The sequence below is a fragment of the Epargyreus clarus genome, unplaced genomic scaffold (genome assembly GCF_041222505.1).
Source record: "Epargyreus clarus isolate Ecla_fem2 unplaced genomic scaffold, WU_Ecla_fem_2.2 ptg000034l, whole genome shotgun sequence".
NCBI lineage: Eukaryota > Metazoa > Arthropoda > Insecta > Lepidoptera > Hesperiidae > Epargyreus > Epargyreus clarus.
In genome coordinates, this window is record NW_027332239.1 from 1,440,944 (window position 1) to 1,867,576 (window position 426,633).

At 35.2% G+C, this 426,633-nt stretch overlaps 9 protein-coding genes and 1 long non-coding RNA gene across 27 annotated transcripts; 6 read left to right on the top strand and 4 right to left on the bottom strand.

The window, feature by feature from the left end:
• Window positions 1–40,868: 40,868 nt before the first annotated feature.
• LOC140756121 (adenylate cyclase type 2) lies at window positions 40,869–202,014 on the bottom strand. 3 transcript variants are annotated; one of them, XM_073091548.1, is made up of 26 exons: window positions 169,185–169,334; window positions 160,180–160,325; window positions 148,975–149,181; window positions 142,081–142,209; window positions 139,662–139,856; window positions 69,306–69,518; window positions 63,739–63,866; window positions 62,304–62,462; window positions 61,170–61,302; window positions 53,375–53,576; window positions 52,846–53,037; window positions 52,314–52,406; window positions 51,604–51,731; window positions 51,413–51,468; window positions 50,204–50,365; window positions 48,843–49,002; window positions 48,458–48,541; window positions 48,063–48,176; window positions 47,563–47,729; window positions 45,597–45,768; window positions 45,251–45,316; window positions 45,010–45,159; window positions 44,561–44,662; window positions 44,068–44,185; window positions 43,616–43,760; window positions 40,869–43,083 (listed from the first exon to the last, which is right to left on the bottom strand). In XM_073091548.1, the coding sequence occupies exons 1-26, from the start codon at window positions 169,210–169,212 to the stop codon at window positions 42,978–42,980; spliced, it is 3,555 nt and encodes a 1,184-aa protein (XP_072947649.1). In that variant the 5' UTR covers window positions 169,213–169,334; the 3' UTR covers window positions 40,869–42,977. The 3 variants fall into 3 exon arrangements, with proteins under 3 accessions (XP_072947649.1, XP_072947648.1, XP_072947650.1); XM_073091547.1 differs by lacking the exon at window positions 169,185–169,334 and adding an exon at window positions 201,587–202,014 and having other exon boundaries at window positions 40,870–43,083; XM_073091549.1 differs by lacking the exons at window positions 52,314–52,406; window positions 169,185–169,334 and adding an exon at window positions 201,587–202,013 and having other exon boundaries at window positions 40,870–43,083.
• Window positions 49,974–213,259, top strand: LOC140756122 (uncharacterized). 10 transcript variants are annotated; one of them, XM_073091550.1, is made up of 14 exons: window positions 49,974–49,978; window positions 210,033–210,145; window positions 210,486–210,666; window positions 210,844–210,909; window positions 210,989–211,057; window positions 211,143–211,217; window positions 211,458–211,532; window positions 211,614–211,691; window positions 211,778–211,852; window positions 211,933–212,010; window positions 212,096–212,170; window positions 212,586–212,663; window positions 212,751–212,825; window positions 212,906–213,259. In XM_073091550.1, the coding sequence occupies exons 2-14, from the start codon at window positions 210,066–210,068 to the stop codon at window positions 213,140–213,142; spliced, it is 1,242 nt and encodes a 413-aa protein (XP_072947651.1). In that variant the 5' UTR covers window positions 49,974–49,978; window positions 210,033–210,065; the 3' UTR covers window positions 213,143–213,259. The 10 variants fall into 10 exon arrangements, with proteins under 10 accessions (XP_072947651.1, XP_072947652.1, XP_072947653.1 ...); XM_073091551.1 differs by having other exon boundaries at window positions 212,096–212,158; XM_073091552.1 differs by having other exon boundaries at window positions 211,778–211,840.
• On the top strand, window positions 82,663–132,773 carry LOC140756124 (uncharacterized). Its single transcript, XM_073091561.1, has 5 exons — window positions 82,663–82,899; window positions 111,674–111,803; window positions 121,659–121,792; window positions 127,014–127,183; window positions 130,968–132,773. The coding sequence occupies exons 1-5, from the start codon at window positions 82,876–82,878 to the stop codon at window positions 131,542–131,544; spliced, it is 1,035 nt and encodes a 344-aa protein (XP_072947662.1). The 5' UTR covers window positions 82,663–82,875; the 3' UTR covers window positions 131,545–132,773.
• On the top strand, window positions 186,315–190,723 carry LOC140755904 (uncharacterized). Its single transcript, XM_073091255.1, has 2 exons — window positions 186,315–187,221; window positions 187,319–190,723. The coding sequence occupies exons 1-2, from the start codon at window positions 186,475–186,477 to the stop codon at window positions 187,328–187,330; spliced, it is 759 nt and encodes a 252-aa protein (XP_072947356.1). The 5' UTR covers window positions 186,315–186,474; the 3' UTR covers window positions 187,331–190,723.
• A 581-nt stretch (window positions 213,260–213,840) lies between the features above and the next one.
• Window positions 213,841–337,043, top strand: l(1)G0007 (ATP-dependent RNA helicase l(1)G0007). 2 transcript variants are annotated; one of them, XM_073091219.1, is made up of 21 exons: window positions 213,841–214,360; window positions 214,902–215,204; window positions 215,645–215,848; window positions 216,252–216,346; window positions 217,337–217,539; window positions 217,936–218,034; window positions 218,420–218,549; window positions 219,304–219,393; window positions 220,068–220,205; window positions 220,810–220,962; window positions 222,552–222,745; window positions 319,632–319,811; window positions 329,723–329,806; window positions 330,106–330,256; window positions 330,484–330,581; window positions 331,122–331,349; window positions 332,027–332,198; window positions 332,672–332,813; window positions 335,837–335,997; window positions 336,256–336,496; window positions 336,817–337,043. In XM_073091219.1, the coding sequence occupies exons 1-21, from the start codon at window positions 214,029–214,031 to the stop codon at window positions 337,004–337,006; spliced, it is 3,588 nt and encodes a 1,195-aa protein (XP_072947320.1). In that variant the 5' UTR covers window positions 213,841–214,028; the 3' UTR covers window positions 337,007–337,043. The 2 variants fall into 2 exon arrangements, with proteins under 2 accessions (XP_072947320.1, XP_072947318.1); XM_073091217.1 differs by lacking the exons at window positions 213,841–214,360; window positions 214,902–215,204; window positions 215,645–215,848; ... (5 more) ...; window positions 220,068–220,205; window positions 220,810–220,962 and adding an exon at window positions 221,850–222,036.
• l(1)G0469 (lethal (1) G0469 NlpC/P60 domain-containing protein) lies at window positions 229,960–237,191 on the bottom strand. 2 transcript variants are annotated; one of them, XR_012103860.1, is made up of 5 exons: window positions 236,647–237,191; window positions 235,838–236,013; window positions 234,960–235,067; window positions 234,064–234,162; window positions 229,960–231,220 (listed from the first exon to the last, which is right to left on the bottom strand). XR_012103860.1 is itself a non-coding variant. In XM_073091410.1 (4 exons), exons 1-4 carry the CDS (start codon window positions 236,981–236,983, stop codon window positions 231,125–231,127), a joined length of 717 nt encoding a protein of 238 aa, XP_072947511.1. In that variant the 5' UTR covers window positions 236,984–237,191; the 3' UTR covers window positions 229,960–231,124. The 2 variants fall into 2 exon arrangements, 1 of the variants encoding a protein (XP_072947511.1); XM_073091410.1 differs by lacking the exon at window positions 234,064–234,162.
• Window positions 333,076–334,964, top strand: LOC140755874 (uncharacterized). Its single transcript, XR_012103842.1, has 4 exons — window positions 333,076–333,784; window positions 334,077–334,255; window positions 334,413–334,558; window positions 334,860–334,964. It is a non-coding gene; the product is annotated as an uncharacterized LOC140755874 (long non-coding RNA).
• A 4,158-nt stretch (window positions 337,044–341,201) lies between the features above and the next one.
• Window positions 341,202–353,134, bottom strand: LOC140756206 (lipid droplet-regulating VLDL assembly factor AUP1). Its single transcript, XM_073091659.1, has 8 exons — window positions 352,939–353,134; window positions 352,671–352,837; window positions 350,072–350,184; window positions 349,061–349,134; window positions 348,508–348,641; window positions 347,605–347,807; window positions 346,856–347,000; window positions 341,202–345,623 (listed from the first exon to the last, which is right to left on the bottom strand). Exons 1-8 carry the CDS (start codon window positions 352,974–352,976, stop codon window positions 345,367–345,369), a joined length of 1,131 nt encoding a protein of 376 aa, XP_072947760.1. The 5' UTR covers window positions 352,977–353,134; the 3' UTR covers window positions 341,202–345,366.
• Window positions 353,135–353,338: 204 nt separating this feature from the next.
• Window positions 353,339–355,790, top strand: LOC140755869 (mucolipin-3). The gene has a single exon (XM_073091213.1). It carries the CDS (start codon window positions 353,659–353,661, stop codon window positions 355,462–355,464), a length of 1,806 nt encoding a protein of 601 aa, XP_072947314.1. The 5' UTR covers window positions 353,339–353,658; the 3' UTR covers window positions 355,465–355,790.
• Window positions 355,791–359,115: 3,325 nt separating this feature from the next.
• nebu (solute carrier family 2 member nebulosa) lies at window positions 359,116–418,417 on the bottom strand. Of its 5 annotated transcripts, none has more exons than XM_073091079.1 (3): window positions 418,207–418,417; window positions 362,316–362,427; window positions 359,116–362,115 (listed from the first exon to the last, which is right to left on the bottom strand). In XM_073091079.1, exons 1-3 carry the CDS (start codon window positions 418,261–418,263, stop codon window positions 360,749–360,751), a joined length of 1,536 nt encoding a protein of 511 aa, XP_072947180.1. In that variant the 5' UTR covers window positions 418,264–418,417; the 3' UTR covers window positions 359,116–360,748. The 5 variants fall into 5 exon arrangements, with proteins under 5 accessions (XP_072947180.1, XP_072947178.1, XP_072947179.1 ...); XM_073091077.1 differs by lacking the exon at window positions 418,207–418,417 and adding an exon at window positions 404,708–405,082; XM_073091078.1 differs by lacking the exon at window positions 418,207–418,417 and adding an exon at window positions 384,973–385,153.
• Between the last annotated feature and the right edge of the window lie 8,216 nt (window positions 418,418–426,633).

Here is a 426,633-nt window from a genome sequence, read left to right on the forward strand (position 1 = left end):
CTAGATAAAGTAAATATGTATCCAAGGCATATAGCACCAACACGACTATTCCCAAGCAATAACAAATGCATACATTTGCTCATCGCTTAAATGTCGCTACAGAAGACTCATTCCTAGTATTTCCTATTAAGTTGCTCAGTCAGACCTTCTTTAAATAAAGTTAATGCGCTATTATCATTCCAGTTGCCCATATTTGGTACTGTGACATTATTCCTCTACCCTTTAGAAACGAGTATACAGATTCTCAATTTCCTTAAGAGACTGCTACATTTCGGTGAAGCATAAAAATCTCGATTTATAATGAACAATTAGTTTGTATGATTTAGCCAAATATATTGTATAGACATTTCGAACTCTGGTCCAAAGGAGTAAGGTTTGGAACCGTTCACTCGAATTGTTCGGTTATAAGTGGTGTTCATACAAAACTTCCGTTTACCAAAGCCTTTATCAGCCCCGGATGGTTATTTGACCATGTTGTAATGTCTACGTTAAACGTTATGAGCCCCGTTAACATTTTATGACACTTAATTTGGTTGAGTATTACACGATTCATCGGTAGCGTAATAATAAAAGCAAGTAACGATGCAGGCTTTGGGCTGGGTTGGTGTGGTACTGATTACAAGATACAGCGGGAGCGGTTTATATCGCTTTGTTAGTGAAAACATTAGTAAATTGTATATACATACTGCTTAAAATAGAAAGGAATGCAATTATTTATTGATTATTCGTAAAAGAATATTTACTCACAACAAAATAGTATTAATTAAATACTCGTAAGAACATTGGGGTTCAAATAACAAAAAAAAATCTTCTCACAGCTTGACGCGTTGCTGACATCTTGTAACACATAAGTAAACTGACAGTAATCTTTTTTTTATGGAAGATTACATTTATTTCAAGATTTTTTTCTTATTGATTTTAACATAAAGGTTATGGTTTGTGAAATTGCATTTAGTTGCATTATATTTCTTACGTGATAATAACACATTTTTTTAAATATTAGTCACAAAAATTAACGAATCTACGTAGTAAAATTCTCGAACAACAATTATTTCTTCATATTTTATATTATTGTGTCTTCGAATTATGTTTCCGCTGCCGCTTACGTTTTACGCTCTATCAGTCAAAAATATAAAATTTTATGCGCACTACGCATGGCGATCGAATTGACCATACCCGTAAAAATAATTGTTATTGCTTAATTCGAGTTAATCGGATCAATTTTTGATTTTTATCTAAGGAGCTGCACTGAAATTGCACTCAAAAAGTTGAAAATGTTCTCGAATGTCCAGTAACGTGATATTTTCGAGAATTTTTGGTCATGGATATTTTTCATTAATTAATTTTCTTACTTTATGAAGCTCATATAACAGATAATGAAGGCAATGCAATAATCGTAAAAGCATCACCTTATACCCCGGAGGGGTCTATAAATTTTGTTACTCAAGAATAAATGTTGGTATAATAGCGATGATAACCAAATTTTGATGCGAAGTCGGAGTAAGAAAAAAAATTAGAATTCAAATTAAAATAACATTAAGAGAAGTAGACCTGCGTGCTTCCTTGTCCTCCAAATACACTGAGGTTATTTAGAAGAATTGTGTTATCACTAGGGATTGATCGGGGCGGTACCACGGCCACATATTTTCTAGCACGAAGCAGTTCTTGCGATTTCGGTGAAAAGGAGTGTAGGTATGCCAGCTGACTAACCTTATGAAACGATCATCTTCGAATTTCTATCGAAATGCAAGAACTACTCAACCCTAGAAATAGGGGAAATAGGGGTAGCAACAGAATCTCGTCCGTCAAACAATACTGGTTCTTCCACCTTACAATATTGCAAAAACCTACTGATTAATAATGTACAATTGTGCATGTCGCGGGATGCCATAACCTTATAACTGTAGATTTACTTACTCAATTTGCACTTTGATCGACGAATCATAAAAATAATACTGCAATAAAATATAACGACCTGAATGTGTTAATTGCAATTTACAATTGACCGTCGGATTTTAATCAACCGATTTCTACCATAAATCGAACCGAAACGAATCGAATCATACCAAAAACGATTCGATTGTAAAACGACGTAATATTGTTCCAGCACATAAATATAAATATCACTTTCACTATATATCATTTGTTTTTTGATTAAAAGCCATAAATAAAACTGGAGGAAGATTTAAAGGAATAAATAAATTAATTGCAAGCACATTTAATTTATTGAATATTTTATTTTTATATGGATTAATAATAATTTTATTGCAGTTATAATTTAAATAAAATTGGTATCTTATGATAATTATGATATTTCTATTATAAAATGAGTCCAATTCCTCTTATTCCTAGAAACAGGTCACGTAGAAGCTACATGAAGCGTCGACTGTGCACGCCTGTTGCATATCATATTTCAAACAAAATTTATAGCATGACGTGCCGGGTTACGTATTTTTTTCAGTAAGTATCTAAATATATTAAACACGTATCAATCACGATATACTATAATTATGAAACGAATATGTATCGACTGTTTCTTTATCTTAAATCGCTTTTGACGAGATGCTGGGTGATCAAATTCAAAATCAGTTTTTTCCCCTTTTTTCAACAAAATATTCAAAGAAATGTTCCTTGACACACCGAAGTTAAAAAAGGTGTCTTTGCATATTTACACTTATGTAAATAGCGAAAAGTGAGTTCTAAAAACACTTAACATTTAATCACTATTACTATCCAGCAAATTGATAAATCTTTCCTTCACCTAACACCTGCCTCCAGATTCTTCGCTAATAACCGACCAGATATAGCCAACAAATACACTATACAGCCTCCGCATAAGAACGGCCCTCAAGAGGTGTGATCTCCATCATTGTTCCTTGTACGTCGTTCAGATAACAAAAAGTTCTATATTGCCTTCTACGTCACATTCCGTGCATTTTATCGACACCTCCCGCTTCATAACGACCAATTAAATGATACTTTTTAATCTGTGCGAAATACAGACGGCTCGCGTTATGGTGAGGTCTGTGTTTGGTGTAAGCGCTGCTAGTTTAAAGCGCTAAAATTGAGCTAAAAACAAAAACTTTAAAACACTACCTTTTTATTGATATATTTTTTTTTTACAATGAATTAATTATTTTAAAATAAATTGTGATGCGCTTGCGCAATTGCAATAGGTAATGACTTTACTGACTATTCGCTTGCCATTGCATAACAAAGTTATATACGTAAGTATTATTTTAATTCAAAATCAATTAGACTCTCTTTACTTAAGAGTCGAATGTACATCGTCCTAACTGACGAAGTTATAAAAGCATTCAGATCGATTAGCCTGATATCCAGTTAAACCGACACTTCAGTCAAGAAAACTGACATGCGAAGCGTATGTAAGCTCGTAAATTGAGTATTTTTCTCCTTATCCCAAGTGTTTACAAATGCGTTAAAATTTCCAACATATTTGTCCAAAGGAAATATCTTATTATATCAACTTATGAAACGTGTGTGCTAGATGACGTATAATTAAACCCGCGTTGCTATAATTCTTATAAGCAAATCAGGTACTGGTGCGATATCCTATATACGAATAGTTGATAAAATGGATATGGCATCGCAAAATTTTGTTAAAATAGTACAATAACTGTTGTATCTTATATTATTCGTAATTAAGTGAGACTCAAGTTCTATATTGAAATATAGGACAAATAACTTTAATGCCAGGATGGTTACAGATACATCTTTAAGAATATTCGTCAAAATCATGAATTCTATATATTAGATGTAATTTCTAAATTGTCGAAATTAAAACAATTATTTTTATTTTATCAATAAGCACGGAGTGCGTTATCAAATTTCAACAATTTAAGGGGCCGTAATTGTTGTTAGTATAGACATTTGGTATTTTTTATTACGGATGAATTGATAGGATTTCTAAATAAACTACCTATTTTTACATTTTAAAACCATTTACCATGTAAGTCACATCAAAATTAACATAAAACTGAAGTGCCGCATCCATTCCTGCTCTCCATTACAGATCGTGGCTCGTAGCCTATTTTTTGCTTCAAAATTCCTTCGTTAAAATGTCGGTTCGTGTGCGGAGGTGAGAAATTGCCTTTAGACTAATAAGTGCGCAGTTTTTCCTAGTAATTACACAGCCACTGCCTTAAGCAGAACCGCGGGTGTTAGAAATAGGGCGAATACAGGGCTATTGAGTTAAAGCGAAGTGCTATACTATTAAATATTTGTTTTGCAATTATTTTTACCCCTTATAATTAATGTTAATTTGAATCTTATCTACTTAATACTTATTCAATTATTAACTTGCATTTTGTTCTTATGTACTTCTTACTGAATATTATGTTTTTTTTTTATAAATTACAAGGGAATTTTACTTGTTTTTTTTATTACTTTTACTATCTAATATCGTTAGTAGTATTGTTAATAGTTTAGATATGTTAAGCTTAATCTAAATTTCGTAGTACTAAATATTTCACGGATGTGCGAAAAAGATTTTTTTTAATTTGTTAACTGACTAACAATCCTTTGTAACGCCAGATAGCTACAGGTCTGTGGTTACGCTCGTTATTATAAATTTTTTCTACAAAATATCGAAATTTATCTCTTTCTGACTACTTTGACGAAAATACATTAAAATTATTAAAAGTGAACTTTGATTCTAATACGATCAACTAAAACGTATCTACGAGTATACCTATCGACGACTCTATAACATACTCGTAGAAATATTATATCTAACATAGACTTCGCCTTAACAAGAGTTATGACCCAACGAATCCTTTAACTTGAAAATTGTTTCAACCCGCATTTGGCTCGACTTGCTCCTACTTACCATATTAACGATGACACCAGGGTACCTTCTTCGTAATAATGACAGGACGATGGGCACTTAAATTACTTATTTTAACAAAAACACAGTAAGAGCTCACTGCTAATGAGTAAATTAAACCTTAAGAGAGTTAAGTAATGATAGAAGACAATTTTATAAATTGTTTAAATATTTCTATATGTATCAGCTATGGCAGTATTGTTTATGTTGTTTGTTTATTTCTAAAGGAAAAAGTACGAAGTGAATCATTTATCAGATGAGGTTTTTAAAGTTTCCAAGGAAGCATGTGGATCCTGACTATTTGAGGTGACCTTCATGAGACCTAATTCAGGAGTGACTACGCATCTGTAATCGCCTTTGGGAAGAACTCCTAATCAGGAGGAACAGATCAGGTCGACTGCAAGCTTGTAAACTCCAATAGATGTCGGAGACAACTAAAAGATTAAATGAAGAAGACGGGTAACATAATGTATTTACTGATTTCACTAACACACTAAAAGGCGCTTACTAGAAATCGCAATTAGATAGACCCAATCTAAGTCATAAGTCGTTGTTACTTCTGAAGACTAATTTGAACCCAGTGTTGAGGTTTTTCAATAAATCATAATTATATAATACTGGATTGAAATTAATAGCATATGCTGAAACTAAAAAAAATTATTGAAATTTGCCAATTCTATTTAATTTTGAGTCACAATATCGGCTATAGATTAATATACATTTAAATGTTTAAATTTTTACATTTCAACTATAAGAGTTCAGCGACCCACTATTACAATGTTTTATTTAACGACTCCATTTTTCCAAATTGAGATCACATAAAGAGTTAACAATGCACCAATTAAATTAGTTAAAAAACGTGACAAAGCTATATTTATTGACAAAAGAATTCCTTTCGGCTCTTTATCCTTCGTTCTATACATTTTTTGTCTGTTTTGTGTGACTTATTGTGTACAGGCTAAGAATTTATATGCTAAGAATTTTATAGGATTATAATTATCTGGTTATCCTAATATCCTCCTATGGCGCATAACATAATTTTGAGGAATGAAATTCCTTTTAAGATATTTCCGGAGCGCCATACATACAGATCTGCAAAGGAGCAAAATGACCTCTTCTTTAAAGCGTTCGATGCATTGACAACAGTCCTGATATTGTAAATGTCCTTAGGCGACTATCCAGAGGCGACTAGCCGATCTACCTTATCCGTAGGTTTAATTATAAAAAGAAAATATCCTACTGAATTAGCAACCAGTTGCCAGAAAGGAAATATGAGAAATATTAACGCTTATATTCTCATGCTATGATTCCTCTTTTCGTAGATACCATGACCATAAATAAAGATAACTATTTTACCTGACTACGGAGGGTAATGTTCTTCCAGTGTATTTACATATTATTATTATGTATGTGTCATTTTTCTACACCTTACAATCCAAACGCCTTGATGGATTTTAAGGTTCGAGGTATTTTTAACATACAGGTATTGAATTCAACAAAATTGTGAGAGGTGACGTAAGCCTTACTTTACTTTTCTTTCAGTTAATTGTTTTATTTACCTAGTCGGGTTTTTTTTTTAATAATATCAAGTTTTATATTATTAAAAGGGCAAACAAGTATGTAGTCCACCTGGATGTAAGTGGCAAAGTAGCTTGAACCGTAGGAACTAACATTAACACGATATTTAGATGATGTAATAGACAAGTGCGATACTGAATAGGTAGCAGGAACATTTCACTCCGATCACGAAGCAGTAACTCTTCAGTACATTTACATTGCACCAAGAGTACTTTAATAATGATATGTTATTGTTATTACTGTTATTAATCTAATAGCCTCTTAATAGTGTTTATCTCATAGGTCATTCTGTATTACAGTACCGAATTATTCATTATGACTCTAGCATATTTTTTTATAATCAACAAATATTTTTTTTTATAATCCAAAAACAGCCAACGAGTATACAGGATGATAATGCTCCTACCACGCATCGACAGCTATAATCAACCCCAGATAATAGAGGAACCCTACTTAGGGTTGATCTCAGACGCCATGCTACCCCTGAGGACTAAGTTGAAACACATCGGATCTCACTTCTTATTTATTACGCTGTATCAGTCCTAACAAAGTAACATACAAGTCTAACCTAGCATTATCGGATTAATTACTAAACCCTTAAAAACGGAATACAGCGGCTTAACACTGCTGTTACTAGAGAAAAATGGGTGTAGTGGTGCCTCCGGAGTTGAACCACTGAGTTCTAACACTCAACTGTCACCATCAGATAAGAATCGAAGTACCAGAAACCTAAATTTCAATTAACAACCTTAAAACAAAAAGTATCCTGTTTCACACGGGAACATTCAAGTTACATGTAAGCGCAAAAAGATCGAAAATTGAATGAGGCTGCGTTATTATTAAGCTCAAGCAAATGACCGATACAGTTTGAGGGTGAGTAGGAAACACGTTTGTTCGAGTCATTTATAGATTACGACGACGACACGACTATTCCTCAAGCACACGTGATTTTCTCAAAAAAAAATAGGATATGTTTATGTGCGTAGACAAGGCCAGGCTTCTTTCTATATGTATGTCGGTGTGGTCACCTGTGACGTCATCAAATATGTACTTCAGAACATAAGCTACACCCAAAGCACTTGGTGGAGCTTCGACAGAGACTCGGTGCGGCGGTCGTAAGGGGCGAACGCATACAGAGCGACTTGGGTGGGAAGAAACTGACGAGTGAAGTTGACTCGCGCGCGCCGAGGAACTGTCTCCGTTTTGATACTGTCCATTTAGTTGTAGTTCGATTAATTAGAGTATTCTCAGTATAGCGATTTAGGGACTATGTAAAGTATTATCAGTGATTGAGTTAAGAGACATAAGCCAGTGATATGAATTCGGCCATCCTGTTCCGACATGTATATATTATACAGACATTCAACGTGTTAGACTCGGGTTAAGGCTGATATTATCATATTTTTCTATAAAATATTCTGACAGGTGGAGGAAGAGATTCTCAAAACTAATTGTATTTTGGCACCAATGCCTTAAGCAGTATAAGAACGTATTCATATAAGTATATAAAAAACTTGCAGGCGAAGTTTTTTAAGGGAAACATTTCCTTAAATGATGACTAAATATTAGAGTTACAATGTATTCCATATTGTATGATATGAATTGTGTTCTAAGGTGAAGAAACGAGTTTAAAGCGGTCAATAAAGGCTATAAGAAATAAATATAGTTTCGTTTATAAACTCGGTAAAATAGAAATGATGAACGAGGCCATTGAACTCATATTACTAATTTACTACAAAGGAAAACCGTCATAAAATTATATTCTAGTGTCTTTAACTATAATATGCTTTTACGTACTGTTTAATTCAGTAAAATATGTTTTAAAACATTTGTATTGTAACAAGTGTATTTATGTAACATTCGGTAAATCATTATACAGGGTAATGATCTCGATTTATTTCACAAAGATTTCGTTCAAATATTTGAAGCAGAAAAGTAGAATTTATTTTCGTATCTTTCATTAATACAGTCAATCCTGGATAAGTGAGAGCTCATGGACCGCGATCTCTTTTTCTCTTATAGAGGTTTCTCACTAACCTAGCTTACAGAGTTACAGAAGTGGTATGTCTCACTTATGGAGGTTTGTAAAAAAAAGCAAATACGACAATTATAGTAGGTGGATTCTGCCAGACCAAACTCACTGTGTATTTGATTTCGTAATTTACTCAAAATACTCAAAATACTCAAAAGCATTCACATTTTTTTGTTTTTCACTTTATGACAACACGCTGAGTTTTCGTTTAGACATTATAAGGAAGTAAGTACCTACAGAAACTTTCTTCACAACTGCTGTTTATGAACTGACTATAGTAAGCTTGACAAACACGTCGGTACCTACGCACATTTGGCTTTTTTAATAGAATGAGTTCCTCGAACTATAATAACAAAACAATAGCAGAAGCATATTTGGTCATTTGAAAACAATTAAATTTAAGAATGAGTCATGTATAGCAAAAGTTCATAACGCCTTTAACTGTCGCTTATAGAGGTTTAATATTTCACACTTATAGATGTAATAGGAGGGAAATATGACGGGACCTGGTAAATACTCTAATAAATATAATTTTTTCGCTTACCCAGTTCTCACTTATGAAGGTTTGACTGTAGTCGTACCGAAAGTCGTGATCGTAGCGTACGACGGATCATCTTAACTTAAGATAATCAATCATAACAGGAACATTGAATCGCGTAGGAGCGACGTTTATTTTCTATATAGAATAACATTAACAAATCGACAAACACATTACGTGTCACTTGGATATACACAGTTATGTAAGAAAATTTATTTATGTATAATAAATATTATATGATTTCATACACTTCTGAAATATTTCTGGACAAATTTCAAAATTTTCATGAATTAGTTATTCATGATAAATTTCGTGTTGTTACAACTGATAAAAGTCTTTGCGAAAAATCTGCTTTCAACTTTTGAACTACACTTTGCAGACTTTATTATATAATCGATAAGGTACTCACGACATGCGGTTTTTTGTTTCTTTGGTGGCTATACTCGCTGGCGATCCAGTTACATGTATGGTGGTAACAGCCACTCTCCGGTGGAGGACGAACCTGTTGACAAAGATTAGTGATAGATTAATCTACGAACCCTACATCTAATTATTTTTCTTTTTGTATTTTCCATATCACGAGTACCCGTTACAACGGTACCAAAATATATTAATTCCGGGAAAATATTACTCTTAAACCAAATCATTTCAATTTTAGAACATAAAAATTCAATACACAAAACAGTAAATCTTAAATCTTTGACCATAGACAACTTCAATCAAACTTAGTTCAAATTGAATGAGCTTTAGTGCTCATAACTTAGAATAGCCTGAGTATATTCGTTCAAAAACCTAATGAACCTCGTATTGTATGTAATACGAACTAGGTTCACGGTAATTGAATGCGGTACACTGTACAATATTAGATTTATGCGTGTCTCCGCAAAGGTGGAATTACCAAAGCGCCGTAAACTTCATTCAATCGGTATGCCATGTAAGCAACGCAATTTGAGATACTATATTATTTCTCTAGTATTGAAGTTATACTTTAGGTGTGTACCTAATGAAAATCCGGAGTACTTTCAGTAAGTTATGGAACTGTATTAAAGCAGTGATAGCCTAATGGGTTAAGAAACTCGGCCTCTTGATCAAGGGATCCGAGGTTCAAATCCGAGGCACACCTCTAATTTTTCAATTTTATATGCGTATTAGAAATTATTTGTCACTTGCTTAAACGGTGAAGAAAAACAACGTGAAGAAACCTGCATATCTGAGAAATCTTTAAAAAAAAAGTGTTCAATGGTATGTGAAGTCTACCAATTCGCATTTAGCCAGTGCGGTGGAGTATTGCCTAATCCTCCTCATTCTGAGAGGAGATCCGTGCACAGTAGTGGCACAGTAATGGGTTGATGATGACGGAAATGTCGCGCGCTGTTCACAAAAGTCGCATACTGGAATTAAATTGGATTATTAAATTAAACTGTAAAAGAAATTTAGATTAACAAAATTTACAGGCTTATCAGATTTTATAGAAATAATGTATGTTTTGATATGCGAGTAAACTAACCCTTTAAAACTATTAAACTATTTTGTGTCTATTGCTTCTGCTTACTTAAATAAGTCCTACAATGACTAAAATTAGCCACCGCTATTTTAAAGACTTGCTTTTAAGACTTGCGTATTACGTAGAATGAAACAAAGGTCGGGATACTTTATCGTTATGGTACTTTATCGATATTTTCTACATCTTAGGTCCGTCCCCACCGAAACCTTTACAATTAAAAAGGCGATGTTTCACGCAACTCAATCTGTTACTGCAGGTAGGTACTATTAAAAACAAGAGCCATAAAGAGTCGTTAACATCTTTAACATTTACGGGGAATGCAGGCCGAAATCGGTGCATACCCGTTGATGTTAATGCGGTCCATACATCATGCGGTCCGCACAGTCGATATTTTACCGGCTCGTTACGTTTTCGGGTGCAATAACCGTTACCGTAGGAAATTAAGTTAAAATGTCAGCTTTTTGGAACTTCACTATGGTTCTGTAGATTTTGAAGTGTTATAAATTTGACTGTGTTAATAGAATAGATGCGGTTTATACAATATGCGTTATGCACAGTCGATATTTTACCGGCTCGTTACGTTTTTGGGTGCAATAACCGTTACCAGTAACAGTAACGCCAAATTAAGATGTTAGATTTTTGGACTTACAATATGGTTTAATTGATTTTGTACAATTATAAGTATGATTATGTTGATAAAATAGATGCGGTCCAAATATCATTCAGTTTTTGTCTGGGACTACCTTTACGATAAGAAGTAAATTAAGTTAGCGATAATGATAATAATTTATAAAATACTACTATTTTAACAAGAAATATATTCTAATTTGAAATAAAGATTTATTATATATTTTACAACAAATTATTACTCCATATAATAAAACAGTTAAACAAGAAATAAAACCTATACTACTGGTATAGGTTTTATTTCTTGTACAAACAGCACAGCCCTATTGGATTTGCAAAATCCAGTAAAATATAATGTACGGAACCCAAAAAAGCAAGATGATGGTTGATGACGTTAACAATCAAGGCTAATGCAGGCTCCACAGTTTGCCGCAGACTTATCGCCGCATCTCGAAGGTAAGTGAAGTTACAAATCATTTTTTTAATTTATTTTATAACGAACGGAACATCCTTTAGACAGGGATTGGCAACATTTCGTTTTAAATATAGATAACAATTTATAAATGGATTCGTACGACTCCAAGCATAGGCAGGGCTATAAATTTATCTGCGATCTATAGGCCTATTGGTCTCTTTGAAGATCAAACCCAGAACCCTCATCGTGTCAGATCGAAACGGTGGCAACTAAGTCATGCAGCTCGTCACTATAGATAACTAATAAAATCATTACTTCGCACGAATCACGAATTCATTTTGACAAAAAAAGAACAGAAAAATTCAGAAAAAAAAGCCAATGGTTGCCAACCCCTACTTTAGAAGATCTCGGTCATCAGGCGAAACTTTTATCTTAAGATGATGTAATTTCCCAATAATTGATTCCGTTCGGAAACACATGACGAATATATGTAATTGTATCCCAAATAAGAAGAAGCATTTAAAACCAGATTTCAGGTGTCGAAATGCGTGTGGTGTTAAGTATTGGTTTTTCTTCTCAATTTAATATATATTCATGTAATGAATCTAATCATTTTAACATAGGCAAATGAGTGTGCAAATCACTAATGGTGAGAATGTGCAATCCATCTAATAATAAGCGGTCACTGTTGCCCATAAGAACCTGAAATCAACCCCAAATAGAATTGAAATCCGATCTAAGATCGGAAACCAACCCATACCACCCCCTACAAACCAGATAAATATAAAATATTTGAACACAAATTAATAATGTGAAAACCGAAATAATTATAACTAGAAAAAGTTTATCTTATTTGAATCTTCAGTTTTTATTATTACTTCTTTGTATTTTTTTAAATTATATTATTAATTCTGAATATTGAACATAACTAATAAAGTTAAATGTTTTATCATTATTGTTATTTTACAAACAAACTACCACCTATGGCTTCAGGTGTAATTTTACGAATAATTTATATCAATTGTTATTGATATTACTTAATTTATTTAGCATAAATCGGATGTAAAGTTAGTGAAAAATGACTTGACATCGTTACTGTCAATTACGCTGATTACTTTATTAGCAGTGTTAATTTACAGCAGTCGTTAAATTTCAGCGTTTACTGCCCACGTTTATGACAGAAATTCGATTAGTTAAGGTCGTTTCACACCAGAAATTACGTAGAGGCTGTAAAGACATGACTAACTAGAACTTTAACTATAAAGCTGTAATATTGTACCGTTCAAGTAATATACTACGTGTGTTCCCGGAATTTGGTAACGTACTATGTGCGTCTTAATATATATTTATCGCGTCAAAACTGTACATTGATTCATTAATCAGTGTAGATTATGGGTTTTCAAATAAAACTCCAACTTGAATCTTCAGTTCTTTTCTTCTTGTTTTTATTCCGAGGCGTACACACTTTTCCATACAAAAAGGCGAGCTTAAGTACTTATTTTGGGTACCGCAACAGGCGCAGGCTCAGTCAGCAACCGCGTCCTATTGCCGTCCCTTTCTAACATAGCCTGTCTTACTCTTACAATTCTATGCTTACACTCTATTGCTATCCTACTCTTACATATCTATTCTTATTACGTAGGACTTATATCTATTGCAATAAAATGTCTTATTTACATAGTCTTAATTACATACACAAGTTACATTAATCAACATTTACATTTAAATTCTTAGGCCGTTGTCGTCCGTAATATTCTCCCCCCGGCGTAGATTCTTCGAAGCCTCCTCCATCTGAAGGACGGCAAGCTTCGTCGCTGGCCTCTGGAACACACCTCCCTTTGTGCGGACGTCTGCAGACCGGACGATGCCATCAGGTCCCGGGTGAACTCGCTCGACGACTCCTCTCGGCCAGGTATTGCGGGGTAAGGCGTAGTCGACCACAATTACGAGATCGCCTTCCCGCAGTTGTGACGCCTGTGCGTTGGACGGCCCCCGCGGAATGAGCGTAGGCAGGTACTCTCGCAGCCATCGCTGCCAGAACTGGTCCGCCAGTGCCTGCGCCCTTCTCCACGTGCTGCGGTCCGCCTCGGTGCATGGCCCCGTCCGCGGTAGCCCCGTCGATGAGCCGATGAGGAAGTGATTCGGCGTTAGTGCTTCCTCGTCCTCGGGGTCCACGGAGACGTGCGTGAGCGGTCGCGCGTTCACGCTGTACTCGGCCTCGGTGATTAACGTCTGCAGTACCTCTTCTTTTGGCGACTTTTCTTTGAGCGTGGTGCTTAGTGCTGTTTTTACTGAACGCACTAAGCGCTCCCAGGCTCCTCCCATGTGTGGCGCCCCCGGCGGTATGAAACGCCAGTCGGTGTTGTACTGCAGACCGTAGTCCCGTAGTGCTGCGATCCATGCTCCGTATGTATTTCTCAGTTCGACGTCGGCCCCTCTAAAGTTAGTGGCGTTGTCGGAGTATATGACGCGCGGCCAACCCCTTCTGGCGGCCATCCTTCGCAGCGCCATAACAGCTGAGTCCGTAGAGAGCGACTGGACGATCTCTAAATGAATGGCCCTTGTGGTGAGACAGGTAAATAGTGCACACCACCTCTTTTCGTGTCTTCGTCCGATAGTCACCGTTAGGGGCCCGAAATAGTCCACGCCACAATAGGTGAAGGCGCGGTGCCCCGAGTCCAACCTCACTTTAGGTAGGTCTCCTTTCGGTGGTGTCGTCGGAGTCGCCTTGTACACGCGACAGTATTGACACGCTCGTGCTACTTTCTTGACTGTAGGCCTCAAGCGCAGTATGATGAATCGTTGACGGAGCTCGTTGACGACTCGTTCGTTATTCGCGTGTCCCGCCCGGCGATGATAATGCTCGACAAGCAGGTGAGTAAAGGGATGCTGCCCGTCGAGTATTACCGGCTCATTAGAGTGCGTTGTAGAATAGAGCGCACCTATACGGCCTCTTGCGGTTATTAGCCCGTCGTTCAATACTGCGTCGAGCCTTTTAAATTTGCTGTGTCGTTGTAGCGGCTGGTTGTGACTTAACCGCGCTAAGTCTTCGCTGAAGGAGTCCCGCTGCGCGCGTTGAAACCACCGTCGTTCGGCCGCTTCTAAGTGTGACACTTCTAAGTGTAGAGTCTTGTCTCTAGATCGAAGCTTCTCGACGAATAGCTGAGTAAGTGCCGTCGCCCTTATAAGCTTCAGGTAACTGGAGAACCTTCTAATGTCGGGTAATGAGTCGTTGCGGTCCGAGTCCTCTTCTGAGACGGTGTAACACGTCTCCCCGGTCTCTTCACCTTCCCCGTTCTCCGTAGGCCAGTGCTCTTCTGTGGCTCGTAGGAATTGCGGTCCCGTGAACCACCGGTCCCGGCTGTCGATCCCGTCGGTTTGAAGCCTGGTCGCATCGTCGGCTACGTTGAGTGTTGTAGGCACCCATCGCCAATCCTCTGTATGTGTGAGCTCGGCGATCTCAGCTAGGCGATGTGAGACGAACGGCGTGTATTTTTTCGTCTCGTTTCTTATCCACTGAAGGACGGTGCGGGAGTCACTCCAGTATATGACTCGTTTGGGTTTCCAACAGCTGTGCTCCCTGACTATAGTGTTAGCCATTCGTGCCCCGATTAACGCAGCTTGGAGCTCCAGTCTCGGAATGGTTAGTAACTTCAGTGGAGCCACCTTCGCCTTGGCCATTACTTGTATTGTTTCTATGTGATCGCCGTGTGCGATCCTCCAGTAGGCCACCGTAGCGTAGGCTTGCTCGCTTGCGTCGACAAACACGTGTAACTCGATGTGAGTTTCCGGCGTTACGTTGTAGCTATAGCACCGCGGTATTGCTAGTGCTGAGACATCTGGGAGTCGCCTTATCCACTCGTCGAATAGGTTAGCGTCTTCAGATGGCAATTCCTGGTCCCAATCAACCTTCTTGAGCCACAAGCGTTGTAATATCATCTTGCCGACGATCGTATATTGACTGATAAGCCCCAGTGGGTCGTACACCGACATAACCGCGCTTAGGGTTTCGCGTTTAGTCGGTGCTCTCAACCGCAGTCTGACCTCATCGGGAACCCTCTTGATGTCAGTGTTGAAGGTGAGGGTGTCGGAGCTCGGGTCCCAGCGCAGCCCCAATGTCTTTTCCTTCTGGTGTGCTGCTAACTTTACATTCGCGCTTTCAGACTTCTTATCTTCGGGTATGCTAGCTAAAACTCTCTTGCTATTTGAGTTCCATCTTCTTAAGTTGAAGTCCGCTTGTTGATGGATGTAGGTAACTTCGTTCACCATTTTAATAGCCTCCTCTTCAGATGGGAAACTGTCTAGGTAATCGTCCATGTAGTGTCGCTCCTTGACCGCCGTGGCCGCCTCTGGGTATTTACTTTCATAGTCGACGGCGTTGCGGTTTCTTACGCTGTGAGCGAGGTATGGCGAACTGCTGGCTCCGAATATCATGGAGACCATTTTAAATCTTCTCGGAGGGTCCGTAGGCTTGTCCCTCCATAAAAACATCTGTGCCGGTTGGTCCTCGGGTCTGATTTTAACCCTAAGGAACATTTCTTCGATGTCCGCTGTGACGGCGATTCTCTTTTCTCTGAACCCGAACAATATTCTTGTGAGTGAAGCTAGTAGGTCGGGTCCTTCTTGTAGGAAGTCATTGAGACAGACTCCCTTCACCTTAGCCGCCGCGTCGAAGACCATTCTAACTTTTCCCGGCTTGTTGTGATTGGTGACGGCGAAGTGCGGCAGGAACCATTTTACGTTGCTATCCCTTTCGCTGCCGTCGCATTGCACCGCGTAACCCTTTTGTATAAGGTTAGCGATCTGAGCCGCGTATTCCTTTTTAAACGCCGGCTCCTTAGTCATCCTCTTCTCGAGCGTGTGTAGTCTCTTAAGGGCAGACTCGTAGCTATCTGGGAACGTGGGGTTATCTATCTTCCAGGGCAGACCCACTTCGAAGTGGCCGTCCTTTCTTGTGGCGGTCGCTTCGAAAATGTCGTTGGCTCTCTTCTCATGCTTATTAATTTTTTCTTTAGTCGATACGCCAAGCGAGTCCACGTCGAAATGTGACTCGACGAGCTTCTGTAGTTGGACGTCGCTCGCGCAGATGTGAAGTACGGCCGCCTGGTCTTGATAAATCGATTTCCTGGGTACCGACCCGTGCAGTACCCATCCCAACTTCGTTCTCGACGCGGCGGGTTCATTTCTCTTGCCGGCGCGCAGCTGTCGCGATATTATTAGATGCCAGTTGTCGGCACCTATCAATATGCGAGGTCGAGCTTCTCCCTTACTGATGCTATCTTGTACAACTCGCAGGTGCTTGTACCGTTCTAAGTTGTGCGGTACGCGTTGGTGATGTAGCTGTAGTCCTTTTACTGTGCGGGCTGTCACTAAGTAGGCTTCTTGTTCGTGTACCCCTTTGACACGAACCTTGACCGCTTCGCTGTCGATCCTTCTCTGATCGTTAATACCCCTTATGTTCAGAGGTCGATTCGGTCCGCCGTTAGTGAGTTGCTTCGCTAATTCTTCGTCTATTAGCGTCACAGTAGACCCTTCGTCTAGGAGGGCGTACGTATTTACCTCCCCCCGTGGACCGCTGAGTTTCACCTCGCAGGTTTTGAGCAATACTGATGTAATAGGCGACCTCCTTGTCGTGACGCTCATTACTAGCGCGGCTGCTTCGTCTTCCCTGCCGTCGTCCGGAGTGCTCACTGTAGTCGTAGACTCCGTTACTTTTTCTTTATGTAGTAGCGCGTGATGTTGGTAGGTACATCCGTGGACTCCGCAGGCCTTGGCTTTGCATGTGAACCTGCTGTGCTTCCTTTTCATGCATTTGAAGCACATCTTGTTGTCCTTTGCCCATTTCCATCGCTCGTTGACGTCGAGTGCTTTGAGTTTATCGCACTCAGTAGTGTAGTGTCCCCCAGTTGGACACATGAAGCATTTTCTTTCTTCCGGTTGACTTTCCCCCGCAGTGTATACGCCCTTGGTAGCAACCCGCTTTGGTGCTACTTCTCTTCTGACGGGTACCGGAACGCTTCGCTTCGTTGTGTGGGTGTACCTTATCATAAGGTCCGCTTCGGCCATTAAAAACTCGGAGAGTACTATCATTTCATTATCTTCCATGATGCGTGCTTCGTTATTGGCTGCGTACTCCGCCCATTTGCTTATGAGATGAGGACTCAGTTTGTCCATTACGTCTCGAACGAGTAGCGGGTTTCGTAGGTAGCCTCTTCTATCTATACTTTTTATCGTATAGACAATATTTTGAATCTTCACCGCGAACTCATACAGATCGGTGCTCGCGCTCCCTAATTTCGGGATCTTTTTGAGCTCTTCCATGGCCCGATCTATTATGAATTCCGGTCTTCCATATTTCATCTCTAATGTGCGCATGATGATATCTGGGTTAGATGCGGTGAATAGCTGTGACAGCACGGTTTCTCTCGCTTCCCCTCGCAGGCTGTTTCGCAGTCGAAGGAGATTTTCCGTTGGAGAGAACTTAAAGAGTCTTGTAGAATCTTCCATGGCGGCCTTATACGGTAGCCACTCGGCGACGGCTCCCGTGAATATAGGTAGTTCCGCTGTTTGGCGAGGCAACGGTCTTGAGGCGACTAGTTTTTCTAAGGTGTCGGCTAGCCGTTGAATGCCTTGGAATTTCGCGTTCTCCCCCCGTTGCTTACTAACGGGAGGGCGAACCTCTTCCGGTTCTTCCCTGTATTTCGTCGCCGTTGGTTGTTCCATGCTTCTATCCACCCAGTCTTGTACCCTTTCGTTGCATGAGCTCGCCGCATATTCAGATTCGGCTTCGATTGCAGTCATTTCGGCGGCTAATCTCGATTTGATTAGCTTTTCTTTCATAAGTAGCCGCTTCTCTTCTATAGCCGCGAGTTCTTTCTCCGCTTCGTATTGTGCCATCTTCATACGTGCGTCGATGCTTCGCTTTGAAGTGTTACTGCGAGCGGTGTGTGCCGGCGACGTAGGTCTCCGCACCGGCGATGTAGGTCTCCGCACCGGCGATGAAGTTTCACGCCTTGGTGGCGTGCTAGCTGGTCGTGCAGGTGGCCCCATGACGGACGTCCGCGTTGACGTCGCTGGTGCTGTCTCTCTCGCCCCTTCTGGCGGAGAGTGCTCCATCCTTTTTTCTTGGGAATTTCCTGCGACCGTCGACGGCGACTGCGGAGAATCTTCATAAATTCGGTGTAGCGATGGCCCTGGCGCACCCTTAGCGCCCGGGGCTGCTTCTGACTCGCTGTACCCCGATTCGGAGCGAACACGACCCCTTGTGTTCATTGCGATCGGCGTATTCATCTTGAGTCTTCTTTAAATCCGGCTTCTCGAAGGACCAATGTAGATTATGGGTTTTCAAATAAAACTCCAACTTGAATCTTCAGTTCTTTTCTTCTTGTTTTTATTCCGAGGCGTACACACTTTTCCATACAAAAAGGCGAGCTTAAGTACTTATTTTGGGTACCGCAACAGGCGCAGGCTCAGTCAGCAACCGCGTCCTATTGCCGTCCCTTTCTAACATAGCCTGTCTTACTCTTACAATTCTATGCTTACACTCTATTGCTATCCTACTCTTACATATCTATTCTTATTACGTAGGACTTATATCTATTGCAATAAAATGTCTTATTTACATAGTCTTAATTACATACACAAGTTACATTAATCAACATTTACATTTAAATTCTTAGGCCGTTGTCGTCCGTAATAATCAGTATACATCAGTGCTTAAGTTTTGCATTTATTGTCAGAGCCATCAAGTAAATTTCCAAATGTCGCCCGTCCTTGTGTATGCACAAATACATATATAACGCATAGCAATATAGATTTTTCAAATATTTTCGTTGTAATATACATAGATTAAATTTTTCCGATCTGATGTTGTACCCGCGATACCAAGACATATTACGCATAGATTAGAATATAATACTTTCCCAATAATTAGCTAAGTACGAGCGTACTCGCACACGGAGGGTTCCGTGCCATCTTTAAGCAGCAAACCGCACTGGCATTTTACATAAAAGATACTTCCTTGAAACCAAAACGCAGCTTTAACCCCTGTTATAATCCATACATGTAGATGTCACCACAGTCGAACTCCAAAGTGTCCTTCCACCAGTGTGTACAAGCCCTTATTTATTCAGGCTCTACAATCCCAGTGTGAAAAATCATTAACTTACAAATTAAGTTCTTAAGCATTATTTATACATGAAATGTAATTAAGGCATAAAGACATAATCGTAATCCATTAAAGCCAGGAAAACATTTATGGGTACAATATCTTATAATGTCCTATAATTTTGCGGACATGGTTTACTTGACAGCTGGCGATTTAATATTTTTCCGGTATGGAATGCATTGTATGAATCTGTCTACGTGTGTGACTACTGTGTTATTTCAATGTTAATATGTATATGTGAACACTGACCGTATATGTACAGTCTATACAGTTATATATATACGACATATTTCTATAGTCTCAGGGAGACATGTTTGTATAGAGCCAGGCTATTTAAAATGTTTTGTCCTGGAGCCTACAGTTACAGACGTTTTAGTGTTGTAAAGAGTGCAGTACAGTAATTCTGTGGGAAGGAAAGTAAAATTTTTGATTTAAAACACTCAAGGTTAACGTAACTCATATTTTAAGAAATACAGTCTATTAACAACAAAGATTATAAAAATTTCCATTCTTCGGACATTGTTACGGTGAAGAAAAACATCGTAATCAAACCTACACACTTAAGATTAAATAATAATGATACTAATAATTTTTTCAAAGGTCTATGAAGTTATGAATTCGCGCTTGGCCAGCGCGGTGGACTATGGCCAAAACTTCTCTCACGCTGCAAAGAGACCCATGTCCAGCAGTGGATTTACGACTGCATCCTGTAATTCCTTAAACATATATCTATTAACTAACAAGGATACCTACTGACATATATAAAAGACAAGAAAAGATATTGTTAAGACATGTAGTAGTTACGGTGAATCAGGGCACTTTGGGTGTTTCTATAACCGTAAACCGTTCAATGTCTCCATTGACGAATACCTAGCAACTCGATTCACCTCAACCTGGCAATTTCGTTCGAACGGACTCCGGAATTTCCATAATGAAAGCCGCAATCGAATAGTTGACGCGTTTGAACGAACAAATCGACTTGTAGGGCTGACACGTCTTGACTTTTTTTAGTGGATTGAAATGGCAAATGAGTATGCAGTGTACTTGCCGGTATGTGGTCACATCCATAGATATCTGTAACCAACATCATAAAGAACACGGGTTATTTCTGAAGACAATCATAATCGTTACACCACTACTGAACTAAGATGGTCGCCTAATATATAAGTCAGCTAACATCTATACCCTTCCAACGAAACGCAATAACTGCTTTACACTAGAAATAGGTGTCGGAGTAGTACCTCGCTTGAAAAATACTGGTAAAATCAAATCAATCAATACTATGGCTTGCAGTAAGTTTTAATTTCACTTTTAAAAGGCCTAAAGTACTATATTACATTAATGCCGATGTTTGGAGCAACGTATAGTTACATTACCCACAAATATCTAATGTTTTTCAAGCGGAGACATCCGACAAGTTGTTTAGTGATAAAAACTGACGACAGCAGCTTAACGTGCTTCCTGAAGCTCGGAGGCTCATAGGAAGCCGTACGTTTTTATAGGTTCTAGGAATAACAAGTGGTTTTAATCCAATAATATGGATTATACTTAAGATAATAGATAATTACACCAACAAATACAAAAAGAATTAACAGGAAAGCAATACATAAGTTTTGAATTTTGAAAGATGTACATGAAGAAGGGACTCTGAATGACCTCGGAGTTAGAAATATGCCCTTATTTACATGCGCCCGCACGCTTGACGTGCCACGAGTTATGTGTTTGACCTAAGGGCATTTATGTTAATTTTAAGAAATATTTAACGTGTATCTTTGTAACCTGGTAAACAAAGAAATACAGATATTTAAAAGATATACATTTCTAGCAATATGAAATTGTACTTTATCAAGGGTTAAATGATTCATGAGAAAAATTGTGTATAGATTGTAATGTATTTTAATTACAGCCTCAAGTACGGCAGTTATTTAGTAACATTTCTCCCATATTAAAATTCTGTTTTATCAGTACTGTTTCCATTGTTATAAAATAAACGAATTGTAGTATTATATTTCATAGAAGTGTTCTGGTGTAGCCCCTGTCGCACCAGTATTCTACATCTATTTCTGCCAAATCGAACTAGATCCAAAATAGATCTAAATTCATCATTCAGATATCTGCCTGGCCGGGTATCGAACTTGCACTTCAGACCGGTACAGGGGCCGTTCTGTCGCGTGGGTCGTTGTCATAAAAAGAAGTAATCTTCTCATAACTATATCTTTGCATTAAATAAAATTGTGTTTTAGAGTAACTGTACCCTTAGTATGAGTTTTTACGTTTTTACAAAAATTACTGTTTTTGTATTTGTTTACGTATTTCCCATACATTTCCAATCAGTTCTGATGCAATCCGCTAGGGGCGCTGATTGGGAATATATGCGCAAATACGTAAACAAGTACCAAAACAATCATCTTTGTAAAAACGTAAAAACTCATACTGAGGGTACTGAGCACAGCCCTACATCCAATGTGACATAAACAACATTACCTTTGACAAGGCGACCGTGAGAATCGATTTGTAAATGGATTCTGGGACGCGCTACCACGCATGTCGTTTGCCCATTGTGGCTGTTAATACAAGTTTTCTGGTTCACTTGTAAACCAGCTGAAGTAAGATAACGTACTTTTCCGTTGAACTTCATTTAAATAAGAATAATTATAGCTTTTATATTACTGATTTACTCTTGAACACTTTTGTTAGGGTCCCTTACACAACGGGTATAATCGTAGCCACAGATAATTAAAGATTAAAGAATCGTAATAAATAGACACTGAAATTTTCACAAAGTGCTATCGCAACACATACCGTGGCCGCTGTAACAACGAATATTAATAGTAAAAATAAGTTATTAAAAATACAAGAAACCGGTATTTCACAATTGGACCGCGTAGCAGTTTAAATTTTTTACAATTATTAAATTTACTATTATGTCTGCCATAATAACGAAATTAACACATACTAAAAATAAAAAAAATATTTGGTACGGAACGGTAACCATTTATTTTCATAATCAGAATTGCAGTTCGCCAATCTAATATCGGTCACTAATAACGGATGATATTTAGTGTTCGGTTCGATCCAGTAAAATACGATAAAAAATGTCGGATATCGGATCAAAGACGGTGTTCAAAGACGATAGAGCTTAATAAATTCACGTTAATTAGATTAGACTTTAATTGCTGTTTAAAATTTGAAATGCATAGTTTATAATTTACGATATAGTTTGCTCATAATAAAGAAATTTGGTCAAATCGCTGATAAGGGAATTAGTCAGTGCCAAATTATAATACCTATAGTGTTTTACGGCCTTGGCTTGTCTTTCAGTCAAACTTTATTTACTTTCATCATTATGATTGCTTTCATCATAAAAATAAACAATTTATAGTTGGTAATATTCGACTCCGGCGGCACCACCGCCACACTCAGGTATTTCTGCCTAATAACATCAGTGTTAGGCGCTGCTGTGTTCCGTTTTGAAGGGTGTGGTAAGGGAGACAGATTTTTCCGAGGCGTTCCAGCTTAGTCCTCAGGGGTAGCGGCGCATCTGTGGCCGACCTCAGGTAGGAATATCTAATCCCATCTGGGGTTGATTATAGATGTCCATGGGCGGCAGTAGCCACTTACCATCAGGTGGACTGCATGCTCGTCTGCTACTCCTATATTATATAAAAAAAATCACGTCAATTACAGACTTTAATTGCTGTTTAAAATTTGAAATGCATAGTTTATAATTGACGATATAGTTTGCTCATAAAAAAATAATTTGGTTATATCGCTGAAAAAGGAATTTATATAGTCAGTGCCAAATTTTAATACAGTGGTTTACGGCCTTGGCTTCTTGCCATTCATCCAAACTTTATTTACTTTCATCTTCCAATCATAGATTAGTAAAGATTACTCACTCCTAACAAGAAAATGTAATCATCGATTTTCGCATTTGGAAAATATTAAAAAAATGTTGTTTTCAGGTAATTTACGAATGAAACTATATTTCTCCGCACATTTTCTTCGATTTCGTGTTTTTGCACCACAAAACTGCGCATGTCGGCGCGTAAATTACACCATAACAGCCATTAAATGGCTGACAGAATTGTCAGCCGTTTTAGATACCTATAACATTTTACGCAACGCATTTTCTTTTAGTTACATTATTGACTATAATAGAAAACGGTTCAACTTGAAAGAAATATATATCTATACTTATCTATGATAAAAATATGTGATATGTGATATATAAATGATCGTAACTGGGTTCGCTAGCCATATATAATATAAGTTATTTTTTCTATGGTAGTTTTCAACTGTGCGTTTATCACTTTGATTTAAAAAATCTTTGCTTTCCTTAAAAAATAAATTAGAACACTCTTCCTTTCCTTTTCCCTCGCAATAGTCTGACTTCATGTGTGGCCGTCAGGTACACCTGAAGTTAACTCAAATCCTATTTATCTAATCTGTAGATTTTACATTACAAAGAGAATTGGCCACATACTACCAGGAGCAATACAAGCTTGTTCCAGAATTCAGTTTCTTAAAATAAGTTACGAAACATACTCCGAGGTACTTTGTACTTTGTAATGCGCATAAATAAGCAAGTAAAAACCCGGCCTAGTTAAGCTTAGCTTTCCTGACACTAAAGCTATACAATATCAAAGGCAGTACACGCTAACAGTTGTAAACAGCATCAAAATTCTAATGCATGTGAGAGCCGATGTTATCCGCAGATAGCGATCGCATCAGACGCCACCTGCTCTGCCAATCATTTGTCTGTCTGCCTCGGAAACAGAATATGTCAACGAGCCAAGCTTTGTATGGACTTGTCTTGAGATATTGTATCAGAAAGCTAAAGGTTAACGTTATAACGCTGGAGTTCTGTAGACAAGAATACTAATATTACTTTTTACTTCAACATAGACAAACCTTCGTTTCAATTTTCTGAGTTTCAGTTTGCCTTCGCCTTTGAGTTTAAGGTGTGATTGTGAAGTTTGCACTTGGCTAGCGCGGAGGACTATGGCTTATGCCCTCTCGTACAGAGACATTGCCCAATAGTCCCACTATCAGTAATGGGTTGACGATAGACCTCAAAACCATGTGAAAAGCACGGCTGTGCGTTGAACAAACTTTAGCTGTCCGTACGCCCTAGCCTATATTAGCTATAAAAGTAAATAAAATGTTCAACATTCTAAGTATAAATAAATCGATCTACATTATTTTATCGACTCAGCAGCTGTCTAAGAAAAATGTTAACGATGCTGGCCTTCCACGAACTTCCTTTATACGGTCGATTGAATGAAATGAATCTGAGACCTTTAGAATAGAATTTAAACGCAACTAGCGCTAGACTAAATAACGGTTTACTTAACTAGACGCTAATTAAAAAATTGTTGTAATGCAACACCCTAGGTTCGCTCTGCAGGTGGTCATCCTTATCTAAATCTTATCTTCTGTCCCTGTCTAGCAGCTCAATTCGACTTATGAATAAAAGAGATGGCTCATTGTCAACACATTTGCTTCATCATAAAAATACCAGAGCTCGTTGATAGTAGTTTAATGATGTCTCGGAATGAGACAAACTGACAAGATATCTATTAAGTCCTAGTAATGAGGAGTTGAATGGTCATTTTTCGTATACTTTTCTTGTGATTTTCCTGTGTACCTCAGAAGGCATGTTAATTAAGATTATTAGCACGTAATACTAGATATAGGTTGAAAATAGTTCGAGAAATTATATTAAGAGTCTAGATTCAAATCCTAAGCACACATGTTTTAATTTGTTACAGTTATGTGCGAATAAAAAAGTAACAAGTTATCTTATAATAAGAAATCATGAAAAACATATGTGTCCGAGAAGTCAATTCAAAAGTTTTCAAAGGTGTGTGAATTTTACAATTCGCACTTACCCAGCATAATTAACTGCAACTTAAGCCTCATAACAATAACTTCAAGCTATGCAGTGTTCAGATTTCAAAGGTGTGATAAAGCAATACTCGAACCATTCCTTTTTGGTGCCTCCTTAATTTTCCTTCCTGTATTTTGATATGCACAGCACCATCGGTATGGTAAATGCGACGTACTTTTCCGAGGCATTGAAAATGAGTCCTTAGGGGTAGCGGCGCATCTGTGGGTGACCTACTATATGAATCTTATCTCATTGAGGGTTGATTACTTACCATCAGATGAACTGCATGCTTGCCGGCTACTCCAATATTATAAAATAAGCTTAGGCTGAAGCTTGAAGTAATTGGAGTTGGTCTGAATAAGGATGAAGAAAGCACTTTCCAAAACCCATTAAGTACAATGTAGCCAATCGGCCCAAATGTTTTCTCCGAAAGCCTTAATTCTAAATGTACCGATTCCCATTCGCAACCAATCGGGCGATTTATCTTTGCTACCAACAATGCTCAGTACGGCCCACTACAGACCAGGCAGTCTCGTTAAAATTGATGGCCACGCATTTAAGAAATTCGAGGGACTATCTCGCAAGAGAAATCGACCCAAAACGGTTTTTGGAACCATTACCCCTTTTAAGTGTAACGAATTGTTTCGGGAAATAAGGCTTTTTGAATTATCATGGAAAGTTTTATGACGATTCAGCTTAATGACAGTGATCTAAAACTATAATTTGGATATTTGCTTGATAGGGAATCGAATCTAAATATTTAATAACAGATTGATGTAGCAAATGAACATGCGAACTGCATTTTCTTTTGGATATGTAAGCAATTCAACGTAGGATAGTAATTTAGAACGCATGAGTCATGCCCTTCAGGTAAAAATGTTTTCAGGTAATTCGGCTGGCTACCCCAACTTTCCACTGACACTCAGAGCTGCTTTACGCTAGTAATAGGTTTGATGGTGGTACGTCCACAGTTGAACTATATTGGTTCTATTAACTTTCAAATACTTTATACTTAATATAGGAAATCGTTATAATAATATGATTTTATTATTTGTTTTTGATCTGTACCATTACCATGAGTTTTTACGTTTTGACAAATATGACTATTTTGGTATTTGCCCATACAATTTCCAATTAGCGCCCCCAGCGGATTGTATCAGAACTATAGTGCCAGTAACGCAACATTAAATGTGTAAATTGACAAAATAGCGCTCTATGTTTTGTCTTTTTTGCAAACTTGTCAGGGACATAAAAAGTTCATCATCACTTGAGTACTTACTTATTGTTACGTTTACTCAGCGGTGCGCTTTCGACAACTCATTCTACTGAAGCAAACTGAATAGAATAATGGATTGAGTAAACGTAACGTAAAATTGTGGGATGTTTTAAAAACTCATGGTAAGGATACTGTTATCAATCCAAGCAATGTTTTGCATACTACCTAATGATCGAAATTATGAAATTTCGATATTGGGTTAGTAAAACTCTGGATAGATTTATTATTAAAAAATTAATAATAAGCATAAGTATAGTAACATATTATGGCAATAAGTATAGTATTATGGAATAATCGCTCGAATTGTGATGTGCCCAAAATTTACTAAATATAAGATATTTCACTTTCGAAACATCTTTCGATCGTAATTAATCGATAAAAACTGGTCGATAATATCAATCATATGCAAGTAACCTTTTCTTAATGTTACATTTTTATGATTCAACATATTATATCAGTCCATTGAACAAAATGATCGATCCTTCAGGATATTAAAATGATGGAGACATTATTAATTATGTCCCAAAAAGAAATATTTTAGATTTCGTCTTAAATCAAAACACTTAATATCAGTAAAGGTTTTCTTGGCACACCCACAACATTAAGTACTTACTTAATTTTGGTCTTGGCGGAGCATCGAACCTGGAATGCACCGTTAGTCACCATTATGTTTTAAAAATCAAAATTCTACTTTCTGGAACTTTTTGATAAGTGCCGCTGATAAAACATCACTTTATCATTATTTTCATATTTACTTCTAAAAATTTCATTATTATTCCTGTACATATTCTCCTTATCTGGCAGCTGTTATTGTCAAGCGACAACAGCCTAATATGAAGTAAATTTGTTCCACCTTATAAATTACTACAAGAATCGTATGCACTAATTAAACACAAACGTCTAGAGGCATTCGAGATGTGGTGTTATCGTCGCATGCTTCGCATCAGTTGGACACAGAAAGTCAGAAACGAGATCGTTCTCCAGCGCGTCTTCATGACCCGACAGCTGACACGTACCATCAAGAAGCGTAAGATCGAATACCTCGGCCATGTGCTTAGACACGATAGGTATAATCTGCTACAACTCATCATGATGGGCAAGGTAGAAGGGAAGAGGCGCGCTGGACGCCGGAAAAAGTCGTGGCTAAAAAACATCAGGGAGTGGACAGGCATCACCTCTGTCGAACAACTCTTTCGCCTGGCCATGGACAGAGAAAGGTTCAAGAAACTAACGGCCAACCTTCAGTAGTGAAGAGGCACATGAAGAAGAAGAAGAATTAAACACACATTAAGTTTTCTTCTATTTTTAACGTGCAAATAATAAAATACGTGAGGGTGAAAACAAAGAAATTCTCTAATCGTACCTAATGCATCACACTTAAAAAGTCACTTGCGAATACATTGCATGCCGGCTCATTATCACCGTATCGTTTAATTTGGTGCTATGTGGACAATCCACGAACAATGCGCGTAGGCACCATAACTTGCATCTTCATTGATATAAGCGCCATACACTAGCGACCTGTGCCCGAGATACGATACTATCGCTGTCTTGGGTTAGTAAAGGGTTGTGTTCTATGTCTGCTTTTGTCGTGTATGGTATAAGTAGCGTTAAATCAGTACTCCTATATAGGTGACAAGTTTTTATGATCTATGATAAACCCTAAATAGGATGACGTTCAGCCTAACATCGGTCGAAGATGCATTACTTACTCCGAAGACTAGATAAAATTCCTCGTTGTTATTCGTGATTTTCTACACCTCCAAACTTACAGACAGCGCAATTGACATTTATTTTATATTATAGAAATTTATGCGTCTGGAACAGTTGTGCCACTAAAATTGAACCATCGACGGCTCTACCATCTATGCATGGCTACCTACTATTTAATACACTGTAAACGATATTTTGGAAAACTATTCGTAACTAAAACTACTCGTAAATTAGTAAATTACACTGCATCTATTTACACATAATTCAAATACTCTTCCTAAAATGTTTGATAGGAATCACGCAATGTATATGATCCATCTATAAACCTTACACCGTAAAGTAATATGAACAATACGGACCTCAATATATTAGCAGATTCCCTAACGTAATAGATTGCTGGTTACCTGCTATTGATTTATATATGGACCACTCCATCCTTCTTCCCGAGATATAGAGTTCAATTTGGCATGTTTATTCGCAATAGGTTTAGCTGAATATTTATTAGTTTAAGGATTAAAGTCCTTTGCAAGTGGAATCGTGTGAATACTTCGGATTACCAATTGGATTTGATTAAGTTCTTTATGTTAGAAGCCTTAATTTATAACGAAATAATTATTGTGGATTTTTATGTACATAATATACTAGCTGACCCGGCAAACGTTTTGTTGCCATATAAATAAAAAAATGTTAAGGGTGAACAACCCTTATCACTTAGGGGTATGAAAAATAGATAGTAGCCAATTCTCAGACCTACTGAATATGCATATGAAATTTTGCGAAAATCGGTAAAGCCGTTTCGGAGGAGTACGGTAACATTGGTAACATTGCAACACGAGTATTTTATATACAGGGTGAATTTTTAAAACGGGCCTTCAGGGCCAAATCCGAAATTATAAGGATTAGCGAAAAATGCTGAAAGGAGTTACGAGGCCGATTTTGATAAAAACTAAAACTGCATCATTAGTTTTTTAAAATATTCTTTTCCTTAGCCGGGAATCGAACGAGTTCATTTTGAAAAAAATGACACCTCTATATTATTCCACTATCTGATAGTGTCGCTTATAAGGATCAAATTCTGGGAAGTAATGTTATGTGACAAATTAAAGGAAAAGGAAAATTTTGAAGAAAATACGTATTTTTCCATACATTGGCATACATAACAAATGGTTTATGTATAGTTCTTTAGAAACAGACATAAGTCATACCATTGAAGAATTTGTTGGTTAATCAACTAATTATTCGATGTTATGACTATGACATACGGCTTAGTATGAGAAAGTAATAGTTTGGCAAATAAGTTACCGCCGTTTTTGGGATTTATTTTTAAATGAAAATAGATAACTGATTAAATAGTAAATTCTTATTGTTTGTTGTTTACAACTTCGTTTCAACGTTAAATATGATTTTCTATATCTCTTTTTTTAGTAATCACTCGGATTTGACTCTAAAAAGTAATTCTCGCAAATTGTCAACTTTACATCTGTATTAAACGAAACTCCGCCCATAGCAAGTAAATCTATTTTAATGGTCCTAAAAATAACCTTAGCTAAGTCGGACATAAAAATGTAAATTATTGGGAAACAAAACGTCCATTTCGAATGATTAGGAACATTGAGCCAAAAAATGTTAATACACGAAATGTTTAAATTGATGAATGGCGGGAACTTAACTGCCAAATTAATATGAAAAATATGTATTTTCTTAAAATTGAGGCTTTTCCTTTACTTTGTCATTTATCATTACTTTCCAGATTTTGATCCTTATAAGCAACACTATCAGATAGTGGAATAATATAGAGGGTGCTTTTTTTTTCAAAATGAACTCGTTCGATTCCCGGCTAGAGAAAAAGTTATTTTAAAAAAGTAATGATGCAGTTTTAGTTTCTATCAAAATCGGCCTCGTAACTCCTTTCAGCATTTTTCGCTAATCCTTATAGTTTCGGATTTGGCCCTGAAGGCCCGTTTTAAAAATTCACCCTGTATAAGATGTATTTTTTTGTTTTAGTTTGTTAATATTATCATTGAATTTAAATACAGATTTTTGATAAAAACAATGCGCTTACCTATTAAAATTTGGTAAGGTATGTCTGGTTGAATATATCTGGAAATCATTTTAGTTCTTTTACTATATTTAAGCGGAAAGAGAGTGGTAGGGCTGTAACTAAATCGAGGCAAAGAATAATACATGCACGCTAAAAATATTACTGAAGTCTGTTAAAAACGGAACATCAATTAGCCTTTAGGATTATTCAAAAATGCCAAAAAATACCCGTACAATGTTACGAGTACCAGGTAAAATATTAGCAGGTCATTACATCCGTACATTCAATGACTAATTATTTTAATACCCAAACTTAATGACCACGTATTATAATAATTTATTCCATATGTGCGAAGATTTAAATAAGTAGCTTAATATGCAATGTTTATTAATATGGTTTTCTTTATTTATTTAGGGCATTAATATGTCCCTATATGCAAACAGCCCTGGGTTACTGAATCACGCATCTTTAATATGATAAGGATCAATTCACACGGAGCGTCAAAATTTTAAACATCTATTTTATCTATTTAATAAAACTCTAACAGTAATTGAAAGTCACGGCACAGTTTAAACCGAGAGAACTAATAGTGTGAAGATTTGCAATTCTCCTTTCTGACTAAGTAGGAGACAGGTACCTAAATGTAAAAATTAACATCTACAACCAAGCTAAAGGGGGGTCGAAAATGGCGGGAGACCGACGTGCCCCCAGATCCTTGGTGAAATAAATTAACCAGTTACTTTGTAAGTTCATATATTGAATATTTCACATAATTATAAATGTTTTGCTATCGATAATGCATAAATAGGCATTTAACTCACAAGACATTTTATTCTAATTTCTATAATGTACCTATATTTTTAAAATAAACTCAAAAACATAATTTACTACTAGTATTATTTTCTTTCATTTCAAAATATTCGGACTTATAAACTCACTTTAACCCTTGTTTACTGTGTTATACAAATGATATAAATTTAATCTGCTAGTGTTTATACATTGCTTATTTCATTTAGAGTTAATTAAACACCTTTTGAAAACAAAAAGTTTCCTTACATCGCTGAAACGCCGGGTGTGTTCCAAGCCATAATATATTTTGGATCTTATGTGATCAGGTTAGTCCAATATTTCAATGTCATATTAAAAGAGATGTGCGTTAATCTTTCTTTTGTCGGCCATTAATAAAGATCTCGATTTCGTAACCCTTACATGATTAATATGAATACATCGTTTAAGGGACTGAGCTATAGCTCTATAGAGCAATTTGATTATACGATTATAAATATATGTGATGTGTGTTTGGTAGCTTCCCATCTCCCATGTCTACAGGGTACCTTGTAGAAAACTAGAATTACTAATCCGGGGAGGCTCCACTAAAGACTAATGTCAACTTTGCTTTTCTAATGGACTTTCCCATGAAGATTCCATTTACTTTTTAAATGTTTCCCCAAAATTGTTATTTTTTTTCTTTTTTGGTTAACGCATCGCACATTTATTTTATTAAACTTTTCAATGGAAGTGTTTTACAATATTAAAGTTTTCAAAGAAAGATGATATAAGAGTTTGGAAACGTAAATTATGCCAGTATAAGTGAAAATTCCGAGTGGGTCGGATCTTTATCAGGCCGGGATTTGACATTAAAAGGCGTTTAGTGGTGTTCAAGTGCGTTACACAACACACACTGAAATTTTGTGTACAAATTTGATTTTTCTATACCAAATGCCTCACAGAGTTTTTTTGGTAGAATTATCTTAAAAAAATGTGAACGAAATCCCAGTATCGGAAAGTACGAAAGCGGATATTCGCAGGCGGTTTGTTACGCGCATCTCCCTCGTAAATATGATCGCGATACGTTTCGCTGTCGAGGAAGAGGTCCTGCGAATAAGGCGCACTACACGGAATTACGTTATGACTGGAATGGACTAATAATTCTTATGATATAAGAAAATAATGAAATCGATTTTTAAGTAAACTGTAATTGAATTCAATTTAAAGTATTGTGATGAGTAAGTAACAAAATGTAACTTTAAACTTTGTACATGAAGTAAAATTACCTGAGTGATTTCATAATAGCAAATTTTCTACAAATATTTTGCACCAAAAGGTATCACGATAATTTTTTTGAGGAAGATTGTAAATATGATTGCGATATATTTTACTATGTCAAAGTAATCTCAAGATTGCAAAAAAATGTTCTACGGGTGCAACTATTTCAGTTTTATAATTTCAGTTATAATTATGTGTTTTAGTAAGAAGGTTAGCTATTCACATTCCAGCTTAGTCCTCTGGAAAAACAACACATTTGGCGTTACGTTAACCTCACCTAAAATTAAAACCCAATTTCGTTTCGAATTCAAAAGTCCAAAAACGGCAGATGAACCTGATGAACTTTATGCGATACATTTTAACAATTAAAACCCATCCAGTCCAACACCGATCCGCGTCGCTACACTTACAAAACTGCGCTCAATATTTTAGCTCGCGAAAAGAAAAAACTCACTTACTTTATTATTGAATGAACAAATAAATTCACTTAAGGCGAACCCCGTATGAGATAATAACCTTATTTCAATGCTGAAAAACGTGAACGCCGTACGATATTTTGTAAGAACAATTGGGTCCGCCTGCTCCATATAAAACCGGAACACTTATTTTATTTATATGGAATGACACAAGTGACCTTTTAATGATTTATGCGCCTGCGCATCCGTTTTCGCGAATCTCGGGCACACGGTCGTGCGACCGACATTGGGACAACATCTTACAATGCTCTTTTATCTTTAACAATAAACTTAGTTCTTTTGAAGTAAAATTTATTTAGGTGTGCTTTATTGTTTTCGCAAATCAATATTTTCTTTCAAGGAAGTTATGGCCTGCACGTTCTTATATATGTACAATGTACATAATTTTTCACGTCGGTACCTATATATCCTGGTAAAGGATTCGATGATTCTTTTTACGATTGCCTAATTAATTTTGAGCTTTTGAGTATCCTGTACACTGACACTGAAACCTATTAGGTACTGACTGACAGTAAAACCTTTTAGGTACTTCTCGTTCACGATAAAACTTCAATAACGTTTTTTTGTAAATTTCGCCCATACCTATGATGTAACCTGCATCAAATCATGGATATCGATTCATGTTATGATTGGGTATAAGTAGGTAGGTATTCAGTAAAAACACGGTTTTTATATTTTTATCAAAAACTTATAATAATACTTGTATTTTATTTTAGAAATAGGCAGTCATTTTGAAATAAATAACTGTCACTTAATTTTATTCACCAATAAATTCATAATTAAGCAAAATTTAAGCGTGTTATTTAAATACTAGAAAGCTTGAATCTGGTTTATTTCGCTTGCGGCTATTTTATGAATTCGCAAGTGAAGAATACACCGCTTCATATTCCGAGATGTAACAGTTAACGGGAATGGGGGATCGTAAATTCTGCAGCATCCATTTTCACGTCATTTTGAGATTAAGAGCACCAAAATTATCACACAATGAACGTTGTCAATACCGTGAATAAGTGTAAGGGCATGTACACACTTGCGATTGTCGACGGTATACGAATACTAACGATTATGCTTAGCTGCTAATAAATAAGCCAAATAGCTTCTATTGCTTTAAAAGATATGTTTAATAAAAAAATAGTTTATATTATGTAGTAAGAAATATTCAGAATTTCTGTTCTTACATTTTTATCAAAACTTATTTTATTTTTAATACACCACATTGCTGAATAGTTGATCATGTGCCATCAGCCTAAGGGCGTGGCTGCATTCGAATGTAAATGATAATTATTCGGTCCGAAAATCTCGTTCATCATACCGAATGACGCTTTCATATATTTAACAAGACAGACGGCAAAGATGTAAGATTTGGGGATCCACGGTTTGAACACTGCGATGAGAGGATTTCACTTTAAACGTTTAAACGTACACATGAAGCAAGTTCATTTTTATAAACGTAATTATCATTTATTTTTTGATATGTAGAAGGAAATCATATCATTCGCTTACTATGTGTTTACCTATGAACATTTAGGTATAATTAGTCCTAAACAGGCTTGACTCTCACCTGATTGAAGGTGGTAGAACCCTTTGTGGTTCGACTCCGGCGGGACTACCGCCACACCTATTTCTACCTAATAACAGCAGTGTTAGGCGCTGCTGTGTTCCGGTTTGAAGGGTGTGGTAAGGGAGACAGACTTTTCCGAGGCGTTCCAGCTTAGTCCTCAGGGGTAGCGGCGCATCTGTGGCCGACCTCAGGTAGGAATATCTAATCCTATCTGGGGTTGATTCCAGATGTCCATGGGCGGCAGTAGCCACTTACCATCAGGTTGACTGCATGCTCGTCTGCTACTCTTATATTATAAAAAAAAAACTCATAATGGTATTATATCAACTAGATACTTCATAATGGTATTCTTAAATGAATATTGGATCGCTTTTTTCTATTTCTCCCTTGCTTACACCTATTTCTATATTATTACAACAATGCAGCAGATGTAAGTATGATATCATATTCTAAGGGTAGATTGTAATAGTCTATTACATTTGCTGGACTGGCCAATAAATATATAGGTATGTAATGATAAGAGGGATCCACCTTAATCTAGCAACTAGAACTTCAGTTGTGTATGGGAATCATAACAGTATATATGGACGATAGAACACTTACCATCAAGTGCATTACGTAGGTACTCTTTGCTACTGCTTATTGCGTTATAATTACTATATACTAACGAAGAACCTTCATTTGGAGTAATAACTTCAGGACAAGAGCTATATAACTTAAATAATTTCAAAATAACCCTTCAACTTCTTAAAATAAATAACTCTAAAATTTCGCACTTAAGCACAAAAACGGATTGAACCATCAATCAGAACCTCAGTAAAAGTAACTTATAGTCTGGCACCCTAATTAGATAAATTGCTAGGAATATAACGCAGTAAATAACCTGCTGGGTCTAACTAGTAGGGTTGTGCCAAATTCCCTTTCGTACTCTTATATGCAAATAAGCAGGTATAAACAAAACAGATTTAAATTAAATAGGATTTTATTAGTCTTCAATAGGTAAAACGTATTTTACCTAAAATATTAGGTGCAAAGAATCATTTTTTATACGATTTTACCAAAACTTTAGATGATTTTAAGTGTGTTAGCTTGTTTTTGTTTTAGCATAGTTTCGATTTGTATATCCTAGATAATTTAGTTTCGATCAAAGTGTTCAAGTTGATAAGTACTTTTGCTAGTGGATCTCTCTTACTCGGTAGAATATAAACGAAGCAATACGTTATGCATGAAATATAGTTTCCCTTGTATTTTGCAGGAAAATCTAACTTTTTCCCATAATGCGCAATTGCAATTATAAAATTATACTTTGTTCTTCTCACTTGCAATTAAAAAAGTAGCAACCCTAATAATATAGACATAATAGAACACTGGTAGCCGACTTCGCGTTAATCTTGGATTACCACCGGGCGTCTGATGTCCTATCTCGCTTCTGGACTCCCAGTAGCCGCCATAGATCAAATAAAATACCAGAGCTACTATTGAACTACTTTAATACCTATATGCCTACTGAGAGTCTATTAAATTTATGATTTAAGTTTACGATTTGGGTTACATTACTGTTTCATTTGTTATGGTTATTTTAAACTACTTAAACCTATTTCTGAGTTTTCTCACTTATGGCCATTAATATTGTTTTAAATTATGATACAATGTCTAAAAGTTAAACTTTGGACGTTCAATGTTACAATTGACCATAACGTGATGCAGCATCCATGCACTTAACAAAACGCGAAATTACTATGCGAAAAGTAGCATGCCTGTTAGGCCTGTATTCATTTTTCAATATTTAAGTAAAGGAAATAAAGAAGTGATCACTTTTAAAACATTTAGATGCCCAAATAAGTGTAACGACGAACTTAAGAGACCTAGTAAACTAGTAATACTTATTAAAGATTACACCAAAGATTATTTATACGATCAATATGATTTAAGTATCATAAAGTTCACGGACTCACAGAGGACGCCATCAAGCATATGCACAATAAATTCATGCAAAATTGTAATTAATATACATAATTAATATCCGACGGGCGTTATTAAATCTGATGCACAGTAGCTGATGTCCTTTTATGTAATTCGATGGGTTCGTAAATAATTTTATTAATTTCGCTTATCAATAAATGGTATTGCTTGATGCGTTTAACGTACGACGCTACGGTTTGTATTATAGACTGGTAGGGTCTTACGGTGACATTATGTAGGTCTTCTTGTAAATCTTTCAATGGAAAGTGAAATAAAATAAAATTGACCTATTTATAAGAGATTACTAAATAATAGAACTTGGGTGTCGAAAGGTGTTGCGTGTCAGACCACTGAAAACTGCGCTACGCGGGTTTTCTCCCCATATCTACTAATATGTTACTCGTTAAATAATTAAATAATCTTACTTATTACTTACTACCTATATATTATGATGACTATTTCTATTACTATGGGTAGGTATTTATTACTTACTCTACTGAGCTAGTTTTTTCAAGTTAAGTTATCGAATTATATCGAATATTCTGTATAAATAGAACAATGTGTCCCTTCTGTTCTAGGAACTTTGTAAAATTTATTCTTTGCCTCTATTATACTAATAATATATGAGACGATTCATCACAACCGAATAACTGGCGGGTAATATTTCAGTGGCTTTCATGTTTTGTTGTGGGAATGACTTCCGTTAACAAATTCCAGTGCGATTTCTTAGTAAGTACACTTTACCACTCATAATCTGATGATATTTCATTTTGTGTTCATAATAATTATATCAGATAAAATATTTTTCGACAAAACGTAACAATATGTTTAGTATTATGTTTAAGTACAAGTGCAATTCAGATCAATTACTGTTTTACCTACGTTAAAAACATTACCAGTCAATAATAATAGTAATAAATTGATGACAAGTTCAAGAGTGATGATTCACTTTGGGACTCCATAGAACTCTTTTGTTATATACATTTATAAAACAAAAGAATCAAAAAGTCAAATGGTCAAAGTCCCTCATCGAAAATACGAGTATGTCTAGATATGAGAAGTATATTTAAATATTCTTCCTTACCATACTTTCCATATTTTTCAAACGTTTTTTTTCCTCATAGGTGGCACTAAAGTCAAACCCGAAGGTTTCTGCGACCTTCAAAAACAAACAGGTAATCTAGTACCAAAATGAAATAATTTGTAAAAATTCACGGAAGTTTCAAAAGGAGAAAACGTCAGGTTACTAAGATGAGCCGCGGGCAAAACCTGGTAAGAACAGATTCATAAATATTTTAAGATCCGAACACTAATTGTTTTACGCAACCACTAATTAGTTTAACATAATGAACGATCCCATAAACATGCTAGGAAGCAGGTGTTCTCACGTTAAGTAGATTGTTATTAATCAATATTTCGACAGATACTCGTTATGTTACGTTTATTTACTGGGCATTGTGCCTTTATAACCGAGTTAATAGAGATTAGAACTAAAAATGGCGCGTAAACAAAGTATGAACAACGCATGAAATTATTTTGCTCGGCATTTAATAAAATATTTCTTAAAATTACCAGAAATAAATAATAGGTAGATTATGTTTATAATTAAAAACGGAATGCGTTACTGTTTTAACGTTAATTTAAACCATTTTTTTTCTCCAAATCTGCGAAGTTAAGATCTAAATACGACGTCAGCGAGATATCGCAAGGTTTACCTACCGCTATTTATGAATCCATTATTTAGTGGCTCACATTATACAACATTACAATCATTTAAATAAAGTAAATGTTAGCGTGAGAGTTCCCCATAATGTTCAAAGGTGTGTAAAGCCTACCAAACCACATTTGGACAAAATGTATGTTATAGCGTTAATAGTTCATCATTATATTATGCTAAATATTCAAGCTATGTTTTAAATTTTCTGTTCGTCTGTGACTAATATTGTTTACTAATATTAAAATATTACTAAAAAGAATAAAGGTAGGTACTGGTTATTATTCGATTACAAAATAATTGTCTAGATTACCTGAGCACAACACACTATATAATTATTTACATTGTGTAAGTACTTATAAGTACTGTGCACTTTTAATGTTGTTTTGTTTAAATGTATTTTTAGAATAAAAAGACAAACATGAATAGTTTAAATCAGACGGTTAAGCAAAACGCCTACAGTGAAAAATAGCAATTTCAGATATACAAGTCTTTTCCTTAACATTTCTATCTGTAATTTTTAAAAATATAGGAACTTTAGAAACTGTGTTTTAATTAAATAACTGTGCAAAGCGTCCAATTGCAAGAATTAGATAAGGTTGTTAAATTAAGATAGTTAAATAACCTCGTTGAAGGAGAAGATTCCAGGCTATACTCCGTCACTCTGACCGAGTGGTCACAGTGCCATGTAGTGGTGGCCTGCTGGTGGTGTCAGCCGAGACCATTAAAGCTAAGATGAGTGACTTACATAGCTTCAGTGCAGTTTATGTCAATTTCGTTATGTGGAATCTTGTCGTACTAATTCCCACGGTAACAGAACTGTCCTCAGCACTGATTACCGGAACGCAACTGGAATCCTCTGAACGCAGTGTCCCTGAGGAGCTCTGCCCAAGAGAAGCATATTTAATTAGCCATCCTTCCCCGGGTCGCTTGCTGAGCGGTCCGAGATCCCACAGTTGCCCACAACCTAAGTCCCCTTTTAGTCGCCTCTTACGACAGGCAGGGGATACCGTAACTCTATTCTGGTCCCGAGACTACAGGGACATGTATCTAGTTTAAGTACTTACCAATCAAATAGGTACATATAGTCTACCTCGTGTTTGTTTATCGTTGTCGTTTGTTGCTCGTAATATTGTTTCTGAATATAAAATGAAGCTATGAATCTACCATTTAATATCCTACACGTTTTAGTTTGCAAACTTTATTTAATAACATTGAAATACCACCCAAGCATAAATTATAGATCACTTCCCATTTAAACTGTATTTTCGTTAATTTCCAACAAAGGTTGCTACAGGAAAATTTAATTTAAACACTTTAAATGATTTTAAAGGGCATATTCAAATGAGGTAGTATGATATTAAAAATATGGGTCCTTCCTGTTTTAAAATTAATATCGCAATTCAATTAAGAGAATGCACCAGAGGTCACCATACTGAAATGAACTATGAATACAAATGTTACTGGTATTTGTATCAATGGGACTTAGTTTATAATGCCCGAATTATAGGTACAGGTAGGTATCTAACAGTAAGTAATGGTGACAAAAAATACTTCCCATGAACAAAACGAAAATCGTAATGACTAATACCGGATATCTTAGCTCTGTTTTAATGCTAGTTATCGTTATGTGGAGATATAGTGGCTTCAAAAGTATTTTAGCGGATAGGTAGGTGCTTTATGATGGAAAAACCTTATTATTGAATGTTCTGTTTTAAATAACAAAAGTAGTCACTTACCTACACGAATCTTTGCAATTTAGCTTTTCTGGGCACCAACTTTGTCCACGACTCACACTTATAATCATTCATACAACTTGGTATTAAAACGCCTTATGTTAAAAATGGGATATAAGTGTACATCTTTAACAAATTATTTCAAATCATATCCAACATGTACCTACCTGAAAAATATCAAACTCATTACTTACATTCATCGCAAAATTTCAGCACTTCACCATCATAAGTTATGTCTAAACTTAGGCAATATTAAAAGTATCCAAGTTCCAAAACCGCATGTAACACACAAAGGCGGTATACGAGAAATAAATCAATGTGGGGAGCGTAGGCGGGCGAGGATACAGCAATTACCAATTAAACGCCTCGTACCCGCTGGGAATTCCAAATTCAAATTCATTTGGACACCGAACGTCGTGCGATGCACACGTGGGAAATGGTGCATGAAATTACGATACCATTTAAAATACCTAAAAATTTAGTTCAATGTTAAATTTTAATTTGGTAATGCCACAGTCTTTTTCAAGTTACTTGATAGCAATTGATTCTTTTTTTTTATTTCAAGTCACCATATTATATTATTATGTTAATTATTTTACACAAAATATTTTTTTTAATTGTGATAATCACCAATTACAATGAAGTTAAATATATTTTTCATCAATTATAATTAATATTACAAACGTAACAATAAAACATATCACATGTGGATTTTATTTCTGTAGCTATGTAAAAAAAATATATAATTAATTTTTTTCAACAGACATTTTATTAACTATTTGTATATTCACCTAACCGGTAATCCAGCTATCTATAGTATAGTTATGGTAACCATGGTATAGTCCGCGCCAAGCTGCTTGTCCGCTCTGAAGTTGTTGCATACAATTTGCTATGGCGACGCGATTTATTTCTATATTCAGAGCGGACTAGGAGTTTAACGCGGACTATAATTAAAAACATGTCACCCATTCAAAGATATTTTATTAAATTCAAAAATTTCAAAATAAATCTCATAGAATGTTTAAAATCTTTTACACAAGTTGTTTAATCTAGGACTTATTTATTAGGAAAATATTGTATTACAGACAAGATTGAACTGTACACCATGAGCATTTTAAATAAACTCTAAAATGTATGAATTATTGTTACTAATATTAACATTCAATCCGCACATAGCTATTATCATAACAATGAAATATATTTGGTAATATAAATTATAACAGATATTTTATAACGTTATATTAAAGACTGCGATCATACTAAGCGACATTATGAAAATATTTCATAATCAAAAAATGTAAGATAAAATTTATACTGTGTTAATTATTTATCATGGCGTTTAGTTAAATATAATAAAACACTATAATTCCTTAAAAATATTTTAGACCAGATTGTTTTGGATAATATGTCAAGTAGCTACCGTTAAATTGAAACTAGATATTTATTAACTACTCCCTTTACGCCAACTAAACAGCTAAGCCACGAATTTAATTTTCAATTTAGCACCACATTACTAATATTTAGATAACGCTAGCCCGAGTGATTAGACAAGAAATTATTAAATGCAAATTATTTATTATAGAAATTATATTTATCTTCCCTTAAAATAGCTTATTGCAACATAATATCAATACAATCTCCTACTTAATATTATCCAAAGATAGAACAAACGAGATAAATTACTTTTCATTATTACTTGATTTATAGGGTTCCGTACCTATAGGGTAAAAGCGGGACCCTGTTAGAAGCCTCCACTATCTACACTATCTATCTGTTCGTCCGCTTGTTACAGCTCTATGTCTTAAACAACAATATGTAGGTACTTTAAATATTCACAATGCATACATGTATTTTTAAAGCTGCTATGACATCAAATACTAAAATATTATTTTTAAATGTAAAGTGAAACATTTATTGAAGGTACGGAATGAATTAATAATATATTAACTACAATGGTATTGATAATGTATGTCGTCTATATCGTACCCACACATTATAATGTCTCTGTTTTCGATTTCAGCAACATTACCCTAATAACTACAATACAGGTATCGACTATTTTTATACAACAAATTCTGAGCTTGACCTGTAATCTTAATATACAGGACAGAAAATCATATTGATAACCTTCTTCTTCTTCTTCCTTTTTGAATTGGTTACTTAATATCTTTGTTATAGTCTGTGAGACCTAAATGAAAATAATATCACGTTTGCACACTTATCTACTATTGTCACAAACAATAAAAACATAAAACTATAAATTGTATCTAGGGCTTAAAATGATTATTTACAATGGACGATAAAATCTAGTAATTATAATAAAATAAATATAATTATTCTATATAACTTAGTAGTTATAACAATTTATTTTGTTTTAAATATTATAAAACTAAATAGACTTTGGCAATAGGGGTCATTGACCACAACAGAGTTGGTAAATTATTTAGAAAAATATAATAAAATTTTAATTTCCTCTATCAAAAAAATTAGGCCTACAAAATGTCATGATGTCATGTAAAAAGTAGTGTCATTAACTTCTTTATAAATATTGTAAATTCAAATACAAATACAAGGGTAAAACACGCTGTAACGTTTCGTGTTGCATTTAGGCTAGTGCGTTCGGTTGAAACAGCTGAAATTTATCCAACGCATTGCCGTGCGTTTAGATATTTCAAAATTTCTAATAAGAAAAACACGTTATAACGAATATACTATGAACAACAGTTACTGTTATAAATAACAGTTGTAAAACAGCTGTTTTGACTTGCGTTATTATTGAGCCACCAACTCCAATATTGACTTAGATTTTTTCTATGGTTATAATAATATAATAATAAAAGTAAAGTACTACATTATAATCCTCCAGGTGTTTTCACGAAATATGTTACGAGCGTTCCTTTGCCCTTCACGTACGTCGGCCCCCGACACTCACACGTGTACCCCGCGTTCATGAGGACTCTGAAAAATAATATAAATATCTTGTTAACACAAATTTAATTTAATATTTTTATGTAGTTTTATGTGTATCAATAATATTATAGTAATTTAGTTAAGGTATTGTTAAATATTACAACTTGTCGTTATGAGCGCCTTTCAATTATTGTATGGCAATTTTTATTCAGTCAACATTACTATTATAATATAGTAGGAAACATTTAATAACTTAGTTTGTAATTGAAGACTCTTTAGATTAGTTTTGAATTATATTAGTACATACCGTTATTTCCATTGGTAAGACAGTAGCACCACCGCCACATCTATTTCTGACTAATAGCAGGAGTATTAAGCGGTGTTGTGTTTTAGTTTGAAGGGTGTGGTAAGGGAGACATACTTTTCCGAGGCGTTCCAGCTTAGTGCATCTGTGGCCGACCTCAGGTAGGAATATCTAATCATATCTGGGGTTGATTACAGATGTCCATGGGCAGCAGGAACCACTTACCGCCAGGTGGACTGCATGCTTAGCTACTCTTATATTATAAAAGCGACTCACTTGGCGGTGTCCTCGGTGACCTGTATGCGGCCCATGATGCCGGTGGAGTCCATGCGCGAGGCCACGTTGACGGTGTTCCCCCAGATGTCGTACTGCGGCTTCTGCGCACCCACCACGCCCGCGATCACTGGCCCGTGGTTCAACCCTGCCAACAATATTTTATATTGTTTATAAGATTAGAGTAGCAGACTAGCAGTCCACCTATCCACCTGATAAGTAAGTGGCCACCCATGGACATTGTAGCGACTCGTTAATCCTGATGGTCCTGATAAGGACAATGGAAGAAAATTATTAAAATCTTGTAATGTAATCGATTCGTGACAATTGTTCCAAATTTTAAATTAAACTGACCGTTCAAAGTGGGTAAAAATTGAGCACAAAGATTCAAGACAAAACGAGACTCTTAATAGTTATCATTCATTCATGGCCTTTACAAAACCAGATGGTCTTACCTATCCTTAATTTGAATCTCTGGAAGGATTCCCGATTAATCTGGTCCAGTATGGTCATCAGCGCGATGGCGAATTCCACTAGAATCGCAACCGTGTGCTCTTCTTTTCTATTTGCATCCTGAAAATGTAAGAAAAGAAATAGACTGATCTTTATGGTCAATGTTATATTTTCCAGCCTTTCATTTCAGACAACACCGCCGTATTTACTCGTCAGAAATTTTATAATTAGCTCCTTACGACTACCGATTCATTTAATAATAACCTCAATTAAAATAATATTTTAAATGTAAATCTGGTAAAAGTAAGGTTTACAGTGTTTTAGAAGTAGCAGTGTATTTTAACTTGAAGTTACAGACGTTCATTATCATATATCTGAAGGAATTTATATTCTCCTTAAAGGAATTCCGAATTTAATGGAATCAAAGCAGTATCAGCACACATTCATGCAGTTATCAATTTGTATAAAAATCAATACAAATACGTAGTAACTTACAAGAGTTTCTTCTTTCCCGGGTCGCAGACCGGACGCTATCATGTAGGTGCTTCCTATCGTCTTTATCTTCTCTATACAACTGAATTTCGGTTTCAGTAATAGCTGAAATGTAATAAAAATATTTCACCTTTTAATTATTTAAAACATTTAAGTACAGGTGAGTTTGCAATTCCTAAGCATTCGAGATTGAATTCTGTTATAGAATACTTATAATATTATAGACACCAATATTTTTTGAGGTGCAAAAATGTTTTCGAAATATCAAATACAAAATTTTAGTTAGTAATTTACGATGGTGAATAAATACTATTATAGATGGTAATGATCTAATGATTGTCGAAGTTAAGAAAGATCAACAACTTGAACAAACGAGCTTGTTAAATAATATCAACTCAAAACACTATCAATGTAATGTTTCTTAGTATTTTAACAAAATATTTATATCTCACCTTATCAAAATCGCAGATGATCTCATTCAGCAGCCTCAGACACTCCAAGCCCTGCTTGTTGACGTCAGTTTCGTCGTAGAACTCCTTGTAGTTGGGTATCGACGCGAACATCACCGCTATGCTCGAATATCTCTCGTGGTACAGATCTTCCTGGAATTTTATTATGCGAAATAATTAAATTTTATCCGCTTTAAAAAAATATATGAGTCAGGGATTTAAGTTCAATGTTTTCATTTCATACCTCTGAAGCGACAGATGTCAGGAAATGCGTTGCCACGTGAGCTGGTAAGATATTTTCGAGTAAAATCTGTAAAAGTACGATGGATATTACAAGCATTACAGATAATTGTAAAGTATTTAGTGATTTAAGTGTAGGAGTAATAAAAGTCACAGTTATCAGTGTTTCTTAATCAAACATACCTAAAATGTAACGAGAAGAACTTATCTATTTCCTATCTTATCTATTTCTCTCTTATCAATTTCCTCCACAGAAACTAACCTTATTAATCTGTTGCATGGTATCGTCTATCTATTTCCTCTCTCTCTACTCTCTTATCTATTCCCCCACACAGCACACCGTCACCAACCTTGTTGATCCCGCGCATGGTCTCGACCTCGTCCTGCTCGAGGCGCAGCTTGTCCTTCCACAGGAAGTCCGTGCGCGAGGTGAACTCGATCTGCCGGTCCAGCACGTGCAGCAGCGCGCCCAGCAGCGCCAGCACCACGCCCGCCTTCGCGAAGTACGGCAGCATCGCGAACCTGAGCCATTGGGTGGCGCTGATCATCATGAAGTATGGTGACATAGCAAATCAGGTCAACGTTAACTTATTGTTGACCATCATGAAGTAAGTAAGTGAAAAAGCAGTGATAGCCTAGGAAAAGCAGTGATAGCCTAGTGGTTAAGGAACACGGCCTCTCGATCGAGGGGTCCGAGGTTCAAATCCCAGGCACGCACCTCTGATTTTCAAATTTATGTGCGTATTAGAAATTAGAAATTAATTATCACTTGCTTAAACGGTGAAGGAAATCATCGTGAGGAAACCTGCATACCTGAGAGATTTATAAAAAAATAATAATAATCTTAAAGGTATGTGAAGTCTACCAATACGCACTTGGCCAGCGCGGTGGACTTTGGTCTAATCCTTCTCATTCTGAGAGGAAACTCGTGCCCAACAGTGGGACAGTAATGGGTTGATGATGATCATGATGTATTTTTTTTTTTATAGTTTTACCTAACGATTAGGCAGACGTGCTACCTGATGAAAACTAGACAACGCCGCCGATGGACATTTGCAACACCAGAGAAGTCGCCAATGCATCGCCGGCTTTGAGTATGACCACATTCCGAACCTAGTTACCATTAACTTATTGTTGATCATCATGGAGTATGGTAACATTGTGAACCTGAGGCGTTAGCTGTCGTTGATCATCGTCGACGCGCGTGACGGAGCGGTCACCATACCGGTCTGACGCGCAAAGAGTCACGGGTTAGATCCCTAAACATATCTAAATGATGCATTTAGATTTCTGGGTCTGGGTGTGTGTATTTGTCTATGTGTGTATCCATAGCAGCCACAACACAAAGAATCCTAGTGTGGGACTGTGAGTGTAGACAACATTTATTAGCGTTTATTTAATGGCCGCTCTTATTATTTAATGGAGTACAGTAATATCGCAAACCCGATCATATTTAACGTTTCGTTGACCATCGTGGAGTATGATAACATTGCGAACCTAAGGCATTGGCTGTCATTATGAGGTATGGGTAACATCGCGAACCTGATCAACATTCAACTATCGTTGATAATCGTGGATTATGGTAACATTGCGAACCTAAGGTATTAGCTGTCATTGATCATCAAGCAGTATGGTGACATCCGCGCCAAAAATCTAGTCCGAAGTTTGAAGTTCTTGAGTCTCTGAAGTTGTTGCGCGCAGCGTACGCATGAGTCTCTGAAGTTGTACCCGCGGTCGAGAGCGGGCAGCGGTGCCGGGGGGCCGCGCTATCTTCGTCCCGTTAATATCTACAATTTGCCGTTGCGATTTGACTCGTTTCTATATTTGGAACGAACTAGCAGTTAACGCGAACTCTGACATTCAGAACCTGATCACCATTAACTTATCGTTAATCATCGGAGATCATGGATAAATAATAATCGATCATCATTGATTGTTACCGATTGTCAACTGATCTTCAACAATTATTACTGATCATAAACAATCACTAACATTCATCAACGATTGTTAACCATCATCATCAACGATAATCTGTCAATCATAATCATCGATGATCATCCATATATCATCATCAATGAAAGGTTATGGTAATTTGAGAATCCGCATGTTGCCAATCTCCTGTCATTAGTCTTTTTTCATAATGACAGTTTACTCCATCATTGAAAATGTACAGATGCACCTTAATGTTATGTTAAGAATTGATACAATCTTCTTTGAATGACAAGAAATTAATAACTCTATAAGCCTCTCTTTCTTTTTTCGCCATTATAATTAATTTCTAAGAAACACATAAATACAGAAAATTGTCCAACTCACTCGTTATCCATATCGATATGCTGATACTGGTTGAAGAGTTCCACGGAGGCGAATAGCGTGATGTGCGTGGTGAGGGTCAGCAGCATGAGGACCAGCTTCAGCACGAAGCCCACTCGGAGGAACACCGAGATGGATGCTAGTGTCAGCACGGAGCTGTATAGGTAGCTCTGGAAAATAAATCACAAAAAAATCTAAAGGTAAAGGTAGTTCTTGCAAATTTTCTGTGCGATTAATAGTTTTCCTGATACAGCGTGTAAATTTTTGTACCCCTTTTTCAAGATGGCCGCCGAGATTAATTTGCGACCCCACACCTAGGATAGGCGAGCTAGGATTTAGCTAAAGAGTAAAATTGGGTTGTAGCGTGCAAAAATCAGAACTTTTGCACATTAAAGACCAACAATTGTAACATTTCAATATTCTACGTGCCAAAGTTGACATGCCTGATTACAAATGATCTAATCTTGCATTGACGTATTTAAGTATTCAAATCGTAAACTTACAGGAGCAGATTCCACGTCAACCATAATTGGAACGCCGGTATTATTGGTAGAGTTCGAGTCGAAGGGCTTGCTCCACACTTCAGCTGGAAACTCTTGGACGAGGTACGTCTGGAACTGAAATAGGAAACACACTTAATATGTAAAATAACAAAAAAATGTGTCTGTGTTCTTTATTGATGAGATGCCAACATAAGCCCTAGATGAGCAAATTAATTAAATTTCTAAGCATGGAATATCGCACATGATCATATTATTAATAGGGTCTATATCGACCCTCAAATTTTTATAAACACCAATATTTCATGATTATGAACATAGAATGAAAGAGGCGAGTCGAAAATAAATGAAATAAAAATAAAGACATTAGTAACAAGTAGGTTGTTAGTTAAACTAACCAGATTTATAACAGCGCACGTTCCGATAAGAATAGTTGTTACCAAGAACATGGTGAGCCGGATGTAGCAATTGTTGGCGACAATCTGGAATACATTAATAACACTTTAATAAGTATCGATTAGGACTTGTATTAAATAATTATTTATACTAAATTAAATGCCCACAAAAATATTAAAACTTAAGTCAATTTAAACATTCTCCTGGTCAAAGTGTAAAATATCAGGTGATTTAATAGGAATAAAATATGCGTGGTACACTGAAAAAATAGCAATGAACAATTTTTATAAGATTCCCCATGTTGGTTTGCGGTCGTTTCATCACGGATACTAAAACCTAAATACGGCGTGAATAATATAAATTGAGAAAATAGTTTCAGAAACAAACCTGCCCCGGCTTTGCGCAGTTATCCGCATACATGTCATTAGGTACATCGGACAGTAGATGCATTCCTCTCCCGGGCCAGTGGCCGTCGTACCAGGAGAGATACACGAACACCAGCAGCGTGACGCAGGTCGGTCCGAACGTCGCGTATAAGACTACTCCCCTGGAAATATTCAGAAGAATACCTGGAGTAAGGATCGAAGATTCAAAGATCTTTTAATCTTAAAATATTATTTGTAAATGATGGATTTTTAAGACATGACATGAGTAGATTTTTGATTATTATGATATTTTGTTCTTATTCTTCAATAGCAGCAGTATGACATGCGCGTGCGCTTCGACAGACAGAGTTGTGAAGCGTAAATGAAGCGTACAATATGTAATTAGTAGTGTCCGACCGAAGGTTGTTTTCTGACCAAAGTCAAAGACGATTTATCGGTTATAGACACAGCCTTCTGCCGAAGCAGAAGCTGGGGCATATCGGTCAATTTCGGCGATGCTAAAGACGTTGCCGAAAATTGTACTTTTTACCAATAACTGTTTGGCAAAGGGAGATCTCCCGCCGGGCTAGGTGATCATGCCCGGGGAGCGGCCGTGCTCCGACAGTCTCAATTCGGAACTTGTATATGTGCAGGATATTTTAGAATACTTCGATAGCGTGATTCAGAATACTCGTGGCGCCATCTCTTGTCGAGTAGCGAGAGGTCGCCACATCACCCCCTGCTCAGACCGGAGGTCGATACCAGTTGATTTCAGTGTTCCGTACTTGTGAATACTTCGCCTAAGCTTACAAGCGCCCCGGCACGCCCTCTGTCTGCGGTGAGTCGAGATGTGAGGGAGAACCGAGGCCTTGAGGTTGGAGTGAAGTGAGGAGGGCGAGTAATGGCACTCGAGCCGTCCGTGAAGTACCCGAGAGTAGCTGCATCAGGATCAGGAAGCGTGTCTTCGTGCGCTGCGATGAACCTGATGAGCAGCTGAACTGGTGCTGTGAGGATGAAATCCATGCAGGAAGAGAGGTTGCCACCTTCGATGAGGGTCAGAAGGGACGTATTCTTTGTCAGGGGTCACCACTTTGGCAAAGGGAGATCTCCCGCCGGGCTAGGTGATCATGCCCGGGGAGCGGCCGTGCTCCGACAGTCTCAATTCGGAACTTGTATATGAGCAGGATATTTTAGAATACTTCGATAGCGTGATTCAGAATACTCGTGGCGCCATCTCTTGTCGAGTAGCGGGAGGTCGCCACAACTGAAGGTGGTCGTAAGCGAAGCGAAACTGCGATCGAAGGACTTATGCGCAATGTTTTTTCAATGCACTCACAGATTCTACAGAGCAAAGCAATGCTCCACAAAACATTAAATACATACTGCGGCACGGTGAGGAGCTGGATGAAGGCGAGCAGCAGGAAGAGCGCGGCGGCGCACGCCACGTTGTACTTGAACTGGTCGTCGGGCTGGTCGCGGTACTGGCGCTCCTGCGCGCCGCGCGAGAACCACAGCGACACGCGCGACATGCCCTCGGGGTTCGTGCTGGAACAGTGGTACATTGTATCCTGGAGCTAGAATCGTCATCAACCCATTATTGTCCCACTGTTGGGCACGAGTCTCCTCTCAGAATGAGAAGGGTTTATCCACCGCGCTGGCCAAGTATGTATTGGTAGACTTCACATACCTTTCATTTTTTTTTTTATATAAATCTCTCAGGTATGCAGGTTTCCTCACGATGTTTTCCTTCACCGTTTTAAGCAAGTGATAATTAATTTCTAATACGCACATAACTTTGAAAAATCAGAGGTGAGTGGCTAGGGTATGAACCTCGTACCCCTCGTTCGAGAAGCCGGGTTTCTAAACTATTAGGCTATCACTACTTTTTTCTGCTGGAATAGTTGAGTAAAACTCAGTGATCATGAGCCAAAATGACTGAAATCTCAAGCGTGCACAGATTTTTCCAATAAGGGTACTAAAAGAGCACGGATAGCCTAGTGGTTAAGAAACTCGGCCTCTAGAGGGGTCCGAGGTTCAAAACCCACACATGTATCTCTGATTTTTTTTTACCACTTTTATTACCACTTAATTAAACGGTGAAGGAAAACACGGTGAAAACATCGTGAGTAAACCTGAGAGATTTTATAAAAAAATCTCAAAGGTATGTGAAGTCTACCAATACGCACTTGGCCAGCGCGGTGGACTCCATAGTCCATTAGGCTATCCTAAAGTTTCTCAGAGGAGACTACCCAGCAGTGGGATAATAATGGATTGATGATGAAGTGTGCTAAAATATTTTAATCGGTTGTAATGTTTACAAAGGTGCAATCTGCACTTAACTAGCGTGGTAAATGTTGACCCATACTCATCATAATCTCATTCTGAGTTGGGTAAAATAAGTTGAAATTGGAAAACTAATATCCAATAATATCTAATATCTAATAACCAATAGTTTCAACAAAAATGTATGACCTTTTTTGTTAATTAGAGGAGAACCAGCAAAAAGAAATTTTGTAGAGACCAACGCCATAGTTAAACAACGTAAATTGTATATCACGTATTTGGTATAGATACAAATAAACAACAACCAACCTGTAGTCGCAACAAGTCCTCTGCGGTAACAAATTCTGCTCAATCATCGCCAAGCTCTGAAAAATGTAATAATGTCATTATTTTCTCTGTAAAAACACTAATATGTATATCGTAACTTTAATATTTCATACATTATTTAGACGTGGAAACTTTATGTTAATGTAATCGAGATGTAAAGGCCAATAACTTACAGATATGCCAATATTCTTGGCCAGCGTAGAATCGGTAATGTTGGCGAATGGTTTGTCCGCTCCCCAGCACTCTACGTACTTCGTCATTTTGCTTGACGGACGAGATCTTGAGGGTACGCCAGGGGTTGCTGAAATATATATTATACAACTACTTTAAACATACTTCGTAGAATATTAAATTTACATGACAAACACATTTACAGTCTTCACCGAACTCAAACGAGACAAAATGCTATGAACTTCATATGAACCTGATATTGGGACTCTATAATGTTTTAAAAAACTAGACGATTAAAAAACGTCATTTAATTTAAGTAATGTATGATGATGAGCAACAAGACGTTTCATGAGGGGGCTTTGTATAATAATAGTGGTATAGGTAAATTTCAAAAAAGTAATTCAATATTTGTGATTTTAGTTTGTTTATACGGCAAGAATTTAAAAAGAACTACTAATTATACAAAAACTATCAAATTACGTGTGTGTTTTATTTACATCTGTTAATACTAAGGAAATTAAAACTTGAACTCCAACTTGAGATCAAATTGGTTGTGTACAACGCAAGTTCAATTAATGATATATTACAATTTAATATGAACATAATGATTTCCTCGCACAAGAAACGAGTAAGGTTCTATATACCCGTGCTAGAGTGTTTAATCACCATCTATTCTAGAGACGAACCACATAAAATAACAAGTAATTCTAACTTATTGATTCCACTGATATAGTACTCAACATTCTACGGAAAAGTGTCGGTGTTACTGCTTCGCTCGGAGTTGGCGGAGTTTCAAGATCTGATTCTAAGGAAAAATTAAATAACTTAAGTATTAGGAAGGGAACAAAATACACTTAGTTCAATAATATTAAACGCAAAGGTAAACTTAAGGTGGAGATATCCTGGTACCATCAATAGATAAATGCCTATAAAACATAGTAACAACTGCTGATGTAACATTTATATTCCTAAAAGTGTGCATTTTATCTATTCACAAACCATTTTGTGTATGGTCTCTTCTAATTCCACACTATAGATATATTACTATCGCATCGTAATCGCCTAATCTTTACTTAGTAATGTAATTTAAGATATAGTAGATTACTTAAACTTTAAATGTTGTTTTGGAAAATTATAAGAAGCAGCTTGGCAGCTTAATAAGAAGTAAAATCGCTTAACAATAGCGATTCCATATATACTACAAAATTAAAATCTAGTCACCAAATCCCAAAAAATGGACATACCTGTGCCCATAATTGGGCTAATAGCTCCAATGATGGATCCACTTCGGCTCTTGGGCTTGACGCTGACAACCACGCCATTGCCCACTCCTTCAGCCGAATTGGTCAAGGTGTTTCCATCAAATGCCACAGTCTTCGGACCTTCTACCTTTACGGAAGCTCTTCTATTCAGATCGGTAATTAAAGACTTTGTTTCTGCAAGTCAAATGTATTGAATGAGTAAGGTTTCTTTTGAAAATTATTAAAAAATATTTTCAATGTGTATTATTGGTAAGTCTTATTCAAAATCAAGAAACTAAAAAAAATTCTTTTTAAATGTCTTGAAATAAAATTTTGAGTTCCATCCATCTTGCTTACATTTGGAAATAAATGTAAAAGAAAAAGCGTCGAATACACCACAGGGACCACTTAACATTTGGTGGTTGACATACGAGTACTGCTGCATGTCCAAATTCCCTTATTTACATCTATTTCCCTTAACTTTGCAGAAACATCGTTATTCATCATAGAATTTCTAAACCAATATATCTACCTCCAGGATTCCTCATGGATTCTGTCCTCAGCACTTTGGTAGACGGCTCAGGTTCAATGAAGCTGTGTTGGCTGGGCGCGGGGCTGACGTTCTCCCGCGGCCTGGTCGGGGACACGTCCTGGCACAATGAGGACACGATGCTGGCCTTGCGGTCCACCGTGCACACTGAGAGACGTCCGTTCTCCGATATACCCGTCTGTTTCTGCGAACGAAATTTGGGAATAACGAATATACTCCTCACGACCGAAAAGAGTAAATATCCTGGATAGCATTAGCCGGAAAAAACCGACAGACAAACAGACGGACAAATATTTTGGGAATTGTTTTTTGACATAAGTAACATAAGTACCGTTATTACTAAAAAAATGTTTCTGACATTACAAACGAACAATTTTATTTATTTTTATTTAGAGAAATTGTAAGAAGATTATCTAAACATACATAATATGAAGTATGTACAATGTACAATCCGCATTGGTGCTGCAGGTATTTTAGCAGCTAAGTATCAAACACGTAGGAGTAGCAGGTATAGCAATAAGTACGTACTGCGTACATTTGTAACATTACTGTATGTACCTACGTATTTAACTTAAACTCTGTATTTATCAAGCAAACCGCCTCGGTAAATGATTAATTACATGATAGGCCTAAATAAATAATATCGTACAACAACTGGCTGGCTCGAGAGAAACACTTGGCTTTTAAACTTGAAATAACAACTTGTTACCTACTACCAAATCAACATGTGTAATCAAGACGTACCGTACCTATTGAATAATATTTGTGCGAAATTATGTATTATGAATATCGTCATCGAATCCATGATATCCCGGTTCAACAGTTGTGAAAATAAAACTATTCACCAAAATACCAAAATAATAGTAAAAATAAAACTATTCCTGCAACAAACTTATAACTTTGATTCCCGCTCAAAATACAACTCAAACGTCAAGTCACGTTCTTTTTCTTTTTTTATGCTTTCTCATAAAATCTTACCAGCCAGTTATTATAATTATAAATGAGAATAAAAATACCACATCATGAAAATAACACAAAATAATTAAAATAATACTATAATGAATATTAACTATTCATATCTCGAGAACGACGGTACATTTAACATAAGCCTTGGGCAGATAAAATATAGTCAGGCATAGATTTACACGCCGTTTTGCTTCGCGATTTAAAAACGTATATTAGTCATATTTATTATAACCATGTATAACTTCTACCATTTTAATCTAAATCGAAACCCTCTTTATTTGTATTCGTAAAATAATAAAACATAGCAACTATTTATTTACGAGTACCTAATAGCGATAACAGACTTTCCCGGTAACTTAAATTCAACACCGAAGACGTATCAAAGGGTGCAAAGGGTCGGTAAGACGAACCTTTTCTGTGTTATTGTAAGGTTTCCGCCTTTGAGTCACTTCGAGTTTATTTATTACCGGCGACACGGTTGTATATTTATTATTTTCTTACATTGTTCATGTAACCAAATTGTATAGTCTAAATACCTCGCTATCTTCAAATTATTTTTGTAGGAAGATGATTATATTAAGTCAATTTCAGTTAACACTTACCAAATACGTCGACCAAGTAAGTACGGCAAAACCATAAACTTACTAATCAAAGAAAGTACCTACACGTATTCCTTTAAGAAAAAACACATTCAACGTGTACATTAATAATATACTTAGTTTAAAGTTTGGCAGCTTTTATTATATATTTGTTTTCGTCGTCTATTCCTCTTAAAAGATTATGAAATGGCTATCGATTATGGCTAAAAGTTGAGGGAGCAATCAAAAAGTTTGCACATTTCGTGAGCTTCAAACCATCTGTAGTATAAATTTCGTTTGAACGTCAGTTGTCATTACAATACGGAGTAGAGCCATAAATTGCTTTATATATTCAAGCCCCTCAATAAATTGTTAAGATATTATACTGCTCATCTACATTACATATGCGGATTTTTTACTTTCTTTTTCTCTAAATGTATACTCGTATATTAAGTAGTCTTGAAAGGGTCAGAATCACAGAATTATGCTTTGGCAAAACTTTCGAGCACTTTTGTTTAATTTTAATCGACTTCAAAAAGGAAAGTTATGAAAATTGCGGACATACAAACAGTATGTTCGAGATTGTCCCAGAAACTAATTTTTTTGGGATGCAGTTTTTATTGCCTACAAAGTTTGGAATTTGGTTAATCCCTTCCTAAATTACTAAATCTCGAACTGTTTTAGTGGCAAAACGGTATAATTATTCATCTTAACCGTTTAAATAGACAGAATGGTGTCAAATAATACCATTTAACCCTTGACAGTCATTAAATTGTAAGTTTGTCCAAGTAGACCGTTCGTAGACGCCACAATTACCCATCCTAGAGTTAAGGGTTAAGGCTGCTCTTTGCAAGTTAAAGGTCTGAACTGGAGATTAAAGTTCAAAGTAGTTAGTGGAAGGCCGACCTGGGATGTAAAAGTTGTATTGAATTTGAGGAACTTTACGTGACAAGCTAAAATGACAATATGACCAGTGGTCCTTATATAATAAACAATATATAACAACTTAAAATGTACTCATATTTTTTAGACACCTAAAATATTATTACTATGTTTTTTGGTTGTATGAAAACTATATTAAAAGTATATATCTCATCGAATAATATTTTAAAGAAATCGCTGTAAAAAGAAATAGAAAACACGCGTATAAGAGCGCTATATAGATTTTAAAATTTGATCTAGACGCGGTGCAACGTCAGATGCGATCTTGAGTTGTGTGGGTGACCGCTTTCAATCCCCCTTCAGAGCTTTGGAAGGCCTAGCCGTTTCAAATATTCATACGGGATAATTATTAAGCTTTGCCATAGAATTTATGAATGATTTCCATCATCAACAACATCACCATCATCTGACATACGAGTATTATATTGGACTCTAATTTGTATTTCTCTGCACCAGTGCTATCATAACAAAAAGTAAGCTTTAACAAAAACATAAGTTTTATAAAAATCCTCGTCAACTTGACTTCATAATTAAAAAATCTTTTTGGTGTGGTGCTAATTAACGTGGGTTCAGCGCAATGTTTCCTATTCCATTCCTCTTCATTAGCCGTCCTCTCGACACTCACTTCCTTCTTAACTAAATAATTTTCTAAACCATTAAAATACTGACGATAATTAAAAATATATAATTTAAAATTTTATGGAGACCCTATATATTTAATTTGGTAATAAGTTCAGTATTAACGAAAATAATAGCATTTGTTTATAGCCATTTTGAATTAAGCGCGAAAACGCTCGCGAGTGTCATGGCGTCCGTTGGTGACGTCACATTAGAATGTTTTAACAATACCATACAAAATTTCAAGCAATTCAGTGATATACCCAAAAATGACGTCATTCGCACCCCGTTTAGCGGTTCAGACAAGATGGCCGACTGCAGTATTTTACACTTTTATTTAATTGAAACTATCCTAAATCTTAAGGTTTTTTTAACTGAGTCGTGTCTGAGAATCCTTTCAATATATTGTGTATTCTTAAATCACTTATTCTTTGATTTTTTAATACTGTTCATGCCAATTACCTCATAAATATTGATGTAGATACATTGTACAGAAATGGGTACATCTCACTCAAACATTCGGAATATTCTGGAATGGTATTCGATTCCATAGGGACTAATAATTTCCGGAATCCATCCACTACATCTACAATATACAATGTCACAGCTAGTAATCATGGACGCTGGGATAGATAGAACTCTGGTTGAATTAGAATTATAACAACAATTCACATTAGCAATTTGCAAATTAATAATAATATTCTGTACGTATCCACTTTATATATTCCTATAGTAAAAAAAATACTGTACTAATGCATCTGTTGCTAATAATATATCAATTTTATTTTATGTATATTTGATACATTTCTATTTGTTTAATATCGTAACGTAATTTATATAATTATAGTTTAAAAACGAAAAACCACGCTAAAATCGCACAAGGAAATTAGTTAATCCCGATTCCTGACGATCCTGATGAGGTGAATGAGATAAAATTATTTTTTTAATTAATAGGGCTGTTCAAATATTTTTTTAATTAATAGGACTGTTCAAAATAGGTACAAATCGAGTTCAAAGATTCCGTTACATGCATACATACAGGTCAAGCTAAAACGTGGTGAAAATAATTAAATAATTAAGATAAAAAATAATAATTGATTGCAAAATATTTGCTTAAAACCTTACATTACTTATTTATTAGTAGAAAATATTTTTCCTTACTTAAAAACTTTTTTTAATTATTGAGTTGTAAAGTTGGGTTAGTTTTAAGGTGGCCTTCCCGGTAACTTCAAACAGGTCTTCTATAAAAGTTATAATTACAGGCGAAATTTGAAAGGGATGATTAAGGCAACAAGTTGCTTTGATGTGGATAATTACATTTTTTCTTAGTAGAGGTTCATTACAGTTTTATTTTGGGAGAGTTGTTAATCAAAAGGTCAAAAAGCAAGTATTATTCGTGAACATAAAATACTGATTGAGCCTACGAACGCCTACGCGTACTAGAAAATATAGATTTAAAATTTATTTGTACTTAATTGACGTTTAAAAATATGTATCTTTATTTCGAAATACACAGATCGTTTATATTTATCAGCTAACATTATTTTTAATTAATAAAATGGTTTTTGTTAAAGGTAAATATTATTGCCATATTTTTAAAAGAAAAAAAAGAATGCAATGTGATTCGTATTTCATTTCCAAAAATTGTATCTTGGTATAATTTAGATAATATTAACTATGCCTTAAATTCCAACTTAAATAATCTCGTCATTACGCTATATGATCGTTCAGATACAACGCTTCATACATACATAGTTATGAAAATCGTAACCAATTTATTACCTTTAGAGAGCTCTCATGCAAGGATACGAAAATGATCTATGACAAAAAGTTAATTTGATCTCCAACCGTCAGTTTCTCAATAGGACGTGTTCAGCGATGCGATGAGACATGTCATCAGAAGCCGTATTGCCAATTTCCGAGAGAATCGATACCAGTCTGTTCAATCATAATATCCAACAGGTTTCATGACAAACAAAGTTTCACAGTTTTCTATACTTATCTTCTGTGTAGAGTGCTTCGGAGTCGCAGCTATTTAAATTTAGATATTTGCATTTGGGATCTTAGCGTTGTTATACTTATTTTAGTATTACTAGAAATAATAAAAATATTAGATAGAAGATATTACATATTAACCCTCATTGAGGCACCTCGGACAGAGGCATAGGTCATCATCTGCACTACCGCTGCTGGGTAATTTCATATGTGCGTTACGCATGAAATTACCGACAGACTGACACTCACCTTTGGAAGAGATTGTTTAATTTATATTGAAATAACAAATAAGTTTCCAATCCACCTGATCCTAAGTGGCTACTGTTGCCTATGGAAGTCTGTCAAGCTCAAATAAGATGAGATTCTTATTTTAGAACCAGCCCCTTAAAAAACTGTTACGTCAGTACAGAAATAGATTCCTATTTTCAGGAACAATACCGATAGATAGCAAGGACAGTGTTTCATTCGATAAATCTTTTAAAAGCACTATCTATCATCGAGGGGTTGTAATGCTGTAATTCATCCCCGTCTGGTACTAACAACACTTATTGTTCAAACACTTCATCAATCATTCCGGAGAAGGGTACTGTGTACTCTACATCAATATCGCCCTTTGCGGGTTCTGATAGTCCAGTTTTCAATCGCAGATATCGATATTTTAGTATTTATAACGGTGTTACTTATCACCTTGGACTCTTAATCTACGGATTTGTTTTTAGAAATGATATGCGTATAAGCGAATGACAGAAAGAAAGTTAAAGGAAAATAAGGTCAGGTCAGTCGTGTAGGTTTACGGGCCTACGATAATTGTTAAAGTTCAACGTCAACGATGAAGCATGCGGACTACCTAATGGAAATTAGTCATTAGTTACCATCGCCTGTGGACATTTACAACACCATAGGAGTCGTCAGTGCATCGCTGGCTTTGAAGGCCAATTTGCCAATTTGTACCTCCCATGATATAGCGCTCATTTCATTTCATATCTTGCACGTTCGTAACTGAACCCTAAAGGACCATGTATAAAGTTTACAAATACGTACTACTTACAAATGTCCATTAAGGGCTGTGACAATAATATCATTAAACTTAATACATAACTAATTTATGAAACATTATTTCAAGATTAGTACAACCGTATTATTTTTGTTACCATAGAAATTGGTTTGCGCATTAACTTCTAAATAAACTAATTGTGACTAATCGATTTGTTGCCGTATGAAGGTCGCAATTATGACCAAACTTTTATGTTTAAATAATTAATTTCTCCGTAATTAAATAACAAACAAAATATTAATTAAGTATTCAGTCATGGAAAGTAATTAGTTGTCTACCATCAAAATTGGCCATCAATCAAACTATCTGACAAATTTGTAACCTTTGGATTAAGATGATTAATTTCTAATTCAAAAACAATAGCGAGGTTACTAACTTTATAGACAGTTATTATTAACTTGGTATCTAAGTAAGAAAAACTAAGTAAATAGAATGAACCCCGTGATTCAACTGTTTGCACAACATCAACACTATTCTATACATTTACTACTTAACTTTAAGAAAAAGTAATTTTATTTTTCGTTAAATACTGAATACTTTTATTATGTAAAGTGTAATTTAATGTAAACTTACGATACGACTTTCGCGCGTAACCACGATCCATATAACTAAGGGTGTTTGTCCACTGCACCGTCACCGAGCCCATACCGAGAGCGAGATTATTTCGGACCGATTTTAATTATGTTGTGATGGCGATAGTTTGTCCACTGCGACCGATATCGGCGGTTTATTTTTTCCCAGCTGTCACTCGTGTATGGACAAAATTCCAATGTGTTTTACATTGCCGGTACATCGGCCCGTCAAAAACTCGGTGCCGATCTAGCGGTCACGCCGATCTACTTGGAATATCGGCGGCTGGGATGACGGTGCCCGGGTGACGGACGTGCGATGTACAAGCTGCTATAGTAAATGTATGTACGCTACTTCGGCGCCGTCATTAATTATCGGTATCCGCTCGGTATCGGTGGTCGGTAGACAAACAGCGTTATTCGAAATATCGGCAAAAAGTAATTATAAAGCCGCGTATCATGAGTACCCGTTACATTTTCAAAATATCAATTAGACAATTATGCATTTAGTTGTACTCGTATTGTATCGTACCATTTAATGACTCTAGGTTAATCAGTGTTTATTAAGTTCATTAAGTGGAAACAAACAACAAAAATCTATAGACTAGAAAGTTCGTAGCACAATAGAAAAACTATAATTAAGACCAATTAAAATGAAATTAGCTAATGAACCAAAAAACTTAGTTTTCTTTTCCCTGCGTCACTCAATTAGCAACAACAATAGAACATTCTATTTTTAACTTTTCTTTAACCTTATAATAAATACTTCCTTTACCTACTGCGGAAAGTAATGTTTTAGGGCTTATGTACTTATGATTTATTCTTTAGCAAGCTCTCCAACTCAAATGGTTAGACGGATATAAATCGCAATGGTTTTTCTGTGTATGTATATGCTAGGGACACAAATGATTAATTAAACAATATACATATTGCCTCGACATGCATTATGTGTTTATTACTGAGTCAATAACATATTATAATGATTGTAAATATATTAAAATTTCACTAGAACATTTCACTATGTATTTTAAATCTTTAATCGGGCTGTTACTGACCTTAGGCGGCACAATGAGGTAGGTCTCAATTTTGTGGTCCGCCAGGTAGCCTTCCCTGGAGGCGCCGTCTCCCGGCTCCACCTCGAACCTATCGCCCAGCTGCAGCATCGTCGCTTTCGTGATATGCACGCGTCTAAAACAAAAGATAAATATATTACCCATATGCTATCTTTTTATGTTAATTCGAAGACCTGAAGATGGTAGAACCCTTTGTGGTTCGACTCCGGTTGACCACCGCCACACCTATTTCTGCCTAATAACAGTAGTGTTAGGCGCTGCTGTATTACGAGGCATTCCAGCTTAGTCCTCAAGGGGTAGCGGCGCATATGTGGCCGACCTCAGGTAGGAATATCTAATCCTATCTGGGGTTTATTACAGATGTCCATGGGCGGCAGTAGGTTATAAAAAAAACCTATTATGTGATAGGTATTGCATTAATAAAACATAATTATAATATGGTGCATATATGTCTTATGTTCCGAAATTGTAATCCGCTTTCATTGGGTAGGACTAGCGTTGTGGGAACATTGACAGAAAATGTCAAACGCCTACGTTTTCATAATAGCAATGTAACAATTGGAAGTTATAACAACGACTCTATTTAACTGTTTACATTTAGCAACTTTCCTTTCTCTACATTATCTACATAAACTGTCCTTTGCTGTCATATAGGTGTAATGTGATTATAATATTAAAGAGCTACTTGATAGTGATAAGAGATAGCAAAATACACTAGATTCTTAATTAACTCTACCATTTTAAATATTTATAGTAGAGTCTCAACTTCTCTATAAATAGCATAATGGTGTACAAATATTTTTTTATAAAATTGAAATGGCGACCGAGTATACGCTCTCCTTATGGTGAGTAGTCAACAACTGCTTATGGACGTCTCTAACCAACTCGAAATAGAATAAAAGTTCTACGTATAGTCGATTACAGATTATCTGCCACTCCTGAGAATTAAAATGTCCGCCTCACATGTAAGTCAGTCGGCATCCAGAACCTTCCACTGAAAGAACGACATGGTAGAAATTTGTGCGACGGTGGCGTCTCCACGCCCACTGATTCTACCCCCTTTCGTATCGCAAATATCTGCCTATTGCGTGATCCGTCATCGTACAAACTGCTTACCCAGCTATCCCACCAGACTCCATGTGGTTGGCGAGCGTGACGTCATCGCTCCATACGTCGAACTGCCACTTACGGAGACCCAACACCCCACACAGGACATTCCCCGTGTGAATACCGATACGCATGTCCACGTTGAAACCCGTTGCTTCTCGGACGAACCTGGAGAAATTATTGCTGATTAGAATTTGTATTCCTTACTAATATCATTAGATATCAATCGTTAACAATTGTAGGTGTTATATGCTGTTTAAACATAGCAGAGTGGTTGGCCTAGTGGCCATAGCTTCTAAAACAAAAACTCAAGGTTTAAATTATTAAAGCTATTTTTACCCGATTTTACCCGGAGGCCAATGAGTTTTGACTTTTTGAGTGTATACATGTATGTTTGTATGTCTCGTTTTTGCATGCCCAAACGGCTTGATGGATTCTATGAGGAGGTATGAGGATTCTATGATTCATATGAGGTGTCGTACAATTGTACAAAATTGTAGGAATGACATAGTCTACTCAATTTCCCTATTAAGTAGTTTTTTTTGCTTTTGTAATAATTTCTACTTGAAAAAGCAATTACTTTATTGTACACAATAACGACTTCTTTGAACTTTTAAAATCGCTTGAAGAATCTGCTTGCACAAGTGTTGTAGAAAAATAAAAACTTATGTAATCTCGTAGAGCAGCTATATTATTCACTACGTTGAACCCGGGGGAGTTCAAATGCTTCTACGGTAATCATTTATTCGTAAGTTACCGGCGATGCTTTTACTAGAGCGCGTAATATTATATTGTTATATATTTCCGATATTGAATAGGCGAATAATAATATATTAATTTTCCATGGATTTTGCGTTAGAAATAAACAGTGAAGGTGAAAGCCCTATATTAAGATTTTTTGTGTTGTGGTTGCCAAGAGCACACACAAAAGTTAAAAAAAAACGCCCGTTATCGTTTACTTATCTATACCTATGGCGGAGAATCGAACCTGTACCCTTACCATGAGTTTTTACGTTTTGACAAATATGACTGTTTTGGTATTTGTTTACGTATTTGCCCATACAATTTCCAATCACCGCCCCTAGCGGATTGTATCAGAACTATAGTGTCAGTAACGTAACGTTAAATGTCTTAATTGACAAAATGGCGCTTTATGTGTTGTCTCTCTTTTTTGCGAACATGTGAGGTAGACAAAAAGACTTGAACACTTACTTATTGTTACGTTTACTCAGTCTACTAAGCAAGAACAGAATAATGGATTGAGTAAACGAAACGTAAATTTGTGGGATGTTTTGAAAAGTCATGGTAAGGATACTGCAACACGTATGGCGTTTTCACTCCGAAACTCGCCTTGCATTAGAAAGGTGATATACCTATTGCCAACAAGACAATTATATCCAAGGAAGCAAAACATTTCAGATCGAGCTGGGTTCTTTAAACTTACCGTATAGCATCAATCATCTGTAAGCCCATGTTGACACAGTTGTAAGCGTGGTTGGGCCTGGACACTGGTAGCCCAGAGACGCAATAGTAGCAGTCACCAAGAATCTTGATTCGCATACATTGATTTTCCTGTAACAATATTTATTTGTATAAATACTTTGTTACACTATATCACGGTTTTTACCACAGAAAGTACATATCAATGCATAATTTAGTTTTTGTTTAGCCGGGGAATCAGAACTCTTTGTGTATGAGGCCGGTATAGTGACCATTTTGCTACGAAGTAACCTTTACAAGGGCATTTCTAAAAAAATGCAACCTATAAAACAAACTCGTAGGAATGAAAAAATGCAAATCTTTGCTGTACATTATTGTGCTGACTAACCCCGAAAAAGATGAGATACTATACTGTTTGATGTACAAAAAAGATATTACGTCAGTTAATAGTGGTTTTAATGTATAGGCCATTAGGCCTAAAAACCTTAAAACCACTCTTACTATTTATTTATTTATTTATTTATAACGCTACATCATTATATTATGCTACATCATTTCTGAAACTATCAAACAAATATATATTCGACGTTCATTTAATCCCTCTAGAGACATTCGAGTCGATTTTATCGAAATGTAAATTCAGAAAAGTCCCAAATGTATGCTGAATCACCGAAATATAATAATAGCTTAAATTAATCACTATTTCAAATGTTGGAAAAGATTTTTGTAATCATTTTTGTTCATTTAGATATCAATAAAATGGCGGTTGTTGTCTCACCGGTGGGCACAGACACATCCTCATAACTAGGGGAGGTCTAAAATCCTCCACCACGCTGTTCAATGCGGAGGTACAGGGTAATGTAAAACCCATACATCCATACATAGCGCGTTCAACTTTGATTAGCTTAAACGTTTGAGATCTAGACACACTTCACTTTATTGCCAACTTTAAATAGACTACCCGCCCTAATGTTACTAGCTTACTAGATATTTATAATATTATAATATGAAAAGTTTGTGGCGATGGATGGACTCTGTTACTTTTTCATACAAAAACTACTGATCAAAATTAAATAGAATTTGCCATACAGATAATGTGTGATCTGAATTAACATAATATACCATTTATCGTGATTAAAAAGCCCATATGGGGACGCTGCAAGTAAAAGCTACTTTAGCACAAATAGCATACATCCGCACCGTTTAAAACTGTGCTTGATACGGACTACGAGCTCAGGACACGACTTTAATTTCGTCGACCATCAGCAAACAGTTGAACCCTTTTTATTTTTATTTCTAAAGGACTGTTAATGTATTGGTTGATTGGGGTGGATTCCATTTACAGAGGACAGCGTTTGGAAAAGGGTAATTTAATTAAACAAATCTATTTGCAGTGAAAAAGTTTCTTCGCGAATTTACATCCTAATGAAATTAAACTTGTGATCCAATTTGTACATTTGTAATTATGCATTGTAAAATAAATTTGACAAGTGTAATAATTATGTTGGTAACCCGCGTGGCGTAGTAGTTACCACACCGATGGTTGAATCTTTTCTTTTTTTTATAATATAAGAGTAGCAGACGAGCATGCAGTCCACCTGATGGTAAGTGGCTACTGCCGCCCATGGACATCTGTAATCAACCCCAGATAGGATTAGATATTCCTACCTGAGGTCGGCCACAGATGCGCCGCTACCCCTGAGGACTAAACTGGAACGCCTCGGAAAAGTCTGTCTCCCTTACCACACCCTTCAAACCGGAACACAGCAGCGCCTAACACTGCTGTTATTAGGTAGAAATAGGTGTGGCGGTGGTGCCGCCGGAGTCGAACCACGAAGGGTTCTACCACCTTCAAACTTCCTTTTCAGGGTTTGAGTATTTGTGTACATGTATTTGTGTGTATGCACACTACACAGTAGGATAAAATAGAATTATGTTTGTTTACTAATATCTGTAACATTGAACATATTTTAAAGAACGGAGTCATCTCAAAAAACATTTTTCATATTTTCCGTTTTCATTCAATTCATTTTCATGTAATTTTATTAACTGTATTTTTGTTAAAATATCTAAATATTTTCCCTCCTGGTTCTATCGAAACAGGCACAAATTAAATTAGACCGTCCATTGGACGTGTTCCTGTTTTTAAAAGCTCCGTAATATATTTACTGATTGATTGGAGTATAAAAAGGCTACAATTAAGATATTTTTTTATAGAAGATCAAATTTTGCTGGCCATTTGGACTAAATAATAATAAATGTCAAAGATGGTAGAGTCTGTATAGTTCGACAAAGGCGGTCATACTGGCTCTACCATCTTTAAAACAAACCGCCGCTACAACCAATATGAGCGTGAAGCACTTCTTTGTTTCAGCAAAGGGTGTTTACGCTGGCTGACATATAATATAAGACAATAATCTTAGTCATGAGGAATGGCAATGCGTCTGTGATCAATCGCTGTAGAACCAGGTCTATAATAATATGACATTAATAAGAGATGTCCATAGGCAGCAGTGATCACATACGTATGTAGTTTGGTAGATTGAAGCCTTCATGGTCTGACTCTATTGACACCGCTGTGCCTCCCTTGACAATTGCTTCTGTCGAGCGTTCAACGTTAAAATTTTGTATAAGACAAACATTATACACAAACCATTGTGACTTAGTCCTCAGAGGAAGACACGTATCTATGACTGACCTTAGATAGTACTTAATTCTGTTCAGATCAATAGGCAGCTGTAATGAAAATCGGGCTAACTGCAGAAGTGACACAACAATTATTATGTGTGACGGGTATCCGGTTGCGATGAAATTATACCTGCGCCATTTTTCTAGTGAAAGGCGGTGAGAACAAAGGACGTTAGACACTTTGCAGTGCACCCATAGAATAACCAACAATACAGAGTAACTCAGTTATACACTCCTATTCAACATTACACGACGGAATTTTATTTGAAGTAGTATTGAAAAATAAGTTAATAGAACTGGAGGAAGTGCCCTATATTATTACAAAACATTAAAAACACGCTGATGTTAAATGTTATGTGTAGCTTTTTAGTCATTATTTATCAATGTACAAAATGATAATCGGTCAATAAAACTATCGACCGATCTGTATTGCACATCATAAAATGCAACAGTGCTGTCAATCCACCTTGTATGCATATTATCTTTGTACTATGGATTTGTATGTTATTAAGCAATATATATGTAATTGCGTAAAGACAGCTCTGTCGCTCTATAGTCTATGTCGTGGGGAACAAAGCGCTATTGTGTAGAAATGAAAATTGATGGCCGATAAGTTGTCCATTAGATGTTACTCTTAATTGCAGTGTAATCGCTATTTATTGCACAAACATTCCGGACTTAGATCTCGAACGTTGTAACCGTAGTTTTTGGGTTTTTCTTTTTCATCTTAACATAATTTTATGGGTATTTTCCTATAAGATATATCCAAGGAAACTAAGCTATACATGTGTGTGTGTGTGCTATGTGTGTAGTGCCAATAGGATTGCTTAATTTTCATTTTTTAGTTTGCATCGGAAAAAATGCGTCTAACAAAGTTATGTTTCTATGTATATGAAGGGATAAGAGCTAAAAATTGGACCTAAGTCTCTATCATATGAGCGACTGGTGCATTTATTGTGCTATATTATGTGTAGAACAGAGAATTCGACAAACTGGTGTAGCGAAATAACTATGTAGATAGTGAAGCAGACGACTTACTAAGTAGTTACCGAGCATTTGCTATCTTCGTAACACATCTTACTCATTTAGTTTCGATGGAAAGAAGTCGTTTCGCAGCTTAGCCTCGACAACGCTCAACTCTTAACTACCCTGCAAATATCTAGTGGAAAGACGCTCTAATGCTGACATACCAATAAACCGATTTGAAACATCGTGCTGGATTAGTCTACAACGGAAAAATCTTCATGATTATCCCTGGGAAAACAGCTGTAGACAGTAATCCATGTTCAGAAAACGGACGCAAAAAAGTTTCAGATAATGTTTCCACAAGTAATGACAACGAGACTATTACTAACTTTTAAGTACCTAGACAAGGTGGTGAACCAGTAATCATGGAGCAGTAATAGATAAACCCTAGTTCAAAGGGAATGTGAGAAATAATAAAACGGAATTATCAATCCATTGCAATCAACACACATGTAATCTGCCAGCAATCACTTGTACCCAATTTAATATTCTTTGTGTACATTTGAACATAAACGTACTGTATATCGAGATAATAACGTGAACTCCATTTCATTTTAATCAAGTAATAAGTACTTAAATAAATAGTAAAGATGGTAGAACGCAGCTTGGTTCGGTGCCGGAAGAACCACCGTCACATCAAATCTGCTTATAAAAGTAGGATCAAATGCACAAAGTTCTATTTTGAATGAAATTACATTTACACGAGGTATTCCAATGTAATTGTCAGATCCTGTATTACATAGGTTTGTGTTGTTCATTATTCACAAGTGGATCTAGCAGGAGTATCAATATTTTTAACCGACTTCAAAAAGGAGGTTATCAATTCGGCCGGTATCTTTTTTTTTTACATTTACTATTGTATTGTTATGCAAGATCTCAAGCGAGATCTTACATACACTTATCGAGTAAATTTTCGTCTCAGTGACATGAATAAATATGTCAGGAGTACCAATGCATCTGCGGCCGTCCTCAGGTAGCACTTAAATCCTATCTGAGGTATATACTTAATACCCATGAGACGGCAGTGGCCTCTTACCACAAGGTATGTAATGCTTGTTTGCTATCTACTACAATTTCATTAAAAAAAATATATTCATGAAAACAGAGTAGTAGCAGCACCTCTACGTCAATATTGTAAAAAATGAGAAAACAATATAATTCTTATTAAAAAGTTTGTAAAATGCAAAGATTACAAAGACACAAAATACACACTTGTGAACGGTTAATACAATGTTTATGTGGTTTCGGATTCAGGCAGTTTGAATACAAGCTTGTTTAGAACTACGTCATAACTTGGTGCCAAGGCTGGCGAGCTTTACGAATATAAAGTTTGCAATGAGCTTTGACGTTTTGAGTTTGCGGCGGATAAGTTTAAATTTACTGGGACAGAAAGAGAAAGGGAATGATGAAAGACAGCGGTTACACTTTAACTTGACTTTAACTTATCACATACAGAAAAGTTAGTTACTTCGATGAAATACGATTATAATATTTTTACAATACTTTTATTTAATTTGTTTATCAAATCCTGGTACTTACTGAATTGTAAACCAACCGATTGAGCTGAAATATTGCGTACACCTTTAGCTTGGATGATAAGTTAGTGACGTCAGTCTAAATACGCTTGTATCTACTGCAAAAATTAAAATATATGGCGCCAATTAGTAGTAACAAGAGCAAATACGACGAGATCTACTCGGTTAATCCGTTAATGAAAAATCAGTACCCTTTGTTTACCCTCAACATCTTAAACTTCTTCTTAAGATAGGCTTGTGATACCTTTTACCACCGATTCTGGTGTTGCACCTGTTCGAGTTTACAGTTCAGCTCTCACATACTTTCTACAATAAATCTCACCTGAGCAATCTGGTCGAATCTCCCGAAGAGTTCATTAAGCGTCTTGACCAAGTCAGATGCGCTGAGTCGTTCGGACAGCGGCGTGAAGTTCACGATGTCAGCGTACAGGATGCTGACGTTGTTGTGACGCTGCACGTGCATCTCGTGGAAGCGGGTCTGCTTCGAGCTGTCGGCGCACGCGTCCGCCATCTTGAGCATGATCGAGCGTTTTACCTGCAACAACAAATTACCTGAAGTGAAACTCTTGAAACCTATTGGTTCTTCTACCCAAATCTACGAATAGGCTGAGTAGATTTTAGGAGCGACAAAATCGTGAACATTTTTTTATGCTTAAAAAAGATTAATGCAAGTATTTGTTTTACGGCCCTCTAATCTTTATTGTGTTGTAAACAGCTCTAAACTATAGTATCGAATTGTAGAAGTCGGTAGGGGTAGCAAAATTTTAATTAACTACTGACGGCAAATGTGTAAAATCGGCACTGCTCCTTAGTCCTACTGCCTCAATCCAAAATTGAATATAGAATCATTGTATGAGCTACTGCGCTCTACAAATGTAGTCATAGCGAAAGGTAGTGTCTGTGGTTATGGTCAGGTCACTTATTTGGAAGCGATACGAAGTTGTAATTCCATTTATCGATCATGATGTGAAAAGAACGTACTATGCACACCTGCTACTAATATCGATTGCAAATAAATGTTATGGTTCATTGTTCCATTTTCAAATTATCGGTGTGTATTGATGTTTTGTAATGGAAAGTGCTTACGTAAAGTCTTCAAAATCGGCCACAATTTTATGGTACAAAAATGTTTGTTTTAAAAATAAAATAAAATGGAACCCTTCGAAAGTATAATGGTTTTAATCCCGCGCTCCAACAAAATATCGTTTATCGTTCGTATCTGCCACAATCCAGCGATTAAGAGACGTTAGAGTGACATGAAACTCAATTAACGGCCTTCAAAGGGAGGATTCATACTGGCGACCCGCGACAGTTTAAAAATATTTTGCCTTGTGAACACTTTTAGTTTCGTCCACGAAGATATCTTAATAATATAATAAGGTGATATATTATATCTAAATGTTCTGGGTTTCAGTAATATTTTAGTATATAGGCAAATATAACAGATTTGAAATCTTAGTTTGAACCAGTACGTCGACTGATTGCTCCAATCGTTTATTCGTATTTAAAGGCACCAAAATTGTACCTTATCTTAAGATTTAAGCCATTCCGAATTATAAACTATCTACTTTAATTAGATTAGATAGAATCTTAGAGATTATATAGAATCTAACAAATAAACCTCCATTTTCTTCACCGGATTTGGGTAACAAATGAACTTAGAGTAAGCTATTTTCTGGAAACTTTTGTAACTGAATCTTCTATCATTAATACAACTCTAGCCTCAATGTCAACATGGCTTTAGGCTACAATCCCTAAACTTTTATCAATAAAGCTTGCTTATACAATATAACATCTGCGACCCGAAGCTTAATGGACGAAACTTGACATTATTGGGCTCAGTCGAGTTGTGCTTCATTCAAGACTTTGAAAATCCGATGCGGCGTAACTTGAAGAATGCTCGTATTAAATTAGCCTTAAGTGCCTCGGGAAAATTGGCTTTTAAACTTTATGCTTTCGAACAAACAAGTGTTTTTGACAAGGGCTTAAAGTATAGTCCTGCTAAAACTGTTTATTAGTTTAGTAGTTATTACATTACGAGAGTTATGTTGAAAGATACTTATTTTCCCGTAAAAACTAACGAACCATTAAAGCAAAGGTTTCATTATATTATAAAACATCACAATTACTTTTTGAATGGGTTTCAGAGTTTACGGACTCGGATTTAGCTGTTAAATGTCTAATATTCTGTTTGGGAGGCAAAGTTAGAGGTAGTGAAAAATGTCAGAAACTTCGGACCAAACTATGAAATTGTTCGAGTTTAAATAGTATGCGTAGGAAGTATAGAACAATCGCCGTTATTTGCCAGAAATGTCCACTACTCCTTTCCAGTCACGTAATTTTTGCTACAATACACCACCCTATCATCCCTTGCTGAAGAAGTCGACACGTTCTAAATACAGAAGATAGGTAGCACCACCTTCGAAATTAGTTAGTGTAGTTACTCGTCTATTCTTCGTCCATTACTGCCCCACTATTGAATACGAATGTCCTCTCAGAGTAAGGAGGATTCAGGCCATAATCCACTTCTTTTTTTATAATATAGGAGTTTTATAATAGACGAGCATGCAGTCCACCCGATGGTAAGTGGCTACTGCCGCCCATGGACATCTGTAATCAACCCCAGATAGGATTAAATATTCCTACCTGAGGTCGGCCACAGATGCGCCGCTACCCCTGAGGATTAAGCTGGAACGTCTCGGAAAAGTATGTCTCCCTTACCACACCCTTCAAAACGGAACACAGCAACGCCTAACACTGATGTTATTAGGCAGAAATAGGTGTGGCTGTGATGCCGCCGGAGTCGAACCACAAAGGGTTCTACCACTTTCAAAGCTTGGGGAGTCAGCTCCTTTGAGGCAAGCCAGTCGCCAAGCTGGTCTAATTTGGCACACATTCACATTCAGATGCAGATCCCCTGAGGTCTGATAACAATTACCCACTTCACTGGCCAAGTGCTAATTGGTTGACTCCATACACCCTTGACAACATTTTTTTCAAAGAACTCTTAGGTGCGTATGTTTCCTGCCAATGAATTTCGTCACCGTGTAAGCAAGTGATGTTTTTAATACTCACAAAGAGCGTGGGATTTGTACGAATCCCCAGTTAAGAGGCCAAGTTTCATCCATAACAGACACTAATATGCCCAGCCAAATTCGAATTAGTGATCATGGACGGAAATGACCGGAGTGGTATTGCTACTTCATATTCATAAAGTACAAGCAATGACGTCACTGAAGTGTAATACTCTAGGGTGCGGTAAAGTAAACATTCTTGATGCAGACTGTGACAGGCTATAAAATACTAGAAATATAATAGCTCCGGCTACATTCATTGTGTAGTTACTTAGTGTAAAAATAGATTTTATATAACACCTTATGGTTGAATGATTCACAATAAAATCATGAATCGTACGAGAATATTTCACGGAATTATCTTACATCATGTTAGCTACTAATTTAGCATTTTTAGGTCAAATGACTCCATACTTGCCTCTAAAAATGATACACAACTTTTTTTAAATATTATTCATCAAACATTTTTATGATTTGGTTATTTCTAATAAAATTATTTGTGGATATTTTACCGACTTCGAGGTGGTACTATGTTCGGTTTTAAAACAGTGATAAAGTAGTTTTAACATGGTTTTAACGGCAATTCTAACAGTAATTCTACTAATTGTGGTTAAATCTACATATCACTTTAGAGTGTGACTATTAATGCCAATGTGATGTAGAGATTATGTATGGTTCTCGAGTTTTCACTCTACGTAATTATGTTGTTTTTGTAGTTAATCGTGTATTTCTTTATTTATGTTTATTTGGGACACAATCAATAAAATATTCAATTAATTGAGATTATTTTCACTTACATTAATTTTGTTGTAACAGTTTAATAATGATTGATTTGATTTGATTTGATCATATCGATACATTAGTCCGCTAATTAGCCAACTCCACTTTTTGTCAAAATGTTCTTTTTTTTTATAGTAAATGGCGTTGAACGAAATCAAAATAAATAAAAAAAAACATTTTGACATAAAGTGGAGTTGGCTGATTTGCGAATTAAGGTATCGATATGTAATTAATGTAATATATAATCCAATTATTTCCCATATATGTATTTCCAATCAGTTCTGATACAATCCGCTAGGGGCGCTGATTGGAAATGTATGTACACAAAAACAAAAACAGACATTTTAGTAAAAACGTTAAAACTAAGGGTACAGGTTAGTGCCATATGACGGCAATACATGTGTTAAAGTATAAATCAGCTTACACTAGAGTAGGTCTACAACTTAACAACACAGGCCTCGCTTATTGTACCTTAATTGTACCTCTAACTCATGTTACATAATAGTTTACAGCATAATTACAACAGGATAAATACGTAAAAAATACATGTATTATTTTATCCGCCGAAATTTATCACGAATTCTGTGTCATTTCCTGTATTACAACGAAAAGTAATAAATATAGCTAATCTAAATACTCGGATAAAAATAGATTAAGTATAAATAAACCGATTTAAAAATAGCAGCTCTGAGTAGAAACGGAGATAAACGAATTGTTGTTGTGTGATAGCCTATCTCTTATCGGACGATCAAATAAATCTAATAAACAATTTTTGGGGTTCCGTATTCAAAGTGTAAACGGGATCGTATTATGAATGATCCTCCTATATCATGAACCAATAGATATACTCATTTTTTACTTATTAGGGACTAACAATAAAAAAGTTGAAAATAAAGGGGGACAATGCATGCCATTTATTTTCAACGGATTTTTAAATTTATCTATTAAGAGCTAATTTAGATTAACCTATACATATAGAAATATATTAAATACTAGCTGACCCGGCAAACGTTGTTTTACCATATAAATAAAAAATGTTAAGGGTGAACCACTCTTATCACTTAGGGGTATGAAAAATAGATAGTAGCCGATTCTCAGACCTATTGAATATGCATACAAAATTTGGTGAAAATCGGTAAAGTCGTTTCAGAGGAGTACGGTAACTTACACTGTGACACGAGAAATTTATATATAAGATTTACAATATACTTTTATACCTGCTGCAATAACAAACACCAAAATAAAATGGTAGTACGGAACCATCTGTGTGAGAGTTTGACTTGAATTTAGCCGATTATTTTTATTTCTCAAAAATCGAATAAGGTTTATATAGGTACATGACATGATGATATGGTTACCACATTTTATGGATTTATAACAATATCTAAAGTATTGTTATAAATCAACTTCATATAAAGTAATCAACTTCCAATAAATAAAGGTTCTGCAATGCCTGATATGTTTGAAGCTATATATTGATCACATTTTTTCAAATGGTTATCTATATGTTAAATATGTGTCGCGTAGATTTACTTTATACGTGCTGTATGTGGATATCTGAATACAATCCATTGGATAATTTGATTATTATACAAATTCAAAAAATCAGAAGCTATTAGGTATATCGCCAACACCCCCAAAAAAAATATAATACGTGTTATTTATGTTTATATATTACATATAATATTTACATTCATATTAATAACTAACATCATTTTCTGGCACAAAATATAAATCTAGTTATAAGGTTCTGACTTACAAGTACGAACTGTAAGCTGCACATAGCATTATTAAACGAATTGAATAATTTTTCATAAACGCAGACATTCGATTCGGTTGCAAGTAAACGTAATTGTGAAACATTTTTGATACAAACCAGTTAATTGGCAATGACCTGGTTGTGGCGCGAATGTTATCTCAGTGTATATTGTTTCGTATTTAACTAGTTGTTGATACTTATCTGTTCAATATTTTGACAATTAATTTTGATATTAGTAAATTTTGTTGGAAGAAGAATAGTGCAAATTCGAAGAATAGGAAGAAGAACGTAAGACTTGTGTGTTGGCGAGTGGCGCAACACTGCCTACATAGTAGGTATAGTCCGCGTAAAACTGCTAGTCCGCTCGGAATATAGAAATTAATCGCGTCGCCATAGCTAATTGTATGCCTACAACTGTTCGCAACAATTTCAGAGCGGACAAGCAATTTGGCTCGGACTATACATGAGATAATGATGGCCGCATTTATAAGTGATGTCTGAAATTGGGCGAAGAAAAAGGCTGTCAAGAATGAAACCTTCCCTTGTAATCCGTAACAATATATTTTTAAACAATAAATTGTTTTTATAATTGTACTAAAGAAATAAATCATGAGATTTCCTTTTTTTCCAACTGACAGTATAATATACAATTGTCAGTATAGCTGTTAAGCTAATTGTAATCCTAAATGTAAGAGTTACTTTACAGTAATCGTTTACAGCATTCGTCTTTAAGCTCAGTTGTACGAAGTATAGACTGAGAGATAAGGTACTTGACATTTACAAATCGATCGTTTTAAACAATATCCCAACAAAAACTCCCAAAAAAGTAGGTATATTTCCGTAAACAAATATTTTTTACGATTATATTATAATAAGATTATAATATATAACAAATATTATAATAAGACGTAAAAACACAAAAAAGTAAAGCTTACAATACATACCTTTGATATTATTGTTTGTGTTTTTCCAATCAATGATTTAATTACTATTTTCGAAATATGTATGTCCTTGTATCTTTGATATCAAATGAAATAAAGAAGCAGCTTAATGAAATCCCCCTTAATGATAATTAATGTAATTTGTTGTCTACCAAAGACCAAAATTTTACCATTTTTAGTATTTAGGAACATTGCCAAAAGTTGATCTTTGTTTGCAATACATTGGATAGATAGATTATTAATAACCGTTGTAAACTTGGCTAATAAAATGCAAACAACACAATTGCGTAACGTATTTTATGGCGCTATATCAAAACCAGGTAAAGGACCGCTCGACCAATGATTTATCCTCGTAGCGTTGAACTCTGCAATGTCCTAATACATAGTATCTCGAAACATTATGTACGGTTATTTCTATGGTTCAGACATAATGACGGTCAAACCATAAATTTGTATTTAAAAATAAAAATAAAAGTTTTTAAAAAACTTCATTTGGTTTTCGTATTTTTTCAGAAAATCCTTTTAATTTCATATTTATTATATGCATAAAACCTAATCGGTCAAAGTGGAGGATTCGCCATATTGAATCCGGAATGACGTCACTAATATAATATCATCTAAACTTAAAGTGTATGTAAAATGCCAGCTCAAACGGTTGGGGTTAACTGCTTAAAGATTTAGTTGCAAGATTTGTCCCACACATGCAAACGATTAAGTCAGGTCAAATCAAATTGTGAATACAAATTTTCAATATTTCTTGTACATTAATGTCGTATAAATAAACACAAGCAGAACCCGCGGCTTCGCCCGCGTAAAAAATAGTGCCTGGATGACCGAGCTTTGCTCGGTGTTGTAATGATAAAACAAAAATACCGATTTATTTGAGATAAAACTCACGAGTGAAATTATTTTTCTCACAAAAAGAAGGAAGCCGAAAATAAAAGAAATAATCGGACCGAGATTTGAACCCAGGTTTCCTGCGTTTCTCATCCGAGCTAACTTAGCAAAATTTAGCTTGGTATTCTAATAATGTTGTAGGAGGGTTTTAGAAAAACCCTTTAAACCTAGATAGATCGATTTATCAGGCCCATTAAGTCCACCGCAGGGTACGTATCCCCTAAACTTAACCTATTTTTTTTAAAACCACAGCGGTCAGCTATCAAGCGAAATTTGAAAATTTAAGTACGCGAAGATTGACAAATTTTGGTAGGTAGATATATATTGGTTAAGATTTATTACTTGTTTAACACGTGTCTACATTGTATCTATATGTATGTACAATATGTATATTATTGTATATGTACCTACAGATATAGATACTAGTATTTACTAACCTACACTCGTTCAATTTGTAATAGTAAGGGAGTACCTACTAAATATACAATACTTAGCAAATACTAAGTAATTAAAATGTTCATTACGTTATTACCAGGCTCTGTTTAACAAAACAATGTTTGCGTTACTTCGCCATACATACTCGTACAATAACAACATAACGGAAAACAAACTTTGTTTACTAGTGTATCTACTTGTACATTTTTTTTATAATATAGTAGTAAACGAACATGAAGTCCTGATGGTAAGTGGCTACTGCCGCCCATGGACATCTGTAATCAACCCCACGTAGGATTAGATATTCCTACCTGAGGTCGGCCACAGATGCGCCGCTAACCCACAGGAATAGGAGTGGCGGTGGTGCCGCCGGAGTCGAACCACAAAGGGTTGTACCACCTTCAACACTATACTAGCTATATAAATACTAGCACATAAGAAAAAAATGGAATAAGCTGCAATGAAAACGATAAAAAATATACCTACTTGTAGTGGTCATAAAGTCGTTTAATATGGTATGTTATATTCCCCAACCCGTTACTGTCCCACTGCTGGGCACATGTCTCCTTCCATAATAAGAGGCGTGGAAGCCATAGTCCACCGCGCTGGTCAAATACGAATTGGTAGGCCTTTTACACCTTTAAGAACTTTTTAAAGAGTCCTCAGGAGTGAAGTTTTAGTTTTTAGGATATTTTCGTTTACCGTTGTAGCAAGTTGTTGTTGATAATTAATTTCTGAAAAAAGTGCGTGCTTGAGATTTCAAACCATTGTGAGTTTGCATTTAAACCACTAGGCTACGTATGCGTCTCATCATATATCTATGTAGATAAGAAGCAGTTTCTACAAAGATTTTAATTTCAATACACACAGCCAATCACGTGACATGCACGTGACCTTCTACATTTTCTGAAACTTCCTTTCTAAGTGACACATACTCGTATATGTAAAAGGAGACTTCTAATACTTCTGTAATAAATAATTGTCTCCTAGTATGTTTCTGTAATAGGAAAATATGCCGTTTCAAAATTTGTATAGTGTTGCATTTTTAACAAATCGAACTTATTACTATACCTTATGCTTATCAGTAAACATTGCAGTCAATGAACTATCATTGACAACCACAGCTGATATGGGTACTAACCTCTATAAAGATATTGATTGAAGTTTTACTGCACAGTTTACTGAAGAGTTCAAAAGTTTTAATAGAAATGAGCCTCAAAATAATACTTATACTCGTAGTTTAATAAGAAAAAACCACGCTAAAATCGCACAAGGGAAATCGTTAATCGTAAATCGATGCTAATGACGAAAATACATATTTTTACATACATACATACATACATACATACAGGTCAAGCTAATAAAAGCGTGGTAAAATAATAGATCATGTTGAGGCCTATAACTTCGCTGAGAAGACTGGTGACAATTTCCTGGACATCTGTTTTAATTAAATACAAAATAATATACAGATCGAAGTTTTCAAATGTGCATGGCTGTTGAAATCTGAGACTATTTACGATTAAGAAAAGGCTCACTTTAAAAAAAAATCATAAATTCACATATTGAGCCTTAACTAATTATTTCTTATTCGATTAGTTATTTTTATTGCTATGTTACAACTAATTTACAACGATTTATGAAAAATAATATCCTGTATATATACATGTAAAATGCCAGTTAGTCAAAAGTTAGTAAAGTCAAAAGTCAGTTGTTCTTATGACAGCTATAGCGATCTTTCTTGCTCTTAAACGACAGTCTAAACATCCGTATCTCATTAAAATTCTGAACATCAACACACCATTAATTTGATTAGCGTAATTCACTTCCTTGATGTCTTCCAAAAATATATTTTATTGCAAACAAGCTTGCGTCTCCCACTCAACGATGAAGAACTGACTCTGTATTTTTATGCTTACAAATAAATTTCAAATTAAAACACTTTAGTAACATCTAGTAGTTGTACGAGTAGTTTAAAATTAAGTTGCAACAAATCTTGAACCACGTACGAACTAACAAGACAAGTTATGGCTTAGTAGTGGACAATATGATAGATAGATAGATAGATTATTTATTTCAAGAACTTAAGCAACAACAACAAATTATAACACACAATAAACAATGAAATCCAAAAATACACATATGGAAACACAAACTTAATTATGAACTTATTGACTAAATTTTCTTAAGAAATAAAATTACACAACATAAAAAAAAAACTGAAAATAATAAAGTAAATTAAAAAATAAAAACAAACAAAATACATAATCGAGTGTTGCAGCTAAAGTCTGTGAAAAAGGTTCCGGAGCTCAGAAAAAAACCGAGATTGGATCTCGGCAACTGATTTTCAGCCCGGACCGTATGCGAACGTTGCTCGGAAGGCTGTGCAGTATACATCGTGCCAAGTGTTGTAAACGGGAGAAAAAAAGAAAAAAATCTTCTACCCTTTTTTTTATTAATTTTATATTAACCTCCTATAAAAATTGTGATGCTCAATAAGTGCCGTTTTGTGTTACAAAAGTGAACTAATATTAAGAAAATTACGATTACGTGTAAGAACGAGTATGTTAAACGAAAAGTTAGTATATCTGTTATCTACGTTCTATTAGAGTATTTAATTTAACCTTGTATTATATGTAGTTTAATTTTTAAGGTGCCGAAGCGTAAGGAAGGATGCTGGAACATGCTATGCGCGAATAATAAAGTATAACCTACAATTGAACAGATTACCGTCGGTTACCCAGCTGCTGGAAATCAGGAGTTTAGGAACAACGCCAACCACTCATTAGCAACACAGAATAGGTAAGTAGATCAACAGGTTAATTAATAATAATTAATAAATGTATTGCAAATTACTTTAACGAGATATATACCTTTATCTACCCTAAATATACGTAAAATTAATAGTATAATTAAATAACTACAGTTGTAATATAAATTGTAATGTATTAAGATCTACAAGTTATTTTAATTAAATTTCTTAAACCATAAAACCATAAACCATAAGATATTTTAAACGACGGCCGTAAAACTTCTTCCAAGAATTTAAGACTGATATTTAATAATAACAAATGGCACAAACAACCCAACTATCCCTCCAAAATACAAAATCGTGCTCACTAAAAACAGTGCAGAATATTATTGAATCAAACCAAAAAATGTGGTAAAAGCTTCTTTTGTAATTCGACTGCGCCGCTGCATCTATTTCTGCTTTATAATAGAAGTGCTACTTTCTTTCATGTTCCACTTAAATTTATGACACTTGTAATGCAAGCTGCACTTTGTGTACAGAAAAAGATAAACAACAACACAAAGTATCTGATGTTCCGACCATCAAACACAACCGAAATTAGATTATGAGATCTTGAACAGTTTTTATCAGAAGCATAATATCTTTTCGGCGAAGTCCTTTGATATGATAATATTCTTGACCCACAATTGATAAGTGCAGTTTTATTGCAAACGAGGACGCTATTAGATGGAGATTAGATTTTGAATGAGCTTATCTAGATGTAACAATTGAAGGTAAATAAAAAGTAACAATTTTTGAACAAAAACACCGCAATATCCTTATCAACGAGTTTACATTCTTAATCCGTTTTATGAGAGCAGACAATAACATAATAAAGGAAGAAAAATGGAGTAAGGTAAGGGTGGATTACATTTGGATGTTTTGAGGCTAGCTTGATACTTTTTATGGGTTAGTAAAGTAATCCAAATTAAATGAGATATGCAGATTAGTAACAGGCATACTTTTCTAACGTTTCGTTCAGAAAAGTTAATGTTAATGCAAACGATACACAGTTGGTCGGTGTTATAGTGTAAAAGCTTAAAGATTTCTACATACTAATATTAACTATCCTACACTTATTAAGTATAATATTGTACTAAAATGTTTTACTTCATTAATATCAAAAATTGCATAAGCATAATTGACTGAAAGAGGAAGTAATGTAAATTAGTCTATGCCACTGCCATAGTTAAGAGGAATCCGTTTGAGCTGCAGAGCATATCTAAGAATGAGATATAGGTACATACACTCGAAAAACATTACCCTCCGCAGGTGGGTAAAATATAAGTGTACAAGAGGAGCGTGTATTATTAATAGTAGCAATAACATAGAGTTCTTTATTATAGAAACAAATGAAAAGTTGCTAAGTACGCGATAAGTTTTGTCACGTGAGAGCCCATGTGATATCGATTATCAGGTTTCTGTACAAGTTCCCGTCATTGACAGTAAAGTTCGAAACAATATGTGAATAAGGAAAAACAGTAAATAAGTAACTAATGTAATAAATATTGAAATTTAATTAACGTTTGCGATCTACAACCGATTGTTGTCCTAGTACTACCCCATTCAGAATGAAAAAGGCCATTGTCCGCCACAATGGCCAATTGCGGGTTTTTAAACTTCATAGGTACACATTTGAAAACATTGTGAAAACTTTCAGCCATGTAGATCAAGAGGTTCCTTCACTGTAAAAACGTTTCATAAAAGGTAAATTTGTAAACATAATTTCGAAATATTCTTAATTATTAGGGATTTTAACTGCGCCTAGCGTGTTACGAAATGCACGTCCCTGGCTATGTCTTAGTGGAATGGGACTTAGCAAGAAGAACTCGACAATTAATTCCTTGAACACATTCCTGTTTGAATTATATTTTATTCAAAGAATTTAACCAGTTATTAGTATTAACTTTGCAATTTACTACGCTTGTAAAATAAATGTCAACATCCACCAATGTAGACACAAATGCAATGCCCGTTCCACGATTTGTTGTACGATACTAAAATCCTTTGTCTTTTCAAGAGATAGGTGATGTTTTACGATGCTTTCATAATTAGCAAGGAGTGTAATAACTATTCACAATATTTCACTATCCAAGTAATCCTTTGTGACAAATGTTAAACAGGTATCCAACCCGACTTATCTTAAAAGGTATATCTGTAACTAGTGACACAAAGATCCCACCTGATCCTACCTTAGGTTGTTTAGGCGTTGCCGAAGACTAATTTGGAACACTACATACTTATTAATAATAATAGTACAAGTGTACTATCATTGTTAATGTTCTGACATACAATCTATAACATATGAACTGAAATTAAATATACATAGGTGTAGCGATAGTGCTAGCGAGTTCAAGTATGGAGAGTTCTGCCACCAGTGTCACAATGTTTAGAGTTTCTTAAGTAATAAACAATGTAAGTGATGAGATTTTTCAAGCATTACTTGATTCAATCTTCAAGGCTAGTATAATTGATCTAATAAAAAAGTGGCTCTTATCGCATAAATTTCACAATTGAATGTAAATAAATCTACTTATCCAATGGTAATAATAATTAAACCACATATTACAGTTTTCAAGGCAAAAACAACATTTAATTGCCCCATTAAAATACAATGAAGCATCCACTCCTATCAATGGCTAAACGACAAAAAACAACACGAGATCATTTCATATGCATACAAAACATATTTAATCAATAAAATGCTAATGGCCTCTAAAAGTCTTCCATTGTGTTTTGTATAAAATAACAAAGTGTATTTACCTAATTAAAACTTATAGTAAAATAAGTATTAAAACAGGTGTAATTCTACATATCAGTGAACAAAATATTTATTTTGAAAGTGCAGGTAAACTAGATTTCCAGAGCAATGGTTAGCGTCCTCAAAATCGCACGGGGTTTGCTTTACCGATAAGCCACGATAAAGGGGCAACACTCCCCTCTTCAATGTTCACGTATGAATCATCGGTTATGCGCCGGCATCGCTGCGTAGCCGTATTGCCGTAAACTCTTGCAACCATACTCGACCCACGCGTCAAATCGTGCGCACGTACACATTTAATAATAGCGGTCCTAAAACGTACCTTGTGAGACTCCCAAACTGTTTCCTATAATGACTTAACGTCTTCGTCGTGAGTGCCAGTGATAAGAGTTCGTTGTGCTATATTAAGATCGTTTGATGTTTTGTGAACATACAGTGTTGTGATAGTTTTAAAAAAATGTTTCCGAGAATTCAAGGATTGGTAAGTTTCGAAAGATTTTGATTATGTTAATGTTTTGTGGCCATGTGAGACTGGAAAGTGTGCTCCGTCTGCGTTTAAATGTTATTTTGGGCACTACTTTAATCGTATTGCAGTAACCGCCTTAATTTAAAAAGAGATACTTAATTTAGATTAGGTTAATGTATCCGTAAGCTATTCTGGCTGTATTTGCTTCTAAAACATAACTTTAATTTACTAAACCTATTTCAATAATGACTGTGACTTAATTATTAGTGAACAGTTAATACTACTTTTTACAAAGTTTTTAAGGTTAATCTACAAAGTGATTAGCACAATAATCCAGTTTCCAAATTTATTAATAATCATTGTTAGTTTACATAAACTTAATAAATTGTTTAATTAGATTTAAATAATTTTATAAAGAAATGTTCCTGAATATTCAGAGCATACAGCAATTTGCTAAACAATAATAATATATTAGCACTGTTGTCTCTAACCTACATAGTCAGGATAGACTCTAAAAACGATTAACCTAATTTCGTGGCTAATCGATCATACATTGTAATTGATTAAAGAAAATTACGTTTATATTATGGTCACGTTCTATGCACTCGATTTCAACTCTCTAGAACGTGCGTTCTGCATGCTGGTCAAGTCTCCATCGGACGATGGCATTGGACATAGCTCCCTAAAGACTTAATGGCATTTCTTATGCCCATAGGAATTCACCTCGAAATTGCACGTCGACTAGAATAATGATGGAACAGGTTTCATTAGAGGCTACGTAAAATTCTTGAGCAATAGATTTATCGAGGCTTAGACTTTTAATGACGTTGGAAGTTACCTTATTAACAGAAGAAAACTTGCATAACTCGTTTATTATTGCTCTTGCGAACGAGGAAGCATTGCGATATCATCACATTAGAGGCTACATGTGAGACAGATTGCTCTGTTACACTGACATGAATAAGAGTTGTTCGAAACGTTTACAAATTTCTAGGAACACTATTCATACGGCTACACAAAACCGTTCACTGACTCACTGTCGTATTACTGTTACCTGTTAGAATTTTAGCATAGGTGTTGATTTTGTTACGGGAAAACGTTCGCCATTTTAACTCGAAATGCTTAAAAATGAACCAAATGCATTATAATTAATTCATCACTTTAATTTTAATAAATGTTATATGATTTTAATATCCATAAATTCCAAGGTATTCGAAAGATACCATAAAAGGATAAATTGTATTGGTACTTTTGAAGATTACGACAAATTACGGTTGAATTACGATTGGTCAGTCTCTCTGTAACTGATTGTGCTAATTATCACAAATGTTGTAAGTTTAGACACTATTATCAGTAATTGTATTCGCTGTCATTTCACAATCATTTATTCATTATTTAATTATCAAACTCTACAATTATCATTTAGTTTCCTTTCTGGATCCTTGACTGTTTTGCTTCCTTTTTCATACCTTATCTGTTTCAATCACTCACTACAAAAATATTTAATATCTTCTTATATAAATGAAATGGTTTCTGTTTCTTAATTTCCACGTACATTTTCGGCTTTTGAACCATATGTTTTTAAAAAATCGGATGAAATTTAAATTTGCAGAAATTTTATTGCTCATTATCGCCCATGCGTGTGATGCACGGAAACTGATGACTGATAAATCCGGTTTACTTAATACATTAAAATTAATTTTAAACGTGGTAAAACTCGTAATGATTTAACAGCGGCGCTACAATTGCCAGTCATATTCGTATGTCTGCCTAAAAATAACAGGTTTTTACTGTTAGCTGTGTTTGGTATCCATATCTCAAAATATAATTATTAATAATTACTAAATCCAAATAGCATTTCATCGTAAATTAGGGTTAGTTTTAGTTTGAGTCTTTAGCGATAATTAGGATTGATGTAAACCTCAATGAAGGATCTAAGTACATAATCTTATAATCTGTTCTAATTGTTATAAATTTTTCCTACAAATTAGTAAATTTACTAATACGAGATTAGTAACATTACCTTCCTGTAATTATCTTAAATTGGCTTGTATATGGTCGTCATGTTTATTCGAGTGTGCATTGTGTGCTAAAAATATTTATCAATATCTGATTTTGGATAAAAATATTCAATATTGCTTTTAAGAGTTCTACCAACCATTCGTTGCTATTCGGTGAATTTGTCAAACTATTGTTCAGACGAAATCCAAACAAATATCCTATTGCTACAAACATCTGTTTTATTGTTGTTATGTCTGTCTGACTTCAGCTTTGTTTAAAGCAACAATTATAAATGTTATGACTCCATGTCAACATCATTTTAAAATGAAGGTTAAAATTTATTGTGCCTAATTGTTCTGTTTATATTACTTTTAGTGGTATCGTTTTCAACGTTATTTATTTATAAAAACTATTTGTATACTTGTACACCTCAACTGTTTTCTCAATTCTACTTATTAAGACTCGAACGATCTCTTATTTTATACCTTCATCTATATCATAAGCAAGTCATATACAATTTTCTTTATTATTTATCTAGTTTTTTCAACTTGTGTCTTTCAGTACAATGGAAAGTTACTTACTATCACACGCTTGGGACCTTGTAGGAGAGTCCAGTTTAGTCCTCAAATACGGCTTCTGTATCCCGCGTTTCTCATATTACAGACACTGTACGGCCACAGTTATACTGGCGCCAGCTCGTTCCTGTTTCTCCAACATTTCTATTGTACTTTTGATTTTCACAGTTATGCCTACTACAGATTGGCACTACATGATGTTCTACGTGAAAGATTAGATTCATCAGAAAAATGACGTAAACAGTTTATTAGTACACAAATTACTGCAAACTCTACAAGCGTTACTTTTGACTACAAGCGGTTACAAAATTACCAAGTAACATGTATTGTCATCATGTCAAGCGTGGATATTAGGAAAATGACCATGAAAAGTAGCTATTTGAGCGGCTTGAGCAATACTCGTTAGAGTGCAGCTGACATTGAATATAAGTAGATATGTTTACAGATACGTTATACAGAACGTATTTATATTTCCTTTTTTTATATTAAAAATACTAAACAGATTCACATGAAATTAAATGGTCGCTACCGTTAATGGCCATTTGTGATATCGGAATAGTTTTAAGATCATTTGAAATATTGTTATTGAATGTAGATTTTCCAATTTTTCAAGAGTCTTAATATTATAGAACACTATCAGTATTTTTTTCTCTTATTATTATTCGTAGTATACTTAAAACTAGATACTAGAATTTAGGTATACGTTATAGATTATGCTTTGAGGAAAACAACTATGCAATGAGCGTTATGTGGCAAAATAACATTATTAATAAATAAGTATAGTTTTAGGAGTTAATAGATAGAGACATAGGCCAAAGTAAGTAATTAGCACCAAGTTGACTGACTTTACTATTTGGGTGACACCAAAAACTGCCTTAATCCTATACTACCTTTATCTTTAAGCCTCAATACGTGTACTCTATTACCAACCCAATCATACCATTATAGTGTACCCTGACATCATTTATAAATAACTTCTTTTTCTTCATATTCCGAGGCAAATTTCAAAGAACAAGCAATTCCGGAAACTCGTGTATATATCGTTTTTATAGCTCCTAATTAGCTTTGAAGATAGCGATTAAACACGTAACAAGTTATTAACAAAGATCATCACTATGTTGTTTGTGTAAAACGTAGTAGAATATAAACAGAATTCTGCACAAAAATGTGATATAAAACTCGTAAAACTAATATTTTTATGAAACGTTATGATACAACAACTACATATAACATAACTTAGTTAGTTTAAAACTTAAGTAAGTTGGATAGATGATAGTAATATGGTTTGAAGGTGGTAGAACCTTTTGCGGTTCGACTCCAGCGGCACCACCGCCACACCTATTTCTACCTAATAACAGCAGTGTTAGGCGCTGCTGTGTTCCGGTTTGAAGGGTGTGGTAATGGAGACAGACTTTTTCAAGGCGTTCCAGCTTAGTCCTCAGTGGTAGCGGCGCATCTGTGACCGACCTCAGGTAGGAATATCTAATCCTATCTGGGGACTGCATGCTCGTCTGCTACTCTTATATGATAAAAAAAAAATTGTAAACGTCATAATTATGTTACGGTTGCGTTATTTAAGACGTTGTTTCTCGTTAGATTCTTGAGTAAAATAAAGTCAGTTCCGTATAATTAAAATCGCTTCCATTAACTGGAATGTCATGAAGCTCTAAATTGGTTCTTTTATAACATATTTTTTATTTTTATTGAGAATGAATTAGTCACATTGGTTTATCTATATCACAAATACTATTATTAGTTTGTGGTATGAATTACGGCCGCCCTCGGTAGAGTCCGAGATAGAAATCCCTGAAACACATATTTAATCCCCTAATGCATATTATTATGCCAATAAAAATATTTTTTAAGAATAAGAAAATAAAATCTCGGTATTCTTGTTACGATAACTTTATTTGTAATAATGTCATTATTGTGGTCTAAGTAGGAACTTTTAAGAAATAGTCGCCGTTTTTGTTTTTATAACAATTACGTAGTTATTTAATTATTCATTATGAAATGAAACTTAAAACTTGATGTTATTAACGACAAACCTGATGACATTCTCCAACCCTCAGTGTTGACGAAAAGAGAAACTGTTAATAACTAAACTGATGCTACACGTGATAACTAATTGCGCAATTAAAAAAACTATCTAAAATTGCTTCCACAATATAACTATTGCGCATTTAAATAGAAATAAGTTTCTTAAATTCATATTTCTTTAAATAAGTATGAAATTAATGCGTTCTGTTTACATTCATACAATTTTAGCGTAAAATTACTTGGAATGTAATCAACATTTATTGTTCGAACATGATTAATCGATGTTTACAATACGTGATACACGAGTAACATGTTTTATATAAGATTAGAGTGGAAAACAAGCGTGCAGTCTACCTACTGAAGGTGGTAGAACCCTATGTGGTTCGACTCCGGCGGCACCACCGCCGCACCTATCGCTGCTTATAACAGCAGTGTTAGGCGCTGCTGTGTTCTGTTTTGAAGGGTGTGGTGAGAGTGAAATACTTTTCCGAGGCAGCTTAGTCAGACTCAGGTAGGAATATCTAATCCTATCTGGGGTTGATTACAGATGTCCATAGGCGGTAGTAGCCACTTACCATCAGGTGGACTGCATGCTCGTCTGCTACTCCTGTATTATAAAAAAACCGTAATGTGTAGTAAATTTTCACTACCATCGGTGGAAACAGATGTGATCGCCGTCAGTAGAACGGGAGGTTCTGTCTGATGCCAATCACAGCCACTCTAGAGAACTGAGTCTAAGACATAAGTCAAAATATTGATTTTATAAAATTAATTAAGGCTAAATTGAAATAGAGTCTTACGTGAAGTAGGGAACAGATAAAGACTAAATAGGAACGCCTTCTGAAAGTGTATTTCCCGTACCACACGTTTCAACCCAGAACAATGCAACGCTTAATACTGCTGTAGTAAGGTAAAAGTGATAAGTTTTTGCTTTTCCGAAGCGTTCTATATAGAATTATATCAGATTTCCCCGAATCGCCATAGAGCTAACATACCACAGGATGAGTGAAACCACTTCCTCACGCCTTATAAATATTTTCACACACTTTTATCGGATGTACGGTGTACGTTACTTCCGTTAAGGTAACGTATTGTCATTCCGAACCAAATGTTTGCCGCCCCTGGCATTTGTTTACGATGAAGGCGTAAACAGCAGGGATTGACAACATTTTTATGTCATAATACATTAAATATGTGCTAATAACATAAAAAGAAAAGAAAAATATACAGAAAAACAATAAAAACTTGTTCGATTTTACATAATACATTTTAATGAGTAATTGTAATGTAAAATTGAGTATGCATTAATGAGTAAATGTTTTATGTTATATGTATTAAGCGTAAGTGAAATAATATTTGCTAAAGGTAAACAACACGAGGTTATCGACATCAGGGGTTAACAACATTTGGATTAAGTAAAGATGTGCCGATACGTGAAAATAGTGCAATAACGAACTAGAAAGTCGACGCGTGTGCTGTTAACACACGAGTTACGTATGAGAGATATTAAGAAATAATTTGGCCTTAAAATGCCGATTACACACAAATCGACTCATGCGCATTGTTTGCGACACTTGACACTTATAAATGACATAATTATCAACATATTTATGCTTAATATTCAAAATTGATTATTTCACACATTAAAATATCAAAGAAAAATAATCATTCAATGTTTAATAGTGTCAAAATGTCTTAATATTTTTTAACAATAGCATAAAAAGTTATAACTGTATTTTCCATAATTATTTACTTGTTGTAATCACTAAATGGGATATTTTTGCAAAAGTGTTGTGCGCTTTACATTGCTCATTAATAGTAAAATTTTTGACACCCAGGCCTTGCTTCATAAAAAACATTATTAATCGTTACTAACTGTTTTCTTACCCATTTCCATTATTTTTCGGATTTTTTATTATAAATCTCCCTAACAAATGTGAACAATGACATGCTTGATAATATTAAAATTCATCCAAGATCAATTTGACCGTATTCGTGCCTTATTTTTTTATAACTAAATTTTCACCTTGACCATTGAAGGCTCGCAAAAACCTTCAATCTTTGAAAAAAACAAGGAAGGTGATACTGATAGCGACATTTTAATTTAACGCTTCTTTCAAATAATTATCTGATAATGTGATCTATGCGAAAACCAGTTTTGTTAATTAACTTTCGTGGTGACCTTTCTCAAGGTACCTAATGATAACACTATGATATTTTTTTATGCATTCTGTTCCTATCTACAAATGCTTTTCATTGAGTTTTATTCTGTAAAATATTGTCACAAAGTCAAATTCTAAACCTTACAATCTTAATTATTTTGAGTCGAGTGATTTTTGTTTCAAAAATAATGAAACTTCATGTTCGAAACGCTACTCAAATCAGATTTTTACAGAATCTGAATTCGAAATTAAAACCCTTAAGTATACAAAGATGCTTTAAAAGGAAATATTAAAAGTATATCCATGGTCCCGTTAAAATAATATATAAGACTGGTACATGCGAAGCCCAAAGAGTAGGAACGCTATCCATCAAGTTAAATAGTTATGGCAACTTCACAAAACAAATATGACAATCCGGATACTTAATATATCGTAATGAAAAAATTCTAACATCTTCACAAAATAAATACCGTAATTCGGTTAAAAATTAAAATACATACATACATAATCTCTCCAAATGACACAATTAAAGCATTTTCTCAAATTTCGAGTACACTTACTCGAAATTTGAGATTTTATTTATCTGATGACTACTCTTAATCATCAGATAAATAAAATCTGGTACGTCGAGCTCATCTTGTTATTCTTGAAATAACTAAAGTAGATACGACTTGTCCAAATAAGCAGTGTTGATTTTTAAACCAACTCGACACATTATTTACTCAAACATATGATGCATATTTCACGAGAGCCAAGGGCACACCTTGACATCTCGGCAATGTGACATTATGAGCCTTACGACCTCCTCTTTTAACTTTACTTGGGATTGGTAGTAAAGTTCTTCGTAGATTGAGTGACGTGTCTCTTATACATCTATGGCTTATAGCAAGGATCGTCATAGACCATTTGGGCTTTTGTGCGTTCGACGCTGTTTGAGAAAGAAATTGGAATTTAGAATACGATAACAATATGTTAAAGTTGTAAGTTAACATCATGTTAATTTATCTACAACTTTTAAAATATATTGTGTGTGTTAATATCTAATTATTTAAAGATAACTATTTTATGTAGTTATTTAAATAATCTACGTATAAAATTCTCGTGACACAATGTAAGCTACCGTACTCCTCCGAAACGGCTTTACCGATTTTCACCAAAGTTTATATGCATATTCAGTAGGTCTGAGAATCGGCTACTATCTATTTTTTTATACCATATTTTTTTTCAAGTGATAAAGGTTGTTCACCATTAACATTTTTTTATTTATATGGCAACACAACATTTGCCGAGTCAGCTAGTACCTAATCTATAAAATTTACTCGACGACTATTTATTTAAATAGTATTTTAGACCTTTACAGATCTTCGTGTTATAGATTTATATGGTGCACACTCTACAATAACCTAAAATCAATACTTTACCCAATGAAATATGGAATCTCAATCGACAAAGATAACAATGAACCACTCAACCGGACCTATCCGATTACACATAATCTGAAGGGTCCTTAGCCCTTAGCAACCACCTGCGAGGTCCCACAGGATGTTGTAATTATCCCACTTGGTCGCGTCCGCTCTACATATGGGCAGATACTGCACACAAAACGACAAAAACTTGTGAAGAGTTATTCAAAGCTACGATAACTTGGCATGACGCTTAGCTTTTAATTTTTTGTCCGCTTGTAAAGCCGGGTTATAGTGTGATACGGATTTATGTGTTTAATTATTTTTTAAATAATTAGTATTTATTCTCTAAAGAATACGAATAGGGTTACGGAAAACTTACAAAGTGAAAATTTTATTTTACTTAAATAACGCACACATGCGCAATTAGTCACTCGTAAATATACCCGTAAATAACTCTAAGAGTAATTATTTTACATGATAAATATTATTGTTCTTATAAAGTTTTCACACTTTACTGCTAATGTCCAAATAAAGTACATAAATATCAATACTTGTTTTAAATATTCTTTGTTAAATAATAACATTACAATAATATTAACCCATAGCCACTTCTGTGTTCTTTTTAAAATGCTCGAGTAAAAAGTAATTTTAGATTTTAACTACATTTTGTTGTTTACATAAATGAAATTTACTATATTAAATCTCTATAGTGCATTGTCCGAAGCATAATTGTATATAAATTCCATTATATATTTATATTCTATTCGTAGATAGTAAAATATCGCTTTGTCCACTCCCGAGTAAATTATGTGTTAATTTGAACAGACCTTTAGCCATACGGATGCATAATTGCAAACATACAAAAGAACAAAAACCCGCACAATGCAGTCATAAGGCTTGAACGATATGGGCGCGATGTGGTTAGTTAGCTTTACGTTCGCCATATGGGTTTTTATTACTGTTATTTTGTTATTGTTGAAATTCCTTACTTTAAAAGGATTATGGGAATAAGTAGCACTTAAAATAAAAAAGTGCAAGTTACTTATCATTTACTTCATTCATCGTACCTAGTTTATATTGTTGTTTAAGATATTAATTTTTTATTTTTATATAAAAAAATTAGATATTTTCGAATTAATTTGTAGTCTAGGCAACCACAATATATGATATATTACTTAATTTGCATCAAAAATACCGTTATAACGATCCAACTGTTTTCAAGGTTAGCTCGCAGACAGACAAATATACAGATAGATATAGAAATAAATATATAAATAAAATAACGGGTTTTTATGTTTTGCCATTTTGCAACTAAATAATAAGACATTTATAAATTGGTTTTGTTTTAATCATTCTTAATAACAATTTAATTTATTTATAGAGACATATTTTTATTTCGGTACTTCCCGATGCTAGGAACACGATGTGAAGTAATCTTATAGAACCTTAAAAAACGTCTTATATTTTGTATTAGGCGGAAGGCATAATAATGAACCCAAATACACAATTCAAACTAAAATATAGTATCTTCTCTATTTGTAAGTATATTGATTAAAACAATAAAATAAGTAATAGGTTAGACGGTGACTTGTTGAATTTTAATTATATTGATTTAAATATTGTGTTCGGTGGGTATATATTCTTATCTCCACACTTTGCATAATTCAAAGATTAATGTATTCTTGTGAGTTTCCATTACGCGAAAATATGCAAAATATCACCTGCATCGAATTTGCAAGATTGACCTAAACATTTAAATGCAAACTGATAGCTTTGCATGCAATCTAAGTCTGGGCTAATTGACTAATTTGGTTATTACTATTTAAAGAAGTGACTGACTTGTATATTGAATACCTATACAAGTAAACAAAATTGAAGTGTCTGTCGGTATTGTCAAAATAACAGCATTTAATTGCAAATAAAAATATATCCGGCACTTATAACAAAAAAAAAATTAAAAAAAAATCTATATGTCTGTATATTCCCGCTAATCTCCGAGACGACTGGACCGATTATGACGGAACTTTCACTGGCAGTAAGTTGACGTTATAGGAAGTAATTATAGACGTTATAGGAAACAATTAGGATTTCGCACAAAAACAATTAGCTCTCATAAAATCTGCAGAGAACCTTTAAACGCGGGTGAAACCGCGGGGCGCAGATCGTTAAATAATAATAAAAAAAGGCATTTTTGGTGAATGTTCGATAATGAACCTCACAACTTTATATTACTTCTTTATGTTGTTAAATGTTAAATGCTTGTGTGCCAATTTACAGATTAAAACTTAATAATGAACCATACAAGCATCTTACAATATCACAGGAGTCGCCGGCTTATAAGGAAAGCGCTTGAAAAGCTTTATAATTGCAAAGCGCTTTGAGACTACCTGAGGAAGAAGTCTCTCACAACCTATTCCTCGTTACTGTAAACATGAATAATGCAGAGTTTTCTGAGAATATTATATATTTACTAAGCCACTTCGTTTGATAAGTCTGTAAATTAGTCCTGGAATAAGAGTTCTATTTGGCGTAGATCACAGATTTCCATGGAGAGTAGTACTCACTCAAACATAGGTAGTTATGTAGTCAGGGAAACTTACTTATTCGAAGTGTTCCAGCTTAGTCCAACCTCAGATAGGATTGTAATCTTTCCTGAAGTTGATCACAGATGTGGAAAGCAGTTTTTATTTACCATCCATGGATTGCATGTTCGTTTGTTGTCTCCAATGAGTCTATTTTAAGATCAAGGACCAAGAATCCTTCAGAGACGCGCAGCATCCGGTGGTAAATGACCGTTATAATAAACACAGACTCCCAATGACACACCGTGACTCATTGTCTACAAATATTCATTTCATCTCACGAAAGTACTACAATGTAGTAATGTTAGAAGCCTTTGTTCGTAGCACCACTGTCACAACATTTTATCGCAAATTATAAAGCATTGGTTGGCCGCATTTTTTTCACATTTTCCATATTTATTTTCAATCCTTATTCTTCTCTTTCATACATAGACTAGTAACAATGTTTTTTTGTCAAATCATAAAAATAAAAATAATAATAAAAAAACACATTATGTGCTACTAATGTGACACGGCATTGCTCACATCTATTAAATTCAGATTAGTTATTGACAGCCCACATAGCAAAGCTGTCATCATAATAGTCTGAAACTCATAGAGTTCCTGTTATAAATTATGAACTTCACCTTTATTCTTATTCAATATTTTACTACTACCTATATTAATGACACTCACGATATAGGAGGAGGTACTGGTATGATGAGAGATTGTACAAATAATGATTATTTAAATTATTCAAATTACAATAACCAACATTTATCTTTCTGACACGTAAAATTACATGTTTTACTCTAAATAGCATAATAAAATTAATGTGTAGTTAATATGAACTATTACTATTTAATTCAGATCACATAAATTCAATTGGCAATTAAAAACCAATTATAAATAATTACTGATAAATTAATCAGTAACTATTATGCAAACACTTTATTAGATAAACACATTCTCAATTTCATAATTATATTATTTAATAAATATTACTTCAATAATATTTAAAATACAATTTTGTAGCGAATCCTAAAAATCCCTTACATTCCAAGCATCCGTAAACACGCGGTTCCGATGAGACACCGTGACTCACTATACAGAAATAGGCCTGTCTGTACGTCTGCGTCTGGTTGTATACTTGTACTCGAAATAATATGAATACGATGGTAAACAACGGAGGGGTTCAACGTTGTTTGTTCCTATTTGCACTTTATGTAAAGTTCGCTGATGTTTTTGGAAAATCGCGTGATGAAATGATAATAATACCTACATAGGTTCCGTCTTTAATTACCGATTTGGTATGTATTTAAGTAATAGATTTAGACAATTTTTCTGGTTTGGGTTAGGTTCTGAGGTCCTTGTGAGTCTATGGACCTGTATGTGTTTCTTCACTCTTTCATATTTTAAAAAGGATTAAGTTGCAATCGAGTACACAATCTACTAAGGTAAGTGGTCAATGCCACCCATGGGTATAACTAATTCCGTACAGAAAAGCACTTCTACCTGAAGTCAATCACAGGTGAAGATTAAGATGGTTGACTTATATGCAAGTCCGCTGCTTTTATGCTATTTCCAAAACAAAACCTACGTACTCGAATAATCTGTGCATAAGGTATTTTAACAAATATTATTTCTATAAAATAATAATAAATGGGTAATTTGATGTTTTCTCGCAAACGGCGAAGGTTATAAGAACGGAAGTACCGAAATAAGGTCGTTCACATGTACCTACCTTGAATTCTTTGTTCGGTCGGCTAAGGCTTTTAAATAGTATTATTATTGTTATGATATTATTGTTTCAATATTTTTTTACCTGACTAGGGAGAGTATTTTGAACGTATGTATGTTTGAGTGTATGTATGTATGTCTCATTCTTTGTCACGTCCTATAGGCTAAACATTTTAACATATGAGTTATCGTTGAATTCCTCTGATTTTTGAAGGTGGTAGAACCCTTTGTGGTTCGACTCTGGCGGCCCCACCGCCACACCTATTTCTAACTAATAACAGCAGTGTTAGGGCGTCCTGTTTTCCGGTTTGAAGGGTGTGGTAAGGGAGACAGACTTTTCCGAGGTGTTCCAGCTTAGTCCTCAGGGGTAGCAGCGCATCTGTGGCCGACCTCAGGTAGGAATATCTAATCCTATCTGGGGTTGATTACAAATGTCCATGGGCGGCAGTAGCCACTTACCATCAGGTGGACTGCATGCTCGTCTGCTACTCCTATATTATAAAAAAATAAAAAGTTGTAGGAGTGACATAGAATATATTTTAAAACAATCGGGTTATTATTTTACAAATGTCTGTTTATTTGTGAAATTGAAGTCGCCTAGCACCGACTTATGGCCATGACCATGGGCGTAGCTATAGCTTCTTAATGAGAGGTGGGGTCATTCCACAAGTATTTATTATTTATTATTAATAATCAATCTATCCAATGTTATCCCTACCAAAGACGGACTATCGATTTGACAATTTATTTTCTTCAAGACACTGTCCTACGCATCTCCAATCAACTTCAAGTTCTCCTAATATAGGTACTGTAACTATAATACGTGCTTATACAAAGCAACTAATTCCCACATTCAAAATAATTAAAGCATGTTTATTTTAAATGATCACTAATAGATTCGTAATCAGGAAAGGGAAGAGAACAGCCAACAGAAAGAGATAGCGAACGGATGGGACTAGCGGACGGGAAGCCGGGAAGATAAACATTCGTGTGTTTCACGGAAACATTCGTAATCGAAATGATCGTGAGAAGAACCTTAGTGCCGCTAGGTATAAGTGGTTATAATGGGGATCCCCGATACATCTGCGTAAATCAAGCGGTGTCGACGTCGTATATACAAGAATGAGATTGTTGTAATAACTTGACGTATCGTTTCTTGACGGTTTTGTACAAGTGTTTGGCGCACGTGTTCCGTGCTCATCATGTCGGTCTGATACAAAAAGTATAATAAATTATTAATTTAAAGAATACAAAATTATTAATTTAGATTGGTCTCCTGAGGTTAGGTGTGGGTGTTATGATTTTAATGAATGTACACTGCACACGACAGGGAATCCTAGTCTGCCATCAGTGTCAATTTCTTATTTTTATTTTTGAGAATATGTGCTTAGCACTTACATAAATCCTAATATTCAGTCTCTTCTTCTATACTGCTTATAAGGCAAAATATTAAATCGGCATGTACATAAACGTACCCAAATAACTGTTGCTGTGTACGCAAATACCTCATTGTCTTCGATTCACAATGATTGGTTTACGATTTTTTGCGACGGCAATTGTGAAACTTTTTGTAGGCAACACTCAGTTTCTATTAGTTCTTTCCGATACTGGCCACCGGTAGCTCGTTGCCAGAAAATAATAAAAGCAATTTCGATAAAAACTTGCCTCTTGCTCTATATTTTGCCGTCAAATGGTATTTTGTTGCTGCATAGAAAGCCGTGTTTGAATTCGCTGAAAAAGATATTTCCCAACTAAAATCGTGTTTGAATCAATGAAGTTTTGATACTTCTCAGAACAATAATAAATCATGGAAATTATAGAAAAAATCTGTTCATATATAATCTAGTTACCTTACTAAATCCGCAGATCTTTAGTCGGGTAACAGTTTCGGAAAACTACGTGAAATAGTGTAAAAAAAATATATTAAGTATAAAAATGAGAAGACACGTCACATATTATCATGTGCCGAGCTCGGACGAGGAGGAGGAACAGTGTTGCTATGGAGTGAGAGATTATCAAAATCTCAGGCGCGAATCTAAAATGCTGCTATTCCGCAGATCGGTAAGCTTGAAATTATTTATTTAAAAATGCAGATATATCTTCGAAAGTACTTCATTCAGGCGATAAAAATCTCGATAGCTGTATCTAGCTATTTAAATACCTTTGGAGGCATTAGATGGCCCCGTATGACTTCTGATTTAGACCCTTCAGCTGACAATCTTTCCACTGAGATACAGTCAGCTAACGTTCTTGGTTATTAATTAAAGTATATAAAATTCAATTGGGAAGAAATGATGGAACATGTATCCTTTTATTTTTGCAGTGTTTGTGTGACCAGCTGATGATGTTATTTAGAAATTATCTATCGAGATAAAATACTAGTGTAGGGATATTATATCACGCTTTTAATCTTAATTAACAATGTGATATTAAAATGAAAAGGTAGAAATAAAAATTCTAGCCGAGAAAATTTATTAACGTCTGCAATAATTAATTATAGATAAATAAGTTACTTTACGACATATTTATCGGTTACTGTCGGGGTTCATAATTTACTATTGAATATTTTTTTCTCAATCAGTTTATTCAGAGGGCTATAAAATCTTGCATAAAAAGTGGCTACTTGAATTAAAATGAATGAATTAAAATCCCGTTTAATTGAGTATGTATTCAAGTTTCGTGGGGAAGCATATAAATAATAATAGAAATAAATAGATTTAGTAGCTTCAAGGCAAAAGGCTTACTGTTCTTGAAGCAGTGCGTCAAAGTGGACCTCTGGCGGTCCTTCAAAGTCCGGTTCCATATCCGTTCTTATGAATATAATACATTTGTAATGCTATGAGGTAGTTTCGGAATGTAAGATATTTGCCACACTTTTTATATTAATAAAGAATAGGCAGCTCCAGAGCATATTGATTCTAATAATATTTTTGGAACAGCATGGAATCCAAATAATTAAATTTCTTGGAAGTCAAGTGTCTTTGAAATTCCTTAATTGATATTTTTTAACATACAGATTTTGATCTTAAATTTTCTATTTTATTAATAGCCATAAACTCGAAAGTAAAATGATTTTGTTAGATATTCAATTACTATCTAATCCCACATTAGTAACTCCTAACTCACCATCTAATTTAATAACTATGTTAAGTGTGTTACCTATAAAGAGTAATCTGAGATTTTATCACAATAATCATCAATGTTTTGAACTCAAATTATTCATCACTGTATGACAGCTAAGCGAAAACAGTTCACGCAATTATACACCTAAATATTTCAACATAGCGCCTCAATTAACACACGCTTAGTTGTATAATCTAATTATTGTATCTTGTACACAATAATAAACCAGTCGAGAAAATGTGTCAGTAGATGAAGCGACAATCTCGTTGAGATAAATTTTAGGAAGTTTATATAAAACATTCTTGATAAGACAATCGCTCCAATTCAAATGACATCTTTTGTTTGTATTAAAATGGGTGTGTTGGTTTATATACTTTATTAAAGATAACTACATATATACTACGTACACATGTTTTTACGATAAATTATTTAGTATATTATTATTAGTATAACATCGCTATTTGAAAGATGGTCACACATACTTGTAGGTATACCACATATATCAGGTACATCAGATATTCCTATCTACTGCTAAATACTAAGTATGCTAAATAAGTATATGTACTATATACTGCTAAGATACCGATTCTGTAACATTACTGTGTTATATTTGAATCGTGTATTGAGGCTAATTCACTTTTTGAAACCGTTCTGTATTAGTCCTCGGGAGAAACACTCCATCTCTATGCCTCACGTCTCATGATTGAATACTCATTAAATATTAAAAGTATTGTTAAAATATTCATTTGCACCTTTTGTAGTTATGGATACATGGAATCCCCAAAAATGTTATTATATTATTAATTTTAGTCAAATAAACAATAATTCAAATTCTCTCAAATATCTTTAGGTGATTACCCTCGTAGGTCGGGGAGGTCAATCTTGCAAACAATGTCGAAAAACATTTTACTTAAATTTTATCTTTAGCCTTAAAGGGTCACAATACAAAACAAAATTACTACCACGCGTCTTAGAATTCTATCACCTCGCACGATTCGCAAGAACTTGCGAATCGATATAGAACCATGGATTGGTGGGATAGTAGAAGTTTGTCACACAAAATCGCATCGCAACAGATTGCATCGCATTTTTCTGTTTTATGTTTTGACCATAAAACTACATACCTTACAAAGATAGCATTTATTTAAACCCGAGTATCACAATCTTCATACATTTCCTTCTATCATGCGTGGATTTCGTGATATATGTACAAGGGCAGCAGTATCCACTTACCACTAAAAGAACTTGATGTCTTGGCTTTTCCGTCACATAAAAGATTAACAAACCATCGCTAATATATAAGAATACAATAACTATATACCCCACGTTAACTTCAATTTATACAAGCAACGTGATCGTGTTAACAAATTCAGAATGGAATTAACAAATTCTATCTCGTATGTTAACAAAATGAGAATGGATTAACGAGAATGTATCGATTTGAATGTAGAACGGCTGGTGCGTTCTGGTTCGAGCATGCGGTGGCGACGTGTTGGTTTATTGGTGAACCACGAACCAATCTTTGCACAACACTTTAGATATTGGCTCATAACCGGTAGAATGCCGTGTTGACGGTTTCGCTGCTTCATTGTATATAATGGTCTTGTGAATTTGTGTTATCTGTTATAGATTATTAATAATTGTAAACGGCAACAAATAATGTTGCTGCACGATTATTGTATTATGATTCGATGGTAACACTTTGTGAGTCCCTGATTCGATCTCCGGCCAGGCAAAAGTCCAAATAAAGAATTTACTGCTACCAGGTCCTTGCGTATTAGTATTAGTGTTGGAGTTAGAAATCTTCAAAAATTCGAGTCACACATAGACATACAAAATCCAACTTTACAATTAAACCTTGTATAGTTTGATATTCCTACCTAAATAAGTATCTATTCGTAGACTTACCTTTTAAATTCTACTATGCAGTTATCCATAAAGCTTCATTGTTGTACCTACAAACAACGTAATACTAAAGCGCAGTAATAACATACTAGTAAAATACACAAAAAACAAAGTCCCACGCATATATTTACATGTTCAATCCTAACGGAAGCAAAACACGCGTTGGCATTCGGAAACAGTAGAATTTACATAGCGGTGTACATACGACAATGGATGAATGCAATTATGGGAAAATAAATAAAAACATTATTAATATTAATGGACAAAACACCTGACTGCACCGGCGCTGCAAGACGCTTAAGATTCTATTCAGATACATAATATATTGAAATGCATGGAACGAATAATATGTAGGTACTCATATGATGGATGTCCTATCAACATTCCATTTTAACGTCCGTGCCACTGAAGGCAACAGTTACAAACCAAAATACAAAATGCACGAAATAAACGATACTTAAGATAGATGTAAAAAACTCCCATCCCTTGACTCTGAAACTGAACCACTTCAACTGCCCTATAAAATTTATTCATTCATTCACTAATTTATTCATACAATTCATCAAATAATTATTTAGCTATTTTTAATTTTTATATCCGTAATTTACGTTGTTGTTCTTTTATGTTCCATTCCTCAAAAATATGCTGAACATACAAACAACATACATACATTTTGAACATTTTATTACTTGATTTTTGTTGCATAATATCTGTCTAGACGTAAAGCTTCTTCTAATAATATCATTACATTAATTAATCATCACATAATATCAATTACATGAATAAATATGGCGAGTCCCTTAATCTATCCGATTTTAAATATCGGACATAACACCGTCCTAACGCCACATACGGTGGGTTGATTCCGTATGAATTAATTATACCATTATACATAAAAGCCGCTTAAAACGTGATACTGATTCAAATTACCTCCATTTACAATGAAAAATCCATAACATTCGAATATTATTGAAATTGTTTATATAACTTCGTATTCCTTCGAAGGTTTCCGATCCCTTTAAATATCCGTCTAATTTAAATAATGTTCTACATACGTATAAAATTTTAAATAATCTTATTAATTTCCCTGTAATAATTCAGAGACCTTATTTAATCAGTAATAAAGGGTAACTAAAGGTTAACGATTTAATTGTTGTGGTTGACCTGAAGGTATTTATTCGGAGTGGTAAAACACCTTACCCAATTTTGGCAGTAATGCAATACCGCATTTGTTCTGAATATTTTGGTACTGCATAATTTTGTAAATGATTCGAAAATATTTTTAACGAAATCCAAATGTAATATAACCCGTTTCAAAATTATGCCATCATTGTCCAAATATCGTATTGAGACAGAGAGGTAATACTAGATATCTTATTTAGGTTTTGTGTAAATAAGCATTTGCGATTAGAGATTGACACATAATATTTACAAATCAGAAACAGGCACTTAGATTTTATTTATTTGCGATTTATCTATTTGCCACGTTTTCTCGCTTTGCACTTACCGCAACTCTAAACCTTTACAAATTACTTAATTTGTTGTGTACAAATTGGTATACTACCGAAAACTATCCACACGTTTAAATTCGTGATCATTTGTTTAGGTTTGGCAAGGGCGTGGATGCGGAGTTACGTTTTATTTACATATGATTGACTTATAACGGTTTATATGTATGTTTGTCTGATACTTAGTTTGTGATGCCAGTAAATCTTTTTAAAATATATTGAGTAACATCATATAATATCATTTTGTGTTTACGATAACAAAAGGTTTGTTTTATAAACAAGTAGGTATTTAAAATAATTAATATATGAAATATAATATATAATATCAATATTGTATATAATATCGTATGATCCCGTTATAGTATTCTAAACTGATACGTGACGTACGCAGTCGACCAGTTATCATACTTGCGTCATAAATAACATTGATATTCATTTGGTACTTAAATTAATGATGCAGGATATTTAAATTTGATTTGTTAGCACTTACGAAGACCGACGCTGGTTTCTTGTTATCATTTATATTGCCCACTACTGGGCATGTATCTCAAGAAAGCTTACGTCTGTCCATTTTGCAAGCGTAGAAAGAACAAGTGCTGCTTAATTTTTAACTCGCAATTATGAAGTTTGAACGCATGCATTATGCGTTAGATTCGAACCTGATACTCCAACGTCGGGGACCTACTGAGTTATTAGTGCTTTATTATTTTAAAGGCTGTGTAACATTCTATAAATATATTTATTAGTATATTTATTCTATTATTGAAGGTGGTAGAACCCTTTGTAGGAAATATAGTTTGAAGGTTGTAGAACCCTTTGTGGTTCGACTCCGGCGGCACCACCGCCACACCTATTTCTACCTAATAACAGCAGTGTTAGGCGCTGCTGTGTTCCGGTTTGAAGAGTGTGGTAAGGGAGATAGACTTTTCCGAGGCGTTCTAGCTTAGTCCTCAGGGGTAGCGGCGCATCTGTGGCCGACCTCAAGTAGGAATATTTAATCCTATCTGGGATTGTTTACAGATGTCCATGGGCGGCAGTAGCCACTTACCATCAGGTGGACTGCTTGCTTGTCTGCTACTCTTATATTATAAAAAAAAAAGAAAAAAAAAAGTGGCCTTATATAGCGTTCGTTCTTCGCGTTCGACTGACGGCTGGTGCGTCACCACAAACACAAATGAACAAAATTACCTATCAATTGTGAAAACAGCAGCTGATCATTGAAGGAAGGAAAATGAATAGAATAATCAATTTTCATGAAATGCTATTTCATTACAACATCGAATTATTTCATTAATATCATGACTTATTCAACAGCAAATTAATTACAATAATTATGACATTGTATGACTTTACAACAAAGCAATATATTCAATAGTCGCGTCCGCTTGGCGTTTGCCGAAAACTCCAAGCCTTTACAAGCGGCTTGATCAAAAGCTATGCTACACGTGTTTGCGAACCTACATAAACGTAGTCAAACACTCTATCTACGCGATTGATTTTTTATATAATATAATAAGAGTAGCACACAGGGATGCTTTCCACCTGATGATAAGTGGCTATTGCCTTCCGTACACATCTGTAATCAAGCCCAGATAATACTAGATTCCTATTTGAGATCGGCCTAAGAAGCACTGCTACCCCTAAGGACTAAGCTGAAATGCCTCAGAAAACTACGTCTCCCTTACCACATCCTTCTAACCAGAACACAGCAGCGCGTAACACTGCTGTCATTAGGCTGAAATAGATGTGGCGGTGATGCCGCCGAAGTGGAACCACACCGTGTTCTACCACCTTTAAAATTATGACGGTTTGGCAAGCGCGAAGTCAGCAAGACATTATTATGTAAAGCAGAGTTACCTAAATACAGAGGCTTCAAAGATGATGTGTTGCTAGGTATTGTGTGTAATTTCCGCGATTGCGTTAAAAGTTTCCTTCAACTGGCCGGGAATCGAACGGCGATCAGCTAAGTGGCCTTTTGCGACACCGTCGTCGAACCGTTGCGGTGTGGCAAGCAATGAAAGTTAGGATATACGACCAGTGAGAGATATGCGATGAAGAAATAGTAAGTACTAACTTTTACCGCGACTTTGAAGATATATTATTTTTAAATGTATTTAAAATTATCATAGTATAATGTATTTGCATTTACCACATAAATACTTTATTAACGGGAACTTTAATGCCTTTAGGAGTTGAATAAATGCTCTATACATAGTGAAGATAACACAGATTATGTAAATAATAACATTATTCTGAACGAATAAATAATAATACTTTGATTGATTGATAGTCAAATATTGTTAATTTTGAAATATAGGATTTTGTTAATTGTAATGATTTAAAATTAAACATTACTAAAAATCATCCCGCAACAACCCCGCGTTCGAATACTGAAAGTTTTTATAAATTGATTTCTTGGCTTTCTTTAAAATTTCATAGCAACATCGCTTGCCTATCGCCAAACTTTCACTACACCGTAATCTAAAGACCATTTTGAAACTGGCAAGAAGGAAATGAGAGCGGTTGAATAACACAGCCCGTTGAATGGAGGTTTTTGTGCAATTTCAAACTTTTTGACGGAAATATCGTGCTTCTTCCAAGTCGCTAATCGATTTCCTATGTCTTGCTTCCTCACTGACGTGTGATGTAAGACATTTATCATAAGACACGCTAGTAGTCGCTAAACTTTAAAATTTTAGGTCGTGTATTATTAACAATAGAAATGATTACATTTTAACTAGAGGCATAGAAAAGTAATAGTTCTTCAATTCGAACCCACGACCCGCTTCTTCGTCATATCGTTTAGGCCCTTAACTTTAGATGTTAATACTCTAATAATGCGTAAAAGATAAAACTCACCTTAAACCCATGGGTCTAAAAGTAAATTTTACACAAGAGTTAAGAGATAAGTTCTAAGAAGGATTTTTGGAAATACATTCCTCATAGGCAAAACAAGCCTTATGTTATAATAAATTCCATCTCAATGAAACCGCCTAAACCTAGCTATTAGATATTAGCCTAGAAATAGTTTAATCTGAAAGCTTTTAATTTCAAACTATCTATAAACATCTTCAAACTAAAATTCAATCTGTAGATATTGATCATAACTCAAAATAATTTGTTTTAAACTGTAATAAAAGGGAGTTGAAAGGGTCAAGTGGATTGTTTTCAACTTTCAATGTTATGAAAATATTTTTCTCGCAAGTTTTCAAAATAATTGCTAGGTATTTTAAGCTAACCTTAATGACTTACGTAATAGTAAATTGAAATTCATAAACGCATTGGTAGCGTGGTTGTATATAAAAGCTGATTTGTAAATAACACCATCGAAAACGGTAGCTTTATAAATACTATAATAATAATATTATGTGAAAGATGAAATAATAATCAATGATGTCATTGTTTATGTTGTTATACATCTATGCCACTAAACAGAAGATAAAAAGTTTGTACCATTATCATCTAGCATGGAGATATCCTAAGAGATTTATACATATATTATAAGACATATATGAAATAAAATATATTTATTTTGTACAGGCCAATGGCGGCACTTACAAATTGTCAGTTACAATATTTTCTTAAACTACTACCGGATCGGAACGCGACCTCTACTGAGAAGATCCGGTAAGAAACTCAGTGGGTTTGTCTTTTTTTTAATAATAATTACTCTGTTTTCCCCTCTTTTTTAAAATGCCATCATTTTTACATATAAGCATTCGCTACAGTATCTTGGTTTACACATACCTATCTAAAAAAGAAGTTTGTTCACTTTGACATTTTCTTAATTAACTAATAATTTTGTTATTGATCAGTCCCAAGCTGTTTTATCATAGATTATATATAGATATCTCATAAATTAAAAAAAGATACCTATCTTTTTTAACTTAAGACGTCGTGCGAAGCTTACTCACTACTACTTATCCTAACTACTTATTAACTGACAAAGCCGATGAATAACTGCAACATCTACTAATACTTAGTCATTAGTTAACAATAGTGATAGTACAATGACACTACGTTTTTTGTAAGGGCAATTGTACTTTCAATGATTCCTTTGTTTGATGCGTTTGGTTACAAAAAGTTTACAGGAAAGACTACTATTTTTTAATAGTAGTCATAGTTCATTCAAGATTTTTACATACATTAGGGGTATTTTAAGTACAATTTACCTTGTGTCTAATCATGCTAGGTGGTAGAAAACCCTTTTATGCTTCACGGACGGTGGCACTACCGTCACATGTGTTTCAGCCTATTAACAGCAGTGCTAAGCGCTGCTGTATATGAAGGGTATAGCAAGGGGACTTATCAGAGAAATTACAACTTAGTCTTCAGAGGCATTCAAATACATGTATTAATATTGTATGTTATATTGTTTCTATGCATATAAAGTATAAACTATGTTAAGGCCTTTCTTATACATTACCAGAAAAAGACTGATGTATTGATATGATTAGGTCTGTAGCAAATCGGTTAATTTACGTATGTATCTATTGTATTAGAATGTAGCTAGCTTGGATTTCACATACCTACATAGGGATAACCGTATCCATACGGATAACTAGTAATACATAACATGCTATATAATGCGTTCTAAGCTACATAATACAAAATCATTGAAGTAAACAATGATTATGACTTTTTCGCAGATTGTGCAAATTGCAAGGTAATCCTTTGATCGATAGTACTTTATTGAAACAGCATGTAAATGTATGTTGATATTTGTGCAGTTTAGTACCACTTAACACAATATCTATTCCGGTATACATATTATCATCACTCATATGTCATTCAAACAGCAGTTTTTTATATTTTCTAGGTAGTAGAGCCTTCGGTTGCTAGTTTACTGAACTTCCAGTCTTCCACGAATACATCTATATTGGCCTTATGGCCGTGTCTTAGTCAGAACGAAGTGTTAAAGGAAAAACACTTATACGAGACGTTCCAACTAAGTCATCAGAGATAGCGACCATCTGTGGCTTAACTCAGGTAGGACTCTGATCCTATTTGGCGTTGATTGTAAATATCTAGTGCAAGCTTGAAGTATGAAAATATAATGCCCATTACCACCTGACGTTGCTTTACGCCTGTTTCTATACAACTTTAATAAGTAGGTAATTTACGTTCTTAAACAGAAAACAAACGTAAGCTAGAAACTAGCTGATGTAAGTAAATATGACGTATTTAGTTCAGATAACTTGGAATTACAGTGCCTAGTTATTAATGCAGTAAATAAGGTTATCGGTCAAGCGTAAAATCGATTGGTTCTTTGTAACGCCTCATATAATACTTTAATCAAACGAGTGCGCAGTATTTACACTACTTGTATGAAACCACTCAATTTATTTCAGAAGTGTTCTCCGGATTAGTGGCAACACAGTTTTTTTCTGAAATCGGACACAAACATGGGCAACACGTTTAAATTAGGGCTCTAAGAGGGTCTTATGATTTATTTCTTTTTCTGTATACCTAACGATAAGCCAGACGTGCTATCTGGCGGAAAACAATGGCGCCAAAGCAGTGGCCAATGCATCGCCGGCTTTGAAGGAAAGCTCTTTTTACACCCTTCTTGAAGAGCCCCATGTCATAGAGCTCAAGGAATACCTCAGAAGGAAATTCAATCCACATTAAGAGTACTTTTTCACCAGACATAAATAAAGTATAGGTATATTAAGCAAATTACGAATCAGGTACCGGCCATAATTACTCGTATACTCGTTTATTTCCCTAATTATTACACGCTTTTTATTAGCTTCACCTGTATGTTTGTTTGTATGTTTGTAACCGACTTCTTTGGGCGCGATTTTGACCCACTTTAAACGGCCAGATTTCGTTCAAACTTTGTAGATTTATTGAGGACCGATGACAATACACGATTTTAATAATTTTGTACCATTGTCCTTATCAATATCCTCAGGATTAACGATTTTCGAGGCGAGAGAAAGCGCCTTATGGAGCGTTCAGGCAAAGTTACTAGATTGATTTTTAGCTTTGGAAAATAATAATATTATTTCCCTATAACTCAAATGTACTGAAACATATCTATAATGCCATCTTGTAGAATGATTTTTAGGATTCCGTACTCAAAGGATAAAACGAAACCCTCCGCTGTCTGTTCTTGAGTCACAGGGCTTTATCTCTTAAACCGTAATAGATAGACACTTGATTTTTTTACAAACGATGCATGATGGTGGTCGCTATAACAACAAATACTAAAAATAATAAAATAAATATAGTTTAAAAAACTAAAAAACACGCTTTTATGTTAAAATCAACTAAAAAGCAAAAAATAATCTTCAATCTAGGAATCAATTAAGGAACAGTAAATAGTATAATTGTGGAAAAAGTGTGGGGCGCTTTTCGAACCTGATAAATGGAGCACCCCACACTTTTTCCACAATGATACTATTTACTGTTCCTTAATTGATTCCTAGATTGAAGATTATTTTTTGCTTTTTAGTTGATTTTAACATAAAAGCGTGTTTTTTAGTTTTTTAAACTATATTTATTTTTCCTATGACTCTCTCCAGTGAATCATATAGTGTTTCGTGGAATAATTCTAAGCGAAGATTATGACAAATTTTCACCATTACCGTCCTCAGACCGGTGTTTACCTGTCTGAATCAGAAATACTGAAATAAAAGGATGTATTGTCATAAATATATTTAACGAATGTGGAATTTTAGAAGTTTATGTAGCTTTATATGTTAGTATGACTGGGGGCAAATCCTGCAACTAATATTTTAACACAAACATCCCTATTTAAATTACTCTATAGTTATCCAACTAGGCTGGAAAGCTGTTTGGAAATTATACATCTGATATATAAAATTCTCGTGTCACAATGTTAGTTACCGTATTTCTCCGAAATGGCTTTACCGATTTTCACCAAATTTTATAGGCGTATTCAGTATGTCTGAGAATCAGCTACTATCTATTTTTCATAGCCCTAAGTGATAAGGGTTGTTTACCCATATCATTTTTTATTTATATGGCAACACAAAGTTTGCCGGGTCAGCTAGTATTATGTAATGATACTGCAAAACAACACATTTTCTTGCATTTGTTTCAGTACCTATATATGTTAAATTAAAGATTGTGTTAAAATATAAAACATTTTAAACGTATATTTGTGGCATACAAACAAAAGTTTAATATAAGCTAATTATGCTTATAACGATTACTTATGTTTTTATTTTCTTTTAAAATAATACAAAAATAACAACGTTAAACGGAATATTTTTTACGAATCTAAAAATATATAATCTCTGTGACATTTAAACTCAAAATGTAGAGAAAATAATGTCGGAATGTTAATTTCACATTTCAGTAAAAGTGAGGCCAAAGAAGGAAAATATAAATTGAGAAATACCAAAGAGATTGCTGTATAATTCCATACGGACTGACACCTTACTTTTTCATGTTATATTTGCAGTACATATTAAAATAATGAGATAATGTACATTATTTGGGTAGGTTAGTATATATATATATATATATATATTATTTAAGACGATAAACAGGAATAATCTAAGAATAATTGATTTTTAACGAAAATTCCCGTATTCAAAGACGAATATTAGCTCTCTTTTTAATACGGATTCTATATCAAATTATAATCAAGATTTTTTATTAGGAGATTCTTTGAATAATTAATTTTGAACTTCATTTACTTTCCACAGCTTTACGTGATATTTCATTCATAAAGAAGAACACATTTTCCTTAAAAACATTTACAAATTAATCTCTGATTCTCTCTGATCTGATTCTCTTTCACGTTGTTTTGTTTTTAAGAAGATACATTCAATTTGTAATACGCATACGTCATTTAATTTGTAATACGCAAAATGCTGTTATAGAATATGCCATATAAGTCATAGCGATAGTTCTGAATGACTAGTGTAAGTGAAAATAATTAAAATGAGTTTATATTTAGTATCGTAAAAGCAAAACTCGTCACACTACCTAATAGATCACGTGACGTTATGAATAAACGATTACTGATAACACGTCGCTGCCGGGGGTTACCAGGCTAACTCGTTCGCTTTTATATTTGAAATTTGCATAATAATACAAATACAAATACGCGAACATCACAACATACGTGACTTGTACTATAGGTAGAAGTTAGGTACTTTAAACAATATATAATAAGGTACTTTCAATAGTACATATTAAGAGATAGTTTGTTGGAGGGCAATAAACACACTGAAATTTGGTATATTGGCAAGACCGAGATTTAGTAATTATGGTCTTTATGTGTCTCTGTCGCTGTCCCTGTAGTTCCGGGACTAAAAGGGGCGACTAAAACAATGGTGTGAGAGGCGCGAAAAACTGCTCTCCCAGCTCAGCGTTGAGGACGGCCACCGAGGGGGTTTTAGTGCGGTAAAAATCCCACATAAACCGGTGTCGCTCCCACGTCGTCGGGTACCTTTTGAAGGTTTTCCCCTCGTTAAGAAAAAAAAAGCTGTCATTGTCACACTTCTGCCGCAATCAAGCAATTACTTATTTCAATACTCTGTTACGATTTTTCAATAAACATCTGTAGATACAATAATCAATAGCGATAATAAATAAACGCACAAATACCACTAAATCTAAACTAAATATCTTAAACATTTGATAGGGAATCGAATCTAAAATTCTGTGCCAACATCGCAACTTTTGAGCTAAAGAGCTTGACAGATCTATCCAAAGAACAAAGATTTAAACTAAACCACTCATTCCGCCCCCGGATTTAAAATGTAAATTGTTAAGATTTCATCCCGTTAACGCTAAGATTTATTCAAATTCAATTCCTCATTACGACAGCTGCAGAGCTGCATAATGGCTTTCAAATTTAAGATTTACTTCTTCCACCTGTATTTAAATATTCCGTCGGTAAAGAGATTCAATGTAAATTTCAAAAGAGATTCCCTGTAACCATTTTGCGGTTTCTATTTTGCACTTTACCTATCTTTAAAATTCTTATCTCAGTTTGAATTTCTCATAGAAATACTGAAGATATATACGTCCTTTACAGAAAGTTAGAATTTAATTAGCATATAACTTTACTTTACTAACTTACCATCATCATTTATTCTATTTTTATCTTCTAGTAAAATACCAATTATACTCGTATTATAAGGGCGTAATACAAAAACTTTGTTTTGATAGTAATCGAGAAATAAATTGAAACATATTTATTATGATCAAACCAAAAATACTCTTTTACGGAATTTCAAACTCCATTAGTGGTTCTACAGCTATTAATTGACTTACCTCTTTCATGACCACAACTATCGACTAAGAACTACGAAAACGACGAGATGCATACTCCATTGATCAAGATTAATGGAGACACGATTAATGGTTGTTTGATATTTAAACACGGGCGAAGTTTGAAGTGACTAAAGTCACATGCTCTATCGGAGAGAATTTTAAGCTTTCAGGGTATAATTAAAAATCCTTATAACCTAACGGAGGTTTTATGGGCGGTTCGAAAATAGTATTCGACATATGGTAACCACACATGCTAACCAATACATACCTCTAGCAATCTATATTGGAGTACCAATAACAATTATTATGAACATACATGAAGCGTTCTCTCTTAGACTTCTAGTAACAATACATCTGTTTGCAACATCTGCTGACCTCAGTGGGGACTTAATTTCTATTTTGAATTGTGTACAGATGTCTATATGCACTAATGACTTTTTTCCAGGACTGTTGGTTTCTTATTTTTCTAAAAACATAATTTTAATATAATATTCTCTTTGATTACAGTTCCATTCGGTGACGGACAAGAGATCTCAAAACAATGATTGTGGCGAGAACAGCGTCACAATTGTCACGGAGAAGAAGATTGAAGACGACTCATCAGATGCGTCAAGTGGGGAGAATGTTGATATTGAAGGTAAGCAACATATAAATAAAATCCTTAACACTAGAAGACTAGTGTATGTAGTGAATATTATGAAGGCAAAATGTACCCCGTACCCAAAACAAAAATCAATATTTTTAATGTCTGCCTAGTTGGAGATCGAAGCAAGAACCTTTTGTATGTTACTCGTATACCGGTACGGTAACTGTCAGTTTCGTTCGCCGAAGACTAGTTCGATCTGTTCTGATCGATTGAAATAAAATTGGCAAAAATTGCGATAGTTATTAAAAACGTGCGTATGATGAGATCTTTCGCAGACAAAGTACTGGATATATTAGTCGAATAATAAGTGTAGAATGATTTTGATCATAAAAATGAATAAAAAATCAAACGCAAGTCTTCTAAAAACAGAACAAGGATTATTTTACAAAAAAAATAATACCGGAGCGCTCGCTAGCCTCTCTGCGCAAAGAAACTCATCTCCCATAAAAACAATTATTTACTCAGTTAAGGAAACCGAGAAAATCTTATGACATTTTTATGAGCATGTTTTAATTAAATCCTAGTTCAATATCAGTCTCGGCTTATTCTTAAGCGCGCAAATAGTCAGTCGTCACGTATTTCATAAACTCTTTATGGACCATAAAACTACTTTGTAGAGTTTTCAAATGAATTTTCGCCCCAACTACTTGTCGTGTAGTGCTTGAGAAGTATATTTTAAATTGATTCTATATTTTATATTTCTTGGTATTAATAACTCTACGACTCTACATCGTTGCGGTTGACTGAATCTTTGTGCTACCGCCACCGCTATTTCGATTATAGTAGACCATAATGGGAAGCAATTCTCAACCTAGAGATACTAATGCGTATAGTGGGCAAATCAGTTCTTAAGTAGAAATTAGAATAGTTCGTAGAATGAGGGTTAGCCCTATTTGCCTTTTTATTAAATGTATATGTCCAATTACTGACGCATGTGACAGTAATTGGACATCTGTGATTAACTCGAAATAAAAATGTAACTTCCATGAGGCCGAAACAACGTTATAAACCACAGATACAACCCTCTGAGTACTACATTGGGACATTTTGTATCAAATAGTAAATTTGTCTTACCACGACCTCAATACTAGAAAAAGCAGCATCTGCATAGAAATAAGTATTCCTGGAGCGCTATGACACGGAGCTCTTCAAAAAAAGTGCAAAAAGAGCTCTCCTTCAAAGCCGGCGATGCATTGGCGACTCCTCTGGTGTTGCAAACGTCCATAGGCGACGTTAACTACTTTCCATCAGGTAGCACGTCTTTATCGTTAGGTTCAAATATTTAAAAAAAAGTAGAAATAGGTTTTACAATGGTCATCGAAATTAAACCAGTAAAGGTCTTATCACCGTTAAATTTACCCAATAAACTCAATGAGTAAGAGAGACATTACGTAAATAAAAGTTACTTACGTTGAATGAAGCGTTTCATGGTTTTCCACTTTACGTCAGAATCTAAGTAAGGTCATGGAATTAATTAAACTGAAACAATGGGGTGCGTTTATCACCCAACAAGGGATTCCTCGAATGCTTCATCATAGTTTTATACATCATATTTTTGTCACCATGAAGTTACATAAACAATACGATTGTCGCTACTAATTTACGTATTTTAAATCGTATAACTTTGTCCCGCGGCTTTTGTATAATGTGACTTATGTATTCATAATAACTTGACTTACTTACATAATACGATAATTTTAGTTCTCAACACTGGAAACGCATCTAGGTTCGACTTCTGGTAGAACCATTATAATTATTCAATGCTTTATACGCGTACTTCAGGAGGCTCACTAAGCCATCCATCACAGTTCTTATTATTAGACAATATCAGTTCCTAAACTTTGTCGGAAGCCTTATATGGGAAAATATTTGACACACGTCAGGCACTAACCCTACGAGTATATTACTCAATAACCCACATAGAAATAAATTAGAGAGTAGGTAAACTCCATGCTTAGGCTTTCTTTAGCAATTTTTACAAAAATACATTAATTTCCACGACCTTGGCTACATTTGACGACCCGCATGACGGATGGATCCACATACCAGTGTGAATAGAAGAAGGTCCCGGGTTTTTATCCCCGGCTAGACAAATACCTAAATGATAAATTTAGATTTCTGTATATTCGTGTATTGGGATTTTTGTGTGTCTATGGCACCCTCGACTCAGGGAATCCGAAAACATCTTTAAGCATCTTCTTTCTTTTTTTTTCTTACCACCGAATACATATTTCAAGACGGTTTACTTAAAACAAAGATAAAGCAATTAAAATTTGAATTTAAATGATGACCTACGAATACTTAAACAGAAGTAGGAAGTCTGTATGTATGTCATTGCTATTCTGTACAATAATGATTATGAAAGATCAATATATACTGGTGAATACACACATAAATATTTATACGCATGGCAAAATAATCCTTATTGCAATAGCTTTTAACATGGTTATTGTTTGAAGAACGAATAGTAGATGGCTTTATACTGAGCTCTCATTTATTCTAGGAAGTATTTTTAAGATGCCAAATACGTAATGTTAATGCATTACATATTAAAATGTATCTTTAACTAAGATTTTAATGCAACGTAAGTAGCAAACGGACGTCATTCCTTTTTTAATTGAAGTAGGAAACAAGTGTGCAGTCCATCCGATAAGTGGTAACTGCCAGTCATTACATATGTATGTAACCAATTCCATATAGGACAGGATTCTATCTGTACCCTTAGTATGTGGTTTTACGTTTTTACAAAAATGACTGTTTTTGTATTTGTTGTCATTTGCCCATACATTTCCAATCAGCGCACCCAGCGGACTATATCAGAACTAATTTGAAATGTATTGGAAATACGTAAACAAATACAAAAACAGACATTTTTTTAAAAACGTGAAAGCTCATACTAAGGGTACTGTTCTGTAACCGAATCCATATAGGACGGGATTCTACCTGAAGTTGATCACGGATGCAGCGCTACTCCTAAGAGCTAAGATGGTCGCCCCATATGTAATTCAGTTGGCAATCGACATGCACATCCTTCTACCGAAAGGCAGAACTTAATTTCATTAGGACAAGTTCGGTATCTTCCCGGTTGAACCATACTGGCTCTACCATCGTGACGTCTTATCTGAATCATATGTTACCGACTTCAAGTAGAAATCCTTCAAACTCCTAGAATCTTATTTACAATTGATTTAGTCGTCTATAGCTATTGTCACTAATAACCAACTAAATGCCATGTTTACAAGAGCTCTAAATACCTAATAAAGTTTATATGTAATAAAATAACTAAAGGGTTGACGACAATGATGAAAATAACGAATATTAGAAAATGTTTAATAGGTAAATATCATGCTATATTCATGTTCTTATCATTGATTCGTTGCATTCATATCATTCTCATACTCTTAAAATATGTGACAAAATAAACTTTCTATTATGAAATTATTTACTTTGAATCACGCTTAACAAATTTTACTTTGTTTCCTAAAATAATTCCACACAAGTGACTCTACATTTTGGTATGTTTACTTAATAAGTCTCATACCATTGTCATCAGTTTCCTTGAAACATAATGACATAATTAATACTTAACATATCATGTGAGATTAAAATTAGATAAACAATGAATCACAATTACGTTCTCAGTAGATTACGTCGAAATCAGGTGAATAGTTCTAAATTGTCATAAATGACGTAATTGTTTGCTATCTCTAAATACTCCTATCTGAAGTATTCTGTGAGATCGTTTTATAATCTTGACAATCGATCGTATCGACAGTGCTGGTGGCGTTAAACTTTGAAGTTTTCTCGTAAATTTTCTGTGATTAATTAGTAGTAGTTAACCAGCATGAAGGTACAACTGATGGTTAGTTGGCTCTGCCGTTTATGGACATCACTAAACAACTGATTATTGTCGAAACGCGAATTCACTTCTCACATTGTCACATCACAACCGTCTTCTCATTATAAACGAGATTATAATGCATCGAGATTCGAATTCGTGTTTGTATTTTACGAATACCACTTCTACTCATTTACAAATCAACCTAATGTGGCTTTTTCAAACAAGAGGAGTACATTTACAGGCTTTATTAATGATATTTGCAATATCTCTCGTTTTAACAAAACACTCACCCCAACTATCATAGCTTTATTATGATAAAGTAATTATCATTAAGTGTCATTAATTATATCATTATTATTCACTCTACCGTTAAAATGAATAATAATCATCCACGAAAAATATGAGACATTTTTACTAAAAATCTCGACTTACGTTTGCTAAAATGCCGTTGATTCACATTCCGTGACGTAGAACTACGTCACGTTGAGAGAAGGTCAGTGATTCATAGTCTCGGGAAATACGACAGTTATGCGTGACATCACGACAAGTTGCGTATGCTTTGTGTCAGACTTTCCTGCAGATAATGCGACAGAATTGTCGTGTCATTCACACATATGATAGCGCCCTTTGTTCCCCTACACATGTCATAAGAATTTTATACGATTTTGTAGCCACTGTTACACTTAATGTGGTTGTAGGTTTACATCAATTTACACAACTGAATTCATCAAGAAGTCTCCGAATAATTCGTTCGTAGGCATTTATCATACACATACGGCCATAGAACTTGAAGGGACCTACCAAAATTCAACAGATGTATTGCTATGCTGAAGACTAAGTTTGACTGCGGCAGCATTATAGCCGCACACATTTCGACCTTATGTTAAACTACTGTGCTCCATATTGTAGGTGTGGCTAAGGGTACACTTTCCTTGCCATTTTTGTTGATTTCTCAAGCATAGCAACACTTCTGTGATAAACCTAACATGAGATTTCCAGCCTTATTTTGGGCACATATTTTGATGAACAGCTTCCATTTCCTGTCAGATAGACTACATGCTCGTTAGCTTATACTCTTTAAAAAAAAAGTCTTACGCTTAATAAAGCACAGTAGCGCTTTACTACTACAAAGTATGTAGTTTAAAATAATATACTCTGTAATCAAATTTGTAATGAAAGAGGAAAAGTAAAAAATGTACTTTTTGTACCAATTTTCACGTTACCAAGGTTAGTGACACAGTGACGTCACTCGACCCTCATTACCTCGATACTGAAGTAGATCTACAATACATACTTTCGTGTGAAAAGTCAATTAGTCTGAATTCTAGTGCGCTATGAATTCCAATTAATTGCAAGTGAAATATTTTTTGTTTACCTTTTTGTGGTACTTTTTTCGATCTTTCTTGTGTATAATTTTGTAGTAACAATGACCAGTATTTAGAATACTACCGTCTATTGTATTTATTTTTTTCTATTACGTAATTAATTCTACATTATTATTTAGTCAAGTTTCACCCATACACGTACATTGAAATCAAAATAACTGACTACGAAAAAATACTTATCATAAAATAATACTTTCTACATTCATATAAGGTACATACACACATTGGATACAAGTACATAAATACACAGACCCACACTTATTTTGTATTTATGTGTGTTGAAGCCAGTGTTGAACCTGAAAGTTTATGCGTGCCAATCCAGAGTAGCGATCACTATGCCAATTATGTCATTATAACCAAGCTTCTGAATACATTGTTTCTTCTTAAATGTAACTCATATGCCCTTGTCTTAACGCAATACATAAAAAAATTATCAGTTGTTTTGAAGAAACGAATTATAAGGTAATAAACTTATATGGTAAAAATACGAATTTTCTAACCAACATTGACATAGGCGCGGTTATTATTTTTAATCTGTGTTCTCGTTCACTTTTTGCAGTGTCAAGAGCATTTTTCGACGATTCGCTACAGTTTCTATTTATCCCGCGAACAAATTTCGAACGATGGCCAAAATGTTACTGGTTTTTGTAATTGGAACGTGCCGCAACGGATTTAAGTGTGAAATGGGATTTAAATTGTCTCTACTCATAAAAGCTGGTTTGAAACGGTACAAAAAATAAAAAAAATCACATGCGTTCCGTTCGAATAACGGTGCAAATTTTTAAAAATATTTTTTTGAATTTAATTCCCGCTTTTAAACTGAAATTCGATAAAATAACATTACTTTCATTAATTTATATTAAACATGTTTTTATAAAAATAATTTTACTTTGTCTCAGTCAAAAAGGCTTTGATGATATTTATTACGATAAGCATTTTTTTCACAAGATACTTATCGTTTTATCTGAATATTTAACTACAAAATACTCTAAATAGATAAGCGTATTTTATAGTCTTTTAAATAATAAGAAGCATTATTACCTAATTTTGAAGCGAGTGCCTAATAAATATTCTGAGATTTTATTTCAAGATATTACCATAGCGAGAGTAAATTTTACCGTCTTACGAGTATATACCAATGTAGCATTTTTACGATTCCTCTTGCGTCTTTACGGACATAAATAATATCTTTACAGCAAAGATTTCCTACAAGTACTATCTACCTCCTTAGAAATCCCGCGAGTTTATACTCTATTGCCGTATCCATGATAAATAATACGACACTTTGCTCAATAAAGTTTTATTGTATGTTACAATGTTCATACTTACCATAAAGGCAACTTAGTACTAGTAGTAGTATAAAAAGACATCGTTCAATAAATATCTAACTCGAACAGGAAACATTCCACTTAATATTATTATTTCCACAACTTGCAAAATTCCGAGTAGAGCTAATTTTATTCTAGTCGTAGTAATAAATACTGGAACGCTAAATAAGAAAGTCATTTTTTCCTTTATCAGAAAACAAGAGTCCAAAGATATCTCTTTCAAAACACAAGTAGGCATCAACGACAAGATGGAACAACCACATGATATTATTTACAAAACAATACCAATTACTTACATATCCTTCAAACTCTACGAAAACGACATCGACTTCATTAAACGAAAAAATATACTTGTATTATTTTTCAAATTTACAACAATTACTCCAGTTGTTCATGACCTCGTGGCCTCATGACCTTACGATCGCAATTAGTCAATACTCCCGAATAGAACATTAACATAACACATTAACATATGGTTAAGTCGGAGAGACGGCAACAACGTAACCGTTTACATAATCCGGCCGCGGCTAACCGTGTCAGGTGGCGAAAGAACAGGTTCTGATAAACACGGATCGGGTGCGGTTATAGAGGAACCGGCTGTCGTTTATAGATAAGAGGATAAACGGGAACCGATTTATTTCATTATGGATATTGCGGTTGTATACTATGGCTTAGTATTCATATTCTGAAAGGAGACCGTAACCAGCAGTAAGCCAATTTGTGGGATAATGGATGATGATGATTATGGCGGTTCACGTGTTTAAATTTCTGCTTAAATTACCAGTGGCGTTGATATACCGAAATCCAGTTTTTTACATTGTATATGTATGTTAAGAAACTCCAATCCAAAACATTATCCTTGGTTATGATCATTATAAAGTTTAATTAAAATGTCTCTATATAAATCTCTATATCTCTTATAAGAGTACAATAGTCAATATGTATATCACGTAAAATCGTCGTATCTGTTGCATGATATCAATCATTATAATCTTTATTTAGCATATTATGTCAATATGTCATTACAATCTTATCATCCGTAAATTGCTTCAAACTAGTTCCCAACGCCTTTAAGCGATAATATCGGCTATATAATAATATATGAATTTCACTGGAATTTGCCCTGACCAAGATACAAACCTGGGAAATTCTACGGCAAGCAGCTATAAAACAAGCAGACAGGCACAATACTTATAACAGGAATTCAGACTTCATATTGATTGATACTTTGGAGCTTAAAGCGGCTTTGTTTGTTCTTAAATTGTGTAATGCTTTTCATACTCTGAAATCTGCTAAAAGGTCCTTTTAAAGATCCTAGTGACCTCAACCTTTTCAACTTTCTAAAGTAGAGCATTAAACCTCCGAAAATTATCCGGATAATGTCTTGAATAAACGTTACCTGTACGAAATAGTAATATTCACCTATTTCAGTTTTGTAGATATCTTACTTAGTGGTAGAAACTGCCTCTCAATGGGGGTCCAAAGTTTTTATTCCCAGGCACTTTTGGTATTTGGTTGGTCCGGATTCGATTATAATTATTATTATCACGGTTAAGAAAAACTACATGGGGACACCTACCCGCCTAAGAAATCTAAAAAATATTCTCTAAAGTGCTTGTAGTGGACTTTAAGGTAATGTTGACAACATACCATACCATAAAAAAGCATTATAACTACTCCCTCTGGGACAAAACGTTAATAAAACGGTATGTTTCAGGGTAGCAAGGTTAGACAAACTATCTAAGGTCGTTTTTGAACAACCATGGCCTGCTTATTATTGATAACGTAAATTCCGTCTGCTTAATGCAAATAAAGTTTCAAGACAAGAAATAGAAACGAAATAATTTAAAAGAGACACTAATTTTACGTACATTTTGGACTGACATACCTTTGTATATTAACTTCTTTAAGTTATCTATACGTCGCGTATATTTTTAGGCAAGTTTTATTTGACTAAAACGAAATATCAGATCAATCTATGGACCTCAAATACAATCTAGGAATGAATTTAACAAATAATTTAACACCCCTAACACGACACGATTTTTTGTTTCATTGAGGGTATTATAATAATATAATACGTCTCTGTCTCCTGATTAGCTGTACATATCATATTATTGTCATCAAAATAAGTATCCCAAATTTCTACTCATTCAGTTAATTGAGACTTGATAAAAATTTTAGTCGTAAGGTTTCAGTTATGTACCTATATATACCTGCAAGTAAAGAATAAATTTAATTTTTAAAACATGCTTTTTGGGTATTTATCTCAAAAAACTATTTTATTTGATGTCAGACTAATTGGATTTAAAATGACATTACTAAGCTAATCATACAATGTTATCCAAACCAAAGGTGCATGCAAAATTTCAGCTTGATTTCGGATCGTGTACCTTTGCGAAATTTCGGCATGGTTGGGTTTAACTCGTTCAAACACATCCATATATATTAACAAAAGTAAATTAAATATCAGTAAAAAATATTGTAAAAAAGGAAAAAGACCACAAAGTCACGTTCTAAACTTAATCGCGTATTTCACGTTAGTGTCGAGTAATCCTACATTTTTTGCAACAGTATGTCGCGGCCTTGGTCTCAATACGGCTATGTAATATTAACGAGTATTCATTTACCTGTTATGTACACGACGTACTTTGTTTACTTTATGACTGGAATGTTTGTGTTTTAAAAGTAGTGTTGTCCAAGTTACAACCATTTAAGGAGACACAACATGAACTATTTTGGTTGTTATGTATTCGGTTTTACCAATTCGCAATGGAGCACCATAGTGTAGTATGCTCCTTATTTATAGAAACCAGCAAAATGAAATAAAAATAAATGTAGTTCAAACGAATTTTGATTAAGGGTATGAGTCTGGATCCTTTGCGTCTATAATAGAGAATCCGAGAGAGAAATCCGAACTATAAGGAGAATGGAACAAAGCTAGACAATGTAAACTTCAAATTACAGGTTTTTCAGAGATAACAGCATTATGATTGGTTTCAGAACTATTCTGCTGTTTTCCAACCACACAACGCCTCCGACAAGTTTTACTTTGTGTACCTTATGTTTGAACAACCGAATAATAATAGCAACTGATAGCTGTCGTGCCATCCCACGCCACAGGGAAACAAGCGTAAAACTTAGCCACCAGCAGTGATATCGAAACTCGTAACTAATAATCCAACTTCCAACCGCGTCCGACGTTACTTAACTTTGCAGATCACTTCACATCTACAGAACACACACGAGTATATGCGAGTATACAAAAGTCTAATTCGTATTTTATTTGCAGATAAATCCCTGCCGATAGTGGAGCCACCGATAGACACAGCAGAGGAAGGCCACACTGCTCAGTGTTCGTGCCCGAACTGCGATGAGGTGCTATCCAGGTTCTCAGAATGCAGCATATGCTTGGAGCCTTTACAGGTAATAAGACTTAACCACAAACCTTACTTTATAGTTGTACCTGATGTGTACTATACTAAACATACACGCTTAAGAATTCTCAACAAACTTATTAAGATTCTGTTAAGTCTATCATTAAGCAATTAGGCAGCGTGGCAGGAACCCTTATTTCTCTGAGAAAGACCCGTACCCAGCTTTAGGAGGACAATAATGCGTTAATGACGACTGATTTCTTTACAACTGTATCATTTACGCCCGATATTAATAATAATCAATATATTTTTAGCGTAAATATTAGTCTAATTACAAAATAAAATCAAATTACCAAAGAGCAGTCATCAGCAACCCATTACTGTCCCACTGCTGGGCACGGGTCTCCTCTCATAATAAGAAGGATTAGGCCATAGTTCACCGTGCTAGCCAAGTGCGTATTGGTAGACTTCACATACCTTTGAGATTTTTTTTTATAAATCTCTCAGGTATGCAGGTTTCCTCACGATGTTTTCCTTCACCGTTTTAGCAAGTGATAATTAATTTCTAATACGCACATAACGTCGAAAAAATCAGAGGTGCGATTTGAACCTCGGACCCCTCGATCGAGAGGCCGAGTTTCTTAACCACTAGGCTATCACTGCCAAAGAGCAGTATCTTCTTACAATGATAATCTTGAAGATAAAACAACAATTTATGCAACTCCATCACTTGAATTGCGAAACACTTGACGAGCCAGTTTACTTGCATAAATACTTAATTGGATAATAACGCAGGTTGTGATGGTAATGGCGTATAAACTAATTTACGTTTATTATCTATTCCATCTTGTTGGTTCTACTATTTTTTATGTTTATTTTTTGTATATGTCTCACTCTTTGGCATGCCTTGTCCCTGTGTTGAAGGTGAGGTTCAGGGCACGATCGTTCTATGTCAATTTCTATGTGTATTGTTCTTCTAATCTATGTGTGCAATATAAGGTGTCGTTTGATTCGTCTAATTTTGCTATTGATATTTACATATTTAATTATAATACCAGTTGGTAAACAGCGATATATTATATCCGTTTAAGTTTCTAGGAACATAGGTAGCGAATCTGTACCTGCACGTTTTTGTCGCAGACCCAAACTGTTTTCTCAGTGGCGCTAAGGGTTTCCCTACTGCTTTATTTAACCGGAATTTCTGTAGTGTACATTAATACTAAAGTATTTTTATTTACTATTACTATAGATAGTATAGAATTTTTACCATATCATGCCACACTCTCTAATTGAATTTTATCATCAAATTTAATCAATAAATAAATGATGAATATGAATTAAAAATGATTCTAAATAAAACCCATCAATTTTAATTAATTTGTATAAATTATGGAAACGCCAAACACATACACGTGACGAATAATTAAATATTAAACAAAATCTTGTTTTCAAAACATTTGACGCAATTCTTTGCTTAATTTTTGATAAAAAACAGGACTAATTTAGGAAGTAAATACGCGTAACGGCATATACAGGTTTCTTGTTAATAAAACTACAGTATTTTGTCGTATAGAACCAACAACAAAGTTCAACTATAAACTAGACATTTTAATTGACATAATTAGAGTGAGACTTTTAATGGACATATAATTATAATAATCAGTAGTATTATTGAAAACGAGAACCAACGTTCATGGCCGTTAACATATTGATGACTCGCGTCATGTAGCGATCACCATACAAATTTGACACGCAGGCCCAGATTCGATCCCCGACCAGTCAAACATGAGGAATTGTGATTTCGTTCCAGATATGGGTGTTTGTGTATAGTCCGCTCTGAAGTTGTTGCGAGCAGGTGTAGTCATACAATTTGCTATGGCGACGCAATTCATTTCTATATTTAGACCGGACTAGCAGTTTTACGCGGGCTATCTACTATATACTCCTCTTTTCGTTTATCCATTCCATACATAACAAAGAATTCTAGCTTGCTTAGTTGAAGCTATTAGTACGCACATCCAAACGCAAAACAGAAATTAAAATTTCTACCTGACCGGGGATTGAACCCGGAACCATGTCAGACAGATACGAGTACATATAACGGTCCAGTCAAGCGCTTCGCAAAGCGCAAGCTTTAAGCTTTTGCTTGCAAGAGTAAGGAGAATATTTAAAGTTCTTAAGTACTTAGAATTAGTTACCATGTGTATGTTACGAGTAGTTTTAAAATACTGAAACTGAAACAAACGAGCTTACAAAGCGTGTGCAGAGAGTATTAAGCAGATTTAATTCCTGGCATTACCTCTGACAATACAGACCACAATTGTTATGTCGAATATTTTAGCTGAATATGAATTATTCATATGTAACAATGCAGGTATTATGCGAAGCTTAAATTTAAGGACACTGAAAATCAAATTAATTGTACTTATGTGGTCAATAGTGTATTATTATATGGTATGACAATAGAGAATTGCATACTGCTTTTAAACATTTTTATAATTATGTGTCTAAATTCTGGTAGATATGAGTTTAGGATGACTGAGACTTCTAAACCTGTTTTTAATGCGGTTTTGTCTACCTGGGTCAATATACTTTCTACGTCGTCGTCAACCGTTTATTTTTCCACTGCTGAGCTGTCTCTTCTGAGAGTAACAGCGATTTAGGTCATAGCGCAATACGCTATCCAAGTGCTTGGTAAATTTCACCCACCTTGCTGTTAATTTACCCCACATTAACCATAGATACGTCCCCGGATTCGAACCTCAGACCTCCCGGTTAAGAGGGCGAATTTCAAACCACATGGCTATCACTGCTAGTTTAATACCATGGACATAGTACAAGCAAAACCGAGTTTCTGAAAACTTGCACACTTAAACTGAACTTAAAACACAAACTTAGAGGTAACAGGTGTTACACATTATAACTCTAAGCAACATGTGTGTGCGAGTAACTTCAGCGAATGTTGAGTTAATATAATATTTAATGAGTCTGCTATAAGTTAATATTTATTATATCACAAAATTAGTGTCAAACTGTCTTTAATAATTATTAAAACAAGATTAGACATGATAAAGCCATATTTAAAATATGTATTTTCAGATTTCAGCCTTTATGCATATAATCATTTCAGTTCAGAGTTGCACTTATGATTCAATTTTAATCACTCAATGAATAGTAAGCTACTTATTGAAATATAACATTCAAAACTAGTATATAAGGTCTTTACTTTAATTATGTTTTATAAGATCCCATGTTCAATGATGATACGAAATGTTATCTTTTACAACAAATTCTTAAACGACAATTTTAAAATCCATGTTTATAATGAAAATAATTCCCGCACGAACGTTCCAAAATCCTCTCTAAAATTTTAAACAGAATTTACCCGTACAAAGGCTGGAATTCATCCTATTATAACAACGCCTGAGCGTGCTCGAACGATACAAGCTCGAAAACTTGCGTCTATCATACCACCCAAGTTGGATTAATAGCAGTTCATAATAGTTATTCAAGTTTAACTACGTACCGACTACAGCGAGACTGGGAGAAACTGGGAAATTCCACCGCGAAGTTTGGTACGAAGGAAAGTGCTAACACAATTTTGATACTGCAATATTTCCTTTGCATTTAAACTCGAGCGCTTAAACTGGGTGAAACTTGTAACGGGAAACAATAAAATTATTTATCGCAGCAATTTTCAACTCGAAATCGCGGGCAGTATATTTATTACGAAAATTGAAGTAATCCTAATTGGGGACTGGTTAAAATTTATTTAATACATTTTGTCTTTAAGTTAACAAAAACGAATTAAAAACATAATCTGAGATAATTGAGTACGACTGTTTTCATTTTATAAATTTTATATTTGATGATTATTTAAAAAGGTTTTTATGTAAAATTTAAAACAACGTTTTTAAATAATTGCTAATCTCGATAAATAACTTTTTGTCGCGCACTCGAAATGAACGTGCAAAGCTGGGATATATTAAAATAATTAAATGTGTTATTATATTAAACATACTGGATTAAAAAGTAAACATCAATTCTTTTTAGATTAAAGAATCTGATTCTACGGCAAAATAATGATACCTCGTAAATAGGTGAGGCATGGCCTTACATATTCATCATCATCAACCCATCATTGTCCCGCTGCCGGGTACTGGTCTCCTCTCATAATGAGAAGGATTAGGGCATAGACCACCGCACTGGCCAAGTGCGTATTGGTGGACTTCACATATCTTTGTAAACTTGATTTCTCAGGTATGCAGGTTTCCTCACGATGTTTTCCTTCACCGTGTAAGCAAGTGATAATTAATTTCTAATACGCACATAACGTTGAAAAATCAGAGGTGATTTGAACCTCGGACCCTATCAAGAGGCAGAGGTTCTAAACCACTAGGCTATCGCTGCTATTGTCTTACATTTTTTTTTGTCTGTATTACTTATAGACAAATTAATGCCAAACTACAAAGCTCCTTAACCAAGGGCACTTAGACAGTGCCACCAGCGGTCATCCATTCAATGACTGCGGTATTGTTTGTCACACAATCTCAGATATCTATAAGCGCCAGTAAGATATGACTGTCTTATCAAACTAAACACTTAATCACAACACAAAATAGACTCAACAACACCAATTTCAATCGAGTAAGATGATATGATAAACAAATATTACATAACCGTCTTTATTGCTATACCTCTTACATGTATGATTATCATGTAGTATGATATATGATGGGTTGTAAGTAAATTCAAATAGTCCTAAATAAACCTTAAAGTAATAAATAATCAAAATCACAGTCACAATTAATTAGCACCTGGTGCTGCTTTAATTATGAAAATAAACATTGCAATAAAACCTTTCAGAGATGTATGAAAATTCTTAATTTTCTTTAACATGTGTAAATTCTTCCAACCCGCTATCTTCTAGCATAATATGACCTATGAACTATGTAGTCCTCTTGATGGTATGTGATCAGGCCGGCCTTGAACATTTTCCATCCACCCCCAATAATATTTGAACCGTTCGTCAAGTATGTGACCACTGAAGACTGACTTCCAAGTCACCTATCTTATATCTTATCCTTATCTCTTCCTCATTTTGACCTTCAAAGCCGCGATTTGCACTGTTGTTAAAACACAAATAAGTGTGGCCAACTGTGTTATGGCAATGGTACTTTCAGATTCCAACTATGTTAGATTCTACCATAATGACAATTAGTATGTAATTTGTAAACTATTGATGCTGACACAGGAATTATTCTTTCCAGTGTTGTGGTCCCTGCGTGTGTCCCTGGTGCGGTGGTGTCTGGTGCGGTCGGTGTTCCCGGCGCATGTCCAGATGTGCGTGGTGCCGCGGGAGTCTGCGAGCGCCGGCGACACCCTGCCTAGCGCTGCAGCGGCTAATCAACGATCTCATGTTACCGTGCAGGAATTACAGGTAAGATTCGAGAAAATGACAAAACCTTAGAGAATCTAAGCTTTATCCTGAAATAAGATTTAATAAGAGCTTCTGTGAATTAGTACGATCTAATACCTTCATTCACTAGATCCTTTCAATCTCTTATTAATCATAGGTTCAGTGCTTCAAGCAAAACGAGACTGAAATAATACATGTTTTCTTTCTTTCAATAGCCATGACTCTGCTTTATTTTTCAATCAAAGTTTATAATAATCTAAACTAAAAGAATATTCACTGAATACAAATATTTAACTGCAAACATAAATATGTGAAATATGACATTGTTAAGGTTATTTATTATGACCTCAAAATACATTTATGTTTCGCATTAATTTGAAGTAATAAATTCATATTCCTATTAAATGTCATACCTACTCAATTATAATCTTAATATTACTACTCGTATATTATACCACCATTTATATTTTTCTTTGTTTTGTAATCGCTGGTTTTATCTATATACCTTATTATTTTATTTTTGATGTATTTTATCTATTGTATTGTGTATATCATTGTAGACTAATTAACTGTTATCAAAATATTATTGCTTGTACCTATTAAGTTAGAGAGTTTAGTGAAATCAATACAATCACCCATGGCATCATGTGACGCATAGTGAAATTAACCTACTGTATCAGCACACTTCAATTTCATTCAACGTGATTAAGCCAATTAAGGATCTGCTAATAAAATTATGAGTCACAATTTCTCTTCGCGCCTGTTTCCTTTGTTAAATTTACTTTCTCTAGGCTCTGACAAAATCAAATTCTTATTAGGTAGGAAGTGAATATGACGTGCCTTAAATCGTTGTGTGCGTCGTTATGATGATAAATGTAGTGAGAAAGCACTATAGCCTCCTTACTGTGTTATATCAAAGGTAAAGTCACCTATTTCCGCGGTATTTTCACCAAAACTAGAAAGAGCGTCAGATATTAAGCATTTGCTACGGCTTAATAAGGAATTAGATAATTTTATCAGAAGCTTTATTATCTGTACTCTTAAAATAGACCCGACATTTTACGATGAAATATTGATTTAAATGTGTATTTTAAATAATTATGAACCAAGTCAGAAAACCCTAATTCCGATGTAAAAATCCTTATTCCGATGTATTTGGTTCTTAATTCCGAGTATACAAAATAAGGGAGTGAAAGAGATAGAACGACTGCTACATGGTGTATAAAAATAATTGTTATTTATCCAATTTAGTATCAATTTCGATTTTTTTTTATTAGTTAAATAGTAGCTTTATTAAAAGTGTTATTAACTATGATTAAAGGGAAGCTGCCGAAATAAAACTTTTTTACAGTATAGTTTCTTGACTGGTTAATTTTACTAATGTATATCATGTATTTTTTTTAAACTGCAGTCAATTCGTGCATCTGCAATACAATTTTGGACATTCTTCTTCATGTACATAATACTAGGGTTTATTATCGTACACCAGAAATAATAATAATATGGAATATCGTCATGAGGTTTGTAGAATTATTTCGTTTTAAGTAATTTAATCAAATGAAAACGTCATAAAATGTTCTAAAACTTATTTAAATATATATTAAAATCGTATTACAATATTAATTCTTTATTCATTAGGATTACTAATACAAACAATAGAAATATTCTTAAAAACCGATAAAACTTTAAACACCCTGTATAGTATTTTGCGCTTATGCCGCGGATTAATGTGCCCATATAACCTAATTCCGACTTATATACATCGGAATAGCGTTTCATAACCAAAAATCACGTTTCCAAATTCCGATTATTAAATAATAAAAGACTTTTACACAATTAAGAGGCAGAAAGATGCTTTATTAAAATATGTACATAATAATATACAATACTTGTTCAATATTACATCCATATCCGAATGAACTTCATTTTCTCTCCTTAGTTGTACCATAGAAGAAATTAGGAAAGTACATAGATAGGTCATCTTTGATACTATATAATTAGGTAATGCAGTACAATGCAGTATCACGGAAAATGATTTCGATATTAATTGAGTATTAAACTTGTCAAAATCGAAGCAAGACGTGCTTATTCATAAAAACAACTACAAAAATTGAAATTAAAAACAACTCTATGAAATTGCTATTCCGTGGTATACCTCGGTTTAAGGGACGGCCCAAAATAATTGGCACCTAATGCCGCTGTATTTTTAAACTTATTTTTAATCTTATCTGTTAAGAAATAAGCACAATATTTAATTGTTATCGATTCCACATATAATCAATATAATGTTTTCATCGAAACACTATCACACACATGCAAATTTATTGAAAAAAAAACTATTTGATAAATCGTGACATTCACGTGCAAAAGGCCCAAAATGTATGAAGCATACGTTTGATGGAGATGCTAATGCAAAACTTTGCGATTATTTAAAAAACCAAACACATAATACTAATACGATAGCCATATGACAATAGAGTGATAAATTCTCTATTAAATAACATACCTTTTATTAAAAATGAGTTGGTAAATAGTTTATAAAAGCCGTTTTTGTAAATACCACGGAATATGGTGCCAATTTCAGAACCCCTCGGCATTAGGTGACTTTACCTAAATAAAAGCGAGAATCATCAGTCTTGGTATCTCAATTTGCCACAAAAATTGTCTATAGTTTATTTATATTCCTCCACTAAATTTATTTTGGCATTATATTTAACGCAAAATACGTCATAAATCATACGACACCTATTGCAGAAATATATATTTTCCTCGTATCAATAGGGTTATCTACTTCAACCATCAACAATAGCTTCTTTAGAAAATTAATAAGAATTCACTCAAAACATTAGGTGCCGCCAATCCCATTACCTCAATCCCCTGATTGAGCTTTATGACTTGTGGTCGTAAATCACCCATAAAAGAGTTTTTCAGCGTTGGTACTGGGGTCTTTTTGTTTGTCCAATAAAATTTGGTCTCGAGCAAATAAATCGTAAAATGGAGATTGGCTTAGGTGGTTTATAGGCCGTATTTGTCTAGATCTTTTATATTCAGTTGGCGCCTATAAGCAGCTTAGTACTCTACTTAAAATAGAGGAAAAATCAATTTTTATGGTTTCTATCTTACAGTGAATATCATTCGATCTTGTTTTGACATAAATAATACTATTTCATTTCCAGACTTCATAGTATATCGTTTTCTACAATATTTATGACAAAATGTTAATTGAAGTTGAAGCTGAAGCTGCTTGACTTTTAAGAACTTTAATTTCAACCTAGTGTACGTCTACCTCATTAATGACTTGTAATATAATCTTAAAGTGCAAGAACATTATAAAATATAATAATAATATATCGTACAGACTCAACCTAGAGCAATAAGGAAAATAATGGCACATCTGAGCATACTTTAATATAATTAAACACATAGTAATAAACTACTCCTCAAAGACGTAAACACTTTAATAACTTTGATAACTTAATCTTTATTTGCCCTTAAAAACCTTTAGCTAAATTGGATTCACAAATAACTGTAATGTCATTATAAGACTGACGTAAATTATAATTGAAATATATATTTTAAATTATGTACGTACCTAATCTATTAAATTTTTATTGAGGACAATTAACTAGTACTGAGCAGTTAAATAGTAAAACAAAAAGATCTCACAAAAAGTAAAGGTCGCTTGAAAGTCCCACAAAAAATATTTAATTAACTTTGGTTAAAGATTTGCTACATGAACAAAAAGCAAATTACATGTCAAAGAATATGTGTCAGAATAATAGCAAGTATCTTTATTTGTTCACAGACGAGGCTGCACAGAACTGTTGACCGCTAACACGAGAGCGAAGCACGAGGAAGATTGTAAATACGATACAATGATCTGCCCCATCACGCCTTCTTGCTGTTCAGTCGCCTTCGAGGAACTGTCAGCTCACTTACAGTCTACCCACAATATCATTGCAGTCTACTCGCAAAAGATCAAGATCTTAATAGAGAACTTCCAAACCAAACTGAAGAAGACTGCATGCTGCAGAACGAAATACAAGATAATACTTCTGTATCAGAAGAGCGCCTTCATTATCAAGGTGTGCATCTACAACTATCACGTCAAAGTCGAAGTGATGAGGAGGAAGCTAGGCTACATCGCCGATGTCAAATCAGAGACAAGAAAGAGTGACTACTGCGCTCTAATCGAGTTCCAAAGCAAAGCTCTTTGTACCAAATCAGCTATTTTAATAGAAAACGAAACGTATAGCAAGAAAGCAGAGGTCCAATGGAATGACATAATAATGAAATCTGAGAACGATGAAGCAATAACTATACATGTTAATATCGGCAAATCGGACAGCGAACAGAATAGAAAAGAGTTCGCGGAGTCATGAGTTTCGGTGTCCTAATCAGTATACCTTTGACTGAAATTACGCAACTATTGTATAAATGTGATATTAGACGCTGAACTACAGTGGTGTATTTTATATGTAAGCTCAATTGAATATTCAACGAAAGAGTGTGATCGATGTGAGATTTTGTTGTGTGTATGTAAAAATGGGCGCTAGGCCGAATCCACCTAATCCTTTGTTATATTTGTAATTCGTTTTTTTCTAACTCCTGTAAAACCGACCTCGGCAAATACAACTTTCACGCGACACCAATCGCAATTCAAAGATAATATTAAGCCTTAAGCTACGTCCACACCACGATTTCATAAAAATGATAATATTGTTACATTGAACTGGGTATTACACTTTTTTATATATAGCCACTGAATTAAATTACGAGGTTTTCTAACTTCAGTTCTCTCGTTGCAACGAAGTCAACTACTTTGACAAGCGCGTCGTAGTGTGGGTATACCTTAAATGAGAAGAATAATTTAGGTATTTATTTAATGTACAACACAATCCAATGTACGCATATCAAATATCTCTGATTTTAATATGTAAAATAAAATGAAATAGAAATGTTTACCAGTTATTAGATAAATGTAGGTTGAATTTCATACGAAAAAAGTTGCCCTATAAACAATATAGGGAACTGAAACTTTTGAATTGGTGCATATCGCCTCATTGAGTACTGCTCTAGTGCGTCAAAGATATTCCGTAGAATAATTATAATTTGATTTAATAAGGATTGTATTTCAAAATTACGACTTTTGTTTTACTCTCAGTCATTAAACATAACGATTGAGAGGTGGATAAAAATATCTTTGAATTACAATGAGACAAAGAAACTCCGCTATTTTACATTACAATCTTTATTGAACCAGATTATATATGTCTGACATTCCGTCCGCAGGTGAATGACTGATTTGAGATTTGTTGCACTTCATGCTTATACAAAAACACCGCATTTAATTTTAATTTAATCCAAATTGTCATTTGTCCATTCGTTCCGGTATTTTATTACGATAACCAGTTTATTATCTTACAGCAAATATTTATCACAAATTATTTTATATTATTGGATTTTTAAAAGTAATTGTCAAATGTTTTAGAAATAGTTGTGTTCATGATTATATTGCAATCGCGGCCAAATGTGACTGACGTAGCCTTAATAAATAGTTATTTGTAATTATATTTAAGATTAATTCCAAAATAAACTAGTGATATAGTCAGCTTGTATTTTATTTATTTACTGCCTCTGGCATTACCAGTTATTGTTACAAATCTTATATATTATAAGAATAGCACACGAGCATGGAGTCCACCTGATGGTAAGTGGCCCAGGGACAGCCGAATTCTCACCTGAGGTCAGCCAGCTACCCCTGAGAACAAAGCTGACATGTTTCAAACCAACTCACACAGACCACTGCTATTTCCAATCAGTTCTGATACAGTCCGCTAGGGGCGCTAATTGGAAATGTATGGGCAAATACGTAAACAAATACAAAAACAGTCTATTTTTGCAAGGACGTAAAAACTCTTACTAAGGGTACTGTTCCTATCCTCAAAAAGGTATTACTGATATACACAAAGTAAACAAAGCCAAAGCCGAATAATTGTCTACACTTACACGCTATGAATTTAACAAGAGTATCGAATTAAACGGGTATAAAGTTAACCTTTAATCAAGTATTCCGAGTTGACGAGCGGCACGTGAGCCACATACTGCAACGTTTCAAAGGCAAAAGAGGCTTACTGCGTGTGATTAACTTTGTGTAGGACTACCATGAGTTTGCTAGATAACGGACATAATATAAATAGGGGAAATTTCAAGTCAATACTTTTGCTAATTATTATTTAGTAATATACATTTGAGATTCACCTAGCAAGCCATTGCAACTGCAACTAATATGGATGTTTTGTCAATAGTTGAAGCAATAATTTTAAATGTGAATTAAAATCGAATTCAGCATACTTTAAGTATATGAAAAATATACCTGACAGACATTTAATCGTACTAAATACCGTAGGTACTTAAATACAAATATAGTATCTAGAGTATTAATAAAGAAACTCTTTGTTCCTTTATTTTTCAAGCTATCCCAATCTTGCAGGGTAGACTTAGTCTACAGGCATGGACACCCTTCGGAAATATAGAACCTAAATCTAAACTTAATGGAAATAAAGTATATAAAGTCAGGTGACTTATTGAAAGGTAATATTCCTTTGAAATATTCCTACACGCTACATTATTACAAAAGTTTCACAAGAATAACGTACAGAATTTAGATTTAAGGTACTGTCGCTAACTTTGGCGACAGCAACGTGTTTCTAAACCACGTGTGATATATTGCTTAACTTTGGGTCGAGGTTTTTTAAGATTAATATGAGCTATACACGCATTGAAGCATAGCTTTGCAAAGAAATAATTTTGTCGTGCTGTCCTGGCAGTCAGCACTGGTCCTTAGCCATATGCGAGTAAAAACACTAGTGTTAAAAGGGACACATTCTTATATTTAGAAATATCAGCCTCCTAAATCATTTTGTCCAAGGTACAAAACCGTGCCTTTTGATTCACAAAAAACTTTCAACCACAAAAGTCTCTGTCCTACCGTATAAAAAGTGCGTAGATGTCTCGTGTGTCACACTACATCGTCTGCCGACATCTAGACCAACACAGTGGTTCAATTAGCACATCTAGAGTAGGCCAGCACGTACAAGGATGGCGGGAATAATGGAGCTGTAACGGTCGCCTGCTTTACATGCCGCGCACGGAGGCGACGGTCCCATTGTCTCACCACAGTCACCACACGTCACGTGACCTAGGGTTGCCAGGTTAAGGGATTTCTGCCGAACCTTCGGGAAAACCTTAAGGCATTAATTAACAAATATTGGGCAGGTCTGAAATAATCATATTTACCTACATAGTGTTGGTACCACTAAATGTAACCTTATAAACAGCTTACATTTATAAAATTTATACACATTTAAAAACAACACACTTTTCCATTATTTATTTTAAAATCGTTATCGTAGAAATAATAATGTTTGAATATTAAAATCAGTTTAAATAAATACGACACAAATGTAAATTAAAGAATGTTCTAAATTTGAAAAGACGAATATAGAAATAATTTGCCTACTAAGAAAATATAGAAATGCATGACTAGACAGTATTCTTTATAACAGAAAATGACACTAATTACTTGCATAATGACTAACTAAATGTGTAACAATACTTTCAAAGCCAGGCGAACGAAAAATACTCCCAAAATAAAGAGCACTGTTAACTTAATTACGTTAAACTCAGTCTTTACCCGTGTAACCTACTCATGTAGACTTATTTTCAGGCGTCTATACTCTATACGTACCATATTACGTGAACCAATTTTTACATTTCTTATCTGCTTCGCCCCTCAATGACTACTCCTACTATATATCAAGACCCCTTCCCCCTCTCGTTTCCACTGAGTATTTCATATATGCTTTTGATTTTTTGCAAACAAAATTGATAAACAAAAATAAATTAATTTGGCTCATATTAGTTTTAAATTATTGGAATAGCAAGCGAGCATGCAGTCCAACTGACGGAAATCTTTAATCAACCCACACCATCACAGAAGCGTTGCTACCCCTTAGGTTGGAAACCCTCGGATAATTGTATATCTCCCTTACCAAACCCTTCAAAGCCAAACACAGCAGTGCTTAACACTATTTAAAACGATGTGCAAGAGCATGATTTTGGAATTCCTTATTTATTTTTGTAATCTTTACACAATTCTTTCATTTTAATATATGTTGGTGAAAACATGACTCATTCATTAAGTACATTTTCTCGACAATACCAAGAATAAAAGTCAAGGATAAAACTCCTTTCTTTTCAGGTTTGTAAAGAGAAAATGCTACCGTTATGAGAATTTATTCCAAATTTAACAATCCTGGTCACCCACTTCCGTCCGTGACTTGTTTGACTAAGACCGAGTAGCGAGTAGCGAATACAGCGAGAGATTGTTTGTAAACTAAACTAACGAACGAGCATACAGTTCATCTGATCAAAGGTAAGTATATGATCACTGCCACCACGTGGACATTTAGTGAATATTCTCATATTGGATTTAAGTTGCATTAAGAACTAAGTAAACGTACCTTACGTTCAAACAGTTGTGTTTTCCATGTCACCGCATATGGTGTTAATTTACATCTGTTTGGGTGGATTACTTCCTACTTCGTTAGATATATATTGTGACAATAAGAGTTAAGCAATGCAATCATGAAGATTAACAGCATGAAATTTGTGATTCATCCGAATTATTAAGCTATACACATTTTAACTTACTTTCACATATCACTATCAGATTGGGTCTACAAATGATTCATAATATAAGTAATTGAATAATACCCAATTCCGGCTTGCCGTCCATAAAATTGAATGGATAGTTGTTAATATGAAATTTAATTTCAGCCCAATTTAATTTAAACCCAAACAGTAACGAATATACAGAGGAAACAGATAACAAGATTTAGTTCCTTAACGATAAATTCCAATCGTAGTGAGACACGTTCCTCTTAACACAAACATCCCGTAAGATAATTTGACGATCACGATTCCTTCCACACTGTATGTATTTCACCAAATAACTCTATCAAGCGTGTGGGTATAATAATTTTGTTCTTATCGAGAATAATTCTGGATTCGAGCGTGACTCACGTGTGAATTACTTACAAATGTTTGAAAATGTGGATGTTAGTTAGCAAATTATTTTTAATTTAACCATTATAAATTCTAACAAGGTTACGGATACGACTTGTCATTATAAATTGGGTAAAACATATAATGTATTTCAAAAATGATAAAATTAACCATGGCAGTGTTACTTTTCTACTTCCGTAGCAGTAGATATCTTACCTTGGCACTTTTAGAGAAAACTCAAGGTAGCTTACCTTTAGTTAGAGAACTGAAGATAGCATAAACTCAAGATAGCATAAATAGAGAGCTATTTATGCTATCTTAAGTTTTCTCTAAAACTACATCAATAGTTGAAATGCTGTTGAAATTATTTCTGTTATTTGATTTGGGTTTGGGAGATGGTGGTGTGGTATGCAGTTATGTCAGCTTAGAGTAGCTCCACTCTAGCTCTCTTCGTGAATATCTTAAGAGATCACCAAGTAATCCATGAGACAAGCAGCTGCGATAAAACCTATGTCCAGCAATAAGCATCTAGGAAAGGAAAGCGATATTTAACATCGGAAACGTAAATTTTCCTACTATGCTTATAAGAATAAGACTTAATATCCTATGCGTATTAAAGGTCAAATTACTTGGATTCATCCAAAAGTCCATTTGGCCGAACCTCTTCACACCAAGTGCCCTTTTAAGTCCATTTACGATTAACCTTTTAGACGCCGATAACACAGAAGCGACGCAAGGCACGGACTGGGATCCTCTTCATCATACTAGCAATTAAAGCATGCAGCAGGCGTGCCAAAGCTGCGACATTTCTTCTTGACATGTTTTGCGCCTCACTTATACCTATATCATATATTAGTAAAGATTACCTACTCACTCCTAAAAAGAAAATGTAACCACTTTTGACAACTGAAATTGTCACTTTCAACTATTTTCGTCTTTGAAAAATATTTAAAAAATGCAATTTTAGAGCAATTACGAACGAAACGACATTTCTCCGCAGTTTTTCTTGTCCGTTCCGCGTAAATTACACCATGACAGTCGGAGACGTACGGCTTCCTTCAATTACAAGGCGGTGAGATATCTATACTAATCTATGACCTATATGGTTTTTTCTTAGTATAGAAAACCGTCTCAGATCTGCACGTCATTGCAACCTGCAGTCCTTCTATCTGACTTGAGCCTAAATCACGCGCGTAATTATACCTTTTATGTGCCTTCGTTGTTACTTGCGAATTTTTAATTTAGATTTGATTTTTTTTATATATAAGTAGCATATATGAATGATGTTAAAAGGTCAGAATCGCCCAAAGACTAATTTCAACCAAATAGAACAGGATCCCTAATTGGAGTCGATGAGTAATTTCAAACCTTGTTGTTGATATCCTGAGAAGTAAAAGCCAGAACCAGAGCACAAAATCATTATACTGTATTTACAAGGTGGAACTAGACCTCAGACAAACGGCAAAGGAACTGACCATCAACTCTACCCATTTTTCAATTAACTCGAAATCCTCTGAATACTTGTTTGCAGTTTCTTAAAATGATAAAAGAAATGAGATAATGAATTAAGGCAGGCAATTAAATGTGAAGAAATTTGAAGGAGTTATTCTGAGAATTTGCATTGGGATGAAACATAGCCAAGTTAATACTTAATAACAATGCAAATCGAGGTTTTCATGAACAAAACTTCGTTACTACAACAAAGTTAAGTAATTAGTGAAGAGTAACATGAAGGAGATTCTATTCAGACATATTTAATTCTACATTAAAATTTAAATGTAACTGGAGTACAATACAATGCAATCTTATATATAAAATTCTCGTGTCACAAACTTAGTTACCGTACTCCTCGGAAACGGCTTTACCGATTTTCACCAAATTTTATATGCATATTCAGCAGGTCTGAGAATCGGCTACTTTTTCTACTTTTATTTATATGGCAACACAATATTTGCCGGGTCAGCTAGTATTATTATTTTTTTAGCCAGTTGAACATACAGTCCACCTCGTGGTAAGTGGCTACTGCCGCCCATGGACATCTGTAATCAACCCCAGATAGGATTAGATATTCCTACCTGAGGTCGGCCACAGATGCGCCGCTACCCCTGAGGACTAAGCTGGAACGCCTCGGAAAAGTTTGTCTCCCGTACCACACCCTTCAAACCGGAACACAGCAGCGCCTGCACTGCTGTTATTAGGCAGAAATAGGTGTGGCGTGGTGCCGCCGGAGTCGAACCACAAAGGATTCTACCACCTTAAACTATATGAAATGATATTATACATGAATTAATACACAAAATTATATTAATTATACGAGTAATGCCTTTTTAAAATATGCTCTAAATAAATAAGACCCTGAACAAAATTATGTTGTTTGGAATATTTTGTACCTACTCAATCCAGTAGAGAAACTCTGACTTAACATTTAAATTATGATATTAAACTACATTTTACGTGTTTAAAGTCCATATGTCTATAACATCCAAGTAATTTATGCAAGTACAAATAAAATTAAAAAAATTATAAAACAAGTTCCACTTAAGCTTAGGAATAAATTACAAAAAATAAATTATTGTTTCTCTAAAACATGATCCCAAGAAGTTTTCACTTTGAAATTTAACCTGAAATAGTTTCGTTTCCAATTTACGAGCTTTCGGAGAGCTTTTAAAGGTAGCGTCAGTACAAACAGAACGTAAAATTGAAGAATTATGCAGATTTTTTAATAAAGCTCGTCGGGAGTGTGAGAGGAATTCTTTTCGTATCGTGTGAGCGCCATACTTGTAAATTCACAACGGTTTGCATCAATTGAACATTTTCTGTCACAAAGCTATGCAGAAAATGCATGCAGTCCACCTGATAGTAAGTGGCTACTGCCGCCCATGTACATCTGTAATCAAGCCCAAATAGGATTAGATATTCTTAACTGAGGTCGGCCACAGATGCGCCGCTATGCTCCTGAGGGCTAAGCTGGAACGCCTCGGAAAAGTATGTCACCCTCATCACACCCTTCAAACCAGAACACAACAGCGTTTAACACTGCTATTATTTGGCAGAAATAGGTGTGGCGGTGGTGCAACCGCAGTCGAATCACAAAACTACCACCTTATTAACTCCAGAGGCATCACCGCCATTTTTTCATCCTAATAACCGCTGTATTAGGTTGTACCGTATTATGGTTTGAAGTTTAAGGTTGGAAATACTTATTAGTATGTATCTTGGCTGCCTGGTATATGAACAAAGCATGCCAACATACTTGTTCCCTAAAATGTAATTGAATCTGTGGCGGACCCTACATAGGACAGTCCGGTTAGGTTGATTATTGTTTTTTTGCATAAGCGGCAGTGACCACTTTACTACTTCTATATTTTAAAAAACGAAGAACTACTAATTTGGTACACTTCCCACATTTCTTAAAATATAAAGCACTGACCTCAGCAGCAATATAAGCGGGTATCACCGACAGCAGGAGGCGCTCCTGTTGTTCCCGTTCGCACTCCAACTTCACACGTTGCTCCAGACAGGTCCTGGTGCCAGCGAACGTGTTCCTGTGGGCACGCTCCGTGAGCGCTCGGTAGTACATGCCGATACCGCTTGCAGAGAGAAGGAGAGATAGCTCGCAGATCAGCTGTAGGAAGAGATAGTATTTGGTCAAATATTCCTATACCTACAGCTTAGCTTTAAAAACAAATTATTATGTTAGTTACTTAGTATAGTTAAATTTAAATGATATTTTAGAAGGTGATAAAGTTCTCTAATTAGTAAGTATTGCTTAAATATAGGTTATGATTTTAAGGATAAGACAATGTTACTGTTTTAGAACATTCTTAACCTAGCTCGAATCCGAGAAATTACATATTTTCCAAAAATCATAAATGTTCATATACCTAACTAAAATAATTCTATTGAATGAAAGGGCGAAAATATCTATAATTTGCAATCAAAACAAATGAATAATGAATGAAATTCTCAATCAAGTTGAAGCAACGATAACAAAAACAATTTCAAATTTCTACGAGCATTTCAGTAAATAATTTCACGATGCGTGCCTACAATCACAATTGCCGCAAGCTCGCGAATGCTAAATATTGCTTATCAAGAACTGCCAGGCGCTTCAATAAAAGGTATTGTTGAACTGTATAAAATTATTATTCTGCAAGAATTATTCAAACAGTTAGAATTAAACATTTTCACTGCATTTAAATGTATATGTTTATTTGTTATGTAAGTATTGGAATTAATAAGACAGGAAACCTAAACACTTTGAGATCTTAAACGTAAATTGTAAACTTAATCTAAATGTAAAATCCTTCTTTAAACGACAAGATCGATTCGTATGTCATCAGCATTCAATTTTATTTATATCTACACATTGAAATTAGTAAAGAAATAGGTAAACAAAAAATGTATACTTTGATTTTGTTTTTTCATTCATAAGCCAATATGAGAATTAATGTTCCTGCCGTAAACTAAACTAGAATAAAATAAGATTTACGTACACCAGAGGCGTAACTATTATATTTACGAATCATTTATTCAAATTTACGTTACGATATTATAGTGTTTGATCATAATTATTTAGTATCCAACTCTTAAAACAGATTCAGAAATCACTGAATTTTAATATTGCTCGTATATTTTTGAGGTTCCGTTACAAATAGACAAAATACAATATTTATGAATAAGTAAGTAGCGTCTCGTAATACTCAAATCCTACATACATTAATTTATTTTTGGTTCAAAACAACAGGTAAAACAGCATCATAATTACCTACGGTTCTATTTTTTACCCACAAAACCTTAAAATCAATTTAATCACGTGAATAAATTATGGGCTTTATGATTTTACTCATCAGCACATGATGGTTTATTAAAAATTAATCATAGTTCTGAATGAAAATTCAAGCCAATCCATATTTAATTGTTCGGAAAATAATGACGTAACGTAATTGATAATTATGTTATTGAACAACAAACTGAAATTCATGTTCAACCCAATTTACTACTACCTAATAATTTAATGTTTTACTAATTACTAAGCATTAGATTTTTATATATTCTTATTCTTATCAAAATAAGAAATAAACTTTGATTTCTGTGACGTCTTTGACGTCTTTGACGACTTTGACGTCTGTGATTAAATATAGATTTAATATTTATTTGTGATTAAATACGCTATAGTAGTGTAGGGAAACAAATAAGTTATACACGTTAACGTACAAACTTGCGAAAAATGCGATCCCCAATGCTGACAATGCATATATAAATATTTGTCACACAAATTTGTGTCACTGGAATGATACACATAAAATCGTCAAATTATGTATTAGAATATTTAAGTATTTTTTTATTTAAGATCCTAACGTTAGGGAGCAAACACAATAGCCAGATAATTGCTTCCCAATTTATTTAGTCTATGGCAGCAAGTTCATTATAACAATTTCCAATTTACCATCGACAATACGTGGTCGATGCTGTAAAGAGAAACTTGATTGGTTTTGCGAGCGGACGCATGGAATCTGGATTTCCAAGTTTCGAAGTAATTTTCAATTTAGTTACGCTACACTAAGCTGACTTAGCGGAAATTTAATAGAAAATTTAATTAAAACAATGCACATTTTGTGTCAACATAAAATTTAATGCTAAAAAAACGATACAAAGTATGCTTAGATACTTGTGATTGGCCACCATTCTAAAAAGTAACATATAAATCTCAGTTATTTTCTTTTTATATACCTTAGCGTTCTAACTTAGTCCTCACCTGTCACCGACTTCGGGCAGAACTCCAACCTTTATAATTAACAGACCTTCATGGACAACAACCTAATACCAATATGGCGAAAGATGCTTACCTGTTGATAGAATTGTCCCTCCTGTCCATGGGGACCCAGGCCTATAGCTAGGCCCATGTAGGCGAGGGTTAAAGCAGCTGACATCACTAGCGCTATGGACCGCGCTATAGGCATCATTGTATGCACCATCTGAAACAATAGCATAAATATCCAGTGATGAAGATAAATAGCTAATATGTTAGTTTAGTACGTTTTGTACGCAGGTTGACTCAATGGACAAAATTCAAAAATAAACACAAGAGGACTTCTGCTAAATTTCCTCCTTAAATAAGCCTACGTTAAGTTATTATTTTTTAAGGCTGATGTTTCAATATGCCATTATTAACCCTATTTTGGGCATCGGTCTACTCGAAATGTGAGTGATTTAGGCAATTGTCTATCGTCCTGGCCAAATGTGGATTGACAGACTTCACCCACCCTTAAAACTTTTTTTAAAAAAACAGGCATGCTGGTTTCCTCACGGTGATTTCTTGTATTGTTTAAGCAAGTGATGATTTATTTACAATATGCGCATAACCTTCAAATATGGTAAAGAGAGAATAAGTAAAGTAAAGTAGAATCTGGAATTCGACCCACGGGCCTCCGATTTAAATGTCGTGTTTCTAAGCATAGACAATCACTGCTTCTGCAAGACGCATGTTTAAAGGCTATTTATTATATTTTAAGGCTAGTATAATAGGTCATATAAGGTCTGTTATTTTTGGGCTTGGAGTCTAACGCCCACAGTTATTTACCTGGATGGCTTCTTGGTAACAAGCAGAATTTATATCGAAGGCTTATTCTATAACAACAACGCTAACAGCGTCATTAAACATAACATAATATGATGTTGCAACAATTTAATGTCGCAACGGTTAAAATCATACTGGAACTCTTCTTACTTAGCATTCGTTGACATAACAAAAGTCGTAAACTGCACGCTATATAATAATAAATAAAAAATAACAATGTCAACTATACAGTCGTGCTATAATTACAAGTAAGAACAGAAACTTGTCCAATTAAAACAAACTTTTTACCTTTATGGACAACTATAATAAAACTTCTAGTAGCCACAAATAAAAGGAATTGTAGCTACGAATGCTACAATTGCATCTGTTTTTTTAGCGCTTTGGATTAAAAGCTCTTGTTGTTGTTAACTTTAAAGTACACTTAGTTTACAATGGGACTTTCTTGTTTGTCGACTTTGTAATAAAGATGAAGTAATTCTATTGTGGCTAGTGTTACGACTAAAGTAATTATAGTAAGTAGTAGGTAATTCATAAAGATAAAGTAAACGTCAATCATTTTCATGACGTCATCACGTAATTGGTCATTACAAAACCTAACTTTGCATTTCGGTGGATATGGATGGTGTTTGATTTAGATATGAGGCCTCTTATCATCATCATCAGGCATCTTAGTCCTCAGAAATTGCGACGGGTCTGTGATCGACTTCTGGTAAAACTTTATTTGGTTACATTGGTTACATGTCCATGGGCGGCAGTAACCACATACCATCATATTGACTGCTTATTTGCTTGTCTGTTTCTTTAAAAAGTTTAGTAAAGGCAAAAAATGTTGTGGGGATGATGCATTCACAGGTATATCAATAAGTTCCATTTTATTTCGAGTATACCTACTAGATAATGCATAATTTTCTACAAATTGAATAAATCTTTAATAAGCAAGATTTATTAAACAAGATGTCACAAAACAACGAATAAACGAAACAGCTGCAGGGAACGACAAACTTTCCTCTGCTGAAGGGTAGCTTTTTGTAGCTACAAAGACAAGTTAGGGATGTCGTGTAATTGGCCGAAGAACATTTCCGCGTTATAGCAGAATGGTGGTGTATGCTCTAGATGTTTCCCATTTGTGGATATACATTTCACATAAAAGGTATAGCCAGGCAGTTTTCTGGACATTTATGTTAAATAAGTTTTTCGCACAAATCGACATAAAATCCTATACAAACGTAAGGTGAAAACAATTGATCTATCTTGAGGCGTCCGCCACATTGGATTTCCAAGGACTTCAATGAGCTAATCATTCATTTTCATCAAAACCAAAGATATCAAAATTTCAGCTCAATTGGTTAGGGTTGATTGGTTTAAAATTCGGTTACAATATTTGACCCACATATTCAAATGAAGTAATAAGGCAAATTAAATAAATGCAAAATTACTGAAACAATATAAAAACTACATTAATTTGAAACAGCCAACCCTATAACAAGTTCAGCCCGCACCCGTCATGAGTGCACCCTTGCGTGAAACTCCACAAGGGAAATTGAATTGGGTTTTAGTTTTCTTTTCCTAAACCATATATGCAAACCATATATGCAAAGTTGCAGTGATATGATACATAGTGCTTGTACAGTGTGAACGGAATACGAATGTCTAGTAGGTATTCTCTAAATTACTAACAATAGCAACTCGGATTTTAATCTCGATACATTACCAACTTAGTTACTACAAGACAACTGATTTATTAGCAACAAATACTAAAAATAAAAAAGTTGAAAATAAATGGGGGTCGCCATACAAGAATCCGCTATTTTTCGACGGTTTTCGCTTTATCTACTGAAACGTAATAGGTAGATGGTTGAAATAAGTAAAAAAAAATAAAAAACAAAAACTGAAAATATTGGTGGTACGGAACCCTCCGACTTGCACTTGGCCAATTATTACACTACTTTATTTCCTTTCGGACTTCATATACCTTTGGCAAGTTCTTTCACGGAATTCCCTAAGGCGTGTAAGTTTCCTCATGATGTTTTCCTTCAACGTTAAGGATAATTATATTGTGTCTTCGCTAACGACGCTAATTACAGAGGCATGTCAAAATTCTTCACATACGATCGTAAAGTTTATCTCCTTTCCACATTCGAAATCGAGACTGTCACTGGTGACTTTTGAATTTAATATTAAATACTCTGCTGAATTACATTTCTACAGTTTAGAACTACATATAAAAAACGCTTTCTGCACTCACTGCCCCACACTAGGATTTCCTGTGTCGTGGGCGCCGTTGACACACACAGACAAATACACAAACATCCATACCCGGTGTCCGGTCTGCCACGCGGGGCCACTATATTATGTTTTGTATATTCGTATGCGAATTTAGATTATTACTATTTGAGGGTGAGAAACGAAACTGCTGAAAAACTTTAAGACAAGGTAGTCAAACATTAATTTCCCTATGGAACAGAACTTGCCCCGGCACCTGCCTAATTTTTTTTAATTAAGGTTTCAATTCAAAAATTTTATGAATCGTAAATGTAGAGCGCGGTACATTTTAAGTTGCAGTAATTAAATCGGTGTCAGCCGTTTTAAATTTATGGAACCCAGTACAAAAGTAAGGCGAAATTTGTCTTTTACACCTTCTTATAACGGAAACAAAGTAAAATAATTTTCAAATTGCTTTGTATAACTAAGTAATTAAAATGGAAGTGGAAAAATGTATTTTATATTTTTCCTTCTCGCAGCCTTATATTTATAAAAGTTATATAGAATAGAATATAGTTTATTTATAGAAGCGTATACTTTTTGCATAATCTCGACATTTAATAAAACATATTTTATTATAAATAAAATTAAGTAGATGTATTTTATATTTATTATGTTGTTATTTTTTAAGCAGAAGTAGAAGTAGAAAACGGTGTTGCAAATGTGCATAGTCGACGGTGACTGTTTTCCATCATTTAGCCCGTCTCCTTCATCGGATACATCCATCCAGCATAAAAAATACTGCTCTCAACCTGATGTTAGTAAACCATAGATCAGATGAAACCTAAAAACGACCACAATTGTGTTCCCACCCCTATTAACTAAGTTGGATTTCCTTGTATAAGTATTACCTACCTTACCGCACTATTCATTCCAGCTACCTTAACGACCTAGTAATCTATTATGTTTATCGTGTCTCTTGTAAACCCCTGTAACCGCGGGGGTAACGAGATATGCAAATTGCAACTAATTATGCGCACTCAGCAGTATTGTGCCTAAAAGCGGTCCCATTTTAATATAACTTCCTTGACTTTAACTCTTTTACGCGAACAAATTGCAATTACGTAAATTAATGTTCAAATTATGATTATCAAGTGCTTGTCATGTATACAATAGATAGGGCATAGATAACATAATTTATAACATTTGTATATTCTATGCACATTTGCGGGAAAAATCAACATATGTGTCGTGTCGGATTAATATGTGACGTGTGAAACGTCTTCAAACTGCCTATAAAACTTTTAACTAATTAAAAAAGTATCTGGGCCTTTAATTTTTATACAGCTGACGTACATTCTAAGTTAAAGAAGCTAAGCGAAGATACAAATCTTATTTTAATAGAAGATTAATTTTAGAAGCAACTTTTAAGATATATTTCCCAATTTGGTTTTATTACGGAGCCGTCAATAGCGTTCATTAGTGCTATTATTCTGTAGCTGGAATAACTGAATTTTCGCTCCAATACCGTTGATTGATCCCCGATGCTGGCTTTAACAGCTAATTATATAACAAACGACGCCGGCAAAGTTCGCTTATTGACGGTTTAACTTTGTACTATATTTTGATAAAGGATGTTGGGGAGCTACAAATTTCCTTAAATAAAATTTGATAATAATCTGTTCGCATAAATACGATAATAATAAAACCTAAAATGCGTAGCAGCCCCCATACTGAACTAACAAGTAGAAAGTTCCGATGTTAATCCCCGGCCAGGCCACACGAACAATAGTTTTCAATTTTTCGGTTTAATTTTTCACAATATTGTAAGTTTTTAAATTTATCGATTATAATGGTCCAAATGCAACGATATGTATTAAATATCACCAGGTTTACTTACTTGCTCCTTAGATTTCAAAGAAGTCCTAGCATCTATACAAATTTCCAACTTTTAAAAATTTTTAAAATCATACAATTGAGCTACTTCACAAAATTTCCATTTATGCTATACCAAAGATTAGTTGAAAAATCTATTTCGAAAAGGACTACTTACGAAGTATGATTCGGTTCGATTTTATATTCACATCATGATTGCGCGGTATGAATGCGCTCATTATACCTCAACTATCACTTTTTCTGGCCAAATATGGAACTGAATTACGAGTTTTCCAACAATAAGTTTGTTACATTTATATATTTGTGCCTCACAATATTGTAAATGAACAAAAGGCATTCTTATTTTTTTATAATATAGGAGTAGCAGACGAGCATGCAGTCCACCTGATAATAAGTGGCTACTGCCGCCCATGGACATCTGTAATCAACCCCAGATAGGATTAGATGTTACCACCTGAGGTCGGCCACAGATGCGCTGCTACCCCTCAGGACTAAGCTGGAACGCCTCGGAAAAGTATGTCTCCTTTACCACACCCTTCAAAACGGAACACAACAGCGCCTAACGCTGCTGTTATTAGGCGTGGCGGTGGTGCCGCCGGAGTCGAACCACTTCAAAACCACCTTCAAATCATGTTAAAAGTTCTATCAATATCAATAAATATACAAAAGTACCCAAACCACCTAATAGAATAAAGGAGTGCATCATCACAACAAAAAAGGTCTGACACACATGACGAAAGACAGCAGCTGTGGTGTGAACAATTTTACTCATGCACTATTCAACCATTTGGCCTCCTGTAAATGCTCACACATATAAGTGTCGGGGTACAGAGGAATCGCCACTTACATGTGTGAGAAGTTAGTAAATGCAGTCTGTAGATGAATAACTCAGCAACGGATTTAATCCCTTTGCCTCCTACATATGCACGAGAAAGAGACACTGACAGAAGTGGGACTTCTCTAAATGGCACCAAATAATGCATAGTTATATGTCATTGTTTGAAAATTAACACCGAAATAGATTTCATAAACTTTTCGTGGCAAGCTGACAACTTTAAACAAAGGAAAACCCTTAATTACGAATGTAAATTAATTACAGTTGTTTTCCTTTTTCTCGCTTCCTAATTGGCTAGGTTCTTCGTGGACCCCCAATTAATTAAATCTCACATTATATTCGTATAATCACATTTTCACAATTCACACAAACAATTTTACGGTTCCATAGAAGTGTATCGTGTGCGCTATGTGGTGAAGGAAATAACAGAATGACAGAATAACAGAAAGGAAATGTACAGAAAATAATCATGCAATGTAAAGTTCGAATAGACTATTTCTTTATTTACGCCTGTTGGGAATCTACACTCTTAACCAATTTTTGTCTACAATAGTTTGAAATTTGACAATTTAGGTTAGTTAAGATTGTAAGGCGTTAGTACCTATTCTACCTATAATGGTTACTATAGACAAATTGGAAAACCCTATCAATATCTACCTGCTTACATTTATGCTTAATTAATTAGTACCACCGTACTCTTTTAACCGAAAACAAATAGCGCTATTTCTCTGTTAGGAACTAATAAGACAGGGTAGACAAACAAGCGGCGTTCCGCAGTTTATCTTGATCGTAACTGATCTACAGGATTCAACAACATAGGGTGCGGTCAAAACTTGGTTGTGTGATCACTTTTCATTATATTTTCTTTGGAGTACGTCAGGCCGACGGTCTCTCAATTAAATTCAATAATTCTAATTTACTTATGAGTAGTTTAAAAGTATGTAATACAAGTTATAGTCCGCGTAAAACTGCTAGTCCGCTCTGAATAGATATGAATCGTGTGGCCATAGTAAATTGTATGACTACACCTTCTCGCAACAACTTCAGAGCGGACTAGCAGTTTGGCGGGGACTATACCTACTAACCTAGATATTCAAAGTAGAATTTGGTCCAAATTTCCAATTGTGCGAATTAACGTTTGCCTACAATTGGAACAGATAAGAACATTCAATCAATTATTGCACTCGTATAAATAAATGCATTAGAATCACGATTTCTCACACTACTTACCAGTATTAAAGCAAACAGCGGTAACGGTGCATGATGAGTGGCCATCAGAGTGCCGACGCCCAGACAGAGTGTGACCAGCACGGAGCCGGAGAGCGCGAGCGCCTCCCACTCCGCCGCCGCCGGTAGCAGCGCCATCGCCAACACCACCGACAGCACGAAGATGATGACCGACAGCGCTGCGATTGCTGTCGCTTGTGAGGACAGTTCCTGTGACAAAAGCATGAGATTAAGATTAAGCTTCTTCACTGGAATTCATAACATCATTAACCCATCACTGTCCCATTGCTAAGCACGGGTCTCCTCTCAGAATGAGAAGGATTAGGCCATAGTCCACCGCGCTGGCCAAGTGCGTAATGGTAGACTTCACATACCTATGAGATTTTATTTTTATAAATCTCTCAGGTATGCAGGTTTCCTCACGATTTTTTCCTTCACCGTTTAAGCAAGTGATAACTAATTTTTAATGCGCGCATAATTTTGAAAAATCGCATGTGAGTGCCTGAGATTTGAACCTCGGACCCCTCAATCCAGAGGCCGAGTTTCTTAACCACTAGGCTACCACTGCTTGCATAACGAACAAAATTTCAGTTAACCTTTTCAGACCAGCTGTGTATCAGGCTCGTGCGAGACTATGAAACCAAAGGAAAAAAAGTAGATCAAAAATCTTCGTTTATAAGCCTTTTGGCTTCGTAAGCCAAAATGCTTTAATCCGGTGCGTGGTACTTTAACATAAAACGTTAGAGACTTATGAACGATATAAATAATTTGCCAATTACTGATATTGCCCAAAAGCCTTTAAGGGCTAATACATACTTATCGGCATTCTCAATTCACAAATCTCCAGTCACTTAGAAATTTAAATGATAAATTTACATTTCTGTTCTCAATTTGGGTGTTTATGTATGTATTTGTGTATGTCGATGGCCCAAACGTCACAGAGAATTCTAATGTGAGGTTAAGTGCTTCGAAAGCTTTTAAATCAGCGAGTAACAACAGACGAATCACGACAAACGATTAATATTCAAGAGCAATGCTGTCAAAAGACCCACATCAAAGCCGCCAACTACAGCCATTCAATTTACGTCCATTGCAGGAACACGGAACTGTACATTGTACATACATACATACATATATGATTTACCTACCATGTACCTCCATAATAGGAGCGTTATCCCAAATGTATAAATGATTTGGCTAAACAACCTATTAATTATTTAGAATGATAGTTAACACATAACCGTATGGTGTCCTTATAAACAAAGACTAAATATGGCTGTAACCTTTGATATCATACATATTGTGTGATCACTGATCAATGATCAATTGATCATGTGTGGTATATATTATATTTTAGCTATTTCATAGATTATGCTTAAGATTAGCTACTTAAGGTTTTGATACTTACTTCATAATATACCAAATGTCTACAATTTTAGAATGGTAAGAGTACGTGTGTTCCTTATGTAGGTAGTAAATAATAAATCTTTCAACCACGCCATCAGTTTTCGATTTTAATTAAAAGTATTTGATGAATTTTCGCTATTAAGTGATGGCGTTATAAATATCGATATTTGATAAATAGATAGACAGCAAAGATGTCACTAAATCAGGACATCCCCTACAAGTATGTAACGTAACATCATATCATGTAGAACACAAAAACGCCTAACTGCTGCTGTAAGGGAGAAAAAAATGTCTAATGTGCACACAGGCGACCCAGTTTTACCTTTAAACTCATTCTGACCTTTTACCATTTAGCATTTGTACTAAAAGTCGTCAACTTTCAAGTCATGACAATCTCGCGAGTCAACAAAATCCGACAAAGGCGGCCCGGGTCACCGCCTCCGGTGACACCTTTGTGATCTTCCTGCTTTGTTTGTGTGTCTCCAGTTATCGTTACCTTTGCACTGGATTTTAAATGTCGTGCATTCTTGATTTTACAAAGCATTGCGGCACATAGCGAAAGATGAGAATAAAGCATACGTGCGATTTATATATTAATTGTAACTTATGTTACGTGTCTGAAAAATCTATATCATGTGAAATTTGTATCAAAATTGGATTCAAACAAAATGACACATAAAAGGATATTTAAAAATATATTTTATAGATCACTGACATACTTTTAAGAAGTCACAAACGCACACTGGACAGTGAAGATATAGGTATTTTGTTGTACAGATATTGCAGGATCTTTTATGATACGACATGGCATTCGTAACATAGCCTTATAATTATCATGTAACATACCCTCCCACTCACTTCAGTTATATGTTGTTGGGTATATAAATAAGCTTACTCCCTAGGTTGAATAGTGACCATTTCGAAATAATTAGGTCATTTTGCACTGACAACTAGATAGGGGACAATGAAAGCAATTAAGAAGGTCCAATTCCAACGAACACACTCCAATTATTGCGCCCTTAACGAAGCTTCAAGACATGTGGATACAAAGGAATATACATCTTAACTATGAGACAAAGGAATGACTTTTAGTTAAAGGTACAAAGTGCTTATTTGCAGGAAATCTTATTATTCACACGTACCAGAACAATTGCGTGAGTGGGCGCTGTACGAAAATGCATAGTTTTGTTCACACTGACCACATTTTGCCGTCTATCAGCAGTATAGACGATACTAACTACATCAAAACGTAGCCACTAGCTACACCGCGTATGAAAGCCCGACTATTTTCGCCAACATTTACTTAACATTTCGTTAACATTTTTGTAGTTACCACAAACCACAATGCAGTAAGAAGCTGCAGCAATCTATTCACACATAACCACTACTCATTTGCTACACTACTCGTAGCGAAAAATCATTACTGCGTTTTATAGTTACGGGATGTGTGAATAGGCACTAAAAGTTTTATTCCGCGGAAAATTTTATAGGAAAGGCTAATCAGTGTGTCTGGCATTTATGTTTATTCTATTTGCGGTTGCAGATAATTTTCAATAAACTTGTTACGCAATTTTATCGTGGAAAGTTAAGGTTTAAGTGAATTAAAGATGGAATTAAATAATATTTACGACTGTTGCACAGGACAAAGTAATGAGTAAAGGATTTTAAATATATTTGAAAATGGCTTGGATTTAACAGATTTATATGACCAGATTTTTCAGAGATACCTCATTTCATTTAATGTAATATATATTAGAGTGTTTGTCCACTGCTGCCTTCACCGGACCGTCACCGAGAACGAGGTTATTTCGGGCCGACTTTAATAATAATAATAATAATAATACTCTTTATTGTACCATAAAATGAAATAGAACATAAAATGAAAACATACAATTTAGGACGACACAAAAGGCGGTCTTATCGCTAAAACAGCGATTTCTTCCAGACAACCTTAGGGTGAGGAGTTAAAGAAAGTATGAAATACAATAAAAGGTAGGGTGCAAAATTATTAAAATGTTAACTAATAATATGTAAAATGAAGTGTAAGATAAGGGATAGCAGTAGGAGAAGAATAAATAAGTAAAAGGGAAAGAAGCTAATAATTAAATTTAGAAACAAAGTATGATTAATAGCAAGAGCACAACTTTAGAGAAGGAATAAAGTTAGAGTTGAAGGTAGTGAGATTTGACTAGTTTTTTGAAGGAGTATAGGGACTGGGAGTTACGAATAGATACTGGGAGGGAGTTCCAAAGACGGATAGCTGAAACAGTGAAGGATTTTTTATAAAAGGAAGTTGAGTGAGAAGGCGTATAGAGAGCAAGATTTTCTGTAGAACGGAGAGATCGGTCATGGGACAAGTGTAGAAACTGGAAGTGTTGTTTGAGGTAGGGAGGCGCAGTTGGATTAAATAGTAAACAATAGAGAAGAGATAGAATGTGAGCATTCCGGCGAAGGCGAATTGGGAGCCACTTGAGTTTAGTGCGATATTCAGAGATATGGTCATATTTTCGTAATCCAAATATGAACCGTATACACAAATTTTGAAGACGCTCAAGCTTATCTAATTGCTCCACGGTAATGTCAGGATAACACACATCAGCGTAGTCAAGTATAGGTAGAAGTAATGATTGTGCAAGCGTTATTTTAGTGGGAATAGGTAAAACATAGGTTAAACATAGGTAAAACTTTAATATGAAGTGACGGACTTGTGGTGGACACGCGGCTGTAGTAAATGTATGGGCCCTTATTTTGGCGCCGTCATCTCGTTCACGGTGACGGTCCGGTGACGGCGGCGGTGGACAAACGCTCTTAGGGTCCTAATATACGAGCGCCACCCGCGTCGGTGACGATCGACGACAATGTTGACATGAGCGACTTACGTTGACGTGAACAGTCGCTTGTATGTTAGCTCATTGTCGCCCGTGTGTTTAATCCCTAATGCTCGCTATTATTTACTTAAAATTTTAAATACCTAAACGTTTGTCACTGTTGAAATGCAGTAGCAGTAATTAATAAAGACAAAAGATTGTTTGCATTGTTTTATTTTTTGTTCAGTTACGATTATGAATTAAAATAAATTTACAAACAATTGGACATTAGTGACAATTACTAAAGTCCTATTGTGTTTTTATATCCCTTATTAATAAATAATGAACGAGTGACTTAAATATTATATATCTAAGGAGCCACTCCCCTTACTTGGTAGTTTACATAAAAATTATATTTAACCAATCGACTTGTAGAAATATTGAAGCAAATATTATCGATATAATTTTGAAGATAATTATATATATCGTTGCAATCATTGCAAATAGCCAACCGCTACGAATAGTAATACTCGGCAAAATAAAAGAATCCAAATTAGATTTCCAACTAGGAGAAAATTCAAAAATAGTGATTTATCAGAATAAATAGTTTAAAGTCTTGATTTTCGTACTTCACACCAAGATGTTCATTGAACTCACCGACCTTTAACAAATTGATAAAACAGGTCTAGAACCACATTCAACCAATTTGATTCTCAATTCACAAATATAGACTACCTACGAGACTACATCTGAGTCAGACATTTGATGTCAATACTTTTAATATCCTTAGGGATATGTGAATACCCTATATTTAAGATTGGTGTCAGAGGTAGCAGGTAATAAATCCAATTTGCAAGTCTTGAATGGTTCACGGCGCTATAATATTCCCTCGGTTGATATTCGAATATATATATTATTATGTTACTCTTAAGAATTATAGTATTCTGTATTGTTTGTAGTTTTAATCCTAATGAGATATGAAGACGATTCATGACGTAAGTCTTTGATGTCATATAAGTAGCAATCGAGCATGCTGTCCACTGGATAATAAGTAGCCACTGCCACCCTTGAATATTTGTTATCAACCCCAGATAAGACTGGCGTCCTACTTGAGGCCAGGCACAGATGCGTTACTTCCTCTAAGTACAAACAATTGAACAACAATTGAATAGATATAAATATGTGTGACGATTTCAAGTTCTATTATTGCCTTCAAGTTCTCCTCACGATGACTTTCTTCACATTCAAAACAGGTCATAATTATTTTTTGATACACATGTATCTAACTTCTACAGTATGCTAAACTTTAGCCACATTACTATCGCTTCATAATATATCTGTCTGGTTAAAAGCAAATATCCGACTCTTTAATGTGAGAGCTATTTTCTGGATTTACTGCCTGAACCAGTAGGATCTCGTCCGAGTTAAATAGGGACTTCCTTCCGGTCGGATACTTCCGGTCGACATGGTTAGTAGCCTGCTATCCCAATGAGGCGGAAGTTCCACTAATGGAATGAAATTGTTAAAAAATAAAAGTGAAGTATATCCCTCTGAACACTTGTTTTGTAAAAAAAACCGATGATGCTCCGTTTCCGATGTTTATTTCTAGTAAGGTAGTTCTTTGAATGAGTTTAAGATCCGAGATTAGAATCCGAGATCACCTCAGCAAAATAATTTTCCAACTAAGTCGGAAAATAATTATAAGTTACCTTTGAGGTAAATGACAGTATCGCGAGATAACCTACACTGGGACTTCTGTAAAGAAAATGATCCTAAGATTACACCGTCCAGGTGGTGAACTTAGTTGTGGTGGTGCCTTAGCCCTTTTCACTCTAAAAAGATCCGCGTGCCTAGCAGTGGAAAAGTAATGGACTGTTAATGATATATTCTTATATCATTTGCTCGTTCATTCACATATATCACAACTAAAAATATTTAAGAATTTCAAACTTTAGGAACTTAACCTTTTTAACATTTTAATTTATTTAATGTGAGGCCTTCGTACACTAGGATTAGCTTAGTTATTTACCCTTCCGGAGACGCGGTGACTCAATTACCGGTTTACAAGATTAGTGCAGGCTCCGGGCTAGAGCCTCGAGTGAACCGGATACTCTACACGGTAATATAAGCCTAGATGAGGTGGTCATCTAAACCGGGTATTGTGCTTTTAAGCCATAATTATGCTAGCGTGTATTTTACATTGTTTCGCTTTGAAGCTACTTACTGTGTTAAGTAAAGTTGAGTTGAAGCCACTTCTACGGTTTCTACTTAGACGACAAAGATTTAATCCAACAGTAGATTAGCAGCCGCATCTATTTTTAGTTAATTTCCTGCCGTCACTAACACAATAGTGACAAACAGTATCTGCAGCAAAATCAACTTTTGTAAATCTGCAACCATTTTATGTTCTACTACGAGGCACAGGATCTATGAGATACTAGAGATAGTATTATTAGCAACGAAATCAATTCAATTTTTCCACCCTACATTAGATCTTTTGATCATAAGTTGTCGTAAATAATAATATTAATATAAATTAAGGCACTATTTAATTAATGCATTATAGAATTTAATTACAAAAAATATCACTTACTTGAATGTTAATACTTAGATGCTCATAATCTTTACTACTCGCAAGTTTGCGGCTTCATTTTCTCGGCTCCTGAGTGGTCGACGATAAGCCGGCTTACCTCACGTTCTGGATTAACCGCGAGAACTTATGTCCATTTACGTGACACTGAGATATTATGTGAGGTTCTCGTAAGTGTCTTGAATATGCTTGTTTCGCTTTAATTGTTCCATGTCTAACAGACCAGCATTTAACAGTGACCTTGTCCTACGAGAAATGATTATGTAGCCTAAGATATTGTGTTTAACCATCCCCAAGTATTATTATTTAGTATTTCCCATACATAAGTGTTAACAATAATTTATAAAATAAACAATTTTATCCTTCCATCCATCATCACTCTGACTAACCCTTTATTTTGATACTGCAAGATTTGAATCATAATCGACCACACTTGACCACTGCAATTGTACTCGTAGGAAAACTTCATGTTATTGATTTTTCAGGCATGTAGCATTCCTTCGAATGTTTAAAGTTAGGCAAGTGATAATAAATTACTTAATAACCATATAGTTTTGAAATATCAGAGGTATCTACGTACCTGGGGTTCAAAGCCTGGCATCCAGGGTTAGATTATCAATGTGACCTTGACCCTTCATGAAGATGACCATTTTATCAAAGCCTAAAAGGCTTAATTCAATTAAAAAGAAAAGAGACTAAGGCAATTTAATCTTTCCTTTAGAGTTTCAGAAAAAGTAAGACTGGCAGGCTAGACTTCGTTACACAAATGAAAATGGAAGACGGGAATTGAAAAGCTTCGTATGACTCAATGGACCGTAAAACTGATATGGGCGATAAATCCGCAGAATGTCCGTAGATAATTATACCGCACAACTCTTGAAGTTAAGTTCTGTAGTCTGTAAGTATTCTAATTTTGCACCGTACTATATCTAACACTGTTCATAAAATAATATTTACCAACTTATTATTTTAATATTTCATAAATTGCAATAAATAAGTAATTTAAGTGCATTAAAGTCGAAAACCAATATATAAACGGTCGTAAACTGACCTAAAGCACTCTCCATCTTCAAGAAGCAAGATCGCGCTACTATAGCCTCATAAATTCTATCATCGCCTATTACGAGTATAAAGATATATTTCTATTATCCACTACTTCTTAAGTCATAATAATAAGCTACTATATTTATCTACTATAGATATATACAGGTCTATATGCAGGGTGAATTTTTCAAATAGGCCATCAGGGCCAAATCCGAAACTATAAGGATTAGCGAAAAATGCTGAAAGCAGTTACGAGGTCGATTTTGATAAAAACGAAAAATATTTTTATCTTTTATTAAAACATCTTTTCTCTAGCCGGGAATCGAACGAGTTCATTTTGAAAAAAATACACCCCGAATGATTTCATTATGTGATAATTATTTAATTCAAGATATTTTTCGCTAACCCTTATAGTTTAGGATTTGACCCAAAAGGCCCATTTGAAAAATTCACCTTGTAAAGTGGTCTACATGGTCCATATCGGTCACAACCTCACAACTAACTTACCGATATAGTCTATTATTGTTGTATGTTGATTGTTGATAGATTGTATTGCAATGTGATTGATCAAACCAGTGGAAATTTGATTGCTGGAGAATTAGTTCGACTATTCGTGATCAAGCGTCAATATTGTACGGTCCACTGATTTAATTTTTCTATTGATTAGTTTATCTGTTTTTGTTTTTACTTTTTAATCATTTTTGATTGGGATTGTTTTCCCATTGGGATCTTTCACTATTTATTCTTAAAACCTTCAGAGTTAATTTTAGAATATCCTATATAGAAAAATAAATTCAGAGACGAAGTCTTTATCAGTCAGTAATTTTAATTGTAAAGTAATTAGGAAAACCTTTATTACCCATACTATATTACCTATAGTGCCAAAGTATATCTATTTATCTTACTCTATGTAAAGTTTCATCATCATAATTTTCCTTCTACCTTAGACTCAAATTAATTAGTTTATTCAGTTTATCTCAGCTATAAAAAAACCCTTAACAACTCTTACGTGATGGCCTGCTAGAGGCAGGTACATAATGGACATAGGTTTTCATTTTACCCCTAGCTATTTCCTAGTACGTACGGTCGCATAATGACGTTGTATGGGGCTCTCAGATGCTAATGCATACAGATATTGCGTTAGACAACCTCTCCGGAGGCGACTCGATTACGGTCATGCGATTAGACTACAGGCGGATTAGGGATGTCGCCGTATTTGGAGGTAAAGGGAATTAACGAGGAACTAGTGCTTCAAGGTAGTATGAAATATGTTCAGTTACTTAGTAAATGGTGCAACCCTAGTATTTCTTATGATCTCAATCTAGGCTACTATATATTATGTAACTGAGGTAAAGCTGTAATTTCGCAGTAAATATTTATAGAGCTAAGAAATTCTTACGTAAATGTATGTATAGGTTGAAATTTCAGTTGAAATTTATCGGGAATTTTCGGAAAGTTCATAACTACGCAACGAATTCATAACATACCATATTTTTTTTCTTTTTTACCTGATAAATCTTTACTACTACTAATATTTTTAAAGCAAAACATTGAAATGCAAAAATAGTCACTGCAAATCCTGGGAATACAATAATCAAATACACTCCGGCCGTTAAAGCCGGCGATGCATTGGCGACTCCTCTGGTGTTGCAAATGTCCATTGGCGACGGTGACTGCTTTCCATCAGGTAGCCCGTCTGCCTTATCGTTAGGTTAAATATAAAAAAAAAAAACACTCCTTATTGCGCCCCTTAAAACAGAAATAATGTTTCCAGCTACAATAGACAAAAATTATCAAATGGGTGAAGCAATTGCTAGCTAGCGATTTGAATCGAACCTCTATAACATCTTATCATATAAATTATGTTCACTGACGTATACTGTCCCATTGAAAGGCACTGTGCCCTCTTAGAATGAGAAGCTCAAGTGCGGATTTGTCTCAATGAGAAAGATATCAAGTGGGAACTTGAATACTTCACACATTGTTGACAACATTATAGAGAGGTTTCAATGTGATAAAATCCTACATTGTTCGTGTGCCACGCTGATTGCCACAAAGCTTAATGCTGCTGTGTTCTGGTGTAATGAGAGTTTTAATTGAGAAATACGAGAGATTCTTAATTAGTTCAAGTAACATCGCATGTATTGCCTATTTTATTTGGGGCTCTAATGTTGATTAGTTAGTTAATACACAAGCGACAGCCTACGTTGACAGCCGCTGCGGGCTTTCGAAGACTGTCGCTAACAACTACAGCCAACTTTCGCAGCCTGCACCCAACAATTGCCGCTAGCCATCGCCGCCTGCCGTACGCGACCGACAATCGTCCAGGATTATCGGAGACAAGTGGCAATAGTCCACTACCGGCAATAATCGCCAATTACCATTAGCTCATTGTCACTCATGTGTAACCTTACATATAAGGGTACGACTGTTTCGAATTAGGCAAACATGCATAAAAATCACCAACGATGTTCCCGTACCTAAAAAACAAATGCTAAATTGCTTAATTTACACTCATTTAGAAAAGTTCTCCCATTCACTTAGCTGCAGTGGCCACGTCTATTGTTCGGTCCGCATTGACTCTGACGTTGACAGCTCGACATTAAAGCCTTTCAGGTGCAGTTCGCCCACTTTAAACAAAGCATTTGTTAAAAGAGTGTAACGTATTCGTGATTCTTGGTTTTAAGAAGGGTGGAAAGAAGACTATTTTGTGTCATATATTGTTATATTTTGATTCAGGACTTATAAGTTGTAATTCAATTATACCCGGAATTTGGTAGGCGGTCAGCCGTGCGTCATATATTGTGAATGTGGAACAATACGTAATATTATTCTAATATTTAATTTAATACATAAGATGTTTTATTTTTTGTATGTATTGTTGATGTGTTGTTGTATGTATTGGTGCTTATTGAAAAACCGTCGTAAGGGAATTTATTAATTCACCGCTCGTGTTACCGCTTCATAATATAAATTGTAATTAATGGTTAATTTAAATGCATACAATGGATTTTATTATAGCTTATTTGTTAAATTACTACACAATAAGTTCAACAAATTTATAATCAAATGTTTTTTAAACAATAAATTTAAATAGAGTCATAACTTTGTCCTAATCTGGCAATGCCCCATGCAGAAAATGTCTTAGGAAAAAATCAGTCGCAAACATAACCTAACCAAACCTTATCTTATCCTAATGTATTTAAATATTTAATTATTCGTAGCTATTTCGTAGCTATTAGTTATTCGTAAATAAAGCATTATAAAGTAGTTACTTTTTTGCTCTTTTTGCATTCAAATTCTTTAACAAGGGTAGTATTTAAATCCATAAATTAAAAAATGCAAATATTTTTTACTTACGCTTGCGTGCAACACGCATACTGCACATAGCAGCACCACGCTACAGAGTAATGTGACGCATAGAGCGGAGACGAAGAGCGCGTGCTTCAGCCGGACGCAGTACCGCCTGTACAGCGCCTCGAGCTCAAGCTCTGTGCCTTCCTCCTCTGTGGACAAAGCAGAGAATAAGTGAGTATTTCTATACTCATTTCTAAACTTACTTTACTTATAGGTAGTGTTTTCACATTTACATTATTTTTATTGTGAAAACACTATAAGTAAAGTAAATTCGTTATAATTAAAGTTATAGTAGGTTTGAAGGGACCGGTTATAGAGACACTTAAATAATGAAAACTTACTTGTCCTCAGAAGCATCGCTTATAAGGCCGATAAGACTCCCATCTATATCTAACACAGATAGTCCTGCATTCTAATGGCCACATACTATTAGGAGAATTTCAAGCTCATTTGCTTACGTAATGAGGTACTTTAAAATTATTACTTCAATTTTATTATAAGATTCATTAAAACGAATGTTACAATTTCGATTCATAAAAAATATTAACGTTAAATTTTCAATTTGGTTGTATGTTAATCTGGCTAATTGGCCACTACCATAGGACCGCAACTTAATAATTTATATGTTGCCGTAAAACCAGATTACGACAATAATGCATTTTATATTAATAACTGAATTCGTTAATTACAATCAATCTCATATTTCGCTACTTGAAGGACTTCTACAGGCATACATATATGAAAACAAACAACAACAAGCCAAGATTAAATAAAAATAGTATCCTTAATTTATATAGAAATACCAGACTATCCAATTTATTTGGCTTTACAATTTTGAAAGTAGCTTAGAAAACAAAAATTTAATCAAAGATATCGGTACTATAATACAATTTGAATGTCTCTTAGATTAAATCTAGACTCAAATAGCATTGTAACAAAATTCAACGCCAACGTCTGGCACTGGTTTTATACCTTAAAAAACTCTATGTGATTGACTTTATGATTTGTATAACTTAGAAGCTTATTCGATTGGAGTATTTTCTACATTCTCAATGTTGAAATAATAAAGGAGCATGCAAATCACCTTGTAGTATCTAAGTTATCAATGCCGTCCATGGATATCTGTAATCCACATTAAGGTTTAAGTTCTTCCTGACACCGGTCCCAGTGTTGTTCCTGCCACCATTGCCACACCCTCTAAACCACAACACAGCAAAGCTTAACACAGCTATGATTGAAAATGTGTGGCCACATTTTATTGATTATTTAGTCATTAATGTTTTTGGAATTACCCCAATTTTTGTGTAATTGGTTAGGAATCAATTATATTAAAGTAACGTAATACATTAATAACATTCTCTTTACACTCATTAATATATTTGGAATCACTTAGGTACGGTATTTTAAAATAAGAAAGTATTTTCTGCACTTTTATTCACCATATGACCACATAAGTATTAAATTACATCATGTACTTACATACTTACTTCGGGTATATTTATATAACGTTAAGGAATGTTGGGATCTTCTAAATTAAGCTCACTCAATCAAATTTGTCCTAAGAAAATAAGGATATTATTCAATTTTAGCGTGGGCATACGAAATTAGTCCCAATTTCAGGCGGCTTTATGAAAATTTCGTCCTAGGAAAGAAATGGGAGACTGAGAAAATTTACCTAAATGTTTGTTTCAATTTTTGTACAGGGGATACAAAAATATAATAGGTATAATCTGGTGCTACAAATATTTAAAAATATGCTTGTATTATTTTGCAAAATGGACACAAACAATATTGATAAATCACACAAGAAAGCTTATACTTAAAGGTTTTCCAAGAATATTAGTGTAGGAAAATGAGGTGTAGAGCGACAAGCGCTATTCCCACTAGAAAGGATAAAATGCCCTCAAACAATCCGAATAAATCGTGACATATAAAGGTAATTTCCCTAACATAGGGCCCTAGTCCGAACAAATTCCCTATATTATTTTTCCGACCCTTACTGACGGACATGTCGCAACAGTACCATTTTCTGAGGAAATGGGAATATACTTCAGGCACTTATTTTTGTCCTTTTCTTCGCTTGAGTGACTTTGAAAAGAACGCCATAATGTCCAAATTCAAATTATGGTCAAATTATAATAATGCCAAATTAAATAATAAATAATGTTAAAATGACAAATTATGGTAATGTTGGCATTATGAAGTTTTAAACTAATTTGATTAATTCTACATTTAAATATAGCTGTAGTTGTTTCAAGTATTAGTTGCTCGTATCGTGTAAATATTAATACTTCTAGCTGAATTACGGTAGATTATTTTATTGTCAGTCAATAATAGTTTTATAGAAACGAACGTCATAAACGAAACAACTTGCGAAGTAAAGATTTACCTATTCAAGTTTTAAAGTGTTTTAGTAAAAATCTACAGGAAGTAGTTTGCCATTCAAATCACGAGAACTCCAAGGGATACAAAAAAGGAAATACCATTTCGTCCAGAAATTCACAACCACAAAAGCTCTCATACCTACTATAAAAGGTCACAAATATAAAATCAACGGAGCCTAATCTCGCGAAATCATTGTTTTGACGCAAGCAGTCCACGCAAATTGGAGACTGACAGCGGTCCGGGTGATCGCGTCCAAAATTGGAGGCCTTGCCAAAAAGGTCGTGAAATAAAATGTCATTTTATATTGTTCGCCAAGTCTATTCTCGGCTGCTGTTTTTGGTCATTAGGCTTTGTACGTAAAAACATGTTTAATTATGTCCTTATTACATGTGTGGCTCGTGACTAAGATCGCTAAGATAACTAGGGAATTATTGTAAAGAAACAGAAAAGCGATCGCTTAAAAATATAGCCTATATATGTCACTCCTACAATTTATATGGACCTATCAAAACCTTAATGTTAAAATCGTGTTAAAATCCGTAAAGCCGTTTGGACTGTAAGGAACGCCAAAGTTCATATACTTTAGGACACAATATACCACAAATTCAAGCGAATGTTATGAAATAAGATGTTTCGTTGGCGTCGTCATAATTGTCTTAATTAAGATGGATTAAACATGTAGACGATAGTGACCACTTACAATCGAAAGAACTGCATGATCGTTTCGTATCAAAATAAAACAAATAAATAGAAACAACAGTAATATTACTCTTTACATATTTACATCACAACAATACGTTTGAAATAATTATATAAGGAAATCGTGTATGTAGCGACCTGCGGTAATCGTACCTAATTATATTTTTAAATAAAATTTCATTACCACAACACAATTTTTCCAGTCACAAATAGAATAAAAGTATTATCGCGACACTCCTAACACGCACAGGTCATACTTTCGTTGTCTACGTTGAAAAGTAATTAATAATTAATGTCTAGTAGCCAACAAGACGAATTATTTCAAAAATAAAACACCCGACCGCTTAAAAATAAAACTTTTTGTCACTCCCACAATTAAGGCAACGTCACACCATAGTGTTATGTTGAAGTTAATCAAGCTTAGGATACAATGAATACCTAATAATAAGACGTAAGAGTATCTACATAAATGCATACGCTCGAAAAACATTACGATCCGTAGTCGGGTAAGAATAAGTAAGTATATACATTAAAATAAATATATATAAGTTAATTACTTGGAAAAGCCTTTAAAATATCTAATTAAGCCAACCAAACAACTCCTTCTTCGAAACATTAAACTGTAAAGGGCAAAATTCTCTTCCGGTTCAATCGCGTTACACAAATATTATTGTATCACAATTTATAAATTTACGCCTGTTTCCTGCGGTCGAGTATTTTATAATTATAAAGTAATTTAAACGTATTTCCTAGAATATTTTGGTTTGTGAATTCTCCCGCAATATTTTTTTGATCATAAAGATAAAAAATAGAGAGAGAGCTTTTCGACCAATATTAGCAGCCCTGTAAGTAACCCACTGCTGTTATATGCTTAAAAAGGGGTGATGAATCATTAGTGATGAATGATATAGTGGTATCGAATAGCTTTTTGTCCTAAAATTCACTCCACTTTTCTCTTTTGATAATAACAACTGTTATTTAAATAATGCAGGGAATACTACTAAACATATACTATAAGTATATGTGATGTGTTCCGACGATATAGCAAAGTTGTGCGGCGAGAAATTGAGAAATGTTTTGGAGTCTCTATGGATAGTTCAAAAAGATGGGATTAGAGTTGGTCATTAACCTTTGTCTCTTTCAAGCAATCCGCATTGTAGCAGTGTAGTAGTTATTTTAGATCCTCCTGTCTTACACAGATCAGTATCCAGCAGTAGGCAACATTCCATCCCAAAATCTAAGTTGCAATCACTAAATTTCGCAAAAATATTAATCATTGAAACACCTCTTCACGCATGTTCTAATGGTTGCGGTCAATATTGCCGCAGGCATAACGCGGTTATGATATTGTTCGTTACTATTTTACATTTCGTAATAACTAGCTTTGATTTCAACCAATGTTAACAAATTAATCCATTCCGTTATTATCTCAATACGATCATTAAATGGAAATTTGTTAATTTTAACAGGTTAATTTTCACATCACTGCATTGGACTTTTGTTATAATGAGAGCAATAGACAAAAATATGGCAACTGTTAAATTTCGTGGTCGCTACCAATAACGGACATCTGATACCAATTACGAATAGGTCAGCAAACCGTCTGTGGTCAAACGCAGATTGACTCGTGTCACCCCCAAAAAACACCCTTTAAACCAGAAGACACGGTTGACACTGCTGTTATAACGCAAAACAACAAATTTGACAAATTTCCATCTCTTAAAGACGTAGAAAATAACAGATGTTTGGATTTTAATACTTTAAAGATGGAACCAGCTGTGTTCCGATAACTCAATATTTAAAAAAATCACTAAAGTGACAACAAACATTGAAAAATGTGCTATAACCTTGACACTCTTACTATTATTATCAGTCCAGTAAGCATAAAATATTTAACAAATGAGAAGTGGTTAAAACAAAAATAGTTAATTTGGTAGTAAAATTGACTTTTTATAATTAGTTCATACCATAACAGACGTGGGTATTTCGTGCGGCACGAACGAATACAGCTCGTAAATAAAACCTTAAATACTTTCCCTAAAAACGCAAAAACTTATACGTATAATTGGCAAACTTTTCGCTCACCTTTTTCTGTCACAGTTAAGATTCATTGTTCATTCGCAAGATTGACTCAACCCGTGCCTGACACTATTTGCACAGCTCTCTTAACAGTTTGAGAAGGGTTTAAGTTCGAATGTCATCAACCCATTACTTTCCCTTAGGCACGGGTCTCCTCTCGAAGTGAGAGGGGCTTAGACCATAGTCCATTGGGCTGGCCTAGTGCGCATTGGTAGATTTCACACACAATTGAGAACTTTTTTGTCCTGTAGGCATCCTCAACATTATACGAAGTTAAAATAGTTAATTTCATACACGCACATAACTTTGAAAAATTAGATATGCGTTTCTGGAATATGAACCTCTGACCCCCGCTATTGAGTTTCAAGAAGGGCCGGCTACGACATAAAATACATTAAGAATAAATAACAACGTTTTTCACACTTGTTGCTCAGTGCCATGGATATGATAGCAAATAACAATAACATGTACACCCAGAATATCTACTCTAATTCATTATTTGAAGATCTGTCCTAGAATAGACCCCGGAACCATTTGCGTACGATATGTTGACTACAAAGCCACTAAGGTTGTCATAGTTTATTACGTAAGAATACATTAAAATTCTTGTTTCTTTATTTTTATATTTATTTCAAGATTTTATATATTTTGTGTCAAAGAGTATGTGAGCAAAAGAAATAACAAATACCCACAAATGATACCATTTTATATTAGTCACAAAAATTCCGGGAAATAAACATCATACGTAACACCATAATCCAAGGTTCAAAGCACGCACGTGTTACATTGACTCCTAACTTTGACACTGCAATTGTGTTCAAGGTGAAAACAGTTAATGAATGTGAAATAAATTACTTTGGCACCGCACCAAGGTGTCTTGCGGGCGCTGAATACAACTCGCACCTTATTGTGGGGGATTATGTTCTATTTTGTTAAGCATGGGAGTTTGTGGGGAATTTAAACTCTAATTGCGCGGTCTTCTTGGCGTGGGATCCCTTCCGGGACTTGAAACGCACGAATTACTTTAATTTTATCAGGTTTAATGAAATAACGCTCGTGGCTCTAACGTTATTTAATTTAAATATAAAATGTTGAATTCGTAATATTTTAAAATAATAAGGAAACTTTGACTGATATAATTGAAAATTAGGGAGAAAATTCATTAATGATAATTTTTATTCGCATCCTTTTAAATACATAGTCAAATATTTCGGCTCATCATATTTTTGGAAACAGATTAGTTAAAACACTTGATTATGGAAGGAAAGGAACCCGCACTCACCTGTTATCTTGTCTTGACACAAGTAAAAAAGGACATAGACAAGGATGATGGCATAGACAAGGATTTATATTTTATTAAGAAAGGGATAAAGATCCCTACAACACTATTGGTACTGAGACTCTTCATCACAACAGTTTGTCCTATAAATCTTGTGTCGTCAGTCTCGTGGATGGAATCGAACCATAAAGCATACACAACTCAATTACTTTTGAATTTTTCACATTTGATTATGAAAGTAACAGTTGCCCTAGAACAACTTTTTTCATTTCGTAAGAAAAAATACCACTCGGCGCGCTCACAATGCAAAGCGGTGGCAATGCATGGTAGCATCCAATATTTATTCTACAGTGAAATATTATTACATCTAAAGATAGATCCATAATATTGTGTTCCACATAAAAAAGGTTAAGTAATTAACAATTAAAATTAGTGTCGACTGTCCATCCGTCGATCAATCAAAGCAGTTTAACCATCGATCTAATTCTATCTACGTCGATAGAGGGCATCGGTCGATGATCGATTGATTGGTACGTGGGCATCCTTAGCAAAATTTATGGTATCCACGCAGACAGCTCCGCGGATTTACTAGTCTACGGCAAACACAAAGCTATTATCAAGTAGACGTTAAAACCTATAATTTATGAGCGTGAGACTTTTCCAAATGTCAGGCCCGAAATAAACGACACAAAAAATTCCTTCATATAATTAGTAACAACAGACCAATTAAATGGTAGTCAGTTATAAAGTGGTAATTTTATATTCCGTCTGTCTGAATTCATTTGTTGATCCATTTATTTCATATCTTTTCATTGTGAGTAAAATTGAATAGTTATTTAATGAATATAATTATTATTGTAATTGTTTGTTTAACTTTATATAAATTTATTGATGATAATTATAATGAATATTTTATGAAATAAGTTTTTATTGTCTTATAATTGATATGGGAAATGGATATGATATGTTAAATACAATCAGACGGATTTTATTTGTATGTAAATAGCATACAAATAAAATCCGTCTGATTGTATTTAGCGAAATGTTATAAGTTATAACAAAATTGCAGCTTATCTTTTAGTTAACTTAATAAAACATTATATTTTTTTAAAATTCAAGAGGCTTACTGCAAACAGTTGATTTATTACCCGATGTTTCTCACACATATCCATTACGTCATGATTCAAAGAAAATATTTCATTAAACGTATACGTAATTAAATGTTATTATTTGTATATAAAAAATAACATGAAAACTAACTATTTGCAACTATGATAAGTTTAAAACCTCTACAATAAAAAAAATCCACTCCCTTCTCTTTAAGTACCGTTATAAATTTAATTTGTAATCAGTAAGAAGCCATATCAGTACATAATTTACCTCCATAACTATAAAAAAATAATATCCTCCGAATCCCTAATATAGCTATGTTTGATTTGACCTCTCCAACTATTAAACTTAGAATGATTCTAAACCTCTACCAGTCAAAAATTTATTGACAATATTCGCCAAATCGAAAACATACAAGTCGAAAACTCTATTACTTACCTACTCAATTTTTAGCGTCTAATACTAGTTTTAGGGCAGTTAAAGATAAACAGATAAACATTTTAATAGGGACTTAACAAAAACCGTTCATCTAGATAAACGAAATAAAAACAGTTGTTTCAAATAAGACTAGAAAAACATGAAATAGTTTATACGCACCTACTCGTACCTATTTAAAGGTCAAATAGCGTGCGATATCTTTTACTAGACACATGTAGTACTCTTTACCTTATATGTAGTTTGTAGCTTAAATATTAACACCACTTGCGAAGTACAACCACGTTCTTTGAAGCAAAGATTAAAATATAGATAGTCGAACTTTTTATCATTGCTTTACTGCTTAATAAAGCTGCAATGTTCTTATTTCAAGGGATGCTATAGGGCAGATATTAATATGAGTCCTCAAGGGTAGCAACGCATATATTATTATGGCTGACCGCACTTAGGACGCTTATCATATCTGAGGTTGATTACAGGTGTCCATGGATTACTATGGATTATATAGTTAACTGCCACTTACCATCCGTGCCACTTACCGTGGCAGTTTATTATAAAAAAAAATCTGAAATCGGTAACTCTACCCTCTTTGTTCCTAACACCCTACCACTCTTAAACAAAACAAATTTACTTTATACCGGTGTTATTAGGCAAGAAAAGAAGGGGTGGTTGTAGCACTGCCGGCAAAGCGCGAATTCTACAAGAATGAAACATAACATACGGACTCTACGCTCATTAGTTGTTACAAAAAAAAAACTTAGCTGCATGTAGTATGTAACGGAATCTTTGAACTTGATTTTATCCACTTTGAACTGTACCATTATTTTAATTTTTTGAACAATTATCAAGAACCGATGACAATACACGATTTTAATAATGTTATCACATTCTCCTCATCAGGATCGTCAGGAATCAGGATAACGAAATTCCTTGTGAGATTTCAGCGTGGTGTTTGGTTTCTAAACTATAATTATTAATCTATACTTCAATTAATAAAAATATTTTTAGAGATTAGGTTTACCTTCAATGCTGTCCTTGTCGAAATCCATTGTAACAAGACGCCAAGTTAATAATTCATCCCTTAACACTGAAGTATTTCATACATGCTTTAATCTCGCGACGGACGCGCGACGAACTTTCAGGGGGAGTGTAGCGACACAACCACCCCTCACGACCGATCAACGCGTACTGAAGCCTGAAGTTTGGGCTCAGCTTTCAGTTTGAAATCCTCACGCTAAGTTTTCGTGGAAATATAATGTGAGTAAACAATTAAATATGTGTTTTATAATCAAACCTAATGTAGCGTTTTGTTCTACGAATAGAGTGGTAAGCTAAAAATACTATCTTAGCAATTAAAGCTTCACGTTATGAATAGTTTGGTATTGTAAGCAACGATAAAAATATTTCTTTTATATTCCTACAAATACCTTTCTTTTTTTTTTTTTTTTCGAGTGGGAAACCTTCGAAAGGTACCCGGTGCCGTGGGAGCGACTCAGAGTTATGTGGGATTCTTACCGCACTAAAACCCCCCCGGTGGCCGTCCTCGGCGCTGCGTAAAAGACTCTGGGATCTCCAGAGAAATGCAACCGGAGTCCTCTTAGCGCGTTGCCCCGTCGGGCTCCGTCCAGGTGAGCATGCCGCTCGCCGCACCATCTGTTGTACACGACGGTATGCGATCACACATACCGCCGTCCTTCCCGGGGTTGCTGGCCGGGCGGTTTGAGCTCCCACTCTTGCCGCCCACAACCCCGGAAGCCCCTTTTAGTCGCCTCTTACGACAGGCAGGGGATACCGTAGTCCTATTCTGGTCCCGGAACTACAGGGACTCCTACAAATACCTACTTAAAACAAGAAATAACACAGTATTTTAATTGAATCAGGGAACTAAATACGCCAAACACCGTAATGGAATGTTCATATTATAATCCGCGAAAACTGCTAGTCCGCTCTGAATACAGAAATGAATCGCTTCGCCATAGCAAATTTGTATGACTACATCTGCTCGCAACGACTTCAGAGCGGACTAGCAGTTTTGCATGGACTATACTTTGTTAAATAAATTAATTAGTCAGTGATGCTCTAATTGCATAATAGCATTGATCTCATTGATTATTATTATTGTTCATATATTATGAGTGGCAATTATGAATAATAATAGTGGCAATTGCCTCTCATAATATATGAATAATAATAATAATTACAATTGTCGTTCGTTCTTAATTCTGTTATATTGGCTATAAACTTTTATCTGGCAGAATAACTACATTTGGGGTACTGTTCTACTCAAAACGTATATTTAGACGAAGATAATTTTGCCCATATATTTGCAAAATATCATCACCATCAATCATGAAAATTCTTGCCAAATTTAAGGGAAATTCAGAAGAATATAAATAAGAATTGTATAAACTTGTGTGTATACCGAAACTCTAGACATTTCCGTGTGAAATTGAACAGCGGTGAGGGCGGAGTCGCGACCGGAAGTTTGTAAGTAATAAAACCTGTACCCTTACCAGGAGTTTTTACGTTTCGACAAATATGACTGTTTTGGTATTTGTTTACGTATTGGCCCATATTATTTCCTAGTTCTGACACAATCCGCTAGGGGCGTTGATTGGAATTTGTATGGGCAAATACGTAAACAAATACCAAAACATTCATATTTGTCGAAACGTAAAAACTCCTGGTAAGGGTACTGTTAGTAGGTAAAGGTTCGGAAATTCAGCCTAGGACAATTTATAAGACAAACAGTTTGTTTACACTCTTACCGGCCTCGTAAATATTGATAGTGTTTTTAAACGTAAATCTTGCAGTATTATATTAAAAGAAGTACTCAGTCCTTATTGATAGTAAATCTATATTTTTTTAGCAATTTAACACCAATTATAGGGGTATGTAGAAGCTGCACTCTCTCGATTAAATTAAATATAAGATCCTAGTAAAGATGTAGAGTATTGCACTTTGCGTAGAGATCTCTACGGTAAGGGACGTCAATTTTGAATACATTTTTTTTTTAATATAGGAGTAGCAGAAGAGCATGCAGTCCACTTGATGGTAAGTGGGCTGCATGCTCTTCTGCTACTCCTGCCGCCCATGGACATCTGTAATCAACCCCAGATAGGATTAGATATTCCTACCTGAGGACTAAGCTGGAACGCCTCGGAAAAGTATGTCTCCCTTACCACACCCTTACACTGCTGCGCACACACAGCAGCGCCTTACACTGCTGTTATGTGGCAGAAATAGGTGTGGCGGTGGTGCCGCCGGAGTCGAACTACAAAGGGTTCTACCACCTTCAAAAAAAAACAAATTATATGTCCTTTTTATGTAGAAATATACTTAAATCATCAAAAATGATGCCTCTGTTAAAATGCGACGGGAATAGGCGATAGGTAAAATACCCTGGCCAAAAAGATCAGATTGGCAGTTTTCATACATTTTTACGGAACTGCAGGATAGGGATCACGTCACTGCTTGTAATATAATAAACGAAAATAATTTGTATCACTATTCCACGCTCGTTCAGTGGGAATTATGACCAGCTTTGATCTTAGACCGTCCATTTACGTAACACTAAACACTTTGTCGAATATTTCTGTTACTCTACCTCTTTTATGTATATATAATGTTTTATAATATAACATTTAAATAGGAAATGAGCATGAAGTTTACATTATGGTAAGCGACACTAAGCGATCTCGTCTAGATATGGACGACTATAACCGACTCCAAATAAAACTATGGTTCAATATGACGACTAATAAGGTGCTTCATATATAAGCCAGGCGGCAATCGCATCTCTCTACCAAAATACGAGAGCTGTTGTGGTGGTGATACTGCCCCACGAACTACAACGGTTCTACCCCCTTTAAAAATGTACAAATCGTCGATTTCATGTATAAATCCAAATCTATTTGATAATTACTTTCGTTCTAACGCGTTTGGCATAGTGATCGCTATATCAGTCTGCGCTAAGAGTCGGGTTCGATCTTCGGTCAAACAAATGTCACACCTTCTGTAGCTGTGTTATATATTTAGGTATATTCGATATTAGTAAAACGATATTCATATAATCCACTACTAAAAAGAAATGACTTTTATGTTTCACTGAGTTTTCATTAATTCGATGTCTGGCAGCTGCAAAAGTAACAAAGTTTGTTCTTTAATAAAAATCTATGGAATACAATCTTCTTTAAGCATATTACTTACTATACTCAGAGCTTTTTATATCTTATTAATTCAGATCATGCAAGATATTACAAGAGACTCGATTTAATAAAAAGGATTTTATCTATACATATTCATTATTCTGTATACTGATATAAGTAATTACGGGATCATGGTAGTATAATACTAATTCATGTTCTTCATTTCTATTCCAAAGATAATAAGTACACAAATTGACCCACACAATTTGAGGTCCGAGGTTTAATTAAATTTACTGACTACGCCAATGGTTATAATACTTATAATGTTATACTTAAAGAAAACCAAATATGACATAATATCTACTGTTAGTTATTATGTGAAATTGGCCGGGTTCGGAATGGAACCCGAGACTTTCCGACTGTTTGATTCGAATAGTCGACCGCTTTCATTCCAGACAAGAATGATTCTTATATCCTGGTACTATGGCATAGTAATATATAGAACACAATTTAATTTATACAGGGTCACTTGCCTCCGAACAAAACATACTCTGAGAAACGGACAAACAGACAGACAAACAAAAGTATAGATATACAAATGGTCGAAACAAAGAGATCCAGTTTTTTTTCCATTACCAATCTAGAACAGCATCCAATCCAATTGAATTTCATTAAACCCAAAAATAGAATTGTTTATACATAGCTATCTAACTAGTTATATACCAGTCCATTGTAGAAGGGACTCAATCTTACAGAACGAGATAACGAGTACTCAGCGCAGATTGACTCTGACATTATGAGCGCTCCCGAGAGGACGATCCACTGATATTTGCCGACTGCGCCGCGGGACTCCCGTTTATAAGAATTAAATTCTAGAAATATTTCTTTCAAGTTGAACCGATTTCGATTATAGTGAATAGTGTAACTGAAAGAAAATGCGTTGCATAAAATGTTAAATAGAGAGGGAACATTTTGCCACTTTTGAAGTCGTTACCTTATTTTCCATTTCATTATAAAAGTTTATCTAGTTTTTACAGCACATTACACCAATACGACGTATATATATTCTACTTAAAACAACGAAATTAGGTGACTCACTCTATTTGAACTTGAAATTTATTATAATAGCTAGGGCGCGACTAGGTTAGACATAGGTATCGCGCATAGTGATAGTATTATAAGAGTTCATGCACGAATAAGCTTGCTCTAATTTCATAAAAGATTGTTGTAGCAAACTAGTCTGTATTCCACTTGATAGTAACCCGTCTCTGCCAACAAATAGGTATTATAAGTTCTCCCGGAGTTCTCCAACCAGCGTTGAGAACGGCCACCAGGCGGGTTTTAGTGAGGTAAAATTCCCACATAACCCGGCGTCGCTCTTACGTCGTCGGGTACCTTATGAAGGTTTCCCCCTCGATAAGAAAAAAACAAAAGGTATTATAAGTTCTACCTGAAGACCAAAGATTCGTTACCATCTTGAAGACTGAGTCAGAAGATGACATTATTTCAGCTAAACGCGCAATTGTTTTACGCTAGGTATAATATGGTATCTCCCCGGTCGAACCATACTGTTTCTACCGCCCTTCGAATACTGCCTCTACTTCTGTCCTTTTTAACTCTGAGATCGGAACATATTCCATAACTGCATGTTATGAGCTTTAAATGATTTATAGGTTATTCCAGCCGCGTTTATGATTAATCCGAATGGTGAAAGTTATGGGACGGTTAAAGTCGGTGTCGGGGGACGAAGTTTGGATGTCATCTAAATATTAGCGGGGTCACAATACGTGACAGCGGTATTGGGGTCACACAATTATGACGAACGTAACTAGGTTTAAAAGTTTTGAGTTTGTTTGGTTGATATTTCATAAGCCTCGACGACGCTCGTGTGCGCCTCGTGCATATGTAATACATTTTTAACAACCTTTTCGGAGTATTATTTGAGTTAAAATCTCTGTATGAAAGCACCGCAAGCAAGAAATCTCATCATAATCGCACCGAAAGCACCGATCAGCTGTTTCCTATTAAAATAAACAAATAAGTTTTTATATTTAACCCCGTTCAATGTCATTTTAATGACCCCGTTCAGTTATTTTACTCTCTACTTTAGGAAAGATTGGAAAAATAATGAAAAGAAAATCCATTGATTTACAATAAGACCACGCTAGTCTCCTCAATAGACAATAATAGACTCAGGACAAAAGACGTTTAGGTTAGATTTGTACAATTTCACAAGCATCAAGTGAACTTTTTAAGATGAACAAACATATAGTAGGTATGTGTCCTCTCAATATTTTCCTTCGCCGTTATAGCAAATTATAATTAATTTTGTAACACGCTCATAATTTAAAAATATCAGAGATGCTTTCCTCCGATTCACACCTGGAACCCCTGGGGGTTTGAGACTTAGCATCTCTGGAGATGCTAAGTCTCAAACCACTACGATCTTACATTACTACATACATTACTTATACGAGTAAACATAATTACTTACATATCAATAGTACAACAATTATAATAGCTTTTGATTAGCATCGCAATCAATGAATCAGCACGGATCGCCAGCTCAGTGCTGACGTGCCCCACAACGCAATCTTCGCAACACATCCATCGCGCACATCTCGCTATTCCGCAATATGAGCTAGATATCTCTGTAAATTATCAAATAGCTATTTCAGAGCGAAATTCCAATTTATTCTGGAATATTGCAACACTACATATTGTAACACCCTGTGTAAAATGAAAATGATTCTTTCTACAATCAACACTGTACACTAAGATTTTGTATTTTTGACAAAAAAAACACATATACGAAGACACAAGGACACACACACAAACACCCAGACCCAGAAGAGATTCCAAATTAAACATTTAGATAGCTACCTGCATAGCAGCATCTGGAAGATTGCACCGGTATGCTTAGGTATACACGGTCAATAACTACCTCACATTACATCATCAATAGATATTGACATCATAATATTTTTGCATACTATCCCATTTTCATAGGAACTAAGATAAGCCACATGATCATTGCCAGCAGCTTCTCTTCATGAGTCGTGAAGAAGTCACTCAATAAGTCCATGGATGCGTTATGATTTCCAGAATAAATAAAATGTTTTCTGTAGCCATCTAGAAATGTCTTTGTATCCTGAGCTGAACGCAGTTAACTCACAGAAATATTTCAGAGACAAAGACATTTCAGCTTCGTCGGACAACTTTAAGTGGCACTGTAACTTGCAAGAGTGAAACTACTATTCATTGCTAGTCGCTACTAAATACATTATAACTAGATGAAATCAAACTTAGCACTAGAGTTTAAATTATATCAACAATACTTATATATCTACGTGATACGTGTATCTTGTTGATAAGTAAAATAGAAAGATACTTCACTGCTTTGAAATTGACTGAAGCCACAAAAGGATAAAATTATCATACATTGTTTGAATTCTTAACATATAAAAACATTTCAGTGACAATTCACATATAAATACCGAACACTACATAATTTACGTAATATTTAAATAATTTAAACATTTCAGAACGGAGACGTGGCAATACTTTATTTACATAACAATTTCAATTCTCAAAACTACCCACACTTTCTTGTTAGGAATGATCAATCTATGCATTCTCCTCATCCAAGGTGTATTCAAGTAATCTAATTAAAGCAAACTCATTATAAACTGCTTGCCAAAGACTGCTTACTATCATATTAGGAAGTTTGCAACTTAAAAGCGTGTGCCGTGTATCTTACTTATTCGCCCTCAAAGTTAGTCTCGTTAGAGAAGTCGATATTTGAAAGAGCTCCGATCCAGTTAACACCGTGGAGTTTACTTTTAAAGAGATAAGCTAAAGAGCTTTTGGAATTTACACCAAATTAAAACTGACAAATCATTAAAAGTACTATCCACTCATTTCGTCAAACCATTGCTGTCCTACTGCTGCATCTGGGATTTTTTGTTATCATTGTGGTGTGTAACTAATGAATATTGGAGGAAAGGACTTAGTAAATATTTTTATTATATTGCAAAAATGCAGTTCACTGGATGATAAGTGACCACTGTCTGCCATGAACATATCTGATTCGCTCCACACAATTTAAATGTTTTACTGAAACCTAACACATGCATTAGAACTGCTGTGGACTGAGATGGTCACTTCATACATGGTCATTTTGTGGTCAGGGAGACAGACTTTTCCGAGGCGTTCCAGCTTAGTCCTCAGGGGTTGCAGCGCATCTGTGGCCGACCTCAGGTAGGAATATTTAATCCTATCTGGGGTTGATTACAGATGTCCATGGGCGGCAGTAGCCACTTACCATCAGGTGGACTGCATGCTCGTCTGCCACTCTTATATTATAAAAAAAAAATACATAAGACACCCGGCACCCTTCCACGGAAACGCATAACTGCTTCACGATAGAAATTAGTGTGGCAACGTTACCTCCCCCATCGAATCATAATGCTTCTACTACCTACTAGTATCATAATAATACCTCTACGTACCACATGTTTCATATCATACAAAGCAGCAAACAGTGGGTTTGAACCGTGACGTTAGTGCCACCGTAATCAAATCACGAGGAAATTACAACCATCTAAACGGAGATTACAAACAGATGGATAGATAATGAGATCACGTATAAATGTATGCCTAATATGTGTAAACAATGGGTGATTAGGATTAATAGACAGGGGTAACTAATTCAACACATGATGCATCGCCGAATATAGACAAAATGTGATACACTTCAGTTAATATAAGAGACATTATTAAGTAGTTATAAGCTAGTACTAATCGTGACAGCAGATAAAGATTAAAAAAATTAAGGCCGAACTTCGGGGTCGTCCAAGGTTCGAATTTAAAACCCTAATTTTGAAGTAAAGCCTTCGCCAATCTTTTATGTACTCTATATTACAGTTGTTTATCAAAATATCCTCTTTTGTAGATTAGAATATATCAAGTGCAGTTGGACAATTGGAAATTTATTGCATACTTACTTACATAATTAACTTTTTTATATATAGAGTATAATCAAACATAAGATGGTACTTGTATTCATTAACGTAAAATGCACATCTTTCGAACAGGAATTCGAATTTTAATAAAAACGAAGTATTTGCTCTCTAAATATAAGACTTGACCTATTTGAATGACATCATACGTATTTTCTACTTGTCCATTTTGTACTAAACAAAGTACTGATATATCAGGTTTCTAACTTGAAAATTAGCGTCATACCGCAAATATTTTATGTCCGGATGTTCATGAACTAAACAGCTGGTGATATCACGTATTAAACCGTTGAAAGGCCTTTCCATTAGACGACACGATATATCGGCGACGACATAATTTTACTCACATGGAACCTTGAAATGTGTGAAGTTTTCGTGCTTTTTCACTAATAAATGATGCAGTTTTAATTTTCATTGGGCTCGTAACTTCCAGCATCGTGTCGTTGAATCTAAAAGCACCAAGAAAATAATCAATATGAACGATGTCGTTATCGGCACTGAAAAACTGCTTATTATAACGCATGATTTCATATCGCACGTGGGCCGGAAAATCGGTCCACCGCATGACGTTTAACGTTACTCTGTCTAGTTCATGATTATGGGCTCTCAGTTATAAATACACAGTTACATGCCTATCACAGCAACGCAAAACCCATCTGTTATTTTTAAATTACTACTTTTTAATACATATGTTTTTCACTACTCTCGCTGATTATATTCGTTTTGGTGCACGATAGAATACGCGATTATTTATATCATAATGTAAATAATTTTATTATTTAAACTATTTTCAAATAAGCATGAATCCCACCTGATAGTATAAAGATAGATAGTGACTATCGCCGCCCATGGGCTGTGATCAACCCCAGATATGTATAAGTACTTAGTACAATTATATTATACCACCTTGTATGATAACACCATACAATGCCCCGGGCGAAGTTATTTTCTAAATCTATCTACAGGAATGTAAAATTACATCTGGGTACTAAAATTATCACACACCACTTACGTACCACACACGACGTTTCCCTAGACATTATTAATGAGTAGTAGTGAGACGAGCTGTCATAACGTGACTCAGAGAAACCATTCATAGTTGAAGCACTACTTAAGTGTACATAAACCCTATGCGTCCTTCCATATTCATATCGCTAAATATTCCACACAAAGTCTCTATCTGGCGGTATGCGAGCTTCTACCTCAGGAATCTGTTATTTAATTTATTCCTATTTCTGCCTAACAAAACAGTGATAAGCGCTGCTGTGTTCTGGTTTGAAGGGTGGTAAAGGAGTTAAACTTTTCTGAAGTATTCCAGCTTATTCCTACGATGATTGTTGAGAACAGACCTCCTTGGGCCAATTACCATGAAGTGGACTGCATGCTGGTCTCCTACTCTTATATTATACAAAAAATAAATTAATCAATTTTAATTCTATTTTTTTGTTTAGAGCCCCTCAAAGTTCGCTTTAATTCAAATTTGTTTATGGATTTTACTTATACATCGTGTTTTTCTACATTATTAATGATAACGTGACACGTGACACTACTCGTATAAGATCCTTGTCAGAAACAGAAGCTTTAGGAGATCTTTGTATCTTATATCTTGTAACTTAGACAGAAGGTCTTCAGCAACATAATATGACAGTTACAAATAACCGTCATTTCTGTTTGAGGATTTCGCTATAATCCATTTGTGACATGAAAGAATTGTTATAAGTAACCCACAATCTTGTCAGATACCGTACATAAATACATATATTTTGTATATTTAATATTCTTGTGAAACCCACGCTTTTTCGCGTAAGTCTCATAAAATACTGTTCCGGTAACGTTTTCAACATCAGACATTTTGTTAAAAAGTTATGATTGTGTTTCGATATCGATTCGATTACCAGCTTGTAAATGTACAAAAGATTAGTATAGTGGGTTCAAACGGTTCAAATATCTGAATTTTATCGCCGAAAACAAAAATAAGTAATTTTTTTTCCGCCTGAGGAAAGGATTTGTACATAAACATCTACCACTTACAGAGAAAATGGCAAGTCACCGCTTTGTAACCCTTCGTAACTACCGTTATAAACTTGCGTAACCCTCATGTAACGATAGGTCGCATTCCACACGGAATACAGATGATAAAAGCAATAAAGCTTACCTAAACAGCGGTCACATAACACAGCTGTTTTTGATATAACGTGGACAGACGCGTACACAAACGGTTTCTTTTAACATAATTGTTCTAAACAAACATTTATTCTTGTTCTTTTGTTGAATTTGTTCTTCAGTGTATTTTTACGTTTGGAGAATATTAGTAGGAGAATATAAATTAAAATACAATATGGTTGTAGCAAGCATTATTTGAAATTGGATATGTATAAGAGTATCTATGAAGACATTTAATTACTGAGAAATATTACTATTTTGGAATGACAAAATGGCTTCGAATAACGAAACCTTCAGAAAAACGTTCCAAGAGCTTTGATGAGGTCTTTCGTTGTTCTCCCCTCTTGCATAAATTCGTATATTTACGGACCTTGAGAAGCCGCACAACATGTACTTTTGGAAATCGCACATAAGGGAATTTATGTTATGGTAGATATTAAAAAGGAATATTACGAGTACAAAAAAACGGCTTTTAGGATAAAAGTACCACGATAAATAAATAAAAATATATTTAAGAATTTCAATAAAAATATTTAACTATTTTCCCTCAGATACACTTATTGCTACAAATAAAATAAATACTATGTAAAAACTCGGACAACCTTTACAGACACTGCGAAAAATATTTTTGTAAGACTTTCAATAGCCAGATATCTCTGGATATGATCGAACGCTGGAAATTGGAATGAGTCTGACATTTGATTAAAAGTCTATTCAAAGAAAACAGAATGAGCAAAGTTCGCCCGTTACAATGGATATGGTAATTAGTTTAGAGACGAACGGAACTTTCAAAACAGAATTGTAATTAGAATCTGTAGCTGCAGGTTTAATTTATGTTCATAACGCTGTTATTGCAGCCTTAGGTATAACTCACACGTACCACAACCACCATAGTAACATTATGAAACACGAAACGAAACGTTGGTTGGGGCAATGGGAACTTAATTTTAGTGGTATGGCTTGTTTTGGATGTTTCGAAGTCAAGTGCTTATAACATATACCTATTATCTACCACGTCATTTTTGAAGATGGTAGAACCCTTTGTGGTTCGACTCAGGCTGCCCCACCGCCACACCTATTTCTGCCTTATAACAGCAGTGTTAAGCGCTGCTGTGTTCTGGTTTGAAGGGTGTGGTAAGGGAGCGGACTTTTCCGAGGCGTTCTAGCTTAGTCCGCGGTAGCGGCACATCTGTGGCCGAATATCTAATCCCATCTGGAGTCGATTACAGATGTCCATGGGCGGCAGTAGCCACTGCTACTCCATATTATATAAAAAAAAACCTATGTCGATTTTATAATCGGAAGTAAAAGTGGGCTTCTGAGTGAAAAGACATCTCTATGCTAGCTTGCAACCCAAGGGCAGTTATCTTCCTGAGTAAGTGTCTTCCTGCTTCAAAAGTATTTTATTTTTTATTATATAGAAGTGATATAGAAATAACAATTGCACCTTCAAATCTAATTCAGATTCATACGTATGAGTTAAGGCCTAGCCAGGAGGAACAATAATTTCAGTAGCGAGACCGGCTCGCACTGATTTGAATTGAATTCAGAATAGCTCATATTTCATTTAAACGGTTTTATTTTCAATGCTCGAGTCAGAACGGCGGTCGACCGTTACGAAAATATAATGCACATAATGTATTGTTGCTACGAAATAATCAGACGAAAGATTTTTACCAAGTCTTTTGCGAAGTCTTCAAAGCAAAGAAGTTCCGAAAACCAAAATATTTTTAACCAACATTTTATCTTTTTAATTAGTAAGGATATTAAAGTCGATTGTAATTACTAAATAACAGATTTACATTTTAAAATATTAAACATTGTTTTTTCTTTATCGTGTTTACAGCATAGGTTATTTCTACTTCCCCGTACATTTCTGTAAGATTCACTTTATTCATTCAATACTTAAAATTATAAATTGCACAAAAATATCAGTACCGGTCATCACTTCATATATTTACGATTATGTAAAGCGAAGATTAATGTAGTCGCTACTCAAAACAAGACATACATACTCGTAAGTGATTGAAAAATTGATGTCTGTGATTGTACTATTTCAGACTTAAAAAAATAAACAAAGTACCTACAGCGAAGCCACCTGTTACCGATAAATCTCTACAAGTGCCGCAACGTGAAGATCAATCAGATTGACTTGTGTTCAATGTACACAAATTATCAAGTGAATAATGTATCGAGTGAGTAATGCGTGTACCTAAGTTGATTGAGTTACGGAGGTAAATACTCGTAAAGGAATTAAGTAATCAATTCGGCAAAGGCCATTAGTATAGTCTTTACCTACTTTAGATTAATATAGTCATCCTCATTACATGAATATAGTATTAACCTCGAAAATAATCATTTGAAAGGAGATCTGTACTTGATGTAGGAAATAGGCAAACAAGTCACATGATATGAAATGGTAGCTACCGTCAAATATCGTCCTTGAAAATAATATGTCAAACGGGAAAACAATGTCTAAGTTCAACTTTATTACATACCTGCCGCTGGAATTTTAAACAAAATTCCTCTAACAGCAATATTTAGTTAATTATGCAAATACGTAAAAACATAACCCCTCCTTGGCAGTCGGGTAATAAAACGTATAACGTGTAAATCGATAAACCTGTACAGTGAATATTCTTTTCACAAAATTTCATTTGAATCAACAGAGCTGTTTGCAAGAATATCCTTAAATTAGAACTTATTGTTGATGATGATAAGTCTAACCAATAAATTGATAATATCTTGAACATTTAAATTACACATCAAATATAGAAGGAATAAAATAATTTTATCAATGGTTTTATAGCTTGTTTGAAGGGTAAGGACTTGGACGACCTTATCAAATTCCAAAAACCCTAAAATGTGACGAAAAATTGGGTTTAACGTGTAATTTGATACGATTTGACCTGATTCCGTTTAGAAGGATATCTCTCTGGTCCGATAGAACAACTTTAGAACCATTAATTAAATCCAACATCGTAATCCAAACAATAACCATATAACGGGTCCATGTGACACATTGCTTTGGACAATTGCACCGACTTCCCATTTACATTGAAAGCGATTCCGCTTCATAAAGCAATTTCAGGCTCTTAACAAGGAAACGGTTGATGTTCGACCGTTTGCACTTGTCGCTACTCTAGTGGAATTAAATGGCTTAGCTGGTTTAGATAGAGATCGTTGGCTTTGGATGGAACAGTTGAACCGATTTAGATTTAGTTTCTTTAACAGAATTCTAAAAAAAGGTTTTAGCGACGTCCTTTTTTGTATTCTCCTTAGAAGACTTTTTATTTGATACCCATATCATACCGTGCATAACCATAAACAGATGAGTGGTCCGGCATGTTGCAATTTGTTGATCATCTACATGAATTTTAATGTTTGTTTTAAATGTACCATGCCTTTATGATCATAGCATAATATCTTTAATCTGTCGAAGTAATTCCTATTAGTTCACCTCCCGTTTCACAATTTTTCAACTGACTTTTCCATCACACTTCTGCGAAGTCGTAATGATGAAAGCCAAACCGGTGTAAGTAATTCCACAAGATAATTTATAGCCAGCGGATTGCGAGGATATTAATTTTATTTATGGGACATTTGCGTTCATCCGGAGATTTTAAACCTATTGCTACCTACGCTCTGCTGTAATTGACGTTAGTATATTTTTTTCGCTAATATTTAATGATATTATAGGCTAATACTTGTCTCCGATAGCGCCACCACTACACGTATTCCTTCTTTAAATATCAATGTCAATGTCTGCCGTGATTTTGGAATGCAGATTGCTTTTTAAAACCATTTCATTTTATTCCCGAGAAGTAGCAACACATTTGTAACCGACCATACTTAATACTTGTATCTTTGTTGTATTGTTTCGGATTGATTACAATAGTGACCATTCACCTTCTGATGGACTGTATTACCTACCTCAACTTCATAACAAAAGAAATTTGATGTTTCTTGGTAGGAATAAAGGAATTTATTAAATAATTCCCAAGATTATCAGACAATTGAAACAATATACGCTTACAAAGATCGGAATTCAATCGGAATTATTCAATCGGAATTATTACATGAAAGGTTCACGACCTTTCTCGATAGTATAACTAAATGCAACAGTATTATCATCAGTTAAAAAGATTGACTCTTTTATATTGATTGAACTATAGGCTTTGTATATAAAAATAGTATTTACGCACAATACAAATTATTCCAATAGTTATATTGAAAACCACTGATCTAGTCTGATAACTCTGAGCTTTCACGACTCAAACTAGCCAAATTATAATAGGTTTAACGCTCTTTAAATCCTTAATCGATATAATCTGATGCATACACATTATTCCACTGAATAAATGGTAAGGATTATATGAGCGCTAGGGAACAAAGGAACAGTCTATTAATTAATCCCCTTCATGTTAATCTCATTCAATAACAAGGACAAGAGAGCTAGATATATCAAACTAGCTATAGCCTATACGATAATTAGTTATCAAGTGTTTATAATGGCGGTGAGCATATATTTAAAATGTAAAGTGTAGCAGATACAAGTCTGTGATTTCAAAGAAACTCTTCAAGAAACGTTTACTGTCTATTTCAGATTATTATGGCACAGTCTAACGACTCGGGTCACCCAAAGTGAAAAGTTACAATCATTTACAATTAAAACGATTTTTGTTACTATTGGACGATACAGGAATATCATAGACAATCAAGCCTAATGATGATAGTCATATTAATCATAATATTCGTCGTGGTTAAGATGCGGTCGAATCTCGTACAATTCCTATTCCATTCCAAATTCCTAAAGGAGATTTTGGATCAAAAAACTTACTAATCTATGCCAAAACTATAAACCTAATATGCTCTCCTGTTATTATTTAGTTCTACATAAAGAAGCAGACATTGTTACACATTGTATTAAGGACACAATACAAAATACAAAGACATAACCGCCTTGTCTTCATTGAATAATGATCGGACTACATAAATCTCGCTCATTGCCATTGTCAGCCAGCGGTAGGGCGAAGCGTGGTGATTCTATGAATGGAGATTTATTGTCATGTCATATTGCTTGTAGTTGTAACTTTCAGGCAGTTAAACTTATATGAATGTTCAGTTGCTCGTATGTGATCTCAGATCAAAACAGCATGACTGTTAAATGTGGACAACATTTAACATATCATACATTTAATATATCATAGATTGGTAAAGATTACTCACAAGAAAATGTAACCAGTTTCGACAATTAAAATTGTCACTGTCATCAATTTTCGTGTTTGAAAAATATTAAAAAAAAATGTAGTTTTTAGATCATTTACGAATGAAACCATATTTCTCTGCACTTTTTATTCGATTCATGTTTTTGCATCACTTAACTGCACATTGTTTTTATTAATTACACCATTACAGCCATTAAATAGCCGACACATTGTCAGCCGTTTAAGCCATTTAATGGCTTCCTTCAATTACAAGGCGGTAAGATATCTATACTTATCTATGGTCATGCTGTTAACTTTATTTTTTGAAGGTCATAGAACCCTTCGCAGTGCGACTTTGATGGCACCACCACCTTACCTATTTCTGCTAGTAAAAACTAAGAGATGTTTGAAATTTATAAGACACATCTTTTTTGTTCGGAGTTAGACAAATCGATCTCGTTTAAGGTTAGTCTCGCCTCATACAAAAGACTTCGTTATTACGCTTGTTACCTCATAGTAAGACGTACAGACTCACAGATGCATCAAATTTATAATACCCGTTTTTTGCATCAGAAGGTATAATCGACCAGCCTCATGGTTAATCTCAGAACACACATACACGATATTACTGTCACACCTTTTGCTGTGTGTGTCTTTTTTATAATATAGGAGTAACAGACGAGCATGCAGTCCACCTGATGGTAACCGGCTACTGCCACCCATGGAAATCTGTAATCAACCCCAGATAGGATTAGATATTCCTCCTGAGGTCGGCCACAGATACGCCGCTACCCCTGAGGAATAAGCTGGAACTCCTCGGAAAAGTCTGTCTCCCTTACCACACCCTTCAAACCAGAATACAGCAGTGCTTAACACTGCTGTTATAAGGCAGAAATAAGTGTGGCGGTGGTGCCGCCGGAGTCGGACCTCAAAGGGTTCTACCACCATCTAGTAATTTTCAAAGCCTAACATAATATCAAAAAACTTCGTTTGAACGATATGAACCCACCAAGCAAACTGTTGTTTGTATGTTAGTTCACCATTAGAAAATTTATGACGGAAGGGAATTTCCGTTTCCTGAGAGACATTACTGTGACCGTAAATTATTGCTAGATTCGTGCCAAAAATATCAAAAGAGCTTTTGATTATTTGTCTATACGCACAAACATTTTTATAGATTTTGACAGATGCCTAGATAAATCTTTAATATATTTATTGAACAGCAGCTGCTGTAGTTATACGAGTACGTGTTGCTAAGGTGATCAAGAATAATGGTCTCTAACGTAAGAGGTCCAAATACGAGTCATAAGAATTTATTAAAAAGAATAATCCGTTTAAACCTCAGGATATTTTTAAAGTTATATCCATATTTATTAGAAATAATTTATCAGATTCCGTACCTACTTATAATTTATATCTCAATACTGTTTTATTATTGCTTTCTTGAGTAGATAGAAGAACTTCTCGAGATATCCTATCTTTTAACTTTATACTAGTATCATAAGCAAATGATATTATAAATTAAATAAAAGACGATCGATGTAACACCATTTTACTCAAGTGGGTGTTGGAAGAATGGAACATGACAGGTAGAAGGGAGCTACGAGTGGCAACACTGAAAGGGAGCTGGTAAGACTAAAACCGGACAATAGGATATAAGATGGCGGGAGTAAAAAAGGATTAGGAGTTCTGTAAGAAAGTATAATGTTTAATTGAGGCCTAATAAATAAAAGAAGTAATAAAGTACAAAATTGTGTTTCAACTAATACAACATGGTGGCAGAACAGGAAAAGTTGATGAAAGTCCCTCCTCCGGGACAATTCAGTTTTGTGCCGGAAGAATGGCCAAAATACAAAAGAAGATTTCTCCGATATATAGCGTTGTCTGGCCATGCAGAATATACGGATCAGAACAAAATTGACTGTTTGCTGTACTGCATGGGGGAGAAAGCCGAAGATATAATTATTCAATTTGAGGAAAAACTTTCGTATGACAAACTTATCGAAAAATTTGACACGTTCTTTTCTCCAAAGAAGAACGTCATTTATGAACGGTACAAATTTAATGCAAGAGTTCAAAAAGAAGGGGAAAAATTTGACGAATTTATAACGGACTTACATAAAATAGCTGAGAATTGTAAGTATGGAACACTCAAAGAAGAGTTAATCAGGGACAGGATCGTTACAGGAATATACGACAAAAATGTCAGCGACAGAATGCTGTTAAAGAATGATTTAACCTTAGAAGAAGCAACTTTAATGGGAAAGCAAACAGAAATTCAAAAAGAAGAGTGCAAGGTTATGCGAGAAAAAGAAGAAGTCATAAATGTAATTAAAGAAGATACTTATAGAAAGAAAACACAGAAATGTTGGTTCTGTGGGTTACAGAGACACCCCAGGGATAAGTGTCCAGCATATAAAGTGACATGTCATAAGTGTCAAAGAGTGGGACACTTTGCCCGTTTTTGTCGAGGAAAATCAGTAAGAAATGTGGAGAAGTGTGATAAAACTGAATATGAGGTGAGTTTCTGTGAAACTAAACATAAATATTTAATTGATGTTTGTATGACACAAGGGAGCAAATCCAAAGATAAAGTGAACTTTTTAATTGATACAGGAGCAGATATAAGTGCCATATCAGAGGACTTAGCTTTGGAATGCCAGTTTTTTATAGTGAACTGTGATGATAAAGTGAAGGGGCCAGACGGCACAAGATTGCAAGTTATTGGAACTGTAAGACTAAAATTAGAATATAAAAATAATAAGTTTGAAGGTAAGGTTTATGTTATTAGAGGGTTAAAATCAGCTATTTTAGGAAGACCTGCTATTGAGGCTATGAAGGTCATTGAAATATGTGCAGTTAGTATGTATGATAATTGGACTAGTAATATTGAAAATGCTATTGAGAAAGAATTTCCAAACATATTTAATGAGTTGGGTGTTTTTAAGGATGAGTTTCATATTAAATTAATAGAGAATCCAAAACATTATGTCCATTCCTCACCTAGGAATATATCAATTCCCTTATGGCCAAAAGTTAAGGAAGAGCTTAATAAATTAGAGAGATTAGGAATAATTAGTCCAATTGAAGAGGCGACTGATTTTGTTTCACCTATTGTTGTTATATATAAAAATAATAAAGTAAGAATCTGTGGGGATTACACCGAGGTAAATAAGAATATTCTAAGACCGGTTTATCCTATTCCAAAGGTGGAAAATACATTGGCAAAGCTAAAAGGGGCTAAATATTTTTCTAAGATTGACGCTACTTCAGGGTTCCATCAAATAAAGTTAGACGAGGAATCAAAAAAGCTTACAACTATTATAACTCCATTTGGAAGATATATATATAATCGTTTACCGTTTGGACTTAATTGTGCTCCTGAATATTTCAGTATGAAGTTCTCTAATTTGTTTAAGGATCTTAAAGTGGCAATACATATGGATGATATTCTAATATTTGAGGAAAGTAGGGAAGACCATGACAGAATGCTTAAAGAAGTTTTAAAAAGATTACATGCGGAAGGGTTAACCATAAACAAGAGCAAATGTATTTTTAGAGTCAAGGAGGTTAGTTATTTAGGTCACATAATAAATGAAATAGGAATAAAAGTAGATCCGGAAAGAATTAAAGCAATAGACTCTTTCAGTGCACCTTCTAATAAGAAAGAACTATTACAGTTTCTAGGTATGGTTAATTTTGTAGGCAGATTTATTCCTAAAAAGTCTCATTTACTGGAACCTTTGTACTCACTTTTAAAAGAAGATCACATGTTTGTTTGGGAAAATGCACAAAAACTGGCATTTCAGGACATAAAAAATAAACTCAAAGAATCACCTACATTAGCACATTATGATCCATCTCTGACCATAATAGTATCAGCTGATAGTAGTTGTTATGGGTTGGGAGCAGCCTTGATGCAAGTTGATAGACAGGGTCAACGATCAATTGTTATGTATGCCAGTAGAACTCTCACAGCAGCTGAAAAACACTATGCACAGATAGAAAAAGAATGTTTAGCACTTACTTGGGCAGCTGAGAAGTTTAAAGACTATATTGTAGGTATTCAAATTTTTTTGGAAACAGATCATAAACCACTCCTTCAAATATTACAAACTAAACAATTAAATGATCTGAGTCCAAGATTGTTAAGATTACGGCTTAAACTTACAAAATTTGACTACAAAGTTGTATACACACCGGGTAAAGAATTGGTAGTGGCAGATGCATTATCAAGGCAACCTATGCCGTTAACTAATGTTACTCAAAATTTGGAAGAAATAGATCTTAATTCACTCACTAATGAAACCTTATCAAGTGAAATATTAGAAAGGATAAAAGTAGAACAAAATAAGTGTAACATTTGTATCAAATTAAAGCAATTTACTGTGCAAGGTTGGCCGAGAAAAAATTGTCTAGGTTCATTCAAAGATTATTATCAGTACAGAGTTAACTTTTCTATCGAAGCTGACATTCTTTTATTTAATTCCAGAATTGTTATTCCAAATTCCATGCAAGAAGAAATTTTAGATAAAATACATAAAGGTCATTTGGGTATCTCAAAATGCAGAGAACGTGCTAAGCAATCAGTTTGGTGGTTAGGACTGTCTAAGCAAATAGAAAGTAAGGTTAAAACTTGTAGTAAATGTATTGAACTTTATCAAAATCACAAAGAGGAAATGATTATTGAATCCATACCTGATCGTCCTTGGCAGAAAGTAGGAATCGATTTGTTTAAATTTAACAATAGTTGGTACATTGTAATGATAGATTATTATTCTAGATTTCTGGAAATTTCAAAATTAAAAGACTTAACCGAAGATTCAGTAATAATTCAGTGTAAAGAAGTATTTTCCAGATATGGCATACCAGAAGTAGTTAGGTCAGACTGTGGCACGCAATTTAAAAGTAAATTTAATAATTTTGCTAATGAGTATGGGTTTAAATCTATCACCAGCAGTCCTTATTATTCACAGAGTAATGGACTGGCAGAGTCTGGGGTTAAAATAGCAAAGTCTTTATTGTCTAAAAATGAAGATATCTATTTAGCTTTGCTAGTGTATAGGAATACTCCTTTGGAAGTGGGTTATAGTCCAGCAGAATTAATGTTCAATCGTAAATTACGTGACAATTTACCTATTCTACCTAGTAAATTAAATAAGCCGGTAATAGTTGAAGACATATTGAAGAATAAACAAATTGAAAGGAAACATAAGACTGCATATTACTACAATAAGAGGCATAAAGCATCAAATTTGCCAGATTTAGACATAGAAGATAAAGTTTGGATTACAGATTTAAAATCTTATGGGACTATTGTAAAAAAATGTGATGAACCTAGATCTTATATTGTAAGTACTGACAAGGGTAACTTTAGACGGAATCGGTGGCATTTGAATAAAGCCTTTTCTCACATTTCACCAGGCAGGCCTATAAATAGTGATTACTTAGATCAATTTTGTGAGGGGACACCAACAAGTCTTTCAACCGGTGAAAATAATAGTCAGTCAGTTGTTGAAGATTATTTAGAAAAGGATAGTACTAATGATCCGGAACAGTCACAAAGGAGGTCTGAAAGGCTTGTAAGGAAACCTAAATATCTGGATGATTATTATGTATGTTACATACCAAAATATGTTTATGATTATTGATTAAATATGGTGATTAACTTAACGACTATGTTAAGAGAAAATAAATATTTGTTTAAATTTACATTAGGATAATAATATTTGTAATTTGTAATTATAATTTTGTATAACAAGACATTGTAACAAAATTGTCATAACATGTAACAAATAGTAAAACACAATTCATTAAAAGATTAAAAGAGGAGGATGTTGGAAGAATGGAACATGACAGGTAGAAGGGAGCTACGAGTGGCAACACTGAAAGGGAGCTGGTAAGACTAAAACCGGACAATAGGATATAAGATGGCGGGAGTAAAAAAGGATTAGGAGTTCTGTAAGAAAGTATAATGTTTAATTGAGGCCTAATAAATAAAAGAAGTAATAAAGTACAAAATTGTGTTTCAACTAATACAACAGTGGGTCTATTATATTTGTCTAGCTGACTAAGAACTTTGAAATATGCCAACAAGCTGTCAATTTTTTTTCTCGAATTTCATAACATTCTTTCACACAATTAATACTGGCGCTAGTATATGCGGCGCCTTAATAGACATCTAATGATTTTCAGAATTTAAACAGGCCAAGGTATAGCGGTTGATTTAGGAAGGACACGAGACGATATTTAAGGCCAAGTATGAAAACAAACAATAATGTAGAACGGCAGTTAGCTCATAACTTTAAAACTATCCATTATGATAAAAATAATATACATTTTAATTTTAATTTTCTTATATATATGATATAATTCATACGAAGATTACACAGGCTTAGATAGATAAACAGATTCCGCGGTTATTACCGAATCCTATTTTTATATTTTAATAGAGTTTGTGGCATATTATATTAGAATATCTATTGTTTAGCTACGTTTATCTATGTTGTAATAAAATGAATGTAAAATGTGAGTATGTTAATATGGAGATTGTGCTGTTTTTCTGCGGTCACTTTAATACCTGAGTCAAAATATTCGCATAAAATTAGAGGATCGCATATTCCAGTTAGGTACACGACAAAATGCGACTATAACATTACTTTTACCCCAGAATTTTATAAAACACAGTTAAAAATTTCGTAAAAAAATATTTTTGTGTAAATATAGCAAACAGCTGGAGAATTGCCAAATAACCCGGCTTGACATTGCAATAAATATTGTAAGGTGTAATTAAAAGACATACTTATTTAGAAACAGCCTATTAAAATTCCTTACGTTAGGGTTTACATATATTGTTGATTTTACTTCAAAGGCAGATGTTATCAGTAAACATAGCAACAAGTAGTATTGGCGCGTTGCCAAGTGTCTCCGTGAACTTGGCACTTTATACTCGCATGCTGCGTTTCAAGAAATCACTATTACTTAAAGATTTCCCGATTAAACATCTTAAAGTACTAGTCTTCACTACACTTCTACTACACTTAATATTTAGTGTTATAAATAACGTTTCAAAGTTTAATGAATAATTTAATGAGCGATACAGCCATAGAATTACATTATATTTATAATTTACACCAAAGCTAAATTCATGATTCACATCAAAATTATAATTAGTTAATTAACACTAAATAATATCATCAAACATACAACCCAAAAAATTAGTTATCAATGAAATGTGTAATGTCACGTGTTCGTTATTATAATGATAGCCGCTGGCTTATGGCCAAGTGTCTCCGCACTGAACTTAGTAAATCAAATTATCCTCGTTCCGTGCATCTCAGTATTGCGCGATGTATCCGCCATCCGATGTATTTGAGCACGAAGTCAATGAAGTGTGTAAGTGAAGAGACTTGATTGATATTATATTGAAGAATGTAAAGTAATTACACATGATAACTCTAATCAGATACTAAATAATTTGAAAATAAAATACTTAACACCTTATTATCAACTAATGAACATTTGTGTAATTTAGGTTAAATTGTTTTATATAAATAATATTCAAATTATTATTTGTCTTTCCAAACAATAGTTTGTATATTATTTATGTCTTTACATTTCGTAAAAATAAGCATTCTCACCGCCTCATCGACTTTGTTCCTATAAAAGTCATCCATCTAACATACCAATTTAAATTGTATCTCTGTCAATCAATCAGTTTTACAGTTTTATCACATATATAACTTTCATTGTCTGGCGTTTTGCCAAGTGTCTCCACACTGAACTTGGCGGTTATTCCTGTAGCACGAACTCCTGTTGCGCTATGTCTCCGCAACTTTACGATGTTTTGATGTACAATGAAGTCGATTGTAGCGGTTTTCGTTTATTGGGAAATGTCGTTATTATGACTTCCTCTAAACATTTGTTCTCCAAGTTGACATTCATTGACTTGGTATTTTGGTAAAACGTTAATCCAACTACTTAATCGATTAAAGTTAAAGTCAAAATTATGTGCCGTTATATCGGTCTCTCAAATTGCTGATTCGATTACTAATCCACATATTGAAAATTAACTTTACATTTTTCACTTGTTATAACCGGGAAGGGGAATAAAATAACCTCACATAGATTATCTCCACCCTCTTGAGTATTCACTTAAAAAGTAAAAAGTTCTCAAAGGTATGAACGGCCTTAACCTTTCGCAAATTGAGGAGTCGCGTACACTTCAGTGGGATAGTATAGTAATAGATGGAATGAAATATGAAGATATATAAGCCCAGTAGAAAAGATTTATATTACTAGGGAGGTTCCAGGACAAATTAAAATCTACAATGATATCACCTGCTTATTCAACGTGCACTATGCAACATCGGAAGGATTGTAAGTACGTCACCATCGCCTGTCTGAAAGGATTAACCTAATGAGTTCACTCGATATGTTTGCGGCGTGCGCAACGGCTCCAGGTGATAATGCGTTTGCGGATAAGCTTAAGAAGGATACATTTTCATTTGATTGTATTTTAAGCAATAAAGTTTCATGTTACCTACATACTCGTATGCATCTATGTGTTATCTTCATTCTGTATATTGTATATGTAGTATATTTAGTTTCTCGGAGACGGTTGTCAATTTAGTTCCCCTTGTTTGTAAGTAGGTATTGAAATAACATTTCAAAATATGTAACTTTCAGAGAAATAATAAATTATGTAACCGGAATCATGTTAGCTATTAGCAACAAAATAATGTAAACATCAAAAATACTTTTGAACACTAAATTTAAACTACCCAATTTACAAACGCTTGATAAATGACTCCTGACAAATAAAATTAAACTCCAAGAAATCCCTGATTTAATAGAATTCAGAATCTATTGTTGACAGGGAGTAATAACACAAAATGCCGGGTTTATTTAAATTTGGCACGTCGCCCACTCGTGTCAACGATTTTGATATATTATTCATGGTTGCATTTTCGGATTTTTTCATAACTATCTCATCGGAAGCGTTGTAAAATTGCAAAATGTTTGGAGTCTTTTTTTAACGTATCGCAATGTGGATAAACGTTTGGAAATGACGGCGAGTGCAAGTGTACTGGGTGCATAGTGTAAGTTTGACTCGGAACTATTAAAAGCTACATATATTTTTACCTCAAACAATTTTGTATTTGTAAAACTAAAGTGATTGACGATAGTGGCATTAACATTTTCCTATAAGATTTTGTACGATCCAGGGCATCTATGTTACACCTGCTACAAGGCTATAAATACCCACCGCAAGATACAAATAATCTCTCAAAAAGATTTTCAAAGCATTTTCCAGCCTTTCAACTTATACACTGATATGAATAATCTACACAATTTGTTTACAATAAAGTACTTTACGGTACATAAAAAATATTACTTTTAATTCAGTATCTACGGAAGTCTTAAACTTCTGTGAACCAAACAGATTCGGCGAATTGAGATCGCTCCTTGTTAAAAAGATAACATAAAAATGATAGAGTGTGAGATATTGTCGAATTTGTAAATATTTTTGGGTTAAATCGAAAATGTTTCGAATTCCTCGTTGGATTTTACGTGACTAACTATTACTCATTTGATAAATATTTTTTTCAACCTCCTACTCATATAATATATTCCGATACAGGATGAATAAAACATATAAATATTTTAACTCTTCATCACACTTATGAAACTTTTGCTTTAAACTCATAGCAATATATTTTATAAATAGAAATGCTGACAAGTTTATAAAGAATAATGAGCTAAAATGCCAAAGAACGAATAAAGATCCTACTCTTCATCATCACCGAAGTTATGTGTCTTTTCAATCAAATACAGTATCCCTATTTTCTTTGTATATCGGAGCCTCTCATTGAATTATATAAGTAACTAGCTGGCCCGGCAAACTTTGTATCGCCTCAAAATCTATTTATCAAATATATTTCATATAAAATATAGCCTATGTTACTCGTGGATAATGTAGATTTCGAATGGTGAAAGAATTTTTAAAATCGGTCCAGTAGTTTTTGAGCCTATTCATTACAATCAAACAAACAAACAAAGTTTTCGTCTTTATAATATTAGTATAGATACATCAATCGACTTTGCACCAGACTGCGATCACAACAGTCGTATACAAAGATCATAAGAAAATTAATCAATTACAATAACTTCGCATCTGGCCAGTACTGCGCAAAAATAAACGTGGAATTTAAACATCGAATGGCAATAAGAGCTTTGACATTCAACACTGCGTTTAATTAAACTCAAATTAAATCATTGCTGGAATTTGCTCCTTAAGTTTTACTGCAGTTTTAAGTTGATAAAAGTTGATTCTTGAATGTTATTGGTTTTAATTAACGAAGATATCTATAAAGATAATTGGAGTTGGATTTAAGATGTCAAATTTCTCAACGTAAGTGTTAGAATTCTAAACTGAAATTAACTAATAAATCCCTTATTTATTCGAATAATAAAATACAAAGTAATTTGGCACGAGGTATAGTTAAAACGTTATAAGACGCTGTTAAATTCCACTAAGAAGCAAATTACAGCTTCAAATCAACAGTTTTAAATTCCAAATAATTAGCAATACCCAATAAATTCAATTTGTTCTTTAAAAGTTACAATTAATGCTTATACATAAATAGTATACCTATAAGAAAAAATATAAGATTATACATAATTATGGATAGAATTTTTGCTACATCTAATTGATCATGCCTCTTTATGATCGCTTGCGCATTACTTGTGCTATTTCATTTTTGGAAAAATCAAAATCAGTATCGGATACAGATTACAGGGATTTTTCTCGCCGTTGTTCAGAATACCGATTTTGTCAAATCATGTTCAGTTTTAAAAAATAAAAATATGAAATCATAAATATACTCTTGGCACACACTCAATCTGATGAAATGACTTACATGTCGTGTTCGGGAAAATACAAACAAAAGGGCGTTTTATAGAACACGAGATCATTCCTCTTATGAACTATATCGACCACGGTCAGAATTTTGTCCACATCATAACATTTTTTCACAATATATCAATTACAATAAAAATGCACGTATGTTTTACACATACACATAAACGTACAAAACTCTCAAACTCAAATCGAACAAAAAGGAGACGAATGAGGCAATGATACTATGGTACGAGTAGCTGAACATAAATTATGACTTTAAAGTTTTCCCAGATGAATTAGTAGATATAATTTCGGATTTGGAGCTGCGAATCGTTGTACCTACATTAGGCCACGGCGTCACATGACAATGATAATTTCACCACAAATACAAATCTACTAATTTCACGCATTCACTCTACAATTTTAAACTGACATTTTGGTAATGGGTTTACGTTATCTGTGGAAATCTCAAATAGCATGATTTATGCTCTAGAGTCTAGACTCTAGAGTGAATAAAGGGATCTTTTGTGTAACTTTTATGAAAATATCAACGTACTTAGTTTATCTAAAAAGTTATTAATTTCAAATCTACTATGCTTAGAATTCGACATTCCAAATTTGTGACGACGCCAGTCTATAAGCATAACTAGAAATTATTATAAGAACATAAAAGATGATTGCTTAAAAATAATAAACTGAAACGGATGTGATATGCCAATCCCACAATTTAAACATATTCAACGACGCTTCATAACTGTGTTAAAATCCGTCAGATAAAAAACAAATTAAATTGACAATAGTCGGCAAATAACACAAGCTCAAGAAATAATAACAAGGTCTGCAAATAGCTTACCGCAAACTCATTACATCTGACGAAGCACAGTCTAAGAATGCTTATTTTTCAAAAATCTAAAACGATAAGATGGTAAACAGGGGACTGAAATATGGTGCATGTCAACGTTTCTCTTTGATGTAGCCGATGAGTTTATTTACAATCATACACTTCAAAGCACTCACGTTCAAACTGATAATACAATTAGCCACGAAAGTAGTTTAGGTAGATCGTAGAAGACATTGAAGGTGTTGTAGAACTTTAGTTCGATATTGTACGTCGTTTAAGCGCATCGAGATTCGATTACTTTCAGCCAGAATCCAATAATAACCGGTGTACATGTTTTAATGCCTACGAAAAATATTGTCAGATTTATTACCAACATATTATAATTGAAAAATAAATTGATGGCTTTTTTGCCATATCGTTATACTTTTTATATCACGGCGTGCGTAAATTGACGTTTTACGCACGCTTCGCGTGCGCAAAACCCCCATTTCCGACCCCGTAATATAAAATTTTATACAACACGCGGACGAAAAATGTTTTTCTGACTCGTGTGATTGCAGTCCTCGCCTGCGGCTCGGCCTGCAAACTCACACTTGTCAGAAAAAAATTTTTCGTCCTCGTATTGTAATGTACTATTGCAAAATGACGCCAATAATGTAAAAATATTAGCACATTTGGCACTATTTCTGATAATCTCTGTATTGGATTTTTTTTGTTCATAGAATAGATTACCATAAAATTACTTAGTTTTGTTACACGTGTATATTACACGCTTGACTTCAATTGTGATTTAACAACAAGTGCGTACTGTTAACTATTTTAATAAATAACTTGTACGCTTTATCAGGTACTATGGAACCCTTATGATATCACTATAGAATATCTTTATAACGCTCTGGGTATTACTACAAGAATAATAAAGATTAAATTATTCTTGCTGTGATCCTAAAACATTTTATCTCTCCTTTGTTGAAATGTCATTAGTCGCCTTAAGCGATAGCATTAACTTTTGCACAGGCATTTACTTAAATCCTTTCCATTTATAAAAGATTAAGGAAAATTTTGAAGCCCTATTTACATTGGTAGGTATATTATTTTGTAAAACGTTTTATTATCTTAAACATTTGTTTGGGCTCTTGTACAATTGCCTGTACCTATTAAATATTTCAAGCATTATAGTTATTTTGATTAATCACAACCTTTTACAAAATTTACAAGCATTTTTCAAGAAATGAAAGCAGAAAAGTCTTACCCATCTGCACCTTGTGAAAGTTTCATCAAAACCAGTTTTTTGTAAATTTCTGTATATTTTGTTATCATACAGTTATTTTAGAATCACTGACGGCTACTTCAATTTAACTAAAGTAAAAAATATATGCCTAGTTCTTTCACGAGCAAACCTATAGACGTAACTACTTAGTGAAGCAATAAATATCTTGTAGAATATCTGAAGCATAAAAGGTTATATTGCTATAAATCTTCATCATGATACATAAGTTATGTGCGAAAAGATTTTCATGTTTCCCTCGCTGACTCGTAAAAAATTTAATTTTTCGTACCCTGTAAGTGGCTTATAAAAATACTAGTTATTGCATCATTTTTGAGCCATTAGTGTTATTAAAGAGACGCGATTTGTCTTTTACTGCACAGACGATATAGGTATGTACTATAGGTATTTCATAAAGTATAGTTTACATACTTTTAACATTTGGTCATTACATATAAAATAGAAATATATATTGTGAACATTTTTTTTATAATATAGAAGTAGCAGACGAGCATGCAGTTCACTTACAACCAAGTGGCTACTGCCGTCCATAGACATCTGTAATCAACCCCAGATAGGATTAGATATTCCTACCTGAGGTCGGCCACAGATGCGCCGCTACCCCTGAGGAATAAGCTGGAACGTCTCGAAAAAGTATGTCTCCTTTACCACACCCTTCAAAACGGAACACAGCAGCGAATAACACTACTGTTATAAGCAGAAATAGGTGTGGCAGTGGTGCCGCCGGAGTGGAACCACAAAGGGTTCTACGACCTTCAATAACATTGCAACTGGATCGCTTTTATAATAAAGTTGTTCTCTAATTTTTACTCTGCTTAATTCACAAAAAAACTCGAGTTTGTAATGACGATTGTGTCGGTAAGAACGTAGTTTTAGGAATTACCTGGTGATGGTAAGTATAATTCGTGATCCAACTACACCGCCACGCTTATCACTGACTTATGTTAGAAGTGTTTACCGCTCACACTAAGTCAGACGTGATAACGTGACTCTTACAATTAATTACGTCTAAACGTAGTCCTCAAAGTCAATACTATCCACGCATTGTACAATTTTAAATCACAGACTTAGCTCTCATTCTATCTAGACTTTCGCGAAAAAATTCGCGATAAGCTACAAAGTTTATTTAATTAATTTCATTGCATATAGTAAAAACATTTTTTACTATACTTTTTTAAACAAAAATACCTCTTCAACTATGTACCTAACTAAAAATGATAAAATTTATTTTTGAAAGTTTTTTATCAGACTCTACTTTTGTGCTCACTCACACTAATGCAAAGCTCAACTTAGACCTCGCGGACTATACCTAGGCACCATGTTGCTCTACAACTATTCTCAGGCACAGCAAGGTAATTGGATTGAGGATACCTGTTTCTTTGCCCTACAACACAGGTTAGGTACAATTGATCTTTACACGGCTACTACTCGTAGGTACCTCTTACTTCACTATACTTATATTTACGCCATTAAATAAAAGCAATTTTAAATGAAAAGATTTTCCCTACAAAATGTCAATTCAATGCAAACTCACCAATTGAGCAAGGTGGAATATTATACTTCAGATCATCAGTTTCTAGAAAGATATGTTCCCGTGCCAAGCAGTAAAAATAATAGGAGTTAATTCACCAAAATCTCTTTCTCGTTACTTAAAAATACACTAGACTTAAGTGGCTACTGCCGCCCATGGACATCTATAATCAAATCAACCCCTGATAAGATTATATTCTTACACAAGGTCGACCACAGGTGCGCCGCTACCCTTGAAGACTAAGCTGGAATGCCTCGAAAAAGTATGTATTTATCTTACCACACCCTTCAAACCACAGAACAGCATTTTTTAACACTGCTGTTATTAGGCAATAACAGGTGTGGCGGTGATGCCACACTATTTGTACCTCCTTTAAAATCAGATACTCATACCATAAGGAGTTATTAATGGGATAAAGGAATGCTTGTATATATAAAGCGTTATTTATTTCTCTTTGTCCCATGTTCTATATTTCATCAAACGAGTTCAAGTTATGTCGAAACGCCTCATTCTATGGCATATTCTAGGTAGGTATTTATTATGTGTTGAAGCAAGTAAATTCTCCGAATATTCCACGTAGTTGTTCCACAAATTTTCTCATTTATGGGTAAATATTACGAGATAAAGGTTATTGTTTATAGAGATGGTTATATGCAATACGCACTTGGCCAGCGCGGTGGACTATGGCCTAACGCTTCTCATTCTGAGAGGAGACCCGTGCCCAGCAGTGGGACAATAATGGGTTGATGATGATGATGATATGGGTAACAATTGCAGTGACCACTTATACTCAAATCAACTGCATATCCATTAGCTTAACTTTTATTAAGTAGCATGATTAACAATGATATTCATTCGAATCTGCCAATATTGCCATGTAATTCATAGCACTCCAAAATGATCTGTTATAAACTATAAACTAGATCTCAACAATCAACACATGGGACTTTTAACCTTATTGCATGTTGAATAGTTGAAAACAAAGATGAGTTTCGTTTGCATCACAGTTTTAACTTCGCTTGGGAGTACTTTCGCTGGCAAATGGCGTGAATGTAAATGGCTGTAAATGCATTTAAAGCAACACATTAAAGCTCGAACAAGCACGTTTACAACCCTTAAAATTGTTATGTTTATCTAAGATTGGCGATACTAATTTCATTAGCATTTCCACTGACAATAATTATGTTAAGATTAGTATCTAGTAATATTCCCACACAGAAGCAACGTAAGACATTTTTTAAATAAACTACAGTTATAAAACTGTTAACATGCAAATTAACATGTCGATGCTGCGAACGCCTACATGTTATCATCATCAACAACCCATTACTGTCCCACAGCTGGGCACGGGTCTCCTCTCAGAATGAGAAGGATTAGGCCATAGTCCACCGCGCTGGCCAAGTGAGTATTGGTAGACTTCACATACCTTTGAGATGTTTTTTTTTTATAAATCTCTCAGGTATGCAGGTTTCCTTGCGATGTTTTCCTTCACCGCACCTCTGATTTTTCAAAGTTATGTGCGTATTAGAAATTAATTATCACTTGCTAAACGGTGAAGGAAAACCATCGTGAGGAAACCTGCATAACTACATGTTCAAAACTACCCCAATTTTCTCGCTTGCAAGGCTTTTAAATAAAGCATAAATATGCTGTCTGCACATAGTTAGAACACGATTAAGTGGTCAGTTACACCCCTGACGTCCGTAATTCATCACAAAAACTAAACTTTGTAACTAAAGTTACTCATCTGCTTCTCCTTACAAATACGTAGCAACCCCTGAACATAGATTAGTACCCCTGAGGGATAAGTTGTATTACCATGTAAAGACAGAAACTTTGCCTCACTAACTCCTTTAAACAAGCACTAGTAATACAGTATCGCTCGTAAAAGGTAGATAAAGGTGTAATAGAAATATAACGTAGTCGAAGTACCACCAATATTTCTGTCTTTAGCAACCGTAACTATAACTATTAAATATTTTAACGGACACTTAATGCTTAATCAATAAAATTATCAATAAAGTTTCTTTTTTATTTTGACTTAAATAAAAGGCAGGCAATTGGCCAATTGAAATTCGAACTTGGAACGCATATTATGAGACGCCACGCTGCAACGATTAATTTAGCGTTGTTTATTTTGTTAGATATCCAATGATGATGGACCTATCGTAATAGCGCTGGAAGTCAATAAACAAATTCTTAAAACTTGCTCAACGAGCAACTAAACAAAGCAAACTAAACGAGTTTACCATTGTTAAACATAGATAAATAGACCTAAAATAAGAAAGTTAGAATTGTATGGGAACATTATAATAACAAACCTGGGGAATCTTTATCCACTCGATTTTCAACCTCAGCCATAGTTCACACACCACTACTGAAACTCCACTAACGCACCCAAAATAAAAGAGTTATTTTAATATGTCACCGCTATAAACTGCCCCTAAATTGACCTTGTCACGCATCACATACCACTAATCACGTACAAATATAACATCAAACGAACACATATTATCGAAATTTCACTCAACCAATTTACCACTCGAAAACAACCCTATTAAAAAATTCAAAAAAAAAAAAACATTGGAATTATTAATAATCTGTGACAACTTTTACCGTTCGCGCCAACGCGATTCTTTTTTTCCTTAATGACATGCGCGTCTTTCAGCCACGGGAGTTACTGGCACACTGGTCTATTTTAGTTCAGCCAAATGTAAAGATTTTATTCACATGTAATGTAATTATTCGTATGTATATTTTTGTTTATGTCCAGCACGTTTAATTGCACGTCACTAATTTGAATTGTAGACTAATTTATTTACGCACGAGACGCAGCGCCGCCATGCGCCGCCGATGCTTTCTTGCCCCTAACAAATATTGAACTTATAAACAAAGCGATAATTAATACTCTTATGTTACAAGGAAAAGATTCTTAATTGTACTTATTAACCTCGCGGTTCATACCTATTCTTTTGTTATAAGTATTTTAACATATTTTACTAAGAAATAAATTCGACATTCAATACGTGACATTCGCTTCTCATTGGCATAAATTACGAGTCTTACCTATAAAGTATACACAAAAAGTTAGACAGTCTATAAGTATCTCTAAGTTTTAAACACAGCTACTGTAAATCCAAATTATTTATTGAGTGCGTATTTCCAGGAGAAAATACGCACTCACTGCAGGAAATATTATAATTTACTTGTATGAAGATTTTCCACGTGAACTTCGAACTTTAAAACATGTCTTTTTGTTTGTGTAGATTGGGTTTTCTTTAATGTCATTTGGTAGCTTTATGTCTAAAACGGATAAGGCAAAAGAAATTGTGTAGTTAGGGTTATCCGTTTAGAAGTTATTAGGGATTTTCACAGTGGAAAATAACTTCTAAACGGTCCCACGGATCATGGTCAGACAGTAAGGTCACGGGTCACGCTTTTCAAATGAGGATTTAAATAAATAGCCATCGCATACTATAAGCATTTTTTTAAGAGCTCGTGTGAAGTTTACCTAACGATGTTGTATAACAATTTATAATTAAGTTCTTATGTATGTACCACAACTTAAAAAAAGTTGCGTTTGATTCGAACTACAGTCGAGGAGAGCGAAAGGCTGAGTTTCCAACCACTAAACTACAGGTATTATCGCTATCATTTGGTAAATATGTATAACAAATAATATTAAGAGCCTTTTTATTTTTTCGTTTCGTTATGTAGGGAAAGGTTACTTTAGTCGTACCAGCGCCTAAATCGTATCACAGAAATATCTAGTATCCTATGTGCAAATGGCGAACTCTGGTGCTTCAAACGTATACTAGTTAATTGTGCAACGAAACAAAAAAAACAGGGCATCATGTCGGCAACATTAATTTTAAAATACTTTAAAAAAAACAAGTTTTGTTTATGTTTTCACTAAAAATTTAAGTTCAATAGTAAGCAAATTCAAGGGAAGTGCGATTGTTAAGTTAATTTTTGTAATTCTTTTCTATATTTGACACATTCTACTATTCATTTAGTCCTAATAAAAAAGTATAAAATTTAAAGGATTTGTCAGTAATATTATTTTCAAATTTTTGATGTGTTGTTGCTTAAGTCATACCAATAAGGAATTCTTAAGTCGTACCTTGAACGGCTTAGGCACTGTTAGAAATTATTCACATTTTCTGTCTTTGTAAGCTAAACATTTTATGTTTTCTCGAAATAAGATACTATACTTGCAAGCAGGAGGTTAGGGATGAAGGAAAGCTTTATCGAAACTTAGAAATGTGAAATTGGGATTTAATAAACAGGAAGTAAATACCTGCAGCAGCAAATTTCGGCACCTGTTAATCAACCCCGATCAAAATACAAAGTGGTACAAACGGTTTTGAAATATTTTAAAAGTATCGCACAAAAAGAGAAATACCAAATAGGTGCAATTACCAGTGGTATTACTTTAGGTACGACTTAGGCTATAGGGGGTATGACTTAGGCGACCAGGCGCCTAAGTCGTACCGAAGGTACTTTTTTAAAAAACGTTATAATCACTATTTAAATAAAATATTTTTATCTTGCTTTAAATTCTATATTATACTTTAATAACTAAAGATTATATTAACATAAGATTTTGTTTAATTTAAATTACCCCAAATATTACAGCATTTTTCCCTTAATGCAACCTTACCCTATTTTTTTACGCGTGTTAATATGAAAAACGGAAAATTCTATGTAATTGTAAGCAACTGTCAGTGGTTGAGATGGACTCCCATTTGCCTGTCTGTCTATTTTTGGATTGTTCAAAATATATACAATAGGTACTAGCTGACCCGGCAAACGTTGTGTTGCCATATAAATAAAAAAATGTTAAGGGTGAACAACCCTTATCACTTAGGGGTATGAAAAATAGATAGTAGCCGATTCTCAGACCTACTGAATATGCTTATAAAATTTGGTGAAAATCGGTAAAGTCGTTTCGAAGGAGTACGGTAACTAACATTGTGACACGAGAATTTTATATATAAGATAATATGTAACTATTAAGCAGTGATAGCCTAGTGGTTAAGAAACGCGGCCTCTCGATCGAGGGGTCCGAGGTTCAAATCCCAGGCACGCACCTCTGACTTTCAAATTTATGTGCGTATTAGAAATTAATTATCACTTGCTTAAACGGTGAAGGAAAACATCGTGAGGAAACCTGCATACCTGAGAGATTTATAAAAAAAAAAAAAAAAAAAAAAAAATCTTAAAGGTATGTGAAGTCTACCAATACGCACTTGGCCAGCGCGGTGGACTATGGCCTAATCCTTCTCATTCTGAGAGGAGACCCGTGCCCAGCAGTGGGACAGTAATGAGTTGATGATGATGATGATGATGATGATGTAACTATTAATGATGTCACATTCTAGAATTGTAATGTAGCCGCACAACAGAGCTTTTAGGGAACGAATGGGATGGTTCACCAATGACAACATACATATTTAGGGAGCAAAAATAGCGTTTTTGTATTATTTCACGCGTATATCCTAAAGGGAGACCTTAAAATTAGATTATGGCCCGGGAGACACGTTTCAAAGTCCTTTTATTTTTGACGATTTATTTTGTTTACGATATTGTTAAATTTCTTTTTAACGCGGGTGAAACCGCGGGGCACAGCTTGTATTTCCATAGAGACAATACTTTATGACTCGCGGCCATATTCATTTAAACGCATGGATTTAATTTCGAAGAAACCACTCGCTCTCGGCTCATAAACATTAAATCTTATTGGCGATAACAGTTTTACCCAAGTGTAGTTAGATTTATCTTTAGCTACATAGAATTATATACCTATCATATAAGTCAGCTTACCGCGTACCTTTTAATAACTTAGAAAATTCTGGGCTAACTTAGTGCTAGTGAACATTCCTATATATTAAAAAATTACCTGTTTTAACATAGGAGTTGCAGGTGAGCATGCAGTCAGTGTAGTCAGCCCCAAAACTCCAAATATAATTATATTCCTACCTGTGGTACGCCTACTCCCTACAACTAAGCTGAAAAGCTTCGGAAAAGTATGTCTCCCTTACTACACCCTTCAAAGCGGAACACAGCTGTGTTTAACACTGCACATGAAACGCTGAAACGAACCTCACAGGGCTCGGTTTTAGGTTTCCGTACCCATAGGGTAAAAACGGCACCCTAAAACCGAACCCTTATACCATTATTATAACGACCACCATTACCTACACCTACATATTCTGTAAGTAAATCATGTTTCTATCTGTTAGGTAAGGTTCAAGTGACAAATCCCTGTGGCAGATGAACAGACAGCGAAAGCATAAGTACCTAATAGGGTTCCGTTTTTACCCTTTGGATACGGAACCCTAAAAACAAAAATATGTTATAAATCGGGGTCGCCATACTCGAAACCGATATTTTTTGTAGTTTTTCCCTTTATCTATTGGGCCATCAGGTAGACACTTAAAATTTTTACAGAGCATGTACTATGTACATATGTATGTATAGTAAATTTACTATGTTGTGTACTGTGGTGTGTGTAAAATTGGCGGAGTACGAGTTGAACTTGCTTCCGTACTATTTGGTAGTTCATTATTTTTTATTTTTACTATTTGTTACCATAACAGCTAAAAGTACGTTCATGTATTTTGAAAATGTAAATGATGTTAGGTAATATAACGTAAATTATGTACCTATATACACCGGACCAACACGTCGAATTGTATAGCTGCCACCATCATAAATTCTCTGTTAAAGTTCAAGTGTCTATCTATTACAGTTCAAGATATAAAGCCCTGTAACAGATGGATAGACAGCGAAACCTTAAAAATAGGGTTGCGTTTTAGGGTACGGAACCCTAAAAAGAGATATTTTTCGAATTATGTACAGCGAAATATTTTGTAATCCTTTACATATGACCATCTTATGGCTATATTTTTGATAACTCAAATAGGCAGATTAAAGGGAATATGCATAGTTTTATTTTACTTTTTAAATCCCTTTTTATTTCGTTTTAACACAGTAAAAATATAAACAATGTTATTAGTTTCTGAATTATTATTTTTTTAATTATTTAAGTATGGTAAAAATTTACCACGTTTGAACGCGCTCTTTGAATGATGTCACAGAACGTGTTTTTTGTTGATAACTATATGCATCATCAACAACCCATTACTGTCCCACTGCTGGGCACGGGTCTCCTCTCATAATGAGAAGGATTAGGCCATAGTCCACCGCGCTGGCCAAGTGCGTATTGGTAGACTTCACATACCTTTTGAGATATTTTTTTTATTATAAATCTCTCTGGTATGCAGGTTTCCTCACGATGTTTTCCTTCACCGTTTAGCAAGTGATAATTAATTTCTAATACGCACATAACTGTGAAAAATCAGAGGTGCGTGCCTGGGATTTGAACCTCGGACCCCTCGATCGAGAGGCAAGTTTCTTAACCACTAGGCTATCACTGCTTATACTGCTTATACTTATGCTATAACATATGTATATAAAGTTATTATTTAAGGTTTCCAAGTTTAAAGTCTATTTACATCATGGGAAGGACTAAATAACTTTATAGATATTTCCTGGAGTAATTGTGCAAATGCACTACTATAAACACATCATTTTTCTGTTCCAAAAGATGCGAAAATACGAAAAAAGTGGTGTAAGATTATGAGAAACAGATAAAAGTGTCTCCAACATCGCAATAACATTTGCATTTACTGTAATAAACAATAATTTTAGGTAAATGATTTTAAAATATTCCATTGAAATTTCCATCTGCTTTGTTAGGTAGTTATCGACTTCTTCATCAAACACTAACATCCCCATAAATTTCAGCGCCCGTAACGGATTGTATCAGATCTGATTGGATATATATGGGAAATACGTAAACAAATACAAAAACAGTCAATTTTGTCAAAACGTAAAAACTCATACTGAGGGTAGAGGTATGTTAAACCTTTTATTATTGAATTTACGTACCTATAAATTATAATAAAACACAAAATATTTACGTTATAAAATACACAATAGTTCTGAAGCCGATGCTTATAATTAAAGTAAATATAAAAAATCCTCACCTGGTTTGTTAAAGGAAAGGAGAATGCCCATTCTTGGTACTGATTTTTCTCATGAGTCAAAATGAAAGTAATATTATAATTATTTTTTGATTTTTTACGTAGTTTGTCGATCAGAATAGTTTCTTTGACCAGGGGATTCCAATTAAGATAAAATAAGACGAAATGTTGATTGTTGTTCTTAAAAAATAAAATGGCGGTATTTTATACATGGAATTCATTATTTTAGGTTTTTAGGATTATTTTAGGGTTTTTTCCTACTACCTTTACAAATAAATCGAATATATCAATCGAACTACATTATAGGTAGGTACCTACTATCAATTAAAACCGACCATCAATCTATCGTCGGATATTTTCGATTATGAGGTTATGTAACATTTCGGTAAATAACTTCAGAACCCGGGTGCTGATCTAAAAAATAATTATTTGGTTAAATATACATCGTCCACAACAAGTTTCAATTTGATGCAACTCTGGACGGCGGTCCATACTTTCATGGGCATTGTCCTTTGTTCTTCTTCTAAATATAAAAATAAGTAGATAAAAAATTGATACTATTTTCTAAAAAAAAATAAAAGTGCACTAAGTTTTGTTTTATTGTATTTATTCTGTTGACGCACACATAGGTACGGTCACACGACACACATTAGACGATACATGTTAACCTTGACTTTACCCTTATCTAGGGATGTGAGATTAATGGAAAAGAATCGATTAAATTAAAAACGATTTTTCTTTATTCTAAATTAATCGATTTGTCAGAAATCTATTTTCATAAAAATAAATCGATTTTTGCGAAAAATTGTTTTTTTGTATTAAATAATAAAGTACATACTTTTCTCATTCCAATAATTCTATGATATTAATATAAACAATTTAGTTTCAGTTTAAAAATCAAATAAAATTATATGAATAAAACAAAAACAATTCAAAACTAAAAAAAAGGTATTTTCCTTTAAAAAAATTAAATAAGGAATTAGGAAACATTACATATATTATATTACTAATAAGTTTTGTGGTTGGACGTCTTGCATAGGATTGGTTATGTTTAATCAATTAGTTACTATAAATGTACAAATAAAACATTAAAATAATCATTCATTAAGCTAAAATAAATTAAACTACGAGTATATACGAATAAAAACTTATATACTAAATATACATATATAAAAAAAAAAAATGTGAGCCGTCACGGGACGCCTGGCAGATGTGAAACATCGACATTGTTTTGTAAAAGTAATATGCAGAAAAGAACATATTGTGATAGGAACTAAATATGTCATAATGATAAAATAAAATATTACGATTTTTTTCCAGATAACGATGACTATTTATTGAATTCGATTTCGCATGGCGACGCGTCGCCACACCGTACACACTACTGCATATAGACTGTATATATATACCATCGTATATATATACATCGTACGGCATGCGTCGCCACGCCAGAAATCGGTTTTACGTGCGGCTATAGATGTTTCACATCAATAAAAATAAAAAACTACCACGAAATAACTATACTATTACAACTATAAATACCTATACTAAAAGGAAAAATTATGAAACCAAATAGCATTATTGATACAAAGCATTAGTACTATTAAATGTTTTATTTATTATAATTAATATGAAACGAGCATCCCAACAAAATGACAAACTTAGTGTCTCAAAAACTAAAATATAAATCAAATAAAAAATGCCGTAAACGTCCAGTCCTGTTTAACATTTGCTATGGTATTGCCCTTCTTCTTTATAAAATACCTTCGCCAGCGTGTTTTAGGTGTTTACAGATGACACCGTTTTTATTTAATGAACTTATACGTATGAACTTAATTCGAGATTTTTGCATAGACACGAACTGTTTCTAAAAATCGGTTTTTACACGTTATTTATATAATCGATTTGTAAAAAAAACGATTAATATTACTGTCTAAATCGATAATAAAAAAACGATTATAAGAAAATAGTAATCGATTAAAATAAAAATCGATTAGTTTTTAACATCTCTATCCTTATCATCATAGAACTAGGCAGCGCAAGTGTTTCGTGCAATGTGCGGCATTTTTTGTTTTTTTTTCGTCATGAAACCTGCTAATTGACGAAAAACACAATGAGCCGTTTTGAGCCGAAAATAAAATCGTCATGTTACCTATGCATAAAAACCCGTTTATCCATTTTTGCATATTTTCGGTAAAATGTCATTGTTCTTGATTATTCTTAATAATACTATATAGTAAAATCGCACTACGTAATATAAACACTGCAGGAATATAAATGAAAACAATTTTTCTCTCAGACAGTATGACTGAACCATCTATGAATATCGACACAGTATCCTTATACTGTAATATCGACGCCTATAAACATCGTAAAACATGGTAAAACGCTGTGTTACGTCATGTTTCGATTCGACCAATGCAAATTTGAATTTCGCTCGCATAATTTACGATTTTTGAATCAAATTTTTGAATTTAATCAATTTAATAAGAAAAAAATAATAGTAGGTATAGATGTAATTTCAGGACCATAAAGTACCGAGGGAAAAATAACAAGACAATCTAAATCCCATGCATATTCCCCATTCACCGCCTTAAAATTGAATTAACTATGTGGCCATGATCGTGTGTATATTACACGCGATTACGCACACACATACGTAAAAAGACTGATCGTTTTTGCCAAATGCCAGTACGTCTCCGACAGTCGTGGACTTGTGGTGTCACTGTCGTATCATTTACGCGGAACAATGCCGACATGTGCAGTTCAGGGGTGCAAAAACAACACGGCATCGAAGGAAAGATACAAAAAAAATTTATCGTTTCATTCGTAAGTGCAAGAAAACGTATATTTTTTAATATTTTACAAACACGAGAATATATAAATTTACATCGATATGACACGATAAGTTAACGTGACAGCAGTACAGACTACAAAGTGTTGCCAGCATCCCTTACTGTGTATTACTCGAAATGCGGGTAAAGAACTTGCATGATAAAATAGCAAACATCTGGGAATATTATTGATAAATGTATTTTATTTTAATTTAACAGAAATACTATGTTACATTTAATCGAAATGAGATACATATTTGAATCGCACCTTTGAGTTTATGTGTTACGTAGATAGTGCAAATTATTTATTTTTCTGTTCAATGTTGTTATTTTAGGTTTCCAAAAAATATATTGCTATGTGACAAATGGGAAGCTGCCATAAGATCCGGTCGTGATAATCCTGTATGGCAATCAAATTCGCATAGTGTAGTTTGTTCAGATCATTTTGATGAGGCTGATTTGTACACGACAAAAACTGGAGTGCGTCGAGTAACTAGATACGGATATCCCAAAAAGGTATTTTTAACTAAATTCTTATAAAGGGGTTCTTTTTATTTACAAATATCCCACGCTATCATTAATTTTTTTATGTTTTTTTTAGTTCCTACTAACCGTCTCTTGTTTTTTTTTAATATTTTTTTGAACGTCACTATTAAGTATTTTATTCATTTTGATATATATTTATTGTTGTAGTACTTAATAGTGGAGCCTTTTAGAAGACACAGCGCCGTATACCACCACACATCTACCATAGTCCTTGTAAGTATTTATAAATGCTGAATCACATTTTATGTAATATTTTTTATTTTTACGAATAAAAGCTTTTATACTTTTGTAGGATCAACCTGTTCAACCTAACAAGGCTAGAGACTGCAACTGCGGTACACTGCCGCCTACTGAAGTTCTAGTAAGCCCTAAAATGACTTACCTATACTTAACTTCAGCGTTAAGCGTTCAGCTTTTTAAGTCGATAATGAATTATATTGTTACAGGACATACCAGGCCCTAGGATAAAGATTGAGCCTATCTGTCGTCCATCACCGAGCACATCTTCCGTCAGAGATCTTGTAAATATTTTGCAGAGCAGATTTAACTGTATTTTTATTAGTATTTTTTGTGAATAAAAGGTATTGTATTATTGTAGGATGTATCGGTTCAACCTAATGAGGCTATAAACAACAACTGCGTTATATTTCCGACTACTTCTTCCACTGAAGTTGTAATAAGCCCTAAAAATGACTTACCTATACTTAATTTTAAATCAATCATTCAGCTTTTTAAATCAATAATGTATTATATTGTTACAGGACAAACCAGGCACTAGGATAAAGATTGAGCCTATCTGTCTTCCATCACCGAGCACATCTTCTGTCAGAGATGTTGTAAATATTTTGCAGAACAGATTTAACTGTATATTTTTTATTAGTATTTTTTTACGAATAAACGGTATTATATTGTTGTAGGATGAACCAGTTCAACCTAATAAGGCTATAGACAGCAACTGCGTTATATTTCCGACTACTTCTTCCACCGAAGTTCTAGTAAGCTTTAAAAAATGAATTAATTATACTTAGTTTTAAATCAATCATTCAGCTTTTAATATCAATAATGAATAATATTGTTACAGGACATACCAGGCACTACGATAAAGATTGAGCCTACCTGTATTCCATCACCAAGCACATCTTCTGTAAGTGATGTTGTAAATATTTTGCAGAGCAGATTTAACTGTATATTTTTTATTAGTATTTTTTACGAATAAACGGTATTATATTGTTGTAGGATGAACCAATTCAACCTAATGAGGCTATAGACGGCAACTGCGTTTTATTTCCTACTACTTCTTCCACCGAAGTTCTAGTAAGCCTTAAAAATGAATTAATTATACTTAATTTTAAATCAATCATTCAGCTTTTTATATCAACAATAAATTATATTATTACAGGACATACAAGGCCCTGTGGTAAAGATTGAGCCTACTTGTCCTCCATCACCGAGCACATCTTCTGTAAGAGTTCTTGTAAATATTTTGCAGAGCAGATTTAACTGTATATTCTTATTTGTATATTTGTATTTATTTTACGAAAAGAAGGTATTATATTATTGTAAGATGAATCCGTTCAACCTAATGAGGCTAAAGACAGCAACAGCATTACATTTCTGACTACTTGTTCCACCGAAGTTCTAGTAAGCCCTAGAAAATGAATTAATTATACTTAAATTTAATTCAATCATTCAGCTTCTTAAATCAATAATGAATTATATTGTAACAAGACATACAAGGCCCTAGGGTAAAGATTGAGCGTATCTGTCTTTCGTTACCTAAAACATCTTCTGTCACCGTTCTTGTAAATAATTTATAAAGCAGCTTTAATTGTATATTTTTATTAATTAATATTTTTTCTTTACGAATAAAAGGTATTGTATTATTGTAGGATGAACCAGTTCAATCTAGCAAGGCTACAGAATGCTACTACATTACACCGCCGACTGATTCTCCCAAAGAAGTTTTGGTAATTCGTAGAAAATAACTTACCTATACTTAATTTTAATTCATTTGTTCAGTTTTTTTAAATCAATAATCAATTATATTGTTACAGAACATACAAGGGCCTATGGTGAAGGCTAAGAGTACCTGCTTTCCAAAACCGAAAACATCTTCTGTCACAATTATTGTAAATATTTTGCAGAGATAATTTAATTGCGTATTTTTATTAATAGACTATATGTTTCAGTATTATGTTTATTGTTTCAGAATTATATCAATAAAAGGCCAATACCTGCTTGTAACCCCGTGCTTGACTCACTGAGGATAAAGAAACTACGAGAAAAGATAATGAAGCAGGACATCCGTTTAAGAGAAAAAACTAAAAAAATTAAAACTTTACAACAACAAGCCAGACGCCTCAAAAGAAAGAACTTGTCCCTTAAAAAAATTATAAACAAATTAAAATCACCAAACTTCAATGACATAGATTTAGATTCCAGTTAACCACTTTTTACTCTTTTCGAGTCATTCTCTGAGTGCTCTGACATGAGGTTCTTCAAGAAAGGTGCAAAAAGAGCTTTTCTTCAAACCCAACGATGCATTGGCGATTCCTCTGGTGTTGCAAATATCCATAGGCGACGGTGTTGCAAATGTGAATCAGGTAACCTGTCTGCCTCATGTCATCATCATACATTAGATATACATACAAAAAGCTTACTATATTTCTGGAATACATTTTGTTGGAAGAAAAGAATTGGTTTTACTTTCTTGTTAGAAAAGCTTAATTCAGTACATCTTCTGACATCAACTGTCGCCGGTGGACATTTGTAATCAACCCCAGATATAATTAGATTCCTATCTGAGGTCGGCCACAAATGCGCTGCTACCCCGAGGACTAAGTTGCAATGCCTCTGAAAAGTATGTCTCCTCCTCCTTACCACACCCTTCAAATCAAAGCTTCGAAGCTCTTAACGCTGTTGTTAACAGGTAAAAATATATATGATGGGATTGCCGCCCAAGTCGAAATACAGAGGGTCCTTCCACCTTAAAATATATATACAATACTGTTTTACAAGCCTTATATAATTATTATTGCCCATGGATATAAAACAAAATATAAGTACCTAAACCAACAAATATTATGCCTTCGGTTCTGGTAAAGTGTTACTATTTGCACTGGCAACTTTTTGAATGAAATGTCAACATAACCTAACTGTTGCTGTCATATTATTGTTCATTGTCACAATATACAATATATGTCAAATTGGTTGCTTTCGAATTGTTTTGCAACTTGTTTTTTTTTTAACTTTTATTTATTCCTAGTAAAAGTTTCATAGTAGGATAATTCTTACACTTAAAATAATAACAGTGAATTACAAAAGTTGTAGTAATGGCTGACAGCGACGAAAACTTGCATCGTTTGGAGGGAACGTCTGCTGACGCTCCTGGCGGTCTAATTATCAAAAAGAAGGCAAACCCGGAGGAGTTTAACTTCGTGAAGCCTTCGTTACTCGGCTTGGACAAGTTAGCAGCGGCTAAGAGGAAGCAGAACCGACTAATTTCGTTTCAAAACGAAGAAAACGATGGTGAAGATGCGTACAACAAAAGCTGTGCCTCGAGCACACGGGAACGGAAATACAGGAAACATAATGAAGAAACGCCGACTTACACGGGCGGTCTGTCAGAACAAGCTCGAGAGAGAATGTTGGAGAGATTACAAAAGTACATATTCGTATTTTTTTGGTTTCTTTCCTAAACATGTCACAATATATTTTGCCGTTGTATATTGAATGTACTTTGCTGAAGTTATGCTACTTATGTTTGTAAATATATTTTCTCAAGTAGATGAATTATTATAAAAACTAAAATCCCAACTGCTCGCCAAATATAGCCTGTGTGACTCGCACAATTTATATGAATCGAACGACATTAATTTCTTACAATGCAGTAAACATCATCAATTAATGTGAAATACATACATATGCTCAAAAAACATTACTGTCCACAGTCAATTAAAAAGTTGGATGTGACCTTTATATTTTATCTATTCATTCAGTAACTAATTTTAACAGTGCATCAATATACATGTCTGTATAAAGATGCTATTGCTCTCTTGTGGATTTCATGCTACTATATGTACTACACTTTCTACAACATTATAGAAGGAAAGCATGTAAGCTAGTCTAGAATAAGACAACATTTAGCAATCAATAGTTTATATAAAATTAATTTAAAATCCTTAATGTTGAAATTGTTTTTACAGAAAAGACAAAGAGCTAAAGGGAGTCCACAACTCCACTAAAGAAGAAAAGAATACCCGTTCAAAAGATGATGAAGATGACCGTCTATATAGATCTCGTTATGACAAGCGCGACAGAGACAAGGCTAGAAGAGATGATGATGGAAAAGAAAGGGATAGATATAGAGATGACAAAGACAGAAGGCGGGATTCGGAGAGGAGGGACAGGGACAGAGATAGTTATAGACGGGATAGGAATACTGATAGAGACAGCTCAAGGAGGAGTTATTATGAGCCAAGGTTTAAAGATGAACCTAGTAGTCCGAGGTATTGTTTCAAAAATTATTCTAAAGTACATATTCTATTATTTTAAAATAAGTTATTATATAAAAAAAATTAAGGCTCAAAACTAAGTTAGCCCAAAAGGTTTACTATAATGGGTTACATACTAAACTTATTTGATAAACTACAAAATAAATTAATTTAAAGAAAGCTATGTTTTTGTTCTTATTGAAATAGTATAAAATAATTCATCAATTGAAAAGAATTAAACCTTACAGTTATGTTACATGCCTGTATCAATATCTCATATCCGTGTTATGTGAGTAAGTAACATGTGAGAGTTTCAATCAAATCAAATCAATTGTTTTATTCCAAAGCGGTTCTTTACAGAGCACTTTTTGAATGTTTACCACTACTTCACAAGGTGTTTTGATATGGAGAGAAGAACTTTTTTACTATTAGTATAAAAACAATTTGTATTCCAGCATAAAAGTACTGAAGCCAACTGACAAGACAGCTTGGGATGATGATGACGAGGACACAAAGACATCTGTACGCAAGTCCAGTTGGGACTTTCCTACACCTCTTGCAAAAGACGGGCCAGATCGATCACAGAGAAGTGACCGGAGACCTACCAGAGATTATAAAGGAAGACCATATGATAACACTCCAAGGGCCACACCACACAAGTAAGATTACCATTCTGTTTAGGTTTTACTATTATATTTAGTTTGTGAAATCAGTTAATGATTATATCCAATTTTGCTAGAGACAATTACAAATTTTACTAGAGTCCAGGGTCACATCTCGCTAAATAATACTGTCTATTAACTTTCTAAAATCCTAAAATGTAAATTGATCTAAAAATTGCAACCCTGCAAAAATATAATTTGTTTCTGAAATTTATATCCATTTAAGGAAAGATGATTCACTCAAACTTCCTCCTGAATATTTGTAAGAGTATGATAAGCCAAAATTTAATTCAATAATGATTTAATTTTGTTTCTATACAGATTATATGCTTTTTTATTTATTTTAATTCTGAAAACAAAAAAAGTTTAAAAGTTTCATAACTTTTTATAAAATTAACAGATGGGTCAGTTCACGCCGTGCGGTTGATGTGGATGATCCAGATTGGCAAGAAGCTGAGAAGAAACTGGACAGAGCCTGGTATAATATGGGCGAAGGTAAGATCACAAAAAAACATTTTTGGTTGAAAAAAATTTATTTACACTTACAACATAAAGAAACAAATGGCAGAATATATGCTGAAACTCTTCTGTACCACCGTCCTACTTATCCCTGCCTTTCTCTTCGAATTTATTCATCATCATCATCAGCCCATTACTGTCCCAGCAGTGGGACAGTGATGGGCATGGAGCTCCTGTCTGAATGAGAAGGACTAGGTCATAGTCTACTGCGCTGACCAAGTACATATAGGCAGACTTTTTTTAGTCTTCGGTATGCAAGTTTCCTCACAATTATTTCCTTCACCATTTAAGCAAATGATCATTAATTTCTAATACGCACATAATTTTGAAAAATCAGAGGTGCCTGCGATTTGACTCGGACCTTTCAATCAAAAGGCTGAGTTTTTTAACCACTTGGCTATCACTGAATTTATTATTACTCGTATATCTATTCACTACTAAAATTGCATATACATAGATAATTCTATGTATGGATCAAAAATCATCTAGGATAAAGAAATAGATATAAACCATACAACAATTTAATATAAATTATCTACACATTATAAATAACTAGATGGCGTTGTACAATTTCCTGAATGACTCTAACGATGTTACCATGTAGCTTGTATAAGTACTGAGAGAGCCTTTTCAACAATGAAACGCATCTGTGATTGACTTCACAGAATATTTTTGTAATAATATGCATTTCATAAGCATTAGTAAAAATTACTCGCTCCTAACAAGAAAATGTAATCTTTTTACCATTGTAACTGTCATCTGTTTTCGTGTTTGAAAAATATTAAAATATTAAACGATATTTCTTCGTACTTTTTCTTAGATTTCGTGTCTTAACTGCGCACGTCGGTATTGCTCCGGGTAAATCACACCATGACAGCCATTACAATTCTGTCAGCCGTTTAAGTCGCTTAATGGCTTCCTTCAATTACAAGGGGGTGAGATACCTATACTTATCTATGGTTTTAGGTGAAGCAGACGAATCAGATCCTTTCGCGGGCACAAGCGCGGAGTACGTTGCGAAGAAGGAGGAGCAAATAGAGAAACGTCGCAACCGCAAGGTGTCCGCCGCGCGCCAGCAGATAGACAAGGACAACGAGCTGTGGGAGCGAAACAGAATGCTCACCAGCGGTGTGGTGCACTCTATCAATATTAATAATGATTTGGATGAGGTGAGCTGTGTTGTTTTTTCTGTTAACCTTTATTGACCTGGATGTTAAATTGATCGTAAAAATCTTTAAACTCTGATGACGGTTAGCAATTTAAAGAGGAATCATGTAGCACAATTGTAATATATTGAACTCCACCTTTGTTAGATTGACAATGAATATAAGGTTTGATTTTGGATATGGGACTTTAAAAACATCATTATTTTAGCGTGCTTAAAACGTGATGTGATCATTACTTATAATGTTTTGTACGAGACATTACGCTTTGTATTTCAATATTAAAACTCTGTTTTGTAAATTGTTGTGTGCCAAATTCCCTGACTGGCACATTAATTTTATTCCTAAGATTTAGGAAGTGTGTAATATTCGGATTATAAATGTGAATTTGTTAATTTACAGGAAAGTGTTGACAGAGTGCACCTACTGGTCCATAATATTGTGCCACCATTTCTCGATGGTCGTATTGTATTCACGAAACAGCCAGAACCAGTTATACCTGTAAGTATACACTAAACTATTGAAACTAAAAAGTTAAAAATGTTTAAAAGCTAGATAAAAATTTGGCTAGATAACAATTTAATATGAGGCTGTTAAGAACCAGAGTAGCCTAACTACAAAAACTTGATTTACAATATGGAGAAAAGTAAAATGCGACGCGATTCATTTCTTTATTCAGAGCTGACTAGCAGTTTTACGTGGACTATATAACATGTTTAATTACGAAAACACAGACAGGTCAAAAATCATTAAAATGCAGTTAGGTCACTCCGGTTTTAACAGCCTCATATATCACATAAGTAAAATAAATAAATACTAGAATGTATCACAGTACAGTACATTCATTGCTTTTTCTAATATGCTTTTTCTGCTTCCATGGTTCTAGGTAAAAGATCCCACATCCGATATGGCTATCAACGCTCGTAAAGGTTCAGCTTTAGTGAAAGCTTTCAGAGAACAAAAGGAAAGACGCAAGGCGCAAAAGAAACATTGGAAATTAGAGGGGACCAAGATTGGTATGTTATTTTTGTATTATGAAATTGAATTGAATTGATTACCATTAGGTAGACCTAATGGTATATAGTGAAAAGTTAATATATCAAGTGGACTACTCATTTTGGGCATATATTATGTAATCAACCTGAAATATGGTTCTACCCGACTTCAGTGATGACCCATTGAAGATTAAGTTGCAACGCCTCATATAAGTATCTTTGTCATGTCACGATTTTAGGGTTCCGTACCCAAAGGGTACAAATGGAACCCTATTACTAAGACTTCACTGTCTGTCACAGGGCCCTATCTTTGGAACCGTAATAAGTAGACACTTGAATTTATTACAGAGGATGCATTATGGTGGCTGGTATAACACCAAATACTAAAAATAAAAAAAGTTGAAAATAAATGGGAGTCGCCGTACAAGAAACCACTATTACTCGACGTTTTTCGCTTTTTTTTTATTGAACTGTAATAGGTAGACAGTACAAATTTTCACAATGTATTTAATTCAGTAGCTGTTGTAATAACAAATACTAAAAATAAAAAAATATATATGAAAAGTGCGAGTTATACTTGCACTTGGCCAATTATTAAATGTGTACACATCTCATTTATCAACGCTGCCATATGACAGATAAGTTGGTGGTGGTGCTGCCATAGCCTATTAGGGGAAATTTAAGTGAAATAAAACAAATATGTACATTGTACATATATCTTCATAAGCTAAATATAAATGAAATCCTAACATCTCATATTACATGACACTTTCAGGTAATATAATGGGAATACAGAAAGAGCAAGAAGAGCTGGAGGATGGACCAACAAGACAAGCCTACAAGTATGCTGAACATTTGGACAAAAGTAAGAATATTATCAATTATAACATAGATTAGTAAAGATACTTCGCTGCCTTGAAATTGAATGAAGCCACAAACAGCTTATTTTAGTAAGTTCTTTTTTTGAATTCTTGACAAATAAAAACATTTTTAGAGAAAATTTACGAATAAATAACTAATATTGCATAATTTACGTAATAAATAAATAATTATTTCAAATATTTTAGTGACATTTTAGCACGGAGACGTAGCAAAACTTTTTTACACAACAATTTCAATTCTCAAAACTGGGTGCATTATCTTGTTAGGAGTGAGTAATCTTTACTAATCTATGAATTATAAAAAAAAATGTTTGTAATGATGGTATTTCTTAATTATTGAATGATATTGTTAAATTTTTCGTTAATTATCATAAGTCTTTAACCGACTTCCCAAAGGAAAATAGGTTATCTATTCGACACTTATTTTTTTTTTATGTATCTTCAGCGATTTTTTCGCGATGCCGCGACCGATCGACATGATTCAAATACCATTGTACGCGGCTAGTTTCACAGGGGGTTCCTTTTCGAGGAAATTTGAAAATATTCGCCAGTTTTCCCGGAAAATTGGAAAAACCTGATTGTGTGTTCAGTGACATAGAAGTCGGTTTTATTTTTTTTATATATATTTTTTTACTTAAGTTTATTATTACTGTTACAGCTGAAAAAGAAGTAGAATCCAAGTCTGACTTTGTGAAAAAGAAGTCGATAGGTGAACAGAGGCGGTACCTCCCCGTGTTCGCTGTGCGCGAGGAGTTGATGCAGGTCATCCGGGAGAACAACGTCATCATTATTGTCGGTGAGTACTTTGTTATTCAAAAGATATAGATATAACTAGCTGACCCGGAAAACGTTGTGTTGCCATATAAATAGAAAAATATTAAGGGTGAAAAACCCTTATCACTTAGTGATTTATTGAATATTTACGTTTGTGTATCTGTATTATTTCAAATAAAGTTATTTTAAAAACAAATTATTGGTGAGTGGATTTGTATATGTGTGGGATAAAATGCGAGCAGATTCAAATTGTTACACATTTTATGTCCTGCCATATTAATAGCAATATTAATTTAGTATAACTGATAGATATTTTTAACATGTAAAAAATAAAGGTAGTCTCCATGTATTGGTTCTTAAACATTATTTGTATTGCTCTAATAATGATAATAGTACAAACAAGAGTCAGCCTTGAAGTAATAAAGTGCCAATTAAAAAGTAAAAAAATGGTCAAGTGTGAGTCGGGGAATTTCAGATGATCAAGACTTTTGGGTCATTTGGTTATACGTGTATTTGTGCGCGTCGTTCATGTAGTAGCCATCGTTCCATGAGTTACCTGGAGAATTGGTGACGGGTATTTTATCTAATTGTTACATGACATTTAATTGTAATGTATGTTGTCCCAGGTGAGACGGGCAGCGGCAAGACCACCCAGCTGACGCAGTACCTGCACGAGGAGGGCTACAGCCGGCGCGGGAGCATCGGCTGCACGCAGCCGCGCCGCGTCGCCGCCATGTCCGTCGCCAAGCGCGTCTCCGACGAGATGGGGGTCAAGTTGGGTGCGTTGCTCTGGTTGAGTGTGTTCAGGCGAGCCGGGCGCGGCGTACCACCCAGCTGACGCAGTACCTGCACGAGGAGGGCTACAGCCGGCGCGGGAGCATCGGCTGCACGCAGCCGCGCCGCGTCGCCGCCATGTCCGTCGCCAAGCGCGTCTCCGACGAGATGGGGGTCAAGTTGGGTGCGTTGCTCTGGTTGAGTGTGTTCAGGCGAGCCGGGCGCGGCGTACCACCCAGCTGACGCAGTACCTGCACGAGGAGGGCTACAGCCGGCGCGGGAGCATCGGCTGCACGCAGCCGCGCCGCGTCGCCGCCATGTCCGTCGCCAAGCGCGTCTCCGACGAGATGGGGGTCAAGTTGGGTGCGTTGCTCTGGTTGAGTGTGTTCAGGCGAGCCGGGCGCGGCGTACCACCCAGCTGACGCAGTACCTGCACGAGGAGGGCTACAGCCGGCGCGGGAGCATCGGCTGCACGCAGCCGCGCCGCGTCGCCGCCATGTCCGTCGCCAAGCGCGTCTCCGACGAGATGGGGGTCAAGTTGGGTGCGTTGCTCTGGTTGAGTGTGTTCAGGCGAGCCGGGCGCGGCGTACCACCCAGCTGACGCAGTACCTGCACGAGGAGGGCTACAGCCGGCGCGGGAGCATCGGCTGCACGCAGCCGCGCCGCGTCGCCGCCATGTCCGTCGCCAAGCGCGTCTCCGACGAGATGGGGGTCAAGTTGGGTGCGTTGCTCTGGTTGAGTGTGTTCAGGCGAGCCGGGCGCGGCGTACCACCCAGCTGACGCAGTACCTGCACGAGGAGGGCTACAGCCGGCGCGGGAGCATCGGCTGCACGCAGCCGCGCCGCGTCGCCGCCATGTCCGTCGCCAAGCGCGTCTCCGACGAGATGGGGGTCAAGTTGGGTGCGTTGCTCTGGTTGAGTGTGTTCAGGCGAGCCGGGCGCGGCGTACCACCCAGCTGACGCAGTACCTGCACGAGGAGGGCTACAGCCGGCGCGGGAGCATCGGCTGCACGCAGCCGCGCCGCGTCGCCGCCATGTCCGTCGCCAAGCGCGTCTCCGACGAGATGGGGGTCAAGTTGGGTGCGTTGCTCTGGTTGAGTGTGTTCAGGCGAGCCGGGCGCGGCGTACCACCCAGCTGACGCAGTACCTGCACGAGGAGGGCTACAGCCGGCGACGAAAGGAAATATGTTTTAACAACTACTGCGACTACTACCACCCGCTTCCTCTACCACTCCTTTTTTTTCAAATATTGAATGACCTGATGGTAAGTGGCTATTGTCACCCATGGACATATGTAATCAATTCCAGATAAAATAAAATTCCTAATTGAGAGCAGCGACAGATGTGTTGCTACCGCTAAGAAAGTAAGTTTGAATGTTTTAGATAAATATATCTGCTCTACAATTCTCTGCAACCTGATGTTTTTAGGCAGAAAAAGGTGTGGCGGTGGTGCCTCCGGAGTCGAACCACGACAACAATAAGAACAACAAGTTCTACCAATTACCAATCTTCATTACATCTATATTTCAAATACCAATAAATCATTTATCTAATACTACTCTATTCTCTCTAATCGTTTATCTACTTATCTTTAGGCGAAGAAGTGGGCTACGCGATCCGTTTCGAAGACTGCACGTCTCCCAACACGGTGATCAAGTACATGACTGACGGCATCCTACTACGGGAGGGTCTTCGCGAGCCCGACCTCGACCACTACTGCGCTATCATCATGGACGAAGCCCACGAGAGGTCTCTGTCAACCGACATGCTGTTTGGCTTGCTGAGAGAGGTGAGTACTTTCTATTCAAACTGTAATACAGTTTATTTTATTATGTTTAAATTATTTTCAGGTATGCTTGGCATAAATGTGTTTGGAGTCTAATTTTTCGTACAAACTTTTAGCGTTAGGTGCAGAATGTTGTAAGGTTGCTCTTTGTGACATCCTTTTTAAAAGACAATAAAGGATTAAAAAATATATATTGTAATATAGTTTATTAATGTAAGTAGAGCATGGTTTAAATAAATAAAAAGAAAAACTCATTACATTTATAGCCCTATATACCAATGTCATATAAAACGTAAATTTTCGTTGTCAATTTATTAATGAGTTTTTATGATGATATATCACGTTTTCGCCACTTGGATTCATTAAAGTATTCAAAGTGTTTATAGATTGAAACATATACTAATTAACCTAATTGGTACATATGTTACGGTTATTTATTCCAGAAATACGGTATTTTGATTACTAAACAATTTTGTTTATGTTTAACATTTTATACTACAGCGGAACGTAGTGAACTGAACGTTCTCAAAATCAAAGAAAGATTAAAGGAAAAATGATGAACTGTACCTAGAATGTATTTTTCATCACGTAAAGAGATAAAAGTAGTTTTTAGGGTTCCGTACCCAAAGGGTAAAAACGTAACCCTATTACTAAGACTTCGCTGTCTGTCCGTCTGTCACAGGGAAACATCTCTGGAACCGTAATAGATAGACACTTGAAATTTTACAAAGGAGGCATAATGGTGGCTGCCATAACAACAAATACTAAAAAGAAAATAAAGTCGAATATTAAAGGGGGTGTCCATACAACAAACTGGTATTTTTCGGCATTTTTCGATCTAACTGTTAAACCGTACTAGTAAGACAGTTGAATTTTTTACAATCCGTTTACTACTATAACTACTATTATAATAAATACAAATAAGAACAATAAAACATATTTTAACAGGGTTATTTTATAAAAATAAGTAAAATATAACATGAACATTTGATGGTACCGAAGCCTCCATGTGCGAGTTCGACTAGTTATTTCGTCTCGAATTATTATTGAAGTCATAGTGATGATGAACAAATTTATACTATGTAAAAGATTCAACTGAGGGCGGGAGACACGGAATGATAGTCGGTTGGTACTTGCACAAAAGCGTGTATTCATAAAGACGGCGTAAAGCGGACTGGCGCGGCGAACGGGGGAACGAGCGAACGAAACTCGCGGCGCCGGAGACGTAGGTAAAGGCGCGAGCGAACCGATGCTATATAAGGCGGCGTTACAGTCTCCCCCTTTTGACCTAGTCAGGTGACCTCACGACAGGTCAAACACCAGTAAAACTTACGCGACAGGGTTTTTACGAGGACGACCGCGCGGTCTTTTAGGACATACAGGCTCCGGCTGATCGTCCTGACGAGCGTGGTATCGACGCAGATCCCTGGTGTGGTACTTCCCCAAAATTTCGTCAGGTCTACCACAACGAGACAAGATGTATGTAGTTGGACTAACCTTCTTAGTTATAACATACGGACCATCTTGCCGTGGGGCGAGTTTTGAACTGAACCCCTTACTAGTACTACTTAATATATGACCGCGTAACAAGACTAAGTCACCTGGAACATAACCCTCGGCGTTTTGACGAGTCTTGTCCTTAACGCGTTTCCTCTTATCTTGCTCATTCTCGATGCTTTCCTTAGCATCTGAGAGAATACCGGCTAGCTTGAGCAAATAAGGCGTGATCTGAGGGACATAATTCTCGGTCTCAACTATCGCTCGAAGGTCACTTTGAACAGAGATGGGCGAACGCAATTCCCTGGCAAAAGTAAGAAAGGCAGGAGTCTGCTTTGTTGCTTGGGTCAACGAAGTATTCAAAGCGAACCGGATAAACGGCAAAGCTTCGGCCCACTGTCGGTGCTCCTTCTCAACTAATATGGCGAGTTGGACTTTCAAATCCCTGTTCTTCCGTTCCACGGGATTAGCTTCTGGATGGTACAGAGGTATCAGATTTTGTTTGACTCCCAGAACAAACATAGCGTGCTGCATGACATCGGCTACAAATTGCACACCGTTGTCAGAAATCATACGCCTCGGAAGTCCAAACCTCATGAAGACTTCATTGACTAATGTTTTCGCACAGATCATGGCCGTGGCCTCGGTGAGGGCAAAGAGTTCCACCCACTTGCTTGTGGTGTCCTCGACTATCAGGATCCACCTCTCACCTAGAGGTCCTTTGGGTAAAGGCCCAAAGAGATCGACGGCGACAACTTCAAAACGCTGAGCCGGAACTGGTGTTTGGAGCAACCCAGCTGGTTTCACATTGCTCGGCTTGTAGCGTTGACATTCTACACAAGTCTTGAGATATTCTGTTACATAACGACGCATCCCGGGAAAATAAAAACGTTCGGCAATGCGGTGAAGAGTTCTCTCTATACCACCATGACCGGAAGTTGGAGAATCATGACATTCCAACATAACCTGTTTCCTAAGGCTTTCAGGAACGACGAGCTGCGGTTCTTCGGTGTCAGCCTCGATGTACCTGTACAACACTCCTCTAACAAGGTGGTATCCTCTTTCGGTCCACGTTTTAAGAGCTACTTCATCTTTTCCTTCCAGGTCTTTAAGGATCTTCGAAACTTCGGGGTCATCGAGCTGAGATTGACGGACGTTCGTCGCATCCCATCGAGGTACCTCTACGATAACTGTACATACTCCACAGGACTCGCGAGTATCCTCTTCGCAGGGCGGTCGACTCAGCGTATCCGCGATGACGTTGGCCTTTCCCGGTGTGTAATCGACTTGAAGATCGAAAGACTGGAGCTTCATGGCCCATCGTACCAATCTACCGGTTGGTGACTTCAGGGTAAGTAACCACTTGAGCGGTTGATGGTCGCTGGCAACACGAACTGGATGTCCATCAATATATCCTCGGAACTTCTCACAAGCCCATACGACGGCAAGAGCCTCCCGCTCGGTCGTTGAATAATTACGTTCTGCTGGCGTGAGAAGTCGGCTCGCGTACTCAATGGGTTTTTCTTCACGTGATGACTCCCCCTGGAGCAAAGCGGCGCCTAAGGCGTAATTGCTGGCATCAGTGCGGATAACAAACGGCAAACTATAATCCGGTTGGGCGAGTATTGGCGTTGAGGTGAGTAACCTTTTCAGTTCTGTAAACGCATTGACTTGTGCGTCACCCCAGATCCAAGACTGAGCCTTTTTGGTGAGCATCGTAAGAGGCTGTGCGACCTTCGAAAAATCTGGCACGAATTTCCGGAACCAAGAACAGGTCTGCAAGAAGCTCTTGAGATGCTTTACGGATGTAGGTTCTTTCATATCAGCTATGGCCTTGATCTTATCAGGATCAGGTGATACTCCTTGAGGCATTATGATGTGACCAAGATATTTCACACTCTCCCGAGCAAAAACACATTTATCCCGGTTGGCTCGGAGATTGAAGACTCTAAGACGGTCAAATACAGCACGGAGATCCTCAAGGTGTTTCACGAAACTGTCAGAAATTATAATAAGGTCATCGATATAACCTAAGACTGTGGTGTTTTTGAGAGAAGAACCCGAACGAAATCGGTCAACGAGGCGTTGAAACGTCGCGGGCGCATTTCGTAAGCCAAAGGGCATACGTTTGAAACGGTGAACCCCAAAAGGTGTGACGAAAGCGGTTTTATCCTGGTCGGCTTCTCGAACACACACCTGCCAGTACCCGGCGCGAAGGTCTATCGTGCTCATGTAACAACTCTTACCGGTGTACTGCAGTAGGTCGTCGATGATCGGCAATGGATAGGAATCACTCTTGGTGACGGCATTAAGCTTTCGATAATCGACGCAGAAACGGTAAGTTCCGTCTTTCTTTGGAACGAGTAATGCTGGCGCAGCCCATGCAGACTCGCATTCTTCAATAATGTCTTGCTGTAACATCTTCTCGAGCTCGGCTTCCATAATAGCCCTCTTAGCTGGAGTGAGGCGATAAGGAGGAACTGCAATGGGAGGATGATCACCCGTTTCTATTCGGTGCTCAGCAAACGGTGTTGGACCTCCCCCTTCCTTAAAAACGTCTTCATACTCCTGAAGTACTTCAGCAAGTGTTGTACGCTCACCTGGTTCCAACATCGTACCCTCGTCTGCCCTCAGAAAATCCGCGGAAGCACACCCCATAAGACTGCGGAAAGACTCGCAGTGCAAGCGGTGAGTAACATGAGGTCGATCAGCCGTGAACCATGTATTACGATGCATGTTAATAGTAATGCGCGCTTTGCGCAAGAAATCGATGCCTAGAAGAGTTTCGTTGTTGACGGCGTGCGGAAAAATAACGAAGGTGGTAGGTATTACTACATCAGTTCGATCGAGCCTTACCTTTACATGTACTAGTTTGACATCCAGTGTTTGAACGACTCCGTCCGCGAGCTTCACTGACATGACACTATCGCGAAAAGGTAAATTTAGCCTTTGGAATAGTGCATAAAGTGAGGCTCCAGCAATGCAACGCTTGGCAGCCGTGTCAACTAAACCCGTACCGGTATTACCACAAATCTCGATATAAAGAATGGGACGGCCCTTACTAGAATCTGAAACACGCGATTCAGTCGGTCGCCCCGTCCGCAAAACCGTTCCGCTCATAGGCAAACATGCATAAGTAGGTACAACATCATTCTTAGATACATTATTATTATTACCGTTGAAAGGTAACTTGTCTTCCAGAGGCAAAAGTTCGCGAGTAGGTATGTTATCACAAATTGAAGACTCAAAATCATTAGCCTTGGACGCTGTCGGCATGCGTTTGAGTTTCGACTCGGACCGTGAAGACAAGTGTCCTTGAACCTTACACTTTTTCAAATTTCTTTTACACATTTTATCTTTTGTAACATTACGAACATAAACAGAATCATGATTTAAACGATTACAAATAGAAACATCACCCGAACATTTGCAACCCGAGTTAGAGTTCTGTAAAACATTAATGGACGCGAAAGAGTTACATTTTACGCAGTTAGGACGGATAACACCTATTCGACCGCAACCGTAACACGAAATTTGAGAACCGGACACTTCACTCTTACTTTTAATTTTCGGACACAAATCGCGCGAATGTCCCGATTTACGACAATAAACACAGAAAAGTTTACCTGCACTCGACGAAAGTCTTACTACTTTAGTCGTGTCGTCACTCGTAGAAGTAGCGGTCAGCACCGGCGCGTTTGATGCGTTTCCCGCGCTTCTAACCGACGCGACGGCCGGCGGCGGCGGCACGCTCGCACAAAGGGCGGGCGACGGCGCGGCGGCGGTCAAAGTCGGCGGCGGCGCGCTACAAAGGGCTGGCGGCGGCACGCTTGTATTCAAAGCGGGCGCCGCAAAGCCGCGCGCGGCGAACGAAGGGAGCGTTTTCTTTTGATACACATGAAAACCGCGCAATGTACCGACAGTACTTGGATACGCTGGCGCTTCATTGATGGTGTCCTCTATGTGTCTGGCTTTACTTATCAAATCTTCGATGCTGTGAACGGATTCTCTACTGACACGTTCACGAATTATGTTGTTGAGTAAACCGTAAATCATATCTAACTGTATTCTTTCTTCGATGGTATAGGGTAGTTTCGCCATCAGAGCACGGAGGCGAGTCACGAAGACCTCTGCACGTTCGGAGCGCTGGTCTGACGCGAAGATGTCCCTAAAAATCTTATGCGGAGGCCTAGGAGCTCCATACATTGAACGTAGGCGCTTGAGTGCGTCGTCCCACGATGCGATCGACGCTTTAACTCCCCTGAACCAAACAGCGGCCTCTCCCTCTAGGAGCATCGGAAGGCCACGTAGTGCATGGTCGTCACTGATGTTAGTGCACTCCTTGTACACACATATAGCGTCGACGAATGCTTCTACGACTTCTGAGTCCTGCTTTGATCCATTGAAACGAGCGGTACAATTCGCGAAGTTTCCAGTCTGAACCATTGATGACATGCCTGGAGACGTAGGGCTGGTAGAGCTCTGGTTGAGCGTGTGCGAGTTCAGAATAGATTCAATAAGCTCACGATTCGACTGAGCTTGAGCTCTGGCGAACGCTGACAACAACGGCTCCAGCCGATCCTCGTATGACGAGTCCAAATTCTTGTCAGTGCCCTCTGCACTGTCCAAGGATTGTCTCTTACGACGTGGTCGAGGCATGTTTAAAACTTAACACTTAACACAAGTACACGAACACGATAAACTATAGTCACAAACGTGTCAACACAGTTGAACACGATCGTTAACACTAAATAATTTATGAATGTGCGTTCGAAAAATCCTTTAGATGCCACGAGTTGGGACGCCACTGTAAATGATTCAACTGAGGGCGGGAGACACGGAATGATAGTCGGTTGGTACTTGCACAAAAGCGTGTATTCATAAAGACGGCGTAAAGCGGACTGGCGCGGCGAACGGGGGAACGAGCGAACGAAACTCGCGGCGCCGGAGACGTAGGTAAAGGCGCGAGCGAACCGATGCTATATAAGGCGGCGTTACAACTATTAATAAAACCAATTATTAACGTAATATTGCGTCCGCAGCAACGAATTAATAATAAGGCGTGCTTAACTAGCCGCGTCGTATTACTATATATAATTGTGATACGAATCCCACGTCTATGTAGGCCAAAGATTAATTTATATACCTATTTAGTTACGGTCCATTGTTCTAAGTTTAATCTAGGTTAGTGTAATTTCTGTAATCTAAAATGTCCTAACGAGCTAGTTGATAATTGGGCAATGATTATTTTAATTGTGACTTTAGGACACAATTGCAGTGGCTACAATCCACATAGTATTATAATATAGTTCTACACATTGTAAAATATCTATAAATAAACAAAAAAATCCTGATAATAATTAAGATATGTGCTTAACTGAAGGTCAAACCCTTTTGCCTGCGATCCATTAGATATCACATGGTTAGTCTCATTCATGTGAATTTGTAATCAACACCAAATAGCATTGGACATTGGAGACCCACTTAAAGTCGACGTTAATTGAGACTAAATTGGAAAGTCACGTGCAAGTGCCTCAACCATACCACACCCTTAACCAGAACATAACATCAGTGTTTCGATGGTTGCTTCCACAATGAAACTAGATACTCCTACTACTGCTTATATATTATCACTATAAATTATCCAACAAATTTTAACTTTGCTTTAGTTGTAATTGTGGAATACAGTATTCTGTGACATAATTAAAACTCGACAAACATCATTGTTATCGCTTTATTTATTAAAATGCCTCGTTATAAATAGAACATTTAACTTACACAAGAACAATACTCTCATAACAGTCGAAAACATTCTTGTCATTAACATTACGATATTAGGTCGTACTTTAAACTTTATAAATAGGAATACTTAACAAATACTCATCATTCAACGTTTGTACCGACAACGAAAAACACGGTAAAATAATAATTCTATATAAGTACTGCGTAAGGCTCTCAAAGTTTTAAATTTCAGTATTTTTACCGCCATTTTTCGCAATCAGTTGACTAAATCGTCTTAAAATCAGGACAGTCTTATGTAATCAGAAGAATAAGTAATTCTAAGATTGAAACAGTTTTACCATTATCGCCTAGGTTACGATAAGTTTACGATTAACACTGCAATATCGATATATTAAGAGCATTACATCAAAGTTATTTACAGCACACACCGCGGGGCGTTTGTTGTCTTACGTAAGGAATGTTAACGCGGTTCTTAATTTGCAGTCTAAAATATTAAAGCATCGAAATAATCCCAATCCCTTACACTGTTACTGCGATAAATGGTTCGTAACTACGCATAGAATACTGAGAAAGATTAATTTAATAGAGAGAGATAAGTTATGATCTTATAACATCAGAGAAAATAATGAAATTCAGAAAGATATTTTGAATAAACTGTAGAAGTTTGACATTAAAATTGTTTCTATGGCGCTGACCTATTGATTTGTATAAAAACTGAATCATGACACCACAACATGAAGTTAGAGAGATTTTTCAACATAACGTTGATTGCCCAAGCCCGGAATGTGAAACGAAGCTAACTTTAAGGCCACACCGCTTGAGATTGCCATATTCAATGTCAGATAAATGGCCAGTGTTTCTGTAACTTTTCATTCGAACAACAAAGGAACGAATGACTTAATTCCATTCAGAATTTGAATGCATAGTGATGTTAAACGAATTGTTGGTTTCATTCGAACCTTTGAACGAACGAACGTTGAAACGAAAACCGCATCGTCATCCGACGTATGTTTAAATAAACGACAATTGTTTAAATAAAATTCGATTTAGCGCCAGAGATTCCGTTTAAACGTAGTCGATGTTCCCGGGCGTGGGCAGGAAGCAAGCGTAGCAACCGCCGGCTGGGTGGCCGGCGAGCGACACTCAGACCGACTTGACTTTGGCGCGGCTGCCCGGCTGGCTGACCAGCATCACGCCCATGTTCATGCCGATGTTGCCCCACTTCAGCGACTCGCTTATCTGTAACAAGGGAAATTTCGGATTAGCACTTGATAATATCAAATTTTCATTAAATGTAAAGTTTGTTGGCCGTGTTCTGTCTAAGGGCTCGAACACAAAACTGCGATGCGACGCGATGCGAATTCGCAACGCAGAAAATTGCGATGCGAATTGCTGCGATGCGATATCGTGCGGCGTAGCGTCTCTCAGGGTGACCAACAACAACAACCACTGTGCGATGCGAATCAATTCGCAAGTTCTTGCGATGCGTCGAGGGAGCTCGCAGATTTTTGCGATGCGACGTCGCATCGCAGTTTTGTGTACGAACCCTTAGATAATAATAATTTAAAACTTATTTGAAATTTCTAATTTTATCATCGCTACAGATTTATTAAGTATTTAAAAAAAGTATCTGTCAATGCAAAAAAAACTCTAAATAGGTGTATCTAAATATATAATTCATATATAACTTATACTCGTACCTACAAAATAATTTGGACATATACGAGTACATCAAATAAGCTCTATTCTTTATTTATACAATAAAATAAATATTATTAAAGCGGTTAGTCAAATACTAGATAAATAATATATTTCAACGTAATAAATGTTATCTTAATATGTATTTGTTTATATACTAACAACCCAATTAATGTTACACGATATTTTAATTTGTAATATGTAATATTAATCTTTTAAAAATAATCTTAAGAATATCAAAGCTTTATCATGAAATCTTCCGCAAAACTATAATGATATTTTTATCATTGTAAATACCAGTTACTAGATGAAACTGGTTATTATTACAAAATAGGAAATGATAACAGTAACTAGTCAAGGTAAATGGCTCAATGTTTATTCTTTTTATTACTTACCAGCAGGGTTAATAACATGTAATTACGAAATACAAATAAATAATATAAATATTGTCTGATAATAAGTTATTTACATATGAAAATACGTAATTATATTAATAACGCTCATGTTAGAACAATGGCTACACGATACTTTGAAAAGCGTCGTCAATTAATTTTCATGACCATATCATAATAACAATATGGGACAAGATCATAATGTCAACTGATTATCTATATCGCATTTTAAAAGATTTTTCCCAACTTTTATGAACAAAATAGAATAATTACTGAGTCGCGACATTCATCCGACAAACCTTTGGCAAAGATTCGGTCATCAGTGAAATAATTAACAATTTAAATGCACAATTGAAACAGGCATTCCTGTGCCGTGAGTCGCGGTTGGGCGGTCATAAAAAGAGAAATCGCGTTAACACTAAACGTATTGACTGCCAATTCATTTAAGTTCTCCTTGGGTGAATAGCTTTGTTTGTAACAAGAAGAACACAAAGATATTTTGTCTTCAATTTACTTCCGGATGAATATAATTCATTAACTTTTTGATAAACACGCCTTTTAAATACTAGTAGAAGACTAATAGAGGCTTTTGTCCAAATTCGTTTTTCAAAACAGTTCCGTTTATTTGTTTTTCATCAAAATCTTAGTTTACCTGGTCGCCAAGATATTAATTAAAAATATTGATAGCTGTTTTTTCTGTTTATTATTAACTGATAAATGAAGCTCTCTTAATATACTTAGTTTTTAAATATTATTTCAATAGAAATTCAATTCGAACGTTACTATTTAATTTAAACTATACCCATTACCATTCGTATATAAACTATATGTATAATTGCTTGAAGCTTGATAACAATTAACCTAAATAATAATTGACATTGTCTGTCCGCGGCCAAAGTCTCATCTGACTTTTTAAATAATTTACCTCCATAATATTCAGCTTATGTAAATATAAGATAACTCGTAATTACTTACTTATTAATATCTATTTGTTTATGGTTATTACACTGGGTCGTAACCTTTGAACGTGATTTTAACAGTAATTGCCCAGAATAGTTCTTTATCAGTTTATTTTAACACATTTTGCTATAGCAATCTTTATACATATATGTAGCCGACGTGTCTTTTTATCTGCGTAGAATATTTTCTTAATTCACAACTGTTCAAACTGAATTCTTCTCTTACGAAGTAATTGTTTGAACAAGATACACTAACTAACAGAAAATATTTCTTGAACTTTACATATTTCCAAAATTAAATTGCACTTCCAATTAACATACAAAGTGTTAATTACTTAAAAGTCACGGAGTTAAGTTTTAAATAAAAAGTCACATGAAAACAATATCGCATTAAAATTCACGTGGGTTATGAAACTAGCGTCACGTATTTCCATAGTTGTGGAATCGTGAGCATTGAAAATTAAAACCAGCCTGACAATCAGTGTGATTGACCGACACTTTATAATTAACTTTGCAAAGTTGTGTTTACGAGTGGAAAAGTTGGTAGCGATAATGAAGGAGCAAGGACGGCCATTGATGATAATAATTATGCTAATAAAAATTACTCCATCGCATTATCAAATTAAGGACGGCAAATTAAGTTTATCGAACAGTGCGCAGTTTTGTAATTAAGTAATTAATGATTATCCGCAAATCCGCCAATCCGATCTGATCAATGATTAGATTTTAGAATATAATCCTACTATCTATCTTTTAATATTTGTTAAACACACCCACACCGTTTCGAATGTTAACATGGGCACACCTAAACCAAAACAAAAATGTGAACTAACGTGATAGCTCCTAAACTATTATTTTATATGTAATAATAATAATACGTATACAAGAAAACTCAGATTCACATGACACTTCAAACACATTCCGTTCACTCAACACAAAAAATACAAATTAGTGTGTGTAATGATGTAAGAAGACACAGAAAGGGGCACATTGAATTCCGGTACAACATCACCGTTTAAAATTAAAACCTCACCGGTATCTAGGAAGTTGCCAGCTGTATGTGTCCAAAGCGCCTCAACGAAAACCATCAAAAGATGATAATCATGGGTGTTTTCGACGTCGTTAAGCTGATCTGTAACAAAATTGCTACGTTGTGCGATCTCTGTTTGACTTTCTCAGTTCTTCGATCCCATGGTGATTCCACATGCAACTTACACCTTGGCAGTGAGTCTTCGTCTCGATGTACCCAGTTCAATGTTTCCGATGTTATTAATGGTGGAAAGGCTCCATAGCAAAATCCACATGGATATTCACTTTACATACATTGCCAAAACAACACAATAAGCTTAAAGAAAAGCAATTAAGAAAGGTTCTCGGAATGGAAATGAACAAAATAAAAAAAATGAAACTGTCATTACAAATTACAAGAAACAGACGCTCATTCGAATAATGTACGGTGAATAAACCTTTAATATTATTCGCCTTATATACCGTAAAGTAATTATTGTGATAGGAAGCAAACAACTGTAGTTTTTACTTTTGTAGTTCATTTTTATTGACAGTTACTATAAAAACAATAGATAAACATCACGATTAAGTTTAATTATTTATAAAATCATTCCGCTATTGTTCATAAAAATACAATAACAGAAAGCAAAAACTATTGTTCAAAAACTATTAATTTTGTTGTAAGGACAGCTTTATACCCTTCATAGATGGACGATGGACATGCATTAACCTAACGCAAAACACGTTCTAGAACCAAAAATAAAAGAAACAAAAAAAGTGTATACAAAGTACTAATTAGCGCTTATCAACACCGAACACACTCGAACCGGTTTGAGCGCAGTGCAACACATATCAATTTTTATTAAGGGTTCTAGAATTTTCTCTTCACTTAAAAATTTCAATAAAACACTGAAATCGTACCTGTCTCATTCGAGCTTCCTGCGGCGTCTCCCCGTATCGGCACCAGTGGACGAAATGCAGTGTATTGTGCCAGTTTCTCTCGAATCTGGATTTAGTTGCCATGTCGAGCTGCAATCAGTAGAAGCTCCTTAGTAGCCGTTCCACTGTTCAGTATCCGATTAATGAAAGCCCCGGTGAGGCTATCTGAAATGAGAGGTTTCCAATTCTGACGTGGGTGACCTACACAGAAAATACTTCGAAGACGGACAGAGAATTAAAAGTTGAAGGAACCTTTAAAGGTCGATAAGTCGTTTTAGGTACGAAAATGGTAGCAGAGTTAACTTCTATAAAATGATGTTAAAGGGTGGGTGGCCTTTTAATGAATTGGAGAATAAAATGAAGACAATTGACGCACATCTGCATGTAGTAATGGGGACAACACTGATTTCCATTTATATACAGGCCGCGTTAAATCAATCTTAAGTTTTCTAAGCTCTACATTCCATTGAACGTGCAACATTGAAGAAATATGTACAAATTTATCTAGGTTAAGAATTCTCTCACACGTATTACAAATCTTACGTTGCTGAATAATAATGCAACGTCTCGTGATTAGATTTACATTGCATCGTCACTGAAGGCCAGCGGCGTTATGTCATTCTTGTCCATTTAAACTGTTGAAACGCGCTTGATAAATTATCTCCTAGGTAATTAACTTTACAACCAGTCAATCAACTCTGACGATTTCTAACGTGTACCTACACGTAATCAGTGCACTTCCTACGATTATGATTTATGATTGATTTACGCAGATGGTGGCGAAAGTTGAAAAATTTGAATAATTTGTGGACGATTTTGGGAAGAATTGGAAACTTTTCATGTGTTCGAATGTTTAATACCTTTGCTCTGATGTCTTTTTCACTGTTGGGGGTCTCCTGTTTGTCGTCTACGTTATTGATGCGTATGACGGAGTCTTTCTTCCAGAAGGCACCCAAGGTAGTCTTGATAATGCGTTTGCGAACACCCTTTTGTTGCACCGTGTAAACCTCTATCTGTTCCGGGTTCTTTGTTTTTTCTGTCAGACAAGAAAAGAAAATTGTTGTTATTGGAACGAATTACTAATTTCCATATCATATCACAAGTGTTTTATTATATATGGATAAAGCATTTCTGAAAATGTTATCCATATCTTAGATGGATATAGATATCATTGATCTCTAAGCATGTTACCAAAAGTTTTATAGTGATAATAACATTTAAATCTTTCAAAAGAATATTAAAAAATACAAATTTAACTAAAAATAAATATTTCTTACATTGCCGTTTTTATTTTCCTTGTTTTGATAAAAAAAATACCGTTATACTAATAATCTCAAAACCGTGTATTTTCCGTCTGTAATAAATGTGTTAATTTTATGACCCGACGCTGAACCTTTAAATACCGGTTGGCTTTATAAACTTGATAATTAATTTGTAATTCTTAGCTTGTTCTCATTAAGGCGCGAACGGGCCTGCAGCCTCGTACTCAGACATGAATTATTTACAAATCCCATTGTGAACTCATCGAGCCGGTCGCAACCACGCTAAACGATGCCAAAGCTATTCAGTACTGCAATATGCCGTGTTCACGCCGGACGTTATCGCCCTTTCAACACTGCTTACGACACTTTTAGGCTATTGTGATTACACAAATTAAAAATACACTCACCTTTACCCTTCTTCCACATGGCGATGGCGTACATATGGTAGTCTGGAGACAGTGCGGAATCTGGCGGCAGTGGGTCCTCCGCTCTGACTTCCAACACGAATCCAGACTCGAGCACGGCGCAAAGGATGTTCTGTTCATCATGTTTGAACCACTTAGTCTCGCGTAGTTTATGAATGGCAACTGAACTGCCGAATCTTTGCTTCTTCGGCGCGAACAGTGCCTGAGCCTGACTCCCGAAGCGAGACAGGAGCCCCTTCACCGTCGGCGGCGGCGCGAGGCTCTTCTCCGGCGGCTTGATCTGCTGCAAACTCCGGCAGGTCACGAACCTGGCTTCCATTGAACCCTGTCCTCTTGTATTCGCAAGACAATCCCACCACCTACACTAAATTAGTTAGCGAGTGAGTGTTGGGTCGGTACGGTGCTTGGGTTACTCTCACTAGCGAGAAATCGCAACACAAGGAGCACTTTCACAATTTCGTGCGCGTGGGTTCGCGGTTAACGGAGCACACGACTACACGGCGACGTTGAAACGATAGACGCGGCGCGCGTGGTCGCCGGTACATTTATACGGGTGCGACGCGGGGGGCGAGCGCGCGGGCGAGGGAGCCGCCCCACCGCGCGCCTGACCTCTCTAGTGAGGACGCTACGCGATAACGTAACGTATCGAGTTATCACGCTCGATAAATAGAACGCAGGAAATGTTTGCAGTCTATACTGAAATTTTGTCACGTTTATAACAAAAATAACAGGAACGAGATGTAAACTAAGTAATCCAATTGCTATTATAAAATATTTCAAATTATTATGAGGTGAAGTGTATTGATGCCGTTCGGTGTTAAAACAAATATTGGCTTTCAATTTTATGCCACAAAACAATTTATGTAACTTAGTTCAAATGTGTCTGTACTAGTGTTGCAACGGATAGCAGTTTGGCCGAATATCCGCCTATCCGGCCACAAGGTTGACCATGGGCTATACTTGTGTCATTTAAGCTTTTTTCTTTAGTTAGTCATTTATAACTACTTCCCAGAACTTAATCCTTATAAGCGACACTATCGGATGGTGGAATAATACATACTGTGTTTTGTTTTTTTTTTTTTTTTTCAATAAACTTATTCGATTCCATGATGAAGAATAGGTGCTACTAGGTATCCGGCTGGATAGTTTTTAGATCGCCGGATAGGCCGGATACCGGATAGTTGCCGACAATCCTAGTCTCACAAAGCGTCAGTTGTTGAGTCCCAACAGATATTTATAATGTGAGTGTATTTTCTGTAATGCTATAAAATATACCGATGTGTTTGATTATGTCGCTGCTCTATTATTTTACCATCACAAAATTTATTTAAAAAAAAAAATACTATGTCCGCAAACTTTTTTATACCTTCTACTAAAATAATCTTCTCCCGTAGATTATCCTAGTGCGTAATAGAGTTCTTAATATTGGCGTCCTTAAAAATTAGCCTATAATGTTTCAAATATACATATTTTAACTACACGTCATAACTGATTACCTACTAAGCGTATCAATAACTGCGTATAAAATTAGCATAATTAAAACCAAATCGCAAATGCAAAAATAGTCTACACCGAAGCCACGCGCCAGCCGTGTATATAAAACTATCGATATCGATAACACCGCGTCCGTGCCAATGCACCGAGTGACCTCACTCGTCTCGCTCCCCGCGTCACGCCGGCGCCAACAGGCAGGTATGTCCTCTACTCCGGCGATCCGCGATCCGCTCGCTCGCTCACGTACTTACTACGGAGTCGTAGCTTCGTGCAATTGGTTCGAAACCTGTTCCAGGTTGCGAGTTTACACTCGTTTATTGACGCTTTTTGCGCGTTTTTAGCGTATCTCGCTTGAATAAGACTGCGGTGTCGAACCTACGTATGTACGTGCTTCTGTAGACATAGCGTCACGTATTTTACTAGAAAATCTTAAATACTATAAAGCGTGTAGGTTTTGAATGATTATTCATAAACTCGTAAAATTTGTTCAAATAAAAGTTTTTATCGATACCGGCGTTTAGCGGCTCTTGGTTTAGACAGCGCGGTATTGATCTCGCATACGTGGCTTTTAGTAGACATTTCGTTACGAATGTCATATATACTACGAAACTATTATGTATATGTATAAAAGTAGGTAAATAGAGAGTAAGTAGTACACGTATTAATGTTTGATTATTCATGTGATGAGCTTGTAAAAATATTGCCATCGACAAGAATATTTTCAATGGAACTATTAACACAAGGCTATGCTAGAGAACGTTACCTAAATGATCATTCTAATGATGATTCTGAAAAACTCATATTTTATAGCTAGTAACAAGTGTTGAAATTGCAAAGCTAAACACACCTCTTCCAGCTTTTAATTTTTCGAAGGACGTTAATCAAGAGCCTCTGCAGACAATGTCCAACAGATGAGAGTCTTGGTCACCCCATTTTTTAAAAAGCTTAAAAAGTTTCTTGTAACACAGAGACTCTGTTCTATCAGTATGAAACATTTATTATCGATGAGCATTTGTTACTGTTGATTACACTGGAGCTTTTGGTTATTTAACCCTTCAAGATAATTCCTATATTTGTGTAACACTGTGTCTATTACTATTCCTCACATGGGCTCGCATCTCCCCTCGGAATAAGAATTTAGGCCATGGTCCACCACCTGGTATAGATTTTTATAACATAGGACTAGCAAGCGAGCTACATACATGTTCATCTGCGGCCAATTCCATATAGAAGGGGTCCTCTCTAAAGCCGATCACAGATGTATCACCACTCTTGAGGACTAAGTTGGCCGCTTCGTTATTCAGTGGGCATCCACACTGCAGAACTCCTTAACGCTATAAATAGGTGTGGCGGTGGTACCTTCCCGGTCGACCCATTCTAGCTCTACCTTTCAAATATCAAGATTGATCAATATCCACAATAAATTTTGACGGGAAAACGCTGACAAATCCAAAAGATATAGCAATAAAATTTAACGATTATTTTATAGATATTATAAAAGAAAACAATTGCAATTCAAACTTCAAAAACATGTCAAATCTCATCAAACCTACCTTAAATTCAATGTTTATTCCTCCAACAATCCCACAAGATATAAATAATATAATTCCTACTCTGAAGAACACGCAAAGTGTAGGCTTCGATGATGTCTCCACAAAAGTTGTTAAAGAAAGTGCAAAAGTCATTTCACCCATCTTATGTTATATTTTAAACAAATGTATAGAACACGGAGTATTTCCCAGTAAACTAAAAACTTCAATCATAAGACCAATATTTAAAAAAGGAGACAAATTGGATGTAAATAACTATAGACCAGTTGCATTGTTGTCCATTTTTTCTAAAATAATTGAAAAAGTTATCTATAAAGCTTTGTATGAATATGTAGAGCGAAACAATATTTTAGTTTCAGAGCAATTTGGATTTAGAAAAAATCGGTCTGTAAATGATGCACTATACTCTACATTATTGACGATTATGGAAAATATGGATAAAAAATTGCCAGTAGTAGCTTTATACATGGATATTACCAAAGCATTTGACTGTGTTAATCAAAAGTTACTATTAAACAAAATCTACGATTATGGCGTTCGTGGAAACGTACAAAATCTCATAAAATCTTATTTAAGTGATAGGGTTCAAATTACAACAATAAGCAAAATTTGTGGAAAAACAAACACAGAAAAACATTTCTCGTCAAAGCCTAGAAAACTAAAATATGGAGTTCCCCAAGGCAGTATACTGGGCCCTTTGTTATTTTTACTATATATTAATGACCTGACGAAAGTTACAAAACATAAGATGACATTATTTGCTGATGACAGCACCGTACTGTTTACTGGTAACAATTTTAAGAATTTGGAAAATGACATTAATGATACGTTGACATCTATTATACATTGGTTTAATCATCATAATTTGAAAATTAATTTAAATAAAACTAAAATAATGAATTTTAATCAAGGACGTGACATACGCTCTAAAATTAATATAAGTTATCTAGGTCAGACTATTGAACACATTGAGAAAATTAAATTTTTGGGTCTACACATTGACAAACAGATGAACTGGAAAGCGCATACAGATTATATCTGCCAGACACTAAGTAAATTTTCATTTGTATTACGCAAATTACAAAAAATTGTGTCTCGCGAAGTGGTATTAACCGCTTACCATGGTCATGTAGTAGCTATTCTCAGATATGGTATTATGTTCTGGGGAAACTCTACAGATAAAGAAAAAGTGTTAAAGGCTCAAAAAAAGTGCATTAGAGCTATTTGCAATCTAAACCAGAGAGAGTCGTGCAGACCTTATTTTAAAAAACTAAAGTTATTAACTGTACCTTGTATGTATATTTTTGAATGCGCTTTATTTGTAAAACGTAATCCAGAATTATTTAAATTTCATTCTAGAGCCCGTCTTAAAGATAAGGTACAAACTGTGAAATGTAACACACATATATTTAAACAAAGCTTATTTTCCAAAGCACCAGTGATATACAATAAAATACCAAAAACAATACGGCATATAAGCGACAATCAAAACTTTAAAAATAAATTACACGAATATCTCATTGACAAGTCCTACTACCATATTAATGATTTTTATAATGACATTAACTGAAACAATTATTTTTCTATTATATCTTGTCTGTTTTAAGTATGAGCCATTATTTTATAATAAAATAATAATCAAATATTTTTATTTGTACTGACATGCTATTTTGTTGTTTAATTATTAATTTAATATGATGATTTCTATTAATTTTATTATTGTATCCTTTTCTAATTCAATATTATTAATTTAATGTAATTTTAATTAGAATTATTGACCTTAGAACCTATGACATATTTGCATACCCTTTGGGTTAGGATAGGAGCACAAAACTAATGTATTCCATATATAATGTATTTCACCTTATCCTGCAATAAATAAATGAATTGAATTGAATTGAATTGAATAGATTTCTCCTTCGGGAACTTTATGGAAAACTCACATTCTAATGGCACATGAGTTTCACGATGGTTATCTCCACTGTTAAAGGTAATTTATATAAAAAAACTTCGACGGTGCATGTGGACAGTTCATTATAAGTTTAATTACATAACTAATGACCATATTATAATTATGATGACTCATATGTTATTTCTTTACCTTGTACTTCGTTCTTAAAATATCGATTCGAAACGGTAATGTAATTAAATTGTAAACCTGTTCTTGTTTACAACTTACATTTATCTTTAATGACTGGCTGGTGTTGTTTTACCACCTGTCATATGTGGCCTGACAGAAGTGGCTTAAAACTAGGGATATTTGGATGAAGGCGAGAATTGATTCCGGATGTCTTTGGAAGATATGGGCAACAATAATATGCAACATTTTTTATAATAAAAATATCGCTTATTTTCTTCTTTAATTATGGTTCAATTAAATATGGTCAATGTAGAGATATAACAAATTTCATTTTGATAATAGTACCTGTTTTCATTTTGTATCTCATATTACTACCTAATATGTTATAACCATTTAATTTAAAACAATTAGCTTAAGACGTTTAAGTATAATAATTAGTTATACGCGTATATGTATGGCTAGAATAAGTAAATAATTCATGTAGATAATTACACTTCAGTTACTTTTAATGTACAACTAATAGTACAAAAAATAAACTAGCATATCCGGTTTTCGTCACTTGGATAATTTGTCCGTTATGGTATGTTGATCTTATAATATGCCTAATATTTGATATACATTTAAACAATAACATTCCAGTGTAATAATTACAATGATTTTACAATGATGATTGCATAATCCGACTACCGACTGCATCATACATTTGACATGCTCACAAAAAGATCAACACCATTTATTTACGCAATTTTTATATAATTGATGTTAGATACGATACGGTACAGTCACAAACAATTACTATAAGTAGAACTGAATATAATAAAATGTCGACGAACTCGATGTCTCCTAATTATTATTTATTGATTAATAAAGATATTAATGATGTTTTTGAAATAACGTAAATACTGACTTCAGCTTTTTGACAAGCTTTTATTAATGCACTGGTGTGCAAGCGTCTCTACCAACCGCTGGGAGAATCATGAGTTGGTACCTATACTGTACCCCGCTCCAATACGGATTGGTCTCTTTACGTCCCCTTTTACATTTATTAGATGCTTGCTTGGCTATAGATAGAAATAGAAGTAAGGTTGTTTTAAAATGAATAAAATCACAAAGTCTTATGTGTTTTCAGTTGGTATGGAGGGTGACCTTATTTCTTGTCGTAAATTCATTCGTCGATTCTAATAATTAGGTAAGCAGTCGCCATTACATAAATGCTGTGGCGTAGCCCTTATGATTAATAGGCGTAGGTAAAGGATAAGCGTAAATAACTTTGAGAAACTCTGGTCTACATCAACATTTAAACATATTTAATGTATTTACGAATACAGAAAACAGTTTTGAACTACAAGGACAAAAGTAATGTTTAATTAGTTAACGAGCTTGATTGTAGTTTGAAAAAAATATTAGTAAATGCAAATAGTTGATTCATGCTTTTTAGTGTTTATTCTCGGTAAAATTTGTGATGAATTTACAATTGTTAGTATTTAGCCGGATGAAATATAAAAATTAGGAGCAGGTAACATGCTTTATTAGTTTCAATGTAAATCGAATTGTTTATTATCAAATTCAAAAGAACAAGAAATGTTTGCATGAAATACAGAATATTTATTAAGATAAGTCTTAAAAATATGGTAATTATTTAATTAATCAATAATTATTCAAATAACATAACGGAATATGAATAGCATGAACCCAACTTTACATGACCTCTATTTTCCACAAAATTTATTTTTATGCCCGTAACATGGATTTTCCGTCATAGATTTCGCCCAGCTGCATACGAATTTATATCTTAAACTGGTTTTCTATCTAAAATTGATTGTAAACCAGTCCTATTACGAAATACATTATTTGTATCGTATTAATAAGAATCTGTGTGGCGAATTGTTCAAAATTGAATTGAGAAGTAACTTGTTACATAACAAATCATACCTATTTATTTTTATATCACCGATACGTTACTTCCCTGAAGATAAATTTGAAAAGACTCATGTAAGCAACTCCGACTTATTTTGAAAAAGAAACATTGTTTACATAAATATATTTAAAAAAATGATGTAACCCTTGTTCTTTTTATTTTAGTTATTGAATTGCAATATAAATTCATATAATAGAGTTATGTACGCGCTATCTTAACCGGTCGTAATAATGTTTAAATTCTTTAATCTATTTGATACATCTTGTTTGTTCACGACACAGAGTTATCTCAAAATAAATAAGGAAACAAAACAAGCTAAGATTGGGCCAAGATTTTTACAGTTAATCTTAGTCTGCACTAACACCAGGGGTGACACTTCGAAAAGAAAATTTATTTGTTATTGATATATTTTAATAAATGTTGACGTCGCTCAACAATTTGTGTTCAGCGACAACCTCTAGATTGCGGCTACACCGTGGCTAATAATAATAGCTTAACCGTATTAGTAATACTAACAGTAACTGTAGTAGATAGATTAAGTTTGTTACGGGAGAAATTTCCAGTTACTTATTGACAGCATAGTTCACATTTTTATCCATATTTCCATTACTATCTAATCTAATCTAATCTATCAAAGGATTATCTAAGGAAATGTGTACGTCACATGTTCCAAACACGTGTAGTCTGGAAACATTGCAACGTCGCATGTGGTTACTAAACACACGACTTAACATTTCTACTTAAAACTTTTCTCATATTTATCACATCTAAGGACATGATGTCGGGTCATCCACCATACATATCGGACACGCTAAAAGATCCAGGTTGGTCACCAGATCAAAGAGATTTATGTTCTGTGTTTAGGAAATCCACAACTTGTTTTTATGAGTATCCTTCACTGTGGTATATAACCTACCTATCATGCAAACATTCATATGCGTCCATTGTCATTAGACTAAGAATAGATCTTGACTCTCCTGAGACGAGAGCAGCCCTACAACACCTATAAAGATTGTTATTTGTATCACCGCTCCTATTATCAGATCCGAGTGGACGTCGGAAGTGAGGTGTTGACCTCAGCGCCACAGTGGTAGCCTTCGACGTCTCGGCATAGTCGAGTACGCTCACACTGTCGTGACTCGTGAGTCAGACCTTAATAGACGTACTGTCGCGCACAACTGGTTTTACAAAATTACTCATTTAATATGTTATATTCCAATCTTAATACCTTGCGAGTAAAAGCCACTTCTAAAGTTGCGAACTCGCAAGGACACACAATGTACTTCGGGTAAACTGTGTGGATATGTAGTTAAAATCGTGAGGAAACCTGCTTGAGATTATTTATAAAAACGTTTCATTTTTAATAGGATCTGCAAAACAAAAAAATGGTAAACTAATAATAGACAACATAGTAATAAATGCAATAATATAACTTTGATCAATAAAGTTTGATCAAAGTTATATTATTATTATTTACAGTTGAAATTAAAACCGAAACCAAGTTCATGTCATGCCATAAACAATTATTAAATTGAGTGAAGTTTACCCAAACTCCAGGTGAAATGCAATTAAACTTTGAGTATTAAGGTGGACTATCAAATTTACCTGTGTCTTATATTATTAGCACAAGAGAAGAACCATGCCCAGTAACATGCGCTTCACTGGTTAAAATCTATCTCATCTACAGCTCGTATATTTAATGACAATGGCGTCATATTATGATAAAATGACGAATTTCACTATCTTATCTAAAAACCCTTATCTGCCGTTCCTATTAGTGCAGGACACGATATCTATGTCACCTTCATTGTTTTCTCTTTACTTGGAGGCACAATTTTTGTTGACTAATTTTGTCTACCTCTGATTTGCTACAGTGTACATCTCGTATATCTCTCATGCTACTTATCGCTGACTGACATAATGCACAGCTTAAATTAGTTGGTATAAAAACTAGAAATTTGCCACTGGACTCTTATTACAAACGCGAAACAAGAAAGATAATTTAATAAATCATCTCCTAAGAGGCTTTCCTTATGTAAATGATTGAAAAATATTAAAGAATTAAAGCTTGTCTTATGAAAATAAATAACAGGGACGCGGGTGCTTGCTGAAATACGCGAGACAGGAAAAAGGTTTATTACTGATATCAATAATAACATAAGTTAATTAATATAATTAATATTTACTCCACACACTCCAGTTCTGGAGATAAGTATCAATTATGTTTAAAATGTATAATTTTATTATAAATGATATTATGAGATAAGCTGTACGTTCGGTTCTTTGAAATGCTTATGTCGTTAATACCAAGTGGATTGATAGGCAGCAATCAATTATGCTAATGTCATTCTACTACATTCCACTATAAAACAGTTATGTTATCGTATTTATGCTATCTTTCAGGTTTGCGGATTATACTGAAATGTGACTTAATTCTTATTCGGGGTATTTCTTGCGTTTTTCCCGATTGTGATTAAGAATAATATATCCACGTGTGACTTTATGGAATTTTCAATAGAGATTACCTTTTGTTTTATCTTAAATTATATACTTAATGCTCATAATCATGTATATCATAAAAAAATAATCGAATGCGTTCCATAAAAACTAGAGTTATTCAAGATTTTAGGAATTCGTCTTTTCCAATTTTGTAAGCAGAATTTTGTAAGCAGCACTGCTAAAAATTTTCCGATTTTCTTGAAATCCGACTATCTCGGAAAATATTCACCTCATGTCAATCGGTCAAACATACATAAACAATACACATACACATACAACCGACTATAGCATTTCCTCCTTTTTCGACGTCGGTATAAATATGAACAGTTATTCACACACAGTATTCACATACAGTACATAACTTTGGATGTTGATGTTCATAATTTATTGTAATAGTCATATTTTCAAGTAGACGTAAAAAGTTTTTATCTTAAATCTTAAGCACTACAACGATCAGTACTTTTGTAAATTTATCAAACGAATAAACCTTACGTTGTTATTTTAACTATGCACTCGATTTTTTCTGAATTTATCTGTTAACTTTATCTTCCGTGTTTTTAGGATACGTCAAATTTTGCATTTATCATTTTATATCAAGAATTTGAAGTTTTGAGAATATTCTAGGAAACATAGTCTTCAGTTATCACTTTTGTTTTACATCCACCTATCTATGGTCACATCAGTATGTTTTTGAACTTTTTCCCCCTATTCGAGCTTATTTACCCTTATACGATTATTTTCACCCCTATTCAGACTTTTAGTGTAGTCGTCAAATCTCAAGCGCGTAGTTTCCTCGCGGCGCGTAGTTTCACCATTATAACAAGAGATTATTAAATTCTAATAAGTAATAACGCTTTTACAGTAATATCATATAATATACATACATATACTGGCTTGTTGTTATAAGTATTCATAGACGACAAAAATAAATTATCTGCGAAAAACAGAATCCATTTTAAATAATATTTCATTTAATTGTTAACTCATTGAATTTTATTAAAATATGATTATTCAAATTCTTGCCAATTTTGTTATAAGACAAAAAAATAACAGTTCCTGCTTGGTTATTTTTTAACTTAAAGTAATTTCCCGTAATTTATTTATTTTAAAACGACCTTAACTTGTAGGTACAAAGTTGACGTGTAAAGAGTTAAAAGCATTCACGAAACATTCAATAGTATAAATTCCTACTCATTTAACAACCTTGTAATAATGATAACGCTACGGATTACGGTATGCTTAATATTCAAGCGAATGCTGTTATTCAGTAGGTACTCCCAAGGCCGAAATAAATACTTCACATATTTGACTTAATATTAAGTAAGTATATAATTTATCTTAAGATTAAGATTATAGATTTACAATAGAACAACTAATCATTATGTCTATGCGATTTGATAATAGTTTCTTGAAATATTTCTAGCGTGAAATCATTTGTAGATAGGTACATGAAAATCTAATATCGATAAGAGTTTCGGTTGTTTTAGTAGTATGTATTTAAGTGTAATCTTTATTTACTTTTTATGTCAAATTAAGTGAAAATCTTGAAATATCGCACAGGAATTTCTTATATATTACTAGCTGACCCGGCAAACGTTGTGTTGCCATATAAATAAAAAATGTTAAGGTGAACAACCCTTATCAATTAGGGGTATTAAAAAGAGTAGCCAATTCTCCGACCTACTGAATATGCATATATAATTTGGTGAAAATCGGTAAAGCCGTTTCGGAGGAGGATATAAGATTATTACGTAACATAGTAACGTAACAACTATTTAAAAAAATATATTTCTATATACGGAATGAAAGCTTGTACATACTATTTATTTATTTATACACAGTCATACTTTAAATGTCAACAAGTTCTCATTTCGAAGGCAGGAGCACGAAACTTTTATTTCTCTTAGCTCGTTCGTAAAATTCGTTAAATTTTTGATATTTATTATTCAACGAAATAATGTTTCAAGGGACGAAACCTAAAATAGAAAATAAGGAATGACAGCGACACTTTGTGTGGGCGATAACGTTGTCGCACCATTAACTCCAATGGCTTCTTAATCATAACTCATTACTTATTCAATAATAAAATGGTTAAATGACGTAAACATCTATATATAATGTAGTTAACTTAGGTAATCGATTTGTATAAGCACGTAAAATTGGGAGAATTCTTCATGGTTCTACATCGGTGTCACCACCATACCTGTTTCTGTCTTAGATCTGCGTTGCTCAGCGCCTCTTGTTCGGGTTTGAAATATATTTTAAAGGAAAACACTTCCATATCGCATTCCAACTTATTTTCAGCTCCCTGTAAGATGTTACACTGGTTTGTGACATCTTACAGGTATGTCAGAGTGTATGTCAGAGTTTTACGCTTGTAGGTACGAGTATGTCCCGTAATATACATGATCACAAGCGAAACCAAATAGACGTATCGGGAAGATTTAAGTCGCAGTGGCCGTATTCATTAGCAGTACTACGATGCTATTATCAACCTGATGTTAAAGAACTTAGTCCTTAACAATCCTTAGCAATGCATCTGTGGTCGGCCTCAAGGACTACTATATTTAGGGTGGATAGAGAAACTTCTCGAAAAATAATATACTTAGCAACAATTATACGAGTACATTATGTTAATATGCTTATGTCGTAAATGCAAATGTTTTAAATTATAATTACGCTGTGTTGTGCCAAGTTGGCAGTTTATTAAACTTTTATCGTACGCATATATGTATGTATGTACTTTGAAATTCAAATAATGAATTTAAAAGTAAAACTACTAAGCAAATTTCCAATCGAATTATTTTCTTAACGGGAGGTATAAGGATTATATAAAAATAAATATGGATACTTCAATAGAATAATAAATACGTAATAATGAATTATTTTTAGAGATTTTTAGTCTTGTGTCAATACTAGTCGTATTTAAATTAGGAACGATACTATATACTGCTTTATATTTAAGAGTTTTTGAAGCAAGGTTAGATAGACATAGAATTATTTATAGTTACGACGACCCGCGTGGCGGAGCGGCCACCATACCGGTCTGACGCGCAAAGGGTCCCGGGTTCGATCCCCGGCCAGACAGATATCTAAATGATGAATTTAGATTTCTGTTTCTGGGTCTGGGTGTTTGTGTATTTGTCTATGTGTGTGTCCATGGCACCCACGACACAGGGAATCCTAGTGTGGGGCTGTGAGTGTAGAAAGCGTTTATTTTATTTTTTTTTATTTTTTTACTTATAATTTACTATCACAATTAATTACTACAACTATTACTATAATCTATTAATATGTAGATCAAACAATCGCGCGCTATTACCCTCATAACAATATCTAGTTTAAGAACATAAACAATACTTGATGTACAAGTGCAAACGTTACTTAAACCGTGTTTATCTAACTTTGTGATCACATAAAGATAACATAGATAAGATAAACACGTAAACACATAGACCTATCGTATGTGCACGTGCTAACCACGGTCGCTCGATCACGGTAATTCTATTGACACATTTTCGTCTCACGCTATGCAAATATGCATGTACCAGTGTTAATTGTACTTTATTCTCCCTATTCAAATATTCACGTTCTAATGTTAATAGCACATACTAGGCTGCAAGTGCTGCATGTCCCACTGCTCAGTATGGGGTTTATACGAGGACGCGTCAAGCATAGGGCGCTACGTCAGTCCATGCCACTCGAATGCGAAGGGTAGAAGTTTTTGAATTTCTTGAATGCTTCCGAAATTTTTTTATGTCTGTCTTATAACATCAATCTTAAAGGCTATTGTGTTCTCGTTTTAAAAGTGTGGTCAGGAGAGACATTGTTTGTAGCAAGCTCTAATATGAACTCCCTTATATAAAGATTTAGAATGAGACTATTAAGTTTAGTAAAGATTAATTACAGAAACATGTCTGTATGAGCTCTGTATTCCTTGTTTGGATGGCAAGCTTACATTATGAGGTCATCATTTTAGATTTAGTCCTTAGGATTGGCAACTACTCGAAATAGGTAAAACCTCTGTTGTATATGCAGTTTGCTTCTTAAATCTCATTAAATATGATTAATAAACAACCTTCTCGCTGACCAAATGGCAAGAGACATTCTATTTTTAATTGCAATCTCACATAACAGCATTCCGTCGGAACGCGGTGGTGCAATTTCGATAATCTCAACACGTACGCTCGATTCTTGGGTGCCTTGAGGCTGGTTGAACACGTCTGTTAAACATTGGCAAATATGTTGGTTAACTGACGATACCAGTGCGTTTTATTGTTTCGCTTTTTTGCTTGTAGCTGCTTTGTACAGTGTAGTAAATAGTACTACTTTGGTTGCTTCTTTTTCAATTATTATTAAAACTGTTTGTGATAATACTAGTTAATAGTAATGCACTGTCCTCGATGTTAAGTGGTCATCTCATTTATTATACATGTTTTTCATCCCTGATGTAGCTCCTTGGAGGATGATTTTTTTAAAAATGCTTCCGTAGTGTCATGTTCTTATGGAACTTCTATCCAAAGTTTCAAACTTTTAGCTACCCACTTTAGGCTGTTCGCTTGATTGTCTATCATCCATTTTATCGCTACCTGCCCATCGGAGTGTTTTGACTTGAATCATAAAAGATATCGACATAAGGAGGATTCAATGAATAGTTTTTCATAAACACTGCTGGACGTGAATTCCCTGCAAAAATTTAGTCATTGTTTAACATAACAGTTTTTATTTATATCGTAGCTTGTATTTCCACCATATCATACTTTCTCGTACAGTTGTATACTAGAAAGTTACAAGTCATACGTTAGGTACATCACACGAGACAAGATACCATATGGTACCACGTAATAGTAAACAGAGCCGTTAAGTCGTTTAACGCGTTGGCGTAGAGGTCATACGTGTATTCACTAAACACCGAACTACCAATATGTGGCCTTGTTATAGTCATACACGATGTAATTTAATAGACTCGTAATACAAATATTTTCTTAATAATACCTTAGAGTAAAAGTACCTTTATTTCCATGGGTATCGTAGGAGGAAGCGTTAGTTATACCATACTTATCTGAGGCCTTTGCAGCTTAACGGGGGGCAGAAGGGGCGGTCCGCTCCGGGCCTCCTATCCTGGGGGGCCTCCAAAGACAGTTGCTATCAGTCAACGAAAAAAAAAGATCACGAATCATAGGCGAATAATTATATGACACATTTGTAATTTTAAAGTCAAATCAACTTTTTAAACTGGGGGCCTCCATTTAACTTTCCGTCCCGGGCCTCCGACGGCTTTAGTCCGCCACTGATCTGAGGCGTTTCAACTGAATCTTCGGAGGTAGCAACGCATCTGTAACCGGCTCTAAATAGGACTATAATTTTATATAAAGTCGTTGCAGAGTTCTATATTATAAAACATTAACCGCAGTGACCTTGGCAAAGCTCCTATGGTCAGAATTCAAAAGACTATAAGTGTAAGATGGTTGGGAGTTTCTTTTTCATAAAAACTGTCAGCTCATTGAAACATTGAGTGGTATGATATCAACCCAACACCACAGGCTTTTCTGTTTACATGCGCGATTCGGGGTCTATTTTCTTATCTGTTAGTAAATCCTGTCTGCAACGACCTAGGTCGTTGATATCTCCCGGTGGAATATTCCCTAGCGACGAATTACTTCATCGTTGACTACAAAACACTTTGATAACTCTGATTGTCATAACCGTTGAATACGTGTAGTTAGGCGGTATGGACCGACCTAACAAACTGAAATGCTGATATGTTTGTTAGTCTTCTTATTTATTTAAATTTGGGCTTGCAAACTTTGCTAATGTGAAAAAGCTTTCAGACCTTCCCTCCAATTGACTGGAAGCTACAGAAATTGAACAGACTGGTAGCTTTCTTGTGATACACATACAGAATAATTGCCTTCTGTGGAAACGTGACTAACTAATTTCCTCCAATGAATGAATATGGTAAAAGGAAAAATATTCTTCCAATTTCCAATAGAGAAGCTTATGAATATACCTTTATTTTCTCACTTTTCGCCTCGGGCCCCTACCCTATCCGACTTAAAAACCACATTCCAACCTATGTGCCAAGCATAATGGTGGAAATTATAAATGAAAAGATATTACGCGTTATAATATTAAATACCAGTTTATCTTGTCTTTACTAATGAGGAAGACTAAAGGTGAGACATATATTAGTTAAACGGAAGTCATAATAGCGAGGAAATACTTGTTAAAAAGTCTCTTTATGGTGGACAGGTGACTAACGCGGCTTAGTCCACGTGACTGGTTAGGTATTAATATAGCCCAGTAATAAACAAACGTGATGTGGTGTATCTAATAAATGTTTATCACTAAAATAACATTCCTTGAAAGGTTTGTTCTGTAAAACCAGCGAAGGGACAGCTCTAGGATTCTAGAGGCGACGCGAATGAATCACCGACTTTTATGTAGAGCCGTTTTACGAGATCCATATAGGGCTCACGAAACGCCTCAAAAGTCAAGGATAATTGTTTCACATAGTGCTATGAAACGGAATGCGACATATATGTTGTTTCTTAAATATTAAATATTTTTGTTATTAGTTTTATTACCAATAGTAAGTGTAAGGCGCTAATAAAACTTATTTTTGATTATTTCACATCCTGTATGATGAGAATATATGAACCGTCCAGTAAATTTTACGAGGTCAAACCAATGTCTCATATGCACAAGCCAATTCTAGTTTAGATCTATTTAAGAGTAGTTTAAACTGAGCTACGTAAAATAAGTTCATTGTAACCATAAATCAATTAGCCGAATTATGGTTGGACACGATGTCATATTAATGTAGACGTATAAACGGTGTAATACATCGCGCCTAACATATATAAGAATATTTTAGATAAAATTACCTATCAAGGGATTTAAATTGATAGGAATCAGAAATAATGTTTCTATCTTTAATTAGTACATTATCAATTTAAGCTTTCTCTTTATAATTATTTTCATTGATAAACTGAGGATTAAAAGCGGTGATGACAGGACAGTCGATCTCTGCTTTCCACCCTGGATATCCTGTAAATATCAGTTAAGTTATAAAGTAGTATGGTTTTAAAATAAATATAACTTTTTTTAACTGTTTTGAAAATATAATATCGGAAACTAAATTCCTAATTGTTCCATAATGTTCTTAACGATGTAAAATGTTTACTGATCATCTGTCACATTCAGTACTTTTCCGAAGATAAATCCAGTATATACCACTTTCAAAGATCTAGTTGATCTTCAACCAAGATTGTGAACTTGACGAATTCAATCATCTAATCTGCAGCCGTAGGAAAGTTACCGCGAAACCGTCGCCTCACCGGCTTTAAGAGGACGGCGATCAATCACAATTGATAAAAATGATAAGTGGATGATAAAGGTACGCGCAGAATAATTTCCGACAATTTTTCAATAAAGTTTTTTTCCTACTCGTGCAGCTAAAATTTAACGATGTATTGGCAGCAGCGGCTTTCGGCGAAGTTATTCAACAATATCAATTTCAAGCAAACATATTGACTGCGTCAAAACCAATCATTCCTGCAGCCATTAACATGCAAACGGAATTCTGAGAAGAAGCGTACAACCAAGTATGCGACTATTCTAGATAATAAATGTACAAAACAAAACTGCACAAAAGAATGATACAAATTAACGATGTCCTTGTAAATAATACAGCTGCAATTTACAGAAAAGAATATTGTATTTTCATTTATGATACGGTCTCGTCTGTCGCCTAGTTGTTTGCAGTTTGCTTAAGTGAGTTATCATTGCGAGCCTGAATAAATGTTTGCATAAGAAATAAGCTTTTCAACACGTGTTGCGTTAAAAACGTGTTCATCCTGACTGTATCTTGAGTGCAGTATTTGTTAAAATCAGATCATGGAAATACTAGACAGAATTGTAATATTTTTCACAGTCGTAGGGTGAGTTTATAGGTAAGATTGAGTGAAAAAGTACCTTCATATGTGGTACAGTCCAGGGATGGATATTTTGAACATTTTTTCTATGGGATATAAGTATGACGATACAGGCACCAAAATCAAATCAAATCAAATTTTCCGTACATTTCAATGCTTAATCCTTGAAACAGAAATACATTTTAGATAGATAAAAAAAGTTCTGGGACAGTTAGACAATATTGCCTAACTACCTTCCCTCAACTTAATTTTGAGACGTGAAATGTTAATTTCTAAAAAAGTACTTCAGCAATAGATATTTAAATAAATAAATGGACGAATGATTAGACGAATGTTAACAAATTACTTATTTTATAAAGATTTCTTGCTTATCGAATTAGCTGATTAATATCCCTTCAGCCTTGATATCATCCAGAAAGATAATGAATGGATGTGAATAACACAGACGTTTCTGTAAATTTATTAATCATATTATTTATTTTATCTAATCTTTCTGACATTGCAATTTTTTACTTGCGATACCCTGATTCATAATTCTCACGTGTTATTTACTTCAGCGAATTTTAGATCACGAAACATATGTATTTGTCATCTGTGCAGTAACTTATCATTGTACGTATTGTTTTTTCTGCGAGTAATTTAAGTAACAAACTACCATACCGTCCACTTGATTGTACCTAAGTGGTACCTAATACCTATGAACATCTGTAATCACTAAGATTTCCACCTGGGGGCTACAGATACTGACTCGTGTTCCTTTGGAAAGTTATGAATGTGTTAATTTTTATTAGTTTTAATTGTGAAATCTGTAAGGCAGATCACGCATACAATGAAGAATACAAAAATTGACAATTTCTTGAATATTTCATATGATCCCAGCTAGGGAGTAAGTAATAATTTTCATTGTTAAATAATCAGATAGAAAAATGTGAGCATTACAAGTTTAAATTCTCTCTGAAAATGTTATTTCAAATCTGTAATAGTTACGTCTACGTGCATCTTCGAATGATACATTGTAATCCTATTAGTGACTTGTGAGGGTAATACATATTTTATATTATTCATGAATACTTTACTTATCTACATGCGTTCTATCTCAATGAGTCATTAGGATCGTGGTATTTCATTAACAAGATCTACGACACATAGAGGTAAATGTGATTTTCTCACGTATTATATCAATAGCGTCAGCATTCTTGATATATTCGTTTAATTTTTACAGTTGTGTTATTAATTTACTTCAAATTGTTTAAATGGTGATGAATGTAACTGTGAAATCATCATTTCGATACTTTTGTTCTAAAGTTGCGCCGTGTTTTGCTGTGTACAAATTTGAAAGATTTGCTAACGCAGACATACGCTTCGAAGGTTCTTTAACAATGTGTTTACATTATGATAGTCGGTTGTTCGTTTTGTGATATCCAAGGTTAAGGGCTGTCACAAATAAGCCTGAGTGGAGATTTTTTAATACTTTAACCTAGCGATAAGGCTTACGGGCTACCTAATAGAGTTACCTAGTCACCGATAACCTATAGACTTTTGCAACACCTGTCGCTAACTCGTTGTCAGCTTTGGAGAACTCTTTATAAATAGATTGTTCACAGGTTCAAAGTACAACTACTCCTGTTATACTTGAGCTTGATATTATAATTTACGAGGAAGATGAGAATTTGCTGAATAATTGAAATTTATTTGAATATTCATTTAATCTCAGATAAAGTCCTTTTTTCTATTTGTGTATGACGGAACAAAAAATTTAATGACACACTTTAACATGTCCTAGTAAAATATCAAATAACTTCCGTAAACATGGAAAATCCCTAAAACAAGTAGTTATTATTTTTATTTAAACGGTGTACCGAACAAATGAGACCTTGGCGTGTTCTCTGATTTAAATTTGGGTACAAAAATCAAGGCAATTTGCAATAAACATGAATTCATGATTTGATGAACAATTATTGTGGCATTCAAATTGATGTTATTCTATAATGCCTATGGTATCATCGAAATTATTTCGAATGTTTGCTTTATATTTACATGTCCTAAACGTATTAATAACGTTACGTAACGTATTAATCTTCAACAGTTAATTAAATTGTATTTAGTATAAGTCTTTCAAATAAAATTCCTGCTTTGATTCCCTGAAAAAATTATACAATAACAATTGTATCCTAATTCATTATTTTGTTTTCCTCATAATAATGGTTTTCTTTGTAATGCAAAATCATGCTTGCACGTCAATTCATAACGTCATTACCTTTCTTATCTTCTTTCTTCAAACTGCAATACCTCATTTTTGTGCACTCAAATTCAACAGTTATGTCATTACTGTCATCCTTATGTTATTATGGATAATTTTTGAAAATTATACATATTTTCGAGAAAGCTACTGAAGTTTCTTTACAAATTTTCAGGCGAATTATTTTTTACGCTTCGCTTCACTTCACTAATAAAATGTAAATTAGAAATTTCTCCGCAATAAATACAGAATCTAATATTCCTAACAGAAACAATGACTACCTGATATTTAAGTGCGTCATTAAACTAAGGACCAAGTTAAAGATATAACAAAAAGAGATAAATATAGATCCTACGGCTATTTCGTGAGTTCGGTCACGTAAGCTTTGCAATCGTGTTGGCCCTTTCATTGCTACTACTAAAAATCCAACCTTATCTCCCAAACTCTACAGTCGAGTCTTGAACATCGCTTTTCTAAACTCTACTTATGATTCTTATTCTGAAGCGTGTTTTATTGTTTTCGCTTAAAGTTGACTTTTAAATCTCAAACATTATTGTTATAGAATAAAAGGTGTGGCAGAAGTACTTAAGAGATTATCAGCGCAAAAGTAAACAAGTTCTATGATCTATTAGTTCCGCATTTCGTGCCACTTCCTGTTCGAGTTAAAGGTTCTTCTATTAACCGATCACGATGCTGTCTGAATGATTTGTATGTGGTTTATTTTGTGCACCGGTCGTTTAGTGTTTGACAATATTGTTAATACCTTTAGAACGTTGGAACGCTTAGTTAAATGACACGAAGTGATGCATGACTTAAGAAGCACTGCAATGTTACGTCGGATTATGATATACGGGCTTCAACAAGCAGCAATAACATTTTGTTATGTATTTAATCTCATGGATGCGTGATTTCTTTTAATTTCAGGAAAAAACAAGTATATAGAGACTTGCTTGCCCAAAAGGATTGTCGAAATCACTTGAGCTGTTTTTAAAAATAACCCTGTCACTTGGTTTAATAATTAAAACTTTAAGTTTTTTAATTCACCTGTTCATAAACAAATTTTATTCACACGACTTAAGAAGACGTACACGTGATTACAGGTGAATAAATTAAACTAGTATTATTTTGTGAAATACTGATACATGTATTTGTTGGCAAACATTTGGTTTACAACCTTCGTGCCTATGAAATGCGGGTCTCAATACCTATGATGCGTATTCGTACTACGTGACAGCGTGCGTGTCCTCGCTCATTCATATTGTATGAGACGGTTTATGTATGGAAATGGGGTGTTTGGTCGCATTTGCTCCAGTTTTAAATGTCACGATTTTCTGTTTTGTTTCTTCACCGCTATAACCGGTGTAAGTTATTGGGATGATGGTACTCAGGAGTGATAACACATGTTCTATTTTAATTTGTGTGTCTTACTTGAAATTTGCAATTTGAAACATTTATAATCGTAAGCATTACCACCTACCTTTTGCTTATTAAAACTATTTTAGAAAATTAGCTTTCTTCAATTGGGTCTTTCCCAACAGACAGCGTTCATTGAGATTGTGTTAAAATTTCATTTCTTGGCAGATTTATAGAATTGGCTCTAGCCACTGGTGGCGCGCTGAAAAATGTGGGCGTAATCGAGGTAATGGAAAACGGATGTACATCGATCAAATCCTAACACACGCAGACTCTTGTTAAGCGCAAATAGATCTACTGAAAGGAAATTGTAACAATTACATTTTTTTCTACGAGGGTACGTTTTTAAGTTCGCGGAATGAGGGACAAGGAGCGAAAATAAAATGTCAAAATTATTTTTCTTTTTCTACATATTCTCCTGCAAGACGAATGCATTTTTCAGATCTTTGTATTAACTTATTTAAACCCTCATAAAAAAATGTTTTGTCCTTGTCGGAAAAATACGAGGAAATTGCGTCCTTTACTTCTTCGTGTGTAGAAAATTTCTTTCCACGAAGCTCTTTTTTCATTTTTGGAAAGAGATAATAATCGCTGGGAGCCAGGTCTGGACTATAGGGTGGGTGATTTAAAATATCAAAGCCCACCTTATGCAGGGCAGCCAGTGCAATACGGCTCTTGTGTACGGGCGCATTGTCGTGCAACAGCAGGACACCTCTGGATAATTTTCCTCGTCTTTTTTCTTTGATGGCTTCTTTTAACCGCTCCAAGATTGTTGCGTAATATTCTCCAGTTATAGAGACACCTTTATCTTTGTAATCTATTTACAAAATTCCTTCTGCATCCCAAAAGACTGTCGCCATGAGTTTGCCGGCCGATTGTGACACCTTAAACTTTTTAGGAGGTGCTGTACCCTTTTTATGCCACTGCATGGAGTCTTGTTTAGACTCAGGTTCATAATGGTGAACCCAAGTTTCATCTCCAGTAACAATTCGATTCAGTACAATATCCTTATCTTCTCCACAGAGGTTCAAAAACGCACGGGAACATTCAACGCGCTGTTGTTTCTGAGGCGGCGTGAGCATTCTCGGCACCCACCGCGCGCTGACCTTAGTCATGCCAAGATGGTCATGCAGAATTTTAAAAATGGTTGTATCCGATACTCCAACCATTTCTGCAAGCTGTTTCTTCTTTAGCCGAGCATCTTCCAGTACTAATTTTTCGACTTCCGCTATCGTTTCCGGAATGGTCACCTCAACAGACCGTCCTGGTCGTGGGTCGTCTTCAAGTGAATCCCTGCCTTGCTTAAAAAGGTTGTTCCACTTGTAAACCATCCTTTTTCCAGGGCAAGAGTCCCCGTAAACCGATGACATCTCTTCCATTATGATTTGCACAGACTTTCCTTGCTTGGTAAGGAACTTTATAACGGCGCGATGCTCGATTTTCTCCATACTTCCAATTTTCTTCCGGATTGAGTTGTTTAATTGTCGATAGTTTTAAAACTAATGATGCAATTGTGATAAAACTTTATATTTATACTATTTATGAGTCACTTAACACGTACCGCCCTTAACGAGCCCGCTATCCCCCCTCCAACCCTGCCATTCCGCGGACTTAAAAACGCACCCTCGTATAATGATAGAAAAATGCTATCAACTTATGTTAGGGTATCAAATGGTGACTTAATATTCGTAAAAGGTTATTAAGACATTCGGTCATAAAGAAATTATCATAGATATAATTTGCTATTATCGTTGAATTCTAAATGAACAGTAAAGTGCAATAGTAATATGTTTGTTTTCCCCGCATCATGTCATTTATCTGCAGTGATTCACTCTATTTTGTGAGATGTGGTAAGTATTAGGTAACTAAGGCATCTGCCATCTTAAGCACTACTTATTTCATCTTAGTTGTAAATATTCATGGGCTGCATTTTGTAAACTTCGTAATTATAATTTGATATTCACGTAAAAAAAAGCAAATATTACAATATCTACAGTTCCTGGGTAAAAAAACGCACAGGAGCTCACGCAATAAAACCGCAATGAAATAGTAGCATATACATTTACGAGTACATGGAAATACCGCGTTATACGATCTCATACTGTGGCCTTTCCGTAGATCTTTTTATTAACTCAATGGCACTTCGTATCTGTAATTGGAGTTAATTTCCTTAATTACTCGCTCCAACCTTACGTAATTAAAGAGCACGCCGAACAGATTCTTACGGCCTTGGTTCGACCGCTGAAAGGCTATTTATATCCAATCTATTCTTAGCCATATTACTGGTTCAGATGATGTGACAGTTCAGTGAAAGTTGGCATGTACTATTACATGAGCTTTGACCCGGGATTTAATTATAGGTTTCTAATAGGAGTCTAATAGTATCAATGGTCATCTCGGATCAGATTCATATCCCCGGCACGCATTACAGTTTATTTGTTCTACCTTAAACCAAATATTTGTGTCATCTTCATATATCCATGCTTGTTGTTTATATGATATATCTGAATCCGAACAATTGATAGAATGACATTGAATCCCTTTCATCACCCATGGTTTCTGTTGCTCGTATTTGAATCAATTCTTCGTTTTATAAGTACAATTGGGTGGATAAATATTTCAATACCAGCATTCGGGATATTTATCACAGCAGAATATAATTATGTCACCATTTATTTCCTTCGTCAAAAATACCCAATTGTGCTAAAAGCAACGGCCTTGAACCTAAGACCTATCTGGTTCAAGACCTCGCTCCACATCGACGCCACAAGGACGGCTGTTCAGAACGGGGTGAGTATGCCGAGATAGCTTTCTTACTGGGACACGCCTCATTACTGTACCACGTAAGATATACCGTGATAGAGATGAGATAAGATAAGCAGAACAATGTGGAACTGATTAGGCTTGTCAAATTCGAAGTAAAGATAAACAAAGCGGGTGAAAGCGAAAGATTTGGAAATTGATTTTATAGTTGATTAATTTGGAATATGCCTCTTACTCTAGAGGATAAGAGTCTTAACTAGAAGCAAAGACAAATCCAGAAGCGGAATTAAAAAAGAAAATCTAAAATACTTAACCAAAATTATCTAAAATATCACATTTAGCAAATTTTCATTTAATAGATGGATGATCACAATTTCGCTTGCCATAAATTTAGTAGTTCGTCCGCTTAGTAGTTGTAGGTATCGTAAAACGAGACTATCAACTTGTCTTCTTGGAGGACGTATCCAAGGTCCTAGTAAATGGGATGGAACTTCTCGTGGAACATGGTCCGTTTGCCATCGAGTCTTGTACTCTAACACTTAAATAACAAAAAACCTTTATTCTATACGAAACTCAAGATTTTTGTTTAACCAAAATACGTAATACAAGAGGCGCACTTATTAAAACAGATCAAAATCATAAATTATTAATTAATATCGTCAAATGCCAAATGGAAGTTACGTCAATAGAAACAGTGATGTAAACGAGATGAAAAATCGTTTAGACTGTTATATAAAAGGGATGTGGGGGCAGGGCGGCTGGAACACCGAGGGGAATCAGGTCGTGACGTCTGCATCCATTGTCAGCGAACGACGTTACGATATTGAGTGCAGTATCATCAGTAATAACGCTAGGACGTATAAACTGCAACGAAGTTGTAACTAAATTGCGAATATTATAATACTTACACTTCGATAGCAGTGTTAAGGGAAAACAGGGATGCACATGTGTGTGCATAGCATCACGTTACACTAGAAGTTCAATGACCCCGCATTACGCCCGCACGTAAATTTGTATGCAAATAACAGATGTTTTTATATTGTTCATATGCTCTATATTGTTAGTAAAATAATCATTAATATAACAGTAATATAGTGTAGTATTACTCAATAAGATATTAACAAAAAAAACCCTATGAAATACGGATACTATATAAATGAAGTATTAAATACCTACATTATCGTCGTCAAAACATTAATTAATCATTGCTGGGAAGAGGAAAATTATTAAAACGACTCTAAATACTTTATGAAATGTATCGATGCTAATAATAGTTGTCATTATCGAGAATGACCGTTATACGAGTATAGTTCGGGTAAAAATGCTAGGCCGCTCTGAATATAGAAATGAATCGCATCTCTATAGCAAATTGTATGACTACACCTGCTCACAACAACTCCAGAGTGGACTAACTTTTTGGCGGGGACTATACAAGCAATATTCCAATTTCATACAATGCAAGGACTGACCGCATTCAACGTCGCTAACTTGATCATCACTTATGATTCGTCAATAACCTATCTGAGTCAATATTCGTCGACTAATATATCCCTAGTACCGTAAATAATACGAAACACACCGCTACACGAGACATATTTTAACGATCCCTTCGTCCGTATTTAAGTGGGTCGTGACGTTTTGGTGGATCGGTAAAGTAAAGCGTCAGAAACCATGTGCACTTTGTATGTATGATGTGTGTATGATATCACGTGTTTGTGCATGTCAGTACGTGCGTGCTTATTTATTTATTTGTATAAAAAGTTACTTTTACGTGAACTCCGTTAATGATTGATTGGAATGCATATTTATGATGAGTCATCTCTTGTATCTAGGCATGTAGTTGTAGGATCCTTGTAAATATCATAACGTGGATCGAAATGTTAATGTCTTGTAAGGCGAGCGTACGAAATACGAAAGCCGCGATTAATTACAGAGAACTGTAAGTAAAAGCATAGAATATTTATGGATTTATACTACGATGGAAAACTCTTTATGATGGGTGTTCATATGACTCACGAAGACTTCTAATGCTCGTGTACAATATTACATAGCAGTAAATAGTAGCATAGAAGTAAAAAAAACAGTTTCATTAATTTCAAAATCATATTTTTTCTTTAAAATAATTAAGAAAATTTGAAAAGTAAATGGGTGAGACCTTGCCTACTCCATAAGACGAAACAAATATCGTCTGCTGAAAATAAAATAAAAATTACAAGTATTATTGATACTTTTTGATGACACAAGAATAGTGCACTTAGACTATAATGAAACAAATGTCAAAGGTATTGACGATACTCATTCAGGCAAATAGTGTGAAAATAAAAATAACGATTGTTTATAATCGATCATTAAAATGAAAGCTACTCGAAAAATGTTTTCTGAACAACGAGACGGAAAAAGCTATTGTAGAGCATACCTCTACATATTACTACCTATATGTATGTAGCAACAACGTTTTGCGCGCACTCGTAATATCTTTTCATCGTCGTAGCCGGGAATCTTCGAAAGCCATTGTTTTTTTCTTCGCTCGATGCTTTTAATAAATTCTTTGCAGCAAGGTTCAAAATGTTTTTAAAAAAACAGTTACTGAAGTGTTTTATATACCAAGATGTAGATGTATAAGCCTAGATTATTCTGGAAAGCTCCATTCGTATTGACGTTCAGGGAAAGCGGGCCTCGCTTAGCTTATTGCATATTTTATAGCTCTACAAATGTCGATTGTGAATTTTACGGCATCGTAATAAAGATTATGTTCTGATAATCGATTGGTGCTCGTGTGTTCATGTATTGGTATGGTATTAACGATATCTTCCGTACTATTGGTGTCGTACGCATATGGATTTATTGGAATTCCTCTGACATTTCTTCCTTATCTAGAGGTGTTATTACCGTTTCCGTTGTCTCGCCTCTTTAACCTTTCACTTCTGGTCTTAAGTTTCTTTTAAATTTTTAATTCTAATTTATTTTAATTTTTAAATCAGCTCATTTTATATTGTGTTTGAAGAATGAAAATATTCGGGTATGAATAAAATGAAATTATTGTAAGTATATGAACTAGTGACTTCGGCCTTTAAAAGTTATTTAACTGAATCTGAGGTTGCGTCAATATATCGATCTCAATTTTAATTCTTAGATAGCAGTCGTTATAGTTTGCAGGGGGTATTATGGATAGTGTGAAATTATCCGCCACACATTGGCTACTAACGCGTACATGGAGTGTATCAAATCACATTAAAGCGACGGCTTATTTATTTACTCTTTATTGACCATGTTAAAAACAGTGTGGTGCAAAATGCGGACTTAATGCTAAATAGCATTAAGTCAAATAAATTCCAGGGTTCAATACTGTTCCAGGCACAAGTTCTAAGGAGATAGCTATAATCCGCAGTGACACGTAAAAAGAACTGCAAGTTTTGAAGTACTATTATGTGTCTACTAACTACTATTCGCCAGTTGATTTTAGGTCATCAATGTTTAAACGTTCAAAAATTATCTTCATGGTCCACCTTACCTAAACACACGTAGTATTTATCGCAATTATAAAAAATATAATATAAAATATAGGTAAAGGTAAAGTAAGATGATTCACTCAACATAATATGTCATGACATATAGTATGCGTATAAACCAGTAGCAGAAACTCCTATATCCTATTACGGAGATTATATTACTAGAGAGATTGCATTTTTAAGCGCAATATCTTGACTAATGCTTTGACATGTAGCTGCATTAGATCGGGTTACGCGGTTATATTATATTTTGTAAAAAAAAAAACAGACTTGTATTAGTATCTGGACGTGGATAAAATGGGTACTTCAGGATGATATTTTAATAAGCTACTGTGAACCATCCCTTTACACAGTGGACAATTCTCTCTCAAATTAAAAACGTTGAGAATTTATTACCTTATCAATATATCTTAGACAGGTCTTTACGAGATAATCTTCTTCAATATTAAATCAAGTGATGATTAATTACTTCGGCACACTTCACATAATAATATTAATCATATTCGCATCTTCGCACCTTTAGATCGGATCTCTGTGCCCGATATACTACAAAAAAACCAATATCTGGCATTAGAATCTATTTGATTATTTATTCTATGTATTGAGTAGTGATACTACGTATTATACATCCTTCTCATATTTTAACTTCTCCCAGCAATACCGTTATTACTGTAATCATTTAATTTGCGTACCAATTCGCCAATTTGCTGCCAATTACATTCGCAGACGCAATAACTCCATGATTGACTAACCGACTAATAGCAATTACTGGCTGCACACTGACTTGACCGGTAAGTGCGGTAATATCTGGATTGTGCTAATCTCCATCCATCCATCTTGTTATGTCAATTTGTACCAAATGTTTGTAAACATTGATGATCGCTTCAAACGAAGATGATTGAAGTAATTTGTGTTCTACGCAAATGATACCACAATTGAAATTATGCCAAGAAGTAAAGGTATTGTAGGTAAATTAAACTGTACTCTATATGTTTTGGTGAAGTTTTGGACGTGCTTTAGTATTTGTCGAAAACGAATTTAAGCTTATTAGCATGGATAAGCGATCACAACAACGACAGATAACAAGACGTCACATTTTCATAAGAATGTATTTACATAGGAGCGATTTCACTAATATCCACATGTATTGAACGTGTAATGATTGTTTTTTAATGTTTCAACTGCTTTCTTCCACACTTAATGGGATGCGAATAGGGAATGCAATCTGGAACAGGCAACAATGTCTGTCTACGAAGGGAATCATCTATTGCAATAACCAATACGCACAAAGCCATTGCGCTGCTACTCGGTTATTATACAAAGACTTTTCTAATCAAAAATTAAGAACGGAGTGATACTTACATTTCTACCTATGAATTTAGAAGCTCTGCAAGTTTGCGTTTTCTTAGGTACAAGGGTAAGAAGTTCTGTATTTAACCGTCGTGTTCCACCATAATGACTGGATTGCATGCCAGTTTCTTGCTTCCGTCACATAAAAATTGTTATCTCTATAATTAATCCATGTATCGTTTTTGTTCAAATTGATTGAACAACTTACAGGTATAGGCAATGGAATTTGTTTATGTTAGTTTTTTGTAACGGTCTGTTTGCAAAAACCAATCCGGTATTCGACCTTGGCGTCGAGTCAACGTGATGCGATCCAATCATTATATTTCATTGGTATCGGATATTTGATCTAAAGTTCGCTAATCGATTTATATTTAATCATCTATTTATTATTTGTTTGTGCGTAACTTTTTCTGACCATTAATATCGGTTCCGCATTCCACCAGACCCCCCCCCCCCCCCCCCGACTAGCGCCCGTTATTATTAATCAAATTATTAAATTTTAACCTACCAAATTGAATTTAGATATCCGTTCTGGATGCTTGTGAATCTTTTTGTCTTTCAAGCTATCAATTATCCATATTCCACATGTGGGTCATACTTATGTGTGCTTCATACCCACCATATTATTATAGAAAGCGCTAATTTCGTAATTTATAACTTTAAAGGTAATTTAATATATCGACAAATTAATATTTAGCATAGAATCAGAAATTAATTTTCGTCACACGCTAATCACCGGAAAAATTAGAATTAGAATTTAAAATAATAATATTTTAAGATATCTTTCAGAAGGTGGTAGAACCCTTTGTGGTTTGACTCCGGCGGCACCACCGCCACACCTATTTATACCTACTAACAGCAGTGTTAGGCGCTGCTGTGTTCCGGTTTGAAAGGTGTGGTAAGGGAGACAGACTTTTCCGAGGCGTTCCAGCTTAGTCCTCAGGGGCGCATCTGTGGCCGACCTCAGGTAGGTATATCTAATCCTATCTAAGGTTGATTACAGATGTCCATGGGCGGCAGTAACCAGTAAGTGGGAGCGTTCGCGGGAGGGACGTCATGCGCGGGGTTCCGCAAGGTTCGGTACTGGGCCCACTACTGTGGAATATCGCATATGACGCGGTGCTGAGAACGGTGCTCCCATCAGGAGTGAGCATCGTCTGCTACGCCGATGACACCCTCGTTCTCGCTGAGGGGGTGTCTTTTTCGAGAACGGCTCGGCTAGCAGAACTCGGGGTGGCACGCGTCATTGCGAAGATACGCGGGTTGGGTCTACAGGTAGCGTCCCAGAAAACCGAAGCGATATGGTTCCACGGCCGCAGGCCGAGAGTCGAGCCAGCTGAGACCTCAGTGCGCGTCGGGGAAACGGACGTCCGGATAGGCAGGTACATGAAGTACCTTGGCCTAATACTGGACAGCCGCTGGTGCTTTGACGAGCACTTCGACCGTCTCGTCCCCCGAATCCATAAGGTAGCGGGTGCTATGCATAGACTGCTGCCGAATCTCGGGGGACCAAGGGAAGAAGTCCGCCGCCTCTACGCGGGTGTGATACGCTCGATTGCGCTCTACGGTGCGCCGGTATGGTCGGACAAATTGTCTGCCAGCCGGCGTCGTGCGCGGAAACTGAACTCCGCACAACGTACGATCGCAATCAGAGTCGCCCGTGGTTATCGTACCATATCGTATGAGGCGGCGACAGTCCTGGGGCGGTGTCCGCCCCTGGACATTCTGGCGGATATGGACGCACGGGTCTTCCATAAGATCCGAGTCCTCCGTCAGAGGACTGAACCCTTCGACGAAGAGTCGATCGGAGCGCTTCGGAAGAGAGCCAGATGGCGCGCTCTGAGGTGCTGGCGCGAACGGCTTCAGGAGCCTAGGAACATACGCCAAAGGGTGGTTGACGCTATCCTACCGAACTTTCGGGCCTGGCTGAAGAGCAGGGGTAGAGTGACCTACCGCCTTACTCAGATACTCACCGGGCATGGCTGTTTCGGTGAGTATCTGAACAGGATACAGAGGGAGGAAACAGCCCAGTGCCATCATTGCGGGCACGATGAGGATTCCGCACAGCACACGCTGCAGTACTGCCCAGCGTGGGAGTCGCAGCGGCGGATCCTCATCGAAAAAGTGGGACCGGATCTCTCTCCGTCGGCCATCGTCGGGGCGATGGTTCAGCGTAGCGAAGCCTGGGACGGCATGATCACCTTCTGCGAGGCAGTCATGTCCGCGAAGGAAGACGCCGAAAGAGCAAGGGAGCGCGCTGAACCCGCTCGGAGGAGGAGTCGCCGCGGGCGTACGTAAAGGCCCCAGGCGCTGTGTCCCTGTAGTTTCGGGACCAGAATAGGGCTACGGTATCCCCTGCCTGTCGTAAGAGGCGACTAAAAGGGGGCTTCCGGGGTTGCGGGCGGTAAGTGTGGGAGCTCGAACCGCTCGGTAAGCGACCCCGGGAAGGGCGGCGGTACGTGTGGTCGCATACCGTCGTACGCACCAGATGGTGTGGCGAGCGTCAAGCTCACCTGGGCAGAGCCCGACGGGGCAACGCGCTAAGAGGACTCCGGTTGCGTTCCTTTGGAGATCCCGGAGTCCTCTACGCAGCGCTGAGGACGGCCACCGGGGGGGTTTTAGTGCGGTAAAAATCCCACATAACCCTGCGTCGCTCCCACGGCGCCGGGTACCTTTTGAAGGTTTCCCCCTCGTGAACAAAAAAAAAAAAAAAAAAAAAAAAAGGGAGACAGACTTTTCCGAGGCGTTCCAGCTTAGTCCTCAGGGGCGCATCTGTGGCCGACCTCAGGTAGGTATATCTAATCCTATCTAAGGTTGATTACAGATGTCCATGGGCGGCAGTAACCACCTACCATCAGGTGGACTGCATGCTCGTCCGTTACTCTTATATTATAAAAAAAAAATATCAATATCAAATTCAATGTAAACTTAAATTAAATGCATGTTATCAAACAATAACATCAAAAAAAATATCCACCAATTAAAATATATTAAATTCTGTTTAGTACCTAACATTATTAACTGCAGAATATTTTTTAACGAATACTAATCTAACGAATCTCAAAATTTGATGGCTTCGTTGATTTAATCTCACGTCCTGCAAAAGTTGTCAATCATCATTGCTTTATACATTGTACATAATTATGGTAATGTGTTGTTGGAAATTCTTTTCTCACGGTTCCTTTAGCGTTGTCCGTTAAAAGTTAAAACCTACCTGTTTTCGTCAAGGCTTCCGGATGAAGGCCATTTTGGATCAATTTGTAGCTAAAATACTGTTTCGTAATTACTCAACGTCAGACAACTTAAGTTCTAAATTGATTGAAAACTTGTTAATTTGTCTTACTTTAATAAGAGTTTAGAAATTCGTAGAACATAAACTACGAGTATATTCAAAGTTCTAATGTCGTACTTTTCTGATTTCGATAAGATTATCGAATAACTTATTATAATTTATGAACCTTAAATGAATCACACATGATTTGGCTAAGTTAATTCTCTGTTTAACGGCCTAAAAATAAGTATACTATTTTCTAAGGATGATTTTTGAAATAACAAGCTTTTTCTTACAACTTATAGACAATACTGTTTGTGTGTTTGTACAATTGAGCCTTGAAAACAGCTGAACCAACTTTAACGTGTGACGATGAAGCAGAATGTAGTGGATTAATTATTTTATTTAAAGTGTAAAGAGATTCATATCTTTAGTAAGTTAAGTACCATAGCAAATGGTTCTCGTACTCTTATTAATCTGTGCAAATCTGAAGGTACTTCCACCTATTCAGCCGCAGGTGTTCGGTCGCAAATGGATCACCTATTGGTATTCCCGTCGTGTTGTCCATTGTCCAGCGATATCTGTTGGGAAACTTACGGAGCAACATTGACATGCGTGGGTCGTCAGCGTCTTGTCTCATCCAATAGTATAGTTGTGGAATTAATTTTCAAGGGATATTATTTGCTCCTTTTAAACGCAGTATTGTAGGGACAAAACATTTTTATTAGTTTCCTTATTAGTTTTTAAGGTAGGTACTTATTGTTTTCTAATGCTATCGATTGACCTAATTTCTACGAATTCGGTCGAAGCCAGCAGGGAGTTGTATGTTCTAAGAAATACGTTGCCAGTTTTATATATCACATTATAGATAGCGTATTTATAAATTATTTTACTGAGAAAACACACCTACAAATAGCTGAGATTTTTTTTTACTTTAAATCTCAAAATTTACTATATAATAGGCATGTAAATCATAACTAAATAAAATATGGACGCTAATCTGTAACGGTATTTGTTTAAAAGAGTTTTACGTCAAATATATAATTGGCCACGTTACATACTAAATTATCGGAACCGGTTCTCTGTAATTAGCAACATATACACCAAGGTAATTGCAGTGGTTCAACAAATGCCACGTGAGGCTGCCTCCGAGCAGGTCACATGCCTACCACGACCTTCCACAAGACACTGTATATTTAAGTAAAGGTTTTTATGTTCGCCTTCTGCACATCCGTCAACGAAGTAGGTATGGAATCCGTGTGGACGTAAAGACATGAAGAGTTATACGATGCAATTACCAATTTAATTTTCGACCGGGTAAAATAAAATTTTATAACCAAAATTAAATCAAATTGACAAATTTGATTTAATTTTGACTTGACATTTTTTTGATCTGACAAGGTGATGACTCGGAATAGAGAAATACAGAATAAATACATGAGGCGTGGATTCGATTGGCATAATTCTAATAGATCGACGAGTGGAAAAAATGTCAATAGATCGATTCGTACGAAGGAATTTGCATAACATATGGATTGCAGCCAAAACTATACATAAACCGAGTCTTTGCATCCATTAATTATCTATTCAGATTTGATTGGCAGATCTTGTTATTGTGCATTAAATTTGCCCTTTGCTAACCTTACTGTAAGGCCATTGTTATGTGCAGAGTAAATAACATAATCTACGGTCGTAAATGTAATTTTCATGAACACGTAAACAAGGGAATATAAATTGATATTTGTTTATATTACGTAGTAATCAATTCCTTCGTCTAGACCTTACTCGTAAATATATTGCTTATGTGTTTATTATAAATCAAAACTTGGCGTTAAATTTGTTGGGATAGCATGCAGAATTCTGCCCTGACGAAACCATTGTTACTAGTTATGTAGTAATTTGGTGTCTATACTACTCGTAGCACAGATAGTTTTATCTTCATAGTCACCTGGTTCATTATTTAGTTTTGTGCACATCAAAATCACAACAGCCTCACTTAACCCAGTGCAGGACACAAGCTTTTACCCATATTATGTTGCAACACCATGTTCTCTCTTCTCGTCTCGTTTTTAGCTCTTTTCTTCCTTAATTACTCCAATACTGCATCTTCTTTTCTAAAAATGAAACGAAAATTCACTCTAGCCGATTATAATTATCTGTAAACCACTCCATATGCTTACCTCCACCGTGCCCCATAGTATAGGTTCTGCAATAGACATTACGTATTTTGATTCTAAATCTTCGATGTAACATTAACGACTTTTACTATTTAACTTTAAACAAATGTTTTACAAATTATTGTCTGTCCTATCTATTAGTACAGGTGTTCTTGTTTTAACCTTCTACGAGTCACACAAGGCAAATATATATGAAGTTTCAATATTTGCACTTTTCAGTGTCATTATATTTCAAATAATGGTCGTTATATAGTATCTATAATGTACAAATTTAATCAAAACGACTCGCGTGGCGGGGCGGTCACCGATCTGACGCGCAAAGGTTTTCGGGTTCGATCCCTGGCCAGGCAGATATCTGAATAATTAATTTAGATATCTTTTATAGGTTTGATTGTATGTGTATTCGTCTATCTGTGTTTATAGCAACAACGACACAGGGGACCCTAGTGCGGATCTGCGAGCGTAAAAAGCGTCTTTAAACGTCTTGAAATAATATCTCTTGCGTTCAATCCATATTGAAGCAGTTTGGTGAAATTAAACTCCAAGCGCGCTTGCCCTGTGTATTCGCTAAGTGTTCATGCGCCACCGAGTATCGATATTTGCGCAATCGATTAACTCTTGATCAATTTTAAATCGATTATATATTTTTTATTCCGTATCTGTCACTCTATTAAAGCTTAACGTCCCAATTTATCATGGTAACGTAACATGGAAAGTAACAAAATATTAGGAAGGAAAATTTTAAAAACAAACTGATTGCGATAAGATAACTATATAACTTTTATCAGAGTCAAATTAAGAACAGTTCATATTTATACGATGACCTTCCCCAAGTTGCACAGGGCAAATAAATATACCCCGTTTCAATAGAAATTTAAATTAAAAACATCGGCATTTCTTTTAAAAAATGAAGCGTTTTCGGAAAAAGTGTTTTTTCAAGTCAAATCTTTAGATAGTTTGTACGAAAACAATATTTGCACTTTTCAGCGCGACTGTACACAGTATAATGCCCGATGTAGGATCAACAAGGAAATAAATATATTTACATTTCTTTATTACTGCTAATGAATGTTGATACTCGATTATTACCTACTAACAGTTTCATGACTTATGATTAATTAGAAATTACTTTTAATTGGTCACGTTTTACTCACATTTAAGTAGTCAATATGTAATTAATGGTTATATGCTTGAAAAAGAATGTGAATTGTAATATGTATAACAATTTTACATTACAATACAGTAGTACATTGTAAAGACTCCAACAGTAACACAAAGAACTTACATATACAATTTACACACCTTACATTACCTAACGTAATAACGTAACTAGTAAAGCGGAGACACACCTTACATTACCTGCAAAAGGTCGCACAATGTCTTGGGAGAGACACCGGGTTTTAATCGTATTTTACCGCAGAAAAACCCTCGGTGGCCTTACCTAGCGCTACGTATGGAAATTGGGATCTCAAACGGAACGCAACCGGAACCGGTTCCTCGTAGCGCCTGTGTCAGCGTGTCTAAGAAAACACTACGCTCAATCCACACCTTTGGGTGTTTAAGACGGGATGCGGACCACGCATAACGTAGTCCTTCCCGAGGCCTCTGGCTGGACGTGTCGAACTTCTACTCTTACTCTAACTTACTCGTCGTCCTCTCCCCGAAAGCCTCCATATAATCTTTCCTTACGACGAGCAGCTAATATCATAGCCTTATTCTACCTATCTTCTATTATACATACTTGTTTACCCCTAAAATTTCCAATGTCATGCGACGTATTCCAATATTATAATAACAGGCGGCGATGGTGATTAGCAGCTATTTGTCAAAGTCAAGTTTTATCATAGAGCAAATAGCTTTGGGGATTCCATTCGCTCCGTTATCGTAATGGATAGGTCGATGTGCCGAAAATAAATTGATGGAGACGTACAACCATCATAAAATAATTAGCTATAAATTTCTCGGTATTTTTAAATTTTGATATGTAATCGGAATACTCCATGATTATAGAATAAATAGGTATTTTATTTACCTTCGTCAATATATGATTTAGTATATATGAAGTAAACTTTATGAATATATCCAGATTGACAAAATTTTCATTATTTTAATTTATTGGAAAAATGCCAATACCGACAGTATCACATGACATGAAATTGAGCCACTGACGCTCACCTATCAAATTTCCGATCGCGCCTAAGTGATTTGACAATGTGCTAGATGTATCTAGAACGAGTGTTATTTTTGTTCGCAAAATGAATTAAAATCAGACGTTACGACTTTAGTTATTTATTAGGAGACCAGAAATAGTTCTCATTTGCATTATCAAATGTCATCTTGATTTTAATCTATAAATATAAAAAAAAACGGGTGCTGAATACGATTGGCATTTATAATTATTAACAGTGCGTTTATAATATATCAAACATTAATTATAACATGTCAGTTTAAATGCAGAAACATACTAATTGAAGACTGGTTATTTTTTCTGTTGTTCTATTAAAAACTAATGTATTATATTATTGCTGTGTGAAGTTGGTCTAGAATGAGCATCACTCCATTTAGATCTCCCTTTTTGCGTGAAATCAAACCCGACTAAAAGATATAGGAGATAGTTATCTTCTCAAAATTTTTTTACTGTGTCATCAACGTACAGCTACGCTGGGACCAGACAAAAGCTCTATTTTTCGTCGTTTTTCGTTTTACTTATTGAACCGTATGTACATATAGACAATTAAAATTTTCACAGTGCATTCATTTCTATGGCTGCTATGATTACAGATCCCAAAAAGAAACAAATTTTGGGAATGCGGAATCCTGCGTGTGTGTTCGATTCGCACTTGCCCAATTCCTTCAGCATAGTTAATGTTAATACAATAATACAATTTTCACACGGTAAAGATTACACATTTCATTATTCCATTGAGAATGTGTGTGTGATTCTTACGAGAAACAGTTGGTCATAGGTATAGTTCTAATTTAATTATCAACGCCTCTTAAATAACTTGTCACTAGAGAAACGAATTACGTAAGTCTTTATTTGCAGTTGAACTACTTGGAATCGAGGCGTAATACCTATAAAACATTCGTACTGTTGCATCGTGGGAATCTCTGGCATCTCTACCTACTCTGTTAAAACTCTGTTGCACAATTAAAACTAAATTCGTCTGGTTAATGCTATTATTACATTTAATAGTACACGGTAAATAACTTTCTTTTAAAACTCCAATTGAAAATTTTAAAAAACGTACTGCTTGATCATCTTTCGTTCTGAGGGTTCCGTAGCCAAAGGTCCAAAACAGCACCCTATTACTAAACTCTATCTCTTGAACCGTAAAAGATAGACACATTCATTTTGTACAATACCCTTACCTTGAGTTTTTACGTTTTGACAAATATGACTGTTTTGTTATTTGTTTACGTATTGTCCCATACGATTTCCTAGTTCTGACACAATCCGCTAGGGGCGCTGATTGGAAATTGTATGGGCAAATACGTAAACAAATACCAAAACAGTCATATTTGTCAACACGTAAAAACTCATGGTAGGGGTACAGATTATGTGTAGCGGTAACCGCTACAACACCAAATACTAAAAAAACTTAAAAATAAATACAAGAAACTGCTGTTTTTCGGCGTTATTCGCTTTGATGATAAGTTAGGATTGTTTTTTATATATGTGTAATAACAGACAGACAGTGCAATTTCTTTGTATAGAAGTGTAATTAAATTAAAAGCAGAGGCACTCCTTTCCCTTTCCGTCAGAGTATTTATAGTTAAAATGTTTGTTACGTAGATAATTACTAAAGAGTGTTTATCGTTGCGTACTTCTAGTGACTCCTAAGAAATTGATAAGTAAAACCCTTCGTGGCTTGATTACGAAAACACTACGGTCACACCTATTTCTGCTTTGTTACAGTAGTTAAGCTTTGCAGTATTCTGATTTGAAAGGCGCAGAAATGTAGAGACACTTAAGCGTTTCAAATTAAGTCTTCAGGGGTAAAGTCGTATTTGTGATAGATTTTACGTATGAGTGTGATCCTATTGGGAGTTATAAATGTTTATAAAGGATAAAATCTCAATGAGAGGGAAGAACAAAACTTCGTACGGTAACTTCCTCACCTGAGTTCTTTACAAAAGATTCTTAAAGATGGTAAATATATAAGAATATAATATTAACGTCTATACTAAACTTGTGTGTATCGGTGTTTACGTCTAAGATTAACTCTGATGCATCGCGCTCATCAGTCGTACTGTTCTACTTTCATTGAGAACACTGCTGTATATTTCCGTCCGCCCAGGTGCAACGTAAAGCTTTTTGACCGTACCATAGGCTATTGTCGCTTAACTAAACAATAGTTTAGTTGGTCTTTTTTAACAGCTATAATTGTTGAGGTATTAAATTAATACCATTTTTTTTAGTTGTAGAGATATCAATATCTGACATCGACTCTTTCCGAAGTATTCAAAAATAGTTGTCTGAAAGTATCTTTAGCAATTGGAATTTTTAATTTGTATTGGTAATTTCAGCTCATAGACTAGTATAACTAAGTCGCTTAGGCGTCAATATACCGTCTGTAGTCTAGACCAAGAGACAATAACATAATCTTATCGGTCCGCACTCCACACCGCTCTAATTTTCCAATCAACTAAATGGCCACTAATGTCGCTTGGGATGTCAATAGGATCCTTGATAAGAATTTTAACGATAGGTACTGTAACGTTGTAATATCAAATTTCATATTTTTGTTCGCCGTTTTACTTTGGTGTCCATTAATAATTCAGGGATTCAGATAATTTCTGAAATAGGTCTTTATGTGGCCATCATCACGAATGTATTGGGATATTTATAATTATACGATTTAAAAGAATTAATCCTGGAACCTCGTATCGTGGGCTAAACGTCCTGTTACTGTCATAATTAATTTTAACGACTATAATAATCTTAAGTAACCACTTTCTTCTACGATAGTAGGCACTAGGTAGGTACACAGAAATAAACAGGGGTGGAGTCATGCATGATTTTCTTATTGTGTAATTTAAGCACACTATATTAAGTGTTCGTGATTGTTTTAGAGATCTTACATCATCAACAGTTCTTACATTATCAATTACTGTTCTGCTACTGAACAAGGATAGTCTATCAGCATCAGAAGGGCAAACAAACGGGTGGATTGGTAGACTTCACACATCCTTCAACATATTATCAAATTTTCTCACGATGTTTTTCATCACTGTCAAAGCAAGTTAACATTTACTCATAACCCTTTATTACATATCAACTTCTTGCAACATAATTTCTGTCACCAATTAAATATTTTCTTACAAAGCCATGTTCATTGATATGGAATTACATATTTGTCGCCTTCTGTCACGGAACACGTCAGTTCTAATAATATCCATGTGCTTGTATCATACAGGCATGTCTTGTTTATCTTAAAATGTATGTGCATCGAATCTTCAAAGGATTTTTTATCAGGAATTTTTCATATTTCTTTATAATTCAGAATATACGTCTTTGATATTGCAGCAAGTACTTCAGAAGTAAGTAGATAAGTAATATCTTAAGATCTAAGCTAGCCGACAGTAATGTTCTAGATGATGTATGACAAATAAATATGCAAACATGTTTTTTGACTTACTATGTAGAAGAAATTGTGTTTTTATTTTTCTGCTAACTGTTATACTTATATATTATAGTTATTGTGGGGACTTTGTAGCCAAACTTGCTTTTGCCTCGTAGCTAAAGTGTTAAGCGATTTAGCATGTATTTATAAGGTGTCGCAGGCAGAGGCACACATACACAAGCGACCAACTTAGTCGTCAGGGGCATCTATGACCGATCTCAGTCAGGATACCTATCCTTTTCGGGGTTGAATACAGATGTCGTAGGGCGACAATGACCACTCACCATCAGATGTACTGCATGCTCGTTTACCACTATAGAAAATACTAGTTACTACTTTAATAATAGACCTAATTCCCTTTATATAGAAAATTAAAATATCATAAACTTAATAAATATACAACAACACGAGGACAGAGTGTGTTATACATAGGTACGCTTGACACTTTCCAGACAGACCTTCGCCCTTCGAAACACATGTGTCCATATGAATATTTAAAGGGTCCGTCGAAATTCAAGGTGAAAGTTATTGAGTAAGTTGTATATTGTGTTAAAATGTGTTTGTGATTTCTAAACAACAATTGTTATATGAACACACTTTTTTTTATGACGTCATGAGCATGCAGTCTATCTGATGGTCAGTGGTCATTGCCTCTTTTGGACATATGTAACTCCCCCGTATAGACCAGAGGTTCTACCTGGAGATTTAGAGATGCTTTGTTTTTCCTAAGGATTAAGTTGGCTGCCTATTTAAATCAGCCGGCATCCACACAATTCCAACTAAACGCAGAATTGCTTCGTAGAAATAAATGTGGCGGTGGTACTTCCGTTGTCGCGCTATACTGGTTCTACCATGTAATGTCTTTCAGTAGGAATGACATACTTTTTATATTACTCTAAAATTATCGAAGGTTGATAAATTAAAGATCTCTAGACGGTATGTTTTAGGTAATTAAATGTTTACTTGTAAATTGTTCCTACACTCATATTAAAGGATTGTCTACACAAGTAGCGGGTCGAGGGGAGCGGAGCGCGGGGACTGAGGCAGTCAAAAATTACTTAGAATGTTCTTTATAAGAGCAGTGCTACATTGCCTCCAGTTGTATTGTACAGTATGAGTATGGAAATGGTGTATAGGTATGTAAACAGAGCCGCGACCGGAAGTTCTTTATGAATAAAAGCCCCAACCCCTGGCAAATGAAAAAGCTTTTATTTGTCTAATGGTCTGTTCTTTTGTTATAAAGCTGCTGGAAATAAAACGAATGTGTTTTGAATTAAAACGAATGTGACGTTTTTGTAATAAAACGAATGTGTTTTGGTGGATTTTAAAATGTGCTTGCAAATATTTATTTATGAACATTACATTATGACGAAGTTGCCGAATAAAATAAAAAGCGGTAATATTTTCTTCTTACCCCCTTTAAATATTGACAATTACGGTATCCTTTTTTGGAGTAAAAGGTTAAAATGGGACCCTATTACTAAGCTTTCACTTCTGTCCGTCTATCACAGCGCTTTATCTCTTGAACTGTAATAGATGGACGCTTAATTTTTTAAAGATTATATGATAATATACTAAAACGACACTATAACGACAAATACTAAACTCCGAGATAAATATATACTTGGCCAATAATTATGTACTGCTGGGTACGGATTTCCTCTCAAAGGAACCGAAGAACAATAAGTATAAACCACCAAGAGCATTTCTATCATCAATACGAAATTTTATAAAATAAACATAAGTTCAAAATAAAATACCTTTTTATTTTGTGACATAAGGTAAGTACCTACGAAACATCGAGGAAATAATAAACTGCTATCACCAAGTACACGTCAATAAAAATAAATAGCGGTGTATTGATCCGTGGTCTGCGGATGTATCGTTTGTAAATCATGCCAAAGTGACAGATAACTCATCTTCTCTACACATCCATACCGTTCCCAAGAGTGATTTATTTATTGTATTGGTATGGACTACTTGGTTCGATAAATAATGTAATCACAAATAGCGGCTTTTGTATTCGTTTTACGCTCACACAGTATAAAGATCGAGTGAAAGGCAAATAAAAATTTTCCAATGTAAATTAGGGTCTTTATTGAAGACTTCGTTTTGTATGCGCCCTTTATGATTCACTACTCAGGATTGTTAATGAGTGTCACGTGAGACACGCGAATTCCAAAGGAGACGTTAAATTATTATTTGTTAATGTCAAATTAATTCTGATGTTCGGGAGGAGATGATTCGTTTGTGGTTCAACTCAAAGGAACACCGCATATCTCCTATTTCTGCCTAATAACAGCAGTGTACAGGGCTGCTGTGTTTTCGTTTAAAGGGTCTGGTGAGTGAGATATACTTATCGGAGGCGTTTCAACTTAGTCATCAGGAGTAGCAACGTCTCTGTGACCGACCATAGGTAGGACTCTAATTATAATTGGTATTTACTACAAATGTCCATAGGCAGCATGCTCGTTATCTACTTCAATATTATAAAAAAACTAGTTCTTGCCCGCGGCTTCGCCCGCGTTTAAAGAAAATATTATAACATACTAACATACATAAAACTGAAAATTCGTACCTTCAACTTTGCTAAAGATCACCACTTGATCAAATGCATGCACGATTCAATCCTTACTAATATCTATTAAAATAATCGATGTTTTGGGTACAAAAGATCGATTCTTCGATTAATCTATCTCAGATTGCCACCCCTAGTTCCCGTGGGATTTCCGGGATAAAAACTATCCTATGTTCTTTTTCGGGTCTCAAACTATCTTTGTACAAAATTACATAAAAATCGGTTCAGTGGTTTAGGCGTGAAGAAGAGACAACCAGAGAGACAGACAGACAGACAGACAGAGTTACTTTCGGATTTATAATATTATATAAAAAATAAAAAATAATGCAAGTGTTCAACTGGTGGAGACCTGTAGCACCCACCACCCTGCTCTCATAAAGATGTACAAATCAGTCGCCAACCAGTCTCTGAAACCCCATTAGGCCTCTCATAAGTTTTAATGACTGCTATCCACTGCTAAAATAAATTGCTTATTCAAATGTAGTGTATGAAACAAACATTCTAAGTGTACAAAGCGCACGAACGTCCAAACGTGACGTTTATAAATTAAAACTGTCTATTTATATCGCACGGCCGTTCCTCATTAAATGCTCGGCCGTTTCAATAGTGTACCTGCGACTTAATTTAAATATACGAGAATAAGTTATGCGCGCGACACCGCCTGTGTCATTATTTGTTTTATAAATGTTATCTAGAAACCTTAGATAACATAACATAACATAAAGGTTTAAAGGAAATTTATGTATATGTATAAAGAAAAGGAAATCCAATGAATCAATATGGTTTTCTTACGGTTAAGGCATTACTAAAGCTGTCCAGTAAGAACTTGACATATAGACAACGTAATACGAACACTAGCTTTATGAGGTTACATACCGATAAAAAAAACCTTGTACACAATTAGCAAACAAGCATTTCCGCGTTTTTTGCTGTCATACAAAAATGCATTTACTTGAATAACAAGAAAAGTATTAAAATTTGTGTTTTTTTTCCGTAACTTTTTGCCCTACGGCATTGAATGTTTTGGATTAATTTTAACCTTGAGTACACAATTGCTGCACTTTATTTTTAGATAAACTTGTATAAAGTTTCCATGAATGAAAGATATAAACTCGGAAAAATGTTTTATCTATTCGCGATGGAAACCATCTTGTACGTTATTTTTATGTGCGTTTACGTTACAATCAATCATCGGTTCATAAGATTGATGATACAACATTATTGTCAACGCGTAATGTAACATACAATGTAATTAGGTATTTCGATAGTTTTAGTATTATAAGTCAACAAAATTTCTTAACACTTCTCTCCATCTTCATTTTAACATTCTCAGCACGCAGCTCCATCATTTTTGATAGATTTTATTGCTGATTAATACTTATTGAGAGGTCCTATCTTAGAGTTAATTTGACTATATGGAGGTCCCCACCACTTCCAAGAAATATCTTATCAAAAATGTCTCCAGGAGTTGAACATAAAAATACATTCAACAAGATCTCCTTACATGAGAACTGGTTATAACCGATTCAAAGTCGACATTGAAATCCAGTTATCGCCGGTTCCCATTATGACCCGACGATATTTTTGACGTAACTAGGATATTGGATTTTCTGTGGTATTGTTGTGGTTCCGATTACATTGTATGACGTAAAGGATATGCAATCGAAGATTATAATTGTTCAGTGTTCATTGGAAAATACATCATGATTTCCACTACGGTTTATGTTATATTCTCAGTATCGACATCATGGTACATGCCTTTAAACATAATTTAATGCTGATATTTTAATCCCTCGCATATAAGTAAGGTAAACTTATGCTTTTTATAGTGATATATCAATAATAATACAAAATTTTAATACATCCACATCACTCAAATTTTTCTGTTTCTTAGGTCCATTGCTGTATAACAAGATGCAAGTTAAAAGTCACCAATTACCTTAAAACCCTTTCTTACGGCGAAACCGAAACTTACTACATCCAATAAACTAACGTCTAGTACCAACATTCCCAAATGTTCTATATTGTACCGTTTTGTGTCATATTCCCAAACTCTTCACCTACACACATACTTACATACTTACACATACATACCTACACCTCTCTTAATCACACATGTACACACAAACATACACCCACGTCTTTACAATAATCTCGCCGTGTTGGTATTTACCTGTATAATAATTAAACGAACATAGGCACTGTTCCATAAGCCGTCCGGGAGAGGGCGCTGCCGACCTGTAACTCAGGTTCTTTTGACACCTATCACAGGCGCCAAGGTCTCACCAGGTACACTTGGATAACTGTCTGTTTCGCTTTGTCTCCCAACTGTTGTACCTAAGACCCTATAATACATTTTATGTTATATTTAACTGTGAGAGCAAATAAATAAAATTTTATTATTATTTATTATTATAATAATCTACTTATTATAAGTAGTAATAATGCACAACTTTATGTATGCAATATATTAACTTAATATATCATTACCATTGACAAAACCAAACCAGAAAGATAAGACAACATGAAAGGTGATTTTTAACAAACATTAAATGTTTAACCAACAAAAATTAATTACGAGAACAGTTCCCAATATTATACATACATTGTAAAAACATCGTCAGTTACCTAAACATGGAAACAAACTCTTATTAAACAAGCAAGTTGTAATGGTGTTATTGTATGGACGTGGCACGTTGTTTGGCAGCTTTGCCGAGATTTCATGTAACGACCGACATTGAAGCATTCCCGCATCACTCATTAGATGTTTTGATCCGAACAATTGCAGTTGCATCTTTTGCTGTAACAACTGCCGGGATTTTAGGAAATCTTCTGTTAAGATCTCCTGGATGGTCTCCAAAAGATTTTGATTCAATACTTGGCTAACAATGTCTTTCGAGTTCCTTATGGTCAATTCACTTGAAGGCTAATCCAGCATTAAATTACGGAATCCCTTAATCCCAACGCATGTATGGTATATATCATGTTTTTATCAATAATTCGAGCACTTTAAACAGTCATTCTTAAACGTCATGCAAACAAAATGTATATGATTGTTTATTAGTATAAACAAATACTGGATGAGCGACTAATTACGACTTATTAATTTTATGGATCCCTAAAAAATACTGTTTCTTCTTTCACTGCTGGAAATCTTGTTTCTAAGCTTTACCTTTGCTACCCGAATGGTCGCGAGAAAAAACATTCCAGACTAATTTTATACATACCTAATATAAATAAGTTAACCATAATATAACGCTCAGTCTAATGTTCTGATTGTTATCTGCCGATAACATTGTTGTGGTATCAGTGTCATCGATTTAATAGCCTAACTGTATTATTTTGATCGTTTAATTTGTAGATATTACAAGCTTGCCTACTTCATTCCTATCTACTTCCACACTGTTATCGTAACAAACATTCCACACCGGCCTAGAACTGTTGTTCCATTTCGTTGTTTACAGAACAATCATTGTTTATTAACAAACTTTGGTAATTTCCTAAAGGCTTATTATTCTTTGTTATCAGTTCGGTTATAAATTCTATTTATAATAACGCTCATGGCGGGGTCGTGTATTTATGTTTTGACGATAACTGAGTCCGACAATTTATCTTCTCGCTTTAAAGCTCAATCTATTCTGATCCTTATTGTGTCACGGTAAGGTTCGCCTCACTCAAATGTTATGCATCAATTGCATGCACTGGTACTTTGTTATGAGAAATAAGTGATGTTTATAGCTGTTCATTAATTATCTGATGTAAGGCCTATTGATGCAAATGTTGTATCGATGTAACCGCGTGTGAATAATAAATAGTGCGTATGTTCTTCGGTTACGTCTTGTTATTCTGATAGAGAGTGTTATTTTACATCCATCATTATACATCGAACAACACTTAATTATAGTAATTAGTTGCTTACAAATAAAACGAATAGATACAACGTACGACATACGTATTCCTACAGTATGTATGGATACGAGTACGTATGTATTAAGTCATTATAGTGTAGTATAGTATATTAGTATTTTTTGAGGAGAACGTTTTATCAAGCAATCGGAGAGATAGTAACAGGAAATTGAACAATTGTTTTCCAAAATGACTTACGTGTAGTGAATATTTAATGGGTACGTGGAAGTAATAACGACCTGATTACACAAATGTTTGATTGATTTTCGACTAGAGGTCAAATACTAATGATTGATTAATGTAACGAAAGCGCGTTAAAAGACCTTAATTGTAATGAAATTAAGGTTGAAACTAAATTAATTATGTCATCTTTTGGAGCTGCTAGTAAATTTTGTTCTGATTAAACTGCCGTTATAGATAAAGACGTGGAAGCATTATAAAATTGTTTTATAATGCATTGGTATATTACTATCTTCCTACAATGATGATTGCTTTATGACCATGCTTGTGGTAATCCCCTTTTAGTGCTCATGATTAGTATTTACTCTTCTGTTGCAAGTTACTTTGTTACCATCAATCCTGTATTATTATTTTGTTACTTTAGTATTGTTTGTTTGAATGCATCCACGTGTGATAACGCGGAGCATAGAGGCGTAATAATTTGCAGGGAAAATTATTGTTTATCGTTGTGATTGTGTAGCAGGTTGTAGTTTGTGATCAATACTGACAATAACTAACTAATTTTAATAGGAGTTGATGTGTTTTATATAAATTTTGAATTATAAATCTATAATAGCTTGATTTACACTATTATTTTTACACGCTTTTTATTAGCTTCACCTGTATGTTTGTATGTTTGTTTGTATGTTTGTTTGTATGTTTGTAACCGACTTCTTTGGGCGCAATTTTGACCCACTTTAAACGGCCAGATTTCGTTCAAACTTTGTAGATTTATTGAGGACCGATGAAAATACACGATTTTAATAATTTTGTACCATTGTCTTTATCAATATCCTCAGGATTAACGATTTTCGAGGCGAGAGAAAGCGCCTTATGGAGCGTTCAGGCAAAGTTACTAGATTGATTTTTAGCTTTGGAAAATAATAATATTATTTCCCTATAACTCAAATGTACTGAAACATATCTATAATGCCATCTTGTAGAATGATTTTTAGGATTCCGTACTCAAAGGATAAAACGAAACCCTCCGCTGTCTGTTCTTGAGTCACAGGGCTTTATCTCTTAAACCGTAATAGATAGACACTTGATTTTTTTACAAACGATGCATGATGGTGGTCGCTATAACAACAAATACTAAAAATAATAAAATAAATATAGTTTAAAAAACTAAAAAACACGCTTTTATGTTAAAATCAACTAAAAAGCAAAAAATAATCTTCAATCTAGGAATCAATTAAGGAACAGTAAATAGTATAATTGTGGAAAAAGTGTGGGGCGCTTTTCGAACCTGATAAATGGAGCACCCCACACTTTTTCCACAATGATACTATTTACTGTTCCTTAATTGATTCCTAGATTGAAGATTATTTTTTGCTTTTTAGTTGATTTTAACATAAAAGCGTGTTTTTTAGTTTTTTAAACTATATTTATTTGCTTTAAACACTTCAAATATAATAATAAGATATACCTATAGTAGACGTGTTATATGTTCGAAAATAAAACAAATAAATATGATTTTCTTGTAGAAAGGCGCGAGTTTTCTAAACTATATTACTACATATGTTTTTTGTATTATTATATTTAAAAAATCTGATGAAAAAATATCATTTAATTAAAAAACATCACACAAATATTATATTAATTGATGCTATGCAAATAAACAAGTCTTAAAATATTTTTTATATCTCGAGAATTTAAACCTGTATTGTGTGCATCGAGGTAACAGTCGCTTCCCGTTATCCTTTAAGATCAAACCACTAGCATCTTAAGATACTGTAAATGCCGCGCGCCACAGTGTGCACGATAACACTCGAGGTCATACACAATGTATGGAATTTCTGTTTAAGCAAAATATTAAAAGGGAACTGTAAAAATAGCAAAGGTGTATGGAGTCTACGTACTGCAATCTTGTACGTTTTGCCAGCGTAGTGGTCAATGGCCTAAACCCCTCGCTCTGAAAGGATATCCTTGCCCAGCAGCAACATAGTAACGAGTTGACAACTAGACAAATATTAAAAAAACAGACGTGTGTGCATAGGATTTGTAACCTGGGCCCTCATCCAGAAAACCGAATTTTCTTTTACTTTTCCTTTCCTACGGGGTTATCACTTTTAGCAGTAATAAATAATAAAATTTTAAAATAAATTTCGTACTTTAAAAGTCGCCTTATGGTAATGCCGCGTGTGGTATCTAGTGTTTAACACTTAACCTTATTTCGCCTAGTATCACACGATAAAGTCGTGATCAAACAGCAAGCCTTCATATTAAAGTACAGTACTGACAGTAATTTACTCAACAGCTCTGCAGAAATTGTAGATACATACGACAGATATTAAATGAATAGACGCCGGGACCGCCTTGACCAGCGCAAGGTGAGTTGAACGGTGCAAGGTGGCAGAACGCTATATATAGTAAGGGTTATTGACATTTTATCGAGAAAAACAATATAACAAGGATAAGTTATCCATTTAAAGTACTATGACAGTATTTTGTAGTTGTGGTTTTCAAGTTTTCTTAAATATGAACACGTACTTGTGTTCCAGCTTTATATTGCAACAAAATTAAAATCGAAATTAAATTTTAATGTAACAGAAATAACGCATGCATTGAAGTATTTTTGATGCATCAATGCATCAAAAATACTTCCAAATTATGTTGATTCTGAAAGATATTCAATAAAATACCACTAGCAGTGTGTTGTGTAAAATTTATTAAGCTATATTTAGGTACCTAAATACCAAACGTTTGTCTAAGTATTTAATCCGGAGATTGTTATTTAAGATGAGGAATAACTTATACTAAGAATAAGACTAAATATTTGTCTTATTAATTAATCGAAAATATTTAGTAAGGTTGGAGTCATCAAATATCTGTTTCGGAAAAATATTTTCTTCGCAAAACACTTCAGTCGCAGAATAAATTTTTAGATTTGTTTTAGAAAATGTTTGACGACAAGTAGAAATTATTGAAAAGCAATATTTTACGAAGTCTATTTCGGTGCCTTTTGTTATTTTAACAAAAATATAACAAAAAATGCGTACTTAAAACATTTATCTGCAAAGTATCCCAACGTAGAGACAATATCGTTGGATAAAAGTGAATGTAGTTAGACGGCCTACGGAGTCACATTTATTCTCAGCACGGGACACATTTAGAATTGCGTTCGTGTCTCGACAGATGTCCATTTATAGTCATACTGCTTACATTTTAAACTGTTTATTTATTTGTATTGAATCGCAGCTAAAGTGTGTGTAGTATGTAATTGGAAATTAATGTAATGTTACTGCGTGTACAAGGTTCGAATATAAAGGTAACCCGCAAAAGATACTCGTATATGCCTATACGTTATTAAATTGATTTTCTTTAGTTAACTATATTCTTTAACTTCATGTTTTAAAGTATGTTATCTTAAATTCATAGTGAATTCCCGATCTCATGGTGACTTTTTCCGTTACCAGTAACTAAGCTCTACCTCGCTTGAAAGCCTAACAGCTTGTTCTTCGTAGACTGTAACCAGCGTTTGATTTAGCCTCTGAGCACCCTGGACAAGCCATCCTGCATTCATCGGCTTATTTAATATGTTAATCTTTCACGGCACCCTCTTCCAACAATGACACTCCTGTAAAGCATGTATTTATAGTGATTTTTTTTACGATGTCTTATCCTCAACAAATTTCAAGTTTCACTCACATTCAAAGTTTAGAACGACAAAATTCACGTCAGTCACTATCTCAGTTTGACTATCACTGCTTTTCATTTAGAACTTACACGTCTGCAAATAACTTTTGACATTTTAGTCACGTCTCTTATCGAGAGTCTACTAAAATTGTATGCCTCATATTATCGTACCATTCTAAGGGCACATATATTCATTTTAGTAAATAAAATGTGAATCAGTATGAAATATATACTACTAAAGATTCTACCACGATTAAAATAAATAAATGAATTTACTTTATGTCCTCTGTTATAAATAAATAATACCTATAGTATCCCTTTTAAGTCAAAAAAGTCCCTTTTAAGTAAGTAGTCCCTTTTAAATGCTATTGCGTAAGCTACATGAATGCGGGACAATTAAAACAATTATTTTACAGTCATTCAAAAGCACTTACATAATATCTTTGGTGTAACGGACACTATCTAAGAACTGTAATTTAAGCCATAAATATGTAACTATTAAATTTGACGATTTATTGTCTCGTAAATTGACTGTTAAGATGCAATCTTATACTCGCGTGGTTTCGAGATACCGTGCAGGAATTTTCCAGTTTTTTTTTTACGCAAAATCTCTTAAGTAGTAGGATAGGGTAGTTTTGTCCCTGTAGTTCCGGGACTAGAATAGGGCTACGGTATCCCCTGCCTGTCGTAAGAGGCGACTAAAAGGGGGCTTCCGGGGTTGCCGGCGGCAAGAGTAGGAGCTTGAACCATCCGGAGAGCAACCCCGGGAAGAAGGGCGGCATGTGTGGTCGCATGCCGTCGTAAACACCAGGTGTGCGGGAGGAGCGTAAAGTGCTCCCCCCAGGGCAGAGCCCGACCGGGGCATCGCGCTCGGAGGACTCCGGTTGTGTTCCATCGGAGATCCCGGAGTTCTACACCAAGCGCTGAGGACGGCCACAGGGGGGGGTTTTAGTGCGGTAAAAATCCCACATAACCCGGCGTCGCTCCCAGGTCGTCAGGTACCTTTTGATGGTTTCCCCTCGAAAACAAAAAAAAAGGGTAGGGTAGTTTAATTTTGATTTAAAACTACCCTATCTTACTCTCTATTAAGTATTCTATCCTTGCACATAAATCATAGATTAGACATAAATTTGTACTGCCGCTTTCAAATTTAGCCCATACATACAGATAATGACCTTTTTTAAACAAATAATGAGTTTTTTGGATTTTCATACAAATTATGTAAAATCACATACATACAGACATTTCAATTGCAATTTTTAAAATATACAATCGTCTTGTGCTTGTTTAGGAAACCTGATTCCGTTTAAAGTTATTGAAATTAATGCTACGTCGTAACGTATTAAATTGGAAATGACACTGAAATATATTTATTAAGGTTTTATAACGAATACATGAAATGGTAACCTAATTTAAGTCTCTACAGTAACTGCATTGACCACTTTAAATGAAATGGTCAAAATAACAGACAAATTATTCAATATTACTTTTAAAGTTATACTACTTTTGGCCTTCTTTTGGCGCCTTTGAGGAAAAATATGAAAGTGAATTTATTCTTATTATTATTGTTTTGAAAAAGAAAAACGACACCTAAAATCGACACTATGAAGTTGTCTAGTAAATGTTGAAACTGCAATTGAAAACAAACCAATTTTAAATATTTCTTTTGTAGGTATGTATGATATGACATGGTACCAATGGTACAATACGATAAGTACTTATCTCTTTAATATTTCTGTTTTGTTAAAATTTAACTTTTTATGTACGTAAATACGAGTAAGTACATACATGTTTTCTTAGTGATATTATAATACCCTCAGAAAACTACACACATTTTGGAATTACAAGTATGTAGAGTTTGTTCCACTTAGAACATTTCTTCGAACACGGCCTCCATTTTGACACACTTTATATGCTAAATCAATGCAGGTCGTAGTAATCATTAATATTAGTATCATGATTTAATGATATTCTTTGCAAAGTGTGTCATTAATATCTTTTTATATAGCTAGAATTCCACTTTCTATTAAATCCGGTTTATAAATTGTTTTTTTTTTGTCTTATAAATTTAAATAATATGGTTTTTCATTTTCTACTATAGATTATTTACTAGGCTCGAATCGTGCACATTGTCAAACACAAATGGTATGGTAATTTATTTATTTTCTCTAATCGCAAAAATATATATTTTTTTACTTACATTAATTAAATTTGCCGGCTTGAAAGACTATGTCAAGGAATACTGCATTTCTAGTTATTTATTTCTAAAATTAAGCATAATATAATTCCTTCATTATCTTTTAATTAATTTACGTAAACGAATCTTAGACTGTAGCCTTTGTATTCTTTGTATTTGAATTCTTTGTAGAGAATTATTAGGCATGTCTGTCTGCATGTGGGCTTCTTTGCAATGTTTTACGTCACCGCAAATAATTATAACACAACTTTGAAAAGGTGACCCACGATCTTAATTTATGATGTGCCATATACAACGCATTTCCACGATTATTATAATCCTTAAGAGATTTATGGGTATATCAGTAGGAACGGTTAATTCGATTAGGTATGACAAGATAAGGTTTATAGTCCCAAAGTGAGTACTTTCAATCTGCCATAAATAGTACGACGGCTTGGCAACTCCGTAAGTCGTCGTATAAGGTATGAAACTAAGTTTAGCTCGATATCGGATACCTATCCTGAATCTGCGTTTGATCTGAACTTGCCTCTTATGGCAATCAGTGTCAAATATGAAGTACTTAGTAACAAATCGGCGTATTTAATAAATAATCTTTCATATCGGTCAAATGTGTATATCTAATTCTCTTTTTGGTAATCCGTATAATAAATATCGAACTAATGACGATTATGGTATGATAATGAAGTTCGACCTCTTTCCCTAGATGGGTGGTGTTTGAAACCCATCCCCTTATGGTTTTGCGAACTATTAAATCATAATGATAACAGTATGTAACCATGATTGCAATATCACAACCACAATGATCAACATATTATACATGATTGAAATAAGAATGAGTAGCCCATCTAGTTACTTGGCAATAGTAAATAAACTCACACGAATATTTACGTTAGCGTGTAGTATAGAAATAGACGTGTAACTAAAGGTCAACGACACTAGGGAATTGTCGAGAAAGCTGTCAGCCATTAGAGACTGCGTAATCGGTATAGTATCGAAATTCGAATTTAAACTTTATCTGATTTTTATCTGACACACAGATCAATATGACAAATCTTTCCAAAATGATCTGTGATATGCTTTTTAGGGTTCCGTACCCAAGGGGTAAAAACGGAACCCTATTACTAAGACTTCGCTGTCTGTCCGTCTGTCACAGGGCTCTATCCCCTGAACCGTAATGATAGACACCTGAATTTTTTACAGAGTATGTATAAAGGTGGCCGCTATCACAACAAATACTAAAAATAAACAAAAGTTGAAAATAAATGAGGGTCGCCATACAATAAACAGGTATTTCTCGACGTTTTTCGCTTTATCTATTGAATCGTTATCGGTAGACAATACAATTTTTCACATTGTATTTACTTCAGTGGCTGTTATAATAAAAATACTTAAGATTAAAAATAATATAAAAATGTTGGTGGTACGAAACCCTCAGTGTGCGAGTTCGACTTGCACTTGGCCAATTTATTGATTGAATTAATGTGTTTGATGCATTATAATACTGCAATGATGAGGTACTACAATCTTTGTTGATGTTTAATCAAACAAGGACATCAGTTAACGTGCGTCATTACTTTTTGATATCTACAATTTCGTTGTCTTAAATCTTGTGTGCGTTTACGTATATTTGACACAGATTTATAGCACATATTATATGTAAATGCTGGATATGTCAATTTTGGAATTAGACATTAAATAAACGTTTTATACGTGGGTTACATTTGATGATCTTTGCTTTGAATTTCATCAGCATATTATAAAGAATACATGGCTTACACAATATCTAGAAAAAATAACTAATAATTTGATAAATTGACCCTACATTGTATTATAAACAACGACAAACATTGTGTTGCCATATAAATAAAACAAGTTAAGGGTGAACAACCCTTATCAGTTAGGGGTATGAAAAATAGATAGTAGCCGATTCTCAGACCTACTGTATATGCATACAAAAAATTGATGAAAATCGGTAAAGCCGTTTCGGAGGAGTACGGTAACTAACATTTGACACGAGAATTTTATATATAAGACTATTAAACTACATTACTTTGTGGTTCACTCTTAAAATCAATGTATATTCCAATTGTTTTTAAGATTGGGACCGAAAATACAAACGATAAATGTAGACGGTATTTATGAATCAATCCAAATTGCGTCTTAAGCTGCTTACTTGCATTTACGCCTTGTTTGTAGTTGCTTTGTGTTGTGCTTTGCTCTCGAAACTTTCGCTTGGGAACAATGCATTTGATTGTGTTGAAACGGTGCGCTGCAACGAGTTAATTTGGCAATGACAATAATAACATGTTGTATTTTCGCGACCAGCTCCCCGGGATCGGCGGCAAAGGATGTCAAATGTGCAGTAGGTCGGTTTCTTTCTGGGTTTGTTTTCTAACCGTTCGGGTTATAAGGTGCAAACCCTGGACGATAAATGCTAGATGTGGTTACATATTGCCATGCCTAGTAAGACACTGAAAACTAGATGGTGAAATGGAATGATGAAATGCGACTTCTGGAAGATGAAAGCTGGATGCGATTAAAGCTTACAATGCCAAGTAAGGGAATAAGCATTTCGTTGTAATTCAGAGATCTAGGTGATGGACAATTAAAAGGAAAATTTTCCTGAAAGATTAAAACCCTGATATGAAATATAATAAGACCTTATGTGACGCCGAAAAAAATATCTGTCTATAATTATAGAAATTATAACAACCACAGTGAGGTCTTCAACCGCATTTAATAAGACTATACGTTTTATACGCCGTCGTACTACTGATCTATACAAAATCTCTCTGTAACATTTTCCCTGCAATGGCCGAGTGCCAACGCACGGGCCTATACAATTTCTTAAACATTGAAATGTAATTTTGTTCAATGTTTACCTCCTTGCAAATGCAATTGACACAAATAGGGCAGGGGGTGTGGCATTACCTTTACTTTAATCGATTTTGGCAGCGCATCTGTTATTTGTTTACATGATTGTATATGTGCATCTCTATGTGCATACGACATTCAGTATATAATGTGCAAAGTCCAAATTTATTAGTGGTCAGTCATGGGATCTATGGTATCTAGGTATGAGTGACACAGATTTTGTCCAACGTAGTTTTCAACATAATAGTAGTGGCAGTAGTAGTTTGGAACGTCGTAGAACAATTATTGGTTTGACTCCGGTACCACCACCACACCTACTTCTAGCAGCTAGCAGCCTACGAATAGCAGTGTTAAGGTTAGGTATGGTTAGTTATCCGAATCGCTACAACTTAGCCCTCAGGAGTAGCAACGCATCTTTGGCTGCCCTCAGGTACGATGTTATCTGGGTCGACTCCAGATATAGATGTCCAATAGCTATGGACGGCAGTGGTCACTTAACGCATGCATGGTACTACTGCAAGCATTGTATGTTATAAACTAACAAAAAAAGCGTAGTAGAAAAGTATCTCAGTAATTTTCCTTTCAGTGCAACAATGTAGGTAAATGTTTACCAGATTAAAAATAACTTATAGTATTAAAAATATAGATTAGAATTTGTATTAAATTGGCTCACATGGTTGTCTTTCGATGCAAAACATGTATGTTGATATATGTGCACATATAATGTTATCACTGCAGTCACGTGTGATATCGCGCGATTTTCGTGTAAACATAAATATAAACACGTCTTGTGTAACTCCGTCTAATTTGAACAACTATTCAATATTATCTTCATAATATAGTACTTTCACAATCATTATTGAGGTGGTGAAATCTTCATTACAGATTTTCTCCTAAATTTTAATACCATTTTTACAAATTTCGAGTACAAACTGTGTTATTTAAGCAGAAATAGGTAAGATTGTGCCTGTGGAGTCGAACCGCGAAAATGTTCTATACATGTTTGCTCAATAGGCTAAATTATTTATTTATTTATAAGACACACCAACAGCATTACATACAAAATATATTATACAGACTTATTCTTACACACGTTGACTGGTATGCATGCCAGTTACAGGTGCGTACATCTTTGCTAATCTTAAATATAGACCTTATAAAGCATAACATTAATGTATATAGACCAAATAACTAATCTAAAGTATCAATAAAGTGAGATATTGTTCTGTAGATCATTTGCAGAAATGTGCGGTAAGCTTTTTTCTCAGGCTTGCGCCTGAGTCGTGGAAAATATCTATTTCGTTAATAAGTGCAGAGAGCCGATTGTATTCAGAGGACATTCGTGGCAAAGGTGAGTGTTTGAGTACATTTGTTCTGCATAAAGTTACATAAAAAAAAATAAAAAAAAATTAGGCAAAATCACGCAGTTTCAAGTTTATCTGAGAACGGAACGCGCAACAGTTACTTTAATAAACACAATTTACGTGCCTAATTAATGTTACCATGTGTGTTATATTGCACAAACATACATGTCGGATATATTGACTGTAGGCGCGATAGTTATATCGGCAGACGCCGGAACTGCACAAAATCGCTATCAGCGTTGCACAAATTGCATTACAACATCCTTCCCAATTAAAGATACCATGTTATAAGTTATTGTCCTCTTTGGTAAGTTTGTTGTTCACCCGCGTACCGGGAATACGTTTGAGTGTCGAAAACACCTAAACAACGCCTAGTATATTAGTAGGTAGAGAAGTAGCTTACGATAATAGTTCTTATATACAGCCATAAACAATTTTCAAGCGTAGTTACATGGTCATGACGATAAGGAATTTAGCGAATTTAGCGAATTTAGAATAAAAGAGGAATACCAACCAAACTAACCAACCAATCAACCAAGCAACCACCACCTACCAACCAACCAATAAAGCATTGTACCAAGTAAACTAGTTGGTTCCTAGAGCTTATAAAAGCAATCACTATTACATATAGGAAAGTAAGGAAATCTACGCTATGGATGGGATCATGTTACCTTCCGTTCCGTTCCGTTTATACCGGAGATACTCGTATCTAGTGACGTGTCTTAAAATACAATCGTTAGCAAACAAAATTAAATGATGTATTTAAAGTGTCAGGCCGAAACATTGTCCAAATTAGAGACCGCATTAAGATTTTTAGTTTTGAAATGATTTTTATCTTAAGAAGCATTGACCTAGTTGTTATAAAGGGACAACCAAGGACGGAATGATTTTTAGTACATACGAAAAATTGATACCATGTCCAGCTCACAATGTCTAAGACTTAATATGTATATTTGTTTTTAAATCGTAAATGTACATCTGTAGGCATCTGATGGTTAACTGTGAAACCTGAGTACGTTTCATCACCATAAATATCAGTAATTTATCTACAAACTTTAATCATTAAAGTTAATTGAATTCATCCAAGCGTACAAGACATCCACACATACAAGAATGTTTGACACTTACACAAATACTTGTCAAATTGACATAAAACATTTCTTATTACAAATTAAGACTAACAAATCATGTTAGAAAATGTAAGAGAGTTATACTCGTGAGATGAATCAACATTTCTTTCACACATGACTGCGACTCGTCGTAAAGTAATGCGTGCGAAAGTTTTAAAATTGACGTATCTCTTTGGGCAACATGATGCCACTCGCCCCCACAGTATGGGATTATTTTCACACCTGCTCTTTCCTCGCTTTTTTCTGTAGCGACTTCCCGCTACTCGTCAAGAGATGGCGCTGCTGAATCACGCTATCGAAGTTTTCTAAACATCTTGAATATATACAAGCTCCGTACTGAGACTGTTGGAGCACGGCCGCTCCCCGGGCATGATCACCTAGCCCGGCGGGAGATCTCCCTTTGCCAAATTTCTTATGCTTTCTGAGTTTGACAATCGCCATCCATCGTATTTATTATATATATATTGTAAACATTGTAGCGTCCGTCTGTAATTGCACGACTCATGATGCGAAGCATCAGAGAGTGCTTTACGATCGAAAAATTTTTTTCGCTTCATTTTGGCGGCTATTTATATTATTATAGCCTTGATAGTTCACGAAATCAAGATATTTTGCATACTATTGTCGAGATAATTTAATGGAGATTAATTCCATACTTTTTAAAAATTGATTTACTGCAATAGAATTGGAAAAAAACACCAAAATAGGTCAAAAAAATTTCCTGTCCGTCATGTGTGAAACCTGAAAACACTGTAACTTGTGAAAAAATCCATCATTTGAGTTAATTTTTTTTTTAAAATTCTAATCGACGATTGTAGGTCACTGAATGCGAATGATTAATTAATTCAGTGTCGTTTAATTGCAATTAATAAAAAACGAAAACTACAAGACTGTATATCTATAGATATTATGTACATTTATTCCACCAGGGGCGCTTGTGCAGTACCTTCTTCCTACTACAGCTGTTTTTTCGGCAATTAATTTTGAACGACTTAAGTTTTTTTTTTTTTATATTTCATAATTAAATGAGCATTATGAGTCGTGCACTTTTGGATTTTCCAAACTTTTACTTTATTTTAACATTACTGCCATTTGCTAAACTCTATGCGCTTACTTGCACACACTGACAGATAAAAATTCAATTGATGGATATATATATCTGTCTCATGTAAATAAAAATAACTTGTTGTTTTTTTAATAATTGGACCTAGAATCGCACCAGTCCTCATTCTCGTAGATATCGTAGAAAACTAAGAGATGCATTCAGGAGATGGGCAATAGCGTCTTCTAGTTTTTCATTCCCTTATTTTATTCTATGTCAATTTTGTCATTGAAATTCCAAGTCTTATGAATAAAAATGGTAACCCTACATACCAAAGTATAACAATATACTATTTAGATATGTATCAAAGCTTTAAAAATAAGAAATGTACGCATCTACAATACAAATACCTCGCACATTTCTCTTGGCACGAATTTTCAAGAAAATTGGCATCACACATCACGAGTATCGAGGTATAATTAAACATTTTTACGATTTCCCATTTAAATGAAAGTCATTCGGAACTTCTGACATGTTGTTCTACGGTTTCAAGGTTTTTTAAGCGTTTGTCGTTTTATCGTATAGGGTCTATACTCAATGTCATTCTATGTTTATCTGTAAATACAATTTTCTTATCTATGTGCATAGAAAATATTTATAATTTTCAGCTAAAATCACCATGGTTATTTTATATGGTTTGATAAACGTACATGTACGCTATTGCAATAGTAACATTTATATACAACTTATTTAGTTTACTATTCATAAATTAATAACTTAGACTCCGCTACGCACCTACGCGGAAACCAATTATTTATTAATCCATTATATAAATAATATTAATGATCTATGCTAGGTATATATATGTCTTTTGGTATGATTTTTTTTTTATTATTGTCTGATAGCTGACATAGACCACAAGGTGATAAATACTCAAACCATATAAACAAAACCATATTTCGGGCCAAGCAAAATAATTTTAAACCGTCATGGCATATGACAAAATGTTTTGGCGGTCATTGCGACAATCGGATTTTCAGTTATTGTTTTAAATTACATATTAATATAAGCGGGCTACGATTTACACCAAAATATATTATCTACTAAATGTGTCTCGTAGCGATCGTATCATTAGGTTATATCGCCTAAAATTCTCTTCTTTCCAAAAATATAATTTCAAGTATACATATAACACTGATAGTTACCAAATATTAGCGCGTGCGAACGGTCATGCAGTCCACCTAATAGTAAGTGGGTACTGCAGCGAATGGACATCTGTAATCAACCTGGTCGACCAGATATACGTTGATACTGAGGGCTACACCGGTAAGTATTACCTTATCGCACCCTTCAAACCGAATCACACCAACGTTGAACACTGCTGCTATTAGGCGGCAAAAGGCGGTGTGGCAGTGGTACCCCTGGTCAGTCAGCCAGTTAAGATTCTACAGCTTTCAAAAGGTGTATTGTCTCTTTTATAGACATATTTTTATTATTAAAACCAAGGCTGAACGCCAGTGAGGATAGACCATAGTAGTATTTCCGATGTTCTAGTAACTTACGTTTGAGCAAAATCAAGGTTGTTCGATAATATATTTGTTGTCTATTACGCATTTGTATTTTGATAGCATTATGTGAGTATTTACGTCTGATATTATCAAATAGAGCAGAGGTTCTCAAACTTAATCCGTGCACCGCCCATTTTTCACACTTCTGGGCTTCGCAAAGCTGAAATCAATAAACAGTCAAACTGCTCAAACCCTTCCTCCTCCTCCGTAGGCCTTCAGTGCCTACAAAGTACCAAAACAGCCAACTTTGAGAAACACTGATATAGAGTAACTTTAAATGTCTATTTTTATTATACCTACCCGACGTAGCTTTTATTTAGTACAATAATTGAATGTTCAGTTTATGGTTAAATTATGTGTCAATAAACTACGTTGTTCACAACAAAGTCAAGTAATTACTCGTAATGTTGTTATAAATCATTTGTTAACAATATTAATTTATCTTAACTTTAGTTCCAGCATACGAATATAAATTAAATTGTAATGCATAAATAACTGGACTTTATTGTTTTGACATTTAGTGAGGTGTCTGGACAGCCAACAGGACATTGTAGGATTTTATTACATGTTTTTTTTTCATAAATAATTTTAATTGTGGAAAACTACTTTCGATTCTATTTAAATATCATATATATGAATATTATCGTGTATAATAACAAATATAAAATGTAACTGGCCATTTACGATCACTTATCTACACGAATATTTAAAATTTAAATAAAGTCTGTTTTCTAATTTCAAAATAACAGCTTTTAAATAAGTGCATACGAATACACACGTTAATTACTTATAACAAAAAAAAAAATTTTTTTTTTTTTTGCCTGTTTGTTCCGGCTAATCTCCAAAACGGCTGAACCATTCTTCAAATCCCCATGACTTTCACTGGAAATTAGTGAATGTCATAAGGAGTAACTTAAGCTACTCTTATGTTAGAAAAATTAGAGTTCCCCGCAAAACGTGACTGAAACCGCGAGACACGTCTTATTTAACCTAAAGTGAATTGCTAGTATTAGTATGATCCCACAATATGTGCAGAGCTTACACATTGTGCTCGTACGTGCCGCCACAATCGTGACACACGTGCATTGTTATCACACGAAACGCGAACACGACTCAATTCGCAAACGTTGTGCTGCGTCAGCGTAGGTATCTACATTCTACGCTAAATAACTGTCACGTATCACTGTCACGCAGAGAAACCACTATATCATTACACCCGTTTGTAAATCTACAAGACTTTTATGATGATGTAGTAGATGTAGATGAATTTCCATGAAATTATTATCATCATCAATGCATTAGCATTGGGACAGCCAATGCTGGGTGCGGGTGTTTTTTCAGAATGAGCAGGATTATGCCGTAATTCACCGCTTTAGCCAGCTACGAATTGCTAGACCTCACATACTCTATTTTTATAAAGATTTTTTGGGTATGCAGGATCATGATGTTTTCCTATACCGTTAGAGCTAATAAATTTCTAATACGCACACAATCTTGAAAAAAAAAAACAATTGTGACGAGCAGAACATTTCGGACAAAACATTTGTGATGATAATTCTATAACTATTCTTAAAATAAATACTTCCAGCTCTTTGAAAGTATTAAATAAAATATTTTGTACATCTAATATAAATAACGTACCTTCTGTTTATAACTATTCTATGAGCGACATAAACAACATATAAATAGAAAACTGAATGCACATAATAATCTCATTATGCCGGCCGCATTAGTAGGACAATGTCAGCATGTATAGCGGATGGCTATTTATGTTTTCTGCGGGAATTGAACGAATGTTTTATTGCAATAACAGGTCTCACGTGTGGTCTATCTGTGCGTGCTTTTATTTTAAATTTTAAATAATATAAATATTCTTCCGAAATATTTTTGGCGTCTTTTTTATTTAATTAAAGGACTGTGGCTTGGCGCATTTATCGTCCTAAAACGGAACTAGCCTGTTAATCCCGATAAGATCCTCTATCTTTGCGTGACAAAATCGACTAAATCGGATCAATAAACTTAAACACACAGACTCTAACGGCTTGAGAGGGGGGGGGGGGGGGGGTCTGAAAGGGCGGTCCGTCCTGTGATCCCGATCCTGCGGGGGCTCCAAACACAGTTGCTAAAAAAGGTCATCAGAACCAAACATTCTATGAAATGTGTATGAGTCAGCGAAAAAAAAGTGTCACCGAATCAGGCGAACTTTTGACACTGGGGGCCTCCATTCAACTTTCCGCCCCGGGCCTCCGACCACCTTAGTCCGCCACTGCACACAGACATAACGGAGTTTTCATCAGTTACTTTAAAATGATATCCAGACACATCAATATTATATTGACTATAGGTGAAGCGAGACGGCTACTGCACCTGCAATATAAAGTCAACAAGTTGTTTTGTATAATAAATTAATTGCAATGTCATTTGTTTTACACTTCGTAATATGCTGGCAAGCGCAGGTGGCACATTTATTAACCAACGCTGAAAATAGTCTGCACAGTCAATTCAAAACAATAATATTGTCAAAGTAATGAGTATAAAAATGTTAAAAGAATGAATTAATGCGATTAGTAAACATGGATTTCTAAGCAAGCTCTAAGTAGGTTGTGTTGACTGCCCACATCGATGATTCATGTATGATGAATCATGATTAATGATTACCTTTTTGATGATGTTTTATTTACCCTAACAAATTATACAATTTATTTGAACTATTGAATCTAAAAATATATCAATTACCATTCGACGACAATATTTATGTTTTCATTTTTTTTTAATTTTAGTTTACTGAGTATCTCAGTAAAGAAGTAAACGTACATAGTACATATATTACCTATATACCTGTAGAACTCTACATAGGGTGAGTGTGGCGGTACTACTTTCAAGCCTATTCTATCTTATAACAGCAATGTATACACTGTTTTCATTGATTCACGATAGACGCGATGACATTACAATGTATCAAAAATGGACGGATATAAAGGTTCTTATCTTCATACTATTTTGTTTATATAATTACATAAGTCCTGAATAATATGTTTACATATGAACGTCACCACATACGTACTATTTATGCTGAATATTAAACGCGGGGGCGTCGGCGAACATTATCTCAATCTGGCGCCGTCGGTTTCCTTGTAACTGATATCTGATATAATATCGTTATATAAGCGCACATACCTTACATTACAGTAGTGTGTATGTACCTATCTATATAGATTGTTGATTGATTGATCGGCGTGAAGGAAAACATCGTAAGGAGCGGAGAGGTCGAACGATTCGGGGTTCGATTCTGAGGTACAACCGCAACACATATTTCTGCCCCGTAATGAATTGTTGTGTTCTGTTTGATAATTGTGGTAAATCAAATCAAATATAAGCATATTAACTTCATCTTCAAAGATAGCAATAAACTTACGACCGATCTATTTCTCTAGAACCAATATAAGACTTTAGACCTGTCTTCGGTTGATAAGAGATGTGAAGTCTACCTATCCGCACTCATGTCGGATAAAAGTCAAGGGTTTACTTACCCTCTGATTGGGAAAGGAGTAAGGAAATGCTAATGACGGTGATTATATAGAAACTTGCGTAGTAAGTAATAGTATCATAAAAATCATATGTGATATCCAGCTAAATAATAACAATAATTACATCGATGAACAAAGATCTTTTGCCATGCAACTAAATTGCTTAAATACTAAAAAATAATAAGTAAACTGACGACTGTGCAGTAACTATACCGTTGAACTTTTTATTAAATATTATGTTTCATTAAAGTTATAAATATCAATGAGTTGTGGTTCTTCAAAGAGGTACACACCTGCAGTGAGTAACGCAAGTACGGTATTCGTGCGTGCGGTTAGTGGTTTACCATTCGCAGTGGTCAGACGAAGCACAATATATTGTTCCAATGAATGAACAGTTATTGTTCGTAGAGGAATGTAAGCCCTGTATAAGTTTAGTCTAAATGTTGATTGTTTCTTACAAGTGGGGAATCTTGTATGTCTACATTACGTCACTGTTTCTATTAGGTTCCTCCCTGAAACCATATACGTATACTTAGGGATTCATTTTTTTTATAATATAGGAGTAGCAGACGCGCATGCAGTCCACCTGATGGTAAGTGGCTACTGCCGCCCATGGACAACTATAATCTACCCCAGATAGGATTAGGTATTCCTACCTGAGGTCGGCCACAGATGCGCCGCTACCCCTAAGGACGAAGGCTGGAACGTCTTGGAAAAGTATGTCTCCCTTACCACATCCCTTAAAAACGGAATACAGCAGCGCCTAACACTGCTGTTATTAGGCAGAAATGTAGCGGTTGTGCCGCCGGAGTCGAACCACAAAGAGTTCTACCACCTTCAAAACCTTTTGTTTGGACTTGGGACACACTTAAGTTCTCTTCCACTGTCACGCCATTTTGTATGTACCGTAAAGGCACTCACTTTAAGAATGAAGCTGTATCTTCTTTATCGTGTTTTATTAGGTGTGTGTATATAGGTAGTTGAACACTTTGGTGATCATCTGCGGCAACTTAGCTATTTCTTTGTTATAATAGAAGTGTCAAGTATTGTTGAGGTTTTTGTTTAAAAGGTAAGGTAGAGAAATTTACACTAACCGTTTCTTTATTGATTCAATATCTGAGTTAATGTATAACTGTCTCAAGGGCAACATCGCATTTATGGCCGCCTTCAAGTAGGACCCACCCTATTCGGAGTTGAATACAAATGTCCTCCGGCTAGAGCAACCAAATAAGATCAGATGTACTGCATACTCGCACACCTGCACTTGCAATATAAATCCATAAATGACAACGTTCACTATATTAGGTATACGATATTATTTAGTACTTATAAATAGTAAATAATACCAACAACCAGTGCTTGAAGTACAAAACGGTGTGGCGCCACTCACTAGACGAGTGTACTGTTACACTAAGAACATAAATCTCAAATATCTCAGGCGATTCGTTAAATAATTGGAGCGTGAATGTAGAATATGTACTTGCATGCACTAGTGTGCGTTTTGTACACTGCGAAATATATATTATCCAGCGCAGACGATACAGTGACTAGTCTACAAAGTCACACTAAATTGTCCGAACCATGTAATGTGTAAATAACTTCGAAAGCGGTCGGTCTAGGAGATGATCAGCAAGATCTTATTAAGTTATCCATCTATTGCGATTATCAACGAAGAGAGCTAAGGTAAAAATGTTTAGTAACCGTTCTTTTATAAGGAAAGCCTATGTGCTTCAATGAGTCGGCTGATAAATGAATAAATGCAACCAGACCAAATAAGAGTCCGACTTAAAAGTTCATGAATGCTTCAAAAATATTTAAGATGCCCTATCCTGTTTAGATTTGGTCATGATAGTCCGTGGGTTAATTGCACAAACCTCGTATCTTAATTGATTAGCTATAATTGATTTGCCATTTGCGATATCGATGACTTATAATCTATAGAATCTGACGACGGAGAGATAAAAAATGTATCAGATCTATAAATCTTGAGTGCACATTTTGCGGTTGACAGAACCAAATTCTCCACACGATTGACGTCACACATGTGCCACGGACGTCAACAGGCTTATGTAAATCTTGTAAGTTGATCAAATCGATGAACCCATCGACAGGTTTTAAGATCGCGATACTGAAAGCAAAATATGTTCGTGATGAATTTGAAAAATAATATAATGTATGGCGTGACGGTACGCAGAAAAGGATCAGTTTCTTCTTTTCTACTTAAGTAGAATTTAGGTGCTTCGTGTTTCAGGTGTCAGTTTAGTAGTATCATCTACTAAGCACCTATTTTTACTGGATATCCCTTAAGTATTACCTTTATAACAGAGCAGTTGTCACTCGTGGCTCCATCCTTTTCCATTTTTATCCCCAACTCAATATGAAAGACAAATAAATTGAAGAACGAATTGTTTGTTTGTGTCATCATAACTTCTTAACAATTTTTATTGTGGGTTATTGATTTATAAATACTTTATGTTTGATAAAATTTTGTTCAGCTGCTTATAGGTAATAAGCTATTTTTAGAACATTAAGGATCTCGACCACACCAGAGATATTCGATATACTTATAATACAGAGGTCCATACACACTAAAAACATTTATTTCAAATTACTAGCATACAATCTTAAAATAAACGATGCTTTGCAGTATTTCCTTTCGTCGTTCAGAATTGATGGCCTTGTTTACAAAGAACGAGAGATATTTCATTCGGCGACAGATGTGTGTCACCTTTCTGTTGCACTGCGCTGAGCTTACAAAGCTTGTTGCAACAAAGCTGGTACACGAATGCTAATGTACAAATGAATAAAATTGAAGTGTCCTTGTGTGATTTCAAAATCAACAACTTCGGCCAATGATCTGCTGCAACAAAGCTGCTAAAGCAAATAAGTACTGTATAACCTCCATTATCTTTATTAAATATAAAGTGAATCTGTTAATAGTATTTACGAGATTTCTTGACAACTTTATATTAAGTTCCCTTAAGACAGACAGACGCACTGACGACAGACGCAATTAACCGCTGTGTATAGCGTGTCACTACAACCGCGGCGAGGTTTGGTTGGCGAGGTAGGTTGTAGCGCAGAGTTTCTTCTTAAAAGTGTATCGTGAAACTGAATAGACAACATTATGACCCTCGAATCGGGAAAGCTACGCGATAGCGCGCTACAGTCGCGCCACAGTAGCATTGCAACAGCGCGACACACAGCGGCTAATTTGTTATAACCCATACAGTTACTATTTGGACTGGCAAAAGTAATCTACAGAGTTTACTTATACCTTACTAGCTGTATAGCTGCGATCAACAAGAGGCACATGCAATTGTAATGTCAAGTACTACGAAACGTTTCTAAGATCTCTTTCCAGCATTTCACTTGTAAGAATCATATATGTGGATACGCTACGTAGAAGCAATGCAAGCGACGCGCAAAGCCGCAAGCCCAAGTTAGTTACTTTATTCATGAAGTTTAAATAATTTGTTGGATTTGATGATTGAGATTTGATGGATTTAATTACTGTTCAGGGTATCATTAAAAAATAATTCATCATTGATCCGATGCTGTATCACCGATGAGAACATGTACCTTGTTCAGAGTTTGTTGTTTGTTGTTCAGAGAACAACAAACATTCATAACCCTTTATAAAAATATCATAAGACTTTTTTATAAATCCAAAATCATAGGCACACGTAAAGTCTCTCGGCAAAAGTAATTAATCATAATTAAGCGCAGGCCGGTCTCGCGGCGGCGCCGGCGCAACACGTGTCGGCCGCGTATCACGTTTAGATGGCCCAAGGATTCAACCACACGGAATCAATTGCCAATTTATATTTTTTATGAATATTAATTGCTATTTACAAACGTGCTACAATCCACCTACTAATAAGTAACTACTGCCATCCGAAGACATCTCCAATCAACCCCAGATTAAATTGGAATCTTGTTTGATACAAATGCATCTGTCCTTAGCACTTAGTTATTAGCACAGACGCACAGCAGTGCGTCAACCAAATTCCGGGATCAGATCTAGACCCTTCAAATCAGTACATACAAATTATTCATACCCCTGTTACTAGAAAAAGAAGTTCCAGCGCTGCCCTGCAGATGAAGCTCAAGAGTCTTACCAACTTTAATGATGTAAAATAATTTCATGAAAAAATGTACCTGAAATTTTATAACCGTAGACCTATCTTTGAATAAGATTTATATGACATGTAATATCAAAAAGTTTTACAATCTATTAAGGTAATTGCGACTATGGTCACATATTATGGCGATCAACAATAATTGTAACTTATGGCCTCAAAACGACATATAGCAAAATAGAACACGGCCTTGGCATGAAAAAGCTCAGCGAAGAATATAAATGGCTTTATAATTGACGTGTTTGCACTGAAGTCACCGAGATTTAATCTCTATGCTGATATTATAAAACACTTGATATCAAGCATTTATCTGGAATGTGGGTTTCCTCAAGCTTCATTTCCTAGAAAATAATTTCTAATGAAGAAAGACTTCGAAGAATTAAGCCTTAGATCAAAAGATTCAACCATAACAAAATATCTTCCTACCATCTACCTAGATGATGATGTTGAAGAATTATATGGTAAACAATTGTGGGGAAACTTAATTTGAATTTGGATTTGATTTTGAATCCTGAATACTAGAGGGGTGGGGTGATAGAGGTGATAAATACAAGTATTTATATTTATTCCACCTGTAGCAAAAAAGGTATTAGAGCCTTTGTTTATTTATGTGAGTGCTTGGCTAGTCTGGTGTCGTATGAATTTATATTATATTAATAAACAGCTTTTTTGACGATTTAAAAGCCAGACCGAAGATCAATTTGGTGTTAAATGATTAAGTGGCATCATGAATACCTCTAAATGAAAGTCGTTCGCATCTGATATCCCTAAACTATCCGGAGTGCCCGAAAATTCGGACGAATCTACGGGGTGGGCCTCGAGGCTGATTAAAAAACAGGCGATGGTGGCTTTACATTAGGTACTCACAGAATTAACTTAATACTAGACTAAATTGACTAAGAACCAAATCAGAACAAACCAAAACAAAAGTATTCAACGATGATCACTCTTTATTGTAACCTCCCAGTCAATTATTACTTAGTAATATTCACCAATGTTCCTACAAACTTAATATAAATCGGTATGAGACATTTGAACATGTGTGCATATGATTCATACAGCAGCATTCCAAATAAGACGAGTCGTAATGCGATATATGGAGGCACAAAGACGTGGGTGTATACACTTAGTGTGGATTACTTGGGTTGGTTTTGAATACGATGGCATTTTAATTTTATCTTTTACATGCTCATAATTCCTTTGGCGCGCAAAAAATAAGTTGTTCCGTAACAGAGTAACTAGTTTTGGTAACTTTCTCAATATTATTAAGATACAAAAAAAGCTTTTTTAAAAATAATGTCTCCCTGTTTGAATTCGGTCCCATCTCTAAAACTAGTGATCTTCGAATCTCCCCTACGCACGAAATTACTTATAGTTATGTCCAAAGTTTCAAGCAATGCTTACTCCTGATGACTTACGGACATTATTTTGAAAGGACCTCACTAAAAACGATCCTTATTAATACAGTTAGACCTCTTGTCCACTCTAAAAAATAGATACAACAGTTGTTTTGAGTAGTTTTGTCAAATTTACTTTCGGACGTTTCAGAAACTACTTGCATGTAGGTATACAAAAAATAAATTTTCTAAATTGAAATCCCTTACAAACTGTACAGTATACACTAATACAGTATAGTAACTGGTTTTTAGGAAAAAAAATAAGATACACACGGAATTAATGTGGGAAGCGCTGCGTGGGCTTACTTGTATGTACAACCGCCAAAATAATTTGTTACAACCGCTCTGAAACATAAATCGTGAAGAAAGTTTTAAACAATATGATAGAGCACAGGCTAGAATAATTTGTTTATAATAGATTTTAAATTTACGAAACCCGGTTTCATATGATTTATAGCAACCGTTGGGGTAATAATAAAGAAGCGTGTTTGTACGAGTATCTAATAGCTTGTATAGATCTCATCCGATTTACAAAGTTTAGCAAAGAGCGAGTTCAAGATTCTGATGGGGATCCGATAATATTACTAGTAAAATGAGCTCTTTTCCATGCATCGGAAGGTACATCATCTATCAATCCTGGTTTTTGAAATATCCACATCGAAACAATGTGTAGAACTACTCTGCAAGCATTCCGAAATTGGCAGAGATTCGTGTTAAACAGTGATGCATCAACGCTCATTATTAATACTCAATGTATCCAAATTTTGACTACAAAAGACCGAGTCTTCTAGAAAATAGAAAATGAAGTAGTGCTGCCGCCATTTGAGAAAATGTATCTAGGTTAAATTGAAAATTGTCTTGAGTAACTTCCTTCGATTGTTATGTAAATCGATCGCTTTCTTTGAGGAAGTCGCAGTCAATCTTTACTCTCGGTCGTAATTCCTATTTATTGCTCCCAACGTCAGTCCTATGTCTAAGGGTGTGTGCTCAACGGCTTTGCACAATGTACATTATGGGTGGTGGCTTTTACGGAAAACATAAACATGATTTATGTAATGCCTTAATAACGCTAAACTATTGAAATCAGCTTGTAGCCTAATATAAGGCATAGATTTTAGACTTATTACGAAATTGGTACATTTAAACATTAAACTTTGATTTCTTTGCTGCCGAATACAAATAAGCAATAGCAAGATAAACTTTGGAAATGGCTGTAATTTTTTTCATGCTGAGAAAACGAATATGTAGTCCACCTAATGCTAAAAGGTTAATACGGCCCATGAACGTCTGTCATTAACGCCAAATAAGACTAAAGTCCCTTCTGAGGTCAGCCACAGATGAGTTGCAACTTGCAACCCTTCAGGACTAAGTACAAACACTGGTCACCACATCCTTTAAATCAAAACGCCTAGTGCCGGTCAAATCAAATCAAATCAAAATTGTTTAATCAAAATAGGTTCTATACAGATGACTTTTTGAATGTCAATACAACTACCACCACTTCACAAGGTGTTTCGTTATGGTCATAATCTTTTATTTCATTATTTAGTAAGTCATTATTTATTAGGTATAGATTATTAGCTATTTAGGGGCATAACCAATAAAAAACATCGCAGAAAATGTACCACCAAACTTACCAACTATATTAGACTTTTTTTCTTGTTCTAATGAAACTTTTTCATAAGTATGAACGAAGCCTGACGTCTTATTATTTATTTCTGCCAACGTCAGATCGTCTAGCGAAAGCGCTACGGAACCTGTTATCGGTTACAATAATAAATTTAATTCTCTTGCGGGAAATGAAACGATCTATATTCCAGTAACGGTTCGTATCGTTAAACCATAAATAGAATTAATTTTACGAGTCCGAAGTGGGTCTCCATTATTCATTGTAACAGATTTCTGAGTTTCTCTAGTCGTAAGTATCTGTATATTACCTAACCAGACATAAATTAAATGTTTAGGAGCTATGTGTCTGCTTCAAATGTTCACTAAGCCCAATATTATAATTACAAGATTGTTTCCTATAGGTAGCAACGCATTGTAAGATCAAATTTGGATAAGAATCTTATTATATAAGTATTTATAGTTACCGATATAAAAAATACTTGACTATTTAACATCACGTGGCGGCTGTGTACTACGTACATATTTTATAACTACTATAAAGAAAAAATAGGCCTAGAAAAACCCAACTTAAAAAATCTTTCATACATATGTATAGCGCCATTATTGTGCACGGTATTATAATGAGATTTATGAGAGCAATGCTCCTTTTAATGTCGCCTGGTTTGCGAAAGCACGTTTTTGGTCATGTGCGAGGCTTGTGTGGTATAAAATGTTTCGGTGCGAGTTTGCGAAGGACGTGGTCATGTATGTTAGGACGGTTGTACATTGACCAACTTTCTGGAGGCGCCGGCTGCCTTATTACAATTGAGTCGTGAAAAGCGGCCTGAGCTATTTATTAAGGATTGCAACATTTGTTTGGGTAGCCAAGTAAGAAACATGCAAATATGTATTTATATGCCCTTAGAAAATTGTGTTGTTACATATGAAGGCTGAATGTATAATATATTTTTTTTTTTAGTTGGTTTTTAGTATACCTACTTAAATAATGTTCATGTCTATATCACAATTTTAAATAGTAGTTAATAATATTGTTTTAGTACGCATTTTCTAAGTCTTAACGCGACGCTTGTAGGTTTCTCATATTGGTTGCGTTAATAAGATTAAGTGTAGCTTTATGAGGCGTGAGACTTCATCCGCTCAGAGTTATAATGTAACTATTTTTATAATATGTTTTTATGTAATGGCATCTTTAAACATGTACCTGATGTTTAATAGACGTTACAAGTCATAGAAACTTCAATTTTTCAAACAATTTTGACTCTTAAGAAATCTTGAATGTTAACACTTGATTCTTAACCTTGACTTCAACTAAAGTATATTTAGGGAGCCAGATAAATTCCAAAAACATCTACCATTTGATTCATTCTACAACATGAAACAGATGGTAGTGACTCCATTGAACTCCTCATGATGCAAATAACCTTTCGAAACTCTTTAGGTCAAAGTCAAGTGTCTACATCACGTATCCATGCATTCCAAAGTGGATCGAGTACGATGAAACCGTTTAAAATAGAACATTGGAACTTTATACATAGCTGCAGTCCGTTTTTACAAACAAGGGGTATTTATACCATGCCCTGGCTGCTAGCGATATCAATGTCAAGAACGGTCGATGATATGTGTGTTGACGTCATAATGACGGAGAGATGTGGAATTCATTCATCGTGACTCTTTATGTACTGTGAAATATTACACACATTATTTAATTAGCCACAAAGATCGTGTTCGTTAATACCCATTTAAAACACCAAGGAGAGAATGGTACACTAAAGAAGAAGAACACGAAAGACGAAAATCGAAAACAGTTCTAACAGTTCGAAAGACAAAATCTAGTTTAAATCTCGTCGGGGGTACTATGCTTACTTTTATCCTATTTAGAGATGGTAACTCCAATAAGTCTAAGTTTAGCACCGCAAAATCTTTCATTGCAAGAATCGATATCAGTAAAGTCGGGAGAAAATAATCTGATCCTGTCATGTTCACGTGACGGTGTACCTACGCATAAACGTTCTTTTTTGTCTGACTTAATGCACGTAACGAAGAACGACGACAATTCTAACCGCCCACGCTCAAAGCCTCTCTATTACGGACGACAACGGCCTAAGAATGGAAGAGCAGTTCTCGCCCCATCCACCCGCACAGTCAGTCTCCGCGCATCACGAGTATGTGGAACGTAGAGTAGGGGACCTCCTTAGGGGTCCGACACCGGCACTCGAAGGGATCGAGTTTATCTCTCCCACTGAGGTAAGGAAGGCGGCACTACGTCTACCCAGGCGTAAGGCCCCAGGCCACGACGGGATCCCCAACATGGCGTTAGGTATGCTGTCCAGAGGGGCCCTGGTCGCAGTGACTCGGGTCTTTAACGGCATCCTCCGCACAGGCTATTTCCCGACCACCTGGAAACTAGGGAAGGTAATCGTCCTCCCGAAACCGGGGAAAGACCGACGTCTCCCGGCTAGCTACCGCCCCATAACCCTGTTATCAACCACAGCTAAGCTGTTTGAGAGACTGGCGTTGAAACGACTGCGTCCGTTCCTTAATATAAGGGACGAGCAGTTCGGATTCCGCGCCGGTCACTCTACAACGCTGCAGCTTACGCGGGTTATCCATCATTTATCATCTGAGCTCAATTACGGGCGTCACACGGTCGGCGTCTTTCTCGATATCGAGAAGGCGTTCGACCGCGTATGGCACGATGGGCTCATATGCAAAATGATGGATACACCTGCCCCGGCGACGCTGATACGGTTGATAGCATCGTTTTTAAGTGAGCGGCAGTTCTTTATTTCGGTTGAGGGCGTCGCCTCAGACCCTAGGCCCATCCTTGCGGGGGTGCCGCAGGGCAGCTGCCTCTCTCCGTGGCTCTACGCACTCTACACCAACGACGCTCCCACTCTACACGGTCACCTGGAAGACTGGGAGCGAGACGTTATGCTCGCGTTGTTCGCAGATGACAGTGCGTACTTCGCGTCGTCCCGTCGGGCGGACATTGCTGCACGGAAGATGCAACGTCTGCTAGACCTGTTACCTATGTGGCTGGATAAGTGGCGCATGGCTGTCAATGTCGGAAAGACAGTCGCAATACTTTTCAGCCGCAAGCGTATCATGCCGGCTCCGCTGAGGCTCCGTGACACGGAGATAGCTTGGCAGCCTTTAGTTAAATACCTAGGATGTAACATCGATCGCTCGTTGCATATGGTCCCGCAGGTGGAGCAAGCGCTCCGCCAGGCCCGAGCGGCCCGAGCGATGCTCCGACCGGTGCTTACATCCAGGTTACCGCTAAGGACGAAACTAGGGATCTACAAGACCTATGTTCGTTCACGACTTACCTACGCGGCACCGGCATGGTACGCGTTGGTTTCCAGGTCGAACCGACAGCGTCTCCAGGCGCAGCAGAACCTGGCCTTGCGAGCAATCGTGGGGGCGGGACGCTACGTCAGGAACGACGTGGTGAGGCGCGACCTTAAGATCGAGACGATCGAGGAGTTTGTGGTCCGCCTGGCACGCTCAATGTATGAGCGGGCGGAGGCCGGACCATACTCCCATTTAAAGGGGTTCGCGCCCCTACACGATCGACCACCTGGGGGGCGCCCGCTCCCGCGGGAACTCCCTGGACTGGCGACCTCCGACCATCAGGAGGCCGATCGTCCGCTCGGTATGACGACGCAATAAGTACCGAATCACCCCCTCAACAGGGGGATGATAGATATTTTTAATATTTGTTCATTATTTTATTATGTTTTAAATAACATTATATTATTATGAATAAATATCAAGAATCCGGGGGGTATTCACCACCTGAGAATCTGCCCGGGCAAAGAGGGTATCCTCGAGACCCGAAATTCCATGCCCACCGCCCTTATGTTAGCATTGCCTTAGCATATGAGAGACCCGGAGGGTATGACGTCCCACTACTGACTGGCCTAAGAATTTAAATGTAAATGTTGATTAATGTAACTTGTGTATGTAATTAAGACTATGTAAATAAGACATTTTATTGCAATAGATATAAGTCCTACGTAATAAGAATAGATATGTAAGAGTAGGATAGCAATAGAGTGTAAGCATAGAATTGTAAGAGTAAGACAGGCTATGTTAGAAAGGGACGGCAATAGGACGCGGTTGCTGACTGAGCCTGCGCCTGTTGCGGTACCCAAAATAAGTACTTAAGCTCGCCTTTTTGTATGGAAAAATGTGTACGCCTCGGAATAAAAACAAGAAGAAAAGAACTGAAGATTCAAGTTGGAGTTTTATTTGAAAACCCATAATCTACACTCTCTATCATAGTTCCTATCATTTTGAAAGATAATTTTTGAAAATCACGTCAAAGACAGCATGTCACGAGACTAAACGCAACGCGTCAACACGCACGCACGCACGTAGCGTAGACCTTGTGCCGCTCACCGAAAATAAATACACATAAATAGAAACAAGGACTGTTTTGTCGATGTTTTTATGTCCCGGCGTTCGATAGCTTCTATGTTCGTTTGATTGATGCAGTAGTAATCATTCGCGTCAAAGTACACAAAAGCTGCAGCAGTGACAACCATTCGATTATTCAATAGTCAATCATGCTAAAATAGAAGGGCCCTTTACTATATGAAATTGTTTTGTGACTGTTTTGTGTAAAATTAGCCCGGAGTATGACGTGCAACATGACTTTTCCTTATTGCAAGACATGCAAAATTGTGATAAAATGAATTTAAATTTGGAATAACGAGAATAACGTTTGCAGCCGAAATTACTCAAATTTAGATATACGTATAAATACACCGATTAAAAATAAAGTCAAATTACTGAAATTGATGACCGTGGAGTAAAATTATAACTTTATTTACGTCACAACGTATCAGTGAAACTAGCAAAGCCTCAAACGACCGTTACGGATTCGTCCGTCACGTTTGAAATTCGAATCGAATTGAGCGCGTTCTAAATATAAACGCGACCAATGAGGTCGCTTCTTTTGTTGTTCGCTTTAATATATACGCACATGATTTGGGGGCTCGGCTCACGTTATTTCGGGATTTAGATAGGATGCCAAAGGAATAATGTCTCATTCATTTGAGATAAATTGTAGAATAATGGGGAAATACATGTCGTAACTGTTGTTTTGGTCTTCACTTTCTAGCGTATCGTTAGTAATATTGGCATGAAGTATATTACACCGTCCTAAATTGGATTAGTTATACTTGTGCAAGTCCATAAAAAGCTCAACGAAACTTACTCTTATGTTACACAAGCGACATAACACATTCAATCACAGATATATTACTGGAATAGTTTCAATGGGTTTTACAAAAGGAGTATTAATGCAAATCAAACTAATTGAAATTAAGTTCAAATTGGTTCAAATTTAGGTACGATTATTGTCATTCAAACGTTTACTTATTTCTGCATTCGTATTTTATATTTCTTAGCGGCATCTTAAGAGTCTTCAAAACTATCAATCACTTCATATAAAAATTGACTTGACAGGACTATCCGAAGTAATGCAGGATTTTCGGAAACTCTACAATAGATGTGCCCACCCACAGTGGCTCATAAGACAGCTGTACACAGTGCGTCAACATATTTTGAATGCTCTCGCTCTCAAATGTTACATGAATTTCCGTTAATTTTAGTATCCTCCCAGACATGTACGTCACGATTAGCTAACTGATTAATATTATGTCGTGGGTGTGAATGGTAACGTAATAAAAACACCCACATCACACTTTATGTCTATAAGTTCTCTCAAGAGATCGTTTGCTAATGCAGAGGAATGACGTTGAACGCCTCATATTAGATACTATATTTCTCCGTTCAAATCAGCTTTACGTAGTCGTTACAAAGTAGAATAGGTATGGCAGCCGTTGTCGAGTTTTATCAACATTATAACTAACATTTAAATGTAAATATACGTTACATCTTTCATGTTTCGACAATATTTTTTTAATATTCGATATTTTGTGGCCTGCTTGGAAAAGGTACTAAAGAAAGATATTCTGACCAAAAATGAATGACATTGTTACCCTCGTGAAAAAGTAATCTTAAAATTTTAATTACCTCTTAATGTAGAAATTAACAATATTCCTGAATAACAATTACACAGCGTAACTGCCTTGCACAAATTTTATGATGATTGGTTGAATACCTGAACAGTGCAACAAAGAAATAAAGAAATAAATTGACTTTCGCATTGCTTTTTGCATGGATAGAGCGTAGCAAAGTTTAATTTGAAGACCGTCTAGTCCATAACAATTTTCCTTCATAAATAACATGAATGATAATGATAAAATCATTGGGGAGTAGACGTCTAGACGGGAACAATATTGCTAGAGTTGCAATTACGAGCAGTAAAATTGTCGGCTACTGCGGAGTGGATTTTAAATACTCTCACCGAAGGAAAACCGTGAGAGTAACTGAGTGTGCTGCCCGCAGGCGGACTGTCTGGGACGCAGATATTAAGGGAGCGCAATTGCAAACTCCACAAGTTGAAATAAAGCTATGAAAACATGTAATTTTTTTTGTAACACAAAGAATAAATTTCCATTTTGTGTGTAAAAGGAAAAAATACCCACAGCGTAGATGATGTATTTCACTCTGTTTGTCTTCAGCCACCTTAAAAAACAGAAGTCATTGTGATATTACCTCGTTCTCGTTTTTATTCGGTTGTGTCGAATTGTTTTTTTTAATTTATTTTTCTTATCCTTAAACAAGTAATCTAAATCATTGTTCTAAATGTAAAATTTCTTAACAAAAATACGCATCCGTTTCGTTTCCGTAAGCACCTTCTGTCAATCAACATGTGACAGCGGAAGATAATTTCAACAAAGGACAAGACGCACAGGTACATCATTCCATTGACGCATATGTGCGTCGTAAACATTGTCACCGCGATAGTGAATGACGCATTGTATAAATAATTCGACAGTAAGAAAAAGAAGAATTTATTTATAAGGCGAGGCTACGCACACCGTCAGACATTGACTTTTATTGTTCTCGGTAGATGTAGCAAGTAATGTGCAGATGAGTTGTTTACTTACTAATTTGTTTTATACGCTTCTGCTTCTTTGTTATAAGCTATTTGAGGATAGTTTAAAAACAGTAAATAAATGCCATATGACTCTTATTCGACTAAGTCTTACGCGAGACGATTGCAGTCCTAAGGGGTAGCAAGTACCCTTAACTGGCTATTCCAATTCTATTAAAACAGTTACCACCAAGTGGAGACCATACTCGTTTCTACTTCAATTTCTTAAACTACATATTATTTCCAAAAAATCTTGGAAAAACCTATAATATTATAGTATTTGTATTTTATATTTTAACATAACCTATCCAAGACACAGTAAAAATTTAATGTTATTTAAAATGGCATTTTCAAGAAGTCTATATAAAACAGAATGAAATAGAAAGCTAACATTCCCAATAGCTAATAGCTAGGGAATGTGTGGGCCCAAGAATGCCGCACGACTGTACCTAATAAGCAAGCTCGGAGTTGCTTTCACCTTTATATATAGCAGTGATATATGGATTATGTTGTTACGTTGTTAACTGAAACGATTTATGATCACCGGAATAACATGTATTTTTAAGGATAGCTCTTTTAAATAATAAGATTTATCATCGAAACTATTAATAAAATCTTTGTTCAATAATAAATATATTGTCTGCTGTCATTGGAATCTTTTTTGGAAATTTAAACAAATTGTGGAAGTGACAAGCGTATATTTTAAGAAGTCAGGTTAGTTTTTTTTAATAATAATATTCAAGTTTTTATTGAAGTATCACAGTCTAAAATAGTCTATTTGATGATATATGGTCATTGCGCATATTATGTGGTGGCGCGTTCTAACCATAGATATACTACGTCAGTAGGATAATATATCTATGGTTCTAACTCAGTCCTAATTTTTCGGCGTTTTTCACTTTATCTATTGAATCGTAATAGGTAGACAGTTCGAATTTTCACAATACATTTACTCCTATAGCTGATATGATAACAAATAATAATTAAAAAAAAGAAATATGTGTAGTAAGGAATTAAGGAACCCTACATGTGCGAGTTCGACTCGCACTTGGCAAATTACTACATTAGATGCCAAATAACTGTGATCGTGCAATAACCAGATACGCTCCACTTAAACGATCAATACGTACGCTACAAGCGATTAAAACACCATCAATAAAGCTTTATGCAGCGTGGCTGACACAGATGTGATAAAGAAATGGAGACCAATTTTCTGGGCCATTGAATTAAAATTGCAACGGCGCTGTGTCGCTAGATAGCTCATACCGTATTAGTGTAGCGGTCCGTATTGATGGCTGACCGTTGATGTACTAAACGAATAGAGTCTTAATAACAAATTTACACTTTCGTGAACAGAGCAGTCAAAAATGGTATTTACAGACAAAAGCATCGTTCAAAATGTTTTCTGATTCTAATAACTTGTCAAGATTTACATTTAAAGACATCATTAGATTACGTATGAAAACTGTGTGATCTCTAATAAAAATAATGCTGTAATTAGTCATGTTTATTTTCTATTATGATTTAATTAAAAATATACATTTCATTTTAACTATTTATAAAAATACAGTTCAAAGTTTTATCTCAGTGATTTAATACGTTCTTCACATTACTCTTTGAATCCAATTATTACATCTGTGAGATAAACACGCATGAAAACTTATCACAGATTATCGGTCTATTTTATGGTTAAATGTAGCTTTTCATCCGGCAATTTCTTATCATACACGCATATTAACCCTCTTTTGTGCGTAATATACATGTAGAGCAGAATTGTTTGTGACACTTTCCTTAGAGAAAGTCTCTGTAAAAATATAAGAATAAAGATTGGGTGTATATTCAAGCGTGTGTGCAATAAAAATTCAAAAATAATTTATTTTGCCATCTTACTGTATTATACTTATGATAAGATTATATTCCTACCTGAGGTCGGCCTCAGGTGAACCGCTAACTCTGAGGACTAAGCTGAAATGCCTCGGAAAAGTATGTCTCTCTTACCACGCACTTCAAACCAGAACAGAGCAGCGCTTAATACTACTATTATTAGGCAGATATAGGCGTGGAGGCGATGCTTCTTGAGTCGAACCACAGAGGGTTCTACCACCATTCGAGAATCGAGAATATTCTTTTACAACTACTTATAACAATAAGTGTACTAAGTTTTTGTTTATTTACTTTCAATTCCTAAATACCCCATTCAGGACTCGTAACAATGGGTGCACGGTTATAATAAAAACTATAAGGAAGGTATACAAACTGTATCAAGGACTGTCAAGTAACAAAAGAACTTGGAATAGGAAACAAATAAACCAGAAGACGCATATAAGATTAATGAATTTATTTACGCAATATGGTGTAATACAGCAGTACGGTTGAAGAAGTGTTAGCCTAGTGGTTAAAACTTGAAATCAGCTAGTTCGAAATTCAAATACGCACCTCGATTTTTTAAATTAAGTTAGAAATAACGCGTTTTAAAATGTTATTATTTAAGTGATAAAACTTATATCTTAAACGGTGAATAAAAACATTGTGAAGTTGACGAATTTTATTATATGAGGTGTTCTTAGAATTGTCAAAATTGTGGGGACATAGGCTATATTTTTATTCGGTCAGGTTTTTTGTTGTTATAATAATGACAATTTAATTACACACCACATAATTACCACCTTTGTCATGAAATCTACACATTTTTACATTCTAAGCAAAATAATCAGTATCCAGTGTCCATAATCATGAACTTACTTTTTTATCGTGTCTGCAAATAACTACAGAACAACACATACAATGTGGTTGTTGTTGCGCAAATCCGTAGAGCGCACTGGACCGAGACATCGATCGAGCGTCGATAATCGTGTAATGACTCGATTCAATAAGCGATGTTTTGAGTTCTCTCCGTCTGTTATATTGTAGCTTTATAGAATTTTTTTATGCATACTACAATGTTGTGACAAAAAAAGGTAGACATATATATATACTAGCTGACCCGGCAAACGTTGTGTTGCCATATAAATCAAAAAAAAATTAGGGTGAACAATCCTTATCACTTAGGGGTATGAAAAATAGATAGTAGCCGATCCTCAGACCTTCTGAATATTCATATAAAATTTGGTGAAAATTGGTAAAGCCTTTTCGGAGGAGTACGGTAACTAATATTGTGACGCAAGAATTTTATATAGAAGGATAGGCGTAGATGGAGCATCATCCAAAAGAAAATTACTGCATCACGGGAGGATAACGGCCCTCAGCAATGCGACGCGGAGGAGGAGCCATACATTCCTACTACGACTAATTGTGTAGATGTTGAGTACGAAGTCGTAGCAGCGTAGAGCGCCTGCTGAAGTTGGATGGTTGACTACTGACTAATAGCTAATTCTAATGGGTTTAATGGCTCTTTATTAAGATGTAAGTTTAAGTTAATATCAATGCTTATGATCTGTTCCCAGCAGTTACAGTCAAACTGTTTGCACGATTAAATACATACAGACTGAATTAACCTCGCAAACAACTCGTAACTATTAGCAATTCGTGTATTTGTAAATGATATGCCAATTTCCAATACAATAAATACTTCGGTCGTTTTCGTTTCGGAAAACTACATATTAAACACAAACACGATAGGGAATTAATAACAAATTCCTCGTTTCATTTTATAGGTTAACGTTGTTATTATTGTTTAATCAAAGCTATTTATAGGGAGCCTGCTGTAAACTAATCGAACACACGTTTTCCGACATATACCGAACCAAACTCATTAATTCTATACATAGAATCTTTCAAAATCTATTATGTGCATAGTCTCATTATACATAGAATCTTTATACTAAATCTATTAACTGCATAGTGCCATTTTTAGACATAATGTCGTGATATTACACAAAGCTTGTCAACTGAGAAACCCACCTGACCCTAATAGCCTGCTGAAATGTCAGCTCATGGGGCCCCGGGGCGATAGGTCAGCCACACGAGCCTGCACGGTGACATATTAGCAAATACGCTTCGCTAGTTTACTAAAAATATGTGATATTTCTAGATTTCTAGTAATTAAATGTGATTTGAAATATACCTATTATAAACTTTTTATGATGTTAGTTGAGAATAATCGGTAGTCGTTAAGAGTTAAATAATTATTGTGAAATGTAGTCTGCATCAGAGAGGCGGGTACGGAATCTTTGTAATACATATATTATCACACGATATATTGATTTAAAAAGTATGTTATGATTAATTACTTTGTTTTACGTTTTCCGTATAAGATTGACGTAGTAAATGTATCTATCTACATGCAGCCCATCTCCATTTAGGTAATGGATTCTACCTGAAGCCGATCACATTTTTTTTATTTATTTATTGAACACCAACATAATGTACACTAAATATTTTAGTAAAGCGTGAAATTATTTGAGAAAATAGGTGAGTGCCATTACAATTACAGGTGAACACTGCATGCTATAGAAAGAAGCGAGTATATAGAATGAATAAGTAAGATGTTCGCCTCTTATGTAAGTCATCCGGCATCTACATTCTACCATCGAAGAACTGCTCCACTCTCTAGAGAACTAAGGAGGCGGGGAGCGGAAGGGGTGGTCCGCCCCGGGCCCCTGGTCCTAGGGCCCCCCAAGCACAGTTGCTAATAACTAAAAAGAAGGTCTCCGGATTCATCATCACTGAAATACGTATTTGTCGACGAATAAGTCTATGATACATTTGTAATTTTGTAAATTCAAATCAACTTTTTAGACTGGGGGCCTCCATCCAACTTTCCGCCCCGGGCATCCTACAACCTCCGCCACTGGCTCCACACTTAAATATGTGTAGTGATGATGACTGCCTAACTATACTGGTTCTATAATGTTACAAATAAGTTTACTGTAAAAGTCAGTACATATCGTTAAATGGTGTTTCTTGTTCCTCCCCAGGTGGTCGCCCGTCGCTCGGACCTCAAGTTGATCGTGACGTCAGCGACGATGGACTCGAGCAAGTTCGCCATGTTCTTCGGCAACGTGCCAACCTTCACCATCCCCGGGCGGACCTTCCCCGTCGAGACTTTCTTCGCTAAGAATGTCTGCGAGGACTACGTGGATGGTGCTGTTAAACAGGTAAGGATGAAATTGATTAGGAATGAATAAAATTTATTTATTGCAAAAACTCGAGAGAGTGATTGATATTTAAGAGTATAATGCAGCCCACCAAGTATGGTTATTGCCGCTGTGGACTGTTCTAACCCTAGTATACGATTTGAACTCACTTAAAATTAATTACAGATGACTTGTCCCAAAAGACTTCTACCCAATTATATCTTCAAAACAAAATACAGCAATTTTATACCGCTGTTATAAATCAATGCTGTTATAAACCGAGATGGTGGTTATCTTTATTGTCAAGCCGCAACGGATTCTCTCACCTCAAAAATCTTCCTGTCTTATATCTTAACATTGCTCGCGAGTACAGAAACTAAACTACATTATCATTTTGCATTCAGTTTCAAAGTAGTATGTTAGCCATAATTGCTACAAATATCTCCCATTGAATACATGACCAGACGCTACAACTGCTAATTCATTTTCAATCCACTACAGCCACTTAGCAAAGGGTGATTAAAATGTAGTTGATATTAAAATCGCGTAACCGGATAACAACGCGGGCCCACAGTCATAACTATTCATAGATAAAGGCAATGCAACCACTGACACACCTAGACGAAGCACGAAATAGACCACTAATAGTCTATACGCCAATTCAGTAATTAATTCATTATCTGAATTGACGTATAGACCTGGATCGAAAAATACGTCAAAAGTAGATTGAAACGTTACAAGTCGAGCCACAATAAATTATGGACCTACATTTTGAAAAAAAGTTCTAATCGAAAAGGGTTTCTAATCAATTTACAAATGAATCATTGACAAGAAATACAAAAATGTTTACAAAGTATTACATTGTTAAAACTTCATCTGTACCACATTAGGATATTTTCACTATTTTTTAACTGGGCCTATCATTGACATTTGTTCTATCAGAATGATGTTAATATCTCATCGCACTCGCACTAGGAGTCTGTTTGTTTGCTCGTCATCGGCGTAAGCCCGTAGCAGCGTCTATAATCTACGCAGTGTCCTCCAAACTGCATCGGTGGTGCGTAATAGTATCGAGTGCACTCGCCGCGGTGTCAACGAACCGCGTGATCGGCCGCCACGCTGAACTCCGCGTCGGTATTCGTGCAGTTGTAGTACTCGATGTAGCATTGAGTTTAATTGTTCGTATCGATGGTACTGGAAGCTATATAGAATGTTATGGGCATTTAAGCTTGTTTTAATAACTAACGCAACTGTCCTTGATGCTTCCTCAACTTATATTAAATGGTCACTTACTGTTTCCCATATAAACCAATTATTAACTCCAAATTATATTTGTCATTCCTGAGGTTAGTCACAGAAATGCTCTCCATGAGGATGGAGATAGAATCCTCGAATAAGGTGTCTCACACCTTTCGAATCAGAACACAGCAGTGCATCACATATGCTAAAAGGCAGACTTCAGAATAAAATTCAGATTTAAAATTCTTAACGGCAAATTTAAAGGTCGTCTTCGTGGATCCAGTACGCAACACCACCGCAATACGTATTTCCTCATAGCGACGGTGTTATCGTCGTTCAGTTGTTTGATTTCAAAATCACAGTAGGTAGTCTCGTACACACAATGAATGAACATAAAATGTGTTGTTCTTTTGTTTTACCTGTTTATGGTTACATGGTAATCATTGATACCAGACTTGATTTTGATCGTAATTACATACAAATGAAGAAGGATCTACTTTTAGAGTCCCTTATATATTTTCTTCGGAAGTTCTAAGAATCGAGTTCAAAGGGGCTAAAATATACCATAACATAACCATTCTAACCTTACTCATATCTGAAGTCCTGTAATCAGTTAAGAATATTTTAATCAATACATAAACTTGTTTTTACCTGTATTTTATTAAAATGATTGTTTTAGCTGATACCCAAAAAACAATTACTTTAATGAAACTAAGGGTCAGGTCGTTGGTCGTGTGTACATTTTGTTCTAATTCAATTAACGCAGAATATGATATATACAGGATGGTCACTCATAGGAAATTTTAACAACTCTAGTATTTTGAAGATAACACTGCCTTTTCGAACATGAAACTAAAACAGCCGGCAGATATTGCCTAGGCTGGCCTAGTAGAACGAGTAGAATAGTAATAAGAGTATTTTTTATATTTTTTCACGAAATAAATACTCTGTTTCCTATCTATAAATATTCTCTAACTGAGATTTTAGGAAAAACATAGAGGTACTTTTTTACCAGTGACAAGTAGATATGTTGTCTTATTGTTTTGCATAAGCATTTTTCTCAATAATATCCAGTGTAAGGTCAATAATAAAAGACAAATTGATGTCATTATTAAATATTATTACAAAACTCGTTGTCAAAAAACCGTAAGTTTGTTTTTGAATCTTATTTATTGACAACACTAAAAATTTTACACCCTGTATAGTGTATGACGAGCTGACACGCCTCGAACACACCTCTACGTGTTAAGTTACGGTGCGTCGCCTTCTATACTACGTAGTAACTCGTTGTAACTAATATCTTTGATGCGTCTGTAGTATGAAGGTATTAAATGTACGTGCCATATGTAAATAGTCCTAGAGCTTACTACGCCCTAATCTGCTAAGTAAAATAATAGGTAAAATAGCTTGAGTTCTTTTACCGTGTATGTAGTTAGAAGATAAAGAGTAAATAATTATAAAAAATGTTAAAACAATAAACGGCTTTTATATTAACGACATATTTTTTTTTACTGCCTATGGGCATTGGGAACACCAGAGGAGTTGCCAACGCAACGCCGGATTTAAAAAAACTCTTTTTACCTCTCTTACAAACCCATTTCAACTATTTGTAAAACGTCGCGTAAGAGTAAATCGTAACTAGAGCAGCTCACTTTGGTCAAGTGTGGATAGGTGGAGTCATAACCGGTGAAATTTTTCTATATGCCTAAAAGGTAAATCGCCTAAAACCACAACAATAAATAATGATGAGTTCTCTCATGAAGTATACCAATTGCAATTAAATATACCGTGTGCATCACCCTCTAGATAAAATTTATGTACAGTTGGTCTTGATTTACAATTATAAAAGTGCAAACGTTGCATTTCTAGTACTACATAATATAAATTTTATTTGCGTTAGGACGTTATAGGTGAGTGTCTAGGCATCAACTTCGTATAAGCGTAGAAAATGTCTTTTTTTCTATTTTATAATTCAAAATTCGACGATCAGAACAATATTTGAGAACATAGACGTAAGGTCAACGATCTCTGCACAATCCACTATCACCGGACCGCATTCCTAATCCGCGCAATTAATCAATTAATCAATTTGCGAGCGCTCGAGCAGAATTGATAAACCGCATTCGAATTGGGTAACCGCCGTTACATCCAGCTGGATTTATTGGCTGGAAAGATTAATGCCGATAACATTGTATTTTCTTGTATCTGTATTGTATCTATCTAGAAACTATTTGTCTTTTCTATGTTTTTATGTTGTCTATGACATTACGCAGGCAACGCTATCCGCGTTCAAGATGGTTTAAAGAACCCTACACATTTTTGCGGTAATGAATAACTTAAAATTCTTTTACAATTTTTCCAAGAAATCTGTTTTAAAATCAGTATTTCGACTTCAGTGGCATTACTAACACGCCTATTTCTACCATATAAGAGAAATGTCAAGTACTTCGGATGTTCAGTTTAGAGAGAGTTTGTTATAAGAGATATTTACACGTGGAGACTTAACTTAACCCTCAGGGGTAGCAATGCTCTGCGCCGGACCTGAAGGTAACACTTGAATCCTATTTAGAATTGATTACATAGATGCATGGCCAGCAGTGACGACATACCGTCAAGTTGATTGCATGATCCTTTGCTACATTAATTTTTTTATTTTACTCCAAATTCCAAGTGTAATCTTCATATAGTACCTACGTCGAATGAAAAAAAAATATAATTGAAATAACCTAAATTTCGTAAACTTCGCACTTTGTACATACATGAAGTAAACATCGGCACATCATTCATTCATTCATTACTCAACGTCCGTTGAACAATTTCACACACACACGAATGTTTGTCTGCATGATTGTAACATCAACTTGATTTATTGATTGACACTAACATTTGTAACTCGCAATAACATTTGTAACTAACTAGTTTTTGATCGATGCACCTTTAGTTTGTGCAAATTGTATTGACGCGTGTTTTAAAAGATTTTCAGTCTTATTGCCGTGTTTATAGGAATCACGAGGTGCGTCATTGTGAGTTGAAACTGCATTACAAATGTTACAATGTAACATTGTTTCAACCTTTTCAATACTAACAAAAGCAAACGAGTATGCAATTCTAGTAGGAAATGGTTGTCTTACATTGAATAAGTGAACTATTGCTCAATCCTAAATATCCTAACTAATATTATAAATGCGAATGTGAGTTTGTTTGTTTATTTGCTTCACTTTCAATCTTTAAATACCTACATAATCGATTGTCATTAAATTTTATACACACGTTATCAGAAAAATACAAAAACTCAGAAACTCAGAAAAAGACAAAGGGTATCTTTTATCCATAAAAAAGTGCCGTCCCCGAGGGATAGATATAAACCCGACTGGAAATGTTATAAAGGAGTTTGTAACTTTTTATTCTTAAACCTGTGCTACCACCTACCAGATATTATAAGAGGTACTTGATGACGCGTTAATAAACAAACCTATTGCTACATATGATTTCATTTTTTATATTTATTATTTAGAAAAATAAATAGACCGCGTTATTTTTAGCTGTTTGGTGTCCTTTACAATATATTAACATATCTCTGCGCGAGACTTAGGCAAAAGCGCAAGTGACATTTTGGCCAAAAGTATACGCACTTTAAGTCCCAAAGTATTGATTTCTCATCGAAATATGTATGTATAAGGCCTAGTTAACATACCTACAATGTAAATGTTCATCTCATAGCGCCCTCTATAAATTATACATTCAAAGTTTACATAAGTACAACCCTTTTCGGACGTGCGACAGTTACAAATTCTTTTGATAGTTATTCTTGTGGGTCATGGGTGCTAAGGGTCATATTATGAGGATAATACAGTTCCCGCGATCGGAATATTAATTGTGTTACGAAACAGAATTGAATCAGTTACGTGTAACCGTGACTTATAAAACTTTGATATAGTTCAGTACCTATTATGTACTATAACACGAACAATATTACGGCCAAGTGACAAATTATTATTTTTAACACGATTTTAATAACTTGGGTTGTATCTATGTATGTATGTATTTTGTAAAATTTTGAACAATTATGAAGAACCGATGACAATACGCGATTTTAATAATTTTATCCCATTCTCCTCATCAGGATCGTCAGGAATCAGGATTAACGATTTTCCTTGTGCAATTTTAGCGTGGTTTTTAGTTTTTAAACTATAATTATTTTATCTTTTAAGAGATTTTCTCATGAGATTTTACAATCAGTTTTAAAACAGCCTATTTTTGAGTGCTCACTCACATTTTATCAAGTATTCCTGTTTAAAATTCTATACCTACTTTTAGAGCCATAAGTTTGGGTTATGCGTGAAACTGCGTGTGATGAGTGTACGCATAATGGAGAAATAAATGAACAGACATGCAGACAAACAACCAAACACGTCTTTTTACATCTAATTCACAAGCCGCGAGGCTATGCGTTCTCATAACCACAACATATGTAATTGAAAATTATTAATTATTTTACTTGTATATATTATGTATATTGTATATTTTATGTAATTTGGACGTCAATTATTGTTATTTTTAAGCTACACTAACGAATTAGGATTTTTTTTTCCTGTAATGTTAGATGTAAGTTGTGAATAAATAAATAAATAAACTTTTGTGTCAAAAAATAATGCAATGCGTCTTACTAAGGCTTATAGCTCATGAAGCGTTTGTCTTTCGCATCCGCGCGCCTACATCAGTTTATTTTTTATTTCCATACTGATTAACCGCACTTTTCCGCGGTTACGTAGCGTGGTGGTTATGTAGGCAGGCGGAAAGAGATCAATATAAGTTACCTGCCCTTGTAGCGGAATCAGCAGACAACCGCGCATGCCGCGTCTTTTAAATCGCGCCATAAAAATTGCACCCACATTTTCCCAACAGTTTTAAACTCAAAAGTTTAAAAGCGTACACGTGCAGATGCGGCCTAAAAACCGCTCCGTGCGTTCTAAGCCTAAAACAGAATTTTTTGACTCAAAGTATCGATCAGACGGTCCATGGTATAAAAGTTACTTATGCGTATATCTTAGATGAAGGGCGAATGAACCCATTCAGAAGGCAGTGAATGTCTGGGCGGCTGAAATTTGCAAAAGTCGACGAACTACGACAAAAGCTCGCAGGCTGTTGCTATTTGATATTTGCCAGCGGTATTGTTAAATGCAATAGTAAAAGTTGTTTTGGAAATAAGATAGGATATTATATGTAAAATTGTGTTGTGAAATAATGTTAAGCACATTTGGGTACATTTAATGTCTACGGTTAACTTTAGGTAACATATAATTCATAAGTTCTCAAGGCTGTGTCAAATCTACCAATTCGATCTTCGTCAGCGTAGTGGACTATGGTCTTAACTACTATGTGTGATAGAAGACCGTGTCCAACAGTGGGCATGACATTCAGCTCCTAAGTGACAAAATTAAATTTCTGTTCTGGTTATTTGTGCATACGTCTTTGTGTGTGTTCACTTGCCACATGTCACCCACAACACAGAGAACTCCAGTAAGCCTATTGATGTACAAAGCGTCTTTCTAGCGGAAAATTTCATAATGCACCAAAGAGCTCCGAAGATAATAAACACTTAGAGCAAATTAAACCATTACCTAATTGCGGCAGCTTAGCGCTATCAGACAGACGACAGTTTAGACCTAGCCGGCAATCCGCTAATGGAGTTGGGTTGATTAATGTGTCGTACACTGGGGTTATTTGTAATTCTTGATTAAATTCACGCCTTATTAAATTAATGTGTACTATTACATTGTCCGAGGTTGGGGATAATTAATTTTGTAAAGTAAAGTGAACCCACGGAGAGTTTATCTTTCATATCGCCTCTATAAGTAGTTCTTAATTTCTCTATCTTAACAATAATTTGATTGCAAAAGCCTACAAATATTAATATTATTAGGGCCTTGTGATACCTTTAACTATGGACACGTTGCAACGTTTCTCTCGACGTTTATCGACGTTAATTATTAAACTCAAATGTCCTCGAGTGGTCCTCAAAAATTGACAACTCAATTCGCCCTCCTGGCTATTCAAGTAATTTCTTGTAAAACCTTTAAACCTCCGTAACGCTTACAAATGAAGCCTTAGCATTGGAAGCCATTTAATCAATCAATCACAAGACTACTAATCCTATAAAGCCACACCCAAAGCCTACTAGCTTTTTCTTCAAGAATATTCAGTTTGTTGACGGAAAAAAAAATTAGAAATGCCCCTGTATATAATAATATTTGATTTTTACCACGCTTTTATTTCCTTGACTTATATGTATGTATGTAACGGAATCTTTGAACTCGATTTTTACCCACTTTGAACGGTCCAATTAATTTAAAATTTTGAACGCTTATGAAGAACCGATGACAATACAGGATTTTTATAATTTTATCCCATTTACCTCATTAAAATCTTCAGGAATCAGGATTAACGATTTTCCTTGTGCAATTTTGGTGTGGTTTGTAGTTTTTAAACTATAATTATCCCGATTGCGTCTGTGAGTGGCTGTCGCCCGTATTTCGTAAAACTTATATATTACTACTTTTTGTTTTAAAAGAAAATTATATGACATACTAACATACATAAAACTGAAAATTCGTACCTTCATTGAAATGACATTAGCGCCATCTGGCGAAGATTGGTCGTACCAACTCTGAAACCTTCGTGGGCTCATGGACAACAACTTTGCTAAAGAACATCACTTGATCAAATGCATAGTTTACGATTCAATCCTTACTAATATCAATTAAAATAATCGATTTTTTTGGTCCAAAAGATCGATACTCCGATTAGTCGATCTTAGATCGCCATCCCTAGTTACCGTGGGATTTCCGGGATAAAAACCATCCTATGTCCTTTCTCGGGTCTCAGACTATCTTTGTACAAAATTTCATTAAAATCAGTTCAGCGGTTTAGGCGTGAAGAAAAGACAACCAGACAGACAGACAGAGTTACTTTCGGATTTATAATATTGGTAAGGATTTGTTTTTATTTTACGTCATACATATTACAATATATGAAGAAGATAAAGTAATTGGCCCACCGCCACACGTAGCCTTTCTATAGTTGAAAATGTAAATATGTAAACTTACGTTGCGACGTGTCTACCACGTACCATGTCTGTGTGTGAACAGGGCTTAAACCGTAGTTCACGGCCGCATCAGTGACGTCTGTTGACATAACACATGATAATACTGACGTCAAATGTGGATCGTAAAATGATTATTGCTTTTATTTTATTACTAGATCAAGTATTACGTTAGTGGCGCGTTAGAGTGTGCTCGTTTGAAATAGAAATAGTATTGGGCTCACTAGGAGAGAAGTAGGCTAGGAGAGAATTTCGTGGTTCGATTATTAATGCAAATCTGGTTTTCATTATTACCTCATATACAAATGGTCCAATGCTCATATGGTCCAGATTGAAATTCAAGACATATATAACTCCTCGTGTTATAAACCACACTTGGCCATCAATCCACAATGGGGCAGAGTATGCTTCCTTTAGGTATGGGGAGAGAACTATTACCAGTTGGACATTAAAAGCATTTCAGTTAAAGCCTCTTCAAATGATTTAAAATTATCTGTATCAAAAAAGGGACTTTCACTCTTTTCATTCCAAGAACAAACCTGGCACATAAAGTGACATAGGGAATACCAATTTAGTCCTAATCTATAGAAATACATGGCCAATAGTCAAAGTATAATTCATTTTTTTTTTTTTTTTTGTTCACGAGGGGGAAACCTTCAAAAGGTACCCGGCGCCGTGGGAGCGACGCAGGGTTATGTGGGATTTTTACCGCACTAAAACCCCCCCGGTGGCCGTCCTCAGCACTGCGTAGAGGGCTCCGGGATCTCCAAAGGAACGCAACCGGAGTCCTCTTAGCGCGTTGCCCCGTCGGGCTCTGCCCAGGTGAGCTTGACGCTCGCCACACCATCTGGTGTGTACGACGGTATGCGACCACACATACCGCCGCCCTTCCCGGGGTCGCTTACCGAGCGGTTCGAGCTCCCACACTTACCGCCCGCAACCCCGGAAGCCCCCTTTTAGTCGCCTCTTACGACAGGCAGGGGATACCGTAGCCCTATTCTGGTCCCGAAACTACAGGGACAGTAAAGTATAATTCTAGAAAATATTTTTCCTAGGATTTGTACTAAATAAATAATGGCTGTGACAATATTATCAACATCCGTTTAATATTGTCTATTAATACAGACAATAGTCTGTGTTCGATGTTAAACATAATCTACGGGATTAGATAATGAATGTGATTATCGCGGATTTTATTGAATTTGCACTTAAATCATTACAAGGTAACATGGTTAAGGTGCGTCGTCTGACATACTTTATATTCATTCACTTGGATGAAAAAACCCCTCATGAAAAATTGCATTGCAAGATTCAAAACTTTGACGTTTTGAGTGATTGAGCGTTATAATATTCTTAAATTATGTAGAAATAGAATTACTCGTTAACTACTGTCTTATTATCGGGCATAGGTTTTCTAAGAATTACCAAATAGGTATATGGTATGGTACGAATCCTTATTTGACTAGTGTAGTGGGCGCTAAGATTAGTGAGACTAAGGATTCGTAGACTACACTGATATAATGACATAGGCACCTGAGAGAACTCGTAAGGCATGTAGTTTTGTCTTTTAACCTTTTTATAATATTTTCAGGCTCTTCAAATCCATCTGCAGCCAGAGGAAGGTGATATCCTGGTATTCATGCCCGGACAAGAGGACATCGAAGTCACTTGCGAGGTACGTATTATGAAAAGCATTTTAGTACAAAGCATTCCAGTCTAGCTAAAATATCTTAATTAAAAAAAATCCAAAAACGACGACGCTAAAGCACATAATAAATTTGTTTACAAGTTATGTCCATGAAACCTATATTTTTAAAACGGTAGCAATAGGTAACGTCAAAAAGAATAAAATCAAATGCTGAAACTAACTATATTAGCATTTATTTGATCTGCAAATTGTAATCCTAAATGGCCTTTAACGATAACAAAGGCCACAAATTGAGTAAGTATTGAGTAGTAAATCCATGATTCCAGGTGTTAACAGAGAGACTTGCGGACCTGGACAGCGCGCCACCGCTGACAGTGCTGCCGATATACTCCCAGCTGCCAGCTGACCTGCAGGCCAAGATCTTCCAGCGAGCGCCGCCTGGGCAAAGGAAGTGCATCGTCGCCACTAACATTGCAGGTGAATTGAAACAAAATGGGTGAAATACGAAACATTAAATAAAGAAGAAGAAATTAAAATTGCTTTGCAATATAATATTTAGACATATATTTCTTTCATTTTTTTTCATGGAATTAAAATTACCTGAATGAACTTTATTTTATATAATAAAATTACATAATTGTACTGTTATCTATTCTATAATTCTTTTAAAACATTTATGAACTATAAATTGTTTATGTTTTCAGAAACTTCGCTCACGGTGGACGGCATCATGTACGTTATCGACTGTGGCTACTGCAAACTGAAAGTATACAATCCCAGGATCGGTATGGACGCCTTGCAGGTAATTATCTTTCCTTAAGCAGTAGCTTCTTGCCTAGTAAAGAGCCTCCCGGCTCATTCCGCTCAAGGGGGTCTTGGTTGGGCTCCAGCTTCAGATTATTATTAAATATGCCATTAATGACATAGAAACTTTTTTTTATACATTTTAAAAAGTGTTGAAACGTACCCTGAACACTTCACATCTGTCAGATACGTTAGTATGTAGTGCCGTCGGAATCTAACAAGGAAGATTTGGGTTCGAACCATCCCAAAATATTTTTTTAAACCTTTAACCAGCAGCTTTTAAGTTTAACTTGAAGTTCGTATTAAATGATCACTCTATGGTAGACTTCGGAATTTAGAAACTTTAAAACTTACTACTTACTTAAAAAAAAACCGCATACTTTAAAAAAATAGTTAACCTAAATTTAATGACACGGACAACGGACATTCAGCAATATTTACACATTGCCCAAAATATTGTTCAATGTCCGTAGGGACAGCTTGCAATAGCATCTGGTTGAAAAAAAAAGTAACTAACCTAACCTAACCTATCCCCCAGATATACCCGGTGAGCCAGGCCAACGCCCGCCAACGGGCAGGTCGGGCGGGCCGAACGGGGCCCGGCAAGGCATTCTGCCTGTACACTCAGCGGCAATTCCAACACGAGTTGCTCTCCGCCACCGTGCCCGAGATACAGCGGACCAACCTCGCCAATACGGTGCTGTTGTTGAAATCCTTGGGTGTTGAAGATCTACTCGGGTTTCACTTTATGGATCCGCCGCCTCAAGTGAGTACAATTTCGGAGTTTTGTAAACGTAATCTGGAGTATACTAGAGTAGAACTAAATGTATGTTAGAGTAGGATTAAATGTAAACTAGAGTAGGAGTAAATGTAAACTTGTGTATGAGTAAATGTAAACTAGAGTAGGAGTAAATGTAAACTAGAGTAAACGTAAACTAGAGAAATAGTAAACGCAAACTGGAGTAGATATGGTTTTTGGCTTATTTATTAAGAAAATATATGATAGTACATGTAGCGATGGATACACGTGTAAAAACTGATTCTTTTCAGAACCGACAATTTTTACAAAACGATTGTAACAAAATACACTTAACGTAACGTGTCGTATCGTTATTTTTATTATTATAATATAGGAATAGCAGACGAGCATGCAGTCTACCTAATGGTTAGTGGCTACTGCCACCCATGGACAGCTATAATCAAACCCCAAATAGAATTAGATATTCCTCCCTGAGGTCGGCCACAGATGCGCCGCTATTCCTGAGGTCTAAGCTGGAATGCTTCTGAAAAATATGACTCCCTTAACACAGCAGCGTTTAACACTGTGTGTTACAGACAGAAATAGGTGTGACGGTGGTGCCGCCAGAGTCGAACCACAAAGAGTTCTACCACCGTAATCGTATCATTAATTTAAGATTTATTTTTGCAAACGTTCGTCATCAGGACACGATCCTGAACTCGATGTACCAGCTGTGGATCCTGGGCGCGCTGGACGGCACGGGCGCGCTGACGCCGCTGGGCCGCCAGATGGCCGAGTTCCCGCTCGACCCGCCGCAGTGCCACATGCTCATCGTCTCCGCGGAGATGGGCTGCAGCGCCGAGGTGCTCATCATTGGTGAGTCACGCCGCAGGGAGTTTTCGTTGATAAAGATACCAAATATGACGTTTAAAACACAAGTTTATTTTGTAAAGAGTAGAAGGTCACTACATACATATGTAAGGCATTTACAAAGCAAGTGTCTTCAATTAACATACACCTTGTCACACACACACACACATACACACACACACACACACACGCACACATACACACTTTATCACACATCGTACACATTTTTTTTTATTCATTTTCCATATTAATATATGCCTGCCAAAAAAAGGTTACAAACTTCAAAAAAATTATAGAAGTCAAAAATTTATTTAGTTTTTGTCGCACAGTAAACATCCATTTAAAATTGACAATACATGACAGTGGTCACACTGTCATGTATTGTTATCCTTGTATACATAGATATATTAGTCATATATCTATGCTTGTATAACTCGAATTTTACAATGTTAGTAATAATTATAATTTTAAATGTGCAGTATCGATGCTGTCCGTGCCGTCGGTGTTCTACCGTCCTGCTGGACGAGAGGAGGAAGCGGACGGCGTGAAGGAGAAGTTTCAAGTGCCCGAGTCTGACCACCTCACGCTACTGCATCTTTATAACCAGTGGAAGGCTAACAAGTAAGAAACGTGATGCAATATTTAAATATTTCGCAATTTTTAGAGCCGTTACAAATGTTTCGTTAGAATATTGATTCAAAGTATGTATACGTACATAAATATTATAGACAATGCTTTCGGAAAAAATTTCAGCTTCAGGTCAAAATGGACCAAATTTTTGATCGAAGTGGAAACTTTCTAGCAAATGTCAAAGTTGAATGAAGTGGTACAAATACGCGTAAATGCGAGTTATTTCACTTTTTACACAATTTGGATCAAAATTTCTTAGGGCCGTATTAATAGATGGATCTCAATATCAATCTTAAGTTCGTATCAACTGAGTCGCTCTTAAGTTGCGATCAGCGACTTGAGAGCGTCGCTAATTAATAAATGAGTATCAAGTGCGTATCATTTGATACCGGTCTCAAGAGAAGCATCTCATTCGAAACAGTAGAACAGATTAAAAATATTTTTTTAAAATGACACATATGAATGAATGAGAGTTGAACATTACAATCACGTCATGCAGCGTTTCGTTTCCGCTCCTTTGCTAATGCAATAAAATGTTTATTGTAGTGAAATATCTCATTAAATATATTTATAAAAATAACAAATCATTTTTAAATCGTATACTAAATAAAAAGTAAATGATTTCAAGTGCAATATTTTTCGGAAAATATATTACGAGTTCGATTTCAGATACTGTTACTGTGAACAAAACGCGTCGCGTCATTAGTTTGTTTACTTTTGTTCCATTGTTATTTGTTATGAGTTGGATGTGAAGTGCGAATTATTTAGCTGTATTTACATTAGTTGGACTGTTTTATGGAAATGACTGGAAATGAATAAGAAAACCATATTCAGTAAAGTGGAAAAAACGTTTTCATATAATAGTGTAGTGGAGTGTAAAAAAATTGACGGACATTATTTGCAACAGAAGAACTCTGCATGGTATAAAATTGCTAGTGAATATCTCCCACATACCCCGTCAAGTAAGTATTTTTCATGTGTACAAATAACCTTAAACCAAATACCTAATAATAATTATTTATTTCATGAAGCATTAGTACAATTACAATCTTCTCAGAGTAGTCTTTATTATAATCGTTTATTTTAATTCAGTATCGTCAGCTGCCTAAATTGGGTAAAAAACCTGTAGTATAGGTTAACTTCCATACAGAGCTACTATAATCTTATTAATTTTGAATTAACAGAAACATATACATACAAATGACTTCTATTTGATAAAAATGGCATGATTTTATATTTATGATAATGTTGTAGGATACAAGTAAACAACGAATGCGTTTGTGGATGACCTAAAGCAACAACTATGTGAATAACATTGTCAAATGGAGGCGGCCCTTCTACCAGTGACGCAGAAATGAATCCAGATGTATCGTAGCTGACTCCAGGGCTACTTGTTAGTGCTGATGATGTAATTGATTTCGACACTGTATCAGGTATGTATTTTAAATGTTTTTAAAGTTAGTCTACATATCTAACTATTTGAAGTACTGCATCTACATATCTAAATATAGTTAGCTATGCGTTAGTTAAGGTTATACAATAATTAATAATATTTCAGATTGCATTACTTAATATTCTTTTTTATTTTAGAAATGATTGTTAAGCCCCGCCTGATGATACACAAGAAAAGGAGAAAGTAATAATCAAGCCTAGCCACTCCACCGAAGGTGAACAGCATCTTTGCATCCGCCTGCCTCAATGTTAGAAAAAAAAAGAAAAGCTTTTGATTTTATTAGGTATATAGCTGTTATTTACTTATAATATTATTATTATATTCAATAAAATTAGAGTAAATATAATAGGTATATATTTTAAAACCTATATTTGGTATTATAATTTAGAGTTACATTTTGAGTAATAATAAATCTCCTATTTAATATAAAAGATTGTATTATAAGGAATTTCATTTTCTTTTTTTTTTAGACCTATATTTGGGATTATAAATTAAAGCTAATTTTGCAATAATAGAATTTAATAAGTTTCCTATGTTATATAACAAGGTTATATTATAAAGCATTTCTGGTTTTTCTTTTTCAGGTAAAGCTGAGTAATTTAAAATTTAAATCTACTTTGAAAAGGAACTAAAATTTTATAATTGTAATACTAGAAATAGTTTTGTATAATATATTGTTTATAAAATTATATTTGTAGTATTTTTGACACATACCAGCCTTACCGTACACATTTGGTTACACTTTGTATGTAAATAGCAGTAAATATCACTTCACTTATAAGTGCAAAGTAGCATGCAATTGAATAATAAGAGGTACAAAAAAATACATTACAGATATATACTCCAAGAGAATAAATATATGAATTACAATTGCAATCTTAATTAAATCAATCAATCCTGGTTAAAACGTGAGAAAAAATAAAAAATAAAATAATTTCATCACAATTACTTAATAAAAATTCCATTCAATTAAAAAAATACAACATAAAAATTTAAATCATAATAATTAAATTATAAAGTTGAATCAAGATATAAATTAACATAAAAATTAGTGATACTGTGAAATAGAAGTGTAAATAGAATCTATACCTTTTTTGAAATTTATTTATAGGCATTTAAAAAGGATTTTGAGCGACCCTTACATAAATTTTTGGTAACCGAGAACTAAAGCGATCATCAATATTATCGTAATAATTCATGATAATCGTAATAATCTATTTCGTCTAAAATATTTTCAAAATCCATTTCTCGGCGATACGTAAACGTCGACTCAAGTCAAGGTCCGACTACACTCAGCTAATACCATCTCAGAACGCATCTCAAGAGGCTACTTGAGAGTGAGTTTGATTTATTAATTAGCGAATGCGATGACAGATCTCAAGTGAGAGCGCGTTTAATGTTTGGCACTTAAGTTTTGTTTATTAATACGATAACGAACTTAAGATTGCACTTGAGTTAGATCTCAAACTTGAGATCGGTTTATTAATACGGCCCTTAGTGTCAATAAAGCTTGAGCTTCGGCTCAGTTGGTACATAATTTGAAATTATTTATCGTGTGCAGCTACTCGACGATGTGGTGCACGGAGCACTTCGTGCACGCCAAGGCGATGCGCAAGGTGCGCGAGGTGCGGCAGCAGCTGCGCGACATCCTGCAGCAGCAGCGCCTGCCGCTGCTCTCCTGCGGCACGCACTGGGACACCGTCAGGAAGTGCATCTGCTCCGGTGTGTGGGACCTCTGTCGCTAGTGTTAAAGTTGATTTATGTAAACGTAATGCGATTCGTCTCTGTGTTTGAAAGGTTGTGTGTAGTTATTTTCACCCATGATCATTTCTGACTGTAATTAATCCTAAATTACCAGGTCGAGGTAACGGGTAGATACGTAAAGATTCTCAGTCATCTAAGACATCAGCGGAAAGAGTAATATTATTCTAGTCCACTTTAAATACAACACAACCCTAATCTATTTGTTTCTCTCCCTAGCGTACTTCCAGCAAGCAGCGCGACTGAAGGGTATCGGAGAGTATGTAAACTGCCGCACGGGCATGCCCTGCCATCTGCACCCCACCTCCGCGCTGTTCGGGCTCGGCAGCTCTCCGGACTACGTGGTCTACCACGAGCTGATGATGACCAGCAAGGAGTACATGCATTGCGTCACCGCGGTCGACGGCCGCTGGTTGGCCGAACTTGGCCCTATGTTCTTCTCGGTCAAGGAGACCGGCAAGTGAGTGATTTTACTTTGTAATAGATTTAACGTAACTGAATTTAAATGAGATTTGGAAAGATGGTTGGAGATAGAGAACCATTATAGTCCTAAGGAATATAGTGAGCACCTGTAATTGACTTTGGGTAGATTTTTTGTTTTATATAGTTTTTTATGGAAATCCAAGGAACAGCAATGATCATTTATTATCAAAAGAACTGCATTATCATTTTACTACTTCAATAAAAAAAAATCAGTTTTGTACAAATTCACTCTCATTATTCCCCACCAACGCCCCAAAAGAAGTAGTTTTACCTTCATTGGTCATGTCGTGTTCCCAGGACGAACCGCGACAAGCGCAAGGAGGCGGCGGTGCACGTGCAGCGCATGGAGGAGGAGATGCGGCTCGCGGAGATCAAGCTGCGGGACGAGCGCGAGCGCCGCGACCGCCCGCCCGCGCCCGCGCAGCCCGTCGCCACGCCCGGCCTCGCCTCCGCGCAGCGCCACACGCCGCACCGCCTCGGCCTCTAGGCCGGCCCGGCCCGGCCCGCGCAGCCCGTCGCCACGCCCGGCCTTGCCTCCGCGCAGCGCCACACGCCGCACCGCCTCGGCCTCTAGGCCGGCCCGGCCCGGCGCAGTGTGTCGCCGCGCCCGGCCTCGCCTCCGCGCAGCGCCACACGCCGCACCGCCTCGGCCTCTAGGCCGGCCCGGCCCGGCGCAGTGTGTCGCCGCGCCCGGCCTCGCCTCCGCGCAGCGCCACACGCCGCACCGCCTCGGCCTCTAGGCCGGCCCGGCCCGGCGCAGTGTGTCGCCGCGCCCGGCCTCGCCTCCGCGCAGCGCCACACGCCGCACCGCCTCGGCCTCTAGGCCGCCCGGCCCGCGCAGCCCGTCGCCACGCCCGGCCTCGCCTCCGCGCAGCGCCACACGCCGCACCGCCTCGGCCTCTAGGCCGGCCCGGCCCGGCGCAGTGTGTCGCCGCGCCCGGCCTCGCCTCCGCGCAGCGCCACACGCCGCACCGCCTCGGCCTCTAGGCCGGCCCGGCCCGGCGCAGTGTGTCGCCGCGCCCGGCCTCGCCTCCGCGCAGCGCCACACGCCGCACCGCCTCGGCCTCTAGGCCGGCCCGGCCCGGCGCAGTGTGTCGCCGCGCCCGGCCTCGCCTCCGCGCAGCGCCACACGCCGCACCGCCTCGGCCTCTAGGCCGGCCCGGCCCGGCGCAGTGTGTCGCCGCGCCCGGCCTCGCCTCCGCGCAGCGCCACACGCCGCACCGCCTCGGCCTCTAGGCCGGCCCGGCCCGGCGCAGTGTGTCGCCGCGCCCGGCCTCGCCTCCGCGCAGCGCCACACGCCGCACCGCCTCGGCCTCTAGGCCGGCCCGGCCCGGCGCAGTGTGTCGCCGCGCCCGGCCTCGCCTCCGCGCAGCGCCACACGCCGCACCGCCTCGGCCTCTAGGCCGGCCCGGCCCGGCGCAGTGTGTCGCCGCGCCCGGCCTCGCCTCCGCGCAGCGCCACACGCCGCACCGCCTCGGCCTCTAGGCCGGCCCGGCCCGGCGCAGTGTGTCGCCGCGCCCGGCCTCGCCTCCGCGCAGCGCCACACGCCGCACCGCCTCGGCCTCTAGGCCGGCCCGGCCCGGCGCAGTGTGTCGCCGCGCCCGGCCTCGCCTCCGCGCAGCGCCACACGCCGCACCGCCTCGGCCTCTAGGCCGGCCCGGCCCGGCGCAGTGTGGCGCCACGCCCGGCCTCGCCTCCGCGCAGCGCCACACGCCGCACCGCCTCGGCCTCTAGGCCGGCCCGGCCCGGCGCAGTGTGTCGCCACGCCCGGCCTCGCCTCCGCGCAGCGCCACACGCCGCACCGCCTCGGCCTCTAGGCCGGCCCGGCCCGGCGCAGTGTGTCGCCACGCCCGGCCTCGCCTCCGCGCAGCGCCACACGCCGCACCGCCTCGGCCTCTAGGCCGGCCCGGCCCGGCGCAGTGTGGAGCGCGCCCGCCCGCGCAGCCCGTCGCCACGCCCGGCCTCGCCTCCGCGCAGCGCCACACGCCGCACCGCCTCGGCCTCTAGGCCGGCCCGGCCCGGCGCAGTGTGTCGCCACGCCCGGCCTCGCCTCCGCGCAGCGCCACACGCCGCACCGCCTCGGCCTCTAGGCCGGCCCGGCCCGGCGCAGTGTGTCGCCACGCCCGGCCTCGCCTCCGCGCAGCGCCACACGCCGCACCGCCTCGGCCTCTAGGCCGGCCCGGCCCGGCGCAGTGTGTCGCCACGCCCGGCCTCGCCTCCGCGCAGCGCCACACGCCGCACCGCCTCGGCCTCTAGGCCGGCCCGGCCCGGCGCAGTGTGGAGCGCGCCCGCCCGCGCAGCCCGTCGCCACGCCCGGCCTCGCCTCCGCGCAGCGCCACACGCCGCACCGCCTCGGCCTCTAGGCCGGCCCGGCCCGGCCCGCGCAGCCCGTCGCCACGCCCGGCCTCGCCTCCGCGCAGCGCCACACGCCGCACCGCCTCGGCCTCTAGGCCGCCCGGCCCGCGCAGCCCGTCGCCACGCCCGGCCTCGCCTCCGCGCAGCGCCACACGCCGCACCGCCTCGGCCTCTAGGCCGCCCGGCCCGCGCAGCCCGTCGCCACGCCCGGCCTCGCCTCCGCGCAGCGCCACACGCCGCACCGCCTCGGCCTCTAGGCCGCCCGGCCCGCGCAGCCCGTCGCCACGCCCGGCCTCGCCTCCGCGCAGCGCCACACGCCGCACCGCCTCGGCCTCTAGGCCGGCCCGGCCCGGCGCAGTGTGGAACGTGCGCGGCGTCCCGGCGCCCAGCGGACTGGCTCGGAATGTGGAAGTGTACCCGGCGCTGAGGGACTGGCACGGATTGTGGGGGATGCGACCCGGCGCTGGGGGACTAGCACGGATTGTGGAAAGGTACCCGGCACTGGGGGATTGGCACGGATTATGTGGGGGGTTGCGGCCCTGTTTGCGAGCCTGGGGCTGGCAGTGTGGGGTGTGGCGCGACGCTGGGGGACTTGCCCAGAGCAGGAGATGTAGGCGATGGGGAAATTAGTATAGATTGGGAATATTGATCCAATGCTAGAGAAACTAATAGATATTTAGGGTACTGAGTACGTACGTGAGGAAACTAGTACAACAGAAGTTTGTAACCTAGCATAAGGAAAACTAGCACAACTCTTAGGGAATGTAGCCCAACTCAGGGGAAACTAACCCAGAAATGGGAACAGAGTCCTAAGGCATGAAGTCCAACACATGGGGAATTAACCCAGCATAGGGAATTTTGAAGATTTAGCAAATTAGGTGAAGTAATCTGTGGAAATTAAGCCATTGCTAAGAAATGCAGACCAGCACTAGAGAACCTAGCTAACTCGGCACTGGCTAATTAACCAATAATTAGAGATGTGTAACACAGGACGGAGGAAAGCCTTTACGCTAGGAGATATAAAGGACCCCCGCAGCAATAAAATTAATGAAATATGTAATGTTTTCATAAAAAAAAAATTAAAACAAGTATAGTATTCCAGTAACTTAGTAAAAGCAAAAGTAATGTTTTACGCAGATTAAAGCTTCATATTAATTAGGCAACATTTGTTAATTAACTTTTAAGGCGTGTTTACAAACAAGTTTACCGCAAACACTGTTTCTGAAACTTCGCACTTGTCAGTTGTTGCTAGGATATCACCCGAAGAGGTAGTGATGCTCTCTGCTGCTTACGTAATAATTCATAAGTGTTAATAGAAAAAAAATGATTTTTCTCTTCTCGGGAAAATTGTGAGCGTAAAATATGCATCTTGGTTTCTACCTCCTTTTGCGAAATATTCAATTTTGCAGCAATATCGGGCCAAGCATCATTTTTTTTTAATTATTTTTATATTCTTTATTTGAGACATCCCAAAGCATATTATGCTGTTGATAAAGCTCTATGAGCATCGAAATCTGGTCGTTGGACCACACTATTTGAATGTTTATAAACTCGCCCAACGCACGTCCACATCTGTCAACTGCTGTTTATAAACTAAATGTTTCGACTTGCTCTCCATTCAACGTGGAGAGCACAACAAGATGTTCAATAAATAATGTTTCATCACCTTTGTTTATAAACTGTTTACAGAGAAGTTATGGGAGCTGGGCGTTGAGGAAAGAATCGAATTGTCTATTTACGCGAACGAATTAAAAGTTTTATTTAAACTTTTCACAAAATTGTAGTTATAAATTTTTAATAAGAAATATATGAGATAGGTAGAGTCACTTTCCGCGATGGAAGTGAACTGTTCCCATGGCGGACGGCCACCGGCACGTGGGACGCGCCTCGTCAGCGTTGACCGTTCCGCGAAGACACGCTGCAGCGTAAGCACCGTGTACGCTGGCGCGATGCAGCCTTAACGTGTAGGGCTGTCCCTTACACGTAACTGAGATGATGAAACATTGATATACACTGTTTATAAACAGTCTTTATTGACAAATGTTGCCTAATGAATACGAGGCTTAAGAGTTTTACTTCTGTATCTTATGTTTAATATAAATTATTTTTTAATATTTTTTTTTAGTTTATGTTGATTAAGTTACAGTTTAAGGAATTTTAGATATAAGATTTTCGTACATCAATAAGTACATAAAAATGACATCAATTAGAAATATGTATTTTAAAGTTGTATGTAGATGTATCAAGTTGACATTTATTTTTTTAATCACTTAAAAATATGTAAATATCTTTGTATACATTTTAACTGGAAATATAATAAATAAAACGATTTTTAACGATTTTTTATTTGATAATAATCATCGAATAGTTACAAACTTAATAATCAGAATAACTATGAATAGGAAGCCTTATGGCAGTAAAGTTAAAATCTAATACTAAACGAAGGACTATCAGAGCATATGTGGGTAGACAGTTAATTATAAACACAATGTAGTAGATATGAAAAAAATGTGAGATATTTTTACAAAAAAGTGACTTAGCGAAATAAATTTCAGAAAGTATCCCGTGCAATTTACATTTCAAACTTACCCCCGTGGGAGTTCGAATAATTATGTTTAAAGCCCGTTATTTAACTGAAACTATTGTCTTTTTAGCTAAATCCTCTTCATAATTAAATATATAGTAAGGATATTAAGAGTACATTCAATTTGTAGAGAAACGTTAAATTTGGCATCACACTCATTACCACGAAATAAATTGAGATACACGAAAATTTTCATACAATAAAGGATGTGTTAATTAGATTAACTCGGATAAGCCTGTCACATAACCTCGCCAATCATATTCGTTAGTGTCTTTACATAATATCTATTTGTCTAATATATTACCAGAAATTATGTTGGTATTGAGTAATTATGTCTATAAAATGTTACCTGCATGTGTTTGTTATTATGACAAAGTTTGTGCGCACTTGAAGGATAATTTTTGTCTACCCAGTAACAACCGTCTCAAAAACGGTTCCACCTCACGAACGCGCTCGTTTTAAATCAACTTCGATCTTAACTCCCTATCATAATCAACATCGCTCGTCTTCGTGAGATGAACCAACTTTATATACAATTCGTTACAAGCATACGGATGGAAGGGATGAAAGTTTACAATGAGATCTAATGATTACAATTCTAAGGTACTATGAGAGAAATCTATGAAGTGTACTTACGAATTAGGAATAATAATTGGTGCTATAATATGTCTATCCACTCGTGTCACTACAACTACTAGCCTGACTAGTTTACTATACTTGTGAAAATATAAAGTTAGTTGTAGCGCAACAAATAAATGAAATCAATCTGACCATGTAAAGTGGGGTAGGTTTAGTAGTTTATGGATTATCGATCATATTGTGGATAGACTTGGTCAGTCCATAGACAACGTCTTACACCCCATAACTTGCTTGCATGCCTGCATGCAAACACTAGACTATCCCATACTCGACTCCATTAGACTAATATTTCTTTGTTCGCTTGAAAAATAAGTTCTCATGGATACGTAAGTAAACTTCATATATTTCCAACAAAAAATCTACAATAAAAATAAAAAAACCGAAAAACTTACACTAAAATATCTTGAAATTACATTACACATAAATAATTTGAAATTAAAATATCGCATTCGTTATTAAAACAAGCGAAAGACATTCTATAAGTATATTAAACTGTTAAAACGGGTCAGTGATCAATTGGGATAACCAATGTCTTCGATTGTATATCCATATTAAAAAAAAAACTAGCACAGCTGCTGTACGTTGTAGCAGCAACTCTACAAAATGTATCTAGAACTTGCATAATAATACAAATTTAATATTTCCACCCAGTTTCCGAATTATGCAGAGAGCACGATATATGTTCGAATGATATATGCAGTTAGGTTACGCCAAAATTCCATCTCCTGAAATATAAGATATTATTATACAATAGAATAGATAATATTGATACATCCCAATTGATCCTCAATACCCAATCAAGTGGTGAAAAACTAACTAAATACACAAATAGTTGAAAATATTAGACGACTTATAGAAAATACAGAAAATAGAAATCTCTAAACACTATAAAAATATATAATATGTCGTATAATCCTTTATTATATAAATCGTGACTAAAATACTAAATTCAATGGAAACTACGACCAAACGAAAATTATATTTACTGTAACATGAATTATTTTATTTATAAATATATAAATCAATACATATTTTACCGTTACGTTCTATAAAGGTGGGCAGCATATGTTCCTACTTTTATTCCACTGTATATTATCATAAAAGTAGTGGTTAGTGCTGCCCACTGACATCTTTAACCAACCTCAAGAACTGTAGTTATATCTAAAGTTGGTCGGTATTATACACCGTGAAATCTAAGCTGGAACGTTCCATGTGATGACAACCTGGCGTTGACATGTAATATGACCAACCAGAAATACAACTACATAAGACATAAGTTGCCTACTGTCAACTGCTTTATCTCAAAAAGCGTTATCATAAAGTTCTATCATATTAATCTATTACAATATCATTATTATCATTATTGCAATTTTGAATTATATCACAAGCCCCATATTTCTTAATGTTATTCGTTGACACAATATTTTTCACTATTTGTTTCATTAATTTTACGTGTAAACTCGACCGTAAGATTTCCGTTTGCATTTTCACAACCTTTACAAGATAATTTATCTTTAATTCCATAACTTAAGACTTTAATAACTTCAGAAAAAAACAAACAGATTCCCGAAACCAGTTGTCATTCAAATGACCCAACAACCTATTTAACTCTTATACAACCCACCATTAGCAGATGTTACTCTGGAATATTCACACCTTTTCAACCGGCACAACTGTTTAGAAATCATTTACCATGAGATTAAAACAATTTTTAAAAAATGTAAATCGAATTACCTATATAGAGTGAGACAATTCATCACTTACTTATCCATATATAGATAATTTAACTTCATGAAATATACATCGAATCTACACGTAAAAATATAACAGATTTTACGTAATTTCATTATCTACTCTTCTAATACAATTTTTGCAACTAGAATTTCTCTACGAGTTAGGTTTTATGTTTAATATAACAATATCGTTTTTGGAAGCAAAAGTTTTAAAAATAGTGCAAAAAAAATTAAAATACAACTATATGTGGAATTTACACAATTAACCTGCATGATTAGTGATTATATTCACTAATATTGCAATTTAAAATTATCACATTTTTTGAGTAAATGTGTTCTTATGATAAAATAAAAAATGATTGAACCAATTTACATTTGAACAATTTTTTCCACTATTTTTAAACTTTAATCTCTAGATGAAAACTATTTCATTAAAACCTTTAAATTTTTCCCTAATAACAATTAGTGACCTAATTAGGCAGTGCGCAGAATTATTATTATTGCTAAAGATTATTAATAATAATGAATATTTTTATTGGAAGGATTATGTTGTCATATCATTGTTTACCGTTATCACCAAACCAAGTATTTAAACTTGATTTTGGTAAAAAAAGTACTTCAAGAGTCTTTCATATTACTAATACCTACTTTATCAGAACAAGTTTCAAATAAACTTTCGTGATACTTTTCTTATTAATTTAAATATGCAGGATTTAAAAAATTAATTCATGTTTATAGGTCGCAACGATTTATAAAAAATATACATACTAAATGAATTATGATTGTTGAATAATTTCAAAAGTGCAACCATTTTGACGAAGATTCTAAAAAATGTAGAAGTAATAGTTTAAAACGAAGTGCAAATGTGGTTTCACTGACAAGTTTTTAGCATCACACCAGTCAGTGATACAGAGACTGACTTGGTTCATCACAATAATGTTTATAAGGTTATGTAAATACACAAATTTTACATATTAAATTGTAATTCCCTGTGTCAAATCAAAAAGTAATTCAGATACAAAATTATCTCTTTTCAAAAAATAAGTGATTACCCAAAAATTGAATTTTTGGCCAATGCATACATCAGGGCCGATCCGACTCCGCCACGTGAATCCCAACTGGTAGAATAGTTTTGACAATCGCCTCATCGAATGCGATGCGACTCGACCCACACTTCAAGACGGTTAGGGTCATCGTTTTATGTTTTGGGTCATAGATCAGTAAAGATTACTCACTTCTAACAAGAAAATCTCTAACCAGTTTTGACAATTGAAATCACTGTCAGCTATTTTCGTGTTTGAAAAATATTAAAAAAATGTTTTTAGATCATTTACGAATGAAACGATATTTCTCCGCACTTTTTCTTCGAATTCGGGCTATTTAACTGCGCATGTCGGCCTTGTTCCGCGTAAACCGACATGTCAGCCATTAAACGGCTGACAGAATTTTCAGCCGTTTAAGCCATTTAACGGCTTCCTTCAATTACAAGGCGGTGAGATATCTATACTTATCTATGTTTTGTTGTACGTTGACCCCTTAGCAATTCAGGACATGTAAACCATGTTTCTCGATGTACTTCTGTCGGGCTTCGGCGATCATCTGTGCTTTGCGCTCCTGGAAGCTGAGCTGTCGCTCGCGGGCGCTCCGCGGGAAGGTGCCCGTGGGCGCGGGCGTGACGTACTTCGGTCGCGAGGTGCTCGGCTCGGGCTCCGCGTCCGGCTCGGGCTCCGCCGTGTACGGCGTCACGCCCTCCAGGAAGTTCGTTATCGTCACGTCCACGCTTCGGGTTGTTGCTGAAAAATTGTATTGTTATAAGTATAGAAGAAAGTAATAGGACTAACGTAAAGCTAAATATCCTAGATTAGTATATGTACCAGTAAACTAAGGAATAACTTAATACTTAGCTAATTAGACCAGATTAGTAATTTTTAATCGTTTGAAATGGTTTTAAGGATGGTCATGTAGGTCGCAGTATGTAACGAAACGAATTAACGAGAATTCGAGCAGTTCTCGAATGAAAAAAAACATTTTACATTATAAAATTATCCTATCCACTTATGCTCGTACCAGGCTTATATTCGATGTTAGAACACCGTAAGGACGTTTGTCCACCGCATGATCACTGAGCCGATATCGAGATTATTTTGGGCCGATTTTAATATGTCGTGACGGCAGTGTCCATACACTACAAGTTCTAACGTGTTTTATATTGTCGGCACATCGGCCCGTTAAAATCTCGGTGCGGATTTACTCGAAATATTGGCGGCCAGGATGACGGTGCTCGGGTGACGGACGTGCGGTAGACAAGCGGCTATTTTTTTTTTACCCGTTTTGAAGAGTGTGGTAAGGAAGACAGACTTTTTCGAGGCGTTCCAGCTTAGTCCTAAGGACCTAAGGGATAGCGGCGCATCTGTGGCCGACCTCAGGTAGAAATATCTTATCCTGTCTAGGGTTGATTACAGATGTCCGTGGGCGGCAGTAGCCACTTACCATCAGGTGGACTGCATGCTCGTCTGCTATTCCTATGTTATAAAAAAAAAACCAGCGTTAAAAACATAGTATTAGGCTGAGAACGCACTGCGATTAAACCATGCAGTATGTACCACCCTCCCTCCCTCAAAGGATGTGTGCAGATGCAAAAATTAAAATTTAAAATATACACCACCATAGATATTTGTAGCGGATTGTTGCGAAGTAGTTTTAATCTTAACTTAATAATTACGTAACTGACAAAAAAGAGATAACGTATTCCTTCCACAAGTAGTGATAGAGAAGCGGGCAGGTAACATATTTATAGTTTTAAATATCATTGCTGTTTTAGTCAGTCTCGATGGGCGAGCGATGAAACTAACCTCACAACACGTGCTGTTCGCCTGAAATCCATGATCAGACTGAAATAAAATTAAGCCAAAAGAAAACCGCAGGGCGTGTTCGTATGCGTTTTGGCGTTTTCAACTATTTTTATTCAGCGTGCGTTTAATCGCAGTGCGTTCTCGGCCTTAGTGTCAGAGTAGCGTATGCTCACCGAGGTCGCGCAGGATGTCGGGCAGCGGCACGCGCGGCAGCACCTCGCGCACGCGGCGCGCCTGGCGCAGCAGCTCCGCGCCGGGCTCGCGCCGCGCGCCGCGCCCCGCGTTCAGCTGCTCCCACCGCAGCTCCGACACGCCCACCTACACACGCACAACGACACACTACTTTGTACATCAAACACATACACATACAAAACTGGCACACGCTCGCGCGCGCGCTGACATTTACGCAAACATAGACGCACGCACGGTGATAATCACATACACCATACACATACACGCACACACGCACGTACGATAGAGGCATACACGCCCGGTCACATCCATGTATAAGCACGAACGCGCGCATGTATAAGCGCGGAAACGCCTTAAGGAATGAATATGATATATAAACAGTACATTTAAATCCCTATTTTGAGTCTGGTAGTTTCAAGTTCGGATAATTATATAGTATACCTATGACAAAAAGACAGGTTGTAAAACTCCAAACAAAGATTTAAAAGTTACTCTTGTCTCAGGTCAGGATTGATTAGGCTTACCACAAGCCAAAATTATCATAAATGTGACTACATGACATTGCTACATGACATGACAAGAAATTGTCTCAGTTACTTGTAAAAAAATGTATTTAAATATTAACACACACGTACACATCTAACACTAACTAAACAGAAATAAATTTACCAGTTTTCCAATACAGTTGGTAAGTTGCGCCCTATTACCTAGTTTATACAATAAAACAAACCTGGAGCGCATCAGCAATCGCCTGCCTCAACCGGTTGCTGAACACGGTATCAGTGTCCTCATTCCTCTCCATCGCAGGCAACACCCTCACCGTGAAGACAGTGGCCGGGGTCCACAGGAACCAGAGCGCATCCGACCAGGGGAACGCCGTTCGCGAATCCGACGGTCGGTGGACCGTCACGTTCGTGAACAGACGCTCCACGGCTGAAGAGTTAAGTGGAATGTTTAATTTATGGAGGGTACACTTTTGTCAGCAGTGATAGCCTAGTGGTTAAGAAACACGGCCTCTTGATTGAGGGGTCCGAGGTTCTAAATCCCAGGCACGCCCTCACGCACCTCTGATTTCAAAGTTATGTGCGTATTAGAAAATTAATTATCACTTGCTAAACGGTGAAGGAAAACATCGTGAGGAAACCTGCATACTAAGGTGGACTAAGGCCTAATCCTTCTCATTCTGAGAGGAGACCCGTGCCCAACAGTGGGACAGTAATGGGTTGATGATGATGATGACACCTTTCTAAGAAGGAACATCTGATATCAGAGACCTGTCTGAAAAGTATGCACTTGTAAGTAGGAACTAATAGTTCCAAAACCCTCCAAAAAGGCGCGCTTTTTTTTAAATACAGGAGCAACAGACAACAACCACAAATGGTTCAATTACTTTCAAAATGTCTTTCTTTAGGATCAGATGCACCAGATTTCTTTGGTAAGCATTCAATTACTTTTATCTTCTTTTAGTGCAAGACTCGTATGTCTTGTTATTATTGCATACCCCACTATGCTGCTCCAATGTGAATTCATAAAGAAAGGTTATAGATAGACAACTGATAAATGACCCACCCCACGATTTTTATGCATTCATAAGGCCTTTAACTAGGTGAAATTTAATATAAAAATTACTTACTGATAGCAACAGGTTGTACCCTATTCCCCAGCTGGAAGGGCCAATCCGTGAACTTGAGCAGCCCTTTGCCATTTGTAGGGCCACCTTCAGGTTGCAGGAGAACTGGCTTGCTCGGACACTCCGCAAAATGTTGTCTAGAATGAAATGAAAGCCAAAATGTTATTTAAGGCCATTAATACTGAATTGACAACTTCTTGAACTACAACTACAATTTCTGGAAAGTCTATTTGCTTGAGATCAAGAAGAAATAAAATGACAATTCTCGAAATTTCAAGTATTAATTGAAGCCAATCTCAATCAATCAATCAATCGTTCTGCCAATGTGACGATATTTAAAAAACTTTATGATCAGGGAACATAGAGTCTGTCTAAATATTAAAATGGTTTAAAAACAAAAGTTAAACTGTGGTTGCTGATTTGGGAATCTCTGAATTATAAAGAATTGTCTATGAAACTTCAAACCATATGGGGTATTTATATAAAGGAACAAACGTTAAAATAAGTTGGATAAGTAAACCATTTTTATCGCGCATATGTAAAAATTACAACTCACTTTCTGGCAAATTGTGCAACATTCTTTATACCGAGGGTAGACGCAAAAAACGGCGGCACCTTCCATTTTCTTAACTGAAATTTTCAAAATATCAAAACATCTACAAATCATACGTCATATTACGATAAATTGTAATGGATAATTATTTCCTTTATTATTCAAGTAAGTAAAATGTTTGATCTAATATTGTTTCTAAAATAGCCCTTTCAACTAAATATATTTTGATGTGGGATATTTTCAGTTACACGCTACGTTGAATTTAACGACCGCAAAAATAACTTTAGTGTCTTTTAAAAACACCTGTTATGAAATACGCAGTTCTGAGAAAATTCTATACTGTAGGAAATCCTAGATTCGACGCGAACTTAATTAAAGGAACATTTCGCGTAAAAATAAATATGTACACGATCTGTCACAATAGTTTTTATTCCTATAAACTTTTTTATACGCCATAATAATATATTTTACAATTATATATTATCCTGTGTGTAAATTGAAAATCGTAAACGAAGCCGAGGTGTCGCGGGGTCACTCGTCGCAAATACGACCTCGCGACGAGGTCACCAGGTAACTTAATAATATCGATAACACTACAATGATTTATTCTAAACCACAGATTTTAAAGGAACACACAACAAGGTCACATGATGTTTGAATAGAATATATTAAAATAATTCATGATTATTTCAAATAAAATGGTTATGTTGAAGCTCCTAAGATTTTAGAACACTTTAGGATCATACATTATGTATGTACTTCCCCACGTACCTACATAAATAAATAGTATATTCTAAGATAAAAAAGTAAATGATAAGTAGGTACCAATTACCTACTTCAAATAAATATGTAATAATTAATTTTCACCTTTGAATATTAGTATCTGTTCTGTACTCTACAAACCGCTGAATCGATTTTATCAGAATCTTGGTGTTTCATTTGTCCATTTCAGCCTTTATCACATCAATACCATTTAGTTATGAAATTCTACATTATAAATTATAGAATACTTACACTGATTGTACCAAGAACATGGGCGGCTGCCAGCGAATCAAGGCACGACACGTAATTCGCAACGAGGACACTGCAGCGCTGGTCTCTGCTACCCTTCACCTTTACGTACACTCCTGAAAAACAGATCAGAATTCATATTTAAGTACCAAGGATCCAAGTAACAAGCATCCATCTGTTAATATGTAGCCATTAGTTTTTTACTCGTAATCAACATGAGGATTGAAGATCTACTTGAGTTTGGCTACAAATCAATTCTACCCCTGATAACTAAGTTTGAACATTCATGTGTCTCTTGAGAAATTTCTAATATTATAGGCAGTGATTTCAATAAATCAGAAATTTGAAGACATATTTAAATCACTCAACAATAATATAATAATAAGTTGTTATTATATTAATTTATTATTATAAATAATTAATATTAATTACTTCATACACACTTCCCACTTTCCTCACTATCTTCCTTACTTTTCCATGCATAGGTTGTCTGGAAGAGATCGCTGCTTAGCGATAAGGCCGCCTATTGCATATGATTAACTATATAATTGTATATCATTGTTATGTTGTGTTGAAATGTGCAATAAAGAATATCTATCTATCTATCTATTAATTGTAAAGTTAACGAATATTAACTTTACATAGAAATTAAACTGTAGTTTATGTTAAGCATCAGTAACTTTACAATCACATAATTTAAATTTTACAATAAATAAATTTGTCCATTACAATGTACCACTGATTTAGCAATCATGTATTTTACATTTGATAAGCAATTTATTATAAAACCAATTCTCTGGCAATGCATTATAAAACTGTACCCCTGATAATATATCTACATGATAAGAAGAGAGATTGGAAAACATATAATTTTATAGGCAGCTCATTGCCATTTTGATTTCAAACAGACAGATTAATGGCAACACACAGTATCGTTAAAAATACATTAGCGGTGGTACCTTTGCAATTCAACCATACTCATTCTACTACGTAGATGTATATAAATTTTAAAAACAATCCCCTGTCTACTTCAAAAGTTTTGCAGACAAAGATGTAGATGATGTAGAATTTTTATATACAATCATGTATGTTAATTCGAGATGACAACATAATTAAGACCTTGATGTTTTTGCAATATTACTTTATATGGCATGAATTTTTTGGCTAAAATTTAACTTTCATTCAAAAATAGCAAAGAACGGAATATTTTTATCATCATATCTACTAAACCCACTCACAAATTATATTATTTTTATCGAAGCACTAACCACAAAAAAATCCAGTATATAAATATGAACTGAAAAATACTATCAACAAGCCAAAGTTATTGTTCTTAATTATAATAACATAAGCTAAGCTAGATAAGCTAGGTTCATATAAATAGGGGGACCCTTTTAAAATGTTTTACTTGTTATTTCATACGATACCCACCAGTTGTTAACTTTCTTAATAAATGTTGTGAAAATAATAGATATAAAAATATATGTTGTTTCTATGAAATTTTCCATACAAATGTCTTTCTAGAACCAATTTTCTGGATTTAAATTCTCAGCAGCCAGTCTAAATCATGCATTTAAGCATCTGGTACAGGTCTGGGTAATTGTGCAATACTATTTATGTGTATATAATATAAAGTTAATCTTAGTACTGAGAAATGAGATGAAAGTATGAATGTTTATTTACAAATAATAATTTTCACCTTCTGGCCAAAAACTTAATTATTATATATTTTTTATTTTAAGATTTATTTCATTGATAACACATACACTTATCTTAGATGACAAACTAAATAAAAAAAAATGTTAAAAGATTAAAATAGAAAGGTATTCTTAACTGTTTCTTCCAGCCCATTTATATAATGATGATATATATGATAATAATGTTATAATTAATATTTATCTAATTAAATATCATACATTTAAATCTATTCAATGAGTCATAAAATTGTTTTGAAAATATAGTTAAATAATATTATGAACTCACTGTGATGTTGATAATTTATTACTCATTACGAAAATTATGGCAATTAACCAATAGTAAAATATTAATTTTTCTGAAATAATTTTCCTGTTTTTATAAATTATTTTGTTTTAGTGTTATTTATGTAGTGGACCACAGACAAGACCATATCTATTGTAGGTTTTAAAATCTAAGAATCTTTGTGGTTTACTACAATAACCACATATTTTTTTCAATATATTCAAATGTAAAGTTAATCTACATAAATTATGTAGAGTAAACAATTCACTTTATTTTTAAGTGTAAAATCTTATATCCCTGGATTGGCTAACTTGGGTATGAACCTTACTTTATTTTGCCACTGTAAGCTTTCATACTTCTAAAACCAGCTGTTTAAGCAGTGTTGACTGTCAATTGTCATTAGATTTCAAAAGTTTTAATAGTAATTATGTTGTTTAGGTAGGAATTTCCATTATTGGATTTTAATGTGTCTGAATAAAATGTAAACAAAGTTGTCAAGTTTTCTAAAAAGTTTAGTGCAACACTTGATTGAGTTACCTACATTATGCGTACTGTTATCAATTTTTTGTGACGCCAGGAAATAATTAGTGTACAGGCGATTTCAACACAACATACCACTTACCGAATGTCCAACAGGCAAGAGTGGAGAGAATCTGCCTCACAGCTGACTTATTCGGCAATATTATGGACGCGATCCACAAAATCAACGCCAAAACTGTCCGAAATGCCATCAATACCAAGCCGAATGGCAAGTATAACAAAAACTGCAATACATTTTCACCACAAAACCTGTAATAAACGATAATTGTGTCACAAACATCGAGAACATTACGAACAAATACAACCAAAACTTGCACAGCACAAACTTTCCCTCAATTTTTGTATATTACCTGTCGTCGTTAATCAATTTGTCCACTGTTAAAACCATTGCCTTTAAATTCACACTCAAATATTACACCGCTATAAACATTAAGCGCTACGATATTGGATAGTTTAATAAATTGCGAATTTCTATACAAGAAAATTGTGATTTGACCAAAGAGTAAAGTAATACTTGATTTGACCTAGGCACTACGTATCCAAAGTCAGTGTTGCCAGGACTCTTCCTCTCTGGATCATACTGTTGTCAATATTATTTCATTTGGAATCGTTACAAATAACTGTGCACCTGAAATTGCATTTAATTATGTAGAATAACTTATCGGTAGCAATAATAAAAAATAATATTTAAATAAAACATGTACAAGTGTGCTGCTTGCCTTCTAATAAGATTGGATGTCACTTGTCAGACGTCATTGACGTCAAAGTCAAGTCATTGTGTTTTCCTTTCCTTCGCCAATGCCACTGTGAAAATAAAAGAGGAGGCTGAGGAAGCGAGGAGGGTTGCACTCTGATATAATTGAATAACAAAGACGAGGCAGCTTTGTAGTTTAGTTAATTTTATCGAAAACGAACTCCATGGTGTAATATCGTATGTTATCTCGGGAACTCCCATACTAAGTACAATACTACCTACCTACGTTGTGTAAATTAAAGAAAGACAAGGCCAAATCCAGTTTCCTTGTGAAGGTAAACGATTTTTATTCGCAATATTTATCGAGTTCATATCAATGGAAAACGTAAGGTCGTCTACGGACGATAACTCGATGGACTTGGAAGATGAATCGGAAACACCGCATAACAGTGAACAACATCGCACCAGAGCTCAAGGCGAGCCACGACCCGCGGGCACTTTTGCAACTCTCCGAGAAATGGAAGAGAAGATGCGGCGCAAATTGCAGTTCTTCTTCATGAATCCGATCGAAAAGTGGCGCGCGAAACGAAAGTTCCCCTACAAATTTGTTGTTCAAGTCATAAAAATAGTCCTGGTAACTTTCCAACTCTGTCTCTTCGCGCACAACAGGTACAACCACGTCAACTACACGTGGGACAACCGTATCAGCTTCTCGCACCTCTTTCTGCTCGGTTGGGACTCCACACGAGAGATTAACGCCTACCCACCTGGAGCCGGCCCACTAGCTGTCTACAAAGTGGATGAATTCTACAGTGCTCTTGATTATGCATTTGCGGGCTATGCAAATTTATCCAATGCAATAGGACCGTACTCCTATAATGATGAGAACAACAACATGCCAGACCCAGTGTTCTGTCAGTACAACTATAAGGAAGGCATCATCCATGGATTTAATGAGAGCTATGAGTTCAATTCGGAAGTTGTTGAAACATGCATTAATTTCACTAAAACAGAGGGAAAACTATTTGAATCGAAAACCTTTATTAAAGATGCTGGATTGGATGTTCATTTTGCATCACTCATCAGAGCTGAACTCATGTTTTCCTTGAAAACAATAAATTTCCGTGCTGCAGGCCCGATCACGCCCCCAGACTGTTTTAGATTTGATGTAGCAATCATTTTTGACAATGAAGACCATGATGGACAGATGTCATTAACATTGGAAGCTGAACCTTACAAATTGACTTGCAAAGGTGACAAGGAATATATCACTGACAACAAAATTGATCAAATCCTTAGAAGTATTCTAAATATTCTGGTTATACTGATCTGTTCAGCATCACTCATACTCTGCAGTCGGGCTATATACAGAGCTCAGCTCCTTAAAGAACTAACTGTACAGTTCTTTAGACGAGCTTATAATAAGGAACTAAGTCTCGATAGCAGGCTAGAGTTTCTCAATGTTTGGTACATTATGATCATAGTGAATGATATACTTATTATCATGGGCTCTGCAATAAAAGAGCAAATTGAACGAAACCAATTCACAAATGACCAATGGAATGTTTGCTCCCTTTTCTTGGGCACAGGAAATCTTCTGGTTTGGTTTGGAGTTCTGCGGTACTTAGGTTTCTTTAAGACGTACAATGTTGTTATACTGACTCTGAAAAAGGCAGCTCCAAAGATATTTAGATTTTCATGCTGTGCCTTGTTACTTTACGCTGGATTCATGTTTTGTGGCTGGTTAATTCTTGGGCCCTACCATATGAAGTTCCGTTCGTTAGCTACCACATCTGAGTGTTTGTTTTCTTTAATCAATGGAGATGACATGTTTGCTACATTTTCAATAATGTCAAAAAAATCGCCCATGCTGTGGTGGTTTAGTCGAGTTTACTTATACTCATTCATTAGCTTGTACATATATGTTGTTCTTAGTTTGTTTATATCAGTCATTATGGATGCTTATGATACTATTAAACAATATTATAAAGAGGGATTCCCGAAAAGCGAACTACAGCAGTTTATTGGTGAAATAGTTATAGATGAGGTATCCTCAGGAATGTATAGAACTCAGAGCTCGACGTCTTTGAATGCCATTATGGACTCATTATTTTGCTGTAATGTTTACCGTAGCGCGTATTCCAAAATAGGAGGTGGGTCATCCACTCTCAATATGCTATAAAATATCTATTCTATTTATAATTATGAATTAATGGAAATTATGAAGATAAGAAGTATACTCATATTGTAAATAATATCACTATAAATAAGGCTGATTTGTTTGAATAGTTATGTAAAGATGATATAAACTATGTTTAATGTGTCATATCTTCCCGATAAAATTCCCATGTTACTGACACTACCAAAGAATTAGCACAAAAGGTAGGATAATCATTATCTTTTTTCTTTAGGAAAATTAAAATTATAGCTGAATATATTGTATTACTTTATGTGTATAAAGCGATTTTGCATGTATATTCGAAATAAATTATTATTGTTAAGTATTAATGTGATTGTTTTTTTTTTATAATATGTAACTGTAATCGGTTCGTTAACTGTGCATCATTGACTCATCGGTGTCAACGTGATCCGATACGGCGCCGAGGTCATAAAAACACGCTATTAAGTTGAAGTAGGTAGTAAATTATAACAACTTTAATGGTAAAATACAATTGTACGCTCGGCTCGCGGTGTTTAGTCCGTTCACAAGCACTTAAATAATAAAGTGCATCTGCACTGAATACAAACTAATAAAACATGTACATTTTGATGACTGTGAGGATTGAACCACGTGTAAAAGGTGCGGGTTCAATCCCCGGTCGAGCAGACATCTTAGTCATTTTAACATAATATGTCGTTGAATTCATCTAAATTCTGAGAGTGACAGGCTACATTACTTCCCTTTTTATTTTCAAGCAGTAAGCGGTAAGCTCAAAAGATTATCAAGGGTCTGTCGCAGGGTTAGGCCACAGTACAAATATCCTTATACTGTGGTTAGGTGGTTTATAAAGATATCTAAGCAGATCTGTTTACTTCGTAAAAAAGTCATGATCATTCTTTCCGCGTGAAAGAAACCACGCAGAAACAAGTAAAAAATAAATTAAAATACCTAAATGGTTTATCAGTCTTTTGTCATTGTACTTAATGGGCAATATAGCTACTTGAAATAAATTCAACGAGGACAAGATAACAACATTTATCTACCTGGTCTTCATTTTTAGGGTTCCGTAGATATGTATGAAAATGTAAGGCTCTTTACCAAGATCATAAGAATAATAAAGTTCTAAATAAAGTGTGTCGGCGAAAAAAGGTCCTTTTTGAAAAGCTTGCATCAACCCATAGATTTTTTGTTTAAATAATAATATGGAGTAGCAGATGAGCATGCAGTCCACCTGATGGTAAGTGGCTACTGTCGCCCATTGACATCTGTAATCAACCCCAGATAGGATCAGATATTCGTACTGGAGGTCGGCCACAGATGCGCCGCAACCCCTGAGGACTAAGCTGGAACACCTCGGAAAAGTATGTCTCCCTTACCACACCCTTCAAACCGAAACACAGCAGCGCTTAACACTAATCGAACCACAAAGGGTTCTACCACCTTCAAACCTAACATACCGCAAATATATTTTCGCTTATGCTACGAGGCTATAATTTTAAAATATTCAGAAAATATTTCAGGCCTTAGCGGTTTCTCGCTTATTTAGTAGAATAGTCTGAAGAAATGTTTTTTTAAATGCACACAAAATAGTTATTACGGAAAAACGTACTTAAGTCCGATTCACACTTAACCAATTTTTGATACAAAAGTGACTAATTGTTTGCAGTTTACTACTAGGTACAATAAATTATTATCATTAGTCATCGTCGCTTAACCATTAAATGTCTTTTAAATGCCTAGAGATAGACTCATCCCTTATAGATTCATAAATAATGTTATATTTAATTTAATTTAACAGATTACATTGATCCATGTGTGTTAGTAAGAACTTAAATCTAGTATTAGTAAGTATTATGATCATTACAATTCAATTTAATTAATAGTAATAATAGAGCTATGTGTGGAGGGCTACCAAAAGAACTGTCCCCTATCTGATAACCCTTCTCACAAAGCTCCGCCACATAGGCGAGGCATAATTTTGAACCTCCATGAAAATGGTGTTGTGAGTGGCCCGTACAGCTCTCATCAATGCCGCGGTTTCCTTGCGCATTATACCGTCAACACGTTCCGGGGCAGTCCCAACACGATCCTAAATATATGACTGTAAAGTACGCGCAGGGCCCCATTGGCCTTCTTGGCCTTCGATGTAGTTGACCCATAGATTCCCCGTGTAAAAGCTCTGACAGTAAGCTTTAAAGAGCGTTATTTTTACTTGGGTAGAACATCGGCAAATCTACGAGCCAACATGTTCCCTCTGACGGCAAGCGTCCTACGCTCCCTATGTCAATGTCCATGTTGTCCTTCAGGTCATCGGTGAGAAAATGACCAAGGTACTTAAAGTGGTTTACCCTACGTACCGTTTTTCCATTTAAGGTGATGTGCGGTTCATATTGATCAATCCTACCACCGACGGCCCGAAATACCACATGTTCGCATTTTTGGACATTATAAACAATCAAACCGTGCGAGGGACCAAGTGGCGAATGGATTCGAAAATGATCAATAAAAGAGTTTGCAATTTCCCCTTGATCAGTTTTCCCATCCACGGTAACAGGTAGACTACTTAATACTTAGCGATACTCCCACAGTTCCCTATATACTAAACTATTAACATTCTCAAAACTTGCTAAATACAACAAATTAATCTAATTTTACCATAATGAATAAGATTATCTATTGTTATCATTTCCTAAATACCATTACTTATCATTTACCTATAAACTTGACCTAAATCTCAGGGTTGATAACAGAATTACCAAACCATATAAAATAGGTACAAAGTATTTATTTTGTTCATGATACAATCGCCACACCTTTTTCTGGCATTAATTGAAAACGAATATACTGAAATGTAACTGCGATATTTTAACCTAATTAACAATGGTCGTAAGTATGTGTATATAAAGTACTTAATACATACGTATGTGTAAAGACTCCTCCTTAGTATAGGCACAGTATAAGGATCTAATTTTCATATTTCTACTGTGGTATAGGCGAGAAAAACAAGTTCCTTAAACAGGAGCTACCTACGCCCGTCATTACAATATACTTACTTCACTACAAAGTATCAGCTACACCCATGATATTATTCAATATCTATCAACCACCTATGACTTCTGATGTTATTTCACAATGATTTATCTTACCCAAGAATGAAAAAAAAAACATGGAAATAACAGTTCACCTTGTTTTCAGGAGTCATTGTATTGTTACATGAAAATTACAAAATAGCAAAGAAATGCTGCAATAGAAGTTGCTATTAACAAACTCATTGGAGTTAGTAAAAAGGGAAGATTGTAATTTCAATTCGGTCAAGAGACCGATACTCGAACTTTTATCAAGGATAAATTGAAAATTCGAATAAATTGTATTATATATGTCGTAATTATTACTATAGGTTTAACCGTCTATTTCTAAAATGTCAAGAAATCTTTCAGTCCATTTGAGGGAAGATCAGTGGCGGACTAAGGTCGTCGGAGGCCCGGCGCGGAAAGTTGAATGGAGCCAGTGTAAAAAGTTGGTTTGATTTTACAAGATTACAAATGTCTCATAGACTTATTTGCCGATAAATAACGTATGATTACAGTGGCCTTTTTTTAGCAACTGTATTTGGGGGCCACCCAAGATCGGGGCCTCGGGGCGGACCGAAGGTATTAAATAAATTATGAAAAATATATTGTTTACATTTATTATCATATCACTATCAAATCTCACAACAATATATACAATAAACTTACTATTTGCGATATAAACTCAAAAGATTCAACAATATTTGGAGGAACATAACATACGCCCAACAGAACTGCAAACTTAATTAAATAATATTAATGAGTACTTAGCAAAATATCATCTGTATCAGGCATGTCTCTTTAATATAATTTTATAAAGATGTTTGATTTTATATTTTCCTTTTGAACAATTGTATTGCAATTACAAAGGAATTGCTTTCTTTCTTTGTATGTATGTAAAAAAAATCGAGAAAATAGTTTAATAAAAATGTCAAGTAGATAAAATATATTTGATGGAATACAATTTAAAAATATCACAAATAAACAATAAGTAGTTTTTTTATATAAATGGTAAGTAAATAATTTTAAAATGTTCATATTCTCCCCCTTCAGATATGCCTGTGTTTTTTTATAAATAGTGCGACTAATGAAACTAGTAGTAGGGAGAAAATATTATAGGTACACTAATAAGAGTCGATATGTCTGAAACAATTAATGTTCTTCCATGTTGTACTAAAATCATTTACATATAAATTATTACCATTATTCTAAAACAATAACAAATAGTAATTAACAAAATGCACTATGTATAAATATAGATTTGTAGTAAACAAAATTTCATAGGTTGAATAAAATGTGTTAAAAATCCGTAGAATGTGTTTTCTTTTAAACCTTACAAGTTCCTGCCACAAGTAATAACAAACACAGCCTTACCGATACATTGCTAGTGGCGTTAAATTCAATTTGGTTTCGTACAAGTACAAAATGTATGCAAAAATGACATAAATGCATTTCTTAATTTTACACGTACAAAGCATTTATTGCATTACGTTTTAATTATATTTATTAATAACATTTAACTTCATACACAAACATTCATGTTAATACTACATTTCTAAAACAGCCAATAAAATTGTATAAAACACTTGTAAGTACGAGCATATTACTTATTATTTCTTTATTTTATTTTCATAAAATATGTAAGTAACAATATAATTATGGCAATTTCGTCTATTGAATAAATATTTTCATTAAATTAGCGATCTACAAAATATACATTATAATTTTCTATTTATATTTATGATCCACTATCGTTAACTGATATGCCTTAAGATAATTAAAAGTAGATTAAAGAGAAATTAAATACTATTTTTAATTAACGGATACTAATGTTTATATAATTTATTTACAAAATAGGTCATTAGCTGCCACAAAATAGTAATAAATAATTTATAAAATTCACGTTACAGCAATATTACTTAAACCTAGCGTGTCGACGTGCGGCACTCACATCGAAATATAATCTTTGGTTCGAACTAAATATTGCTTATGAAGCATCAATTGCGTTACCAAAGTTTTCTATAAACACTAGACATACATTGCATTTGCAAGTGACAACTGCAAGAACATGGCATAATTTCCAACACAACGTTTAGTTTCTGGTTTTCATGGAGACAATTTATTTCAGTTGCGAATTTGCGATATAAAATCGGCACGGCAGCATATATTCCTGGACTACCGCTTAGTAAGTCTTAGTATAAAAATACTACACATCAAAACCTCAGTCTCTAATTGGTCTATTTCTTTTCATCGACAGTGGTGAGGGTCTGTTGAGGTTCGGCGCCCAGGAGCAACTGAATCTCGTCGAAGCTCTTGCCCTTCGTCTCCGGGATCACGAAGAAGATGAACAAGAAACCGACGAGCATGATAGCTGCGAACATCCAGAACACTTGACCTGCCCCGATTGCGGAATTCAACGAATTGAAGGTACTGGTGACTGTGAAACTGAGGAGCCAGTTGAAGGTACCGGCGGTAGAGCCGACGAAAGCTTTGATGTCGATGAGGCAGAGTTCGCCGGCCATCATCCACGGAATGGGGCCCATACCGATGGAGAAGGCGATGATGAACACGGATAGAGCTAGGAGAGGCAGCCACGAAATGTTTTGGACGATAGCCGCATCATCTCCATGCTCGTCTTTCAAGAAGAAGAATACTCCTAAAGCGGTGGAACAAAGGCACATGAGCAAAGTAGAAGACAAGAGAAGAATGCGCCTTCCTAATTTATCGACTATTAAACTTGCGGTGAAAGTGGCTACAACTTGGATGACACCGATTATGATTGTCGCAATTGCTGCCTCTATGGTAGCGCCAGCGCTATCGAAAATGGCAGAAGTGTTAAATATAACGGCGTTAATGCCAGAGAACTGTTGGAATAACATCAGAGCATAGCAGATAATTAAGGCTTTGACGGCGGACTTCTTAGTGATCGCCGATCCGAAAGAGACTGGGTTGTTCCTGGCATCCTCCGCCTTCTGCAATAAGACGTTCAACTCGGTATCGACATCATAATTTCTCCCACGGAGTCGGATCAAGGCTTCTTTCGCTTCTGCATCCTTTCCCTTTACCACTAAGAAGCTCGGGCTCTCAGGCATGAAGAAAAAGATAGCTCCAAAAATTACGGGAATTATGGTACAGAGAATGTTGAAAACGAACACGCTGGTGTAACTGCCGACAGCGTACGCGAAGAGAATACCCACGGTTACCATCAATTGGAAATAGCTTCCCAAAGTTCCTCGGATCGAATCTTGGGCGATTTCACTCGTGTATGCCGGTGCCGTGACGCAAAAGGCGCCACCAGCCACACCGGTAATGAATCGGCCGGCCATGAGCATTCCCACATTTGTTGCGAACGTGATAAGTAACCAGCCCAGCGTGAACGGAAGAACTAGCAGCAACATGGTTGTCTTTCGCCCAATTGCATCCATTACAAGACCGATGGGGAAGCACACGCCAGCTGCGCCGAGGTTAACCAAGGAGGATACCCAGTCACCCTGGGATGTAGAAATATCGAAGTCATAGTCGGTGCTGTTGTCTTGGGTTATCTTGAACACGACGGGCGAAGACCAGCCCAGCATACTGCCGGCAGCCAATGCTCCCAAAGTTGCTGAAATGCGAAAATATAATTATAGTTCATAAAAGAGTATTAAATCAAAATAAACTGCCAAATAATTTATTACCGATTTCAATAACAACATGACTCAATTTCATTAATCAATTTTAGCAATCAAATATGGTCATGTCACAGATACATAAATAGATATGATTAATCTTATCTACATCTCTCCATTTTCCAATAAAACCTACCAGACAAAGCCGCGATGTACTGGGGCAACTTGCGCGCATTGTCCCCTCGAGGCTCCACCAGCTCTGCTTGAGACACACCCACATCCGCCATCGCGCCGTTTGGTCCTGGAGGCTGGAATCAAAGAAAATGTTCTTTAATATTTGAGTTAATCATCATGATTTACTCTCAACTCACATTAGAGAAGCACCAGTGCCAGAACATATACTTATGATATTCATTACATAGATATCTGGCCAGGGAATGATCTTTTAACCCTTAGCACAGCAAATATCAAATGGATTTCAGATGTATGCCCCAGATGTCTAAACTAAGAAAGGTATGAAATAGAAAAGTCATTTAATTTGGCAAAATATTGTAAACAAATAAAAAAATGGCACCAAATTTTTTTTTGGATAACAAAATCCATATGAAAATATTTTAATGATTATGACACTTATGAATTAACAAATTAAGAAGGCCAATAATAATTAAAATGATGTAATGATTATGACATATCCAAGTTATCCAATTAGGAATCCTAATAATAGCAATTCCCAACCACATACGAGTATTTCCTTGGGACATTATTTTGCATGAATTTACTACTAGACCCGATGTCCATATCAGGCAGATACGCTACATTTAATATTGGCTATCCACAATCTAACTAAAGCTACTGAACTCTATACAGGATTAATGCAGTCACTAAAATACACAATTATGAAACTGCAACCAATGCAAAATGTCACCAAAACAGCATTGATGCAAAGTAGCATTATCTGCTAAATCTGTAAGTCGATGCATGACATTGGTTATGAAAGTCACGATAATGAAATTATAAACAAAAGTATCATAGTCATAACAAACAGTCTTTCCAAAATAAATTGAAATAATCAGGAAAACCGAGTATAATATTAATTAGTTACATAATGTGATTAAAATTAACATTAGGACTATAGTTTATCATACATGATATTAAGTTTCATAAATTATATGACAAGCATGAATAACACGTACATAATTTTTATTTATATATCCGCAGATGATATATTGGTAATTACAATGCTTATGAGTAAGTGCACAAGTTCTGTGTTATTTTTTTGTCACAATGGATGTAGCAAATCATTATTCAGTCCATCTAAAACTCAATTTTTTTTTATATAATCAAAGCAGCAAATAAACGTGCTAATTATTTGATGTTAAGTAATTCCTGATGGCTCTGGATTAACAATCAACCCCAAAATAGGACAAGTATCTAAGATCAGCCTTATGAGTTGACTCCAGGATTCAGTTGGAATGTCTCATAGTACGCCTGCATTATGACACCTTCTAAGATAGAACAGAAAACTATGCTATCCACACAAGACTCCATCATGAGCCAATATAAATCACTACATAGATTGGAGGGCTTTCAAAATAAATACCTAGGCCATCCATTATCAGCCACTCTTGATACCATCCCACCCAGTATTGGGAAGTCCATCACTAACACCGTATGAATCTAGAATTTCATCAAGGGTTTAACTAAGTAGTAGCACAAATGGTCTGAAGTAGCTCCATTTGAGTAAGTATCAAGCTGTAATTATTATGGAAAATGCATATTTGCAAACACAAACTATAATTTATATAATTAATTTAGCTGTTTCGCAAACTAAAAGTGGTTTAAATTAAACAACTATGTTCAGTAAACAATTTCGTAAAATATTAATTCGAAAACAAAATATTGAATAAAATATTGTAATTTTTTTTTTGTTAGCGTAACAACTTATTTTTGTTGTACCATCTCGGTAGATAAGATATGAACAAGATACATAAGATAGGCTGTAATTCTGTTTACGGAGCAAAGGTGGGCTCAGGTTTCCCTACAGGTGGTTTGAAAGGCACCCCATCACGGTATTCAAATGCATATTGATGAACTAAACAATGTGTAACCGGACTCATATTTATAACGTAGCACATTTAACCTCACAACTCTTTACATTACATAACAAAAGAAATAAAAGAACAACAAAAGTAATGTTTCAGTAAATGTAAGTACCTCATTTCGAAAACCTCTGTTGTACGAAGGTGCGGGTATCGCTGGTAACAAAGGTTCGCGCTCGGCACTATCCGCGCGATTCCTGTACAACGTCGACCTCATGTTGGACGGAATTTATTTAATTAACACGCTAACTAGTAACTACGCACGCACTGACTGACTTTCTATTTGTTTGTGAGAAAATCAACATCATAATTCATAATATTATTGACACTTTGTCAAACTGACATTTGAATTTTGAGTTACTGTTGACAGTTGACAAGTGTTGCTGTTGACCAATCAGATTTCATAGAGTCACTTGACGTACAATCAAGACTGACATTAAAACATAAAGATGCAGATAAATAATATATTGCTAGAACAAAGTATTTTCAAGGTATTTTTACTCACTGTTTTATGAAAATAATTTATTGTTTCCTCTGATAATAATTATGATAAGTGTAAAGATAAGTTTGCATGTTTTAACATTGGAGAAATATTATATTTAAACTACCGTGCGCCTGTAATAATACAATAGCAATAGCAACTTAGTTAAACTTTTCTAATTATATTTATAAGGGAAAAAATGGTAAGGTTTTATTAGGAGAAAATTATAATTAGATCGGAACGCAGACGGTTTTCTGAGCGGTTTTGTAAAATACGTACAATGATAATTTGCAGAACAAAATTTAATGCTTTATGATTTTTATTGCCAAAAGAGATTAATGGATTAAGAAACATTTGAAACCTTATCTTAATATATCTATAGGGCGATCGTAGCATACCGTAGTTTCGTAGCATATTCTGACTTGGATCTAATGAGATCCTTATTTAAAATTGGTCGTTCGATTGTAGTAATGATGAACTTCGAGCGGGATACCTGTCTTTCTTAAAATTGGTTACGTCTACGAGTTGTGGTAACTACTTAACACGAGATAGACTGCATAAGTACCCATTTTTTGCTTCAATCTCAGAAAAAAATACAACTTCAAAACATGTAGTACTTGAAATTGCAGCTGTTGATTTCCGACCTTGACTTTGAACGCGGTTTGTACTATTTGAACTTAGCATTATGACTAGATTTTCAGGGTTATCTATCAATATTTTTTGTGGGGCGCTGGTCCGATGGTACGCTTAGTATTCATACACTAAGTTGCGTCCCAAATTACATAACTACAAAAATAATTTCAGTTTTATAGCGTCAGTAAACAAATATATACTTACTATCTTTGTACATAAGATATAACTAAGGTTAACTTAGCTTGACTACGCCATTTCCTTTTATATCTCAATCCCACTGCTGGGCACGGGTACTTTCCCACAACAATAATATTGGACCTTTAGACCCAAAGAAATGATTTAACATATAACAAACAAATCTATTCAGCTGAATATAATTTTATTTTAGTAATTATCTGTGATTTCAATGTAACCTCTTTTTCTCACAGTATCGTCATAATAAAAATAAATCCAATATACGTTTTTGTATGTTTTACAGATAAGTACACGTAGCTAATGTGATTATTAAGTACTCAACAAAGTACTTATATCCATTTAGATTATAATTATGAGTGTAGGTTCATGCCGCATACATAAGTGGTTTAATTACAAGAGTACCTATCTGCAACAATATTATCGTAAGTGTGTAAATAAATTTTATATTATGACATAATAAATTGAATAATCCTATCAAGTGGCCAAACAGTAATAACGGCACATTCCGTTTATGAAGGTAATTCGTGTTTATTGTGCAGATATTGGTTATTTGATATGAAAACTTTTCTATTATTCGTATAGGTATCTACTACGTTTGTAAAAACATTTTAAAACGTTTACAATCGTAGTCGATTAACGTTTTAGGTTGTAACATATAGGTATGTGTAGTGTATATTACACAACGGAATACACGTCTAGAATATTATTGTAATGCGGTTCCTGAATCGGTATTTTTAACGACTTTGAAAAAGGACAGATATTAATTTCGACTGTAGGTATAAATTTTTTAAAAATTATAATGTAACTTGTATTTTTCAACGTCTCTGGTGACCCAAGAGCTGCATATGCATGTAAACAAGTGCATTTTCGGTACTTTACCGAAAGTCAGCGATGCGGACAATTTTCTGATATCATTTACGTGTATTGTGTTTTTTTTTATAAAACAAGTTACCAGTATTTGTAAAAATGTAATACTGGTACACTTGACTTGGCACAATGGAACTATGTCCTAAACTTGCCCCTAAACGCTGTTTTAAGTTGTTATTGCTCTACCACTAATGTGCTGCTAAAGGAATATTTGAACCTTTCATATTCATTTCAAATTCTAGCATAATTGCGTGATTATTTAGGTAAGTAATTCATGTGTTATATATGTAATGACAGTAAAATTACACCTTGTTGGCTAACAAGTTACCTATTGCGTTTCCTAGAATGTTATTACTTTATATTATAGGCTTCTCAAATCAACTTACTGTTAGGCCTCTGATGAAAAAATACCACTTTGGTGTATAAATTGCGGGCGTGTTAATCTTCGGGTTACGCAAATAAAAGTCGCTTTTAAATCTTAACGTTTACTCGAACGGAGTTATGTGCGAAGAGTGTAAGAAACATGGACGCCTCTGTGTTGCCATAGACAGTGGCAAAGAAATGCGAGACTTACCATAGATACAGAAATACAAATGAATATTATAAATTAACTAGATAATATAATTAATGACACAATAATATTCTCAATTAAGTAATTAGTTGTATAATAAACATTTATAAATATCTGTAAAGTAGTACAATAAAGTTAACAGTAGAGTGACGGTCTAAACGAACCGCCACACCACGTTGCGTCAATTATAATTTGTCCCTTAATTAAAAATAAATGATAGCTTGTATAATTATATACAGTGACCATATTTGCGTAATTCGTGGCTACACTGTTGCCGTTGCTTGAGGGTAGGTTAAGTACCTACCCTCAAGCAACGGCCATGACTTTTTTAATGAGAGTTACATTATTAACTCAAAATTAAATAAACTATACTACATAATTTCCATAATCCCTTTTATGTAACGATTTTATGATGTTAGAGTATTGGCAATGGTGCATTGCGGTACCAATTGAATAATTATAATATAACCGTGTCCATCATTAGGTTTTTAACGTATCTAAAGGCTTAAACGAATATTATGTAGCAATTAACCGTTAAAAAGGCTTTATAAATTCAAAAAATTAATAAAAAAGTTCTGCTGCTAACCTAAAATACAATATAAACTAGGTAGCAATATATAATGTAAATAATTAGGTAATTTAGCGTTTCGTATAAAAATAAATATTATATAAAAATAAATTTAATAAGGAGTTTTACGTAGATTTATATTTAAAATATTCTAGAAAATAGGTATCATACATATGATTATATTTGATCGTCGCCGATCAACAATACTATTAAAGATTAAAAGATTAAAATTGTTCATATTATTTTATCGCTCCCTGGAATTTGTAATTTTATTGGTTTATTGTTTTACATTGTCTGCTACGTAGAGTCTTAGAGTAAGTTTTCGGCCGATCATCCTAGTATTATTCATTATGCAAATTGTAGAAAATGTTTAGATAACAGTCAGTAAATGAAATAATAGAACTAATTATGTGCTTGTTAATAAAACTCGATAAGCAAGAGCCTTGTAGAAATTAGATCAAGGAAAGAAATTCGCAGAAATTACTCAGTGTGAATACATATTATATTTAACGCACTGCAAATTCTAATCTTATCGATGATCGTGGCCACCAAGAAAGGAAAATTTGATCGTACATCGCAAATTATAATCTTATCCGATAGCTGAGTGGTGCCTTCACTCGTACCTCGAACCGATATGAGTTTTAACTTAGTTTGTAACATCTGTTTCTGCGCTCATAGTCAGTAGGTACATACACCTACACATGAAGAGAGATTTTTAATTACTAATTGCGCAGTTATCTAAAATTGTCACTTAAAAACAGGTTCCTTAAATACAATATTATATTTAACCAAATTTCATATTTAAACAAATTGTCTAGGAAAATCAACAAACATAATATCTTCGGTCGTACAGTCAGGTTATCATGGTAGGGTGGAATCAGGGAAAACCTTAATAAGAAAAACTGGCGGTCAATGATGACCACTGTAACTCTAGATAACTATAATTACAACTGTATTCAAGTATCCAGTCCTTACTTAGTCTTGTTTTGGTAACCGATCAAGTAGCCTAATGTAAAGGTGACCTTTCAGCGGTGCACATCTACAATAAAACTGCAATCTTGTTTATCTTACTTTGATATTGTAACAAAGATATGCAGCGATGCAAAATATATTTTTGTTTGATATTTTGATTGATAATTAACCTAAATTGAGTACTTATTTATTTGCATTACAATTATATATATATATTTTAATTTTTACCAAATAAATATTTATAATCATTATCAATCCAAGTATCCCCCTGAATGGGATTATCCAGAATGGGAATGGTATCAATTGTCAATAGGCCGCAGTCGACTTCGCTAGCCAAATGCAGATTGGAAGAATCCTCAAGATTGAACATTTATAAAATTAGGAAATTCATCTAGTTTTCAAGATGAATCTTAAATTTTCTATAAATAAATAAAAAGTAGTTTATTTACAAGTGTAGGTGGTGAGGTTATTCTATGCACTTTTCTCATACAATCGTCTCCGCTGCCACATAAAAACTTTAATTGTCTATTATGTTTCTTAAATAGGTATGTTTCATGGGTCTCCATAAATGCTAACGTGTCAATATTTAAGAATTGGTAGATGTATGCCACCTGTGGTTTAATATGCAAATTTAACGCTCTACGTTTTCCACTACATTTTACAAATAGGCGTAAGAACTAAAGATTGTATTGGGATAAAGACTTGCGTTCACTCTTTGTGTTTGCAAATACATGCAATTTTTACGTACCTACGTAAACAGCGGTTTCCCTTGTTACTATTATAAATAAATATATGAAAAAATACCCAGAGAATGTAGATGCAGGAAAACTTAAAAATATTATCAATAAATAACTTGGTGAGAATTTACTTAACATCTTAACAACAATAAACGATACTGAATGAACGATATATGGCTATGTCTCTATAATGGCTTGAAACATTTCGGTACTTTTACAGTCATAGAGCAATAACAGAGTTATTTATATAGATACCTAGCTACAACACACATTTGAAATATTTAAAAGAAAGGTTTCAAATATTTAGGAATAGGTAAAGTCTGCGTAAAATTGCTAGTCCGCTCTGAATATAGAAATGAATTTCGTCGCAATAGCAAACTGTATGACTACACTTGCTTGCAAGAACTTCAGAACGCAAGAACTTCAGAGCGGACTAGCAGTTTGGCGCGGACTATACTAGGTAACATTTGAAATATAGGTACAAGTGCAATTATACCCTTCTGAAGTACCCAGAAGTCATAGACGCTGAAGAGGCCGCAGCTGCTGGTACTGAGAGGAATAAATTCGCCGTGAGGACGCCTGCGGCAAGTGGCGGGCATATGGGGAACACGCCCAACGTCACCGCCGTAGAAGCGCGCGAACCGAACATGATTTCAGAACGTAACTTTAGTTTAAAGTAAACAATTTATTATATTATATTTTACCGGCAATGCGAATGTATTGCCTTAGTTACTTATTATTTGTATGTTTATCTTTTCGTAACAGTAATTTTATATATTTTTTTAAAGATTAAAAGTTTTTGACGCTATCAATTTCCGAACGCAATGTAAAAAGTTTTTGTATGCCATCGACGTTTCCGGCTATTATTTTATTTCAAATTACAAAAAAAATGTTGGCTTTAATATTTTTTACAATTAATATTTAAAACTAATCAATCACATATTTAATTTCACAGATTCACAAACTAAAATCATTTTTTTATACAAAATAAATATTGGCACAATATCTTCACAAGTGGGCACTCGAAAACAATTTCTGTGTGTCGAAATGCAATGTCCAAATCTCTTGTTCGTGATTGATAACAATGTCTAAGCCCCTATCAGATAAGACAAAAATATTTTCATCTCAAACTTAACAAGATAATATCTGCAAGATATTTTCAGATTAGCACCAGAGGCACATACAAATAGGTACATACCTCTCACATTCGTCATGTTCACAAAATCCTCTAAATTATATGTATGGTAAGATAATCGTATCGTACATTTAAACTATTAAAATCCATTGATACGCATGATGTAGAGCCGTTGATCGTTTACCGTTTATTCGTAATTTGTATGTAAATACATTGAAGAGTCTGCATTGTTAACCGCGTTAAGAATACGTCATTATTGTTGGTTAGGTAAATAAATGTTTAGTATTCAACATAGCAAAAACTTGGCATCTCGATCAAACGAAAACAAAAAAAAAACAAAATGTAGAATGGTAGACCTTCTTACTTTAGTCCACCCTGCTATACAAGTGTGGATTGATAGATTTCATTTTCAACACGTTTGATATTTTTGTAAATATTTTAGTCATAATAATCTTCTAATGGTAATTTCTTTCACAATTAAAGCGAGTTACGATTTATTTGTACTAAGCACATAAATGAAATCGATGATTAATAAAGTTAAAGTATTAATCTGCGTAGTAATGTAAATAAGTGCAATGTAGTATAGGTAATGTTGATACATGGATTGATAAGTGAGTAAGTTCCTGCTAAGTGACCTCACGTTTCATACGTGTCCGTTTCCGTGCGGATATCTTCCGAAGTCGCATTTAGGTGAAGTTATTGGACTACTATCAGACTAAAGCGCGGTTCGAACTCTTGCAATTAATTTATCACACTTACGTACCTGCATAATTACACGAAACACTTCTGGTAATAAAAGTCCCACAGCTTAATGTTCTACGAACAAAACTACCAATACTTATGACGATAAATATTTTTATTGACGAATAAAAATATTTTTTGAAGTATTTACTAAAGCGATTTAGAATCGACGCTGTTACTTAGAGTGCAGGAAAATTATGACTTATAGTCTAATTTCTACGAAATCAATAAAATCAATCAAAGTTCTGAGAAATATGTCGACAAACATAATTCATATGTTTGACCTACTTGCTACATTTGCTTAGAACACTAAACTTGTGTTAAATGTTTATATTGATTTATGTGAACTTAATAAAATAGCACCTTATATTCGCATCGGCTTATATTCTTGAAACGAATGATTTTTGTTGATACCAATGGATCAAATGACAGATTGAATGCTCAACATCCAACGATCGTTCCAAAATATTATTCATAAATGTTATTAAACTTGTTAATTTTCCAAATACTCTTAAGTACCTACCTTCTCTTAATATGTGGTTTATTATTTAATTATCATAAACGTATGCATCTGTAATCTACTATAGAACAACTGTCTTAGATAAGTAAAATATAAGTAAATTGCTACTACGAACATTATGCCATGATCAATCGCCATCTTACATCTCGAAACAAAGAAAACAATTGAGGCTGTAAGAACCAGAGAAGCCTAACTACAGAAACATAATTTACAATATGGAGAAAAGTAAAAGTGTATAGTCCGCTCTGAAGTTGATGGGAGGAGGTGTAGTCAAACAATTTGCTATGGCGACGCGATTCATTTCTATACTCAGAGCGGACTAGCAGTTTTAAGCGGACTATACAACATTTTTAAATTATTAGAATAAAGACAGGTCAAAAATTATTAAATTTCAGTTAAGCCACTCTGATTCTAGCAGCCTCAATTTGTGTTATGACACAACAGGGTTTGCGTTCTAGGTAGATATTTTGAGAAATAAATAATTTACCTTTCAATAAAACCCTTTGAAGACGTAATACGGGTTGCAGTATATATAACGCAAACATGCTACACGCCTTAGATATGAAACTTGTTTCTAGAAGTGTCTTGTTTATGGTAGATTTATTTAAATGGAGTATGGAGCATATTGTAATAATTAGCCAATTACGAGGCGAACTCGCACGTGTAAGACTCCGTACTACCGTAGCGTATTTTTTTAATATTTTCTAATTCTGTTATGTTTTTTTAATATTTTCTAATTAGTAGGCAGCCAGTAAATGTATTATGACATTTTAAACCGTCTTTCACGGTGGCGACAGACAGACAGAAAATCAAGGCTTAGTAATAAGGTTCCGTTTTGCCTTTTGAGTGCGGAACCCTAAAAATATGCATGAGACGTCGCGTCAATGTCATCAAGCGATAATTCAGAGATAGAGCTGCAGATAATTTCTAGAGAATTTTAATCCTTTTTATTATATCTATGTTAAGGACATTTCCTGATATCTTATTAATCTTTCTACTTTGTACATTCGTAATCTCACTAATTATTTTAAAATAGAAACTTAAATAGTAATTCTACTAGATATTATGTAGAGACAGATTCACCTATATAGTAGTGGTAAATCGGACATGTAAAGGAAAAGTGTGATCCACGAATGATTACCAACTGGTTATCATTTGTTAAAATATATGTCAAACATCGGTCATCCGAGATGGTGTTCATGTGAAGTGGGATGAAAGCTTCAGTATGCATTTATAAAGCTCTACAGCTACCTATTAGTACAGTACCTATTTAAACTCTTTGTAGGACAACACTAAGTAATACATACTTACGTTATACTATACGTAGTACGGTAGTGCGAAAACCTAGGTATTTAGAAACTATTGATGTATGTAATTTCGTAGTAGTCCGCTAATTATCCCAATCAGTAGAGCAGGTCTAGATCACTTATAAAGTAGTAGAAAAACCAACCTACCTTTCTAAACGATTACAAGAAATTTGCAAAAATCTTTGCTTCGATTATTTTTACTTCCACGTTTCCATTCCATAGAATGTATTTAGGTACATTCAACAGTTAAAACTATGCATTGCCTCTTAGTCATTCAGTGTACAGTTTTATTGTTACTTAACCTTTTGTTAGGTTTGAGAATATAACCGGGAACAGGTGAATGATCTAGCTCTAATATAGCAGTCGACCTTCGTAAACCAACATCGGAAATCGGAAATTGTTGCAAAATTTATGGAGAGAGGCATTTATTATCCGGCTACAACGACTTAGCATGATCAATAAATAATCTATAATTTTACAATATTTTACTACAGACAAAACCTTAACGAATGTATGCAACCTTTTTTAAAGAAAAAAAATCGTAAATTATTTTTTAACACTGTTTTTATATCGAGTTTCATTAAATTATTTTTTGTGTAACGTATGTATTACAAATTGATTTTATTAAATCAACTTAACGTGTAAAACGTTACGAAAATAGTCATTGCCTAACACATTTTTCAGATATGAGCATGTTTAAAAATTCTATTTCAAAAAACCCAACAGGAAACTTGTTATAACCATTGTTTATACAGCTGACTCAACGAGGTAGAACTAACCTAACCTAACCTAACACATTTTTCAGATATGAGCATGTTTAAAAATTCTATTTCAAAAAACCCAACAGGAAACTTGTTATAATCATTGTTTATACAGCCGACTCAACGAGGTAGAACGAAGAACGCCTTAAAACAATTGTTATTATAAAATATAACAATATAACTACAACGTGTAAAATGTTTGATGTGTTTATGATTGTCATCATGTAAGATGGGAGACATTAAGTTATTATTTCCATTGAGAAAACCAGTGTAAGTGGTGCTAACCTAACCTAACCTAACCTAACCTAACCTAACCTAACCCAACAGGAAACTTGTTATAACCATTGTTTATACAGCTGACTCAACGAGGTAGAACTAACCTAACCTAACCTAACACATTTTTCAGATATGAGCATGTTTAAAAATTCTATTTCAAAAAACCCAACAGGAAACTTGTTATAATCATTGTTTATACAGCCGACTCAACGAGGTAGAACGAAGAACGCCTTAAAACAATTGTTATTATAAAATATAACAATATAACTACAACGTGTAAAATGTTTGATGTGTTTATGATTGTCATCATGTAAGATGGGAGACATTAAGTTATTATTTCCATTGAGAAAACCAGTGTAAGTGGTGCTTAACAGAATGTAAATGAAAATGTACTCGTATCTCGGTTCGCGTGTAGCGTTCGTTCTGTCCCTTAAATCCCTTAAAGATTTTCACAGAGCAATACAAAGAGAAATACTCATATAAACAACCTAACTCAGAATAGACTCGAACCCAGGAAACTTTACAGTCTTACCGAAATGGTGATCGCTTTGCCACGTGATACAATTTCAGAAAAGTCGACATTTGTTACTTTCAACAGGAGCTGTCAAAAGTTAATAACAGAGTCATTAAAATAATGTCTTTAAAATTGAATTTCCATCGGCTTGGAAAATAATCTCGATGTAATTTTCTTACGCCATTATCATTAATTCATTATGATGGAATGTGGGAGATTAAATACTGTTTATCGAAGCCATGCCTCGTGTGTTATTAATTATTACCGACGTGAATGCTATCCGCGCGTAAATATTATGTTTAACAGTATGTCGGTGGTCGAGCCTCCGGTTCATTATGAAATGCAATTTTCTAACGAGTTGTAATGTTGATGGGTAGAAAGTAAATGTACAACTTTAATAGCTATTGCCAACTATAAAGTTTTAATAGGTAATGGTACGAGTCTGTTAATTAGGTGTTATGAGCTTTGTAGCGCAGCTCTATCTATATTTTCCCACTTCTACGCAGAAGCTCTACACATTTCTGACGCACTGGACGCATGCATCATTTTCAGTAAAATTCATTTTAAAAGACTGCAAGTTCAGTCCAAATCAATTAAGTTATTTTCAAGATTACCCTGCGCGAATACCTGTGTATAGATATCTGTATAGATAAATAAATTGAAAGTTTTTTTTATGTTAGAAAGAAGCGTAGTATAATAAATGTTTTATTTATTGGGGGCATTTTATTTTAATATTAAATACAATAATGTAACTTAACGTAAGAGACGCATGCATAGACATCTAAGCATTGATGGCTAATTTATTTCCTGCTATAGGTAAAAAAATAATTGCTGTTGTTTTATAGACGATCTTATTATTCCGGTGTAATAATTACGACCTCAGATGATACACGAATTATCCACAATATTATGATGTAGGTACATGTGCACCTAATGATCAAACCCAAAATTGAGATTGTTTCGACCAAGAAATAAGTTCTACTACCTATAATAACAATTAAAAATTTCGTCCTAATTAAACATTACGGAAGAAGTGACACACGCATATAACACTTCAATTTTATTTATTAACTATTGAAGATAGAAATTGATTATTTAATATGAAAACTTACAAATAAATATGTGCAGTTATGAAAATTACTTAAATATTGATATCACTATAAATAGGCAAGTAACAATAAAATAGTCACTAAGTGATACGATACAGATAAATTTTATCTAGGCTTTACGATTATCTGACAAACACGATTATTATGACATAACGAAGTTTATCATTAGATGTTTTTCATGTGATTAACTCAACAAAAGGGTAAAACATACAATAATAATAAAGTATTTTTCCATTAGAGATATTTTTTTCCTTCAGTGATTATATCTTTTGTGAAATCTTTTGTTTTGCAGCTGAACAATGCTCCTAAGATAGAAAGAGGGAGTCTACAATAATAAAGTATGAAACAATTCAATAGTTTAATGGTGAACTCCGGTCTTCCGCTTTAGATATTCAGATTCGAATCCTTAATCACGCATCACTGAGTACGAGTATTTGTAGAGTTATGCGTGTTTAAAATAATTAATAAATACGAGTAAGCAAAGAAATACGTGAGAATTGACTGTAAAATTATAAAAGTGGCTGGCGTGGTAGGTTGGTGGACATGAACTATGAGGTTTGTTGCCAGCAGGAACATATTGGGTTAATTACAATGACGCCGACATACGTCCGTATTATGAGCTTCTCTATGAAGAATTGAATTATGCCCTCCTGGCAAGATTTGAAGTTTCCCTAAAACTTTTTCTGAAAGAAAATTATCCAGGCGCGTCTCCGTCTATCCCCTAGCCACAACGCTGAGTCACCGACTTTAAAAGTTTTATCTAAATAAATTACAATAAAGTACGAAGGTTACTTAAATATTTCCCTCCTTTGCGACATGACATGCGACATGACTCTTTAAAAATGATCCATTCAAACCACACACTAACGAATTATAATTGCAATAACAGGTATTATTTTTTGGTGCCTAAAACCTACATCAGTTAAAAACAAGCTAATCTTCTATCTCCTTTGTTCCTTATAGTTTAAATTTACATGAAATTTTTCCTTTAAAATTAAAATAAAATGTTGAACTGGTACTGTCAACCGGCGATATTTTTAATTACCCCCAATTAGTAGTAGGTTAATAAGAGACTAAATATTCCATTGGAGGTTCACACACACATACATATCCTATAAGAAATAAAAAATAAACTTGTGTTATATGTTAGTGGAGCATTGTTATTAAAATTAAATGTGTTGTATTTTCTGCAAACAACTGTATAAATATTATAATAGGTAGTCTATTAACTTACCTGTATAAAAATAATAAATTCGACGCTACGTTTTTCTTTCCAACGACACAACTATCGTGCGAAAGTCATATAGCCGCGAATTCAAATCGTGCCCTACTCCCGCGCAAAAATTAAAACAAAATCGAACTAATCGCCACAGATTACTTTCGATTTATTTTTTCACGCTCGCGTAAGGCAAAGGCCCGGGTGGCGGCCTATTTTCCTGAATATCGCGTCGACACTGACCGCGGGCGCACATTCATCAAGCAACAAGAGTATTACAGGAAATGTGCTACGTAGTACGTAAGGCACAACTTGAATTGTGACATATGATAGCAATGCTTGCTTTGTAAAACAAGTAGGTACGTGCTTTCACGCGGATTTGTTTGAGTTTCAGATACCTTCCTTACCTACGTACGTAGCATAGATGCGTCAGTAACAATATAACTATACTGAGATTAAAGTTTTCTGCTGATGTTTACAAGTCGTTTCACATGAAAATGCTGTTTTCGAAGAACATATCTCTTTGGATTATTATGCATATGCATGTATGTAATGTTTAGTTTATGATGCTAATATACTATTCTACCTGAAATTTGATATGATCAAAAATCGTGAGGCTATTTTGCTTCTTATATCATAGTCACCTAAGAATTATTTATAATATTTTTTAATGAAAACATTTTCAACGAACATTTTTAAATTCAGTTAATTATATAACTGTGTTAAATCTTAAATAATAGGTATTGAAATTAATTAGCAATACTGTAGTTCACTCCATGGAACGACACGCTTCGCCTTATTGAGACAAGTAATTGGTAATCGATTTAATTTGCTCCAAAAACAATTAACGGACTTATCATAAATAATTTACATCTTAAAGAAATAAAACCGTTCAAGAACACAATTAAGGTTACACTTATGATTGTTAATTACAGTTTCAGTGTTCGCATTACTGCTGATGGGTTATTTTGACTTATTTACATTATATGTACGTATTATATTAGTCCATTGAAATTTTACATTTAGGTTGCAATAGTCAGAGGACGCAATTTAATTTTTCAAATGACAAGGAATCCTCTTTACACAAACCCCGCCTTGACATTCAAAAGTAAAATTGTCCTTTGACTTAAGCACACGAAGGACCAAAATTGGTAAGATTTCCATGGCTACATGTATAAGTGATTTATAACTTAGGTATCTTTCATGACCAACGTGCGTCAGATCAGATGTGCCTTTATGGTTCGACTCCGGCGGCACCACCGTCACACCTATTTCTGCCTATTAATAGTAGTGTCAAGCGCTGCTGTGCTCTGGTTTGAAGGGCGTTACTACACCTGAGACATACTTTTCCGAGGCGTTCCAACTTAATCCACAGGGGTAGTGGCGCATCTGTAGTCGACCTCAGGTAGGAATATCTAATCCTATCTGGGCTTCATTACATATGTATGTCCATGGGTGGCAGTAACCACTTACCATCAGGTGGACTGCATGCTCGTCTGCTAGTCCTATATTATATATAAAAAACCTAATGTAGTAATGCTCCAACTCTAAACTCTCGGACTTTACAAAAAATTTCCTGTTATTAATATAAGTAAAAGAAAATGAAATATATGGCTTAATTACATATAATATCACATAATTCTACATATACGGCGCGAAATAGATGAGGTCGGGTCGCGACTTAGTATCACCAGATACGTGACGTTTATCGATAATACTCTATAGTTAATAGAGACGCATTGATAAGCCATACGTAGGTGATTATTGGAAAACAGACACAATCATCTATTGTTATAAAAACGTATGTGTAAACGAACATAGCTGTGCATATATTTGCTGTATTATACAATGATCTGGTTTCCATAAATCATAAACAGGCCTATGCTTTTTTGATACAAGTGATAGTAATATCAAGGCTTTAAGTTTAACCAAAATTAAACAATAAATTATATATGTTGTGACACCTAGTAAAATAGACATAGGGTTTAGTATGAAATTCATCCAAAAATGCCTGCAGACAATAAATCGTTATTCATTCATTCAATCTTTCCTTATTCAAAAGTTCATAAAATAAAACATAGTTTCGTAGTACATAGTAGGTACTTATAAAAGACAAAAATTAACGCGCCAGCCATAAATTTCACTTCTACGGCAATAGGAAAAATCCAAAAGTGGTTAACCTTTTAAACGGGTACATAAATAAATTAGATAATTTGTGCTAAAAATAGACATCAGAACACTGTTAGAGACTTTATTTACTCGTACTCGTATTTTGCGCAGTATCGTCATGTTTATTTGCAGAATGAATAATAATGTAATTATTAAATCATACCATATCATTACCATGAAAATAAGGTACGAATTATCACAGGGTTGAACTAAGACGAAAACTAACCTAGGAATGAGGTCTTTATTATAACTGTTCTAATACTAAGCTTAACCTAACTTATAAAATGAAATTTATTGTTGTTATTGCTTAAGTATTTTGTTGATCAAAGGTCGTTACAATTTTGTATTAAATGTTAAATATAAACTAAAAATTGACTTATTTACAAAATATATACAAGAAAATTATAAATAAAATAAGCCATCTAAAATTGCCGTGCGAGGCATGGTTCCCAAAACGCTGGCGGCGTTTCCTTGCTGCACGGCAAGACTTAATCTTTGTGCAAAATAGCCGCCAGCTTTTTGGTCACCGGAAGCAGTGACAAGTTTGGTCGACATATCTGACATGAATTTTTTCATGTCAGATGACCATGGACCCATTGTCTCTAAAGCAAGCGCCGCAAACAAGTAATTGTCTAATAAATTACTATATTTACGACGCTTGAGAGTCTGGGCATGGTCGGCTGCAGCCCCCGCTTTCACTGAAGTATTAGCTAGGTGAGAGGGGGCTAAAGTATCAACGCACGTTGCGTCCCATATCAGGGGTCGTCCGAGACTCCATGGAACTAGAGTGATTCCATCAGGTCTCTTGCCATCGTCTCTAAAAAGACCTGGGGGTTCTAAAGTCGCTGGTATAGAGACGGTAGCAAGAGCCCGACGAATCAAACTGTTCAGAGTCCCGTGACGATATAGCCTGCCGGCACTCCTGATACAGGACAAGCCATGTCGACCCAACGTGTCCACCTCCTGCCCACACGGACAAAAGTGAGACTCGCAAATCTTGGCACCGAGCCGGAGACCTATAGAAATGCGTAACGTTATAGGATCCAGCACGGTGCCAATATTGTTGGAAGGGAGCGCGTGTAGCCAATGTCCTGATTCACTTTGGGCAACAGCTAACAAACGGGCCCTATCAGAGTTGTCAGAACATCGTTCCAGAAGACAGGCAAAAACAGACTTAAGAGCCGGTGTATCCCAAACGGATTGCTTGGTTTTATCTGACATAGATATATCCTCAGCCGGAAAGCAACCACTCCAGGCCTCCTCAGCCTCTGGCATGTACGTCACCCGAACATCATCCAAATTAGAGTTTAATATATCGGAGATGAGGGCGATCGTACTATGACAAGAGGCCAAGAAAGCCGGAAGCGCCAAACTTTCCGTGGTGCGGACACCTATGCCACCAAACCTAACCGGAAGAGTTGCCTGCATCCAGGAACGATCATCAAATTTTAAATTTAGAATTTTGGATAAGCAATTTTGTAAAAGCGTATCTAATATGCGAGTGACAGATGGGAATTTCCAAAAAGGACAACAACGAAGTAAGTACAAGAATTTTGGTGCGAATAAACAAAGGCGCAAAATGTACATAGCCATATGTGGTTTTAAATCAAAAAGTCGCTCCGAAATATTTTCAAAATTATGTAATTTTGAATTTACAATGGGTAAAAATGCATCATCAAATATTGGAGCACCTAGTAGTGTCAAATTTTCTTTTTCTAAAATAGATATGTTCGGTGATATTGAATTGAATTGACCGTAAATATGGTGACATTGTTCAACTGATAATTTTTCCGAAAAGAATATTTCACATTTATTAAAATTTAAACTCAAACCAATATTATTAAAACGCCGGATTATGATTTTTAGGTCCTCCAATACAGTTGATGCATTTCCTCCCAAAGAACCATCATCTAGGTACCATACATTAAATTTCGAATTTAGTTCCATGATAATCGGTTGAATAGCCAAACTGAAAATTACTGGGCCAAGAGGGTCGCCTTGCTGACATCCCACACACGATTCGATGACATTATCACCAAATAATAATTTTGAGGGGGTACCATAACATTGCCACATGTAACCGAAAATCTCAGGCATTTCTTTTTGAATTTCTGCAAGAAGGGCCCCCCTATCTACCGAATTGAAAGCATTTTTAACGTCTATTTTTAGAAAAACCTCGTAATCTTTATTATTTAAAAATGTGCGAGCAGCGTGTACTGCTGCTTCGCAGCCACCCTTGACTCCGAAGCCGAGCTGCCGTGGCTTAAGCCGAATAGCCAATAGCTCACTATAGTTACGGCAGCACAACTTCGAAGCCAATCTTCGGATCGTACACCCAACAGCGATGGGTCGAATACCCCCATCCTTCTTTTTGAGAGCAACAAGGTTGGCCCCGTAAAGCACAGGCGTAATTTCGGGAGGAACTACACCTGCCAACATTATATTAATGAGGGCAGTGAGCTCCTTCACCAAATTTACGCCTGCTTCACCTAAAGACGGATCTGTAAGGTCTTTTAAGTGTTGCGGTGTAAGGCCGTCTAAGCCACCAGCAGATCCATTCGGAAAAGAACGGATAGCGATCTTGGTGGCTTCCTCGCTGACTCTCAAAAAATCGTGCTGTGAACTGCGCGGTGGACTAGGAAGCTGCGAAGATGTGGTCGGTGTGGGATGCTTCTCGCGAAGTGCCCCAAGCGTTTCAGACGAGCGCGTAGCCATAGTGTCGTCAGAAAATAAAATTTTCGCAGCGCCTTTTATATCTCCATCGGAGATTTTGTTTTCGATTAGCTTCAGAATATTGTTACGTACGGAATTAAAATTGACAGAAGACGTATTAATAGGAAGGACATTTTGGGAAATATTTTGTTTAATTAAATTAGTTAATGTTTGGTTTTGAGATCTATTGTTTAAATGTAATTTTTTAAATGTGAATAATAATAGGTCTTTCCAAGCATTGAAGCTATTTTCTGCGACTACTCTGGCCACGTGCTCGGTAAGACATACAGCCACGGCATGACGCGCTCCTTTAGGGATTCGTTTGACCACCCTGATGTTATGTTTTAGATTTGCGAGTCTCTTGTGTAATGGTTCGTCATTACGGTCCCTATCTGTGTTATTTGTATAATTTGAAGCAGAAGGTATATTTATTTTTTCTATACGGGGGACATGAATGCGGCTGCAATGAATTTTTAATCCCCGTTGGCCTTTATAAAATTTATTATCAACACAGATAGGGCATCGTAATAACGAATCACTAGACATCTATTAATTAAATAAGAATAAAATCTCTAAAAAAAAACCTGTACAAATAATAAAACACTATAACTATGTCTTATTCTAAAACTTATGATTTATTTAAAGTAAATGGGCTATATTATTTATAATTATATACTAAATAAAGTTAAAAACACAGTTTTCTGGTACAAAGAAAATAATAACAACAACACTTTTAGCTGCTGTCGAACACTGGACTGGACACTGGATAGTTGCAAAAACAGAAGATATATCTACCTAGGAATAAATATTGAAGGAAATTAAAAATATTTTTTTTATTTACATACAAGGAGTATACCATAAATACTACGAAAAAGTCGATATATATGGATTTAATTCGATATCACATAAAAATCAAATTCGCAATATTTACCAAATCTAAAATATCTACAATAATTAATAATCGTTCTGTCACTCATACAAATGCAACTGGTTTTTGCGTTGTCTTTCTATTTTTATCTGAGGCCTACAAATATGTTATATGATATGCTTATTACAAATATGTTTAGTATTCTGTCACGCGTAAAGGATTTAATTTAATTTATAAATTCACTTTCATTACATCAGAAAAGGATCATAAAAGAGGTAAAATAATCTTTATAACAGTATTTATTTGTCCATGAATTGGATGCTATCTAGCGGTGTCAATACAGATAAACTAACGTGCCAGGTATCCTTAGACGTGTATTAAATAAACTCCTAATAAAATTGTAGTTCATATAAATGTTTAATTTGTCAAATAACATTACTTCCCAGAATTTGATCCTCATAAGCGACACTATCAGATAGTGGAAAAATATAGAGGGTGTATTTTTTTCAAAATGAACTCGTTGGATTCCCAGCTAAGGAAGAAAATATTTTAAAAAACTAATAATGCAGTTCAAAATCGGCCTCGTATCTCCTTTGAGCATTTTTCGATAATCCTTATAGTTTAGGATTTAGCCCTGAAGGCCTATTTGAAAAATTCACCCTGTATACGCATGTACGAAGTGAGCGCTGTTTGATAGACACGTGCAAATGAAACACATGCAGATATAATTAAGTTAATTCGAAATAAATGAATTAACTACAGCATTAATAAAATTAGTTCGATTGCTTTATCTATGGTGTGTGGTAAATATCATAATAACCCCAGTTTTTAATAAGGAGCAGATAAAGTAGACGTGTCTTTATAACAGATACGATGTGTTATTATTGTGTTAAATGCATCGAGCATTAGGTGTCTATCAGGTTACTTTGTCCGAGTTAGTATTTGTTAAAATGTGTGCTAGTAGTACTCCTTGTGATGGAGATGTCTAATTTTATCTCCAGACTAAGCTTAATCTGATATTTGCGTAATCTTGATAAAGTTCACTGTCGGTTAAGTGACTAGATATTTTATTCCAAATACTTATGATATTTAAGCCAAATATTACATAACGTTGACTTAGATATTTGTCTACTTATATTTCGATTATAGTGACACTATAGTGTGTGTCAAATATTTGATATGAAACACTCAACATAAGGCGTTCTTACTTAGTCCTCAGCTAAAGCAACGCATGGGGGTAGGTACAGACCTCTGAAGCACAGGCTTCAGACAGGTTTCATTGTCTAATTAATAATAGAAAAGGTAAGTGATATCATTCGATTATACGTCACCTATTTCCGAATCGAGCTAGTTGACCGTGTTACTCAGATGTTATCATTTCCTCCTAATCGCGGTATGATCCCAGGACCGTACGCTTGTCTATGACAATTGTCCATTGAACAGGTCGTAAGATCAGATTAGCTATAAATGACTAAAACCAATAAACAAATAAGTGATCTATGAAAACCATATAATAGGCCACGTCATTCAGGATGCACGTTTTATTAATTGAATAGAATAGTTTCCACTATGGTCACTTTGAGTGTAGGTTTATTTTACTACTTTTTGATTAACACTTGACATGCTTTAGCTACATTTAAAGAGAATCGAAATGTTTGTCTGTGCGTAAATGAGTCAGATATAAATGTGTTTTAACTAATAATTATTATTTTCATGATGAAAGTAAAATTAAAAAAAAAAACAGTTTTAATAATTGTCTGGCTATATGTGCGAAATAAACTTTGAAATGAGACAATGAGTCAAGTGAAAATAGAGGGCTTTTTATTTCATAACTATTTTTGTTTCTTGTAAAAAATCAAAAATATTAATTAAGCATTGACATTAAACTTTTTAATAAAAAATATTTAAAATCCTAATTTCAATAATGCTTCAATCGTATTTTTTAAATAATTTAGTTATATCTTCCACTATTCTCTTACAGATGGCGCCACATGTAAGATAATGGCAATATGTGAATATTGATGAATAAGAATCATAAATCCACACGTTAAACATTATGTATTAATCTGTTATTGAAAATTTTGAAAATAGTTACGGCATTATTTACACTATTATTAACCATCCGACTAAACTTTTAACTTACTTAAGTTTTTCATAATATAAAACCTTTCATTGTTAATTGAATATGGACGTTCTATTCCTTTGTTGTCTATCTTCTTATTATATTTATCCGATCTTACTAACTGCCTACACATTTTTGGTTTAATAACAAAATTATATAAAAAGGAACGCAACTTAAAAAAAAACACGTAGCATAACTTTAAAAAAAAACTCCAATTAATTTTTAAGATAACAAATATAACATAAGTGTAATTTTTTTAAACTTTTATTTAAACACATACCTCATCCAAAGCATTAGTCAAATACTTCAGAGACACCACAACCACATTGTCTTGCACCATTTTGAACCACTTGCACAATTTCCACACGCTTACTTATATACCACTGACCTTAGGGAACTTTTCTCCCTAGATAACATTGAAATAGGTCAAAAGACTATCCTAGCATACTGTATGCGATCAAATAAGTGAGTCCGCGTGAGTGCGCATCTTATATGTGTCTTGCAGTCCTGTGTGAACAATTTTCCTCAAAAACCACCACTAGTCGGGCGACCAAGCTTCGCCTGGACGGTAGTGTGAATTTTAAACGAATCTTTGTAACTTAAGTATGTACCTACTTAAGCGTATTTATACGAGTATAAATTAAGTATATTAGAGATATTTTTGTGTATTTTCCGATGTTTTGTTACGGAAAAATGAAATAAAATATAAATTCCATTCGTATTTTTGCGTTTCTTAATTTGTTAAATCAATTATATTACTAACTATAAAATAAAGTCAAAATCAGTAAATTAGTTTCAAAAATGTGACTACAAGAGTTTGAAAGTACCTATGTTATGGATTTCCCCCGTGAAACAAAAAAATATACATTTCAAGCAGTCACGTTACTGTATAATCAAATACCTACCTCATTACACAACTAAATAAGCTACAGTAATTATAAAACGGTGTATTTTACCACATAACAATGAATAACATTATAATCTAACTGGTTTCTTCGTTTTTATTTTACTAGCAATCCGCCCGGGCTTCACGCAAATTGCAAGCATATATATTTATAACTTTACTTTCTTACTTTTATTTCCTATTTTTCCTTTTGATTTATCTATATTAATCATCAACACCAATAATCTTCGTCATACTTCATCGAATTTACACAAAACTGAATTAATTATAATGCTTTACGACGAATCACTCGCTATGTATAGACGAAAACCGCTAGAAAATATGTTTAGTAGTTTTTGAATTTATAAATAGCTTCCGGACAGGAAGGCAGACCCCTGTGTCTTTGTTTTATAAAATTTATAGTTGGTTTGTTAAAATATAAAATGGAAAAGTTTATTTTTAATACTTACTTATCCATTTTTTGTACTGAGTCGTAATAAAAGTAAACAATAATATAATATTACATTACTAAAAATCTTTTTAGATGACCTGGCTGCCGTAGCGGTCACTATACCGGTCTGACACGCAAGAGATTGGTTGGATTCTCCACTTCATTTAAAATATCTTGTACAATATTTATAAAAAGAACCCTAACTTGACATTACTGTAGATAATACCTAAGTTACAACTTGAAAATGTAAATACTTAATACAATAAAAAGCAGAAAGAAAAAACAGATATAATTACTTGGAATAGTTATAAAGAATGATTATAAGAAATGTTAAGAATGCATTAATATTGTAATTGTAATTCAATTTAATTAATTTACTACTGGCCTGGATAATAATTGACCACAAACGGCTGAGTAATCAGGCGATTATCTTAATCCTCAGGAGTGGGAACATATTCGTATATAGAGCTATTTAAAATTAACCATGGCAATATTAACCACTAATACCGTGAAAGATGGAAGGTAGAGATCACTATTTCAATTACTATTTCGACTTATATACATATTAGCAAAAAAAATTAGGTTTCATTCAATTTTCTTGTAATACTACACATAACATGATCCAGAGATATAGGAGATAAGTAGAAGCGTAGCGTGTGCGGGCCCGAGGAGGCGGTCCGCCGCGGGCAGCACGGTATGGGGTGGCAAAACCAGGTATTTCACATTTTATGACGTGTATTTTGCATAGGTATTGCGTTTTAACCTAATTTGCACCTCCGGCGGAATGGAAGACCTTGTTTTTTTTTCGTCTACAAATTGCAAAGGCTATGGTCGTGTGATCCTTTCCGTGAATATATTTTGAAAACTATTTACCCGAATAAAACAACAGAAAAGGAAACAGATTCAGAAAACTCAGGAACCGTTGTAGTGACGCCAGATAGGGGAGGCTCTGTTGATCACATAACCTACCCATTGTGATCTTCTAAAACAAGAAAAAAAGGAGAGAGAGAAATGTGAATATAAGGGTTGTTATATTGTTGTATTATTTATCATGGGGATTTCCAATTCTCACATTATCTTTATGATAATTTTCCTTGACGATAATCCTAACAGTAAACTATATCTGTTATCAAATGACCGATATACTCAGAACTAAAATTATTATTTAGATTTAAGATTGAATAAATATTTATACTCTTTATTAACTTTATACTCTTCTCCCTATTTTAACAATATTGTAAAGAATAAAGAAAAAGGGGACCTTTTCCATGAATGTGATAGATGTCTGTAAAGATTTATATCTGTAATATAAGCAGCAGCATCAGCAGCAAGAGCAGTGACGACCAAAACCCTTTCCAAAGGAGGGGGCTGATATGAAGATGGACTGATGATGTTAGATAGCTTTTTATTATTTGTACTATTATAAAAATATTTTTTGTATATATATGGATTAATAGAATCAGCATTTTATTATATTTAATACCCTGTCTTTAATACCCTGTGGCATGTGTTCCTATAGTATGAACACATGCCACAGGGTATTAAAAACCTTTACACTAACTGACAACAAGACTAACTTTTATGTATGAAATGGTGCACATTTTCACAGAAGTTACTTATAAAACGTAGATGAGTAAGTTATGAACAAATACAGATGTTTTGGAAAGGCATTCTACGCGAATTAAGTAGGTCGAAACTAGAGGGTCGAAAACTCGTTGAAATAATTATTTTTCTGATTTTTAAAAGTATTCTTAAGTTTCACACGAAGTTATGAATGTGGATGACGAATATTTTTTTACATTCGGAAGCTTACACCTTTTGCATACATACCTATTGCAATCGTATGCGGTAGTTACAGGGAAAGTACCTTCAGTATTGTTATTCTCAATGGAAACTTACGAGTTTACCGCTCAGTTAAACGTATATGGGAACTAGGAAATACGATGATATATGTTTCCGACAACGTTTACACTTGATATTTATTATTTTTTAAATGTATCTTAAAAGTGCTACCAAATGGGGCTTTATTGTAGAAATGTTATCTTTCTATGAATAAGGCTAAGCAGAAAATGTATAAGACGGCATTAAAATGTTAAATAGCATAAATTAATGAAATATACACAAATATCAAATATACTAGATAAATAAGATCAAAGACACTACCTGTTGTTTAAAAATAACTGCCATTTTATACGTTCATATGATTTATATTACATGAGAATATAATCACAGACAGACATCTCAATTATACTTACAGTGAATAGATGTTTTAAAGTCTTGCTACTTAAAAATTAAAGTGTCCAAACCGGTAACTAATCACGGTTTTCCAATTCGCACATTTGATAGGAGGAAAATAATCCTGATTCCAAAGATACGTGATTTCGGTAATGTAGCACCGCCATGACGCGTTAGGAACGTGATATGAGTGTCAACATATTGTACATACTTCCTAGAAATAGAATATAAGCGATATATGTATTACGAGCAATGCAACTTTCATTTGTTGATTCACACTTAAATGATTATGTTAGACGTACCTTTTCATAGTTTTGTTATGTTTTATTTCTGTATTAGGCTCAACATCTCATTTAACTGAAATTATGGCATAATTACTTCAAATACCGAAAAACACAAGATGAATTTTGATTGAAGTCTGGTTTTTTATTATGTTTCCTTTTGCCTGTTTCCTTGGCCCCTATTTAGTGTATACTCCATAATATGCTCCAAAAACGACGGGAAATGTTAAATTACCTCTTCACAAAGGAAATGGCAAATACTGAAGGCAGGTCATCATAGTCTTAAGTACCGTTAATTAATCTCTTTTAAAAATATTAAGTACCGAGTATGTTATTCGTTATATTTTAAAGAATTAGAGGACGTGTATAAGGAAACTAAATTACTATCCACATCATATAACTATATTGCTGACTTGCGAACCACGCGTTGTAAACCGGTGTGTTTACTTATTTACATTTTTGCTCAGAAGTTCCTTAAAAGTAGATAGATACTAGTAGATGAGCACTTAGACAGGTTTTGAAAATTCATCCCGTACGAGATATATGAATAAATGCTTGCAATATTATTATATTAATCAACCCTGCAATATAATAGCTATAAACATACGTTAATAAAGTTTATTGAACCTAAAATTATCTTGATCTGACTCAAGGAAAAGTCGAATTGGACTGCCTTGCACTGCCAGGCTCAGAGTAAGTACGTTTTATATGGCTGTCAGTTTTATATATTTCTTTGATTTTTGTTTATAGTCCTTGACATTTAATGTAGGTAAAAGATAGATATCGTAATAACTGCTTAACGTTAGGTTATTAACATATTAAGTGCACTGACAGCTTGTAGATTTAACTGCAAAATATAAATTCGATATTTTTATTCAATATAAACATTCGCTATTTGTATAAGAAAAGAACACGGGATCAATCGTACAACTATCCATCCATATTTTATTGTGAAGTATAACTTCGCCGGAACGCAGTGCAACTAACACCTGATTTATTTCTATGTATGTAGTATGTACCTACATTGTACAATGTATCATCGTGTCTAAATTCTGAAAATCCTTAAGCTACCTAGGACATGTACATTGTTCAGTAAAGTTGGTGATATTAATAATGTTGATTAAAAAGCCCATACCGTAACAAATCTGCTTAAAAATAAAAAGTCAGGGTAACATTTGTGGTGACTACATTCGTACACTTATCTACCAATAGTCATAAATAAAACTACGACTGCTATGAAGTAGAAATCAATACGACGATGCGGTATGACGTCACACTCGATCTAAGAATTATTTTACATATTCAAAATAACTACATAGTATAAACAAGACACTATAAAATATACTCATTATTTACATAATAAATACACACGAATTAAATTGTAAGTTTTATTATTACAAGGATACTTCATGTTATTAGAAACCTATAAAATGTGCAAGAAGCCTTGGTAGGTAATATTTCTATTTTCTATGTCAATACCAACTCTCGATACTCAAGGCAAATGTAATTGGGAAATACAATAATAAGATTAATAAAGTTTTAACATCTTAAGGTTTAGGAAAATTTGATTTCAATGAGTTATTTCCGTATTATAGAGATTTATTAATTTTTCTTTTGAGTCTGTAAATCCATAGACTTGATAATCAACAATACTCTATGGTTGGAGTTGGATACTTACAACCAAGATGCCTACCTAAGTTAGTCTGTAGTCGGCATCGTCATCACATAAAAATCCTATCGGTACCTACTCATTTATAATAATATATGGACCTACAATTGTACACCTTCATGTAAGAGTTTACAATAAAATTATTTATGATATGAAATATGAATTATCAACTTTTATAAATAATATAAATTCATTTCAGATAATTATCTTATAGCACTATAATCAATTATAATACCGATAAGTTAAAAACTGTGCGATAAATTTGTATTATCATGGATTATTGCTTGTCGCATACTCGTTCAAAATGTTACAAAAAAATATTATCAACCCTTTTAATTCATGAAGGGGACTGGATTTTCCTTATAATAAGGCACGATATACGAATATGCCAAGCATAGAAGCGATGTGGAAAATGGATCTCTGATCTTAAAAAGTTACATTCCATTACTTCTTAAAAAAAATCCTCTCGTTATCGGTCATTCTTATGGATCCTAATATTCGAATCAATTTCAAAATCGAATAATTTTGGAACATTGACATCCCTTACGCCTCGTTTCTCTACCTTAACGTACTGTACTGTACCTATTAAACCCGTGCTCAGCAGCGCTTAACTCTGTTATTGATAATAGGCGTGTCTTTACAGTTGTTCCTTCGGAGTTGAACCATAGAGCGTTTTGCCACCTTTAAACCTTTAACTTAAAGAGTAAGGTTATCGCATTACCGATATGATACTTGCTTCGTCCAACGTGCCTCCAGACAGCGCCCGTGCAACACCTAAGATAACATAATTACAGATGACCTGAGATCAATGAGTTATTACAGATAAGCGCTGCTTAATCGGCGAATATTTATCGCATAATTGTGGTCACTTAAACAGTGATTTCTGAAGTTTTCATACATGAAATATGTATGAAATATGTTCATCAAATCAGAGTAACGAATAAAAATGTAGAGTTCAAGCTCTACATCTACGTAACAACTCGTAATGTAACGTACCGTTTCTTTAATTTGTAGCCTTATGATATGTATTTCCTGAAATAAATAAGTATTTAATGCGTTGCATACAAAAAAGTGCATTGAAAAATAAGAAGTTCTTTTCAATATACCTTCTTAAAGTAGTGTGACATTGAACTTGCGCGAAGTTCATTCATTTACATACGAGTAACTTGATTGGAGCCGAATTCACAAAGTTGCGATATAGCCGAAACGAGTTTTCGCTTGCTTATATTTGCCATGATTCAATAATTAAATAATTATATAGTACATGCGACTTTCACCGAGCATCTACCGTTTCTACGAAAAACGTCAAGATTTCACGAGCTTTGTGAATACTTGTTATCTCGAAAACAATCAGGATCCCTATGTACCTTTAATTATATAAATAACTGGCGGATGAACATCATAATTCGTTATTCGAAATTAAAAAGAAATACGCTGTTAAATATATTTTTGCTTATATGCTGTGTTTTTATGAAAATAAAGCGCACATGTTTATTTAAAAATACATTTATATCCACTTTGTAGACATTCAATATTGTTCATTATAAATGTTAAAATCAGATATACAATTATTAATATATTCGAATTAGTTTTCTAATGAATCAGAAAATGGTGTAAACATACCAAATTTTTATTTATAAAATATTCTTTACGGCAATAATAACCTTAATATCGCATATGCATGATTTCTGTAAACAATTATCAAATTTATTATAACTTACTACGACAAGTTTTGATTTGATAACAAAGTTGATGATTGGGTGTGTTACTACAAACTTATCCACGTTTTAAGTGATATATAAGGGTCAATACAGATAAAATGCAATGCAAGGGGTGTGCACTTGACCCCTCGTTAGTCCAATTATAATATTGATTAATGGTCACATAGTAAAAATGGTTATAAACAATAATATTTAATCACATACCCTAAGCTTAGGGTAATAACTCTTTATCTTGAAATTATCTTTAATGCTGGAAGCTGCGCTGCACTGCACATATATTCATTCATAAGATACTAAAAATGCTTGTAAGTAAAAAAAACAAAACGCCGTTTATGTTTTCTTAAAACACCATCATAAACAAGTAATCACATAACGAACAATTGGTTCGTTGAACTACATCGGTTAATCAAGTTGTAAAACTGAATTTATTTTATGGTTGCAGGTTTTTCCATCGGGTCCGTAACTATACTGACACACACACACACACACACACACACAACACAATCAGAGAGAGGGAAAGAGAAGGTGAGAGCACATAAACACACATTGAAACCTGCCGACTACGATACCGATACCTGAATCGAATTTAGTTATAACTGCCCATTTCCAAAAATAACTGAGTAACATATCTAAAAAGGCTTTTGAACCCGAATTTTCATTATTTAAGATTCGAATAAGACCTTGCCGCATATTGCATTTCTTCATTTAGAATTAAAGTTTGTTGATACTATGGTTTGACTGATGAGGCATTCACACTTATTTCTGTTTTTTTATAATCTTAGACACCGCAGTGTTAAATAGTAGTGTGTTTTGTTTTGAAGGGTGTGGTAAGGGAGAGATATTTCAAACACGAAAGATCGTTGATAGCTTAACCACTGGTCCAGGGTGGAATAGCAGACTTTACTCCCACATGTTTATGTTTTCATGGAGAAAGTTGCTCATGATATGTTATCTACAAGTGATAAATAATTTCTGACACATTTTTTAACGAGCCCGAAAGTACACATTTTTCATCTTTTAATGCAACAATATGTTATAAAATCATTCAAAAAGCTACAAGAAACAAATTGAGGTCACGCCAACCATTATATTTGAATGAAGCCTCTACTGCAAGCCGTTGTGAGGTCAGTGTCAAGGCAGAGCGTTAATTAAAATATCTTAGGTCACTGCACGAATGTTGCTGAAAAACTCACAACCTTTCATTAACACGGCGGTGTGGCACAAGAGGTTTTGGGACATCTAGACACTTGCGAAAAATAGATAAAAAAGTAATTAGATTCCACGTGAATGATGCACAAAAAAATAATATATATAAATACCACATGATGACACGAACGATACGTATAATTTATTTTACTTATTATAATAAACCGTTTTTTGTGTATAATTATTATCTACACCTTAATATTTATCTGTGTGTAAGCTTTATATGAGCCATAAATAAAACGAATAGCGGGAAAGTCTTTGTCATAATTATAGAGGTTTTATGGTCAGTAGGGTAGCAGGTATTTTCATAATTATTTTATTAGTTTTAATCAAGCTCGAAATATATATTATTTATTATCGACGCGAATATAAATTTTATTTCCGCTCTACCCTTCGCCTACGAAACTTTGTTGCGTGAACGATCACCATTTTACTAGACCTCGAAATAAATTGAACTATTTAAAATAAACAATGCTTTCAAGAACTTTGTCTGTAGGACAATAATCTTATGCCAGTTCCTACTTATGTTATTTATTTTCAGAAACCAAACCTTTCACATTGTTTATTGTTATCACAATAGACACTTGCGAGTTTAAAAAATGTTATACAATTTTATTTTCAATGTTTTTGGAACTTTTAAGTCACAAAACAACGTTAAAGTCAATGTTAATAACAGAAAAGTCACAAAATACTTTTTGTAGCGTAAAATAGAGTGTGTAGCGTAGAGTGATCCGATAGAGCAAACGTGGGTCATTTATGTCTGTTAGTTTATATATGTTACACTGAAATACTGACCTACCCCAAAATTGAGCAGTAAAAGAGAGTGTGAGTGAGTTGTTAATTTTGAGGAAGTAATTGTTACTCTTCTGTATGACATTACACATTACACATATGCGACGGAAACGTTCATCATCAGGAAACGTTCATCATCATCATCATCAACCCATTAATGTCCCACTGCTGGTCACGGGTCTCCTCTGATAATGAGAAGGATTAGGCCATAGTCCACCGCGCTGGCCAAGTGCGTATTGGTAGACTACACATACCTTTGAAAACTTTTTTTTTTTTTTTTTAAGTTTTCTCAGGTATGCAGGTTTCCTCACGATGTTTTCCTTTACCGTTTAGGCAAGTGATAATTAATTTCTAATACGCACATAACTTTGAAAAATCAGAGGTGCGTGCCTGGGATTTGAACCTTGGACCCCTCGAGCGAGAGGTCGAGTTTCTTAACCACTAGGCTATCACTGCTACGGAAACGTTACAGTTACGATATATTTAATTGTTAGTAGGCATTGTCTATTTTCACGTTGGCATTGAATATATGAGTGCTGTCATGCAACAACATGCATCCTTTGTGCCTGCATGCATTCAATGCACTCTGAGCTGACAATGCCATGCAAGGCCAGTGTCAAGGGCGCGTTACGCAAGCCGTATGTCCGCAGATGCATAATAATGCAGATTGTTTCTATTGACTTACGTCATTCGTAATTAACACGTAGATAAAAAATCATGACGGATAATAAAATTAACTCAAAAGTAGATTTTAAAATTATTAACTTACAAATTGAAATAATTAATTTTGTTATCGGTGCAAAATGAATGCAAATTAAAAGTAAGAAAATGAAAAAAGATCTCTACGTTGAAAACTTTCGTCATTTGGACCGATTTTTTTCTTAGTAAAAAACTAAAAGTGCAATTAGTGTTTTGTTAGTACTTTTTTAAACTCTTATTAACACTTTTTAATTAGGTATAAAAAATTGTTGAACATATTTTAATGTTGAAGAATAAATGCAATAAATAATTCTTAAAGATATAATAAGCGCAGATTTTCAAAGTTAAACCTTTATTTTTAGGTAGCTTGTGGAAATTCGAGTCCTGATTCAAACTCTACAAAGGTCAAAGAACCTGTCGTGTTCGTGAACTATTATTGCGCGCGCAATGCGCACATTTCACTTTCATTCTGCATAAAGTAGCTTAAACTACTTAGTATACCTAACTTCACAACATATTTATACAAGAAAATGTTTAGGCACCTACGATCAGGTTAAACGTAGAAGGATGAGAAATCCAAGAGTAGTAAGATTTAAAACTATATATATATGCATACAGACTGCTTTTTTTTAATTCTCAATAACGGGTATTTTTACTGTACCTTCATTATATTTTTTTGTTGTGTCAAAAAAGGTGGTTATATAATTACTTAAATTATAATATTTGAATCTTTATGTGCTGAATTTTATGATTTTGTTTATCTGTTATTTTAATTTTACGAGTGGATCTTTCCGTTATGATATTCGAAATCAAGTTTTAAATATTTATAGTTTACACAGATAGTCATAAATAATTGACTTAATCTTTTGTGTAGTAGTGGATTTATAAGGACTAAGGACTCATCATCGGAACTGACTTTGTTCGCAGATTATTTAGTCACAGTATCACTTGCAGTGGTCCAGATTTGATTCCAAGCTGGATGAGTCTTAAACGTCTTAAAGTGGCAGCACTCTCCCAAGTTGAAGCTCTGTATCTGTGTGTGCTCTATGTCTGTGTATAAATATAGTTACACTATTAATAATGGATCAATGGTTTGCAGTGGCCAGTAATATTATGAGATGGACTGATGGACTGATGATGGTGGTCTGTTTTCTACTATCAAACATGAAAATAACATTTTGTTTCGTTGGATATTTTAAGATAAATTTGTAATTATATACTACTTAGTTACAATTATAAAATGCAAAATTTCACAATACGATTTCGTTTTCGCAAATACACACATAATTAAATATGTAAATTTAGCAGGTAAATTCTTAAAAATCATTTCATTTTCGTAGTGTTCAACTTTTGCATGTTAAAAATGAAAGATCCGTTTTGCAATAAATACAATGGTAATATATATCATGTATACATGAATTATATGCTCTCGCTCCACCGTCTTAAAAAAGAGAGTAAAATAAAGTAAGGTTAAGCGTACAAAATTTAAACTTAATTGTAGAGTCAAAGTTAATATCGAAAGAAAAGAGCTATGGATAGTATAGACGGTTGATTTCATTTTTTCGGACATTTGTTGCTTTGTTTAAAATACGCATTACGCATGTATTTTTAGTAACACCTACACAAACTTTAATCTTCCTAATTAATAGACATGTTGAGATATCCAGTACCAATGCGTAACTACATTCATACATTTATTTTATACTTACTACGCACTATACTTATGGCACTAGTTTATTTCGTTAGCGATATTTAATCGCCTGTCGTTCGTTCGGTGACAGTGAAACAAGTTGTTAACGAATTATCACATAAATGATATGGAGGTGTTATAACAAGGTTTGTTAGATACGTGGCGCGAAAACGCTAACAATTTGTGTTTGTTGAACGTTATGGTCACTTGAATGGTGTTATGTTTGTTTTGGTTCTATTTATTTTTATTATGCCGGATCCCTCCAAAAATTCCGTTGTCTATTTTCAACTTATTACTACACAATTACAATTACAATTGTTTAATTCAATTCCTTCGCAGAAATCCTTACTCGTTTTTGTTCTACTTCGTTACTTTTTAATTAAGCTTTTGCAACAACATTTTTGAACAACTTCCACGACCAATTAAGCTATTTGGAATATTTAATCCTGAACTTTGATTGCAATGCAATATTATAAAGCTGCTGCTTAATGCTTAAATATTATTGACCCGGATGCTGGCCGGAGCAACGTCTCAACTAAAAAAGATACCCTACTCAGGTATCTTAAATACGATGCGTTCCAGTACCCTTACCAGGAGTTTTTACGTTTTGACAAATATGACTGTTTTGGTATTTGTTTACGTATTTACCTATATAATTTCCAATCAGCGCCCCTAGCGGATTGTGTCAGAACTTGGAAATAGTATGGACCATTACGTAAACAAATACCAAAACAGTCATATTTGTCAAAACGTAAAAACTCCTGGTAAGGGTACAGTACAAATATATTTATTGGTTATATCGTAATTCTTATTAAAAATGTAATTGGCACGTTTAAATAAAATTTATAACCAGTGGTATTTCTACAGTCATTAAATCTCAACCAAAAAAACCAAACTTTATGTCAATGTCAATACAATTATTCATGAATCAGCCGTATTACCTTTTGGAAAGTACAGACTCGAACTTCGTTAGGAAATGGGAAACCCACTTGGTATATATCTCCGGCAACATTGCTTGTTAAGTTTACGAAATAGCCATTAAGGTAAGCCTTAGCTAACGTAATTGGTAGGCAGAAAGCTAATGAAGGGGGGTGTAGCCTATTGGTGTTTATGTTAGCGATACTCGTAAAAGTTAAGTGGATTTTGTAAATTGCTAATAAGTTTCTTGTAAGTAAGCAATTTGTAATAATAGTAACCATGGATTGATGGATATGTAGAGAGAGGATGTCCATCGTATCACATGGATCGTCGAGCAGTTTTTTTTATAAAAATAACGTATGAAATGACAAATGTAATTTATGAAATTATGTAATGAAAATTCCGAATGCCTACCTATGCGCAGGATTGGAGAAGTCGCTAAGATTATGTTGCAATAAATTCAAGTGGACTTAGATATAGAAAGATTTTGATATAATGTTATTTAAACGAAAGAGAAAATCAATGTCATCGGGTGCAAACAACGTACAACGGAGTTGCAAACAATGTAGAGCCATCGTTTGCTCAAACACTGATGCCATAAGCAAACACTTTTAACTTCAACTGCTAAGAACATAGCTAAGGTGCCTACTTTTATACTTGTTTTCTGTTACGTGCGATTTTTCAATTTTTACGCTAATAAAATATCCCGCTTAGTTCCCCACATGTTATGGGTGTTAAACTGCCGTATAAAACTATATTAGGGTAAGTTTCTTAATGGCATCCACTACACAGGAGTTCCTTTTGTGTATCTGAAGTGCAGAAAGCGTAATATTTGAAGCTCAAATAATAAGTTACACAAACAAAAACTTTACGGTTACGTAAACATCCACCTTTGATTTTTCAAATTACTAGGTTTAACGGTGAAGGAAAACATCGCGAAGAAACCGACATGCCTTTAAATTCTTAAAATAAAAAAATCTCAAGGGTTACACTTGATAAGTGCGGCGTAATATGGCTTAAACCAGTCTCATTCCGAGAGGAAACCTATGACAGCAGGACAATAATGAATTAAAGACGACTATTGTAAGAATCATTGTAATAAATCATATATGATACGCATACTAATAATATTGATCCGTTACGGAACAATATATTAAATCAATAATTGTGTTAAATATCCTTAAAACATTTGTGTCGTGCATCACCATAAGAAACGGTGTAAATAAATTTTCTCAGTCATTTGCAAGGAATGCTCACATGTTATAATTGTTTAGCGTTAGACCAAGGCCATTGTAACATTATGCGCCTACGTATGAGGAAAAGTGGTGTGAAGGAAATAATAGTTTAGGGTTGAACAGTCGTTCATATTCATATCCGTATGTTATGATTTCCATTGTCGTGGGAGCTATGACACTATAGGTACCTGTCATCAACCATTCATTTAGTCATCATTTACTATTCATCATCATTTATAATGTCCCACTGCTGGGCACGGGTGTCCTGAGAATAAGTGTGGTTTAGACCTCAGCCCTGCCAAACGGGGGGTCTAGCTAAACGGGGGAATTGGTAGACTTCACACGCCCTACAGAAGATTTTTTGAATCTCTTTGAGGCGGGGAAATCTAGATTCCTCGCGATATTTTTCTTGATTGTTTCTACAAGTAATGCAAACCCCAAGAAATATAACGTGTAACTTATTAAGCAGGTACATGTAGTGTCCGTCTTACATACAATAGAAATAATATACTGTTATACACTTTCGAGATTTTTCTTTAATACTTACCTACAAATAAGTACCTAAAACGTAAAAACCACTGGGTTGACAAGAGGACCTTTTACACGCAAAATATTTAGAGTCCGCTTAAAACAGAACATCCGCGAATGTGCTATATCTGGTATTTAATTTTAATTTAATAGCTGTGTTATTATTTTAGACTATGTACCTTTATGGATACATAGTTAACTCTTGCAATATATGGTATAATGATTATGCACAGAATACACATATTTATGCTACAAGTATGCGTATGCGCAGTAATAGAGTGCAAATTACGACACAAATATCGGTTAGATCCAGGCAAAGAACAGGTTTCCTTGTTCGTTGTGAAATCAACTTCGAAAGGTATGGCGGCAGAGCTAGCTGAATATGTAAAGAATTTCAACATTTTGTACTTATTTTGTGACTAAACCCTATTTTGTAAGGAAAGTAAGCTTTTAACGTTATTCATTGATACGGGAAATCCAGCAATACCTGCACCATGCAAATTGTGCAGTCTACATTCAATAGTGTAGGTTGTAACCGATCTACTAAGTAAAGCAATCCGATCCGCAGTTACGACCACTAAGGGCTAAATTCGGAGGGCATATTAGATGTTTTATATTTTGATAGTAGAAATAAAACAGATGTAGATCTTGTGTACCTATGTGTATGAAAAATAATCATCATCAACCCATTACTGTCCCACTGCTGGGCACGGGTAGGAGACCCGAGAGAGAGACCTCAGAACGAGAAGGATTAGGCCATAGTCCACCGCGCTGGCCAAGTGCGTATTGGTAGACTTCACATACCTTTAAGATTTTTTATAAATCTCTCAGGTATGCAGGTTTCCTCACGATGTTTTCCTTCACCGTTTAAGCAAGTGATAATTAATTTCTAATACGCACATAAATTTGAAAATCAGAGGTGCGTGCCTGGGATTTGAACCTCGGACCCCTCGATCGAGAGGCCGCGTTTCTTAACCACTAGGCTATCACTGCTGCTATTAAAAATAATAAACTGATTTAATGAAATGATTTATATGATGAATGATTTATATGAAAAATAATAAACTGATTTAACTCAATTCAATAGTCTACAAAGAAACATTCCGATTCCAGGCTTCGTCCAGTTCTATAAAGAGACACGTGCCCAGCAGTGCGACAAAGACGCTAAGCATAATCAACTATTAACAATGAACTAGTTTTTACGCAACATTAGTGGCATTTCATAAATTATTATTTGCTCATCAATTTAAACGCAGCGCTGACGCACGGTTGCCAACTTAGGGGTTTTCCCCCCAGATTTAGGGGGTAAATGAGTGGTATGGGATTTTTCTAGGGGTTTTATATGTCTAGGGGTATTTTTAGGGGTTTTGTAAAGGCGCGGCGAGCAAAAAAAAAAAAAAAAAACGGGAAACGTGTCATAAGCTTGCACGGCGTCCAAAACAAACATGTTCTGAGCCGGCACGGCGGGGCTAAAAAAAAAAAAAACGGGAAAGGGGTCATAAGGTGGCACGGCATCCCAAAAAAAAAGTGTAATATATTTTTAGGGGAATTTTCAAATAATTAATGCAATTATAGGGGGTTTCGACTTCAGTTTAGGGATAAATATTTTTGAGAGTTGGCAACACTGCGCTGACGCAAATTGCCAGTTAAGACTGATTGCTCGAACCCACTCATTGCTACTCGTTTTATACAAGTAATAAATACACGATATAGGTATTAAATCAATCTATCAGGACAGGAACGATCTTCTTCCTTAGATATTTCCGTTATGACACGGATTTCTTTAAGAAATGTTGCAAATATTTCTTTGGATTTAGGTACAATTACGCAGATTCATATTAAAGTCTTCTTACTTCTATTAACTATACAGAAGTATATTACAGAAATCATTAATTATTATCATCGACAACGCATTAATTTAATATCGCTGAGCTCTTGAAATGGGTTTAGGACCATAATACATTATCCTGTACTTAACCAAACTTCATAAATCTTTGAGAATTAGGTCACATAGATTTCCACATAAATACTTATTTGCCTACTTACTTATCATTATTTCCTGTCGTGGGAAAGCGTACACTAAATATAGGATGGATTGAAGGACACGCTCTTTAAATAATAATAAAAGCAACTACAGGTGTGATTGCCAGTCCTGATGTTGACCACAGCTGCGTTGCTAATCCAGAAGACTCAGTTGCATTACCTTGTTTAAGTGTTCCTTACGACACCGTAAAGGGATAAATCCATAACGTGGCTATCCATATTCTTAACCCTGGCTAACACAACCAACCAAAAATAAACGTTATAAGTAAAAGTGAGCTGGTACTGCAAGCAGTGTTTATACATTACTTATTGTCCATTTTATTAACATTTTTATTGTATTAAGTGACGCATTTCGTATTGTAGGCGAACTGCGCGTAATTTTGACGTGACAACGTCTTAAATTAGGTTGCGGCTGGGAGTCACTTATGAAAAAGTGTAACGCCCGGTAACGTTACGATGAGTCACCGAACGAGAGAGAGGCCCGCCGAATGCCTTGCGTCTCTCTCCCACTCAACTATGATCGGTCTGCCGCGCGCGCAGCACTAGAGAATTAGGCGCATTGAATCGGCGCATGCTTGTGTCTCTGTCTTTGTCTTTCTCGAACGTTCTTGGCGTTGGAAAAACAAGAAAGCGTCACAATACAAGTTCACACGTGTGGTTAAAGTATCGTCAGCTGTGTCTGTAGTGAAAATATGGAGTGCTTAGATTCGTCATTTATCATTTACAACAACTACAACAATAAAGGTAAATAATTGTACACTGATATTTCATTATCGTAAACTATGATTGATTGATTAATTGTTAGATTGACACAAAAGTTGAGAAAATGAGTTTATAGGTTATGTCATACTATTGATAAATGTTGATAGTGTTAAGTAAATTATTAGTTTAAAATTAATTAATTAATTAATTATTTTCTTTTGAAAAATGCAACCGTGTCATCAGTATTTTCTTATGACGTTGTCACGTTCAACTATCGTTAGTAAACCGACTTTACAGACAACCGATTTTTTAATGAACCGTGAGTAGGTATTTACTGAAATCAACCGAAAAATATTTTTATTTTAAAATTTCAATTTGCTTCGTATTGGAACAACATCAAAGATCATCTCCATTGCCTGTCTGACTGTGTGTCTATATTTGTTAGACAATATCCGGCTTTAATGATTTTGATGGAATTTTCGGGTAAAGAAAATGAAAGACGCATGTACCCATTTTTGGTGGAAATAGTTATTAACGCATAACAAATTTGGGTTATTTTTTGGGAGGGTGTCCACCAATAACGTGATTACCTGAAACTCAAAATCGAATCGACCTTGTCTACTCCGGATATTGACCACCACCGACCACTGACCACTTGTTTCAATTAAGAGTTCTTGTCATGCAACGAGCGTCGCCCATTAATAATGCACTTGTTAAGTGCACTTGCGTTGACTCCAAATCAGCGATCCCGAAGAAGGATGTCAGTAAGAACCCATGTTTTCTCAGAACAATGAATTATACAGCAGATACTTAAACTTTATTTTTATTCTCGACATTGTAGGAATACGAAAAAAGTGCGATAAATTCTCTTGAGAATCCTGTCTTGTCTGATTGACTGATTGTGTTCATGTTTATATTTATAGACAGGTTCGCGAAAACGTCAATCAAATAAAAGTTTCTGTTTTTAACGGTGTAGAGCTAATAGATTTTAATTCTAGAGTGTGGTAAGGCAGATTTACTTTTTCCAACCAATCCTTATTAGTCCTTATGAGCAGAAACATATCCGTGATCGGTCTCAGTAGAAGCCCTGTATGGAGTTACCAAATACCATCAGGTGGACTGCGTTAAGTTGCGTGCTAGCTTTCCACTTGTATAATTAAATAAGGATGTCAAGCATTCTTACAAAGCTAATATCCCGTAAGGGTGGTTTTAACACATATGTTTAGAGGGCGCAACGCTGCCGCCGCGCGACAGGGCAGCTGGTTTTTAGGCGCCTTTATTCATACTACAGGCGCCCTCATTCGTACTAAAATAAGTATAGTATACTTATTAAATTTGAAATTTCGTTAACAATATAAATGTATTTAATATAAATCATCACTCATCTTGATATCCAAATAATTGCTACTTGATATATCATCTATAACATTGAACAACAGTATTGTAATTAAGAGCCTGTAGGAAAGGTTGTACAACTAGTATGGTTCGACGGTGGCCGGGGGTCATCGGCTTGAGATAGAACCTGTTCAATGTAGATGTTTCCCAGGTTCTACATTGTGCCTACCATCAACTGAACTACAAGCTCGTTTACTACTCCAATCTTATGAAAAGGCGTAAGTATAGCTTTCCTTATGATTTGTTAATCAATGAAAATACAAAACTGTATACATTTTTACAACTGCTGTAGCAGACGAACAACGGTTTAAATCCCGGAATCAAACCACGTCTTCCTGACAATTTATTCTTCTACTGCGTTTAATAATATCTACTGCGGATAGTAAACAGTCAAGTTCATAAAATATGGTTTACTGTAGACCAAAAATATCAGAAATAAGACCATAGAAATCGGTCATCCTACATATTTAAATTTTTTGCCGCCCGGGGGTGAAAATTAACATAAGATACACATAACACTTGATACGTATTATTATGTGAAAACTGGTGAAGCTATAGGTACAGGTATAGGTCAATCCAGATCAAAGAAATTATATAGGACTATAGAATAGACAATTACAATATTTTTGATACAATACATTCATCCCGTTTCACACTAATTCCACCGCAGATTGACAGTTAATATTAAATTTCGAGCGACTTAATTCTAATTGGTCCAAATACTTACTTTCCAAGTCGTGGATGACTCTGTCTTATTATCATGTCTGGCCTAAATTGCTACGATTAAAGAGTTTCGCAGCCTCCAAGCTGACACCTTTAAAGGGCTAGTTTATCACTGATAAAATACATTAATTAAATATTCAATGACGCATTTTCTTTATATAATTGGAACAATTTACAAATAAAGTACTCCCATGAATCTAATTGATCTAGTTAATAACATTTTTTCATTATCTTTGACATTGAAGTGTGTTAGCAGTTTGTTTTATTTTTTCAAGAAATTTAATATGCCAGACTGAGTATGTAACATCCAAAATAATTACACTAAAATTATGTCTATTGCACTAGTTAAAGAAAAATGTATGTAAGTAAATATGTATATGTAAAAATATATACTTAACACGTTTATTTCCATTAAACTATTTGAAATTGGAACATAAAGGATTTGAGTCTATTTTAGGTCCATTCACGTAACCTTCGTTAATTTGAGCTATTTTAGGCAATTTAACGGAACGCAATACAATCCGTCACGGATGGGGGGCAGCGAAGCTTCTTCGAGGTTGTCGTTGTTACTGCAGAAACAACTTAATAATAGCTATTTTGTTATTCTGTTTATAATATGTAACACTAAATGCCTCTTTTCCAAAGTAAGTAACGGAATGAATAGGCATTTCAAGATTAATTTACCTACAGGTGAATTTCTTCAGAATTTACTTGTCAGTTGTATTTGAAAAAATATCTCGATTGATTGGTCTCCAAGTAGTTTATTGAGGAGTATACTTGAACTTGTGAAACGGATTCTTTAAGTATCGTATGCATTTGCCTCAAAAAATAAAAAAAATCATACCATATTTCCCGTCCAACCATTTTTCTCTGTCATGACGAATCCCGAATTGACATAAGAGCATTCATCTTCTTTTCTTCTACGACGCTCAAAAGCATTCATTATGATTCTCGATCACAAATAAAATCAAAACAATGTACGCTTCACTTATCAAACACTTTTCTTTCACTGCACATGCATCCGCGGCCTTGAACACATACAGCGAAAGCAATTTAATTGCGGAACGGAATTCACGAATTACTTGTATTTTCTTATAAAAACAATATACTCTGTGGTAATATAACGTCTCTGGTGAACTCCCGCCAAAATATTTCAGGTGAGAGCGCGGGAAAACCGTACAGTCTGTGGTACGAAGGCTAACTGAGGATTGTAACGAGTCTAACCCAAATAAATACGTTAACTGCTCTTGCCGGAACAATTTTTCGCGGTGGACGGCCGTTTCGTCCTATATTCGCATAAGTCTGTAAATGACTCTTGCTATAAGAAGAGCTACGTTACTTTTATGGTCTTTGTTTGTCATGCAAACGATCTTTTGTTCTATTAATTGTCAACCCGTAACATGTCTGATTCATAGAGAAAATTGAAGTTGTAGTGTGGACCAATTACCTACATCTATGAACTTGTTACCAATATCCAGTCTATAGGTTTCCTCTATACCTACCCTTTGTACTTAATTTAACATGTAGGACTCCAATAGAGGCTATTTAAAAATGTTCATGGTAGACATTAGCTATTTACCATTAGGTTTACAGTGTACTGCACATTCCTTTAGTACTCCTAAGTATATTTAAATTTAAAAATACATAATTTCACATGTCTCACGTGTCTGCGTACTCTACACTTCTGCACCTGTGCAAATAAATAATGTTTGTCTGTGACATCAGAATGCCATAAGTTAATTTGCATTGTCCGTTTTCAATTGTTTGTCTGTATATATGGACTAATCTTGGAAAGTGATAAATCAGTTTTAGAGGGGGCTTTCTCGAGAAGTAATATAAGAAAAAAGATGACTCGAGTAAAGTAGTAGTGAGAAATATAGTAGTAAAAAATCTTAATTGGGAAGGATTTATTTTCACCTCCAAAATAATGAAATATTTAAACTATTGCGTAAGGATTACTACACCTCAGAAACTACACTACACAAAGGAACGAAAACGAAACGGAACAACGGTCATCGACAAACGCACGATAATTATAGTATTGATATAATAGGTCAGGTAGATAGCAAAAAAACGAAGATAACTGTGGAAGAAAGTTATGTCAACAATGGTTTATTTTCATTACTTATTACGATATATCTACTTCTTGTTATGTTACAGACAGGTTTTTCATTGTTATATTTTGAAAAAGGTTCGGATTAAAAAATATAGTTATAAGTAAAACTAATTTTTTTCGTTTTAAAGCTACGTGATAACTGCAGTTCATACACATCCGTAATTGATCCCAAATAAGGTGAAAGGCCTACCTGCAAGCGATCACATATAATTTGCTTGCCCTAAATTAAAAGTTGCGACATAAATTAATATGAAACTACCATTTCATTCAAATAGTTTTTAATCACTATTGATTCGTTATTAAGAAAATCATTAAAAATTTTTAAAGATAGGTAATAATTGAAAATTTAAGTTTTAACTTGATCGTATCCTGGATGGTGCAAAATTAAAACAATGTGTCTATTTAGTATTCATTTTATAACCAGACATATTTTAAAGTAACCTAGTGATAACTTTTCAGCTATACATGGTCTGATAAAACTGCAGCAAATTTTGGAAGCCAGGCGACGTAAGGTGCAACCCACACCAATTGGTCGAATACCACCGTCCTTTTTTTTAACGTACATATATTTGCGCCATAAAGTATGTGAATCACACTGGGACTAACCTTACCAGCAAGCATTAAATTTATAAGCTGCGTAATACCATTTAGCAGAAGCTGTCCAGTCCTTTTGTGAGAGAAAATAAATGAATTTTATTATTATTATTATTCTTTCCTTGCTTTGTTATTAGGTAATATTGATTAATATCACAATATATCGATTTCCTTATTTCACTAGTAATACAATACGCTATTAACACGAATTGTAAAAAAAATGTGAAGTAGATTTATTATCTACGATACCTACATAGAAAAGAATTTCCGCGTGACTCTATAGTAGTTATATTTTTATGGTGGCGTCACATTTTAACAGTTAAATAAAACAATGTATACCTGGTCGAAAATTCACAGTTCGTATATATAAAAGACAATATATATATAAATATATAAAATAATAATGTATTATCTACATTCACGACTCACACAACAAAAAGTAATAAAACTCTTAAACATCGGTACCATTTTTTTGTTACATACGTATTACAATAATATTTAACTGCGTCGATTTTCACGATATTAATAAATTATTTTAAATTTACACATGCAACCCGAATCTAGTTAAATATAATTGTGAAAAAGAAAAACCGTTTATTGTACGAGAGACGCATTAGTGGATTGACCTTAAATATAAAATTAACTTTTTGCATCGATTGTTAATCAAGAGCCGAGCACCCAACTACGTGCTGTGGACTAGTTTTTGCTCGATTGAGAGTCTTTTACAAACAACTACTTAACGATCATGTTTTAAATCTTTTCAAACCATATGGATTTTTTTCGTGATTCAGTCTATGGAAAGCGATAAGTCACGCTTGCCTAGAAAGTAGGTACTTCATCACCGTTATAAAAACGACATTCAACTTTTATAGAATAAGTAAACCGTCTAGTCTGGCTATGATTGGTTGATGGTCTAGTCTGGTTATGATCCAGTCTGGTTATGGTTGTATCAACTCCAAAAAAAATTTAACTATCCGCCACACACACACACACACACACACACACAGTCGATCACAAATGCATTTTTAACACCTGAACTACACTAGGCTACACGCTTATCTTCTCCTTTCATGAAAAACATAATAAGCGTTTCCCCACCTTAATTATAAATGTTAACTTTAAAATCATGAATTAAATATCCAAAAGAAACCATTGACCTATATTATATATCTAAAATTAAATGATTCTGGTAACCCAAAATACGGACAATTAAAGGATAATAATAATATAGGTATATGTTTCAACAAGTTTCGCATAAGTATTTGCATATTTATCAAACCAGTAAGTACAATACCAGAATGTTCAATATATATGGTATTGTTAACCTTAATCCAATCAGTTCCGGATTTACAATGCGAAATTAATGTGTCTTTTAAACAAGACGAATTAAAGTATAATTTAAAGTTTAAAGACATTAAGACAAGGCCGGGATGTAACCGATAGTTGGGAAAGTCGTGGTCGAATCGTGACGTCTGAAGCGGATCTTACTGCACTGGTGATTCGCGATATTGGATTACGTGTTACGACATTCACTGTAGCTCGAGTTATCCAGTAGGCTCTATTAGAGTAATGCCAAAACTCTTCAGCGTATCTTAGGTACCTAAATAAAGGATCGGCATGTGCTTATCCATATATTATATGAAGATAAGCTTTCTGTATGAGATTCCGTACTGTTTTATTGGAAGGATGTGAATGTCAGCCATTGTTAGTTGTCTTAATGTGACCATCTTGGTTCCCAGTAGTGGCAACGGATATGTGATCGGCTTTAGGTAGAGTTAGTTACGTAAAGATATTTATATGGAGTTGGTTACGGATGTCAGGTTACGATGATGAAGTGAACTGCATTTTAATTACCTAATTCAACATTACAAAAAGCTAATTGGATAACGCTTATTTGTTTAGATGCCTATGCTTATATTTTTCGTACCTCCAATGTTGGAAAAAACTTAAAACTAATTATGATAAGACTTTCAATTAAGTTACTTTTATTACTAATTACAATCATATCTCTGTAGTAGGTACCTACTACATAACCGTCAAAAATAAAACTTTCCGTACAAAAATTTATTACAATCGATTCTTGAAACAACGTAAATGACCGCATTAAAATTTTATGCTCCTAATTTTAATAATTTGAAGAAACTATTAAACTTAGGTCAACAGTCCAAACTGAATCACTAGCGCGGTAATGAAAACTCAGTATTTATTGGACTTTGGCTAAGCGTAATGCGTACTATCTGTGTCAAAACCTCCGACCTTGTGCGGAAAACTGCATTCTTAACATTACAACGTGGGAGTAAGAGCCTTAATGGATAGGACTCTGGCTAGTCTAGACCAAAATAATAATATGCTATTCATTACTAAAACTACTATACTCGCTTGGTATAAGAACACTTTCTATAATTATGTCAAGTAGATTCTATTTAAAGACTACAAATATCTTATTGACCTTATGTGAGGTTTTTATGAAATATTCAGAACACAATTTGAACCAAATTGCTTGCAGTCCCCTGTCCTAAAACTCATCAGGTCACAAATTCATCCATTCTAAAGGAAAAACTATCTATTCTGAGTTTATTTAGTAGCTCTATCTATTGATTACTCTATATATTGATAAGAACTTGCCCATTAGATTTTTCAAAAGTAGAGTAGGGTCAGCTTCCGGAGTCTAAACTTCTCGTCAAGAGCGGTATCCTTAATGACTACTTAACAAATAGATTAAAATTGTAAATGCTATTAGATTAACGCTACTCACTGACAAATTTGTAAGGATACCTACCGGTCTGCGCAAACAGCTGGCCACCTTTGCCAAGGTCGAATGTTTACGAACTTAAAAGCATAAAGTAATCAGTACAATGGTTAAGGGTAGCAAATAAGTTCGACGCACGAGTATGTACATATTGTACAATGTACATGTACGGGCATTGGCGATCATGTATTTGCATACCTGGCACAAAAATCCGAAGAACCTATCGATCATTAAAAAATTGGAGCAGTATGTTATTCACACCAGTAGACTATCATGAGTATGGATATATTGCATGCACATAGTATGTATGTGTACAATGGTATAGCGTTAATTCAACCTTAATTTGCAAGACTATTCATACACCGTAAAACCGTTATCATTGTAAGAAAACTCGTATCAATCATGGTGTGGTCACCTGTACCTGACAATTAGGAGCGATTACCTTTCTCTCGCAAGATCGGTTGAGAGCAATGCCCTCTAAATTAACACTTAACCGGTGGTCAACGGCCTAAGGCGAAGTTTGCAAACTTTTACGTGGAGGAAGTGGAAATTCAGGTTTCTTGATTTTAAGTAAACATTGTCGCCCTTGCAATTTTGTAGCGAGCATTAGATAAAAGAATCACTTCGTCACTTGATGACGGTGACAGGCACTTGTTGTCTAAGGATTACGTTACTAATTATAAATGTCTGATTTATTTAAAACAATCAACCGTTTAGGCATAAAGCAGTTAGGAGAAAAGTGTAACCTTCTTTAATAGCATCTTTGTAAATATGAAAAGTTATGCCTTTTGCTTAACAATGATTCCACTTACTCAAACATATAGCTATATACATGCTCAAATAGTAAGTATTAATTATATTTCTTATTAGCAGTGTATAACAGTGATAGCCTAGTGGTTAAGAAACTCGGCCTCTCGATCGAGGGGTCCGAGGTTCAAATCCCAGGCACCTCTGATTTTTCAAAGTTATGTGCGTATTAGGAATTAATTATCACTTGGTGAAGGAAAACATCGTGAGGAAATCTGCATACTGAGAGATTAATAATAAAAAAATTCAAAGGTATGTGAAGTCTATCAATACGCACTTGGTCAGCGCGGTGGATTATGGCCTAATCCTTCTCATTATCAGAGGAGACCCGTGCCCAGCAGTGGAACAGTAATGGGTTGATGATGATGATGATGATTTACGTATAACGTTACACTTTACACGTAGAACATGGTAATCAAATACGAATACACAAACACCCAGGTCCAAAACAAAAGCCTAAACCGCTTCAGCTTAAAAAGTTTAACGAATCTTAAAGCTTAGGTAATCCATGTTTAATCGTTTAAACAATCGAAAGGCTCATGAATTTTTCAAGGGAAAGTAACCTTCTGTAGTTAATAAATAAGAAAGCTATGTTCAATCATTAATCGTAACTAGTTTGATAAGTAGTAAGTACAGACTTTGGGAAAGACCTTTTTACCCACATAGCAGGAGTAACTAAACTTACATTTGTGCCTATGACCTCACTGTAAGTGGAGCTAAGCACGCACCAAAACCAAATAGCTACATTTTATTTTTGTGTTCATTTGAATTCTACTGTCTGTTTCGTGACTTACATGCGATAAAATAAGTAGGTTTATACTAATGATATACCTAAGGGTGCTAGACCCCTTCTTTATGTCCTCACGTCTTCTTACGCCATTACTATGAAGGGTTTAGGTCAGTTAGGGTTAGTTTTCCAGGCAGGGCAGGATTTAAGAGAGTTCAACCAGGGCGGCAGCCCCGGGGCCTCCACAAAAGAGGGGCCCCCATAATAGAGACGTCGGTTTTTTTTTAATTCCGACTAGTAAAAAACAATATCTTTTCCTTTGATATTTTTTTTCGCTGCTAGAAGCATCTACCTGCGTTTCACAATAAAATATTTATTGAAAAACTCAACTGAAAAAATTGTTCATTTTATTCGGAAAATAATTTGGGGCCAGGGGGCCTCCACTCCTTTGTTGCCCCAAGGCCTCTTGACCTCTAAATCCGGCTCTGTTTCCAGGCGAGCTCAATACGATTGGTAGAATTTTACCGGCGTTAAAACATGTGATGATTAATTTATATTATCCGTTTAACTAGTATGGAAGTGCCTGGGATTGGAGCCTGTAACGCCCGTCGTAAAATACCGAAATTCGCACCATTTGTTTTCACAGCCCTTTCATCCATTAAATTCCATTAGGTTAATAACTAACATGATGATAACAAACACACAATGAATTCCTCAAGTGTCGTTGGCGTGGGAGCATCGGAATGACCTGAGTGCGATACGCAAACAGGATGCCCCCCATCTACCCATTAGAGGATCCTTGTCTCCTTCTAAATATAGACCCGTCTTTATTATAAACAGCTTTGTTTCCAACACTATTGTGTAGTTTAGAAAGATGTAATTAATAATTAAGAAAGATATTTATTATATGAAAATTATATACATAATTACATACACATACAAGATTTATGGACTGCTACACAAAAGGATTAGCGTGTCATCTAAAGTTATATTTTTTGTTGCTAACGGTCACTCATCAAATTATTGACTGCTCCCGAAAGCTTTAACTTGACTTGTTACATAAGGGCTTTAAATCTTAAAGTTCACAAATTTGGGAAGTCTGACAACCCTTTTATTTCCCACTGCTGGACAGCAGGCTCTCCCCACTATTGCGAAAGGCCTGGAACAGTGACGTGGGTATATTTTTCTCTAAATGCGAATTAGACAAGATTCATAGTTTATTACAGCGATATTACGTTTACGATTGTTACGTAACATTTGAACTTTTAGTAGGAACATCTAACAAGCGTGGGGGCTACGTAAAGTACGTAAATAAGTACGAGTCCCGAATTGTGTGTAGGAGTATAGTGACGTCAGAGTAGCCCCTATCTACGTAACAAGCCCTGAAGGACCCTGAAGTGATAAGTTGTTTTAGTATTGACATTCAATTGTTATTATGTTGAAATATTTATTGCCATGATTGCATCATCTATATATATATAAGAGATTTCCACGTATATAGTCACTCATCACGATATCTCTGGAACCATTAGAGCTAAAGACTTGAAATTTGGTAGGAATATTCTTTTCACCGAGTAGAGGTCAGCTAAGAACGGATTTTACTAAATTCCACCCCCAAGAGGGGTTGCGGGGGTGTTAATTAAAAAAAAATCACATTTTAAAACTACAGCTCTTATAAGTATGAAACTTAGTCAGGATATTCTTTTTGGCATGTTTGAATTTACTAAAAACTAATTTTATGATATTCCACCCCCAGAGGGGAGTGCGGGGGCGTTGAAAATTAAAAAAAAAATTTATCTTCCAATCTATCGCTTTTAAAACTCTGAAACTTGACCAAAAAATTATATGAAATATAGCTTCATTTTATAATGTAGATGCGCACTAAGAACGGATTTTTTGATATTCCACCGTTAAGGGGGTTAAATGGGGGTTGGAAGTTAATATGAAAGTCCGTCAGTTTTAAAGCAAACTAGATGAAAATTGGTATTTAGCTTTCTGATTTAAAGTAATAAAAATCTAATCTAAGGGTTTTTCCAAAATCAACCCTAAAGGTGGTTAAATAGGGGTTGACAGGTTATTTTAAATTTTGCCATTTTGGAAGCCAGCACTATGAAAATTAGCCATTGCTTTGCTGGTTAGATATAAAATAACTTTAGTTCTACCGTTTTTGGAAAATCAACCCCTATGTGGCTTAAATAAGGGTTGTAAGTTTGTATAGAATTCCCCCAGTTTTGATGTAAACGCTATCAAAATCGGTATTTAGGTTTTTGATTAAAAATAATTAAATACCTATTTCACCATTTTTGGAAAATCAACCCTTAAGTTGGTAAAATAAGGGTTAACAGCTTATTTTAAAATTTGCCAATTTGAAAGCCAGCACTATGTAAGTTAGCCATTGGCTCACTGGTTAGATACAGTGGAACTATAATTCTACCGTTTAGAAAATGAACCCTTATTTGGGTTAAATAAGGGGTGTAAGTTTGTATGAGAGTCCCCCAGTTTTGATGTAAACTGTATAAAAATCGGTATCTGGGTTTCGATAGAAAATAATTAATCATCTATTTCATTGTTTTTGGAAAATCATCCCTTAAGTTCGTTAAATGGGGGTTGGAATTTTATTTCAAACTCCGTTAATTCGGAAGCAAGGACTATAAAAACTTGCATTTGGCTTTCCTGTTAGAAATAATAGAACTTTTTAACACCATTTATGGAAAATCTACCCTCAAGAGGGTAAAATAGGGGTTGTAAGTTTGTATGAAAGTCCTCCAGTTTTAATGTAAACTGTATAAAAATCGGTATTTGGGTTTTCGATAGAAAATAATTAAACACCTATACCATTATTTTTGGAAAATCATCCCTTAAGGTCGTTAAATGGGGGTTGGAATTTTATTTCAAACTCCGTTAATTCGGGAGCGACCACTATGAAAAATTATCATTACAATCAATGAAGCATCTGAGTCACGGTTTTTTTTAAGATTTTTAGATCAACCCTTAAGACTGCTATAGAAGGGTGTATGCATTATGCCTTTCTGTTTACACATCTGTTTCAGCATTTTAGCAACTCAACAATCAACCACCATTAGGGTACTATTTTTTTTATACTATAGAAGTAGAAGACGAGCATGCAGTCCACCTGATGGTAAGTGGCCACTGCCGCCCATGGACATCTGTAATCAACCCCAGATAGGATTAGATATTCCTACCTGAGGTCAGCCACAGATGCGCCGCTACCCCTGAGGACTAAGTTGGAACGCCTCGGAAAAGTCTGTCTCCCTTACCACACCCTTAAAAACGGAACACAGCAGCACCGAACACTGCTGTTATTAGGTAGAAATAGGTGTGGCGGTGGTGCCGCCGGCGTCGAACCACAAAGGGTTCTACCACCTTTAGAAACCTATAAGTAAAGGAAGATTCTTTAAAAACGTTGTTGAAGTTACTTCCTTTGGCGTGTCTGGAAAAAGAACAGAGTGCACAGAGGTTTAGTGTAGGGTGAAATTCCACGGGCCATCGTAACATATATTTTTAACATGGGAATGTATTACGCGTGTTGAAGTGCACATCGACGGTTTTTTAGGATTCCGTACATAAAGGATAAAAACGGAACTCTATTACTAAGACTTCACTGTCTGTCCGTCTGTCCGTGTGTCACAGGGCTCTATCTCTGGAACCGTAATAGATAGACATTTAAAATTCTTACAGAAGATGCATAACGGTGGCCGCTATAACAACAAATACTAAAAATAAAAAAGTTGAAAACAAAAAGGGGTCCCCATACAACAAACTGCTATTCTATATTTTTCCAACTAACTTTTAAACGGTTAGAGGTAGACAGTTGAAATTTTCACAAAATGTGTAAATAAAAATTTTAGTTGTACGGAATGCTCAAGGTGCGGGTTGGACTTGCACTTGGTAAATTATTAGTAACGCGCAGACCCGCGGGCCACAAGGAAAAGTCGCGGGCCATACACCACCGGTGGGTGTCGGCTTGCCGACCGCAGGTGTTGAATTAGCTTTCAGAAATTTGATGATAAAGTATTTATTGATACATATGTACATAGGAATGTTTTTGAAATTCTACTAAGGAGGTAAAAGAAGTGTTATATGTATATATACGGGAATCTTTTAGGTTCGAAGTTAGAAACGTAAAATTTCAGATAACGTCTATTCAGACAACGTGGACGGGTGCAAATTTCATATATGATAATGCGTAATTTTGGTATACTGATTAGGTACATCGCAACTACTTTGGACACACTGCGTGCCAACATTTTGTCCTGCCGTGGGGTATGGTTGTGGTTATGCGTGGATTAGTGATGGTTATGTGATAGACACATAGACCTTGGATTAAAATTTTTGGGCTAGAACAGGGCTACAGTATCCCCTGCCTGTCGTACGAGACTAAAGGGGGACTTCGGGAGTTACGGGCAGCAAGAATGGGAGCTCTAACCGCCCAGCCAGCTACCCTGGAAAGAACCACTGTATGTAAGGCCGCATATAACATGGACGGTTCCTATGGAATAGAGTAAATAATAATTATTGTATCCTACATGAAACTTATATTTTAAAGAAAGTTTCATTACAGTCCACTAATTAGAATTTTAGTGTATGTTTCTGAAGAAAGCTTGACCAATTTAGTTACACAGTGAAGAAAAAAAGCTTTTATTAATTAAATATTAATGCTATTTTATCGTTAAAATTGTTAAAGGTACAAATTTACGATTACAGTTACGAGTATTTGTCTGTTATATCATATTTTTTTACGCGGGCGAAGCCGCGGGTTCTGCTAGTAATGTATAAGTAAGCTATTGATGATAGATGTATTTTGCGAAAATTAGAGCACTTAGCGTTTTCTTTTACATGTGAGTATCCCAATTATCGGATATTTTTATTATGTTTAGTAGGTAGAGGCGTAAGCGTCAAGGGTCAAAACTGAAAATATTTTAATTCGGTATCATAAGCTGTCTTGAAAACAACGCTACCTATTAATTAATACCATCTTGCAAATTATACTCACACGATGCCGTAATTAATTTATAGTAACACTAAGACGTAGGCCCATTTATCAAAGACACAAGTACCATCTTCATAGAAGCTCTGAAATATACTTTTATAGTGTTACTTCATACTTCGTAAATAGGTACTCCTTATGTTAAATAATTTAATAACAAAAATGTGACATTCAGTTCAGGCGAGTTTATGGATGGACGTGATAAAGAATAATATACCGGTAGTAAGGAAAATTTATTTAAGAAATTGGCAGTAGTCAATACAGGCGAGTGGCAAAAATACAATATCTAAACAAACGCTAAGCTGATGACTTGTAGAGTGTTGCAATGTGAAAATAAGTTTCGTAAATGATAAAAGTAAAAATATCTGCACAACTTAACGCATATTTATTTTACCAATTATTGAGTAGCAGTTAATAAATTGTTCAAACAAATGTGTAACATACGTTATTTTTCTGTCTAATCCCCTCCGCTAGGCTAAAGAAACACGATAATATCATTATCTGTAACCATCGCTAAATAATGCATTTGTGCTGGAGAAATTACGGTACATTGAGAGGTGATACCTCTATATTGACATTTAGTTGTTGTCACTAAGTTTGTCTAATATTATATGGCTATTGGACTATGAACCTTGCCAACTAGAACATATCCGAATATTTTTTAATTAAAATAAATTTAATTTTTCGCTAAAAGTATATTTATCGAAAGCTACAAAAGTAAATACTACTACTAAATACCCTCTAAACCTTTACTATTTTCTGGGGATTCATTAACTATTATTACTAGAATGAGTTAGTTGTTTTATACCATTTACCACGAACTTCAGTTATTGCCACTTATATCAATTACTTTTTATGAAATTTCACTTTCACTAGAATAACTATGATTATAGTGAAAAATTATTTTATGTACATAAATGTTGATCGTAGGTACCTACTTATACTACTGATTAGTTATAACACCAAACATAACCAAGTCTAATCTAATTTAATAACTTTTCATACGACTTTACTTAAATGGATTCATTAACCTTATGGTAAAGTAACTTAAGTGTCTATACATACATACTGTATATGGTTTTCGATCGTTAATCTATCAATCTGCAAATGGTAATCTGCAATAAAAATTGAACAAAAATCCCATTGAGCGCCGAAGATCTAATTATATGTTCTCACTTTTCAATTTTAATACAAAATTACAAGAATACAGGAATTACAAGAATTACAAGAATTACAAGAAATTACAAGAATATCTTTTATATCTGTTTAACAAGAACATAACAACCCTACTCTGTATTTATAAGGTACCTAGGCGCTTTCTTACCTCCGAAGACAAGTGCTCTACCGCACAAATAATATTCTGTGTTAACAAGTAGTAGACATCAATCATGGTGAAGTACTAATAAGAGAATAAACAAAATCGGATAACTTTTCCAGTTACACGCAGTAATTGGTTTAGAGGGAGAATGCTAATTGAAGAATAAATACGACAATCCGTTTGTTTGGTTAATAACATCTTAACGAAAAAACAAGTGACGATATTGAGATATAGTATCGCATATTACACTGTTGTTTATAAAATATACACAAATCTGGATGATTAAAAAGTGATGTAAGTAAGTTATAGAAATAATTTCAGGGTTGTGCGTAAATAACTCGCAAACTACCGTATTGTTAGCAGAATAAGAGGACCTAAAGTTTGTAACACCTGATTATGTACCTATTCTATGCAAATAAATTATTCTAGTCTATTCTCTTCTATTCTAACTTTCCAAAATACAATCGAATCATACGAGTGCTGAATTTTTTTACGACTCGTCCTAAAGAAGGAAGTTTTAGGTAATTATTACTATTTTTTAATTAATCTTATTAATACAAATTATATTAAATATATCTTTCAATATAATTTAAAGTTTTATTTTTATAAAATATACAATAATACCCCCTTAAGATATGATAATGAGCCAAAAGTTTGAATATTATTTATAGTGAGAAAAAGTAGATATGTGCTAATTACAGAGACAGAAAGACAAATATATCTCAAATATTCACTTATGAACAATTATTATACAAAATGAATGAGTTAATATTAAGTACAAGTAACATATACTTAAGTTAAAACCAAATTTCGCAATTATTGACACAGTTACACGAATTGCATAACTCATGTTCATTAATTAAATGCACACAAAAATACTATAATGACAGTAAATTTATCTGTAACCACGTAATCAATGTAATTTTCGTGTGGAATCCTCAAAATTCGACCTTAAGGTCGTTTACGTCAAGACCACCCCGGTCGGGTGACCTCTGTATGACATTATATTAAAAGAACCACTGACCTTTTTTTCCAAAAGTCCTATGGTCTCCGCACTGTCGATAGGTTTCTTCTCGGCCATTTCTCACAAGTTTTACACAAACCTTCGGAAAATCAAAGTAATATTTACTATCGCCGCTCGCGTGGTGTATTCACACTGTCAGTTCTGTCACCCTCGTACTAGTTCACGCTTGCGCATTCGAATCTAGTGTGTTCGGGACCCCTGCTCGGTACACAATAATCCTCAGACAACGTTAGGGATCCGTGGACCCTCAACTATCTCTAATCGCCTCCCCTACAAACTCTGTTCGGATAGGTATAAGATCAAATCAAATTAAGCAGGTTCAAAGAACTTGCATACGATATGGCTTACTTCGATTTTCTATTACGGTTAGCGTCGTTTATGTAAGCTGTAATAGGATTGCCCTACAACATAAACTTTACCCGCGCGTTACGATTTAAATATTACACTTGTAGCAATAGATAGTATGTAGGCAGGTATAGATCTTCTTTGTGCGTTTCTAGGACGGACGATTATTACCAATAGCTCATGCAATAAACGTCGAATTTTTAACAAGATTTAATCACTGTACCCTCATCATTTTTCATCACAAGTTCTTATATACCTAAATTTAATTTGTATACGCGCAACTTAGTGGATCATATTTTGATGAAGTCTACACAGAAAAAAAGAAACAAAAGAATTGCACCTACCTGCATATTTCTTAGTAACAGTAACAAACCCTAAGCTAATGACAATATAACCAATAGTCCAAATTATTTCCTAATTTTCAAAAAATATAATAAAATAATAATATAATAATAAAATTCAGATCACCGTCATGAAATTTACCACGACGTTGAAGTCATTTTGCTTGAACGAAATTTTCCGAGGCTTTGTTAAAATCTAAACATTTTTAGCCGAAATTCCTATACGCCTATTATATATGATTCACATTACATTAACGATATTTGTATGTCATATGGATCACGAGGAAGTAGTTCCGTATCCTGCATAATGTTATACGGAAGGCTAATTGTTGTCACGCGATATGTGATCATGCTCTTCCCTAAGCACTGACCGTGGCGGGTCGGTCACTCTGTCGGCCACTTGACTGCCTAATCAAACTGAACATATTTAAGAATTCCTAGATTTTCTAATCGAGCTGAACATATTTTAAGAATTCATAGATTTTTGTAGAGGAGAGACTATTTTCATAGTAATGTTAGTAGTAATCTGAATACCTACTGTCTATATGGGTCATTTAGCCGCACCTAAAATATGGATGATTTTACAACTTTTTTCATACTCGTAATACTGAAGTAGCAAAACGGCATAGTAGTAAGTGGCAAATTCCGATATCTATAATCAACCCTAGTTAGATACGTTTATATCCTTGAGGACCAAGTTGGAACACATCATTTAAGTAAATAATATTTCTTACCACACCCTTCAAACCAGAACACACCAGCACTGTACACTTTTGTTATAAGGCGGAAATAGGTGTGGCGGTGGTCCCTCCGCTCTGCAGTCGAACTAAAAAGAGATCTACCTGCAGGTCATACGTATCATTGTTCGTTTAATAGTTATAAACATTTGATTCCTTCCTTTTGCGGGTTTCTAAGGATGCTATTAACATGCGGTTCTTCGAAAACGATTCATAAATATTTTAAAGCCGGCGACTGACTGCCTAGTCGTACGTTTTTACAAATATTGCATCACTGTTAAACTCGCAGTTTATACGAGTATAAATCGTAAATATTCTACAAAGTTTTAAAATGCCCCTTGCGGTCAAGAAATGGATGGGTAACCACTAACGTATGATTTTTCATATGTGCTTTCACGTAAATTAAGTCCGATTGCTAGAAATCAGGATCGACTTGAAAGCAGTCGCAAACAAAAGCTATTGTAAATGCTTTATGTATGTATTAAACCATTATTAGAGGTAGAGGTACGGAATTAAGTGAGATAGAACCGAACTGAAATAAATGAATGCTTAGTAATCACAGGTGACTAAATGACTTAAGTAAGTTAAGTAAGGAATAAAGGTAGACCCTTTCGTCAAACCACTACGTAGGTCTAAATCAACATTAAGTAAGCGGAGTCAAATAATCTGGGATTTTTTCCACGTTATTTCGTAGTGTTCGACCGCAGCTTTGGTTTCGGGCATGTTTACCTAATCAAAAAAACAACTTCGGCAAAATCTTCGGCTCCGGCCAAGATGAGGCGAAACTTTGTCCGAAGCCGATAGTGTCTAGCAAGCACCAAAACTGAAGAAATCTTACGAATACGCGAAATCGTAGATAGACATCGGTTTCTATCAGAAATAGACCTTTTTTTTTTTTTTTTTTTTTTTTTTTTTTTTTTTTTTTTTTTTTTTTTTTTTTTTTTTTTTTTTTTTTTTTTTTGTCGAGGGGGAAACCTTCAAAAGGTACCCGACAACGTGGGAGCGACGCCGAGTTATGTGGGATTTTTACCGCACTAAAACCCCCCCGGTGGCCGTCCTCTGCGCTGCGTTGAGGGCTCCGGGATCTCCAAAGGGGAACGCAACCGGAGTCCTCTAAGCGCGTTGCCCCGTCGGGCTCCGCCCAGGTGAGCTTGACGCTCGCCACACCATCTGGTGTATACGACGGTATGCGACCACACATACCGTCGTCCTTCCCGGGGCCGCTGGCCGGGCGGTTCGAGCTCCCACTCTTGCCGCCCGCAACCCCGGAAGCCCCCTTTTAGTCGCCTCTTACGACAGGCAGGAGATACCGTAGCCCTATTCTAGTCCCGGAACTACAGGGACAATCAGAAATAGACCTTCGGTCGGACACAGCGTTCTTCACTAAACCAGGGTGATCTGGGCCTTTCCAGTGGTGATATGTGAATAGTTTATTAAACTATACGGCATACCTAGAGGCAATAAACTATACGGGACACTAAGACATCCAGCTCACACTTAACCACTCTTGTTATTTATTGCTATGCTTATTTGAGCGTAACCTTTGTGCGTTATCGGAATTAGTCCGACCTAGCATATTCCGTGAACTGTCATTAATTACTCCGTAATCGCAGTTCAAATAGATGTTATCGCCATAATTACCCATTTTTGTTTTTATCTATTATTATGCAAGAATTGAGCATAATAGCAAAGATGTTTGCGGGCGAGATTTTGAAATTAACTTAACAGCCTTGTGCTCGAATTCGCTGTCATACACCTCTGATTTTTTCAAGATTTTCGCGTAATTAAATTAATTATGTTCAAGCAGTGAAGGAAAACGCCATAAGAAAACATCTGAGAATTCTTAAAACAGATCTTGTGGTAGTGACTGTGGCGTAGGTGGATTCGCGCCTCTCGAGACGAAAATTGAATGAAAAATGTCCACAAGCGAAAATTTGCGTTTGTGGAATTTATCAGCGAGAAAGAAAGGTCGTCAAAAGTAAATAATATATAATAATAGTCTTAAGGCTCTTTGTCTAGAATTTGTCGTTGAATAAAAAACTCGGCTATTTTTGAATGTTGCCGTCCAGGGATGCAAATTTATTTTGAAGCACACGAAATACACATACCTGTCTAAACGCATATGAAAAACATTAAATGATACAAAAAAGCTGATTTGGGCGGTCCGCCCTCGGCGCGCTACGCCTCTGCTGTCTACGAGCAAATCGTAGACATGCATCAGTTTTTGAAGTTATAAGCTTAAATGGAGTTCATTATTAGTTGCTGTAACAGCGCATTTCTTTTTATTAGAATTTTCTTATAACTGAGTGTTTTACTGTAGGAACGCATTAAGAATTATGCTAATAGCAGCAGGACAGCTAGTTGTTAGAAATGAAGTGTATTCATACTACGAACACGTTGAAAGGAATAGATGTCTTCAGTGAGAGATAGATAGTTAAGTATATAGGATTTCGAGATTAGCGAACGCAGAGTTAGATAATATTTAACAGTGATTTTCTAGGAATTACCAGCTTATGTACTATGCAATACTAACTTAGTCTTGCTGCCAATATAGCTATAGGTAGGTCACTTATTCAAATTGAATGTTCGTTCAGACCTGAGAACATCACATTTACTTGGCCTTTTGTTAAAAATGTGTTTGACATTCCACATAATTTATTTTACGTTAAAATAATAATGTACACATGTTATTGATTACGTCTATAATTTCGCGCGAACTATATTGGCTCTATCAGAACTGGGGTTATCAAAACATTGAGTGTTTGATTGCATAAGCTCTGTTTACACAATTTAAATGGTTATAAGCTTCAATTATAATAAAATTATATAAAAATTCAATTATAATAAATATTTCAAGCTGTCATTATAAGTAGACAGGTAAATTAGGACATATTATTATGTAATTAACCTGCCATAGGTATAAATCTTCTAAATTGGGATATACAAGTGCGTAGACTACTGACTTTATAACTTAGGTACTTAGGTTTGTATAGGTAAATAAAAAAAACAACAAGTTATTAATGGGTAATACTAGGATTTTTAAATGATAAATATTAGGTTTAAAATAAAGAATATAAAAATTATATGTTTAATTGCATTTTATTGAGTAAGTACTATGTCATTTACTGCGCCTTGAAACCATAGAAGAGAAAAACTGAAACAGTTCAGTTGCAGAATGTCGCTTTTAAAAATGTCTATTTAATTTATTCTTATGAGAAATTTATAATTACAGCGGAGCGAGTTGTCGAGAGCACTTTATAACCTAACATTCTCAATAAGATTATGAAATGGGTGTACTTTTCCAATCGGCGGTTTTAATCCTACTTATTCAAATCATTTTTTTTTATTCATAATAGGTTGTTTACAGAGCTCTTTTTGAACGGCAATACATCTACCGCCATTTGACGAGGTGTTTTGTTATGGGGAAGAAGCGGCGAAAGAAACTCTAATATTCTGAAAGTAGACCTAGAACTAGCGTTGTAATGCATGAATTAATTCAAGAAAGCTTACGTTGGAACACCTTACGGAAACATTGCTATAGAATATCCTTTTTTGTTATTAATAAAAAAAAGGTTTTTTGTTTGGTAGTTATTGACGAATTTAAATTGGTGTGATCTAATCTTTATATATATATTTCTTATAATGTGCGTGTGTATGTCACTGAACTCCTCCTAAACGACTGGACTGATTTTGATGAAATTTGTTGTGTGTGTTCAAGGGGACTTGAGAATGGTTTAGATTCACAATTTAGTCGGTGGGAAAATGTTTTTTTAATTAATTTTTAATTCGTAAGTAGTTATAGAATCGAAAAGTATGCATTTGATCAAGTGATGATCTTTAGCAAAGTTGTTGTCCAAGAGCCCACGAGGATTTGGGAGTTGGTAGGACCAATTTTCGACAGATGGCACCACTGTCATTCCAATGCGGGTACAAATTTTCCGTTTTATGTATGTCATATTATTTCTTTAAAATGCCGCGGGCACCACTAGTATAATATAAATTTTTAAAACTACCAAATTTTGAATTTCGAAAATAAAATTAGGAGATGAATTATATTTGTATATTGACGAAGAAATAAAACAAAAATCTCATTTTTTATCATTATTATATTTCATTTTACATTCAATTACAGACATTAACAATTTATCGTTTGGGGCCAAAATTATTGGTCAAATTATATTTACATATTCATATTCGTATATCTAGGATTAACTTACTTGAGATGGCATTACCTATAATAATTATTAGTAATAATATCAGTCCACATCACAACTGTAATTCGCCTTAACATTCAAATAATTATACTTCCATATTATTATATAAAGTATGCACTAAACAGTATTACTTACACTCCGTTTCATACGTATTAATATCTAATACATATTTTACGATATAATAATAAATAAGTATTATTTACTTTTCACTTATAATATCATTGACTTAATATGAAACACAATTATTGAACATTTTTCACGATATATTTTTAATTCACCAATCCCACTGGGGCAGTGTGGATAATTTTGCAGATAATTTAAAAGCAGTTATATGTAACATTTCTACATATATTCTTTCAATCATTATCATCGATGCCCGTACGAGTATTGATTCCAGCGATTTTTTTAATAAGTATCATATTGGTGCATCTGCTCAGAAACTGGCATCGCGTATAAACTGTAATAATTTGAAAGTAATTATATAACAATTTTCATTTAAAAAAACATAGCAAATTTATGAAAACAATATATTTACATTATTGGGCATTCCTAAACCGCTGTCTGAGGCATTTCATCTTCATTTATATACATGGACATTTTCGATAATCTATCCATATATAAATATTAATGAAATAATAATTAATATTCATTAATATTTATATATGGATGGAAAAAAGAACTCAAATAACTATAATTTTTAAAGCTTTGCATTTATACAATTATAATATAAATCACATAAAGTATTCGTAATATTTATTTTTCGTGCTTCAATGTCTCAAACAGCGAACATCGTAGCAAAAGTGCCAAAATAAAAAGTGACCATAGACAAAAATATTCAATATAGACTATAATAATAACATAGACTATGAAATAAAATAAAGTGTATAATAATAATATAATAACAAATCACCCATAAGCGACGCGGCAAGATATCTATTTTATTGATTAAAGCTGAATATTACTAGCAAGTTTAATTTTAAATTCTAGAAGGAAAACAGAATCTTATAGTGTTCTTACTATCCGAAATATGTTCTGAAAACGTAAGTTCATAAAGAAACAAACCTTGTATACAAATACTACAGATCGAAGTAAAACAGAAAAAGCATACAAAATGTAGTTTTATCATTAAAATATTTTAGACAATTATAATGTGTTCAAATTAACAATTATATTAAGACAAAGTTAGAAATCATATTATTGTTATTCACAAATTCTATTTGATTTGAAAAACTTCATAAAGCAATATTAAAAGATGTATAGCTTCAATATTTTTCAATATCCTCTTTCTGTCTTTCCTCCTAGATTACTATAATTTCATGACATATGGCATTTTCAAACACACTTTGCAAACGAGTTAGCGTGATCCTCATTCGTATAAGTGAAGATGAAAAAAATATAAAGTATTTGAGTATCGCCAACACATAAACACAATTGATTACTATTTTTTTACAAACAAACTTTATTTTTATATTTTCAAACAGTACTTTAAAAATCAAAAACACTTAGCTAATACACCATTAAAATGTGGCTTTTATGTACCACTGCTGGACGTAGGTCTCAGATGGTTCATACGGACTTTATTCTTTTTAAATTGATAATTCAAGTAAGAAGTTAAACATCATTCTGATTTGTTATACGGAAGGAACCTAGTAGTATTTCAAAGATAAACATTGAAATAATGATTTTAAAGTTATGTTGGTCTATGTGTATTAGTCAATATATCTTTGGAGCACAAAAGCTAAAATAAAAAAATGTTTACTAAAAAAATAATACAATATAAAAATAAATTTTGCTGCAAATAATAGTAACTACATAATAAATCGTAATAGATTACAAATCTACATTTAAAAATAATATCTCGAAGGTGCTTCGATATTTTTTATTAAATATTAGGCCGGTTTACTACTCGTTGCTTCTGTGACACTATCATAACAATGAAGATATAATTATCATTATATTTATAATTAATTAATAATTATTATATAATTGACCATTCATATATGTATAATGTATATAGTCTGATTCATAATTAGGTGTCCAAAATGTAAACAAAGAAATGTCACTGTCAAAATTAACAAGACACAAAAACTTTAAACAAATTTAACGAAAAACGAAAACTTTAACAACTATACACAATTTAACAAACGCGCTATAAAAACTAGAAAACATTGAGTTTGATCACAATCACGAAAATGAATAATATCAGCTACGAAACTTAAAAATGACGGCACAAGATTGTTGATTGTTTGCACAGAGAATGTTTTGGGTTCTGATTGTGTTACCATTATCACATTTTAAATTTCTACCATAAACCTTGTTTTTTATGATTATTACTGTATGGAACGAAATTGAAATATTATAAATATTGGACAATGTGAATTGTTTTTAAATTATTTAGATTATTAATTTTTTATCGTTGTATTAATTTAATATTGTCAAAAATAAGAAACTACCATTTGAAACATATTTTCTTGGTAGGTCAACACCTTTGTTTACATTTTGGACACCTAATTATGAATCGTACTATATATAATTAATTACACACACTGGAGTACAATACAATTTATTATTAAATTAATTGAAAGATTTATATAAATGTATTTTATACGGAAATTACGTGGAAAAAAAAGGTTTGCAATATTTATTTTTAATAAAACATGTAGGTATACTATATTTAACAATATACAGTAAGGCTGCATATATTTCGGGAGATGGACTATTAACCAACTAAAAATAAGTAAAAAGAAGTGAGAAACCCAGAATATTATGGTTATTTCCCCGCTAAGTTAC

Bases quoted from the DNA above. Each gene is read 5' to 3' on its own strand.
- LOC140755904 (XM_073091255.1), top strand. From the start codon at position 186,475: ATGGTGGCAGAACAGGAAAAGTTGATGAAAGTCCCTCCTCCGGGACAA.
- nebu (XM_073091076.1), bottom strand. From the start codon at position 364,435: ATGAGGTCGACGTTGTACAGGAATCGCGCGGATAGTGCCGAGCGCGAA. The intron at 362,428-364,333 runs GTACTTACATTT...CTTTGATTCCAG, and splicing joins ACAGAGGTTTTCGAAATGAG to CCTCCAGGACCAAACGGCGC. The intron at 362,116-362,315 runs GTAGGTTTTATT...TTCGCATTTCAG, and splicing joins GTACATCGCGGCTTTGTCTG to CAACTTTGGGAGCATTGGCT.
- LOC140756206 (XM_073091659.1), bottom strand. From the start codon at position 352,976: ATGGTTTTAACAGTGGACAAATTGATTAACGACGACAG. The intron at 348,642-349,060 runs GTGAGTTGTAAT...ATTTCATTCTAG, and splicing joins GTTGCACAATTTGCCAGAAA to ACAACATTTTGCGGAGTGTC. The intron at 345,624-346,855 runs GTGAGCATACGC...ACAATTTTTCAG, and splicing joins CGACATCCTGCGCGACCTCG to CAACAACCCGAAGCGTGGAC.
- LOC140756124 (XM_073091561.1), top strand. From the start codon at position 82,876: ATGTTTCCGAGAATTCAAGGATTG. The intron at 111,804-121,658 runs GTAAGCAACATA...TTTTATTTGCAG, and splicing joins GGAGAATGTTGATATTGAAG to ATAAATCCCTGCCGATAGTG. The intron at 127,184-130,967 runs GTAAGATTCGAG...ATTTGTTCACAG, and splicing joins TTACCGTGCAGGAATTACAG to ACGAGGCTGCACAGAACTGT.
- LOC140756121 (XM_073091547.1), bottom strand. From the start codon at position 201,626: ATGGCTGAGGTTGAAAATCGAGTGGATAAAGATTCCCCAG. The intron at 63,867-69,305 runs GTGAGATTTATT...ATATTGTTACAG, and splicing joins GATTCGACCAGATTGCTCAG to GAAAATCAATGTATGCGAAT. The intron at 45,317-45,596 runs GTTGGTGACGGT...GTACTTTTACAG, and splicing joins CCATGCGCGGGATCAACAAG to ATTTTACTCGAAAATATCTT.
- LOC140756122 (XM_073091550.1), top strand. From the start codon at position 210,066: ATGCCGACATGTGCAGTTCAGGGGTGCAAAAACAACACGGCATCGAAG. The intron at 211,692-211,777 runs GTAAGCTTTAAA...ATATTGTTACAG, and splicing joins CTTCTTCCACCGAAGTTCTA to GACATACCAGGCACTACGAT. The intron at 212,011-212,095 runs GTAAGCCTTAAA...ATATTATTACAG, and splicing joins CTTCTTCCACCGAAGTTCTA to GACATACAAGGCCCTGTGGT.
- LOC140755869 (XM_073091213.1), top strand. From the start codon at position 353,659: ATGGAAAACGTAAGGTCGTCTACGGACGATAACTCGATGGACTTGGAA.